This window comes from Schistocerca americana, chromosome 8 (assembly GCF_021461395.2).
Source record: "Schistocerca americana isolate TAMUIC-IGC-003095 chromosome 8, iqSchAmer2.1, whole genome shotgun sequence".
Taxonomy (NCBI): Eukaryota; Metazoa; Arthropoda; class Insecta; order Orthoptera; family Acrididae; genus Schistocerca; species Schistocerca americana.
The window spans coordinates 268,387,978-268,964,693 of NC_060126.1; the positions used below are offsets into that span (position 1 = coordinate 268,387,978).

The 576,716-nt window shown below is 44.5% G+C and overlaps 1 non-coding gene across 1 annotated transcript; it reads left to right on the plus strand.

The window, feature by feature from the left end:
• The first annotated feature begins 131,928 nt into the window (after nucleotides 1–131,928).
• On the plus strand, nucleotides 131,929–132,003 carry Trnat-ugu. The gene has a single exon. It is a non-coding gene; the product is annotated as a tRNA-Thr (tRNA).
• The last annotated feature ends 444,713 nt before the right edge of the window (nucleotides 132,004–576,716 follow it).

The window sequence follows — 576,716 nt, forward strand, 5'->3', positions numbered from 1 at the left end:
CGCGCGTCTTCGTGTATAAGATCGAGCGAATCAAGGACGGATAAAAATGCGTCCTGATCTTCCTCTGACACGTTCACTAATTTTTCGCGTATGGAAATGGGTAGTTTTGACTTAAGGATCATAATAACATCTTTTGTTGTTATGGGAGTGTCCCAATATTGTATCTTTCTCAAGTAGTTTTCAAAGTACCGGCGAAGTCCGCCACTGTTCGAATGGAAAGGTTCGGCGTTATAGACCTCTTTGCGTAGGCGTTGCTGAACACCTGCGCTCCATAATTTGCTTAAAAAGTTTTTCTCAAACTCGCTAAATGTTTTGCACTTATCAACCATCTCGGTTCCCCATATAGCACTTTCTTCTTGTATGTATCCGGTAATGAATTGTATTCTCTGTTTGTCATTCCAGGCAGCTGGAAAGACTCCTGAAAAGTTCTTTAGGAAAACTACTGGATGAATATTTCGCTTTTCCGGTTGGAATGGTTGAAAAACTCTGTGTTTCAATACACTCTCCTCTTTCATGAGGGTTGTGAGTGTCAATTGTTCAGTGTTGTTGTTGTGTGAATCGTTAAATTCATTTTTCAGTCGCGGAATGTACTGTGGTGTGTTGTGTTGTTGTGTTGTCTGGTATTGATGTTCATCTGGCTCAGAAGGTAGTGAGTGTTTCCCGTCACTCTGGTTATCATACTGTAGTGTTTGAATTTGCTGTTTCAGGTCGGATATCTCATCTGTTACTTGCTTCCGCCATTCCGGCAAATCCCGGGTAAACACTCGTCTAATTTGGCCTAGTTCAGTACAAACAGTGTCTCCTGAACTGCCGGGTGCAGATAATATGTCTAAGGTTGCGGATTTAACAACATCTTTCAAGTCACGTGTAACCTTCTCCTCAACAAGCTTCTCTTGTACATCAATCCATTCTTTGTAATGTTCGGTAAGTGCTTTAGTGTGCGAAGCAACACTACTGTTAACTCTTTCCTCAATAGTTCGGTCCGAAATGTCATTCGCCATTGCACTTACTTTTGATTCTACAGTGGCTACCGCTGTCGGTAACTCGTCTACCTGTCGTGCAACTGTTTTATATGCAAGTTTTACCGAATCGGTTTCTTTGCGACACGCTTCGATTTGAGTTGTGAGATTCTGACTAATGTTATCAATTTTGTTATTCAGAGTGCTTATCTGTGTTGTCAAAGTGGTTACTTGCGCCGTGACGTCACTCTTAACCGAATCTATCTGTGCCGTGACGTCACCCTTAACCGAATCTATCTGTGCCGTGACGTCACCCTTAACCGAATCTATCTGTGCTGTGAGAGAGCCTACTTGCGTAGTGAGGGTACCTACTTTCGCTGTGAGAGAGCCTACTTTCGCATCAATGGTGGTATTTACGTCATTCCTAACTGAGTCAATCTGTGTTGTCATATCCGTTTTCAACTCTGATAAAAACTTGTCTCTGTCTTTCTCACGTTGTTCCCTCTCCTGTCTGTCTAGTATCAATTCCTGTAACATTTTGACAATGTCAATTGATACCGTTATCGGGGAGGTGGGTGTTTCCTGCTGAGTGTCGTCCACGTTAGCTACCTCTTGTCTGTCGTCTGTCCTGGCCGTCGTTCCGCGTGAGCGGAGTCGGTAATGTTTGTTAACAGTGCCGTCGCTTTCGTCTGCAGAGTTAGCGCTCGATTGTCCGTCCGCCATAATGAAATTCAAGTATTGCCAACTTAAAATGGGTACTGCCAACTGAAATTCTGATTGTCAATTATTCTTGCCGCGCAAGTTAAAGTCGCGGCGCGTTCGTCAAATGTCTAATGTTACGTGGGTAATAACTGACACACGTCTGTAGCAAAAAGACAAGATGGAGTCAACGCCGTTGAAACAATTGATTGCCAACGCTGTTACACAGAAAAGACTGAAATGGCATCCATCTTGAACTTACACGAGAATACTAACTACAGTATAAAACAAATAGGCCAAGCAAAAGGTTACAGAAAATGTTCAAATATTTACGTAAAAAAAAGTAGTTTTTTTTTTTTTTTTTTTTTTTTTACGTTAAGCTACAGAAAGGATAGAGTGAGGTCGAATTTGAAGGTCAATGAGCTACTCTTTAGACAGAACTATGGCAAACGAAAATTTGGTACTCACTCGGCGTTGTCTTCAAAACTGCAAATCTGCGTCTTATTAAATCCCATGATATTTGTGTAAATACCGCGTCCTTCAAGATTGCGTATATTTATTGCTCATCCGTAATTTTATGCAGCATTGGGTTCCAAAGAGCGATACATGAAATAAGACAATCATATATTAGTACCGTGACACTTTCAATATTTTAGTCAAGTCCCTGTTCGGGCGCCAGATCTGGTATGATTTTTAGTAATTTAGTTGAAAGCTTTGTTGCTTTGGTAAAAATAAAATTGTTTCTTTTTGTCGTGACAGAATAAATTACTATTAATCACACCAGATTTGTCGGAGAACAGCAGCAACATGCGTAATTGATCCAGCTTTAAGAAATTCTATTACCTTTTAGCGGAAAATTCGTCCGGTACTCTCCGACGTTAGAAAAGTCGTGGTGCTCCGTTCGGAGCAGGAGGCGGCTGTCTTTTCTCATTCGCGATATCGAAAATTACAAAAAAATGAACATAAATTTTTTTTTCGGAGGAAGATCGCGCGGAGAAAACAGACGGAAGTTACATGAAAGAAACCTAAGGGACCAACTAATTGGATTTGTACGAACATATAAACGGAACTGAAAGAACTTGGAATAAATACTATAACGATGTCGTCACGACAGCCTCCTGTTCCGACAGAACACACGCTGGATCATAAGCTGCATAAATCTTTTAAACAGAAAAGATTTTCACTGATCGATAGCAGCGTATAACAGTTTATAGCTATCGTGATATTCTGCGCTTTACAGGAGCGCGGCAAAGATATCTGGTTACAACATTCATTGGTATATGTTAAAAGTTCGCACATACTGACGCGAATACAGAAAAAAAAAACTTTTACACGTTAAAAATCGCAGTGATAAAGGCTGTAATGTCACATGGTGCAGTCTCCTTCAATTTCCTTTCCCCAAAAATCGCTATATCAGAACACAATTAGTTCGTGCATCTATAAATTGTTTTTAAATCTGCCACTATCATTTTTGTTATTACTGTCGTTCTTACTGTCATTATTATTATTTTTATTACAATTACCATTATTAGTGGGAGCAGCAATAGTAAAAGTACTGCCAGTATTAACTTTATCAGTTCATAGTCAGTATCATTAACTCACACTGTCACTAAAGACATTCATACCATTTTAATACTATTTGTCATGTTAAAATTATCGTTCGTCAGGGAACTATGATGTGAAACAGGTACTGTACGTGTAAAATCCTGGTGGGATGTAAGAGACGGCATGATGGTCCTAATCAGATCACGTTAAATAAATAAATAGATAATAAATAATGTAAATAGGGGCAGAATTGTTTAATATTGATTATTCTATTGGTGACAAATCAGTAGAAACAGTAATAACCCTAATGTATCCAGGAATAATCGTAAGGACAGAAACTAATTGTATGATAGGCTGAGATTCTTTGGAAGAATCTTAACGAAAGTAACATATATTCGAGAAAGAAACGACGTACAAAACACTCGCTCGACCGATTTTTCAGAGTTGGTCATCAGTCAGGGTCCTTATCAAGCCGGATTAATACAAGAGATACAGAAGAACCAATAAATTGCGGCGCGTTTCATTGCAGCGCCGCTTAGTAAAGGAGAGACCGTTACCGAGCGACAGATACTACAAACGAGGCGCTATGTATCACTGAAAAGTTAACAGTTCAGGTTCTGAGAAGGTACGTTCCAAGAAAAGTTGGACAACATATTAGGCCTACTTTGATCACATACGTCTCGCGAAATGATTATGCCGAGAAAATCAGAGAAATTCATGTTCGTACCATACTTATTGGCCGTCGTTCATCGCCTGTACCATTCACGAATGGAACAAGGGAGAAAAGAGACTGCTACCAGAGCTTCCAGAGCCACACACCGTTAGGTGGCTGGCGGAGTGTTTTTTGTAGACGCAGATCTTTGGCTGGCATGACTTTTCAGCGGACTCAAAATTTCTTCAGCCAGAAATTTCTGTACACTTGGGATTAGTGGGAGTCATGTGCTGCGCTATCTCGTGAACAGATTAATGTTCCAGCGTTTGGAATCCTTATGTTCGCATGACTCTTTATAGGCCGTTTTGCGCAACCTCTCTTGCAGTTTGTACACTGAGGCGCCCTGGTATAGGCATGCTCATTGAAATACGCCTATATAAGACAAGTGTCTGGCGCAGTGTTAGATCTATTACTGCTGCTACAATGGTGGCTTATCAAGATTTACGTATGAACGTGGTGTTGTAGTTGGCGCACGAGTGATGGGACGTAGCATTTCCGAGGTAGCAGTGAAGTGGAGATTTTCCCGTACGATCATTTCACGAGCATACCGTGAATATCAGGAATCCGCTAAAACATCTAATCTTGTTGTAGACAGTACCAATGTCATAATGAAACTCATTAATGAGAAAGCGCCGGCCAGAGTGGCCGAGCGGCTCTAGGCGCTACAGTCTGGAACCGCGCGACCGCTACGGTCGCAGGTTCGAATCCTGCCTCGGGCATGGATGCGTGTGATGTCCTTAGGTTAGTTACGTTTAAGTAGTTCTAAGTTCTAGGAGACTGATGACCTCAGAAGTTAAGTCCCATAGTGCTCAGAGCCATTTAATGAGAAAGCAACAGAAGAGTTAATAAATGATACTTTCCAAATAATTATTAAATGGTTTTCTGAAAACGACCTCCCTAAATTTTGAATCATACTAGACAAAAATAATGCAAAAGGTTGTGGTGAATAATTCAGACATTGTTGGAAAGGCAAAAAGATTTAGTGACTGGGGAAAACAAGATCATGAAGGAAGTCCCGCAGAGTTCAATTGTGGCTCCACTCCTATTTATTATATATTTGAATGACCTTCCACTTAACCACCGACAAGCAAAACTGGTACATTTGGCAGACAGTAACTATGTTATAATGATGTTCATTAATGAGAAACCAACATAAGAGTTAGTAAATGATATTTCCCAAATAATTATTAAGTGTTTTTCTGAAAACGGATTCTCCCTACATTTTGAAGAAAACACATTACGTTGAGTTTTGTACAACAAATAAAGTCATACCAACAACTGATGTAGCACATTAGCAGGAGACACTAAGCAGGGTGGAATGCTAAAAATTTTTTGATGTACACATTGAAAAAAACTTGAGATGGAGGAAGCATATTACTGAGCTTCTTAAACAATTCAGCTAGCTGCTTTTGATCGTCGTATAATTGCTAATCTTTTTTTTAAAAAAAAAAAGAATAAACTTCCTGACATATTTTGCACATTTCAGTCAATAATATCGTACGAAATAATTTTCTGTGTTTATTCATCACTTAGAAAGAAAGTATTGATTCCACAAAAGGGAGGAGAAAGAATAATATGTGCTATTGAACGACGGACGTCATCTAGGTACCTCTTCAAGGAGCCAGGCATTTTAACAGCGCCATTACAATACATATTTTAGCCAATGAAATTCGTTATAAATAATCCATCTCAATTTGAGAAAAAAATTTGAGATGTACATATCTAGACCACTAGAGGGAAAAATGACCTTCATTACCTATTGTTAAAGCTGTCAGTGGCTGAGAAGACGAGCTGAATAATCAGAAACAAAAACTTTTCATCGTTTAATCAATAATGTAAAATGTCTAACAGGTAACGAAGCAAGTTTTAAATCATTTCTCTTGGACAACTCGTATTCCATTGACGAACTTCTGCTTAAAAACGGGTAACCAGAAGAAACACCTTATTTTTAGGTGTAGCTGCATGAGTAGCAATAAAATAATGATATGTTCATTATTGTTAGCACTGTCAACTGAGTCGTTCCACATCCTTTCGATAAAGCAGTCGTTCAAATGATCCACGGAACACACAATCTAACTAACTACACCGAAAAACCAAAGAAACTGGTACACCCACTAATATCGTGTAGGGCCTCCGCGAGCACGCAGAAGTGCCACAACACGACGTGGCATCGACTCGACTAATGTCTGAAGTAGTGCTGTTTGAAGGAATGCTGGAGGGACCTGATACCATGAATCCTGCAGGACTGTCCACAAATCTGTAAGAGCTCGAGGGGAGTGGAGATCTCTTCCGAACAGCACTTCGCAAGGTATCCCAAATATGCTCAATAACTTTCATGTCTGGGGAATTTGGTGGCCAGAGAGTGTATAAACTCAGAAGAGTGTTCCTGGAGCCACTCTATAGAAATTCTGGAGGTGTGGGGTGTCGCATAGTCCTGCTGGATTTGCCCAAGTCCGTCAGAATACACAATGGACATGAATGGATGCAGATGATCAGACAGGATACTTACTTACGTGTCACCTGTCAGAGTCGTATCTCGACGTATCATGGGTCCCATATAATTCCAACTGCACAGGCCCCACACCATTGCTTAGCCTCTACCAGCTTGAACAGTCTCCTGTTGACATGCAGTGTCCATGTATTCATGTGGTTGTCTCCATACCCGTACACGTCCATCCGCTTGATACAATTTGTAACGAGACTCGTCCGACCGGGCAACATGTTTCCAGTCAACAACAGTCCAACGTCGGTGTTGGAGAACCCAGGCGAGGCGTAAAGATTTGTTTCTTGCAGTCATAAAGGGTACACGAGTGGGCCTCTGAAACTTCATATCGATGACGTCACGTTGAATGGTTCATGCGCTGAAACTTGTTGATGGCCCAGTACTGAAATCTGCAGCAATTTGCGGAATGGTTGCACTTCTGTCACGTTGAACGATTCTCTCCAGTCGTCGTTGGTCCTGTTCTTGCAATATCTTTTTCCGCCGCTGCAGCGATGTCTCACATTTGATGTTTTAGCGGATTCTTGATATTCACGGAACTCTCGTGAGAGCACCAGCAGCAGCGAGTACTGTTTATATAAAGCGTTTATTTTGCATTTTGTTTACGACCTTCCACTAAGGAAGGGATTCTATTTGTGTTTATCTGCTCTGCATAGTAACTAACAGTTCTTGATAAAACTTTACGTAGTTTTCGTGTTAGATTTCTTAGTGTTTTCTTGATCGTTTAGAACAGAAAGCGCCCTAAAACCGTCTTTTGTTTGTTTCGCGGCCGTTAGCCACTAGTCACTTGAATCAGCAGTTGCCTTGTGACAGCCAGAGCGAGAGCACCAGCAGCAGCGAGTACTGTTTGTATAAAGCGTTTTTGTACTTATTTGCTGCGCTTAGCTTTTAAATAGTTTTTCTGGGAAAACCTAGCGTAGTTTTCGCGTCTCGTATTTCAGTGAGTGTTTCTTGATTATCAGAGTAGCTCATCAGAAGATTATCTTGGGAATTTGTCACCGTATAGAGTAGGGTAAACATAGTCATGTGTAGGGACTGTGGTTGTTGTGAGCGGACGCAAGGAGAATTGGCCACTCTTCGGGGGCAGGTGGAGGCTTTGTCTGTTAGGCTCATCGAGCTCGAGGCGCAGGCGTCGGCTCGTAGTGGCGTTGGGGCAACTGTGGTGAGACCTATGCCTACTTCGGTGGCCTTGGAATCACATGGAACCCCTGATGTCGCTGCGTCTTCCGGCAGTGAGCATCTTACCGGTCAGCCATCACTCCAGGGTGAATGGCGGACAGTGGTGGGCTCGCGCGTGCCTGGCCGAAAGGCGAAGGTGGGATCTGGCCGCGTGGCAGCTGCCTTACCCCTTTCCAACAGGTACGGGGTGCTTCCTAGTGGTGATGACATCGTTTCCGAGCCACCACAGGATGCCTCGCCTGTTGGGCCAGTGGCCGATTCTCCGGCAAGGCCCCGACAGTCACAGAGGGCGGGCCTATTAGTTATAGGGAGCTCCAACGTTAGGCGGGTTATGGAGCCCCTCAGGAAAATAGCGGGTAGGTCGGGGAAGAATGCCAGTGTGCACTCGGTGTGCTTGCCGGGGGGTCTCGTCCGTAATGTGGAGGAGGCCCTTCCGGCAGCTATTGAACGCACTGGGTGTGACCGGCTGCAGATAGTAGCACATGTCGGAACGAATGACGCCTGCCGCTTGGGTTCTGAGGCCATCCTTGGTTCCTTCCGGCGGCTGGCTGATTTGGTGAAGACAACCAGCATCGCACGCGGAGTGCAAGCTGAGCTTAATATCTGCAGCATAGTGCCCAGAGTCGATCGCGGTCCTCTGGTTTGGAGCCGTGTGGAGGGTCTAAACCAGAGGCTCAGACGACTCTGCGACTATAATGGTTGCAAATTCATCGACCTCCGTTATTGGGTGGAGAACTGTATGGCCCCCCTAGACAGGTCAGGCGTGCACTACACACCGGAAGCAGCTACTAGGGTAGCAGAGTACGTGTGGCGTGCACACGGGGGTTTTTAGGTTAGAGGGACCCCCCCTTGGGCGAAACGATAAAATACCTGACGGCTTACCAGAGAGGACATTATCATCGTTGATAAAGAACGTCCGTCCTCAGAGACCAAAAACAGGAAAAGTTAACGTAATATTGGTAAACTGCAGGAGTATCCAGGGCAAGGTTCCTGAATTAGTATCTCTTATTGAAGGAAATAGTGCGCATATAGTATTAGGAACGGAAAGTTGGTTAAAACCGGAAGTGAACAGTAACGAAATCCTAGACACAGAATGGAATATATACCGCAAGGATAGGATAAACGCCAATGGTGGAGGAGTATTTATAGCAGTAAAGAATTCAATAATATCCAGTGAAGTTATTAGCGAATGCGAATGTGAAATAATCTGGGTTAAGTTAAGTATCAAAGGTGGGTCAGATATGATAGTCGGATGCTTCTATAGACCACCTGCATCAGCAACCGTAGTAGTTGAGCGCCTCAGAGAGAACCTGCAGAACGCCGTGAAGAAGTTTCGTGATCATACTATTGTAATAGGGGGAGACTTCAATCTACCAGGTATAGAATGGGATAGTCACACAATCAGAACTGGAGCCAGGGACAGAGACTCTTGTGACATTATCCTGACTGCCTTGTCCGAGAATTACTTCGAGCAGATAGTTAGAGAACCAACTCGTGAAGCTAACGTTTTAGACGTCATAGCAACAAATAAACCGGAACTTTTCGACTCCGTGAATGTAGAAGAGGGTATCAGTGATCATAAGTCAGTGGTTGCATCAATGACTACAAGTGTAATAAGAAATGCCAAGAAAGGAAGGAAAATATATTTGCTTAACAAGAGTGATAGGGCACAAATCGCAGAATATCTGAGTGACCACCATCAAACGTTCATTTCTGAGGAAGAGGATGTGGAACAAAAATGGAAAAAATTCAGAAACATCGTCCAGTACGCCTTAGATAAGTTCGTACCGACTAAGGTCCAAAGCGAGGGGAAAGATCCACCGTGGTATAACAATCATGTACGAAAGGTACTACGGAAACAAAGAAAGCTTCATCATAGGTTTAAGAGTAGTCGAATCATAGCTGATAAGGAAAAGCTGAACGAAGCGAAAAAGAGCGTAAAGAGAGCAATGAGAGAAGCATTCAACGAATTCGAATATAAAATATTGGCAAACAATCTAAACAAGAACCCTAAAAAGTTTTGGTCATATGTAAAATCGGTAAGCGGATCTAAATCCCCTATTCAGTCACTCGTTGACCACGATGGCACCGAAACAGAGGACGACCGAAGAAAGGCAGAAATACTGAATTCAGTGTTCCGAAACTGTTTCACTGCGGAAAATCGTAACACGGTCCCTGACTTCAGCCGTCGCACGGACGCCAAAATGGAAAATATTGAAATAAACGATATCGGAATTGAAAAACAACTGCTATCACTTAGTAGCGGAAAAGCATCCGGACCAGACGAGATACCCTTAAGATTCTACAGTGATTATGCTAAAGAACTTGCCCCCTTTCTATCAGCAATTTATCGTAGATCGCTGGAAGAACGTAAAGTACCTAGCGACTGGAAGAAAGCGCAGGTCGTTCCCATTTTCAAGAAGGGTCATAAATCAGATGCGAATAATTATAGGCCTATTTCGCTTACGTCAATCTGTTGTAGAATAATGGAACATGTTTTGTGTTCTCGTATTATGACGTTCTTAGATAATACAAATCTCCTTCATCATAACCAACATGGATTCCGCAAACAGAGATCATGTGAAACTCAGCTCGCCCTATTTGCCCAAGAAATTCACAGTGCCGTAGACACTGGCGAGCAGATTGATGCCGTATTCCTGGACTTCAGGAAGGCATTTGATACGGTTCCGCACTTACGTTTAGTGAAAAAAATACGAGCTTACGGAATATCGGACCAGGTTTGTGATTGGATTCAGGATTTCCTAGAAGAAAGAACACAACATGTCATTCTTAACGGTTCAAAATCTGCAGATGTAGAGGTAATTTCGGGAGTACCGCAGGGAAGCGTGATAGGACCTTTATTGTTTACAATATACATAAATGACTTAGTTGACAACATCGGTAGCTCCGTGAGGCTATTTGCAGATGACACGGTTGTCTACAAGAAAGTAGCAACATCAGAAGACTCGTACGTACTCCAGGAGGACCTGCAGAGGATTAATGCATGGTGCGACAGCTGGCAGCTTTCCCTAAACGTAGATAAATGTAATATAATGCGCATACATAGGGGCAGAAATCCATTCCAGTACGATTATGCCATAGGTGGTAAATCATTGGAAGCGGTAACGACCGTAAAATACTTAGGAGTTACTATCCGGAGCGATCTGAAGTGGAATGATCTCATAAAACAAATAGTGGGAAAAGCAGGCGCCAGGTTGAGATTCATAGGAAGAATTCTAAGAAAATGTGACTCATCGACGAAAGAAGTAGCTTACAAAACGCTTGTTCGTCCGATTCTTGAGTATTGCGCATCAGTATGGGACCCTTACCAGGTTGGATTAATAGAAGAGATAGACATGATCCAGCGAAAAGCAGCGCGATTCGTCATGGGGACATTTAGTCAGCGCGAGAGCGTTACGGAGATGCTGAACAAGCTCCAGTGGCGGACACTTCAAGAAAGGCGTTACGCAATACGGAGAGGTTTATTATCGAAATTACGAGAGAGCACATTCCGGGAAGAGATGGGCAACATATTACTACCGCCCACATATATCTCGCGTAATGATCACAACGAAAAGATCCGAGAAATTAGAGCAAATACGGAGACTTACAAGCAGTCGTTCTTCCCACGCACAATTCGTGAATGGAACAGGGAAGGGGGGATCAGATAGTGGTACAATAAGTACCCTCCGCCACACACCGTAAGGTGGCTCGCGGAGTATAGATGTAGATGTAGATGAAATTGTCGTTCGGCAAAATACCCACTTCATCGCTACCTCGGAGATGCTGTGTCCCACACCACGTTCAAACTCATTTAAATCTTTATAACCTACCATTGTAGCAGCAGTAACCGATCTAACAACTGCACCAGACACTTGTTGTCTTATGTAGGGGTTGGCGACCACAGCGCCATATTCTGGCTGTATACATATCTCTGTATTTGAATACGCATGCCTATACCAGTTTCTTTGCTGCTTCAGTGTATATAACTAACATCTCAAGGACTCCCATGTCAGCTCAGCCGAAAGCTGTCATCGGATCTGGATATGGAGGGTCCCTGGGACTGCACACCACTTTCCCAGCCGTCGTTAGTTTTCGTGACTGGGAGCCGCTACTTCTCAATCAAATATCTCCTCAGTTGACCTCACGGGGTCTGAGTGCACACCACTTGCTAACAGTGCGCAACAGAACCGCACGGTCACCCTTCCAAGTGCCAGCCAAACCCCACAGTGATCTGAGAGGAACCGGTGTATCGACCTCCCTCCCAGTGCTAGCCAAGCCCCGTGGTTATCTGAGAGAAATCGGTTATCGACCTCCCTCCAAGTGCTAGCCAAGCCCTACGGTGATCTGAGAGGAACCGGTGTATCGACCTCCCACCAAGTGCTAGCCAAGCTCCATGGTGATCTGAGAGGAACTGGTGTATTGACCTCCCTCCAAGTGCCAGCCAAGCCTCGCAGTGAACTGAGAGGAACCGGTGTATCGAGCTTCGTCCAAGTGCTAGCCAGGCCCCACGGTGATCTGAGAGGAACCGGTGTATCGACTTCCCTCCAAGTGCTAGCCAAGCCCCACGGTGATCTGAGAGGAACCGGTGTATCGAACACAAAAAGGTCGTTGGTTCTAAAACATAGAGCTACATAGTTAATGTTTTTTTGTAGGTATACGTCCGCAGCCCGCGCCTCATTACCGTAGCACACCGTTAGAGGGGTCACAACGAAATGGTGCAATCATTGATAAGTGGAATATCTTGCGGAAATTCTCTATGCGGGGTTAGTAAAAGGTATAGCATCAATGCACTATCGTAACAGAGAGGTTAAGTGGGGCAAACAGTTCTATTGTGGTCAAACAGGTCTGAATGAGGAATAAAGAGATTTATTAAAAGGACACATAATTCACCGTTGACGTAGAAATTATTTATTTCACAATTGCAATTTCGGCCGAGCCATTATCAAGCGGTGGTGCAAAATCTGAAAGGTGACAAAAAGTGAAACACAGAGTGTATATACAGAATTGAGGAAATACGTCATGTAGATAGTAGTAGATTAAAAAATGGTGAAAATAATCCATCACTTTCATTTTGCTTTCTCCCACCATTTATACATGTCATCGTCAGTATTAAGTCTTTTCACTGTCGAAATACAGTAACATCAAGCTAGTGCCAAGCACCATACAATATGAAATGATGAAAATTACGTGAGCTGTTACCAATTTTAACATCCTTCATATAAATCGCTACAAATCAATGTTCTGCCACACTATTTGCATGTGAACTGAGGTCATTGGCGCGAAAATACATTCACGAGTTAGACTGTCTGTCCATTTATCAGAGACAGTACATTCAAGAAATAAGAATTGAGAGCTTCATACCATAACATTCTTTTACGTCTGTAGACAACGTACAGCTTCTATATGATGATACAAAGTGGTGATGTATAAGGGGAAACGAAATGAAAATTTATTTGTAACAGAGTAGAGTAAAAATACAGACGTTATCTCTTCACAAGATCTTACGCTGGCTTGGGTAATCGTCGTTCCTCCCAGCAAAACCTTTGAAATATTCTCACCCAACGAATGAATCAGCACCTTGCAGCCCACCTAGCCATTCCCAATACCGGGCAAGGCTCTCGTCCCAGCTATTCCATCGACGACCAACTTCTTTACCTTGCCAACTTGAACTCCTTTCAACTGAAAAACAACGGAAGTCCCCAATGTTTGTCTCCCCTGACACCCGAAAAGCCTTCGACTGGGTACAGCGTTCTGAATTTCTGTTCAAGCTACAAACCAATGCACTCCCAGATAAATATGTCCACCTTCTAGCATCCTTCCTTCAACACCGGTCTACGTATGTCAGTATCAAGCACGCCTGCTCCGGCATCTTTCACCTCGTTGCAGGCGTGCCTCAAGGCTCTGTCCTTTTTCTCCTCCTTTACATCCTGTATACTGCAGAGAGTCCCAAACCGCCACCCCTAACGTACTCCTGTAATATGCTGACTACACCGCCTACCTAGCCATTCACCATATCCTCCAACTCTCCCACACCTTCCTCCAACGCTACCCGAGTCTCCTAGTCAAGTGCTGTAATACGTGCAAATTTCAAGTAAATCCACAGAAAAGTCGATCCACCATCATGAGTCGCACCACTTGGCGTTTCTGTCGTTCAGATTTCCATCTATCCATCTACAACCAACCCGTCTCACTAACTAACGCAGTAAAATATTTAGGACTAATTCTCGATAGAGAACTAATGTGGAACGCACATCTACTTACGATCCAACACAAAGCCCGAAACCAACTAAAACTACAAGCCACATCTGGGGCCTGCATTCTTCTGTACATTATAACATACGCCAGCGTTTCCCGGATCTCCTCCTCGCCTAAATTCTATAAGTCCCTTCAAATCCGGCAAAGACATGCACTCCATGTCGTCATCAGCCTACTCTCCCTAACTCGCATCCTATACCAGTTGATCCCCTTCCCGCGCCTTCTTCTCTTCCTACAGCACCTTGGGATCTGGGACATCAATCGTAGAACTTCAGTCCCACTACCCAATTTCCCAACCACTAATAACAATCCAGGTATCCTGCTGCGGCCGTACATCCACACCCCACCTTCCATGCACCTCCATACCTTATCCATTCCGACCCCAGAAGTTTAGCAAGCTCCCACTCCCAAACTATGAAGTTTGTCTCGAGATATACCCTCTTTCCAACCCTAAATCCCAACACTCCATCTCATGCCATCCTCCCATTTTTCCTTCCCACCTTCATCCACCTTGCTTACTTCTAGTAGCTAACTGCGATTCTACAGGGCCCCTTTGTCATCATACCAATTTTTTCGTGTGTCATCTAGCGTCACCATTACACCCTGCATCATTCAAATTCACCAGTGACTAAACTTTACTGTAATATAAAATCGCAAAACGAATATTAAAAATCAGCAATACTTTCCATCTATGCGTATTTTTAAAAAATTCTCGTTTAATTTCACCTATTTTATGTAAAAATCGTCTATATCGTCCACGGATGTATTTTTTACGAAATCATTTATTGTTGTAACTTTTTATATATTGTAAGTACTTTTAGATACAGCTTATGTAATCTTTGGCTGGAGAGTTGATTCTATCTGCTGCCAGCCCGCCGCTGTTGTGGGGAATTGAAATAACAACGAAGGAAAAAAATATACATTACAACTCATGAAAAGAAAAAAATCACAGAAGAGACCAAATGCACGCCAGTGACATATCCAACAGTGCAACACAATAAACTGAGGCAATACAATACGCCACCTCATAAATACAGTATATGTCTTTGTACCAAGCCCTAACTTGTAATTAAGCAAAAACGTATGAACATTTAATAGTAAATTCCAAACTGCTTAAAATGATATCAATACGAATTAAAACGTAATTATGCAATATTATGATGCACTGCTAAAATAGGTTACATTAGACAAGATACACTCTACTCATAAAATGGTATGTAAAAGAGAAAATTAATTTACAAAAATAAAATGTATGACAGGACATCTGCTTCTCCCTTTTTACCACGTGTAAAAATTTCAGTACAGTAGGAAACATGGGAGCTCTTATAAAAATTCTGACACAGCATTTAGGAATAGCTAGTAAAATACTTCACATAGCTAAGAGATTCTAAAAATAGGAATGAAAATAAATTGTGGTAGCGAGTATGATTCTTCCATATCACCAAATAAAAACGTCGTAAGTACCATACGTGTTATGAAATCAAGGTACACACGTTTCTGTACAAAGTGTTAGGGCAGTAAACCTGCATCAGATGGGATAAGTAGTGCTTCCTTATGCCACGTTACTTTCTGTCATTTGCACGTAAAATAGAATGGAAATTATCTAAAAATCTTCTATTTCTTAAATTCATTTGATCATTGAGTAAGCCGTCGGGACCATTTCTTTCATGTGCTTCTCATTTTCTATTTCTTCAAGAATGTTCATAATTCAGTTTTTGGGAACTGTATAGTCTTGTAAGGGCTGGTGCTACGTTGTTCACCATATGCTTATTCTCACCTAAATGTTTACTGAAAATAGAGGTGCCGCTCTCTAATATGTTCTTTAAACGTGTCACTGAACGACCATCCGGTTTATCCAGTATAACAAATGGTTCAAACGTCTCTGAGCACTATGGAACTTAACTTCTGAGGTCATCAGTCCCCTAGAACTTAGAACTACTTAAACCTAACTAACCTAAGGACATCACACACATCCATGCCCGAGGTAGGATTCGAACCTGCGACCGTAGCGGTCACGCGGTTCCAGACTGTAGCGCCCAGAACCGCTCGGCCACTCCGGCCGGCCCAGTATAACACTTTGTGTATGTGCGACATCCTATTCTGTAGACCGTTTCTCTTGCAAACAGGTTGCTTCTACCAGTGCTGTCTCTGATTTTCTTACTTAATGCACTGTCTGTGTGAACGAGGTGGCAGACCATCTCTCTCTTAAGAGTCATCACATGACGAGACCCTAGTGCGCAAAGACAGGCGTGTCGAACTCGAGACGTTAGTGTAACAAGTGAAAATCAGTCAAGGATCAGTTCTGAGCAACTTGCGCGACGTTCTGAACATTCCAAAGACCGCCGTCCGCTGGGATCTGCGAATGCTCACAGCCAGTCAAAAAGCCTGCCGAACCGAGCCAGCATCTGCATCAAGCCAGTCCACGTAACTTAATCAGTCACCTAACTACTACGGATAGGTCTGGGTGTATTTCATTCACATGTACGTACATCTAGATAAATGCTCTGCAAGTATGGTGAATAGTGTAGAGTACTTTCTGCTTTTACAAGTAATCTCTCTTCCTGTTCTACTCACAAATAGAGCCTAATTTCTCGTATCTTCGAGGTCTTTTTGCGAAATATACGCTGGTGGTAGTAGACTCTTTCTGCAGTCAGCTTCAAATGCCAGTTCGTATTCCTGTCATCGAGATACAAATGAAGAAAGCAGACAGTGGATACTCGCAGATTCACCACCGATGGAAAAAATCGAAGACCCATTGTTCATCGGTCAATGTGATGCTGAACATTTTTTGAGACTGCCATGGTGTGATGGTAACTGGGGGAGGGAGGAGGGGCGGCAATCTCTCACAGAAGCGTGCTACCGAAGCCTCCCGACGAGGTTGCAGGAGGCTGTCCAAACTGTGCAAAGGGGCGTTTTTGCTCCACGACAACGTCGCAGCTTATTTTGTGCAGTGTCGTCACACATGCTGCTACTTCGGGCTATCAAATTCTGCTTCCGACCCCGATTCCACTTACACGCTGCTCTCTGACTCGTTCCTCTTTCCTTGGGGGAGTAAACCATTCCATGGTAAGAATTACCAGAATGACTGCGAGTTGATGTTCGAGGTGAAACGTTTCCGGATCGGTCAAAATGCAAACTTCTACAACCAATGTTCTCTACAAGTCTTGCGATTATCATCTTTTCCGCAAACTGAAAGAACATCCGGGGGAAAGAGATTTTCCATCGATAGGGACGTCCGCACAGCGATTATCGAATGACATGGTGATTAAGGAGGTCATTTCTATCGTCGAGGGGTTAAACGGTTGGTAGAAAGTTCCGATCGTTCTTTACAGAGACATGGTGACATGTTCATAAATGGCGTCATGTGAGTTATCTGTGTCGCTCTGAAATGTAGTACAGCATTCAATAAAAGTTATCTAGCCTGCAGTAATAATGTGTAACTACTTTTCTAAGTCCCTTCACGGACGAATAGACAGAGTTCATACGGTTCTTGTTACTTACAAAAACCAGAATGCATCTGACAGAAGAGATTTTCATCATCATCATCACGGATTAGACCATTTCTGATTTTTTCAGAGCTCAAAGTTGTTGGTCCATGTTATGTTACGTAATGTTATGTTAACCGGGGACCTAGAAACGATGGAGAGGCTCCGTCCCCGCCGCAGCCGCAGTGGTCCGCAACCCCACGACGACTACCGCAGTCCACTTCACCCCTCCGCCGCCCCACATCGAACCCAGGGATGTTGTGCGGTTCGGCCCCCGGTGGACCCCCCAGGGAACGTCTCACACCAGACTAGTGTAGCCCCTATGTTTGCGTGGTAGAGTAATGGTGGTGCACGCGTACGTGGAGAACTTGTTTGCGCAGCAATCGCCGACATAGTGTAGCTGAGGCGGAATAAGAGGAACCAGCCCGCATTCGCCGAGGCAGATGGAAAACCGCCTAAAAACCATCCACAGACTGACCGGCTTACTGGACCTCGACACAAATCCTCCGGGCGGATTCGTGCCGGGGACCGGCACTCCTTCCCGTCTGGAAAGCCGTGCGTTAGCGGGCTGGTGCGTCTGATACACTCATACCTCACCGGCAGGAGTTTCAACACTGACGTGCAGGGAAAACAATCAACACGACACGGTATCATGCGTGAGTACCCCAGGGAAGCATCCTAGGGCCCCTACTGTTTAACCTCTACATAAACGATCTCCCAGCCACACACAACACAACGATCGCAATCTACGCGGATGACACAGCCATCCTCGCGCAAGATTGGAAACCATCAAACATTACGTCACCCTTACAGGCTGCACTCCGAGTGGCTGAGCCTTGGTTGGAGAAATGGCGTGTTAGAGTAAACGTCGACAAGTGCGAAGCCGTTCTGTTCACTAGAAGACCGAAGCAACTATGCAAACACCGATACTGCAGACCAATAATTCTACATGCACGCCCAATACGTTTCCGTGAGAAAGTCAAATACCTCGGTGTCTGGTTGGACCGTACATTACTCTGGGGGGACCACATACAACACATGACCAACCGAGCAAGCGCGAGGCTCAAACAGCTCTACCCTATGCTCAACAGACGTAGCACACTGAACAGAAGGGTGTCGAGGTCCATGTACATGACACTTATTCGACCCCTGATGACGTACGCAGCTCCTATCTGGGGATACGCTGGGCCCACACGCCTGCGCCGTCTGCAGCTCATACAAAACAAAGTACTCAAAATCATAAGCAATGCTCCACGATACACACGCATCGCGGACCTTCCCCGGGAATACCGACTTGATACTCTCACGGAGGTAATCCACAAACTCACCACAAGACTATACAGAAACTCCAGACATTCGCAGAACCCGTTTATTCTGAATCTGGGGATCTACGACCACAACCAGAGATGGAAATATAAAAGACCAAAAGACATACTTGTAAGGACCTAACATCTATGGCCAAGCACACGCAAACACAACGGTACAGGTGAGCCCCTGTTAATCAGACGTCATTACTGGATATCCTGCTGGAACACACTGCCGAATAACTGGCACCACGCAGGGAAGCTGTACCGTACATTGCATGCAGACAAGCTTAACACACCCCCCACACAGTGAGATGATCTATGGCCGATCTCCCACTACTGCATAACGATCTTGATTGTTCCAGGAATGCAGCGGCTGCAGCAAACTGGGATACATCACCATCGCTTGCCACGGTAATGATGCATAATACCCATACTAACAAACCCAACCCTGCATGAACTATCGCAGCTAGTAAGCCACTACTGCTCTTACCACCCATCCCACTGTCGCAGACGTTTTTTTCCCACGGCACGAGCTTTGGCACTTTTTTCCCTCTGCTCTTCAAATTGCTACCCTCATTTGCGTTTCGTCCACTGTCTATCACCTGACGGACAGTGTTAATGCGTAGTCTTACCCAGACGCACGGATAACATCACAGCCCAGCACCCTGTGATCCAACTATTAGATAACTAACATGTTGACGGAGGTGACAGTAGAACGTTTGGTCTGGTCACCACGTCGGTGCGGGCGTGGAGGGGCCCCATCTCTAATTAACCGCACGGCCAACCGGGCGGGCTATTGGTACATACATCGCTTCCTCAGTCGTCCAAAATTCCCACAACAGCGTTTCGTCTTGTAATTTAGTAGCAATATCTTTGAAATTATGACCCCGTACAACTTTTGTCTGATTTTCCTGCAGTTTTGTTTTATTTTTATTCCCTTATCACTTATCTTTTACCCACTGAGACAGCCCGTCACGCTCCACAAAAAAATTTAAGTTTTTGCAATTTATACTGTTATGATTTGATATTTCATCAGTGTCTACCATTCACCTTCATAAAGCAATGCTGACACGAGGACTTTTTTGTAATGATCGGATCGGTCGTGAAAGGAAAACTACAGTGTAAATACGATGAGGCTTTGCGCAGATGTGTTGCTCAATATCTCTAGTATGCTCATCGATCGCATCATGTCACATTTCTCAGTTCTAAGCGCACAATCAGCGCGTTTAGTTACTTACAACAATAGAAGGGGTCAGGGATTTTCTCTGCCTTGTGATGACTGGGTGTTGTGTGCTGTCCTTAGGTTAGTTAGGTTTAAGTAGTTCTAAGTTATAGGGGACTGATGACCATAGCTGTTAAGTCCCATAGTGCTCAGAGCCATTTGAACCATTTGAACAACAACAGAATCTCTGGCAAGTGTTAAATGCCTGCTGAGGGATTGCACCTGATTTCATACACCCTACGTAACATATCTGTCATGGCACAAAGGAATTACAGACATTAGCTGCCAGTGGGCATTGATTTATCTCAATGAGGCAAGTTGAAAATTTGTGCCAGACCGGGATTCGAACCCAAGTTTTTGTTCATAGAAGCATAAATACAACGTAAAGGAACAAATATTACATACTACATTTTAATGTACTAGCGACAAGACGTCGGCGGATCCTACTACCTATTTTATTTTTTAACAAGTGCTACTAAAGTCTACATTAAAAACTTTTGGGGCAATAAAAATATGCGCATCCACAAAAAAGAAAAAATTGAAAATGAGCTAAGAGGTGAGACGCCGTAGATAGGGAAGAAGGGGTGGGGGCATGTAAGGCTTACAGGCTTCTTTCTGCTCGTCAGACGGGGCGTAGGGACGGAGTGGGCAGGAGTCAACATGTGAGGGGCAGAAGCACAAGAAATGAAGGCGGATGCCAAGTAGGAGAGGACAGTAGAATTGGAGGAATGCCCGGCTTGGTCTAGTATAGTGCATAACGAGCACGTGTCCATGTGCTTACCCCGCTGTGGGATGCGATATAGAAACGTAGCACAGGAAGGGACGGGGAGGCGGGTGGGGGAGGGAAGATGCGTGCCAATTGTGTGTGGCACCATCCAGCTGAACAAGGATGACGTAAAGATCGCGCGAAGGTAATTGGCGAAGAGGGTGCGAGTTGCGCGATCGGTGCTCGATTTCACTGTGGGCGGCTTGCAAGTACTGTAAGAAGTCAGGGCCTGATCGTCAGCACACGAGTAAGTGATCACCCATCCTCTGACCCATACCATAGAGTTAATTTTGGTAGCGTGAATTTTGGTGGAAATGGGTGTCCTCAGGACAGACAAAAGTCCATTGGTCAGTCGTATCTGGCGGAATACGGAGGTAGCAGGAAATGAACTGTCGACACAGTTTCCAGGCGTCACAGATGACACCGCGTCAGGTGGTGGGTATCATCGTCCACGAGGTGGCAAATTGTAAAAGCGGAGTGTTCGATAATTCGATTGCGTGAATACGTTGACTTGTGGCGAATTTTCCACATGCAACAAGATACCATGTTGCTCTGACCTAGGAGGAACGAAAGGCTGGTGGATATGACGCCAAACTGCGGGCCACCGCGTCAATGCATATTTGGGCTAGACGTTTTTCTGGGTCGTGAAATACAATAGTGGGGTGTAGAAATCTTTGGTTCTAGAAAAGCACTTATTCGGTAAGAGAGCGTGAGCATGACTTAAGTCCACGATGAAATGAGAGCCAGATGGGATGTGATGGTACTGGCGGGGATATGGATCTGGGCATATAAATGTTCAGCAACCTGTGCGTAGAGGGGGGGGGGGGGAGGGAGGAGGGGGGGCGGGGCGCCCCCATTCCACTGCATGTGCATGGAGGCATGTAGAAGACACTGCTGAGTCGAATGTTGTCTAGGCCGAGGTCTTCCACTCACGGATAGTGGGTGACCGATTTGTAACGTATCTTAAAAGAGTGTACTGACGTAAGAAAGAATCCGAACGTGTCCCGGAGGTTGCATCCAATACTTGATGCCAGTACGAGCAACTAAGCAATGCGGACAGTCTTGGACGTCATGTGTTGGGTGAAGTAATCGACGTGTTGTAAAGAATCGAGTCGGCAGAGGAGATTTTCTTGCACTCTCATGTAGGTAAGTTGGAGAATACGCCTAAAATTGATAGCAACGGAGTGACCCATGATGGAGCTGAAAATGATATCAACGTATCATAGGTTCTGTACGCATGGGAGGGGTGCTTAGTTGACCTGTGAGAGGCTGGGCATTGTGAGAACTTAGCCATTTTCATGATATTTTCCGCTGGAGTTCCGTATGTTGATATCAAATCAAGTACCATCTGTTTTTCCGTCCGTGAGCAGCGTAACAGGAGGAGGTCGTCTACATACACACGACAACGAAAAGCGAGCTGTCGCAACGTGAGACCTTACTGGTGGATCGTCAGGCTCCGAATGGATGGCTGCAGGTTTATGGCAAAGAGTAGTGCCGAAAATTGGCAACCTTGCCTTTTGGAGCGGCGTTTGATCAGTGGCCCCGCCCTGTGGCCAATGATCTGAAGCAGGGATTCGGCGCTGCCTAAGGGCGCCGGGAGAGAGTAATGAAGAGGGGTGGAAGACCCATTTCAGCCCATTAAGAAGAATAGAAAAAAATGCCACACCTTGCCGAATCCACTGTCAAAATCAATGGTAATCACCGCTGTCAGTGTGATTAAATCGCCACATTCCCATGATTCCATTTTCATATTAACTGGACAGCCCGGAGTTGTCTGTGTCTGCGGATAGAATGCTACGGAGTATATTGCGGCAATGCGTCGCTAGGAGCCATGCAAAATTTTTTATAGTTAAGCAGATTAATGTGCGGTTGTCGCTTCCGGTTTCGATTTGTGGATGGGTATAATAATTCGCTTGACAAAGGCTGGCGGTACAGTGTTCTCCCTCGTTAACAGTGCATGAAACATTGTCGTCCAGTCCGTCAACTCCAGGCTACTTATTCAAAGCACCTATGTTGACTGCGCCGTCGACCTCATTGCACGTAACCACCTTCGTCCTCCTCGTCGCTGGCGAGAGTGCATGTGACGTGTGGTAACACAATCTCCTCAGCGCGGATGCTGGTAGACTCCTCCTGGTTCACTGTACCGTAATGGTCTACAAAGGCATTGTCGATTTCGGTCTGGCAACTCACGCGCTGGGCGCAGCAGGTGTAGATCTCGGTGACGAGTTGTTCTCGTCGTCGTTTCCCATCACAGGTGACATGATGCGTGCTGGGTATTCCTGTTCCTCCGAATCTTGACGCTAGGTTCCCACCACCACACCCTTCTGTCTACGGCATGTCACTGTCACGATCTGTGCCTTAATTCTGCTGCGCCATCACAATTTCAGAGATGTTCGGCTGGACGTAGAATTAGTCGGTAGTGTGCCGGCGCCACGCAGCTAGTTCCTTGCCTACTGCATCAATATGCATCGAATGGCAGGTTTGGTACATTCCAGCCACGAAGTCGAGGTTGTGCTATGCTTAGGCAAGCAGCGTTCACAGACAGACCATGTCTCTGTAACGCGTTGAGGACATTCGGGATCATGGAGGTGGGAGGTGTTGAAATTCCACAGTGCACGACTGCTTCAGACCACTTGTTGAGGGAGGAGAATATTCCAAATTCCAGCCTCCGAGAACATTCCAAATTCCAAGTTGCACCAGTCTGTAATGCCCAAGGGCCAAAGTTCTATACCTTGGAGTGTGGACGTGAGTTTCCGAGAGACATAACTCCTGTCAAGGCAGTTCACTGATTGACTCGTCTGGTAAGTATGGCCAGGTGCGTCGCCGTTCTGAGCTTGTAAAGTGTCACGGAGCAACAGACCACGGATGACAAGGCACGAATTTTGATAAGTGTTGTGGTTGGGCGTTTGATCCTTGGGATGCAGGACACAATTAAAATTGCTCCTAAGCACATAGTGGTCACAGTGCCCAAGAAATAAAGGGGGCATTTCTTCTGAGTAGAAGTGTGCTCTGTCGTGTCTGCATGTGGTGCCTGACAAGACATAAATGTTGACGGCACGCGTACTTATGATGGTGATCACCGTGCTTCTGGTGAACAGAAGCTATGTGACGTCAGCTACTGGGATGCCATCGCGGGGCGTAGGCTACGCCACGCCCGAGGTGGTCACCATTGGAGGCTCAAGTGGTAGGGCCCGCAATGTCCGGAAATGTGGCCAAGCGTACTTCCTGTAGTAGCGCGATGTCGACATCTGATGCCCATATCATCCGCCGCAGCAGTTGAAATTTCGCTCGGGAGCAAATGTTGTTGGTGTTGATCGTCCGATATGTCTGTAATAGAAACACGGCATTTTAGGGGGGAGGGGCGGCGAGGCAGCTGCGAGCCTTGCAGCGCGCCACCCGACGTAGTTGTCGTCTGTGTAACTAGGTCTCCGTCTGAGGCAAGTCCGTCCCCTGCAAGTGGTTCGGCTCATCCTTGGCGTCGTCACTCCACGCCACCAAGAGCGCTGCCGTTGTGGCGTCCAAATGTTCCACTTCGTCCTTAGGGCGTCTCAGCGGCAGTCGTAATGGTGAGTCCATTGGTATAGCTCTACCTGGGCGAGCCGGTAGAGTAGGTATCGGCGCAGCCGCATCCTGCATCGCGTTCTCTGAGGCCTCGTAGGGCCAGATGGCCCCTGAGGCGTCAGGGAAAGGCTGAGGGAGTGAGCAGTCTCGTTCTGAGAACGTACGATGCCTCCTTTTGTGAACGTTGTTCATGTGTCCGGCCTTCTGTGTCGGAAGAGGGGAGGAAGTGGCGGCGGTCCGGGTTGAAGGCCGTCGCGGGGTGATGAATGATGTAACGCCCATATAATATTCTGGGAGAGATCGGCAATCGTCTCTACATCTACATCTACGTGATTACTCTGCTATTCACAATAAAGTGCCTAGTAGAGGTTTCAATGAGCCACCTTCGTGCTGTCTCTCTACCGTTCCACTCTCGAACGGGCGCGGGAAAAACGAGCACTTAAATCATTCCGCGCAAGCCCTGATATCTCTTATTTTATCGTGATGATCATTTCTCCCTATGTAGATGGGTGCCAACAGAATGTTATCGCGATCGGAGGAGAAAACTGGTGATTGAAATTCATGAGAAGATCCCGTCGCAACGAAAAACGCCTTTGTTTTAATGATTGCCACTCCAATTCACGTATTATGTCTGTGGCACTATCTCCCCTATTTCGCGATAATACAATACGAGCTGCCCTTCTTTGTACTTTTTCGATGTCATCCGTCAGTCCCACCTGATGAGAATCCCAGACCACACAGCAGTACTCCAGAATAGGGCGGACAAGCGTAGTGTAACCAGTCTCTTTGGTAGACCTGTTGCACCTTCTCAGTGTTCTGGCAATGAATCGCAGTCTTTGGTTTGCTCTACCCATAATATTATCTATGTGATAGTTCCAATTTAGGTTATTTGTAATTGTAATCCTTAAGTATCTAGTTGAATTTACATCCCTCTGATTTGTGTGACTTATGGCGTAATCGAAATTTAGCTGATTTAGTACTCACATGAATTACTTCGCACTTTTCTTTATTCAGGGTCAATTGCCACTTTTCGCACCATACAGATATCTTATCTAAATCATTTTGCCAGGCGCGGTGGTCTCGCGGTTCTAGGCGCTCAGTCCGGAGCCGCGTGACTGCTACGGTCGCAGGTTCGAATCCTGCCTCGGGCATGGATGTGTGTGATGTCCTTAGGTTAGTTAGGTTTAAGTAGTTCTAAGTTCTAGGGGACTGATGACCACAGATGTTAAGTCCCATAGTGCTCAGAGCCATTTTTTAAAATCATTTTGTAAGTCGTTTTGATCATCTGATGACTTTCCAAGATGGTAAATGCCAGACAATCTAAGACGGCTACTCAGATTGTCTCCTATGTCGTTAATATAGATCAGGAACAATAGCGGACGTATAACACTTCCTTGGGGAACGCCAGATATTACTTCTGTTTTACTCGATGACTTTCCGTCTATTGCTACGAACTGTGACCTTTCTGACAGGAAATCACGAATCCAGTCGCACAACTGAGGCGATACTCCGTAGGGACGCAGTTTGATTAGAAGACGCTTGTGAGGAACGGTAAAGAGAGTGCCGATGCGTAGGTGATCGGTAAAAGCGTCGTCGGAGTGGAGGCGCCACGGTGGCGGCCGGCAATTGGGTGATATGCCGCTGAAAACATTCAGAGATGGAATTTTTTGCCACACCTGGAGCAGGTCTTGGGTTGGCCGTTGCATGTAACGACCATGCGGCACCCGCTAATTGTATATATGACGGCACGTGCAACGGATTTCGATGGTAATCTGTCGTACACCGTTAAGAATGGGTGCTTTTGGAATTGGGCCCAGCGTTCGGGAGTGTGATCATGAACAGCGCCTTAGAGGCGGAAAGCCGCGATGATGTCTGCGCGCTCCGCAGGCGGACACACACAGCACGCCCGCACTGCACGGCTGCTAAAACCGGACTGGTTAGGCAGATGCGCTGACCACTACGCCGTCCGGACACAGTCGTCGTTGCAGCTGTAGGGACTACGACTAGCCCTCCTCCCGTCAGAGCCAGCTTCTAAACTTATACCATACACCACTGATGTAGTGCCCCTGCTCATTGGCCTCATTACTCGCGGCATCTCGCCGATACGTCTAAGAGCTCGAGTTTGCTGTGCATCTCCACTAAAGGGATCATTGACCGTCATCGCCTTAATTATACACTACTGGCCATTAAAAGTGCTACACCAAGAAGAAATGCAGATGATAAACGGGTATTCATTGGACAAATATATTACACTAGAACTGACATGTGATTACATTTTCACGCAATTTGGGTTCATAGGTCCTGAGAAATCAGTTCCCAGAACAACCACCTCTGGCCGTAATAACGGACTTGGTACACCTGGGCATTGAGTCAAATAGAGCTTGGATGGCGTGTACAGGTACAGCTGCCCATGCAGCTTCAACACGATACCACAGTTGATCAAGAGTAGTGACTGGCGTATTGTGACGAGCCAGTTGCTCGGCCACCATTGACCAGACGTTTTCAATTGGTGAGAGGCCTGGAGAATGTGCTGGCCAGGGCAGCAGTCGAACATTTTCTATATCCAGAAAGGCCCGCACAGGATCTGCAACATGCGATCGTGCATTATCATGCTGAAATGTAGGGTTTCGGAGGGATCGAATGAAGGGTAGAGCCACGGGTCGTAACATATCTTATATGTACCGTCCACTGTTCAAAGTGCCGTCACTGGGAACAAGAGGTGACCGAGACGTGTAACCAATGGCACCCCATACCATCACGCCGGGTGATACTCCAGTATGGCGATGACGAATACACGCTTCCAATGTGCGTTCACCGCGATGTCGCCAAACACGGATGCGACCATCATGATGCTGTAAACAGAACCTGGATTCATCCGAAAAGATGACGTTTTGCCATTCGTGCACCCAGGTTCGTCGTTGAGTACACCATCACAGGCGCTCCTGTCTGTGATGCAGCGTCAAGGGTAACCGCAGCCATGGTCTCCGAGCTGATAGTCCATGCTGCTGCAAACGTCATCGAACTGTTCGTGCAGATGGTTGTTGTCTTGCAAACGTCCCCATCTGTTGACTCAGGGATCGAGACGTGGCCGCACGATCCGTTACAGTCATGCGGATAAGATGCCTGTCATTTCGACTGCTAGTGATACGAGGCCGTTGGGATCCAGCACGGCGTTCTCATTACCCTCCTGAACCCACCGATTCGATATTCTGCTAACGCGAGCCGCAATGTCGCGAAACGATAAACCGCAATCGCGATGGGCTACAATCCGACCTTTATCAAAGTCGGAAACGTGATGGTACGCATTTCTCCTCCTTACACGAGGCATTACAACAACGTTTCACCGCGCAATGCCGGTCAACTGCTGTTTGTGTATGAGAAATCGGTTGGAAACTTTCCTCATGTCAGCACGTTGTAGGTGTCGTCACCGGCGCCGAACATGTGTGAACGCTCTGAAAAGCTAATCATTTGCATATCACAGCATCTTCTTCCTGTCGGTTAAATTTAGCGTCTGTAGCACGTCATCTTCGTGGTGTAGCAATTTTAATGGCCAGTAGTGTATATGTGGTCCGAGATAACAGACACCTCATATGTATGTTATTTGTGTGCCAATGCTCGGCTGCACATTGCGGGAGCAACAACATCGCCCCTGCAGCGTTTTAGATGGGAAGTGTTTGACCGCCCACCGTACAGCTCAGACCTGGCTCCGTCATCTATTGGCTTACTGGGACCAGTGGTTGTGGTGACAGCATTTTGGCAGAGACTACCAGCTGCAGAGCAGCGTAGGGAACTGGCGGAAAGCCGAGGCGGTTGCCTTCTATCACGGGAGTATAAGAAAGTTGGTGACATGCTACGACAAATGTCTAAGTCGGAGTGGCGACTATGTATAGAACTAGCTGCAAGGTGCAGCTAAATGTTGCAAATAAACTATCTTTGAGTTTTACTGTGATTTCCATTTCGCGACCGTTCAGTTGTTGAAAAAATTTTTGCCCTCGTGGCTGGTAGGATTTTAGAATTTGAAACATCCCCTTAGAAAAATTTAAAAATGACAGTGCTTATTTGATTTTTAAACAGCTGAGCAGAACTGAACGTACTCAGACATTTCTCTCTTTACTTATTCTGATCATCACTAAACTGGCACACAATATCTTTTTTCTTTCCTTTTGCGCAATGCAATCTGACTTTCAATAATCCCTACAAAAGGATGGCCCTGACTAACAATAACCTATACCTTTCATGAATCACTTACCTCACAAAAATCTTCGTTACTCGAACTACCGGAATACAGCGTGCGCCAATATTGCCAACTGAATAAAAGATTATAACTACTGAAGGCATAGTTAGCAAATGAAAGATTTTGATAGAAAACAAACAATGCATTTACCTTAATAATGCTCAAAAGTCATCATTTATATATCAGTTCATGATATCCAATATTACAAATTTACTCTTTCTGATGGACACACGTCCAGATCGTCCGCTCTCAAAATTCTGCCATCTCTCTTCCCACATCCACCACTGCTGGCGGCTCACCTCCAACTGCCAACGCTACGCACTGTTCACATCCAGCTGCCCAACACTAAAATAGCAAATATTCCAACAATGCAAACCAGCCACAGACTGCACAAAGCACAGCCAGTGATTTTCATACAGAGCGCTACGTGGCGTTACCAACATAAAAACCTAAACATCTTACTTACAAATTGTCACGTCTGCTATTCCAAAAGATTCTCTTGACTTCGCTTCCAGAAACTGATCCTTTTGTAGGTTTGACGCAATATCATGATGTGATGTACAGCTAATGTTGCAACCTAGGTACAAGAACTTGTTCGGCTTTTCTACTGTTATTTTTAGTAACTGTCTGTTCTAAGGCGGACTGTACTGTTGAGTGCAAGAACTCTGGCCATTGTTGAAGAGATTTTCAACTTACATTACTGTGCTACTTTTATAAGCATGTACCAAAGGATGATAGGCATTTTACTCATTTCTGTGCTTCGTAAGATTTTCGCGAGACGCACCAGCCTACTCGTAAGGCCCTGGCAGTTGTTTAAAAGTTTTCTCGTCGTAATTCATTAATAGTCGGCTTCCGAGTCTTTTCTGAGATGTTTCCATTCTACGTGTAATATTCCGACGCCGAATGCAGCCATCTTCTTCAGGTGCTGCGAATTCTACTGTAATGTGTACTCGGCGTCTGGACTCCAAACACGCTGAACTATTGTTGGTCTCGCGCAGCTATTTACAGCCGAGTTCGTTTCCCTTGATGCACTTGTTCTCCAGAGCTTGCACATATCCTGTCAACGTTTTCTCAACGTTTCCCAGCTGTGCTTAAAGTGATGGCCGGCGAGATATTTTTGATTTGAGCCAAGCTGCTTTAAATGGAAACTTCTGTCACTGTTTATTTGCTTTTCTGACATATTCATTTCAATGTTCTGATTAATTATTATATCCTAGAAACTTGGCTTTTGCACCACGATACTAGTTTCATCGTATTTCGTTTCATGATTATACGAGGTATGTCCACAAAGTAAGTTCCGTTTGGTTATATAAAACAAACGTGTACAGATACAGAAAGATATTTATTGTACAAAAATCTACAACTGTTCAACTGTTAAACTACTTTTCTACATAGCTTCCGAAATTTTGTAGCCACTTGTCATAGCATGGCACAAGTTTTTGTATGCCTTCTTCAAACAAGATTGTCGCCTGTGTATTCAACCATGTGGTAACATGTTCTTTCGGCTCGTCATCATAGTTGAAGTGTTAACCACCATGGACAGATTTTAGGTGTGAGAAGAGATGAAAGTCGCTAGGAGCGAGGTCCGGGCTGTACGGAGGATGATCAAACGCGTCCCAGTGAAATTGCCGTAAGAGTTTTTTGGTCACATTCGCCGTGCGAGGTCGGGCATTTTCGTGGAAAAAAACAACACGTTTTGACAGTAATCGTCGGCGCTTGATCTGTATTGCGCGGCGCAATTTCTTAATGGTCTCCCACTAACCATGTGCATTGATTGTTTGGCCTCGTGGTAAGAAATCAATTAGCAAAATGCCTTTTCTGTTCCAAAAAACGGTGCACATGACTTTTCGAGGTGTCAAGATTTGCTTAGGCTTAACCTTCGTTGGGGATGAAGTGTGCCTCCATTCCATTGATTACCGTTTTGCTTCAGGAGTGTCGTAAGATACCCTAGTTTCATCCCCCGTGACTATCCGAAAAAGAAAATCATCGCGTTCTTCATTGTAGAGTGTCAAAAACTGAAGTGCGCTGCCCATCCGTTGTTTTTTGTGTTGTTCAGGAAGAATTTTGGCTACCCAACGTGAGCAAAGTTTTCGAAATTTCAGTTTTTCTGCAACAATTTCATGAAGTTGTGATCGTGAGATTTGCGGAATTCCATACCAAGGGCATTAAGGGTAAACTTATGGTTATGCTTAATCTTCTCTTCAATTGTGCGAACCTTTTTCGATTTCAAAGGACTCTTGCTTGTGGACATCATGCCAAGTGGAACCACCATAAATTCTGTTGCATATGTGATGACACTGAAGAAACTTCAAGTTCGACTGAGTCGTGTTCGACCACATCGGCAAAAGCAGGACGTTTTGCTGTTGCACGACAATGCACGGCCACATGTCAGTCAATAAACCATGGAAGCGATCACAAAACTCGGATGGACAACAATGAAACAGCCGCCTTACAGTCCTGACCTGGCTCCATGTGACTATCATCTCTTTGGGAAACTGAAAGACTCTCTCCATGAAACAAGGTTTGAAGATGATGACTCCCTTGTGCACGCTGCCAAACTGTGGCTCCAACAGGCTGATCCAGAATTTTACCGTGCGAGTATACAGGCGCTGGTTCCAAGATGGCGTAAGGCAGTTGAGAGGGATGGAAATTATGTGTAGAAATGAAAATATTGTTCCTAAAGGATGTATCTACACACTGTAAGACTTTCAAGCATGTAGAATAAAAGATGGATTTAAAAAAATAGTGCGCATTTCTTTTGGAGTAACCCTCGTACTTTGGATCAGGTAGTGTATATTCAGCAATCCTTCATTAAATACATACACGAACCTTGGATGAAGCACATGATTATGACCTGGCTGAGATAGCTACATTTCACACGAAAGAAGCATACAAAACTAGCTACATTTCACACGAAAGAAGCATACAAAACTACGCCTGTAGATGTGGTGTGTACACGATATTCCAGTCCCTGCGAGCGACGCGGCCTAGAAATAACTTGCTCTGGGCATTTTGACGGAAGCAGTGAGTGCACATACGCGCCAGATGGCTGGTCAGGCAGGCACATAAATAACAGTAGAACCTAGCGCAAGTCCTTGGAGACAGCTGCCGGCCTACAGGTGACAGGGACGTGGCCGCGGCAGGCACCAGTAGGCTCTGCGAGTCCACGCTTTTTGTCACGTATCTGCCGGCGCCGTGGCTCTAGCCTGGTCCAGTCTAGCGTTATTGCACCTAGAGAAAGTACGCCACTGGACGCAGGGGACAGCCTGTTAGCGAGCCGTTCAAAGAGCGCGGACCGCCGGTCGTGTCCGGCAGCCGGCCACAAATTCAATTACGGGACACCCATTCTGCTGCCAATCGAGGTGCCGCAGCAGTGAAATACTGGTCCCGTATTCGAGAGAGCGGCGGTTCAAATCCTCGTTCGCCCATCGAGGTTCAGGTTTTCCGTGATTTCCCTACTTCGCTTGGGGCGAATTCCAGGGTGGTTGTTTTGAAAGGTCACGGTCTGTTTCCTTCCTCAAGTCTGAACTTATGCTCCACCTCCAACTAGCTCTTTGTCGACGGAACTTTAACCTGTAGTCTTCCACTATCTTGTTACCTTTTGAGTTCTTATGACCTTTATCTAGAACAAAACTTTCTTGCGTCCAATATTTAAGATGGATGATAAAATGAAAACTGGTGACTTACTTTTACTTTTACTTTTTCGTGTCGGGAGATTTGTTTCAAAGCCTTTCAGCCCAATGTCGGGCCAAGTCCAATGTTTCTCTCTTCTCAAGCCATAGTTCGTCAAGGGTACACCTTGTGGGGCAGATGGAACACTGTAGAAGGTGTTCCATATCCTGAACTTCACCACAGTCGCATTTGTTGTCTGCTTCGTCCTTGAAGCCCCATTTGACTAGGTCAGCTTTAACTGGTGCTACGCCTGTTCTGATGCGGTTCAGTGTTCTCCAAATCTTCCAGCTTGATTTACTGCCGCTGGGTATTTCTCGTGAGGCAGGGTAGTCCTTCGGAGGCTCGTTCAATTCACTAGTGAGAAATCTCTTGCGGGATTTAAGTCTGCTACGTCCACATGAACCATGCAGCGGGTGGCGCACGTCGAAAATCAGTTTAAATTTTTCTGTATGTTCGTGCGCAATTCTTCGGGATTCAGGAGCTGAGAATCCAGCTGCTTTGTATATTTTCCCATGTGGAGTGGGTTTCATGCATCCTGTTGTTAGCCTGCATGTTTCATTAAGGACTGTAGTGACTTTTTTGGCATGTGTGGATCGGGACCATACAGGGCATGCATATTTTCCCGTGGAGAAGCAAAGTGCTTGAGCAGTTGTTCGTAATACAGTCGGACTAGCTCCCCATATACTATTCGTTAGTTTTCTTAAAATATTGTTCCAGGCAGCAACTTTTTGGCAGGTTTTTTCACAGTGATATCTGTACGTCAGTGATCTATCCAGCACGACACCAAGGTATGTCGGTTTGTCCGTATGGTCCAGTTTGTTGCCATTCCAGGAGACGTTCAGCTTCCTGTTTGCCTGTTTTGAGAGGAGGTGGAAAGCGCTAACCTGTGTCTTAGATGTTTTTGGTTTGAGGGAGTTCTCTTTATAGTATTCAGACATTACGTGTAGTGAGCTTTCTAATTTCCGTTCTACTTCCTCGAAGCTATTTCCTTGCGCTGTAATGGCCAGATCATCGGCATACAAGAAATGGGTAGTACGTTCCGGTGTTGGTTGATCATTGGTGTATAGGTTAAATAGTAGCCAGCACACTGCCCTGAGCGAGACCGTTCTTTTGTCGACGCCGTCGGCTTTTTTTCCGTCCAGCATTACATAGAACTGTCTGTTTTGCAGCAGAGATTCAATGATTTTTGTGAACTGATGATAGTGACTACGCAGTCATACGTACAGCTACTGTGCATAAAGATTAAAATCTGCACCAATATCATTCAGAGACGAGTAGGAGACGTGATGACAGATGTGCTGGCAACTGACGCCGAGATACATCATGCACAGCGTGCATATTTACTATCGCGCAGCTAATAAACCTCAGAGAACCCTGTTTACCAATTCAAGTTGCTTTTATTGAGTATAAAAAAGTATACGATACAGTAAACAGGTGAAAAGCGTTCCAGCAGTTATGGAAAAGGGTCTTCTACAACATTCAGTACGGATGAGTAAAAGTAAGCACGCCACAGTTTTAGAAGACACCGTTCAAACCGCGATAAACTAAATTTTTAGACTAACGTGTGTGTGGTTGTATTTCTTTCTAATATTATCGATAACGTTAACAACTAACGACAGAGCAAAATCTGTACACATTTTAAAACCAGCAAGATTTCACTAACCACAATGCTCTTTGTGGATGACCTAGTGGTCATGACATTCAGAGCAAGAGAGCCGATAGTAAAGACAAAGCACCAGAAAGCGTCAGCTAGTTCCTACACGCCAGCTGCGATGTTAACCATACACTATATCACGATATTGGTTCAAATAAACAAAAAATTTTGTTTTTGTGTCTCAAAATCAATAGAAATTTTACTAAAAGTAGATGGGGTGATACTACCAAATTCTACAAACTAACCGATGCCAGAATTATTTTAGGTTGAAATGGCTCTGAGCACTATGGGACTTAACTGCTGAGGTCATCAGTCCCCTAGAACTTAGAACTACTTAAACCTAAACTAACCTAAGGACATCACACACACCCATGCCCCAGGCAGGATTCGAACCTGCGACCGTAACCGTCGCGTGGGTCCAGACTGTAGCGCCTAGAACCGCTTGGCCACCCCGGCCGGCAATTATTTTAGGAAAGTGAATTGTGGACACTAATGAAGCATCACATCTGCAATACCAGCTGAATAGGATCTCGAAATCTGCGATGATAGTACTGTTTGCTGTGTCTATTGTAAGAATATGAAAAACTTTGTCGTCCTTTCTTCCCCCTCGATCCATTACGAAAAATATAAAGGAAATTTCTTCTTTAAAAACCCTATTTTGCTGTTTTCTGTCTCGGAGAGAGAGAAACGATATATATACCGGGTGATCAAAAGTCAGTATAAATTTTAAAATGTAATAAATCACGGAATAATGTAGATAGAAAGGTTAAAATTGACACACATGCTTGGAATGACATGGGGTTTTATTAGAACAAAAAAAAACCAAGTTCACAAAATGTCTGACAGATGGCGCTTGACAGCAAAACGTCAGTGATTGCTACCGTGACGGGTGAGAGGTACGCCGATATATTAGAGAATCGCATCGTATCCAGCCTGGCTGATAAACACCTGCTGGAACGTACGATGTTTATGCAGGATGGCGCTCCACCCCATATTGCTAGACGCGTGAAAGATCTCTTGCGCACGTCGTTTGGTGAGGATCGTGTGCTCAGCCGCCACTTTCGTCATGCTTGGTCTCCCAGGTCCCCATACCTCAGTCCGTGCGATTATTGACTTTGGGGGTACCTGAAGTCGCAAGTGTATCGTGATCGACCGACATCTCTAGGGATGCTGAAAGACAACATCCGACGCCAATGCCTCACCATAACTCCGGACATGCTTTACAGTGCTGTTCACAACATTATTCCTCGACTACAGCTATTGTTGAGGAATGATGGTGGACATACTGAGAATTTCCTATAAGAACATCATGTTTGCTTTGTCTTACTTTGTTATGCTAATTACTGCTATTCTGATCAGATGAAGCGCCATCTGTCGGACATTTTTTTAACTTTTGTATTTTTCTTTTTTTGGGTTCTAATAAAACCCCATGTCATTCCAAGCATGTGTGTCAATTTGTACCTCTCTATCTACATTATTCCGTGATTTATTCAGTTTTCAAATTTATACTGACTTTTTAATCACCTGGTATATATGTATATATATACTGGCACCCATGTGCACCGTATTGTAATCCATTTAACGATAAAAACCAGTAAGCTTGGTTGCTGAGCTAGTTAAACTGAATAACATTTTATCGTTTATCTTACCCTATTCAACTAATTATTATTTACTACCTTTTTAATTCCATGGTTGAGACTTAGAATTTTTCGTAAAATGTATTGTATTTGTGGGTCTGTCTGACACTACAATAAATCGACACTTCGAACGCTCATTTCTTTTAGTATACTGTCGAACCTGCAACTTCGTGATTTCATTCCAAAGAGAAGAGAACGGTAACAAAAAAGAATTACAGATATTAGAAAGGATAGAGACGTGAATGAAACATGTGGCTCTACAATAGATGTGAATGGATGAGACAATGATTACAAAGTTGTTGCGAATGGACAAAGTGAAAAGTGGAATGTGAAACACAGGACAACTGAGGAAGAGATGCCAACACCATAACGTTTGAAGGAGAAACCAATCAGAAAACAGGAATAGAACAAGAGCTACAATCCTCGAACAAGTAGCAGTAACCAATGATTTTAAGAGAAGGGTTGTTACATATTTTCTAGAAAAAAATTTAACCAGTACACGAAAACAAGTAAATAAAAAAGTTTATTACATGGAAGTATTATGGTACTGTTACGCAAAAGATACCTCCCGCTTACACTTCCCTAGCCATTACAAAATAGTATTTAGGACAGCAGGTCAATTGAGGCTTGAATTAAGACATAAAATTGTTAAAACATGAAAAAAGTGTAATGCGTTCGGCGTGTACAGATTGCAATGTGGAAATTGTGATTGTTTTTATATGGGATAAACTGGTCGGAATTTTGAAACTGGATAGAAAGAACGTACAACATCAAACAGCTACGTTTCTCCATCACTTACGAAGCACAAAATATTTAGCAGACAGTATTCAAAGTTTACACGAGCACTAAAGGAAATGAAACTGGGCATACATGAAGAACGCGAAATATGTAAAGGGAAGATAAACAATTCGGAAAATTGACGTACCAATAATCCGGTTTTAAAAATAATTTTTTGCCCTTTTTAAAACTGATTCATGATTTAGTAAGGAAGTCAGCTGATGACAGTACATATCAGTAATTTATAAAATAGTGGGACGACGTCTGAGACCTTTATTAATACAATATTACGTATTTAGTTTTATCTTGGTAATCTGTGGGGCGACGGAGCATAACAACTGAAAGCGCCTGCTAATTTTTTTCATAGAATGATGGAACAGTTCTCTGTGTATCGAGGACGTTACCTACGATTCCGTATCAGAAAAGGAGTCTTCGCCTACAACTCCTTCTCAGAGCAGATAGCTAATTGTCCACATTGAGTCTAGACGTTCGCAACAAAACATGCTTCCTCTGCACCACTTCTTTTTCTAGCAACTCTTGCTTCATCCATGTCCTGTACCCGCATTAAAAGTCAACTAAGCTAAAACATCTGCAGTGTATTTATTGACTGTACACTAAGGTGACAAAAATCAAGGGGTATCTTCTATTATCGTGTCGCACCTCTTTGCCCAGCATAGTGCAGAATCTCGCCGTGGGATGGTCTCAACTAGTTGCTGGAAGTCCCCTGCAGAAATATTGAGCCATGTTGCCGCCTATATAGCCGTCTATAACTGCGAAAGTGTTGCAGGTGCAGAATTTCTTGCGCGTACTGACCTCTCATAAGTGTCCAGAACGTTCTTCCAACCAGTTGGTAAAAATTTTGGCCGAGTGACATGGCTCATTGTCGTCCATAGAAATGCAGTCTATGAATGGCTGTAAATAGTCTCCAAGTAGCCGAACAGAATCATTTCAAGTCGACATCTGTTCAGTTGGACCAAAGGACCCAGTCAATTCCATGTAAACACAGTCCACACCATTATGGAGCCTCCACCAGCTTGCGCCACACTGGAATTCTACCATCAGCTCTTAGCAACTGAAATCGAGGCTCATCTGGCCAGGCGATGGGTTTACAGTCGTTTGCGGTCCCACCGATACGATCACGAAATCAGGAGAGGCGCTGCAGGCAATGTCGTGCCGTTAGCAAAGGCAATGGTGTCGGTCGTCTACTGCCGTAGCCCATTAACGCCAAATTTCGCCGCACTGTCCTGGCGTACAAGTTCGTCGTCCGTCCCACGTTGATTTCTGCGGTTATTTCATGCAGTGTTGCTTGTCTGTTAGCACTGACAACTCTACGCAAACGCCGCTGCTCTCGGTCGTTATCTGGAGGGCGTGGCCACTGCGTTTTCCATGGTGAGAGGTAATTCCTGAAATGTGTATTCTCGGCACACTCTTGACACTTTGAATTTCGGAATATTGAATCCGGGATTTCAGAAATTGAATGTCCCATGTGTCTAGCTCTAGCTACCATTCCACGTTCAGAGTCTGTTGACTCCCGTCGTCCGACTATCATCACGACGGGAAAGTTTTCAAGTGAGTCACCTGCGTAGAAATAACAGCTCCGCCAATTCAATGAACTTTTATACCTTGTGTACGCGATACTACCACCAACTGTATATGTGCATATCGCTATCCCATGATATTTCTCATCTCAGCGTAAATCACACGGTTCCTGAATTCCTTGTTGCTGAAGTAACAGAAACTGAAAGATTTCCGGTTGCCAACTCTTCTTTTACGACCGCTGGAACAAGTAATAGTCATAATAGTAATACAGTGTAACCCCAACAACAAGGAAGTAACAGTTACGTAGTTATTGCTTTGTTGTCGTCTCAGTTCGTTTATTTATCTGTTGCACAGTGAATGGTGAACAAATTTCTGGTCCGATACGGGGGTACTTACTAGAACTCGAATTAGGCATTTTCACGAGATATCCAAGTGTATGTGAATAGTGCGCCTCAAATTTCCAGTTGTACATATATGTTACAGGGTAAGTGTGTAGTGGACAGACTATGTGGGAAAGATGATGTTCATACGTTCGTTTCAAAAACTGTAACCTCCACCACACTGTATCCGCAGTAATGCTAGTATTATAAAAAAATGTAGTTATTAGTAACTTATGTAATGAGTATTACTGTCTTATGAAATAGCGATTTTAGTAACGACATTTGAAAAATAATTTAGTTTTATGGCCGAAACACAAACACTTTAGTTTTCATCCAGTCAATGATCTAGACTAATACAAGATAAATAGTATTGTCACTTTTGTTGTTCTGTGATTAACAGTGTATACGTTACTGCATCATTATGAGCAGAAAACGTGAGAGAAACGTCGGAAATTGCGGATCACTTGCGAAATAAACAGCAAAAATGTGTAAGTCTTTGTATGGACATCCTTTATAGGAGTTGGTTCAAATAGTTCAAATGGCTCTGAGCACTATGGGACTTAACATCTATGGTCATCAGTCCCCTAGAACTTAGAACTACTTAAACCTAACTAACCTAAGGACAGCACACAGCACCCAGTTAGGAGTTGGAAGTCCTTGATGGTAGTACTGCGTCAGCACTTCTTAGAGAACTGGAAAAGCTCCCGCCATAAAATCACGTCACCTCTAGGCTGGAACTAGTTGTTCGTGTCAAGGCATGCTACCTGCTCCACAGAACATGGGTCAACTAGCAGCGACTTCCGAGTGCATGTGCGTACAAGTGTGTGTGTGTGTGTGTGTGTGTGTTTGTCCTAGAAGAGAATACTGAGCTGGGTGAGCTTAAACCGTTCCTGATTCACGTAGAACTTTCGTCACTTTGTTGTATATCAGATTCAGGTAAATGATGTCAGTAAAACTGGTCACAGATGTATTTGTCTCTAGAAAGAATAGCGCATAAATAGTGTAATGTCATGACAGGCAAGAACTCCAAAAGACTCTCGTTATGTTTTGTAAATAGAAAACAAAACATTAAGAAGCGGCTTAAGTGAAGACTCTCGGAATGTGCTGAATACTTGTCCCCGTTGAGTCTGAACTTTTTTTTTTTTTTTTTTTTTTTGTGAGTATTGAGCCTTCTGATTGGTTTGCTGACTCCCACCACGAATTACTCTCCTGTATCTACCTCTTCGTTTCAGAATAACATTTGCAACCTACGGACGGCCGGGGTGGCCGAGCGGTTGTAGGCGCTTCAGTCTGGAACCGCGCGACCGCTGCGGTCGCAGGTTCGAATCCTGCCTCGGGTATGGATGTGTGTGATGTCCTTCGGTTGGTTAGGTTTATGTAGTTCTAAGCTCTAGGGGACTGATGACCTCAGTAGTTTAGTCCCATAGTGCTCAGAGCCATTTTTTTTTTTTTTTTTTTTTTTTTTGGCAACCTACGTCCTCAATCATTTGTGGTGTGTATTTCAATACCTATCGACTCTACAGTTTTTATCCTCTATAGCTCCCTCTAGTACCATGAAAATTATTCTCTGCCATAACATTTGACCTATCACCCTGTCTCTCCTTCTTGCCAGTGTTTTTGATATGTTCCTTTGTTCGCCGATTCTGCGGTGAACTTCCTCATTTCTTATGTTATCAGCACACTTAATTTTCAACATTCTTCTGTAGGACCAAACCACAAACGCTTCGATTTTCTTCTTTTCCGGTTTTCCTACAGTCCATGACTCACTACCATATAATGCTGTACTCCAAACGTACATTCTCAGAAATTTCGTCCTCAAATTAAGGCCTGTGATTGAGACCAGTGGATTTCTCTCTGCGAGGAATGCCATTTTTGCCGACAGCAGTCTGCTTTTTGTGTCCTCCTTGCTTCGTCCGTTATGGGTCATTTTCTTTCGTCTACTTCGTGATCCCCGATTCGGATGTTAAGTGTCTCGCTATTCTCATTTCTGTTAAATATCATAACTTTCACGTTTCATAGGTTTGCTATAAATCGATATTCTGTACTTATTCAATAGTTCTTCACGTTTACTGAGGATAGCAACGTGATCAGCGAAATTTATCGATGATATCCTTTCACACTAAATGCTTCCTTTTGTTTCTGTCATTGCTTCTTCGATGTATAGAGTGAACAATAAGGGCGAAAGACTCATATTTTCTTAATTCGAGCACATCGTTCTTGACCTTCCAGGCTTATTGTTCCCTCTTATTTCTTGTACACAGTGTATATATATTTTCTTTCCCCTGTAGCTTACTCCTATTTTTCCAGAATTTTGGAAGTCTTGCACCACTTAAAATTGTCGGGCACGTATTACGGGTTGACAAATCACATGGACCTCTTTTGATTTTTCTGATTTGCATCTGCAGTTTATTTGTCTCCTGTATGCCGATAACATGGAGAGGTAGGTTTTGCAGAAACTGGAAATTTTAGAGGATTCCAGGAGAAAAATAAACTGCGGATGGAAACCCATGTTTGAAACGTCATCCTTCGAGGGTTGGTTCAAATGGCTCTGAGAACTATGGGACTTAACTTCTGAGGTCATCAGTCCCCTAGAACTTAGAACTACTTAAACCTAACTAACCTAAGGACACCACACACATCCATGCCCGAGGCAGGATTCGAACCTGAGACCGTAGCGGTCGCGCGGTTCCAGACTGTACAGACTGTAGCGCCTAGAACCGCTCGGCTACTCAGGCCGGCTCCTTCGAGGGGACAGAACATTACATTCATACGCAACAGATAGCTTCTCCACTGACAATCGTGGCAATCAGTGGTGATCACTGGATAAGAAACAACATAGCGACGCCTTCCGTGTACGGTCCGTGAGCGTACAAAGTCATGCTTGCTGCCAAAGAGGTAGCCTAGTGGCAGACTCCGGCGCCCATATCTTCGCTGGATGACGTTCATGAAGACGGATTACTATCCTCGTTTTATTCTTCAAGGCGCTCCCTAAAATTCCTCGAAGACTGTCGCAACATTTCTGGGATACACCGTATATAGATAACCCAGTAGATAACGACGGAAATTCCACGAGGCCTACCGAACGAGGTGGTGCAGTGGTTAGCACACTGGACTCGGATTCGGAAGGACGACGGTTCAATCCCGTGTCCGGTCAATCAGATTTAGGTTTTCCGTGACTTCCCTAAATCGCTTCAGGCAAATGACCGGATGGTACCTTTGAAAGGGCACGGCCGACTTCCTTCCCCATCCTTCCCTAATCCGATGTGACCGATAACCTCGCTGTTTGATCTCCTCCCGTAAACAATCCAATCAAATCCACGAGGCTTTTCGCGAATTACGCTATTTTATACATGAAAATTGGTGCAGGGAACGGCAGTTGACCCTCAGTATAAACAAATGTAACGTATTACGATTACATAGACAGAGAGACTCTTCACTATATGATTACGCGATAGCAGAACAGTCACTGAAAGTTCTTTATGTAAAATATCTAGGTGTATCCGTACCGAGCGATTTGAAGAGTAACGACCCCTAAGGGAGATGTCAGACTGCGAGCCAATGGAAAAATCCTCAGGTAATGTAGTTCACAAAGACGCTTATAAAACACTCATTCGAATATTGCTCGTTCGAATATTGCTCGTCAGACTGGGATCCATACCTGACAGAACTGATGGTGGATATAGATAAGATCCAAAGAAAGCGCCCAAGCAGCTACAGTGACAGACGTTGAAAGAGAGGCGGTCTGCTTCACTGTGTAGTCTATTGTTAAAGTTCCGAGAGCGTACGTTCCTAAAAGAGACCTTCCTCCTTGCCACCTCCTATGTACATCTCGTGAAAAGACCATGATGATAAAGTTAGAATCAAGCCCTGACGGGGGCTTATCGGCAATCGGTCTCCCAGCGAACCACACGCGACTGGAACAGGAAAAGGGGGAACTGACATTGGGGCACAAAGCATCCTCCGCCACACACCGAAACTTGGCTTGCGGAATACATATGGGGATGGAGGTTTTGCAGAAAACTTCCAGTCTTAATCCTACGCAAACGGGTCCGCACACGTTTACCACGAATTGTGCTTCGCGTAACACCCGACGATGAACACGTGCTGTTTCATCGTGAGCACTATTTCCTGTTGCATTCAGCTGGTTACTAAACACGCCTGCTCCTCTCACTCATTCAAACGTAATGACACAGTGAAGACCTCGGGACAGAGCATGCGCGAGATCCGCTTGTGCAGACACATGACAGCAGCCGATTGCTGCATGGGACTCAATGGTTTCGAGAATTTTCTGTGCTGTCCGGTACTGTCCATTAGCAAGTGTCAGTTCTGCTTCAGTCTTTTACACCGAGGTGACATAAATCATGGGATGACGATGTGCACATATAAATGTTTCGGTAGAATCACGTACACAAGGTATCAACGGGCAGTGCTTTGGCTGAGCCTTCATTTGTACTCAGGTGAGCCATTTGAAAAATGTTCCGGCCTGTTTGTGGCCGCTCTATGGAAATTAACAGACTTTGAACGCGGAATGGTAGTTGAAGCTAAAATCCAGGGACATTCCATTTCGGAAACCGCTAGGGAATTCAGTATTGCGAGATCCACAGCGTCAAGAGTGTGCCGAGAATACCAGATCAGTGGTCGACGGCTTTCATTTAGCTACCGGGAGCAGAAGCGTTTGCATAGAGTCCTCAGTGCTGACAGACAGGCAGTACTGCGTGAAACAACCGTAAAAATCAATGTGGGACGTAGGACGACGTATCCGTTAGGACATCGCACGCAGCGCCTTTCCTGGGATCGTGACCACATCGGTTGGATCTTAGACGACTGGAAAATCGTAGCCTGGTCAGATGAGTCCCAAATTCAGTTGGTAAGAGCTGATCGCTGGGTTCGAGCGGGGTACAGATACCACGAAACCGCGGACACAAGTTGTCAACAAGACAATGTGAGAGCTGGTGGCTGCCCTATAATGGTGAGGGATGTGTTTACACGGAGTGGAATGTGTCCTCTGGTCCAACTGAACCAATCGTTGACTGGAAGTTGTTATGTTCGGGTTCTTGAAGGCCATTCGCAGCCGTTCATGGGCTTCATGTCTCCAAACAGCGATGGACTTTTATGGACGACGGTGCAACATGTCACCGGGCCACAATTGTTCGCAATCGGTTCGACGAACATTCTGGATAATTTGAGAGAATGATTTGGCCATCCAGATCGGCCGACATGAGTCCCATTGAACAATTTGGGACATAATTGAGAGGACAGTCTGTGCACAAAATCCTGCACCGGCAACGCATTCGCAGTTATGGATGGCTGTAGAGGCAGCATGGCTCAATATTTCTGAAGGGGACTTCCAGCGCCTTGTTGAGTTCACGTCACATCGAGTTGCTTCACTTTCTCTCTTTTCAAGCATTTATCCCGACCTGTGGGGTCTGCTGGTTAATCGGATGTGGCATGTTAATTTTAAGGGGTGGCCAGATTCCCTTCCTGTCGCCACCCCGTACTCCTAGGGAAGGAATGAGTGTATCCAAAGTGTCTGCGTCTAGTGTAATCCATGGAATAGTGCGAATGTGTTCAGATGTCTGCGAGCCGTGTAACTAGGCGGAACGTGAGGATCAGCCCAGTATTCATCTAGCAGGAAGTGAAAAACCGACTAAAAACCACATCCAGGCTGGCCGGCACACTGGCCCTCGTCGTTAATCCGCCCGGCGTATTCGATCCGGGCCTTGCACGCCTGCCCGAGTCCAGGAAGCAGCGCGTTAGCGCTCTCGGCTACCCTGGGGGCATGAGTTGCTGCACTACACCGGGCAAATGTTAAGTCCAACACAATATTAGGAGGTATCCCATGACTTTTGTCACCTCTGTCGACACAGAGGTTGTTAAAGACGGAGCAAGAAGTTAGACTGTACAAGGAGAAGGCAGAAAATCGGCATAGCCTTATCTCTAAGGGATCATCTCTACATTCGTATGATACGATTTCTGGAAGCGCAAAACTGTATGGTCTTCCCTAAATCATACCATGTTCTATTTGCATGAAGAGGTGTCAGACCAGTCTCGGTCTACACATGATGCATATTCGTAGCGAACACGTTAATCTGATCCTATAGCCATTTTATGAACAAAATATTGCTGTCCTGTTGCGCATGTAGTTCAGAATTTCTTAAGGTAACCTATGAGGGAAAAAAAGGAAATACGTTAAGATTATATTCTACGAGAGGGAAGTCAGAATAGTCAAGATATGAAGAGGCGTGTGTTTGCTTAATAAGAAGGTAAATAACGTATTAAATGAAATAACTGTGAAGAACAGTAGAAGGAGTAATTTGAGAAGAGATATAATGCATACTAAAGTCCAGAAACGATCTTTACCCATTAGATCGTAAAGTGCAATGAGAAATCGTGTCTCTTCAAGCTTTGTTACCTTTTACAACTCTGTGCCACAAGTTACCACAAAGTGCGTACGGGAGGAATGCAGTAAAGGCTACTGGAAACATGTTTCATTATTGCAAACTGAGATTTGGTGATCAATGTTGCACCAATAGTATAGTTTAATTTTATGTTTGTCTTGACCACAAATATTTCATTATTTTCCTGACACGTTTCAGCAACTGCCTGTGATCAAAACGAAATGAAATAGACTGACGCAAAATATCTTATCAGTACTGTTAGTACAAACAGTAAGTACACAATATTTACAATGAAGTGAAAAAAGTCATGTCTCGGATCTTCTTCTGCCTGCAATAACGCAGCAACTTCAGGGGCGGCATGAACTCAACTAGTTGTTGGGAGTCCCCTGCAGAAATATTGAGCCAAGTTTCCTCTATAGCCATCCACGATTGTGAATGTGTTGCTGGTGCGGGATTTTGTGCACGAACTGGCCTCCCGATTATGTGCCATAAAAGTGGGATGGGATTCACGTGGGGGATCTGGGTGACCAAACCGTCGCTCGAACTATCCAGAATGAACCCTAACGATTTTGGAAATGGAATGTCCCGTACGTCTAGCTCCAACTACCATTCCACGTTCAAAGTCTGTCAATCACGTCGGAAATTTTTCGCATGACTCACCTGAGTACAAATGACAGCTCCGCCAATGCAGTGTCCTTTTATTATAACTTGTGTACGCTGTTATACCGCCATTTGCATCTGTGCATATCACTGTTCCCTGAATTTTGTCACGTTAGTGTATTAACAACTGTAGACATAGCGGGTACTTTGGATCATCGAGGAAACTTGAAGTATCAAAATGGTTCAAATGGCTCTGAGCACTATGGGACTTAGCATCTGAGTTCATCAGTCCCCTAGACTTAGAACAACTTAAACCTAAGTAACCTAATAACATCACACACATCAATGTCCGAGGCAGGATTCGAACCTGCGACCGTAGTAGCAGCGCGGTTCCGGACGGAAGCGCCTAGAACCGCTCGGCCACTACGACCGGCATAAAGGATCGTTATCTCCAGTTTACTTCTGTGTTTTTCATTCTTATTTCATAATTTTGTGCTGCTCTATGCTAACTGAAGGAGCAGTAAAATGAAAGACATCAATCTTGAATGTTTTTCTCATTTCAAACTTGCTGTATCATCAGTTTTATGCAGAGACTTCAGACAGTAAGTTACACATGCCATCCAACGCTAAGACTGTTGTACAATAAGATTTTGTCAGAAGAGAGTACACATTCTGAGTTTCCCGCTAACACAGTTCTGGTGCAATTACATATAACAGATAGAGTGAGCGATTGAAATGGCGCGACAACTGATAATATACTAGTTTAAAATCCACAAAGATTCACCGTGAAATTCTGGTGGTATATGGGACAAATGTAATGGTCCTTCCATCTGTAGTAAAGTGGTGCCACCATTTTGACCGAGGTTACACAGAGTGAGTGAAGTTGATCGGAAAGGAAGGCCATCGACATCGACCATAGAGGACAATGTCCAGGCTATCGAGGAAGAATATCTGTGGGGAAAGAGATTTTACAACGACGAAGACTTTCATACAGAGGCTTCAGAATGGCTCAGTCGAAGAATTGTACGATTGGTACAATGTTCCGTCTGGTATTTACACGGACTTGGTGACCATGGTGAAAAACAGTTTTGGATATCTTTGTCACTTAGAAGTGCAGCGCAGCATTCAGTAAAAGTTACTTGGTCTGCGATAATAAGGGGTAGCTCACTCTTTGAAACCACCACGTACGTGTCACGTCCAGCATATACAATGAAGTGCTAAAGAAACAGGTACACCTGTCTAATATCTCAAGGCCCCCGCGAGAACGCAGAAGTGCCACAACACGACGTGGCATGGACTCGACTAATGTCTGAAGTAGTGCTGGAGAAAACTGACACCGTGAATCCTGCAGCGCTGTCCATAAATCGGTAGCAGTACGAGGGGCGGGAAATCTCTTCAGAACAGCACTTTGTAACACATTCCAGATAAGCTCAGTAATGTACTTGCCTGGGGAGTTGGGTGGCCAGCAGAAATGTTTAAACTCAAAACAGTGTTCATGGAGTCACTCTGTAGCAATTGTGGACCGTGGGGTTTGCATTGTCCTGCTGGAATTGCCCAAGTCCGTCGGAGTGAACGATGGACATGAATGAATGCTGGTGATCGGACAGGATGCTTACGGACGTGTCATCTGTCATAGTCGTATCTAGACGTATCTGGGGTCCCATATCATTCCAACTGCACACGCCCCACACCATTACAGAGCCTCCACCAGCTTGAACAGGCTGCTGCTGACAAGCAGGGTCCATGGATTCATGAGTTTGTCTCCATACCCGCACACGCCCATTCGCTGGATACAATTTGAAACGAGGCTCGTCCGACCAGGCAACATGATTCCAGTCATCAATAGTCGGTGTTGACGGGCCCAGGCGAGTGGGCCTTGGCCTCCGAAAGCCCACATCGAGAAATTTTCGTTGAATGGTTCGCAAGCTGACATTTGTGATTGAAATCTGGAGCAATTTGCCGAAAGGTTGCACTTCTGTCACATTTAACGATTCTCTTCAGTCGTCGTTGATCCCGTTCTTGCAAGACCTTTTACCGGCCGCAGCGATGTCGGAGATTTGATGTTTTATCGGATTCCTGATATTCACGGTATATTTGTGGAATGGTCGTACGGGAAAATTCCCACTTCATCGCTACTTTGGAGACGCTGTGCCCCATCACTCGTGCGCCGACTATAACACCACGTTCAAACTCACTTAAATCTTGGTTAATTGACATTGTAGCAGCAATAACCGATCTAAAAACTGTACAAGATACTTGTCTTACGCAGGTGTTGCATATCTCTGTATTTGAATACGCATGCCTAACCAGTTTCTTTGGCACTTCAGTGTATTACTCGCCTCAAGTTTCCTTTGTTAACAAGGCAAGACGGCGGACACTCTGTGTTTCTCCGCAACCGTTCGAAGCACAAATAACTTGTCAGCGTTCTCTACGGTGGAATCTCGCCTCAAACCGGTATCCGTTACGGATCATTAACCATGGAAGTTATTAGTAACCTGTGCAGTTTTCAAACGCGAGATCGCATCTGAACGCTCATTTCATCTGTGCGAATGATAGCAAAAACGCACACTGTCGCAAGAGAGGTTAGAATTTTGCGTCTCGTCGACGATGCGATCATTATAGACCATTCACTAGCTCAATTTGGCCAGGATGGGGAAGTTAATCGGCTATGGTCGCCTGAAAATAAACGTCGCAGCAGTGAGCTAGAAATAGGGCGAGCAACAAAAAATCCTAAATCTGAATGTCCAGACGAAAATGTGAACCCCGTTTCTCACGAATGTGAACCCGGTGACTTAACCAATGCACCACATCGTTCGGTTAGACGGACAGTACTAAGCCATTGGACTACTGACTTAGGTTGCTTCGCTAAACGTATAAATATTCAGCGAACTGTTGCATAAGCTTGAATGAATGTGAAACAGCAGTTTTTGAATGAGAGGACTTTCCGTCTCTGTAGCTTCACACACAGTCAACATTCGTTGAAAACGGGTGCAAACTGTGCGCAGAGGGCGATATAAATGATCTATTATCATTCATGATGAGCAGTGCGTTGTTAATCACCATCTAAATCTAAATCCGTAGCCGCAAACCGCATTACGGTGTGTGGTGGAGGGTATTTCTGGTAAACCTATCACTTCCTTCCTTTCCTTTCAGTTCGTAAATAGTGAACGTGAAACAAAGGCCGTTCGTAAGCCTACCTGTGCGCTCCAGTTGCTCTGATTATCCCGTCATGGTCATTTCTCGACATATGCATAGAAGGTGAACGTGAGTTGATTCTTCTTGGAGTGTCCACTCTTGGAATTTCAGCAGCAAAATCTTCCGTGGTGCACAACACCTCTCTTGTAGGCTCTGCTGGTTTGATGACGTAGTGCGATTGCGTATCTGTGTTAGTAAACAGCTAACGCCCTTCATGGTGCACGGTCCCAATTGCAGGCTGTCTAACTAACGGCTGCCGGGGGCAACAATACACAGACGGAAAAAGAATCGCAACGCCAAGAATGGGTCGTGTGATGTAAACGGATGTTAGTGGGTGTGTTTCTACATTCTAAAAATGTTGCCTATTCAGATTTAGCGCCAATCGCATAAGAGTGTGGGGCTAATAGCGCCACCATGGGGGTGCAAATCAGGTTTGCTTTAAATACAATGGAACCGCGCGACCGCTACGGTCGCAGTTTCGAATCCTGCCTCAGGCATGGATGTGTGTGATGTTCTTAGTTTAGTTAGGTTTAAGTAGTTCTAAGTTCTAGGGGACTGTTGACCTCAGATGTTAAGTCCCATAGTGCTTAGAGCCATTTGAATCCCTGAGTGTTCAGACACAGTTGTACTCTGTCCAGCATTAAAGTCTGACGTTAGTTCCGCCACAATGCGCCGCCTGTCCTGTTTTAGCGTTCTGCCGAGCCTACGATGTCCGACATCTGTGATGAGGGGTGGCCGTCCAATCTCACGACGTCTTGACGTGGTTTCCCTTGGTTTCGCCACATGTTGAAGACACTGACCACAGCACTCCTCGAACACCCGACAAGTCGTGCAGTTTCGGAAATGCTCTTTCTGAGCTTCCGGGGCATCACAGTTCAAATGGTTCAAATGGCTCTGAGCACTATGCGACTTAACTTCTGAGGTCATCAGTCGCCTAGAACTTAGAACTACTGCCCGAGGCAGGATTCGAACCTGCGACCGTAGCGGTCGCTCGGCTCCAGACTGTAGCGCCTAGAACCGCACGGCCACTCCGGCCGGCTGGCATCACAGTCTGCCCTCGCTCAACTTCGGCTAGATCGCCCGCCTTCCCCATTCTACACACGGACAGTACGCTCACTGATGCTCCATGCACCGTGGATGTGTCTGACTAAGTCGTTCCCCGCTAGGTGACTTCGTCTGGACGGGTTTATATCCACAGTAGGTCGGTCGGTGGACAAAATGTTGTGGATGATCAGTGTATTTTGGTGTTGCGATTTTCCTTTCCACGAGTGTGCTTGATTTTCACTGTATCATATAATTTTTGACCTCATTTAAAAATTTAAAACATTATGACAGTCTGCTCGTAGACGGATATCACCTTACCTTAAAGGTTTTGGATAGAAGGGAAGTATTGCAGTCAGAAACTGTGTTTAAGTCTTGAGGCAGCGTACCTCAGGGCGCTCAGATTACCCAGACTACATTCATCCAGTGTTTCAGAATGAGAGCACTTCGCGACTTCCAACAAACTCTACACATAATTTCAAACTTTTACGAAACTTTGGTCCACTAGCAATCCACACAAAGCGACTAAACGAAGATTGTTTATCGCTTAATACATTTTAGCTGATCATGCAGTATAACTTCAATACGAGGTATGACGTTTTAATTTATTGCTTGTTCGCTACTAAGGCCATTCGTAAAACTCTTGCAGAAAGTACCTACATGTATCATGAATGTATATATGCAAAATTTTATTGTTGTACGACGCATAGTTCAGGAATATAAAATCATAAACATTAAGATGCGTGAAAAACTTCCCTTTGCTTACAGTGGAGCGCAAATTACCCGGACTGTACTCATCCAGTGATTGATAAAGAAAATCCCCGCCGACTGTACACATTAACTGATCTGTAAAGTAGTCAGACGTTCAGACGTTTGAATCGGTTTCGTACATGGTGGTTCGATTCCTTAAAGAGTCGGGCGGAGGGCGGAGGGGGGCGGGGGTGGGGTTACTGGTGCTAAATGAACCCGTGACTAAACGCTTCGTTATTATTTAGATATTTTGCATCCATTTTATTTGTCACAGCTGGTAAGGGTCTCAAAGTGACTCTGTCGGACGAGAGTACTGTAAGCCTCCTCTGTCGAGGATGAATCATATTTACTTAGGCCGCACGGGATTAGCCGAGCGGTCTCAGGCGCTGCAGTCATGGACTGTGCGGCTGGTCCAGGCGGAGGTACGAGTCCCCCCTTGGGCATGGTGTATGTGTTTGTCCTTAGGATAATTTATGTTAAGTAGTGTCTAAACATTCTGCGTGGTGTCTGTTTGTTATATATCGTGTCTCACTACCACTTTCGCGCAACGACGCTCTGAGCGTGTTTTTTAGGGAATTGACTAGTCTGAACCTGGGACCTGTTGCTGGTAAGGAGACGCCAGACCACACATGACATGTAGAATTCAGAAGAGTTCAGTGAGACTAGCGATGATATAACCAAATACTTAATGATTTCAGCGTCAGCTCCACTGTACTCCCTGTAAAAGAATCTTAATACTAACTAAATTTAGTGGAAGGGGTTCAAGGCTTTCCTATTTTTAGTTAGCTGGTAAAATAACGTCGAAAAAGCAGTTAAGTTTACCATTGGAAATTTTATTCCACTCACAAAACATCGTTTATAAGTTGCACTATTGATAAAAGGAAATGTTTTAATACAGGATGGTAAAAACCAACTGCGTTCAACAAAAATGTGAACGAATATTCCCTGAATGGGTTTCCAAGTTCTGCAATGGATCGAAGGATGACCTATGCCATATCACATCTATAATCTAGGTTTAAATTAAGTTTCACAAGAGAGAAAACTATCAAAATGGTCTACAGTGACCCTCAATTATCTTTAATTACTTATCTAACTTGTCGTAAATTACAGTGGCTGAAGTGGCTTCTCAATAACTATATAACAGAAAAATCACAGCGTTTCAGATTTTTACTTCAAGTGGCAAATGTGAACACCATGAGCCTTAATTGACGATCGACACTAGTATTACGCAAAAAAGGGGGTGTAACAGATGAGACTTCTGCAGTTCTGAGTGAAGCTTTATGCGCTGTTATGCGGCATCGCGTGCGTTCATTTCCTTGTTGGTGTTTGTCAGGGGGCGGCGGGTAGCACAGCTCCGTCCAACTCGGCCTCTCGGAAGCAACCCTGTCCTAACTTCTCCTTACTACAATTTACCGAAGTTGGTTTAAAAAAAAAAACTATCTGGCTGTGTTTTCATCTGACCAATCAGGGTCTCAATGTTAACCTTAAGCTCCGCCTACAAAAATTCTGTCTATCCAATGAGAAACGTTATACTTTTCGTGGTGGGGCAATGTTTTTTAAAGTTTGCAATGTAACAGAGACGCGAGAAAGTCTCACGCTAAAACTTGCAGCCGGTGTGGTCCTTTTAGCGTTATCGTAAGATCTATACTGTTTTTCTGGAGGGCTCTATCTTTTAACATGGGCTGGGGGGTGGTCCTAACGTAACAGAGACGCGAAAAAGTCTCACGCTAAAACTTGCGGGTGGTGTAGCCCTTTTTGCGTTATCGTAAGATCTATACTGTTCTTCTGGAGGGCTCTATCTTTTAACATGGGCTGGGGGGTGGTCCTAACGTGACAGAGACGCGAAAAAGTCTCACGCTAAAACTTCCGGGTGGTGTGGTCCTAACAGTTAACTGGCGATGTGGGGCCTTCCAGCTTGACACGGTTCTGCTCTCGGCTTCTGTTCTCGTTTCTCCCCTCGGAACTGCGTCTGTTTCACGGTGGGAAGGTATGACATGCATTTAGGCATTCTTGTGTTAGTCTGTGGTATTCCATTTGCTCACTCGTTACTCGTATTACTTTGGTTAATTTAATGTCACGATTTATTCGGAGCTATGTGACATACTACTGGATTTGCTTATCATGTCAGGGTTTTCATGGAAGGTGTTGGATTTGCCTGACACCTTACAAGTGTGTAAGCTTAGGGACTGATGACCTTAGCAGTTAAGTCCCATAAGATTTCACACACATTGGAACATTACATCTATGAACGTCAGTCTGGTATCTACTTTTCCTATAACTAATTTTGTATGGTCGTATCCCTTCAGCTCTCATAAGACGGATACTCATCCGTATTTTATAGCCCTTGCTATTTTGATTAATTTAACGCTAATAATGTAAGCAAAGGGAAAGGTAAGTTCTTTATGCCCATTTATGTGCAAGAAGTCACCTGTATTTACACCAAGGGTGAACTGCCGCTTGGTACCAAGCGTCAATCCTTCGCTACAGTTTTTGGGCGCTATAACATTCCTTTGTACAACAGCATCATTCTGCGAAAAGTCATCAACTGAAGAAAGGAAAGAAGACATAGAGTTCCGGTATTAGCGTCAGATTTAAAACAGCTCTGAAAGGCTTGACACCAAATTAAGAAGTACGTTTAGATAACTTTCCATCTGATTTTGTGTAAAATCAATTGGGTTTTCCTCACTGGCAGACCAAACGAGTATTCCAGTTGGTGTGTAGAATCTATGAGACTGGCGACTTATGAGACTGGTGACCTACCATCAGAAAAACGGAGAAATATCCTGTGCTCAGTTCTGAAGAAAGCACGAGGAGATAAGTGCGCGAACTGTCGCACAATCAGCTTAACATCTCACGCGTCCAAACTTATGACAAGAATAACATGCAGAATGGGAAAAAAGTTGAGGATCTATTAAATGACGATCAGTTTGGCATTAGGAGAGATAAAGGCACCAGTGAGGCCTTTTTGACTTGGTTTATGGAAACAAGAGTGAAGAAAAATCACGATACTCTCATAGGCTATGTCGATCTAGAAAAAGCGTTCGATAATGTGAAATGGTGCATGATGCTCAGAACTCTGAAAAAAAAAAAAACAGGAGCAAGCTACAGGTAATATGCTTTATGTACTCATACACGAACCAGGACGGAACAACAACATCGAAAGATCAGGAACAAAGTGTCCAGACTAATAATGGTGTAAGACAAGGATGCAGTCTTTCGCCCCTACTGTTCAAGTGATGATGCAATGACGGAAATAAAAGAAGGGTCAAAGGAGGGTGTGGTGTCACCGCCAGACACCACACTTGCTAGGTGGTAGCTTAAATCGGCCGCGGTCCATGTAGTACATGTCGGACCCGCGTGTCGCCACTGTGATCGCAGACCTAGCGCCACCACCAAGGCAGGTCTCGTGATACGAGAGTGGACTCGCCCCAGTTGTACGAGAACCTAGCTACCGCCCAGTTGTACGCGAACCTAGCTATCGCCCAGTTGTACGAAGCCTTTCTCTCTCATTAGCCGAGAGACAGAATAGCCATCAGAAGTTAATGGCTACGAACTAGCAAGGAGCCATTTGTATCAGTGCCTATAGCGTACGAGTATTCAAGAGAGATGTATTCCAAGGACTCAATAAAAGTTAAGTAAAAAGCATCTACATACTTTTCTTCTTATTCATTCATAAGTTCTCATGTTCCAGACTTCACGCCCGTCTGCGTTAGTCTCGCGTGCATTTTCAGCCACCTCAGCTTCACGGTGTCGGCCCGGCTGCCGACACAATATTGGCGACGAGGGAAAAGGACCTTTTTCTGATTGTTTACATTTATTTCTGATTGCTTACATTTCTTTGTGTCATGGCTTCGCCACATTCTCCAGATGTACTGTCCGAATTTTATCGCTTGCAGAATCAGCAGACGCAGGCGTTACTGGATGCCCTTGGACAGCTCGTCCAGGGTCAACGTGCGCTGCACACCGATGCGGCCGCAGCCGCTTCACCGCTACCGCAGCCACAACCGGCCGTTGCACCGCCTTTTAGGCACTACGACCCGAACCACGAGACCTGGCAAGAGTGGTCTCGTCAGTTCGCCTTTCACATGGCTGCCTACAGAATTCAAGGTAATGAGCGGCAGCCGTTTTTGCTTTCTTGTGTCGGTGTGTCCACATACCGTGTGATAGTGAAATTGTTTCCACGCCGCGACGTAGCAACTTTGTCATACGAGGAAATTTTGTCTGCATTAGATGCCTATTTCAAAGAAACAGTTAATGTGGTTGCAAAACGGTATACGTTTTTTCGTACAAAACGTACGGCCGGTCAAACTAATAGGGAGTGGGTAGCAACATTGCAAGGACTTACTAGGGACTGTGCCTTTGAATGTGACTGTGGTCTTTCTTATTCAGATACAATGGTGCGTGATGCAATTGCACAGAACGTTTCTGATGTTCGCATACGGGAGCAAATTTTGAAACTAGTTAATCCCTCCCTTCAACAAGTGATAGACATATTGGATAGACAGGACACACTGGACTGTGCTCAGGAATCTTTTGAAACTTCGCCAGCCGTGTGTAACATTAACCGGCCCGCTGGACGCGCTCCGCGGCCCGGTAACCGGGCCGTGCGCACGGCGACACAGCGACCGCCGCGTGCTAAGCCAGGTGTGCCGCGCCAGCCCACAAATGCAGTGAAATCATGCCCGCGGTGTGCTACTAGACATTCGCGTGAACATTGCCCGTCACGCCAAGCTATTTGCTTTTTCTGCAATAAGAAAGGACATGTTCAAAGTGTTTGCCAGAAAAAGCTCAGATCAGACAATCACGATCATTCCAGGCCCTTTGCTTCGCGCCGGAATCGAACCAAGGACACTCAGGCTCGTGGACCTTCGCCTATGGACATTCATGTCGTTAATTCCACTTCGTCCAGTGACACTTTCTCTAACTGTGACTGTGTTAGTCCCACAAAATCTGTGCGTCGACGTCGCCGGAAATCACGTCAATTAGCAAGTGATTCTGTACCAGTGTCTGTTCCAATTGCACAAAACAGTCGCTCTTGTCGTCAGCAGAACAATAAACTTTTTGTGGACTTAGACTTTGAAGGCAAAGTGATACCATTCCAGCTCGATACCGGAGCTGCAGTTTCATTGCTCAATCACGACACGTACAAACAACTGGGCGCACCTCCGTTGCGTGCCGCAAATGTTAAGCTAACTACGTATTCCGGACAAAAAATTCCTGTGTTAGGACAGTGCAGCCTTCTTGCAACATTCAAGGGACAAACAAAACTTGTGTCATTTTACGTTCTTCGTTCTTCTTCTGCAGTGAACTTATTTGGTCTAGATTTATTTAAGTTGTTTAACATGTCTATTGTAAATCAGGTCCTATCAGTGAATCAGACTGTGCCTACAGACAGTGTTTCTCGGCTGTGTGCCGAATTTGCAGACATTTTTGCACCGGGCTTAGGTTGCGCTAAAAACTATGAAGCACATTTAGAACTAAAGGTAAACGCGCAACCGAAATTTTTCAGGGCGCGCAATGTTCCCCACGCATTGCGTGATGAGGTCGCAAGAACGTTACACGATCTCGAATCACAGGGTGTAATTGAACGTGTGCAAGCTTCTCTCTGGGCCTCACCCTTAGTCATTTTGCCAAAACCTTCCGGAAAATTGAGACTTTGCGTGGACTTCAAGGCCACAGTGAATCCACAGCTAGTGACTGCTACTTTTCCGTTGCCCCGCCCGGAAGATCTTTTTGCTAAACTGTGTCCGGGACAATATTTTTCAAAGTTGGACCTAGCCGATGCGTACTTGCAAATACCGGTGGACGACGAATCCCAGCGCGTATTGGTGGTTAACACGCATCTTGGATTGTACCGCTTCAAAAGACTGCCATTCGGGTGTGCATCCGCCCCTGCCTTGTTTCAGCAATATTTACAAACTATTAGTGCGTCGGTCCCTACTGCAGCAAACTATCTGGACGATATAGTGATCTCCGGACAGACAGAAGAAGATCATCTTGCGAATTTACGAACATTATTTCAGGTCTTGCGGCAAAATGGTCTTCGCTTGAGGAAGGACAAATGTGTGTTTTTTGCTCGTGACTTACCATACCTGGGACATGTCATTAATGCCCAAGGCATACATCCAAGTCCAGAGCACCTCCGTGCCATACAAGATTTGCCTTCCCCTAAAAATCTGAAACAGCTACAGAGTGTGTTGGGTAAAATTAACTATTATCATAAATATGTGCGCAATGCCTCTTCCATTTCAGCTCCGCTTCATCGCTTACGCCGTAAAGGTGTTCCGTTCGTCTGGACGACGGAATGTGAACGCGCCTTTCGCCAGTTGAAATCGGCGTTGCTTTCTAATACTTGCCTTACGCCATTCGATCCCCAGAAACCCCTTTTGTTGATGGTAGATGCATCGGATTTCGGGATCGGTGCTGTGCTTGCGCACAAAGTTGGCTCACATGATCGCCCTATTGCCTTTGCGTCCAAATTGCTCTCGTCTGCGCAAAGAAATTATTCACAGATAGAGAAAGAAGCTTTGGCTCTCGTGTTTGGTGTTACTAAGTTCCATGATTTCTTGTATGGTCGTCACTTTACCATCATCACAGACCACAAACCTTTGACATCGCTTTTTCATCCGACCAAGCCTGTACCTCCACGTACAGCGCAGAAATTCATTCGCTGGTCTATTTTCCTCTCGCAGTACCGCTACGATATCTTGTATCGGTCCACTGCTAAGCACGGAAACGCCGATGCGTTGTCCCGTTTGCCTGTTGCTGAGGATAAAGCATTCGATTCTTCCGAACTTGCTTGCATGTTCATTGATTCGGAAACCGATGAAGTGGTCGAATCGTTTCCGATTGATTTTCGTCGTGTCGCTACAGCCACAGCTGCTGACCCTGTCCTTGCTACTGTTTTACGTTTTGTTGCTACGCAATGGCCTTTGTCAAAGTCTCGGATCGAGGATCCGTTGGTTCGCCGATTTTTTGCTCACAAGGAGAGACTTTTTGTTCGACGTGGTGTTTTGTTGTTGCGTTCTGATAATGATCAGTCCAGAGTCGTGGTCCCACGTGCGTTACAGTCCTCTGTTTTACGGCTTCTTCACCAAGGACATTGGGGTATAGTGCGAACGAAACAACTTGCTCGTCAGCACTGTACTTGGTTCGGAATCGATGCTGCGATTACGAATATGTGTTCTTCGTGCCCGGCGTGTGCCGAACAACAGTCCGCACCGCCGCGGAAAGTCTTTGCGTGGCCGAAGGCCACTTCCCCTTGGCAACGCTTGCACATTGATTTTGCTGGTCCATTCTGGAATGCTCGATGGTTGGTTCTGGTCGACGCCTTCAGTAATTTTCCTTTTGTTGTCCGGATGTCTTCCACGACGTCCTCCGCCACCATCCAAGCGTTGTCTGCTATCTTTTGCATTGAAGGTCTTCCGCAGACTATTGTTTCCGACAATGGCCCACAATTCATGTCCGCAGAATTTCAGTCATTCTGCCAGGCCAATGGTATTCAACATCTGACATCCGCGCCGTTTTCGCCTCAGTCCAACGGTGCCGCTGAACGATTGGTCCGGACTTTCAAGTCACAGATGTTGAAATTGAAAGAGTCGCATTCTCGGGAGGACGCATTGTTGCTCTTTTTGTCTTCGTATCGCTCTCAGCCCCGAGATGGGCGCTCGCCGGCTGAGTTGCTCCACGGTCGTCCTCATCGCACCTTGATGTCTTTGCTGCATCCGCCGCATCAGGTTCCTGTGCAGCGGCAGACTCCTGCTTTTGCTCCAGGCGACGTTGTATTTTATCGCAACTATCGCGGTTCACGGCGTTGGCTCGCAGGGCGCATTCTTCGCTGCCTCGGCCGCGCGTTGTATTTGGTTTTGGGGGCCTCTGGTGAGGTGCGTCGGCATCTCAATCAGCTGCGCCTCTGTCGTCGCTCGGGTTCTGCCGCTCCCCGTCTGCTTTCAGCGACGGTGCCGTCCGGTCAGCGCCCTGGGGACCCATCTACTGGCTCGCCTCATCCCCAGGTGTTACCGACGATGCCTTCCATTTTGCCCCATGGCGTCGCGCCGCCGCCGCCGCAGCAGCAGCAGCAGCAGCCGCCGCCGCCGCCGACCGCATTCGACGCTTCGTTGCAGCCGCCAAGCGCCTCCCAGGGTCACGCGCCGCCGATCGCTTCCCTCGCTGTCCTCCGCCATGGAACGCCCGCCCGCTCCGGACCACATGAAGTCATCGCGCGTCGGCTCCCCCGACGCAATGGAGGTCGACACTTCGGCCCCTCATGTTTCTTTACGGGCGCATACACCGCATGTTGACGTGCACCCTGGACTAGTTTTGCAGGCGTTTCCTAGCTCCCCTCGGACCGGATGGCCGGGTGCGGGTGGCACAGCCTCGCCTGTTGTTAGGCTCCCCACCTCATCGCATACGTCAACATGTGGTCCTCCCCACGGCGGGCGGAAGCCTTATCTCACGACCGTTCGCCGATTTGCGGGGGAGGAATGTGGTGTCACCGCCAGACACCACACTTGCTAGGTGGTAGCTTAAATCGGCCGCGGTCCATGTAGTACATGTCGGACCCGCGTGTCGCCACTGTGATCGCAGACCTAGCGCCACCACCAAGGCAGGTCTCGTGATACGAGAGTGGACTCGCCCCAGTTGTACGAGAACCTAGCTACCGCCCAGTTGTACGCGAACCTAGCTATCGCCCAGTTGTACGAAGCCTTTCTCTCTCATTAGCCGAGAGACAGAATAGCCATCAGAAGTTAATGGCTACGAACTAGCAAGGAGCCATTTGTATCAGTGCCTATAGCGTACGAGTATTCAAGAGAGATGTATTCCAAGGACTCAATAAAAGTTAAGTAAAAAGCATCTACATACTTTTCTTCTTATTCATTCATAAGTTCTCATGTTCCAGACTTCACGCCCGTCTGCGTTAGTCTCGCGTGCATTTTCAGCCACCTCAGCTTCACGGTGTCGGCCCGGCTGCCGACACAATAGAGGGTACTATAATTCAGGGTGAAAGGATATCAATAATAAAACTCGCTAATGACATTGTTATCCTCAGTGAAAGTGAAGAAAAGGTGTAGGGGCGGTTGAACAGAATGAAGTCTAATGAGTACAGAATATGGATTAAGAGTAAACGGGAAAAAGACAAAAATAATGAGAAATAGTTGAGAATAGCGAGAAACTCAAGATCAAATTTCGTGATCACGAAATACACGAAGTTAAGGAATTCTGATACCTTGGAAGCAAAATTACCCTTGACAAACGATGCTTAAGACATAAAAAGCAGATCAGCACAGGCAAAAGAGGACATTCCTAGTGAAGTATACAGGTGTCAAACACAGGTCTAAATATGTGGAAGAAATTTCTTAGAATATACGTTTGGAGCACAGAATTACATGATAGCGAATCATGGACTCTAGGCATATCGGAACTGAAGAGAATCGAAGCGTTTGCGATGTGGTGCTACAGAAGAATTTTGAAAAGCATGTGGACTGATAAGGTAAGGAACGAGAAGGTTCCCCGCAGAATCGGCGAGGAGAGGAATATACGGAAAACACTGGCAAGAAGAAGGGAAAGGATGATAGAGCATCTGTTAAGACATCAGGGAATGACTTCCATCATCTTAGAGAGAACTGTAGAAGCGAAAAGGCAGAGATCTGAATACATCAGTAATTGAGAACGCAGGTGTAAGTGCTGCTTTGAAAGGAAGAGGTGGCGGTTGGAACGGTGGGCAGTTGTGGGAAAAGAGGAAGGGATCGTCCTTGTACCTGCAAGCAGTGTGCTGGTATTGTTTGACCGGCGGAGGGGGAAGAAGGTGAGTATGCCGAATAGCGGATGATTGGCCTCTAGCGTCTGTAAAACTTCATGTGATTCCTTGTGGGCAGAAGAGCTTGCTCAAAGGGAACACGCGGACTTGAATGTTCTTGTTCTCTAATGGCTGCACGAGTTTGAGCACTTTCGCCAGTGTTTCTCGTTTTGCTCTGATTGTTCGAAGAGGCCTAGCCTGAAAAACTGCCCATGCTTAGATTTTTTTCTTAGCCGCTGTTATCTCGTTGGTGACATTCATTACTGACACCGCTCTCGGCAACAAATGCTCTTATCTACTTGTCTTTTTCCTTTAGGTGTATCTTAATCTTCAAGGTCATAGTATTTAAGAATTTACAATTTAAGGGCCCCAGATCGTCGTCCGAGCCTGCGTGGTCTTGTTCAGACCCAGCTGCCGCCAGAGACGTCTGTGTTCCCACTGTGTGAGGTAATGAACGGGGGGAAGCCGCTTCTGCGTGGGGTCGCGATTTAAAGTTAAACAATAGGAGATACTGGCATAACGCAACATGATTAGCTTCATTAAACGTTAAACATTAACCATATCCTTGCAAAATCTCTAAATGCCCATAAATTATGATGTGACACTGAAAATACAAAATTACATAGCGAAGAAGGGTGTTCCGGCTTTAAGGCTTGAAACATGGAAGTGTAGCCCCGCTGTCTTCTCCAGGCAATATTCTCCCGTCTCTTTGACATTAAAAACAAGGCCCGGCAGGTTCACAAGACTCCTCCTGTTGAAAGAGGTGGTGAGCTGTTAGACGCAACCTACCATCAACTGGTCGTAAAAATGTTAATCACCTCTTGCTCGTTAACGACATTCCACGTTATAAAACTGTTCAGTTATGCAAACTGCGACGTCAATGACCTGGGAAACATGTTGCGGAAAGCTGGGTCACCTGTGTGGCTGCTTCATATGCAGTCACTGAACATACGAGACTAAATCTTCAGGTACACACCTCTACGTTGTCAACTCGTATAATGATTTACGCTGAAGAGCCAAAGAAACTCGTACACCTCCCTAATATAGCGTAAGCCCCACGCGAGCACGCAGAAGTGCCGCAACAGACGTGGTTAGCACTCAGCTACTGTCTGAAGGAATGCTGCACGGAACTGACAGCAAGAATGCTGCAGGACTGTCCATAAATCCGTAAAAGTACGAAGGGGTGGAGATCTCTCCTGAACAGCACGTTGCAAGGCATCCCAGATATGCTCAATAACGTTCATGTCTGGGGAGTTTGGTGGCCAGCGGAAGTGTTTAATCTTAGAAGAGCGTTCCGGGAGCCACTCTGTAACAATTATGGACGTATGGGATATTGTACTGTCCTGCTGAAAATGCCGAAGTCCGTCGGAGTGCACAATGGACACGAATGGATGCAGGTGAAATGGCTCTGAGCACTATGGGACTTAACAGCTATGGTCATCAGTCCCCTAGAACTTAGAACTACTTAAACCTAACTAACCTAAGGACATCACACAACACCCAGCCATCACGAGGCAGAGAAAATCCCTGACCCCGCCGGGAATCGAACCCGGGAACCCGGGCGTGGGAAGCGAGAACGCTACCGCACGACCACGAGATGTGGGCATGGATGCAGGTGACTAGACAGGACGCTTACCTACAAGTTACCTGTCAGAGTCGTATCTAGACACATCAGGGGTCAGATATCACTCCAACTGCAGACGTCTAACTCCATTGCAGAGCCTCCACCAGCTTGAACACTTCTCTGCTGACATGCAGGTTCCATGGATTCATGAGATTGTCTCCATACCCGTGCACGTCCATGCGCTCGATACAATTTGAAACAAGGCTCGTCCAACCAGGCAACAGGCAACAGTCCATTTGTGATGACGGGCCCAGGCGTGGCGTAAAGCTTTGTGTCGTGCAGTCATTAAAGGTGCATGAGTGGGCCTTCGGCTCCGAAAACCCATATCGATGATGTTTCGTTGGATGGTTCGCACGCTGACGCTTGTTGGTGGCCCAGCATTGAAATCTGTAGCAATTTGCGGAAGGATTCCACTTCTGTCACGTTGAACGATTCTCTTCAATCACCGTTGGTCCCGTTCTTGCAGTATCTTTTTCTAGCGATGTCTGACATTTGATGTTTTACCGGATTCCTGATATTCACGGTACACCCATGAAAGGCCCTACGAGAAAATCCCCACCTCATCGCTACCTCGGAGATACTGTGTCCCATTGCTCGTGCGCTGACTATAACACCACGTTCAAACTTACTTAAATCTTGATAAGCTACCATTGTAGCGGCAGTAACCGATCTAACAACTGCGCCAGACACTTGTTGTGTTATGTAGGCGTTGCAGACCGCAGCGCCGCATTCTGCCTATTCACAAAAAAATGGCTCTGAGCACTATGGGACTTAACATCTGTGGTCATCAGTCCCCTAGAACTTAGAACTACTTAAACTAAACTAACCTAAGGTTCAAATGGTTCAAATGGCTCTGAGCACTATGGGACTCAACTGCTGAGGTCATTAGTCCCCTAGAACTTAGAACTAGTTAAACCTAACTAACCTAAGGACATCACACACATCCATGCCCGAGGCAGGATTCGAATCTGCGACCGTAGCGGTCTCGCGGTTCCAGACTGCAGCGCCAGAACCGCGCGGCCACTTCGGCCGGCAAACTAACCTAAGGACATCACACACATCCATGCCCGAGGCAGGATTCGAACCTGCGACCGTAGCAGTCGCGCGGTTCCGGACTGAGTGCCTAGAACCGCGAGACCACCGCTGCGGCGCCTATTCACACATCTCTGTAATGAATACGCATGGCTATTCTAGTTTCCTTGGCACTTCAGTGTAGAATTGCAGTCTGCGTGCACCGGAACACGTTTTTCAGTGATTACAGCATCAGTTACGATCGGAGAACGTCTTTAGTGATATTCATGCAAAGTAACATTCTAGACAAGGACGTCGTACAAAATATTAGTCAACCCCCAGCTGACATGAAGACGTCGTGTAACGCCGCTTCTATGTTTTATAATGGCCCCAGTTCAACGAGGTTCTCCAAGTATTTCTTGGCAAAATGGCATATCGAGCTGAAGTCACTGATTCGTGATGAGATCCCGTCGGGTTACCACTGTTGATTGCTGCCCTTCACCGCCGGGCGCTGTAGCAGTGCGGTTCTAGGCGCTTCAGTCCGGAACCGCGCTGCTGCTACGGTCGCAGGTTCGAATCCTGCCTCGGGCATGGATTGTATGATGTCCTTAGGTTAGTTAGGTTCAAGTAGTTCTGAGTTTAGGGGAGTGACGACCTCAGATGTTAAGTCCCATAGTGCTTAGAGCTATTTTTTGTGCTGCCCTTCACCCACTGTTCCATATCGTCCTCTACATTTTCTATGGGATGAAGATCGGGTGATTTAGCAGTCCAGTTGATGTGCGACGAGGAGCCTGAGTGTTTGTCAAATCAGGAGAGTATGCATCCAAATGTGTTAACTTGGTTCTAGTCGTTTTGGAAAGCGGGAGTGTCCAGTGTACTCATGAGGAAGATGTTGGAGAAAGAGTCATACTTGATCAGGGAGAATGTTGAAATAAAGGTCATGTTTAATATTTACGGTTAGTTGGGACCGAGTAATGGTACGATAAATACGGCCAAAACTTCACACAGCCGCTTTTAGACTCTACTACATCCTCCACTTACTGGGGTTTAATGCTTTATTGGTTGGTTGGTGCTCTCAACACCATGCATCACCAGAAAAGAGGCGAAAGTTCGGCTCTTTGCGTCGTGCAACAGGCTTCAAGCGAGATACTTTTCAGTTTCTGTATTGTCTGGCCCATTGAAGACGTTGTAACCTCCCAACAGCAAAAAATTAAGTATATCATTCATATTCAGTGCAACCTCCCAACAAATTATTATTCCGTAACCTCGCAATAATAACGTGACTAATCTCCCAATAAAAATGTGACTCATATATAACCTATCAATAATTAACTGACTGTGAATCTAAACTGACAAATTTGGAGGTCAGCAGTGCTCCGTCATGGCCCTGAAAGGTCATACAGAATAAATTGAAAATTCTTACCTCAATGAAGTCGCCGGATAACGTGTATATATATATCTGCTCTTATAAGAAATTTTTCTGGCACTGCCCAGTACAATGCTGGCCGCTAGATTTCCCATGTATAAAAAGAAACAACTGATTTTTGCTTACGTTATTCGGGATGACCATGGATTGCAGGAATTAGTAAATTCTTTAAATTCAGATGAATTATTGTCAAAAAGTTAATTTTATAAAAAGGATTATTATTAAAAGATTTTTTTGAAACATTTACATGGGACTTGATATAACAACTGTACAAATTTAGTTTAACAAACTACATATGCACACGGCTGCTTTTACCTTATACTACATCGCCCAGGCACTGCCATCGCTCTCCACGACCGGCCCATCCAACTCCATATATCAGACTGCTAGCTACTACCACTACTACCACTACTACTGACACAGCTCCTACTGCAGCCAACTCTCCTCTTTGGTCTGCGATTCGATTATAGCTTACATATCGCAGGCAGCGCGTGAACAATCCAACGAACTTACATCTGCTCGAATGCGCTAGCAATAGATTCCTTGGTCATCGACCTCTTACAATGTGTAGATTTGCATGTCGCTGTGAACAATGGCCTTTTGCTAGGCACCCGTTTCCGAAATGCTCATTACAAGCAGTTCCCGTCGAAATGTTCGGAAACCTATTGAGATGGACCTGTGTTCACTGACTGCAGTGATTCCTGGCTGGTTAGAAACCGTTTGTCATTGACAACGTGTGATACTCGGTTCCTGTCTTCATTACTCCTATGTCCGTGTAGGGTGTGGAGAAAAACATCAAAACACCAAAAACTCAATACATTATCACGGCTAATACGTTGTAGCAAAACCGTTGGGATTAAAAATAGCTTCCAGTCGTCTGGGAATGGATAAATACAGGTCCTGCGTGCTTTCGAAGGGAATCGTATTTCATTATTCCTACAAAATAGTGGGAACGATGATAAAGGTGGATAGTGGTCATAAACCCTTCTCTCCAAAGTAGATCACAAAGACTCAATGTAGTAACGATGGTAGATGAGACAATTCATCCTAGCACTCACAAAACCAGTCTGGAAGAAGAGAGCTGTGTGATCAGGGCCCTGTCGGCTTGGAACACATCACCAATGAGGATCGAACATTGCACCGTGGGATGGACCTGAAGAACCAAAATGGTCACATGACACTTAGCAGTAACGCGTCCTTGCAGAATACCCATGACGTTCTTGGAATACCACGATATGCCAACCTAATCATTATCGAAACCTCGCCATGATTCACTCTCGGCCAGAAGTAGGAAACAAATGGCTCTGAGCACTATGCGACTTAACTTCCGAGGTCATCAGTCGCCCAGAACTTAGAACTAATTAAACCTAACCTAAGGACAGCACATACATCCACGCCCGAGGCAGGATTCGAACCTGCGAACGTAGCGGTCGCTCGGTTCCAGACTGTAGCGCCTAGAAACGCACGGCCACTCCGACCGGCAGTTGGAAACAATGTGTACAAATCTCATCCGATCAAATAACTTTCTTTCATTGTTTTGAAGTCCAGGTTTTATTCTTTCGGGACCAAGTTTTCCTGGTGCGTGCATTTGCATCACTGGTGAGTGGTTGTGGAATTCTAGCTTTCCTTGCAATTCCAGCCTTATGGAGTTCCCTTGATGTTGTTTTGGTATTACTCGTAATAGGGCTCAGGAACGCGACATTTAGTACTGCAATGACTTTTGTAGCTGTCGTCCTTTTATTTTTCGTCACAATTCTCTTCCCGTCTGTCACCATCACTCGACACACATTTTCATTGTCGTTGTGACTTACCGGATGATGTTTTTCCGCTTTCCCTGTAATGGTAGACTGCCGATTGTAAAAAGTGAAACACCGAGAAGGAATTATCCGAACAGCGGCACACTTGGTGGAAGTGGCAACGGGTGTGCAAGCAATACGTGATACGTTTTGCAGCGGCATGGGGTACACGTAGGCCGAGCAGAGCCCTCTCGTGCCGGTCGGACAGGGTCGGTGTTGCGTCTGGTGTGAGTCGGTGCAGAGCTGTCAGCCAAGGTGTAAACAATACAGTGAGTGCAAGTATGCCTCGTCGACGTCTAAGAGAGCCATATAAGGATGTGAGCGACTTCGAACGGGGCCCCCCACAGCTCTTATGGATCCTCATCTTCCATTGGCTCCTTTCCCCCTTCCCCCCTTCACTTTTCCTCTCCTTCCCCCCCTTTTTTTCCCATCATCTGTCCAGTTTCCCCCAACCTGCTCTCGGCTGTGGTATGTCATATTTGTGCCAACTTTTTAGTGCAGTGTTTAAGTGAGTGTTCAGTGTCGTGCGTCTTTCCACAGTGTTGCGAACAGAAATCACGCTGTCGCTGGGTGTGCATTTTATATCTCTTGCCGACAGAAACCAGACTGTCGCTGTGCTTTTTTAATTGTCTGTCTATTATTTTTCTGCTTCCTGTGTATTTTATTAGCATCATCAACCCTGTGTTTTATGTTTTAAGTTCCAGAATTTTCTGCCATTTTACCTTTAAGTCACCGATTTTATCGCCAACTGTTATTTTTTATTATCTTCATCTTTTTAAAACGAATTCTGTAGGCTAAAGAGCGGCGTAATAAGCTGCTGCCAGCCCGCCCCCTTCAGGGGGAATCGAAACTCAATAAAGGAAAAAAAAATCGAACGGGGCAGAATTATCGGTCTCCGGGAGACGGGGTTGTCGTACTGTGACATTTCGGCTCGCACACGACAGTGATGCGTGTGTGGAATCAGTGGATAGAGGGAGGTCGGACGCAACGACGACGGAACTGGACGACGGAACTTGACCACAGCACGGGATGACCGTCATCTTGCCCGCCTAGCAGGGCTCAAAGGACGCGTACAGATTTGGAAAGGTAGTGTTTTTTTACTTATCATGTACCTATCCTGTGGTATTAAATTAATTGAATTCATGTGTTTCCTTCTTGGTGTTGCAATTTCAACAAATGGTAGTGTATATACCTTCGACATGGTGCCACTTGAAACGCCCAACACTTCAACTTTTATAGTCCTGTCTTCCTCAGTTGCGTGTAATATTACGGTATATTAATAATTTTTACTTATGGACCGTCTGACAGCAACTGAATAAAACACAATTTTAGTGCCATACGCGTTTCGCCTTTATTTTCTGCAAGGCATCATCAGTGGCCTGGAATATGTACATATGTTAGCTATTTTATTTACATTTTTGTCATTGTGCCTATAGGTTATAAACACCCCCACAGCCAGAAACTTGCAGCACTAAGACACATGTTACATAGATTAAACAGAATCCCACTCAGCAAGAGAAACTATGAACAAGAAATGAGTACAATCATACAAATAGCTAGGAACAACGGGTATGACACACATGTGGTACACAAGCTCAATCAAAAAATAAAAACACAAATAAAAAACAAACACAACAGTTCTACAATACAAAAGAACTCGCAAGCTGAAAACTTACAAACACACTCAACAAACACACACACTAACAACACCACACAGAAAAGAACCAGATGGTACACCATGACCTACACACATAAACTAACACACAGAGTTGCAAACATCCTAAAGAGACAGGGCTTCAAAATAGCATATAAGCCTGGGCAAACCCTTCAATCACACCTAAGCCAGCCAACTACCAAGAGAGACAAATTCCAACAATCAGGAATATATAAACTTGAATGTCAAAGTTGTGATGCAGTATACATAGGCATGACATGCAGGAATTTTCAAACAAGATACAAAGAACATATCAGATGTTGGAAGTATGAAACAAACCATTCCACATTTGCACAGCATTTAAATCAGTACAACCATCATCCTTTAAACATGGAACAAGAAATGAAAATAATGAGAATAAGCAACCATGACAAACATCTTATACAAATGCAAGAAAACTTCCACATCCAGAAAGCCATAGCGGAAAACAAACATGTGATAAATGAACAAACACACATCAACACAGGCTCCCTACTACACTTAGTAAAGGAAATGATAAAATAAAAAAAAGAAAAAAAAAGAAAATTCTTCCCCACATCACATGGAGACACACACACACACACACACACTCACAGCAATATATATATATATATATATATATATATATATATATATATATATATATATATATATATATATAACACCAAAATACACACACAAACACACACACAGCACAAAAAAAAATATCACACCAAAACACACACACACACACACACACACACACACACACACACACACACAAACGCACACACAAATGCATACACGAACAGACCACAGATATTTCAATAGTTACACTCATAAGTTTGGCAATGACATTCGATCTTTGGCAAAAACATTTGACTGTCGGTAACAGAAACCAAAACATTGCTTCAAAACAAGCGTTCAGTGCATAGTGTTGTGGAATGGGGAAAAAAAACCGCAAATTGGCGTTCATAAGAAGAAGAACAACACCAAAAATGCAACAGGAGCGTAGTATGTAGGAAATTGTCCACGCAACCTGTAAGTACAGTTCAAAACATTACTACTTAATAGGAAATACGAACCACCAGAACTGTTTATAACCTATAGGCACAATGACAAAAATGTAAATAAAATAGCGAACATATGTACATATTCCAGGCCACTGATGATGCCTTTCAGAAAATAAAGGCGAAACGCGTATGGCACTAAAATTGTGTTTTACTCAGTTGCTATCAGACGGTCCATAAGTAAAAATTATTAATATACCCAACACTTCATCTGCTTGCGTTGTGGAAACACCCTCTGTGCAGGAAGCAAGAATTCGCCCACGTTCGAAGTAATTTAGCTGCAACATAACGCTCTCATCACTACACAGAACCACATTGTGACCACTACTAACACTTGCGACGTATTGAGGATATTGCACAAGTGCCGTTTGTGCAGCTCAACCTGTAGGCTTGGCCAGCACCTGAGTTGATGTTCAAAGATACATTTCTCGCACTTTTTCCATGTTGTTGTTCACTCCCTGTACATGGCGTATTTTGAACTGGAAGTTTCGTGAATGGTTACATGTTTGCTTATGCATAATCGTAACACGGTACCCAGCTTATGTATCCGCACACCTTTTGGTGGCACACACGCTGTAATTATTGTCCGCATTGCAACAGATCATAGCTGGAAGTGCTAACTGTATAGGCAGTAGTGCAGCGATACACTCGAGTATGTTCTGATAATGCTACAATGAAATTAATCAGCTGCACAGTATATGTAAAACGACTATGGCTCAGACAGTTAATGTTAGGTAAGTGAATTGGGTGTGAGCCGTGGTAAAAATTGCTGTTTTGAAGAGCACGCTGCAGCGTGTAGTGTAAAGCAGTCACCCTCCATTTCTGGCGGTGGCACCACTGTGGCAATCGCAGCTTTGGTGTCTCCCTCTGGTGGGAAAGGGGAAAGGTTGACTGTCCACGTGCATTTAAGGGGCGCTATGAGCTAGCCAGTTGGTCAGTCTGGGTCAGTCTCTCGTCCCCAGCTTGCTAGTCTGTCTCTCGTCCGCATATGTTAGGCAGTTAGTGTCTGTCTGTCGTTCGGAGTGCTAGTATGTCTGTCGTTCGGTTCAGCCTTTAAAGCCGGCAAAATGAGAGTCTTTCCACTCCGCCAGTAAGAGAACTCAGCGAGTGGTCGCCCGGTCGGGGATTAGTTCCTGCATCTGAGTCTGCGCGTTAGGCCGCCAGTCTGCTCGAGTTTGCTCAGGCAATGGTCGTTGGCGGTTGGATCGATCGGTTGGTCGGTCGCGCACTGAGACACAAGATGACTTGTCCGTCTTGAGCGTCGGCGCATGTGAGGTCGCCACGTGAGTCCAGTGGGCCGCGGCGTATAACGAGGGGTAGTGACTTCGCGGTCGACACGAGAGCAACAGGAGTCAACCCACGACATCAGTCTGGCCGGTGCGAGCTGCGACGTCGTGAGACGGGAGATCGGCGCGCCTTTCTGCGTCCGTTGAAGCGGCTGGCAGCGGACGGTTCGGGAGAGCGATTTGGGGGTGCTGCGCCAGCTGTTCTCGAGAAATCGCAGTTTATTAGAAGTTAAGTGATTGGTGATATGTTGTTTGATTTACTCTTGTTAAATTCTACTTGTTTTCTTGGTGAGGTCACCAGCCGTTTTGCTTTGGGGTCGTCCCACCATTCTTCTCCGTTTGCCCACCCACGGGAAGGTGGTTGTTTATAAATTGGGTGGTCCGTTTTTCCCTTGTGGAGTAGGGGCGGGTTAGAGCAATCTCCGGTTCGGGTTGTTCGGTAATCTCCCTATCAATCTACCGTACGTTAGTGGCTGCCTCTGTCATGTTTGTCGGATTTGGTGTGTTAACGAATTTATTGCTTGTAATGTAACGGCCTAATACCTGAAATATGTTTTGATCTTTGGAAACTTTGATATTATTGACTATGACCTTGAGAGGCGGTATCTGTGTACTGTAGAGCATCTTAACTATTGTTTGGCCAACTTTGTAGAATTTTATATAAGATTGCATTTCATGGGCTTTTATTTAGATGATCATTTTAGTATATAAAGTTGCCACCCTTTCACCATAAGACTTTTCTTAGAAGTTAAAAATCAAGTTGCATCTTCGGTGGTAAGGTTAATTTTTTAATTGTTAGTGTTTTGTACCATTTCCATCCCTCCTACGGAGGGTGCATAAGTTGGTTGGTTTGGGGGAAGAGACCAAACAGCGAGGTCATCGGTCTCATCGGGTTAGGGAAGGACGGAGAAGGAAGTCGGCCGTGCCCTTTCAAAGGAACCATCCCGGCATTTGCCTGGAGTGATTTAGGGAAATCACGGAAAACCTAAATCAGGATGGCCGGACGCGGGATTGAACCGTCGTCCTCCCGAATGCGAGACCGGTGTGCTAGAGGGTGCATAGTTTTGTGCGCTTGTGTAAATTGTTAAAACTCTTAGTTTAAAGTTATCTGGTGTCTTGCAGATTTGCACCAGTGTAGTCTTTCAGAGGCTGTGATCGGTCGTAACTACGGCCGTGTTAAAAGGGAGCGGCAAGGTTCTCTGCCCGAAAGCTCATACAGTCAAAACTTGTTTCTTTCTACCTCTGAATGAATTATAACTGATAGTTAGAGGGTGCTTTCTGATTATAATTTTGAAATCTGTTTCTTTTAAAAAATGCTTTCAGGCACTATTGAAGTGAATAAAATTCCCATTTGTTAAAAGGAATTTGGTTATGATTTCATCAGTTACTCCCTGGCAACTACTTCCATGCTTACATAGTGTGATTAAATGTGTTAATGTTCTTGATGAATCGCTAGTAAATAAAATAAATTCTCAAGCCTATTCTTTGAAAATAAATCACGGTTCAGTATGTATGTATGTATTAAACTAGGGGCCTAAAAGAAAGGTGGGAGAGGCTTCGACCCGCCGTAGCCCTCAGTGGTTCACAACCCCACAACAGGCCACAGCAGTCTACCCACCCCACCGCCGCCCCGCACCGAACCCAGGGCTATTGTGCGGTTCGGCCCCCCGTGGAACCCTCCCCCCCTCCCCCGCCGGGAACACCGCGTACCAGAAGAGTGTAGCCTCAAATGTTTGCGTGGTAGAATAATTATGGTGTAGCATATGTGGAAACGGTGTTTGCGCAGCAATCACTGACACAGTGTAACTGAGGCGGAATAAAGGGAACTAGCTGCATTCGCCGAGGCAGATGGAAAACCGCTTTAAAAACCATCCACAAGGTGGCCGGGACACCGGACCTCGACATCAGTCCAGCGAGCGGATTCGTGCCGGGTACCGGCAAGCCTTCCCCGCCGGAAAGCAGCGCGTTAGACCGCGCGGCTAGCTGGGCAGGCTTACAAAGGTACTTTCACACAGTTCTTTACAGTACAATTTCACATGGCAACAAAACTTATTAAATTAGCAGAAGCGTTAGCAACGTTTCACGTACAATGTTTCACGTTTGAATCAGGTCCTGTCTCGCTACAGCTGCCACTCAACTAAATGGCACTAGTTCGGATTGGGAAGAAGACCATATCCACCGAAAATGCCCTGTGAAAATTACTAGAGCCAGTGCGCTACGTTAAATGTTCGAATACTGAGCCAAATTGGATTAGTGTGTTGCTGTGTTGTTGTACTCAACCCGAAAACTGATTTGATGCAACTCTTAAGTGCTAACGTACACTGTGCAAGCCTCTTCATGTCATACTGTGGTCAAGCTGTGCTCTCCCTCTACAATTTGCAATTTGTACCACCTTTCCCCCCTCCCTCTCAACCAGACACACATGTCCCTCCAACATCCAACTGATGGTTGATACTTACCTCATAATGTCTTATCAACCGATCGCCTCTTTTAGTCAAGTTTCTCCAATTCAGATCAGTGTCTCTTCGTTATTTATACTATGTACTCATGTAACCATCATTATTTAGCAGCACCATGTTTGAGAATCTTCTGTTGTCTTCTTGTGTGAATTATTCATCGTACTCAGTTCGCTACCGTATCAAGATAGCTCCAAATCCCATTGGAAAAGACTCCATAACAATAAACTTCGCATTCACTGCTAACGAAGTACTCTCTTTCAAAAACACTTTTCATGTTATTGCCAGTCTGAATTTTAGATCCTCTTACTTCGCTCATAGTCACTTATTTTGTTGCCCAAATAACAAAACAAGTCCATTACTTTTAGTGACTCTAAGCATAGTCTGATTTAACTGACTACAGTCCAGTACCCTTGATTTACTGTTGTTGCTATTCATTTTATAACTTCTTTTCAGGTCACTGTCAATTCTGTTCAATTAAGTTTCCAGGTCGTTTGATGTTCCTGGCAGAAGTACATTCCGACAAATTTAAAGCTCTTTTATTTCTTCTGGCGGAATTTTTGATTCGTTTCGTAAATCTCTCCCTGGTTGCCTTTGCGGTGCTATTTCAACGTTCAAACTGAACAACGTCTCACTTCGCTCAACTACTGCTTCCCTTTCATGTCCTTCGATTCTTACAGTTGCTGTTTGATTTCTGAGTAAGTCGTAAAAATACCCTTTCGCTCCCCGTATTTTATCGCTGCAACCTTCAAATTTCCGAGAAAATAGATCAGTCAATATTATCATAAGCATTCTCTAAAGTTACGCCGTGGTCTACGGGTAGCGTCTTTGATTCATAATGAAAACGTCTTCAGTCCCGGGTTCGATCCCCGCCACTGCCTAAATTTTGATAAATAATTAGCATTGGCGGCAGAAGACTTCCGGCATAAGAAGTCAGCCTCATTCTGCCAACGGCCTTGTCAAAGAGGGCGGAGGAGCGGATAGAGGTTCAGGGCACTCTCTTGTCCTAGGGGTGGGAAATTGCCCCTAAAGGCGGAAGAATCAGCTATGATCAACGACATGAGGATGCAGAAGGCAATGGAAACCACTGCATTAAAGACACGTAACGTGTATCCACAGGACATGTGGTCTGTAATTGAAGAAGTGTCATGATGATCTCTCCAGTGGCAAAAGATTCCGGAATAGTCCCCCATTCGGATCTCTGGGAGGGGACTGCCAAGGGGGAGGTTACCATGAGAAAAAGGTTGAATAATCTACGAAAGGATAACGTTCTACGAGGCGGGGCGTGGAATGTCAGAAGCTTGAACGTGGTAGGGAAACTAGAAAATCTGAAAAGGGAAATGCAAAGGCTCAATCTAGATATAGTAGGGGTCAGTGAAGTGAAGTGGAAGGAAGGCAAGGATTTCTGGTCAGATGAGTATCTTTTTTTTTTTTTTCATGACACTTCTTCAATTACAGGCCACATGTCCTGTGTTTTTTTTTACTACCCCTTTTTTTCGCGAGCAAGTGCTCTACCATTTTTTTTGTCGAATGCTCAACGACTTCTTTTTTCTTTTTTTTTTACAGACGCCTTAACCACTTTTTTTAGTCAGACGCCTTAACCACTTTTGTTTTGTTTTTTGAATAGTATAGCGAGCGGGGCAGGCAGATGGCGGCAAGGAGGACAGGGGTCAATTAGTCCGAGGCCTGGCCACGGTGCGGCCCTCATACCCGTCATCACTCACATTAATGGTAAAGGAACATTGATTTTTTTATTTTTATTTATTTATTTATTTATTTATTTATTTTTTTTTTTTTTTTTGGGTGGGGAAAGCATCAATATGGGATTGGAGCCAGATCATTCGGTTGATACATAAATGGGTGAAGGTTTTAGAGCTCGAACAGCTATCCAATACCTGTTCTATTGAATGCAATATGAAGCATATTACCGTACTTGCGACGGTGATCCGCGTAGTTTCTAATTTTAATATATTCCGTTTCCATGTGTAGCTGAAACTCGCTGTAATCTTCGCCCGTCAGCCTATTGAAGACATGACTTGTATATTGGCCCAACAGCCACATGACGGCATTATTTTTAGTTGGCGGAAAATATTTGACGTCTGGTCTGTGCAGTAAGTTCGTGTCAATGTTATTTTCAGAATTCCTAGTTATAAGGGCGACTTTTTGACGAACCCATTGCCAATTGCGCATGCGGTGACTGCAGGTATATCTGTGGGGAACAGTATCCACTTGGTGACAATCTGGACAATGGGCTGTGTCGCTTAGCCCAATCGCATGCAGGCGCTCATTTGTGCTGATAATGTTGTTAACCGTTTTGTACCATGTCGACCTGACCAAGGACGGAAGTACACTGCTGCTGATGTTCGCCCACAGGACATCCCAATTGACTCCAGTGTGCTTTTGTTCGATTTTGTTCTTGCCCTCATATTGTTTCCTGTGCTCCAGAATGTCCTTGGCAGCTAAGGTTCGATGTTGGAGAAGGAACTCGCTCAAGTAGCTCTTTTCCAGATAATATGTGCGGATGTGGGAGAGCTGGTAGTCGATCGTCTGCACATTGATCGGCGGTTCTACGCTTTTCGGCGCGACTGCCTCAAACAACTTTGCCGTAAGGGTGTCAGAGTAGTTTTGGATTAAGGATGTCATCCGTTTAATGTACAAAGCCATTGCTTTGGCGTTCAGATCGGTCAGACCCATACCGCCATGCAGAGGGTCGAGGGTCACAGTCTTCACGTCAACTCGAAATATTTCCCCCCGCCACAGAAAATTGGTCTACTTGCTCATTATCTGTTTGGCTATGACAGTGGTGATTGGAAAGACCTGTGCCACATAATATGCTCGCGACAGGATACATGTATTTATAAATTTAACCCTCTGAATTTGGTCCATACTGCGATAAACGTTATCTATTAAAGCGCCCTTGACTTTGAACGAGACATCCCGCCAATTTGCCGTTATCATCCTTTGTGGAGGGACCGTCAGTATCGTCCCAAGAGATTTGTGTTCCGTAACATGGGTTGCCCATTCTAGGCCAACATCGTCAAGTCCCCTTATACGGAGAAATTTGCTTTTAGTTTCATTCATTTTTGCGCCAGAAGCGGAACAATAGCTTCTGAGGTCTGCCTCCAGTTGAATCACATCATCCCTGTTCCTCACGACGATGCCGACATCATCAGCATATGCCCCAACTGCAGTTTTCTTCCCGGCGATCGTTATGCCCGTCATGTGCTCTTGTACTAGCTGCAGCAATGGTTCTAGTGAGATGACAAAGAGCAACATGGAAAGGGGGCTTCCTTGGGGGACACCCCTTGCGATGGTAATTGGTCTTGTGAGCTGGCAGTTGACGGAGATCGTGGCGGCCAGACCAGTGATCATATTGCGCACGACAGCGATGGAGTCACGCCCGAAGCCCATCCTCCGCATCGTTTCGAAGAGGTATTTATGGCTGACACTATCAAATGCTTTATAGAAGTCGACAAAAAGGAGGGCGCAATTAATGGTGCTGGCAGACGACAGAGCGACGATATCTCTATATTGTGCTGTAGTCTGAAATATTGATCGCCTATAAGCACAAGTTTGCTGTTGCCCAATTATGTTTGCGGTCAACGGCATCATTCGTTTGTTTAAAGCTCTCGCAATAATCTTATAATCTGAAATAAGAAGAGAAATCGGCCGGAAGTTGTTACATCCCTTATTTTTAGGAATCAACACGATTTTACATTCTTTAAGTTCTGATGGTACAAACTTTCCCCGAAGTACGTCGTTAACGGCTTGTGTCAACTTATCACCTATGATACTCCAATATCGTTGATAGAATTCGACCGGAAGGCCATCAGGGCCCGGCGATTTACTTTTAGGGGAGCCGCGAATTATTTCAAGGACTTCATCTGGACTAAAAGCTGAAAATAAGCCGGCGTTGTCGTCGGTCGTAATTGTGGAGGTTGTAAACGCAAATAACTCATCCAAATCGTCCTCTTGCGTTGCTTCTGCCTCATACAGGGCAAAGTTTAAGACCCTCCAGTTGTTTTCTCTTTAAGCTTAATAATGTCGCTTTAATTTTCTTGATGTCGGACAAGCGCCTGTCTGAGCCATCTGCCTGATCATACAAATCCCTTAAGACCATGTAGTAAAATTCCATTGTACGGTGAACTGCCCGAGATCTCTCTATACTATAAGATATAATTACTTTTCGTAATTTGGGCTTCGCCTTGCGGGTCCACCACTCCAAAACACTCGGAAAGTTGTGTACAGAGCGCAAGCAAAATTCCCAAGCTGTCTTTAATTCGACCTCGAGCTCGTCGTCTGTGAAAAGGCCGACATTCATGCTCCACTGATTCCTAAACCAGTGAGTTGGTTGCCGGTCTAAGTTTATGCAGGCACTCACACTACAGTGATCAGAGAAGCTGACTGGAGTGATTTCCACTTGTAGCAAATTCCTCACTATGTGACTTGACATATAGATTTTATCAATCCTGCTACTGGAATTATGTGAAATGTGCGTGTATTTCACAAGCGTGGGATACTTAACTTCCCATGCGTCCCTCAGTTTCATTTGGGAGACAAGAAAGTTTAATTCAGGGGAATAATTAAAATTGGGGGATTGATCTTTACGGTGCAATACACAATTAAAATCGCCTGCAATGATCAAGTTTGGAGAGTCTCTCCGCAGTAAGTAAATGATATCCTCCTTAAAAAAAACTTCGATCTGTCAGCGCGCCGTGTACTTCCAGATGGTGCATACAGATTGATTACACTGACGCCCATGATATTCACGCTTATGCCCCGTCCAGAGTCTAACTTTTCGACATCGGTTAGAGGTATTCCTTCCCTGACTAAAATCGCTGTGCCAACACTGAATTCAGGAGCGAAATTGATTATTGCAACATAGCCGGGAATGTTAATTTGCCATGTAGCAACCTCTTGTAAAAGGGCAATATCTGTACCAGAGTCAAACAAAAATTGTTTTAATAAAGGAAATTTTAACTCTGACGTAATCCTATTGATATTAAGGGAGGTGATAGTATAGGCCTGTAGCATATAGGTTCAATGGTTCAAATGGCTCTGAGCACTATGGGACTTAACATCTATGGTCATCAGTCCCCTAGAACTTAGAACTACTTAAACCTAACTAACCTAAGGACAGCACACAACACCCAGCCATCACGAGGCAGAGAAAATCCCTGACCCCGCCGGGAATCGAACCCGGGAACCCGGGCGTGGGAAGCGAGAACGCTACCGCACGACCACGAGATGCGGGCAGCATATAGGTAATGAGATGTAAAAATATAACAAAACGATGGCATCGAGCTCAAGAGTGCCGGCTGCAGGATTAAAAAAGGTATAATGTGAGCAGCCATGAGAGGATTATTGGATCAGGAAGCGAAATAAAAACCATAACAAGTGATACACTACGAATCATAGGCCGGTTGTAGCAAAAACGACACAGCGAATGCTGCGAACCAAAACCGGATAAAAGGACAGAAAAAACACGAAGAAGCTTTGCAACCTTAGGCGACAGCATGGAACAAACTTGTACCAACGAAATTATTACTGTGGAGGATGGGCTTCGCCGAGTTCTTTGCTGTTGTCATCACCGGATCGTTCCCTCACAATTTCATAACTAATATTTCGGGGTACTACATCCGCTTGCGAGGAAGTGGAATTTCCCTTGTTGCGAGGAGCGGAGAGATTTGGCTGTGGATTGAGCCTTCGTCGTGGGGCGTTTTGAGGTCCCGAAGTTTTTGTGGATTCTTTGAGACGCGGTCGTGTCGTTGTCGCAGCACTGCCGCCGGCAGCTGGCAGGTTGGTAAACACTGTCGCTTGTTTACTTCCGCCCGAAACTTGTTGTCAGGCGTCAGCTGTAGCGCGTTGTTGACACAACACTTCCTCACTGTGTGCGCGTTGTAGCGGCTGTTGTCCTTCGGGCGCGGCACTCAAAATTGGAGGTTCCTGTTCATGACCCGGCGTCTCAGAATTTGGCATCCCCTCAAGTCCATCCGCACTGGCTTCAAAATCGACCCGCATAATATCATCTGGTACTAAATCCTCCGCGATTGATGGTTTTGGTTTCCGGGCTGCAGGAGTCGTGTGAGATACTTCCTCATCTGAATGCTCATCACTACGTTCCAGCGGCCTTTTCTTTTGCTGAGATTCACTTTCAAGACAAACTGGCGCAGCAGTTTGCCGTCCTACGAGTGGTGGAAACGCATCAGCGGTTATGGGCGGGGTCTCGGAGGTAGTTGCCTGGGGAGCATCAACATCAGGGTGTGCAGAAGAACCAGAAGTATCTACTGCCATTACCTCGTTAAGTGTTAATCTACGCCGCGGCTGGAGATTATTTTTTAAGACAAAAACTCGGCGGGGGCAGTCCTGGCGAAGATGGCCTAGTTCATTGCAGATATGGCAGGTGGGGGCTTGACCAGAATATATAATGTGAGCCTTATAACCATCAACCGTGACGTGAGAAGGAATGTTCATTTTTACTTCCATGTCCACAGATCTAATCCCATTGAAACATTGTAATCTGTAGCGAGACGACCACTTTTCGTTGACAATTTCTTTAACCTCACCAAACTTAGAAAGTGCATCTTTAATTTTAGCATTATCAATCTCAATGGGCAAGTTAAGTACTCGAACTGTCTGAATCGAGGTATCGGCACGTGTTACAGTAACCATACTAGTGGTGCCGTTGCGATGAACAGAAGGGACTTGTTTGCCGATTTTTTCAAGAAGTCGATCAACTGCTACTGGACTGAGAAACTTGACAAACACGCAATAACGATCAGAATCTAGCTGGGTGGTGTGCACAGAATCAGAAGTGATGCCTATTACCTCGGTTAGCCAGTCATGAATCTCGAGGGCGGTCGGTTGAACTCGGCGGGTATCCTTAGTATCGGGTAATATCAACAGCAGCAGAAAATGGTATAACAGGTGTAGGATTCGTTATGAACAGGAAGGTAGGGCAGAGGGTGTGTTACTGTGAACAGTTCAGTGACCGGGTTGTTCTAATCAGAATCGACAGCAGACCAACACCGACAACGATAGTTCAAGTATACATGCCGATGTCGCAAGCTGAAGATGAACAGATAGAGAAAGTGTATGAGGATATTGAAAGGGTAATGCAGTATGTAAAGGGGGACGAAAATCTAATAGTCATGGGCGACTGGAATGTAGTTGTAGGGGAAGGAGTAGAAGAAAAGGTTACAGGAGAATATGGGCTTGGGACAAGGAATGAAAGAGGAGAAAGACTAATTGAGTTCTGTAACAAGTTTCAGCTAGTAATAGCGAATACCCTGTTGAAGAATCACAAGAGGAGGAGGTATACTTGGAAAAGGCCGGGAGATACGGGAAGATTTCAATTAGATTACATCATGGTCAGACAGAGATTCCGAAATCAGAGCCGGTCGAAGTGGCCGTGCGGTTAAAGGCGCTGCAGTCTGGAACCGCAAGACCGCTACGGTCGCCGGTTCGAATCCTGCCTCGGGCATGGATGTTTGTGATGTTCTTAGGTTAGTTAGGTTTAACTAGTTCTAAGTTCTAGGGGACTAATGACCTCAGCAGTTGAGTCCCATAGTGCTCAGAGCCATTTGAACCGAAATCAGATACTGGATTGTAAGGCGTACTCAGGAGCAGATATAGACTCAGACCACAATATAGTAGTGATGAAGAGTAGTCTGAAGTTCAAGACATTAGTCAGGAAGAATCAATACGCAAAGAAGTGGGATACGGAAGTACTGAGGAATGACGAGATACGTTTGAAGTTCTCTAACGCTATAGATACAGCAATAAGGAATAGCGCAATAGGCAGTACAGTTGAAGAGGAATGGACATCTCTAAAAGGGGCCATCACAGAAGTCCGGGAAAATAGGGAATACAGTAATACAAGTCGCTGAGAAATGAAATAAATAGGAAGTGCAGGGAAGCTAAGACGAAATGGCTGCAGGAAAAATGTGAAGACATCGAAAAAGATATGATTGTCGGAAGGACAGACTCAGCATACAGGGAAGTCAAAACAACCTTTGGTGACATTAAAAGCAACGGTGGTAACATTAAGAGTGTAACGGGAATTCCACTGTTAAATACAGAGGAGAGAGCAGATACGTGGAAAGAATACATTGAAAGTCTCTATGAGGGTGAAGATTTGTCTGATGTGATAGAAGAAGAAACAGGAGTCGATTTAGAAGAGATAGGGGATCCAGTATTAGAATCGGAATTTATAAGAGCTTTGGAGGACTTACGATCAAATGAGGCAGAAGGGATATATAACATTCCATCAGAATTTCTAAAATCATTGGGGGAAGTGGCAACAAAACGACTATTCACGTTGGTGTGTAGAATATATGAGTCTGGCGATATACCATCTGACTTTCGGAAAAGCATCATCCACATAATTCCGAAGACAGCAAGAGCTGACAAGTGCGAGAATTATCGCACAATCAGCTTAACAGCTCATGCATCGAAGCTGCTTACAAGAATAAAAAAAAGAAGAATGGAAAAGAAAATTGAGAATGCGCTAGGTGACGATCAGTTTGGATTTAGGAAAAGTAAAGGGACGAGAGAGGCAATTCTGACGTTACGGCTAATAATGGAAGCAAGGCTAAAGAAAAATGAAGACACTTTCATAGGATTTGTCGACCTGGAAAAAGCGTTCGACAATATAAAATGGTGCAAGCTGTTCGAGATTCTGAAAAAAGTAGGGGTAAGCTATAGGGAGAGACAGGTCATATACAATATGTACAACATCCAAGAGGGAATAATAAGAGTGGACGATCAAGAACGAAGTGCTCGTATTAAGAAGGGTGTAAGACAAGGCTGTAGCCTTTCGCCCCTACTCTTCAATCTGTACATCGAGGAAGCAATGATGGAAATAAAAGAAAGGCTCAGGAGTGGAATTAAAATACAAGGTGAAAGGATATCAATGATACGATTCGCTGATGACATTGCTATCCTGAGTGAAAATGAAGAAGAATTAAATGATCTGCTGAACGGAATGAACAGTCTAATGAGTACACAGTATGGTTTGAGAGTAAATCGGAGAAAGACGAAGGTAATGAGAAGTAGTAGAAATGAGAACAGCGAGAAACTTAACATCAGGATTGATGGTCACGAAGTCAATGAAGTTAAGGAATTCTGCTACCTAGGCAGTAAAATAACCAATGACGGACGGAGCAAGGAGGACATCAAAAGCAGACTCGCTATGGCAAAAAAGGCATTTCTGGCCAAGAGAAGTCTACTAATATCAAATACTGGCCTTAATTTGAGGAAGAAATTTCTGAGAATGTACGTCTGGAGTACAGCATTGTATGGTAGTGAAACATGGACTGTGGGAAAACCGGAACAGAAGAGAATCGAAGCATTTGAGATGTGGTGCTATAGACGAATGTTGAAAATTAGGTGGACTGATAAGGTCTACGCAGAATCGGAGAGGAAAGGAGTATGTGGAAAACACTGATAAGGAGAAGGGACAGGATGATAGGACATCTGCTAAGACATGAGTGAATGACTTCCATGGTACTAGAGGGAACTGTAGAGGGCAAAAACTGTAGAGGAAGACAGAGATTGGAATACGTCAAGCAAATAATTGAGGACGTAAAAAAAAAGTTACAAATGCGATGCACGTAGGGTTCCTTTCTTGAAGCTGTATTGTACGGCAAGTTTCAGGGTCTCTACAGCCTCATACATTCCTACATTTCCCCGGAACGCAATGGTTGGCATCTACCAATCCTTCCACTTTCTGTAAACAGTACAGGTCTGTACTTTGAAACCATTGTTCTAAAATATTCACACATAGCAGCTTTCACCGTCTTTCTTCCTGAAAGCTGAGGATATTTTTTGCCTGTCTCTTATGAGCAGCATACCTTGTTTTGTCTATGTTGGTCATCCCAAGGATCTTAATAATTCTGAGTAAATGTCATCTGTTTCAGTTCCGTTTCCACATTAACTGGTGTACGTGATGTGCACGAGAGGAACTATTGGAGAATCGTACCAATAATCGCTTGATGGCAGACGAGTGCGTCGTTCGTCATGTGGATATACTGCGCCCGTGTTGGCTCACCTCCCCGTCTAGCGTATAGCGCGTCACGTTATGCCGCACACTTGTGACCGCCAATTGAGATGCAGCTCAGACAAGCACGCAGCCGACTGCTCGGCTCCGCCATGTAACTGTTCTGCTCCACTGGCTGTGCGTATCGCCGCTACGGCTGTCATAAAACTACTCACGTTCACGTACCCGGCGCGTCGGAAGAAAGCTGTGCGTGCGTGACGATACGCTTCTCCTTGTGCGTGCCAGGGCAACGCAGTCTTTTGCTGCGTTGTACCCGTCCCATTCTTTGCCTTTCACTTTCTCATTGAAAGAGGCTAGTGTTACCGCCAAGGAAGACAACCTTCCGTAAAAATGTTCTACATTCCCTTCGTAAAAAACCAATATACGTCTACATCGCCTGTACAGAACGTATTTAATTACTTCCTCTTCCAGGATTAAGCTATTAGCCTGTTCCGATGTTAGATTTGTGCAATCTCTTCCTGAGTCTGTCTACGTCTACATCTACATCCATAATCCGCAAGCCACCTGACGGTGTGTGGCGGAGGGTACCTTGAGTACCTCTATCGGTTCTCCCCTCTATTCCAGTCTCGTATTGTTCGTGGAAAGAAAGATTGTCGGTATGCCTCTGTGTGGGCTCTAATCTCTCTGATTTTATCCTCATGGTCTCTTCGCGAGATGTACGTAGGAGGGAGCAATATATTGCTTGACTCCTCGGTGAAGGTGTTGTTGTTGTGGTCTTCAGTCCTGAGACTGGTTTGATGCAGCTCTCCATGCTACTCTATCCTGTGCAAGCTTCTTCATCTCCCAGTACCTACTGCAACCTACATCCTTCTGAATCTGCTTAGTGTATTCATCTCTTGGTCTCCCCCTATGATTTTTACCCTCCACGCTGCCCTCCAATACTAAACTGGTGATCCCTTGATGCCTCAGAACATGTCCTACCAACCGATCCCTTCTTCTGGTCAAGTTGTGCCACAAACTTCTCTTCTCCCCAATCCTATTCAATACTTCCTCATTAGTTATGTGATCTACCCATCTAATCTTCAGCATTCTTCTGTAGCACCACATTTCGAAAGTTTCTATTCTCTTCTTGTCCAAACTATTTACCGTCGATGTTTCACTTCCATACATGGCCATGGCCATAGACATAGACGGTGAAGGTATGTTCTCGAAACTTCAACAGAAGCCCGTAACGAGCTACTGAGCGTCTCTCTTGCAGAGTCTTCCACTAGAGTTTATCTATCATCTCCGTAACGCTTTCACAATTACTAAATGATCCTGTAACGAAGCGCGCTGCTCTCCGTTGGATCTTCTCTATTTCTTCTATCAACCCTATCTGGTACGGATTGCACACCGGTGAGCAGTATTCAAATAGTAGGCGAGCAAGTGTACTGTAACCTACTTCCTTTGTTGTCGGACTGCATTTCCTTAGGATTCTTCCAATGAATCTCAGTCTGGCATCTGCTTTACCGACGATCAATTTTGTATGGTCATTCCATTTTAGGTCACTCCTAATGCTTACTCCCAGATAATTCATGGAATTAACTGCTTCCAGTTGCTGACCTGCTATATTGTAGCTAAATGATAAAGGATCTTTCTTTCTATGTATTCACAGCACATAACACATTTCTACATTTGAGATTCAGTTGCCATTCCCTGCACCATGCGTCAATTCGTTGCAGATCCTCCTGCATTTCAGTACAATTTTCCATTGTTACAACCTCTCGATATACTACAGCATCATCCGCAAAAAACCTCAGTGAACTTCCGATATTATCCACGAGGCCATTTATGTATATTGTGAATAGCAACGGTCCTACGACACTCCCCTGCGGCACACGTGAAATCACTCTTACTTCGGAAGACTTCTCTCCATTGAGAATGGCATGCTGCGTTCTGTTATCTAGGAAGTCTTCAATCCAATCACACAGTTGGTCTGATAGTCCATACGCTCTTACTTTGTTCATTAAATGACTGTGGGGAACTGTATCGAACGCCTTGCGGAAGTCAAGAAACACGGCATCTACCTGTGAACCCGTGTCTATGGCCGTCTGAGTCTCGTGGACGAATAGCGGGAGCTGAGTTTCACACGATCGTCTTTTTCGAAACCCAGGCTGATTCCTACAGAGTAGATTTCTAATCTCCAGAAAAGTCATTATACTCGAACATAATACGTGTTCCAAAATTCTACAACTGATCGACGTTAGAGATATAGGTCTACAGTTCTGCACATCTGTCTGTGTCTGGACATTTTTCTTTAACGCCTCTTCTTCCGGTAGGATGATATCTAACTTTAGAATTATATTGTTCTAGATTCTAAAAATATGGTTTCGCTAACTTATCTTGTTTTGGAGAATTCTGTCATTCAACGCGAATATAAGTAATTGATGCCGTATGTACTCATTGCGTCACGTTTTGCTTTTAGGGAGTATCCTTTCACTGATCTGAGGAACCACATCTCAGATCACTGTAGTTTGTTGGGTAATTTGTTTTATTCATCCATGTCTCTCTTCCATACATCAGTCCTGGCAGAACCATAGCCCGTTAAAATATTAAGTCGAGTGTCTTCTCTCATCTTACCCTTCAGTGCTCCACATGTACACTCCTGGAAATTGAAGTAAGAACACCGTGAATTCATTGTCCCAGGAAGGGGAAACTTTATTGACACATTCCTGGGGTCAGATACATCACATGATCACACTGACAGAACCACAGGCACATAGACGCAGGCAACAGAGCATGCACAATGTCGGCACTAGTACAGTGTATATCCACCTTTCGCAGCAATGCAGGCTGCTATTCTCCCATGGAGACGATCGTAGAGATGCTGGATGTAGTCCTGTGGAACGGCTTGCCATGCCATTTCCATCTGGCGCCTCAGTTGGACCAGCGTTCGTGCTGGACGTGCAGACCGCGTGAGACGACGCTTCATCCAGTCCCAAACATGCTCAATGGGGGACAGATCCGGAGATCTTGCTGGCCAGGGTAGTTGACTTACACCTTCTAGAGCACGTTGGGTGGCACGGGATACATGCGGACGTGCATTGTCCTGTTGGAACAGCAAGTTCCCTTGCCGCTCTAGGAATGGTAGAACGATGGGTTCGATGACGGTTTGGATGTACCGTGCACTATTCAGTGTCCCCTCGACGATCACCAGTGGTGTACGGCCAGTGTAGGAGATCGCTCCCCACACCATGATGCCGGGTGTTGGCCCTGTGTGCCTCGGTCGTATGCAGTCCTGATTGTGGCGCTCACCTGCACGGCGCCAAACACGCATACGACCATCATTGGCACCAAGGCAGAAGCGACTCTCATCGCTGAAGTGGACACGTCTCCATTCGTCCCTCCATTCACGCCTGTCGCGACACCACTGGAGGCGGGCTGCACGATGTTGGGGCGTGAGCGGAAGACGGCCTAACGGTGTGCGGGACAGTAGCCCAGCTTCATGGAGACGGTTGCGAATGGTCCTCGCCGATACCCCAGGCGCAACAGTGTCCCTAATTTGCTGGGAAGTGGCGGTGCGGTCCCCTACGGCACTGCGTAGGATCCTACGGTCTTGGCGTGCATCCGTGCGTCGCTGCGGTCCGGTTCCAGGTCGACGGGCACGTAAACCTTCCGCCGACCACTGGCGACAACATCGATGTACTGTGGAGACCTCACGCCCCACGTGTTGAGCAATTCGGCGGTACGTCCACCCGGCCTCCCGCATGCCCACTATACGCCCTCGCTCAAAGTCCGTCAACTGCACATACGGTTCACGTCCACGCTGTCGCGGCATGCTACCAGTGTTAAAGACTGCGATGGAGCTCCATATGCCACGGCAAACTGGCTGACACTGACGGCGGCGGTGCACAAATGCTGCGCAGCTAGTGCCATTCGACGGCCAACACCGCGGTTCCTGGTGTGTCCGCTGTGCCGTGCGTGTGATCATTGCTTGTACAGCCCTCTCGCAGTGTCAGGAGCAAGTATGGTGGGTCTGACACACCGGTGTCAATGTGTTCTTTTTTCCATTTCCAGGAGTGTATATTGAAATGGAACGTTTTTCTTCACTTCGTTTCATTAAAAGATAAATCACAACCGAGACAAGTGGAGCCTAAAGCTTGTGCTATTGGTCGATCGGCAGTTATTATCCTGTCTCTAATTGCGTATTTTCCTTGCCATACCATAAAAAATTTGAACATGGCGGCGAGTGAGTGACGTGCGTTAGCTTGGCTCGCAAGTTTACGTGAAATCTGGAGGTGTTTTAAGCAGTTAGGCTAGTCTACATATACTAAAGCCGTATATCTACTGCCGAGTGTCGTATTTTACATCACATACTGAGCACCAATTACACGGAATCGCACTAAAAATGGAAAATCGCCGAACAACGCGCAGTGCAGCCAACGGCCAGGCCGGCGACAGCGCAGGCGTGGAGTCCACACCGGGAGCTGCGGCCGCTCCGCCCGGGATCGCTGACATCGCCGCACTCGTGAAGGCTGAGGTGAGTGCCGCGCTGCAGGCTAAGGAGACGCTCGGGCTCGTTGTTGAAACCATCACTGATGCCGTCACTGCAGCACTGACGGATAAAATACAGAAAACTCTGGAGGCGAATGCGAGCGAGATCCGTGCACTGGACACATCGTTAAAAGCAAGTGAGGAGAAAGCACGACTGCTCGAACAGAAATTGATCGAAAAGACGGACGGGCTCGAACAATATCAGAGACGCAATAATCTCAGACTGTTCGGCATTCCAGAGAGCAGCAGGGAGAACACAGATGAACTTGTGATAAACCTTGTCCAAGAAAAGCTGGGCGTGCAGGTGACTCTGAGTGACATTGACAGAAGTCATAGAGTGGGTCGTAAGTCGCCAGGTTCTACAAAACCGAGACCTATAGTAGTGAAATTTATGTCGTATAGGAAGAGATCTGAAATCTTCAGAGCAAAGAAGAATCTCGCGAAGTCGGGTCTGACAGTACGCGAGGATCTGACCTCTGAAAGACTAAACATTTTGAAGAGCGCGATTTCGAAATTTGGGCTACATAACGTATGGACAAATGACGGCAGGATAATGGTTAAGACCGAAAACGGAAAGAAAACAATTTGCAGTGTTAATGAACTCGAAAGCCTGTGCTTTAAAAGCTAAATCATGTCTAATCTTGCTGCCACTAACCTGTATGTTTATATTGTTTACACTGTCAACCATATCGTAACTAATGTATTATCAAATTGTTCGTTTCTCTAAATAACTATTTTTTATCTCTAATTATTTTTTCTCGTGTAATATTTGTTATTATTTGTATTATCAACTTTTCGTTTCTCCACATAACTATTTTCATTTTTAATTGTTTTTCTCATGTAATTTTGTTAATTATTGCATAAGGTAGTCTCACTTCCATCCTTAATTAGCAACCCACCATCATACTTTAGTTGTTATCCTCATAAGTGCAATTAATATCACACTCTGTCATAACGTGCAGATTACTCCCGTTGTATTTAGCGAAATTCCTTCCCCTGCCAGCCCACGGCTACTTCCATAACCGTTGCAGACCTCGCTGACCTTGGCCGCAGATCCCGTTGTCTCCCCGGGGACCTACCCCCTCCCCCTCCCGGCCGCTTTCACTGCACAGAACTGGGAGGACACTCCCTCACTCCCCCCCCCCCCCCCCCCCTTCACACGCCTTCCTCATTCCTCATGCCAGACCCTCTTGTCACCGCTAACCACGACCCGCAAACATCGGTCGGCAGCCTCCTCGGGCAATCAACACCCGAACGCACCAAGCTGCATATTGCACATGCAAATGTCCAGTCTCTGCCAGCTCACTTCGACGAGTTCAAATATATATTTCAAACTGCTGATATACACGTAATGCTTTTGTCAGAGACTTGGCTCAAACCAAGTATTCCTACAACTTCCGTAAACCTAGATGGCTATATCTTTCTCAGGCACGACAGATGCAACAGACGAGGGGGCGGAGTAGGGGCGTACATACGCTCTGATTTGTCACCTACAGTACTACACACATCCGACAACAATGTAGATAAACAAGTGGAATATACGTTCATAGAGATCAAATCACTTAACAGAAAGTGCTTAATATGTGTCCTTTACAAACCTCCTAAAGTAGGTGGGTTCACCTGCTTCGAAACTGCCCTCTCTAGTCTCGAATCGTCATATGAACATGTAATTATAGCTGGTGACACTAACATTAATTTTCTGTGCAATAGTCCTTCCACTGGGAAATTTAAGAGGATGCTTTCTTCCTCAAATATGACGCTACTTCAGCTGGCACCTACTCATCACACGACTACCAGTCACACTTTCATAGATATATTCGCAACGAAATCTCCGAACAGAATAATCTGCACCTCTCAAATATCTGCGCCTGGCATGTCTGCCCATGACATCATTTCCATGACGTATTCACTAGAATGCCCTAGAAAGAAACAAAAACTGTCTACATACCGAGACCTCAAACGCATAAATTTGCCTGAACTCGAAACTGAGGCACAAGAAATAGTTTGGGGGATGACCTCTACTCCCCTCATGGACATAAACGACAAACTCCACGATTTCACTAACAAAATTACTCAACTATATGACAAATATGCTCCAATAAAGACCAGAAAAGTAAAAAGGCAACCTGCACCTTGGCTGACTGATGAACTAAAACAGCTCATGAATCTCAGAGATGCTGCACATCGAGCATACAAGAGACACCCTACACCTGAAAATCACGCTGTATACAAGCAGAAACGAAACAAAGTCAGTCAAGCGGTGAGAAACGCTAAGCTCAGACATGCCCGTACATTAGCTGACAATAGATGTAGACCAGCTATACTGTGGAAAAATCTCCGTAGTCTCGGTTTAGGCAAAATAAAAGTTGCAGAAAATCCCATGGTCCCAGCTGAAGAACTAAACCGATTCTTCACATTACCTGCAACCAAAATTGATCCGCAAAAAAAACAGAGAATCATTGATTACTTCATTGGGATGAACGACTGTAGCAAAGAAAAATTCTATCTACAGCACGTCACTTGCAGTACTGTCAAGAAAGCCATAATGCGGATTAGATCAGCATCTACTGGACATGATGGTATCACTATCCAGATGGTAAAACTTATTATTGACCAACTACTGCCCTCTATAACAGACATTTTCAACGATTCATTAATCACAAGTGTTTTCCCTGAGGCCTGGAAACTGGGACAAATCAAGCCACTGCCTAAAAAGGACATCGCTACAGCAGCCTCTGACTATCGCCCCATCTGCCTTCTTCCTGCACTATCAAAGGCCTTAGAATATACAGTTCATGACCAGCTCACCAACTACCTAACTACTAACAACCTACTAGACGAATACCAATCAGGTTTCCGTAAACATCGAAGCACAACATCCGCTCTGATAAAGGTGACAGATGACCTGAAACTTGCCATGGACAGACAAGAAGCGACTATCATTTGCTTCTTAGATTTCAGCAAAGCATTTGATACTGTCGACTACGACATCTTACTAGCCAAACTTAGCGGTCTAAATTTCTCACCAAGCGCAGTGCAATGGTTTCGCTCATACATGAAGTCTCGTCAGCAACGCGTCCTGTCTGGGGATATAAAATCACAATGGCGGCAGGTAGTGTCAGGTGTTCCCCAAGGCTCAGTATTAGGTCCTACAATCTTCTCTCTTTACGTCAATGATGTGTCATCAGTCCTGACCTATTGCAAATACCATATGTATGCTGATGACCATCAGTTGTATCTAAGTGCGAAACCAAGCAATCTCAAGAAAGCTATTGAAAATTTCAATACTGACCTCGATGCACTGTCAAAATGGGCACAGGACATAGGTCTAAAACTAAACCCATCTAAAACCCAAGCGGTACTTGTTGGTCACTCTAAGCTCATTAGCCCAAAACATCGGGAATCCGTACCACCTCTTACCCTAAATGGAACAAATATTAACTTCTCGCCCTCAGCAAAGAGTTTGGGAGTAATAATAGATGAAAATCTAAATTGGACAGAGCACGTAACTGCAGTGTGCAAAAAAGCATCAGCATCCCTTCACGTCCTACAAAAATATAAAAAACTCTTCCCTTTCGATCTGAAAAAGAAATTAGTACAAACGCTTATACTCCCAATCATTGACTACAGCGATATTATCCTACAAGGCCTCTCTCAGGAAAATTCCCGACGTCTAGAACTGGTCACGAATGCCTGCGTCCGATATATCTGTGACGTTCGACTTTTTGATCACATTTCACCAGCATATGCAAAATTGTCCTGGCTGCGTGCAGACAAACGCAGAGATTTCCACACACTCTGTCTCATCTACTGCCTTATAAATGTACACTGTCCCTCATATCTCTCCTCTTCCCTAACACTCATGTCGGAACAACATGACAGAAACACACGTTCCCATCATAATAAAATCCTCTCCGTTCCACTGCATCGCTCAGTCACCTTCTCCAAGTCCTTTACAGTAGCGGGAACACGACTCTGGAATAACCTCCCTCGTTATGTTAGAGAACTTAAAAACATGACCGGCTTCAAAAAACAGTTAATGACGTATCTAATTAAGCAACAGTAATGCCTTCCTCTGTACATGAGTGCACTTCACCTCATTACTTCCCTCTCTCCCCCTCCTTAAACCTCCCTTACCCAAAACTCGCTATACTAGTAAACATTTACTTTACACACCAAAATATTAATGTACATCTGCACAAACCTTCATTACTATTGCCAATCTTTCTCATGTTTGTCATTATTATTTGATTTTTTTTTTACTGTTATTATTATTGCTTTCACCATAATCTGTATGTATAGCACCTGACGTAAAAATACTGCCAGCATTTACTTTATTAGGTCTTAGTCATGTTTATCATTCTTATTTGATTTTTTGTTTTACTGTTATTATTATTGCTTTTATCATAAACTGTATGTATAGCAACTGTTGTAAAAATACTTCCGCATTTACTTTATTAGGTCTTAGTCACTACTCTTTATTCATATTGTCACTAGAGTAAGCTAATTTTCTCATTTAAACTATGTTCATGATGTAACTCTGATGTGTGAAATGCTGCATGTGTGGAACACTGGTCCGATGTAAGAGAGGGCCTGATGGCCCTAATCTGATCAGGTTAAATAAATAAATAAATAAAATAAATAAATAAATAACTTTTTTGTCCTAGGTACATGAATAATAACTTTTATAAATGATTTCTAACGTATGTAGTGCAACTCGATTCCATCGTTCTTTAGGATGAATTGATTATCTGCAAAAGGCACAGAATTTATGAACATATTCTTAATTAGTTTTATTGCAGGGTACCCATATTCCTTCCAGTTCCTAATTATTTCACATACAGTGGTCAAAATAAGTGTTGCATGTTGCTTTATTGTCACTACTGGACATAACAGGAAACAAAACTTTTTTCTGTCAGGTACATCTACAAGAAAACGAAAATAAATCAAATAAACACATTTCCACTTGATAACCGCAACCGAAAAACCATAACAAAACCGTTCAAAAGACTCCACTACAAGAATTGCAATTTTTCTCACTTTCATCCTGCGCAGCACATTGTCTATGACCCAGTTGGCTGACGTTGTAATTTGAGACACTTTTGAATTTGGTTAGGCATATTGTCAAGATAAGCCTGTGCGATATTGTCCCATTCCTTCACAGCGACCTCTATGAACCCCTGTAAGATCTCTGGTGGGACAGGGCGATTGCAAACCACTCGTTTTAGCATGGTACACGCATTCTCAGCGCTGCTACGATCTGGAGAATATGGAGACCATTCCATCCGACCGATTCTAAGCTCCACTGGGGAAGTGTTCACAAGATTTTGACGATGGGGGTGTGCGTTGTCGTCCAACGCGTGAATCCCGATCCAATGTGTTCACCAAATGGAGCCACGATGCGTCCAACAAATGCCGTCCCGCTACTTCACACCACTCATCCCTCCCATACATAGGCACAAGCAGTGTCCTTCGGCTATATGTGATTTCACTCCAAAACGTGACTGAATCTTCTTGATAATGGTCGCGTTATACGATGCAGTTAGGGTGTGATCGTTGTCCTCGTTGCCTGCACATATGAATTTCGCTATTGACGGGGTGAAAACTGATACATGTGTCATCAAACCTGAGCATTGTGTCCCACTGATGGCTAGACCACAAGGAGAGGTTTCGCGCCCATGTGACACGAACCCCCTTAGAGGAGCCTTGAGAGGTCTTCTGACACGTAATCCCTGATCGTGGAGCCTATTTCGTATCATTTGGTTGACACCCGCACTCCTGTAGCTATTCGGAACTGCCACCGTAGAGGTCTCGTTGTTACATGCAGATATCGGACCTCCATGCCTGTTCCTTTTGTTCTGCAGCCACTTCTGTGACGATCCTCAACTCATTCTGTGTCCAGAAACTATTACACATTCTAGAGACAATGTTTTGACTCACATCGACATTGGCTGCGACGTCCACCTTCCACATTCCCTACTTCATTAGAGTGACTATTCGGAGCTTCTGAGTATACGTTATTGCTGTGCACACCATACTGAAGCAACACAAGTACTGCAATGTTTACAGATGACACGGTTGCCATATACACCACATACTGAGCCCTCTCGGTAGAAAGAAGGCTGTTTCCGATAGAAACGCATTACAAACAAACGAACCAGTGTATTGATATCATAACGTATTTCTAGATCACAACGTTCAGTATAAAATTTCTGCAACGTGCAACACTTATTTTGACCATTGTGTATACCAAAGTCTTGCATCGTCCCTTTATTTCGAAAGTCGTGGCGCAGAAAACAAAAACTGGCTCTGAGGTATTCATTCGAAATGTGTCCAGACCATCAGTTAAAACAAAAGACAAACATTTGTGTAACGACAAAATCGTCTGTTTCCCATGAGGGAAGGTGGGTGAGGTTGGGGGAGGGGGCAGGGGGCAGGGGCCCCTCGTAACACTACCGACCAACGTCAACACGTGGTGGAATATCCCCTTGATCGGTGCAAAATGTCCCACTCTTCGTTGGTGATTCTACGTAAGTCGCGCAGAGTGCAAGGTTGTTGTCGACGTACAATGGCAGCTCGTTTGGATCGATTCCGCACGTTCCATTGGATTCACATCAAGGGAACAGGTAGGCCACTCCATTATGGTGATCCCAGCATGCTGTAAGAAACTTGTTCACGAGAGGAGCATGATGAGCACGTGAGTTATCATCAATCAAGGTGAAAGTGTCACCAAAATATTGGGAATACAGTTCAACTTCTGGCCGCAGAAACTCGTCCCCCTATCAGGGAGCAGTGAATTGCTATCAACAACCACGAAACGTGTTCGGATGAATGTTGTAATGTCATCCTAGAACATCACTTCACCACCACCTTCTACGTGAGGGACACAGTGCTGGTGCTGTTCGGTATTACCGAATTGTCTCCAAACACGTTGTCTCCGTTTATAAGGATACAAACCCACCTGAGTTTCGTCCTTAAACGACATCCGACGCTGTCCTGGGGCGTCCACTCTGCAAGATTCCTCGTCCATTTTTAATGGAGTCCATTGTACTGTGGTAAACGACGTGGTTATCGTTATGGTAGTCGGGAATGGTGATTCGCTTGTTGCAATCGTTTCCTAACAGTCTGATGTGAGCATGACGTCTTGTAACCTGTTCGAAATCGGGATCAGTTCTGGAGCAATCAGCTACAATTACTTTGACACAAAGACATCGATCACCCTACGATACTGAAACGCCAGTGTTGTTCACAAGGACGTACTAATGTTCCTTCGGAAATGTATGCATGTCCGAAGGAACAGGCACTGCAGCGACTGCAGCCATTATGAAACACATGAAATGTATTCGCAGTTACGAATACGGACAACCATCAGCTGTATAATGGAATGACAACAATGAAAATTTGTGCCTGATCGGGACTCGAACCTGCATTTTCCGATTATCGGCAGCGGTCACCTTACCATTAGGCTATCCGAACACGTTTCTCGGTTACATCCGAATTTCCGTATGTCGTCAACCATGTGTCCACAGCCTGCATTCGTACATCTATTGGGTGTACAGCCGTACGGAGGAGACATGTTAATTGAACCGCTTGCCCGGTGGCGGCGGATACATACGATACAAGTCCGAAGGAACATTGCAACATACTTCTGAACAATGCAGTCACTGCAATATCGTACGTATATAAACGGTTAAGTGGATAACTTCGAAGCACTACGAGGTTTTTCAGGGAAGATTCTATTGTCTACATCTACATCTATACTCCCTAATCCATCTTACGGTGTGCCGGACGCTATTTGGAGTACTACTGTCACTTCCCCCTCTGTCTTGTTCCATTCGCGCATGGTTCGCGGGAAGAACGATTAATTGTAAGCCTTCGTGTCGGCTCGAACCTTTCCAGTTTTATCTTCATGGTCTTTTCGCAAGATACGCATAGGATGAAGCAATATATTTCTTGACTCCGCCTGGAAAGTATGCCCTCGGAACGTAGTCTGCGGTAAGGTTCATCCCTAGAAGGCAGTAGAGAAATCCCGGAAGATCTGCAGAGGACTGATTATTGGGGCAAGGACTGACTCGTCGACCCTGAATATAAGTAAATGTAACGTACTGCACGTAAACAGGCGCAGATTAACTACTGGCTGTAAATCACAGGAAACAGAAACAATCGTACGTACAAGTAACCGTCTGGAGCGACCTAAAGTAAAAAAAAAGGAGGAAAAAACAGCTGTCAGGTTCAGATTCGTTGAAACAATCATCACGTAACGTAATTCGTCTACGTAAGAAGTGAGTCACGAATATTGCTTTGATCGATACGTCAATATCGCTCGGCAGTCTGGGACCCTTATAAGTTTTGGATCAATGGAAGAGACAGAAAATATATCCACTGAAGGGCTTTCCGTCACGGGTTCGTTTAATAAGCTGGAGAGCGTTAGGGAGACGCGCAACGAACTCCAGCGGCAGACGCTGAATCATAGGTTTACTGCTGAAAGTGAAGAGAGTGAAGTTCAAAGCAGAGTCAGGCGGAATGACAACAATGAGAAAATAGTGGAATATGTGAACAGGGGAAGCGAAGGAACGACAGTAGTTACAGAAGTGTCCTTCGGGAAATAGAGCGAGGTGCTTGGTTGGTTGTTTGGGAGAAGAGGCCAAACAGCGAGGTTATCGGTCTCATAGGATTAGGGAAGGATGGGGAAGGAAGTCGGCCGTGCCCTTTCAAAGGAACTATCCCGGCATTTACTTGAAGCAATTTAGGGAAATCACGGAAAACCTAAATCAGGATGGCCGGACGCGGAATTGAACCGTCGTTCTTTCAGCGAGGTGGCTTGCGGAATGTACAAGTAGATGTGGAAGCGATTTAGGACGGGGATTTTATCCCTCTCCTTGTGAAAATGAATTCAGTATCTTAACCACTTTGCCACGTTTGTGGGTCGCTTTTACGAGAACAGGTTTCTAAGGTTTAACCGGCAGACTGTGACATCGCTTTGGCCAGAACAGAGTATATTGCTTCAAGGCTTAATCTAGTTCTCATTAGATAACTCGAACTGTAGGACATGGGAGGAGATTTGTAACAACTTAAGTAGACAAGTTCGACATGTCGCATGATGCAGATTTCTTCCATCACAGTTTTGAATAAACTGTCAAACGGCTGGGTGAAGAACTTTTACGTATGGTAACAAAACTTTCAAAGATTATGCTGTAAGAGAGAGACATTATTTTACATCATAAACATAAGATTTCCAGAGATTTTGCTAATCACTTCACATGAATTCTGGAATCGTTGCTTCAAGAAGATCTTGGTTGATTTCCTGAATCACACTCGGTTAATAGTGCCTATGTTGTTGATAAGCACGATGCAGTGTTCCTTCCGACATTCATGCATGTCCGAAGAAACAGGCATTGCGCAACTACAGCCTTTATGAAATACATGAAATGTATTCGCAGTTGAGGTTATGGCCAATCATCGGTGGTATAATGGAATGGCAACAAAGAAACTCATATTTAACCGCCGACACCGGGCAATCGACTTTCAATTGAAATGTCTCCCCTGTACGGTAATATACATAATGGATGTACGAGTACAGGTTGTAGACACATGGTTAACGACATATGGAAGTTTGGGTGTGGGCGTGAAGCGTGCTTGGATACGTTAACAGATGGCGGCCGCTCGCGATAACGGGAAATCTGGGTTCGAGTCCCGGTCGGACACAAATTTTCATTGCCGTCATTCCATTGTACGCACTTGCGAATACATTTCATGTATACCTCATCCTTTTCACCTGTCAAACGAGGACAGCCTATGCGATGTCAGTCCTCAACAATACTCCATTCAAAAAATTACGTGACCGTGAATCCCACCATCGAGAAGTAAATCGATATAATGAACTGAAGCAATGCAAATTCCTTCACATACTATAAAGTTTTAGTGACTTTGAGCTGCGTACTGAACTCAAGCTAACTCATTTGAGTAAGATGACGAATAGAAAAGGAGCATTATCATATCTAAACTCGATGTTTGCGACTTCAGTTTGATAGAAGTAATTAATTGTTTTGATAATAAACCGAAAGAATAGTGAATCTAAACTAGGAGCAAGTTTTCCTCACACTTAGCAAAGCAATGTAATTATCGCATTCGTTACGGCACAGAACTATTGTTAACAAAGACGAGAGTCCCACTCTAGTTAATCAATACGATTTCTAAATTTTAATGAACTATAATAGAAAAGACTGATAGAAATATTGCAAGCTGTTAAATGACGACCGCAAGCGTAGCAGAATAAGCCATTGGCAAAAAAGAATGTATTCAAAATCATGTAGCCCACTGTTTGCAGTCACGTTATATGGTAGGCCTGTAAGTATGCAGTGGAAGCTTTCACAGCTGGTACTTATGTCCATGCTTGTACGGATGTTGCATTGTCGTCTTTTGACGAAATTGTCTTTGGTTAGTTATGTATTGCTCATTTATTTTCTTCTTTTATGCTGCGTATATTTAAAATACTGTACATATATAGTATATGTTATAAACAGGTAAATAGTACGCCCAATAAAATTAAAATTCATGAAAAATCAGAGGAACAGAGAAAGAGAGACATTTGAATGAAGCTGATTGGGGAAAGACGAGTATAGGTCCTTGTTGGACTAGTCAGCGAATTATGCTAAGGAAGGCAAAAAGTTATGTTGAATGTCATTACAAATTAATTTTTGGTGTCCAAATTGATGTAAAGTGAGAGCAGTTCTTCAGAAGTCGATTTGTGATGTTTAAAAGTTAACACAATACAAAGCGTATTTTTTGTGTGCTACACTTACTCAGAAAGGATTTGGAAGGTCTTTTGTATAAACAGTACAAGCATTGTATGGCTAAGTCCTTGTTGTTAAAAATCTATAAACAATTGCCCATGTGTTCAAATACAAACTGAGTGGGTGGTCTAATCTCCAATGTGTCAGAACATCCCACTGTAAACTGTTCTACAAATATTTAACTTCAAGAAACTGCAATTTTACAGTGATTCACCAGTTATTCAGCTTCTTCAGTAATGTTAACGACTCATTACGTAATATTCAAGAAAGAAGACGCGCTGTACAGGACTAAGCTATAGAGACTGAAGCATGACTTGCCATATTCTTACGTCACGCGATAGGCACAACTTACTTGCATGTGTTTTTGGGTATCAGAAAACACTGACACCGAGAGTGAACAAAATACTCACATATACATAAAGAGAAGCAACATACATATTAAGGACTTTATTTTCTTATGGAGCAGAAAACAAAATTATTTATTTAGAATCAAATTTGCACTCAAAGTTATCATGACAGTTGATACATTTATGTTGTTTTCCTAGAACACTGTGAAATGCACGCTACCTACTCGAATAACTGAGCACGATAACGCGCCACTTCCGAGATTCTGCGAGGTGATCCTGCTCCTTATCGAATCCGCCCCAGCGATTAGCGACAAGGGCTGCTGATCTGGCAAGCGTACCAGCCCTGACACTTGAGCACACTAATGCGCCACTTCCTGGTTCCTGCCTCACCCTGATAGCCGAGCGTGCTAACGTGCCTCTACTGGGATTTCAGGAGATGAGCCCGCCCCATATCGGATCTGCCACGGGGATTAATGACAAGTTCTGGTGATCTTGCTAGCCTGGCTGTAAACTGAATGCAGTTTCCTAAGTCTAGCAAGGTAAGTGTGGCTCATCTAACCACCCCCTGCATCAGATACACACTACCTCACACTTGAAGATGAATCTACTCTAGACACAGACATATGTTTTTAAATGTACACACTGCCGGTTGACTATATTGTTGTTTATTTAATTAAAACACAGGTTTCGGCCTTTTATCCCATTTTCAAGTGACTGAGTTTATGTAATTTACTTGTATTCCAGAACATCAAGCTCAAAATTGGCCATAAATTTAAAAAAAATATAAGCTCCCCACCAAATACCAGATGTAAAATCATTACCTTGTAAAATCATTATCTTGTAAAATTCTCACGAAATACCAGATGTAAAATCGTTATCTTGTAAAAATTTGGCATTTCGTCGGGAGCGAATGTTTTTCTTCATTTACGTCCAATTATGAGCTATTTTCCTGCAGTATATGTTAATGACAGAAACTCAATCACTTGAAAACGGCATAAAAGGCTAAACCTGGATTGTAATTAAATAAACAACAATGCAGTCAAATGGCAGTGGGTTCATTTAAAAATTATTGTATAACTGTTGCTCCACAGCATCAAAAACTGTTTACAGATACAAGTGGTACACAAACTCCCTCCCAGGAGCAGTGTGGTATCGGGAAGGGTACCCAGCCGCTGACTTTCGCCAGCATTGCTGAAACCCGTATAACAATGCCGACCGCGCAGACACACGGGAACAGACAAGGAAAAGGAGTAACATGTATGCTCATACGCAATGCACAACATACAAATCATTTACACAAAAATTAAATTTTTTCTGTTGAAAAAGTTCTAACTCAACTCCAAACAAGGTATTTGTGAGGTTTCTATTGGTTGTTACATAAATTTGAGTACTAGTAAGCCCCTCACATTTCTTGTAGTTTGATAAAACATGGCCCCACTATCAGCCCACTCTACTTCTCATAGGGAGAAATAAAGGATTGCAGCACGGGTACAAGGATTTACAAGAGAAAAACCATAGTTAGTAATTGTCACAATACTTTTCAGCTAGTGATAACATATTTTGGAATCAGTAATGAATAATTAATAGGGTGCAATACTACAATTATGGTTGGTAAAACTATTGTATTTTGTACAATTTCGCAGGTGTCGTTATTGCTTGTCTGAATATCTAACTGGGAGCTGTTAATTCAATAATTATCATCGAAATGAAGATACGAAGTGTGTATTCACACCAGTCTTCATAGTGTGCCCTTCTCAGGCAATTTGATGGATGCTTATTAAAGAATCTTCTGCCTCTCGCTCTCGCACTATTTCCTCAAATTTTACAGTGTAAACAGTTATTCACCAAGACTCTGTGGCATAAAAGACGCAATTCTGCTATCGATGGTCATATGTTTCTTTCAGCTACCATGATGTTCGCTGCAAAACTTTTTTTAGTATATCTATTCAGCTCTCTGTATGCTGTATCCTGCTGCGCCATACATTATGTGTATGCCAGAAACTTCTTGTAAAGCGTAATGAACCATCTACAGAAAGTAATCCTGCAACCAGCACGGAAAGTGTGTTTTTAACTATGATTTGAGATCTGTCTGAAATACTTTTGTTGGTCAGGTATTTCAATAATACTGTGTTCAGTAAAAAAACTAGTGTACATATGATATTTTTCACTGAAATTCAAAGACACATCTTGTACATTATACAGAGCGCATTCATCTGCTCTGGTCAGGAAACAAATAGATTTTCCGGCAATCTCGGGATAATTTATAGCAGATATGATTCCTCCGCATCATACAACGTCCAGCGTAGACATTTCGTCAGTATAATTGCAATTTTTATATAATAACGTTATGTTCAAAGATATATTTGCCTCTCAAATGTGTACGGACACACACACACACACACACACACACACACACACACACACAGTATGCATATGATTCACTGAAACTAAATGCGGCAGAAGTCACTTACAGAACTACAACAAATTGCCGTCCATATTACAGTAAAACTGTTGCTAATTGCCCAAGTTACTGTAAAACTGCAACAAATTGCTGTGTATGTTACAGCTAAAATGTAACAAATTGCCTTCCATGTTATGTGAAATTGTAATACATTGTCCACATTACAGCAAAATTGTAACAAATTTTCTATGTTACAACAAAACTGTGACAAATTTCCCTCCATGTTACATGAAAATGTAACAAGTTGTTGATCCAGCAGGAATTCACACACAAGATAAGAAATTCCATGGAATTCGAAAGGAATAAAGATTTCCCCAATAACTGACACCTACAGCACTGTGAGCACAAGTATTTACTCAAATTTTTCCACAACATGCAAAAAAGTATACATACTCTAGCTTTATCATTACTAACACACACGCACACACACACACATATATATATATATATATATATATATATATATATATATATATATATATATAAATCAGGGAGTATCCAAATGAAAACTGTGATTACTCTTGAGATATTTGAGTCCCTCTTCCAAAATATACCCTATCTCAGAATTGTCTAGTACATTTTCCCACATAAAAGCATCAATACTCTCTGGAGGATACCATTCAAAACTGGACACCAGAAGATACTCCAACATTGCCCAACAGTGTAGGCTACCGACATCAAGATGAATGATGTAAGACTCATCAATTTTGTAATCATAATTTGCATGAATCTGTTGTTGAAATCTGTATGCGTCCAAGAACAATCAACAATACCGACTCTGATGCCTCTTTCAACAACCCAGAGTTGTTCAGTATGGGCAATAATCTGCGATTCCGCTTTAGAAATACATAATGCTTAGGAATTCACATGTGTTAAGACAGAGATGGCTAAAGTTTCTGAACACATTGGCAAAGAGTAGTAGTCTTCAAGTGTTTTACACTTGAGTATATCCATACGTTGTAAGAACATTGTGCTTGGCTTGTCTTATTGTTTAATGTGCTAATAAACTGTTAAAATGTTTGATTGATGGTATGTTATCTTCCAGTAAAATCAATTTGTTGCTCATATATTCACACAGAAAAATTCCTTTCTGATTAACTACTTTAAACTCTTAGTCGCTGGAAAAGATATATTCTCACAATATGAAATTCATCTGATAGTAGGTATGATGCACACTTTTAACTTGAGCGCATCAGAAATTTAATGAATCGATAGAATGAAAATCAATACAACACCGCTTTCATTAAAGATTTATATTTTTAATTACGGAATGTAATATATTTTTCCATATTCTGTGGTAGAAGAGAGGTGCAACATGGATTTCATTTAACCTATTTGTCAGCATCTGTTGTCTTTTTTTTCACGAATGCTCCTAACCAAGAAATGCCTCTCATAATTTCTCAGGTTCTGGAACACAACAGGGACTGTTTAGTGAGGCCTGCACTTCACATTGCAACTGGGATGTGCCCTGCCTTCGTATGCACAGTGAAATGATAGTGGTCTTCTTGTTTATCATTGACTTCCTCAAACAGTTCCTGGCTAATATGGTAGACCTCTGCTGAGCAAGATGTTAATTCTTCTTCGTGGTTTATATTCATCTATTTATTTATCAATAAAAAGTCATGCACACTTTCAGCGAATACATACAACTATTCAATGAACCCTTCCATGCAATTGCCTTTTTACAATTTAAATTTGGAATGTCCCTCGTCATAACCACAATGCGTTCATAGGCAGTTTGAAGTATTTTTGCAAATGTGCGTGATCGGAACAGAAACCAGAGCCACTTTTACAACTGCAAGTAACAACTAGTTGTAACATGCATTCCACATCAGTGTAAATTACAAAAAGCAGCTCAGTTTCTTGCTGAATTTGGTAAATTTTACTAACACATTCTTTCCACTACTACTGATGTCTGGTTTTAATTATGCATAATCGACTAAATCTACACCTCATTTTTCATGGGAATGAGCATAGCACAAACAATGTTTGCATAACGCAGTTGAATCGTGGTAAGCATTAATGCTACTTCGAACAAGCCTTGACAAGTTCTTTGTGCGGAAGAAATTTTTTTTTTTTTTTTTTTTTTGTGGCTTTAGGGCGCACAGCTACAGTGGTCATTAGCGGCCAGACTAAATAATGAATGCACTGCGAGGCACAATGTTAAAACAGCAACTAAAAAGGACAACACTATAAAAGGAACATTAACAGGCAAGGGATTAAAAGAAAAAAGCATAATCAAATGTCATTAGACAGGTTCGTCAAGTGGATAAAACGAAGAACGCGACCAGCTGCTCCTGGATCATCGGCTAAAATTTCATCCAGAGAAAATTTCTATGTCTGTGCTATGAAGCTGCAACATCAATAGATTTACATATTTTCACGATGGCTTTTTGTCATATGTAGTGATACAACTCGAATTTTTTTCCCATCTCTCTTGCCTTCCACGGTAATTCCTTCATATTCAGGATACTGCATCATCTAGACATTTACAGGAAGGATTTCGTTTTGTTTTTGGAAAATATGTACTTGTTTCAGAGCAGCAGGAAATGGTATACTGACAAAGTTTACTTTGTTTCACATTGCTAGTATTTAGACTCATGATGGGCATTTTGATTTATAAGACGCAATTCAGCTGGAACTGTTCACTTAAAATTAACGTTCACTGCAGCAGCTTTATTTGCTATCACTGTTGGCAGTTACATGTAGAATCCTGCATTAAACTCCTTATTATCACTTACATTAACCCATAGTTGAACTACTTCCTTCAACACCTAGCAGGATTATCTATATAGAATAAGCTCAAGTTTTCTTAACCACTTATCAGTGACTTTAGTTGAACACCAGTCATCACTAATTCTATGTAGGATTAAACTCGCATTCTCGATACTGAGATATCTTTTGTTTCCTTCCACTGACTTGGGCAAGAGAAACTTGCAGAATAAAAAAAAATTATTTTATGAATTTGGTAAATTACATGCACTCTGTTCTCGAAAATGTGAAAACAGGCATCCAAGAAATGTCTGTTGTTGTTGTAGTCTTCAGTCCAGAGACTGTAGCTCTCCATGCTACTCTATCCTGTGCAAGCTTCTTCATCTCCCAGCACCTACTGCAACCTACATCCTTCTGAATCTGTTTAGTGTATTCCTCTCTTGGTCTCCCTCTACGATTTTTACCCTCCACGCTTCCCTCCAATACTAAATTGGTGATCCCTTGATGCCTCAGAATACGCCCTACCAACAGATCACTTCTTCAAGTCAAGTTGTGCCACAAACTCCTCTTCTCCCCAATTCTATTCAATACCTCCTCATTAGTTACGTGATCTACCCATCTAAAATTCAGAATTCTTCTGTAGCACCACATTTCCACAGCTTCTATTCTCCTCTTGTCTAAACTATTTATCGTCCATGTTTCAGTTCCATACATGGCTACACTCCATACAATACTTTCAGAAACGACTTCCTGACGCATAAATCTATACTCGATGTTAACAAATTTCTCTTCTTCAGAAACGCTTTCCTTGCCATTGCCTGTCTACATTTTATATCCTCTCTATTTCGACCATGATCAGTTATTTTGCTCCCCAAATAGCAAAACTCATTTAAAACTCATTTAAGCGTCTCATTTCCTAATCTAATCCTCGCAGCATCACCCGATTTAATTCGACTACATTCCATTATTCTCGTTTTGCTTTTGTTGATGTTCATCTTATATCCTACTTTCAAGACACGGTCTATTCCGTTCAGCTGCTCTTCCAGGTCCTTTGCTGTCTCTGAAAGAATTACAATGTCATCGGCGAACCTCAAAGTTTTTATTTCTTCTACATGGATTTTAATTCCAATTCCGAATTTTTCTTTTGTTCAATATACAGATTGAATAACAACGGGGATAGGCTACAACCCTGTCTGACTCCCTTCCCAACCACCGCTTCCCTTTCGTGCCCCTCGACTCTTATAACTGCCATCTGCTTTCTGTACAAATTGTAAATAGTCTTTCTGCCACCTTCAGAATTTGAAAGAGAGTATTCCAGTCAGCATTATCAAAAGGTCTCTCTAAGTCTACAAATGCTAGAAACGTAGGTTTGCCTTTCCTTAATCTACTTTGTAAGATAAGTCGTATGGTCGGTATTGCCTCGCGTGTTCGAACATTTCTACAGAATCCAAACTGATTTTGCTTGAGGTCGGTTTCTACCAGTTTTTCCATTCGTCTGTAAAGAATTCGTGTTAGTATTTTGCAGCCATGGCTTATTAAACTGATAGTTCGGTAATTTTCACATCTGTCAACACCTGCTTTCTTTGGGAATGGAATTATTATATTCTTCTTGAAGTCTGAGGGTATTTCGCCTGTCTCATAGATCTTGATCACTAGACGGTAGAATTATGTTAAGCCTGCTTCTCTCAAGGCTGTCAGTAGTTCTAATGGAATGTTGTCTACTCCTGGGGCCTTGTTTCGACTTAGGTCTTTCAGTGCTCTGTGAAACTCTTCACGCAGTATCATATCTCCTTTTTCATCTTCATCTACATTCTCTTCCATTGCTATAATATTGTACTCAAGAACATCGCCCTTGTATAGACCCTGTATATACTGCTTCACCTTTCTCCTTTCCCTTCTTTGCTTAGAACTGGGTTTCCATCTGAGCTCTTGATATTCATGCAAGTGGTTCTCCTTTCTCCAAAGGTCTCTTTAATTTTCCTGTAGGTAGTATCTATCTTACCCCTAGTGATATGTGCCTCTACATCCTTACATTTGTCCTCTAGCCATCCCTGCTTAGCCATTTTGCACTTCCTATCGATCTCAATTTTGAGACGTTTGTATTCCTTTTTGCCTGCTTCATTTACTGCATTTTCTATTTTCTCCTTTCATTAATTAAATTCAGTATTTCTTCTGCTACCCAAGGATTTCTACTAGCCGTCGTATTTTTACCTACTTGGTCCTCTGCTGCCTTCACTCTTTCATCCCTCAGAGCTACCCATTCTTCTTCTACTGTATTTCTTTCCCCCAATCCTGTCAATTGTTCCCTTACGCTCTCCCTGAAACTCTGTACAACCTCTGGTTTAGTCAGTTTATCCAGGTTTCATCTCCCTAAATTCCCACCTTTTTACAGTTTCTTCAGTTTTAATCTACAGTTCATAACCAACAGATTGTGGTCAGAGTCCACATCTGCTCCTGAAAATGTCTTACAATTTAAAACCTGGTTCCTAAATCTCTGTCTTACCATTATATAATCTATCTGATACCTTCTAGTATCTCCAGGGTTCTTCCATGTATACAACCTTCTTTCATGATTCTTGAACCAAGTGGTAGCTATGATTAAGTTATGCTCTGTGCAAAATACTACCAGGCGGCTTCCTCTTTCATATCTTCCCCCAATCCATAGTCACCTACTACGTTTCCTTCCCTCCATTTTCCTACTATCGAATTCCAGTCACCCATGACTATTAAATTTTCGCCTCCCTTCACTGTCTGAATAATTTCTTTTATTTCGTCATACTGTTCATCAATATCTTCGTCATCTGCGGAGCTAGTTGGCATATAAACTTGTAGTACTGTGGTAGGCGTGGACTTCGCATCTATCTTGGCCACAATAATGCGTTCACATATGCTGTTTGTAGTAGCTTACCCGCATTCCTATTTTCCTATTCATTATTAAAACTACTCCTGCATTACCCCTATTTGATTTTGTATTCATAACCCTGTATTCACCTGACCAGAAGTCCTGTTCCTCCTGCCACCGGACTTCACTAATTCCCATTATATCTAACTTTAACCTATCCATTTCCCTTTCTAAATTTTCTAACCTACCTGTCCGATTAAGGGATCTGACATTCCACACTCCGATCCGTAGATGCCAGTTTTCTTTCTCCTGATAACAACGTCTTCCTAAGTAGTCCCTGCAAGGAGACCCGAATGGGGGACTATTGTACCTCCGGAACGTTTTACCCAAAAGGACGCCATCATCATTCAACCATACAGTAAAGCTGCATGCCCTCGGGAAGAATTACGGCTGTAGTTTCCCTTTGCTTTCAGCCGTTCGCTGTACCAGCACACCAAGGCCGTTTTGGTTAGTGTTACAAGGCCAGATCAGTCAATCATCCAGACTGTTGCCCCTGCAACTACTGAAAAGGCTGCTGCCCCTCTTCAGGAACCACACGTTTGTCAGGCCTCTCAACATATATCCCTCCATTGTGGTTGCACCTACGGTACGGCTATCTGTATCGCTGAGGCACGCAAGCCTCCCCATCAACGGCAAGGTCTATTGTTCATGGGCGGGGGGTGGGGTGGGGGGGGGGGGGGAAGGGGGGAGGGGGGGAGGGGGAAGAAATTACATATCCGACTACTAGATGACTACTAGATGTAGGCTCGACAGCAAGCCATTCAAGATAATCTAATGTAATATATTGGGTTAGTCCACGGAGTTCAGCCTACTGAGAGTCTCACGTCTTCGAACACTGCACATTCCCTGCTTCTGCTTGCAGATGTTCTGTTGCTTGATTAGGATGAGTGTGCCAGACTGCAGCTGTTTGCAGATTTTCCACTGCTCAACTGAGTGCTGCTTGCAATTCTGTAATACTGAAAGAAAAACATGTCTGAGTTTCATTCATACTCTTAGATATGACAAGGAAGGAACAGTGGACTGCAGAAGCGGAAAAAAACTTTCATTTTTTTTTACAGAGAGTTGCTAGACGTCTCGAATTTTGGTATATTTTTCTGGGAGATGGCTGCTCTCTCCAATTGCTTGCAGAAGCTGCAAAACCGAATGAAAAAGAAATAAATATAAGTAATCAGTACGTTAAATATTTAAGATCGTTAAGAGTAAAATACATATTTGACAAACGTACGCCTTTAGGTTGCACATGAGATCTTGAAAGAAAACTGGTTTTTAAGCTACGAAGATGCGACATCAATGCATTTCTCAAGTTGAAGCGCTGCTTTTATAGCCCAACCGCGGTACTGAATAGTTCCCAATACCTCCTAGTAGTTGTGACCGTCCTTCCTGGTTAGCAAGTTTTGGAGAGGGGTTTCTTATCTATTGTGTGAACTCCTGCTGTATATGGGTCAGCAAATTCCAAGAATTTTATCTCGTGTAAAAAGTTGTGTTTTTCCCAACCAGTTACTAGGTGTTTTCCACGGGACAAGACGGCCTCTTGCATCACATTGGCCTTCTACAATTCAAGCAACAGCTAACAGTAAGTGTACTTTGGATCATTGCGCCACAATTTTGCAGCCAAAACTTACTTAATTATTGCTGTTTAAGGCATACGATTGACTCTCATAAGCACTCATGATACCGTCTTATCGCTGTGGGCTGCTACCTATAAGCTAACCGTCGTCTCCAGCCTTCAGCAGAGTCGGTTCTGTGCATTAAAATTTATGTTAAAGGAAAATAATCGCAATGAACCCGATCAAAACAGTTTCAAAACATCGGCATTCATTTCTTACATAGAAAATGCGATGTGTTTGTGACATTCTTTGCAACAACATGTGTGAGGCATACAGACATTACACAAAGAATTCCAGAGACAATGACTTCACCAAAATGATGTACCATACGTTGTGACATCATGAACTTGCAATGAGTATTATAGAAGAAAGATATACACTCCTGGAAATGGAAAAAAGAACACATTTACACCGGTGTGTCAGACCCACCATACTTGCTCCGGACACTGCGAGAGGGCTGTACAAGCAATGATCACACGCACGGCACAGCGGACACACCAGGATGGCGCTAGCTGCGCAGCATTTGTGCACCGCCGCCGTCAGTGTCAGCCAGTTTGCCGTGGCATACGGAGCTCCATCGCAGTCTTTAACACTGGTAGCATGCCGCGACAGCGTGGACGTGAACCGTATGTGCAGTTGACGGACTTTGAGCGAGGGCGTATAGTGGGCATGCGGGAGGCCGGGTGGACGTACCGCCGAATTGCTCAACACGTGGGGCGTGAGGTCTCCACAGTACATCGATGTTGTCGCCAGTGGTCGGCGGAAGGTGCACGTGCCCGTCGACCTGGGACCGGACCGCAGCGACGCACGGATGCACGACAAGACCGTAGGATCCTACGCAGTGCCGTAGGGGACCGCACCGCCACTTCCCAGCAAATTAGGGACACTGTTGCTCCTGGGGTATCGGCGAGGACCATTCGCAACCGTCTCCATGAAGCTGGGCTACGGTCCCGCACACCGTTAGGCCGTCTTCCACTCACGCCCCAACATCGTGCAGCCCGCCTCCAGTGGTGTCGCGACAGGCGTGAATGGAGGGACGAATGGAGACGTGTCGTCTTCAGCGATGAGAGTCACTTCTGCCTTGGTGCCAATGATGGTCGTATGCGTGTTTGGCGCCGTGCTGGTGAGCGCCACAATCAGGACTGCATACGACCGAGGCACACAGGGCCAACACCCGGCATCATGGTGTGGGGAGCGATCTTCTACACTGGCCGTACACCACTGGTGATCGTCAAGGGGACACTGAAAAGTGCACGGTACCTCCAAACCGTCATCGAACCCATCGTTCTACCATTCCTAGACCGGCAAGGGAACTTGCTGTTCCAGCAGGACAATGCACGTCCGCATGTATCCCGTGCCACCCAACGTGCTCTAGAAGGTGTAAGTCAACTACCCTGGCCAGCAAGATCTCCGGATCTGTCCCCCAATGAGCATGTTTGGGACTGGATGAAGCGTCGTCTCACGCGGTCTGCACGTCCAGCACGAACGCTGGTCCAACTGAGGCGCCAGGTGGAAATGGCATGGCAAGCCGTTCCACAGGACTACATCCAGCATCTCTACGATCGTCTCCATGGGAGAATAGCAGCCTGCATTGCTGCGAAAGGTGGATATACACTGTACTAGTGCCGACATTGTGCATGCTCTGTTGCCTGTGTCTATGTGCCTGTGGTTCTGTCAGTGTGATCATGTGATGTATCTGACCCCAGGAATGTGTCAATAAAGTTTCCCCTTCCTGGGACAATGAATTCACGGTGTTCTTATTTCAATTTCCAGGAGTGTATAAGTGAGAGCTGCTTTCTCAGGATGGGGCAGGATAAGGTTACGATTGTGTATGGGGCCGTAATCAGTTACTCTCGGTTGCACAACAAATACGTAAAGTTTATTTAAAGAAATTGCAATTTAATACAATCCCTTAAAAAACACAATTGACTGGAACACGGCTGAAGGCCTTATCACGAAAGAATTGAAATTATTGCTCGGCTGAATGCCACACCAACAATAATTAGAAAATTACAAATATCCTTAAACAAACATCACAATCTAAGGGATCAGGACAAGCAGTTGCCAGCAAGTGATCCAAGGGTCGGCCTGGGAAGGCAATTCAAACATAAGGTAAGGTGAAATAGACAGCCAAGAGTTGTACTCACGTAACAGGATGGCAACCCAAACTAGGGACAGCTTAAGCACTGACCGACCGACTACCCAATCCGCCTAACGTCCGATCACCGGTACAACGATGGAATATTTTTAGGGAAGGGCGAGGAGACAGACAGCACTACGTCTTCAGAAAACACTCAAGACCGAAGGAAACACTAGAACCAAGGAAAACCTACCAAAAAAAAAAGAACAGCACAATACAAGAGGCTGTCGAACTACACGCCGTGTCGGACAGCATCAACACAACGAGGAAAGGTACACTGCCGGAAAAGTATGCTAACCTCCAGAGCAGGTAACTGGGGCGTTAGTGGCCATAGGGCAGAAAATACCGCTGGTTGCACTTCACTAATACGAATAATACAAAATTACATGATGAATAACAAATAGAGAAAAACGGCTACAATACTTCACCGCCTCAAAACACTTCACTCGTTGCCGCCAGGCTCAGCGGCCCTGGGAACAACAACCCGCCGACCAAAGGCGAGATTTCAGAATAGTCGAGGTTGCATTAGCAGTTAACTCTTCACTCAAACGTCCAGGGTTTGGTGTGCAACGAAGTCGTCGCTCCCGCAGCTACCTCTCCTTCATCCGGCAGTGGCAGCACACCTCCAACGGCCTCGGCTTGCCCTCGCGCTGCACGGACCTGCTCGCTGCTGCATCCCCAACCGATCTGATGACCGTTCGCAACTCGTCACCTTCAAATCCAGTACTTAGACAGCATTAAAATAACTGCTCATTCAAAATCACAAGATACAGACGGCGCAAACACAGAGATGCCAGAAGCGGTCGGAAGACCAAATGTACGTTGTCCGCTGCGACGACCGACCGAACGACCAACCAACGCTCGACCCCACTCAAGTCAGGCACGGGAAAAAGTCCAGTATAAACGTCGATTGACAACTTACTGCCATGAGGTCACTTCGACGGGTGGACACACACACACAAGTGAAAGTTGCACTACTCGAATATCACGGTCCATTCCAGTAAAACACGCTGAACCCGGTCCTTGACGTGGTCGTGCACTCTCGCGACCAAATCCTTCCGTCGAACAGTGCATGTGTGTATCGCCAGCGGTCGGGCGAGTACTGGCTGTCCAGACCTCACTGCTGCTCCGTCCCATCTCAACTCACTCGACACACGACGACCCGGAAATACTAGACGCCGCTCCTAAGATGGTACCACAGTACGCGCTATCAATAAGCGCTGGTTCTGCCACTCACGGACAGACAAGGCGAGCAAACGTAGTGACGCCAGTGAACACACTAAGAAAACGAGACGCCACTATCGCATTTACAAGATGCCAAGCTCTGAACGGCATCAACGCGAGCCGCACATTTCTCAGTAAGGAATGAGAAGGTTCTTTATAGATGGTTCAAATGGCTCTAAGCACTATGGGACTTAACATCTGAGGTCATCAGTCCCCTAGAACTTACAGCTACTTAAACCAAACCAACCTAAGGACATGACACACGTCCATGCCCGAGGCAGGATTCGAACTTGCGACCGCAGCAGCAGCGCGGTTCCAGACTGAAGCGCCTAGAACCGCTCGGCCGCAGCGGCTGGCTAACAGTGTATTGACTTCGCACAAATTGAAACACACCAAATGGCTTCTCTTGTGGTTTAGTCGCCATGTTGCTATAAACAAAGAACATCTCAACTGTGTCAAAATCTTGGATCTTACTCTATCCAGTGATATACGCAATGTGTTTCTGTTGCTGTTGTTCTGGTTTTCAGTCCAAAAACTGGTTCGTTGAAACTCTCCATGCTGCTCTATCCTGTGCAAACCTCTTCATCTCAGAGTAATTACTGCAACCTACACCCTCTGTATCTGCTTACTGAATTCCTCTCTTCCTCTGCTATTTTTACTCCACACGCTTCCGTCCATTACTAAGTTGGTGATCCCTTGATGCTTCAGAATATGTCCTACCAACCGATTTTTTAGTCAGGTCGTACTGCAAATTTCTCTTCTCCCTAACTCTGTTCAGTACCTTCTCATTAGTTACGTGATTTACCTATCTAATCTTCAGCAATCTTCTGTAGCACCACATTTCAAAAGCTTCTATTCTCTTCTTATCTAAACTGTTTATTGTCCATGTTTCACTTCAATACATGGCTACACTCCATACAAATACTTTCAGAAGGAACTTCCTGACACTTAAGGCTATACTTGATGTTAACAAATTTCTCTTCTTCAGAAACGCTTTTCATGCCATTGCTGGTATACACTTCATATCCTCCCTACTTCGAGCATCATCAGCTATTTTGCTTCCCAAATATCAAAACTCATGTACTACTTTAAGCGTCTCGTTTTCTAATCTATTTCCCTCACCGTCACCTATTTTAATTCGACTACATTTCATTATCCTCGTTTTGTTTTTGTTGATGTTTATCCTATACCCACCTTTCAAGACACTGTCCATTCCCTTCAACTACTCTTCCAAGTCCTTTTCTGTTTCCAACAGAATTACAATGTCTTCGGCTTACCTCAAAGTTTTTAATTCTTTTCCCTAGACTTTAATTCTTATTCCAATTTTTTCTTTTGTTTCTTTTATTGCTTGCTCAATCTGGATACTGAATAACATCGGGGATACGTACAGCCCAGTCTCATTTCCTTCTCAACCACTGCTTCTGTTTCGTGCCCCTCGACTTGTATAACGGCCATCTGGTTTCTGCACAAATTGTAAATAGCCTTTCGCTCCCTCCATTTTACCTCTACCACATTCAGAATTTGAAAGAAAGCACTCCAGTCAACATTGTAAAAAGATTTCTCTAAGTCTACATGTGCTACAAACGTAGGTTTGCCTTTCCTTAACCTGTCTTCTATGAGAAGTCGTAGGGTCAGTATCGTCTTGCATGTTCCTTCACTTCTCCGGAATACAAACTGATCTTCTCCGAGGTCGTGTTATAACCCCACCAGTACTATTGAAATTTTGTATGCTTTTACCTAAATAACAAAACCCTGTCTTTATGTTGCCATGTATACTGTACCCAAACAGAACAAAAAGTCCTGTCACAGAAAATGCCATGTACAACTCTCTTCCTAAAATTTAGTTTAGTTTCCAGATAATGTACACTATGGGAGGATAGTCCTGTTAACAGGAAAAGCTAATCAATAGAGTTACCCTTTCTAATGGATTTGACCGAGTGTTGTGTCTAATCTATAAGTAAATCAGACTATTCACTTCTTTTCCTGAGATATTACCCAGCGGTTAGATAGAAACGAAGTATGAATAATATTATACTGAAGCTAGGACAACTTAGTTCCAAGTTCATTTAGTGGTTTAAAACATATACTAACAGCCGCAAGCCTATCCAGGCAGTGAAACAGTGAAGTATTGGAAAAGCACAAGTATGAATTTTGTCTAGTTTCTTGCTACTGTTTAATCTGATTCCTTAAATAAATATTACTCCACTTAAACAATGTTGGACTACACCCTTATACATTACGTTTTTAAAAGAGAAAAAGTCCAGTATGTAATTTCAAGAAATCTAAAAAAATTTGGCAGGGGGATCTTTAGAAACGCATTTTCCATAATCAACAAATTAAAAACTAAATTAGTTTGATACTAAAGCAAAGCTATTTATACTGAACATTTCAGTTCAAGAAAACCTCTTTCTCACTGGAGTTTACTTCCAAAAGCTATTACTCTTTGAACTTATTATGTACCGTCATTTAACAGATTTTACTACCTTTGCTTCACTCTGATTGAATTTTACATAAGCAAACTTATTCTATATCATTTTGCAATAGTTAAGAAAACTATTTTATTATTTACACAGAAACAGTTGAAATGGTGCCTCCTTATATGAACTTGACACTTAATAAGTCTGTAAAACAGGATACTCATATTAATCAAACACCAGGAAGGAACCTTATATAGGTGTATGATTAGGATGAAATTACAGGGTGAACCAGTTTCTTTAAAGTTCAATAACGATTATTAAAACATAAATTAATGATTCACGCTGTACGAAAGTAAAAATACAAAGAAAAAATCTTATCTGGTAGCTGTAGGCTTGTGTGTGGCGAACAATTATGGCGGCTACACTACCAACAGTACGGCCTGCAAGTCTCTTGCAGTATGGACTCAATTTCTCTTCTTGGCGTCGTTCAGTTTTACATACAGCAGCCCAAAAACTCGCAGCTATGACGTAAGCCGTTTGCAGTCTTCATCCGAGGCATCTTTGTGCAAATTTGCAGGCAAAGCTTCTCCTGCTCCAGAAAGGCGTTGTCTCAATCACTGCTGCCTACACACTGTGTGACTTACTTCCTGCGCTTGCTCTAGGCAGCGCGCCACTTCGCCCTTGCCACCTTTTCCACTCCCCAGAGCCACTTTCGTTTCAAACAAAAGCACACGTGGTTTTACATAACATCTATTTCTTACCTTGTTCCTAAGCGTGACCATTCCTTACATTGTCATATTTACATCAACATGAACAATTTATACTCACAAATACTTCAACATACAAAATGTCATCAGAAAATTATTTAACGTACTAAACAATTTACATAGTATTTTACATACATTACTCACATGCAATGCAAAGAACTTAAAACTCCAGTATAGTACACTTTACTTTACATATACAGAAAATATAGTACCAATATGCTAAAATTTTAAAGAAAAAAATTATAAAAATTTAAATGAACTATAGACAAATAATGTTGTAGGGTTCCAGCAGTTTTCCCATTCTTTTGTAAAGGATTCGTGTTAATACACTCCTGGAAATTGAAATAAGAACACCGTGAATTCATTGTCCCAGGAAGGGGAAACTTTATTGACACATTCCTGGGGTCAGATACATCACATGATCACACTGACAGAACCACAGGCACATAGACACAGGCAACAGAGCATGCACAATGTCGGCACTAGTACAGTGTATATCCACCTTTCGCAGCAATGCAGGCTGCTATTCTCCCATGGAGACGATCGTAGAGATGCTGGATGTAGTCCTGTGGAACGGCTTGCCATGCCATTTCCACCTGGCGCCTCAGTTGGACCAGCGTTCGTGCTGGACGTGCAGACCGCGTGAGACGACGCTTCATCCAGTCCTAAACATACTCAATTGGGGACAGATCCGGAGATCTTGCTGGCCAGGGTAGTTGACTTACACCTTCTAGAGCACGTTGGGTGGCACGGGATACATGCGGACGTGCATTGTCCTGTTGGAACAGCAAGTTCCCTTGCCGGTCTAGGAATGGTAGAACGATGGGTTCGATGACGGTTTGGATGTACCGTGCACTATTCAGTGTCCCCTTGACGATCACCAGTGGTGTACGGCCAGTGTAGGAGATCGCTCCCCACACCATGATGCCGGGTGTTGGCCCTGTGTGCCTCGGTCGTATGCAGTCCTGATTGTGGCGCTCACCTGCACGGCGCCAAACACGCATACGACCATCATTGGCACCAAGGCAGAAGTGACTCTCATCGCTGAAGACGACACGTCTCCATTCGTCCCTCCATTCACGCCTGTCGCGACACCACTGGAGGCGGGCTGCACGATGTTGGGGCGTGAGCGGAAGACGGCCTAACGGTGTGCGGGACCGTAGCCCAGCTTCATGGAGACGGTTGCGAATGGTCCTCGCTGATACCCCAGGAGCAACAGTGTCCCTAATTTGCTGGGAAGTGGCGGTGCGGTCCCCTACGGCACTGCGTAGGATCCTACGGTCTTGGCGTGCATCCGTGCGTCGCTGCGGTCCGGTCCCAGGTCGACGGGCACGTGCACCTTCCGCCGACCACTGGCGACAACATCGATGTACTGTGGAGACCTCACGCCCCACGTGTTGAGCAATTCGGCGGTACGTCCACCCGGCCTCCCGCATGCCCACTATACGCCCTCGCTCAAAGTCCGTCAACTGCACATACGGTTCACGTCCACGCTGTCGCGGCATGCTACCAGTGTTAAAGACTGCGATGGAGCTCCGTATGCCACGGCAAACTGGCTGACACTGACGGCGGCGGTGCACAAATGCTGCGCAGCTAGCGCCATTCGACGGCCAACACCGCGGTTCCTGGTGTGTCCGCTGTGCCGTGCGTGTGATCATTGCTTGTACAGCCCTCTCGCAGTGTCCGGAGCAAGTATGGTGGGTCTGACACACCGGTGTCAATGTGTTCTTTTTTCCATTTCCAGGAGTGTATTTTGCAGCCTTTACTTATTAAGCTGATAGACCTGTCAGCACCTGCTTTTTTGTAATTGGGATTATTATATTGTTCTTGAAATCCGAAGGTATTTCGCCTTATATTGCTCACCAGATGGAAGAGTTTTATCGTGGATATCTCTCCCAGAGCTTTCAGTAGCTTTAACGGAATGTTGTCTACTCCCGTGGCCTTGTTTGGACTTAAGTCTTTCAGCGCTTTGCCAAATTCTTCTCACCTTCCTCTACGTCCTCTTTCATTTCCATAATATTGCCCTCAAGTATATCGCCCTTGTATAGACTCCTTCTATACTCCTTCCACCTTTCTGCTTTCCCTTCTTTGCTTAGGATTGATCTCTTGATATTCATACAGGTGGTTCTCTTTTCTCCAAATGTCTCTTTTAATTTTCCTGTAGGCAGTATCTCTCTTACTTCTAGTGATATATGCTTCTGCATCTTTACATTTGTCGTCTAGCCAGTCCTGCTTAGCCGTTTTGCACCTACGGTCGATTTCATTTTTTAGACGTTTGTATTCCCTTTCGCCCATTTCATTTATTGCAATTTTTATATTTTCTCTTTTCGTCGATTAATTTCAGTATCTGTTCTGTTACCCAAGGATTTCTACTAGCCCTCGACATTTTACCTACTTGATCCTCTGCTGCCTTCACTATTTCATCTCTCAAAGCTACCCATTCTCCTTCCACTGTATTTCTTTACCTTGTTCTTGTCAATCGTTTCTTAATGCTGCCTCTGAAACCCTCTACAAACTCTGGTTCTTTCAGTTTATCCGGGCCCCATCTCTTTAAATTCCTGCCTTTTTGTAGTTTCTTCAGTTTCAATCTGTAGTTCATAACCAATAAATTGTGGTCAGTGTCCTGTAAATGTCTTACAATTTAAAATCTGGCTCCTAAATGTCTGCTGACTGTTATATAGTCAATATGAAATCTCCCTCTGGCTCCAGGTCTCTTCCACGTAAACAGACTTCTCTCATGATTCTTAAACCGAGCGTTAGGTATGATTAAAACATGCTCCGTGCAAAATTCTAACATGTGGCTTCCTCCTAACGTGTTTGTACGTTTTATAATTTGTCTGCAATAAATAACTCAAATCTATTCTTTATATTTGAATTACGTGGTACACCCAAACCGATGGTTCTGCCTTTCTTTGCCTCTTTTACGCAAATTTTCCCTCTGAATAAGTCAAGATGTGATTAGCTATGATTTTAATGTTTGAAAGTAGATTTACACTACGCGAAAGAGCCTAGTGCAACTGTTCTGCGAGGCTAGTCTCACATAATGTAAACGCACAATAACACGTTCATATCGCCTATGGAATCAAAAGTAAAGAAGTTAGATTACTTTATGAAAATGATTAACTCGCGGTTAGCTGCAGTTGTTAAAAAAATTGCACACAACCACTAAATACCCGCGGCAGTGTGCGCTGGAGTCCATTTTCCGCACCGTCACAATCGTAACTTTTGTAGTAGATCGCCCAGACGAGATGCTTAGCCTGCACCCATACACGGTGTCCACCTGGTGGTAAAATCGCAAACTTCTATGCAGTATTGAGCAGTGGGCTGATGGACACTACAAGGCGTTCCCCGCAGCATACTGTACGTCCGAATTAGTATCTGACAGATCGTGAACGCAAACCCATAATGTCACACTGGAGTAAAAGCAGATGTTTGCAATGGTAAAGTCACTTTTCGAGGGCAGAGATGACAAATGTGCATGTCCACAAGACACAGCTTCCTAAGCGAGGGAATACCTTGAATAGATTTCCTGAGGGTTGTGTCTTTCTACCGTGTGAATTGTGGGCAGTACGCAACAGTTACGGTAGTTGTTAAAATAATTTAATTGACCAGAAAAAGTACACGAGTAGGCCAGTAGGGTGCATGGCTACGCCCAAAGAGAGAGAAGAGCTCTACTGGGCTCTAGAAGAGGGATCGTTGTGGTGTGAGAGACATGACTTCGACACTGCAGAGGAGGTAGTCCAGGGCAAGACTCGGCAAGGGAGGCTTGACTTACAGATGCCAGAGTACAGATATCGATAGTCACCTTAATGACACTTGGCATCTGACCGTCACTCCGACTGATGCCGGACACCCAGCCGAAAGACACATCCTGCCCACTGCATTAGCGCCACCTCCAAGAGGTGCTGCCAGATGACTTCAGTGCGGATTCAGCCTCACAGATCAGCAGCTCGACCACCGCCCGGTAAATGCCTTACACTGGAGCACTCCCATCAGTCCGCCTACCAGTTAAGTTTATCTCTCAGCAACCTTACTGAGAATGGGAATGATCTGCGCTTGTTTTCCAGTCGCTTGGTAAACTTCATTGCTCCAGCGACCTATGATAAACACTTGATAGAAGGTGTAATGCTTCTTTATTTACGAGACCATTACGGTACTCCAACCCCAGTTCTCGATACCAGTAATATCGTACTACTTTTCTGCGAAGTAACAGACATATTTTTGAGACAATATTCACATTTGGTTTTATTAATGTATAGGTACTCCGATGTATCGATATATTAGTCATATGGTTCTTGTGTGTATTTATTTCTGTGAGACTGTTATAATCTTTTGACTTACTTGTAACCGTTTTGGCGCGAATGCGCACAGAGCAGTCTTTGTTTCACTTTGCAGAAGTTAAGTTGTTATTTCGCTTTGTAAAAGAACAGTCAAGTCTTCTGTTTGGTTAAAGTGGAAATTAAATATATGAAGATTGATACAAAACTTTTTTCTTGATGATGTGACAATTAAGAAGAAGTATATGTGAATTTACAAAAAGTTTAATAAAAATGTGGATCGTGAACACCAAGTCAAAAATTATTTCCACCATACCATTGTTCTGATCTGGGATTGTCTGATCATTAAGAATTTCCTGAAAAACGCATCTGTTAGGTTTTCAGATATTGCTAAAATACAGATGTGGACCTTCTAGCAGTCAAAGTGGAATCACCCTAGAATCAACAAGATGAGCCGTAACAACTTCGACGAAATCTACGTGGGAATTCATTCAAGATAAGTGCCAAAATTAATGACTTTTTTACAGTGACTTGATTATTTTCATTCTGACGATACCATCCACAGTCAATAACTTTGTTTTTGCCCTGTAAGCCGGCCGGAGTGGCCGAGCGGTTCTAGGCGCTTCAGTCTGGAACCGCGCGACCGCTTCGAATCCTGCCTCGGGCATGGATGTATGTGATGTCCTTAGGTTAGTTAGGTTTAAGTAGTTCTAAGTTCTAGGGGACTGATGACCTCAGATGTTAAGTCCCATAGTGCTTAGGGCCATTTGAACCATTTGTTGCCCGATAAAGTGAACATATGCTGCGTGAGCAACATTATTAATCTGATTTCTAACCTACTTTGCAAGTGGTGGTATTGTTAGAAAGGGGAGCAATTTATTTCAAATAATTTCTGTAGAAGGTTGCAGATATGTCATAAGGTACTACGCCCACCTATTATTACAGTTGATTTTGTATTTCGATCGCTTAGCTCACTATATTCCATTATTATCCATTATCATATTCCACTAGCTATAACCGGCGAACTTCGTTCCGCCTCTGAAAATCTTTGTATGTTATAGATGACCCGGCACCCGTTGTTTTGCCATATACTCGTAAATTAGCTCTAGGGAATATTTTGGTAGAAAAAAATAACTAACTTATTGTAAGTGTGCGATGAGTGAAAGAGGCAGGGAGCGCTGTGAACGATGAAAGAATATAAAAATATCAAAACACCAAACATTTATTTTTTAATTTATTTTAACCTGTTGGTGTTGTTGTTTATTTGCTCTGCGTCGGTTAACTATGAAACGACGTGCTTGTCTTTGTTCTAATCTTCTTTGTTCATTCCGTTCAGCTCCTGCATCTTCTGATTCTGTTTGACGCAAATGTGCCATGCTCACACGCGCATTAGTATTACCTTGCTGGGTTTGTTCTTCTGTCCTTTGGGCTCTTTTATTTCGCATGCCTGCAGCTTTACGTGTTTGACGGCCCAAAGAAGCCCCTTTCCGTATTTTTGCAATTGTTCACTGTACAAAACACACATAAATAGAACAAATTGAATACCTCAATGATGAGAAACAGAATAACAATAATAATGTGTTTATTATTTGATTGTACATCGGCCACTATTAGTTCTAGCGTTTCTACGGTATATCACGCGATCGGCCACTGTTAGTTGTAGCTTTTTTACGGTACATCGCACGGATTTAACAATTGCAGCCGATACACGGCTCGTCCATGAGCTTACAAACATTGCAGCAATTTCGTGTCGAAACGTGTTCGCCAGCATTATGAATAAGTTCAAGCGCACACGCATCGATTTTTATTGTACGTAAAAATATTGTACGATTAAATTCTTTTAGAGGAACAAAGAAGAGCATAGGAACGTCTTTGTTCCACTAAAAGACTCTGATCGTACGATATATTTTCGTATGATAAAAATCGATGCGTGTGCGCTAGGCCTAAATATAGGTTTGGCGAATGACGCGTGCTACCTAGTTAAACTTCTCGGCCTAGTTACGTCGATTCAAACAGGGATATTGGAGTCGTTGCTTTTGGTACGTTTTCTTCAATTACCAATCTATTGAATAGTGAAAGACCTGGCGGGGATAACTGATCTAGTGATAACTGATCAGTTATCGAGTGGCGTTGAAAATTATTAAATTACTAAAATCACTATTAAAAATAGGGGTTGGTGGTAGAAGGTGAAAACTTAGGGTTGTGTCTATTTTTTAATGCCACATTCATAAAAAAATAAAAATAAAAAGTTCTGTCCAAAAATAAGAAAATAATTTTTGGGGTGGACCATCCTTATCACTTAGGTATATGAAAAATACATTACGACCGATTCTCAGACCTACCGAATATACATGTAAAATTTCATCAGAATCGATAGAGCCGCTTCGGAGGAGTATGGCAACTAACACTATGACACGATAGTTTTATATATTAAGAAGATTATTATCTCACTATATCTCACGATATTCCATTTCTGTGTCTGTGCGTTGTGTTAATTGATGAAGCGTTAACTAAATTCAGTCTTTCCGTATGCTCTGTTCCATCTTCAATTTGGCAGCTGAGGGACTGAATAGATGATTCCCATTTTTTTTACTGACTTTACGTAAATATCGGAGTGGATCGTTTAAAAAACGACTGGCCAGTTTCTTTCCCCACTCGCGTCCAGTACGAGCCTGAACTCCGTCTCTAGCGACGCTGTCGATTACCGAACGCTAAACAGTAATCTTCCAGCTGTGAAAGCCACTGCGTTCCTCGACCTGCTGGTACGTCTGGCGACAGACAGGATTTGGTCCGCTCCACTTAACTGCTGCTATTGAACCACACAACGTCCTTCACATTCAAGTGCAATTTACGGTGACTTGGGGATTGAATTTTACGTTTCGTACTCTGCAATAACCGTCACATTACTTAATGGCACTTAAGTACAGGAGTATGAGAGAGGAGTTGATCCGTAGCACAGTGCGCTACTATCTACGTAAGATGTCCATAACTCAATGCACGCGGGCAACCTCGACCCCGGTCAACGGTTTATGTATGCAGCCATAAAAACTTATTTTTTTCGATGAAGTAGGATCTGTAAAGCCGCCTACAGCTAAAGAGCTTTTGTGGGAGTCACATCTAGAGATGAAGTCATTTGAGTATTTCTGAAACATATATATATATATAGTAGGTTGTCTTCACAAAATCTCCCTGACTAAAAAATGACTCATCTGTTAAAATAAACGTGTTTAATTAGGTTTTTTTTTTAAAAGAAACTTCTACATAAGGAACATTTGTCCTCCAAATAACAAACTTTATTTGCGTACAATCTAATCTGCCATTTACTTCTTCTACACACTTTAGTCGCATCATAATTTCCTGAGTTGAGAACACTGCCTGATGGTTCTTCCATTTCGGTCAAATTCTCGTTCTTCTTCTGAAGAGCCACTGACGATTATTGTTTATATTCACCCCACAGATTCCGAAAACGCAGTGCTACATGATCAATCAGTCGAAACACAAGCCAGATGAAAGTATACTTTGAAACTGAACTTTTGGTTAATGAAACGGGATTGTAAATTTGCTTCTAATATACTTAAATTAAAAAAGATACAATTTAAATTAATCTTACAAATAAAGTTCGAAGTAAGCCAATTGAGCACTACATCTGATGTCCGGCACACAGTGGACAAAATTTCAGCTGACAGTGTGGCCAACTTTGAAAACCATACATTTCCTATTAGACTGGCGTGCTACCAAACTAGAAAAAAAAAGACTTTGAATGATATTCCCACTGATATTCAGACACGATGCGATAGAATTTTTTTGGAAGTTTCATTTCTTTTCATCCCTTTGTTTGTGTTCATCCCCTTTTATCGTAACTTGTTCCTGTATGTGTAGAGGCGGAAGTCGGGCTAGAAATTTTGGATCTTCAGAATGACGTTGGCCTAAAGTCCAACGTATCAGAAGACAACTCCTTGAACTGATTGGTGGAAACGAATTTACATTTTCAAAAACGACATCGTACAAGATAAAATATTTTTAAGATTCGTAACTATGAATCAATGGCCAGTGACATGAAGTGCCAAAAATTGTACCAAGCTCGAGATTTAAATTTCTTTTTAAAAGTTTTTACATCATGTTGACAATACGGTTGATGTTTTAGAATTAATTTGGTTAGTATAATATGTGAACTATTAATTCTGCTCAAATACATATTTACCTTGAGAATATGAATGGCGCCCTTTGCTCTATAATATTCTAGTCTGTGCTCTTAGATGCAAAAAGACTGGGAACCACGGACCTCAATCATACAGACACTTCAGTCGCTGGAAGAAGTGAGCTCAAAATTTGATAAATCTGTTTTACTAAATCCGCGTGCAAGTTATGTTGCACACTCGGAATCCTAATGAGGAGTGTACCATAGTACACTAGTGTGAAATGAACACCTTGAGGCAATGGTCTCAGATAATGAAAAACATGTTGCACATCTATATCATCGTAAAAACACTTAGGCACCTATGAACAGTTCTGAAAGGTAGTCAGTCCAGGTATCTTGTCTGTCCCAACCTGGATACAACTCAGACCTCTATTCGTGAATAAAGACGATAAAATAATTGCTGGATGTCATCTCTGGAGGTACCTGTTGCATTTGTAGTACATCGGTTACCATAAAATCATACCTGATGAGACTACGTCCCATAATCAGTGGCAAACAGGTTTGGTTCAAAAATGGTTCAAATGGCTCTGAGCACTATGGGACTTAACTGCTGAGGTCATCAGTTCCCTAGAACTTAGAACTACCTAAACCTAACCAACCTAAGGACATCACACACATCCACGCCCGAGGCAGGATTCGAAACTGCGACCGTAGCGGTCGCGCGGTTGCAGACTGTAGCGCCTAGAACCGCTCGGCCACTCTGGCCGGCACAGGTTTGGTGATCGACGGAGTAAATGAGCTTTTTGAAGATGGCATTGAGTAATGCTAGGAGTGTGCAAAATGGCATTATATGCTGGAAAGCCCTAATGTTGTAGGAACTGCTTGATGAAAGGGACGGGTAATGTCCTGGCCGCGTTCTACCCAGTTGACTATTCGCTGAACAGAGGCCAAATATGTTGAATCACTGTAGGCAACATCCGGGTTCGATAAAATCTGATATTTTCTGCTCTCCTGGTCGATGTCGTACAATCCTCACATTGATACAAAACTAAAATTTGCTCGTAACACTAAAAACAAACTGTAAGCATTCCCTCATCCACCTTGGACGTCTGCTACGCTGTCTGAGGCATGCTATATAGTTATCAGTCAGACGAATTCCTCTGCTCATTGCTAAGTTTTGTGCAGTAGTTTCCCTGTTGTCATTCCCGATACTGCGTGTAACACGGGTCATAATTTTAACTGCAGTCATCATGCAATTACCTGCTGCTGCTTGTCTGATGCGATTGTGCTTTTTCCATCTTGCGTCGAAGACACTGGTGTTTCAGACATTCCGCATGTAATACACGTACACCTAAGAGTAGTCAGGCAATGTCAGCTTGTGTAACGTAGTAATTTCTGCTTCGTTGGCAGTAAACAGTAACCAGCTATTTGTATCTCATACGGACTACACTTAACGATAATTCCATTTCCTCTAGCCGCCCTCGTTGCTAGCTGATTGGCTCACTGCCGCCGTAATGATAGCCTGACAATCGTTTACATCCACCGACGTGAATTATTGGCTGTCTGTCTGCTCAGAAAGCCCTTTACCAGCCATTAAACCAGGCCGTAATCTCATAATCGATATCAATCCACGTATCTCAGGAGCTTCTTTGCTGCTCTCGGATTTCAGAGGTCAAATCGGACCATACTGTTCGGTCAGCCATTAACGTTGAGAGTGAAAGCTGATAGCCTTATAGAAATGCCAAAGCTAATTACAGGTATTGTGAGTCTCTGGTCAAAACAGTTGGCAGATTACGGGATTTCTTACAGAAATGTGCCTAGAGGTAAAGGAGAAGGGAAAGGAAGGCGACAGGTTAAAGTTCAATCAATGTCGAGGATAATACAGGAGAAGCACTATATCCAGAAATGCGTCCAGCTAAAAAAGCCTCTTCTCCAAAGATGTATCACTATTAAAATCATTTAACGAAAATGCACCATAACCTCTAAAGAGTTCTCTGTTACTTGGAGGTAGCTTAGAGAACAGGCGGTTAAAATAAATGTCTTGGGGTCAAGAACTTTTTGTACTACATGCCGATAGGAACATCTCTGCCGTTATTCGCTGAAAATTTCATGAACCGAGTTCGCCGAATTCCTTTGAGTTCGATTGGATAAATGCCTTACCATTGAAAAAGACATAAACAGCGATGAAACAAACAGTGTAATAATTGTCTTCTATCTCTTAAACCAGCAGAAGATCATTGTTACACAAGAAATTCAGTATCGTTCTTTTCAAATCAGTTATAAAAACCAGTAATCGTGTATGACTACCGCATAAGGGAACACGCTGCGTCTATTTACATTAACCCTGTTATGCTTGACCTATATCGTTCGCACGTTTACATACCCTGGTCCATTGGATCCGTTATGCCTAATACGAGGTTTCTAATGACGATAAGTATTCTGTGGATAATATCCTGCATGAACATTGTCTTTTAAAATTTATCAATATAATGTAGGACAGCCAAGACCACTTTAATAATTGTATTGGGTTGAAAAAGGTGTGTTTCTAATCCTGAATAGATTGCTTCGAATAAATTACATAATAAAAACTGAAACATAAGCCACCACTATTATTTGTCATAAACTGTTCATAAACTGGTGATTATGTTATCAACAAAGAACAAACCATTAAACAAAAAAAGCATCACACTAATTTTTACAATTGTTGCACATCAGACTGCTGTGGTCCAGATAGACATATCTCAGATACTTATAACACAATGTCTTTGTTTTCCTGTCCTATGAAGCAGGTCATAGTGAACACCTTCCCTTCTGACGATGCACAGTACTGTTGCTGTTGCTGTTGCTGCTGCTGTTTTGAGGGCTAGTAACAGTGTGTACTGGGCACCAGAAAAACCGCATGTTTATCTGGATAAAGCGGTCAATCTACCAGGGGTTCATGTGTGGTGTGTACTATCATCTTTGATTCTACTGTCACTGGAAAGGTGTGCCTGGAAATGTTACGCACATCAATTTTGCCAGGTATGCGTGCACTTTATAGAGCTGATGAAGAGGTCTTCCACTAACAGGACGGGGCACCACTACAGAGTCACGTAGCCGTACGAGGTTTCCTCGATGACAGTTTTCCAGGGCATTGGATTGGACGAAGACGGCCCATTGAGTTTCCTCCACGGTCGCCAGATCTAACATCTATGGACTTTTACTTATGGAGAACTGTGAAAGTAACATTTATCGACGTAATCCACGCGTGCTGGGAGAACTTCGCCAGGATATTGCAGCGAGATGTGCAGCTATCTCCACTGTAACATTGACTGACGTAGTTGCAAGCAACGGTGACCATCTAAAGAAACCATGTGCTAAACTGAAGTTTGTACAACATGTGTGATCAATTATTAAATGTAAAATAAACACGTAAGTAATACTTTTCGTTCCTTAAAGTGTGTATACATTTTTCTGGCGGACTCTAATTTCTCTAGTGTTCCATAGTATTGGACACTCACAAAAAGGTACAGTTCTAGTACGTTAACAATTGTGTGTTGTTGTGATGGTCTTCAGTCTGAAGATGCAGCTCTTCACACTAATTTATCATGTGAAAACCTCTTCCCATTTGCACAGCTATTGCAATCTGTGTCCACTTGAAGATGCGCACTGTAGTTAAACATTAGCTTCCTCTGTTGTTGTGGTCTTCCGTCCAGGGACTGGTGTGATGCAGCTGTCCATGCTATTCTATCCTGTGCAAGCCTCTTCATCTTCGAGTAACTACTGCAACCTGCAACTTTCTGAATCTGCTTTCTGTATTCCTTTCTTGATCTCCCTCTAGGATTTTTACCTCCCACACTTCCTTCCGGTACTAAATTGGTGATCGCTTGATGCCTCAGAATATGTCCTACCAACCGATTCCCTTCTTTTAAAGAGGTTGTACCACAAATTTTCCTTCTCCCCAATTCTATAAAGTATTTCCCCATTAGTTACGTGATCTACTCATCTAATCTTCAGCATTTTTCTGTAGGACCACATTTCAGAAGCTTCCATTCTCTTCTTGTCTAAACTGTTTATCCTCAATGTTTCACTTCGATGCATGGCAGCACTCCATACAAGTACTTTCAGAAACGACTTTGAGACACTTAAATTTATACTCGATGTTAACCAATTTCTCTTCTTCAGAAACGCTTTCCTTGCCATTGCCAGTCTACAGTTTGTATCCTCCCTACTTCAAACATCAACTGTTACTCTGCTTCCCAAATGGCAAAACTCATTTGCTACTTTGAGTGTCTCATTTCCTGATTTAATTGCCTCAGCATGGCCTGATTTAATTCGACAATATTGCGTTATCCTCATTTTGCTTCTTTTTATCTTCATTTTATATCCTCCTTTCAAGACACTATCCATTCCATTCAACTCCTTTTCCAAGTCCTTTGCTATCTCTGACAGCATTACAATGTCATCGGCTTACCTCAGAGTTTTTATTTCTTCTTCCTTGGCTTTAGCTCCTACTAATTTTTCTTCTGTTTCCTTTACTGCTTACTCAATATACACACTGAATAGCATTGGGGATAGGCTACAACCCTGTCTCACTCCCTTCTCAACTACTGCTTCACTTTCGTGCCATTCTAATATTACCACTGCCATCTAGTTTCTGTACAAATTGTGAACAGCCTTTCGTTCCTTGCAATTTACCCCCACCACCCTTAGAATTGAAAGAGAGTATTCCAGCCCACATTGTCAAAAGCTTTCTCTAAGTTTACAAATGCTATAAACGTAGGTTTGCCTTACCGTTACCTATCTTCTACGAGAAGTCGTAGGCTCAATATTGCCTCACGTGTTCCAACATTTCTCCAGAATCCAAAGTGATCCTCCCCGAGGCTGGCTTCTACCAGTGTTTCCATTTTTCTGTAAAGAATACGTGTTAGCATTTTGTAGTCGTGACTTATTAACTGATGCTTTCCTTGAAATTGGGATTATTATATTCTTCTTGTCTTAGACATTTTGCTCATCAGATGAAAAAGAGTTGTCATGGCTGGCTCTCCCAAGGCTATCAGTAGTTTTAATGGAATGTTGTGTACTCCTGGGACCTTGTTTCCACTTACGTCTTTCAGTGCTTTGTCAGATTCTTCACGCAGTATCATATCTCCCTTCTCACCTTCCTCTACGTCCAATTCCATTTGCATAATATTGCCCTCAAGTATGTCTGCCTTGTATAGATTCTATATATTCCTTCCACCTGTAAGTAGGCTGTTTAGGTTTTTTTATTGGTAACGCCACCTCTGTATGAAAAGCACTGGCTGTGCTGTGTGCAGTCTGTGGCTGCTTTGCATTGTTGTAATACTCGCCATTGTAGTGTTGGGCAGCGGCAGCTGGCTGTGAACAGCGCGTAGCGTTGCGCAGTTGGAGGTGAGCCGCCAGCAGTGGTGGATGTGGGGAGAGAGATGGCGGAGTTTGGAAATTTGTCATGAACTGCTATATTTATATATGATGATATCAAGGTAAATACATTATTGTTTGTTCTCTATTAATATCTTTCATTTGCTAACTATCCCTATCAGTAGTTAGTGCCTTCCATAGTTTGAATCTTTTATTTAGCTGGCAGTAGTGGCGCTCGCTGTATTGCAGTAGCTTGAGCAGCGAAGATTTTTGTGAGGTAAGTGATTTGTGAAAGGTATAGTTTACTGTTAGTCAGGGCCCATTCTTTTCTAGGGATTATTGAAAGTCAGATTGCGTTGCGCTAACAAAATATTGTGTGTCAGTTTAAGCACAGTCTTGTATAAATTGTTCAAAGGGGACGTTTCACACCTTTCTGCTTTCCCTTCTTTGCTTAGGATTGGTTTCCAATCTGATCTCTTGATATTCCTACATGTGGTTCTCTTTTCTCCAAAGGTCTCTTTAATTTTCCTGTAGGCAGTATCTATCTTACCCTTAGTGATATATGCTTCTGCATCTTTACATTTGTCCTGTAACCATTCCTGCTTAACCATTTTGCGCTTACTGTCGATTTCATTTTTTAAACGTTTGTATTCCTTTTGCCACTTTCATTTATTGCATTTTTATATTTTCTCTTTTCCTCGATTAATTTCAGTATCTCTTGTGTTACCGAAAGATTTCTACTAGGCCTCAACATTTTACCTACTTAATCCTCTGCTGCCTTCACTATTTCATCTCTCAAAGCTACCCATTCTTCTTCTATTGTTTTCCATTCCCTTGTTCTTGTCAATCATTCCCTAACGCTCCCTCTGAAACCTTCTACAGCCTCTGATTCTTTCAGATTATCCTCTCCTTAAATTCCTGTCCTTTTGTAGTTTCTTCAGTTTTAATGTTTTAATCTACAGCTCATAACCTAAAATTGTGGTCAGACTCCACATCTGCCACTGGAAATGTCTCAAAATTTAAAATATGGTACCTAAATCTCTGTCTGACAATGATATAATCAATCTCCATCCTTCCTGTGTCTCCATGTTTCTTCTACACAACCAACCTTCTCTCATGATTCTTAAAGCAAGTGTTAGCTATGATTAGATTATATAAGGCTACGCTTCAGAAAATACATTCAAAAAGACTTTTTATCTCTTAAATCTACTTTAAATTATTAACATAGTTCTCTTTCTCTGAAAAGCTTTTCTTGTTGATGCCAATAAGAATTTTATATCCTCTTTGTTGAGCCATCATCAGTTATATTGCTTCCCAAACAGAAAAGCTTGTCTACTTTCTAATCTAGTTCAATCAGCTTCACTTGTTTAATTTGACAACACTTCTTAACCAAAATTTACTTTCCACGACGTTCGTGCTGTAGCCTCTTCTCAATACAGTAACAACTCTGTCCAGCTAATCTACAAAGTCCTTTGATATCAATGACGGAATTACAAAATCACCGGCTAAACTGAAAGTTTTCATTTCTTCTCTCTACATTTAAATTAATTTTCCAAATGTATCCCTGATATTGTTCATAATTTGACCCTGTACAGACTGAGTAACATGGAGTTAGACTATAATGCTGTCTCATCAAATTACAACAAAAACAGAAACAACTGAAGTTTCTTTATGTAAATATATTCTTGACCCTCTAATGCTAGCAGTAGCTCAGTGCTTTTAATACATCCAACTACTCCAATAGCGAGAGAAATACTCAGATGAGAAATACGCTTCTGGTCTACGACTATAACCAGCTAGGCTGTATACACAGATCTGAGGTTAACCATATTCATCTCGTTGTGTGTGTGTGTGTGTGTGTGTGTGTGTGTGTGTGTGTGTGTGTGTGTGTGTGTGTGTGATTTCCATTGGAGTCAATGAAACCAAAGCAACCGCTTCACAATGAAAATGTATTTTATTATCTGACGGCGTCTAAGTTTTTAGATGTTAGAAGTTGTGGTACCTTTCTTGTCTAGCGAAATGTTTTAATACAGCTCGTTTTTAACCCGATAGTGAGAAAGATTAAGTTATGCTACTGATTTTCACAATTACTTTTTGATTTGCCATAAATAAACAATTACTATTACTTCGGCCTTGCCGCTGTGGTAACACCGTTTCCCGTCAGATCACCGAAGTTAAGCGCTGTCGGGCTGGGCTAGCACCACGTGACCATCCGGTCTGCCGAGCACTGTGGGCAAGCGGGGTGCACTCAGCCCTTGTGAGGCAAACGGAGGAGCTACTTGACTGAGAAGTAGCGGCTCCGGTCTCGTAAACTGACATACGGTCGAGAGAGCGGTGTGCTGACCACATGCGACTCCATATCCGCATCCAGTGACGCTTGTGTTCTGAGGATGACACGGCGGCCGGTCCATACCGTTGGGCCTCGAAGGCCTGTTCGGGCCGCGTTTATTTTTACTTATATTAGTTCACCATTACAGATGGTTGCTACTAATGTGGCAAAAACAGTAGGCTTCGCCTCTTACCATAGATGTGGGATCGTCACAGCTCAGATGACAGTGGATTCTCTCTCATCCGAGGCTCGGAACAGGCTAATCATAGAATGAATGACGATTATCCTTATTAAAGTGGTTTTGCAACAATGACTACATGTGTTTCGTGGCTTCAGGCGGCCGGGTTTCATTAATGCTCCCAGGAGGGGTTGATTCCTCTGTGCTGTCTACTGTTACAACCATTACATTTCCTCGGTGATTACCAGAACGCGCGCTCCGCTGTTCAGGTTGTCAGGTGCTCTTGCTTTTACTCATTGACGATGAGACTTTTGCCACCCTTCATTACCTCGTAGGCTACGTCGTTCAGCATTATTCAACAAGCAAGTCTTACCACACAGGTATATAAGAAAAACGTTCAAATTTCTATTGAACAGAAAAGTAACAGTTAAATGCACTACCGTTAAAAAACAAATTATTATCTTGAAGCTTGATGTGTTAGTGGGAGGCCTGTTGAAAGTTACGTTCCTAAAATGCAACGTTATACTGGCCAGATTTAAGCTGGATTTTAGAATTTCCCAGGATTATATCATGTATGGAGGGAGACTCGTCCTTCTACATTCTTGTCCACATCCGATTGACAGCTTGCATGGCAGTGGGAGCTACTGAACAGTGTACGTGGAAGTGTGTCAGCTGCGCAAGACTTGTCGGAGCTGAAAATTCAGTAAGTGTGTAAACTGTAGGGCTATACATCTGAACAGTACTCAGTCGATGAATAAACCCTAGCAGTATTTCTGTTCTTGGAATGTTTACTTCGGCTCCCCAAGTAGATGCAATAAGGTTTCGCAATAAATTATTGCGTATTTTCACTTTTGGAGGTGCTTTCAGAAGATGGTGACGGTAGGAAAGAGTCTTTTATGTTGTGTCTAGGAATCCTGCATACTCGGTTCGCTAGGTAAACAATCAAACAACTCGTATTAATGAGTTTTATTACAACAAGACGAGTAAAATACTTAACTTTGATTCTACTACAAAAGTCTACCATCTGAACTGCAGTAACCGCTGACCTCTAGCTGTGCTACGTAGAGGCTGCTAATGATACAGGATACCATGCGTCGGCTAACGAAAGCGGCTAACGTTCAAGCTGCTATCGAAGAGGGCTGCCACCATTCGGGCGCGGCGATTATGTCGTTTTCATCTAGGGGATGCTGCTGTCGCGTTGTCATCCTGGAGAGAGGTCGAAATTAGAATTATATATTAGTACCTTCAGCTGCTGACGGGCGTTGATATATATCAACGGGACAGGTGTCCGAAAGAACAGACACCATATCCATATAAGTATATAGTTCTGGCAATACCGATCATGACTTTCCTCTTCTGTGCGGATGCACACATATTACTAGAACTCTTACGGGACTTGTTAAGAATGTCTTCCACGAGTAATGAGTGTGTTGGGTAGGGACACTACGAATGTAGTGTGTGGACATATAAGGTGAGCATGTGGGTCTCGCGGGAGGCGTGCGCGAGATAGTCCCAGCAGTCGCACTATCCTCTGTGCTCTCGATGGCTCAGATTGGTAGAGCGTCTGCCATGTAAGCAGGAGATCCCGGGTTCGAGTGCCGGTCGGGGCACACATTTTCACCTGTACTCGTTGATATCAAAGCCCGTCAGCAGCTGAGGGTATTAATATATAATTATAATTTCGTTCTAGACGGCTGCACGTCATCAATGGCGTCTGTTCTTTCGGACATGTCCGAAAGAACAGACACCATATCGGTCAAAAAGATTTCGGGTTTGCAGCCGGTCGTCGTAAACTTCATTGCACGATATTTCGGCTGGACAACTGCCAGCCAGCTTTTTTGTTGAGACCATTTGTTGGCAAATGTTCACACCATATACGGAACTCTGCTGATTTTATTAACAGACTGTGGGCTCTCCACTTAAGTAGTTCGGATCTTCTAGTGAGTTTTGATGTAGTTTCCCTTTTCACAAAAGTACGTCTTGCGGATTCCTTGATTCTAATTGGTCAACAGTTTGAATCAGACATTACTGCTTTGTTCCGACATACTCTTTCCTCAACTTATTTTATGTTTAACCAGGAATATTTTGAACAGTCTGACGGTGTCGCCATGGGCAGCCCTCTGTCCCCTCTGGTGGCTATCCTCTTTATGGACGATTTTGAGGAGAGAGCACTTGAATCAGCGGTCTATAAACCAACTGTTTTATGGAGATACGTCGATGACACTTTCATAGTGTGGCCCCATGGAGAAGAAACGTTAATGGAGTTTTTTCATCATAACTCCATCCATGAGAATATTCGATTTACTATGGAATTAGAGAAAGATGGCTGCCTTCCATTCCTGGATGTTTTGGTTAAACGGAAGAGTGACGGCACTGTGGGACATTCTGTCTATCGCAAGCCCACTCCCACTGATTTGTATTTACATTCTTCAAGTTGCCATCACCCTCCCAGACCATGAGTGTGCTTAAAACCCTTGTACACAGGGCACACACAGTGTCGGATGCAGAGAATTTGCCTAAGGAACTGGTACATTTGAGGACGGTGTTCAGAGACAATGGGTACTCGACCCGGCATATTAACAGGGCCTTCTCAACTAGAGCCAGGAACCGGGAAGTGGATAAAGAGGAGGACGCGCCAGTCAAGTCCCTAGCTTTTCTTCCCTTTGTCGGAAATATCTCCTTCAAGATAGCAAGGATTCTTAATCGTTTTAATGTGAAAGTGGTTTTTCGTCCGCCTTCTAAGATTTCGGATTTGCTGGGATCGGTGAAGGATGATTTGTTACTGCGGAAGGCGGTAATTTACAAAATACCGTGTCAGTGTGATATGGCCTGTATAGGACAGACAACGCGTACAGTGGAAGAGCGTTGTACAGAACATCAGCGTTGCCTCGCCTACTGCAACCCAGTAAGCCTGCAGTTGCGGAACATTGCTTTTCTAACGGACATTCAGTGGAGTATGACAAAACTTTGATTTTGGCCACTGCAAAAACTTTTTGGGACTCCATTATCAAAGAATCAGTTGAAATACGCATTGCGGGAAATCTAATGAACCGTGATAGTGGTTACCAACTGAATAACGCATAGAATCCCATCATCTCAGAAATTTGCTCGAGACGAAGATGCCAGAAGACTTCGATAGCTGCGGCCAGCGACAATACCGACGGCAGCTGACTACTGCAGTTCCACCAGCGAGGGCGCTGCCGCTGGTCGGTGTGGCCCTTCTGTCTCCACAACTGCAACGCATGCGTGGCAGTAGTATCTGCGCACTATATAAGGTGGAGCGGAGAACACTTCGTAATCCGCCCTATCCTTTGTTATGCCCATCCGGCTTGGATCTCCGCCCACCCCCCCCCCCCCCCCCTACCTTTTATAAATCCCTCCAAATCCTTGAACGCCATGCTCTCTGCCTCGCCTATCGCATCCGTCTCCCCTCCCCTACACGGATCCTGTACGATCTAATCCCCTTCCCCCACCTCATCCTTTTCCTTGAAAGGATACGGATCCTGTACACCTCCTGTAAACTCGATCCTCCTCACCCACTCGTCTCCCCCACCCTCTCCCACCCCCGCCCGCTGTCGCGCCTGTATTCCCACGTCCCGCCCGGTCTCCATCTCTCCACCCTCCTTACCCTCTCCCAAGGTGGCTTCCGCCAGCTCCCCCTCCCTGATGATGTCCTCCTCCCCTCCATCTACCCCTCCTATCAACTTTGACCCTGTCCCACCCCCCCACTTCTGGTGTCCTTTCCTTTAGGCACCCTCCCTCCCTTCTCTTCCCTTCCCTTCTCTTTCCTTTTCCCCCGTCCCCCCTTCCACCCCTCTTCCCCCGGGCTTCCCCTCCCCCTTCCTCCCTCCCCCCTATCTCCCCGGCCCGTGGTATCTCTGCTCTCCCCTCTCGCTCTCCCACTCCCCTTCCTCCTCCTCCTCTCTTGGCAGGTCCCCGGACTCGCACACGCATAGTGAACATTCGCGCGCCGGAGACCATCGCCATCAGTGTCTCGTGTGTGTGCTTCGTTTTGTGTTTCGCGTTCTTTCACAGATACAACTCCACTGTTCACATGTGCCATCGCCGTCCTCCGTGTTCTGTGCGCCATGTCAACAAGTGTTAGTGTTTTTATCGTCCAGCGTGGACGGCTTCATGTTTATTGTTTTCTGTCTCTACTTCTTTTGCCCGCCATTTTCATTGTATTGTCTATGTCGCCTCTTTGTCATCTGATTGTACCACTTAAGGCTGAAGAGCGGCGTACTATGCTGCTGACAGCCCGCCTGTAAGAGGTGCTAAAATTACAATAAAGAAAAAAAAAACCGCTTTGTTAATCCTTGTTTGGCTCACCTCAAGATGGCTGGCAGTTGTCCAGCCGAAATATCGTGCAATGAAGTTGACGACGACCGGCTGCAATCCCGACATCTTTTTGACCAGTTGACTCGCCGGGAAAATTTCAAATTTTACAGACACCATATCCATATAAGTATATGGAAAGCGGTCGGTCAGCGTGTGATACGCTGATGTGATACGCTGACCTCTTCTCACAGCCTTCTCTTCTCTGTCGTTCCCGACTGGTGTGCGGGCGCTGACTTCACGCCATAACGCTTTACATAGTGACTTTCAAAGAACTTGCAGTGATGTGCATGTTTGTTGCTCGGATGGGAAACTATAATTTCTGTCATTTGCAGCTTTGGCATGAGAATCCATTTACTCAAATATTTATCCCTCACTCGCAGACCCTCTATCCAATTAGAATTTGGACCACTGAGATGTTATCGGCGCATTCAGGCCGAACACGAACATCATTTCGGGTTGTTTTCCGAGTATTGTGGTATAAGAAGTAACAAACCGAATAAATCATAATTACATTGTTACTTTGTAACGAGTCACCATGCATGAGGTAACCAAAACACTCAGAAAATGTATCTAAATGAGCTCCGCCATTTTCTAAGTGAATTTCAGGTTCACCCTGTCTAAATTAGCGAGATTCATTTTTTGGTAGACCGCTGCTGTTTAAGTTAAACAGTGTAAGGGTAGAGAAACGATTCTGAGGGAGGCCATTGTTTATTTTGTAGAATTTGTTCTGCGTGTTGTCGGAGTGAACTTGGAGCATACGTTAAATCAGCACATTGACAACAATGAGGAGGACTTTATGTAATGATACTTAATGGTCGATTTCACCGAAGTTTCTGCGGAGAGGTCTACGAATTGTGCAGACGTTGAATTCCCTCTCCACTGTGATGGTCATGTCGGGCGGGTGTTTGTCACTGGTGGTCAGAGGTCGCCTGCAGCGCGGCAGTCTGTGGGCAGCGCAGCCACACACAGGTTGGGAGGAACTTTGGTCGGAGACGTGATCAGTCTGTCGAGAATTATCGACAACAAAGGAGCAACAGTGAAGGGTGTGAGCAGTACCGCCAGCACGACAAGTTCGCGTGGCCAGAAGTGAAAGGTAGGAAGATTAGAGTTTATCGCCCGTTGACAGCGCGATCATTAAAGACAGGCCGAGTTCGATTCCCGTCGGGGTCAGGGATTTTCACCTCCCTCGAGATGACTGGGTGTTTGTGTTGTCCTCATCATTTCATCATCATTCATATACGTGGTGAGATTGGACTAAGTAACGGTTGGGAATTTGGATGGGAGCTGATAACCTCGCAGCTGAGCACCCCACAATCCGAAATATCGTCATCATTAAAGACAGAGGGCAAGCTACGATTGCTAAACGATGGGGAAGGAAGTGGGCCGTGCCTTTTCCAAAGGCACCATTCCGGAATTCGCCTGGTGCGATTTAGGGAAATCATGGAAAAGCTAAATCTGAATGACCAGACGGGGATTTGAACTTCCCTTCTCCCGAATGCGAGTTCAGTGTGCTCACCACTGCACCACCCTCGCTCGGCAGCCTGGTGGATTCCGGGCTTGAGTTACCAGCAAACAGAGCTTTTAATCAATGCGTAGACATCGATTCCTGGTACAGGGGGGCGGACGGTGGCTGGCGTATTGGCTTCAGAGTGGGGCAGTGCTAACAAGTGGATACCACGCGTGGTGTGAGCCTCGAATGGCGGTGTGCAAGAGGAGTCTCGTGCATTGGTGTTTGACGAAAACATTGATTGTGCAGTGATCTGCAATCTGGTTGTGTTTCACGTTCAAGTTGTGCTAGCAGTTGGAATTTTTCAGTATTTTCGTATTTACGATCTTCCTAACGGTGGAGTTGCTACAAGGCCTAACTGTGTTTGTCTGAAATACACTAAAAAGCCAAAGAAACTGGTACACCTGCCCAATATCGTGTAGGGCACTGCGAGCACGCAGAAGTACCGCAGCGCGACATTGCGTGGACTCGACTCATGTCTCAAGTAGTGCTGGAAGGAATTGACACCATGAATCCTGCACGGCTATCCATAAATTCGTAAGAGTACTAGGATGTGGAGATCTCTTCTGAAAAGCACGTTGCAACGAATCCCAAATATGCTCTATAGTGTTCATGTCTGGGGGAGTTTGGTGGCAACGAAAGTATTTAAACTCAAATGAGTGTTCCTGGAACCACTCTCTAGCAATTCTGGACGAATAGGATATCCTGTTGGAATTGCCGAAGTTCGTCGGAATGCACAATGGACATGAATGGATGCAGGATTCTTACGTACGTGTCACCTGTCAGAGTTGTATCCAGACGTATCAAGGGTTCCATATCACTCCAAGCGCACAATCCCCACACAATTACAGAACCTCCACCAGCTTGAACGGACCTCTATTGGTATGCAGGATCCACGGACATGTAGATTATCTACATGCCCGAACATTTCCATCCGCCCGATACAATTTGCAACGAGATTCGTCCGACCAGGCAACATGTTTCCAGTAATCAACAGTCCAATGTCGGTATTAACCGGTCCAGGCAATGCCTAAAGCCTTTTGTCGTGCAGTCATCAAGGGTACACCATTGGCCTTCAGCTTCGAAAGCCCATATCGATGCTGTTTCGCTGACTGGTTCACATGCACACACCTTTTTATGGTCCAGCATTGAAATCTGCAGCAATTTTCGGAAGGGTTGCACTTCGGCGTCACGTTGAACGATTCTCTGCAGTCGTCGCTCGTCCCATTCTTGCAGGATCTTTTCCTGGCCGCAGCGATGTCGGGGATTTGATGTTTTACCGGATTCCTAATATTCATGTTACACTCGTGAAATGTTCGTACAGGAAAATGCGCACTTCATCGATACTTCGAAGATGCTGCGTCCCATCGCTCGTGCACCGACTAAAACCACTTTCGAACTCACTTAAACCTTTATAACCTGCCATTGTAGCTGCAGCAAGCGATGTAACAACTGCGCCAGAGACTTCTTGTCTTATATTGGCGTTGCCGACCGCAGCGCCGTCTTCTGCCTGTGTACATATCTTTGCATTTGAACAGGCATGCCTATACAAGTTTCTTTGACGCTTCAGTGTACGTTTCAGTTGTTGAAGATTTTTATGAATTAGATCCAGAGTTTGTGCTCTTATACAACTACAGTGTTTCAGTAGGTGATCTTAGATCTGATCGTTGGCCTGGTGTTTGATTTTACTGGACCTGTTCATCTTGCTTATATTCCAGCATGGTGAGGCTCTTTTCTCAGTTGCTCTAGTTGCCCATTTCGTGCTTCCTTTAGCTGACTGGCAGAATTAATATCAGCTTTCGGTATTTTGTATCAGTTTTCAGTTGCATTTTACTTGTGAGCTGTATCCTGAAAATGCGCCCAGCAACCTTATTCAGTATTTCTTCCTTCCAGCTGGTATGGTTAATTACTTCTAGGATCGTTGATTTACATTGTCATCTACTGTTCTTGTAAAAATGTATTTAAGTGCCACGAATTTTTCTGCACTGACATTTTCGGTTAGATTTAAGTCTGTATCCGGGGGTTGGAACTTAAATAGTGGCAACTATTTATTTACAGCTCGTACAAAATATATACGTGTTTCAAAGTTTTACTGACCTTCAAAGTAGTCACCAGCATTGTGTACAACCCGTTGCCAGCGATGTGGAAGTCTTAGCACTGCCAATTATGTTGACAGTTCGAGGGGCGCGGTCTGTTGCCCGACTAATTTGTAGCATTTCTGAATCGAATGCCGTGAAGTGTTTTCTTCAGATTAGAAATCGAGTTGAACTCACGAGGGCTTAAGTCAGGGGAGTGCAGTAGGTGCTATAGCACTTAGTAGCTCCATCAGCCAAACAAATCAGTAACAATAAAAATATGGCATTTCACTCTTTGATCTTTTTTTTTATTTATTTTCAATGACCGGTTTCAGGCTAGCTGCCCATCTTCAGATCGTATATTGCATTTACAGAATAACTTGTCCGTACAGAACAATCAGTTCGCTGTCATAACAAAAGTGAAAAAAAATTACTTTAGTTATGACAGCGAACCGATTGTTCTGTACTGACAAGTTACTTTGTAACTGCAATACATGATCTGAAGATGGGCAGCTAGCCGGAAACCGCTCATTGAAAATGAAAGATAGCGATCAAAGACTGAAATGCCATATTTTTATTTAATGAACGATCGCGGAAATCCCATTAAGACAATCATGTCAAGTTTTGATAAAATCAGTAACAGCTTGCACTGTACGTGCTTGAGCATTGTCCTGCAAAATGATGGTCAGGTCCTGCAGAAAGTGTCATCACTTCTGTCTCTAAGCTGGTCGTAGGCTGTGTTCCAAAAATGAACAGCATAGAGACAGAAATGATGACGCTTTCTTCAAGACCTAATGATTTTAGTGCACTTTGTATCGTCTATCCAGAGGCGAATCTTTTTCCACACCTGGTATAACGGGAACATCTGTTGCGTTTGTTATATTTTGAGTGTGCAGTATGCCAACGCTGTTAACACAGTGTCCAGTCAGATTAATATGACCTCCTGTCAAAACAAACGCACGGCTTTCCGGACTGGGAAGGAGCGCCTGGTCCCCAGCACGTATCCACCCGGTGGACGTCTGTTGAGGTACGGTGAGCCGGCCAGTCTGTGGATGGTTTTTAGGCGGTTTTCTATCTGCCTCAGCGAATGCGGGTTTGTTTTCTTTATTCCGCCCCAGCTAATGTCGGCGATTGCTGCGCAAACAAGTTCTCCACGTACGCGTACACCACCATTACTCAACCACGCAAACCTAGGGGTTACACTCGTCTGGTGTTGGACGTTCCCGGGGGGACAGGGGGGGGGGGGCACCGAGGTCCGAACCGCACAATAACCCTGAAGGAGTGGTTCGGTGTGGGGCGGAGGAGGGGTGAAGTGGACTGCGGTAGTCGTCGTGGGGTTGTGGACCACTGCAGTTGCTGCGGGGATGGAGCCTCTCCGTTGTTAAAAGGCCCCAGGTTAACATACAATACAATTCAATACCTGTCAAAACACTCAGTAGTTACCTTCTGCAGCGCGAAACGTGCATTAAGAGAGTCAGTGAGGTTCTGCAGGATAGCAACAGGGATGTGGAGGCACGCCGACTCCTTCCGACAACTGTTGCAGGACATCTGCTTTCAGATGTTTCCCGCCGTACACGCCAACGCCCATGTGTGACACTGCACTGGAGCCAAGCAGAGCGGCCGCAGTGTGCTGCAAGATGGAGCGTTGAGCACCGCATAAAACTGGACATCAGAGGGACGAGGAAGTGCGATCGAGCAAGCGAGTAGGGTGGACTTGACGGAACACCTTGGCGGCAGTTGTACAGCCAACGGACGATGAGAAGCGTGTACTGACCAAGTAATGGAATTACGGCACGTTGAACTGAAACGAACCCTTGCCATGTTTTCTTCAATATTCTTGTATTTCTGCTCTAGTTCCCGTTGGCAATGATCATGGAACGGCCTTGTTTTTTCCTGTTAATTAAGTGAAGTCTCGATTATTTGGGCCTGAGTTATATGGACCAGCGATTAAACGGGTTGTCAACCGCGAGCAAACGTCTTTGTAATCCAGTCCGTACGTGCACGGGCATGTCTCGCTGGCACTACCCGCCCGCACCCCGCGCTATTCTGTCCAGTGCGTTTCATTATTGAGATAAACAGTTGCCAATCGCTATGCCGGTGCGTCGTGTCTCGTGTTTACTTAGAAATATCAAAGCAACGGACAACATTTAGCCTGGTTAATCGAATCACCACTGTATTGTTGCCATATATCCGCTTCTATTGCTCATTTTTTTTGAAATTTCAAACACTCTCGATATTTGATAGGCCCGGTAATACTGATATTCGGCATGCCAGACTGTGCGCATCAGTATTTAGAGCAAGCTTTCATTTAAGAGTTCCCACGGTGAGCAAGCTTGTATGTGGTGCTTTGACCTACGCACAGTTAAGTTTGTGTCTGCTACGCATTTTAGAATATTTCGTAGTTGTACTTACATTGCTGGGCAGCTCAACTCTAATTTTATTGCCCTAATATTTTAACGTAGTGATTTGCCGCAGAGAGACATCATGGGCAAACGCACAATTGCCTCCTCTGGATCAGTTTCACAAAGTGCCTGTAAGATGGGTGCCACGGCAGCTGACTCCTGAAATGAGAGAACGACGTGTTGATGCATGTGAAGAACTTCTTCGGCACTTTGAATGAGAAGGTGATGGCTTCCTTGCAAGAATCGTTACCGGGGACGAATCCTGGGTTCACTTCCACCGACCACTCCCTCATCCGCCATACTCACCAGACCTTGCCCCAAGCGATTTCCATATGTTTGGACCAGTCAAAGATGCAATGGGAGGAAAGAAAAATGGTTCAAATGGCTCTGAGCACTATGGGACTCAACATCTTAGGTCATAAGTCCCCTAGAACTTAGAACTACTTAAACCTAACTAACCTAAGGACATCACACACACCCATGCCCGAGGCAGGATTCGAACCTGCGACCGTAGCAGTCCCGCGGTTCCGGACTGCAGCGCCAGAACCGCTAGACCACCGCGGCCGGCGGGAGGAAAGAAGTTCCGTTCTGATGAAGAGGTACACCACGTGGTGCATGAGTGATTGCGCGGACAACCAAAAGAATTTTTTTCTAAAGGAATTTATGCACTTTGTAAGCGCTGGAGGACTTGCATTTAGCGTGGGGGAGATAACGTTGAAAAGTGATACAGATTTGTACCACTTCTGCACAATAAATAAAATTTAAAAAAATATTTAAGATTTTCATTTGACTTACCCTCGTATTAGTCTCACGTCGAACTATGAACTGTTTCCATTGTTATTATTATGCATAAACTTACCAGGCTTTCTTGGTGCAAAAATGCAAAGAAAGAATGTATCACATGTACAGAAATCTTTGGCATTGTGAAATAAGACACTTGAGTGTTCTTAAAGCGATTAGGCAATACTCCTTTCATAAACAGAGACCTCACGACATTGCAGATTTGTAACGACATCATCATGATCGTTGTCTTGGGTTTCAGTTGGTCAACATTAAATATTCTGTTTAATAAAACCAGATGAAGTAAAAGTATTTGAGACAGTGAATTTTCCTAGACGCTGTGTACCCTCTGCGGTGGCGAGAATAGTCGCTGCAGTGGTTCCCGGTATGCGAATTTCGCTCCTAAATCTCTGAAGGTCCTGCCCAGCCGGCAGAACGTGTGATCTGATTTTCCCAAGAGTTTCGCCAATGAGTTGCACAGCATGCCCTTCTGTTGCGCAAAAGGTCTTTGGATAGACTACGCTGCCCATAAAAACGGTGCTAACATATGCGCCCTCTCCCCCATCCAGTGGCGTCAAAAAATCAATAAAATCTACGATATTTCGTGAAAAATCTAAAGATAAAAGTATCGGGTAACGAAAATTTTCTCGCATCGGGGTAAGTCGACTAGAAAGTGTTAATTGAGCAAAACGTGAGGCTAGTGTTGTATAAACTCTCTCGTTTATTAATATATAGGTACGACTACTCTTGGGAATAAAGCCATAGACTTGTGAGAAGCAGTATAACTTCGTGTCTGAACAATGGACTTTGTGCGTATGGTAATTCAACACGATGTAGGGTGAGACTTCCTTTCTAGGAGAAGCTATGTACAGATGTGAATATGTACAGTGGATGAATCATTCTTGCGGTTATGGACACTTGGAATTATTCCTAGGGTCTTTGTGACCGTAAGCTTATTCCGGTGGCATGGTATACAGAAATGTGTGGTTTGTTTGCTTGTTCGAAGGAAAATTGCATCGGACAATACAGACACTGTTAAATACAGACACTGCATTAGTAAATTTCATGCCAGAGCCAAGATAACCTGACGAGAAAAATAAGTCTCTCCCAGTGCAGGAATCGCATAACTGTGTGAACACTGTGGGCAGCAGAGACAGGAACATATGGAGGTTTGGATCGAGCCTGAAAACGTGCTGAGATAACCAAAGTGGATAAGACGAGCGCTAGCGAGAAGCGGGAAATCAGGGTTCGGGTCCCGGTACAGTATTCGCAATTTGCGAGAACATGTCATGAAAATTTATAAATATTGTTTGATTAACGAGGGACGAATCACCATACAAGAACTTCGGCAGAATTTGGTAAGTCGGAGCGACGGACTCGCAGAACTGAAGCTGCGGGAGTCGTCAGTCGTGCCTAAATAGTTCAGTCAGTAGGAACAAAAGGCAAGGGTCTCGATTCGATTCTAGGTGAGGTGCACAGTTTAGACTTGTCAAGAGATTTCGCTCTGTGCTGCACAGCGAAACATCCACTCCGTAAACATTCGGTCTTTTCCCGTTTGTATTTGCCTCTTCTGTCGTAACGATCTCGATATCTTCGTCAGCCTAAGCCTCTGAATTGTAACGTTGTGGTAAGATCTTATGGTACCAAAAACCCAAGGAAATTCTGGTCTTACGTAAAATCGGTAAGCGGGTCGAAGGTTTCCATCCAGTCACTCACTGATCAGTCTGGCATGGCAACGGAAGACAGCAAAACGAAAGCTGAAATTTTAAATTTAGCATATGAGAAGTCTTTGTGTTCATCGGAGGTGAGGGTATCATCTGGAGTGCCCCAGGGAAGTGTGGTAGGTCCGCTGTTGTTTTCTATCTACATAAATGATCTTTTGGATAGGGTGGATAGCAATGTGCGGCTGTTTGCTGATGATACTGTGGTGTATGGGAAGGTGTCGTCGTTGAGTGACTGTAGGAAGATACAAGATGACTTGAACAGGATTTGTGATTGGTATAAAGAATGGCAGCTAACTCTAAATATAGATAAATGTAAATTAATGCAGATGAATAGGAAAAGAATCCTGTAATGTCGGAATACTCCATTAGTAGTGTAGCGGTTGACACAGTCACGTCGATTAAATATTTGGGCGTAGCATTGCAGAGCGATATGAAGTGGGACAACCATGTAATGACAGTTGTGGGGAAGGCGGATAGTCGTCTTCGGTTCATTGGTAGAGTTTTGGGATGATGTGGTTCATTTGTAAAGGAGACCGCTTATAGAACACTAATACGACCTATTCTTGAGTAATGTGGGAGTGGAACAGGGAGAGAAGATGCTAGTTGTGGTACGAGGTACCCTCTGTCACGCACCGTATGGTGGATTGCGGAGTATGTATGTAGATGTAGATGTAGATACTTTAGGTCGTCGGTCCCTAAGCTTACACACTACTTAATCTAACTTAAACTAACTTAGGCTATGGACATCACACACACCCATGTCGGAGGGAGGACTCGAACCTCCGACGGAAGGAGCCGCGCGTACCGTTACAAGACGCTCCTAGACCGCGCGGCTACCCCGCGCGGCTGAGCCTCTGCATTTTACGTCATATTGCCATATGTAATTAGTCATAACGTATGGGTCAATAAATTGATTGCAATAAATTGAAATGTGCGTAACTTTTGAGTGACGTCATTAATTTGTGCACTACCCACTGCAATCTACGTTACCACACATTACGTTAGTTACTAGCCTCTGTCCGCGTACCGCATTATTAAACATAGCTACTGTAGGCGTTCCGGAATGATGAAGAGTGTTCTAGTTGTCCGTCGGCTGCGCCGTGACACCGAGCTATTCTTGACTAGAAAGCGTCCGTGGCGCTCTCTACGTCTAGCGACAGTTCCCTTGCGCTGCTGTCCTCGTAATGGCATTTTGTTACGTGCGCCGCACCCAGCGACCGTAAATTATTCCCACAGAGCGGGACAAAGCGAGGGTCGTGCAACGCCCCCGCGTACTGCGATCTGAGCGCAGCAGTGCAGATCAGAGCAGAACGGCCGCTCCAGAGGAAAGGGATAGCGATGGGACTGATACCAACACTACGGTCCCTCCTTCTCTCTCTCTTTGCTCTAGGAGGCATTGCTTCTCAAGGTAACCAACTATCAGCTGTTAAGCTTACCATCTTACATTATCGAATTCCGTCAGATAAGCGGCACGCTAGGAGCATGATGAAATATTGATTCCATGTTATCTTCTACGATCTGATTACTGTTATTCAAAGTAAAGTGTATAGCTGGACTGAGCTGCAGTGTATCGGACGTATATCGTCTACCACCATTGCATCTCCTTCTCCTGCACCATTTACGAATGGTGCTCTGGAGTAATTACTGTTAACAAGTTCCTGTACGAGTATTTTCTAGCGTTCCATGACTTTAGCCTCATTTTTATTTCGTATCATGTACATGGGAGAGAAAGTAACAGGAATGTACACTACCAGAATTTAACAATGACGTCTCCGTTGTGTACAAAGCCTCTCTTGTAGTTTCTGCCACTGAAATTGACATTCTTGTGCTTATGAAACAAATCCAACCAGAAACGTGTAGCCTCTTAATGAATCTCCTCTTTTACCTGTATTAAGCCCGTCTACTCTCCGCTACAGCCTTACGAGGACACCTCATGAACTTGTCGAACGAGATGTTTGGAAGCAACTTGCTTTGTGGGTAAATTACACCTTAGGATTCTTCCAATGAACCTCCGTGTTTCCTACAATTAATTTAATGTGGCCTCCATAAATTCCAATGTAAGTATAGCTCAAAATACTTTTAGGTTTTAATTTGATTTTAGTTCCTGCGCATCTTTAAGAATTCTCGGTTTTGTTATATTCCTAATCCAGTATCAGACCATTCAAAGTTTTTAAAGTACATGAGATTTTCACTGAGAAAATAATCTAGAACTGTGTAGTCACTGTCATCAATTCTAACCTCTCGACCACACCGTCAGCCTACATATACAGAACTTGCGTCTCCAACACTTGCGGAAAATTTATGACGTGAAATAAAAGCACTATTTTGAAGAAACAAAACAAAAGAAAAAAGCGCTATAATCCTTTCCGGCCACCTATATCTATATTCACAGAACTAAATTTACATCTGTTAGCAAAGCACAGTTTCAGCGGCGTGTCCTATGCTGCTGTATGACGTATTTACACGATTACTTCCATTTTCGGCTGATCAGTATGTATGAAACACAAGAAAATTAATAAAGATGATTCATTTTAAAGTAACGCGGAGAGTGTTTAATCCGATGTTGTAATGTCTAACGTATGTTCGAATGTGGGACGATTCTTATAAACTTAGTTTGAGAATGAGAAATTCTTTCATGAAACACATTTGACATATGACTTATCTCTAATTTTATGTTGTTGAGTGAAATTTTAACAGCCCACAGTGGACGTCTCAACCAAAGCCTCACAAACATTTGCCACAGAAAAAAATCTAAACTGCAGTAGCATTTACTTACCTAACAGGCCATTTACTTGCCTTAGCCTTAAATTACAGTTTTACCCTATATAGTATTCCTTGTATGGAACGTCTGTGGCTTTGTACTCATATGTGCTGATAAAATGATGCGTCAACAGTCAGCACTTAGTCGTATTTGCTGTACCACTCACGATATGACCGGTTTCAAGCACCTACGTTCATCTTCATGTCCGCTACACAACACGTGACACAGTACAAAGCATACAGGCATGTGGTTGATGCTGTGCTGTGTGGTTAGCACCATTTTCCGTTGAAAAAATGGATGAAATTGATTATGTAGTTCTATTGTATACAAAAATGAGAGGTTACCTACCTGAAAGCAAGAATGGTATATGAAATACCGACATTTGCCAACAGGTGGAAGTAGAAAGAACTTAATATAAATGTGTAAGGTCCGCAATCAACTAGAGATGACCCTTGCACATAAGTATTTCTAATTCAGTAGTTGATGTAACGAATGGATGGATAGCTTACAGTGCGAAACATTCTAGCACCATTACTTGCTCACTTAACATCAGTAACCCTGAAAAGCAGTTTCCTTAAATGCAATGCCCATCTTGAAGAAAAGACTGTGTATTGGTAAAGATACATACCTGATATGTTGCCTGTTGTAACAGACGAAACTACGCCCGTCTGACCATAACCTTCGGTTTTCTAATTGCTCTGGAGCTGTAACACGTGAAATATTAGATCACTTTATTACATAAATGACTAAAAAATTTAGCTAACTTTCACACACATCTCTGCCACAGGATTGTTGTGTAGTTTAAAACAACCACTGACCAGCGAAGCATCACTTGACGCACTTACTAACAAAGCCTTCTCTTACAATGCAAAACTCAGCGTTCCCGAAAGTACGTCTCACCAGAAACTTTAACAAATCGTCGGTCCTACGTTATGATGTTGACTGCTGTACGGAGGTCACGAAATGGGGTGAGCTCTTGCGTGCTCTCCACTATGTGCACTATATTGACCTCAGCGTGAGGGCGCTGCTATGCTGAGAGAGAGATGTAATCTTCTGGAGTGTCCCCCGTTGGTTGTTGATAATTGCAGCGAGCCTTCGGGAATGTCTGCGATATCGATTCGCGTTGCCGACTTTGGTGCGGCACCGCAATTTTTGGACGACAGTACAATGGCTCTTCTTGTCAGGGTGCAAGAGATAGAAAATGTAGATAAGAGTCTGAACAAAATGTACGAAAACATTCATGATGCTGTATCCAGCGATTCGGATAACGATACATGTGGTCCCACCAATAGTGGCGCTCAAATCTACATCTACATCTACATTTATACTCCGCAAGCCACCCAACAGTGTGTCGCGGAAGGCACTTTACGTGCCACTGTCATTACCTCCCTTTTCTGTTCCAGTCGCGTATGGTTCGTGGGAGGAACGAGTGCCGGAAAGCCTCTGTGAGCGCTCGAATGTCTCCAATTTTACATTCGTGATCTCCTCGGGAGGCATAAGTAGGGGGAAGCAATATATTCGGTACCTCATCCAGAAACGCACCCTCTCGAAACCTGGACAGCAAGCTACACCGCGATGCAGAGCGCCTCTCTTGCAGAGTCTGCCACTTGAGTTTGCTAAACATCTCCGTAACGCTATCACGCTTACCAAATAACCCTGTGACGAAACGCGCCGCTCTTCTTTGGATCTTCTCTATCTCCTCCGTCAACCCGATCTGGTACGGATCCCACACTGATGAGCAATACTCAAGTATAGGTCGAACGAGTGTTTTGTAAGCCATCTCCTTTGTTGATGGACTACATTTTCTAAGGACTCTCCCAATGAATCTCAACCTGGTACCCGCCTTACCAACAATTAATTTTATTTGATCATTCCACTTCAAATCGTTCCGTACGCATACTCCCAGATATTTTACAGAAGTAACTGCTACCAGTGTTTGTTCCGCTATCATATAATCATACAATAAAGGATCCTTCTTTCTATGTATTCGCAATACATTACATTTGTCTATATTAGGGGTCAGTTGCTACTCCCTGCACCAAATGCCTATCCGCTGCAGATCTTCCTGCATTTCGCTACAATTTTCTAATGCTGCAACTTTTCTGTAAACTACATCATCATCCGCGAAAAGCTTCATGGAACTTCCGACACCATCTACTAGGTCATTTATATATATTGCGAAAAGCAATGGTCCCATAACACTCCCCTGTGGCACGCCAGAGGTTACTTTAACGTCTGTAGACGTCCCTCCATTGAGGACAACATGCTGTGTTCTGTTTGCTAAAAACTCTTCAATCCAGCCACACAGCTGGTCTGATATTCCGTAGGCTCTTACTTTGTTTATCAGGCGACAGTGCGGAACTGTATCGAACGCCTTCCGGAAGTCAAGGAAAATAGCATCTACGTGGGAGCCTTTACTTAATATTTTCTGGGTCTCATGAACAAATAAAGCGAGTTGGGTCTCACACGATCGCTATTTCCGGAATCCATGTTGATTCCTACAGGGTAGGTTCTGGGTGTCCAGAAACGACATGATACGCGAGCAAAATACATGTTCTAAAATTCTACAACAGATCGACGTCAGAGATATAGGTGTATAGTTTTGCGCATCTGCTCGACGACCCTCCTTGAAGACTGGGGCTACACAGCAAGCGGCGGTACGAGGCAGGATCATGCCTCCCAGCAACACGTAAGATCACGTGGCACCAGTTAGCTTTTCCCCGTCTTGGAGTAAAGGTGTCAACACTTACGTATTGTTCTCGATCTATGCTCAGACCTGGCGATTCAAATGTTATTTATTCGACGACCACTTTGGTGGTCTTGGGCTTTGCAAGGAACACTACACCGACCGGATTCTCACCTACAGCTCACAATCGACTAGGACTGCAGTTGATTTGGAGTATTGTTCTCCTGTTCTATGTAACCAGTGTATTGTGTTTAGTAAACAAGCCGTTTCCCATTACTCAACACAATGGATGACTGTTGTGATTGCCAAAGAGAGGAGAAAACGAACAAATGATCAGAGAACAATCTGGAAGCGAAAAGTAAATTATGACGGGAATGGAAAGGTGGAAAAGCCATGAAACCATGCGAATGGACGGTAACTGGAGCAAGTAAGTACTTTGTTGGTTCCAAGAGGTAACAACACGAGGTGAAGAACAGATGCGAGACAGTCAGACTAGTCTAGGAAACAACTGAGGAGTAACATGGATGAAGAAGTATGGTGGATGAATTATTTTATGCAAAATGTTATGTTTTCTGCTGCCGATGGCGATATATGTTCCTCTGTAGTCTAATTTGCGGCAGTGTAAGTATAATGCCAAATTAAGGTCTAAGACAAAATTTTTAAAAAAAGGCCGACGCACTACGAAATTGTCATGCGAGTGGGACGGAAATCGGTAGATGTGAGTCACATATAATGACAGACAGATGATTACGATTTCAGAAATGTTAGATGATTTATTCACAAGAAAGAGCTTCTCAAATTGAGCAAGTCAATAATGCTTTGGCCCACCTCTGGACCTTATGCGAACAATTATTCGGCTTGGCAGTGATTGATAGAGTTGTTGGATGTCCTCCTGAGAGACAGCGTGCAGAATTCTGTCCAATTGGCGCTTTAGATAGTTGAAATCCCGAGCTGGTTGGAGGGCCCTCTCCATCATGCTCCAAATCTTCTCAATTGGGGAGAGAGTCGGTGACGTTATTGACCAAGTTATTGTTTGACAAGCATGAAGACAAGCAGTAGAAACTCTCGCCGTGTGTATTGTCTTACTGAAATGTAATCCCAGGGTGGCTTATCCTGAAGAACAATAAAACGGGGGTTAGAACATCATCGACGCACTGTATCGCTGCAGCGGTGCCCCCAAATGACAATCAAAGAATGGGTCCTACTAGTCTATGAAATGAAATGACACTTCAACCATCACTCCTTGCTGTCGAACCATATGGCGGGCGACAGTCGGATTGGTATCACTGGTGTCCTGGGTGTCTCCAGACAGGTCTTCGCTGGTCTTCAGGGCTCACCATTGTAGACAATTCTATTCATCAATGATATTTCAGGACGAAGATGTGTCTGGAGACGCCATGGACAGCCCTGGGATAACAACATGACTCACAGCCAGGACTGGTGGTAGGAGTGGTGGTCTTGGCTGCCATATTTTTAACAGCAGGACAGAGTGTCATCAGCGGCTGCGTTACAGCAGAGCGGTACGTCGACGGTACTCTACGCACCGTCTTATTGCCCGACATGACAAGCCGTCCTGAGTTTATATTTTAACAAGATAGAGTGGTGAGAATTTCTACTTCTTGTCTGCGTGCCTGCCAGTCTCTGCAGTGGTCAGTGAAGCCACTGGATCTCCCACCCAATTGAAAACGTTCGAGGCATCATGGGCATGGCTTTCTAACCAGCCGGGGATTTTGACTAACGCGCCAATTGGACGGAATTCGGTATGATATCCCCCCAGTCATCCAACAATTCTACCAATGCCAGGACGAATAACTGCTTGAAGAAGGGGCAGAGGTGGACCAAACGTGATTCGCGTGCTCAATTTCAGAAGCTCTTTCTCTTGAATAAATCATCCACTTGTTCTGAAATTGTTATTTGTTCGTCCGTACGTGTACATCACATGTATGATTATCAATCCCACTCGGATAATTCCTTCGCTGTCCGTCTCTTTCTCTCTCTCTCTCTCTGTGTGAATGAATGTGTGTACGTGTGAGTGTGTATGTATTTTACCCACTAGCTTCGGTGAATCCATCCACCAGTCTGTTTATACACAGCGTCTTCTCCGGTGAGTCGTGCTGACTCCCTTGTCGTGGACCGATTACACCCCTCTGCTCTCCTGCCTACTGGAATCCTCGGCTGGACGTTACCCCCTGCATTCCTGTAAGTTATGTAAGCATTCTATACATTGGGAGAAACTCGAGTTTTTTACTAATTTGGTGACGTACTCCACCAACACCTACCTTGTGCTGATCTTTCTATTTCTGTGGCAGCTCGGTCACTGCTCATTGCAAGGAACAGTTGTGTTAGGTGGGTCTAACGTGAGAAGTAATTTTCTCATTAATAACTCACATTTGTAGCACCTTTGGTTACAGTTGCTCGAGGCGCCTGTAATTCTGCTTGAACATAAAAACACACACAAACATTTACCCATGGTCGGGATACATTATCTGATGAAATGTATCTGGACCTGGGTTGCCAGGTATTCCGTTTTTTACCGAACGGTTCGGTATGTCAGGCCGGTGTTCAGTACCGAAATATGAGTGGTTCGGCGTTTTTAGAGTTCCTCTCATATCGCTATTTATTTATTGATTTGCAAAATTATCAAAATGATAATGGCTGTTCCATGCAGCAATGCCTATGCGGAAAGTTTTCAGTCAAATGGACCATTTACGGTCTGACGCTGGATACAAAATTGAGTGTCGATATGATAATAACGTACTCATGCATTCGTAACAATTTGAAGTCTGCAAAATGTAGCGACTTTTATCAAAAAATTGAAACTGACATAAATTTGCTCAAAGCTGTAGCTAGCAATAATAAATATAGTTTTTAATCTTGATTAAGCGTCTTATTTGCTCACTCTCAGCTCAGCAAATCCTTTCGCCATGAAACGTTCGGTAATTTTGCCTATTTAATCTGGCAACCCTAATTCGGACACAACAATGCAAAGTGGAGTTGGCTGTTAGATGTCACGAGAGGCAGATCCGCCAGTATGAAAGTAGGGAGGAGAGGGTGGAGTATTGAGATGTCAGTAGAGAAGCAGTAACAGCAAAGTGGCTCGATCAGAAGACCTCCGTGGCTTCGAACGTGGACTAGCCATTAGGTGTAACAGATCCGTCAGAGACATTTCAAACTTTCTGAAGCTTCGCAAGTGAGTTTTGGTGAGACTGAGAAGTGGAAACGCGAAGGAACCAAGCCCAGGCAGACCTCATGTACTGACGGTTAGGGACCGTTGAGCATTGCGGAGGTTGCTTGTAAGAAATCGTATGAAATCTGGAGAAGGAAGCCCTCGTGAGCTCCAGAGTGCCACCAGCAGTCAACCCAGCACATTTCCTGCGCTCAGGGAGTTAAAAAAGAGTGCCGCAAAATGGTCGAGCAGCTCCTCATAAGCCACATGTTTCTGTAGTCAATGCTAGGCGATGCCTGAAGTGGTGTAAACAGCGACTCCATTGCACAGTGGTTGACTGGAAACGAGTGATCTGGAATAATGAGTCACGCCATACCCTATGGCAATCTGACGGATGAGTTTTGGCTTGAAAAATCCCTGGAGAATACTACCTGTCATCATGAATAAGGCCAACAGTGAAGCACAGAGGAGCTGGAGGTATGGGAGAGGTGTGGTCTTCTTATTGGGCTTAAGAAAACGCTAAACGCGGGAGAATGTGAACACATTTTACAATATTACGTACTGCATACTGTTCAGGAACAATTCGGAAGCACGACAGTGCATCCCGTGGTCTGTGAGGCAATTCGTTTGGAAGTGGACTAGGCTGGTTCAAATGGCTCAAATGGCTCTGAGCACTATGGGACTCAACTGCTGAGGTCATTAGTCCCCTAGAACTTAGAACTAGTTAAACCGAACTAACCTAAGGACATCACACACATCCATGCCCGAGGCAGGATTCGAACCTGCGACCGTAGCGGTCTCGCGGTTCCAGACTGCAGCGCCAGAACCGCGCGGCCACTTCGGCCGGCGGACTAGGCTGTCCAGAGTCTCGACATGAACCAAACGGAACATGAAACTTCCTGGTTCTTTAAAGCTGTGTGTCGGTCCGAGACTCGAATTCGGGACCTTTGCCTTTTGCGGAAAGTGGTCTACCATCTGAGCTACCAGTCACGACTCACGAACCCCCCCCTCCCTTCACAGCATCAATTCCGCCAGTACCTCGTTTCCTACTTTTCAGGAAAGCTTCTGTGAACTTTGGAAGGCGGGAGATGAAGTACTGACGGAATTGATGCTGAGGACGGGTCGAGAGTCGTGTTTGGGTAGCTCAGTCGGCTCTCAGCCGTGTTGCGAAGCAGACGTGCGCGGGGCTCTGTGCGGCGCTCCGCAAGCGGGACGTTGTTTACTCGCGCGCGAAGTGGGCAAAATGGCTCAAATAGCTCTGAGCACTATGGGACTTAACTTCTAAGGTCATCAATCTGCTAGAACTTAGAACTACTTAAACCTAACTAACCTAAGGACACCACACACATCCATGCCCGAGGCAGGGTTCGAACGTGCGACCGTAGCGGTCGCGCGGTTCCAGACTGTAGCACCTAGAACCGCCCGACCACCCTGGTCGGCCGCGAAATGGTATTGCAGTGTAAACAGATCACCTCGAACAACCATCGCGCTTTCTTATAGAAATGCCACGATTAAATCAATGTTCCATGCACAGTACGCAAGACCTAAAGCATACGAAGTAGAGCGTTTCCTGCTGAAGTAACTAACTGCACGTCGATCCATAGGAACTTCTCGGTATACATCTTTCGATCGTCTCCGTCACAGTTTACCTGAAATTTGTCGATGAAGCTGCGCTTATTCGCCGTCGCACCGATGGATATAGTTTCCACCACTCGGACCACAACGTGGGTTTAGTGACTGTCGACCATGCAGGACTCTGCTTTTGGAATATCCGAATCTTCGAGCTGCCGTTACAAGTTCCGGCCACGCTTGTCGCGAACGCACTGCGGCCTTACGGGGAAGTACTAAGTCACGTGGAAGGACAGTGGCATACGTTCGAGACGTATCTTGTCCTGAATGGAGTGCGTCAGGTGCGAATCGAACTGCGCAAACACATGCCATCGTACGTGACCGTTGGTGGCTGTCGAGCGATCGTCATTTACGACGGTCGACGGCGGATTTGTTCAGGGTGCGGGCAGGAAGGGTATGCACGCTCTGAATGCCTGCAGCGACGCCTCGTCCAGATACCACGTCTAGACACGACGCCTACATCGCAACCGACAATGCTGCCTATTACATACTTTGAGGTAGCGAGGAACATGACGGACGCGGACATTGTTCCGTTCCAGTTACCGACGGCCGCGGGCCCGGTTTCCGTGGCCACGACTACGCAGCCTCCATTGACACCGTCGCCGTGCGCGACAGCAGAGACTACACAGAGACCACATCTGCACCCCAGCCGTGTGAGGAAGGAGACCACCAGAAGATCGATTCGAGCTCGGACACGGAGATGCGGGAAGTGCTTACTGTTTGTCGTGGTCCACAGGACGCGGACCCGCGTTCCCTAGAGCAGAAGTCGCCCGAGCGTCGAAAGAAGAAGAGTCTGTCTGCAGGAAATGCTTCGCGAGATGGTGACACGTTGCAGGAGGATGAGGAAAATCCATCTGCGGCCCGAGTTATAGACCTCACTCCATCAGTTCCTGGTTCGCTGCTGGCAACATCCGCCCAAGGACAAAGCGAAGCCCCGGCGATTTTGAGGCTAAGACATCAGATGAACGTCATGAGTCACCTAACGTACCATCCCTCAGGCTTGGTAATTGGGCTTCCGAGATGGGGATGGAAACAATGATATCAGACTCAAGAGACAACCAGAAGCCCGCGACCGGCGGCTCGCCGCACGGACATCTTGCCACTGCCGATCAATAATATATGTGGTGCAGGTGGCAGGGACGGTCGGACGGGCGATGTGACTCTTACTGGGTTAAACGACTGCAGGGTACGTAATCGTACTCTCAAATGACCCAGGATACGTACAGTCAATGTCAATGCCATTAGTTCCAGTTGTTAAAGGACACGATTCTGGCGGCGGACATTGATATCGTGTTCCTTCAAGAGATACGGCCTGATCTGCGCCTGGATCTTTATAGATACGCATCTCACTTCAACCCAAGTTCCGGTGGTGGTGGTGGTACGGCCATAGTACTACGCCATCGCATCGAACCAACGAACATTCATTATTTTCCATCAGCGAGAGGCATTGCGCTCACCATCGGCGTAGTCCGCGTTGTGAATCTGTATGCCCCGTCTGGTACTGCGAAGCGTCGAGAGCGAACACACTATTACTCCACTGAGGTATCTCCGTTGTTTCAAGGCGCTACAGAGCACTTCGTGGTGGGCAGGGATTTTAACAGCGTCTTATCTCCTGAGGATCAGGTCCCTCACCATGTACCATGTGGTGTCACCGCCAGACACCACACTTGCTAGGTGGTAGCCTTTAAATCGGCCGCGGTCCGTTAGTATACGTCGGACCCACGTGTCGCCACTACCAGTGATTGCAGACCGAGCGCCGCCACACGGCAGGTCTAGAGACACTTCCTAGCACTCACCCCAGTTGTACAGCCGACTTTGCTAGCGATGGTTCACTGACAAATTACGCTCTCATTTGCCGAGACGATAGTTAGCATAACCTTCAGCTACGTCATTTGCTACGACCTAGCAAGGCGCCATTACCAGTTACTATTGATGCTGTAAAACATGTACCGTCATGAGCGATGTTCACCAATTATGGATTAAAGTTAAGTATTCCAGAAGATACGTAGTTTTCTGCTAGTCTCAATTCCTTGTCCTGTTCCAGACCTCATGCCAGCCTGCGTGAGCTTAAACGCGTGCCTTTCGGCTTCCTCATAGTCGGTTGGCTGTCTTGCCAATCCAAAACATACCATGTCTAGCCCTTCATGCTATGGTCAGGGGATCTCGCTTTGCATGATACGTGGACACTAATCCATGGTGACCGATGCAGATATACACACTTCACCAGCCACTCGGCCAGCAGGTTGGACAGGATTTACGTCTACCGAGGTCTGCGGGCATGAGTGTCGGTGCTGAGCTGTGGCCCAATGCATTCACCGACCATCAGTCCTTCATCTGCGCCGTGACTCTGCCACGACAACAGACGAGCCGTAGTAGAGGACCTTGGTTCTTAACGTCAACATTCTCCGGGAAGAGGCTTGCCGTGTAGCCGTCACTGATAACTGGCACAAACGTGAGCGACTGCGTCATACCTATGATTCCACAACACGATGGCGGACATACTGAGCCAAACCAGCTCTTCGCAGCACACTAATGGCGTATGGACGAGACAGAGAGCTTTGGCTCTGATCGATTTCTTAGTTTTACTGCACGGTCTTGCGAGAACTAGCTTCGCAACAACCTTCGCCAGAGCGCCAAATGGCCGTCCACCGAACACAGGCACGGCTTCTGCGGATCACGGCTGACAGACTGGACGGCACGCGGGTTCGAGCGAGACTGTAAGATTCCATTCCAGAGAACGGACACATCGTAAGAGACGAATCATCACAGCAGTTGTTCCTGTCGACTGACAACGCGCAGAGACACACAACGCCATCTTCAGTGCCCTCACAGATTATCATCCACTCTCTATCTACGGCGTGATAATGATGTTGAGAACGTCCTGCATGACCTGCCACCTTCGGGTAGGGCGCAAGGCGACGCCACATTCTTGGAGACCGTCACGTGGAAAGAAATGCCCATGGCCATGTCGCGGATCGCGAGAAACAAATCCACTGGACCTGATGGTATTCCATACGAATTTTATAGCACCTTTTCTGACCTAATGGGGGAAGTTTGGCGGCAGATGTGCTGCGAACTCCTGGATCCTGACTTTCGCGTCCCCCTCCCCCTCCCTCCCCGAATTTTTGGAGGGCATGATCATCCCTGTGCCAAACCAAACGGGCGGTGCAAACCGTAAGAATTTTGGCCGTTGACGTTAGTGAATTCGGATTACAAGCTGTTCGCCCGCATTATTCGTGCTCACCTTCTCGCTATTGTCAAAGATGCCATTCATGTCGACTAAACATGTCTGGGAGGAGGCAGTAACATACACACGGCGTTAAGCTCTTTTAGAGATGCGGTGCCGCTCATGTCGGCATGCCGCTTAGAAGGCGCCCTCGTGGCAGTTGACCTAAACCATGCATTTGACTGAGTTGAGCACCATTTCTTGCAGGCTGTCATAGAGAAGATGGGACTGTCCCCAATGTCGGCAGGTGTGGTTCTCCGTCTCTTCCATGGAGCCCCTTCCGCAGTCGTGGTCAATGGCTACCGCTCGCCACCGTTCACTATTGAGCGCTCAGTGCGACAAGGATGTCCTCTGTCAGTTTTTCTCTTCGCTGTTGCCCTGGAGCCTGCACTTCATGATCTACCTGTGGACGATGGAGTTTTGTTGGCGAGGTCGGCGATCGCGTGGCTTCAGCGATACGGCGAGGTGGCCAGTGGCCAGCAACCTTATCAAGCTACGAAAGTCGCACTACATGGATGTGGGCAGAGGATTGAATATTGGTACGCTAGTGCCTATCACCAAAGGTTGTTGGGGAATGACCTTCCGTGGGAACGTGCAGCAGCAGATACGTATGGCAGACTACCTAATGTGATTCGCACGCAGGTTCGTCTTTATAACCTTCGAACACTTGACTTGATCATGCAGGTACATTTTGTCAACGTCTACCCCGCTCCGAAACTTAATCATTGCACACACGTTCTGCCAACGGCCGCTACGGTAGCTGCCAGGTTCCAGGCGGCCTTAGGTCATTTCATCAGCGAGGGTAGGGTGTTCAATAACCATTATGAGACGCTAACGTTGACCACAATGCAGGTGGCATTGGAATGGAAAGCGTACACAACAGGGCGTCTGCTCTCTTCCTGCGGACGATGCGTCGCCTATGTACTTCGGACAAGGACACCCTCCATGGTCACTGATTCAGAAGGTGGTGCCTCAATCCTTCCGGCCACCGGTTTATGTCACATTCTCACCTATCTGGTCGGTATGAGTTACCTGTTGGATGTCTTAGCGACCACGCGGGATCCTAAAACCAAGGACTTCTACCGCTACTTTCAACGGACGCTGCCTGCTAATGTGGTTGACCTCCGCCATCCGGCGGTTGGCTGGAGGCGGGTGTGGAGTAACATACACTCGACTTTCCTTCCCACCACGGTCAGGGCACTGTGGTATATGATAACGACTGAAAAATTCCCCTCACGACAACGCTTACACTTGACGCATCTTGACGAGGATCCTCTCTGCCCCAGATGCGCCGCTGTCGACACTGACATGCACCGTTTCGTTTGTGGTACGGCTGTTGACTGCTGACTCCTCACTCGGCGCATGTTGCCATTGTTGCTGCGACGAACTTATCATTCCGTAGAGCCCACAGAAATAATCCATCCCAACGTCACTTACTTCCCTGCTAATTGTCACAACGCCACGACGTGGATTAAGGGTATGACACTGTCATACTTTAGCGTTTGGAATTATTTAACAAGCAACTACACGGTTTTATGGCGCAAAGCATCGTATGGTTCACTCTTTGCAAATTACTTGGGGTCGTTGTTTACGCGCCCTCCAGATCGTTAGGGTGTACCGGGTGTGAGGAGAGACTGAAGTATTACACATGAAGGGCTGATGAGGGACACCAGCGGTAATTATAGGGTGTTTCACTCTCGCTGAACGAGAAGATGACCAGGTCATCCCGCCGTGTGACTGCTGTGGAAGATAAAAAAAAGAATAGATAGAAAAAAGTATTACAAATAAGAACATAGAAAACAATTGGAAAACAAATAAAATATAATAAAAGTACTACACCCCTTCGTTTGTTCTTTTCTTTTTTAAGTAAAACGTTCAGAGGCGTATTTAATTTTTGTGCCTGGGCGGAGCCTGAATTGGAGGCAACAACCGTCCAAGATAGCTTTTAGAGTCAAAGTGGCGGTGGCAGTAGATTTGTTTTTGTTTGTAGGGTAGATAGATTTTTGGGGGTAGTATGGGTGATAAGGGCCAACGCCTGAAGTGGAAGAGGTCTAGGGAATCAAAAATACGGCAAAGCACTTGCCCGCGAAAAGGAAAGGTCCCGAGTTCGAGTCTCGGCCTGGCATACAGTTCTAACGTGCCAGGAAGTTTCATATCAGAGCACACTCCGCTGCAGAGTGAAAATTTCGTTCTGCAAACGAAACATCTTTCTGAGGATTAGAACATCTATTTCTCTCCAGACCACAGCATTCAACATTACTGCCTTCTCTGGTTTCAGCTTTTGATGACGAATGGGCTGCCATTCCTCTACAGCCATTCAGACACCCCATTAAAAGTGTCCCCAGCAGATTTCAAACCTTCATACAGATGAAGATATCCAGTCAGCATGTCGATATACACTAATAGGTGTCCGGATACATCTGATCAGAAAAACATACTAGAGGTAATATCTTAACAGTAAGCAAGCAGTGGTAGTGTATTGCATTGTCAGGATACCAGAATAGTCAGAGAACTGCATAAAAGCTTAATAATGAGACATATGGTATTAAACAATAACTAAAACATGTGATTGCATTATGTCTGAAGCTGATTATACACATTAATGAAAAGAAAAACTGGACAACCGCATAAAAAAGAACAAACCAGTCAACAGGGCTCTGGTTGCTCCTAGAGGCCATACATGTTCACACACAACGTGGCACAGTCTCTGCGTTGAGGTTCAAGAGCTCTGTTTGCGTCAGTTCCATTGTTGAGAAAGATCTGAGCCAATGTCTCTAGGAGTCCTTGACAGCAGCTGAGGGCCTGAAATACATCTACCAAATGCATCCCAGACGCTGTTTGAAGGATTCACATTTCCACACGTAGACGTAGTTCAGAATATGCGGCTGTGCACTAGAATCATTTGAAACATCAAAGTGCGTATGTCGTAGTGGTATTTTAGGAAGCTCAATTCGAAAACATCGTCGAGCTTTCCATCAGAACAGTGTCAAGACTCGCGCACAGGAAGTTAATCGTAACAACGGCCCGAATCCAGTCAGTCACGAAAGATTTAGACAGCACATTTATTTTCGCAATGTACTGAATGGGAGCTGCTCACCGTTGTGGATTAACCGAACTGTCAGTTGAATAAGTCAGACTTTCATAATAATGAGACGAATTATTTACAGAAGAATAGAAAAACTGGGAGAAGTCAGCTTCGAGAAATATCACCTTGGGTTCGGAGAAATATGCGAGGAGGGATTCATAACTAATAAAACACACTGTTTTTCTGAAAGCAAGCAGGTTTTATTCAGGATTCCTAAATATTACTCTGTCAAAACAGGCTGTGAACGCCCAAAGGTGCCGACCGACCGCCGGGTCATACTCAGCGTACAGGCGTGACTAGTTGCGGATATGGAAGGGCATGTGGTCAGCACACCACTCTCCAGCCGTTGTCAGTTTTCGTGGCCGGAGCCGCTACTTCCCCATCAAGTATTTCCCCAGTTGACCTCACAAGGACTGAGTGCACCCCGCTTGCCAACAGCGCTCGGCAGACCCGATGGACCCACCCGACAGCGCTGAACTTCGGTGTTTTGACGGGATCCGGTGTTGTCACTGCGACAAGGCCGTTTGAATCAGGATTTCAATACACCATATTATTTCCCAATGTCTTGGTTACAAAATCCTATTTTTCAACATAATCATCGTTCAGTGCAACGGCTTAACGTCACCTTACTGGCAGGGTCTGTATGCCCGCATGGTACCCCTCTACTGGTCGACGTCGGAGCCAACGTCCTGCTCCATCAAGAACCTCGCCATCATCCACGTAGTGCTTCCCGCAGTGATCATACTTAATTGGGCCAAACAGATGGAAGTCTGAAGGTGCGAGATCCGGGGTGTAGGGAGAACGAGGAAGAACAGTTCAGTGAGCTCTTCTCGCGTTCGCAGACTTGTGTCAGGCCTTGCGTCGCTTGGAGAAGGAGAAGTTGCACCTTTGTGGCAAGAAACAGGGTAAGTCGTTTCTTCAGTTTTCTGATGCTAGCTCAATACACTTCAGACTTGATCGTTGAACACGGAGAGTAACTCCTTCAGAATTCCAGAAGACTGTCGCCATGATTTTACCAGCTGAGGGTGTGACTGCTTCTCCGAGGAAGAAATAACGTGACGCTACACAGTTGATTGCCGTTTTGATTCCGGGTAGAAATGATGAATCCATATTTCATTCCCTATGACAGAAACTGTCGTGATTAATCTTGTGAGGTGCAAGCAATTCCGCACAGGTGGTCCTTCGTTGCTCTTTATGGTCTTCTGTTAGATGGCGAGGAACCCGAGGGCACACAGATTTGTATAACGCAAGTGGTGGACGTGCGTATCAGCACTACCAGCTGAGATGTTTAGTTGAGCAGCCATTTGTTTGGTAGTGATCCGTCAGTCACCTCGACTGAAAGTGTCCGAAAGTTCCAAGATGGCAGGAGTCACAGCAGCGTGTGGTCGGCCCGCACGCGGGAGATCAGACAGTTTTGCACCACCTTGTTGCGATGATGGCGGATGTCTCGCCCAATGACTCATCGTTCCTTTCTTCACTGCCATGTCTCCGTAGGCATTCTTCAAGCGCCTATGAATATTTGCGATCCTCTGGTTTTCCGCCCAAAAGAAACTTAATGACAGCTCTCTGCTTGCAACGTACCTCCGTAATGGACACCATTTTGAGGCTACATATAGCGCCGCTACCAATCGGTAGTTCATGGAAATATAAGGTTCAAAGCGGGAATTGTCCACGATGTCTCACAACAAATTCCACATTCCAGGTTAGTTAGGTTTAAGTAGTTCTAGGGGACTGATGACCATAGATGTTAAGTCCCATAGTGCTCAGAGCCATTTGAACCATTTTCAAAGCTCCTCACAGAAATACGCGAGGCAATACCGACCCTACGAGATAGAATACTGGCTAAAGAAAGAAAAACCAACCTTTACAGCACCTGTAGATTTGGAGAAAGAATTCGACAGTGTTGACTGGGATGCACTTTTTTGAAATTTTAAGCTTAGTAGGTGTAAAATATAAGGTTCGAAAGCTTATTTGCAGCTTTACAGAAACCAGACGTCAGTTATAAGAGTCGAAGGACATGTAAAATGGTTCAAATGGCTCTGAGCTCTATGGGACTTAACATCTGAGGTCATCAGTCCCCTAGAACTTAAAACTACTTAAACCTAACTAACCAAAGGACATCACACACATCCATGCCCGAGGCAGGATTCGAACCTGCGACTGTAGAGGTCGCGCGGTTTCAGTCTGAAGCGCCTAGAACCGCTCGGCCACAACAGCCCGGGAAGCGGTTATTGAGAAGGGAGCGAGACAGGGTTGTCACCTATGCCAGATGTTTTCAAAACGAACATTGAGCAAGCTATGAAGGAAATCGAGAAGAAATTTGCTAAGAGATTCAAAGTTCAAGGAGAAGAAATAAAAGCTCTGACGTTTGCCGATCAGTGTAATTTTCCCAGAGACGCTAACGGACTTGAAAGAGCAGTTGAACAGAATGGATTGTGTCTTGAAAAGAGGTTATAATACGAAAATAAACTAATTTAAAACAAGAGTAATGTAATGTAATCGAATTAAACCAGATGATACTGAGGAAATTAGGACATTTTCTATTTTGGCAGCAAAATAACACCTCTGAACGAAATTACCAACCACTTCACGTTATAATTAACTTGAATGAAGTTCTGTTGCAAGACTCATCTTTCACAGAGAAGGACCCTCCGGCATACCTGCACACTAAATCAGTTGGCCTAGAAATGCCTCTTGTTCTGTCCGCAGCTCGTGTTCGTGAGGTAGCGTTCTCGCTTCCCGCGCCCGGGTTCCCGGGTTCGATTCCCGGCGGGGTCAGGGATTTTCTCTGCCTCGTGATGACTGGGTGTTGTGTGATGTCCTTAGGTTGGTTAGGTTTAAGTACTTATAAGTTCTAGAGGACTGATGACCATAGATGTTAAGTCCCATGGTGCTCAGAGCCATTTGAACCACTTCATCTTTCAAAATGTTAGTGTCGCTACAAGAATGGGTACTGCTAAATGGGCTTAGGAAGTTTCTCACATCCGTTGCTGGTCAGAATGATACTGTTAACACTCAAACATATAAAGATGAAGCACTACAGCGACGTATTCGACTATTCAGAGTGGCAGGTAATTCCTCTCAATGAACGATAATATCCTTCAGTACAGAGGCAAGCTGTTGGATGTATTTGTGGCAGATAAAGATATCTGTCACATCGACTGGCTTTCGAGGTTTTTTTTCAGTTTTGCTTTATTTTTGACCGTGAACATCATCAATTCCGTTAGTCATTGGGACAAGATTAGACAGACCTCATGTAATAACGGACAAGGACATTGAGCACTGCGGATGGTGGTTGCAAAAACTCAAATGAAATCAGCGTAGGGAATCACTCATTAGTTCCAAGGTGCCACCGCAAGTCTAACTAGCGGAATATTGTCCTTGTGTAGTTAAGAAGAATGGGTTACAATAGTCAAATGGTTCAAATGGCTCTGCGCACTATGCGACTTAACTTCTGAGGTCATCAGTCGCCTAGAACTTAGAACTAATTAAACCTAACTAACCTAAGGACATCACACACATCCATGCCCGAGGAAGGATTCGAACCTGCGACCGTAGCGGTCGCTCGGCTCCAGTCGCTGGGACACGACTGGACAGTGGATGACTGTATACGAGTGATTTGGAGTGGCGAATCACGAGATGCCCTGTGGCTATCCGATGGAAGGGTTTGGTATCATATGTAGTGCCAACAGTGAAGTGCAATCAATGGAGGTCGTGTTATGATAAGGGATTGAGCCGCGTATTGCACTTAAGAGAATGTTATATGTTAATGGATATGAACGTATTTTATAGTATTTTGTAAGGCAGATCAACAGTTCGTGGACTATTACTGTATCAGCATGACAATGCACCCTGTATTGAGCAGCATTCCCAGATCATTGGTTTGCGGAAAGCAACATTCCCTAAATGTACCGGTCTTCCTGGAATCCGTACCTGACACAATGGAACACTTTTGGGATGAGCTAGAAAGTCTACTTCGCTACAGACGCTAGCATCCAACATAACTACCTTCTCAAGTTACGTTTCTTGAGGAAGAATAGGTTGCCATTCCTCCTCATTGAAAGTGTTTCCAGCGAGATAAGACGTCATAAAGATGAATGGGAAAACACCTCATATTAATAATCACAAATAGGTCACTGGATAATTTTGATCAAATAGGATATGAAGCACAACGATGAAGATGTCGACTGAAGAGACGACGACACCACATCACTTTGCTGTGCTAGACAAGACTATAAGCAATTGAATTTACCTGCATTCCCTTCACGTTGTACTCAGACAGGAGTGAACGTCGTTTACTGCCCATAAAACTACGCCGCCAGTAACCCACTTGTGTTTTACGCCCTCAACGGCAGTCCAGGTGAAAGTCACATCACTGTAGGGAGCTCTTAAAGATTTACTCACGGCAAGGCAGTAGGCTAAAAGACTACCATTAAAAACTGACTAGGTGTTTAATGTCAGATCACCGAGTTTTTAGAGGTTGTTGTAATCCACGTTCAAAGTAACATGACGTGGAACTTTATTATTCGACCTACTTATCCATTTTAACGCGTTTCGTACTTATCAGATTTATGATCGAGTGTTCAGCTTCAAATCACTGTACAATTAAATCTGTTACAACTGGGTCAGTTAGTTGATTGGCTATTAATTTAGATATTGATGCTCCGTGGCTGACAAGTAAACAACAATCGCAGAAGATACACTGACGGAGAAAAAACCCGCAACACCAAAGAATAATTAATGTAGAGTAGTGAAATTTTGGGAATAAATTTGAGTAGGTTACATACGAGCATTTAAGTGATTAACACTGCAAGATCACAGGTTAACGTTAGCGCGAGATAGTCCACTGCAAACGTGAAGTGCTGGTACATTAATAATAGGTGTAGCCGCCAGAATGTTGAATGAAAGCAAGCAAATGTACACGCATTGTGTTGTACGGGTACCGTATGTCAATTTGTACGGTGGAGTTCCATGACTGTTGCAGGTGGTCGGTGAATATAGGAGCTGTTAATGTACTGTAGTTGTGGGAGAAACTGGATGTATTGTCGGATGATGTCCCACATGTGCTCCATAAAGATCTGGTAGTAGAGCAGGCCAAGGCAACATGACGATTCTCTGTAGAGCATGTTGGGTTAAAACAGCGGTATGTGGGCGAGCGTTATCGTGTCGGAAAACACTCCCTGGAATGATATTCATGAATGACAGCACGACAGGTCGAATCACCAGGCCGTAGAGATTTGTAGTCAGGTTGCGTGGGATAACCGCGAGAGTGCTCCTGCTGTGATACGAAATCGCACTCTTGACCATAGCTCCAAGTGTAGGGTGTCTAGCACGCAGACAGGCTGCTTACAGTCCCTCCATTGACCTCGTTCTAATCAGCACACGGCTATCACTGCCATCGAGGCAGAACCAGCTTTCATCAGAAAACGCAACAGACCTACATCTTACCCTCAAATGGACTCTAGCTGGACACCAGTGAGGTCGCTAATGGAGGTGGCTAGGGGTCAGTGGAGGTACGTTACAGGACGTCTGATTAGTTGCTGGCCTTGAAGTAACCGATTTGTAACAGTTCTTTGTGCCACTGTGGCAGATTTCTGCAGAAGATGCTGTACGATGCTTCAGAGGCAAACGCCGAACACGATGATCTTTCCTCTCGGTAGTGCCATGTGGCTATCTAGAGCTAGGGCTTCTTGCGTCCGTACATTCCCAGGTCCACCGCTGCCAGCAATCATGTACAGTGGTTATATTCCTGCCAAGTCTTTCTGCAGTATCACAGAAGGGATGTAGAGCTTCCCATTGTAAGTAGGCTGTTTAGGTTTTTATAATGGTAACGCCACGTAGCGCTCTGTATGAAAATCAGTGGCTGTGTTGTGTGCACTCTGTGGCTGGGTGGCATTGTTGGAATTTGCTACTGTAGTGTTGGGCTGTTGTCTGTTAACAGCGCGTAGCGTTGAGCAGTTGGAGGTGAGTCGCCAGCAGTGGTGGATGTGGGGAGAGAAATGGCAGAGTTTTGAAATTTATAAGACTGGATGTCATGAACTGCTGTGTATATTATGATTTTTCAACACTATTAAGGTAAATACATTGTTTGTTCTCTATCAAAATCTTTCATTTGCTAACTATGCCTATCAGTAGTTAGTACCTTCAGTAGTTTGAATCTTTTATTTAGCTGGCAGTAGTGGCGCTCGCTGTATTGCAGTAGTTCGAGTAACGAAGATTTTGGTGAGGTAAGTGATTTGTGAAAGGTATAGAGGTTAATGTTAGTCAGGGCCATTCTTTTGTAGGGATTTTTGAAAGTCAGATTGCGTTGCGGTAAAAATATTGTGTGTCAGTTTAAACACAGTCATGTACAGTTTTTCTAAGGGGACGTTTCACCATGGCCCTATTACACGACCTCTTTCAAATTCAGCGAAATGTTGATAACAGCGTCTTTGTCGCCTTTAAGGCATTCTTGACTAACACTTTCAATCTCAACGGTAACTATCGCTCACGACCGTTACAGCGTGTCTTTAAAACAAACCTGATTTGCATCCTCATAGTGATGCCACTATGCGACTGGCGCGAAATTTGAATAAACTTCATCTTTCAGATGTATAAACACGCCTATGAACTTTCGTTTATGTTGCACAATTCCTTCTTGGTGCTGCGATTTTTTTTCGTCATCGTACTTTGAAGATCTATTTTTGTTCTTACATTTCTACGCCGACTTTCTTCCAAAACCGCTATGCAGTGTTTGTTCACTCGTACTAGACTACCACAGCATCGTCGGTGCGTGAAAAAGCACAGCTGGGTTTCTGGCAAAGTGTAAGATGCGGTCATGTTCTAAAGTCTTATATTTTCTTTCCCAGGTCTAGAGGCAGATAGAAACATACCTTTCGGCTTAAAATACGTAGGCACTCTTTGTGTACGAGTCACACAGATGACAACACTGTATGGCACACAGAACTCAAGGGTTTGGAACAAATGTGAGGAGTGATTTTGATACCAGAAGTGGCGAAGTTTTCATTAGAAGTAATCATTCGTTTCATACACTGAAATTCATCGTCATTGCGGTGATGAATGTGGAGATTAAAGCCTCCGTAGTTGGAATTTCGGTGGGCTCTGTGCATATAAATCTGTACGATTTTTTGAAAATGAGAAAAGTGTCCGCCTCGTGGGTGCCACGAATTCAACGAACGACCTCAAGTCTGCGCGCCTGGCAGTTTGCCATGTGGTGACGACATGAAAAGAACTTCCTTTTCAAAAACTGTGACACAGGATGATATGGATGACATATCTCAATTTTGAAATGAAAGGTCAGTCAGCTCAGTGGAAACACATAAACTCATTACCACAGAAAGGTCTGGTAAGACACAGCGCTGATAATTAATGGTGGCTATGGTAAGGCCCTCACTAATTACATTCCAGAGAGTAGTATGGTAGCAGATGTGAACTACCAAGATGTTTTGAAGAACAAGCTCTTTCCAGCTGTTTCGAAGCTACCAGAAAAGGCTGAGGGTGTGCTCTTTCACCAAACCAATGAACCGACGATCCGAGCGAACACTATGTCGGAGTTTCTTCGTTAAAACAACTTTGAAGTGATGTTTCATGCTACTTACTCATCTGATCTGCTTCTATACCTTTTTGGCTTTGTGCAACGACGCAGACACACATTGTGATCATACATTTTGCAGTTGTGCCATTATTGCATCACCGATTTTCTAGTAGTCAAAGCAGGTTCCTAAAGTAGCATTCGCAGCAGCCATCGAATCTTAGTGTCGACCTTGTGAAAAATAGTTATGGCTACACGGAGGTTACAATGAGAACCAATAAATGTTTCATTTCTGTTTGTGCCTGTTTTGTGAAAAATAAAATCCGGGTTCTCTGAACTTGAGCTTATGTGGTGCAAATACGTCATATGTTCTGATCTTTCATTCTTGCCAGTCTTCATGAATTGACTCCATCTACACTGACGGAAAAATAATCGCAACACCAAAAAGCAATCAATGTAGGACAAAGAAATTTTGTAAATACATTTGTGTAGGTAACATGTTTGATTGATTAACAGTGCAAGCTCACAGTTAACGTTAGCGCGAGACAAGCCATCACAAATGTGAAATGTTGGTACATTAATAATCGGAGTAACCGTCAGAATGTTGAATACAAGATTTTTGTTGTTGTGAATGACGCTGGAGTTGTTGTCCGATGGTGTCCCATATGTGCTCCACTGGAGACAGATCTTGTGATCGAGCAGGCCAAGGCGACATGTCGACACGCTGTAGAGTATGTTGAGTTACAAGAGTGGTATATGGGCGACTGTTATCCTGTTGGAGAACACCCCTTGGAATGCTATTCATGAATGGCAGCACAACAGGTCGAATCACGAGATTGACGTCAGATTTGCAGTCAGGGAGTGTTCCTGCTGCTATTTCAAATCGCAGCCCTGACCATAACTCCAGGTGTATGTCCTTCGTGCCTGCACTAAGACAGGTTGGTTGCAGGCCCTCAGTTGACCTCCTAACTATCACACGGCCATCGCTGGAACTGAGACAGAATCGGCTTCCATCATAAAACACAGCAGACCTCCACGGCACCCTCCAGTGAGCACCCGCTGACGCCATTGAAGTCGCAAAAGGAGGTGGTTTGAGGTCAGTCGAATGGACGCTACAGAGCGTCTGACTCGAAGCTGTCGTTGAAGTAACCGATTTGTAACAGTTCGTTGTGTTACAGTAGTGCCAACTGCTGTTCAGATTAGATGCAATACGATGCGTCAGGACATCACCGCAAACGCGATAGCCTTCCCTCTCAGTAGTGCCACGTGGCCGTACGGAGCACGGTCTTCTTGTGACCGTACCGCTGCCAGCAGTCACCTACAGTGACTACATTACTGGCAAGCCATTCCGCAGTATCGCAGAAACAACACGCAGCTGCTCGTAGCCGTATTACATGATCTCGTTCAAACTCAGCGAGGTACTGACAACGGCTTCTTTGCGTGTCTGACTAACATTAACTCAACCATGTCCAGTCTCAAAGGTAACTAACTGTAACGATGGTTACAGCGTATATTTACATCCTCATAGTGGCGGTACTAGCGCTAATGTTGTGTACCTGGCGCGAATTTGAATTGACATATTTCAGATGACATGTCGCACGATTCTTCTTGAACTGCAGATTTTTTTTCCCTTGAATTTGTGCTAAGTGGATTTGTTGTGTTTCGTTGACGACTAGGCACTAGGGATGGGGAAAAAATCAACCGGTTGAAACCGATATCAGGACTTTAGTTCTAATAAGCGGTATTTTTTGGTATTTGGTTGATCTCTGATTTAACAGGTTCTTTTCATTTTTACCAACAATCGGGAAAAAAACCGGTATATCTATTTGCTACTGCAGCAATGCTAAAACTTTTAATTTTTGAATAAATATTTTTAAAGGGTAAAGTACAGTATATTCGTAAATTTCACTGATTCGCCATATGGAGTTAATATAGAAAATGTGAAAAGCCACCAGTGAAATTTCTATAACAATGCCGGAAAGTAGAAACTTGCAACAAACACGTGACACAAGGATCGGTACAGCACCGCTGAGACGGTATTGTAGGTGGTGCCGGATGCTGTGGCCTACTTAACGGTCGCCTGCACGTGCACTGTGCAAAACTTACCCACACGATGGTCTGTACGGTACTTTTCCGTTCTGGTCCTTGGACTGCGGTTGTACTGCATAATGATACCACTCCTAGTTTTGAAGTATTTTACTAAGTGCAATAAACTACAATTCTCCGTTGTAAATGCTTGAAAACAGAAGGCGCCACTATAAAGTCACGACATTATAAAAGGAGAAAGCAACCACGTTCCTTGGATGAGAAGTTACATTTAAATGATATACCTACAATTTTATTGGCGTGCTATAAACTTGGGACACTAATTGAACACCCAATTTTGTTTTAGCATGAAAAACTGATACCATCAAAAAAATGATGATGCAGAGAAGTTATCAACTTATGACTTTTTCTCTCGCCGTCGCCACACCAGTCCCCTACAGCTCCTTATCTTTGCAGCCTCAACCCCACATCGATCGAAATGCCCTACTCTTTTACCGTTCACTAGAATTTTTCAAACTTTGTTCTTAGTCTACTTTTATTACTGGATACAATAGCAATAGAATGCCGACAAAAGATTATATCAGAAACCGATTATTTTGGACGGTTTTAACAGATACGTTAAACTAAAGACGAAAAAAAAATTGGTATAACCGGGAACTGGCTGTTTCACCGATAACCTCCATCTCTACGTGACGCTGCAGAAGACATCTGAGATTTACCGTTAAGAGTGCTGTATCCCTCGCTTTGAAATACCAATTGTGTTGTGCAGTCTACTGCAAAACAATCACCATGCTACTCAACACTGCTAATTTCGAAGGACCCTAAGAGATGTATGTATCAGTATTTAATGACACGATAAAATTACATCTGCTATAGTGTATAATTTTCTATTGGAGATAATTAGATTTTCTTGTATACAGGGTCTGTCACCTAACATTACCACTGGAAACACCTCCCAAACCACAACAAACACTGAATAACCAATTCCGCAGACCGAAAGTGAGGAGAGGCGCTGGTGTAATTGGTTAACACAAACCACTGAGAAATGCACGCTAATATGATTTTTAACACATACTTATTTTTTATGGAAAACTGTTATTATTTGTAGCACAACTGAAGTAGAAAAAATTACTTAATCAATGCCGTTAATTACAATGTAAAATGCTTATTACATCCAGAGTAATTTGTAACGTAAAGTTGACGCTTGAGTAACTCCTCAGCAGTTCAATCGTGTGTATCGGAGAGAATCGAATTAATTAGGGATACAAAAAGAACAGTTATGTAACGTAGGCACAAAAGAGACATGAACAGCACGTTACGTCCACATGCTAACAGTTTTGATAGTCTTTTTCTCTTAAGAATGCTGTAGGGCACTGATTTGTGAGAAGAAAATGTACATTAACATGAGAATGTAGTTAAACTTCAATTTTTTTTCAGTTACAGAATGTATACGAGTGTGTCCTGACATTTCAGGCCAATAAATGTTCAAAGTGGTATCCATCATTTGCTGCACACATTCGCAATCTACCGCGTAATGAATGTCTTACACGACGCAGTACATCTGATGTAATGTTGCCACAGGCTGCCTCAATACGATGTTTCATATCCTCTGGGGCTGCAGGCATATCACGGTACACCCCACAGAAAGAAGTCTAAAAGTGTAAGATCAGGAGAACGGACTGGCCAATTTATGCGTCCACCACGTCCTATGAAACGCCCGTCGAACATTCTGTCAAGTGTCAGCCTAGTGTTCATTGCCGAATGTGCAGGAGCACCATCATTTTGATACCACATACGTCTACACGTTTCCACCGGGACATTTTCTAGCAATGTTAGCAGATCATTTTTTAGAAACTCGATGTATTTTGCAGCTGTTTGGGTGCCTTCAGTCAAGTGAGGACCAATGAGACGGTTGCCAGTTACACCACACCATACATTTACATTCCACGGTCGCAGTTGCTCTACCTGACGAAGCCAGCGAGGATTGTTCGCTGACCAGTAATGCATGTTTCGTAAATTCATTGCACCGTGGTTTGTGAAACCTGATTCATCGGTAAACGGGTAGAACTGCAATGCATTCTCTGTTAATGCCCATTGGCAGAAATTTACTCGATTATTAAAGCCATCTCCATGCAATTTCTGATGCAGCGACACATGACACGAGTGAAAATTGTGACAATGAAGTATGCGCATTACACTAGTTTGACTCACTTCACTGCCTCTAGCGATGTCACGTGAACTGATGTGTGGGTTCACGGCAACAGCAGCTAACACACCAACTGCACCTGCTTCTTCTGTGATGGGTTTGTTACGGACCCGTTTGCGTGCTACGACCATACCTGTTGCATACAATTGTTTGTAGATGTTTTCAAATGTGCGGCACGTTGATCTCTGTCCGGGTACTTTTCTGCACACAACCTGCAGTCTGCAGCTGCATTTTGTCTACACTCGCCCTAGATGAGTATCATCTCTGCCTTTTCAGAGTCAGAATAAACAATTTACGCAGTTCTTACAACACTGTACGCACTGTTGTACTTGCGACCTCCTCACGTTCATAGTGTGCGTGCTTCTGTTCTTACAGGGTGTTTCCAAAATGACCGGTATATTTGAAGCGGCAATATAAACTAAACGAGCAGCGATAGAAATACACCGTTTGTTGCAATATGCTTGGGACAACAGTACATTTTCAGGCGGACAAACTTTCGAAATTACAGTAGTTACAATTTTCAACAACAGATGGCGCTGCAAGTGATGTGAAAGATATAGAAGACAACGCAGTCTGTGGGTGCGCCATTCTGTACGTCGTCTTTCTGCTGTAAGCGTGTGCTGTTCACAACGTGCAAGTGTGCTGTAGACAACATGGTTTATTCCTTAGAACAGAGGATTTTTCTGGTGTTGGAATTCCACCGCCTAGAACACAGTGTTGTTGCAACAAGACGAAGTTTTCAACGGAGGTTTAATGTAACCAAAGGACCGAAAAGCGATACAATAAAGGATCTGTTTGAAAAATTTCAACGGACTGGGAACGTGACGGATGAACGTGCTGGAAAGGTAGGGCGACTGCGTACGGCAACCACAGAGGGCAACGCGCAGCTAGTGCAGCAGGTGATCCAACAGCGGCCTCGGGTTTCCGTTCGCCGTGTTGCAGCTGCGGTCCAAATGACGCCAACGTCCACGTATCGTCTCATGCGCCAGAGTTTACACCTCTATCCATACAAAATTCAAACGCAGCAACCCCTCAGCGCCGCTACCATTGCTGCACGAGAGACATTCGCTAACGATATAGTGCACAGGATTGATGACGGCGATATGCATGTGGGCAGCATTTGGTTTACTGATGAAGCTTATTTTTACCTGGACGGCTTCGTCAATAAACAGAACTGGCGCATATGGGGAACCGAAAAGCCCCATGTTGCAGTCCCATCGTCCCTGCACCCTCAAAAAGTACTGGTCTGGGCCGCCATTTCTTCCAAAGGAATCATTAGCCCATTTTTCAGATCCGAAACGATTACTGCATCACGCTATCTGGACATTCTTCGTGAATTTGTGGCGGTACAAACTGCCTTAGACGACACTGCGAACACCTCGTGATTTATGCAAGATGGTGCCCGGCCACATCGCACGGCCGACGTCTTTAATTTCCTGAATGAATATTTCGATGATCGTGTGATTGCTTTGGGCTATCCGAAACATACAGGAGGCGGCGTGGATTGGCCTCCCTATTCGCCAGACATGAACCGCTGTGACTTCTTTCTGTGCGGACACTTGAAAGACCAGGTGTACCGCCAGAATCCAGAAACAATTGAACAGCTGAAGGAGTACATCTCATCTGCATGTGAAGCCATTCCGCCAGACACGTTGTCAAAGGTTTCGGGTAATTTCATTCAGAGACTACGCCATATTATTGCTATGCATGGTGGATATGTGGAAAATATCGTACTATAGAGTTTCCCAGACCGCAGCGCCATCTGTTGTTGGAAATTGTAACTACTGTAATTTCGAAAGTTTGTCTGCCTGAAAATGTACTGTTGTCCCAAGCATATTGCAACAAACGGTGTATTTCTATCGCTGCTCGTTTAGTTTTTATTGCCGCTTCAAATATACCGGTCATTTTTGAAACACCCTGTACTTGTGTACAGTACACTACCACAGACGTCCGGTAACAAAGTATACTACAATTACTCTGAGTACAAGAACTAATTCAGCAAGCGCTGCATGCAGATACTGAGACAGCCAAACTCGTAAACATCGTAGTCCTCGTAAATATGCCCCTACAGATCTTTTTTGTTACAACACGCGACTGAACGTCTGAGGTTTCAAGCGGCAACTTAACGTTACAAATTACTCTGGATGTAAACAACATTTTACAATGTAACAAACGGCTTTGATTAAGTATTTGTATCTATTTTCAGTTGGTCTAAAAATAATAACAGGTTTCCATTTAAAAAAAAAAAAGCAATTATGTGTTGAAAATCATACTTCCGAGCATTTGTCAATGGTTTTTCATTAACCAATTCCACCAGCCCCTCTCCTCACTTTCGGTCTGTGGAATTGGTTATTCAGTGTTCGTTGTGATTTGGAAGGTGTTCCCAGTGGTAATGTCAGGTGACTCATCCTGTATATGGTTCAGCATTTGCCCGTTTAGTTCTTATATAAGAAATGTGGTGCAAACAGTTACACTAGGGTGTTCGTGTAATGCAATCAGGGACGTCATATCATCTTCGTAGATGGTAATAACAATGGACGTTCCACAGACTACGGTCCTGGACGTTTAACTGTTTGTAACGCAAAAACATTTACAAAAATGGCTCTGAGCACTCTGGGACTTAGCAGCTGAGATCATCAGTCCCATACAACTTAGAACTACTTAAACCTAACTAACCTAAGGACATCACACCTATCCATTCCCGAGGCATGTTTCGAACCTACGACCGTAACGGTCGCGCGGTTCCAGACTGAAGCGCTTAGAACTGCTCGGCCACTCCAAAAAAAGATTTACAAGAACAGTGTGTGTGTGTGTATGTGTGTGTGTTTCTTTCCGTGACGTTAACGACAAATATTATATTACCTTTAGATTAGCTACAGGCTGTTTTCGTAAATTCGATTAATGTTATCCCTTTTCCAGGATTACGTTGACCGTGAAAGGGTGTCTAATGGAACAAAGCCATCAGACAATGAAGTTTTTCTCGTGGCATAGAAATGTATCCTAAGAATATCGCACCAATAACGGGGTTCAAACCAAGCTTCCTTGGATAAGTGAAGTAGTATATGGATAGGAAAATAATAAATACGGTCTCCAGCTCATATCGAGCAATTAATTAAAGCACAAATAGTACTGACTTCGCACTTCCTGAATAAAACTTAAACTACACATTTTCTTTACGTTTAGGTTGCAGAATAGGAACAGAAACAGACGAGAAAGTGCTAGTATCATCACACTATTTGACAAGCTACACAACCTACATGTTCCTCAAGAAATAGTGGCTGACTAACGAACAATGAAGATGGCAGCCTAATGAGACCAAGATTCTGATATGCGCATTAATTCACTATTTAAAAAACCTGTACAATGGACTCTCACAACAATCATAAGCAAAATGTTCTTATCCTAAGGTAAATGACTACTGAACAACTCTGCGACTTACACATATTGTCCCAGAGTCTGTTTTAACAAGCTTCTGCACTTAAATTTTCACTACTAAGGAACGGCTTGTGTGCGAGGTCGCAAAACGCCAATGTTGTTTACGGCTTTCGACGCTCCCCAAATTGTCTGCCATGCAGCCACTCACTAAAAATGCATTCCGTATTCGGGCCACAAGAAGCCCGTCGGGACCATCCGACCGCCGTGTCATCCTCAGATGAGGATGCGGATAGGAGGGGCGTGTGGTCAGTACACCGCTCTCCCGGTCATTATGGTGGTATCCTTTGACCGTAACCGATACTATTCATTCGAGTAACTCCTCAATTGGCATCACGAGGCTGAGTGCACCCCGAAAAATGGCAACAGCGCATGGCGGTCAGGATGCTCACCCATCCAAGTGCCGGCCATGCTCGACAGCGCCTAACTTCGGTGATCTGACGGGAACCGGTGCATCCACTCCGGCAAGGCCGTTGCTAGCCACTTACTATATTGGCTGCTAATGACAGCAGTGGGGGGGGGGGGGGCTACAGGTATACATTGGTGAGCACAGCATAAGGCTTCAGAGCGTTGTTGAATTGCTTAGTCGACGAGTAACTCACAACAGTGCTACAGTGCTAATGGTGTTGATACAAAGCAGAGCAATGGCAAGGATACACAATGCAAACATTGCATTGTATCTACAGCAACAATTGCCGAAGTTGATATTTTATCAGAAAAGGGCCCAATGAGTTTTACAGAGTGAGAAAGAAGTGGCAGATATATATTAGTGATTCTGAAAGATGACTCAGTGGAATGTGTGGTGTCGCATATGCTCGACTGTGCGGACAATGTACATGAGAAGTACAATGATGACGTTACGCGCTTAACAAGTGAAAGCGAAACTGAAACAGGTGTCGAGCCATGTACACACGTCAAAAACAGTTTTGCGTCACATCGGTTCCGAGAGTACCAGAACCTGTAAAGAAAACTGGAAAAGAGATCTACATAAACATCATTTTCGCCCTTTTTATTACTCATGAAAACCACACATTGCATGTTGTACCACCATACAGCGAGACGTTCAGAGGTGGTGGTCCAGATTGCTGTACACACCGGTACCTCTAATACCCAGTAGCACGTCCTCCTGCATTGATGCATGCCTGTATTCGTCGTGGCATACTATCCACACATTCCTCAAGGCACTGTTGGTCCAGATTGCCCCACTCGCCAACGGCGATTCGGCGTAGATCGCTCAGAGTGGTTGGTGGGTCACGTCGTCCATAAACAGCCCTTTTCAATCTATCTCAGGCATGTCTGATAGGGTTCATGTCTGGAGAACATGCTGGCCACTAGTCTAGCGGTGTCGTTATCCTAACGAAGTCATTTACAAGACGTGCACGATAGGAGCGCGAATTGTCGTCCATGAAGACCAATGCCTCGACAATATGCTATCGATATGGTTGCACTATCGGTCGGAGGATGGCATTCACGTATCGTACAGCCATTACGGCGCCTTCCATGACCACCACCGGTGTACGTCGGTCCCACATAATACCATCCCAAAACAGCAGTGAACCTCCACCTAGCTACACTCGCTGGACCGTGTGTGTAAGGCATTCAGCCTGACGGGATTCCCTCCAAACACGTCTTTGACGATTGTCTGGTTGAAGGCATATGCGACATTTATCGGTGATGAGCACGCGATGCCAATCCTGAGCGGTTCATTCGGCATGTTGTTGGGACCATCTGTACCGCGCTGCATGGTGTTCTGGTTGCAAAGACGGACCTCGCCATGGACGTCAGGAGTGAAGTTGCGCAATATGCAGCCTATTGTGCACAGTTTGAGTCGTAACATGGCGTCCTGTGGCTGCACGAAAAGCATTATTCGACATGGCAGGGTTGCTGTCAGAGTTCCTCCGAGCCATAATCAGTAAGTAGAGGTCATCCACTGCAGTAGCAGCCCTCGGGCGGCCTGAGAGAGGCATGTCATCGACAGCTCCTGTCTCTCTGTGTATGCTCCGTGTCCGAGCAAGATCTCTTTGGTTCATTCCGAGACGCCTGGACTCTTCCCTTGTTGAGAGCCCTTCTTTGCACGAAGTAACAATGTGGACGCGATCGAACCGCGATCTTGACCGCCTAGGCACGGTTGGACTACAGACAACACGAGCCGTGTATCTCCTTCCTGGTGGAATGACTGGAACTGATAGGCTGTCGGACCCCCTCCGTCTAATAGGCGCTGCTCATGCCGTGGTTGTTTACAGCTTTGGGCGGGCTTAATGACATCTCTGAACAGTCAAAGGGACTGTGTCTGTGATAAAATGCCCACAGTCAATGTCTATCTTCAGGAGTTCTGGGAACTGGGATGATGCAAAACTTTTTTTGATGTGTATGGTTAGTTCATCATCCTTGCCGGACAGGGAGACACAAATCCTGCCTCCAGTGAAACGTGGTAAAGGACAATCGTTGTCCAAGGAGCGGGTGCTAACATAATTACGTACAAGAAAGATCATTCGCAGGACATTAAAAAAAAAAAGAAAGAAAAAAGTTATGAACGGATTTCGAATAATTTTTCCCAAAGAAAAATCGCCGAACAGCCGCATGTTTGTAGAAGTTATTTTATTTAGACGACCAGTTCTGCAACTCATTAATGCTGAAATGATACTGAAAACATACGGCTCTTTTACGAATTTCATTAAGTCTGCAGGAATATGACTGTGTAAAGGATAAGAAAAACTACAGATATGCAATGGAGGACAATGTGCAATTATTACAAAAACTGGAGTTTGCGCATTTCAAGGATTCTCGATACAATTTACAGGATGTGTTTCATGGTGATCTACTACATTACGGGCATCAAATGGAGCGCAGCATAGATTGCAGCTGTTTCAAGGGCAGCAGTGGATGGTTGCATAACAGCGCTGCAGAGTTAGAAGACGTAAAATAACGAAATTTCAAACAAATCGTGAACTTGACAATGCGCAGAAAACTGCAGAATCGGTCCGAAGATTTATGGACGAGGTAAGCAAACTTATCCCATCGTTCAGTACGGATTTTGTTTTCAACTCCGAGAAATCTAGATTTTAAGAGAAAATGTATATGAAAGGAACTGTGGAAATTAGAGATACCAAGAGAGTTATATCGGAATCAACCAACGTCAATGCTTTAACACATTCATATACGGTTATACCGACTGTTAATCTGGATGGTAAATTGTCTGAAAAGTTATTTATTGTGGTTCGAGGTGGTGCTTTGCCCCCTACGATTCTTTCTCATGTGCGTGATCTTGCAAGGGAAGTAGGTAATATTTACGTGACAGCAAACAAGAGGGGGAAAACGTGCGTAATAGAACTACAGCTATTGTATGAGCAGGGGGTTTGAACAATAACTTGCTTTTGCTTGAGTCCTGGTTCAAAATGGTTCAAATGGCTCTGAGCACTATGGGACTTAACTTCTGAGGTCATCAGTCGCCTAGAACTTAGAACTAATTAAACCTAACTAACCTAAGGACATCACACACATCCATGCCCGAGGCAGGATTCGAACCTGCGACCGTAGCGGTCACTCGGTTCCAGACTGGAGCGCCTAGAACCGCACGGCCACTCCGGCCGGCGCTTGACTCCTGGCCTGCGTATAAAAAGCATATTCCTGTAGTGCGCACCATCACTCCTGAAAAGTGTGTGACATTGCAATTCGTACCACCTGGAACCACTTGGCAAATTCAGCCTCTGGATGTTTGTTTTTCCGTCCCTATAATGTATTACTGCATTATCTGCAGTTGAGCCTTAAGAGGGTAGCCAGTTTCACTGTAAACTCCATGACAGACCGTTTCGCATTCGGTTGCATGCCATCGCTGCCATCAGTTCTCGTCACCTCGTTACATCAATTTGATTCTATAAACATTCTTTAAGAGTAGGTACCCAGCTGAACGGCCTGCACGGTTTGTAACTCCAAAGGAGTTCGCATTTGATCTTGATGGTGCAAAACTTTTTGATGACTGTGGCGTGCCATATTTCATTCGGCGTTAGTAGCGCAAGCTAATGGTTTGTTTTGACGTTTCTTGAATGGTGAAGATGTCCATTTTGTGAACTGATCCCTCCACCTTCTGGAGACGCACTTTCTGTTGCCCTCCTTAAGACATTGTGAGTCGTTAGCAGTTAATTTTTTCCTGTCATCATTGTTGACACAACAATTTCAAATGACCCTTATTAAAGACTGGACTTGCGATCTCGCACTCAACGGGTTCCTTGTTAAGTAAAAATGCCTAAGGCTAAATGAAGACATTATTCAATGAATTTTGATTAATTAATTTTTTTTAGATAATGTATGGGGACCGCTAAAGTATTATACGCTATTCTACACTCTTTTTGAAACAGTTTTACTACGAGACAAAATAGAAAATCCGTATACTATATTCAATAATGAAAGTTCACAGATTATAAACCCGTCTCACCTGTGTGAGGTAGGCCTTTAAACTGGCGTAGTGCATTACCTACTTTCAAGTAAAATTTTGTGTAACAAAGAAAATAACTTTGATAGATCTTCTTTGGAAAAGATTAATCAAAAGCACTCCATGATGTGAAATACATAATTTATTTTTAGGAGCACGTTGATCGCTAGAAACAAGCAAAGTATCTTAAGTTAGAAAACTACCTCCACTCAGCAATTAGACGACTTGAATCAAGCAAATTAATTACCGGTGTGAATAATCATTTACATTTGCATATTTGCATGGAATCTCGGAACATTACAAGGAGTACGGATGGATACCTACCTTAGATAATATGATTCAGGCACATTAGGTAGGCCTAAAAGAAAAAGTTCAGTTTGACACATATATTAAACAAGTCACGAAACACCGGCTCACAATAATAATAATAATAATAATAATAAAGTTCTAATTATTTACTATTATGGGCATAGACGGAGAGTTGAACTACTGTGGCGATGATGTTGGCCATGGATCTTCATGTAACATTCACTAAATCCTCTTCTTAATGACGGAATACCGGTAATAAATCAGAGAATGTAACTAGTCGTACATGACACGACGCTACGAACACAAGACAATTACAACTGAAATGATAATTAAATTAAGACCCTAATCTGTCGACAGGCGTGGATATAGATCAACGGAGACAGTTGAAAATGTGTGCCCCGACCGGGACTAGAACCCGGGATTTCCTTCTTACATGGCAGACACTCCATCCATCTGAGCCACCGATGGCATAGAAGTTAGTGCGACTGCAGGGATTTATCCCTTGCTCGATCAACGTGGAACCTACATTTCCAACTTAATGTCCACACACTACATTCGTAGTGCCCCTGCCCATTACACTCATTACTCGCAGCAGACAATCTTTCCGAGTCCTGTAAGAATTCGGGCAATGCGTGTGCATCCAGCACAGAAGAAGAAGGTCAATGGCCGATTAGCCTTAACTATATGCAGATGGTATCGGTTCTTTCGGATAAGTCCGAAAGAACAGATACCATCTGCATATAATTGCAGCTGAGGATCACCTGAACCAGTTTATATACACTTTTGCCTCAGGTATTTCCTGCTCTAGGGCTAGCCACAGACTACTTCGCTGTAGAACTGGTGGGCTTCCTACGGCCGGCTACACCTTTTCAATTGGGACACTCACCTCTCAGTCAAAGAGGGATTTCCCTCCATCTTCTACTCTCAATTACAATTTTAATGACCTAAGCATGAAATAGTGAGATTACACAAAATAATTGTCACTTTTACGTACGAAATGAAAAATATTTTATATTAATATTCACTGAAATGCGAATGATGTTCAAAAACTAGTGCAAAACATTTCTTCCCGGCCAATTTCGATTGAAAAAGTGCGGAATTTACGTAAGACACTGTGGAATATTTTCGCTTCAGCCCCTGTAGTTTCATGAAATTCCGGTAGGTGGCCGTCGCCTTCAAAATGGCGCCTCTAACGGAGGTGCGATCCAAGCAAAGAAATGTCATTGTTATTCTTCTCGCGGAAAATCAGAGCATTACAGCCGTTTGCAGGCGCTTGCAGAATGTCTACGGAGTCCCGGCAGTGAACAGAAGCGTGGTGAGTCGTTAGGTGAATCATCCATCATCACAACACGGTCGCACAAACCTGTCCGATCATCTGAGTGCCGGCCGGTCGCACATAGTTGTGACTCTCGCAGTATTACAACATTCGGGCACTCTCATTCAGGGTGATCGACGGAGCGCAATCCCCTCGGCGCTGAATTGGACGTCTCTGTTGGTGGTGTTGACAACTCGTTTACCAGTTGGGGTACTCGAAAGGTGTGTGCTTGTTGGGTGGCTTGCCGCCTAACAAAGACTATTAAGAGCAGCGAAGGACCATGTGGACGGAACTGCTTGCGCGTTACAAGGCTGCACGTGACAATTTTTTTGTCGAACATCGATACGTACGATGAAACATAGATTCGTAACTTGGAATCGGAAACAAAAACAGCAATTCATGAACTGACGCCACATCATCTCTCCTCCGAATAAAAAGTTCAAAGCCTCACCCACAGCTGGTAAAGTCATAGCGACGGTATTCTGCGACGCTGAAGGGATTAGTCTGTTTGATGTCCTCCCACATGGTGCAACGGTCAACTCGGAAGTGTATTGTGGTACTTTAGCGTGTTCGTCCCCACAAAAATTCCAACCAACTTCTCCTTCTCCATGACAACGCAAAGGCTCACGCAAGTCTGCAAACCCGGGAGGAGCTCACAAAAGTTCATTGGACTGTTCTCCCTCGTTCACACTATAAACTGGATCTCGCACATTCCAACTGTTAAGCCCACTGAAGGATGCACTCAGAGGAAAGCAGTACATGGATGATGGGGAGGTTATTGATGCAGTGGAGCGGTACCATGGTGGCATAGAGGCCCTCCCAATAGAGTAACAAGGCCATAACATTCGAAGGATATTACGTTGAAAATAGAGTTTTGTAGCCAAAAGAATGGGAAATAATTTGGTGCACTGGAATCCTGAATAAAACCAAATTGCTTTCAGAAATATAAATGTGGTGCGTTACTTACCGAAAGCCCCACATACTTACCAGAAAATATACAAGAATTACGAATGCGTCATTACGTGGCATTACAGCTACATAAAGTGTTACATGCTCTTGCTTTATATTAATGACCTACAATTTTATTGGACCCTGGGGACAGAATTAGTCCGTTCTGCAGATGATAGAAGCGTTGTTATCAATTCGAGCAGTGAAACGTCCACAGTGTGTCGCGATTTAACGGCGCACTTCAAGCTTCGGGCTGCTCGGAATTCTGCGCCAAGGCTGATGGCGCCTTCCCACAACGGCAGAGGGTGCGCAGGGCATCAAAGCAGGCGAGAAGAACAGCGCTACAGTGAGTCGACGAGTGGGCGAGAACAGCAGCAGTCCATTGCATGACGGCGGACTAGGCAGTAGTGGCGCCGTGGGCAGCAGCGGACTGACATTGCCTTGTGTGCAATGCCGATGAATGGAGGGCACGCCGTCCGCAGTGTATGTGCCAGAGAGGTTGCTTCTTGCGTTGTCACTGCCGAGACTTGGAGCATGCGCCTAGAGAGACTGGCCACGGTTGGCTGGTGATAACGCATGTGAACGGTCCCGCGTGCAATGAACATGAGCCTGAAGGTATTGTCCTGCTGCCCGGCTCTTCATTGGGGAGCAGCGGAATCGCGGTGTCTCGGACGTGTGACTGGGAGAGGAGCGGCGGTTGGCTGCTTGCAACTTGCGGCAGCGGCGCCGCACACTAGAAGGACGGAGCAGCCTCCGTTGTCTCGGGGTTCAGAGTCTCTTGTGGAGCAGCGTCTGGAAACGCACGCATGCAGAGCTGAGTGGCAGCTGGCGGCTGTCGACAGCAAGAGAACGGCGCCGAACGCAGGAAGAGCGCGTTTGTTTACGTGGCCATCTTCCGCAGCAGCTGTTAAACATCAGTTATTATTGGTTTTCCGTCTTGAGAGTACTGCAATTTAATTAAGGAAAACTACACCAGACGCGTTTCGCTTTTATTTATAAAGCTCCTTCCGTGCAATTTGGATACATACGTTTATCATTTTTGGTTGTTTTAGGTTAAAAGCATCGTTTTGTTTATAAAGTTGGTGTGCAAGTCACTTACGGCGTGTCTTTACATATTGTCCAAACCACTGGTAGCAAGGAGGGAAGAAGCAGTGGTTTCGAGAATACGTAAAGAAAGACCCCAAATAACTTGCACACCGCTGCAGTCACAATAACCAATTAAAAGCGGGCGTTCTTTCTGACTCTCCCTGTACTTCACCTCCAACTAATGTAATCTAACAACAACAAATAGTGAACATTGTAGAAAATTTTAGCTTCTAAACCTACTAAAACGTTTATCTTGATCAACTTTTGCCGACTTTGTGGAATCAGAAATCAGTAAGGTTAAATATTTTGCGTGTTTTCACTCAGTGATGTCATACGGGGGCAACATTCCTCTCTTTGGCAAAAATTATTCATGCCACCAAGGAAAATAGTTACAGTTACGTACAGCGTTCAGAGAAGTGCCACTTGTAGTCATTCATTCAAATTATTGGCTATATGAACCACAGCATAACAGAAGGTATATTCACAGATATTTTCAGTTATCTGTGAAGTTATTAGTTTACTTTAGTAATTTCTTGCATGTTTGAGTGCTTACTAGGCACAACCTTTCATTGTAATAAGAGTGTAGCATAGAGTACCGCTGTTGTTAATAGGCCCCTGATAGACCCTCGTATCGTACATGTTTTTGTTTGTTTTCGTTAGACCAGCTCAGTGCCGGTTAGACCATCAATGACAGAGCACCTCGTGTTCCTGCTGCTAATAAGGGAAGTACACCATTCGTTTATTACATATTTTTACGAGCTTCAAACAGGAGCGACTTCAGTAATGTATTGGAACTGTGATTGCTGTGTACAGATGCGAGCTGAGTTGTTGATCCTTCACTCACAGCTCCAGGCTGTGTTGGCTTCTGTCACACAGCTTGAGGCTGCTGCCAAGGGGCAGCACTGTGTGGGGTCGAGGATGTCCCACATGTCGCTTGATCAGTTCACTGCCGTGGCCGACCCAGTAACTGCCTGCACTGAGATCCATCCCTCACCCATGGTCAAGTGGGTGATCATATCAAACTCTGGCAGGCATCGAAAGACTTTCGAGGAGCCGATCGTAGGGCCTCCCTGGCCAGTTTCACGAACAGGTTTTGGGCGTTATCTGTGTCTGACGAAGTCTCTGAGACAGATGTGGTCGTCCACCCCGTTCCAGAGGAAGCTTATCGGCGCGCAAGGTCTGGGCATTCACAGAGGGTGGGTTTGCTGGTAATTGGGAGCTCCAACGTTAGGCGCGTAGTGGGGCCTCTTACAAACATGGCTGCCAAGGAGGGGAACGAAGCCAGTGTGCACTCCGTATGCATTCCTGAGAGAGTCATTCCGGATGTCGAAAGAGTGCTCCTGTATGCCATGAAGAGTAGCCTACAGGGTGCAGCCAATTGCAGGTGGTGACCCATGTCGGTACCAATGACGTGTGTCGGATCAGATTCTCTCTGGTTTTGGGCGGTTAGCGGAAATGGTAAAGACTTCCAGCCTTTCTTGCGAGATTAAGGCGGAGCTCACCATCTGTGGCATCGTCGACTGTGTAGGCTGCAGATTATTTGACTTACGTCATCGGGTGTTGGGCTTCCGGGTTCCACTACACACAAGAAGCCTCTACACGGGAAAGGGGGGGGGGGAAGGTGGGCGGCTTTTTTTAGGTTTGAGGGTCTCAGGAAACTACAGAAAGGGCATCTGTCTAAAAACGGGAAGGTAAAACACAGTAAGTTAGTTGTAGGAACGATTGTAGTTGTAAATTGTCGTAGCTGTGTTGGGGAAGAACCGAAGCTCCAAGCCCTAATAGAAAGCAATGAAGCTCAAATAATTATAGTATGGGTAGTGTTTATACTTGACAATCGGGCTAAACTATTAATTGGTTGGTTTAGCGACCCCCCCCCCCCCCCCCCCCCCGACTCCGAAGATATAGTTGCTGAACTGTTCAGACAACTTGAGTCTCATTTCAAATAGGTACCCCACTCATACAATTATAGTCGGTGGTGACTTCGATCTACCCTCGATATGCTGGAAAAATTATACATTTAAAGCCGGCGGCAGGCATAAAACGTCATCCGAAATTGTACTGAATGCTTTCTCAGAAAATTGTTTTGAACAATTAGTTCATGAGCCCCCTCGAAGCGTAAATGGTCGTGAAAGCATACTTGACCTCTTAGCAACAAATAATCCTGGACAAATATGGCGTATCATGACGAATACAGGGATTAGCAACCACAAGGAAATTGCTGCTAGGCTGAATACCGTAACTCCTACAACCACCAAAAAGAAACGCAAAGTTTTGAAAGCTAATAAAAGTGCTCTTAACGGCTTTTTAAGAGACAGTCTCCAATCCTCCCAATCTGATTACGTAAGCGTAGAAAACATGTGGAATGATTTCAAAGAGATAGTATGACAGCTATTGAGAGATATAGACCACATAAATTAATAAGTGATGGTAATGATCCCCCATTGTACAGAAAACGGGTCAGATCACTGTTGCAGAAGCAATGAGAAAAGCATGCCAAATTTAAAAGAACGCAAAACCCCCAAGATTGGCAGAGTTTTACAGAAGTTCGAAATATAGCACGTACTTTAAAGCGAGATGCTTTTAATAATTTCCACAACGAAACTCTGTCTCGGAATCTGACAGAAAACCCAAAGAGATTCTGGTCATGCATGAAGCACACCAGTGGCAAGACGCAATCAATACCTTCACTGCACGATAACAACGGTGAAGTCCCTGATGAGAGTGCCGCTAAAGCTTGAAACGTCCCCTTAGAAAAATTGTGAATTACTGTGCTGGTAAACCTCTTCCGTTACTTGATTTTCAAACAGCTGAGCAAAACTCAACGTACTCAGACAGTTTTCTCTTTACTTATTCTGATCATCACTAAACTGACACACAATATTTTAGCGCAACGCAGTCTGACTTTCAATAATCCCTACAAAAGAATGGTCCTGACTACCAATAACCTTTACCTTTCATGAATCACTTACCTCACAAAAATCTTCGTTACTCGAACTACTGCAGTACAGCGAACGCCAATACTGCCAGCTAAAGAAAAGATTCTAACTACTGAAGGCCCTAACTACTGATAGTCATACTTAGCAAATGAAAGATTTTGATAGAGAACAAACAATGTATTTACCTTAATAGCGTTCAAAAGTCATTATGTATAATTTTGTGACATCCAGTTAGACAAATTTCCTTTTTCTGACGGACACACGTCCAGATCGTCCGCTCGAAACTCTGGCATCTCTCTCCCCACATCCACCACTGCTGGCGGCTCACCTCCAACTGCACAACGCTATGCGCTGTTCACATCCAGCTGCCCAACGCTACAATAACGAATATTCCAACAATGCCAACCAGCCGCAGACTGCACACAGCACAGTCAGTGATTTTCATACGGAGCGCTACGTGGCGTTACCAACATAAAAGCCTAAACAGCCTACTTACAAGCTGAGCTATTAAATACGGTTTTCCGAAACTCCTCACCAAAGAAGACGAAGTAAATATTCCTGAATTCCAATCAAGAACAACTGCCAAGATGAGAAACATAGAAGTAGATATCCTCGGTGCAGAAAAGCAGCTTAAATCACTTAATAAAGGCAAGGCCTCCGGTCCAGATTGCATACAAGTAAGGTTCCTTTCAGACTATGCTGATACAATAGCTCCATATTTAACAACTGGATACAACGGCCCGCTCACAGAAAGTTCCGTACCTAAAGACTGGAAAATTGCTCAAGTCACTCCATTACTCAGAAAGGGAAGTATGGGTAATCCGCTAAATTACAGGCCCATATCACCAACGTCAATTTGCAGTAGTGTTTTGGAATATATACTGCGTTCGAACATTATGAATTACCTCGAAGAAAATGATTTACTGATACATAGTCAGCACGGAATCAGAAAATATCGTTCTTGTGAAACACAACAAACTCTTTATATTCTTGAAGTAATGTGTGCTATCGACAGGGGATGTCAAATTGGTTCCATATTTTTAGATTTCCGGAAGGCTTTAGACACCGTTCCTCACATGCGTCTTCTAACCAAACTGTAATACCGACCATCTTGTAAAGTCGTCAGATGACCAAAACGAAATGCAAAATGATTTAGATAAGAAACCTTTCTGGTGCGAATAGTGGCAAATGACCCTTAATAAAGAAAAGTGTGAAGTTATTCACGTGAGTACTAAAATAATCCACTAAGTTTCGATTATGCGATAAGTCACACAAATCTGAAGGCTATACATTCAACAAATTACTTATGGATTACAATTACAAATAACCTAAATTGGAACGATCACATGGATAACGTTGTGGGTAGAGCAAACCAAAGAATGCGATTAATTGGCAGAACACTTAGAAGGTGCAACAGGTCTCGTAAAGAGACTGCTTACACCAAGCTTGTCCGACCTATTCTGGAGTATTGCTGTACGGTGTGGGATCCGCATCAGGTGGTGCTGACGGATGGCATCGACAAAGTACAAAGAAGGGCAGCTCGTTTTGTATTATCGCGAAATAGGGGAGATAGTGTCACAGACATTATACGTGAATTGGAGAGGCAATCATTAAAACAAAGGCGTTTTTCGTTGCGACGGGATCTTCACATGAAATTTCAATCACCAGTTTTCTCCTCCATTTGCGAAACCATTCTGTTGGCACCCACCTACATTGGGAGAAATGATCATCACGATAAAATATGAGAAATCAGGGTTCTCACAGAAAAATTTAAGTGCTCGTTTATCTCGCACGCCGTTCGAGAGCGGAACACAAGAGAGACAGCTTGAAGGTGGTTCATTGAACCCTCTGCCAGGCACTTTATTGTGGATAGAGAGTAATCACGTAGATGTAGATGTAGCACACACTTCAATAACGTGTACTATGTTGCTAGGGGTAGTTGATGACTATCACAAAAAATTGAAAATAAATGCTAATTTCGTTACTTGTTGACCTTTACTCATAACACACATTTTAAAGAGACAGTGATGTGTAAGTAAGGCCCTGAACCTGAGAAGTGACATCTAAGTCTAGGGCTTAAATTTTTGGTTTAAGTTTAACTGAAAAATTTAAAACATTTGTGGAATCTGGCAGAAGAAATCATTAAAAACATTAATTTTTTTTTCAAAATTTTGAAATATAAAATAACTGACTGGATTACAATGTTTTCAGAAGGTGAGAATAAAGTGCACCCCGCCTCCCTCTTGGCATTTCGAGGGTTAACACACTATGTGACCGAGGACGAAGCCTTTTGTTTTGATATCGATTTCTATTAGTGGAAAACCATGAAAACTGCTAGTTGGACAAAAAAATGACGGAAGGGAATAAATAGTTTTTATTCTTCGAAATAAAATATTGAGCAGCTGACGTCGACATGTCCTCACATACTGTGGAAGCAAGTATATTTAGAACCAGCCTTTTATCTTTCAAATCCAAATTTATTCATTTATGGAAAGAACAGCTTCGAAATTACTTTATCAGCTGACTGTTATTGGTCGATTAAGATTATTTAACAAACGTTTGTGTTGTGGGGGCGTCTTAGTATGTTACCAGTTATGAATGTTAACTGTGTCCTGCTACTTTGACAAAGACTCATCAGAATCCATCAACTCAGTGGCAGCGGATTAGGGTGTTTTCGCGCTCCACTAGAAGACAATAACGGCTAACCGCTGGCACAACCCTACTAGAGGCATGCAGAAATGTTTCGAGCAGTAGAAAGGAATGAATGCTACGTGTGTGGCCTCAAATGGCCATTGTTTGAAGGTGACTACAACTAATTCAACACGTTTAGCAAATATACATATAAGCAGAGTCAATGTTACACCTTTTAACTTTGCCAAACTTGTTATCAACCTTTCGTAAGAAACATAACTTTTGGTGCTTTTTAACGTGAAATAGTGGTTATTGTAGCACCGCATGCAATCAATGGGGAAATGCACGGTTAACTGATTAAACCCCAATACTTTTATAACTCTAATTAATGACGTTTAGATCACAGAATGGTTAGATTCAGCTCCTTTCAACACAATATACTTTACACCTTTTTTCCCTATTTTAATTAATTCAAGAAATCCGCAAAATTGTAATAAACAATTTCTTCTAAAACTCTGTCTCAAAATACAGTTCTCTCACGGCTTCTGTAGCGCACACTTTGATAGTTTTGTAACAGTCATTACAGTACATTTCTTTAATACAGGCTCAGTGACGCTTAACTTCAGTTCATCACACAAATTCCCGAAGATTTTCGCCTTGCAAGTTACTCTGTTTATATGGTTATTAACTTCGCATTACAAAACGTATTTTTTCATCTGAAATCGATATTTCCTACTGGCCTTTTCATGGATTTTATACGTACACTTTTCGACTGTGATTGGGTTACAAATTTGTTTCCACACTCACACAACAATTTTTGATGAATTTTATTTATTAATAAATTTATTTTACTAACTTATATTATGTTCCGCATATGAAACATTAAATTTAAGTTGCCAAACAATGGTTTAATCATTCATAACTGAGCATGATTTGTTTAAATTTTTTGCCCTATATTATCTTTTTGAGTTCGATTTAGGAAATTGTCCAATCATCATTTAAAATAAGTTACTTTGTTTCACAGAAGTAAGAGTGATAAGTCAGTAATAGACTGGTATCTAATATCTAATACTTCACTATTTTTTAACTCATCAGTTATATCTCAACACGACAGTGTCCTCCTCAGTTCAAAAAGATGTTTCTGAACTGATCGAGTAAATTGAAACTTGTCACTTTTGAAGGTGGAAACAGTTGCGCGTGCACCGCTAATATAAATAGGTCCTCAGTAATGGGAGAAGCGTAATTCTTTTTTGTCAAACTTGGTATGTCTCTTTATGTTCCATAATTTAACCGCTCAGCCGGCCGGAGTGGCCGAGCGGTTAAAGGCGCTACAGTCTGGAACCGCACGACCGCTACGGTCGCAGGTTCGAATCCTGCCTCGGGCATGGATGTGTGTGATGTCCTTAGGTTAGTTAGGTTTAAGTAGTTCTAAGTTCTAGGGGACTTATGACCACAGCAGTTGAGTCCCATAGTGCTCAGAGCCATTTGAACCATTTAACCGCTCTCCTAGAACGTACACGATTCGCATATTAAGACACCTCAGCTGGAAAGGTTATGTTGCACTAAAAGCGACAGCCAGTGCAGTGGATGTTGTAGTGAGAGAGAAAGAAAGAGAGAGGGTGTGTGTGGGTGTGTGTGTGTGTTTGTGTGTGTGTGTGAGAGAGAGAGAGAGAGAGAGAGAGAGAGAGAGAGATTGAGCCGTTGAAGGAGAGTGAACACGCAGAGTCCAGTCCTGAATTCCGCAGCCGTGACGGCGCTCGAACGCAGGACGGCGAGTACGAAGGCCAGTCTCAAGCCGGAACAGTGGGCGCCCAACGCCTTCCGCCTTCACCTGCAGACTCAGCTACTCGGCGTCACACTCCCACTTTGCAGCACCTTCGTGATACAGAGGTGCAGTCTCCGTTTCGCCGATGCATAGGACGAGAGCACTATACAGATTTAGCTTGTACCATATACTCTGAAGAGCCAAAGATACTGGTTCACCTGCCTAATATTGTGTAGGGGCCCGCGAGATCGCAGAAATGGCGCAACACGACGTGTCATGGACTCGACTAATGTCTGAAGTAGTGATGGAGGGAAATGACACCATGAATCCTGCAGGGCTGTCCATATATCAGTAAGAGTACGGGGGGGGGGGGGGGGTATCGAGATCTACAGCACGTTGCAAAGCATCCCAGATATTCCCCATAATGGTGGCCAGTGGAAGTGGTACACTCAGAAGAGTGTTCCTGAAGCCATTCTGTTGCAATTCTGGATGTATCGGGTGTCGCATTGTCCTGCTTGAACGAATGCAGGTGATCAGACATGATACTTACGTACGTGTCACCTGTCAGAGTCGTACGAGGGTAATCCCAAAAGTAAGGTCCCATATTTTTTTGTAAGTACCTGTTTATTTCTACAATGGTTTACATCAGTATACAGATTGAACATCTAGCTATTTTTCGACATAACCACCATTTCTGTCGATGTATTTTTGTAAACGCTGTGGCAGTTTTTGTATGCCCATGTCATACCAGCTCGCCGCCATGCTGTTCAGAAAATTATGAACTTCTTCTTTCACCTCGTCGTCTGAGCTGAACCGCTTTCCGGCCAAATGTTCTTTTAACCTAGGGAACAGGTGACACTCACTGGGCACCAAGGCAGGACAATAGCGTGGGTGGGTGATTATGTTCCACTAAAACTGTTGCAGGAGAGCAACGGTTTGCCCAGCGATGTGTGGGCGAGCGTTGTCATGGAGAATGTGTACGCCCTTGCTCAACATTCCTCTTCTACGGTTCTGAATTGCCCGTTTGAGTTTTTTCAGAGTCTCACAATACCTGTCAGCGTTAATTGTGGCTCTGAGCACTACGGGACTTAAGATCTCAGGTCATCAGTCCCCTAGAACTTAGAACTACTTAAACAAAACTAACCTAAACACATCACACACATCCATGCCCGAGGCAGGATTCGAACCTGCGACCGTAGCTGTCGCGCGGTTCTAGACGGTTCTGAAGCGTCTAGAACCGCTCGGCCAACCTGGCCGGCCGTTAATTGTGGTCCCAGCGATTCAGCTCCGACGACTAGGAGAAAGAAAAGCATGGCTGCGAGCTGGTATGGCTGGTCGGCTCTGAGCACTATGGGACTTAACTGCTGAGGTCATCAGTCCCCTAGAACTTAGAACTACTTAAACCTAACTAACCTAAGGACATCACACACATCAATGCCCGAGGCAGAATTCGAACCTGCGGCCGTAGCGGTCGCGCGGTTCCAGATTGTAGCGCCTAGAACCGCTCGGCCACTCCGGCCGGCGGTATGACTTGGCATACAAAAACTGCGACATCGTCTTGCATCGACAGAAATGGTGATTATGTCGAAAAATAGCTAAATGTTCAAGCTGTAAACTGATGTATAACATTGTAGAAATAAACAGCTCTATGTACTCATAAAAAAATAGGATACCTTACTTTTGGGATTACCTCGTATTTAGATGTATCAGGGGTCCCACATCAATCCAACTGCACACTCCTCACACGATTATAGAGCCTCCACCATCTGGAACAGTCCCCTGCTGACATGCAGGGCCACCCGCTCGATACAATTTGAAAAGAGACTCGGCTGACAAGGCAACATGTTTCCAGACAGCAACAGTCCAATGTCGATGTTGACAGGCCTAGGCAAGGCATTAAGCCTCGTGTCGTGCAGTTATCAAAGGTACACGAGTGGACTTTTAGCTCCGACAGATCGTATCGATGATGTTTCGTTGAATGGTTCGTATGATGACACTTTTTGACGTTCCAGCACTGAAATTTGCAACAATTTGCGGAAGGGTATCACTTCCGTCACAATGAACGATTCTCTTCAGTCATCGTTGGTCCCATTCTTGCAGGATCTTTTTCCGACCGCAGCGATGTCGGACATTTGATGTTTTACCGGATTCCTGATATTGACGGCGCACTCGTGAAATGGTCGTACTGGAAAATCTCTATCGATATCCCGGAAATGCTGTGTCCCATCACTCGTGCGTCGACTGTAACACAGCGCTCAAACTCACTTTAATCTTGATACCCTGCCATTGTAGCAGCAGTAACCGATATAACAACTGCTCCAGACACTTGTTGTCTTATATAGTCGTTTCTGGCCGCAGCGCCATATTCTACCTGTTTCAATATCTCTGTATTTGAGTACGTATGCCTACACCAGATTCTTTGGCATTTCAGTGTAGTTCTATGTTAGAATACGTTGCTGTTTTGCCCCTGTTACCTTTTTTATCAACTCCTTCCGTATTGATATTTTACTTTAATTGGTTCTGCCTTACTTGCAGTAACTTTCCTCAGAGGAATAGCTCTTACTTTCAACTACAGAGCCATACGAACTGAGGGGCTTCTGGTCGTTTCCAGAGGACATCACCGATCCTTACCTGGTCGAGTGGTAGCCTAAAAAACCGTGGGTAAGAGGGATGGGAGGGGGATCTACGGAGAATCAGTAAAACAAATGGATATGGTGTCTCAAGAGTGAACTAAAAGAATGGTGCCTTGACGTGTGGCAAAAGGAGTTAGATTAGAGACTACATGAAATTCTGGCAAGTGTGGAAGAAATGCTTAACCTACATCACTTGATTCCCAGAAGAGCGATATAACGTGTTCGAATTGAGCATGACCCGAGATCAAAAAATTAGGAAGGACGTACGTTACACACGTATCTTACCCACGGTTTTTTAGGCTACCACTCGATACATGTAATGTGGCGGGTACATGTTTATTTTGATTTTTATGGCCGTCGTCAACAGTATGCGATATGACTTACCACTCTATTCTTTTGTGATCACAGTTCCGTGTCTCAAATTGATACGTCTACTTCTCCCCACCATCGCTGAAAATTTGCATCATCACGGGAATGTCTTGTGTAAGCCTGCCTGCACTGCTTGTTGAAAAGTCGAGTCCGGTAAATAATTATTTGTTATGCGTTTTCGAACATTATTGTCATCCGCACACAGCAACACTAAAAAAAGGCGAAAATTGTAAGATAAATTTTCTTTCAGATATTTGAAGGAATGCTACAAGGCTGTGTTCTTCCCTATAACAGTTGTTTGCTGCTGTAGTATGTCTGCTGATAGAGATGTAATTGCCTATTCTAGTGTTTCGGTCTGAAGATCGAAACTGAACTTCAAATGACTTATCGAATAAATGTTCCATCACATTATTGATCGCCGTTCTGCTGTTAAATGAGTCACACAATGTTTTTCAAAACTACTTTTCGTCCATGCTGATGCAGTCCTATTAAAGACAACAATAACGACTCTTCTGTGGGGAGATTTACAAGTTGACATATGCGAGAAAGAAAATATGCACTCATTCTGCAGCAGCTTTATCTCGGAAAATGCCTCTATCGAAATCTAAGCCCTTCTGTAAATCCATGTATTTATCAGCATATTTTTAAATGTCACTATATTAAATGAAAGCTGAAGATTGAGAAATGCCGTGTGTGAGCTTGCATGATACGCGTCGTCTGGACCTACTGAGAGGCATATAGCGCCTTGAATCCAAATGTCTAATGAAGTTACGTAATGGAGTTAAGTTTAACACAATTTTGATAGTAAAATGGCCCTAGCAGGCACCAACACTTCTACCTGAGGGGCTACTGGTTATGAAATTAAATACATGTTCCCAGGTAATTCGCAGTTTCATTACGCGTTACTGTTGGTGTACAGATTAATAGAAAAATAACAACATGCAAGCTTTTTAGTCAGCCAGTGGCTGGTCGTTTCGCTTGGAAAAATGCTGATGTGACATAGTGTTTTTTCACTAGTTCTCAGGACGCCTCTTTCGGCCTGTTGGCGATGAAATTCCTCCCATCCTGTCGTGGCGCCAGACAGTCGCCTCTGCACCTGTTGGTAAAAAACGTCACACAGGACGTCTTTTGTAATGGGCAAACAGGTTTCGTGAAGGGATCATCTCCCTTGCCAACGACAGCGATATATACTTTCTAAACATCGTGAATATTTTAGATAGTAAGTATTTTTTTGTTATTCATTGTACTCTTTACCAGTGAACTTCAATCGATGTTTTATTTTCTGTTTCATTAGTGATGCAGAAGGAAAATTGGCGACTTGGGCAGTCTTCGGCCTCTCAGTCAGCTACAGCAGCCACTGGTCATGTTCGCCTCTCGGTCGACGGCCACAGATACGCAGAGCATTTCCGAGAGCGTCAAATTCTAGCTGCGTCGATTTTTGAGAAATAAAAATGTAACAATAAATTATAAACTTGCTTTGTATAGAATCATTCTGGATGAATTTGTATCACGAACTGGAACTGCACAGTCAGATTACATCCACGTTATACTCATATGCTGTATGATATTACGTTGAAGTTACATTACGGTCATTTGTACAAGGAGATGCAAATAAAATGTTGTGGATTGTTTTAAAATTATCTGAAGATTTGAGTTTTTTTCTTTTTTGTTTCTGATGTGTGGATGGAATATCTATCTGAATTTTCCGGAAAGGATATAGTTAACTTCTAGTTCGGATACTTCTATAAAAAGTCAAGTGCAGTTTCAAGCAGTTGGTAACAAAAGTCGTCGCAGGTTTAATTTCACACAAGTTGGCAACGCAAAGCCTCTCTGGTGTTAGAAAACTACGATAAGGGAACTGATGTTGTGTGAATTACCTTGGACTAGACCACAGTGCTGAAGCTTTAAATACTTTGGTAAACTAAGCCTTTTTAAACATCTTGAGACGAATAATTAAATTTTGGCGAGCGCATTATAATATACTGTGTGAGGTCCAATAAAGTTAATCAGATGCAATCACACTGATTTACTAATCAACTCAAGGATCTCAGATGAATTCTTGTTATGTGAATTTACTCGCAACCCGAAATTAAAATACAACACATAGATCTCCGGATTCAAACTCACATAAGTAACTGCAAATTAAGAGAGGTAGTGAGTTACATCTTTGATCACATCTAGAGGCAAAAAAGTGTAATGAGCGTATGGCACTGTTCACCGGGAGGCCCCATCTACGGAAGTTCGGCCGCCGAGTGCAAGTCTTATTTCAGTCGACGCCACATTGGGCGACTTGCGCGCCGGTGATGAGGATGAAATGATGATGAGGACAGCACAACACTCAGTCCCCGAGCGGAGAAAATCTCCAATCCGGCCGAGAACCCAACCGCTTGCGTGAGATGCGGGCACGTTACCACCCAGCTAAGAAGGCGGAGATTTAGAGGTAATAGGAGGTTAACTCAAAATACGAAAAAGGTATTCTCTCGCGAATGCAGCATATTAAGATATGAAAGTTAAGTAATCGTTGGTAGTGATACCAACAAGGATAAACAATATTACTACGACAGTTAACTGAATTGAAACTGGAGAGTGATTTATTGATCTGATCCCCATATAATGCACCAAGAACCTGACTACATTGATGAACCTCTTCGGATGCAGGTGAGTTATAGTCTACATGGATGTATCGAGGGTGTCCACTGATCAGCCAGAGCATTACGACCGCCTACGTTATAGCCGATATGTCCACCTCCGGCACGGATAACAGCGGCGACACGTCGTGGCATGGAAGCAATGAGACCTTGCTAAGTCGCTGGAGGGATTTGGCACCACATCTGCACAAACAAGTCAAACAATTCCCATAAATTCCGGGGAGAGGGCCGATGAGCTCTGACGCCACATTGAATCACACCGCAGATGTGTTCGATCGGCTTCAGATCTGGCGAGCTGGGGGTCAGCACACCAACTGGAACTCGCCACCGTGTTCCTCGAATCACTCCGTCGCACTCCTGATCTTTCGACACAGCACGTTATCTTGTAGAAAATGCCATTGCCGTCAGGGAACTCGATCGTCATGAAGGGGTGTACATGGTCTGAAACCAGCGGACTATATTCCCTAGCCATCATGATGCCTTGCACGAACCCCACTATACCCATGGATACCCAGGTGAATGTTCCCCAGAGCACAATGGAGACGCTGCAGTTTGTCGCTATCTCGCAATACCAGTGTCTAAAAGCTGTTCCTCTCGAACACGACGGATTCGCGCCCTGCCATCGACATGATGAAGAAGGTATCAGCATTCATCAGACAATGAAACCTCTGCCACTGCACCAACGTCCAGTGCCGATGGTCATGTGCCCATTTCATTCGTAGTTGCCGATGTCGCGTTAACATTGCCACATGCATGGGTCGGTGGCTGTGAAGGCCCATCGTTAGGAGTGTTCGGTGCCCTGTGTTGTAAGTAGGCTGTTTAGGTTTTTTTATTGGTAACGCCACCTCTGTATGAAAATCACTGGCTGTGCTGTGGGCAGTCTGTGTCTGCTTTGCATTGTTGTAATACTCGCCATTGTAGTGTTGGGCAGCGGCAGCTGGATGTGAACAGCGCGTAGCGTTGCGCAGTTGGAGGTGAGCCGCCAGCAGTGGTGGATGTGGGGAGAGAGATGGCGGAGGTTTGTAATTTGTCATGAACTGCTACATTTATATTTGATGATATCAAGGTAAATACATTGTTCGTTCTCTATTAATATCTTTCATTTGCTAACTATCCCTATCAGTAGTTAGTGCCTTCCATAGTTTGAATCTTTTATTTAGCTGGCTGTAGTGGCGCTCGCTGTATTGCAGTAGCTTGAGCAGAGAAGATTTTTGTGAGGTAAGTGATTTGTGAAAGGCATAGTTTAATGTTAGTCAGGGCCATTCTTTTGTAGGGAATTTTGAAAGTCAGATTTGCGTTGCGCTAACAAAATATTGTGTGTCAGTTTAAGCACAGTCATGTAAAATTGTTCAAAAGGGGACGTTTCAGTGTGTTCAGAAACTCTTGTACTCTGCCCAGCATTAAAGTCTGCTGTTAGTTCCGCCACAGTTCGCTGCCTGTTCAGTCTACCCAGCCTACGAGGCCGTCTAATCTCACTACGCCCGGACGAGGTTTCACTCTGTTTTCGCCACGTGTTGAAGACACTCAACACAGCAGTCCACGAACTCCCGACAAGTCGAGCAGTCCGAAATGCTCATACCGAGCATCCAGGCCATTACAATCTGTCCTCGGTCAACCTCAGCTATATCGAGCACATTCCCTATTCGGCACACGCACAGCACACTCAATGATACTACATGCACCTTGCGTGTGTCTGACTAGCAGTTGTTCCTCGTAAGGTGAAGCTGCAATTGCCCGAACGAGTTTATAGCGATGGAACGTCAGTAGTAATAATGTTATGGCTGTTCAGGCTATATGAATCCATAATAATGATTTCACAATGCAGTAATCCTAACGATGAAGGTCGTACCATTGCCCTTTCGGAATGTTTCACTTGCTTTCAGACCAGGGTAAAGATAGGCATCAGCAGAAGTGGGCCCCCTTACTCCCATCTTCCGAGAATTCACGGACATCCAATAAAGCTTAAAAAAACTGGCTGTGTTTTCGTAGGAGGGGGGGGGGGGCGAGTTTGCCAATATTGTTCCTTAGTTGCTGACATCTGGCGCTCGTCGCACCGTGACGCCACACCTCAATACATTTGCCATGCGTACCTGCTCTGGCCTAAATCTGTGCATCGTACTAATGCGTTGTCTGCCAGTAGTGCCACTGGACGTCAGATTGGAGAAGCATGTGTTTGTGGCTCTACACTACCAGCCGTTAGTATCAACTTATCCATACTTTTCTTGTAACTTCCTAAATGTCTTGACGAGGCTTAGCAATGACAGTTTCATTCATTGACTCAGACTGATCAAAGATTAACCCTAGGACGCCCAAGCCTTTTTTTCTAACTTGGATGCCAAAGGGGGGGGGGGGGGGGGCTTCAGCGAGCCCACAGGTATTAAATAAGTTTACTGACGAAAAATTACAACTTTCAAAATGGTTTATGTATTTTAACTAAGGCATCGGTTTAATAATGTTGTTAATTGTTATAAATATTGGATTGAGTGAATAAAAAATTGACATATTACAAAACAAAATACAGATGTGTTCATATACAATAGACTACTCTGAGTCCTCAACTTCAAGGCAAGAGATACACTTCACAATTTTTTCTGAATGTGTGTTACACACATGTTTATGACACTGTCCACAATACTGTTTTGGTTTACTTAGATTGTTGTACTTCTGCTTCTTTGTTTTAGCTTTTCTTACACAAATATGGCACCGACATTTTCCTGCATGAGGCTGACGCGCTTCTGTTGTCACTTCTTTGATTTTCTTTTGTAGAATAGTCTCCATTGATTGAACAATTTGGTTAGATAACTCTCTTGCATTGGCACTTCTTTCCTCTACTTGCAATTTCACTAGTTCCAGCCCAGCTTGCAGAAGATTTTGTTTTGTTTGTTCTCATTCCATCTTGGATGTTGCTGGATGAATATTGTGGTGGCATTGATAGCACAAATGTCGATGAGAGTGTATGTCCACTCTTGCAGGTGTACATACACGCCATTTGATCAATGGTATCAATTCCACCTTTAGTGGAATCATGATACGCATTTATCTCTGTTTTATTCTTCTCTCCTCCAACAGTGCCTTTATCTTGGTGCATTGTTGACAACATCAGTAAGTTTTTACTTGGTTTCGTTTTTGCTGTGTAGCACACCAGAGTTACTGGAGGCCTACATGTTGGGAACTGCACTAACACACTGAAAGTTTACAAGATAAATAACAGGTGACTGCATCAACAATCACTTCCTCTGAAAGTAAACAGATTGTTGTGAATATCAAGAATACCAACGAGAAAGTAACTTGCATTGTTGTAGAGATGAGAAGTACGAAATCCTACTAAGGGAAATTTTCTGTAGCATGGAAATCTAGGGGGGGGGGGGGGGGCGGGGGGTTGTTGAACCCATAATAAGTTTATTTATTTTTTCTTTCAAAGCGGGTATTTTCTATAAAATATATTGACACTAACGTTTCATAAAATAGCCAACAAACAATAACTCAAAGGGAATATGTAGTATGAAAGTTACTTGGGCAAAAGCAGTGGATATAAAAAAATTATGGGTTCAACGAACCCCCCTCCCCTTAGGCGTCCTAGGGTTAAGACAGTGGAGTAGCATCTGCGAAGAGTGGGGTTCAGATCGACAGATGGATTTATCGGATTTCTATCAGTAGCTGGAGGCGAACGTCTGTATGATTACACTAGAGAGAACACGACTGATTTTCTCGTCCAGCGTTGTCCACACTGATCATTGCTGCGTTCATAAGAACTTCATTGTCGACAGGGCTAAGTCCAAATCTACCGAATTTCCGCTTCAATTACCATACGACGTAAAAATCCTTGGCAGTATATAGTGGAAGTTCTAAAGGCGCTAAGTGCCAATTTCATTAAAAATGAGTTATTGACGAATAATGAGCCACGTGCCAATGCCATTTCCTTGCTAAAAGCGTTGTGTAATCTTCCTACAGCAAGTAGCTGAAATCATATTCGCAGATGGCTCTTAGTGTATGTCCGTGTCGTCTGGAAATTGTAGGTCGATGTGCCTGCCACCTAGCTTGTGAAGTTCTGCACTATCTCTCATTTTCGCTCAATCTGTCTACAGTGGGGGTATTGCGTACTTCTACTAGTAGTATTTTTATGCGCCTTCTCAATTAAAATGAGGGATTATGAGTCAGAGAAAACGAAAACACAATCCAAGGCTTAATGGTGAAGAGCTAAGGAGAAGCCAGAAAAGAAGTTACCATCTGAGTTGAGACAATGCGTTCACGATAATCATTTATTTATACACCTTCCAAATTAATCGGAAAAAACTAAATCAAAACATTTTTGTCACTCCTTAGAAATTCAATTCAAGAAAGTACTTTTCAAATCAATGACTTTAAGATTATAAGCAGCTGCCGGTAAGAATGCAAGTATACCGCTTTTAATGTGAAGAAGACTCCCTTCCACGCATTTTACAAGTAACGTATGAACACTCAAGGTATGCATTTACTTGTCCCATTGAAAGTTTGGCCACTTTTAGGACTTCATCGTGACTGATGTACTGATCCTATCGAGAGTTGAAAACAATATTCGATAAGCATCACTGTTCCAAATGAAAATGAGAAATATCCCAGTGTGTACATGAAGATTTTGCAACATATTTGGAATTACTTCAAGGCCAATTGAAACGATGGTAAAGAGGAAAAAAGAAGGAAAAGCTTTTTATAAAGATATGAGAACATGTAAAGCTATGAGAAGGGAAGAACGGAATGACAATTCGTTTCGTCCTATAGAGAACAAATCAAAGAACATATTAATACACTACCTAGGGACCTAAGTCATTATAATAGACTCAAATTACGGAATTACGGAATTTGAATATCCACAGGTTTATCAAATATCATAGTAGTAAGGTGACAAATAAATTGTATTGTCAGTTTTTCCATAATGACTTTCCTCAACTTTCCTTTCGGAAAGCTCGTGTAAACACAAAGACTATGACCGCTACAGTGTAGCGTGGGATTAGAAAGATACGAATTAATAATTTGGCAGCTCGAAAAATGCCAGCTATTGCTGATATAATTGGGAAATCATGGCTAGTTGGTGGGTAATGAAGTTTAAGTTATGTGAGTAGGGTTAGTCTGAGTAAACCGATTCTAGGTTCGTTGTGCTGGGATTCTTCTGTTAGACGTGCATCTGGGGCGACGGGAGGTGGACAAAGTCCGTTTTATGATGAAACCGTATCATCAGAAGTAGTTTCAGAGCTTACAGCACCTTGCTTCGTTGAATGGAGCCCCTCCATGATGCAGTTCCATGACGAAGGGAAACGCTGACCTAAGAGTGTTGAAGTAAAAAAGGATTCTGCCAATAGTCTTGGAACAGTTCGGCCATACTTGTACTACTAACGAGTTGTGACATGAGTTGTGAATTCAAGTCTATTTGTAATCTGGCAATTAAACCAGATAATCTTTCAGAAAAGTTGAATAGTTCTTCTCTGTGAAAAGAAATTTTTAGGGAGGACTTTTGGAAGAAGTAGGGAGTTCTGCCAGCTGAAGGTAAAAGCGAGCATAAAGATGGCGGAACCCTCTCGGTGGCCATGAAAAACAGAGACAAAGTTGGAGCTGCTTCAACAAATTTAAAAAGGCCTGAAGTAGCTTTCTACCCCATTACATTACCAGACAATGACGCATGCGCTGTAACTATAGGCTTACGCCGAGTGTTCAAACTACCTAAACTCATATATTCGAATATGTGTAACTCTCGGTAACTTAGTTTGTAAAATTTCAGCATTCATGTTTGTGCTACTGGTGATAGGATTATGTTTGGTATGAAGGACAGTTCTCTCAAAGTGGGAACTAAATAATATCTTGTCTACTTCATGTTCTTATTGGTCCTGATAGTCCTCTAACAAACAAAAAAGAACTGTGTGTTTGGAGTGATAAAAGTTGTGGGCAAATAAAAAACCGCATGATGACGTCCTCTACAAGTTTATGGTCAGTGCAAAGTGTTTAAAAGAATCGACCAAAGTTCTTAGTGGTCGACCACAGTTTCGATTATTTGGAACAGGATTTTGCTCTGATCGAGAAAAAAATCGGAATCAAGTTGTAACTGACTTTGTCTCAGTTATCACAAGTGCAAGGTCTACGTGGCCTTCTATTACTGTAGAAATGAGAGGAAAGTTTTTGACTTCGATAAAGCATCTGCAAATATTATTGACTCCAAAAAGTTGAAGATATCAGAATTAGTGCGGCTTAGAATAGAGAATGACAGTCCTGGTGTCGCGAAATAAGAAAGCATTCAGTGAAGTGGAAATATAATCAATTGTAAGGTTTGGAACGAAACTCGTAGCGTATATAACATACTATCCATTGAGTTAGATTTACTGATGGTGAGCAAGAAATCACAATTTAAAAAAATTAAACAATTTATTGCTTTCTATGATTGACTATCTTGATAAAGGGAAGACGGGAACAAGAAATTATATCTTGATCTGTGTGAAAAATAACTGTCTCTTTTTGTTTTATAGATTTCTTGTTTTATTGTTTACAGTATCACGGAATTTCATAAGCTGTGACATAACTTAGTGTTCGATAATGTAACTGAATTGTACTTCAGTAGGTAACTCACTACAAAATCTTGATAACATAGATCTGGTTCTGTGGTATTTACTACGTTTGTCCTAAATAAATAAAAACCAATATATATAATCTACGTTCACTCATTTCATCAAAAAAAAAAAAATGGCTCAAATGGCTCTGAGCACTATGGGACTTAACTTCTGTGGTCATCAGTCCCCTAGAACTTAGAACTACTTAAACTTAACTAACCTAAGGACATCACACACATCCATGCCCGAAGCAGGATTCGAACCTGCGACCGTAGCGGTCACGCGGTTCCAGACTGAAGCGCCTTTAACCGCACTGCCACACCGGCCGGCTTCATTTCATTAACGTCTATGGTTGCAGAGTGTCTCAAATACTTTTACTCCGGTTTCTCTGTTTCTCCATAACTCATCAGGAATAGTCCACTCCCTCGTCAACGACTGAAGCGACTGAAGCCCTTGAATTTGAAACAGATGTATAATTCTCATAACTATTATTTTAAAAATTCATTCTTTATTTTTAGTTGTTATGTGCTTATCCTACAGAATTTAATTTAACAGGGAAATTTTATTCTTGGTCTAATTTTTGTCTTGTTTCCTATCGTTTATAGTATTCAGTCGTAGGAACACTGAAGAGCCAAAGAAACTGTTACACCTGCCTTAATATCGTGCAGGGCCCCTGCAAACACGCAGAAGTGCTGCAACACGACGTAGCATGGACTCGACTAATGTCTGATGAAGCGCTGGAGGGAAATAACACCATGAATCCTGCAGGGTTGTCCAAAAATCCGTAAGAGTACGAGGGGGTGGGGACCTTTTCTGAAGAGCATGTTTCATGGCATCCAAGATATGCTCAATAATGTTCATGTCTGGAGAGTTTGCTGGCCAGTGGAAGTATTTTAAATCAGAAGAGTGTTCCTGGAGCCGCTGTGTAGCAATTCTGGACGTTTGGGATGTCGCATTGTCCTGCTACAATATCCCAAGTCCGTCGGAATGCACAATGGACATGAATGGATGCAGGTGATCAGACAGGATGCTTACGTACGTGTCACCCGTCAGAGTCGTGTCTAGACGTATCAGGGGCGTATCTAGACGTATCAGGGGTCCCATATCACTCCAAATGAAAGGCCCTCACCATTACAGAGCCTCCATCAGCTTCAATAGTCCCCTCATATGCAGGGTCCATGAATTCATGAGGTTGTCTCCATACCCGTACACTTCCACTTGCATGATACAATCTGAAACGATACTCGTCCAACCGGCCAACATGTTTCCAGTCATAAACAGTCCAATGTCGACGTTGACGGGTCCAGCGAGGCGTAAAGCGTTGTGTCGTGTAGTCACCAAGGATACAGGAGTGGACCTTCGGCTCTGAAATCACATATCAATAATGTTTCGTTGAATGGTTTTGCAAGCTGACACATGTTGATGGCCCAGCACTGAAATCTGCAGCAATTTGCGGAAGGGTTGCTGTTGAACAATTCTCTTCAGTCGTCGTTGGTCCCGTTCTTGCAGGATATTTTTCCAGCCGCAGCGATGTTGGAGATTTGATGTGATACCGGATTTCTGATATTCTAGGTACACTCGTGCCGGAAAGTCCCCACTTCATCGCTCTTGCGCCAACTATAACGCCACGTTCAAACTCACTTAAATCTTGATAATCTGCCGCTGTAGCAGCAGTAACCGATCTAACTACTGCTGTCTTATATACACGCTGCCGACCGCTGCGCCTTACTCTGACTGTTTACATATCTCTGTATTTGAATACGCATGCCTATACCAGATTCTTTGGCTCTTCAGTGTATATTCGTCAGTAACTGTTGTTGTGTCGATCTATTCTTGCCAAAGTTTTATTTGTTCCGGTAATTTCCATGTATTTCGCCTTACTGTTATTTACATTTAGACATTATTTTTTACTGTTTCTGTGTATAGTTCTGCTCACATACTCTGTATTCTTATGGTATTGGACTAAAATCAGTTGTTCATCTGCAACTGTAGTAAGCACACAACATTACCATTTATTTGGAGCCTTACATTTTTATAGTTTTTCTTCCGAAACTGTAGAGCTTTTATTTTTGTTTAAATTTGTATTATGATGGTGAAGTGTGACATCTCTAATGCAATACTTTTTTAACTTAAACTCTGGGTTTTAAATATTAGCTAATTTCATTTTTTGATATATAATTTCTGCATAATGTTTGAGCTCAGTCTGTTGATTTTGAATTGATTTCCGCTCGTTTTACAGACTTCGCAAAATTACCGGCTAAAGGTATTCTATCAAAAGCCTTTTCTACATCCGCAAAGACCAAACGACGAGGTAAAGCTCGAATTGATTTCTTCTCAATTATTTCTTAGAGGCAGAAGATGCTATCAGTTGTTGGTCGTCAAGTTCTGAAACCTACATTTCTTCAGTTTCCATTTCATTATATTCTTGTTCTAAACATTTTCAGTGAGTCGTCCATAAAATCTGCTGAGGTCACTGATAAATGTTATGCTCTTTTCAGTTTTACAGTCGTGTTTTATTTCTTTCTTATGTGTTGCTAGATTACAATCTGACTCCCAGTCATTTAGTTCATAAGCTCCGCGGACAAACAGTCACCCCAGTGCGCACGCACAGATGAATCGTTAAGACCTTACAGATGGCTCAACGATCGAGTCACGTGGTCAAACGCGTGCGCTCTGCATCTGCGTCAGCATAAGGGGGCAGCAGCAATGAGTGAGGCATTATTGTTTCAAGCATATATTGCATATAAATTGCGGTAAATGTAAAGACGTGTGAGAGCGGCGAAAAGAGGCAATCGTGTTTGGCAGTGCCATGACCATCCGGTGTGTGTGCTGTTGGCGTTAGTGTTTCGCAGCGTATATTTCAATGTGTCTGCAAGCAGCGGTGTTACGCATGTAGTTACGAAACAAGGCGTCAGAATTGTGATCGTAGAAAGAACCTGACTGAGAGGGACCAGAGACGCGTTTCACGGCTTATGAGCCAAAATCGCTTCCAAATCTAACAGCAATTGCTGCAGGCAGTAAATCAAGGTCCATCCCCACCTGCTAGCGAGAGAACATGCTGCCGGACGTGCATGCAATGAACATTTAGAGTCGGTCACCTCGCAAGAGGCCATTGCTCACAAAGGCCTTTTGCCTTATTATATGTTAATTTACTTATATTTTTGAGAGTGAAAGCATATTGATTACTATTAGTAATTGTGATGAAGAATATCAAAGAGACTGATTACAAGTGGATGCTTGTGTTGTGTAAAATGTCTTTGACGCTGGAGTCGTCTTTGACTGTACTCAGTCGGCAGTTAACACTTGGTGTGTGTTGACGGTAGAACAATGTGCAGGTCGCCGTCTTAAATAATTTTGAATTATGTTACTATTTTTTTATATAAACTATAAGAAGAAACTACATTCGAAGAAATGGTATTTGAAGCACCAAAAATGAGGCAAACACATTGAACCAGGTCATTTCTGCAGCCGACAAAACTGCAATTGTGGAATCATACTTCGACTAGACAATATCGCCTTGTAAACATCTAACGGGAAAGGTACTGACACGAAATATGCCAAATTTGGCCGGCCGGAGTGGCCGAGCGGTTCTAGGCGCTTCAGTCCGGAACCGCGCGACCGCTACGGTCGCAGGTTCAAATCCTGCCTTGGGCATGGATGTGTGTGATGTCCTCAGGTTAGTTAGGCTTAAGTAGTTCCAAGTTCTAGTGGACTGATGACCGCAGAAGTTAAGTCCCATAGTGTCCCATTTGTGTCTCAGCCAGGATACCATATTTCAACTGGGCTCATCAAGCTGCCCATCTTCAGTGGGCTAGAAATCATCGAATGTGAAAATTAACTAACCGCGGAAAAGTAATATGATCTGAAGAATCATGTTTGAGCCTGCATTCAGATGACGCACGTCGTCGACTGTACCGAAGGCCAAATAAAGCATTTTATTCTGAATGTGTGCACGGTCATGGTGAAGCCGAGGGTGAGTCTGCGAGGTTTTGGGGGTCTTTTTGTTATCAGTAATTGGTCCCGCTGATGTGACCATCAACGTGAACCAGTGTGTTTATTTGAACATTCTCAGTGATCACGTCAAGATCTGTTTGATGAGTATGCTATTGAAACCCCTGTTTTTCAACAACAGCAGAGTTCATCAGTCGGGAAGAATACGTGATTGGTTTTCTGAACACTCCCCACTTCATTAGATTTCTATTGGTCTGGAAAATCACCTTACTAAACCCCACAGAAAATCTGTGGAACATGTTGAAACAGCGGGTAAAACAATGGCATCAATATTTGATGGAATTGCGCAATCCAATCCTGACAGAGTTACTTAACTTGGATGCGACGTATCTGCACAACCTTGCGGACTGACTTCCTCACTGCATCCAGGTTGTTATCAAGTCCAGGGACGGAATTAAACTCTATTAAATGCTGCTCGTAATGATTTATTTAGGGGTGCTAATTTTTTGTTCCATGATCTCAATAAATATTTATCAGTGGCAAAGATGAATAATTAAGTGAGTATACTTCGAATCTCTGTAGCTGTACCGTCCTTCAAAAAATGTTATTGTCAGTTTCAGTAATCGTACGTCCAGAAGGGTGTAACGATTTGTTTGGTCTTTTACTGGTTCATCAGATTAGTCAATTAGTTTTTCGTAACAGCTGTCACTAGATGTTAAAATTATCCCAAGAGTCATAATTAATATATTTAAGGTCGCCTTGGTTCTTTATAGCTCCCCCTTAATTTTTTTTATTTTTCCCCATGCTTCGATGTGATTTAAGTCGGGGGGGGGGGGGGGGGGGGGCAGGTCAGTCCATTTGTCGAACATGTTCTCGTTCCAAGAACTCCTTCACCTGCGCAGTTAGATGCGGTCGCGCTTTCTCACCAAGCAACATTACGCATCCCCACGCTGTAACATCTGGCCCACCAAAACGATCATGCTCGACAATGTTGTGCATGCCACCGTATGGAAAGAGGAGGGAACACGTAACGGACCGAGGAACATGATCACTTTCGTGGCCCCGCTGTTATCGTGGGGTGAGACATAATGTTCCATGGATGTGCTGACATCCAAATCTTCGAACACGGTCAGCGTTGTTGTGGCACTGTGCTCCTTCCCAATATGCGTCTTTTCATGAGTACATTCAGCCCTGACTTCATTTTTATGGAAGACAATGTGCAACCGTATCGAACAGCTCAGGTGGACGGTCTCTTGGAAGGGGAGAATATTCGGCAAATGGATTAACCTGCCTGTTCCCCTAATTTGAATTCCATCGACCACGTGTGAGAGACGTACTGCAGCCCGTCCATTGAACCAATGACCATCTAGCAACTGCACTGATGGAGGAATGGAACGCTCTACTAAAATAACTCCTTACCAATCTTGTGACCAAAATCGTTGGACGTTGTGCAACTCGTGTTGCCGTCCGTGATGTTCACTCACCCTATTAAGAACCACGTACCCCCATGGTAATGTCCAGGGGATCTTGTAGCCCGGTAACTTCGGTGCAGCGAATGTCTTCGAATAAAAGTGTCATCCCAGCTCGAATCACTCCTATTTATTTCAGTTAACCTTGTATTATAGTGTTGCAGTTTTTTCTCTCTATGGTCCAAATTTTATGGAGCTATTTCACTTGGCGGTGACACATCATGCGAAAGTTACTTTCGTCCTTACGTTTTTCGCACCTCAGTTAGTACAACGTGTTATTTTACCTCCCATAATTATTCTCTGGTCGATTCCTGCAATTCTTTTACGAAATGAGTTACTGTAGTATTAAATGTAGTTACCACTTTGGAAATAAATGTACTGCCATTGACTACCAAGGCTAGGTAAATAACCTGAGCGATTGTGACTGACATGTAGAAATTTCCATTTTCATAAAACTGGATTCCTTCAGTCTACATCGCTGTCAAGGGTGATAAGAGTTTAAAATATTCTGGATAGTTGTCACTGTCACTGCTCCTCATGATCCTGTGTCACTATAGCACTCGTTGGCAGAAGGAGATGGAAGAAATAGTCCGTGGGATGCTCATAAAAACCACTCTTTAACCTTAAAGTTGTGTAGGGAGGAAGAACGAAAACATATATATCGACGTGTCTCGATGAAAATTTGCATCCAGTTTCTTCTGAGCGCGATTACAGCACCTGACCAAAAGTATCCGGACGCCTCTAGGTAAAGCGGAAATTACCATTAGATATCACGAGCGAGGGACCCGTCAGTATAAAAGGAGACGTGGAGCGTTGTGTTCTCAGTATAGAAGTGTTAACAGCGGAAAGGGTTGGTCAGCAGAGCTCAGCGACTTGGAACCCAGGATAGTGATTGGATGTCACCTGATAAGGAAATCCACCACGGTTAAATTTTCACTCTGCAGCCGAGTGTGCTCAGATATGAATTAGAGTCTCGATCCGGGATACAGTTTAAAGTTCCAAATGCACCATCGGCTGTCAATCCTTCTACAGCTGCTTAAGTCGACTGCTGGCGATGAGACTGTGAAGAGCAAAAGCGAAGGAACAACCACAACTCAACGAAGACGAGGCAGACCCAGAAGGAATCACTCGTGAGTTGCAAAGTGCCACCAGCAGTCCAGCTAAGACAATGCTGTGCTTTGGGTTTTTATAAGGCCTGACACTGTAATTCTGTCGGAGAGAGCAAAGGACTTGGAGGAACAGCTGAACAGAATGGACACTGTCTTGAAAGCAGGATATGAGATGAACATCAACATAAGGAAAACGAGGATAATGGAGTGTAGTCGAATTAAATTAGGTGATGCTGAGAGAATTAGATTAGGAAATGAGACACTTAAAGTAGTAGATGAGTTTTACTATTTGCGGAGCAAAATAACTGATGATGGTCGAAGTAGAGACGATATAAAATGTAGACTGGCGATGGGAAGGTAAGCGTTTCTGAAGAAGAGAAATTGATTAACATCTAGTATAGATTTAAGTATCAGGAAGTCCTTTCTGAAAGTATTTGTATGAACTGTAGCGATGTATGGAAGTGAAAATTGGTCATAAACAGTATAGACAAGGAGAGAACAGAAGCTTTCGAAACGTGGTGCTACAGAAGAATGCTGAAGATTAGATGGGTAGGTCACGTAACTAATGACGACGTACTGTATAGAACTGGGGAGAAGAGGCATTTGTGGCACAACTTGACTAGAAGAAGGGATAGGTTGGTGGGACATGTTCTGAGGCATCACGCGATCACCAGTTTAGTATTGGAGGGCAGCGTGGAGGCTAAAAATTGTAGAGGGAGACGAAGAGACGAGTAAACTAAGCAGATACAGTAGGATGTTGGTTGCAGTAGTTACTCAGAGATGAAGAAGCTTGCACAGGATACAGTTGCTTGGAGAGCTGCATCAAACTAGTCTCTGGACTGCAGACGACAGGTCGCAGGTTCGAATTCTGCCTCGGGCATGGATGTCTGTGATGTCTTTAGGTTAGTTAGGTTTAAGTAGTTCTAAGTTCTAGGGGACTGATAACCTCAGAAGTTATGTCCCACAGTGCTCAGAGCCATTTGAAGACGACAACAACAAGAACAGCATCAACAACAACACAAGCTTGACATAATCAAGAAGAAAAGCGATTTTCAGTATAACTTTTATTTGTCCATATCGCGAGTTTATAAAATGATATATTATTTTATAAACTCGCGATCTAGACCAATAAAGATTATACTGTGCGAATAGAGTTAAAAACGATGGGATGCAATCTTCGAGCAGCTCCTCAGAATCCAAATATTTCTGTTGTCACAGCTAAGCGACACTTAAGATGGTGGAAAGGGCGACAGCAGTGGACGGAGGACGATTGTAATTACAATGTACCATATGACAACCCGATGGAATGGGCTGGGTTTGACGAATGCCTGGAAAACGCCATCTGTCATCGTGTGTAGTGCTAACAGTGAAAGTGAACGGAAGCGGCGTTATGGTACAGGTCTTTCTTTCGTGGTTAGAGTGTGGTCCCCTTTTTGGGCTTAAGGAAACGCAATGATCTGGGGGATATGAGTAGATTTTACAGCATTGTGTATTGCTATCACAGCAGGAAAAAAGGAAACAGAGAGGAAAATGAAAAGCAAGTGATGATCTGAATATTCAATAAACAGCGTCTCGCAGATGTTCCCCGCCCTCTGTGTTTGCTACCACATGTTGGCCTCTACCAGAGGCGTTCCTACACAAACTCGACAGGTGCTGGGTTCAAGATCTGATTCCGTGCCAAATGGTCGTTCCTGCCACAGTCAGTAATGCAGAAACTGTCGTACATTTCTCTTTTCATAAATGTACACACAGATTAATAAGGAGAGTTACCAGACCTCTAATTATTGAAACATTTAATACACTTATCACGAACTAAACATATCGCTTTCCTCGAGCAGTGGTAAATAAAAGGGAATCGTCCCGATTAATAAGTAAACCAGTCATTAAGATCTAGATCATTCGTCAGTTATGGGTGAACTGTTTTGTGAGTCGAGTGTAGCTGCGAGCAGAGTTTCTCAGCTCGCTGTGGACAAAACCAGAAAATCGGTGCAGACACCTGCGGCACGGGACGTCGAGATAAAGGCAGGCGGCGAGTGAAAGGCGCAGCTCCGAGTGGCAATCGCAGCCGTGTGGCGGACGCCGGGCGCCTACTCACGACGCCAAATGCGCTCCCATTATCCCGCTGTCGTCAGCAGGAGTGGCCTGGAACTCGAAGTTTCCCTCGTGGCGTAGTGGCGGTTGCAGAAAGGTTACGTGAGAGGTGTCGCGGCGTGCTGGTACAGTTGTTTTTAAGCGACTATGTTGACGAGAGCTCAACATGATAATAAATATTCTCATTTGCCTCTGTACATCATCCCATTTCGGTGGCCATTCGTGTAGACATGAGCTATCCACCACGGGCCACACATTGCAAAATGAAACGACGCTCTTGCGGCATTCAGCGGCACAATTTCATTGATTAAATACGAAATCTAAGATCACCGGGCAAAATATTAATCATTCCTTCAAAAGTGCTGGCATGTTGTTCTGGAGCGGGGCAGCTGACCTGTAAGTTGATGGTGTTAAGACAGCAACCAGCCACAAATTTACTTTCAGTTCCTTTATTCAAAGGGTACCGTTACCGGTTTCGAATCGTTGTGATTCATCCTCAGACGGTTTACACGCTTTCTTTATGACATGTGGTGTGTTTTTTTACAGATTAACTGTCGTAAAATATAAATATAAATGAATCACAATAAATATAAATGAATCACAACGATTCGAAACCGGTAACGGTATTCTTTGAATAAAGGAACTGAAAGTGAATTTGTGGCTGGTTGCTGTCCTAGCACCATCAACATTTGTCTTCAAACAACAGCCACGGTCTCCATCATGTCATCATATGACAAAATTGCATGATCTATAAGTGGTAGCAGGCGGTCACGTGACCACACTGAGAATTAAGTGGCCAGATCCGCCTATCGCTTGTATAGATGAGCGCGGTAACATCCAGAGGTTGGAAGAAAATATGGAAATGCCATGAGAAAGGCGTGCTTGAACGTAAATGCAGGTGCTAGCCAAGCATGCAGGTTCTCCTGTTGTGTTTGACCACGAACTGCACCTGTGCCATGTCCTGCATATGCTGGTCAGAAGAGTGCTGTAGCTGTAAGGAGACTACGTCGGATCTAAGTGAAATCGAATGTGGGAAAATTGTTGGCGTCCGTATAGTGGATGCTTCCCTAGCCAAGGGAGCCGGAGTGTTTGGTGTTTTGAGAGACACCGTATGGGAGATTTATACTGCATACAGGGAAAGTGGGAAAACATCATCCGATAAGTCATAAGGCGGATGAAATTGTGTGTTGAGTGATCGTGATGGACGGTCATTGAAGATGATTGTGACGAAATATAAGAGGATGACAATTGCATATGTCACGGCAGAATTGAATGTCAACCCCCAAACCCCATCAGCTCCAAAACAGCACGAAGGGACTTCCATAAGCATGGAACTGGAGGGCGAGCTGGAATCCCAGAACTAATCATCACTGATGCAGATACCTGTAACAGGAAAACATCTTGCCAAAGGCATAAAAACTGGACTACAGAGCAGTGGAACAAAGTCATTTGGTCGGATGACCAGTGTTTCCAACTTCTGGCCTAGTTTACGTCCCAAATGTGGAACCTGGCGGGGGTTCGGTTCGGTGATGATATGGGCACCCATATCTCGTGATACTCCACGGGCACCCTGGGTACTCTGCAAGGTGGCTCGAGTGCCAACTGTCATGTGGCCATTTTGGCTAGTCAGATCCATCCCATGGTACAATATATGCCTTCCCAATGGTGATGCCGTGATGCAAGGCGACAGGGCTCCTGTTCACACAGCTCGCATCTCCAGTACTGGACTGGTGTGAAGGAGGGTGAGTTCTCGCATCTCCTCTGGCGCCGGCCGGAGTGGCCGTGCGGCTCTGGGCGCTGCAGTCTGGAACCGCGAGCCCGCTACGGTCGCAGGTTCGAATCCTGCCTCGGGCATGGATGTGTGTGATGTCCTTAAGTTAGTTAGGTTTAAGTAGGGGACTGATGACCTCAGAAGTTAAGTCCCATTGTGCTCAGAGCCATTGGAACCATTGGAATCTCCTCTGGCCAACATAGTCACCAGATCTCAATATTATTGAGCCTTTGTAGTCTACTTTGAAGAAATGGGTCTGTGATCACTACCCACCTCCATCGTCGTTACCTAAACTTGCTACTATTTTGCAAGGAGAATGGTATAATCCATTCCGAGACGCCTGGAGGCTGTCTCCAATGCCATCACGTTTCCCACGCCTTATTAGGCATAGTAATGTATCGGATTTTTGTCCAATCCCTGTAGGTCGTCATGTAGATATGAAAAACGTCAGGAAGGAGCTATCGTGTTCTGACCTGTCCATGAGCACAGCAACGGTGAAGATGTCTGATTTTTTTATATTTTAACGAGGACTGTCTAAAGTATCTACAAGTTGTGATGTACCACTCGGAGCCATGTAAAACGACGTAAGAACAGAGGCAAAAAGATCCACCAACAGGGACCAGAGACGAGTGTCTTGCCTTTTCAATAACAGTCGGCTTCAAACTGGACAGGAACTGCATGAAATACACATTTACAGTCGGATGGCTCACAAAAGGCCATAGCTCAGTGTGACATTTCAATTTTATCGATGATCAAGGGTGGTTCTCAGCATGCTACAGACATTATCGTCTCACAAGAAGACCAATTTCACTTTTGCCAGCACTCTCAAAAATTTTAGAAAAAGTAATGTACAGGCAGCTGCTCCACCATCTGACCATAAATAACATATTACCAAGAACACAGTTTGGTTTTCTGAAGGGTTTTGATATCGAGAAGGCTATTTACACCTACAGTGAAAATGTACTTAATTCATTAAATAACAAATTAGAAGCAGCAGGTATCTTCTGTGATTTGTCAAAGGCGTTTGATTGTGTGAACCACAACATCCTTTTAAGTAAATTAGAATTCTATGGTGTCACGGGCAGTGCTGCAAAATGGTTCAAGTTATACCTCACTGACAGGAAACAAAATGTGTCAGTGCAAGGGACTAGTGAATTAAGTCATCAGTCATCATCAGAATGGGAAGAAATTACATGTGGTGTCCCACAAGGATCCATCTTAGGGCCATTGCTTTTTCTTGTGTACATTAATGATCTCTCATCAGTTACACTGCCAGAAGCAGAGTTCGTTTTGTTTGCAGATGACACAAGTATTGCAACAAATAGTATGTCGAGTGTAATTCTAGAAAGATCTGCTAATGATATTTTCATGGATATTAATAAATGGTTTAAAGCCAACTCACTGACATTAAACTTCGAAAAGACTCACTATATGCAATTCAGAACCTGTAAGAGGTTTCCACCCAGCATATGCATAAAGTACGAAGAAGAGCAGATAGAAGAGGTTGACAGTCTTAAATTCCTTGGATTACAACTTGATAATAAATTCAGTTGGGAGGAGCATACCACAGAACTGCAGAAACGCCTTAACAAATCTGTATTTGCAATTCGAGTGTTAGCAGACATAGGCGACATAAAAATGAAAAAGCTTGCATACTTTGCCTACTTTCATTCCATAATGTCATATTGTATAGTATTTTGGGGTAACTCTTCAAGTCAAACAAAAGTTTTCAGAGTCCAAAAGCGTGTAATACTTATTATTTGTGGAGTAAATTCACGGACGTCCTGTAGAAACCCCTTCAAAGAACTGGGTATACTAACTACTGCCTCTCAGTATATTTACTCCTTAATGAAATTTGTCCTAAATAATATATCTCTTTTTCCAACAAACAGCTCGGTTCATACATACAATACCAGGAACAAAAATGATCTGCACAAGGACTTAAAAGCACTTACTTTAGTTCAAAAGGGGGTCCACTACTCAGGAACACTCATCTTCAATAATTTTCCAGTAAACATAAAAAATTTAGTTACAAATAAAGATCAGTTTAAAAGGAGCGTGAAAGACATGCTAGTGGCCAACCCCTTCTACTCCGTTGACGAGTTTTTTAATAGAAACAAATGACGTATTGTATATATTCATACTATTAGTATGGTTATTTCAGCTTTAAAAAAAAATATTTGACATGTTCCACATCCACGAGGATCTCCTCAGCACGGATCTACGGAACGAAAAACTAATCTAATCTAATCTAACAGCCGTGTTCACAGAGCTGAAAGCGTACGATCCTGGTCTGACGAAAACTCAGGCACCCTACCACTAAACCATCCGATCTGAATCCCGCAGAAAATGTATGGGACTCTTTAAAACAGGGGGAGAAACGCAATAGTCAACATTCGCAGTGATACAATCAAATACACTCCTGGAAATGGAAAAAAGAACACATTGACACCGGTGTGTCAGACCCACCATACTTGCTCCGGACACTGCGAGAGGGCTGTACAAGCAATGATCACACGCACGGCACAGCGGACACACCAGGAACCGCGGTGTTGGCCGTCGAATGGCGCTAGCTGAGCAGCATTTGTGCACCGCCGCCGTCAGTGTCAGCCAGTTTGCCGTGGCATACGGAGCTCCATCGCAGTCTTTAACACTGGTAGCATGCCGCGACAGCGTGGACGTGAACCGTATGTGCATTTGACGGACTTTGAGCGAGGGCGTATAGTGGGCATGCGGGAGGCCGGGTGGACATACCGCCGAATTGCTCAACACGTGGGGCGTGAGGTCTCCACAGTACATCGATGTTGTCGCCAGTGGTCGGCGGAAGGTGCACGTGCCCGTCGACCTGGGACCGGACCGCAGCGACGCACGGATGCAGGCCAAGACCGTAGGATCCTACGCAGTGCCGTAGGGGACCGCACCGCCACTTCCCAGCAAATTAGGGACACTGTTGCTCCTGGGGTATCGGCGAGGACCATTCGCAACCGTCTCCATGAAGCTGGGCTACGGTCCCGCACACCGTTAGGCCGTCTTCCGCTCACGCCCCAACATCGTGCAGCCCGCCTCCAGTGGTGTCGCGACAGGCGTGAATGGAGGGACGAATGGAGACGTGTCGTCTTCAGCGATGAGAGTCGCTTCTGCCTTGGTGCCAATGATGGTCGTATGCGTGTTTGGCGCCGTGCAGGTGAGCGCCACAATCAGGACTGCATACGACCGAGGCACACAGGGCCAATACCCGGCACCATGGTGTGGGGAGCGATCTCCTACACTGGCCATACACCACTGGTGATCGTCGAGGGGACACTGAATAGGCTAATCTCAGGATCAGCTGTCGGGACTTTGATCCAGCTAGATACACTCATTCACGAGGAAGGTTTTTGTATATGCTTAATACATATTTCGTTCTATCTGAATTGTGATGAATTGAATTCTAGTTGCGAAAACGAACGATGTCATTGCCATCTAGCGAAACGCCGCCACAATTAGAGAGAGCAGTAGTCCCTCGAGAACGCAACAATCAGGACCATTTTCGCATCTAGCTTGGTGGTCTGGAGGTAGAGCAACGGCTGCAAACCGAAATGTTGTGGTATCGAATCCTGGATGGATCACTTTTCTTCACACTGCGCTCTAACCTGGGGTTCACCTCTCGGTGACGTGGAGATAAGAATTTCGAAATATGACGACAATTTCAAGCGGCCAATTTCCGCTCCTATCTGGTTAGCAATCGAAATTTAAATTCTTAATTCACTACAAGTTCTTCGAGCAACTGGCAGTAAGTTACTCAACTTGGAAGTATCGTAATACATATGAGCAATAACGAAAAGATAACCACATGATCAGCCTGAAATGTGAGACATACAATTTGAAATAAATATTTGTAACCAGTGGATTACGTGCGGACATTCCAGAACAAATGCATAGCTAAAAACCATGGAAATTCAAAATATGTGTTGTTTTGTTTTTTACGCTACAAGTAAAACGTTTTTTAAAACTCAAGAAGTTTCAGCAACTTCACTTCGTTTTCTTTCAGCAGCGCAGGAGATATATCAGCTTTCAGCTTCCTGCCTTTCTTGAATAAAACCTAGATGTGGACGTAATTGTTTGTACGACAAGCCGAAGTAGTCTGCAATAAGGGGTCCATGGAATCCACCGAAAAGAATTCCGGCAATGAGTCTTAACGCATCACAGTGTGTAGTAAGCTTCAAAAGAAAAGTGCTGTAACACGAGCTAAACACGTACTTCATATACGTTTCTTTTTCCATTATTTGTGTCATCTCAGCCAGCCACTGATACTGAGTCATTCACTCACATATACACCGATGATTAGCATACAACATATACGTTGGTTGTAAAGACATTGTTTACATCACGATGTGCTCCCATCACTGCCATGAGGTGTCATTCCAAACGCAAGTTCAATTTAGAGCACATAACATTCATGCCTCCATACAATTTCCCTGCGAGCGCTGCTTACATCATGTAACTTATATGAAAATGATGATAAAACTTACTTAACGTTCTCTCTGAAATTTATTCGTTCAAGCAAAATACGCTATTCCAATCAGATTATCAAAGCAGGGCGGTACCGCTAGTATATTCAGTGCGGTCAGAAACAGCTTGTAAGGATGTTTCAGGGCAGGTTGTGCTCAGAAATAACTGTTCAGAAAAAAATTCAATGCGCCGCACCGTTTCCGAGTTAATTATCAGTAAAGTTAGCAAATCAAGCCGTTACGAGCGCAAGTTAAAGCAACCCGCCAGATACAATTAGTGTGAACTGTTGTCACAACATAGATGATAGCGCTCGAGACTGCTCAAACTTTGTTAGATCCTTACTACCATCTCATGTCCAATCTTTGTATCGCTCTCTTGTTCACATTTAGGAAACCAAACGACGAACACTTTTGGCGACAGGGCCGCTTGAATTTGCCCGCGCAACGGCCTAGCTGGCTAACTTCAATAGTAATCAACTCGAAAACGGCGCAACGCACAGAATTTTTTTCTTAACAGTTACTTACCATTATAACCTAAAATCCAATAGATTTACAAAGTTTTCAGTTCTGATCACCCTTTTATGCGCCGAAGAGCCAAAGAAACTGGTATACCTGGCTAATACGGAGTAGGGGCTCGCGAACACGTAGAAGTGCCGCAAGACGACGTGGCATAGTCGACTAATGCCTGAAGTAGTGCTGGAAAGAACTGACATCATGAATGCTGCAGGGCTGTCCTTAAATCCGTAAGAGTAAGAGGGGATGGAGAACTCTTCTGTACAGCACTTTGCGAGGCATCCCACAAACGCTCTATAATGTTCATCTCTGGAGAGTTTGGTGGCAGTGGAAGTTTTTAAACTCAGTAGAGTGTTCCTGGAGCCACTCTGTAGCAATTCTGGACGTGTGGGGTACCGCATTGACCTGTTGTAATTGCCCAAGTCCGTCGGAATGCACAATGCACGTGAATGGATGCAGGGGATCAGACAGGACGCTTACGTACGTGTCACCTGTCAGAGTCGTATATAGACGCTTCAAGTGTCACATGTCACTCCAACTGCACACGACCCACACCATTACAGAGCCTCCACCAGCTTAAACAGTCCCGTACTGACATCAGGGTCTATGGATTCATGAGGTTGTCGCTATACCCATCCATTCGATACAATTTGAAACGAGACTCGTCCGACCAGGCAACATGTTTCCCATCACGAACAGGCCAATATCGGTGCTGACGGCCCCAGGCGAGGCGTAAAGCTTTGTGTCGTGCAGTTATCGAGGGAACACGAGTGGGCCTTCGACTCCGAAAGCCCATAGCGATGATGTTTCGTTGAATGGTTCGCCCCGTTGAGACTTGTTGATGAGCCAGCATTGAAATCGGCTGCAATTTGCGGAAGGTTTTTACTTCCATCACGTTGAACGATTCTCTTCAGTCGTCGTTGGTCCCGTTCTTGCAGGATCTTTTTCCAGCCGGAGAGATGTCGGAGATTTGATGTTTTACCAAATTCCTGATATTCACGGTACACTCGTGAAATAGTCGTACGGGAAAATCCCCACTTCACCGCTAGCTCGGAGATGTTGTGTCCCATCGCTCGTGCGCTGACTATAACACCACGATGAAAGTCACTTAAATCTTGATAACCTGTTGTTGTAGCAGCAGTAACCGATCTAACAACTGCGCCAGACGCTTGTTGTCCCATATAGGATTTGTCGACCGCAGCACCGTGTTCTGCTCGTTTACATATCTCTGTATTTGAAGACGCCTATCTTTATCAGTTTCTTTGGCGCTTCAGTGTATGTACACTGATATTCGATAACACATCAGTTAACACTTTTAACCACAGCAGATCAGAAAACCAATGAGCAGCTGTGAAACAATGCAGACCTTTGCACAAATCAGATAAATATTATTTAATATGCTTAAATGCAAATAAATAAGACTAGTAATATTCATTGAAGGTCCAAAGAAACTGGTGTAGGCATGCGTTTCGAAATATAGAGAAATGTGAACAGGTAGAACACGCTGCTGCCATTGGCAACGCCTATATAAGGCAACAAATATCTGAGGCAGTGTTAAATCGGTTATTGTTGATTCAACGGCAGGTTATTAAGATTTAAGTGAGTTTCAACGTGGTGTTATAGTCGGCGAACGAGCGATGGGGCAGAGCATCTCCAAGGTAGCCATGAAGTGGGAATTTTACCGTACGACAATTTCACGAGTGTACCATGAATATCAGGAATCCGGTAAAACACCAAATCTCCGACATCGCTGCCGCCGGAAAAACAACCTGCAAGAAGGGGCCAACGGCGACTGAAGAGAATCGTTCAACGTGACATAACTGCAACTGTTTCGCAAATTGCTGCAGATTTCAATGGTGGGCCATCAACAAGTCTCAGCGTCCATTCAACGAAACATCATCGACATGGCCTTCCGGAACCGAAGGCCCACTCGTGTACCCTTGATGACTGCACGAGATACAGCTTTACACCTCGCCTGGGCCCGTCAACAACGACGTTGGAGTGTTGATGACTGGAAACATGATACCTGTTTGGACAACGCTCGTTTCAAATTTCATCGGGCAGATGGAGACAACCTCACGAATCCATGGACCATGCATGTCAGCTGGGGAATCTTCAAGCTGGTAGAGGCCCTGAAATGGCGTCGGGCGTTTGAAGTTGGAGTAATATGGGATCCCTGATACGTCTAGATACAACTCTAACAGGTGACACGTATGTAAGCATCCTGTCTGATCACCTGCATCCATTCACGTGCATTGTGAATTCCGACGGACTTGGGCAATTCCAGAAGGACAATGCGGCACTCCACACGTCCAGAATTGCTACAGAGTGGCTCCAGGAACACTCTTCTGAGTTTAAACACTTCCGCTGGCCACCAAAGTCCCCAGATATGAACATTATTGAGTATATCTGGGGTGCCTTGCAACGTGCTGTTCGGAGGAGATCTCCACCCACTCGTAATCTTACGGAGTTATCGACAGCCCTGCAGGATCCATGGTGTCAATTCCCTCCAGCACTACTTCAGACGTTAGTAGAGTCAATGCCATGTCGTGTTGCGGCACTTCTGGGTGCTCGCGGGTTCCTGCAAGGTATTAGGCAGGTGTACCGATTTCTTTGGCTCTTCAGTGTAGATAACAGGTGTGAACGATGACTGTGGAGATGTGCAACTTTTGAGGAGCTGACGGCCCAAATAAACCAATGGGCTACCAACAATGTCTCCTCAACGACCGTTCAGCGAACTTTTCCGTATATGGGCTTCCGTAAGAGGCATCTGGTTGATGCACCCCTGCTGACTGCTGTTCCTCGGCAACGACAGCTGGAATTTGCACACCTATTCTGCAACTTGACATCCACTGAATGGTGACTGGTGGCCCTTTCAGATGAATCACGTTTTATGCTCCATGAGACAGATAGCCGGTGGCGTGTACTGCCTGAAACGTCTTGAAGCAAACATATTGCAACAATATTTGGAAGGGTCCAGGCTGGAGGAAGATACATACATACCATCGGTGGCCTCGTCATTCTGGAAGGCACAACGGATCAATACAAGTATACATCCATCTTGTTTCAGTGTGTGTACATGCGTGTTGTTATATGTGTGTGTGAGAAAACTTAATTTATTATTTTGTCTGGTTATGGCTCTGAGCACTATGGGACTTAACATCTATGGTCATCAGTCCCCTAGAACTTAGAACTATTTAAACCTAACTAACCTAAGGACGTCACACAACACCGAGTCATCACGAGGCAGGGAAAATCCCTGACCCCGCCGGGAATCGAACCCGGGAACCCGGGCGCGGGAAGCGAGAACGCTACCGCACGACCACGAGCTGCGGACTCTGGTTATGTTTTACATATATGATTGTTATTGTTTTAGTGGCTGTTGCTTGTATTGATTTGATCATTAATTACTTTGGTTTTCATTGTAAGAGCGCTTTGTATATGAAAGTTCTCCTGTAGTGTCACTCTAACAAATTTTAATCCTGCTCTGTGTTGGATGGTTCATGTTTATGTTTTATCAAGTGGTCGGCAAAGATAGATTGGTTATTGTGATACTTACAGCTTCTTATATGTTTTTTATATCTAGTTTTGAAATTACTGCCTCTCATTCACAGATACACTGATTCATATTCTCGGAAAACAAAAGAACAATGGGAGAAAACGTAATACTGAAACTTACTTTACGTTGTAACGTATTTATTATACATGAAAATTGTATTACAGGCCACTGAATATCCTTCAGAAATTTGAATAGTGAACTTTTTGGCAAAATACATAGTGCCTTTCATTTAGTTGCAAGGCTGGAATATAACTCCATGAATTCTGAAGAAAGTAAGCAACGACGAAAAACGGAAATAATAACGACATTAAATAAATGTAGGAATGTTTCTACAATTTTCTCATATTGTTACTTAGTAAGCCATCTGCCACTTTAACTGTTACAAGTCGCACATCATATACGTTTCTGCATCGGTTTCTTCATACACTACTGGCCATTAAAATTGCTACACCAAGAAGAAATGCAGATGATAAACGGGTATTCATTGGACAAATATATTATACTAGAACTGACATGGGATTACATTTTAACGCAATTTGAGTGCATAGATCCTGAGAAATCAGTACCTAGAACAACCACCTCTGGCCGTAATAACGGCCTTGATACGCCTGGGAATACAGTCAAACAGAGCTAGGATGGCGTGTACATGTACAGGAGCCCATGCAGCTTCAACACGATACCACAGACCATCAATAGTAGTGACTGGCGTATTGTGACGAGCCAGTTGCTCGCGCACCATTGACCAGACGTTTTCGGTTGGTGAGAGATCTGGAGAATGTGCTGGCCAGGGCAGCAGTCGAACATTTTCTGTATCCAGAAAGGCCCGTACACCTGCAACATGCGGTCGTGCATTATCCTGCTGAAATGTAGGGAATCGCAGGAGTCGAATAAAGGATAGAGCCACGGGTCGTAACACATCTGAAATGTAACGTCCACTGTCCAAAGTGTCGTCAATGCGAACAATAGGTGACCGAGACGTGTAACCAATGGCACCCCATACCATCACGCCGGGTGATACACCAGTATGGCGATGACGAATACACGCTTCCAATGTGCGTTCACCGCGATGTCGCCAAACACGGATGCGACCGTCATGATGCTGTAAACAGAACCTGGATTCATCCGAAAAAATGATGTTTTGCCATTCGTGCACCCAGGTTCGTCGTTGAGTACACCATCCCAGGCGCTCCTGTCTGTGATGCAGTGTCAAGGGTAACCGCAGCCATGGTCTCCGAGCTGATAGTCCGTGCTGCTGCAAACGTCGTCGAACTGTTCGTGCAGATGGTTGTGGTCTTGCAAACGCCCCCATCTGTTGACTCAGGGATCGAGACGTGGCTGCACGATCCGTTACAGCCATGCTGATAAGATGCCTGTCATCTCGACTGCTAGTGATACGAGGCCGTTGGGATCCAGCACGGCGTTCCGTATTACCTTCCTTAACCCACAGATTCCATATTCTGCTAACAGTCATTGGATCTCGACCAACGCGAGCAGTAATGTCGCGATACGATAAACCGCAATCGCGATAGGCTACAATCCGACCTTTATCAAACTCGGAAACGTGATGGTACGCATTTCTCCTCCTTACACTAGGCATCACAACAACGTTTCACCAGGCAACGCCAGTCACTTGCTGTTTGTGTATGAGAAATCGGTTGGAAACTTTCCTCATGTCAGCACGGTGTAGGTGTCGCCACCGGCGCCAACCTTGGGTGAATGCTCTGAAAAGCTAATCATTTGCATATCACAGCATCTTCTTCCTGTCGGCTAAATTTCGCGTCTGTAGCACGTCACCTTCGTCGTGTAGCAATTTTAATGGCCAGTTGTGTATTATTGTGCTGTATGTTACAACTCCCGTACCCACTCCCTGTTCTCCTAGAACAGATACTTTCATTTACTTATTAAAGCACGTTTAAAACGACAATTAACCAATTTTAATGAATTTTGACACGATTCAGACGATCCCAATATCTTAGCTGCGCTATTCTTCTATAGAGGGGCGTGTCTCATTTGCTGCAACCTTGTTCAGTCGTTTCTCATTTTCAGTTTGCAGTCATGTTCCTGACCGCTGTGGGAGGAGGTGTCGCAGTCCTTTGGCCTATCACATCTCGTGGAGGACCATAATGAGTACATCCTTGTGTGCTGAATTTTTTTTCTCTCTTTTCCTGTTAAACGTCAAACTCCTGTCATGAAGGGTGCTTCGCTCTTCCTGCCATGTTTTCTCCTTCATGGACAACGATGGGCAGGCTACTGTCCGCTGGCGAAGTACCTCGAGGACTTTTTCAGATGTGTATCTGCTAAATTTTATTAAATTTTAGGAACTAATTCTTGTCCGTTACATTGACTGTGCCGGCCGTCTCAAAGTAAGTGTAAATGTGCACTTGTTCCACAACAGCGGAAGTATATTTCATCGCCTTGTTTTAGTACTGGCAGCTATTGCGGAGGTCAGGACACCTCGGAAGTGAAAACGAGAGCGTGAGCATGCAGCGAAACGCGAGAGCAAACCAGACAGTGTGCAGCGGCCAAAGTCCTCGCTGGTCATAGCATGAAGGTGACTGGTGGCCCGTGACAAAGGCTGCACGGGGACGCCGATTTTCCTGTGTCTCTCGGGCCGGGCAAGTTTCGAAAACATGCACTGTGGAGGGCCGGTAATGCATCAAGTACAGCCGCTGTTACTTTGTTCCTGCCTTGCTAGTCAAGGTCACACCATCAGTCTTGTGGTAACTTTAAAGTAAAACTTCCATTGCAAAGCTGCTTACTAATGCATCAACAAACGTCTGTTACTCGTACAAGCCAAACTTCTGGAGCACTAAGGAAATTATAGAACTGCGACGTAAGACGCACACGTAATAATTTTTGTACACAAGAACACCATTGTCAACGAAACGCACAAAATACATTCTTAACCCATAACTATACTGGCTAGTTACAATAATGTTATCAGTTTCGTGGGTAGATTTCGACCACAGAAACAAAAACCGTCTGAAACTTATTTAATTCAAAGTTTCTCTAAACTGTTATTAAAGAATCAATAAAAGAAAGGCTTCTGTTTAAGAAAAATCAGTCTTTATTAAAAAGAAAACGTGGTAAAGCTCTTACATTAACGTTGATCTCTTGAGCAAAGTGTCTGGAATTAACTACAAAAAATCCAAAGAAAATCTAATGTTCAGAAACATGTTCAGAGATTTAATAATCAATTAAGAAAACTATCATGGAAAAACAAACAATAACTTTCAATAAAAATGGCAATAGGTATATGACGGATCAGCTAAACACTTATTCTCATTCATTACAGCGAAGACATACCTTTTTGCTCATGGAGTGCATTTTGCACACCTTTCGTGTTTCTTACATTTAGGACGTGTTTTGGTAGTTTCTCAGTCTTTAAGACGTGAACATATGTGGTATATTAGTAGCGTTGATTTTTTTTTCTGGGTCCCACTTGGACTTGCACTGCAGATTCGTCGACCGTGCATCCATTTTCAATATTTTTGCGAAGAACTTCATGCATTGCAGTCTTAAAGCGCGTAGAAAATTTTGTGGAATTCATTTTCTTCTCTCTGATATGTGCTTTGTGGATGCTATGCGGAACTGCATCATCTTGCTATTCTTCTTTAAAACGGTTTTTTCCGTGATCAGATGTTTCTGTTTCGTTGTCACTAAACTCGGCTGCATCTTGAAAAGAATATGGTGTATCCAGTGAGTCAGAGTCTTTATTAGCTAAAAATACTTTCAAACGTCCCTCTCTTTTGTCTAAGACAGTCAAAAACAATTTGTAATGGCAAATAAGAAAAGTAACATTGACAACTTCGTGCGATATTTACGACCCCCACTGTTACGTACGTACCGGAAAAATGGTCGGTGGTTAGCACGCTCCTGCAAAATGCAAAAGTAGAACCGGTACTAAGATTACTTTCAAATGGAGTGGTAAAGTTGCACTAGGAACGGAATTTTAAACAAAAGAGTGACGCGTTGGGAATTAAATTACCCCACGAATGTAGTTAAGAGTTAAGCAACGAAATTAGGTGCGTCGTTAATAACATATAGGATGCTCTTTCAAACTGATGAAAACGGAGACAGGCCGTGGCATGGACTTCGCTAGTCAGTGAAAGTGTTGGAGACCTGTCTTGATCGACAACAGTTCAATCATTGCCACCTCATGGACATTGGACGGAATCGGGCCCAAGGCGCGATCTCTCTCGACAATATCTCGGATGTGCTCAATGCGTTTTAATACCACGTGAATTGGCAGGTCCCTCCACCGTCTTCATATCCGTACACCGTTCCCATTCTGACACAATTCAAAAGCGAGGTTACAATGCATAGAATTTTCCGAGCTGCTCTAGACGAACACAAGGACTCATCTGTTAAGACAGTAGCTTCCTATATCCCTCGACGGTAGAAGAAGATGGCAGATGCAGGAGCCCCTACTTCAGCTCATATAAAGACCCACTACACCAGAAAACCTTCGCTACTTCTCAGTTCAGTGCTCGGTTAGTAATAGAAACGTACAGCCTCATGTAGTGTTTGACATCGGCGAGTACCAATGTGCACCAAGAGGAATCTGCCGAAGGGACCATTTTTTTCATCTTATGCGCGTTCGGTATCGTTTAACGTCCCGTTAAAGACTAGGTGATTAGATACAGAGAGCAACCTCGGTTTCGACAGGAACCGGGAAACGAATCGGATACATTTCTTTTTTTCAGAGGAACCGTTGCAACACACTCATTAATCAGTTTAGGGAAACTTAGAGAAATCTCTCTGCTTGTTCGGATCGGGAATACGAGAAATCTCTCTTCTTGTTCAGATCGGGAATAGAACCCCGTTTGTCTGTAAAGTGAGTCCCTTAAACGATATACTATCTCGCTCTGTTACTTCAGTAAAATATTCAGAAAGACATGACACTACTGGTCAAGGGTATGTTACCTCGAAGACTCAAATTTATATTGCATGGCATTAATCTTCCAGATGCGCACGGCTCAGCATTTCGCAATAAAATAGAAATTGTCAAGGTTTAAACGGACTTCAGTACATTAGTTTATTGTGAGACATACCATGCAACTGACCGTATCATTTTTCCTATCTCATGTTGGAAATAATCTGTACAGCATTATACTTAAAATGAGAAGTTTGACGAAAATGTATCCTCATTTGTCCAATTGTGCTGGCTGTAGTGCTCCAGTCACCAGGGCGACAGCAGCTTCCAACAGCAGCAGTACCAGTTTCTACACAACCTTTTCTTCTTTTTCTTACGTTCTTCTGCGAAGACGTGAATTGTGTATATCTATGTACGAGGGTTGGAACTTTAATAGTGGAAACTATTTATTTACAGCTCGTACAAAAAGATACGTGTATCCAAGTTTTACTGATCTTCAAAGTAGTCACCAGCATTGTGTATAACCCGTTGCCAACGATGTGGAAGTCGTAGGATACTCTTAGTAGTGCCAGTTGTGTTGACAGTTCGAGCGGCGCGGTATATTGCCCGACGAATTTTTAGCAGTTCTGAAGCGAATGCCGTGAAGTGTTTCCTTCAGTTTACAAATCGAGTTGAACTCACGAGGGCTTAAGACAGGGGAGTGCAGTAGGTGGTATAGCACTTAGCAACCCCATCAGTCAAACAAATCAGCTTGCACTGTACGTGCTTGAGCATTGTCCTGCAAAATGATGGTCAGGTCCTGCAGAAAGTGTGATCACTTTTGTCTCTATGATGGTAGTAGGTTGTGTTCCAGAAATGAACAGGATAGAGACAGAAGTGATGATACTTTCTGTAGGACCTGGCCGTCATTTTGCAGGACAATGCTCAAGCACGTACAGTGCAAGCTGTTACTGATCTGTTTGACTGATGTGGCTGCTAAGTGCTATACCACCTACTGCACTCCCCTGACTTAAGCCCTCGTAAGTTCAACTCGATTTCTGAACTGAAGGAAACACTTCACGGCATTCGCTTCAGAACTGCTACTAATTCGTCGGGCAATATACCGCGCCGCTCGAACTGTCAACACAACTGGCACTGCTAAGAGTATCCTACGACTTCCACATCGCTGTCAGCGGGTTATACACAATGCTGGTGACTACTTTGAAGGTCAGTAAAACTTTGAAACACTTATCTATTTTGTACGAGCTGTAAATAAATAGTATCCATAATTACAGTACCAATCCTTGTATTTGTGATGCGTAGTTATGATTTTTTGTAAGTGCTGACTTTGCGAAAGTTTTCTCAAAGCAATTTCTGTGCAATTGATGTCTGTGAACTGGTACACCTACGAGCAGTTTGCACTTTTGATTTTTCTAACACAGTTTTCTGGTATCGCCTTCAGCGCCGTCTAAAACACTTTCTTATTTAGGCTATATTTTGTAACTTGTAGTAATGGTAGTGTAGATTTACTCCGCCTATATGGGAGATATAATACTTCCAGAAGAATTTGCAGAGCACTGAAAGACTTAAGCCTAACAAAGACCCCTGGAGAAGATGACAACCCCCTCAGAACTAATGATTACCTACGAAAGCCAACCATGACTGAACTTTTCCCCGGTGTTCAAGATATATTTGGCAGAGGAAATAACCTCAGACTTCAATGTGTACGTAATAATCCAAGTTCCAAAAAAAGCAGGTGCTGACAGATGTGAATATTAGCAAACTGTCAGTGTAATAAGTTGCAAAATACTTACACGAATTATTTACAGATGAGTGGAAGAACTGGTAGCAGCTGACCTCGGAGAAGATCAGTTCGGATTCCGGAGAAGTCCTGGGACACGCGAGACAATACTGGCCTACAGCTTATCTTAAAAGATGGGTTAAGGAAAGGCAAAGCTCTGTTATACCATTTGTAGATTTGGAGAAAGCTTTTGACAATGTTCACTGGAATCCACTCTTTAAATTTATGAAGGTAGCAGGGGTAAAATACAGGGAACGAAAGATTATTTGCAACTTGTTCAGAAACCAGACGCCAGTTATAAGAATCGCAGGACATGCAATGAGAGCAGTTCCCAACGTTGTCAATCTGTCCATTGGGCTATCTGTGAAGGAAAACAAGGAGAAGTTTGGGAAATTAAGTAAACATCAAGGAGAAGAAATAGAAACTTTGCGGTTTGCGGACAACACTAATTCTGTCAGAGACAGCAAAGTGAAGTTGAACGGAATTCACAGTGTCTTCAAACGAGGGTATAAGGTGAACATTAACAAAAGCAGAACAAGGTAATGAACTGTTGTCGAGTTGAATTAGTAATTAAGTTAGGGAATGAGATACTAAAAGTAGTAGCTGAGTTTTGCTGTTTGGACAGTCTAATATCTTATGACGGCCAAAGTATAGAGGACGTGAAATGTACAATGTTAATGGCAAGAAAAAACTTTTCTGAAGAAGAGTAATCTGTTAGGAAGTCTTTTATGAAGGAATTTGTTGGTGTGTAATCCCGTACAGAAGTGAAATGTGAACTATAAGCAGTTCAGACAAGAAGTGAACAGAATCTTTTGGAATGTGGTGCTACAGAAGAATGTAGAAGACTAGATGCCTAGATTGTGTAACAAACGAGACGGTATTGAATACAAACGGGGAGGAAAGAAATTTGTGATATAAATTGACTAAAAGGACTCTCTTTATAAGACACCATTTGAGATATCAGGGAATCAAATGTTCAAATGTGTGTGAATTCTTAAGGAACCAAACTGCTGAGGTCATCGGTCGCTAGACTTACACACTACTTAAACTAACTTATGCTAAGAACAAAACACACACGCACCCATGGCCGAGGGAGGACTCGAAACTCCGGCGGGAGGGGCCGCGCAGTCTCTAACATAGCGCCTCAAACCACGCGGCCACTCCGTGCGGCTGTATCAGGGAATCGTTAGTTTAGTATTGGAGGAAGTGTGGGTGATAAAAATTTCTCAGCAGATTCAAATGGATGTATGTTGCAGCAGTTATTACGAAATGAAGAGGCTTGCACAAGATAAAGTAGCATAGAGATCTGCATCATATCAGTCTTTCGACTGGTGATCGAAACACCCAGAATCGATAGCAGTCCTGTGCTTTCTAGCCGACTGAAAGATCTAATTAATAGAATAGATAGAATAAAATATCCTCTTCAGTTGCCAGTAATTGGTTATTTATTGCACGATGTGTTTCGAAGCCTAAAGCTTCATCTTCAGGGACTCAAGCAATTCTTCGACGATTTGGGATGCCGAATCTCAATCGCTGCTACCTAACAGAGAGTTACGGCGCTTTCTGCTATAGGTAGACTTGCACTACACAAAGGAAGCAGCAATTCCGGTAGTAGAGTACATATGGTGAGCTACACTCCTGGAAATGGAAAAAAGAACACATTGACACCGGTGTGTCAGACCCACCATACTTGCTCCGGACACTGCGAGAGGGCTGTACAAGCAATGATCACACGCACGGCACAGCGGACACACCAGGAACGGCGGTGTTGGCCGTCGAATGGCGCTAGCTGCGCAGCATTTGTGCGCCGCCGCCGTCAGTGTCAGCCAGTTTGCCGTGGCATACGGAGCTCCATCGCAGTCTTTAACACTGGTAGCATGCCGCGACAGCGTGGACGTGAACCGTATGTGCAGTTGACGGACTTTGAGCGAGGGCGTATAGTGGGCATGCGGGAGGCCGGGTGGACGTACCGCCGAATTGCTCAACACGTGGGGCGTGAGGTCTCCACAGTACATCGATGTTGTCGCCAGTGGTTGGCGGAAGGTGCACGTGCCCGTCGACCTGGGACCGGACCGCAGCGACGCACGGATGCACGCCAAGACCGTAGGATCCTACGCAGTGCCGTAGGGGACCGCACCGCCACTTCCCAGCAAATTAGGGACACTGTTGCTCCTGGGGTATCGGCGAGGACCATTCGCAACCGTCTCCATGAAGCTGGGCTACGGTCCCGCACACCGTTAGGCCGTCTTCCGCTCACGCCCCAACATCGTGCAGCCCGCCTCCAGTGGTGTCGCGACAGGCGTGAATGGAGGGACGAATGGAGACATGTCGTCTTCAGCGATGAGAGTCGCTTCTGCCTTGGTGCCAATGATGGTCGTATGCGTGTTTGGCGCCGTGCAGGTGAGCGCCACAATCAGGACTGCATACGACCGAGGCACACAGGGCCAACACCCGGCATCATGGTGTGGGGAGCGATCTCCTACACTGGCCGTACACCACTGGTGATCGTCGAGGGGACACTGCATAGTGCACGGTACATCCAAACCGTCATCGAACCCATCGTTCTACCATTCCTAGACCGGCAAGGGAACTTGCTGTTCCAGCAGGACAATGCACGTCCGCATGTATCCCGTGCCACCCAACGTGCTCTAGAAGGTGTAAGTCAACTACCCTGGCCAGCAAGATCTCCGGATCTGTCCTCCATTGAGCATGTTTGGGACTGGATGAAGCGTCGTCTCACGCGGTCTGCACGTCCAGCACGAACGCTGGTCCAACTGAGGCGCCAGGTGGAAATGGCATGGCAAGCCGTTCCACAGGACTACATCCAGCATCTCAACGATCGTCTCCATGGGAGAATAGCAACCTGCATTGCTGCGAAAGGTGGATATACACTGTACTAGTGCCGACATTGTGCATGCTCTGTTGCCTGTGTCTATATGCCTGTGGTTCTGTCAGTGTGATCATGTGATGTATCTGACCCCAGGAATGTGTCAATAAAGTTTCCCCTTCCTGGGACAATGAATTCACGGTGTTCTTATTTCAATTTCCAGGAGTGTATTTAATCGTTGACTCTGGCATAGTTAAAATCGCTATTGCACAAATAAAAATTGTTTGTCATGTAGCTAAACTAAATAAATTTGAACAAATGGATGCTGCAGTAAAAGTTAAGAAATAATCTTCAAAGCTGGGCACTACAAAAATAGTAATGAAAAAAATACAGAACCACTTAAAATCCTAAACAACACTAAGAAAGGTGACAAAGAAAATGTTTTGTAATAATTTACGATAATGACTGTATCTATAAAATGGAAATTTTCGCAGGTAATAACGTAGTTGAAGTCAAGACAAATTCTGTAGATAAATTTCAATCAGAAATAAGGAAAGTTTTTCAAAATAGTAGTTTTTTGTTTATGAATGAATAAGAGAAACGTAAACTAGAAATTATGACTTCATATATTCCAGTACTTTGGTTGCAATGTAACTGAACAAGTTAGGAGTACCTATTAGAGCGACTGGTAACAACATGCGATGTCTCAATTAAAAAGGTAACCAAGAATGTAAAAAACATGTAGTCAGGACGAACAGATGCAAAGGCCGCAATGTAACAAACTTCTGCAACACACTAACGTATAAAATACATGATGAAGACAGCAGGTCCAGACAATAAAATGTCTGCTACTATGTCATGCAATGGTTCACTTTCTGACAGAGTTGCACAAGCTTTTAGAAAAAACTAAGGTTAAAAGTGGATTTCAAACAAAATGTACATTTTTTTTAGGCTACGCCACAGAGTTGGCAATAACAGTAATGAGTTTTTGGGTCTCGGTGTCTGCAAGACCAACCGCAAGTACTGTGAAAGATTGAATACTGGTTGGTCGGCAGGAATTTTAAGGCTCGCTTCAGAGAACGCATTTGTAACGAAAACAAGAGTGCATGTGATACACATCTGGATAAGGAAAAATATGTGACAGGCGACATGCAGGATTAAATGGAAGTGTTTCATAGGCCATTAACATGCTAAAATGTTTTCTTTAAGTGGGTTCTGTTTTTAGTTTTTACACCACTTATCTCACTTTAACATACTCTTGTGTCTTATTTAATTGGTCATGCTGAAACGTTTTCTATTAATAGACTCTTTATCACTTTCTACAGCTTTTATTCGGACTCTGAATTTGGATTTTTATTTCTACATGTTGTTTTTCAGTTTATATTTTATTGTTAAACACGTACTTTTCACTGTGAAATCATTGTAATTAATGACTATGCATAGTCTATTTTAAGCTACTAAATTTATGACGCTGATCATTCAAGTACCTCAGAAGTGATGCCATATACTGTTTGTAGCTGTATTTAAATAAATATTAGACGCCCCCAGGCTGTCAGCACCACTTGTTAATTACCTACTTGCAACGATTTTTTGACGTTAATACGAGGGCTATTCAGAAAGTAGGGAAGGTTTCCGTCTGACGCCGCTAGGCGCGCGCCGATCACGTGTATTTTAGTATGTGCGTGCTCGGCAGCTCAGTCGGCATCCATTCGTGACAGCGGGAACGTCTCGGCGCGTCTGGTTTTTTCGATATTTGAATTTGAAATGTGCGCTGCAATCGAAAATCCTGCCAGTTGTGAGGTGCGGTCTGTGATACGGTTTTTGTTGGCAAAAAACCTAAAACCCATGGAAATGTATCGTGAACTGTGTGAAGTGTACAGAAACAACGTAACGAGTGAATGTTTCGTCCGGAAATGGTGTATTCGGTTTAAAAATGGCTGAATCAACGTTCATGATGAAGAGAAGAGTGGACGCCCGAGCATTGTGACTGACGATCTTGGCGCTAAAGTTGATGAAACGATTCGTGAAAACCGTCGCTTCACAATAATGGAGCTTTCGCTTTCTTTTCCACAAGTTTCACGGATTTTGTTGTTTGAAATTGTCACTCAAATGCCAGGCTACCACAAATTTGCTTAGAGGGCACCATAAAGAACAGCGAATGGGGGCAACGTTGACATTTCTGGAGGCCTACCACAAACATGGTGATTCATTACTAGATCGAATCATAACCGATGACGAGACTTAGGTGAAACACGTCAATTGCGAGACAAAATTACAGTCCATGGAGTGGGGGCACGCAAGGTCCCCCCAAAAACCATGAAAATATTTGCAAACCTTGTCAGCAAGTAAGTTGATGGCGACAGTGTTTTGGAATAGGCAGGGTGTGCTTCTTATTGATTTTCTCTAACGTGGAGCAACCATAAATTCTGCCCAGTACTGTCAAATTTTGCACAACCTTAGAAGAGTAGTTCAAAACAAACACCGAGACAGCTGACGTCCAAAATTTTGTTTTTGCACGACAGTGCTCGACCTCACAATAAAGAACTCGTTAATTCATTCAAATGGGAAATTTTCCCTCATCCGGCCTACAGCCCCGATCTTGCACCAAGCGAATTCCTCTTGCTATCCAAGATGAAGAACTGGCTTGCAATGCAGCGCATTGATGGCGACGCAGAACTCCAGGTGGGCGTGACTCACTGGCTCAAGTCTGAGGCGGCAGAATTTTACGACGAAGGTCTTTGGAAGCTTGTCCACCGCTATGATAAATTCCTGAATGTGTTTGGTGACTATGTGGAAAAGTAGTATGTCAGTCGCTCTCTCAGATGTATACAATAAAATGTATTTCTCGTACTTAGTGTTTTTTTAATGCCAAATCGTTCCCTACTTCCTGAATAGCCCTCGTACTTGTATCAGAACACTTTTAATGATGTGTATGACTGTCGGTCATTTTATTTATTACCAAATTTTCTGTGAATTTAGCCTTCAAATAATTTAGAAAAAGACTACGCGCTATGAAGGAGTTATGAGGTATGCAAATTGGTAACAAACTGAAATTCATGCAGATACCGACGAAAATGAAAATTTGTAAACCTTGGCGGATGATGGATGGATGTGTGACACTGTAGGAAAATTTCACTGTGCAGTTGGAAATCATGGTAAACAGTGTAAATTTTGATACCGGGGCATACTCAGATATCTGCATTTGAGAAAGGACATATAGCGTGGCTCAGAGATGCCGGTTGGACAAGTCGGAGAATCACTCGACATTTGAATAGGAGCGACGCTACTATTCGACGATGTTGGCAGGAATGGGTGAACAAAGGCCGAACACAACGCCACGAAGAAAGCGGTCGACATAGAGAGACGACAGAGCGTGATGATATTCTACGCCTTTTGTGTTACCCTTCATGGCAAGCCATCTTGGACTTGGATTTCAGCAACATAATTACCCATCCGCACACAATGAGTTTCCAGTGCTTGTCTTGGAGCTTGGCGCAATTGAGAATTTTTGGAGCATTATGACCAGGGTCTTCCTACCAACTCAGGATTTTGACTATGTAATGCACCAATATGACAGAATTTGGCACGATATCCCACAGGAGGGCATCCATCAACTCCTTCAATGAATGTCAAGCCGAATAATGGGTTACATAAGGGCCACACATAAGGGCCACGCGTTATTGACTGGCTGGATTTGTGACGCTATTTTTCTTGAATAAAGCAACCAGTTTTTCTGAAACTGAAATCATTTGTTCCTCTGTGCATCTACATCAGAAGTACTGATTGGCATCCCATTTGGATAATTCCTTCATGGTACGCCGTTTCCTTTTGTGATCCAGATGGACAATTATGAATAAAGAGTTCTGCCCCAGCTACGTAACAAGGAACTCCTACAGGATGCTCCAGACCCGACCTCCTCACAGCCTGTCACTATAATCAGTGGCGATGCAGTGTGCAGACACGCACAGAAGCGTTTATATTCCAGCTTAGTATTTACATAAACGAACAGACAAGCGAACATCGACAGAATCTGCGTAAATCACTGCACGCTGCACAGTACTGCTAGATGGGAAAATGAGTCTCATCCATACCATACGACAACTGTAGCGCCCTTTCGGGAGAGCTCTCTTCTCGCACTACAATTCCTGCTCGCTCTTCAACCTGCAGGCAAACTACATACGAATGTGTAAATGAGTGGGATGCTGTTCCTTTCAGTGATTCCCAGCCCCCGTTCTCTCCCCCTTTTCCCTTCGTGTCTTCCCTTTCAACTGGCTGCGGTTTTCTTGTTGACAGCAGGTAGGTCAGTCAGCCTGGTGCAACTTTTCCTGGATGAACTGGTATCTGCAGCCTGTGAGATCACAAGCCCATCCACAGGCACGCTAGAAACTTAAACGTATGCTGTTTTATGTTCTAGAATTACTTGTCGTTAGCGAGACTCTTGTTTTCTTGCTACCGAATTCTCCGAAATTTTGAAACTTTTATACGTAAAAATGCAGTGACTGACAAAATACAAAACTGAAACACTCAAAAGGGGAAGGAGGAGACGGAGTCAGACTGCACTGATTGAAAGAATGTGTCATGTTGTTCAGTGAGTGCAATATCGAGTCAAATTTACAACTTGGCATGATGAGTCCAGTTAGCAGTGTGACGGTGCCCCCCTGGACCAGGATGCATGGGCTGCTTCTTTTCGTATGCTGTTTTATGCACTATAAAACCGTCGCACTATCTCCTGAGGCAAGCTCACCCACAACTGTTGTAACTGGTCCTTAAAATCTTGGAAGCTGACACTGGAACGGAGCTGACGTCAAAGCTGGTCCCATATTTGTTGTATTGATGACGCAGGGATGTGCATCTTGCCGTCTACGAGAGTACCTCAAAATCAAGCACGCGCAATTAACAGAGGTACGTGTGTGTGTGTGTGTGTGTGTGTGTGTGGACGGGCGTTGTCCTGTTGAAAAATGGCACCTTGCTAGTGGTACGGAGATGGAGCTCTGACCGCAATTTTGATATCAATTGATTTGCAAATTATTTAAATTGGTCAATTATCACCCCAACCCTCCCTCTTACACCCACCTCCACACCCACTGTCGAAAGTAATCTACATGAGGTTGAAATCGAGACTTCTCCATTGTTAATATGTATACATCGTCTCTATATCTATGTGTGTAGAGCTGTCAGCGGCGGAAGGTTGCGGTTGTGGTTCAAATGCATAACTTGCTAATTGTTGGTCTATAAATTACATTGCCGGGGACGTGCACTCTGTTGGTACGGGGAGGGGAAACTCTCATTTTCCAGGATGTGAAGTGCAGGCGACACACTATCAACTAATAAATAACTTATTACTAGGTTAAAGAAAACACGCAATCTACAGTTTGTAGATGTCCTTACATGATTGTGGGGACGTACCAGAGTTAGAAGGTGTGAACAATATTAGCGTAGCTCATATTGTAAGAAATAAGAACATATAGTTATGGGAAAAGAAAATATCAGAGCAGCAGCAGAAATCAACTCTGCTTTCGTACGACAGAGCGGATCAGGTTGTGGAAAGCGGCCAAGACCACTTACTGTTAGTTACACAAGAACACACAACTTTATTGCCTTTAAAGTACAAACACATTCCTCTTTGAAACAACAAGGATCAATTCAGGCTGAGGGCCCAAGTAACTGCTCAATAACAAAGGGTTTAATAATTCATTTTAAAACACAAGGATTTAGACAAACGGCTGAAGGCCTTACTTAAGACAAAATAAAATATCTTCTAGGTTGAAGGCCCAAATAATGTTTCGAAATAATAAAAGGCAACCCTTAAAGACAAGCATTTACACATTACAACAGGAAGCCATCTTAAGAAAACTTGAAATATCTTCACGGCTGAAGGCCCAAACAATTATTCAAAATAGTTTAAGACAAACCTTAACATAAGCATCTACACAGTAAAATTGAAAGCCATTTTAAAAATTCAAGATAATTAAAGAGAAACCTAATAGACAGGAATTTACACTTTACAGCTGAAAGCCACAAATTTTAAAACAAACGCGGCTGAAGGCCTAAATTCAGAGCAAACAAGAACGTTAAATAAAACACGGTTGAAGGCCTAATCTTAAAATACTTCACATAAGGTTCGTGTGAAGGTCATTTACTGAACATAGAACAGACAAAATTAATATACGGCTGAAGGCCTGGCACAGTACTTGCGACAAAAGAAAATCACAATCACAAACAGCAGAACAGTGGTGCTCAGAAGTGTTCCAACGGTCGGCCTGGGGAGGAAACTAACAACAGTTTAGGTGAGAGTGGCAGCCAAGCGTAACACTAAATAATCGGGTGGCAGCACGACCTAGGAACGGCAGACGAATCAACCAACAACCTAATCAATTCCCTTCACCTCACGCAGCTGAGACTTCCTCGCTGCTCTGTCGCAACCGACCGACTGCCTACTACTCCAGTACGCAGATAGCATTCACCTGCTCAGCGGAAATCACAGAAGCTACTCACAGTTCCACGTAAACACTTGCACCAAGAGCTCCGACAATCCTAAAACCAATCACCGTGGAACAACAAGGAGAAATGACAAGTCACACACACACATAGAGTTTCCATAAGCGGTCGGCGACCAAATACACGTCGGCCGATGAGACGACCGACCGAACGACCAACCAACGGTCGTTTCCGATCCAGCCTCCTTCCGTCTGACAGTGCATGTGTGTCGCAAACGGTCGGCGAGTACTGGCTGTCCGGACCTCGCTGGCGCTGCGTCCCGACTCCCCTGATGTCCATTCGCAACTCGGACCACGACGACCCGGAGACACTGGCTCGGACCCAACCATACAGAGGTAACTCATGCCCGTTGGCGACGACACCTTTGCACGAGGAAGGAACCGACCCACGTCCGGCAAGATGACCAACTGGCGAGGCCCAGAAACGATCAAAAGATCAAATACATGTCGACCAATGAGACGACCAACCGAACGATCAACCAGCGTTTGTTCCCGCTCCAGTCTCCCTCCGTCGGACAGTTCATGTGTGTGTCGAGCAGTCGGGAAGTACTGGCTGTCCGCGACTCACTGGCGCTCCGTCGCCGACTGAACTCCAGGCACACGACGACCTGGAAATACTAGCAGTCGCTCCAGAGATGGCATGACAGTGCCCTTATCGATAAGCGCTGCTGCTGCAAGCAAACCAGCAACCTAATGACGTCAGTAAATCGAATTAAAAGAAAGAGGCGACACAACTACAAAAACAAGATGACGAGCAATAAACGGCATGACGTAAGCCGCGCACGGCTCACTTGTATTAGTGTTTTAAGTAGTTTCCTCTGATGTAAAACGACTCTTGTATCATTCGTACGGAAGAGGGCTTTGCGTCGGTATTTGGAACATACTAGTAGTGAATGGTAAAAATTGGTTTCTTCTCCTCTATCAGGATTACGCTGGAATTTAAAACTGTAAAATTCCACCTTCCTGCAGAGTTGGTTAGTGAGCAATACAGTGTCCCGTTCCATCAGGAGTCTTCTAACTATCCATGTGGATTCTGACGTAATACAGAACCAGATCAAGTGTCACAGATGGCCGGCCGAAGTGGCCGTGCGGTTAAAGGCGCTGCAGTCTGGAACCGCAGGACCGCTACGGTCGCAGGTTCGAATCCTGCCTCGGGCATGGATGTTTGTGATGTCCTTAGGTTAGTTAGGTTTAACTAGTTCTAAGTTCTAAGGGACTAATGACCTCAGCAGTTGAGTCCCATAGTGCTCAGAGCCATTTGAACCATTTTTTTTTTGTCACAGATACGACGTCAGGGAACTTTTTTTCTGCTCCGATATCAGTAGCTTAGTTTACGACACTGGTGGAGATACTCGTGGCTTTCTTTGTTAAAAGTTGTCCTGAAGATGTGCTAACTGGCAGACATAACGCAGCAGTTGTCACGTTAGACCACTCGTTGCTGTACAGAATGTTATGGTCGAAGAGTACCACCTGGAAGTTAGATATGACCGTTACTGTTTAGAACGTATATAAATTATCTATCAGAAAGCGTTAGTTGCTCTTTAAGACTGCATGCGAATTGTATCGTCAGTTGAACGTAAAAACTGTACCGATTTTGCTCATAAAACTAATAGAAAATGGACTAAGCCTATTTTCGTGGAAAGAGGACGTTTATTATCGCGACTGTGTTTTTCCTTTTTAATAGAAGCTCGATTATAAGCATTGTTACAGTGCAGTGTTTCCACATTCAGAATGGCGGGTACTTGTGGGGGCAGTGTTTGTGGTCGCCATCTACATCTACATCTACATCTACATAGATACTCTGCAATTCACATTCAGGTGCCTGGCAGAGGGTTCATCGAACCACCTTCACAATTCTCTATTATTCCAATCTCGTATAGCGCGCGGGAGGAATGAACACCTATATCTTTCCGTACGAGCTCTGATTTCCCTTATTTTATAGTGGTGATTGTTCCTTCCTATGTAGATCGGTGTGAACAAAATATTTTCGGATTCGGAGGAGAAAGTTGGTGATTGGAATTTCGTAAAAAGATTCCATCACAACGAAAAACGCCTTTCTTTTAATCATTTCCAGCCCAAATCCTGTATCATTTCTGTGACACTTTCTCTCATATTTCGCGATAATACAAAACGTGCTGCCTTTCTTTGAACTTTTTCCATGTACTCCGTCTGTCCTATCTGATAAGGATCCCACACTTCGCAGCAGTATTCTAAAAGAGGACGGACAAGCGTAATGCAGGCAGTCTCCTTAGTAGGTCTGCTACATTTTCTAAGTGTCCAGCCAATAAAACGCAGTCTTTGGTTTGTGTCCCGACCAGGGGGCGGCTTGTGTTGCGGGACGGTGCCGCTACATTGTAAACGAACAAACAAGGTGCCTTTGGGGTGCCACTCATTCATCTCGTATTGTTTAGTTGGCTTTATATCCTTTTTTGTGTTGGCGAAGGGCCGTCACCTCAAGATGAGCTGGGTCATCTTCCAGTGGAAGGGCGGTAGGCTGCAGAAAAACCGCAAGGCGCTTGGGAGAGATTAATGGTTTGAGAACGCCTGTATCCCAGGGAGGTAGGGAGGGAGGGAGGGATGAGGGGAGGCAGGAGTGCCTACAACTCCACTAGTTCTCGTCTGTACATCGAGGAGAATGCACATTCAGCTGCCACCCACCTGCGGTTTTTGGGACGACCATTTTTCCCAGTACATGTGTTGCATTATGACCCATTCATTACGAGAGTTGGTCTTTTCACGACAGCTTCGATGTGTAATTAGAGCACTGAAGCATTTTCCATCAGCTTCGTGTATTGGCTTCGAGTACCTGGGGTGATAGTCGTGCTAGTGTCTGTAGAGAACTCAGATGTCAAACAATGATAGATACAGTCCTCAGGTGTGAGTTTACAGGTAATACACTTATTAAACTCCTTTCTGTCCAACACCATTATCTCGTCAGTTGAATAATTTCCCACCAAAAAAATAAAGATAGTACCTCCCATTGCAGCCTTTTACCCACCAGCCTGTATGTGAAGAATAGAGTTTGAGTACGTCTGCCACTTATTTCGAATGGTGGTGTGAAATTTTCTCCCAGCAGGATAACACCAATTGTACGGCATCGTCAATTTTTGTGTGTAGAGCTATGCATATAGTTGTGTAATTGGGACTGATCTTTATAACTAATTACGTTATAAGGACCGATCTTTACTTCAGTTTCCCAACCAAAATAAATAATGTACACTTACCTACCCTTCCTCTCTTGCATCTGGACAGTTTCCATGTGTTGGCTGGTGCACTTCGGGTCTACATCCAGAAGGACCAGGGTTCGAGTCCCAGAAAGGGCAGTGCCATTTTTAATTTCCTGCCAGTTCCAAGGTGGGGTTGCGATGTGTCGTCACAGGCCTAGGACAAAGAAATTCCCACCAAAGTTCGAAATTCTCATCAATAGCATCGGTGGGGGGAGAAGGGGGGATGGGTTATGGTCCCATGTGCGGGATGAGGAAAATACATGACATCATCTTGGGGTGGGGTGCGGGTGGGTGCGTAAGTAATTGATCAATTAATTAATTTGAATATCAATTTGATATCAAAATTGCGCTTGGAGCCCCATCTCCCTACTAATCACTATACTATCACATGTGACATATCATGTAAGGATAGATGATATATTGCGACATACTGTGACGCCGCCAGCGTTCCCTCAGTCAATATCAGCTGTGACTTGGAGTCATGGCCGATGACTCTCCACGAAATAACGCCATGAGTAACACCGCAACTACACAGTAAAAATGGGATCTCTCCAGGTTACCGCCATTCTCACCAGCGATCATCACCCAGGATAGCGAAGAATCACGATTCATCGCTGAAAACAGTGCAATGCAGTGTTGTGCATGTTTGCGTTGTGGTGTTACTGACAGCCTACACATTATACAGGTTCCCACCAGACTCTAAGAAAGATAGGATTATTTCAACCAGAAAATTTATTTGTCGTTAAAAGTAACTATGCTTTCTTACGAGTCGTGGCTAGGCTTGGGCTGGTTAGTAACCAGCACCAACCCACGTCCTGTTCATGTGCCTGGGCAAACTCGACTTTCATGGTTGGCAATGGTGACGAGATGACGCTTTGTATAAGCGTCGCTGACAGGGTATACTCCGAGAACGAGCATCGATAGAAACAGCCCACCAATCCAAGGGTTAGAAATGATTATGTGAGGGCTGGGTGCAGACCGTGGAACACAGTGGAGCCTAGAGCCGCGCCTAACTTGGCAGCCAGCTCTCGACCTGACCAGACGTTCCTCTTCTATCCTCTCAGGCGCCATGTCTACGCAGTCTGTCGGAGAACTCCCTAGGCACGGATGTATCCCTTAATTTTTGTAAAATAAACATAATTAAATGTCGAGTTTTAACACAGGATTTCTCAGTTATTATTTCAACCATCCTGCAAACCGGATGCCCACATATCCTGACAACTTTCTGTTGGCTACCATGTACAGCATGGTGCTGTAATTCCCTAGTCTGGCTTCTGACAATCTTCGACCAATGGTGCGGGACGGCAGAAGCAGATCTGAAAAAAATGTTCAAATTTGTGTGAAATCTTATGGGACTTAACTGATAAGGTCATCAGTCCCTAAGCTTACACACTACCTAAGCTTAATTATCCTAAGGACAAACACACACACCCATGCCCGATGGAGGACTCGAACCTCCGCCGGGACCAGCCGCACAGTCTATGACTGCAGCGCCCTAGACCGCTCGGCTAGTCCCGCGAGGCAGCAGATCTGAAGCGGCAAGACTCACCGGAGGAGAAACACCCCTCTGAAGATGTCCAGCGAAGCACTGGACGAAACGTTAGGAGCTGAAGAGTTTCATGTACCACGACCTTACATCCCGCAAGGTTTACCAGAAGATATGTCATCCGGTCGTGAAAGCCTTCATACTAAGATCTGAAGCGGTTGCTTTGTGCTTAGTGCATATTCGCCCATTCTCCCTTGTGGTGATCGGACGTAGTGTGCCAGAGCCTTCACAATGGATATGTCTGCTCTCATGTTCCCATGCAGTCCATTATCGGGCCACTGAGTCATATGAATCCTCTCACAAATATACACACTGCATGATCCTACAAGGCAACAAAAATGAAGATCTACAATATGGCCCATTTCAAACTCAGTGACTTGCTAATAACGCCGTGTCTTACTAGTGCGCGACATCTCCACGACTTTCATAGTGGTCACTCAAAATCTGACACTGATGACGCCTATTATATATATTATCAGATCAGTAACAACTCCAAGAACGAAGAACACTGATCCTCCATGACGCTCATTGTACCTGTCACAGAACATTGCAACTCTAATCATTTACATACCTGTCGATGGCGTGTACGTGTACGCTGTAGCATTGTCATCTAACCACGCCTTCTTGGTGCCTCACATTTTTCGTCAGGTGGTGTATAAACGCTTCACGTAAATTTTTGAAGGGAGAGAATTCATGCCACTCTAGACGCCTTGCCATTCCCCGTCCCTTGGACCCGTGCCTGGAAGCAGACGGAGCTGCGAAGTGTTTGACCGCCATGCGGGGCTGCCAGACAGCGGCGTTGTGGCCACGCACGTCTTACGGGTGCCTGGAGCAAGCCGGCGCTGGCAGCGACGGGTCAGAAAAGGGAGCGAACTTTCTCCTGTCGGTGGCCTGGGGCGCGTGTGCTGTAACGGCGGGCACCGAGGGCCGGCTATTACCTACGATATCTCGACTGCCTCCGGGAACACTGAACTACGGGCAGTACATTCGCTGACACTCAATTACAGCTAAACTCTGCCAGTACGGCCGCAGGCCCACCGTCGCCGACCGACCGCTGGGTCAGCCATCTACTTGTACCGACATTTGGACGTTATAATCGGTTACTCCCCCCCTGAACCATGGACCTTGCCGTTGGTGGGGAGGCTTGCGTGCCTCAGCGATACAGATGGCCGTACCGTAGGTGCAACCACAACGGAGGGGTATCTGTTGAGAGGCCAGACAAACATGTGGTTCCTGAAGAGGGGCAGCGGCCTTTTCAGTAGTTGCAGGGGCAACAGTCTGGATGATTGACTGATCTGGCCTTGTAACATTAACCAAAACGGCCTTGCTGTGCTGGTACTGCGAACGGCTGAAAGCAAGGGGAAACTACAGCCGTAATTTATCCCGAGGACATGCAGCTTTACTGTATGATTAAATGATGATGGCGTCCTCTTGGGTAAAATATTCCGGAGGTAAAATAGTCCCCCATTCGGATCTCCGGGCGGGGACTACTCAAGAGGACGTCGTTATCAGGAGAAAGAAAACTGGCGTTCTACGGATCGGAGCGTGGAATGTCAGATCCCTTAATCGGGCAGGTAGGTTAGAAAATTTAAAAAGGGAAATGGATAGGTTAAAGTTAGATATAGTGGGAATTAGTGAAGTTCGGTGGCAGGAGGAACAAGACTTTTGGTCAGGTGATTACAGGGTTATAAATACAAAATCAAATAGGGGTAATGCAGGAGTAGGTTTAATAATGAATAAAAAAATAGGAGTGCGGGTTAGCTACTACAAACAGCATAGTGAACGCATTATTGTGGCCAAGATAGACACAAAGCCCATGCCTACTACAGTAGTACAAGTTTATATGCCAACTAGCTCTGCAGATGATGAAGAAATTGATTAAATGTATGACGAGATAAAAGAAATTATTCAGGTAGTGAAGGGAGATGAAAATTTAATAGTCATGGGTGACTGGAATTCGTCAGTAGGAAAAGGGAGAGAAGGAAACATAGTAGGTGAATATGGATTGGGGGGAAGAAATGAAAGAGGAAGCCGCCTTGTAGAATTTTGCACAGAGCATAACTTAATCATAGCTAACACTTGGTTCAAGAATCATAAAAGAAGGTTGTATACCTGGAAGAATCCTGGAGATAGTAAAAGATATCAGATAGATTATATAATGGTAAGACAGAGATTTAGCAACCAGGTTTTAAACTGCGAGACATTTCCAGGGGCAGATGTGGATTCTGACCACAATATATTGGTTATGACCTGCAGATTGAAACTGAAGAAACTGCAAAAAGGTGGGAATTTAAGGAGATGGGACCTGGATAAACTGAAAGAACCAGAGGTTGTAGAGAGTTTCAGGGAGAGCATAAGGGAACAATTGACAGGAATGGGGGAAAGAAACACAGTAGAAGAAGAATGGGTAGGTCTGAGGGATGAAGTAGTGAAGGCAGCAGAGGATCAAGTAGGTAAAAAGACGAGGGCTAATAGAAATCCTTGGGTAACAGGGGAAATATTGAATTTAATTGATGAAAGGAGAAAATATAAAAATGCAGTAAATGAAGCAGGCAAAAAGGAATACAAACGTCTCAAAAATGAGATCGACAGGAAGTGCAAAATGGCTAAGCAGGGATGGCTAGAGGACAAATGTAAAGATGTAGAGTCTTGTCTCACTAGAGGTAAGATAGATACTGCCTACAGGAAAATTAAAGAGACCTTTGGAGAGAAGAGAACCACTTGTATGAATATCAAGAGCTCAGATGGCAACCCAGTTCTAAGCAAAGAAGGGAAGGCAGAAAGGTTTATGGAGTATATAGAGGGTTTATACAAGGGCGATGTACTTGAGGACAATATTATGGAAATGGAAGAGGATGTAGATGAAGATGAAATGGGAGATAAGATACTGCGTGAAGAGTTTGACAGAGCACTGAAAGACCTGAGTCGAAACAAGGCCCCGGGAGTAGACAACATTCCATTAGAACTACTGATGGCCTTGGGAGAGCCAGTCATGACAAAACTCTACCATCTGGTGAGCAAGATGTATGAGACAGGTGAAATACCCACAGACTTCAAGAAGAATATAATAATTCCAATCCCAAAGAAAGCAGGTGTTGACAGATGTGAAAATTACCGAACAATCAGTTTAATAAGTCACAGCTGCAAAATACTAACGCGAATTCTTTACAGACGAATGGAAAAACTAGTAGAAGCGGACCTCGGGGAAGATCAGTTTGGATTCCGTAGAAATGTTGGAACACGTGAGGCAATACTAACCTTACGACTTATCTTAGAAGAAAGATTAAGAAAAGGCAAACCTACGTTTCTAGCATTTGTAGACTTAGAGAAAGCTTTTGACAACGTTAACTGGAATACTCTCTCTCAAATTCTGAAGGTGGCAGGGGTAGAATACAGGGAGCGAAAGGCTATTTACAATTTGTACAGAAACCAGATGGCAGTTATAAGAGTCGAGGGGCATGAAAGGGAAGCAGTGGTTGGGAAAGGAGTGAGACAGGGTTGTAGCCTCTCCCCGATGTTATTCAATCTGTATATTGAGCAAGCAGTAAAGGAAACAAAAGAAAAATTCGGAGTAGGTATTAAAATTCATGGAGAAGAAGTAAAAACTTTGAGGTTTGCCGATGACATTGTAATTCTGTCAGAGACAGCAAAGGACTTGGAAGAGCAGTTGAACGGAATGGACAGTGTCTTGAAAGGAGGATATAAGATGAACATCAACAAAAGCAAAACGAGGATAATGGAATGTAGTCAAATTAAATCGGGTGATGCTGAGGGGATTAGATTAGGTAATGAGACACTTAAAGCAGTAAAGGAGTTTTGCTATTTAGGGAGTAAAATAGCGGATGATGGTCGATGTAGAGAGGATATAAAATGTAGACTGGCAATGGCAAGGAAATCGTTTCTGAAGAAGAGAAATTTGCTAACATCGAGTATAGATTTAAATGTCAGGAAGTCATTTCTGAAAGTATTTCTATGGAGTGTAGCCATGTATGGAAGTGAAACATGGATGATAACCAGTCTGGACAAGAAGAGAATAGAAGCTTTCGAAATGTGGTGCTACAGAAGAATGCTGAAGATAAGGTGGGTAGATCACGTAACTAATGAGGAGGTATTGAATAGGATTGGGGAGAAGAGAAGTTTGTGGCACAACTTGACTAGAAGAAGGGATCGGTTGGTAGGACATGTTTTGAGGCATAAAGGGATCACAAATTTAGCATTGGAGGGCAGCGTGGAGGGTAAAAATCGTAGAGGGAGACCAAGAGATCAATACACTAAGCAGATTCAGAAGGATGTAGGTTGCAGTAGGTACTGGGAGATGAAGAAGCTTGCACAGGATAGAGTAGCATGGAGAGCTGCATCAAACCAGTCTCAGGACTGAAGATCACAACAACAACAATCGATTACTCCGTTCTCCCCTCCAACATCTCCTCCACCCACGGAAGATGTGCCATACCGTTGTGCCGTCCGAAGATCGGAGCATCCTCTCCAGTAGTTACAGTGCCAACAGTCTCAATGAAAGACAATCTGGTCTTGCAACATTAGCCTTCAATATAGGTACTCCTGTCGGAAGTTATAGCCGGGGTTTTTCATTAAGAATCATACTTTTTAAAATTTTAATTTCCATATTTTTTGTGTGATAATGTCCACAGCTCGTGGTCTCGCGATAGCGTTCTCGCTTCCCGAGCACGGGGTCCCGGGTTCGATTCCTGGCGGGGTCAGGGATTTTCACCTGTCTCCAGATGACTGGGTTTTGTTGTGTCGCCTTCATCATCATCATTCATCCCCATTACGGTCGGAGGAAGCCAAAGGAAAACCACCTCCTCTAGGACCTTGCCTAGTACAGCGGTGCGGCTCTCCCGCATCGTCCCCTACGCTCTGTTAAGGAGTATGGGACTCCTTCATCATCAATGTCCAGTAAAATTTGCAGTCCAATCATTCAGTTACTCACGCTTCCTGAACGTTTAGAAATCGTTAAAAATGTTTACCAAAGTGAGATCTCAGTTGTATTGCTCATCGTTTTGTTTACCAGAGAATTGGGTAGCCACCACCGTTTCACCGTTCAGGCTCTATGCCGTACTGTGGCCAATTTTGAGCGGGATTTCTCTCTACACGACCAGGAGCCACCAAGAAGGCAATTTAAAGAGCGAAGAGCGGACAATATCACAGCTCTAGTGGCCAGTATCGAGTAAGAGATGAATGTGCCAGTTTCAAGACGGTCTCAACTATTGCGACAATCAGAGACATCAACTTGGCGAATCTTGCGAAAGAATTTGGGCTTGCTTCTACACACAGTTTTATTGGCTCAAGAGTTGAAGCCAAGCGATCACAGATTGCGTCGTGAGTTCGCTGTTTGGGCCGTACAACAGTTGCAAGCTGATCCTGATTTCAGTTCAAAAATCATCATCTCAGATGGGGCACATTTTTGTCTTAGTAGTTTCGTCAGTACACATATTGTAGTTTCTGGAGCGAAAAGAACCCACAAGTGGTCCATGAGATGCCACTACATTCAGGAAATCTGACTGTGTGGCGCGGTTTAAAAAGTGGCGTCGTCATTCGACCTTTTTACTTTAGAAAACATGAGAAAAGAACCGTTACCGCCAATAGCAACCGCTACAGATCCATGTTACGTAAATTTCGGTGCCCATAACTTGAGACTATAGACATTGAAAACATGTGTTTCGATCTGGATGGCACTATGCTCGATTTACTGAGAGAGAACTGTTTGGTTACTGGATCATCTCACGACGCTGACCCGTGAATTGGCCACCACGACTGTGTGATTTAATACACATTTTCTCCTTTTGATTACATTAAAGCCCAGGTCTATGCTGACAAGCCACAAACCTTGGAACATTTGGAGGAGAATATTCGTCAGGCTATCGTAGACATAACGCCAATAATACTGGAAGAGTGATTAACAATTGGAGGTATCGTGTGCGCCAGCGTCTTAAAAGCTGTGAGTGACATCTGAACGATATTTTATTCAAAAGATAACTGCAAGTCTAAGCTTCAACATGAAGCACAATTTACTTTGATACATTCGGTGTTTTTGAGTGTTTTTTTTTATTTTAAAAAGTATGGCTCTTAGTGAAAAACTCTGTACATTCCGAGGACATCCAGCGTCTACCGTATGGTTAAATGATGATGTCATCCTCTTGAGTAAAATATTCCGGAGGTAAAACAATCCTACGTCCTGATCTCCGGGCCAGGACTGCTCAGGAGGATGTGGTTATCAGGAAAAATTCTAGCGCTGTACGGCCATTTGCGATGAATGCTAGGTCCCTTGATCCGTTAAAAAGGTTACAAACCTCTGAAAGAGAAATGGATAGATTGAAATTATATATACTGGTAATAAGTGACAGTTAGAGGCAGAAAGAACAGAACTTCTTATCAGATAACTACTTGATTATCGACGCAAAATTAAATTTGTGTAACGCAGAAAACGGACTAATAATGAGCAAAAAAACTTGATTACGGGTGACCTACTACGAACAGCACTGATAACGCATTGTAGCCAAGATAGACATAAATCAAAGGCTCACCGTAGTAGTACTGATAGCTATGCAGATAATACTAAGATTCAAAATAAATTGTTGAGTTGATGTGGCATTCAGTCCAACGACTGGTTTTATCTTTGTCTACTATGTGCGGGCCACCTCATCTGTGCATTACTGAAAATTACATCTATTAGAAACAGCTTGCTATAATAAGATGTTGGCCTGTATCTTTAACTCATTTTTCTCCCAGTCATTCTTCTATTACCAAAAAGACTATTCCTTCATGCTTCAGAATGTGTCCTGTCAACAGATCTCTTCCTTTAGTCAAGTTCTTCCATATACGTGGTCAAAGTAAATGTTGCAATTTGGTTTAATGTAATACTAGACACAATAGTAATCATAACTGATTTTGTTCTGTCAGGTACAGTCACAAGAAAACGAAAATAAAGAAGATAAATACGTTTCCACGTGATAAGCACACACACCTACGTACACACACTCACACAAAATACTAACAAAAGATTCCACAGCAGACGCTTCAGTTTCTTCTCGGTGTCATTCCATAATACGTTGTTTATGAGCCATGTGGACCAATTGGTTCAAAATGGCTCTGAGCACTATGGGACTTAACATCTGAGGTCATCAGTCCCCTAGAACTTAGAACTACTTAAACCTAACTAACCTAAGGACATCACACACATCCATGCCCGAGGCAGGATTCGAACCTGCGACCGTAGCGGTCACGCGGTTCCAGACTGAAGTGCCTAGAACCGCACGGCCACAAAGGCCGGCTGTGAACCAATTGATCCTCCTCGTAAATGGAGACACTTTTGAATGCAGTTAGGCAGACTCCTTACCAAATTGGTCTGGATAAGCCTGCAGGTATTGCTCCTTTTCTCCACAGCGGTCTCAATGTGGTCTTTGGTGGGAGAGGATGATTGCCAACCGCTCGATCTAGCATTCTCCGTGCATTTTCAATGCAGTTGAGAAGTTGAGAATATGGGGGCCATCCCGTCCAGCTGTTTGTATGCTCCACTAGAAATGTGCATGAAGATGGGAGCACGCATTGTCGTGATTTCTGCTCCAATATGTTCACTAAATGGTGCCACAAACTGTATCAGGTGACTTATGTGAAGAATCGGGGCGACATCCTTGCACGCACAAGGATGTCGCCCCGATTCTTCTCATCAGTCACCTTCCTATGTGTTGCCACAAAGGAAGTTCTGCCGCTATACGTGATTCCACCCCAAAACATGACCGAACGGCCCTGATGAAGGTGGTGGTCTACGACACAGTTGCGGTGTAAACATTGTCCTCGTTGCCTCATGACACTAACATCAGTATTGTCAGGGTGGAGACTGATACGATTCTCATCAGACAGGAGCGTTGAGTCCCACTGCAGCCTAGTCTACAAACAGTGATTTAGTTTCCATGTAACACGAGCCTCTTTCTGAGCCCGATTTAGAGGAGGAGGTTTTTGATGTCTTCTGGCACTTAATCCCTGCTCGTGGAGTCTACTTTGTGTCGTTTGTGTTGCACTCCTGTAGCTGTTTGGAATTGCCACCGTAAAGGTATCGCATTGTGTTGAGGGTTCTACTTGCTGTTGTATGCAGATACCGGTACTGTACACCTGTTCTTTTTTCTAGTGCAGCCAGTACTGTGTCTTGCTTCAACTGATCCTGTCTCTGGAAACTTGTTCCAGATTTTAGAGATATTATTTTGGCTCACGCTGACATTCACTGCGAAGTCCGTCTGTCTCATTCGCTGCCCCATTTGAGTGACTATACGGAGCCTCTGATAGCACATTATTGTTGTCCAAACCATCCTGAAGGAACAAAACTCTCATGATGATACACAGCAGTGTTTATAGATCACATGGCTGCCATAGACTGCGTGTACTATCCTCTCACGGTGGAAACATGGACTGCTTCCGCTAGAATTACGTCACAAACAACTCGCTCGGGAAGCGAGAACGCGACCACGAGACCACGATCTGCGGGAAGTCCCCCTCCAGCACGCAGAAGTGCCTCAACACGACGTGGCATGGATCAACTGATGTCTGAAGTAGTGCTGGAACGAAATGACCCCATGAATCCTGCAGGGCTGTCTATAAATTCGTAAGAGTATGAGGGATGGAGATCTCTTCTGAACAGCACGTTGCAAGGCATCCCACAAATGCTCAATAATGATCATGTCTGGGGAGTTTAGTGGCAAGCAAAAGTGTTTAAGCTCAGACGAGTGTTCCTGGAGCCGCTCTGTAGCAATTATGGTGGTGTGGAGTGTCGTATAGTCCTGCTGGAATTGCCGAAGTCCGTTGGAGTGCACAATAGACTTGAATGGATGTAGGTGATCGGACAGGATGCTTACGTACGTGTCAATTGTCAGAGTCGTACCTAGGGGTCCCATATCAGACCAACTGCACACGCCCCACACCTTTACAGAGCCTCCACCAGCTTGAACAGTCCCCTGCTGACAAGCGGGGTCCATAGATTCATGGGGTTGTCTCCATACCCGTGCACGGCCATTCGCTCGATACAATTTGAAACGAGACTCGTCCGATCAGGCAAAATGTTTCCAGTCATCAACACTCCATCGTCGGTGTTGACGGGCCTAGGCGAAGCGTAAAGTTTTGTGTCCTGCAGTCATTAAGGGTACACGAGTGGGCCTTTATCGATGATGTTTCGTTTAATGATACGTGCACTGACACTTGTTGATGGCCCAGCATTGATATCTGCAGCAATTGGCGAAAGGGTTGCACTTCTGTAACGTCGAACGATTCTCTTCAGTCGTCGTTGGTCCCGTTCTTGCAGGACCTTTTTGCGGCAGCAGTGATATCGGAGAGTCGATGTCTTACCAGATTCCTGATATTCACGGTAACTCGTGAAATGGTCGTTCGAGAAAATCCCCACTTCATCGTTACGTCGGAGATATTGTGTCCCATAGCTCGACTACAACACCACGTTCAAATTCACTTAAATTTTGATAACCTGCCATTGTAGCAGCAGTAGCCGATCTAACAGCTGCGCCAAACACTAGTTGTCTTATATAGGCATTGCCGACCGCAGCGCTGTATTCTGACTGTTTACATATCTCTGTACTTGAATACGCACGCCTATACCAGTATCTTTGTCGCTTCAGTGTATACGTAAATGTATTTTTGTAATATGTATGGATTATTTACATTCATTCAGTCTTTAGTTGCTGATTTCTGGAACGGTGTTGAGTGTCGGAGGTTCACCACCTTAGCGTCTCTAGGCGGGTTGACCTTGCAGCATCGTTCTTACAAGCAGCAGCGAATACCGAGCGTCCGATGGTGCTGCCTGCGGGCCCCGTGGCCGTCTCTTATAACTAAGATCGAAGCAGGTCCAGCCGCGGTGTCTGCTGTTGTCCCGGAGAACACGTCCGAGTCACGGTACGGCGATCCAACGTCCCCTACCATACCGAAGGATGGACTGTTATGGCTGACTGCATCAGGTGCCAGCGGCGCGGCGGCTACATGCACTGTTTGTTTCATTACTTATTTGTTTGTATCTCATTTATGAATTTGATTTGTTTCTCCTCTCACGTTTCTACTACCGAATCCATATTATCCTGTAGCTCTGTCTACTGTTCCTTTCTCTACTGCTGCATTCCAATGGCCAAAGATTATTAGATAATCTTGCTTTATGTACGGAATTACCTCTTCACTAGCTTCAAAGACTGTCTCTATCACTTTATATTCTGCTTGTGAAGTAAGCATTGATACCAGAACTATTGCTATTGGCACTTCTTTACTGTCAACTATGATGCAACTCACAATAACTCTCTGTCCTATCTTCCTTTTCATCAAAGATGCTAGTACCATTACACCGTTTGTACTAACCTACATTCATCCGACCAGAATTCCTTATCTTCTTCCGTTTCATTTCTTGAGCCTCATCATATCTAGATTGAACCATGCATTTCCTTTTTCAGGTTTTCATGCTTTCCCATGACGTTGTAACTTCTACAGTCTCGCTCCGATCCATAGAACATTACCGTTTCGTTGGTCTTTTTCTCGAGGAGTCAAATACTTAACCACTTCAATTCTAAATAGTTTTATTGGTTGAAAATCACGACTGCTTTCTGGCAATTATAAGCCCATCTTCAGATGTACAAGACTTCAAAAGGGATAATGAAGGAACTGTAACAGCCTTGTACACGTGAAGATGAGGTTCTAATTGCCCGACACCGGTCGTGAGTTTGAACCAATAAAACTATGTACAACTGAAGCAGTTACCATAAATATCTGACTCTACCATGGTGTTGAGTGGCAGATGTTCTGATAACCAAATCTTATACAGTAAAGTGCCATGTGGGGCAGCTTTGAGGACAACCAGTTTCTCAACTTACACTTACCTATTTCGACATCAGTTGCCATTGCTCTTAGTAAGATTTGTCTTAATTACAATGTCATTCCCAATTTCATCAAACGATTGCGGGATACAACCAACATAAATTCAGCATGTTATGAACATCACCGAGCGAGGTGGCGCAGTGGCTAACACACTGCACTCGCATTCGGGAGGCCGATGGTCCAATACCGCATCCGGCCATCCTGATTTAGGTTTTCCATGATTTCCCTAAATCGCTCCAGGCAAATGCCGGTATGGTTCCTTTCAAAGGGCAGGGCCGACTTCCTTCCCCATCCTTCTCTAATCCGATGAGACCGATGACCTCGCTGTCTGGTCTCCTTCCCCAAACAACCCAACCCATGAACATCAGCTGATGAAAACAGCCATTTCGAAAGAAATCAGATTTTTGTATTCTAAGAAAGACTTTTTATATAAGGAAACTTACATTCTCCTTTTGGGATTTTCTAAAGAACCTCATTATTTTAATTTTCACAATGCAAGAACTCATATTATACACATTACTAACGTCCTAAAAACTAATGTTACGTTTTCCCACGAGAGGAAGCTTCAGGTATTAGCACTGAGATGTGGTCAACCAGAACCAGTAGAAACTCTGAAAAGCAATTTCTGGTTCCACGAAATGGTCGAAATCGTACTACTATTGATTTTATTTCCTTCTAAATGGGCTTATTAAACGAAGATCTGTCTTATAATACCAGTAAGCATTTGATCAAATACTGTCGGCATCCTCAAATTTATGATTCGGTACGCTCCTTATGTGGACTGAAGGCGGAGGGTGGAGAAAGGAAAGGAAATAGAAGGAACTATTGATGTCAGCTGCATCGGGACTTTATGTGGAATCAGCGGCGACGGATGAAAATGTGTGTTGGATTGGGATTCGAACCCGGGATTTCCTGCTTACCAGACAGCTGCATTAACCACTGCACTATCTCGGTACGCATCCCGGCCGACCACACATTCCCACCCAGCGCCACCTATCCCCAGCCACTGTCCATGTCCTCCATGCTCACCATGCTGAGATTCTTGCAGGAAACCACTGAAGGTGGTGCATTCATTGCCCATCGAGGCGAACCAGTTATTTGACTGTGTGCTGTCTGTTCCGCGGACATGTCCGAAAGAACAGACACCGTGCATTCACATGACCGTTCCACTTCCGTGACATCATAATTTTGTAAAACTCTTAATCTGTTTGACGTGCAGAGAGCTCTGAAGCTAAGCTTGCCAGTTCAGCAAATAGTTTTCGTCTGCTTATGTCCAAACTATCGGTTTGGAAACGTTTGCTGTGAGTTTACGGTTGGACCTACATGAATGACATCGCATCATATTTGATCTACTTTTCGCCTTCAGCTAACAATGGTTTATTTTATAAATGGTTCCAGAATATAATTTTCACTCTGCAGCGGAGTGTGCGCTGACATGAAACTTCCTGCCAGATTAAAAATGTGTGTCGGACCGAGACTCGAACTCGGAACCTTTGCCTTTTGCGGGCAAGTGCTCTACCAACTTTTTTTTTTCTTTTTTTTTAATAAACTAAATTTTTCACTTTTTTTTTTTTTTTAATCTCATTTTGTTCACTTTTGCTCGTTGCATCTGCTCGTGGCGGACGTCGTAAGACATCCGTTTAAGTTCGTTGTTGATCCGTTAACTCAGTTTTTTTTATTACAGAGGGCAGCTAACCCTCTGACCGAACACGCTGAGCTACCGTGCCGGCTACTCCAACTGAGCTATCCAAGCACGACTCATGCCCTTTGCTTTACTTCTGCCAGTACCTCGTCTCCTACCTTCCAAACTTTACAGAAGCTCTGCTGCGAACCTTGCAGGACTAGCACTCCTGAAAGAAAGGATATTGCGGAGACATGGCTTAGCCACATCCTGGGGGCTCGGTCCGGGACACAGTTTTAATCTGTCAGTAAGTTTCATATCAGAGCACACTCCGCTGTAGAGTGAAAATCTCATTCTGGAAACAATATTTTTGTTGTTTATTTACGCCTCAGACATTTGATGAGACACAACTTTGCATTTTATTTAATAAGTTCTGCAAACAAATTTCGTAATTAAAATAAGATATGATAAGAACCTAGAGGCCGCTCAGGACCAAATACCGCAACGAACCTTCATAAAAACGTATTTATAGTTCTCTTGTAAGACAAGTACATAAATATCGTATTATAATATCAACACTGACCTCCAACATCTGACCACAAAGCAAATGTTCTGAATCCACCGATTTACCCAAGGACGTCGAAATTCTCGAAAACTTTTACCGTTCCTGATGTCCGTGGTACGTTCGTGAGCTGGAAGAAATGTATCACGCCACAAACAGGCTGGCTCTCAAGAATAATAAACGTTTTGTATGGGCTGGCCATTTCACTCGAATAGAAACTCACGGTGGACAGTAACACTGCTCTATTATGCTCTTGTTAGAAAAAAGCCAAAGGTAGACGAAGTAAACAGAATGTCTGGTGGCACAAAGCAAGAAATACGACATAGTGGAGGAGGAGTTGTACAGGTTTGCACTGAAAGAGGTCCATTAGTTTCGCACCCCCTACCGTAATTTTATCTTTCCCTGACTTATTTCCGCTATTCGATATTTCCATCACGTATATTTTTGTCTGGAGGAGGATTTTCTGCTGGAAATTTACTTTGATATTATTTTTTTCTATTGTATTATGAGAATCAGCAACCTCAATCATTTTTCGTATACCAAGTACCACTGTAGTCACCTGCATGGGATGAGACCATGGCGACGTAGCTTCAGGTTAGGAGGTACATGGGGAGGGGGAAGTCCGTTGGCCTTCCTTATGCCTGTCTGGCGGAAAGAAATATCGACGGCAGAAGCCAGCCTTCCCGACGTTTTTGAAATCGAGTTCTTTGATTGGCCCTGGAGATTCCCGTGCAGGTCCTTCCAGAACTTTCTGGAAATTTTCTTTGATCAGGAAGAGCCTAGGGGCAAAGGCCACCCTCGCTTTCTCAGCCTCCCTAGTTGGCTTAGTGGCCTACGCTTCTTTTTAACAGGGTTATGTCAGCTGCCATCCCTCCTCCATATAAGACTGATTATGGACACTGCGTCCGTGTAGGTCATGAAATTTTAGCGCCAGAGCGACTCTGGCACAGGCAGTCGGTGAATATACACATTTCTGGTGGAACGTGATGTTAGATGTTAAGTCGGATTAAGATTTTGTAAGTAAGGTTGCATTCAAACCTGGTGTTACCAGCATCCTAAACGGTTTAGGGAGTGATTCATTTTACTTGCTTTTACTTTTGCAACTGAAGTGGCTAATTTTGCACTAGTTTTCCTTTGCGATCGTCAGATGCAGCTGGGCAGTCGTAGTACCAATTGCGTTTGTGCTAAGTTCAATGCTGAATGAATTTTATGGTTTTTCTCTTGCCATAGTTTTGGATGCCAAGTGGTTATCCACCAATCAAACTTTGACTATAATCTTTCTAACTGGAAGGATCTGAGGCCCACAAATCCACCAAACGGCAACGGTCATGGTATCGAATAAATAATCCGCGACTACCTGTAGTTTAGTTTGGGACGATGTACTGTCCTCTCTTGTCAATGTCTATCTCTCTGGAATCCCCATATGAGTACATGGTCGTAATTCACATTAAAGCAAATAATTCTTCCAAACATATGAGAGGATATTCTTGGTGAATTCCTACTCTAAATTAATGTGTTTCATCCCTCCCTTCTGAGTCGTTAGTGGACTAAAGTAGGATAAGGTTGTCTATGTGTTTGTTTCCAATCCATTAGCAAACTTTGTAGTAAATGACCACTTTCCTTAAGACAGCCACCTTGTCGATTAAGACTGTTTCTTTTCCTTTCTGACAGAAAGTTTTAGAAATTATCCCAGAAGCTATCAAAGATAAACGCAAAGCCAATGCAAGTAAGCAGTCCGTCGCTGCACGGTGTCGAAGGATCTTCGCGCGCCCGTTGCGTTTATCTTTCTGATTTTGTCCCTTTGAGTTGTTCAAAATGTTCAAATGTGTGTGAAATCTTATGGGACTTAACTGCTAAGGTCATCAGTCCCGAAGCTTACACACTACTTAACCTAAATTATTCTAAGAACAAACACACACCCATGCCCGAGGGAGAACTCGAACCTGCGCCGGGACCAGCCGCACAGTCCATGACCCTTTGAGTTAGATCAATTAATGCTGGGCTTAGATGTGTTGCTTCAATAAATCGGGACTCTGTACGAACCTTGCATATGCATTCAACCAGATACGGGTAATGAAACCTTACCCAGTGTAGTAACTGAAATAGATCTGCTTCCTTTCTCTTAGCAAATTGTTCGACTTTGTAACTGGAAACACAAAACAGCACTCGACGGAAAATTTATACACCTACCCCCCTTCCAGCACAATATTTAAACATTTCCTCTATCTTCCTTTTTTTATGTTTCTTGTCAGAAAACTTTTTACTTCCTCGCCAATATTCTTGACGACTGGAAACCATTGTGTAATACAGTTTAAACGTAAAGCTGCATTATCAGTGCTATTAAGTTGAGCACGCTGCGCCTTCAGCTGTTAACGTGGCCTTGCAGATTCTGAATTATTGGACACAGCGATCCGTAGGCCAGGCTGCAACCTGAAAGAATTTGGCCACGTCACTGCATACAATCCGAGGCCCACGAGAAAGACAGGCCGCGGCGCGTACGTCTACATCTACATCTACATTTATACTCCGTAAGCCACCCAACGGTATACGGCGGAGGGCACATTACGTGCCACTGTCATTACCTCCCTTTCCTGTTCCAGTCGCGTATGTCGCGTATGATTCGCGGGAAGAGCGACTGTCTGAAAGCCTCCGTGCGCGCTCGAATCTCTCTAATTTTACATTCGTGATCTTCTCGGGAGGTATAAGTAGGGGGAAGCAATATATTCGATACCTCATCCAGATACGCACCATCTCGAAACCTGGACAGCAAGCTACACCGCGATGCAGAGCGCCTCTCTTGCAGAGTTTGCCACTTGAGTTTGCTAAACATCTCCGTAACGCTATCACGCTTATCAAATAACCCTGTGACGAAACGCGCCGCTCTTCTTTCGATCTTCTCTTATTTCCTCTGTCAACCCGACCTGGTACGGATCCCACACTGATGAGCAATACTCAAGTATAGGCCGAACGGGTGTTTTGTAAGCCACTTCCTTTGTTGATGGACTACATTTTCTAAGGACGTCGCGAATGTAGTCCCGCTCTCGCTCTCTCGCTCGCTCAAATCAGCAGACAAACTACGTTTCTACACCTGTTAACTCGTAACTAGGCGTGTCCGTACAAACGAAAACTGAATCTTCTACTGGAATCCGCTATTATGGAATCTTACTGTTATTAGTCCTATAATGATGGGAAGTCCAAGGGCCTACTTACAATTTGTTACGGTTGTACCGGCGTAATCATGCTAAAATGACTATCAGTTGCAGAAGGCACCACTTCCAGCACGTAATGAGTACTGTTAAGCAGAAGGGACTAAATGCTATAAACACGCCGTTATACCATTTATATCGAGTATTGATCTTAAATTAAATTTTGCTGTAGTACTGTTAATCAGTAAGACTTCATAATAGCAGATTCCAGTGGAAGACGCAATTTTCGTTAGAACTTACACGCCCAGCTGCGAGTTAACAGGTTTAGAAACGCATTTTGTCTGCTGAGCTGAGCGAGCGAGCGAGTTCAGGACTACCTTCGTTACGTACGCGCCGCGGCCTGTCTTTCTCGTGGGCCTCGATAACAACCACGTTCCAGCTCAAAGCAGTGATCGTCATTACCTTCGTAACGATCGCGGAAAATGCGCTGTGGGCAGTTGCGACGGTGTGCTGTAAACATCATCAAATTTATTGACGATATGACGGCGACAGTGCACCCCGCTTACCAACAGCGCTGGACAGACCGGATGGTCATACATCCAAGTGCTAGCCCAGCCCTACGGTGCTTAACTTCGGTAACCTGACGGGAACCGGTGTTACCACTGCGGCAAGGCCATTGGCAGTCTGCTTTTTACATCCTCCTTTCTCCGATCGACAGTACTGACGCAAAAGGTGACAAAACGTGTAACCATAAAGTTAAATGTTGTGTAGCTCGATGGTGAGTAAACTACTGAAAATGCCAACAGAGTGGGATTCAAGCACCTATACATACCCCACTAACGATGTGGATACATCAACCTTCTGACTGGTTTGATGTGGCCCACCACTAAGTCCTCTCCTGCGCCATCCTCTTTATTCCAGAACTTTCTTCAGCACCCTCTAGTGTTATGGAAGTTATTCCGTGATGTCTTAACACATGTACTGTCACCCTGTCATCCTGTCAGTGCGGAGAATCTCCTCATTCCATACCTTACCTGTCCACGTTAATTTCAACGTTCTTCCTTAACACCACATCACAAACGCTCCGATTCTCTTCTGTTCTAGTTTTCCGACAGTCCATGTTTCACTGCCAAGCAACGCTTTGCTCCTAACGTACATTGTCAGAAATGTATTCATCAAATTACGGCCTGTGTTTGATAGTAGTGGACTTCTCTTGGGCAGGAATACCCTTTTTGCGAGAGCTAGTCTGCTTTTTAAACTAAACTAAACTAAACTAAACTCCGTTCGAACAGGCCATGAGGTCCGACGGGACCGACTGGCCGCCATGTCATCCTCAGCCCACAGGTATCACTGGATGCGGAGATGACGGGCCATGTGGTCAGCACACCGCTCTCCGGGCCGTAGTCAGTTTTCGTCACCGAAGCCGCTACTTCTCAATCAAATAGCTCCTCAGTTTGCCTCACAAGGGATGAGTGCACCCCAGTTGCCAACAGCGCTGGACAGACTGGATGGTCACCCATCCGAGTGCTAGCCCAGCCGTACAGCGCTTAACTTCTGTGATCTGACGGGAACTGGTGTTACCACTGAGGCAAGGCCGTTGGCAGTCTGCTTTTTATATCCTCCTTTCTCCGACCGACATGGGTTATTTTGCTGCCTAGGCAGTAGAATTCCTTCATCTACTTTGTGATCACCAATGCTGATTTTAAGATTCTCGCTGTTATCACTTCTGCTACTTCTCGTTACTATTGTCTTTCTTCTGTTCAACTTCAGTTCATATTGTGTTCTCATTAAACTGTTCATTCCACTCTACAGATCCTATAATTCTTCCTTACTTTCACTGAGAATAGCAACGTCATCAACGAATCTTATCACTGATATACTTTCAGCTGAATTTTAATCCCTCTCTTGGTACTTTCTTTCACTTCTTCGTTGCTTCTTCAGTGTAGGAACTGAACATTAGGGGCGAAAGACTGCATCACTATCTTACACACTTTTCAATCCCAGCACTTCATTATTGGTCTTCCATTATTATTGTTCCCTCTTGGTTCTTATTTCGAGCATCTTGCAGCAGTTTACGCGGTCGAACGCTTTAGCCAGGTGGACAAATCCTATGAACATGTCTTGATTTTTCTTCCGTCTCTTTTCCGTTAACAACTGCAACGTCAGAACTGCCTCTCTGGTACCTTTACCTTTCCTAGAACCAAACTGATCTTCAACTAACAGGTTTTGAATTTCCTTTTCCTTTATTCTGTATATCATTCCCTTCAGCAACTTGGATGCATGGGCTGTTAAGCTGATTGTGAGATAATTCTCTCACTTGTCGGATCTTGCTGTCTTCAGAATTGTGTGGATGATGTTGTCGCGAAAGTCTGATGATATATCGCCAGCCTCATACATTCTACACTTCACTTCCTCCTATGATTTTAGAAATTCCGATGGAATGTTATCCATTCTTTCTGCCTTGTTTGATTTCAAGTCATCAAGAGCTCTTTTCAATTCTGATTCTAATACTGGATCCTGTACCCCTTCCCTATCGATGCACTCCATAGGGGGTTTCTTTTTACTTCCCTATGCGCTGAGTCAGTCTTTCCGACATTCATTTCTTTTTTTGATTTATTAACATTTTTCGTGTAGACTTTTCGCCTTAACTTTCCTGCACTTCCTGTTTATTTAATTATAAGAGACTTCTGCTTCTCTAGTCCTAAATATTCTTGAATATTTTTGTATCAGCTTCCTTCAGCAATAAACTGAAATATTTCTTCTGTTACCCATAGTTTCTTCGCAGTTACCTTCCTTGTACTTATGTTGTCCTTTCCAACTTCTGTGATGGCCCTTTCTAGGAATATGCATTCCTCTTCAACTGAACTGGCTACTAAGATAGTTACTATCGTGGTATCTATAGCCTCAGACAACTTCACTTCATTTCTTTGTATTTCCGTATCACACTTCTTAGTGTACTGATTCTTCCTGACTAGTCTCTTACTCTTCAGCCTACTCTTCTTCATTATTAAATTGTGATCCGAATCTGGGTACATCTTACAATCCAATATCTGGTTGCGGAATCTCTGCGTGACCAGGATGTAATCTAACTGAAGACTTCCCGTATCTCTTGGACTTTTCCAATTATATCTCCTCCTCTTGCAATTCTTGAACAGACTACTCGCTATTAGTAGCTGAAATTTAACGCAGAAGTTAATTAGTTTTTCTCCTCTCATTCCTATTGCCAAGCCCATGTTCTCTCGAAACCCTTTTTTTCTACTCTTTCCCCTCCAACAGGTTTCCGATCCATATGACTATAAGATTTTAATTTTCTCCTACGTACAGAATTACCCGTGCAATATCCTCATATACTTTCTCTATCTCTTCATCTTCTGCTGGCGACGTCGTCATGTCCACCTGAACTACGTGTCGGTTTGGTGTCGATTCCGATAAGAATGACCAAACCACTGAATTTTCCACAATAAATCTGTCCCTGCTGCACTTTCCTATTCACAACGAATCCTAGTCCCGTTATACCTTATTCTGCTGCTATTCATATTACCCTACATTGGCCTCGTAAAGTAGGATTTTCTAGAGTTCATTAACGATTCACGCCTCATTTGTTTGCCTCCATCGCAATACAGTTACTACTAATTGTGCTGGAGCAGTTGTTTACCATAGCATCTATTTTAGAATTATAAAGACGTCACAATGTCATACAACTGCCACCATCACGCTTATAAAAATTAAGAAAAGCTTACGTAGGGTGCGTGAATATGGTCGAGGCTATTAGTGTCGTTAGGGAAGGAAATAAAGTAGCCGATGTGAGGAAAACGGCAACGAACTGAGTAGCAATATGTTGCAAAATACGGAACGATAGTTCTTGTACGAGTGCTTCTGCAAAAAATTAATAAATGAACTCGTGTGCTCATTTGGATTAAACTCTAGAGTGACGCTGACATATTTTAGACGTAATATATTTGTTTGTGGGTAAGAACACAAAGATCGCAGTACATTGAGAAAGGAAGATACGTCTGCCACATAGCTATCTAGATTATACGTGAAATTTATGAATATATATGAGAGACAAATAGCCTCAGAAAAAGATAACGAAAATCGAAAAAATGAGAGGGAACGTATTATTGTACGACTGTGTACGTAGAAGCAATAAAATAAGTTAATTTATAATTCAATGACGGCTGCAGAAGCGTCTGATTAAATTAATCATCGTTCTACGCTGTAGTAGGAACATAAGTGAACACGCATCCGGATATATTTATCGGCTTTTAGACGGAAAGTCCTCAATAAAAATAACACAAAACAGATATCATGCAGACACTGTAAATAACAAAGAAAGCTAAAATAATTTCTATGACTCTTTGTCTTTAGCAGTGAATTCCTCGAAATATTTTCCTGATCTAAAGTATATTTCAACGAAGAATTTTTCAACATATGTCGATTCGACTTTCTTTAACAATAACCGTGGCCAACTTTTACTCCCTAATTGTGACACGATTATCTTTGTTCCGCATTACATGCGATATTTCACATGTTACATATTTGATTACGTATAAACACTTCTTTAGCATTGACTTCCGCCGGTTTTTTCTTTTGCCATAATTCGTACAGCATTAGAGAAATGATAGTTATCTAAAGTCTTCTGTGCACATGGAAGAAACCCTACAAGTTCCTAAGCAAATATTAGCAAGTACACAATAACAAACACCAGAAATAGGAGAGGAGATTACCGTTTTTTAATTCATTCAATTTTTTTTCAATCCAAAAACACGTGAGGCACCCAATTAGGACACTACAAAAACTATACTTTGTATCAGGAATATTGATGTGCTAAAATTAATGAAAAATGTTGTAGGTAAAATTATTGATCGTAGAGAAGTGCAGTGCACGCCCTCTTCTATACTGAAGCGCCAAAGAAACTGGTATAGGCATGTACAGGGCTATTACAAATGATTGAAGCGATTTCATAAATTCACTGTAGCTCCATTCATTGACATATGGTCACGACACACTACAGATACGTAGAAAAACTCATAAAGTTTTGTTCGGCTGAAGCCGCACTTCATGTTTCTGCCGCGAGAGCGCTCGAGAGCGCAGTGAGACAAAATGGCGACAGGAGACGAGAAAGCGTATGTAGTGCTTGAAACGCACTCACATCAGTCAGTCATAACAGTGCAACGACACTTCAGGACGAAGTTCAACAAAGATCCACCAACTGCTAACTCCATTCGGCGATGGTATGCGCAGTTTAAAGCTTCTGGATGCCTCTGTAAGGGGAAATCAACGGGTCGGCCTGCAGTGAGCGAAGAAACGGTTGAACGCGTGCGGGCAAGTTTCACGCGTAGCCCGCGGAAGTCGACGAATAAAGCAAGCAGGGAGCTAAACGTACCACAGCCGACGATTTGGAAAATCTTACGGAAAAGGCTAAAGCAGAATCATTACCGTTTACAATTGCTACAAGCCCTGACACCCGATGACAAAGTCAAATGCTTTGAATTTTCGGCGCGGTTGCAACAGCTCATGGAAGAGGATGCGTTCAGTGCGAAACTTGTTTTCAGTGATGTAGCAACATTTTTTCTTAATGGTGAAGTGAACAGACACAATGTGCGAATCTGGGCGGTAGAGAATCCTCACGCATTCATGCAGCAAATTCGCAATTCACCAAAAGTTAACGCGTTTTGTGCAATCTCACGGTTTAAAGTTTACGGCCCCTTTTTCTTCTGCAAAAAAAACGTTACAGGACACGTGTATCTGGACATGCTGGAAAATTGGCTCATGCCACAACTGGAGACCGACAGCGCCTACTTCATCTTTCAACAGGATGGTGCTCCACCGCACTTCCATCATGATGTTCGGCATTTCTTAAACAGGAGATTGGAAAACCGATGGATCGGTCGTGGTGGAGATCATGGTCAGCAGTTCATGTCATGGCCTCCACGCTCTCCCGACTTAACCCCATGCGATTTCTTTCTGTGGGGTTATGTGAAAGATTCAGTGTTTAAACCTCCTCTACCAAGAAACGTGCCAGAACTGCAAGCTCGCATCAACGATGCTTTCGAACTCATTGATGGGGACATGCTGCGCCGAGTGTGGGAGGAACTTGATTATCGGCTTGATTTCTGCCGAATCACTAAAGGGGCACATATCGAACATTTGTGAATGCCTAAAAAAACTTTTTGAGTTTTTGTATGTGTGTCAAAAGCATTGTGAAAATATCTCAAATAATAAAGTTATTGTAGAGCTGTGAAATCGCTTCAATCATTTGTAATAACCCTGTATATTCAAATACAGACGTATGTAAACAGGCAGAATACGGCGCTGTGGTCGGCAACGGCTATGTAAGACAACAGGTGTCCGGCGCAGTTGTTAGATCGGTTACTGCTACTACAATGTCAGGTGATCAACATTTAAATGAGTTTGGAGGTGGTGTTTATAGTCGGCGGACGAGCGATGGGACATAGCATCTCCGAGGTAGCGATGAAGTGGGGATTTTCTCGTACGACGATTTCACGATTGTACTGTGAATATCAGGAATCCGGTAAAACATCAAATCTCTGACTTCGCAGCGGCCTCCAAAAGATCCTGCAGGAACGGGACCAATGACGACTGAAGAGAATCGTTGAATCTGACAGAAGTGCAACCCTTCCACAAACTGCTTCAGATTTGAATGCTGGGCCATCAACAAGTGTCAGCGTGCGAACCATTCAACGCAACCATCAATATGGCCTTTCAGAGCAAAGGCCCACCCGTGTATCCTTGATGACTGTGCGACCCAAAGCTTTACGCCTCGCCTGGGCCTGTCAGAAGCGACTCTGAACTGTTGTTGACTGGAAACATATTGCCTGGTCGGATGAGTCTCATTTCAAAATCTATTGAGCGGATAGACGTGTTCGGGTACGGAGACAATCTCATGAATCCATGGACTCTGCTTGTCAGCAGTGGACTGTTCAAGCTGGCAGAGACTCTGTTGTTGTGTGGGATGTGGGCATTTGAAGTAATATGGGATCCCTGATACGTCACTCTGACGGGTGACAAGTACTTAAGTATCCTGTCTGATCACCTGCTTCCAATCATGTCACTGTGAATTCCGACGGCCTTGGCAATTCCAGCAGGACAATGTGACACCCCATACGTCCGTAATTGCTACAGAATGGTTCCAGGAACACTTCTACGTGTTTGCGGGGGCCCTACACGATATTAGACAGGTATACCAGTTTCTTTGGCTCTTCAGTGTACATTGTGCAGAGCAGCCTGACCCGCGCGGTGACATCACGGTCTCTCTTTGTCCGACAGTCTATTGTCCAGTGCGCAGCAGTGTGTTGTCCTCTCCTGGGCTGGGCTGATTTGAAGGGCAGAGACTGCTAGCCTAGCCCGTCGCATTCAGCACAAACTGGTAGCCCAACTCGGCCCATGCGGAGACGTCACGAGCCCATTTCGTCCACAACTGCTGAGTCCCAGTGCGATGCAGTGCAGCGCTCGCCCGTGCAACGGACCGCTTTTCAAGACACAGGTCAGTCTTACTCGCCAATGTTTAATTACTGTGCTGTGCGATATACTGTCGTACAGAGGTGTAGTATGTGACAGCTCTGCATTTGTAAGAATTCTGTATGTTCACGTTTACTTTGGTTTCCTGTTTGATTGGTGTAAACACGACGGTGCAGCAACAGGTTTTCAGTTAGGTTTGCTGGTAAATATACTTTTCGTTCTGTCGATGTACCTCGAAGGGTCGTTACAAATACTGATCGTGCTCACATTGTGGTTCAAATGGCTCTGAGCACTATGGGACTTACCTAGCGAGGTGGTTTGACACTGGACTCGCATTCGGGAGGATGACGGTTCAATCCCACAACCGGCCATCCTGATTTATGTTTTCCGTGATTTCCCTAAATCGCTCCAGGCAAATGCTGGGATGGTTCCTTTGAAAGGGCATGGCCGACTTCCTTCCCCATCTTTCCCTAATCCGATGAGACCGATGACCTCGCTGTCTGGTCTCCTTCCCCAAACAACCCAACCCAACCAACTATGGACTTAACATATGAGGTCATCAGTCCCCTAGAACTGAGAACTACTTAAACCTAACTAACCTAAGGACATCACACACATCCATGCCCGAGGCAGGATTCGAACCTGCGACCGCAGCCGTCACGCGGTTCCAGACTGAATCGCCTAGAACCACTTGACCACACAGGCCGGCGTCACTTCGCAGCAAGAATGATTGTCAGCATGGGAGGTTGCCCACCAAATTTTTATACAAAACAGCGACGTCGTTTAAACATTTAGCTGCTGTTGTGAGATACAGGACTTCTCTAGGATATGCCAGCGGCTAACAACAATAGCAGCTGATGACCGTTTCTTAGCAATTATTGCTCATGGATAGCCTGAGAAGAATTATGAAACGTCCCCATAGAAGAATTATACATGACTGTGCTTAAACTGACACACAATATTTTTAGCGCAACGCAATCTGACTTCCAATAATCCTTACAAAAAAATGTCCCTGACTAACATTAACCTATACCCTTCACAAATCACTTACGCGATTTCCTGCAATACAGCGAGCGCCACTACTGCCAGCTAAATAAAAGATTCAAACTACGGAAGGCACTAACTACTGATAGGCATAGTTAGCAAATGAAAGATTTTGATAAAGAACAAACAATGTATTTACCTTAATAGTGTTCAAAAGTCATAATATATATATATATATCAGCTCATGACATCCAGTCTTACAAATTTACTGTCTCTGATGGACACACGTCCAGATCATCCGCTCTCAAAATTCCGCCATCTCTGTCCCCACATCCACCACTGCTGACGGCTCACCTCCAACTGCCAACGCTACGCGCTGTTCACATCCAGCTGCCCAACACTACAATGGCAGACAACAATGCAATCTAGCCACAGACTGCACACAGCACAGCCAGTGATTTTCATACAGAGCACTACGTGGCGTTACCAATAACAAAACATAAACAGCCTACTTACATATCCCCCATGCTCCCCACAAAAAATTTTACAAATTGTTTTGGGCAGTGGCCAGTAATGATTTGATAAAATTTTTCATAACACTTATCTTTCTTACTGAAATATTTACGACACCAGTTTCCGCTACAGTGGCAGTCTCATATAAAAAAATTCACAAGTTGAGAATTTGCGTTACAAACGTGTAGAAACAAAATCCTATAAATATAACAGTGTCCAAAAAATATTCTTCGGCATTGTGATACATTCACGCATTTAGACACATTTCATAACTCTTAAAGTACGATTCTTGGTTTCCAACAACCTTTTCCACAAATCAGAGTCCCTAACCACTACTCATTATTCCTTACCTTATTATACATATACATATCGTCGACACTTCTACAATATTTCGTCATAACCGATATGTAGCATAATCAAATTCCTCATACAGCATCACCATATTGATCATAAACATACCTCAACAGCATAATACACATCGTCGTCGTAATAATGTCATAACACCCCAGTCAAATCTCAAAAACGTCGTAGTTTTCTGCAATAATTTTAAAACTTAAAAAAATTCTCTGCTCACTTCAATAGTGTCATCTACCTCAAACGTACTTTAAAATCATGCTCCCTTACCAAATACATCATTCAAAGCTCTCATAGTATCACAATGGTTCCGAAAAAATATGAACAGTTCACAAAGTACAGACAAAATACAATTTCATAAGTGTGAAGTTACCCAACTGTGTAATTGCGTAAACATGTGTCACTGATGTAGTAAAAAAAATGTTTATCTCTCAGTTAAATGATCAGATAGCTGTGTAATTTGTGTGTTAGAGAAATATGGTACCGATGTGTAAAGTTGTATAAGCAAATACCACATTAGCTAGGGCTCCTTGTGCTTGCCAAACACATGGTACACAAAGTAGGCGTGTACCGCCTGAGGATTAATGTAATTATACCCTCAGGTGTTACAGATTACAGCAATGGAATGAAATGTATCACGGAAAACCTTTGTATCATTGTACCTCAAAAATCTTTAAAAATAAATGTTTTAAGTACAAAATTAATCACTCAAATACGTGTACTGTAGCGCTAAACTCTTCGTCTTGTTGTAAGATAATCTCTGTGGAAGTGTCGTAGTTATCGTCCTCCGAAAGCTACGTTCTGCAGAAGCCAATGTACTTACCTCATGATAATCACAATTGAAATGCTTTGCGTATAGATATCTTAGTTATTACGCTTATTGCCGTGATGAGGAAAGTACTGGTGCTGTAACGTATTGTTGTGCTACGGTAAAGGCTGTCTCATTGTAGCTATACCACAAAAGTTACTACTAAAACATGTTTTACTTTCCAGAATAATACAGAAAAACTGTGCAGATTTAAAGCAGAAACACTGCAAAAGCAACATTGTAAATTGTCACTCACTAGTAGCGTCGTGATAAAATTGCGTAGCTGTCACATAAACTAACAACTATCTCATCTGGTATCTCACAGAAAGTACTTTAAATCCAGAATGTATCTGCAAGTAAACCAAAATGTTGCATTAAAATCTCATTAGCAGTACCAGTATATGTTCTAAGTATGTGAGCCTTATATTCGTTACGTAATCGCGCAACTAACAAGCAAGAATGTACACACACAATGACACTGTGTCGTCTGTTCACTATAACAATGCATTTGTAATTACTGTTTAAATAAGTTCTCTTGGTTCTTGATTGGATATTTAACTTCAAACATTGTTGCATGGTAACAGTTTCTAAGTCTGACAATGCATACTAGAAATGTGAAGTAAAAAGTTTTATGGCAAAGACAAAGTTAAAAAGCAGATTATCTTTCAATAAACGGTTTTACATGTGCAATGTGGTGTAAACCATTACTCTTCCTAGTACGCAGAGTTTCAACTTCAACGCAATTATTATGTGGTATACGACGGATTCTATAAGGTCCATTGTAAACTAGAAAGAATTTGTGACTCAAGTGTTTCTTCTTATGTGACAGTGAATGAGCTTTAATGAGAACTTTCTGACCAATATATAATTTCTTTGCATTTGCTTTACCGTATAGTTTTCTCCTTTCGTCTGCTGCAGATTTTATATTTATAATAGCCAAATCAATTAAGTCTTTGTGTCGAAGTTTACGTGTATTCGGGAAAGGTACAAGCTCTCTGATTCTGCTCGGTGGTTCTTCATTCCTCAGTACAAGAGTAGGTGGTAAAGCAGTGGAGTCATGAGGCATTTCATTCAGCACATTTTGAAATAAGTGTAAATATCTGTCCCAATGCTGATGCTTTCTGTGACAATAAAGTCTACAAAGCTTATTGATTTCTTTCATAATCCGTTCGGAGGGGTTACAATGTGGTGAGTACAACGAAATAAAAACAGGTTTGATTTTATGATTCCGAAGCATGCGTGACCAAACAGCAGATCTGAATTGCGGTCCGTTATCTGAAATGACTTTACTAACGTGTCCAACTTCACGTAAGAAATTTTTAACAAAGGCGTTGGATACAGACCGTCCAGTGGCTTTACGTAACGGTGTGAAAGAAATAAATTTTGAAGTAAGTTCAACAGCGACTAGAACGTACGAAAACTCATTAGACGTTCTGACAAGCGGTCCCAAGAGACCAACAGCAGCAAATTCTTTTAATTTAGAAGGAATGATAGGAAACAGCGGAGCACGATGTGATATAGTAGATGGTTTCGCCTTTTGACAAAGTTTACAAATAGACAAGACTCTTCGAATTCTCTTTTCCATATTGTTAAAATAACAAGTCGTTCGAAGAATATGATAACATTTTCGTGGACCAAAATGTGCGTAGCTGAAATGAATGTACCAAATGAGCTTATTAACAAAATCGTCTGTAATGCAAACTACCCATAGCTTGTCATCAACAGTGCAGCGTTTGAAGAGTATGTTGTTTCTACCAGGTAATAATGCCGAATCTGAGTGTGTGTCTTTTCATGCCATTTACTTTTGATGTCTTTCCAAATCGGATCTTTATCTTGTTCATGAGCAATGTCCTTTAAAGATGTGGTGATGAAGTTTTCAAAGGCGACTTTCTGAATGTAAAGAATACTGAAATTTTTCTCGAGGTTGTCTTCTGTGTTACTTTTCTCAAGCCCAGCCGGTGCGCGTGACAGTGCGTCCGCAACAATGTTCTCCTTGCCGGGAATGTAGACTATTGTGAAGTGGATTTCTTGCGGAAGCAATGCCCAACGTTTTAATCTGTCATGATTTAATTTTGAAGACACAAGAAATTGTAATGCACGATGATCACTGTATACTTTTACTTACTTACCAGAAAGAAAGAAACGGAATTTGTTAAATGCCCAAACGATAGCTAAAGCTTCTAATTCAGTAACGGAATAATTTTTTTCAGATTTTGTTAGCACTCGGCTAGCAAAAGCAATGGTTTTCTGAACGGTAGTGTCATTTTCTATGGCTTCTTGAAATAAATGGGCACCAAGACCAACTTTAGAAGAATCCGTGCTAAGGCAAAAATCTTGTGACAGATCTGGATGAGCTAGTATTGGCGCGTTAAGTAGCGATTCTTTCAAAGAATTGAATTCCAACTGTGCTTGTTCGTCCCAGTTCCAAATAGTATTTTTTCCAGTGAGAGAACAAAGTTTTGGTGTAAGAAGAATTTGCATATTCAGAAAACGACGGTAAAAATTTACGAGACCTAGAAAACTGCGGACTTGTTTTTTTGTGGCTGGAACTGGAATGGCTCTGATTGCTTCTAACTTTTCAGGATCCGGCTGAATGCCTTCAGAAGAAATAATATGTCCCAAAAACTTCACCTTTGTCCTACCGAATTCAGACTTTTCCAAGTTAACTGTAATTCCAGATTCTGCAAAAATATGTAACACGCTGTTGAGGATGCGATTGTGTTGTTCCCATGAGGCTTCTGCTATCAGAATATCGTCCACATATAAGGTGATGTGACGTTTTAAGAACTCAGGTAATATTACCTCACAAAAATCTTCGTTACTCGAACTACTGCAATACAGCGAGCGCCACTACTGCCAGCTAAATAAAAGATTCAAACTACGGAAGGCACTAACTACTGATAGGCATAGTTAGCAAATGAAAGATTTTGATAGAGAACAAACAATGTATTTACCTCAATAGTGTTCAAAAGTCATAATGTATATAGCATTTCATGATATCCAGTGTTACAAATTTCAAAACTCCGCCATCTCTCTCCCCACATCCACAACTGCTGACGGCTCACCTCCAACTGCGCAATGCTACGCGCTGTTCACATCCAGCTGCCCAACACTACAATGCCAGACAACAATGGAAACTAGCCACAGACTGCACACAGCACAGCCAGTGATTTTCATAGAGAGCGCTACGTGGCGTTACCAATAAGAAAACATAAACAGCCCACAACAGAATTATAATAATAATAATTATTATTATTATTATGGTTATTATATTTACTGTTCATTATTTATTACATTCAGCATGTTACGTATAATTTGAACAAAGAATGTATACGTTTTACAAAAGTTAATACAATCAGCAACAAGGTTTTTTTTCCTACACATTGGCAACTAATGATGCAAAATACACTATTACATCGACACAATACTACTCCCCGTCACCGTAACTATTTATACTATTAATAAGAACTACACCTTCTATCAAATTTAACTATGTCTACCACTGGTATTGTCCTACAATTGTTCCCTCCTATCTGTTACTAGTATGCGCAGTAACTAAATGGAACATTAATAACAAGAGTCCTTGTCTGCCACATCATGGACTGTGCGGCTGGTCCCGGCGGAGGTTCGAGTCCTCCCTCGGGCATGGGTGTGTGTGTTTGTCCTTAGGATAATTTAGGTGAAGTAGTGTGTAAGCTTAGGGACTGAGGACCTTAGCAGTTAAGTCCCATAATATTTCACACACATTTGAACATTTTTTTGTCTGCCACATTCCACAGTGTACTCCGTCAGTCCCTGGCCTGTAGCCACACACTGCCATTTTCTTGGGCACTGTGGACGGCGTTATAGTTACATATGTTGAAAGGTGGCTACACTGAGTCACAGCGCCAGAGATTGCTCCAACGATTATTATTCAGCCGCCTCCACTGGAGCAGTAGTAGTTCAGAGGTTGCTGTGGGCAGTGCTTGTTGAGAGGATGACGAGAGCAGTACTAGTGAGAGAATGTCGTGTGCAGTTGTTGTTCTGTTGGGCGAGACAGTAGATGCTGTTCCATTGGTGTAATGTATAGATGGAAGATGTTGCAGTGATCAGTGCATTTTTCGTCAATATATATGGAGGTAAAAAAAAATTATTTCACATTTCCTTAATGACAATGCCTCTTGGTCACAGGTTCAGTCAACAAAGCATCTGGCTCGTGTTCATGTATTAGACTTGTAATTCTGGTTTCTATGTGCAATTATAGTATTTCTGGTTTTTCAATTAGTTCATGGTAAATGGTGTTTAAAATATCTTGTCGTATTGAGGAAGAACCGTGTCAGATACATGTACGTTGAATCACACTTCCACACACAGAACAGTTACACTTGTGCTTTGTTGTTTCGTAGCTTTTATAGTTGCAAGGGACTTAATTAATCAATTGTGTTAACGGAAATTTCCTTTCATTCTTTATTGTTATTTTATGCAGTCAGATTGCGTACTATTAGTCAGGGCCAACCGGTTACGAGACTTCGTAACCGGACACACAGCTACTAAAATTATTGCATAATAATTAAGCCCCCATGCAGTGTCTGTGCTGGTTCCTGTCAGCTCCCAGATTACAGATGACTGCCCAGTTCCGAAGGACCATCGTTGCTGGCGTTGAGAAGTGCAGCGACCTGCTGGTCCACACCATCCCTTTTCCAGCTTCTTAGGCGGAGAGATGCGCCTCATGGCTGTGCTTCCACTCTGGTGTTGATACTATCATCGCGCATGTGCTTTTGGCTGTTCATCCGCCGCATCCGTTGACCTCAGTTGTCTCCGCCGTGTTGCTTCTCGATAGCGTGATAAGCCTCCCGTAGTGCGCTGGCAAAGCTGTCCAGGATCTGCCAGTCTGTCTCGCAATACAGTGTCTGTTTGAAATCGAGTCTTTCACCTCGAGTCAGCTGCTGTTGCCTGAGGAGAACGCAGCTGCACTGTATGCTATTTTTCTTGAGCCTGTGTCGACACAGACAGTACACAGCGATATCTACTTCTTCTTCCTGGCTCTATTGGTGTTGATGGGCCTTGGCTGACTCCAGGACTGCATTCAAATCGTCCCTGTCCAGCTACTTGCGTCTCCATCCTCTAATAATTTTAGATCATATTGTCTGTCACCCAAGTGTCGAAGTCTTGGTCTTCCTCTGATTCCTCGTCCAATTCGATTTTGTAGCAGCATTATTTTTGTTGGGTTCTCTTCTCCCATCCGAAAACCACGGCCGACCCATACCAGAACGTTTATTTTAATAAACTTTATGATTTCAAGACATTTATGTGGCTTGGAAAGTTCAAAATCATATCGTCTACACCACGATCCACCTTAACTAGTCATTCCATAGACTTCTCGTTCAAAATATCCTATTAGCTCTTCACATCACTATGTCACGATACAGGTTTCTGAACCATAAGTTAATACTGGAAGTACTGACGTTTTATACAGCAGATACTTTGTTGTTTTGGACAGATTAGTGAATTTAACTTGTGGAGCCAGCACATAATATTATTTATTAGGTAGCTAGATGTGCCGCTTTGATTCTATACTGACAGATAATAGAAAAACCTTGTCAGGCTTCCAGTTGCAACATCGTAAGTCCGAGAATTTTATTTATTCGTATCGCTGTGAGACAGTACATTCACACCTCATCCTGTGATGTTAATAGTGCTCCCAGATAGTGGATTTGTCTGACAGATTCTGTTTGCTCCTGGTCGACTTCTAACAACTGCATTTGGTTCTGCTCGTATTAATCGCACATGTTTGGTTTTATTGATGGTCGCTTCCAGTCCATTTCTGCTGCCACCAGAGCCACAAATGTTTCTTTTAGCAGCTTTTTCTGTTCTTCTAATAACATCCAAATCATCTGGTTAGGCCAGAACCTGCACCATGCGATTGTGATATGCATCTGTTGCGTTGATTTGAGCTCTCCTTACTACCTTCTCTAGAAGTATGTTACAAAGCATGCATGAGAGTGCATCCCCTCCCTCAGTCCACAGTTTCAAAAACGCAGTTATATCAACGCAATGGATCCACCCTGTAATCGTCTATTCCGAGCAACATTACGGGATTCCCTGCACCGTGGTCTGCAAAGAACATTGGAATAGAACCTAAGTCAGTAGTGTGAGTTTCACTTCGCTGATGAAGGATTTGTTTCACAACTTGACAGATTACAGGGCACTCTCACTTTTGATGTTGTCATGCTGCTTTATGTTCATAGGGAAGGTGATCTTCATTACTTGGTTGCTACCTTTGGTACAATCTGACTACATTCATGTGATGAAATACTTCGCAGTAGTTAACACTCTTGCTTGTGTGCTCTAGTGAAGGCATATCATTAGCCTTTACATATGTTTGAAGGAAGAGGGTGAAAGGTCTCTGTTGGATTCCTTTCATGTTTGATTTCTTAAATCTGTTGTCATTTATGGAATAAATTCCTCTTCTAAATTTACTGTGGCGTTTCTGACTATCTGGGAGGAGACTGAGTAGTGGAACGTGTCACTTTTACACATAAACAAGAACGATCTGTCACACTACTACACTTTAAAACACAGTTTATATGTAATTCATGTCACACAGTCTCATACGGAACCTACATCAGCTTTCTTTTATGTACTGTATATGATAAGATACTGTCATCCCCCTTGACTTCTGTGTGGGAGGATGAATGAGCAAATGTATTTCTAGTTGCATGCTTGAGGGTAGCAGACAAGCCTGTCTGCTAGAGAACAGTAGGACCAACGTCGGAACAGGTAGCTACGCTTTCTAAAAGGAGAGAGGTTTCTATCCTTAGTATGGTCCTGTCCGTCCGTTGTCATGTTGGTATAGGAAGCTGCCCCTCTGGCCACTTCCGTTTGTATTTGTGAGCCACCCCTCAGGAAGGGACCAGTCAGTCGGTCCGTGGCGAGCGTCTGAAGTGGTAAGATCTCCGGCTAAGCGCGTGTCTGCTAAGTCCGTAGGACAATGGATTTCTTAAGTTCAGCCAAACTGAAAATTTAATCACCTTTATTTCAGGTTTAGCTCTAAAATATCTAATGTTATCTCTAATTGCAGCGCAGTGTAATTCTAGTGTGAAGTTCAGAATATATTCCGGTAGTTGCTTTGTCACTACTTTGTGAGTAAAGTGGAACCACGTGTTAATTAGTAACTCTAACTAAGTTCATCAATCTTAAATGCGAATGTGCGTGGGATTATAACGTCTCGTCTTGACAATATTTTTCAATATAGCAACTTTTCTTTATGTTCAACCCACGTGGGGTGTACTTTGTGAGACCACTTCCACGTGCTTACATAATTGTTTGACCCATCAGGTTAATAGTAAGACGTTAGTAACCAGTTCGAGATTTTTCTTTTGTAAATTGCTTTTCGATCTAATTTATTTTAATTATCAAATTTATTGTGGAGTTATACGCTTTGTGTAAACCAAGTTGACCACGTGAAGCATGTGGTGTAATCATCAAAGTAGCCCTCAGCTATTCTTTTTGGGAAGATTTCACAGAGAGTTAGTATGAATTTAGTATACCAGTGTGTGGTAATTACATGACGGACAGGATTGTGGTACGAACGTAATTTCTTTGGGTGAAAATTGAATCGGTTGGTTGTGGTTAATTTCCTCTTGCCTATGTTTCAACGTTCTTCGTGTGTTATTTTATGAATGCAGTGTTGTATGAAGTCTCCCAATCTTGGCTCCATATTTGATGTGTTCCGTAAGATTACAATCTCACATTTTCACAATCCTAAATAAGGCACCAGCTTAGTTACGACTCGAGTTTAATATGCTGAAATTTCAATGATCAATGTTAAAATAAATTTCCAAATATAAACTGATTTATTTCTTTTTATTTAAATTCTTTTTTTTATATATGTATCACTGGTTGTCGTATGACTATTAAAAGATTATAATTAATGTTAGTCTGGTTGGGAATTTGGTAAGCTAGACTGGATACCTGGTGAAACAGTTGCTCAGTAATGCGAGGTTAACTTCCCCAGACAGCTCACAGCTTTTAACCCGCTTTTATTGGCTATCAGTTCCGCTTACATAGCAAATTAAACCAACAACATTACAAGGGTACCGAGTTAAGTGACAGCAACAAAAGTGTATGGTGGCTGCGAGCTGAGGGGAGCTTTTTTGTGTGGAACCTGGATGAAAACGTTTGCCGAAAGACAAGTCCCCCGGTCTCATTGTGCAGACACATTGGGTGTGGCGTTTCTTTAGCCATCATTTGTCATATGATGTTAAGAAAGAATAAATTACTTCTTATTTAGGCGACAACTCCTCCCAGTGATTTACATTACGTTTGCCATTTTATTTAAGTGTTGGTTGCAGTTGATAGAGCTCGGTAATTTGCAAACTGAAGATCGTTGTAGGAGATTGTGGACTGGTCTAGATACCAACCCTCGTTTCAGATATGCAGTGCTATGGGGTTCAGTACATATGTGTGTAGGTCATGTCTTGGTCCTGTATCATGTACGGATGTCGAACGCTTCTCATCGTTATTTAGTCTAATTTGAGGAAGGTTTTGTATCTGAAGAGGGTTCTTCAACCATTATCTAACCCTACAGGTGACATTTCGGAGATGAGTTCGTCTTTCAAGACGACAATGCACGAGTAAACCACACCCACCTTGTCAAGACCTTCCTGCAGGACGAAAGACTCAGCCGAATGGAATGGAGTACCAAATCTGTCGACTAAGCTTGTTAGGGACAGTTGATAACTGGTATTCGCCGTCGCAGGAGTCTTCCTCACACAACGGATGACCTCAGTGCGGCCGCCGTTGAAACGTGGATAGCGTGCCAAGGATCGAAACCTGTTACAAGGTACACAGTAGCAGAATTTGACTTCACGGATGCGCAAAAATGTGCCCTTTCGAACAGACTGTCTGTATTTTCGTTTTGTCTCACGATAAAGTAAGTTATTTGATGGTATATGTTTATTCTCTTATTCCTTGCTATCTTGAATTCGAATGTGTACTGGTGGCGCAAAACTTTTTTGAGCAGTTTAAATGCTCTCCCTCACCTTAGTCTGATAACTTGATAACTTGCATGAATATATCAACTTGTATCCACATCCGTTCAGATTCCACTCACATGAACAACCGTCATTAGCCCGACATTGTAACGACGTTCAGAGTGGAAACATGGAGAGTAAATATGCTACTTAAGCGCCTGAGGATTACATCTGTTCTCCTTTCGAGCCCACGTATCGTTTAGGACATGGTTTCCAGGGGAGGAGTTACGCAGATAGCTTCTCTGGAGTTTAGAAATTATAAAACAGTCGCAGGCGCGAAGAAGAATTTGAATCCAGCGGTGAAGATTTCTTGGATAGCTCAGCTGGGAAAAGCAGTGCAATATATGGAGGTATAATAGTGCCTCGCCAAGCAAGACCGTCATCCACGTCGCGCATATTCACAAAGGTCAGCAGTAGAATGGGGACAAGGTATGGAGAGCGTGTTACGTTTTTAGAGTAAGTTTCTTCTTGTTGGACACGTTCACAGTCATAACCGAGTTTCTCTGCCATACGATAATTTCAGCCCACACTGAGGCTCCGTGAGTAACTGCACTTTCATTAAGACCACCCAATACTTTCATCAACATGTATTTCTTGTAATTTACGTTCACTGTGCATATTGTAAATTAAATTCTTTTACAAATCAACTATAATATTCATTCAACCAAAAGTGACTATAAATAACATTTTTATTTTCCTCTTCAGGATCAAGAATTAATAAGTTGTTAGATGGCTGCACCATTAAACAGGCAATTTAAAGCTCCTTTCCCACCTATATGGCCACGCCTATGGTCAAAAGAGCGTGTTCCCATACACTGTGTACCTACATTTAATACATTCACGTTTAAACCAGATTTAGTTGAAACTGCATCACGATTTCCAGAGTTACGCTTACCTTTACATTTCTCATCAGTATCCCCGCCATCTCGCTTCTAAGGCTGCGAGACATGTCTTATCCCCAAACTATTTCTTCCAGAATGTAACCTTACATGAACTAAATTTAGAAGAAATAGCTCCACACACTCGAGAGTTACGCTTATTTTCAAATAATAAACCATTTCCCTCTCGTATCAACTTTTAAGACTGTTTTGCCATCACAATATTTTTACCTTATAGTAAGCCAAATGTGTTTGCTTGACACTTCTCCATGCCTTCCAGAATTGTGCTGTAACATATACAGATAGGCACACATGTATGTCATATAGCCAGAATTTTTAAAATAATGAATGAGAAATGTCGAAACTATGAACAACAAAATGCCGAAATGAAGATAACAATAACAATATGTAACAATGAACATTCGGCATATGAATTTATCTTACCACAATAAATAAAGAGCGAGGAATGAGGAAAGGTCTCAAATGGTCTGACTGTATAAATTATTCCACTGTTTGTCTGTAATGATTTACGAAACCATAAGAAATCTCATGAAGCATGTAAATAAAAACAAATCCTCTTCATGCAGACAGTATTTTTGGACTTCGTGATTCATTTAGAAGACTCTCAAGTACTGCAATACAAATGAGAGCGCCTAACAACTTCCTCCAGTACATAGGAGTTACTTACCAGAAAGTCTTCAGCTTGTACGAAAAATTAAAAATTAGTGATAAGGGCCTTCATTAGTTGCGGACATCTTTTTACATGTATTGTTTGCTGTGTAATAAGGAAATGTGGTACTGCCTTGAGCAAACAATTTTTCTTGTTTTACCAACCTGAGAGACAGAGAGGGAAACAATGAGAGAGAAACGCGTGTATGTTGCGCAATCTCGAGTACAATTAATCCATGGCTTCGTTTTATAGTATGGCATGTATGATGCATCTCACAGAAGTCTCAAATGTCAGCCGATTCCTTTCAACGAACTCAGGCAACAGAAGAATTTATTGCGTGGCTATTGCCGGTCAGTGCGCAAACTGTCAATGGTACATACTTTCAAATAACACTGTTTCGTTTTAAGTCACGAGAAACAGAAACATTTAGAGCAATTATCTTCGCCTTTCAAGATTAAACCGTTTCGTAGCAGCCATGACACTGCTAGAAAGGAAATACTTGCAAGTAATTTAATACAAAATGGCTGTTTCGTCTTTCACTTTTCGCAGGACATTCATTTTTAATTCGTAACGATGGACATTCCCAATTTTTTGTTAACGCCGTTCACTATCATGCAACGACGTGAGTAGTAAATACATTAACTAGTGTCCATGGCGTGGAGTAACTCTTGTAAGCAGTTCTGTGGCATTAATCTCTCACATTGGTAATCCATGAATGGCGACCAACGGATCTGCTTCACAATTCAATTTCCTCTCTCCTCTTTTGCAGTTGACTGTCAGGGCGATTATTTCGATTCTGTTATATCTCAGTCTCTATGACCTACAATCAAACAATGGAAAATCCTGGATGGAATGTAACAATATGAGAGAAGGAAAGTTGCTACTCAGCGTCTCCGCTATATGGTGAGTAGCAATTTTCCTTCTCTAGTTTTGTCCTTATGACCTACGTAACATGTCTCCAGCGACCTTGGGAAGTCGATAGAATGCTTAACTAAAGTGTTCCTGTCCTCTGACTTATTTTTCCGGACACGATACACATATTTTTCGTTGAGTTGTTTTATTCTTTAGGGATGTCACGAAAGTACAAATAAAATGAGAGATTTCCATCTCTAATGAAAAAAAAAAAAAAAAAAACGGCGGAATCAACATGAATATGGTTCAAGATAATACTCAGTCTAGTGAATTCGCAGTGGATATTACCTGCTAAGAATTACAGTTCCGTAATTTAAACTTGTAATTATGTAAGAAGTATGAATATTAGCTAGCACATTACTTCCAGATAGAGTGAAGGTGGTGAATGAACAGAAGCCTTGGAAACTTATTGGATCGCTCATTGAACAGGCCAGACTGTCAGACAGCAGGGTAACAATCAACGTACGTGCCGCGTTTACGACCTACATAAATTATGGCGAGAGATAGCTGGATACTGATAATTTAGTTATGCCCAGAAATTATGTATGTGCATAGGCGGTCGAAGCGAACTCTGTAAGCCAATGTTAGAGATTATACGAAGATACTTTCCGACTTCTTGGATATACATTGGAACTCGTGGTAACGAGATAATTTTCTATCAAGTTATACAAATTTCGTGTCTCCTTGAGTGTGAGAGATGTGTTGTAGATCGATTAGTTTTGTGCAGGTAATTACTATACACCACCTTCCGATGCATGTTTCGTAATACGACACACGACTGCCGAAACCGTACAGGAGCAACTGTCATATCTTTTCATCTCCATCACCATCTACATCATACTCGGCAAACTAACTAATTATGTGAAGCGGAGGGTACTTTTGGCCCGCTCGCGAATGGCGCGTAGGAAAAAAGAATGATTGTCGGCAATCCTCTGAATTGGCTCTCATTTCTCGAATTTTCTCGTCGCGGTCATTACAAGAGATGTAATATGTTGTTTGACTCTTCCTGGAAAGTGTTCTCTCGAAATTTCAATAGTAAACCTCTTCGTGGTGTGCGGCTGCCAATGCAGCTTGTTGAGCACCTGAGTCACACGCTGGTGCAGGCTAAACGAACCCTTGACGAAAGGCGTCTCTCTTAGTTAGATCTTCTCTATCTCTTTTGTAAGTCCTAACTGATAAGAATCCAGTACTGATAAACAATTGTCAAGAACCGCTCGAACAAGCGCCTTATAAGCCACTTCCTTTTTGGATTCTTTAAGACTTTTCCTATGAATCTCAGTCTGGCATCTGATTTTCCTAATGTTGTTTTATATGGTCATCTAACTTAATGTCACTCTGAATAGTTACTCTGAGATATTTTGCGCCAGATACTGTTTCCAGCAGTTTATCATCAATAATGTAGTTGCACAGTAGTGCTTTTTTCCTATGGTACATTTATTTACGTTCAGAGTCAACTGCCAGAGCCTGCACCATTTATCAATCCTCCGCAGGACATTCCGTCAATCGACATTAATCCTCCGCAAGAATTCTGTCAGTCGATGCTGTCTTCCGCTGTTTCTGCTTTATTATAGACAACCGCATCATCCGCAGGCAGTCTTAAAAGCAAACCAACGCTTTCTGCTAGATCATTTATATACGTTCTTAACAATAACGGTCATATCTAACTTCCTTGTGGTGCTCTACAACCAAAACATTCTGTACAGCAACGAGTGGTCAATCGTGACACCTGGTGCGTTATGTCTGCCAGTTAGCACATCTTCAGGACAACTTTTAAGGTCACGAGTATCTCCACCAGTGTCGCAAACTAAGCTATTGATATCGAAGCAGAAACAAAGTTCCCTGACGTCGTATCTGTGACACTTGATCTGGTTCTGTATTACGTCAGAATCCACATGGATAGCTCGAAGACTCCTGATGGAACGGGACACTGTATTGCTCACCAACCAACTCTGCGGGAAGGTCGAATTTTACTGTTTTAAATTCCAAAGTAATCCTGATAGAGGAGAAGAAACCAATTTTTACCATTCACTATTAGTATGCTCCAAATACCGACGATGCAATCAAAGTTATATATGAAGTTAAAACTTTCAAACGTTCCATTACCAACTTCCGCAAAGCCCTCTTCCGTACGAATGATACAAGAGTCTTTTTACATCAGAGGAAACTACTTAAAACACTAACACAAGTGAGCTGTGCGCGGCTCACTGTCATGCTGTTTATTGCTCGTCATCTTGTTTTTGTAGTTGTGTCGCCTCTTTCTTTTAATTCGATTTACTAGCGTCACTAGGTTGCTGGTTTGCTTGCAGCAGCAGCGCTTATCGATAAGGGCACTGTCATGCCATCTCTGGAGCGACTGCTAGTATTTCCAGGTCGTCGTGTGCCTGGAGTTCAGTCGGCGACGGAGCGCCAGTGAGTCGCGGACAGCCAGTACTTGCCGACTGCTGGACACACACATGAACTGTCCGACGGAGGGAGATTGGAGCGGGAACAAACGCTGGTTGATCGTTCGGTTGGTCGTCTCATTGGTCGACATGTAATTGATCTTTTGATCGTTTCTGGGCCTCGCCAGTTGGTCATCTTGCCGGACGTGGGTCGGTTCCTTCCTCGTGCAAAGGTGTCGTCGCCAACGGGCATGAGTTACCTCTGTATGGTTGGGTCCGAGCCAGTGTCTCCGGGTCGTCGTGGTCCGAGTTGCGAATGGACATCAGGGGAGTCGGGATTGAGCTACAGTGAGGTCCGGACAGCCAGTACTCGCCGACCGTTTGCGACACACATGCACTGTCAGACGGAAGGAGGCTGGATCGGAAACGACCGTTGGTTGGTCGTTCGGTCGGTCGTCTCATCGGACGACGTGTATTTGGTCTTTTTACTGTTTCTGGGCCTCGTCAGTTGGTCATCTTGCCGGACGTGGGTCGGTTCCTTCCTCGTGCAAAGGTGTCGTCGCCAACGGGCATGAGTTACCTCTGTATGGTTGGGTCCGAGCCAGTGTCTCCGGGTCGTCGTGGTCCGAGTTGCGAATGGACATCAGGGGAGTCGGGATTGAGCTACAGTGAGGTCCGGACAGCCAGTACTCGCCGACCGTTTGCGACACACATGCACTGTCAGACGGAAGGAGGCTGGATCGGAAACGACCGTTGGTTGGTCGTTCGGTCGGTCGTCTCATCGGACGACGTGTATTTGGTCTTTTTACTGTTTCTGGGCCTCGTCAGTTGGTCATCTTGCCGGACGTGGGTCGGTTCCTTCCTCGTGCAAAGGTGTCGTCGCCAACGGGCATGAGTTACCTCTGTATGGTTGGGTCCGAGCCAGTGTCTCCGGGTCGTCGTGGTCCGAGTTGCGAATGGACATCAGGGGAGTCGGGATTGAGCTACAGTGAGGTCCGGACAGCCAGTACTCGCCGACCGTTTGCGACACACATGCACTGTCAGACGGAAGGAGGCTGGATCGGAAACGACCGTTGGTTGGTCGTTCGGTCGGTCGTCTCATCGGACGACGTGTATTTGGTCTTTTTACTGTTTCTGGGCCTCGTCAGTTGGTCATCTTGCCGGACGTGGGTCGGTTCCTTCCTCGTGCAAAGGTGTCGTCGCCAACGGGCATGAGTTACCTCTGTATGGTTGGGTCCGAGCCAGTGTCTCCGGGTCGTCGTGGTCCGAGTTGCGAATGGACATCAGGGGAGTCGGGATTGAGCTACAGTGAGGTCCGGACAGCCAGTACTCGCCGACCGTTTGCGACACACATGCACTGTCAGACGGAAGGAGGCTGGATCGGAAACGACCGTTGGTTGGTCGTTCGGTCGGTCGTCTCATCGGACGACGTGTATTTGGTCTTTTTACTGTTTCTGGGCCTCGTCAGTTGGTCATCTTGCCGGACGTGGGTCGGTTCCTTCCTCGTGCAAAGGTGTCGTCGCCAACGGGCATGAGTTACCTCTGTATGGTTGGGTCCGAGCCAGTGTCTCCGGGTCGTCGTGGTCCGAGTTGCGAATGGACATCAGGGGAGTCGGGATTGAGCTACAGTGAGGTCCGGACAGCCAGTACTCGCCGACCGTTTGCGACACACATGCACTGTCAGACGGAAGGAGGCTGGATCGGAAACGACCGTTGGTTGGTCGTTCGGTCGGTCGTCTCATCGGACGACGTGTATTTGGTCTTTTTACTGTTTCTGGGCCTCGTCAGTTGGTCATCTTGCCGGACGTGGGTCGGTTCCTTCCTCGTGCAAAGGTGTCGTCGCCAACGGGCATGAGTTACCTCTGTATGGTTGGGTCCGAGCCAGTGTCTCCGGGTCGTCGTGGTCCGAGTTGCGAATGGACATCAGGGGAGTCGGGATTGAGCTACAGTGAGGTCCGGACAGCCAGTACTCGCCGACCGTTTGCGACACACATGCACTGTCAGACGGAAGGAGGCTGGATCGGAAACGACCGTTGGTTGGTCGTTCGGTCGGTCGTCTCATCGGACGACGTGTATTTGGTCTTTTTACTGTTTCTGGGCCTCGTCAGTTGGTCATCTTGCCGGACGTGGGTCGGTTCCTTCCTCGTGCAAAGGTGTCGTCGCCAACGGGCATGAGTTACCTCTGTATGGTTGGGTCCGAGCCAGTGTCTCCGGGTCGTCGTGGTCCGAGTTGCGAATGGACATCAGGGGAGTCGGGATTGAGCTACAGTGAGGTCCGGACAGCCAGTACTCGCCGACCGTTTGCGACACGCATGCACTGTCAGACGGAAGGAGGCTGGATCGGAAACGACCGTTGGTTGGTCGTTCGGTCGGTCGTCTCATCGGACGACGTGTATTTGGTCTTTTTACTGTTTCTGGGCCTCGTCAGTTGGTCATCTTGCCGGACGTGGGTCGGTTCCTTCCTCGTGCAAAGGTGTCGTCGCCAACGGGCATGAGTTACCTCTGTATGGTTGGGTCCGAGCCAGTGTCTCCGGGTCGTCGTGGTCCGAGTTGCGAATGGACATCAGGGGAGTCGGGATTGAGCTACAGTGAGGTCCGGACAGCCAGTACTCGCCGACCGTTTGCGACACACATGCACTGTCAGACGGAAGGAGGCTGGATCGGAAACGACCGTTGGTTGGTCGTTCGGTCGGTCGTCTCATCGGACGACGTGTATTTGGTCTTTTTACTGTTTCTGGGCCTCGTCAGTTGGTCATCTTGCCGGACGTGGGTCGGTTCCTTCCTCGTGCAAAGGTGTCGTCGCCAACGGGCATGAGTTACCTCTGTATGGTTGGGTCCGAGCCAGTGTCTCCGGGTCGTCGTGGTCCGAGTTGCGAATGGACATCAGGGGAGTCGGGATTGAGCTACAGTGAGGTCCGGACAGCCAGTACTCGCCGACCGTTTGCGACACACATGCACTGTCAGACGGAAGGAGGCTGGATCGGAAACGACCGTTGGTTGGTCGTTCGGTCGGTCGTCTCATCGGACGACGTGTATTTGGTCTTTTTACTGTTTCTGGGCCTCGTCAGTTGGTCATCTTGCCGGACGTGGGTCGGTTCCTTCCTCGTGCAAAGGTGTCGTCGCCAACGGGCATGAGTTACCTCTGTATGGTTGGGTCCGAGCCAGTGTCTCCGGGTCGTCGTGGTCCGAGTTGCGAATGGACATCAGGGGAGTCGGGATTGAGCTACAGTGAGGTCCGGACAGCCAGTACTCGCCGACCGTTTGCGACACACATGCACTGTCAGACGGAAGGAGGCTGGATCGGAAACGACCGTTGGTTGGTCGTTCGGTCGGTCGTCTCATCGGACGACGTGTATTTGGTCTTTTTACTGTTTCTGGGCCTCGTCAGTTGGTCATCTTGCCGGACGTGGGTCGGTTCCTTCCTCGTGCAAAGGTGTCGTCGCCAACGGGCATGAGTTACCTCTGTATGGTTGGGTCCGAGCCAGTGTCTCCGGGTCGTCGTGGTCAGAGTTGCGAATGGACATCAGGGGAGTCGGGATTGAGCTACAGTGAGGTCCGGACAGCCAGTACTCGCCGACCGTTTGCGACACACATGCACTGTCAGACGGAAGGAGGCTGGATCGGAAACGACCGTTGGTTGGTCGTTCGGTCGGTCGTCTCATCGGACGACGTGTATTTGGTCTTTTTACTGTTTCTGGGCCTCGTCAGTTGGTCATCTTGCCGGACGTGGGTCGGTTCCTTCCTCGTGCAAAGGTGTCGTCGCCAACGGGCATGAGTTACCTCTGTATGGTTGGGTCCGAGCCAGTGTCTCCGGGTCGTCGTGGTCCGAGTTGCGAATGGACATCAGGGGAGTCGGGATTGAGCTACAGTGAGGTCCGGACAGCCAGTAATCGCCGACCGTTTGCGACACACATGCACTGTCAGACGGAAGGAGGCTGGATCGGAAACGACCGTTGGTTGGTCGTTCGGTCGGTCGTCTCATCGGACGACGTGTATTTGGTCTTTTTACTGTTTCTGGGCCTCGTCAGTTGGTCATCTTGCCGGACGTGGGTCGGTTCCTTCCTCGTGCAAAGGTGTCGTCGCCAACGGGCATGAGTTACCTCTGTATGGTTGGGTCCGAGCCAGTGTCTCCGGGTCGTCGTGGTCCGAGTTGCGAATGGACATCAGGGGAGTCGGGATTGAGCTACAGTGAGGTCCGGACAGCCAGTACTCGCCGACCGTTTGCGACACACATGCACTGTCAGACGGAAGGAGGCTGGATCGGAAACGACCGTTGGTTGGTCGTTCGGTCGGTCGTCTCATCGGACGACGTGTATTTGGTCTTTTTACTGTTTCTGGGCCTCGTCAGTTGGTCATCTTGCCGGACGTGGGTCGGTTCCTTCCTCGTGCAAAGGTGTCGTCGCCAACGGGCATGAGTTACCTCTGTATGGTTGGGTCCGAGCCAGTGTCTCCGGGTCGTCGTGGTCCGAGTTGCGAATGGACATCAGGGGAGTCGGGATTGAGCTACAGTGAGGTCCGGACAGCCAGTACTCGCCGACCGTTTGCGACACACATGCACTGTCAGACGGAAGGAGGCTGGATCGGAAACGACCGTTGGTTGGTCGTTCGGTCGGTCGTCTCATCGGACGACGTGTATTTGGTCTTTTTACTGTTTCTGGGCCTCGTCAGTTGGTCATCTTGCCGGACGTGGGTCGGTTCCTTCCTCGTGCAAAGGTGTCGTCGCCAACGGGCATGAGTTACCTCTGTATGGTTGGGTCCGAGCCAGTGTCTCCGGGTCGTCGTGGTCCGAGTTGCGAATGGACATCAGGGGAGTCGGGATTGAGCTACAGTGAGGTCCGGACAGCCAGTACTCGCCGACCGTTTGCGACACACATGCACTGTCAGACGGAAGGAGGCTGGATCGGAAACGACCGTTGGTTGGTCGTTCGGTCGGTCGTCTCATCGGACGACGTGTATTTGGTCTTTTTACTGTTTCTGGGCCTCGTCAGTTGGTCATCTTGCCGGACGTGGGTCGGTTCCTTCCTCGTGCAAAGGTGTCGTCGCCAACGGGCATGAGTTACCTCTGTATGGTTGGGTCCGAGCCAGTGTCTCCGGGTCGTCGTGGTCCGAGTTGCGAATGGACATCAGGGGAGTCGGGATTGAGCTACAGTGAGGTCCGGACAGCCAGTACTCGCCGACCGTTTGCGACACACATGCACTGTCAGACGGAAGGAGGCTGGATCGGAAACGACCGTTGGTTGGTCGTTCGGTCGGTCGTCTCATCGGACGACGTGTATTTGGTCTTTTTACTGTTTCTGGGCCTCGTCAGTTGGTCATCTTGCCGGACGTGGGTCGGTTCCTTCCTCGTGCAAAGGTGTCGTCGCCAACGGGCATGAGTTACCTCTGTATGGTTGGGTCCGAGCCAGTGTCTCCGGGTCGTCGTGGTCCGAGTTGCGAATGGACATCAGGGGAGTCGGGATTGAGCTACAGTGAGGTCCGGACAGCCAGTACTCGCCGACCGTTTGCGACACACATGCACTGTCAGACGGAAGGAGGCTGGATCGGAAACGACCGTTGGTTGGTCGTTCGGTCGGTCGTCTCATCGGACGACGTGTATTTGGTCTTTTTACTGTTTCTGGGCCTCGTCAGTTGGTCATCTTGCCGGACGTGGGTCGGTTCCTTCCTCGTGCAAAGGTGTCGTCGCCAACGGGCATGAGTTACCTCTGTATGGTTGGGTCCGAGCCAGTGTCTCCGGGTCGTCGTGGTCCGAGTTGCGAATGGACATCAGGGGAGTCGGGATTGAGCTACAGTGAGGTCCGGACAGCCAGTACTCGCCGACCGTTTGCGACACACATGCACTGTCAGACGGAAGGAGGCTGGATCGGAAACGACCGTTGGTTGGTCGTTCGGTCGGTCGTCTCATCGGACGACGTGTATTTGGTCTTTTTACTGTTTCTGGGCCTCGTCAGTTGGTCATCTTGCCGGACGTGGGTCGGTTCCTTCCTCGTGCAAAGGTGTCGTCGCCAACGGGCATGAGTTACCTCTGTATGGTTGGGTCCGAGCCAGTGTCTCCGGGTCGTCGTGGTCCGAGTTGCGAATGGACATCAGGGGAGTCGGGATTGAGCTACAGTGAGGTCCGGACAGCCAGTACTCGCCGACCGTTTGCGACACACATGCACTGTCAGACGGAAGGAGGCTGGATCGGAAACGACCGTTGGTTGGTCGTTCGGTCGGTCGTCTCATCGGACGACGTGTATTTGGTCTTTTTACTGTTTCTGGGCCTCGTCAGTTGGTCATCTTGCCGGACGTGGGTCGGTTCCTTCCTCGTGCAAAGGTGTCGTCGCCAACGGGCATGAGTTACCTCTGTATGGTTGGGTCCGAGCCAGTGTCTCCGGGTCGTCGTGGTCCGAGTTGCGAATGGACATCAGGGGAGTCGGGATTGAGCTACAGTGAGGTCCGGACAGCCAGTACTCGCCGACCGTTTGCGACACACATGCACTGTCAGACGGAAGGAGGCTGGATCGGAAACGACCGTTGGTTGGTCGTTCGGTCGGTCGTCTCATCGGACGACGTGTATTTGGTCTTTTTACTGTTTCTGGGCCTCGTCAGTTGGTCATCTTGCCGGACGTGGGTCGGTTCCTTCCTCGTGCAAAGGTGTCGTCGCCAACGGGCATGAGTTACCTCTGTATGGTTGGGTCCGAGCCAGTGTCTCCGGGTCGTCGTGGTCCGAGTTGCGAATGGACATCAGGGGAGTCGGGATTGAGCTACAGTGAGGTCCGGACAGCCAGTACTCGCCGACCGTTTGCGACACACATGCACTGTCAGACGGAAGGAGGCTGGATCGGAAACGACCGTTGGTTGGTCGTTCGGTCGGTCGTCTCATCGGACGACGTGTATTTGGTCTTTTTACTGTTTCTGGGCCTCGTCAGTTGGTCATCTTGCCGGACGTGGGTCGGTTCCTTCCTCGTGCAAAGGTGTCGTCGCCAACGGGCATGAGTTACCTCTGTATGGTTGGGTCCGAGCCAGTGTCTCCGGGTCGTCGTGGTCCGAGTTGCGAATGGACATCAGGGGAGTCGGGATTGAGCTACAGTGAGGTCCGGACAGCCAGTACTCGCCGACCGTTTGCGACACACATGCACTGTCAGACGGAAGGAGGCTGGATCGGAAACGACCGTTGGTTGGTCGTTCGGTCGGTCGTCTCATCGGACGACGTGTATTTGGTCTTTTTACTGTTTCTGGGCCTCGTCAGTTGGTCATCTTGCCGGACGTGGGTCGGTTCCTTCCTCGTGCAAAGGTGTCGTCGCCAACGGGCATGAGTTACCTCTGTATGGTTGGGTCCGAGCCAGTGTCTCCGGGTCGTCGTGGTCCGAGTTGCGAATGGACATCAGGGGAGTCGGGATTGAGCTACAGTGAGGTCCGGACAGCCAGTACTCGCCGACCGTTTGCGACACACATGCACTGTCAGACGGAAGGAGGCTGGATCGGAAACGACCGTTGGTTGGTCGTTCGGTCGGTCGTCTCATCGGACGACGTGTATTTGGTCTTTTTACTGTTTCTGGGCCTCGTCAGTTGGTCATCTTGCCGGACGTGGGTCGGTTCCTTCCTCGTGCAAAGGTGTCGTCGCCAACGGGCATGAGTTACCTCTGTATGGTTGGGTCCGAGCCAGTGTCTCCGGGTCGTCGTGGTCCGAGTTGCGAATGGACATCAGGGGAGTCGGGATTGAGCTACAGTGAGGTCCGGACAGCCAGTACTCGCCGACCGTTTGCGACACACATGCACTGTCAGACGGAAGGAGGCTGGATCGGAAACGACCGTTGGTTGGTCGTTCGGTCGGTCGTCTCATCGGACGACGTGTATTTGGTCTTTTTACTGTTTCTGGGCCTCGTCAGTTGGTCATCTTGCCGGACGTGGGTCGGTTCCTTCCTCGTGCAAAGGTGTCGTCGCCAACGGGCATGAGTTACCTCTGTATGGTTGGGTCCGAGCCAGTGTCTCCGGGTCGTCGTGGTCCGAGTTGCGAATGGACATCAGGGGAGTCGGGATTGAGCTACAGTGAGGTCCGGACAGCCAGTACTCGCCGACCGTTTGCGACACACATGCACTGTCAGACGGAAGGAGGCTGGATCGGAAACGACCGTTGGTTGGTCGTTCGGTCGGTCGTCTCATCGGACGACGTGTATTTGGTCTTTTTACTGTTTCTGGGCCTCGTCAGTTGGTCATCTTGCCGGACGTGGGTCGGTTCCTTCCTCGTGCAAAGGTGTCGTCGCCAACGGGCATGAGTTACCTCTGTATGGTTGGGTCCGAGCCAGTGTCTCCGGGTCGTCGTGGTCCGAGTTGCGAATGGACATCAGGGGAGTCGGGATTGAGCTACAGTGAGGTCCGGACAGCCAGTACTCGCCGACCGTTTGCGACACACATGCACTGTCAGACGGAAGGAGGCTGGATCGGAAACGACCGTTGGTTGGTCGTTCGGTCGGTCGTCTCATCGGACGACGTGTATTTGGTCTTTTTACTGTTTCTGGGCCTCGTCAGTTGGTCATCTTGCCGGACGTGGGTCGGTTCCTTCCTCGTGCAAAGGTGTCGTCGCCAACGGGCATGAGTTACCTCTGTATGGTTGGGTCCGAGCCAGTGTCTCCGGGTCGTCGTGGTCCGAGTTGCGAATGGACATCAGGGGAGTCGGGATTGAGCTACAGTGAGGTCCGGACAGCCAGTACTCGCCGACCGTTTGCGACACACATGCACTGTCAGACGGAAGGAGGCTGGATCGGAAACGACCGTTGGTTGGTCGTTCGGTCGGTCGTCTCATCGGACGACGTGTATTTGGTCTTTTTACTGTTTCTGGGCCTCGTCAGTTGGTCATCTTGCCGGACGTGGGTCGGTTCCTTCCTCGTGCAAAGGTGTCGTCGCCAACGGGCATGAGTTACCTCTGTATGGTTGGGTCCGAGCCAGTGTCTCCGGGTCGTCGTGGTCCGAGTTGCGAATGGACATCAGGGGAGTCGGGATTGAGCTACAGTGAGGTCCGGACAGCCAGTACTCGCCGACCGTTTGCGACACACATGCACTGTCAGACGGAAGGAGGCTGGATCGGAAACGACCGTTGGTTGGTCGTTCGGTCGGTCGTCTCATCGGACGACGTGTATTTGGTCTTTTTACTGTTTCTGGGCCTCGTCAGTTGGTCATCTTGCCGGACGTGGGTCGGTTCCTTCCTCGTGCAAAGGTGTCGTCGCCAACGGGCATGAGTTACCTCTGTATGGTTGGGTCCGAGCCAGTGTCTCCGGGTCGTCGTGGTCCGAGTTGCGAATGGACATCAGGGGAGTCGGGATTGAGCTACAGTGAGGTCCGGACAGCCAGTACTCGCCGACCGTTTGCGACACACATGCACTGTCAGACGGAAGGAGGCTGGATCGGAAACGACCGTTGGTTGGTCGTTCGGTCGGTCGTCTCATCGGACGACGTGTATTTGGTCTTTTTACTGTTTCTGGGCCTCGTCAGTTGGTCATCTTGCCGGACGTGGGTCGGTTCCTTCCTCGTGCAAAGGTGTCGTCGCCAACGGGCATGAGTTACCTCTGTATGGTTGGGTCCGAGCCAGTGTCTCCGGGTCGTCGTGGTCCGAGTTGCGAATGGACATCAGGGGAGTCGGGATTGAGCTACAGTGAGGTCCGGACAGCCAGTACTCGCCGACCGTTTGCGACACACATGCACTGTCAGACGGAAGGAGGCTGGATCGGAAACGACCGTTGGTTGGTCGTTCGGTCGGTCGTCTCATCGGACGACGTGTATTTGGTCTTTTTACTGTTTCTGGGCCTCGTCAGTTGGTCATCTTGCCGGACGTGGGTCGGTTCCTTCCTCGTGCAAAGGTGTCGTCGCCAACGGGCATGAGTTACCTCTGTATGGTTGGGTCCGAGCCAGTGTCTCCGGGTCGTCGTGGTCCGAGTTGCGAATGGACATCAGGGGAGTCGGGATTGAGCTACAGTGAGGTCCGGACAGCCAGTACTCGCCGACCGTTTGCGACACACATGCACTGTCAGACGGAAGGAGGCTGGATCGGAAACGACCGTTGGTTGGTCGTTCGGTCGGTCGTCTCATCGGACGACGTGTATTTGGTCTTTTTACTGTTTCTGGGCCTCGTCAGTTGGTCATCTTGCCGGACGTGGGTCGGTTCCTTCCTCGTGCAAAGGTGTCGTCGCCAACGGGCATGAGTTACCTCTGTATGGTTGGGTCCGAGCCAGTGTCTCCGGGTCGTCGTGGTCCGAGTTGCGAATGGACATCAGGGGAGTCGGGATTGAGCTACAGTGAGGTCCGGACAGCCAGTACTCGCCGACCGTTTGCGACACACATGCACTGTCAGACGGAAGGAGGCTGGATCGGAAACGACCGTTGGTTGGTCGTTCGGTCGGTCGTCTCATCGGACGACGTGTATTTGGTCTTTTTACTGTTTCTGGGCCTCGTCAGTTGGTCATCTTGCCGGACGTGGGTCGGTTCCTTCCTCGTGCAAAGGTGTCGTCGCCAACGGGCATGAGTTACCTCTGTATGGTTGGGTCCGAGCCAGTGTCTCCGGGTCGTCGTGGTCCGAGTTGCGAATGGACATCAGGGGAGTCGGGATTGAGCTACAGTGAGGTCCGGACAGCCAGTACTCGCCGACCGTTTGCGACACACATGCACTGTCAGACGGAAGGAGGCTGGATCGGAAACGACCGTTGGTTGGTCGTTCGGTCGGTCGTCTCATCGGACGACGTGTATTTGGTCTTTTTACTGTTTCTGGGCCTCGTCAGTTGGTCATCTTGCCGGACGTGGGTCGGTTCCTTCCTCGTGCAAAGGTGTCGTCGCCAACGGGCATGAGTTACCTCTGTATGGTTGGGTCCGAGCCAGTGTCTCCGGGTCGTCGTGGTCCGAGTTGCGAATGGACATCAGGGGAGTCGGGATTGAGCTACAGTGAGGTCCGGACAGCCAGTACTCGCCGACCGTTTGCGACACACATGCACTGTCAGACGGAAGGAGGCTGGATCGGAAACGACCGTTGGTTGGTCGTTCGGTCGGTCGTCTCATCGGACGACGTGTATTTGGTCTTTTTACTGTTTCTGGGCCTCGTCAGTTGGTCATCTTGCCGGACGTGGGTCGGTTCCTTCCTCGTGCAAAGGTGTCGTCGCCAACGGGCATGAGTTACCTCTGTATGGTTGGGTCCGAGCCAGTGTCTCCGGGTCGTCGTGGTCCGAGTTGCGAATGGACATCAGGGGAGTCGGGATTGAGCTACAGTGAGGTCCGGACAGCCAGTACTCGCCGACCGTTTGCGACACACATGCACTGTCAGACGGAAGGAGGCTGGATCGGAAACGACCGTTGGTTGGTCGTTCGGTCGGTCGTCTCATCGGACGACGTGTATTTGGTCTTTTTACTGTTTCTGGGCCTCGTCAGTTGGTCATCTTGCCGGACGTGGGTCGGTTCCTTCCTCGTGCAAAGGTGTCGTCGCCAACGGGCATGAGTTACCTCTGTATGGTTGGGTCCGAGCCAGTGTCTCCGGGTCGTCGTGGTCCGAGTTGCGAATGGACATCAGGGGAGTCGGGATTGAGCTACAGTGAGGTCCGGACAGCCAGTACTCGCCGACCGTTTGCGACACACATGCACTGTCAGACGGAAGGAGGCTGGATCGGAAACGACCGTTGGTTGGTCGTTCGGTCGGTCGTCTCATCGGACGACGTGTATTTGGTCTTTTTACTGTTTCTGGGCCTCGTCAGTTGGTCATCTTGCCGGACGTGGGTCGGTTCCTTCCTCGTGCAAAGGTGTCGTCGCCAACGGGCATGAGTTACCTCTGTATGGTTGGGTCCGAGCCAGTGTCTCCGGGTCGTCGTGGTCCGAGTTGCGAATGGACATCAGGGGAGTCGGGATTGAGCTACAGTGAGGTCCGGACAGCCAGTACTCGCCGACCGTTTGCGACACACATGCACTGTCAGACGGAAGGAGGCTGGATCGGAAACGACCGTTGGTTGGTCGTTCGGTCGGTCGTCTCATCGGACGACGTGTATTTGGTCTTTTTACTGTTTCTGGGCCTCGTCAGTTGGTCATCTTGCCGGACGTGGGTCGGTTCCTTCCTCGTGCAAAGGTGTCGTCGCCAACGGGCATGAGTTACCTCTGTATGGTTGGGTCCGAGCCAGTGTCTCCGGGTCGTCGTGGTCCGAGTTGCGAATGGACATCAGGGGAGTCGGGATTGAGCTACAGTGAGGTCCGGACAGCCAGTACTCGCCGACCGTTTGCGACACACATGCACTGTCAGACGGAAGGAGGCTGGATCGGAAACGACCGTTGGTTGGTCGTTCGGTCGGTCGTCTCATCGGACGACGTGTATTTGGTCTTTTTACTGTTTCTGGGCCTCGTCAGTTGGTCATCTTGCCGGACGTGGGTCGGTTCCTTCCTCGTGCAAAGGTGTCGTCGCCAACGGGCATGAGTTACCTCTGTATGGTTGGGTCCGAGCCAGTGTCTCCGGGTCGTCGTGGTCCGAGTTGCGAATGGACATCAGGGGAGTCGGGATTGAGCTACAGTGAGGTCCGGACAGCCAGTACTCGCCGACCGTTTGCGACACACATGCACTGTCAGACGGAAGGAGGCTGGATCGGAAACGACCGTTGGTTGGTCGTTCGGTCGGTCGTCTCATCGGACGACGTGTATTTGGTCTTTTTACTGTTTCTGGGCCTCGTCAGTTGGTCATCTTGCCGGACGTGGGTCGGTTCCTTCCTCGTGCAAAGGTGTCGTCGCCAACGGGCATGAGTTACCTCTGTATGGTTGGGTCCGAGCCAGTGTCTCCGGGTCGTCGTGGTCCGAGTTGCGAATGGACATCAGGGGAGTCGGGATTGAGCTACAGTGAGGTCCGGACAGCCAGTACTCGCCGACCGTTTGCGACACACATGCACTGTCAGACGGAAGGAGGCTGGATCGGAAACGACCGTTGGTTGGTCGTTCGGTCGGTCGTCTCATCGGACGACGTGTATTTGGTCTTTTTACTGTTTCTGGGCCTCGTCAGTTGGTCATCTTGCCGGACGTGGGTCGGTTCCTTCCTCGTGCAAAGGTGTCGTCGCCAACGGGCATGAGTTACCTCTGTATGGTTGGGTCCGAGCCAGTGTCTCCGGGTCGTCGTGGTCCGAGTTGCGAATGGACATCAGGGGAGTCGGGATTGAGCTACAGTGAGGTCCGGACAGCCAGTACTCGCCGACCGTTTGCGACACACATGCACTGTCAGACGGAAGGAGGCTGGATCGGAAACGACCGTTGGTTGGTCGTTCGGTCGGTCGTCTCATCGGACGACGTGTATTTGGTCTTTTTACTGTTTCTGGGCCTCGTCAGTTGGTCATCTTGCCGGACGTGGGTCGGTTCCTTCCTCGTGCAAAGGTGTCGTCGCCAACGGGCATGAGTTACCTCTGTATGGTTGGGTCCGAGCCAATGTCTCCGGGTCGTCGTGGTCCGAGTTGCGAATGGACATCAGGGGAGTCGGGATTGAGCTACAGTGAGGTCCGGACAGCCAGTACTCGCCGACCGTTTGCGACACACATGCACTGTCAGACGGAAGGAGGCTGGATCGGAAACGACCGTTGATTGGTCGTTCGGTCGGTCGTCTCATCGGACGACGTGTATTTGGTCTTTTTACTGTTTCTGGGCCTCGTCAGTTGGTCATCTTGCCGGACGTGGGTCGGTTCCTTCCTCGTGCAAAGGTGTCGTCGCCAACGGGCATGAGTTACCTCTGTATGGTTGGGTCCGAGCCAGTGTCTCCGGGTCGTCGTGGTCCGAGTTGCGAATGGACATCAGGGGAGTCGGGATTGAGCTACAGTGAGGTCCGGACAGCCAGTACTCGCCGACCGTTTGCGACACACATGCACTGTCAGACGGAAGGAGGCTGGATCGGAAACGACCGTTGGTTGGTCGTTCGGTCGGTCGTCTCATCGGACGACGTGTATTTGGTCTTTTTACTGTTTCTGGGCCTCGTCAGTTGGTCATCTTGCCGGACGTGGGTCGGTTCCTTCCTCGTGCAAAGGTGTCGTCGCCAACGGGCATGAGTTACCTCTGTATGGTTGGGTCCGAGCCAGTGTCTCCGGGTCGTCGTGGTCCGAGTTGCGAATGGACATCAGGGGAGTCGGGATTGAGCTACAGTGAGGTCCGGACAGCCAGTACTCGCCGACCGTTTGCGACACACATGCACTGTCAGACGGAAGGAGGCTGGATCGGAAACGACCGTTGGTTGGTCGTTCGGTCGGTCGTCTCATCGGACGACGTGTATTTGGTCTTTTTACTGTTTCTGGGCCTCGTCAGTTGGTCATCTTGCCGGACGTGGGTCGGTTCCTTCCTCGTGCAAAGGTGTCGTCGCCAACGGGCATGAGTTACCTCTGTATGGTTGGGTCCGAGCCAGTGTCTCCGGGTCGTCGTGGTCCGAGTTGCGAATGGACATCAGGGGAGTCGGGATTGAGCTACAGTGAGGTCCGGACAGCCAGTACTCGCCGACCGTTTGCGACACACATGCACTGTCAGACGGAAGGAGGCTGGATCGGAAACGACCGTTGGTTGGTCGTTCGGTCGGTCGTCTCATCGGACGACGTGTATTTGGTCTTTTTACTGTTTCTGGGCCTCGTCAGTTGGTCATCTTGCCGGACGTGGGTCGGTTCCTTCCTCGTGCAAAGGTGTCGTCGCCAACGGGCATGAGTTACCTCTGTATGGTTGGGTCCGAGCCAGTGTCTCCGGGTCGTCGTGGGCCGAGTTGCGAATGGACATCAGGGGAGTCGGGATTGAGCTACAGTGAGGTCCGGACAGCCAGTACTCGCCGACCGTTTGCGACACACATGCACTGTCAGACGGAAGGAGGCTGGATCGGAAACGACCGTTGGTTGGTCGTTCGGTCGGTCGTCTCATCGGACGACGTGTATTTGGTCTTTTTACTGTTTCTGGGCCTCGTCAGTTGGTCATCTTGCCGGACGTGGGTCGGTTCCTTCCTCGTGCAAAGGTGTCGTCGCCAACGGGCATGAGTTACCTCTGTATGGTTGGGTCCGAGCCAGTGTCTCCGGGTCGTCGTGGTCCGAGTTGCGAATGGACATCAGGGGAGTTGGGATTGAGCTACAGTGAGGTCCGGACAGCCAGTACTCGCCGACCGTTTGCGACACACATGCACTGTCAGACGGAAGGAGGCTGGATCGGAAACGACCGTTGGTTGGTCGTTCGGTCGGTCGTCTCATCGGACGACGTGTATTTGGTCTTTTTACTGTTTCTGGGCCTCGTCAGTTGGTCATCTTGCCGGACGTGGGTCGGTTCCTTCCTCGTGCAAAGGTGTCGTCGCCAACGGGCATGAGTTACCTCTGTATGGTTGGGTCCGAGCCAGTGTCTCCGGGTCGTCGTGGTCCGAGTTGCGAATGGACATCAGGGGAGTCGGGATTGAGCTACAGTGAGGTCCGGACAGCCAGTACTCGCCGACCGTTTGCGACACACATGCACTGTCAGACGGAAGGAGGCTGGATCGGAAACGACCGTTGGTTGGTCGTTCGGTCGGTCGTCTCATCGGACGACGTGTATTTGGTCTTTTTACTGTTTCTGGGCCTCGTCAGTTGGTCATCTTGCCGGACGTGGGTCGGTTCCTTCCTCGTGCAAAGGTGTCGTCGCCAACGGGCATGAGTTACCTCTGTATGGTTGGGTCCGAGCCAGTGTCTCCGGGTCGTCGTGGTCCGAGTTGCGAATGGACATCAGGGGAGTCGGGATTGAGCTACAGTGAGGTCCGGACAGCCAGTACTCGCCGACCGTTTGCGACACACATGCACTGTCAGACGGAAGGAGGCTGGATCGGAAACGACCGTTGGTTGGTCGTTCGGTCGGTCGTCTCATCGGACGACGTGTATTTGGTCTTTTTACTGTTTCTGGGCCTCGTCAGTTGGTCATCTTGCCGGACGTGGGTCGGTTCCTTCCTCGTGCAAAGGTGTCGTCGCCAACGGGCATGAGTTACCTCTGTATGGTTGGGTCCGAGCCAGTGTCTCCGGGTCGTCGTGGTCCGAGTTGCGAATGGACATCAGGGGAGTCGGGATTGAGCTACAGTGAGGTCCGGACAGCCAGTACTCGCCGACCGTTTGCGACACACATGCACTGTCAGACGGAAGGAGGCTGGATCGGAAACGACCGTTGGTTGGTCGTTCGGTCGGTCGTCTCATCGGACGACGTGTATTTGGTCTTTTTACTGTTTCTGGGCCTCGTCAGTTGGTCATCTTGCCGGACGTGGGTCGGTTCCTTCCTCGTGCAAAGGTGTCGTCGCCAACGGGCATGAGTTACCTCTGTATGGTTGGGTCCGAGCCAGTGTCTCCGGGTCGTCGTGGTCCGAGTTGCGAATGGACATCAGGGGAGTCGGGATTGAGCTACAGTGAGGTCCGGACAGCCAGTACTCGCCGACCGTTTGCGACACACATGCACTGTCAGACGGAAGGAGGCTGGATCGGAAACGACCGTTGGTTGGTCGTTCGGTCGGTCGTCTCATCGGACGACGTGTATTTGGTCTTTTTACTGTTTCTGGGCCTCGTCAGTTGGTCATCTTGCCGGACGTGGGTCGGTTCCTTCCTCGTGCAAAGGTGTCGTCGCCAACGGGCATGAGTTACCTCTGTATGGTTGGGTCCGAGCCAGTGTCTCCGGGTCGTCGTGGTCCGAGTTGCGAATGGACATCAGGGGAGTCGGGATTGAGCTACAGTGAGGTCCGGACAGCCAGTACTCGCCGACCGTTTGCGACACACATGCACTGTCAGACGGAAGGAGGCTGGATCGGAAACGACCGTTGGTTGGTCGTTCGGTCGGTCGTCTCATCGGACGACGTGTATTTGGTCTTTTTACTGTTTCTGGGCCTCGTCAGTTGGTCATCTTGCCGGACGTGGGTCGGTTCCTTCCTCGTGCAAAGGTGTCGTCGCCAACGGGCATGAGTTACCTCTGTATGGTTGGGTCCGAGCCAGTGTCTCCGGGTCGTCGTGGTCCGAGTTGCGAATGGACATCAGGGGAGTCGGGATTGAGCTACAGTGAGGTCCGGACAGCCAGTACTCGCCGACCGTTTGCGACACACATGCACTGTCAGACGGAAGGAGGCTGGATCGGAAACGACCGTTGGTTGGTCGTTCGGTCGGTCGTCTCATCGGACGACGTGTATTTGGTCTTTTTACTGTTTCTGGGCCTCGTCAGTTGGTCATCTTGCCGGACGTGGGTCGGTTCCTTCCTCGTGCAAAGGTGTCGTCGCCAACGGGCATGAGTTACCTCTGTATGGTTGGGTCCGAGCCAGTGTCTCCGGGTCGTCGTGGTCCGAGTTGCGAATGGACATCAGGGGAGTCGGGATTGAGCTACAGTGAGGTCCGGACAGCCAGTACTCGCCGACCGTTTGCGACACACATGCACTGTCAGACGGAAGGAGGCTGGATCGGAAACGACCGTTGGTTGGTCGTTCGGTCGGTCGTCTCATCGGACGACGTGTATTTGGTCTTTTTACTGTTTCTGGGCCTCGTCAGTTGGTCATCTTGCCGGACGTGGGTCGGTTCCTTCCTCGTGCAAAGGTGTCGTCGCCAACGGGCATGAGTTACCTCTGTATGGTTGGGTCCGAGCCAGTGTCTCCGGGTCGTCGTGGTCCGAGTTGCGAATGGACATCAGGGGAGTCGGGATTGAGCTACAGTGAGGTCCGGACAGCCAGTACTCGCCGACCGTTTGCGACACACATGCACTGTCAGACGGAAGGAGGCTGGATCGGAAACGACCGTTGGTTGGTCGTTCGGTCGGTCGTCTCATCGGACGACGTGTATTTGGTCTTTTTACTGTTTCTGGGCCTCGTCAGTTGGTCATCTTGCCGGACGTGGGTCGGTTCCTTCCTCGTGCAAAGGTGTCGTCGCCAACGGGCATGAGTCACCTCTGTATGGTTGGGTCCGAGCCAGTGTCTCCGGGTCGTCGTGGTCCGAGTTGCGAATGGACATCAGGGGAGTCGGGATTGAGCTACAGTGAGGTCCGGACAGCCAGTACTCGCCGACCGTTTGCGACACACATGCACTGTCAGACGGAAGGAGGCTGGATCGGAAACGACCGTTGGTTGGTCGTTCGGTCGGTCGTCTCATCGGACGACGTGTATTTGGTCTTTTTACTGTTTCTGGGCCTCGTCAGTTGGTCATCTTGCCGGACGTGGGTCGGTTCCTTCCTCGTGCAAAGGTGTCGTCGCCAACGGGCATGAGTTACCTCTGTATGGTTGGGTCCGAGCCAGTGTCTCCGGGTCGTCGTGGTCCGAGTTGCGAATGGACATCAGGGGAGTCGGGATTGAGCTACAGTGAGGTCCGGACAGCCAGTACTCGCCGACCGTTTGCGACACACATGCACTGTCAGACGGAAGGAGGCTGGATCGGAAACGACCGTTGGTTGGTCGTTCGGTCGGTCGTCTCATCGGACGACGTGTATTTGGTCTTTTTACTGTTTCTGGGCCTCGTCAGTTGGTCATCTTGCCGGACGTGGGTCGGTTCCTTCCTCGTGCAAAGGTGTCGTCGCCAACGGGCATGAGTTACCTCTGTATGGTTGGGTCCGAGCCAGTGTCTCCGGGTCGTCGTGGTCCGAGTTGCGAATGGACATCAGGGGAGTCGGGATTGAGCTACAGTGAGGTCCGGACAGCCAGTACTCGCCGACCGTTTGCGACACACATGCACTGTCAGACGGAAGGAGGCTGGATCGGAAACGACCGTTGGTTGGTCGTTCGGTCGGTCGTCTCATCGGACGACGTGTATTTGGTCTTTTTACTGTTTCTGGGCCTCGTCAGTTGGTCATCTTGCCGGACGTGGGTCGGTTCCTTCCTCGTGCAAAGGTGTCGTCGCCAACGGGCATGAGTTACCTCTGTATGGATGGGTCCGAGCCAGTGTCTCCGGGTCGTCGTGGTCCGAGTTGCGAATGGACATCAGGGGAGTCGGGATTGAGCTACAGTGAGGTCCGGACAGCCAGTACTCGCCGACCGTTTGCGACACACATGCACTGTCAGACGGAAGGAGGCTGGATCGGAAACGACCGTTGGTTGGTCGTTCGGTCGGTCGTCTCATCGGACGACGTGTATTTGGTCTTTTTACTGTTTCTGGGCCTCGTCAGTTGGTCATCTTGCCGGACGTGGGTCGGTTCCTTCCTCGTGCAAAGGTGTCGTCGCCAACGGGCATGAGTTACCTCTGTATGGTTGGGTCCGAGCCAGTGTCTCCGGGTCGTCGTGGTCCGAGTTGCGAATGGACATCAGGGGAGTCGGGATTGAGCTACAGTGAGGTCCGGACAGCCAGTACTCGCCGACCGTTTGCGACACACATGCACTGTCAGACGGAAGGAGGCTGGATCGGAAACGACCGTTGGTTGGTCGTTCGGTCGGTCGTCTCATCGGACGACGTGTATTTGGTCTTTTTACTGTTTCTGGGCCTCGTCAGTTGGTCATCTTGCCGGACGTGGGTCGGTTCCTTCCTCGTGCAAAGGTGTCGTCGCCAACGGGCATGAGTTACCTCTGTATGGTTGGGTCCGAGCCAGTGTCTCCGGGTCGTCGTGGTCAGAGTTGCGAATGGACATCAGGGGAGTCGGGATTGAGCTACAGTGAGGTCCGGACAGCCAGTACTCGCCGACCGTTTGCGACACACATGCACTGTCAGACGGAAGGAGGCTGGATCGGAAACGACCGTTGGTTGGTCGTTCGGTCGGTCGTCTCATCGGACGACGTGTATTTGGTCTTTTTACTGTTTCTGGGCCTCGTCAGTTGGTCATCTTGCCGGACGTGGGTCGGTTCCTTCCTCGTGCAAAGGTGTCGTCGCCAACGGGCATGAGTTACCTCTGTATGGTTGGGTCCGAGCCAGTGTCTCCGGGTCGTCGTGGTCCGAGTTGCGAATGGACATCAGGGGAGTCGGGATTGAGCTACAGTGAGGTCCGGACAGCCAGTACTCGCCGACCGTTTGCGACACACATGCACTGTCAGACGGAAGGAGGCTGGATCGGAAACGACCGTTGGTTGGTCGTTCGGTCGGTCGTCTCATCGGACGACGTGTATTTGGTCTTTTTACTGTTTCTGGGCCTCGTCAGTTGGTCATCTTGCCGGACGTGGGTCGGTTCCTTCCTCGTGCAAAGGTGTCGTCGCCAACGGGCATGAGTTACCTCTCTATGGATGGGTCCGAGCCAGTGTCTCCGGGTCGTCGTGGTCCGAGTTGCGAATGGACATCAGGGGCGTCGGGATTGAGCTACAGTGAGGTCCGGACAGCCAGTACTCGCCGACCGTTTGCGACACACATGCACTGTCAGACGGAAGGAGGCTGGATCGGAAACGACCGTTGGTTGGTCGTTCGGTCGGTCGTCTCATCGGACGACGTGTATTTGGTCTTTTTACTGTTTCTGGGCCTCGTCAGTTGGTCATCTTGCCGGACGTGGGTCGGTTCCTTCCTCGTGCAAAGGTGTCGTCGCCAACGGGCATGAGTTACCTCTGTATGGTTGGGTCCGAGCCAGTGTCTCCGGGTCGTCGTGGTCCGAGTTGCGAATGGACATCAGGGGAGTCGGGATTGAGCTACAGTGAGGTCCGGACAGCCAGTACTCGCCGACCGTTTGCGACACACATGCACTGTCAGACGGAAGGAGGCTGGATCGGAAACGACCGTTGGTTGGTCGTTCGGTCGGTCGTCTCATCGGACGACGTGTATTTGGTCTTTTTACTGTTTCTGGGCCTCGTCAGTTGGTCATCTTGCCGGACGTGGGTCGGTTCCTTCCTCGTGCAAAGGTGTCGTCGCCAACGGGCATGAGTTACCTCTGCATGGTTGGGTCCGAGCCAGTGTCTCCGGGTCGTCGTGGTCCGAGTTGCGAATGGACATCAGGGGAGTCGGGATTGAGCTACAGTGAGGTCCGGACAGCCAGTACTCGCCGACCGTTTGCGACACACATGCACTGTCAGACGGAAGGAGGCTGGATCGGAAACGACCGTTGGTTGGTCGTTCGGTCGGTCGTCTCATCGGACGACGTGTATTTGGTCTTTTTACTGTTTCTGGGCCTCGTCAGTTGGTCATCTTGCCGGACGTGGGTCGGTTCCTTCCTCGTGCAAAGGTGTCGTCGCCAACGGGCATGAGTTACCTCTGTATGGTTGGGTCCGAGCCAGTGTCTCCGGGTCGTCGTGGTCCGAGTTGCGAATGGACATCAGGGGAGTCGGGATTGAGCTACAGTGAGGTCCGGACAGCCAGTACTCGCCGACCGTTTGCGACACACATGCACTGTCAGACGGAAGGAGGCTGGATCGGAAACGACCGTTGGTTGGTCGTTCGGTCGGTCGTCTCATCGGACGACGTGTATTTGGTCTTTTTACTGTTTCTGGGCCTCGTCAGTTGGTCATCTTGCCGGACGTGGGTCGGTTCCTTCCTCGTGCAAAGGTGTCGTCGCCAACGGGCATGAGTTACCTCTGTATGGTTGGGTCCGAGCCAGTGTCTCCGGGTCGTCGTGGTCCGAGTTGCGAATGGACATCAGGGGAGTCGGGATTGAGCTACAGTGAGGTCCGGACAGCCAGTACTCGCCGACCGTTTGCGACACACATGCACTGTCAGACGGAAGGAGGCTGGATCGGAAACGACCGTTGGTTGGTCGTTCGGTCGGTCGTCTCATCGGACGACGTGTATTTGGTCTTTTTACTGTTTCTGGGCCTCGTCAGTTGGTCATCTTGCCGGACGTGGGTCGGTTCCTTCCTCGTGCAAAGGTGTCGTCGCCAACGGGCATGAGTTACCTCTCTATGGATGGGTCCGAGCCAGTGTCTCCGGGTCGTCGTGGTCCGAGTTGCGAATGGACATCAGGGGCGTCGGGATTGAGCTACAGTGAGGTCCGGACAGCCAGTACTCGCCGACCGTTTGCGACACACATGCACTGTCAGACGGAAGGAGGCTGGATCGGAAACGACCGTTGGTTGGTCGTTCGGTCGGTCGTCTCATCGGACGACGTGTATTTGGTCTTTTTACTGTTTCTGGGCCTCGTCAGTTGGTCATCTTGCCGGACGTGGGTCGGTTCCTTCCTCGTGCAAAGGTGTCGTCGCCAACGGGCATGAGTTACCTCTGTATGGTTGGGTCCGAGCCAGTGTCTCCGGGTCGTCGTGGTCCGAGTTGCGAATGGACATCAGGGGAGTCGGGATTGAGCTACAGTGAGGTCCGGACAGCCAGTACTCGCCGACCGTTTGCGACACACATGCACTGTCAGACGGAAGGAGGCTGGATCGGAAACGACCGTTGGTTGGTCGTTCGGTCGGTCGTCTCATCGGACGACGTGTATTTGGTCTTTTTACTGTTTCTGGGCCTCGTCAGTTGGTCATCTTGCCGGACGTGGGTCGGTTCCTTCCTCGTGCAAAGGTGTCGTCGCCAACGGGCATGAGTTACCTCTGTATGGTTGGGTCCGAGCCAGTGTCTCCGGGTCGTCGTGGTCCGAGTTGCGAATGGACATCAGGGGAGTCGGGATTGAGCTACAGTGAGGTCCGGACAGCCAGTACTCGCCGACCGTTTGCGACACACATGCACTGTCAGACGGAAGGAGGCTGGATCGGAAACGACCGTTGGTTGGTCGTTCGGTCGGTCGTCTCATCGGACGACGTGTATTTGGTCTTTTTACTGTTTCTGGGCCTCGTCAGTTGGTCATCTTGCCGGACGTGGGTCGGTTCCTTCCTCGTGCAAAGGTGTCGTCGCCAACGGGCATGAGTTACCTCTGTATGGTTGGGTCCGAGCCAGTGTCTCCGGGTCGTCGTGGTCCGAGTTGCGAATGGACATCAGGGGAGTCGGGATTGAGCTACAGTGAGGTCCGGACAGCCAGTACTCGCCGACCGTTTGCGACACACATGCACTGTCAGACGGAAGGAGGCTGGATCGGAAACGACCGTTGGTTGGTCGTTCGGTCGGTCGTCTCATCGGACGACGTGTATTTGGTCTTTTTACTGTTTCTGGGCCTCGTCAGTTGGTCATCTTGCCGGACGTGGGTCGGTTCCTTCCTCATGCAAAGGTGTCGTCGCCAACGGGCATGAGTTACCTCTGTATGGTTGGGTCCGAGCCAGTGTCTCCGGGTCGTCGTGGTCCGAGTTGCGAATGGACATCAGGGGAGTCGGGATTGAGCTACAGTGAGGTCCGGACAGCCAGTACTCGCCGACCGTTTGCGACACACATGCACTGTCAGACGGAAGGAGGCTGGATCGGAAACGACCGTTGGTTGGTCGTTCGGTCGGTCGTCTCATCGGACGACGTGTATTTGGTCTTTTTACTGTTTCTGGGCCTCGTCAGTTGGTCATCTTGCCGGACGTGGGTCGGTTCCTTCCTCGTGCAAAGGTGTCGTCGCCAACGGGCATGAGTTACCTCTGTATGGTTGGGTCCGAGCCAGTGTCTCCGGGTCGTCGTGGTCCGAGTTGCGAATGGACATCAGGGGAGTCGGGATTGAGCTACAGTGAGGTCCGGACAGCCAGTACTCGCCGACCGTTTGCGACACACATGCACTGTCAGACGGAAGGAGGCTGGATCGGAAACGACCGTTGGTTGGTCGTTCGGTCGGTCGTCTCATCGGACGACGTGTATTTGGTCTTTTTACTGTTTCTGGGCCTCGTCAGTTGGTCATCTTGCCGGACGTGGGTCGGTTCCTTCCTCGTGCAAAGGTGTCGTCGCCAACGGGCATGAGTTACCTCTGTATGGTTGGGTCCGAGCCAGTGTCTCCGGGTCGTCGTGGTCCGAGTTGCGAATGGACATCAGGGGAGTCGGGATTGAGCTACAGTGAGGTCCGGACAGCCAGTACTCGCCGACCGTTTGCGACACACATGCACTGTCAGACGGAAGGAGGCTGGATCGGAAACGACCGTTGGTTGGTCGTTCGGTCGGTCGTCTCATCGGACGACGTGTATTTGGTCTTTTTACTGTTTCTGGGCCTCGTCAGTTGGTCATCTTGCCGGACGTGGGTCGGTTCCTTCCTCGTGCAAAGGTGTCGTCGCCAACGGGCATGAGTTACCTCTGTATGGTTGGGTCCGAGCCAGTGTCTCCGGGTCGTCGTGGTCCGAGTTGCGAATGGACATCAGGGGAGTCGGGATTGAGCTACAGTGAGGTCCGGACAGCCAGTACTCGCCGACCGTTTGCGACACACATGCACTGTCAGACGGAAGGAGGCTGGATCGGAAACGACCGTTGGTTGGTCGTTCGGTCGGTCGTCTCATCGGACGACGTGTATTTGGTCTTTTTACTGTTTCTGGGCCTCGTCAGTTGGTCATCTTGCCGGACGTGGGTCGGTTCCTTCCTCGTGCAAAGGTGTCGTCGCCAACGGGCATGAGTTACCTCTGTATGGTTGGGTCCGAGCCAGTGTCTCCGGGTCGTCGTGGTCCGAGTTGCGAATGGACATCAGGGGAGTCGGGATTGAGCTACAGTGAGGTCCGGACAGCCAGTACTCGCCGACCGTTTGCGACACACATGCACTGTCAGACGGAAGGAGGCTGGATCGGAAACGACCGTTGGTTGGTCGTTCGGTCGGTCGTCTCATCGGACGACGTGTATTTGGTCTTTTTACTGTTTCTGGGCCTCGTCAGTTGGTCATCTTGCCGGACGTGGGTCGGTTCCTTCCTCGTGCAAAGGTGTCGTCGCCAACGGGCATGAGTTACCTCTGTATGGTTGGGTCCGAGCCAGTGTCTCCGGGTCGTCGTGGTCCGAGTTGCGAATGGACATCAGGGGAGTCGGGATTGAGCTACAGTGAGGTCCGGACAGCCAGTACTCGCCGACCGTTTGCGACACACATGCACTGTCAGACGGAAGGAGGCTGGATCGGAAACGACCGTTGGTTGGTCGTTCGGTCGGTCGTCTCATCGGACGACGTGTATTTGGTCTTTTTACTGTTTCTGGGCCTCGTCAGTTGGTCATCTTGCCGGACGTGGGTCGGTTCCTTCCTCGTGCAAAGGTGTCGTCGCCAACGGGCATGAGTTACCTCTGTATGGTTGGGTCCGAGCCAGTGTCTCCGGGTCGTCGTGGTCCGAGTTGCGAATGGACATCAGGGGAGTCGGGATTGAGCTACAGTGAGGTCCGGACAGCCAGTACTCGCCGACCGTTTGCGACACACATGCACTGTCAGACGGAAGGAGGCTGGATCGGAAACGACCGTTGGTTGGTCGTTCGGTCGGTCGTCTCATCGGACGACGTGTATTTGGTCTTTTTACTGTTTCTGGGCCTCGTCAGTTGGTCATCTTGCCGGACGTGGGTCGGTTCCTTCCTCGTGCAAAGGTGTCGTCGCCAACGGGCATGAGTTACCTCTGCATGGTTGGGTCCGAGCCAGTGTCTCCGGGTCGTCGTGGTCCGAGTTGCGAATGGACATCAGGGGAGTCGGGATTGAGCTACAGTGAGGTCCGGACAGCCAGTACTCGCCGACCGTTTGCGACACACATGCACTGTCAGACGGAAGGAGGCTGGATCGGAAACGACCGTTGGTTGGTCGTTCGGTCGGTCGTCTCATCGGACGACGTGTATTTGGTCTTTTTACTGTTTCTGGGCCTCGTCAGTTGGTCATCTTGCCGGACGTGGGTCGGTTCCTTCCTCGTGCAAAGGTGTCGTCGCCAACGGGCATGAGTTACCTCTGTATGGTTGGGTCCGAGCCAGTGTCTCCGGGTCGTCGTGGTCCGAGTTGCGAATGGACATCAGGGGAGTCGGGATTGAGCTACAGTGAGGTCCGGACAGCCAGTACTCGCCGACCGTTTGCGACACACATGCACTGTCAGACGGAAGGAGGCTGGATCGGAAACGACCGTTGGTTGGTCGTTCGGTCGGTCGTCTCATCGGACGACGTGTATTTGGTCTTTTTACTGTTTCTGGGCCTCGTCAGTTGGTCATCTTGCCGGACGTGGGTCGGTTCCTTCCTCGTGCAAAGGTGTCGTCGCCAACGGGCATGAGTTACCTCTGTATGGTTGGGTCCGAGCCAGTGTCTCCGGGTCGTCGTGGTCCGAGTTGCGAATGGACATCAGGGGAGTCGGGATTGAGCTACAGTGAGGTCCGGACAGCCAGTACTCGCCGACCGTTTGCGACACACATGCACTGTCAGACGGAAGGAGGCTGGATCGGAAACGACCGTTGGTTGGTCGTTCGGTCGGTCGTCTCATCGGACGACGTGTATTTGGTCTTTTTACTGTTTCTGGGCCTCGTCAGTTGGTCATCTTGCCGGACGTGGGTCGGTTCCTTCCTCGTGCAAAGGTGTCGTCGCCAACGGGCATGAGTTACCTCTGTATGGTTGGGTCCGAGCCAGTGTCTCCGGGTCGTCGTGGTCCGAGTTGCGAATGGACATCAGGGGAGTCGGGATTGAGCTACAGTGAGGTCCGGACAGCCAGTACTCGCCGACCGTTTGCGACACACATGCACTGTCAGACGGAAGGAGGCTGGATCGGAAACGACCGTTGGTTGGTCGTTCGGTCGGTCGTCTCATCGGACGACGTGTATTTGGTCTTTTTACTGTTTCTGGGCCTCGTCAGTTGGTCATCTTGCCGGACGTGGGTCGGTTCCTTCCTCGTGCAAAGGTGTCGTCGCCAACGGGCATGAGTTACCTCTGTATGGTTGGGTCCGAGCCAGTGTCTCCGGGTCGTCGTGGTCCGAGTTGCGAATGGACATCAGGGGAGTCGGGATTGAGCTACAGTGAGGTCCGGACAGCCAGTACTCGCCGACCGTTTGCGACACACATGCACTGTCAGACGGAAGGAGGCTGGATCGGAAACGACCGTTGGTTGGTCGTTCGGTCGGTCGTCTCATCGGACGACGTGTATTTGGTCTTTTTACTGTTTCTGGGCCTCGTCAGTTGGTCATCTTGCCGGACGTGGGTCGGTTCCTTCCTCGTGCAAAGGTGTCGTCGCCAACGGGCATGAGTTACCTCTGTATGGTTGGGTCCGAGCCAGTGTCTCCGGGTCGTCGTGGTCCGAGTTGCGAATGGACATCAGGGGAGTCGGGATTGAGCTACAGTGAGGTCCGGACAGCCAGTACTCGCCGACCGTTTGCGACACACATGCACTGTCAGACGGAAGGAGGCTGGATCGGAAACGACCGTTGGTTGGTCGTTCGGTCGGTCGTCTCATCGGACGACGTGTATTTGGTCTTTTTACTGTTTCTGGGCCTCGTCAGTTGGTCATCTTGCCGGACGTGGGTCGGTTCCTTCCTCGTGCAAAGGTGTCGTCGCCAACGGGCATGAGTTACCTCTGTATGGTTGGGTCCGAGCCAGTGTCTCCGGGTCGTCGTGGTCCGAGTTGCGAATGGACATCAGGGGAGTCGGGATTGAGCTACAGTGAGGTCCGGACAGCCAGTACTCGCCGACCGTTTGCGACACACATGCACTGTCAGACGGAAGGAGGCTGGATCGGAAACGACCGTTGGTTGGTCGTTCGGTCGGTCGTCTCATCGGACGACGTGTATTTGGTCTTTTTACTGTTTCTGGGCCTCGTCAGTTGGTCATCTTGCCGGACGTGGGTCGGTTCCTTCCTCGTGCAAAGGTGTCGTCGCCAACGGGCATGAGTTACCTCTGCATGGTTGGGTCCGAGCCAGTGTCTCCGGGTCGTCGTGGTCCGAGTTGCGAATGGACATCAGGGGAGTCGGGATTGAGCTACAGTGAGGTCCGGACAGCCAGTACTCGCCGACCGTTTGCGACACACATGCACTGTCAGACGGAAGGAGGCTGGATCGGAAACGACCGTTGGTTGGTCGTTCGGTCGGTCGTCTCATCGGACGACGTGTATTTGGTCTTTTTACTGTTTCTGGGCCTCGTCAGTTGGTCATCTTGCCGGACGTGGGTCGGTTCCTTCCTCGTGCAAAGGTGTCGTCGCCAACGGGCATGAGTTACCTCTGTATGGTTGGGTCCGAGCCAGTGTCTCCGGGTCGTCGTGGTCCGAGTTGCGAATGGACATCAGGGGAGTCGGGATTGAGCTACAGTGAGGTCCGGACAGCCAGTACTCGCCGACCGTTCGCGACACACATGCACTGTCAGACGGAAGGAGGCTGGATCGGAAACGACCGTTGGTTGGTCGTTCGGTCGGTCGTCTCATCGGACGACGTGTATTTGGTCTTTTTACTGTTTCTGGGCCTCGTCAGTTGGTCATCTTGCCGGACGTGGGTCGGTTCCTTCCTCGTGCAAAGGTGTCGTCGCCAACGGGCATGAGTTACCTCTGTATGGTTGGGTCCGAGCCAGTGTCTCCGGGTCGTCGTGGTCCGAGTTGCGAATGGACATCAGGGGAGTCGGGATTGAGCTACAGTGAGGTCCGGACAGCCAGTACTCGCCGACCGTTTGCGACACACATGCACTGTCAGACGGAAGGAGGCTGGATCGGAAACGACCGTTGGTTGGTCGTTCGGTCGGTCGTCTCATCGGACGACGTGTATTTGGTCTTTTTACTGTTTCTGGGCCTCGTCAGTTGGTCATCTTGCCGGACGTGGGTCGGTTCCTTCCTCGTGCAAAGGTGTCGTCGCCAACGGGCATGAGTTACCTCTGTATGGTTGGGTCCGAGCCAGTGTCTCCGGGTCGTCGTGGTCCGAGTTGCGAATGGACATCAGGGGAGTCGGGATTGAGCTACAGTGAGGTCCGGACAGCCAGTACTCGCCGACCGTTTGCGACACACATGCACTGTCAGACGGAAGGAGGCTGGATCGGAAACGACCGTTGGTTGGTCGTTCGGTCGGTCGTCTCATCGGACGACGTGTATTTGGTCTTTTTACTGTTTCTGGGCCTCGTCAGTTGGTCATCTTGCCGGACGTGGGTCGGTTCCTTCCTCGTGCAAAGGTGTCGTCGCCAACGGGCATGAGTTACCTCTGTATGGTTGGGTCCGAGCCAGTGTCTCCGGGTCGTCGTGGTCCAAGTTGCGAATGGACATCAGGGGAGTCGGGATTGAGCTACAGTGAGGTCCGGACAGCCAGTACTCGCCGACCGTTTGCGACACACATGCACTGTCAGACGGAAGGAGGCTGGATCGGAAACGACCGTTGGTTGGTCGTTCGGTCGGTCGTCTCATCGGACGACGTGTATTTGGTCTTTTTACTGTTTCTGGGCCTCGTCAGTTGGTCATCTTGCCGGACGTGGGTCGGTTCCTTCCTCGTGCAAAGGTGTCGTCGCCAACGGGCATGAGTTACCTCTGTATGGTTGGGTCCGAGCCAGTGTCTCCGGGTCGTCGTGGTCCGAGTTGTGAATGGACATCAGGGGAGTCGGGATTGAGCTACAGTGAGGTCCGGACAGCCAGTACTCGCCGACCGTTTGCGACACACATGCACTGTCAGACGGAAGGAGGCTGGATCGGAAACGACCGTTGGTTGATCGTTCGGTCGGTCGTCTCATCGGACGACGTGTATTTGGTCTTTTTACTGTTTCTGGGCCTCGTCAGTTGGTCATCTTGCCGGACGTGGGTCGGTTCCTTCCTCGTGCAAAGGTGTCGTCGCCAACGGGCATGAGTTACCTCTGTATGGTTGGGTCCGAGCCAGTGTCTCCGGGTCGTCGTGGTCCGAGTTGCGAATGGACATCAGGGGAGTCGGGATTGAGCTACAGTGAGGTCCGGACAGCCAGTACTCGCCGACCGTTTGCGACACACATGCACTGTCAGACGGAAGGAGGCTGGATCGGAAACGACCGTTGGTTGGTCGTTCGGTCGGTCGTCTCATCGGACGACGTGTATTTGGTCTTTTTACTGTTTCTGGGCCTCGTCAGTTGGTCATCTTGCCGGACGTGGGTCGGTTCCTTCCTCGTGCAAAGGTGTCGTCGCCAACGGGCATGAGTTACCTCTGTATGGTTGGGTCCGAGCCAGTGTCTCCGGGTCGTCGTGGTCCGAGTTGCGAATGGACATCAGGGGAGTCGGGATTGAGCTACAGTGAGGTCCGGACAGCCAGTACTCGCCGACCGTTTGCGACACACATGCACTGTCAGACGGAAGGAGGCTGGATCGGAAACGACCGTTGGTTGGTCGTTCGGTCGGTCGTCTCATCGGACGACGTGTATTTGGTCTTTTTACTGTTTCTGGGCCTCGTCAGTTGGTCATCTTGCCGGACGTGGGTCGGTTCCTTCCTCGTGCAAAGGTGTCGTCGCCAATGGGCATGAGTTACCTCTGTATGGTTGGGTCCGAGCCAGTGTCTCCGGGTCGTCGTGGTCCGAGTTGCGAATGGACATCAGGGGAGTCGGGATTGAGCTACAGTGAGGTCCGGACAGCCAGTACTCGCCGACCGTTTGCGACACACATGCACTGTCAGACGGAAGGAGGCTGGATCGGAAACGACCGTTGGTTGGTCGTTCGGTCGGTCGTCTCATCGGACGACGTGTATTTGGTCTTTTTACTGTTTCTGGGCCTCGTCAGTTGGTCATCTTGCCGGACGTGGGTCGGTTCCTTCCTCGTGCAAAGGTGTCGTCGCCAACGGGCATGAGTTACCTCTGTATGGTTGGGTCCGAGCCAGTGTCTCCGGGTCGTCGTGGTCCGAGTTGCGAATGGACATCAGGGGAGTCGGGATTGAGCTACAGTGAGGTCCGGACAGCCAGTACTCGCCGACCGTTTGCGACACACATGCACTGTCAGACGGAAGGAGGCTGGATCGGAAACGACCGTTGGTTGGTCGTTCGGTCGGTCGTCTCATCGGACGACGTGTATTTGGTCTTTTTACTGTTTCTGGGCCTCGTCAGTTGGTCATCTTGCCGGACGTGGGTCGGTTCCTTCCTCGTGCAAAGGTGTCGTCGCCAACGGGCATGAGTTACCTCTGTATGGTTGGGTCCGAGCCAGTGTCTCTGGGTCGTCGTGGTCCGAGTTGCGAATGGACATCAGGGGAGTCGGGATTGAGCTACAGTGAGGTCCGGACAGCCAGTACTCGCCGACCGTTTGCGACACACATGCACTGTCAGACGGAAGGAGGCTGGATCGGAAACGACCGTTGGTTGGTCGTTCGGTCGGTCGTCTCATCGGACGACGTGTATTTGGTCTTTTTACTGTTTCTGGGCCTCGTCAGTTGGTCATCTTGCCGGACGTGGGTCGGTTCCTTCCTCGTGCAAAGGTGTCGTCGCCAACGGGCATGAGTTACCTCTGTATGGTTGGGTCCGAGCCAGTGTCTCCGGGTCGTCGTGGTCCGAGTTGCGAATGGACATCAGGGGAGTCGGGATTGAGCTACAGTGAGGTCCGGACAGCCAGTACTCGCCGACCGTTTGCGACACACATGCACTGTCAGACGGAAGGAGGCTGGATCGGAAACGACCGTTGGTTGGTCGTTCGGTCGGTCGTCTCATCGGACGACGTGTATTTGGTCTTTTTACTGTTTCTGGGCCTCGTCAGTTGGTCATCTTGCCGGACGTGGGTCGGTTCCTTCCTCGTGCAAAGGTGTCGTCGCCAACGGGCATGAGTTACCTCTGTATGGTTGGGTCCGAGCCAGTGTCTCCGGGTCGTCGTGGTCCGAGTTGCGAATGGACATCAGGGGAGTCGGGATTGAGCTACAGTGAGGTCCGGACAGCCAGTACTCGCCGACCGTTTGCGACACACATGCACTGTCAGACGGAAGGAGGCTGGATCGGAAACGACCGTTGGTTGGTCGTTCGGTCGGTCGTCTCATCGGACGACGTGTATTTGGTCTTTTTACTGTTTCTGGGCCTCGTCAGTTGGTCATCTTGCCGGACGTGGGTCGGTTCCTTCCTCGTGCAAAGGTGTCGTCGCCAACGGGCATGAGTTACCTCTGTATGGTTGGGTCCGAGCCAGTGTCTCCGGGTCGTCGTGGTCCGAGTTGCGAATGGACATCAGGGGAGTCGGGATTGAGCTACAGTGAGGTCCGGACAGCCAGTACTCGCCGACCGTTTGCGACACACATGCACTGTCAGACGGAAGGAGGCTGGATCGGAAACGACCGTTGGTTGGTCGTTCGGTCGGTCGTCTCATCGGACGACGTGTATTTGGTCTTTTTACTGTTTCTGGGCCTCGTCAGTTGGTCATCTTGCCGGACGTGGGTCGGTTCCTTCCTCGTGCAAAGGTGTCGTCGCCAACGGGCATGAGTTACCTCTGTATGGTTGGGTCCGAGCCAGTGTCTCCGGGTCGTCGTGGTCCGAGTTGCGAATGGACATCAGGGGAGTCGGGATTGAGCTACAGTGAGGTCCGGACAGCCAGTACTCGCCGACCGTTTGCGACACACATGCACTGTCAGACGGAAGGAGGCTGGATCGGAAACGACCGTTGGTTGGTCGTTCGGTCGGTCGTCTCATCGGACGACGTGTATTTGGTCTTTTTACTGTTTCTGGGCCTCGTCAGTTGGTCATCTTGCCGGACGTGGGTCGGTTCCTTCCTCGTGCAAAGGTGTCGTCGCCAACGGGCATGAGTTACCTCTGTATGGTTGGGTCCGAGCCAGTGTCTCCGGGTCGTCGTGGTCCGAGTTGCGAATGGACATCAGGGGAGTCGGGATTGAGCTACAGTGAGGTCCGGACAGCCAGTACTCGCCGACCGTTTGCGACACACATGCACTGTCAGACGGAAGGAGGCTGGATCGGAAACGACCGTTGGTTGGTCGTTCGGTCGGTCGTCTCATCGGACGACGTGTATTTGGTCTTTTTACTGTTTCTGGGCCTCGTCAGTTGGTCATCTTGCCGGACGTGGGTCGGTTCCTTCCTCGTGCAAAGGTGTCGTCGCCAACGGGCATGAGTTACCTCTGTATGGTTGGGTCCGAGCCAGTGTCTCCGGGTCGTCGTGGTCCGAGTTGCGAATGGACATCAGGGGAGTCGGGATTGAGCTACAGTGAGGTCCGGACAGCCAGTACTCGCCGACCGTTTGCGACACACATGCACTGTCAGACGGAAGGAGGCTGGATCGGAAACGACCGTTGGTTGGTCGTTCGGTCGGTCGTCTCATCGGACGACGTGTATTTGGTCTTTTTACTGTTTCTGGGCCTCGTCAGTTGGTCATCTTCCCGGACGTGGGTCGGTTCCTTCCTCGTGCAAAGGTGTCGTCGCCAACGGGCATGAGTTACCTCTGTATGGTTGGGTCCGAGCCAGTGTCTCCGGGTCGTCGTGGTCCGAGTTGCGAATGGACATCAGGGGAGTCGGGATTGAGCTACAGTGAGGTCCGGACAGCCAGTACTCGCCGACCGTTTGCGACACACATGCACTGTCAGACGGAAGGAGGCTGGATCGGAAACGACCGTTGGTTGGTCGTTCGGTCGGTCGTCTCATCGGACGACGTGTATTTGGTCTTTTTACTGTTTCTGGGCCTCGTCAGTTGGTCATCTTGCCGGACGTGGGTCGGTTCCTTCCTCGTGCAAAGGTGTCGTCGCCAACGGGCATGAGTTACCTCTGTATGGTTGGGTCCGAGCCAGTGTCTCCGGGTCGTCGTGGTCCGAGTTGCGAATGGACATCAGGGGAGTCGGGATTGAGCTACAGTGAGGTCCGGACAGCCAGTACTCGCCGACCGTTTGCGACACACATGCACTGTCAGACGGAAGGAGGCTGGATCGGAAACGACCGTTGGTTGGTCGTTCGGTCGGTCGTCTCATCGGACGACGTGTATTTGGTCTTTTTACTGTTTCTGGGCCTCGTCAGTTGGTCATCTTGCCGGACGTGGGTCGGTTCCTTCCTCGTGCAAAGGTGTCGTCGCCAACGGGCATGAGTTACCTCTGTATGGTTGGGTCCGAGCCAGTGTCTCCGGGTCGTCGTGGTCCGAGTTGCGAATGGACATCAGGGGAGTCGGGATTGAGCTACAGTGAGGTCCGGACAGCCAGTACTCGCCGACCGTTTGCGACACACATGCACTGTCAGACGGAAGGAGGCTGGATCGGAAACGACCGTTGGTTGGTCGTTCGGTCGGTCGTCTCATCGGACGACGTGTATTTGGTCTTTTTACTGTTTCTGGGCCTCGTCAGTTGGTCATCTTGCTGGACGTGGGTCGGTTCCTTCCTCGTGCAAAGGTGTCGTCGCCAACGGGCATGAGTTACCTCTGTATGGTTGGGTCCGAGCCAGTGTCTCCGGGTCGTCGTGGTCCGAGTTGCGAATGGACATCAGGGGAGTCGGGATTGAGCTACAGTGAGGTGCGGACAGCCAGTACTCGCCGACCGTTTGCGACACACATGCACTGTCAGACGGAAGGAGGCTGGATCGGAAACGACCGTTGGTTGGTCGTTCGGTCGGTCGTCTCATCGGACGACGTGTATTTGGTCACCAACCGCTTATGGAAACTGTGTGTGTGACTTGTCATTTCTCCTTGTTGTTCCACGGTGATTGGTTTTAGGATTGTCGGAGCTCTTGGTGCAAGTGTTTACGTGGAACTGTGTGTAGCTTCTGTGATTTCCGCTGAGCAGAGGAATGCTGTCTGCGTACTGGAGTAGCCAGTCGGTCGGTTGCAACAGAGCAGCGAGGATGTCTCCGCTGCGAGAAGTGAAGGGAATTGATTAGGTTGTTGGTTGGTTCGTCGGCCGTCCCTAGGTCGTGCTGCCACCCGATTATGTAGTGTTACACTTGGCTGCCTGTCTCACCTAAACTGTTGTAAGACTTTCCTCCCCAGGCCGACCCTAGGAACACTTCTGAGCACCACTGTTCTGCTGTTTGTGATTTTTTGTCGCAAGTACCGTGCCAGGCCTTTAGCCGTGTATTAATTTTGTCTGTTCTATGTTCAGTATATGGCCTTCAGCCGAACCTTATGTGAAGTATTTTAAGATTAGGCCTTCAGCCGTGTTTTCTTTAAAATTCTTGTTTGCTCTGTATTTAGGCCTTCAGCCGCGTTCGTTTTAAAATTTGTGGCTTTCAGCCGTAATGTGTAAATTCCTGTCTGTAAGGTTTCTCTTTAATTATCTTGAATTCTTGAAATGACCTTGAGCCGTACTATGTAAATGCTTATCTTAAGGTTTGTCTTTAACTATTTTGAATAATTGTTTGGGCCTTCAGCCGTGAAGATATTTCAAGTTTTCTTAAGATGGCTTTCTGTTGTACTGTGCAAACGCTTGCCATTAAAGGTTGCCTTTCATTATTTTGAAATATTATTGACCTTCAGCCGAGGAATTATTTCAAATTTTCCTCAATATTGCTTTTAGCTGAAATTTGTAAATGATTGCCTTTTCAAGAATTTCCTTTGGTCATCTGGAATATTATTTGGGCCTTCAGCCGAGAAGATATTTTAATTTTACTTAAGTAAGGCCTTCATCCGTTTGTCAATTCTTGTTTTAAAATGAATTATTTAAACGCTTTGTTATTCAGAAGTTACTTGGGCCCTCAGCCGTGAATTGATCCTTGTTGTTTTAAAGAGGAATTTGCTTGTGTTTTAAAAGCAATAAAGTTTTTTTTCCTTGTGTAACTAACAGTAACTTGTCTTGGCCCGTTTCCACAACCTGATCCGCTCTGTCCTGTGAAAGCAGATTTCAACAAGGGCGTGCTAAAAATCGTATTTTTTTGTGAAGGCTCTTAAAGTTTTTAAAGAAAACAAACTTTATTAACGTCTACGTCTTTATTCTTCATGGTTACATATTTATTTCTCACAATAGACACGGCGGCGAACACATTTCCCCCAAGACACCAGTTTATTGATAGCGTTACTGTCGAATGTTTGACTTTGTTGACGGAGACTCAACCTCAACTCTGCTAGCAGCACTTCATCACTGTCACAGTGAAGTCCTGGAAAACGTTCTTTAAGCTTTGGAAACAGACGAAAATCCGACGGGCAAAATCGGGGCTGTACGGGGGACAGTCGACCCACGGTGTCGGATTGTTACAGATGTCGCACAGTACTGATGTCAGTACAATCGTCACCGTACACAGCTTTCATTCTTCTATGGATTTTAATTGGAGGGATGTTTCTGCGCTTGGAAACTCGATTACAGCATGCTGTCCCTCACGCATCGACATAGGTACATTAAACACCACCATGTTACATGCTACAATTCGGAGCCCTCTAGCGGCAAAGTGTTGCAGCTTGTTTTCAGACCGATTACTATGCTTAACATGTAATACCTTAACCGACATTGAGAACAGAATAAAAAATATGGAGGCATAACATTTTCACGTGCCCTCGTATATCAAGGTACGAATACATTGTAGATTTATTTTGTGTGTGTATTTAATCATTATCATTTTGTTGATATTCCTGACTTTGTGTATACTTAACACGTGTATATTATGTAACATGGAAAGTCCTGTACAGAAATGTGCCCCACGTAAGACATGCCACATTTCCTCTGAAAAACAAAGAAGCATCTCTATTATAAATAGCTGCTGGTGACCAACAATAGTTCACAGTCTGGCTGGAGTCCAGACAGGGAGTACACATACAGTCTACACCTACATCTACACCTATACTCTGCGAGCCACTTTGCAGTGTATGGCGGATGGTACACTGTGCGTCAGTGCCACTTCCCATTTCCCTTTTTCTGTTCCAGTCGTGAACAGTTTGCAGGAAGAACGCTTGCCGGTAATCCTCTGTGTGGGCTATAATCTCTCCGATTTTGTGTTCATGGCTTTTTCGTGAGATACACATAGGAGGAAGCAATATATCTGGTGGCTCTTCTGACTTTTAACAATAAACCACACAGTGGTACAGAATGCCTCTTCTGCAGCTTCTACCACTGGTGTTCGTTGATCATCACACTTTGGTGCTTACTAAATGATACTGTAACGGAACGTGCTGCTCTTCTTTGGACTTTATTTCTTCTTCAGCCCCATCTGGTAAGGATCCCACATTGACGAGCAATATTGAAGTATCAGTTCAGATAGTGTTTTGTAAGCTAATTTCTTCGTTGTCGTACATTTCCTGAAGAACCTTCCAATGAATTTCAGTCTGGCATCACCAAAACTCGCGGCACCTGAAGAAGGTGGATGGGTCGGTCGTCGAATTATTGCGCATAAAATGGAAAGAATTTAGCAGAACACCCAGAAGCACATCGTTAATCAATAGCGCAGATGTAAAGTGTTATAACGTGAACATCTCGACGGAGCGCTATCAAACCGACATTCTAGTATTTCCATGTCTATGGTATATGTTGATGAAAATTCCATCCCTATGTGAACTTATTTTCCGTATTTTTAGTACGGAAAAGAAACCTTTCCCACTGTAGATGAGAATTATGTGAGTACATTAAAGCTGATTGTATGTATAACGTCATTGGAGACTTTCAGATGGGGATCTCAACACAGTATGCCTGGAGGATAAACACGTGCAACTTATCGCAGTCTTTCGATGTTTGGGAAAGATCAAATCACTAGAATGCGAGGGATACGACAATGTGTTCTAGCGTAACGGCAGATGCCGGAACGAATAGGAAGAAGGCAAGACCAGAGAAGAAGGTGAGGTGACGTCAGCCACTGATAAGGACCAGGTCACGACGAACGACCTCTGCAAGAAGTGAATATAAGCGACGCTCCTCGAGTCTCGGTCGGACATTAGTGGAGTATTAGCACAGCCTTGCAGAGAGTGCTACGCTATCAGACTGTAGTGATCGTTTCCATTGCTTGTTTGAACGTTATGTATAGGAAGGAGTCAGATATATGTTGCATGTCGCCTATCGGTTGCGACACCTTTGAACAATCTGCTTTGTTGAAATAAAACTACTAATTTTATTTGCTTGAATAGTTGTATAGCATTCCGAGAACGCAGCATTCTTTAAGGCACCCTGCACGAGACGAGTGGGCAAGACCCTACATTTGGCGACGAGGACTCAACAGTATGGTCTCAAGATCACAGTGTGGTGACAATAGTAAGCGTAGGTCGTTACAGAAGGACTACACCAAGAGAAGACCATAGAATTGTTCGCCTGCTCTGACGAATAAGCGGATCACAATGGCTGCAGTTCTGACAGAGGTTACAGCCAGATTGTCACCTCCAACAGTCAGGAACAGATTACTGGAAGTTTGATTAAGGTCTGGAAGTGCCGTGTCTCATTTACGACTGACACTATAACACAGACAGAGACCTGCATGGTGCAGAGACAGACTGGAATTTGGCATATATTGACATCCTATGCCGTTCAGTGATGAGCCATGCCTCTGCCTGTGGAGATCAGATCGACGTCAGCGTGTTCGTCGGCTATCTAGTAAAAGGTCACAAAAAGCTACGATGCTTGAGACCCATATCTCTGCAAGTCCTGGTATCATGACCTGAAGATCTACCGAATACAGTTCATGACTTGGGTACCAAATGAGATACAACATATTCAAAGAGTATAACGCAAGAACCAATACTAAAGTTCAGTGGCAGCAAAAATTTATGGATCCTCGAATTACATGCTAGTTCCATTGATTTGAAACCTTCTAACACTGTGAACCGTGGCAGCTTCCGTGACGGAGCTCGCGTGATTCTACTGGTGCCACTTGTGTATGTTCCATAGACTAGCCCTCATCGTATCATGTTTGCTGAGTTATGAGTTCAACCTGAGCCTGTGTGGTGGTGGATGGTGTGTCGGACACGGAGATGGACAAGTGTTCCTGAGTACTCGGCATCCAGGCGATTGCAGCGCGTTTATACCGTTGGCTGTTGGGCTATGGGGGTCGCGTCTTCCTGTAGCATTGGCAGTTGCTACCGGCGAAAATAATGGGCAAGGAGCGGCCCTCGTCACGTGCAACCTGGTTACGACGTGCATCAGTCTTTTGTGGTGTGCTGAAAACGCCAAGATGTTTTTAACAACTTGATAGCAGCCACAGGCAGCATGGCAGTACATTATCTGGTGCCTACTTGGACTCCTGAAGCTATTTGCCTCTTTGATATTTGTTTGAAATTATCAATGGAGACTTCAGTAAGTAATGTAGTTAAAGACTTTTAATTATGTCCGGTGTGAGTTGCCCAGGAATCCAGTTTCTTACGCCTTTCGGAGACCCCTTTGGGGCTGTGTTTCTCAATATGGAGGTTTCTGCATGCGCCAAGCTAGTTTTTTGCAATGTTAACTTTGTACTTGAAATCATAGTTTGTTATTATTCAGTTTTGATACTACTAATTTCTGTTTGTTGTAGACCTCATGACCCTTCCTGGGGCGAGTTGTTGTAAATGGCCTGTAACTAAAGCTATGTGCGCTCAGCCTAAAGGTACGCACGTGTGGATCATGTGGGTGTGCGTGCTTATATTTGCATACTCTTTTACTCCGTGCTGAGGAGTCCTTCGGGTTATAGGCTCTGAGGGGCAAACGATTCACCTCGGACGACGACGTCCAGCTGTGCATGCGGAACTGGTTCACATCGCAGCCACGGGAATTTTGTGAGACAGCCATTCACCGCCTTGTGCCAGAAAGGGGCAAGTGTCTCAATAGCCAAGGTCAATACTTCTAACATACAGGTACTGGCTCGTTTCTTTTTGAACGCCCCTTATATATCATTCACAGCCAGCTTTGTTTTTCAACATTTTTATCGGTGTCACTTTATTTAAATTTTAGTTCAGATTTCATTTCTTATACAGACAGCTTTATTTTCACAATGCAGTGTTACATTCGTGTCCGTATTACTCAGTATTTAGATTTATGTTCAGTCAGTTTGCATACGTATATTCACAGAGTATTTTTATAGAAACGGTAAGGTTTATTTATTCTTTCAAAATTCAATCTGTAATTGTGTAGCATCTTTATTCTGTTAGTTTTGTATGTTGTAACTGCAAGCCACATATTGTGACGTCACGCATTGTAACTGATCACTGCATGGCACAATACACTGTTTCACAGGACAGCTTACTTAGTTTAAAATTTTGACTTCCTAATTCATATAGATGACGCTAATTAAATGCAGTTATACAGTTTCAGTGTTGGCAACTCATTTATCAGATGGTGTTTCTGTAACTGCACCATTTGCATTTTTCAGGATTACAACCCAGGAACACGAGTTATAAAGAACAGGCGTTCACTTTACTCTATTTTCAGCTTACAAGATAAAACAATGAAAAGTTACTCCTTTAGGTGATACAATTCATTCGTGAGTGGCGGTCTTTCCCTGCGAGGACAGAGAGACCTCCATGTCTTTCCTCGTTGAACTGTGACAGTGCAGATATACTAAATTGACGTCCCTCACTCTTCTTCACAGTGCAGTAAGAGATTATTACAACAGCAATACGCTCGCACACTCATTTCGTCTCGTGGGCGCATGCATACCAAACCTGAAAGCTATAGCGTGAGTTTGAGATGCTTCTGGGAACCGTGCAGCTGCACGCAATCCTTCTCCCCACGATACTGGCGCATTAAGAGCAGTTTCGCAAAAATATCGGTCTCCATTTCTTATCGATCTCATAAACGAAAAAGTGAACGGTAGTCTATCATACATAACTCTATGTGTTGTAAAGAAACCTGGAGTTATCACAAACCTTATTGACATTAGGTGAAAATGTAAAACTGGCACCTCGTAAATGTCCATGTAGATTTATCCAGAATTGTTTTAGGTAGCAGGTAAGGACAGGCTCGCGGCAGAATGTCGTCCATCCTAACTGCAATCGTTACACTCAGCTCGTCGCTCGTTTGATATCACCCAGCATTTGATTTTAGTGAAAAAGATAGAGGATGTCGCAAAATAACGTATACACTCTTTAAAACTGAATATCTTTTTAATTAACGCACCATAAATACAATTTTCTGGTAGTAGTTGAGAAGGTGGTGAAAAACGTAACGCATTCTTTTGTTTCAGGATTGTGAACAAATATGGCGTTATCGTCAGGTGCCAAACTATTATCGGAAAACAGAGAATGTAAGTGGGGTACGATTACGTTAGAGGGTTGAATTTGGAACACCACCACCAACAAGCATAACAGTTACAAGAATCCGAGATAAATTTGACGTCGAAGGAACGGTGCAGGGTATGAAGAAGAGACATTGGAGAAGAAAGACGTTCAAGGGACAATGAATGTTTCGATGCAGTTATTCCGGCGTACATCGAAGAAATCTGTGAGGCATTGCTCTTATAGACTGGGATCTGCAAAAGCAATGTTTATAGAATTCGCGGGGCTCAGAAATTAAAGCCTTACAATCCAAAATTTTTTCCATGCTCTTTACGAGGGAGATCCCGATAGACGAAGTGAATTTTGTTAGTTGTTCATTAACAGATGAGAAGAAGAGCAACGTTTCCGAGATCTAATTCTTTGGTCGGATGAAGCGACGTTGAAACTTAGAGGAACAATAACCACCATAACTGCATATACTGGGACAGTGAGAATCCATACGTAACTCAGGAAAGGCATGTTCATTTGTCAGGAGTACCAGTCTGTTGTGGTCTGTCATCTACAGGGTTAATCGGGCCGTAATTATTTGGAAACTCTGCACAGGTGACGCTAACTTAGAAATCTAACACATGATAGTTACTGATCTATTTTTGAAAATGGAGATTATTACTTTGAACAGGATAGGAAACCACCTCACTTTCACAGTGATGTGAGGGCATTTCTCAATCTTACATTCCCTGCCAGATGGACAGGACGAAGTGTGGAGCTTCCAGCTCGATCTCCTGATTTAACTCCTCTAGACTTCTGTCTATTGGGTACTCTCAAGAGCACAGTTCACACTGCAAGACCACAGACACTGTATGACAGAGCAAATTAAGCAAGCCTCTGATGCTACTCCATTAGGAACAACACGTTGGCTTGTTGTTCTGTTGTAAGTAGTTGTCGACGGTGTGTCGCGGTGGGAGGAGCCTATTTTTAACATTTAACACGTTTAGTTGGACCTTAAGATATGCCACAAACATTGTACTGTATTTATACCAACATTAATTAAAGATATATTGAGTTTCAAACAGTGTACACGAGGGTTAACCAGAAAGTAAGTTCCGATCGGTCGCGAAATGGACACCACAGTGAAAACCCGATGAAGCTTTGCACAGATGTGTTGGATAGTGTCTCTAGTATGACCGTCAATCGCATCAAGACGCTCTATTCAGTTGCGAGCGCACTGTGAGCGAGTAAAGGTGCCTAGAACAATGATGTCTCCCGCCAAGTAGGAGGGCCCACTGAGTGGCTTCGCCTTAATGAATGCAGCCCACCTAACACAACTGCCACACACTTCTTTCTTCATGTCAACTCTCAGCCGCACTCTGCAGGGGCAATGAAGACACTCCTGCAGCCTTTTCGATTGGAAGTGTTCGATCACCCACAACGCAGCCCTAACTGACTCGTCCTGAGTATCATCTCTGTCCACATGAAACGCTGGAAACGACGACGACGCCTGGGAGCAGGCTACGCACTATAGACCAGCGTAGAGAATTATCAGAAAACAGAGGCGGCTGCCTTCTATGACGATAAGTCGGAGCGGCGATTATGTAGAGAAGTATCTGGAAAGTGTAGTTAACTGTTGCAAGTAAAATATTTCTGATTTTCACTGTGGTTTACATTTAGTGACCGAGCGGAACTCACTTTCTGGACAACCCTCGTATATTACTTTATGACACTGTATACATTGCTCAGCAAAATCATTATGATCATTATGTGTGAATTAAAGTGGATCATTACTGTCCGCAGCAATGGGACGTTACTCGGAATCAGCGGCGACGAGTCAATATGTGAACTGGATGAGATTCGAACCCGGGATTTTCTGCTTACTAGGTAGGTACTTTAACCACTGCGCCACATGTGATACAACATTATCACAACTGCGCTGGCTATCTCGCAATGCCTCACGGCCGATCCACATTCCCGATGAGTGCCACCTGCCCGCAGTTCTTTCAGGCGTGTCCGCATGGACAGACACCACAAATCAGACTAACTGATACCCCTAGCTGGGCAATGGATCAACCTTCTTCAGAGCGGATGCACAAATATGTCCAATCTCCTGTGGGAATCGCACAGCGGCAAACAAGGGGTCAATGGACAGGGAATGCAAATAGGTGTAGCTTGGCAGGAATGTGTATTGGCCGTGAGGTGTGCGAAGATAGTCTGGGCAGTGGCAATAATACTGTGTTCCAGAAGGCGCACTGGTTAACACACCTGCCCACAAAGTAGGTGATCCCGGGTTGGAATCTCTATCCAGTAAACATTTTCACTCTTTGCCGCTAATTCCACGTAATGTCCAGTGCAGCTGACAGGAGTGATCCCTCATTATTTTCATCATGGCAGCAGTATGGCATAATTAGTACAACTGTGGGCTGTTTTTCATTGAAACAAAGAGTGATCCCCTTCAATTTACATATAATGTTTCTTAGCTACGGATTTTGTATGGTGTCTGTTCTTTCGGGCACATCCGAAAGAACAGACACCATGCAAACATATATGATTATGAACACTGGCACTTGATTGCTTTGCGGTAAGAAAATATATAAGCAGAGCTTATACCAATTAGGAATTACTCTGGCAATGATAAGGGCCGCAATACCCTCTGACATAAGCTGCTTTGACATAGAACAGATTGTTATTGCTCAACATTTGGGAACGAGCGTCTCAGAAACTGTGAAGCTGGCCTCGCCTATTCGGGTACTACTGTCGTGACAATCCACGGAAAGTAGTTGAAGAACGGTGAAACCACGTGTAGGTGACAAGATATTTGGTCGTCCACTTTTCATCCAACAAAGTGGAGGTCGGAAGTTTTCCCACTCCGTAAAGCAAGATAAGTGTCTGTCTGTGGCATCCCTAACGACGCAGTATGTTGTTCACTGTGGTGTCCACATTGATGAAAATCTCGCTGCCGCTGAAAAATACTGATAAAGGTGTCCTGTTAGGACGGATGCATGGGTTGTAGCATAGTACAGACACAACGAAAGTCACACAGAATAGTGAATAGTAAAATAAATTTCTCATTTTCTTCTTTTTTTTGGTACCGCTGCTTACAGCAATTGTACAGTGCAGGTTTAGCCTATCTGTCTTCCGTTGACTACAGTTCCATACACACGAACTAAATAATGTTCTCTGAACTAAGGTCGAAGAAAACTCACCTTCTGCCTTGATGTACTATTCTAAGAAGAGTCCCAAACTAACGGTATTCAGTTAAATCACTGGGCAGGTGGTCTCTGCCCATACACGATAATTCTGTTGACTGTACTGTTTCTATTGAAGACTAACCAGCGTCTATCTATCGGCCACTGTTTCTACAGGGTGAGGCATTTAAAACTGTCTGTCGGAATATTGGCTTAATACGCATCGGATTAAAAAGAAAGTGGTAATAAAAGTTTTTCACCTCGAAGAGGGATATCCATTACAACAACGCTGAACCACCCCCGGAGGCGAGAGGGGTGGAGGTGGGGGGGGGGGGTGACTTGGAAATCTAAAATAGGAACCCCTACTTTTTTTGCAGATTTGGATTCTCCGTGAAAAAATATGTATCTTTTGTGTGAAACATTTCTTTCGTTTTATGATAGATGGCGCTGTAATCGGCAAACATGGAAATGAGGTGACAATTGTTGTAAAACGGTATTATCTCAAGCAAAAACACATCCGATTAGAACAATCGAAGTACTTTTTGGATATTTTGATGATACTATCATGTGCTGCCTTCCACAATCGAATGAAGCGCAGACTGTGACCATGCGCTCAGTCCGCGGTCCGACTGTGCATGTTACTTCAATGATTTGGACTGTACCCATCTCGCCCACCCGGAACCCTCCCCCGGTGACAGCGGATGAGACGTCCTCCAGGTCATCAGCTTCTTCATGCGAACCCAAATCCGGGCTGTTATTTGTGACACTGAACACAAAATCCTTCGGTCAGAGGACAGGCTCTCCAAAGTCATCGCCCTTGTGGAAGGGCGAAGTGAAATATTCCTGTAATGTCGGCTCGACCACCACAACCCTACCAGCCCCCTCAGGATCTTGTCACCTGTATTTTTAATGCCAATGGCATTAAACGGATGAAGACGGAGCTGAACGCCTTCCTCCATGACCACCGTGTGGATATTTTACTGGTTACAGATACACACCTTAAACCGGCGGACGATTTCCGCCTTCGCAACCGCCTTCTGACCGTCTCGACCGCCGTGGTGGGGACATGGCTGTGTTCCTCCACAAAGCACTTGTCCATACCCAGGGGACTCTCTAGCCAATGGAACAAATAGAAGCCACTGCAGTTACCATTTCCACACGCCTTCGTGCCGTTACCTTCACAGCAGCATACTTGAGGCCGAACAAGCCACTGGTCGAAGCGGACCTTCGCACGTTAACGTCCTTCAACAGGCTCATCATTGGGGTGGATCTCAATACCAAGCACCCGGCTTGGCATTCTCGAGTCTAACCCCAAAGGCCGCCTCCTCCTTGACCTGGAGGACACTTTCGCACTGTCAGTCTATGGCCCCCACGAACGTACCCATATCCCAGTCCGTTCCAACAGTCAGCCAGACGTTCTGGACGTGGCCATATTCAAAAACGTCGCCGCTCAGTTTTCCCTGGAAGTTCTCCATGAACTGGCCTCTGACCATGATCCAATCCTCCTACACCTCACCAATGCTGCTCTTTCATTGGATGTTCGTTCCACTGTAACCCACACCGATTGGGACAAGTTCGCCAGGGTACTTAATTAACACCACTAGGCACAACCTCGACTTGACGACACTGGCCAATATTGCCCGTGCTGTGCATTTCCTTATCACCAAAACCCCGAAAGCAGTGAAGCTCTCCACCTCCACTGTCCCTCGGGCTTTAACCCCCCTGAACGATTTGCCTCCCCTGCTACGGGAACTGAAAGTGCAAAAGAACCGCTACCGCCGGCGCTGGAAGCAGTTCCGCGATCCTCGGGACAAACGCCAAATGAGGCGCCTCTAGCGCGAATTTTGCCGCCGAATCGAGATCCGAACAATGGGAGGACCGCATGTCCACTTTCCTCCTACACCATAAGTCCGACTGGGCTGTCATTCGCACCCTGCGACGTTCTATGCCAGTGACTGCCCATCCTCTTCGCACGGCAGTGGGCTTGTCATATGATACCCTCCACACTGTGGAAACGCTGTGCGTTCGAGGCCCAAAACCATCTCCTTGTCCAGGACCTTTCGCCAGACGAACTACAGGACGATGTCTTGTTGCCGGTCTGCCCGCCCCCCCCCCCCTACCCCCCCCCCCCCCCCCCCCACCCCCGTCAGCTCCTGGATCGGACGGAATTTTAAATGAACATCTTTGCCACCTACCGCGCACGCCTCTACTCTTGTTACCAAGATCTTAAATGGTTGTCTCCTGTATGGCCTTTTCCCCTCTCAGTGGAAGCAAGCCCAGCTCATTGCGATCCCCAAGCGATTCAAGAACCCTACAGTCCCCACCAACAACAGGCTCGTCAGCCTCTTAAACGCCATGGCGAAAGTCACCAAGCCGACAGCTGCCGTTTTTCTGATTTCAGAACGCCTACGATAAGATCTGGACCGACAACTACGTGTACAAGATGCTGACGAACACCCCAATACCGGACATCTATGAGAAGATTGTGGATGACTTCCTCCGCGCTGGGACTTTCTTCGTGGCTCACCGGGGAATGCGTTCTGCCATTCGCCCATTGACAGCCGGCACTCTACAGGGATCTGTGCTATCGCCCATTCTTTTTAACATCTACATGAATGATATGCCGGTCATCCCTGAGTGCCACCTGGCACAATATGCTGATGACACAGCACTCTATACCATGGACGTATCACTGACGCCATCATCGCTTGCTTCCAACAACAGGTGGACGACACCCTCACCTGGTGCCGGACAAACAAAATCGCTCTTAATGCCGCCAAAACTACGGCGGTCTACTTCACGAAACGGCGCCCAGTGCTCCGCCGCAATATTTCGATTGTAGGCGTGCAGGTGCCCTGGTCCACGACGACCACCTACCTCAGGGTCCGGTTGGACCACACGCTGCTGTTCCACTGTCATGCAGAGTATGTCGCCAACAAGGGGCAAAAGCTGGCCAGAGCCTTGTGCCCCCTCTTCCGCAGTAGGAAACTTAAAATGCCTACCAAGCTCTGTATCTACCGGGCCGTTATCCTGCCTGCCCTCACGTATGGCTCCACTGCATGGGCCACGATTAGTGTCACCAGGATGCGGACGTTGCAGCGCCTGCAGAACAAGCGGATTGTGACTCTCCATGAGAAAGCAGATATCGTCCCCCTCAAGGAGACCATACATACACAACAACGTGTGGCGGCTTGTGGTGTGCGTACTGTAAGACCTTCGGTACACACACCATCAGATTATTTGACTTGTCGCTCTAACAAAGTAGGCGAGTGTCAGCAATATGTCTCGTGGTCTTATCGTGGCGTGTTTATCTTCTGCCGTTAGGTCAGATGATAGAAATGCCACTTGCACGCTTAGAGTAGCAGATTGACAGTGACCAACTTTAAACAGAACTTGATTAATTTTCACACACATTTATTAAAATAATAAAAATTATACACTGCTGGCCACCGTAAATGCAACACCAAGAAAGACAAGAGGTAGCACAACAAAATTTATCTTGTAGATAACATGTTGACCAAGTATCAAATGATTACGTTTACAGACGTCTGTGACATGTGGTTCCTGCCAGAATCAGTAGCCAGAGTAGCCGCCATTGTTGGAGATCACCGCTGCCACACGTCTCGGCATTGAGTCAAAGAGACGTTGGATGTGTTCCTGGGGTACAGCAGCCCAAGCAGCTTCCACACGTTGCCAAAGATCATCTCGTGTGGCAGCTGGGGATGTAATCTGGGTCACTCGTTGAGCAACCATGGACCACATGTTTTCTATCGGCGAAAGATCCGGAGAGCGAGCCGGCCAGGGAAGCACTTCAATCTGGCTATTGACGAAGAACCTTTGGACAATGCGTGCCACGTGTGGTCGCGCATTATCCTGTTGAAATATGGCTGTGGCCGAGCCCTGAAGGTAAGGAAGGACAACTGGCTCCAGAACCTCGGATATGTAGCGCCGGCTATTTAAAGTACCGGCAATGCGTACTAGAGGCGTGCGAGAGTAATATCCAATACCGCCCCATACCATAATACCCGGTGCAAGACCAGTGTGGCGGTGCATAATGCAGCTGTCCAGCATCCTCTCTCCACGGTGTCTCCACACTCGAATCCGACCATCGTGGTGCTGCAGACAGAAGCGTGCCTCGTCAGTAAAGACAACGTCATTCCATTCTGCCGTCCACATCCGTCTGTCATCACACCATTGGCGGCGGAGACGTCTGTGGTTCTGCGTCAATGGTAGACGAAGCAATGGACGTCTTGCGGACAGACCACTCTGCTGTAAACGGCGTCGAATGGTACGCGCAGACACTGGATGATGCGTTACAGACGCAATGTGCTGTGCTATGGTTCGGGATGTCACTGAGCGATCCGTCACTGCCATGCGCACAATTTGCCTATCAGCACGTGCAGTGGCGCACCAAGGTGAGTGCAATCGACCACGTCGGTCCGTCGTACCCTCCTGCATCCAACGGTCACATATCCGCATTACAGTTGTTTGGTTTCGTCCAACACGACTAGTGATTTCTCTGTATGATAATCCACAATCTCGGTAAGCCACTATCCTTCCTCTGTCGAACTCGGATACTTGTTCGCTGTTGTCTACGAGGCATAACTGATCGTCTTGTGAAACAACCACAAGGTAAACACACGTGCCGAACGTACACTCTTCGAAATCGCCAAGCCTTAAATGGCGCTATGAGGTGGCGCCACAGGCGAACGTGATGTGCGTCTGCGCTGAAATTCTAATCAGTTGCATATCTCATCGCGGTAAACCCATGGTGTAAATTTCACTTCATTCGAATGCTTCCTTCAGGGTGTTGCATTTACGGTGGCCAGCAGTGTAGATATTACGTAACTTGATTCTGGATGCTGTTTACAATTGACAATCTGAAGTTCCTTTGGTCTTGGTACGTTAATCTTATTCTCACGTATCTCTGATACTTGACAAAGTGTCTATACATTTCTCTTCATGGCTATGTACAGGAACATGATAATCTTATTAGGTGCAGACTGAAACTTGACTAAAGACAAATGCAGACTAATGCAGACTGACTGATCGGAGGTCTGTAAACTCGTTATAATACCTCGCGCGTTCAGGTATCACTGCGCGATTGTAATCCGCGAGGAGAAAAGGTTCTAAGTTAGCAGCAATCTCATTGGCTGCGTTACATATTAATACGCAGTTCTGCGGAAGCAGAATTTGGTCCGTCTCTAAGACAGCGCCATCTCGTAGTGCAGAGACAGATGTGCGCTGCGCCTGCGCCGTTGTGCTTAGTGGGGCGCGCTCTATTGGGAAAGTTGTGTACGCGCTGACTACGCGGAACTATGTACACAACACGGCTCTATGAGAAAGTGGCTGCCCTACGGGACACTGTCCATGGGACTACACATCCACGTCTCTGGCATTGCCATCCGGTTCCACTAACCATCCTCGAGGAATCGGCTTCCGAACTGGACTATCACTGGGCCTGGTATGCCCACTACAGCTGCCTCCTTTGCCAGAACTAGCCCTCCATTCCACGTCCACGACTTTCCAATCTTACCTGCCCATGTCGGACTACGTTTCTACGATGGGTAGAAGAGTACTGTCACCGTTGCAGGGTGATATGGGACTCCAAGTGCCACCGCCACACCTCCAAAGTGCATTGCAGTCCACATTGTCACTGCCCTATGGTTTATATTTACTGGCTCACCACCACAGTTAAACCGCGGAAGGCTGGTGATGCTGTAGTGTGCCGCATCACCAAAAGAAAAAAGAAAAAAAAAAACTCGTTGCAATTGTTCCACGATGTTAACGATTGCAGAGAGGGTCGATATTACTGCTGCGTACTTTGAGGCTCATAAAAATGTCGAGGAAGCTCGTCAAAGGTATGCTATACTGTTCCCTGATTGGCACGTTTTAAAATTTGCAACGACGTTTCGCAGTCTTGTCCAACTGCTTACTGAAACGGGAAGTGTTAAAGCAGAGAAAGAGTCCGACCACGGCCTGTGACAAACGAAAACTCACTGAATATTTTAGCTGCGTTTGCTGCCAATCCTCACATTAGTTCTCGGCAAACTGCGAGAGCTTCAGGAAATTCGCAAAGAAGTGTTCTACGCATATTGCATGCACGCAAATGGCATTCATTTCACTGAAATCAAGAACTACATGGTGGCGATTTTCACAATCGCCTGAATTTCTGCAACTGGATGCAGTCAATGATAATTTCATTTCGTAGATACTTTTCTCTGATGGATCAAATTTTACGAATCGTGGTCACGTGAATCGACGTAATATGCATCACTGGTCAGTGACGAATCCCCGTTGGATAGGACAAGTTGAACATCAACTGCCATAGTGTGTCAACGTTTGGTGCGGTATTTTAGCTACGCAGGTAATTGGCCCATACTTCATAGAAGGTAATCCGAGTGGCCAAACATACAGCGACATTGTGAGTAATGTTTTTTTTTTTTTTTTTTTTCATCAGTCTACTGACTGGTTTGATGCGGCACGCCACAAATTCCTTTCCTGTGCTAACCTCTTCATCTCAGAGTAGCACTTGCAACCTACATCCTCAGTTATTTGCTTGGCATATTCCAATCTCTGTCTTCCTCTACAGTTTTTGCCCTCTACAGCTCCCTCTAGTACTATGGAAGTCATTCCCTCGTGTCTTAGCAGATGTCCTATCATCCTGTCCCTTCTCCTTATGTGTTTTCCACATATTCCTTTCCTCTCCGATTCTGCGTAGAACCTCCTCATTCCTTACCTTATCAGTCCACCTAATTTTCAACATTCGTCTGTAGCACTGCATCTCAAATGCTTCGATTCTCGTCTGTTCCGGTTTTCCCACAGTCCATGTTTCACTACCATACAATGCTGTACTCCAGACGTACATCCTCAGAAATTTCTTCCTCAAATTAAGGCCGGTATTTGATATTAGTAGACTTCTCTTGGCCAGAAATGCCTTTTTTGCCATAGCGAGTCTGCTTTTGATGTCCTCCTTGCTCCGTCCGTCATTGGTTATTTTACTGCCTAGGTATCAGAGTTCCTTAACTTCATTGACTTCGTGACCATCAATCCTGATGTTAAGTTTCTCGCTGTTCTCATTTCTACTACTTCTCATTACCTTCGTCTTTCTCCGATTTCCTCTCAAACCATACTGTGTACTCATTGGACTGTTCATTCCGTTCAGCAGATCAAACCATACTGTGTACTCATTGGACTGTTCATTCCGTTCAGCAGATCATTTAATTCTTCTTCACTTTCACTCGGGATAGCAATGTCATCAGCGAATCGTATCATTGATATCCTTTCACCTTGTATTTTAATTCCACTCCTGAACCTTTCTTTTATTTCCATCATTGCTTCCTCGATGTACAGATTGAAGAGTAGGGGCGAATGGCTACAGCCTTGTCTTACACCCTTCTTAATACGAGCACTTCGTTCTTGATCGTCGACTCTTATTATTCCCTCTTGGTTGTTGTACATATTGTATATGACCCATCTCTCCCTACAGCTTACCCCTACTTTTTTCAGAATCTCGAACAGCTTGCACCATTTTATATTGTCGAACGCTTTTTCCAGGTCGACAAATCCTATGAAAGTGTCTTGATTTTTCTTTAGCCTTGCTTCCATTATTAGCCGTAACGTCAGAATTGCCTCTCTCGTCCCTTTACTTTTCCTAAAGCCAAACTGATCGTCACCTAGCGCATTCTCAATTTTCTTTTCCATTCTTCTGTATATTATTCTTGTAAGCAGCTTCGATGCATGAGCTGTTAAGCTGATTGTGCGATAATTCTCGCACTTGTCAGCTCTTGCCGCCTTCGGAATTGTGTGGATGATGCTTTTCCGAAAGTCAGATGGTATATCGCCAGACTTATATATTCTACACACCAACGTGAATAGTAGTTTTGTTGCTACTTCCCCCAATGATTTTAGAAATTCTGATGAAATATTATCTATCCCTTCTGCCTTATTTGACCGTAAGTCCTTTCAAAGCTCTTTTAAATTCCGATTCTAATACTGCATCCCCTATCTCTTCTAAATCGACTCCTGTTTCTTCTTCTATCACATCAGACAAATCTTCACCCTCATAGAGGCTTTCAATGTATTCTTTCCACCTATCTGCTTTCTCCTCTGCATTTAACAGTGGAATTCCCGTTGCACTCTTAATGTTACCACTGTTGCTTTTAATGTCACCAAAGGTTGTTTTGACTTTCCTGTATGCTGAGTCTGTCATTCCGACAATCATATCTTTTTCGATGTCTTCGCATTTTTCCTGCAGCCATTTCGTCTTAGCTTCCCTGCACTTCCTATTTATTTCATTCCTCAGTGACTTGTATTTCTGTATTCCTGATTTTCCCGGAACATGTTTGTACTTCCTCCTTTCATCAATCAACTGAAGTATTTCTTCTGCTACCCATGGTTTCTTCGCAGCTACCTTCTTTGTACCTATGTTTTCCTACCCAACTTCTGTGATGGCCCTTTTTAGAGATGTCCATTCCTCTTCAACTGTACTGCCTACTGCGCTATTCCTTATTGCTGTATCTATAGTGTTCGAGAACTTCAAACGTATCTCGTCATTCCTTAGTACTTCCGTATCGCACTTCTTTGCGTATTGATTCTTCCTGACTAATGTCTTGAACTTCAGCCTACTCTTCATCACTACTATATTGTAATCTGAGTCTATATCTGCTCCTGGGTACGCCTTACAATCCAGTATCTGATTTCGGAATCTCTGTCTGACCATGATGGAATCTAATTGAAACCTTCCCGTATCTCTCGGCCTTTTCCAAGTATACCTCCTCCTCTTGTGATTCTTGAACAGGGTATTCGCTATCACTAGCTGAAACTTGTTACAGAACTCAATTAGTCTTTCTCCTCTTTCATTCCTTGTCCCAAGCCCATATTCTCCTGTAACCTTTTCTTCTACTCCTTCCCCTACAACTGCATTCCAGTCGCCCATGATTATTAGATTTTCGTCCCCCTTTACATCCTGCATTACCCTTTCAATATCCTCATACACTTTCTCTATCTGGTCATCTTCAGCTTGCGACGTCGGCATGTATACCTGAACTATCGTTGTCGGTGTTGGTCTGCTGTCGATTCTGATTAGAACAACCCGGTCACTGAACTGTTCACAGTAACACACCCTCTGCCCTAACTTCCTATTCATAACGAATGCTACACCTGTTATACCATTTTCTGCTGCTGTTGATATTACCCGATACTCATCAGACCAGAAATCCTTGTCTTCCTTCCACTTCACTTCACTGACCCCTACTATTATGTTTTACCCATATTAATGAACGATGTTCCACTTCAAACAAGACTGGATATGCGGTTTCAACACTATGGATGCCCAGCTCATTATTCACGACTAGCTCGAGAAGTTTTGAATCGAAACCATCCGGATGTACAAACGTGGCCCGTACGTTCACCCGATTTGACTTCTGCCGATTTTTTCCTGTGGGGATGGCTAAAACAGAGAGTTTACATGGTTGTACCAACAACCCCAGAAGATTTGCGCCAGCGAATTCGCAATGAATGTGGTAGCATTGGCATAGTTGTCGGATTATCATTCAGACACAGAACTACAATGTGCACTGGAAACAAGGGACAACGTTTCACACATAAGCTGCACTGAAACACTTGTGACACGCAGGGGGATTCATAGTAATCAAGCAACCCGGGATAGTGAGCGGCAAGGGGACTCACCAAAATAAAGCACCCCTAAGCGAACACATTACTACTAAGTCTACGTCGTTGTTCCTGCGTAACGCTAAATGTAATCTCAGAATGCATTGCGGGAGGGCAGACGGTGACACATGATAGAATTTTCCCAAATATCATATAATGTGCTTTGATTTTCTTAATCGGATATGTATTTTTGTGAGATATTACCGTTTTGCACCAACTGCAACCCCATTTTCATGTGTGCCGATTACAGCGCCCATCCGTCAGAAAACAAAAGAAATGTTTCATACAAAAATTACATATTTTTTCACGGAAAATTCAAATCTGCAATAAAAATAGTGGTGATGCAGGAAGGTCGATAATTATGTTAATGGATGTCTCTCTTGGAGGTGAACAACCTTTATTACCACTTTCTTTAATACTATGTATATTTAGCCAAGTATTCCGACGAACAGTTTTAATTGCCTCACCCTGTTATCACTCGATGACCGAATACACGTTGAACGTACTACAGCAACTCCCTGGCAAGACTCGAACTGACTTGCAACTTTCAACTTGGAACTTCTGCTCGTGCACCGGTAGGTAAGCACGCGTCTCTCTTCCTGGTACGCTGCCTTTCCAAGTGGCGTGATTCTCACGGAAAGCGTGATTGGTTTGGACGTGCAGCGATATTTCTGCAGTGGACGGACGTCCATGATACCTCTGGTACCAACTCTCGCAAACTCTTCTTCTGTGATATTCCAGTACACCACACAGTGCAATGCTGATACAGACGCAAATGTTTCGGAATGCGCCGCTCGGAGCGCTTGATTCAAAAATGTTCAAATGACTATGAATTCCTAAAGGACCAAACTGCTGAGGCCATCGGTCCCTAGACTTATACTAACTTAGGCTAAGGACAACACATACACCCATGCCCGAGGAGCAGGAGGTACGCGCAATCCGTTACATGGCGCCTACTGCCGGGCGGCCAATCCGCGCGGCACTAGATCAAAATGAGATTCTGCAGCAGACGACCCCATTTCTCCAAGTTGGTCCAACGATATCGTCGATTATCATTGCAGTGGATGCACGATCATCGAGGCTGGAGCGTATATCAATGGCTATGTGTAGCCTTGGGGGTTAAATAGAAACGCGTAGCCTTGTCGGATGAATCGCGTTTGTTGTTACACAAGGTCGATTGTTGCTTCCGAATACACCACCATCCAGGAGAACGGCTGCTCGAAGCAAGAACCGTGTCACGGACGCTGAACAGTGCGGCCGGTACTCTGCCATGGGAGACATTCGCCTGAGATTCTATGGATCTGTGGGAGTAATCGGAGGCACAATAACAGCTGTGAACTACGTGAGCATTATTGGAGAGTTGTGCACACCTTCATGCTTAATGTCTTCCCCGACGGCGAAGCTGTCTGTCTCACAAGGCCAGTTTCGTACTAAAATGGTTCTAGGAACATGACAGGGAACACAACTTGATGTCTTGCCCACCAGATCGCCCGATCTGCCTCCTCTAATGACCTTGGTGTCGATGGGGCGTAGAACCCTAATCCTTCTTCCTTACTTCCTTCCTTTCTTCCTTTTCTTCTGATCTTGAATCGATAGGCCACATCTGGCACGTTATTGGATGCCAATTCCGCGTTCAGAAACACCGGCCCGCAATTTGCGCGAATTGCTTGACATGTGCATAGAAATCTGATCCGTAAATGTAGCGAAGACTTGTAGCTTCCATTCCACACAGAATGGCTGCTGTATTGCGTTCCAAAGATTGACCAACACGCTATTAAGCAGTGGTCACAATATTTCGACTCATCAATCTGGGTATTAATGAAGGCAGTCGACTTCGTATGCTACATGCAGGTATTTATCTCGCGTGAAATTTTTAATTTATTAGCATCTCATTATTTATCCTGCTATACTGGACAGGGAAGGAGATGGACCAATAAATGTACAAACGCCAAACTTTTCAGATGAGTACAGTGAGATCTGACATACAAATTATCCAAGTTTGCTGCCAATGTGCATGCCCACATACCGTACAGTGGCGCTGCAATCAGCCAGGGAGTCGAATTTGAACTGCGTTTAGTAGACGAGTCATACAAGCGACAATCGCATACCGACTGGAGGAGGACGTTAGTAGGTGCAGAATGCCAGGTAGACGTGTTAGACGAAATTTCTCACAGCTGAGGGGCCTGATTATCGGCACGAATCCACAGGCTCGTGGACGTGGGTGTAGCTCGCCTGGTCAATCGTTCGGAATGTTCCCTCAGACGATGCTGACGGCAGTGGACAGAAGATGGCACCCACGAGCGACCTAGCGGGTCTGAAGCTGCCGAGTAGACGACGAGGCGAGAAGATCAAGGATAGCGCGGCAAGCGATCAGGGATCCGACAGTGCATTGTTACACGATACAAGCAGATACACTGGTGCCAATTGTTCCCTGCACCATTTCCAGACGCCTTGTGGATGCGAATTTGTAATCCAAGCGCCCATGTCGTGTTCTGTCGTTAACACCGAGGCATAGGCCAGTCCGATTACAAAAATGGTTCAAATGGCTCTGAGCACTATGGGACTCAACTTCTGAGGTCATTAGTCCCCTAGAACTTAGAACTACTTAAACCTAACTAACCTAAGGACATCACACACACCCATGCCCGAGGCAGGATTCGAACCTGCGACCGTAGCGGTCTTGCGGTTCCAGACTGCAGCGCCTAGAACCGCACGGCCACTTCGGCCGGCGGTCCGATTACAGAGGTGGCGAGAAAGAACGACATGGACCGCCACTAACGTTGTGTTTAGTAGTGAATCCTCATTCGCTTTGGGGACGGATGATAACCGCATACGGGTATGAAGCCAGCCCAGTGAACGGTGCATTTCCACCCAAGATGTCGAGCGCGACACCACCTCCACAACCGTCGCAATGGTTTGGGGGGCCGTATTACGATATCCTGTCCCCTCTAATTATCATACATAGAACCTTAACGGGCCAGCCTTATGTTTATTACATTCTTCAACCTCATGTGGGACCTTCCCCACATGGTCTATCAGGGGCAGTTTTCCAGCAAGATAATGCTCGTCTGCACACAGCTCGTATTGGTCAAGACTTACTATGTCATGTTCCGACTCTTCCATGGCTAGCTTGCCCCCGGAAGTTGTCCGCTATAGAGCATGTGTGGGACCAGCTGAAACGAAGGACGCCGCCGTGTCACGCTGTACGTAATTTGGTGGTGGCTGTTCAAGATTTATCGGCCAGTCTACCTCAGGACAATCTCAGACGTATAATCAACTCGATGCCGAACCGTGCTGCAGTTTGTATTCCAGCAAAAGGTGGTTCAACGCCTTATTGATGTTGTACTTTTTTATCTACTGTATTTTTTACATGTCTGGTTTTGGGATTATTTGAAACTCTCATCTCCATCATTATGTCTAATAGATTTCATTTCGATCCAATGCTCACCCTCTTGGTGCACTATTTTCAAAGTTCCTGGCCGTATTTTGAGTTGAACAGACTATTTCACAAAAATATTAATTAAAACATAAATGACACCCCTACAAGATGTGTTTTTCCCTCCTCAAACTGAAATTCATGGCATTTGTTTCATTTGTGTTCAATGTCACTCACTTTATTGCACATTGAGCAATTGTAAACTTCCTTGAAAGTTTCATTTGCATTTTCCGCGAGTAGCTCTCATCTTTTCTCAGTGATTATAATAATGCTTCAGTCATCAAAAAGAATGTTTTCTCCATTACTAACCCTTCTGAAAAAGTCACTTATGTATATCAGGAACAGTATTCACCCTAGTGTGGAACCACAAGTAACTCCTCCTATATTAATGTATTTTGGTTCTGACAGGTCGTTTACTAATAGTTTCGATCTATTTGATGAATGTGTTATTTCTACTCTTTGTTTCCTATTGCCATTTACCATTGAAACCCATCGTTAGCTACGCCTCTTATTACTAAAGCTCCAAGCTTACTTAGTACATTCTTATGGTCAACAATAACATCTAAAAATATGCCTGCAACATACTTTTGTCAAGAATATCAAGTACCAGTTTTGTGAATTCTACCATAGCTGATTCTTTACTTCTACAACTTCACAAAACCAAACTGAGATTTGCTTAAAAGGTTGTATTTAGTCAAATAATTTATTAATCTCTCTTTCATAACCAATTCTATTGTTTCTGAGAACGATAATAACACCGAAATGGCTCAGTAGTTTTCTATGTCTTATATGACCTTTTTTTAGCAGAGGACAACTCTTGCCGGTTTTAAATACTCTGAAAGTTTCTCTGATATGAATAATTTATTTACTATGTTGTGTTAAAGGAGCTTGTATACTCTATATACAGTGTTTCAGTACACACATTGCTTCTTCATCTACGCCGACTGATCTCAATTTTAAGGTTTCCTCAGTTTTAGTGACCTCGTGATCTATGGTTGGTAGTAACATCACTGTACTTACTGCATAATTATTTACAGGTCTTGCATTGATTTTTGGGAATTTTTGTCTTAATTTCTCTGTAATATTTGAAAAATCCATATAGTTTGTTAGTGGTGTGGATCATTTATTTTTTTATTCTCCTCTCCCTCCCCCCCCTTCATCAGTACTTCATTATCCCTTTGTTTGTCTATCTTTACTTCCTTTCCAATGACTTACCACACTGATTTGCTTTTATTCTGTAGATTGTATATTATTTTGCCATTAAATGACTTTTCTACAGCAATCAGCACCTTCCTATAAATGTTTTTCTACCTATGATAGACATCTTTTAGAACTCTGGCTCATTATGAGTCTTCTTCATAGAACAGAGATACTTACGTGTTTGGGCGGGCTTCTTAATACCTGTGGTTATCCGTTTGTTTTTGCGAGCCACTGATACTGATGTGACACAGACATGGATTGGCCAAAGCACAGCCATATTGAAGCTGTATGGAAACTTAACCACCATTTTTTGCAATGTCATGTTGTCATTACAGATCGGCTACGAGTATAGAATCATAAGGTTTCTTCCCTATACAATCACATTTGATGGCGTCAGTCTCTACTTTTCTTTATTTATTACCCGGACTACGCATAATTGCGAATATGAAATGCGTAATGTTCCCCATGTGCAATATGCAGCATTATTCTGATGACTTTACCGTAATGTAGATTGGCGTATTTGTGTAATTACCGATGTATCTTATCCTATGGCTACTGGCGAATTTCTTCATAACTTTTACTTACGGGTATTACGCCTTTGACTTGAATGAGGTTGTGCTCTAAGAAGTTCTGCCTTACGTATTTGTTAAATGGATATATTCATATAGGTCGTTGGTATTTACAGGGAAACCAAACAATAGTTGACATAAATACACATTTTAATACATTATTCGAATTCATGTCTTATTGCGGTAGCAATTGCCAGAGCCCCTGAGATGAAAAGGGCATCTATAATTACACCGGCAGGCCGCCACTTATTCCAGCCTTATAGTAATTACACTCTTTTTCTTAAAAAAATAGTGTACAAAAAACAGACTAGCTTAATTAAAGTTTATATAAATACATACCCTATAGCCCCTATGCTTTCTGTAATTGCTGGACAAACAGATGAATTGTTCATACAGCTGAAGTTTTCATACTTAAAGTATTAAAGAGGTGTACTTTAATAAAATCCTCTGCTTGAGGTTATAGGTGGCCATGAAGATCCAGCAAAGTCGATGCACAAATTTGGCAAATCCTACAGCTACGACAGATGCTATGTTTAATACAATTGTACGCTGAACATAACACTGGGAATGATTTATCACCAACAAAACTACTTTAAAAATATATTTTTATCACAAAAACATATGATTTTTCAGCATCTGTTGCATCTGTCCAACTTAAATTTTCGGCCTGCCTTACGTTACAAAATGTTGTTTGTTGTCCCTACCCAGACCGCCGTAACGCATAGGTAGCTTCTCTAAGTTGATTACATACCTCTCTGATTAAAACCGTCATAATAGCTTTTCATATTCTCTAGCTCTCAGTTCAGTCTCCCTGAAATCGAGAAATAACTACACTGGCGTGGAAAACTTAACAACAAAAATAACTTTCGCATGATGTGTCACTGCCAAGTAACACACCTCTATGAAACTTAGAGCACACATACAAATAATAAATTATAGAACAGAAAGTATCTGAAATAATTACGCTAGTTAGACGAATAAAAATCATACTTTTATTCAAAAACAACAATCGCACTAAATCCACCGAAATTCTTAATGGTCCCCTGGACATTACAGATTGTGGGACATGATTCCTAATAGGACGGGTAATCACCATGGATAACAATGCATGCTCTGCTAAGTGATCCCATTCTGGCCACGGGGTCGGTAAGGATTTCTTGTGGAAGGTCGTTTATACTTCGACCACCGCGGTTGACAACCACTGCACCGTCGTTGGTGCACGTGCACGTTCTGCAGTACTTCTCCCCAACGTACCATACATCTGCTCGAATGGATTTAAATCAGGAGATCGGACAAGCCAGCCAATACGCCGAATATCATCTCGTTCCACTAGTTCCTCCACCTGCGCCGTTCGATGAAGTCACGCACTGTCATTCACGCATTGTCATCCATGAAAATGAAGTCAGTGCCGAATGTACGCCTGGAAAGACGAGCATAATAAATGGGTGCAGTGACACAATAACATTGACTGTTGAGTGTGTACCATGTTCAAAGATGTGGCGGTCACTACGCCCACGAAACACTATGCCTCCTCGCACCAGAACACCTGGACCACCGAAACGATCATGTTCTACAATTTTCTTGGGTGCATTAGGTGCTCCCACGTCTCGCCATTTGATGGTACGTCCAGAATCGCTACTCAAACTGAATCTGCTCTCATCCGACACCACGACATCACTCCTACTTGGTTCGGTCCATTTGCTATTGGCACCATCGCAAACGATCCAGTCGTGTTAAATGAGGTTGCAATTGCCCTACTGTTTGACGTGGCTTCTCGCCTGTTGGACAATGTGGCGGTCACCTGATGCTGTTGTTGACAGTAAGTGACCCCCAGTCTTCTGTGCACGACTGGGAGACCACTGGTGACAAGCCCTCTCACTTTCATTCATTTTCACCAATTATTTAATATGCTGTGCTACTCTGTCTATTTCCGCTTTAAGTTTTGCAGAATGATGTATTCGAGAACTACCTATGTAGTGACTTTTCGTTAATTCATGAAAAACAGTGCCATCACTTCAGTTCCAGAAATTCTTTATTCTGTATTCGTGGGTATATCAAAGTAAGGATTATTTTTACACCGTAAATTTGCACTTGAGTTGACGGGACTACGTTTATTGTGTCTTTATTTTCAATGTGACCACATTTGAGCACTGTTTGTTTATTCTAGCTATCATGCTGTAAGCACAAGTTTACTTCCTCTGATCTGCAAATGAGTCATAACAAGGAGACTGAGTGCTCAGTATATGATTGATTATGTGCTGTGGCTGGAAAGACTGGGTTCTTGACAGCGTCTGCAATCCCATTGTAACCGTGTGTTGACAGGCGTACTCACATGTAATACGATCGCCGGCTTCCGCTGCAAAAGCGCAATTAAGGCGAATGAAGGTGATTGGGTTATTGGTGAACGTCCCCGCCGACTGGCCTTGCTATAAGCCGTGCGTGCGTGCGTGCGTGCGTGTGTGTGTGTGTACGTGATAGAGAGGTACCTAAGGGGAGGGGGGGGGGGGAGGAATTAAGAGAGACACTTCTACCAGAACACAACAGTTTAAGGATTACTCCTTTCCGTTGGAGTCACTGGGAAAGATAGGTATTGTCTACCACTTGGTCCGACGTTCTTGTGGACGTTCACCAAGTCATATGACTTACACACTCAACAATGAGGAGACTTTCCTCTGTTGGTCCTGAGCATTACTCCACACAAAAAACTTCCATACACTTTCCAACTTCTCCTATTTATTTCCGCCCTCTCTAGTCTGGCGCACAGGAGAAAAATCTTATTTCTGATTCTCTTGCAAGAACGAGAGCATCTGTGAACTATGTATTAAGCTTTTACTATCAGATATTTACTCTAAATAACTCGCAAAACACAGAAGACTATTGAAGATATCATTTGCCCCCACGATTAACTACCATCTGTTTCGCCATCAGACGTAACTGTGTATAAATGACTGAACGGTCTATGTTTCTGAGAACACAATAATAATGCTCAGAATCGACAGACGTTCCCTGTTTTACACAACAGTATGAAAAAATACAGAATCTTAGTGTATGAGTAACAGAAAACAAACATTAAAAAGTTGAGCAGGTAGTTGGCTGAGGAGGGTAAGGGGACCGAACTGTAACAGCCTGGCATTAAGAAAACACAATAAGTTTTATTTGGCAGGTGAATGTTTGTTGATTCTTTGTAGTGGGAATGCACTCCTCGCTCAGTACAGCAGTATTTGGCAGTTTCGTCCTTGTCCTTCGCTATTTAGTAAAGGTGTGACACTGAATTAAACATTCTTTCTCTCCTTGCGACCAAGAAACGGCAAATGTAAATCACCATAATGTAATCTGTTCACATTTTAATAGTTTCTATTCGATTTTGGGCTGAACTGCTTATAATTCACATTTCACATCAGTGACAACCACTTTCAGAAAAGACTTCCTAACATTAACAAATTTCTTGTTTTAGAAACGCTTTTCTTGTTATTGGATTTTCCTTTTGTACCTTTTCTTCGGCCATCGTCAGTTATTTTGTTGCCCAAATAACAAAACTCATCTACTATTTTCAGTCTTTCATTTTGCAATCTAATACCCTCATCATCTGCTATTCCAATTCGACTACATTCCATTATAATTGTTTTACGTTTGTTGTTATTCACGTTATAACTTCTTCCCAAGACGGTTTCCATTTCGACAAATTTACGTTCCGTAGCGTATGCCGTCCCTGACGGAACTACAAAGTCATCAGCAACCCTCAAAGTTTTTTTTTCTTCTCTTTCAAATTAAACTGTCTTTTCAGATTTCTCATTGGTTTCCTTTACTACTTGCTCGATGTAAAATCTGAATAGCATTGTGAATGGGATTCAGTCATGTCTGACTCCCCTCCAAAATACTACCTCTTTTTCATGTCCTTCGGCTCCTATAATTGTAATATGGTTTCTGCACAAATTGAGAATAACTTTTCGCTTCCTGTATTTTAACCCTGCTATCTTCAGAATTTCAGTGTGTGTTGCAGTAAACATTGTCAAAGATTTTCTCTGATTCTACAGATGCTATAAACGTAGGTTTGTCTTTCTTCAACGCAAGATAAGTCGTAGGGTCAATATGGCTTTGTGTGTTCCTACATTTCTCCGGAACTCAAGCTGATGTTCCCCGGGGTCAGCCACAACCAGTCTTCCACTCTTCTCAAAATAATTGGTGTTACTATTTCTCAACCATGACTCATTAGACTGATATTTAAATAACATTGGCAGCTCTCTTTTTTTAGTATTGTAATTATTACATTCTTATTGAGGTCTGAAGGTATTTCGCCTGTCTCATATCTTGCACACCAGGCGGAACAGTTCTGTCATGGTTTAGTCCCCTAGAATCTCAATAACTCTGAGGGAATGTCGTCAACACCAGGTGCCTTGTTTCGACTTAGTTATTTCAGTGCCTTGTAAAATTCTTCTCGCAGGTTCATAACTCCCATATCTTCTACATCTATTTTCTCGTCCTTTTTCATAAGACAGTCTTTAAGTTCGTTTGCTTTGTGTAGCCCGTCTACATATTTCTCCTACCTTTCTCCCCTCTTTGCTTACCACAGGGTTTGTACCCCTATAGACAGCACCTGCACTATCTAATCAAAGATATCCGAACCCCTCCTATATCATACGGCAAGACGTCTCAGTTGTTAACAGTAAATGTCAGCAGTGACCGTTACACCTCGGGGAAGCAATTCATAGCACACCACACCGTCGCTCTTCTACCAGATGCATACCGTAACATTATCTTTTGTGTATGCGCACAGGTCATTTTAGGGCGTGTTGTTGTTTTCTTTGAGCTAAACCATTCCTTTCTTTTCCTTATGTTAGCGTAAAGACACAATTTCTCGTCACCAGTAATGATACAGGACAGGTATGGGCGGTGTCGTTCACGAGCAAGTTGATGATGAGCAATCAGATATACACAAATGGCCACCGTTTGATTTTTGTGATTTTGACTTAGAGAAATCGGTACATAACACCCGAAATTTGCACCTGCCCCACTGCATGCAAATGTCGCACGATGGTGGCATGATCACAGTTCATCACATTTACCAATCCTCAAGTACACTGACGTGGATCACTATAGATCAATGAATTTAAACAGTCTTCATGTACTTGGAGAGTCACTAATGTCAAAACGTTCCTCTTTAAACGGAGAAAATCATTTTCTTGCCGTGCTCTGACCACTGGCATTATCCCCAACACGGCGCAAATGTTTCTGGTTGCCTCCACTGCTGCCACCCTTCTATTGAAGCCAAATGGACGAATATGCCAGAAATGTTCCGATTTCTCCACCAGGCAGTCCATTTTCTAGCAGACACAACTTCACTCGCTATCTGAAAATGACAAAATTACAATATGTAAATTGAAATAACAACTGTTAACTACAAATATTAAATGACAGTCAATAAATAAACCCGCAGGAACCGAAATACCAACATGCAAAACAAAAACGCTACGAACTTACGTACCAATCTAATATACACGGTGTATGAAAAAGAATCATCCGATTCGGGACGTCTATATTTCTGAAACTAATGTTGTTGATGAGGTCCCATACACAAAGGAGCGTAGGGAACGATGCGGGAGACCCGCGCCGCCTTACTACGCAAGGTCGGAGCGGAGGTGGTTTGCCATTGCCTTCCTCTGACCGTAATGGGGATGAATGATGATGATGATGATGAAGGCAACACAACAACACCCAGTGCTCTCGAGGCAGAAAATCCCTTACCCCGCCGGGAATCGAACCCGGGACCCCGTGCGCGGGAAGCGAGAACGTACCGCAAGACCAGGAGCTGCGGACCTGAAACTAATAAACATATTCAATGAATTTTGTTTTTCGATGAACGGAAAACTTAAAAAGTTCTTTTTCATACCTTTTCGTAGTTGTTCAACATGCCCACTTGAGATGCACGGCATATGTCAATGAGGCATTCAAATTGTTCCCACACTGAAGCGAGCATGTCTTGAGTTACAGCTTCCACAGCTGCTGTTACGTGAAGCCTCAGTTCTTTCATTGTAGTTGGTAACGAAGGCACATAAACAAGAGTGTTTTATAAACCCCCACAATAAATGATCACATGACACTGGAGACCAGTAATGTAAGGCTGAATCATTTGGTCCAGTGCGACCGATCAATCGTTCAGTATGAAATGAAATGATCGTACGGCATTTATTGGCCGGATATCCACTTCGGGGTTCGGCCGCCGTATTGCAAGTCTTTTTAGTTGACGCCACTTCGGCGATTTGCGTGTCAATGATGATGGACACACAACATCAAGTCCCCTGACGGGAATAGAACCCAGTCCCTCTTGCGTGGTAGACATTAAAGCTACCGCTGAGCTAAAGCGGACCATCGTTCTGTAATCCTTTGATTTAAAAATTCCCTCACTTCCAGATGACAGTGTGGCGGTGCCCCATCCGGTTGGTAAATGAAGTCGTTCGAATCAGTCTCCAACTGTGGGAAAAGTTCTCAAGGACATCGAGATATGTGCTTCGTGTAACAGTGTTCTCGGCAAATATAAGTAGACCATACACCTTTTCTCATAACACATTAAATTTTGGAGAGTCCCTCTCATGTTGTACAACTACATGTTGTTGTTGCGTACCTCATATTCTTACAAGAGGGAATAATAAGAGTGGACGATCAAGAACGAAGTGCTCGTATTAAGAAGTGTGTAAGACAAGGCTGCAGCCTTTCGCCCCTACTCTTCAATCTGTACATCGAGGAAGCAATGATGGAAATAAAAGAAAGGTTCAGGAGTGGAATTAAAATACAAGGTGAAAGGATATCAATGATACGATTCGCTGATGACATTGCTATCCTGAGTGGAAGTGAAGAAGAATTAAATGATCTGCTGAACGGAATGAACAGCCGAATGAGTACACAGTACGGTTTGAGAGTAAATCGGAAAAAGACGAAGGTAATGAGAAGTAGTAGAAATGAGAACAGCGAGAAACTTAACATCAGGATTGATGGTCACGAAGTCGATGAAGTTAAGGAATTCTGCTACCTAGTCAGTAAAATAACCAATGACGAACGGAGCAAGGAGGGCATCAAAAGCAGACTCGCTATGGCAAAAAAGGCATTTATGGCCAAGAGAAGTCTACTAATATCAAATACCGGCCTTAATTTGAGGAAGAAATTTCTGAGGATGTACGTCTGGAGTACAGCATTGTATGGTAGTGAAACATGGACTGTGGGAAAACCGGAACAGAAGAGAATCGAAGCATTTGAGATGTGGTGCTATAGACGAATGTTGAAAATTAGGTGGACTGATAAGGTAAGGAATGAGGAGGTTCTACGCAGAATCGGAGAGGAAAGGAATATGTGGAAAACACTGATAAGGAGAAGGGACAGGATGATAGGACATCTGCTAAGACATGAGGGAATGACTTCCATGGTACTAGAGGGAGCTGTAGAGGGCAAAAACTGTAGAGGAAGACAGAGATTGGAATACGTCAAGCAAATAATTGAGGACGTAGGTTGCAAGTGCTACTCTGAGATGAAGAGGTTAGCACAGGAAAGGAATTTGTGGCGGGCCGCATCATACCAGTCAGTAGACTGATGACCAAAAAAAAAAAATAAAATAAAATAAAAAATGACTGTTCATCGTTCCATTTAAATGGAATATTGCCTCGTCATTAAATAGTAAGTGTTGAAGAAACTGTCATCCTCCATCTTGTTAAGAACGAAATTTCAGAACTCCACACGTTGTTGTTTGTCATTTTCACGAAGAGCTTACAGTAGTTGAATTTTGTATGGTTTCATGTGTAAACATCGACGCAACACACGCCAGACGGACATCGGGGGCATGTTGAGCTGTCGAGCTGCACGGTGAACGGATTACTGCGGATTTCTAGTTAAACTATGGCGAATGCGAACGACTTGTGTGTCAGACGCTCGGGGACGGTCCGAAGATTTGCATTTACACAAAGAACCTTTCTCTCGGAGTTGTTCATGACATCGTCTGTACTCTAGGAGGATCCACGAAAGTGACGCTGAATAGTTATTACTGACCGGCACTTGCCAAAACGTAGAAAAAAACGCTTCCTGTTGTCCCGAGACCTATTTTACCAGAACCGAGGTGGGCGCACAATGCTGCTACCTAGCAGCAACCATCTAAAACTTGAGAGTTTGCTCTTTGCAACAGTACGTTGTTCACGCACATATCTCAAATAACATAACAGTTATAATTTTGTATTTGACTCGCATGATTCTTTTTGATATACCCTCTATAAGCGGAGAATAGGCAAATTCTAGCGATGCTACGTGCCGGAAACGTGGAAACCAACTAATTAGCGAATATACTGAAGTGTCTGTGTTTTAGGTGTACTGTGCAATAGCCATGAGACACGCATGCTTGTCTCAAGGAAAAGACACTGCTACGATCTACAGCTGTATGAAATAGAAAAAAATGTACTCGCAACTGCGAATATATTTCTTCTAATGGGCTGAGTCTTGTGGCCTGGCGCCAGAAAACAAGCATCTCAGAGACAGAGGAGGTGGCTAGCTCTTAGCTTGCTACTTTAGTGAGAATCTATGGGATTTGGTTGCAGGATGATAAAACAACACGTAGGCGACAAGGTGCTGGGCATCACAGAACGTAGAGGTTGGAGGCATGTCCGTTCTGTGGAGCAGGATAGATGGCGATATGCGCCAGTTATGACAACAGAATAAAATGCTGGTGCAGAAACCAAGTATTTTGAAGCACAAGTTCAGTGAGCATCGTTAGGCGTGGTACTACGCAGCAGAGACCCCTATATGGTCTCACATTGAGCAAGCGACTTCGTCAGTTACGACTGCAGTGAGCACGGGATTGCCGAGACTGTTCCATGGGTCAATGGGAACATGGTATCTGCTTGGATGCACACGCTTCTTGCTATACCTGGTCGATGGTCAGGTCATGTGTGGATACGCCATCACGCAAGCGAACGGCTGTACGAAACAAGCATCGCACCACAGACGCAGGCCAGTGGAAGCACAATTAGGTTCGGGGGGAACAATCTCATGGGCTTCCATTGGACCAGTGGTAATAGTCGAAGGTTCCATGATAGCTGTGAACATTATAGGGAAATAATAATTCCCTTCATACTTGATACCTTCTCTAATGGCGGAGGCGTGTTATAGCAGGATATCTGTCCGTATCACAAGGCCAAAATCATCCTACAGTGGTTTGAGGAGCGTGATAATGAAGTCACGTTGATGTCTTGGCTTCTGAGGAGCTGCTCGATCATTGCAACTCAATCTTTTTAACTCCCTACATACAGTCCCTGTGTTAGCTGGACTGCAGATAGCACTTAGGAACTGGCGAACAGTTCCTTCCGATGATTTCTTGGGATTTTTTACAACCACCCTCCACAATGCTCGACGGTCCATCAGTACATGAGGTCTGTCTAATATAGGTTTAGCTGTGGATACTAAAATGTAGACTTTCACGGCCGGAAATGTCATGTCCATTGTAATTATCCGGGATGTTATGCCGTGGCCGGTTGATGAAGTCAATTCCCAACGTTTAGTCCCCGTCTGCAGGAGACATCTTCAAGGTGGTCTGTAGCTCGATGGAAGGTCCAACACACCCACTGGCTCGCTACCGACTGCCGCTAAACTCCGTGACCGCACGCTCCCGCGCCACGGCGTGACGTCACGTGTTTTGAAAACGTCAGTGCAATTGGCCGCTGTCCGTCGCCGTCGATCGCCGTTGCCATCACCCAGTAGTGGACGGATGGTACACATCTTCTTTAACACCGGCATCCATATACCGTTTAATTTCACGCCCTCCTCCTTTCGATTGAAATTATTAGGGTGTTTAGCTATTTAGATTGCCTCCCTGTAGAGCCTTTCGTAATATCCGCTTGTGGCCGCTACAGGCTACTGCAAAATCTAAGGTTATCCTGCCGTTTGTTAAAAATGTAACGTAAAGAATAGGGAGGATCTTGACGAAGCGGAATATTACCGTAATTTACAAGCCAACCAGGAAGATACAGGAATACCTTAAGCCTGCCAGGGGCGCTCGCAAACCATTGGAAAAAGCTGGAGTGTATAGGATCCCATACAGCTGTGGAGATGTTTAGGTGGGTACCGCTAAAAGAACTGTTTCAAAACGTTTGGAAGAGCACAAGGGCGATTGTAGAAGAGGAGCATGCTTTCCAGCCAGGGAACCACCAAATTCGTTTCGAAGAGACGCAAGTAACAGCGGCCACAAGCGGATATTACGAAAGGCTCTACAGGGAGGCAATCTAAATCGCTAAACACCCTAATAATTTCAGTCGTAAGGAGGAGGGCGTGAAATTAAATGGATGCCGGTGTTAAAGAAGATGTGTACCACCCGTCCACTACTGGGTGATGGCAACGGCGATCGACGGCAACGGACAGCGGCCAATTGCACTGACGTTTTCAAAACACGTGACGTCACGCCGCGGCGCGGGAGCGCGCGGACACGGAATTTAGCGGCAGTCAGTAGCGAGCCAGTGGGTGTGTTGGACCTTCCATCGAGCTACAGACCCCCTTGAAGATGTCTCCCGCACACGGGGAAGAAACGTTGGGAATTGACTTCATCAACCGGCCACAGCATAACATCTTGGATAATTATAATGGACATAATTAGCTGTGGATGTTCTCTCATGTTTGCAGTCCACAGTCACGTCACCAGCAGTCGACCTGGCAGCTTTAAAAGCGTTGAAATGATCCAGGTGGATTTTTTATTTAACTGACAACCAATGAATAGTCCACGTTCAAAGTCGCTGAGCTCTCCTGATCAACCCATTCTGATGTTACTGCTTCTCTGCTGACAACACAACACTCTCCACCTCCTTTCATACTGGAGGATCCACCTCTCATGACATCTCGTAGTCAATTCCGTGTTACATACAGATATCTGGATACTTTTGATCAGATAGCGTGGAGTATTAGTCACATCATTGACGTCCTTGAAAGCAACAGTAACAAGTATCTGGGGAGTTAGTGTTGCATAGTGTAAATAGTGTGTGACGTTCTTAACCAGATACGATATTTTTTTGCGTGCGCGCTATATTTCTGGTAAAAGACGCATATGCAGGCTGGTCCATCCCCATAATAATTGAAAATGTTAGTGTAATTTGTCGTCTTGATAAAGCACGGAACTGAAAGTCTGTATTGCGTTGGCTTACAGATCTATACGTACACACATCGAATAAATTTGCATCACCTCGGTTCCGAGAGATCCGAAACCTGTATAGAAAACTGGTATATACATCAACATAAACATCATTTCCGCCCTTTCCATTGCTCGTGTAAACCACACACTGCATGTTGTACACCTTACAGCGAGACCTTCAGACTTGGTGGTCCAGACTACTGTACACACCGGTACCTCTAATACCCAGTAGCATTCATGCATGCCTGTATTCGTCGCGCCGGCCGAAGTGGCCGTGCGGTTAAAGGCGCTGCAGTCTGGAACCGCAAGACCGCTGCGGTCGCAGGTTCGAATCCTGCCTCGGGCATGGATGTTTGTGATGTCCTTAGGTTAGTTAGGTTTAACTAGTTCTAAGTTCTAGGGGACTAATGACCTCAGCAGTTGAGTCCCATAGTGCTCAGAGCCATTTGAACCATTTTTTGTATTCGTCGTTGCATGCTATCCACAAGTTCATCTAGGCACTGTTGGTCCAGATTGTCCCACTCCTCAACGGCGATTCAGCGTAGATCCCTCAGAGTCGTTGGTAGGTCACGTCGTCCATAAACAGCCCTTTTCAATCTATCCCAGGCATGTTCGATAGGGTTCATATCTGGAGAACATGCTGGCTACTCTAGTCGAGCGATGTCGTTATCCTGAAGGAATCATTCACAAGATGTGCACGATGGGGGGCGGGGGGGGGGGCGAATTGTCGTCCATGATAACGAATGCCACGCCAGTATGCTGTCGATATGGTTGCACTATCGGTCGGAGGATGGCATTCACGTATCGTACAGCCGTTACGGCGTCTTCCATGATTGCGGCGGCGTACGTCGGCCCCACACAATGCCGCCTCAAAGCAGCAGGAAACCTCCACCTTGCTGCACTTAGTGCAGTGCCTTGGACAGTGTGTCCAAGGCGCTCAGCCTGACTGGGATTCCCCCAACACGTCTCCAACGATTGTCTGATTGAAGGCATATGCGACACTCGTCGGTGAAGAGAACGTGATGCCAATCCTGAGTGATCCATTCGGCATGTTGGTGGGCCCATCTGTACTGCACTGCATAGACCTTGCCATGGACGTTGGGAATGAAGTTGCACATCATGCAGCCTGTTGCGCAAAGTTTGAGTCGTAACACGACGTCCTGTGGCTGCACGAAAAACATTATTCATCATGGTGGCGTTAGTGTCAGGTTTCCTCCGAGCCATAATCCGTAGGTAGCGGTCATCCTCTGCAGTAGTAGTCCTTGGGCGGGCTGAGCGAGGCATTTAATCGACAGTTCATGTCCCTCTGTATCTCCTCTCTTAGCTTCACTCCGAGACGCCTGGACACATCCCTTGTTGAGAGCCCTTCCTGGCAGAAAGTAACAATGCGGACGCGATCGAAACGCAGTGTTGACCGTCTAGGCATGGTTGAACTACAGACAACACGAACCGTGTACCTCCTTCTTGGTGGAAAGACTGGAACTGGTCAGCTGTCGGAACCCCCCCCCCCCCCCCAAATCTAATAGGCACTGCTCATGCATGGTTGTTTATATCTTTGGGTGGGTTTAGAGACATATCTGAACAGTCAAAGGGACTGTGTCTGTGATACACTATCCACAGTCAACGTCTATCTTCAGGAGTTCTGGGGAGGGGGGGGGGGGGTGATGCAAAACTTTTTTTGATATATATATATATATATATATATATATATATATATATATATATATAGAGTTTATGTACTATGAAACGAACTTGTAAGCAAAATTAAGGTTTTATGTTATGTATAATTGAAAATACTACAAAGTTGTGCGTCACATCTTTATTTCGAGATTCGTGGCACAGAAAACAAAAATTAACTCTGAGGCATGCTTATATACTCGTATTTATTTGCGATGCGTCCAGATAAAGAAAAAAAGACAAAATCATCTTTTACCCTTGAGTGGAGGGGGTAGGTGATGGGTGCTATTTTCACGTTACTCATGAGCAACGTCACTAAGAGCTGGAACGTCCCCTTGCTCGGATGTAGGCTTGAACCCCTTGTGGCATAACATCGATGAGATTGTCCCTCTCTTCAATGGCAATTCTACGTAAGTCACACAGAATATGTAGCTGCTGTCGACATTCAAAAACAGCTCGTTTCAATCGACTGGGTTCATGTTCAGGAGTAGGCAGCCCACTACATTGTGGTGAACCTAGCGTGATAAGCATGCGAGTTATTGTGGATGAAGCCGGCCGAAGTGGCCGTGCGGTTAAAGGCGCTGCAGTCTGGAACCGCAAGACCGCTACGGTCGCAGGTTCGAATCCTGCCTCGGGCATGGATGTTTGTGATGTCCTTAGGTTAGTTAGGTTTAACTAGTTCTAAGTTCTAGGGGACTAATGACCTCAGCAGTTGAGTCCCATAGTGCTCAGAGCCATTTGAACCATATTGTGGATGAAGATGAAATTGACACCGAAATGTTGGCGATAGGGTCTCTCTACTAGGTTCACCTGTACCGTAGAGCAGTGGCATTGCCCTTAACAACGACAAGAGCATACGATGGCCGCATGTAATGTCACTCTTGAACATCACTTCACCACCACCCTGTTGCACATGTGGGCTAGTGCTGATTGTGTTCGATATTACTGGGTTGCCTGCTACTGTTATGGTACAAAGAGATCGAGTTTCGTCCACAAACAACAGCAGACGCCAATATTAAGACATGCATCCTGCATTATATCTTGCCCATCCCTAGCGGGGTCCATGGTGTTGATGGTGTACGACATAGCGCTCGCCATAGTCTACGGAAATGGAAATCCGCATCATGCAATCGTCTCCTAATAGTTTGATGTGATACAAGCCGTATTGCAGTCTGTTCAAACGCCGAATTCATTCTGGAGCACACAGCCTACAGTTCCTTTAACTCAAAAGTCGAACGTGGACAGTATGCATGGTGTTAAGTCCTCAACACTATTGGTACTGATGTCATATAGGCACCAGATCTCTTTGGATTGACTGCTCACACGCAGCAATTTCCCTGATTGACAAGCCGTCTCCACAGATTGTGATGATGCAGACCTGATCGTTTGCAAGGCAGGAACCAATATGGGCTATGCACTGGGAATGCAAAGCCCACAACAATCGCCGCTTTGCATTTTGAATAATTAATCAGGGCAGTAATGACAAGTAGCAGCGTGATGTGAACAAATTTGCGGTTCACCGCGCCGTGCTAACAGAGATGGCTAAGGGTTGAGCAATGAGAATGTGTCGTATTGCGTTAAGTGCAAATAAGTTTTGAGGGTAGAGTTTCGTGCGGAATTTTACTCCGGTGCCGACGGCGAGAAGCCAGCAGCGCGTTAGCCCGAAGGTCGAATTTTACAACCTCCAGCACCCCAGGAGGTGCTGGAACCGCCAGGGCGATCTCCAGTGGCCGGGCTTTGATGGCGCCCAACAGGAAGGAGGCATTTCCGGCAGAACACTGCCATGCAAGTAGAGTCTCTTCCCAAAGTCAATAACGCAGGGAGACGCTGAGTCTCCCTCGGGCGTATCGCCTTGGGCTCACAATAGCGTCGCGGGCGACATTGCCAGCAAGTGAATACAGCACTCCATATTTTTTGAGTGTGGAACAGAGGAGCCAAATGTGTCCGTTTAGACGCTGGCGCCAAGGAAGTGTCTGGAAAGCTTTTCGGACGAGCGGTGACTCTCATAGGCGAGTGCGTGGCCATACTGATGTGACGTAACCGGTGTTTTCCATGCACGCACTGCCGAGTATGAGTAGCGCTCATTGGTGAAAAATTTGTTAAAATGTTGCGATTGGACAGTCACAACAGCGGAATGACACGCCGCACTAGATTTTTGATAGAAATAGGACACTTGTGTTTCAGTGTCCACCCGCTAAGGACGCAGTACTCTATACTGGACGGTACAAAGCAATTGTCGAGTAGATGTGTACCTTATCCGGAACTCCAGATAATTCCACGGAATTGTGTCGTATACGCGAGAGGCTGTGGTTGCACCGATATCACACCTGATCGGGATAACAGCACGACGAGAACAAGCCGGCTGGGGATCCTGTTGTGGAGCAGAAGAGCAGAATAGGTAACATACACAGCTCTGGTCATAGCATGACCAACCTTGCAGTTCATGAAAGTTAGACAGATGGTCATTCAGCTATTTCTGTGATTAGATACTGATGGAAAGAACGTGACCTAGGATCTTGTGCTCCCATTCTGTTAGCAGGTAGTGCCAATCCGCATTGCTAGGTATTATAGTCATACATCAGTTATTCTCCTTCCCCTTTATTAAGATATTAATCTGTCCACACTCAAGAGGCATCGCCACATTAATTCAACTTGTTAGTATATGTAATCGTCAAATGGAATAAATCTGATCATCTTTTCCGATATTTCACATTAAACATACAGGGTGTTACAAAAAGGTACGGCCAAACTTTCAGGAAACATTCCTCACACACAAATAAAGAAAAGATGTTATGTGGACATGTGTCCGGAAACGCTTGATTTCCATGTTAGAGCTCATTTTAGTTTCGTCAGTATGTACTGTACTTCCTCGATTCACCGCCAGTTGGCCCAATTGAAGGAAGGTAATGTTGACTTCGGTGCTTGTGTTGACATGCGACTCATTGCTCTACAGTACTAGCATCAAGCACATCAGTACGTAGCATCAACAGGTTAGTGTTCATCACGGACGTGGTTTTGCAGTCAGTGCAATGTTTACAAATCCGGAGTTGGCAGGTGCCCATTCGATGTATGGATTAGCACGGGGCAATAGCCGTGGCGCGGTACGTTTGTATCGAAACAGATTTCCAGAACGAAGGTGTCCCGACAGAAAGACGTTCGAAGCAATTGATCGGCGTCTTAGGGAGCACGGAACATTCCAGCCTATGACTCGCGACTGGGGAAGACCTAGAACGACGAGGACACCTGCAATGGACGAGGCAATTCTTCGTGCAGTTGACGATAACCCTAATGTCAGCGTCAGAGAAGTTGCTGCTGTACAAGGCAACGTTGACCACGTCACTATATGGAGAGTGCTACGGGAGAACCAGTTGTTTCCGTACCATGTACAGCGTGTGCAGGAACTATCAGCGGCTGAATGGCCTCCACGGGTACACTTCTGCGAGTCGTTCATCCAACAATGTGCCAATCCTCATTTCAGTGCAAATGTTCTCTTTACGGATGAGGCTTCATTCCAACGTGATCAAATTGTAAATTTTTACAATCAACATATGTAGGCTGACGAGAATCCGCACGCAATTGTGCAATCAAGTCATCAACACAGATTTTCTGTGAACGTTTGGGCAGGCATTGTTGGTGATGTCTTGATTGGGCCCCATGTTCTTCCACCTACGCTCAATGGAGCACGTTATCATGATTTCATACGGGATACTCTACCTGTGCTGCTAGAACATGTGCCTTTACAAGTACGACACAACATGTGGTTCATGCACGATGGAGCTCCTGCACATTTCAGTCGGAGTGTTCGTGCGCTTCTCGATAACAGATTCGGTGACCGATGGATTGGTAGAGGCGGACCAATTCCATGGCCTCCACGCTCTCCTGGCCTCAACCCTCTTGACTTTCATTTATGGGGCATTTGAAAGCTCTTGTCTACGCAACCCCGGTACCAAATGTAGGGACTCTTCGTGCTCGAATTGCGGACGGCTGTGATACAATACGCCATTCTCCAGGGCTGCATCAGCGCATCAGGGATTCCATGCGACGGAGGGTGGATGCATGTATCCTCGCTAACGGAGGACATTTTGAACATTTCCTGTGACAAAGTGTTTGAAGTCACGCTGGTACGTTCTGTTGCTGTGTGTTTCCATTCCATGATTAATGTGATTTGAAGAGAAGTAATAAAATGAGCTCTAACACGGAAAGTAAGCGTTTCCGAACACATGTCCACGTAACACATATTCTTTCTTTGTGTGTGAGGAATGTTTCCTGAAAGCTTGGCCGTATATTTTTGTAACACCCTGTATAATTACGAGTTCAAAAAATAGATCATGGGCATATCGCCCCACGGTAGCAAAGGAAACTCGAAAGTTGCTTCCCACGTTGGTCGCGATTGTCCTTCGCGGTATGATGGACATCCACGTTCACAATGTTCCAAAGTCGTCTCTGATGCGTCCCTACTGGTACTTTACTTGCAACTGAACTGATGTAGCCTATACAGGTGCGGCGTTGTACCCGTGGTAACCGTGTGTATGTTTACAAACAGCGACAGTTTCGACCTTCCCATTGGTACACAACAATCCCAATGGCAACGCACCTGCACGACGTGCCGGGGTAATGCAATACTTTCGTTGATGTGTGCATTATTATGAGTCACGGATATTGCAGTCTTCTGGAGTCAGTTACCGATACTGTCCATGCAGCGAATTTAACACTGACCCTAATATAGAATTAATTTCCTTTTCTTCACGTCTAAGGTCAGAAATTTTTGTCATCAGACTGCCGGTCTCGGTATATAACCACCATCTCCAGATCTGTTTTAGCGTTTGACGCTGCCACTATATCTCCAGTATATTAGAACATGTTTTTATAAAACAGATCTGAAGATGGGCATAAGAAACTGAAAGCAGTAGTCTGATGACAAAAAATTTGTGATCGTAGACGTGAAGTAAAGGAAATTTATACTGCACATGTAATCAATCTTTTATGTTTGGGAATCAGAGTTGTATCACAAGAGCAAACACCCCTCGTACCGTCGTCGTAAAAGGCTGGTAAGAGGAGAGATCGCCGACAACAAACGCAATGATCTGAAATGCGGAAATAAGCCTTACTTTCGAGAATGGGCTTACTTGTGCAGTCCGTAAACACAACGGGAGTGACGCCGCAGATTTCGGTTAGTGTGCTGAAAGTTCAACGGGTGACGTGTCATTTACGGGACACTGCCGCGTAGAGCGGCTTCCTGGAAAGGCTGAGTCTCAACACAAAAGTGAAAACACGAGAACCTGCTTGCTCACTTCACACTGATGGGGAGCACAAAGCCCACCTGCCTGATGTGTGGCTCGTAGCGGTCCCGTGTCTTGAAGTGTTCACCGCCGGCGCTGCAGCCGTCCTTTCTCCGTGCACAGCGGGGAGCCGTGTCCGTGGGGAACGGCTCAGTTCACCTAGCTAGGGCCGTCACCGCCTGATAACCCTCGCCCCCGAGTCAAATGTCAACGGAACGGGCAGCGCTAGGAAAACACACCTGCGAAGCCAGCACGCCTCTCCATGAGTGCTTATTGCACCCTGTCCTTGGGGACAGGCGTTTTTAAAAGCAGCCGCCCGGTGTGGTCGAGCGGTTCTAGGCACTTCAGTTTGAAACCGCGCGACCGCTATGGTCGCAGGTTCGAATCCTGCCTCGGGGATGGATGTGTGTGATGTCATTAGGTTAGTTAGGTTTAAGTAGCTCTAAGTCTAGGGGACTGATGACCTCAGATGTTAAGTCCCATAGTGCTCAGAGCCATTTTGTTAAAAGCAGCCTTAACGGGGTAACTCAGTTTCAAAACGAAAACTAAGAGGAGAAGCAAAATACAGAGATCAACATAAACATCATTTCCGCCCTTTTCATTGCTCGTGTAAACCACACACTGCATGTTGTACACCATACAGCGAGACCTTCACATGTGGTGGTCCAGACTTCTGTACACACCGGTACCTCTAATACCCAGTAGCATTCATGCATGCCTGTATTTTTCGTGGCATGCCATCCAAAAGTTCATCTGGCACTGTTGGTCCAGATTGTCCCGCTCCTCAACGGCGATTCAGCGTAGATCCCTCAGAGTCGTTGGTAGGTCACGTCGTCCATAAACTGCCCTTTTCAGTCTATCCTAGGCATGTCCGATAGGGTTCATATCTGGAGAACATGCTGTATACTCTAGTCGAGCGATGTCGTTAACCTGGAGGAAGTCATTCACAAGATGTGCACGATGGGGCGCGAATTGTCGTCCATGAAGACGAATGCCTCGCCAATATGCTGCCAATATGGTTGCACTATCGGTCAGAGGATGGCATCCATGTATCGTACAACCGTTACAGCGCCTTCCATGACCACCAGCGGCGTACGTCGGCCCCACATAATGCCACCCCAAAACAGTGGGGAACATCCACCTTGCTGCACTCGTAGGACAGTGTGTCTAAGGCGCTCAGCCTGAAAGGGTTGCCCCCAACACGTCTCCAACGATTGTCTGATTGAAGGCATATGCGACACTCATCGGTGAAGAGAACGTGATGCCAATCCTGAGTGATCCATTCGGCTTGTTGGTGGGCCCATCTGTACGGCACTGCATAGACCTTGCCATGGACGTTGGGAGTGAAGTTGCACATCATGCAGCCTATTGCGCACCGTTTGAGTCGTAAGACGACGTCCTGTGGCTGCACGAAAAACATTATTCGATATGGTGGCGTTGCTGTCAGGGTTCCTCCGAGCCATAATCCGTAGGTAGCGGTCATCCACTGCAGTAGTAGTCCTTGGGCGGGCTGAGCGAGGCATTTAATTTACAGTTCCTGTCTCTCTGTATCTCCTCCATCTCCGAACAACATCGCTTTGCTTCACTCCGAGACGCCTGGACACATCCCTTGTTGAGAGCCCTTCCTGGCACAAAGTAACAATGCGGACGCGATCGATACGCAGTGCCTCGGGCATGGATGTGTGTGATGTCATTAGGTTAGTTAGGTTTAAGTAGTTCTAAGTCTAGGGGACTGATGACCTCAGATGTTAAGTCCCATAGTGTTCAGAGCCATTTTGTTAAAAGCAGCCCCAACGGGGTAGCTCTATTTAAAAACGAAAACTATGAGGAGAAGCAAAATACATCAATGGGCGAAACTTAAGCTCGAGCGTAATGTGTCTCTGCCAAGCAACATAGCTCGATGAATCTTGTACTATACATTCAAGGAACTACTACAGTACAGTACAGGAGGTAACTAAAAGAATTGCACAATGAGACGAACAGAAATGACACTCTTATTTAAAGACAATAATTAGACTGAAGTCACCGCGATTCATGATGGTTCCCTGGACATTACAAAAGGCAGGGTATAGACTGAACAGCCAAAGAAACTGGTACACCTGCCTAATGTCGTGTAGGGCCCTCGCGTCCACGAAGAAGTGTCCTAACACGACGTAGCATGAACTCGACTAATGTCTAAGTAACATATTGTTTTGTAGGGCGGGCAACCACAACCAAACTTCGACATTTTCAAAGAAATTTCCGCACTGGCTGTATCAATGACTTTTATTAAATCTGCGACCGGTTTTGCACCACATATCGGTGCACCCTCAGGCAATATTCGCTATTTATAACATGTTAACGTTGAACATTGCCCTGTAGCCACTCCCTGCCATTCACGTCCAATATACCGTCATCTGGTGACAGCAGTAGCAAAATTTAAAAATTAATTTTTAATTTTTTTTTTTTTTAAATGATGGGAGCGGCAATGACCGTGCAAGCTGAGAGGAGCCGCACGGCAGCGGACGTGAATGGTGGGAAGTGGCTGCAGGGTAATGTTCAACGTTAACATGTTATAAATAGCGTATATTGCCTGAGGATGCACCGATAAGTGGTGCGAAACCGGTCGCAGATTTAATAAAAGTCATTGATACAGCCAGTGCGGAATTTTCTTTGGAAAAATATTGTCTAAGTACTGCTGGACGAAATTAACACAATGGTGCAGGGCTGTCCATAACTTCATAAGAGTACGAGGGTTGGAGATCTCTTCTGAGCAGCATGTTGCAAGGCATCCAAGATATGCTCAAAAATGTTCATGTCTGTAGAGTTTGGCGACCAGCGGAAGTGTTCCTGGACTCACTCTGTAGCAATTCAGGACGCTTAGGGTGTCGCAATGTTCTACTGGAATTGCTCAAGTCCGTCGGAATGCACAATGGACATGAATGGATGCAGATGATCAGACAGGATGCTTACGTACATGCCACCTGTCAGAGTCGTATCTAGACATATCAGAGAATGCCATATCACTACAACTGCACACAGCCCGTCCCACACCATCACAGAGTCTCCACCAGCTTGAACAGTCTCGTATCGACATGCAGGGTCCATGGATTCCTGAGGCTATCTCCATACCCGTACCGTCTATCCGCTTGATACAATTTGAAACGAGACTCTTCCGACCAAGCAACATGTTTCCAGTCATGAAAAGCCCAATGTCGGTGTTGACGGGCCCAGGCGAGGCAGTCATCAAGGGTACACGAATGGGTATTCTGTTCCGAAAGCACATATCGATGATGATTCGTCCAATGGTTCGGACGCTGACACTTGTTGATGGCCCAGGATTGAAATCTGCAACAATTTGCAGTATCTTTTTCTGGCCGCGTCGATGTCGGAGATTTGATGTTTAACTGATATTCACGGTACACTGGTGAATTGGTCGTACGGGAAAATCCCCACTTCATCGTTACCTCGGAGATGCTGTGTCCGATCGCTCGTGCACCGACTACAGCACCACGTTCAAACTCACTTAAACATTGGTAACCTGCCATTGTAGCAACAGTACTCGATCTAACAACTGCGCCAGACAATTGTTGTCTTATATAGGCGTTGCCGACCACAGGGCCGTATTTTGCTTGTTTACATATCTCCGTATTTGAATACGCACGCCTATACCAGTTTCTCTGGCGCTTTAGTGTGGTTCTCAATACAGTGTGTGCTAATCGCGGAGGACAATGCGTGCTCTGCGACGTCGTCTCAAGTTGGCTACAAGATGGGTAGGAAGTACGTCTGTTTGGGCGTTCCGTTTCTCCACCAACGCTTTTGATGACTAGTGGACGGTCGTTGTTGCATGTTGGCGATCTGTAGTAATTCTTCTGAACGCATCCCACAGGTGCTCAATGTGACTTAACTCGGGAGAATGGACAGGCCAGTCCATTCGCTGAATATCGTCTCGTTCGAACAGCTTCTCCACCTGCGCAGTTCCATTGGGTCGTCGATTCCCACCCATACAAAGCAAGTCATGGCTGAGTAAATCCTTTAAAGGATCTGCATTACATACCCTCATACGCTGAGAGACGGGAATATGTACTGCACCCGTGAACAATGGCGGACACGATCGTTTCGTTGGCCCATTGTTACGTTGTGAGGAGACATAATCTTGCCTGGGTGTATTGATCTTCAAAACTGTGAACACGGTACACTGCACGGTCAACGTTATTTTGATAGTGGTCTGCTTCCATATATACGTCTTTTCAGGGGTGCCTTCGGCACTGACTTCATTTTCAGGGATGACAATAGGTGACGGCGTTGAACTGCGCTGAGGGAGGTGCTCTTGGAATGAGAGGATATTCGGCGAATGGACTGGACTGCCCATTATACCGACCTAAACCCCACTGGACACGTGTGAGACGTATAAAAAACTGCTGTAGCATAGTTTAGTACAGTACAGTACAGAAGAAATACGCATTGGAAGCAACGGAAATGACACAGTTTTAATCTGCCAGGAAGTTTCATGTCAGAGCACACTCCGCTGCAGAGTGGAGATTTCATTCTGGAACCATTTAGAGGTTAAACCTCAGAAAGTAAACCTCTCTGTGATGCACATCTCCTCTTGTGTTACGTCTGCCACTGGAGTCTGTTCAACATGTCCGTGACGCTACCGAGCGATATGACATAGGAGTTGGCACAATGGACTCGAATTCGAGGGAATGATGGTTCAAATCCACGTCCAGGCATCCACATTTAGGTTTTACAGAATTTCTTTAAATGGTTCCAGGAAAATTTCGGGAAGTTTTGAAAGGGCATGCTCGGTTTTTCTCGCCATCCTTTCGTAATTCGTGCTTGCGCTCCATATCTAAAAATGTTCTAATGCGTGTGAATTCCTAAGGAACCAAACTGCTGTGGTCTTCGGTCCCTAGCCTTACACACTACTTAAACTACCGTATGCTAAGAACAACACACACACACACACACACACACACACACACACACACACACCTATGTCCGAGGAAGGACTCGATCCTCTGGTGGGAGCAGCCACGCAATCCGTGACATAGCACCTCATACCGTGCTCCCAATCCGCGTGGCCGCTCCGTCTCTAATGACCACACTATGGACGGGACGTTAAACTATAGTCTTCCTTCCTGCTTCCGTAGCACTCTCCCGCTCACTAAACGATCCAGTGGCGAAACGAATCGCTTTCCGTTGGATCTCCAACTGATGGTCTATACTTGGAAATTAGTGTTTTGTAAGCTGTCACTTTCGTGGATGACTTGCAATTCATTAAGATTCCTCCAATGACTATCATCCTGGGACCTACCTTCCCACAATTTATTTAATGTGGCCTTTCATGCCTGTATGGTCGCTGTGTATGGTTGCTGATGGATATGCTGTGGCAGTTAATGTTTCCAAACATCTGTCACCAATCGTCTATTCGCACAGCAGTGCATTACATCACCTATTTATGTGCAATACGTTACATCTATTTAGAATCAGAACTTAATGCTATCCCAATCACCGATCCTCTGCAGGTCCGAGGCACTTCAAAACATTCCATTATGGGGCGTAACTACTTCGTGACACTGAAGAAAAAAATATGAATCGATTTTTTCCGATGATCAAAAAAGAAAAAAATAGGTCACTTCCCACAGCTACCGAGGAAATGGTTCTTTACAACTAGATTTTTGTAATAGCACCTGCAGATATTCCATCAAAATCAACCAATTCATCCTACAAGAAACAACACAAAGTCGGGGGATAAATAGGCGCTGTTAATTGCTGGGAACATCTTTGTCTCACTACAGAGTTATATTTATTTATTTAACCTAATATGATTAGTTCAGTCACATACTTTCTTACGTCTAATCAGCGTTTCACACAAACAATATCTATTACATCATAGTTGCCTAAGAAATAACTATTTTAGTGTGAGAACTAGTATTAAAATGATTTCAGTGTCTAAAGTGGCAGTGTGAGTAAATAATAGTGACTATGAACTAAAAACGCTAGTACTGGCAGTACTTGTACTACTACAGCTGCAGTCACTAATAGTAATAATAATAATAATAATAATAATTCACCAGTCGACAGGCGGTAACCAGGCACTCGGATTCTGGGGGACCCGGACTTCCACGACCACGGAGAAAGTCCGAGTTTTCTGGCAAACTCCCACACAAGACACCAACATACATAGACACCCTCTACATCAACACTCTCATACAGCCTGGAAACCTGCACAACCTAGTGACAGAACTCGATAGGCAGAAGATACTGATCCTCGCACTGCAAGCTACATGCATCACAGACGAAGACACCGCAGACTACGGCAAGTACCGTATCTTCAAGAGCGAAACCGATAGGCGAGTTGCCAAAGGTGCTCCACTGTTGGGGATGACCTTCGTGATCCATAATACCGTACTCGAATCCATCAGAGAAGTCACACCAGTAAACAGCCGACTGATGACCATGCGCTTTCAGTGCGCCAACAAAAAATACACACTGATCAATGCAGACGTCCCTACTGACCTTAGCAACACGAGAGACCCACAGTCCACAGATAAATTCTGGTGAACCCTTGAGAAAGTATTACCCAAAGTCCACAAGGATTAAATCAAACTTCTTATGGGCTATTTCAATGCACAGGTCGTCAGAGAAAAAAATGCACAGGAAAACAGTTGGAAATTATCCCGCACATAAAGTCGCCAACAAAAATGGCACACGGCTCATAGAAATTTGCCATCAGCACAACCTCAAGCTCATGTCGACATCCCTCAGAAAACACTCCAGAAACAGAATACCTGGCGATCACCAGTCCAGCAGTTAGGCGAGTTCCAAACTGACCATGTGGCAATCTCGAACCTAATACAGAAAGAGATCCGTGACATACAGGTACGCAGGGGAGCCAACATTGATTCTGACAATTACCTAACACGCATCAAAGAAAAGTTCACCCTCATGAGAATTTTCTATAATCAAACTCCTCCACTGAAACTTGACACAAAAAAGATCGCTGACTCAGGAGTGAAAGAGGCTTGCGAAAAAGAGCAAACAAATGACTGGCAAAATTTCCACAAAAAATCACAGAGAAAGCACAAGCCCACATTCCTCTGAAGAAGAACACCAAGCACCCTGGTGGGACACTGATTGTGAGAATGCACTCGTCGCCAGGAAACTGGCAAACCAGAAATACAACAGTAACAAGTCCCAGAAAATTTACAGGTGTTCAACGAAAAACGAAAGACAACAGCAAAAATTGTTAGACAATCCAAGAGAAAATACCTGAAGGAACAGCTAGACTCTATAGAGGACAACTTCCGCAACTACAACGCAAGAGACTTCTACAGGACGTTTGCAGGGCACATGAGGACACGACACCGAACCTCTGCTTTAGAAACAGTGACGGAAAATTGGCGCTGACGGATAAGGAGAGCTGTAAGGTGCTGGCACAGTACTTCTCAGAACTTCTCAATTGCCCAGAACCCACAGAGAGATTCCCAGACGAAGAACCTACAGACAGACACACAGACTCACTACCCCCGACACAAGAGGAAGTCCACAGGCACATCCTCAGCCTCAAAAACAACAGGACATCTGGTGAAGACGGCATAGTGACCGAACTACTGAGAAACTTCGGACCAAACTCACTCAGAGAACTCACACAGATCATCACAGACATATGGACGTCAGAAAAGTTGCCAGACGACTGGAAATGCGCCCTCAAATGGTTCAAATGGCTCTGAGCACTATGGGACTCAACTGCTGAGGTCATTAGTCCCCTAGAACTTAGAACTAGTTAAACCTAACTAACCTAAGGACACCACAAACTTCCATGCCCGAGGCAGGATTCGAACCTGCGACCGTAGCGGTCTTGCGGTTCCAGACTGCAGCGCCTTTAACCGCACGGCCACTTCGGCCGGCTGGAAATGCGCCCTGATCCACCCTCTGCACAAAAGGGTGACCCCACAGATGTGAACAATTACAGGGGCATCTCACTAATAAAAGTCATACAAGGTACTCTCAGGGTGCCTACCCCAAAGAACATGGAACCAACTGGAACATAAGATCGGTAAGTACCAGGCGGGCTTCCGCTCTGCTCGCTCCTGTGCAGAACAAATCTTCAATCTGAAGACTACCCTGAAAATCAAAGCTCTCAGGAACAGTCCAGTCATATGCACCTTCGTTGACTTCAAGAAGGCATATGACTCCATCGACCGCCAGTCATTGCTCAATATTCTACATGAACAAGGTTTGGACTGCAAGGCACTGCGACTGATCAAACAGACACTGACAGACACGATATCTAAGGTGAAGTTCAAGGGGGAAATCTCCGAACCCTTTGAGGTCAAGACAGGCGTTCACCAAGGTAACGGATTCTCACCGCTCCTCTTCAACCTAGTGCTGGATAAGGTCATCAAGGAATGGGAGAAAGAGCTGCAAATACAAGGCCATTGGAAGCCAGTGCGACTTGGACGACCCATGGACAAGCTGGAGGTCGGCTAGCCTTCGCAGACGATCTGGTACTACCCACAGATAACGAAACTACAGCAATCAGACAGATAGAAGTACTCAAAGAGGGCGCAGAAAAAGTTGTTCTGCGGGAAATTAAACATTCCAAATTTGAACACAAAGTACGGCAAGAACAACAGGGTCACACACTGTAAGGACCTAGGAAGTGAAGTACTCGAACCGACAGGAAAGGAGAAAATTGCCCAGAACACTAGGTTACTGAAAATGAGGAGAGCCTTATACAAAACACAAGGTATTTACAACAATAAATGTCTGTTCACCTGCACCGAAATTCTTCACTACAACACTGTATCAAACCTAAGGTGTTATACGCCAGTGAGACACTGATGTTACACACAAAGGCCGACCTTGAGAATATTCTCACACAGGAACGGAAAATCGTTAGGAAAATTATCGGGCCAAAACTCACGGACGATGGATATAGGCTTCACTCCAGGGACACCACAGAGAAGTTCTCCAACATCACAGCCGACATGAGAAAGAGGCGACTAAAATTTTATGGACACATAAGCAGAATCCCACATGCCAGATTCACCAGCAGAATCCTCAGGTACATCCAGAGACTCAAGACCACTACACCCTGGATGAAACAATTCAAAATTTATCTGGAAAGAGCTCAGATAGATTCAGCGGACGACATGGACAAAGGCGTCTATAGACACAAAGTGTACAAGTGGGAAGTGATGTCAGAGAAAACAGCACCGAAAGCCCAAAGGCCAAAGTGGATGGAAGAAAGGAAGAGAGCCTTTACTGAACGAATGGAGGAGTACTGGACGAACAGGAAGAACCAGTACTCATGAATGTTTCGCGTGGTCTGATAAAAAGGCCTGTAACATGTGTAATAATAATAATAATAATAATAATAATAATAACAGTGACAGTAATTGTGAGATTAATAACAATAATGACAGCGCAGATATAAGAACAATTTATAGGTCTCCAAAATAGATGTTTTCTGATATAACGAGTTGAAAGAAAATTAAATTTAAGGAGACTACATCGGTTAAGAGTACTGAGAAAAGAGGAAGATCAGGTTGGAAAGAGGGCGTACAAGGGTAATGAGTTCGTACAGGGCAATGGTAGTTTTATTGTTGCTTTAGTAGATATATCATTACCTGTCTTCTGAAGCTGGAGATGTTATTTAGATCTCTAATATAATGTGGGAGGTCGTTTTAGAGTTGGTCCCTGCTACTGAGGACTTCGAGAAGGTTGCTGAAGAATGGAGTGGACAAAAATTATTTTTCTCTGATGGGAACGAATGTTTCTACCGTGTCGTTCAGATAAGAGTACATCGATAAGACAGCAGAGAAGACAGAGGGTATGGAAACCTCTGCGCTTGTCTGCACTCTGCCAGGATAGCAATACATGTGATAGTGAAATGTTATCAAAGAGTCTAACGTCACAGATATAACGAACACAGGCATCCATAATCAGTTTCAGGCTCCGTGAGCTTTCCTGGGAAAGCCCTTACAGAATAATGTAGCTGTAATCAGTAACTAGATGCATACGTGTTTCTTTTTCAGGTCAAGAGGGAAGAGCTGTTTACATATTTGTGGAGGATGGAGAGATGCTGATTCCTTCTCGCACATTACAGTTAGAGTGCCCTTTCCAGTTTAGATTTTCATTTATTATTACTCCTAGAGTCTGTGCTGAAGGAGAGAAGTTGATATTTGTTTCAGTTAGGGCCAAAGATGGTAGGGATTCCCAATATTTTGCACCAATGAGCCTAGAATGACTAACCAGTACCGCTTGGGTTTTGGATGGGTTGTTTTTTAATCCTCCTGCTCCCATTTTGATGGTGCACACAGGTCAATATTGAGATTTTTGATAGCTGTCTTCAGGTTTATAGGTTGTACACTTAAATTCAACTGGAGATCATCATCGTACACGTGGTATTTGCAATAGAACAAGACTGATGATCCATCATTTACGTACTATGAAAAGAGTAAGGAACTAACATTGAACCCTGGAGAACACCTGCCTCCAATGTGACTTTAAGGTGCCTGACATGACGCATTGCTGGCGAGACGTCAGGTATGAGCGGAAACCATTGCACTGAAATTGGCGAGAAATTTAGGCTGCTAAGTTGGGCAAGTAAACTGTCATAGTCGACGGTATCATAGGCTTTGTTGAAAAAGCACGTGATAGTTGCGTCTTGAGCGTCGATGGCAAGCTTCAGGTCGTCTATTACCTGCAGTAGGGCAGATGAGTTGCGATGTTCACTGCAAACTTACTGGTATTCGTTTAGTAGATTGTTTGTAGCTAGATGGTTTGTTAGCTGATCGTGGACTATATATTCTAAGCCCTTGGGCAGTTCAGGAAGAATTCAAATAGGTCGGTAATCAGAGGATGCTGTGGCAGCGTCCGTTTTACATAAAGGTTTAACTAGTTTCTGTTTCCAGACCTCAGAGAAAACACGCTGGGTTAAGGAGTGGTTGAAGATAGGAGCTATAGTGGGTCAATAATAAGCTTCAACATATGGACTGTGACGCCACCGTGTCCAACTGATGCTGATCTGATATGCATGATGGCTTTTTAACTGTGTTGCAAGTATAGACACTCCCACTTCTGTTAATTAGTAATTACATTCTGTTTTATTATGAGTTTCTTGTCGGTCAGTGGGTTACAAATGTAACACACTTTCTATTAACTCAATTTATTTTTCAGTCCATAGAACATAAGCATTTAGAGCAATTAGCAAAGCTTTTAAAAATTTCAACTATTCGTACCAGTCACGCAGACCTCGATACCTTTAGAAAGGAAACATTCCCGCATAATTTAAAGGAAAAACTGATGATCTTTCACTTCTATACAACATTAAATTTTAACGCAAGACGTTACTCATTTTCGGCATTTTGTGGTGGCATTCACTCTTATATAGCTATTTCAGGAGTGATAACGTTAATTATAATATTCTTGACATTAAAATCGTCTTTGCAAGTCATTCTATATTAACCTCTATACCTCGGAAGTAACTGTCTACCGAAGAGGCTAACACACAAATCAATTTTCAGTCTCATTTATTTAGTCGTAGGAGATAACTCAATCAGATCGTGTTGTCGTTTAATCTCGATACTTTAGCTACCAGGTAGGAGAGTCTGCTTCAGCACGCTGCATTATTTCATTGAATAGTCTCAAGAAAACAGATGTTGACGTATAAAATCGTTGATAGCTCATAAGGTGAATTAAGCAAAGTAATACAACAGAGTGGATAGATTGTACGTACAGCTTGGAATATAACAAGGCCATTTGCGAGGCAGGTACCTGAACATAATCGGGGCCACACTTGGGTAGCGTAGCTCATGACAGAGAATCTATTGAGGCACGCTCAAGTAACATGTGAAGCACTCTAATTATTTAACTCAATTTTTAAAATAAAAACTCGGTTTCATTTAAATTGGGGCGTGCAAGGAAACTGTCCTACAGTCATGTAAATGTCAAGCCGTAACCTCACGCATAGCAACGAAAAGCTCACACTTTGTACCAGTGAAAATTAAGCAAATGAAAAGAGAGAATGGTAGCAGTAGGTGGCGATGTTTGGAACAGATCACCAACTACTCCCGCAGAGCTGTTTGTTGAGAAGATAATATGATGTTGGGTTAACAGCAAAGAGACAAATTGTAGTAGAGAGGCTACACCGTCATGGCAATGAAGCTAGTTGAACAAAACTCTGTCATATTTTATTTAGTTGAAACAAGTAGCAGATAATGTATTAATAATGGAGAAATAAGATACTTCGGTTAATTATTACGAGACCCAACCAGAAACGAAATTATTCCTGTTTGTAATAAACGAACACTTCATGTACTTTGTCTCTCAACAGTCAAAGTAACGTATAATAAACTACGTGACAAAAAAAGGGTTAAGCAGTCAGGAAGAAGACAGGAATCTAAACTTCACGGATTGAATAAGTACGCTATATGATCAAAAGTATTCGGGCACGTGGCTGAAAATGACTTAAATGTTCGGGGCCCCATCCATCGGTAATGCTGGAATTCAGTATGGTTTTGGACAACCCTTAGCCTTGATGAAAGCTTCCACTCTCGCAGGCATATGTTCAATCGTGTGCTGGAACGTTTCTTGGGGAAAGGCAGCACATTCTTCAAGGAGTGCTGCACTGAGGAGAGGTATCGAAGTCGGTCGGTGAGGCCTGGCACGAAGTCGGCGTTCCAAAACATCCCAAAGGTGTTCTATAGGATTCAGGTCAGGACTCTGTGTAGGCCAGTCCATTACAGGGATATTATTGTTGTGTAACCACTCGTCCACAACCCGTGCATTATGAACAGATGCTCGATCGTGTTGAAAGATGCAATCGCCATCCCCGAATTGCTCTTCGACGATGGCAAGCAAGAAGTGGCTTACAACATCAATGTACGCCTGTGTTGTGATAGTGCCACGAAAAGAACAAAGGGTGCAAGCCCCCTCCATGAAAAACACGACCACACCATAACAACACCACCTCCGAAGTTTATTGTTGGCACTACACACGCTGTAAGATGTTAACTGAGCTTTCGCCATACCCACACCCTGCCATCGGATCGCCACATTTTGTACCGTGATTCGTCACTCCACACAACGTTTTTCCACTGTTCAATCGTCCAATGTTTACGCTCCTTACACCAAGCGAGGCGTCGTTTGGCATTTACCGGCGTGATATGTGGCTTATGAGCAGCCGCTCGACCATGAAATCCAAGTTTTCTCACCTCCCACCTAACTATCATAGTACTTGAATGGGTTCTGATGCAATCTGGAGTTCCTGTGTGATTGTCTGGATAGATGTCTGCCTATTACACATTACGCCCTTCAACTGTCGGCGATCTGTGTCAGTAAACAGACGAGGTCGGCCTGTACGCTTTTGTGCTGTACGTATCCCTTCACGTTTCCACTTCACTACCACATCGGATACAGTGGACCTAGTGATGTTTAGAAGTGTGGAAATCTCGCGTACAGACGTATGACACAAGTGACACCCGATCACCTGACCACGTTTGAAGTCGGTGAGTTCCACGGAGCCTCCCATTCTGCTCTCTCACGATACCTAATGACTACTGAGGTCACTGACATGGAGTACTTCGCAGTAGGTGGCAGCACAATGCACCTAATATGAAAAACGTATGATTTTTGGGATGTCCGGATACTTTTGATCGGGTAGTGTACGTTATGTTGGTTCACTGTTGTCAAAATCGAGTCAAATTTCCAATGAGTCCGCTTATCATTATGACGTTGCATCCTCTCTGTGCTGGGTGCATGCACTAGTTCGTTTGGGAAGGGTGTCACTAAGCTGTTGTAATGAGGTGGTTCTCCGCAGAATCGGCGAGGAAAGGAAGATATGGGAAACACTGGCAAGAAGGAGGGCCAGGATGATCATACACCTTTTAAGACATCAGAAATAACTTCCATGGTACTAGAAGGAGCTTTAGAGGGCAAATAAAAGAAAATCCTCTCCTGAGGAAAGGCGGCCCACAACTGTTGTAACTGGTCCTTGGTATACTGGATCGAAGCACTGAAACGATGTTGACGTCCGAGCTGGTCCCACATATTTCTGTCGGGGACAGACACGTGCCATTTATGGACTAATTTGTTCGTTGACAAATGGTACCAAGACACTGTAGCATGAGAGGTAAAACGCGAGGGCGCAATACGTCCGTAACGTATCGACGTGCCGTCATAATTCCCTCAGTCACTACCAGCAACGATCTGAAGTCGACCCCGATGGCTTCCCAAACCACGACACCAGTGGTAAAACCGCTGCGCCTCTCCAAAAGGGTTTCAGTCCAGAACCGCGCGACTTCTACGGTCGCAGGTTCGAATCGTGCCTCGGGCATGGATGGGTGTGGTGTCCTTAGGTTAGTTAGGTTTAAGTAGTTCTAAGTTCTAGGGGACTGATGACCTCAGATGTTAAGTCCTATAGTGCTCAGAGCCATTTGAACCATTTTGAACCTCTCCAAAACATTGGAAGAATTGGATCTCTCCCCAGGTCGCCACAATGTCCACCATCGATAATCACCCAGGGTAGTGCACAACCGATTGATCACTGAACACAGTGCGATGGCATCCATCAGTAGTAAGCGCTTCCCAGTCACGGTAAGATTGAAAATGCAAGCCTTTAGTGTTGCGGTGTTAAAGGCTGCTTAAGCTTGGGACTGTAATTACCTAGTCCTGTTGTTACCAGTCTCCGAACAATATACAGGATGACACGGAATCTAGCAGGGAGTTCGTTACTTGTTCTCGGGATGGCAGGCGCAGATGTGAAGGAGTTACATTGTGTTTGATAGACAATATGGTGCTCAGACATGGTCGACAGGAAACTCCACATCGAGCTTGTGTTTGGTCTCACGTTCACATATAGTCCAATATCGGTCCACTGTCACATGCAAATATCGCACAAATCTGGACAGTGCACGATTCGGCCAGCCGGACAAATGCAGACCCACAATGAGGCTTCTTTCAAATTATGTCAATTATAGTGACTCGCGTGAGTGCGCGGCATCGCCATGTCCTTCGCAGCGATCAATATCTGATGCTGTTCACGTCCATTTTATACACTATGAAAGCTGGTAACAACACTAAACACGAACAACACTCATTTACCCTTGTGGCCACTTATATTTGTCACAGAGAATTGTATTTCTAATCATTTACACACCCGCCGATGGTGCGTATGTGTACTAAGTTGCACTGACGTCACACAGTGTTTTCTGGGTGCTTCACTTATTCTATCAGGCCGTGTGTATGAATTAAGTAGTGGCAGATTACAAGTTGCTTCGGCTCACAAGGCTCATACATGGTCTCCAAGATTCAGTTTAGGAGCTGTCTTCATCCGTTGTAGTGCACAATTTCTATGAAAAAGATACAGTCGAGCAAGAAACTGTTTAGAAGCTGTGCGCAATCCATAGGTTTTGGGAAGGTATACAGCGTTCAGAGAGAATCGGTTGATTTTCATGTAAACCATATCATGTGGTTAACTTACGCATGGATTTGGTACAAAGGCCAAACACGGAAACTTCGACTCGCAAGTCAGATGCGGCCGCCTAAATTGCAGATGAAACAAAATTTTGATGGATTATAAGTTCGTGTAATTAGTATCTAAGTCCTTAAGTTGTTTACATATCACATACTTCCCCTGAATGAGTTCATGATATGTTGCTTATTGAGATCCACATTTTTCCAGTGAAAGTTTGGATCCAAGTACTCATCCCAAATGCTAGATGCAAAGTTGTACTTAACGTATACTGGATTCTTCTTTAGCATTCACTTTATGATGAGAAATATTATACAGCTATCACATTCTATGAAAAACCCTTATTATTTATGCCAGTTTCGATAATCACAAATCGTCAACAGGCACAGAAAATTTTTCAATCACACTATTTTTGGGGATGCATATACGGGAATCAACAACCCTCCACATAAACTTAGAGCTGGAAACTGAATATCATACTCTGATAAATAAAGTCAGAACGTTGTTCTGAAGGCCTAAGGACAAGAATAAACAGTTGCAACGCACATTTGAATACAGTAAACAACTAGAAAAAATCGCTGTTTAACGTTTTAAGCGGGACTAATCACAGCTGCAACACGAACGCTTGCGCAAAGTACATACATAGGTTGATAAATATGTACAGTCTTCTATGAATAAATTATTTGTTGTATTTGAAAAGCTCTCTGTATAAGCCAAACAGGAAGAGCACATCTTTGCCCATCACTGGAATAGTTATTCAAAACGAGCCATAGCCACACACATTAAAGACACTAGTACCCACTCTGATATTTCAGATTCGATTATCAAATTAAATATACAATGAAGAGATATCAAACGGATTTGTACAAAGAATTAGAAATATCTGTAAATGGTATAGGATATAGACATAATTCGTTAAATCAGAAATCTGACAGGAACAATGTAAATTTATGCGAAAGTCTTCTCCATAACCGAATACTTCTTGCATTAATACTAAAATACTGAGTAAAAATTATTACTTGTTTCTAAATAGTATAAATTAGTTATTGTAACATCTGTCATACCATAAATATTTTTCAGAGCTCCAACAACTAACTAGGAGAACTCCTTTCATTAAAAATAACTCGTAATTTTGTTGTAGCCCTATTCCGCTTTGTGTGCTCTTGTGTGGTGTCCTCCGTGAAATGACCGTAGGTCCTCTCGTTAGTTGCTAATTATCTGAAAAGAGGTTGCGGGATACTGATCACATATCTATCAGATGTTATAGTTCGGCGGAAAAATATTGGTCCACTGCACAAATTGCACACTATACTTCCGTTTTCACATCAAGCGGAGGTCTTAATGTAACAGGGATCTTCAGAACCTTAAGTAGGTTCTTCTGCGAGTTCATTTACTCCAATAAATGAACCTCTCCGTGATGCAGAGACAACATCCGACAGTTGCAGTACTGACGCTGAGCAATTGTATGCAAATAGCTCAGTCGATGCCTTACTGGGATTCTCCAAGGTTTCACTTTTGGTTTGTACATTGGCACCCCAGTCTGAAGTGCTAAACGGCGCATTGATTTTCTCGCACTTCTTTGCAAGCTCACCCCTAAGAAAGGTACGTTACATGCCAGAAAACTAGGAAGAATCCGGAGCGCGTGTGGCGATCACAGTCTCTCTAACCTGTACTGCGTCCTCTGCAACGTCGGACGCAGCTCTCGAGTTGCACTTGGCGGTACAGTATGTCAAACAGAGAAAAGTTGACAGATTACAGTCGTACGTTGTAGTGATCAAACTATATCGCTCAGTGACCAAATAAATTAACCAGAAAAATTAGGAAATCTGTGGAATATACAGATCTTGAAAAATAAATTGCATCTCAAAAGACGTGAAGGAGTCAGAAAGGGAATAGAAAACGAAATGAATTCACAGGATAAGAAGATATGCCATGAGCCGCGCGGGATTAGCCGAGCGGGCTGAGGCGCTGCAGTCATGGACTGTGCGGCTGGTCCCGGCGGAGGTTCGAGAGCTCCCTCGGGCATGGGTTTGTGTGTTTGTCCTTAGGATAATTTAGGTTAAGTAGTGTGTAAGCTTAGGGACTGATGACCTTAGCAGTTAAGTCCCATAAGATTTCACACACATTTTTTTGATATGTCATGTTATTTCAATGATTATAAATCATACTTGGCAGTATGAGCCTGCTTATCAGTAAGAAGTTGCACCCACTCTGACCTGCATGCATACACTGATTCGACTGGAAACTATCCCATAAAGCAGTTGTATCCTCCCCTGAACAACTGGCCTCCAGTTATAGTAAATGGTCCTTGACATCCTGGATACTGGCCCTGGGGTTGTGTTGATGTTCAAGCTGGTCTCACAGATGTTGTGTTGGATACAGATTTTAGGACCTTGCTGGAGTAACTCAACATCACGCAGACGGTTCATAGAGCCACGTGGGAGGTATAGATGAGCATTATCCTGTTGAAACTCACATGAGAGGTAACACATGAGAAGGTAGTTTGTCCGTGACGTACCGTTCCGCTGTCAGAGTTCCCTCAGTCACTACCAGCCAATGGCTGCCCACACCACGACCTCTACCATGCCTAGCCATACTCGCCTACGAAAGTCATCCAGGGTAAGCAAAGCCGCAGTTCATCGATGAACACAATACAGTGCCATTCATCAGTGGTTCATGCCTCCCGGTTATCTACATCTACATCTACATCTACATGGATACTCTGAAAATCACTCTAAAGTGCCTGGCAGAGGGTTGACATAACCACCTTCACGATAATACTCTATTATTCCACTCTCGAACCGCGCGCGGAAAAAAACGAACACCTAAATCTTTCTGTGCGAGCTCTGATTTCTCTAATTTTATTACGATGATCGTTTCTCCCTATGCAGGTCGTCGTCGACAAATCATTTTCGAGCTCGAAGGAAAAAGCTGGTTATTGACAATTCGTGAGAAGATTCTTCCGCAACAGAAAACGCCTTTGTTTTAATTATATTCACCCCAAATCTATATCATGTCCATGACACTCTCTCCCCTATTTACTATAATACAAAACAAAGTGTGAATTCAAGCAGGTCCATTACTTCAGTAATTCACACTTTCACACAACTATTTTAAATTTAACAACAAAATCTACAAATAAACAATCGTCTAGCTGAAATATTTATAAGCAACGTAGAAGACAAAATCCTGAATTCCAATCACCACCTCCTCAAAAATATCATTTACAACTACAGATATGTAGATTATACCAACATTTTAATCAAAGGCACTAAAGATGACATCAGTTAGTTGAACCAATTATTCAAAAACTCCCACGAAAACATAAAATTCACAGTTACTACAACCCACAACTCCTCTTGTCGCCCCACAGCCCAGAAAATGGCAGCGTTATGGTACATGATCAATAGAGACGTCCAACTACCACTCTCTGAAGACAAATGTGATCAAGAAATTGAAATAATAAAACAAACAGGTATTGCAAATGGTTATAACAGCTCCATAGTAGACAGACCTAAAACACTCAAAAATGGCAAAACAAACACAACACAAAAAACAAAAACAAAATAACATGTTCCATACAATCCACTTTCTAGGTAACATTTCATATGAGATTGCCAATGTCTTCAAATGAAAAGGCATAAGCATATCCTTAACTATATACAACAAGATTGGATAGAAGTTACCCCACAACATCAGCACACGAAACCCACTTCATCAAACAGATGTGTACAAGATCGAATGTTTGGACTGTGACTGCTTCTATATAGGCCAGACAGGCAGATAATTTGAGATTAGATTCAAAGAACTCATGGCAGCACTAAAAAAACAAGAAATACGACACATCAGCAACAGCCATCCACTTGCATGAAACAAAACACCATGTTAACCACACAACTATCAGCATCCTATACATACAACCAAAAGGCAGAAAACTAGACTTCCCTGAAACACTCCAAATATAGGAACACCAAACAAACAACCTGAATCCATCTTCAATCACAAAAATTACAATATTTACAATAGTATCATCTCTGTTTTCAGCAAATGCCTACGTCATTAAAACTGCAATGCACCCACCCACACGCCCGCCCACCCACCCACCCACCCACCCACCCACCCACCCACACACACACACACACACACACACACACACTTAAATATTTACCATAAATATTTAGTTATATCATCACACCAACAGCTTGTACCCCTTGTCAGCTTGAAACTACATGTACATCAACTACTGGCACAAATTGTACATCCATCTACATATTTTAAAGCATTAACCAATGTATTAGCCTAACCTTTATGCACTTATTACATGTAGCAGATATAATCTTCAGACTCCTTGCTTTGTAAAGTTTGCTCTCATACAATCACACTTTCCATCCACTCTCTCCCTCTCATTCTCTCTTTCTCTCCCTCTCCCTCTCCTTTCAGGCTTTCATATCTATCCACGAATCCCAACCAAAAATTGTTATCTGTGTATAATTTTATCACTGCAGCCAATATTATTATCGTACTTAAAGTTTGTAACATTATACCTGATTGTATAAACGAGTATGAAGCTATTTTGACTTGTCAATATCGGTTTTATATACCACCTGAAGTATTTATTCCACTGCATGTATTCTGCACCTCAAAACAAACAACTCTAAATCCTTTAAAAATTTATTCTGTCATAATGTTGTTACAATGTATATTCTTTGTACCTTTTGATAATGTTTCCTGTTTTGTTATACGATCCTTGCACCCAATAGTTTCCAGACGCCATATTTGTTTACAGAATATGACAGTGTACACGTGATGTGTTATGACAGTGAAAGGAACCTGTGACCACTGGAGGTACTCTATTTTACTTATTTTAAGTTTACTGTTAGATATACGTCTAATTTTTTGTCAAAAGAAACTCAAAACCAAGTTCTGAAATAGTGTTTTGTTTCACCACCAGACAGTGCCACAAGTTCCTCCAAAATATCGTAACACAACACACGCAAATTTCATATTAACAAATGTGAATCCACCTGATGGAGGTTCAAACCTTTGAAACGCGTCATGGAGATAAATAAACAATGACTGGTTACAGCAAACTTGTCATTTAATATCAATAACAGTCACGGTAAAGCCTCACCTAAAATGTTCGCATTGAAATTTAAAATTATTGACCGAATTTAAAAATTTTAAATGGTGCATAATCTATTCATTAAAAGGTATAATCTTATGTTATAGGTTTAACATAGTAACACAAGAATATGTCTTGGGGCAGCATAACTCACCACACGCATTACCCAGACTACATTGATCCGCTTTTTGAGAATGAGAGCACTTAGCGTGTCCCAACAAGCTTTGCACATGATTCTAAACCTTTACAGAATTCCATAAAATAATAAAGCTAAAAAGCTTATTTCTTACTACGTTTTCGTTGTTAATGAGGTACAACTGCTATATCAGTCATACTATTTTAATTTATAGCTTCTTTACTATGAACTCCATAAGCAACATCTTTTGCAGACAGTATCGACTGAATGCACCTGAAAAATAATGCCAGTGTACGATACACAGGTCCGGAGATATGACGCTGTTAATTATGAGATGCGCGATAAACTAGCTTTTGATCAAAATGGATCGTGGTTTACTCACACTATACTCATCCAATGTTTGATAATGAGAGAACGCAGCGAATTCCAAACTTTTTAAACATTTTCTAACGTTTTCTAGTTTACGCGCTTAACATAATATATTTTACACATTAACTCAGTTGTAAAATGATCAGAAGTTTGAAGTAGTTTTATACATGGGAGAATCGGGGGTTTATTGGCACTTCCCCCATACAGGGCCTGCTGACAACACTAAACACTAACACCCGTAACAGCCTGCTGCCCGTTATACCTGGCACAGAAATTTGTAACGCTAATCATGTGTGCGTGTCCAAAGTTGCACTTAGGTCCAACCATGTTTTTTGTGTGCTTCACTGTTTTCTTCTGGCAGTTTGACTCCATACCCCTTTTTGTAAGTTGATGTAGTTACCTGTATACACAAAAAGCTTGTGAACGATGCTAAAAAAATTCCCATATTTTTACAAGATCTAGTACTCGTCAAAACTAGGAAAAAGCGGCCATGCGGTTCTAGGCACTTCAGTCTGGAACAGCGAGACTGCTACGGTCGCAGGTTCGAATCCTGCCTCGGGCATGAATGTGTGTGATGTCCTTAGGTTAGTTAGGTTTAAGTAGTTCTTAGTTCTATAGGACTGATGACCTCAGATGTTAAGTCCCATAGTGCTCAGAGCCATTTGAACCATTTAGGAAAAAGCGCAGTAAACATATGTCGAGAAGCAAATAATTGTGGTAATGTGGGCGGTTTCGGCTCTATGACAGCCATTTGTCCCTTGATAATATAATAGGTGCTCCATGTGATTAATATTCGTTATTATACATTCTTCAGCCTTCCTTCTCAAAGATTCAGGAACTTGTCCGAACAAACATGGCTGTCTTTGGATTTAGTCACACGTATGGAACACACGGTCCTGTAACGTGTGCATGATGTCAATGGGTGCGGAACACACCAAAGCCGTTGAATGTCACAAACGCCAGAATCTAAAAGTTTAGACTCAGGTGAAGTGGGAGGTAATGCTACTGAACCTCTTTGAAGAATCCATCGATTTTTGAACGACTGTGTCAGGTCCTGTCGAACAAGGTTTCGAAAATGGTATGGTGCCCCGTCGTGCATGGTCTACAAAGCTAACGTCCTCCATTTGCGCGGAAAAGTTGTCACACATGAATGTCTGATAAACAACACTTGTCAGTCTGTGCGGTAAAGTGTGTGGCCCTATGAGTGTGTCATCCACATATTGCTGACCAAACACTGACACTAAAGCGAATCTATTGCCTTGAAGACACATTTAATATCGAAGATCGCATTCAGCACTCTAATACTTATTCCTGACGACCGATGTCAACAGTTAAGACGGTCATCTTTCGACCTTTAAAAATCTTGTTATTATACATTCTGTTCTATTATGACTACATCACACATGCCATGTTGACATCATAGTGGCGAGTATGTAGCACACTTCACACAGGTTTGTTAAAAAGGAAAACAGGTTTAACGAACCGGAGTGGAATGTGCTACATACTATCCACTGTGTGGAATGTGCTACTTACTATCTACTATAATGTCAGCATTGCATTTGTGATACAGTCATAACGGAACAGAACGTATAACAACAAGTTTTTTGAAGATCAGAAGATTACAGTCTTTACTGTTGAAACAGGTCATTAGCAATTAATAAAATTAAATGCGATCTTGACTGTTCAAAGTTTCTTCAAAGAAAATGTTCAAATGTGTGTGAAATCTTATGGGACTGAACATCAGTCCCTAAGCTGACACACTACTTAACCTATATTATCCTAAGGACAAACACACACACTCGTGCCCAAGGGAGGAGTCGAACCTCCGCCGGGATCATTCTTCAAAGAAAAGACGAACCCCTAATTATGAAAAATTTCAGTCGAATCTATTGCCCTTTTTACATGTGAATTTATTGCCCTTTTTACATGATCTCTCGAGGATTTGTGATATTTTATTATTCCCTTATGTGAGGGTTCTGCATGGAACCTGAATAACAAGCACATTGTGAACAACAGAGTTTGAGCGCCGCTTCTTAGAACTCATTGGTGTAACTATAATGTTACATTTTGACTTTGTGGCCTACAACTCATATAGATAAAAAACTATCCATGAAGAACTGACCAGCGTGGTTTATACCTTCAGCAGGTATAAATGTTTGCACACTTTTCAGGGTCATTTACGAACTGTTGCAATACACTGCTCCATATCCGGCGTGCGACCTGTGGCGGATCTGCTACGGTTCTTGTCCTACTGTACTGTGCTACTTTTGGATAAGCAAATGAAATGCTAATCGTGTAACTAACACTGTACTCGGACGTCCGGTAAATATGTCTAAATACCACTGTACGTCTTTTGGCCACTGGTCTTTGTTAAGGAGTCACTTTTAATATCTGATATTCTTCGTCTTAGTCGTTACAGGATGTGTATTGTAATATACAACCATGAGTACTATACACTGGTATGCTATTGTATCGTATTATTGTGGGCATGCGTCGTCATCAAACAACACTTCTACCGACCGTTAGTACGAAACAATATTTACTGATTGGATCACAAACACTAATTTAAGAAAGAAGTTCCACCTTAATAAACTATAATCTAATGAGCAAATAGTCTAGGCCGAATGTAGCGCTTTGGCACACGGCATTTTCGGTAGCTCTTGTAGTGTCCTAGATTACTCACGTGACTCCGTTTCACCCAGGCAAGTAAACCAATGTTAATCACAGTGAATAGAGCTCTGTGAGAGATTGCTTTGGAATAAAAGTATTTGATTCCAAGATGGTGCTAATTTAGGCAGCTGTAATCATGAAGTGCTAGGTGGAAGCACTAGCCTCGCCAACTTCAAATACGCGCGCCCGTACTATTTCCGTAGGAGCGAAATGCCAACTCTGTTCGGAATACTTTTCTATTTGAAGGCCGCAGGATCTTGCCGTGCGATCGCGCATTCAGTTCAGCTTTTTCAAAGACCGTGGTTACGTTGATTTAAGCCATTTCTGTGCTTATTGTGCAATATTAAGTTCGTCCTTATTGCTCTTCAACACACAGTTCATACAATAACTTCGTAAGAATCAGGAATAATAGCATACGAGTGAAAAATTAATCTGCTCGTAACTGGGCTTGTTAACTATAACCAAAATTCTGTGCTGAATACCTCTCGTATAATTATGCCTTCAAAACAAAAGAAATAACGATTTGACGATAATGTACTTTTTTGATGCAACTTTCCGTCATCAACATGATAATACACTTTTGTCTAAACAATGTCAGTTTCCTGTACAAAGCCCGTCTTGGAACTAGTTATGTTAATACGTAATAATTTCGTAATCCACTGTAAGTTAAACTTAAATGGCAGTCAACCTCACAGGATCATATCGCTGTCGATTCACTTATATATCTTACCGACCCTCGGATTAAGTACTCACAAAATCTTGTACCAGGAAAGTAATGCTTTTCAAAAAAGCAACTCCGACATTTTTATTCCAATGCACATACGGAAATTCAGGGTTACATATTCTCGTTTAAAGGGTGCAAATCCTTCCTCTAAAGTCAGCGATGAATGTAATTACACGTCAGAGATATAACCCTTGCCAACCTGACTACTGATAATCTCTTTTGTTCGGATTGCAATTTTAATGATTCACTATGTGACTTGCGTTAAGTGCTGTACCATCAAAGAGTAAAACAGGCGTTTTTGTTCAGTTGTTCTGTTACTCCTTTCAGTTTCATAAAAACCATCTAATAGTTTTTAACTTTACATGTATTATTTTATTGTAAGAAACTAAATTACATCATCTTTCTTTACTATCATTACAGAATGTTTCGTAACTATAATTATTCAGACTCTTATTTCCTTTTCAAAATACACATATTATTCCTGCTCTTTCCTTCAGAATTACTTCATATTACTTTTTAGACTCTCATTTGTAAATTCTTTCCGTTATTAATAATCAATTCTTAATTAATTTTCATTTTCGTAATACTCTCTTCCTATAAATTATAACTTTCTTTAGTTGCTTATTTCCTTTCTTTGCTTCAACGGACAGTAAGTGGGTTTCAATTTATTAATATCTCGGGTTGTACACTGTCCGACAAAAATTAGTACTTAGAGGTTTCCAATTCACACAAGATTTATTGCTCCAACAGTGAATATGGAGTACATGAAATGATTACGTTTACAGATCTACACCACTAGCAATTCTGTGGTACCAGGTATCGACCCCTGCTGAAACCCCCATATTAGAACATTGTGTAGCCCCCACGGGCGGCAAGGCAGGCACTGAATGTGGCATCTAGTCGATCGTACAGATGGCGAATGTTGTCCTCGGATACGTCATGCCACGCCTGCTCGAGCTGTTCACGTAGTTCTGTAAGAGTTGTTGGTTGACGAGTCGCACGAGTCACTTTTCGTCCCATCGTATCCCACACGTGCTCGATAGGGACTCCGAAGATCGTGGTGGCCAGGGAAGTTGTTGCACGTCTTGCAGAGCACACTGAGTTTCGCGGGCAGTGTATGGACGAACATTATCCTGTTGGAACAACACGTCATCTCCCTATTGCAAGAACGATAAAAGAAAGGGTCTAACAACATTCTGCACATCTCGAGCACTGATTAGCGTACCCTCCAGAAAGTTTTGGATCTTTAGACTATCTGTAAGTTTATGGAACAGTTTTATGAATTTTTGAGATGGATGCGGTGTTGAGTATATGAGACATGCCTGTCGATGAACATCGTTGATAAGTCATAGCGAATTGCCTTGCCTTTTCTTGTGTGTAGTAAAAATTTTATTGTCTACACTCCGTGCAGTCAATAACCTCGCACTGGTACCAGCACAACCTAAGAATGATGCCAAGGAGTGGCTGATGTAGGAGACATAAATAAGCGTTACGTACGACAAGAGCATCGAAGTAGAAGGCAGGAGTACAGAAACCAATAGAACCAATGAGAAATGAGCAACAGACCTCAACAAGAAAACAGAAAGACAGTCTACCCCGCCGATTTCTGATCGTTCTCGACACAAACTAAAATAATCCATATGTCGACAAGTATTGGTTTCCGGACATACTGAACCGTGCTGCCGCTTGCGTTGGTGCTGTTGTGGGTTTCCGTCCTCTGTTGGAGGCCAGACTGTATCGTTTAGTTGACATGGTTGCAGTTGTTCGTATTCTTCTTGTGTCGACTGGCGCCACTTGGTTTCGCTAATGGCAGCAGCAACGTTATCGATATGTAGTAACTGTGGTCCTATCTTTGGGGTGACGTCGTTGTTCTTCCGGGTCGTGTGAGTGAGCACTTCAGTTGGTGACTCCGGAGGGGCCGAGAGGGCAGTGCGAGAACACGCCGGGACCGCTGGCAGCACACATGCACTGCCGGATGTAAGGGCTGTGGTCGTGAGTGTACACGACCTAGTCGTCAACCGGATCCAACAAGCTTCAAGTTGAGTGGATTTTAATGCTAGCAGTGAAACATCCACCATTGAGAGATCTCGCTATTCCCCAGTGACTTGGGCTCTTGTTGGTGCTCGCAGTGTCGCCAAGATGAAGAGAAGCTAGTGGAGTGCTTGGAGGAAGGCGGATCTAATTAGCTTTCCTCGACTTCTTGTTACTAATTGCTGTATTCTATGTGTTACTGTGTTAAGTTCAACCAGCGGTATTCTTCCTGCCTGGTGGCCGCTAACGCCCCAGTGACCTGCCCTGGAGGTTAGTGTATGTAACGGCAGTGTACGTTTCCTCACCTTGCCGCTGCTGTCCGGTAAGGAGAGTAGTTTTAATAGTTTCCTTGATTTGTAGATCGGTTGGTGTTCCTTCTACTCTGGTAGTAGTGGTTCCTTTCTCCTTTCGGACGCTCTAAACACAGCATTCTGAGGACGTAGTGCTGACCGCCGGTTCCGGCTTTGGCGTGGTGTTCCATCGTTGCATTGGTTATCGCACGTTAGGTAGCTTCAACAGATTATCATTAGTCATTCGTTAGACTGCCACTAGTCTGAGTTACCATCTTGCGAAGTTAATGCAACTCTTGGCTGCCTTTCTCATTGCTCGCGAAAGTGTTTTTGGCCTGACCTACTCAGAGGTCGATTCCTGGAGCACCGTCTGTGACTAGCCCTTGTGTTTTATTATTCATTATTTTATTACCAAGTTACCATCATTTGTCTCACCTGTTTGGTAATCAGTTGCTTGTCCTCTTGAATTAAGCTTGTTATTATATTTGCTGTTTTCTTGTATGTTTCCAAAATATTTTTAAATAATTCCCATTCTTGGCTTTAAAGGCCCTCAGCCGTGACTGTCGCTACTTGTCTTAAAATTCTAATGTGGCAATTGTATTTTTAGCAGTTAACCTTAAGACCTCGGTGATTTGTTTTCAGTATTTTAATAACTGTAGTTTGTAAGTTGCAAAACTTTAAACAATTCTTAATTTATTGCCATTAAAGCCTTCAGCCGTAAGTGTCGTTACTTGTCTTAAGATTTTAATTTGGCAATAGTACTTTGCAGCGAGCTTTAAGACCTTGGTCACTTGTCTTTTGTATTTTAATAACTGTGATTATAAGCTGCAGCAAGTTTAATTCTTAATTTATTGCCATTAAGGCCTTCACCCGTGAGACAATTTTTAAATTATTGCTATTATCTTAATTTATTGTTGATTTTAAATAAATTGTGTGTGATTAAAGGAAAAGCCAACCAATCGTAAACGAATCCTGCCTTCCTTGACCACCAGGTCTCACATACGTTTCATAGGAACTTTTTTCCTTCGTTTGACCAGTACTTTTTCTGTAAGGATATGGGAAATTTTTAAAGTCCATTTATACTCCGGGATATTAACTGACGAAAAAATCGGAGTCTTTAAACCGATGGTTTAAAAATAGATGCGATTTTTCCTCAGTGATCAATCGACCGCCTGAAATACTGGAGATAGCCGCGAGTGCTGAAACGGACGAACTGCGCAGAAAACGGCGATGAAAGGGAAAGACATTCCGCGCTGCTGAGGTGACGGCGAGGCGTGGCGTGTGGAGGTCGCCGGGGAGTGGCGGTATTCTGGTGACGCGTGGCCGGCGCGGGACTCGACCTCGGGACCGTCGCCTGCGAAGCGGGGGCGGCGCTGCGACCACACGACGCAGCTCTGCGAAAACAATGTGCCACCAGCTCTAGGCAGTATGTCATCGAAATTTTTCACAATATCGAGTAAAACGTTTTCGGATTTCCCGCCATCTCATGTGTTTAAAATTACACGGGCTTTCAGTCAAGCACTCTTTCGCCATTGGGCTGCTGGTACCTAAACAAAATGAATGCGTTGGCCACAGTCTCTATGGGAAATCTACGTACACCGATCTTTACTTGCACTCTATCAATATCAGCATCCGACACAGAAGCCCACTGTGTTACAAAATTTGGCGCGTCGTGCAAGAATGATATGACACGCAGATAACTTGCGCCATGAGTTGAGCCACCTACGCAGGGTCTTCACGAACAAGAGCTATAACTTTCTTCAAGCAAGAATGAGAATAAGACCACCGGCGGAGAGCAGGAAAAGAAACTTCCTTTCTTGCCGTTGTGTGGCTTCGTGTCGGGCAAGATAAGCCGCCTGCTGAAGAGACACAAGATCAATCTTCAGGTCTCCGACGAAAATCCATCAATTACTGAGACCAGTTAAAGACGCAGCAGGACTCAGAACAACTTTGGTCTAAGAGATAGCTTGCGAGTGCGCCCAGTCTTACGTCGAAGAAGCAATACACACTGTAGAACAACACACGAAGGAACAGGCATTTTATCGTCTACGCTACCCCGATAAATCTGCTTTAGCTGATAATGCTTTAGAAAACGATCACGGGGTAAAATTTGACGAAATCTCTGTCGTGGCCCACATTAACGGCTTCTAGGACTGTGTAATTAAAGATGCCATTGAAATAAAAATTGCCGATACACGCTAAATAAAGTCAGTGGCTTGCAGCGCAGCCCGGCATGGGATCACCGAGCGAGGTGGCGCAGTGGTTAGCACACTGGACTCGCATTCGGGAGGACGACGGTTCAATCCCGTCTCCGGCCATCCTGATTTAGGTTTTCCGTGATTTCCCTAAATCGTTTCAGGCAAATGCCGGGATGGTTCCTTTGAAAGGGCACGGCCGATTTCCTTCCCAATCCTTCCCTAACCCGAGCTTGCGCTCCGTCTCTAATCACCTCGTTGTCGACGGGACGTTAAACACTACCCACCACCAACCACCACCGGCATGGGATCCAGCGAAGCGTCATATCGAACTGAGTCAACGTAGGCCCATATATGGCGATGCCATGCGCACCAGTAACGTCACAGTCGGCAGCTATTGTATACCCCACTAGCAGTCATATCACTTGTAAGAGCTCCATGATTAAGGAATTTGCTGCTAGCGCACTCGAGCAGATGTAATTTCGATGAATTGCTCACCCGCTGCCTGCGATATGTAAGCTATAAGAGAATCTCAGACCAGAGAGCAGTGTTGTATGCAGTAGGAACTGTGTGGCTGTAGGAGTAAATAGCAGCTAGCAGTCGTGTGTGTGGAGTTGGCTGGGCCTGTCGTGGGGAGCGATGGCAGAGCCTGAGCGTTGTAGTATAAGGTAAAAGCAGGCTCGCGCATATGTACTACTGTTACGTCAAGCCCCATGTAAATGTTTTTAAAAAATCTCTTCATAATAATCTTTCTTATTATTTATTATTTTGAGCTTTTCCTCATTACAGAGGCTTATCTCCAACATAATAATTTTCTTGGAAATTACAATACAAACAATAAACGTTCTTAAACTATATTCTCAAAATATTCCTCCAGGTGTTTCGATCTTGTGTGTCTTCTTCCTCTGTGCCCATTCTCCTCATTGTGTGCTGTATATTTTGGAGCCAGGTAGTCATAGGTCGTCCTCTTTTTCTTCTCCCCTCCGGTTCCCACTCCAGTATCAATTTTGGTATTCTGGTTTTCCCCATTCGTCGTACATGCCCGTACCACTGTAATTTCTTCCTATCCTTGCGTCATATATTCTTTCTTTTATTTCCATTCTCCTTATTATTTCGGTGTTACTTATCTTTTCTTTCCTGTAGATTCTTGCCGATCTTCTCCAAAAGTCCATCTCTAGAGCTTGTAATTTTTTAATGAGCTTCATGTTAATTGTCCAGGTCTCCGTTCCATACAGAACCACACTCTCTAATATGGATTTGTATATTAATTTTTTAGTTCTGCTCATTACATTCCTGGTCCATAAGACTGAGTTAAGCATCCCAATGACCCTCCGTCCGCTACTAATTCTTTTATTGATTTCTGACTGATTTTCCCTCGATTTCTAAAATGGATCCCAAATAACGGAAAGTGTTTATCCTTTTGATTTTCTTTCCTTCAATGTATAGCTCATCTGAATCATTAGTCAAGTATTCTGTTTTTTGGTAATTAATCTTCAAACCCCAAGTTTTGTATGCTACTGCTAGTTGATTGCAAGTATAGTTAGCATCCTCCCCATCTTGTGCTACGACTACTTGATCATCAGCAAATAATAAATGATGTAGGTAAACTCCATCTCTTATTTCTAATCCCATACTATTACATTTACGAGACCATGATCTAAGGCTAATATCTATATAGATTTCAAATAATGATGGTGACATGGGACAGCCCTGTAAAAGGCCTTTGCTTGTTCTAAATTTCTGTGAAAGTTTATTACCAACTGTCGCTTGGCAAATGCTATCTTTATACATCTGTTGTATTATTTTAATCAAGGAAGGGTTTATGTTTGCCGTATGAAGTGCTCTCCACAGTAATTTTCTTGGAACAGTATCATACGCTTTTTCTAGATCTATGAAAATTAATCCTATATTTTTTTATTTTTCCCTATGTTTCTCCAAAATCTGTCGTAATGTGAAAATATGGTCTACACGTGATCTCCCAGGAGTGAATCCACATTGTTCTTCTTGGGTTCTAAAATTTTTTTCCAGTTTGTTTTTAATTACTTTCGCAAAAATTCTCATTAATGTGTTTGTAACACAAATAATCTTTCTTATAAAAAAATTAACTTTTGATAATCTTTCATCTCAGTTTAAAGAATTTACTAATTTCTCCAATCCATGATCATCCCAATTATTGTAAAGAAAAATCAGTTGTTTCCTTTTACACATGACAATCTATCGGCCAGTATTGCACTGGGCTGTGCCAGAAAAATTTCTTATAGGAGCAGATATACACTCCTGGAAATTGAAATAAGAACACCGTGAATTCATTGTCCCAGGAAGAGGAAACTTTATTGACACATTCCTGGGGTCAGATACATCACATGATCACACTGACAGAGCCACAGGCACATAGACACAGGCAACAGAGCATGCACAATGTCGGCACTAGTACAGTGTATATCCACCTTTCGCAGCAATGCAGGCTGCTATTCTCCCATGGAGACGATCGTAGAGATGCTGGATGTAGTCCTGTGGAACGGCTTGCCATGCCATTTCCACCTGGCGCCTCAGTTGGACCAGCGTTCGTGCTGGACGTGCAGACAGCGTGAGACGACGCTTCATCCAGTCCCAAACATGCTCAATGGGGGACAGATCCGGAGATCTTGCTGGCCAGGGTAGTTGACTTACACCTTCTAGAGCACGTTGGGTGGCACGGGATACATGCGGACGTGCATTGTCCTGTTGGAACAGCAAGTTCCCTTGCCGGTCTAGGAATGGTAGAACGATGGGTTCGATGACGGTTTGGATGTACCGTGCACTATTCAGTGTCCCCTCGACGATCACCAGTGGTGTACGGCCAGTGTAGGAGATCGCTCCCCACACCATGATGCCGGGTGTTGGCCCTGTGTGCCTCGGTCGTATGCAGTCCTGATTGTGGCGCTCACCTGCACGGCGCCAAACACGCGTACGACCATCATTGGCACCAAGGCAGAAGCGACTGTCATCGCTGAAGACGACACGTCTCCATTCGTCCGTCCATTCACGCCTGTCGCGACACCACTGGAGGCGGGCTGCACGATGTTGGGGCGTGAGCGAAAGATGCCCTAACGGTGTGCGGGACCGTAGCCCAGCTTCATGGAGACGGTTGCGAATGGTCCTCGCCGATACCCCAGGAGCAACAGTGTCCCTAATTTACTGGGAAGTGGCGGTGCGGTCCCCTACGGCACTGCGTAGGATCCTACGGTCTTGGCGTGCATCCGTGCGTCGCTGCGGTCCGGTCCCAGGTCGACGGGCACGTGCACCTTCCGCCGACCACTGGCGACAACATCGATGTACTCTGGAGACCTCACGCCCCACGTGTTGAGCAATTCGGCGGTACGTCCACCCGGCCTCCCGCATGCCCACTGTACGCCCTCGCTCAAAGTCCGTCAACTGCACATACGGTTCACGTCGCGGCATGCTACCAGTGTTAAAGACTGCGATGGAGCTCCGTATGCTACGGCAAACTGGCTGACACTGACGGCGGCGGTGCACAAATGCTGCGCAGTTAGCGCCATTCGACGGCCAACACCGCGGTTCCTGGTGTGTCCGCTGTGCCGTGCGTGTGATCATTGTTTGTACAGCCCTCTCGCAGTGTCCGGAGCAAGTATGGTGGGTCTGACACACCGGTGTCAATGTGTTCTTTTTTCCATTTCCAGGAGTGTATATGCGTTATCCGGCGACCCTATTGAGGTAAGAATCTTCAATTTATTCAGTATGATCTTTCAGGGGCATGACGCAGCACTGCTGACGTCCAAAATTTACCAGTTTAAATTCACAGTCAATTATTGAAAGGTTGTAAGTGAGCCACAATTCTATTGAGAGATTAGTCACATTTTTTATTATTGGTAGGTTACGGAATTTATCTGTTGGTAGGTTACGCCGAATGTGAATGCTATAATTATATTTTTTACTGTCAGGAGGTTATTATAAATACTTTTTACTGTGGGAAGGTTACTCTAAATGTGAATGTTATACTTATTATTTTAACTGTGGGGAAGTTACATACTTGACAATGAACAAGGAGTGCTTGCCGAAAAGTTCTTGTAATTTCGATCACCCAAGAATATTTTACTCAGTGTTAGCCCTAGAGACTCTGCTTTCTTGCATTCCATAATATCACTCGTGCTGTACACAAACACACATACGCTGATAATTAAAACTGCAGCACCAGGAAGAATTGAAAATAACGAAATTTTACTTATTGCGCTTATACAGTATACTGGTAAGAATGTTTGATTAATTCTGTTGGTGATTTAGGAGTACTCCCTGTGCAAAACTTAGTAACAGATCTGCCAGTATTAAGGCGTGTATCCAGTAGCTGGTAAACTTCCGCTAGTCGCTTGCAGTAGCTGCCTCTGCAAGTTCTTTGACGTGGAAATACTTCCGCGCAACGACGCTCTGAGCGTGTTTTTTAGGGAATTGACTAGTTTGAACCTGGGACCTGTTGCTGGTAAGGAGACGCCAGACCACACGTGACATGTAGAGTTCAGTGAGACTAGCGGTGGTATAATCAAACACTTAATGATTTAAGCGTCAGCTCCACTGCACTGCCTGTAAAAGAATCTTAATACTTACTAAATTTAGTGGAAGGGGTTCAAGGCTTTCCTATTTTTAGTTAGCTGGTAAAATAACGTCGGAAAAGTAGTTAATTTTACCACTGGAATTTTTATTCTACTCACAAAACATTGTTAATAAATTGCGCTATTGATGAATGGAAATATTTTAATACAGGATGATAAAAACCAACTACATTCAACAAAAATGTGATCGAATATTCCCTGAATGGGTTTCCAAGTTCTACAATGGATCGAAGGATGACCTATGCCATATCACATCTATAATCTAGGTTTAAGTTAAGTTTCGTAAAAGAGAAAACTATAAAAATGATCTACAGTGACCCTCAATTATCTTTAGTTATTTATTTAACTCGTCGTAAATTACAGTGGCTGATGTGGCTCCTCAATAATTAGAAAAATCATCGCGTTTCAGATTTTAACTTCAAGTAGCAAATGTGAATACCATGAGCTTTAATTGGCGATCGACACTAGTATTTTGCAAAAAGGGGATGTAACAGATGAGACTTTTGCAGTTCTGAGTGAAGCCTTGTGCACTCTTATATGGCATCGCGTGCGTTCATTACATAGTCGGTGGTTTGTCAGCGTCAGGGAGCGGCGGGCGGCGCAGCTCCACACACCTCTCCGTTTCGGAAGCAACTCTCCCTAACTTCTCTTTACTACAATTTACTGAAGTGAGTTTAAGAAAAAGTTATCTAGCTGTGTTTTCAACTGACAGGGTCTCAACCTTAAGCTCCACCTACAAAAATTCTGTCTATCCAATGAAAAACGTTATACTTCTCGTGGTGGGGCAATGTTTTTAATGTTTGCAACGTAACAGAGACGCGTATAGTCTCACGCTAAAACTTTGCAGCTGGTGTGGCCCTTTTAGTGTTATCGTAAGATCTGTACTGTTCTTCTGGAGGGCTCTATCTTTTAACATGGGCTGGCGATGTGGATGTCCATCCCTTATCGTATGGCCTTCTAGCTTACACGACTCTGCTCTCGGCTTCTGTTCTCGTTTCTCCCCATGGAACTGCGTCTGTTTCACGGTGGGAAGGTATGACATGCATTTAGGCGTTCTTGTGTTAGTCTGTGGTATTCCACTCGCTCACTCGTTGATCGTATTACTTTGGTTAATTTAATGTCAGGATTTATTCGGAGCTATGTGACATACTGCCAGATTTGCGATTATGTCAGGGTTTTCATGGAAGGTGTTGGATTTGCCTGACACCTTACAACACATGCGGTTGTGGCCTCAACCCACGCACCCTTGACGGTGTGCGGCTCACTCTGTTCATCCATGAGATTCTTAGCGCTGGAAACAACGGCGCTCAGGCAAATGCCGTATTCTTTGACTTCAGGCATGCATATGACACAGTCCCGCACTGCCATTTAGCGAAGAAATCGGGGCTTCCCGGGTATCGAACCAGATTTGGGACTGGATTCAAGACTTCCTTGCAGGCAGAACTCAACACGTCACTCTTAACGGAACAAAATCGACAGATGTGAAGATCTTCATGGAAGTGTGATAGGACCGTTACTGTTTATAATGTATATTAAATGATCTAACAGAAAGCGTTGTAAGCTCATTGAAACTGTTCGCAGATAATGCAGTTGTCTATAAAAAAGTAACAGCGCCAGAAAACAGTATCGATTTGCAGAATACCTGCAGATGATTGGTGAATGGAGCAGGCTCTGACAGTTGGCCCTGAACGTAAATGAATGTACATACTATGTATGCATAGGAAAAGAAATCAACTACTGTACAGCTACAAAAGTGATGATAAATTGCTAGAAACAGAATCTACCCTAAAATATAGAGTAGTAACTATCCAGAATGACCTTAAGTGGAATGACCACGTAAAACAAATGACAGGCAAAATTAATGCCAGACTGAAATTCATAAGAAGAATCTTGAGAAAATGATTCATGAAGTTACTTGGAATATGGTTGTTCAATAAATTCTTGAGTGTTGTTCATCAATCTGGGATCCTTGCCAGCTAGAACTGAGAAGAGATAGGGATTATCAAAAAAACAGCGGCACGTTTCGTCACGGATTCGTTCATTCGGAGCGAGAACGTTACAGAGATGCTCGACAAACTCCAAGAGAGACGTTGTGCATCACGGCGAGGTTTACTATGGAAATTGCGAGAGAGAACTTTCCAGGAAGAGTAGGACAACGTATTGTTACCGCCCACATAAATCTCACGAAATGACCACGACGAGAAAATTCGAGAAATTAGAGCCAATACAGAGGCTTACCGACAGTCATTCTTCCCATGCGCCTTTCGCGAGTGGAATAAGGAAGGGATGATCAGTTAGTGGTGCACCATTAGGTGACTTAAGGAGTATTATGTAGATGTAGTTTTCAGTGATTTAAAGCACACATGAGAATACGCCAGGCAAGTGGAAAAGTTCTATTCGTGCTACTGTTTTAGCTCTGCGCTTAATAGGACAATGAGCTGGAACACCATCATATAGGAGCCATAGTGCCCTTCACAAAACCGAAGGTGCGTCTTCCAGCTTGGAGGGCAAGCTCACCTGCAGGAAGAGCAGATACGTGTCGCCCGTGAGGCGTTGTGGAAGGGTGACTGGTCCAACCAGACGGTCGCCAGTAATTCCCGCTCACACGTTGAGTCTGAAATGATGCTTATGGTTCTCTGCCAGCATATCATATTGCCATGGTGATTCGCTGTAACCAACATGTGGATATTGTGAAGGTTGACGATACCGCCCCTCGCAACATTAGCTTTACCTGTGAATACGACGGATGACAGGAATTCCAGCACCATGGTGCCTTTTGCAACGGACCAGTGACAATACCGTCGCCGCGGTGGCAAGTCCTTAGGTAATGAGGCCTGCACACGTTGTAAGTGACAGTGAAGGTGGCATTTGTCGTGTTGGCCATACGGTCGTCTGGCTCACCTCATGCTGGCAGGCCACCCACCTGGTCACTGTCAAATATGTTTTATATCCACCTCTAAGTGGGTGTGTCTCTCTCGGAACGTATTTCGAGGCATACGTCCATAGGAGCTTATTTGCTCATTTTGCCCACAGGAATCGTTTGTCCTGGTTTGTCCCTGATTAGCAGTCACACCCTGTATAACAAGAAAAAGAGCGAAACAATTTCATAAGGTACTCCTGTGGTTTTGCTGACGCGACACCGAACAAAAATGTTTCCCATATATCGAAATTTCGACAGCTGCGAACTCATTCCTTTCCTTCACCAATGTGAAGAAATTAATGGCGAGAAACGTCATGCACCACCGAAAATACAAAGCAAGTTCTGATGAACGATGCCAAAAACGCCAGCAGGGACGAATGCGCTATTGTTGCAAGTTTACGGAACGGGAACTGCGTGTGTAAAATGCATTTACGGCGATTTCAAACCCTCCTGGGACGAACAGTAGCAGAGTACACTACTGACGATGTTTAACGTTCGCTTCTACCGCCGTCAAGGGTAGCAGCAGATAACCTCGAGCAAATACGACCGATGCTGGTTAAAAAAATCGAATACGTCTCTCAGTAATTTTTTTCTACAGGCTGCCAGCAGCAATAGTAGCGATCACAGGTTAATATTTCCCCTCTTCACTCGGTAAAATTATGCAACGGATTGAAGAAGCGACCCCGATTGGAGTAGAAAAATGCTGCCTTCCGCTATAAAACACACAAAGACACGGATCTGCATTTCGATGCACTGAGAAAAGAACTGCTTACCACACCCAGCTGTCCTTTCTCACTTGCCCTGTTACGTCCAATTTTCTTCGTAAACTTGTAAAGATGAAACAAGTGGAGAAAATTCGTTGCGAATGAAGAAGTCGCGGCTAATTGATGCTTCAGCTACCAAATAGGAGCAGTCTACTTCAACATGCTATGTTATTTCGTGTAACAGTTTCAAAAAAAAGAAGAAAAACTCACTTTGCACAGGTCTATATGTCGTACTTATCAGTGTTTTGAAACTTAGAAAAATGTTGACCCTAGCTGTAATGATAGTATTATGAAGAATAAATTTCCTCTTAGAGCGGCAAATAATTCACTTTAGTGCAGCTGACTTTTCAATAAGATACTGAGAATTACCAGACGAATGGAAATAATAAATAATACCGATTTATGAAACACTTGCTTTCCTTATAATTTTTGTATTGATGAAAATTTTGAAATCGGATGAATCGTGCAGTGACAGCAATTTTTGTACTCGTGTGTCTAGACTTAAAAGGCGCTAATAAAAAAATTATTATAAAGATCAGCACGTTATTAAAGTGTAAAATGCTATGTAATTTCATCATCACAGATTAGGACCTCAACAACTCGAGATGGATGTATAATTAGCCCTGATAATTCAGACTGACAGGAAGTTGCGAAGCTCCTGTGTTGTAGAACTATTTCTGCCCACAACATGGAGTTAATGAACACGACGGCCTTTGGTATCTGACTGTACTGGCGAAAGGACGACTGGACGCTCGTATCAGCAGTAATTATCTTCTGTCTGGCAGAACAGCGAGACACCATCTGGCGTTCCGTATCGAAAATCTCTGTTCCACGAGTGTCTAACTTCCCAAGGTCCTGAGTGTAAATGTGCACCTCTGCTCGCTACTAAGCAACCGAACTCTGCTGGCGACGTACGCACAGATTAGCGTCGACCACAGCGTACAGTACACAGTAATTTTACGTAAGTCAAGTACCAAACTAAAACTTAAAAACTGTAATCAGCCAAAGAGGGCAGCCTGATACCAACCGTAGGGCACTTTCACTGAGGGCAGCAATGTCGTCAGCGGATCATACGAGGGTAATTCCAAAATTAAGGTCTCCTATTTTTTTTATAAGGACAGAACTCTGTTTGTGTGACAGTTGGTCACACTGTTGTGAAGAGTGCTTCACGCGCTGTGTGTAAACATGCGCACGCCGCGCTGAGGCGCTCAGTCTTGGCTTGGCAGCCGTTGAGAATGGAGCTCCCGTCGGACGTTACCGCAGAGTGCGAATTGCGCGCAGTTATTCGGTTTTAGAACGCAAAGGGCACTGCGCCGATTGAAATCCATCGCCAATTGACGGAAGTGTATGGTGAGTCGTGTATGGATGTCAAAAATGTTCGTAAGTGGTGTAGAGAGTTTGCAGCTGGTCGGACCGAAATTCACGACGAACAAAGGTGCGGGAGACCGTCAATTTCTGAGGAGACAGTGTTGAAGGTAGAGCAAAGCATGCGTGAAGATCGGCGGATCACCCTGGATGATCTCTGCATGTTGGTTCCTGAGGTTTCCCGAAGTACCGCTCACAGAATTTTAACGAAAGCATTGAACTACCAGAAGGTGTGCGCAAGATGGGTGGCATGCATGCTGACTGAGGACCAAATGCGGCAACGAGTTGATGCTTCCTGCGCATTTCTTCACCGCCTTGCAGCCGAAAAGGACAACTTTCTGGACTCAATTGTCACGGGTGACGAAACCTGGGCATACCACTTTACACCTGAGACCAAGCAATAATCACGCCAGTGGCAGCATCCTTCTTCGCCAAAGCCGCGGAAATTCAAACAGTCTGCTGGTAAAGCCATGACAACCGTTAATTGGGATCGGAAAGGGGTATTGTTGGTCGACTTTATGCTCTCTGGAACCACAATTAACGCTGACAGGTACTGTGAGACTCTGAAGAAACTCAAACGGGCAATTCAGAACCGGAGAAGAGGAATGTTGAGAAAGGGCGTACACATTCTCCATGACAATGCTCGCCCACAAAACGCTCGACAAACCGTTGCTCTCTTGCAACAGTTTCAGTGGAACATAATCACCCACCCACCTTGTAGTCCTGACTTGGCGCCCTGTGACTATCACCTGTTCCCTAAGTTAAAAGAACATTTGGCCGGAAAGCGATTCGGCTCCGACGATGAGGTGAAAGAAGAGGTTCATAACGTTCTGAACAGAATGGCGGCGAGCTGGTATGACATGGGCACACAAAAACTGCCACAGCCTCTACAAAAATTCATCGACAGAAATGGTGATAATGTCGAAAAATAGCTAAATGTTGAAGCTGTAAACCATTGTAGAATTAAAGAGGTCTATGTACTTATTAAAACATAGGAGACCTTACTTTTGGGATTACCCTCGTAACATTGATACCTTTCATCTTGAATTTTCATCCCACTCTTGAGCCTTTCTTTTATTTCAGACATTGTTTCTTAGATGTATAGATTGAACAGTAGCGCAAAACCTAAATCCTTATCTTACACTCTTTTTAATCCGAGCACTTCGTTCTTGGTCTTTCAGTCTTATTATCCCCTCTTGGTTCTTGTACGTATTGTATACTACCCGTCTTCCTATATAGCTCACCACTAATTTTCTCAGAATTTTGAACATCTTGCACAATTTTCCATTGCCGAACGCTTTTTCCAGGTCGACAAATTCTACGAACGTGTCTCGATTATTCTTCACTTTTGCTTCCATAATCGTTCGGAACATCAGAGTTACCTCTCTGACGCCCTTACCTTGCTTAAAGCCAAACTGATCGCCTTCTAACAGAGCCTCAGTTTCCTTTTCCATTCTTCTGTATATTACTATTATCAGCAACTTGGATGCATGAGCTGACTGTGAGATAATTCTCGCACTTGTCGGCGCTTTCTGTCATCTGAATTGTGTGGATAATGTTTCTTCGAAAGTCTGGTGGTATACAGTTAGTCTCATGCACACTACACGCCTACGTGAATAGTCATTTTGTTACCACTTCCCGCAGTGATCTTAGAAATTCCGATAGAATGTTAATCCTTTTTATTTCGCATTAAGTAGCCCAAATCTCTTTTAAATTCTGACCCCAGCCCTGAATCCCCCATCTCTTATCTGTAAATTCCTGTTTCTTCTATCAAGTCATCAGACAAGTCTTCCCTCCAACCCACGACCAAGGAAAAATCTCTAGCAGTACCAGGAATGTAACACGAGTCCACTGCAACTTAGTCAGGCACCCTGACCCCCCAGTCACAGAAGGACCCGTGTGAGCCTAATACGGTGCAAAAGCGTGCGAGATATTAAGAGTTAAAACTACTCAATAAACCCTTCAATGGCAATAAATTTACGGCGTCAAAGACTTACTCCAGCAAAAGATGGTTCTCCACAGGCCAGAAAGACGTACCATAACCTATCAGCGTTTTGTCGAGCTATTCCTATAGTGTGTCGCCATTACAATGACGGAGTGGTTATGGTAAATTTTATGTTTCTGCATTGCTCGCTGTTCTTCGAAGATCACACATTTTTCATCTGAATTCCCTGCTCAAACATTAAGAAAGCGTTCATGTTATGAGACCGACATAATCTGTTGCTGATGTAGAAAGGCCCTCGATAGTAATCAAGAAGAGATTGTCAAATTCCGCCATCGAGTTCAACATTCAACATTCACCACATAGTTCTGGCTCGTAGTAACAAATGGAATTTCTATACACTCCTGGAAATTGAAATAAGAACACCGTGAATTCATTGTCCCAGGAAGGGGAAACTTTATTGACACATTCCTGGGGTCAGATACATCACATGATCACACTGACAGAACCACAGGCACATAGACACAGGCAACAGAGCATGCACAATGTCGGCACTAGTACAGTGTATATCCACCTTTCGCAGCAATGCAGGCTGCTATTCTCCCATGGAGACGATCGTAGAGATGCTGGATGTAGTCCTGTGGAACGGCTTGCCATGCCATTTCCACCTGGCGCCTCAGTTGGACCAGCGTTCGTGCTGGACGTGCAGACAGCGTGAGACGACGCTTCATCCACTCCCAAACATGCTCAATGGGGGACAGATCCGGAGATCTTGCTGGCCAGGGTAGTTGACTTACACCTTCTAGAGCACGTTGGGTGGCACGGGATACATGCGGACGTGCATTGTCCTGTTGGAACAGCAAGTTCCCTTGCCGGTCTAGGAATGGTAGAACGATCGATGACGGTTTGGATGTACCGTACACTATTCAGTGTCCCCTCGACGATCACCAGTGGTGTACGGCCAGTGTAGGAGATCGCTCCCCACACCATGATGCTGGGTGTTGGCCCTGTGTGCCTCGGTCGTATGCAGTCCTGATTGTGGCGCTCACCTGCACGGCGCCAAACACGCATACGACCATCATTGGCACCAAGGCAGAAGCGACTCTCATCGCTGAAGACGACACTTCTCCATTCGTCCCTCCATTCACGCCTGTCGCGACACCACTGGAGGCGGGCTGCACGATGTTGGGGCGTGAGCGGAAGACGGCCTAACGGTGTGCGGGACCGTAGCCCAGTTTCATGGAGACGGTTGCGAATGGTCCTCGCCGATACCCCAGGAGCAACAGTGTCCCTAATTTGCTGGGAAGTGGCGGTGCGGTCCCCTACGGCACTGCGTAGGATCCTACGGTCTTGGCGTGCATCCGTGCGTCGCTGCGGTCCGGTCCCAGGTCGACGGGCACGTGCACCTTCCGCCGACCACTGGCGACAACATCGATGTACTGTGGAGACCTCACGCCCCACGCAATTCGGCGGTACGTCCACCCGGCCTCCCGCATGCCCACTATACGCCCTCGCTCAAAGTCCGTCAACTGCACATACGATTCACGTCCACGCTGTCGCGGAATGCTACCAGTGTTAAAGACTGCGATGGAGCTCCGTATGCCACGGCAAACTGGCTGACACTGACGGCGGCGGTGCACAAATGCTGCGCAGCTAGCGCCATTCGACGGCCAACACCGCGGTTCCTGGTGTGTCCGCTGTGCCGTGCGTGTGATCATTGCTTGTACAGCCCTCTCGCAGTGTCCGGAGCAAGTATGGTGGGTCTGACACACCGGTGTCAATGTGTTCTTTTTTCCATTTCCGGGAGTGTAAATTAACTGAAACGTGAATTAATCGTAGGTAGATGAACACGATTAGTCTCATTTCCATCACTAATGAACTACATATACCATAACATAACGCTTTAGAATGAAGTCATCCATTTAGAGATACAGGATTATAGTGAGATATGTGTAATGTTAAGCAGTAAGAAACGGAAAACAATAGGTGAATGAAACTTCCTGGCAGATTAACACTGTGTGCCGGACGGAGACTCGAACTCGGGACCATTGCCTTTCGTGGGCAAGTGCTCTACCATCTGAGCTACCCAAGCACGACTCACGTCCCGTTCTCACAACTTTACTTCTGCCAGTATCTCGTCTCCTACCTTCCAAACTTTAAAGAAGCTCTCCTGCGAACCAAGGTCCTGAGTTCGAGTCTCGGTCCGGCACACAGTTTTAATCTGCCAGGAAGTTTCACATCAGCGCACACTCCGCTGCAGAGTGAAAATCCCATTGTGGAAACATCCTCCGGGCTGTGGCTAAGCCATGTCTCTGCAATATCCTTTCTTTCAGGAATGTTAGTTCTGCAAGGTTTGCAGGAGAGCTTCTGTAAAGATTGGAAGGTAGGAGACGAGATACTGGCAGAAGTAAAGCTGTGAGGAGGGGGCCTGAGTCGTGCTTGGGTAGCTCAGTTGGTAGAGCACTTGCCTGCGAAAGGCAAAGGTCCCGAGTTCGAGTCTCTGTCCGGCACAAAGTTTTAATCTGCCAGGAAGTTTCATATCAGCACACACTCCGCTGCAGAGTGAAAATCTCATTCTGAATAGGTGAATATATACTATTTACAATAGTAAAGGAAATTCAATGTTCCATTCTATATCGTTGATGAGAATTTTACCTTCGTGGTTTTGAATGCGCTGAACACGAAAGTATTTATTAAAATACAAGTTTAGCCTTAATTTTTTAATCTATTTCTCTTTTGTGTCCATTTAATCATTTCTATTGCTTCGTTATAGGCGTGAGCCTGTATTTCGCTCACTATTCACTGTCGGAGGAAGATCAATGGAGGCAAAATCACTCTTCCTGTCGTAGTGTACTGATATCGGTAATTCTCTGATGAGCTTCCAACTGAACTACAACTGAATCACTCCACGTCCGTGACACCTTTCTTCGTGGAAACCGTATCCATGTGTATCGTTTAAGGCCCACAATTTTTCTGGGCAGAAGTCCGAAAACATAAGGCTAACTTCAAGGACACGTTATTTTCCATTCATTCTTAGTATTGTGAAAGGCGACCAGGAAGAGGAGGAGGAGATTAGTGTTTAACGTCCCGTCAACAACAAGGTCATTAGAGACGGAGCGCAAGCTCGGAGTAAGGAAGGATGGAGAAGGAAATCGGCTGTGCCCTTTCCAAGAAACCATCCCGGCATTTTCTTTAAGCAATTTAGAGAAATCACAGGAAACCTAAATCTGGATGGCCGGACGCGGATTTGAACTGTCGCCCTCCGAATGCGAGTCCAATGTGTTAACCAACTGCGATATTCTTTCTACTGTACTACATACACTCTTCGGCACTTCGATTCGAAGCCACTGGTGGACACTTGTATTACGCTGCCACAAAAATACTACCACAGTAACGTCCATTGTCTTTAGAAAAAATCATAAGAAGCAGTTGTAAAGGGGTTGGACAAAAATATGAAAACATCGCAAGAAATGCAAGCTCGATCATAATTGCAAATGCTGACCAAACCTGCTGGTTTTGCTGTTGTATTTGATGACAAACGGCACCTATGCAATGTACTCAACAGTTTGCAAGGGTCAGTAATGATCACGACAGTGTTCATTGTAGTTGTTATTGCATTATGTCAAAAGTACACTACTGGCCATTAAAATTGCTACACAACGAAGATGACGTGCTACAGACGCGAAATTTAACCGGAGGAAGAAGATGCGTACCATCACGTTTCCGACTTTGATAAAGGTCGGATTGTAGCCTATCGCGATTGCGGTTTATCGTATCGCGACATTGCTGCTCCCGTTGGTCGAGATCCAATGACTGTTAGCAGAATATGGAATCGGTGGGTTCAGGACGGTAATACGGAACGCCGAGCTGGATCCCAACGGCCCCGTATCACTAGCAGTCGAGATGACATTCATAGTCAACAGATGGAGACGTTTGCAAGACAACAACCATCTGCACCAACAGTTTGACGACGTTTGCAGCATCATGGACTATCAGGTCGGAGACCATGGTTGCGGTTACCCATGACGCTGCATCACAGACAGGAGCGCCTGCGATAGTGTACTCAACAACGAACTTGGGTGCACGAATGGCAAAACGTCATTTTTTCGGATGAATCCAAATTCTGTTTACAGCATCATGATGGTCGCATCCGTGTTTGGCGACATCGCGGTGAACGCAAATTGGAAGCGTGTATTCGTCATCGCCATACTGGCGTATGACCCGGCGCGATGTTATGGGGTGCCATTGGTTACACGTCTCTGTCACCTCTTGTTCGCATTGACGGCACTTTGACCAGTGGACGTTACATTTCAGATGTGTTACGACCCGTGGCTCTACCCTTCATTCGATCCCTGTGAAACCCTACATTTCAGCAGGATAATGCACGACCGCATGTTGTAGGTCCTGTACGGGCCTTTCTGGATACAGAAAATGTACGACTACTGCCCTGGCCAACACATTCTCCAGATCTCTCACCAACTGAAAACGTCTGGTCAATGGTGGCCGAGCAACTGGCTCCTAACAATAGGCCAGTCACTACTCTTGATGAACTGTGGTATTGTGTTGAAGCCGCATGGACAGCTGTACCTGTACACGCCATCCAAGCTCTGTTTGACTGAATGCCCAGGCGTATCAATGCCGTTATTAGGCCATAGGTGGTTGTTCTGGGTACTGATTTCTCAGGGTCTATGCATCCAAATTGCGTGAAAATGTAATCACATGTCAGTTCTAGCGTAATATATTTGTCCAATGAATACCCGTTTATCATCTGCATTTCTTCTTGGTGTAGCAACTTTAATGGCCAGTAGTGTAAGTGAATGGGAACGTGACCAAATTTTTGATCCTCGTATGGTAGGTAGTTACGTAACCGCGATAGCCTAAGTGTTTGGTGTTTCAAGAGGTAATGTATCGAACATTGCGGATGAATGTTTGCGATGAGAGATCGTGACTGATGGTCAGTGATGAGGATTGTGTCAAAAAATCAGAGAACAACAGCTGCAAAAATCGCTGCAGGACTAAATGTTGCACTCGCGAACCCTGTCAGCACCAAAACATCACGGTGGGGACTCCATAAGCTGGGCACTGCAGGGCGAATTGGAATTCCGAAATCACTTATCAGTGATGTAGTGCTCTTAACAGAAAAACATATTATGTGTAACCCGTGAAACCTGGTCTGTGGAGTTGGGGAATTATGTCACTTGGTCAGATGACCAACTTCTGGTCGAATTTACGTACCAAGAGTGAAACATGGTGAGTGTTCGATGATAATTTGGGCATCTATATCGTGGTATTCCGTGGGCGATTTGGTTACTCTGCAAGGTCGCCTTACTGTCTAGGATTATGTGGCGATTTTGGCTAATTAGGTCCATTCAATAGGGCAATGTTTGTTTCCCAATAGTGATGCCGTGTTACAAGAAGACAGGGCCCCTATTCACACAACTTGCACCGACCACGTTTTGTGAGCACCAATATGAATTGTCGCGTCGTCCCCGGCCATCACAGGTGCCAGATCTCAGTATTACTGGGACTACGTTGGCTACTTTGGAGAGAAGATCGCAAGACCCATGTCCACCGCCACCGTTGTTTCCTGACTTGCCACTATTTTTCAGGAAGAATAGTGCAATGTTTTCTTTAAAATTATACAGAACCTATATTTATCGATTCCGAGACGACTAGAAACTGCTTTCAACCTCAACGGTTTTCCCATACCTTATTACCCATGGTAATATGTTGTGTGGTATTCTACATTTTTGTCTAATGTTTCCACAGTCAGGATAAAAGCAGATGAAATAAAACTTGTGTTTCTATCCCGTCTGTCACATAACGGTAAATTCAGTCAAGACTGTTGCATTTATATGAGTGCTTTACGATACGTTCTCGTTACATTTTGACGTACATTATACACACATCAAAAAACGTTTTGCATCAGCCCCGTTTCCAGAACTCCTGCAGACAGACGTTCACTGTGGATATTGTACCACAGTCAGACTGTTACTAAACCCCTTCAAAGATATAACCAACATGCATGAGCAGCGCCTATTAGACAGAGGCGGTCCGACAGCCGATCAGTTCCAGTCAATGCACCAGGAAAGAGGCACACGGCTCGTGTTGTCTGTAGTTCAACCATGCCTAGACGGTCAATACCGCGGCTCGATAGCATCCGCATTGCTACTTTGTGCTAGGAAGGACTCTCAACAAGGGAAGTGTCCAGGCATCTCGGAGTGAACCAAAGCGATGTTGTTCCGACATGGAGGAGATACAGAGAGACAGGAACTGTCGATGACATGCCTCGCTCGGGCCGCCCAAGGGCTACTATTCCACTGGATGACCGCTAGTTACGGATTATGGCTTGGAGGAACCCTGTCAACCACGTCACCATGTTTAATAATGCTTGTCGTGCAGCCACAGAACGTCATGTTACGTCTCAAACTGTGCGCAATAGGCTGCATGATGCGCAACTACACTCCCGACTTCCATAGCGAGGTCCATCTTTGCAACCACAACACCTTGCAGCGCGGTATAGATGGGCCCAACAACATTTGGATTAGGAATGGCTCACGTTCTCTTCACCGATGAGTGTCGCATATGCCTTCAACCAGACAGTCGTCCGAGACGTGTTTGGAGGCAACCCGGTCAAGCTGAATGCCTTAGACACACTGCCCAACGTGTGCATCAAGGTGGAGGTTCCCTGCTGTTTTGGGGTGGCTTTATGTGGAGCCGACGTACGCCTCTGGTGGTCATGGGAGGCGCCGTAACAGCTGTACGATACGTAAATGCCTTCCTCCGACCGATATTACAACCATACCGGCAGCATATTGGCGAATAATTCGTCTTCATGGACGACAACTCACAGCCCCATCGTGCACATCTTGTGATTGACTTCCTTCAGGACAACGACATCGCTCGACTAGAGTGGCCAGCATGTACTCCAGACATGAACCCCGTCGAACATGCCCGGGATAGATTGAAAAGGGCTGTTTATCGACGACGTGAACCACTAACCACCGTGAGGGATCTACGCCGAATCCCCGTTGAGGAGTGGGACAATCTGGACGAACAGTACCTTGAACTTGTGGATAGTATACCACGACGAGTACAGGCATGCATCAATGCAAAAGGATGTGCTAGTGGGTATTAGAGGTACCGGTGTGTACAGCAATCTGGACCACCACTCTGAAGTTCTTGCTGTATGGTAGTACAACATGCAATGTGTGGTTTTCATGAGCAATGAAAAGGGCGGAAATGATGTTTATGTTGATCTCTATTCTAATTTTCTGTACAGGTTCCGAAACTCTCGGAACCGAAATGATGCAAAACTTTTTTTGATGTGTGTACTTTATTGGATGTTGTTTGTGAATAAGCCTGACACAAGCCGTAGAGGCTCACGTCTTTTTCATTCCTTATACTGACAACTACTGCTGTGGTAACAGCACGTAAGTAGTTTTTAGTCTCTTTTGATCTAGATTTTCGTGACTCCACTGCAAAACACTTCCGTATTATGTTACTGGTATGTTTAACCATATGTATATATTGTTTGCACCTGTTACCCATTTGAAAATAATCAAAGTGTTGAAACTGCTGTAGCGTATTTATAATAAACGTACTGTCAGTAACTAATAGCCGGCCGAAGTGGCCGTGCGGTTAAGGGCGCTGCAGTCTGGAATCGCAAGACCGCTACGGTCGCAGGTTCGAATCCTGCCTCGGGTATGGATGTTTGTGATGTCCTTAGGTTAGTTAGGTTTAACTAGTTCTAAGTTCTAGGGGACTGATGACCTAAGATGTTAAGTCCCATAGTGCTCAGAGCCATTTGAACCAGTAACTAATAGGAAGCCTTTTAAAGGATTTTACATCGCTATAAACCGACAGCAAGTACAGTTGTGCTGAAAACAAGTTTCGCACAACATTCATATGTGCGGTGTGTGTGTATGCTTAGGTTCAAACGTTGGAGGAATTGAAGAATGTGCTTGATGACACTAAAAAAAAAGACCTAGTAAATTATTTTACTGTAAAATAGAAACCAAGCAATAACTGAAATAGGGCTGTCTGTTCCGAAGTGCATATCTTTGTACATTTGTGACATCAGTATGTGGTACTGGGTAACATTCGATATCGTGTTGCTCCACGCTACGCGCTTCAATATGCTTACATCCTCCCTCGCACGCTGTACAGAAAGACGTTAAGACGTAGTTGCACAAGCCTGTCCCACTCCTTGATGGCAGCGTTCGATGTGTGAGGAGGGTTCTTGGAACAATATACTGTAATTTTCAGAATGTCTCGAGAATGTTCAATTGGGTTCATGTTACCAGAAACCGCACGCCAATCCATTAATTTAATTCCAGCCATCAGGAGAGAGGTGTTAAAGAGGATACTGCGGTGTGCTAATGCATTCTCCTCTTGAGGAATCCATCGACACCTTCCGCTCATTAAACCTCTCTGATCTTCATATCCTAGCGACCAATTCACGAGAAACCGAACGACGAGCTCGTTTAACCACTCTTGTGCTCCCTCCTGCTCTCAATGTTTGCCTGGTTTCCTGCATAGTAACTGTGATTGCTCACTGGGGACGGACATCTGGTTCGCCGTGTTATGGATAGGGGTGGGAGGTGTGCCTACCATACGTAAAGAATTATTGCTTCCTTTGCCTTTGTGCTCGGTGGTTACGTATTCAGAGTCCGCACGTTACTTACTTATGTTGCCTTGATTTTTTGGATACAGAGTTGCCATTACTTTATGTCCTCCAACGAACGGAGTAAAACGAAAACCGACGAGCGCCTTTTATTATTTAAAGAAAAGCATGGTCTGTAGTAGGCTGTAATAATCTGTTCTAATTGTGTGATCGGTCGATTCCTACGTTTATATCATTTTCAAGCGGATGTGGCTAACCATCATGTGATTTATCAGACCATATATTCAGATAGTTATCCATATGTGATTGAAAATGATAGACCTCGAAATCAGACGATCGCACAGTTACTAAAGAGTATTACAGCCTACTAAGGACCATATTTTCCTTTACAAAGCTCTAGAGGTTGTGGCCCCACGCAAAATGAAACAGTGCCTTTTGTTAAGTGTTAATTGTTCTTGTATCGAAGCTTTACCATAGAGTTTGAATTCGGATTCTTACGTTTACCGCTGTGTAGCTTTGGGTAACGGCCTTTCTTTTGTTCTTAGTACCAAATGTGGACCAGCCTTCCGAGTTACCAACACATGCCAGGGTTATTTTAAGCCCACTTGTGAAAGGATATAGATTTTAAGGCTAATTGTTTCATAGAAGTCTCATTTCTGCGTTCAATCAAAATTGCATAAAAAGTTCTCGGTTTACTTGCCGCGCCAAATTTGGATAACATCCCAAGCTTTCGATGACTACCTCCGTCATCTTCGTCAGGGATGACGGAGGTAGTCATCGAAAGCTTGGGATGTTATCCAAATTTGACGCGGCAAGTAAACCGAGAACTTTTTATGCAAGGACTCCGTCGTGAAAGACTTCGTATTCAATCAAAATTATTTGCTTTCTTTTAAAATCATGAGCGTAATTAAGAGTTGTTACTCCTGTAAGCCATTCATTCTCTTTTAAATATTCGTATGTTAAATTGTCAACTGTTGTAAACGTTACTGAGTCACACATAAAATCTGAAATGCCTTATACACTGTAGAGCCAAAAAAACAGGTACACCTGCCTAATATCGTGTAGTGCTCCCGCGAACATGCAGAAGTGCCGCAACACGATATCGCATGGACTCAACTAATGTCTGAAGTAGTGTTGGACGGAATTGACGCCATGAATCCCGCAGGGCTGTCGACAAATCCGGAAGAGTACGAGGGCATGAAAATCTCTTCTGAACAGCACATTGCAAGGAATCCCAGATATGCTCAATATTGCTCATGTCTGGGAGGGTTTGGTAGCCAGCGGAAGTGTTTAAACTTAGAAGAGTGTTCCTGGAGCCACTCTGTAGCAATTCTGGACGTGTGGGGTGTCACATTCTCCTGCTGGAATTGCCCAAGTCCGTCGGAATGCACAATGGACATGAATGAATGCAGGTGATCAGACAGGATGCTTACGTACGTGTCACCTGTCGGAGTCGTATCTAGACGTAGAGTCCCATATCATTCCAACTGCACACGCCCCACAAAATTGCAGAGCCTCTACCAGCTTCAACATTCCCCTGCTGACATGTAGGATCCACGGATTCGTGAGATTGTCTCCATACCCGTACACGTCCATCCGCTCGATACAATGTGAAACGAGACTCGTCCGATCAGGCAACACGTTTCCAGTCATCAACAGTCCAATGACGAACCCAGGCGAGGCGTAAAGCATTGTGTCGTGCAGTCATCAACGGCTCCGAAAGCCCATATCGATGATGTTTCATTGAGCGGTTCGCAAGCTGACACCTTTTGATGGCCCAGCATTGAAATCTGCAGCACTTTGCGGAAGGGTCGCACGTCTGTCAGGTTGAACGATTCTCTTCAGTCGTCGTTGGTCCTGTCTTTTTTCGGCCTCAGCAATGTTGGAGATTTGATGTTCTACCGGATATCTGATATTCAGGGTGTTGTGGTCTTCAGTTCAGAGACTGGCGTGATGCAGCTCTCCATGCTACTCTATCCTGTGCAAGCCTCTTCATCTCCGAGCAACTACTGCAACCTACATCCTTCTGAATCTGTTTAGTGTATTCATGCCTTGGTCTCCCTCTACGATTTTTACCCTCCGCGCTTCCCTCCAATACTAAATTGATGATCCCTTGATGCCTCAGAATGTGCCCTACCAACCGATCCCTTCTTGTAGTCAAGTTGTGCCACAAACTCCTCTTCTCCCCAATTCTATTCAATACCTCCTCATTAGTTATGTGATCAACCCATCTAATCTTCAACATTCTTCTGTAGCACCACATTTCGAAAGCTTCTATTGTCTTCTTGTCTATAGTATTTATCGTCCATGTTTCACTTCCATAAATGGCCACACTCCATACAAATACTTTCAGAAAAGACTTCCTGACTCTTAAATCTATATTCGATTTTAACAAATTTCTCTTCTTCAGAAACGCTTACCTTGCCATTGCGAGTCTGCTTTTTATATCCTCTCTACTTCGACCATCATCAGTTATTTTGCTCTCCAAACAGTAAAACTCATTTACTACCGTAAGTGTCTCATTACCTAATCTAATTCCCTAAGCATCACCTGATTTTACCTATTCATTGCCAGTCTGCTTTTTATATCCTCCGTACTTTGACTATCATCAGTTATTTTGTCTCCAAATAGTAAAACTCATTTACTACCGTAAGTGTCTCATTACCTAATCTAATTCCCTAAGCATCACCTGATTTAATTCGACTAGATTCCATTACCCTCGTTTTGTTTTTGTTAATGTTTATCTTTTGTCCTCGTTTCAAGACACTGTTATTCACGGTATAGTCGTGAAATGGTCGTACGGGAAAACTCCACTTCATCGCTACCTCGAAGATGCTGCGTCCCATCGCTCGTGCCCCGACTATAACACCACGTTCAAACTCAGTTAAATCTTGGTAACCTGCCATTGTAGCAGCAGTAACCGATCTACCAACTGCACCAGACACTTGTTTTATATAGGCGTTGCCGACCGCAGCATCGTATTCTGCCTGTTTACTTATCTCTGTATTTGAATGCGCAGGCCTATGCCAGTTTCTTTTGCGCTTCAGTGTCTTTCTTTATATTGTTGTCCCTGTAGATAAGTCGTTAAATTTTACCCTGTGTGTATTTTAGATTACGTTATGAGCTGAATGAAGGGACCGAGCTATTTCTGGCTAAGCTGAAGCTGATCACCTTATGTCAACACCTGATTAACGATTAAGGATATTTCATTCACTTTCTTGAATTGTGACAAATATTGTCTGTTTCTCTTTTTAATGTAATTTTTTCTAACTGTCTATTCTTTGTTAAAGGCGATTCTCTTATTATTTATCATATTTGATGATTTATGTTTGTTAAGCATTAAAAAATTTGTTGTGTCGGGTACTGGGGGACTCAGCACCTACACAAACAAGGAAGCAGAGGAGTTGTGATGGCCGGTGGCAGGAATCCAACATTGTCTGTACATCTACATCTACATCTACGTGATTACTCTGCTATCCACAGTAAAGTGCCTGGCAGATGGTTCAATGAACCACCTTCAAGCTGCCTCTCTACCGTTCTACTCTCGAATGGCAAGCGGGAAAAACGAGCACTTAAATTTTTCTGTGCGAGCCCTGATTTCTCTTATTTTATCGTGATGATCATTTCTCCCTATGTAGGTGGGTGCCAACAGAATGTTTTCGCAATCGGAGGAGAAAACTGTTGATTGAAATTTCATGAGAAGATCCCGTCACAACGAAAAGCTCCTTTGTTTTAATGATTGCCACTCCAATTCACGTATCATGTTTGTGACACTATCTCCCCTATTTCACGATAATACAAAACGAGCTGCCCTTCCTTGTACTTTTTCGATGTCATCCGTCAGTCCCACCGTATGCGGATCCCACACCGCACAGTAATATTCCAGAATAGGGCGGACAAGCGTAGTGTATGCAGTCTCTTTGGTAGACCTGTTGCACCTTCTAAGTGTTCTGCCAATGAATCGCAGTCTTTGGTTTGCTCTACCTACAATATTATCTACGTGATCGTTCCAATTTAGGTTATTTGTAATTGTAATCCCTAAGTATTTAGTTGAATTTACAGCCTTCAGATTTGTGTGACTTATCGCGTAATGGAAATTTAGCTGATTTCTTTTAGTACTCATGTGAATAACTTCACACTTTTCCTTATTCAGGGTCAATTGCCACTTTTCGCATCACACTTTCAAATTAATAGAATTCTCTATTTCTAAGAAGGAACAGAACACAACTTCTTGTTATGAAGTGGCTTCCTGTGCCTCCCACATGCAATTACTTCTCTCGATTACTACTCTCAGCAAGCAGGCTAACTATCGTCTTCCTATTACTCGGTACTGATGCTCTGGTAGTCTGTGATCGAAATGAACCCGACCAGTGCTGGGCGGTGGATGGCGATGAAGGGCGCTGAACTCTGTCTTTCTGGAGGTGTGGCGCTGCCTGCTCTTTCAGCGCCTTCTTGATGCCGTTTCATGGCTCTGCGCTGGTCGCTGTGCAGTCGGTGCCCAAGGACTGCACAAATTTCTTTAAGTTTTAGTAACTTAAACTGTCCTTCTCATTGCGGCATTCGTTAAATGTTTTATGGTAGATTTTATGGTTCATTTATCAGTGTTAAAATACAGCTGAAGAAAAAGAATGTCGTTCAGGTCTTTTTTATCACTCCCAGCTCCATGGTCCCTACAATTTAAAATGCTCACAGTAGGGCTGGACAATCGGTTGGAAGGTTCTGCTCCGATACCTAACAGGCTAACATTTCTGGGTCTGTGATCCACACACTTTCTTCCTATGCTTCATATCGCAGTTGTAAGAAGATGATGTAGATGACACACTACATCATAATGCGGTGTGACGTACAGACAGCTGGTGGCACTACGACTATACCTGTCGTGATAAGCTATCCCAAGTAAATAGTTGTGTAACCTGATTGGGTGCTCAACGAACATGGAGGGATTACCTTCGAGCCAACGTGCCAAAACTCAGATTTTCAGTCATTCATTATTGCTAAAGTGTAATTCAGATGTTGTTTATAACAACAGCGGAGAATTTTTCAGTACTAAGCTATCACACCAAGGTAAAACTTCATTTTAGTACATTTTTGGAAAACAATTGAATAATGAGAAAGAGGTGAATGGTGTTTCATCGGCTTCGCGTCGAATGACCACCGAGCGAAGCAGTTCGTACTATCCAGTTCAGATGCAGGCAGAGGAAGAGGAGCGGAGCAGGAATATCGTTTGGATTGCTGTGTGCGTTCAAGATCGCGTCTGTGCGACCAGGGCAGACTAGAATTGAGGATAGAGAGAGAACTTTAATTTGTGAAACATACAACACAAATGGTTCAAATGGCTCTGAGCACAATGGGACTTAACATCTGAAGTCATCAGTCCCCTAGAACTTAGAACTACTTAAACCTAACCAACCTAAGAACATCACATACATCCATGCCCGAGGCAGGATTCGAACCTGGGACCGTAGTATTCGCGCGGTTCCGGACTGAAGCGCCTAGAAACGCTCGGCCACCGCGGCCGGCCCATTCAACACAGTTTCTAATAAGTTTAACAGCGCACAAGAATTAATATTTGTGAATAGTAAGGACGGCTAGTAATTTAACGTATGACACTCGTACCCGTATGTTTCACCATACCATACCTGTGATTTCGATTTTGTCAGGCAAAATGTGCAAAATAAAAATCCGATGGTGCTCTAATAAACTTCTGGAATTATAGCATCATTGACAGCGAGGATCAGCGGTGACGGTCCAATTGCGTTAGTTTAGCGAGCCGTTCTGAAAGCTCTCCGAATTGCTATGGCGCGTCTTGCTTGCGCCACCGGAGAACTACACAAAACTACTGAGAGGGCGCTCCGGGGTCCATTCCGTCGGCGCGGCTTTCAAAGAGCGGTTAGCGGTTTTCTCTGTCAGCTTTACAAAAGGTGGGATGTGGTTCTTAATATGATGTGTGACTACCGCAGACGGCTATACATACTGGCCATAAGGTTGGTAACGAAACCTTGTGGTAGATCGTTACAATAATCCGCCAGCGCAGATACAATTTCTGGATGGTCCTTGATATATGCGTATATGGACGTAATGCAATACGCCTCTGCAGTAACTTCCATACGTGCTCGACGGGATTAAAGTCCGGGGAATCCGCAGGTGAACCCATTCATTCATGTTCGGCAATGCTTCATTTGGTGAAAAGTGGGAACCCGTAATGAACCCTGAAACATGTCGAACATGATCGCTTTGGAGGCTCCTCATGTTGTGGTGAGGGGAGGCATAATGTTGAACAGGTGCAGTAAGCTCTAAATCTTATGTTCAAGATTTATGACGTTCTCGGAATATGAACATCTCCTCTATAAAAATCAACATGGATTCCGCAAACAGAGATCCTTCGAAACTCAGCCCGCTCTGTTCCTCCATGAGATCCACAGCGCAGTGGACAACGGCTCTCAGGTTGATGCCGAGTTCCTTGATTTCAGTAAGGCATTTTCACCGTCCCGCAGTGCCGTTTAATGAAAAAAATACGAGCTTACGGAGTATCAGAACAGACCTCCGATTTGATTCAAGACTTTCTTGCAGATAGAACTCAACACGTCGCTCTTAACGGAGCTAACTCGACAGATGTACAGGTAATATCCGGAGTACCACAGGGAAGTGTGATAGGACCATTGCTGTTTACAATACTCCTGGAAATTGAAATAAGAACACCGTGAATTCATTGTCCCAGGAAGGGGAAACTTTATTGACACATTCCTGGGGTCAGATACATCACATGATCACACTGACAGAACCACAGGCACATAGACACAGGCAACAGAGCATGCACAATGTCGGCACTAGTACAGTGTATATCCACCTTTCGCAGCAATGCTGGCTGCTATTCTCCCATGGAGACGATCGTACAGATGCTGGATGTAGTCCTGTGGAACGGCTTGCCATACCACTTCCACCTGGCGCCTCAGTTGGACCAGCGTTCGTGCTGGACGTGCAGACCGCGTGAGACGACGCTTCATCCAGTCCCAAACATGCTCAATGGGGGACAGATCCGGAGATCTTGCTGGCCAGGGTAGTTGACTTACACCTTCTAGAGCGCGTTGGGTGGCACGGGATACATGCGGACGTGCATTGTCCTGTTGGAACAGCAAGTTCCCTTGCCGGTCTAGGAATGGTAGAACGATGGGTTCGATGACGGTTTGGATGTACCGTGCACTATTCAGTGTCCCCTCGACGATCACCAGTGGTGTACGGCCAGTGTAGGAGATCGCTCCCCACACCATGATGCCGGGTGTTGGCCCTGTGTGCCTCGGTCGTATGCAGTCCTGATTGTGGCGCTCACCTGCACGGCGCCAAACACGCATACGACCATCATAGGCACCAAGGCAGAAGCGACTCTCATCGCTGAAGGCGACACGTCTCCATTCGTCCCTCCATTCACGCCTGTCGCGACACCACTGGAGGCGGGCTGCACGATGTTGGGGCGTGAGCGGAAGACGGCCTAACGGTGTGCGGGACCGTAGCCCAGCTTCATGGAGACGGTTGCGAATGGTCCTCGCCGATACCCCAGGAGCAACAGTGTCCCTAATTTGCTGGGAAGTGGCGGTGCGGTCCCCTACGGCACTGCGTAGGATCCTACGGTCTTGGCGTGCATCCGTGCGTCGCTGCGGTCCGGTCCCAGGTCGACGGGCACGTGCACCTTCCGCCGACCACTGGCGACAACATCGATGTACTGTGGAGACCTCACGCCCCACGTGTTGAGCAATTCGGCGGTACGTCCACCCGGCCTCCCGCATGCCCACTATACGCCCTCGCTCAAAGTCCGTCAACTGCACATACGGTTCACGTCCACGCTGTCGCGGCATGCTACCAGTGTTAAAGACTGCGATGGAGATCCGTATGCCACGGCAAACTGGCTGACACTGACGGCGGCGGTGCACAAATGCTGCGCAGCAAGCGCCATTCGACGGCCAACACCGCGGTTCCTGGTGTGTCCGGTGTGCCGTGCGTGTGAGCATTGCTTGTACAGCCCTCTCGCAGTGTCCGGAGCAAGTATGGTGGGTCTGACACACCGGTGTCAATGTGTTCTTTTTTCCATTTCCAGGAGTGTATATATATATATATATATATATATATATATATGATCTAGTAGAAAGCGTCGGATGCTCTTTAAGGCTATTCGCACATGATGCAGTTGTCTATACCAATGTAACAACGCCAGAAGATAGTAAAAAAGAATTTGCAGAACGATCTGCAGAGAATTGGTAAATGGTGCAGACTCTGGCATTTGACCCTGAACGTAAATAAATGTAACATATTGCCCATACATAGGAAAAGAAATCCGCTACTGTATAGCTACACTATTGATGACAAACATGTGGAGACAGTGTCTGCCGTAAAATATCTAGGCATAACTATCCAAAGCGACCTTAAGTGGAATGACTACACAAAACAGATAGTGGGAAAAGCTTACACCACACTCAAATTAATCGGAAGAATCTTAGGAAAACGTAACTCATCCACGAAAGAAGCGGCTTATATGGCGCTTGTTCGCCAGATTCTTGAGTATTGTTTATTTATCTGGGATCCCTATCAGGTAGGACTGATAGAGGAGAAAAGATGCAACGAAGAGAGGCGTGTCTCGTAATGGGATCGTTTGGCTGGCGAGAGAGCGTTACGGAGATGCTAAACAAACTTCACTGGCAGACGTTCCAAGAAAGGCGTTGTGCATCATGGAAAGATTTACTGCCGAAGTTTCGGGACAGCACTTTTCAGGAGGACTCAGACAACATATTAGTATTGGAACAGGGCCGGTACCATTCCAAAATACCGTCACCAACCCCCCCCCCCCCCCTCCCGCCTACGTATACGCGCTAGACATGAAATGTTTTCATAACACCGTCACCTTTCCAAAGCATCGTTAGTCGACAAGGTCGCACGCAATGTATCCGGCATGTGTTGACTCTCTAGTCTTTATTACCGGCGCGGGGTTGTGACATAGAGAGAGAGAGTTAGCGCCATCTCTCTCTACGCACGCAATGTATCCGGTGGGGTGGTGGAAATGGCTGTATCCAATACGATCCCTTAATTGAGTCACATGTTCGACTTCTACCAATATGATTCAACTATCCTATGACCTCATTGTAGAACATATATAGGTTAAGTTCCGGGACCTCAGTCTTGGTCACTCAGTCAGCGGAAGACTAAGAAGAACAATCATGAAGCACCAGTTAACCTCCAGTGCAGTCACTCAGAACAGGATCAAACGGAAAAGTAAGTATCATATTTCACATTATTCTATCTCGTTCATTATCCTTATTATTCAATGTTTTCACTTATTCGCTAATATATAATCATTCATCTTCTTTTTTCAACAGAGTCAAACGCAACCATGCTTAGCTCCGCAGACGCGTCCGAACCTGCATCATCATTAGCTTCGTTAACCATCTCATCCGGACCTACACCAGCGACAGCCGACTCATTTGATCCAGTAGCGACCACGTGGGATCCTGTAGCTTACATGTTGGAGCAGGACAAGGAGTTGCTGCTCTCCGTCCCACTCAGCAACTTGTGTGATGAAGACGCTCGATCTGCTCACCACACAACGAATTCAACCACTGGTGGTGTTAAAGATCAACTAAATGGTGGTCAGTACCGGATGCCTACATATAACTCATCACAATCGAACACTCCCGTGATAGTGCAACCACCGAGTTTAGATACTGTAAATAAAAAGAATACGTCTAGTGCGGCTACGCTATTCACCACGACATATAATTTAACCTCCAGTGGTTCCAAACGTGTGAACATTGCTATAGACGTCCATCATGTCTGGGGGATCCAAGCTATAATGGAGATTGAAAATATTTCCAAAAGTGTTAAAGTCCCGATTTCCGAGTTCGACTGGGCCGGGATCTGTCATGCAGGGCGCTACATCAATCAACAAATGACCACCGAATATGATCCAACTCATCCCCCACCAGAAATTCGTCTTGCCGATGTCACACTTTCCATTACTACTGTATATGATGACTGCGCCTTATGCATTAAATCAGGTGTCGATAGCGTCTATCTAAGGCATCCGTCAGTTATCAAATTATTCAACCTAGACTCCTCTATACGGTTTGCTCTCGAGAGACTGAATCGTTGGGTTCCTAGCATAGAGGCAGCATATAGTGATGTTAAAAACTCTCTACGTATTAATAATATACATATTGACGATTTTGAGCAGCATATTCGTTCGCATATGGCCATTAAAACTACAGACATCCAATTGAAATGCGTGTGTCAAAAACCAGAGTACTCAGAGTCACCTATCGGATTGCGTGAGATACGTGCAGAATTTATTGCCAACCAAAGAGAATTATTTGGTATACATTGTACAGGTTCTAAGAAGAAACGTGCAGATTATGATAACACCTCAGAAATAGTACATCCAATGTATGATTTTTAAATAAATAATTTATATTTAATCTTATCTCCTGTTTCTCTTTTATTTCAGACCACCACTCCTATTATAATCAAATTGATCCAATAATTTTTTTAATTCTACTCAAATTATGACCATCTTACTCTTCATACATGTGTTCCTCGTGTAGGCAGTATAGCTCAATCGGTTAATTGATCGAACTATACTGGCTACACACAAATATTATTATTATCCTCTCAGTTATATTTTCTATATATGTCAAGTACTTGTTTGTACATGGCTCATTTACTATCATGGCTGGCTGGGTGAAGCACCCTCACCACAAGGACTTCGTTGTCGGTGACTGGTCATGTGAAGATTCAAGTGAAGAGCAGAAGAAGAAGAAGAACAAGAAAAATGGAATTCTCCTTCCCGATAATATAAGAGCAATTATTGTAGGCCCATCCAACTGCGGCAAGACTAATGTCCTCATGACTCTGCTAACTCATGTGCAAGGTGTCCGATTTGAACATGTCTGTCTATTCTCAACAACACTCTTTCAACCCAAGTATCAGCTATTGCATGAGATATTTCGAGGTGTAGATGGCGTTACATACACAACATTCAGTGAAAGCTCTGATATCCCCCCGCCTGAAGAAACAAAACCAAACACAGTATTCATATTTGACGATGTTGCAGTAGAAAACCAAGACCAAATTCGCAAATATTTCTCTTTCGGTCGCCATATGGGTGCTGACGTATTTTATCTAAGTCAAACATATTCCAGAATCCCCAAACAACTTGTTAGGGATAACGCAAATCTCATTATAGCCTTCAAGCAAGACAATCTTAATTTAAGACACATTTACCAAGCACATGTGGGGCCGGATATGTCGTTCAATGATTTCTTAAAGATATGTGCAGACTGTTGGAACCATTCACAGTATGGGTTTCTCGTTATTGATAAAACAAGAAAACTGTATGATGGTAGATACAGACGAAACTTTCAAGAATTTTTGCATATATAACAAGGTAATAGACGTTAGCACATCAGTCTACGTCATACCATGGACAAATTCGCGCGTGTGTCCACCTCTCAACCTGAGATGATTGGTGTACACAGACAGAACATTCGCTTGTACATGGATGCGAAAATTCAAGCTATGACTCTTAAAGTTGCAAGTATGCGCAGGGAAATAGAGACCTATTACCAAACCCTTCTGAGAATGGTGAATCAGTTAAATGAGCTAGTTAATCAAGTCAGTAAGAAAGTAACCGACTTAACTGAAAAGGTCGATCATATTCAGAGAAAAATAGATGTAGACCTGATTGTTGTCGATAAGGGCGATCGTGATCATACTAAGAAGCTGAAGAAAATGAATGCATATATAAAGCCTCATGTCGCAGAGACGTCTGATTAGTATACGTTGAGATGTCGACGACCAAACAGAAAGTCATTCAAGCCCGTAAAGCAGTCCGAGAGAAATTATGGTTGCTTAGGTTACGGTATATTGATCGTCAGCAAACACTAAGAGAGACCTTTAAGCCCGTTACTGAGTCTCTCCGACAGCTCTCACCAAAAACAAAAACGACCCAAAACGACAGTCAAGCCATTGATGAATTCATTATTAGTCACGCACCAGGCCAGATAGATAGAACATTCGGCGTTAGCCCGGGAAGACCATACATGTTGGGCACGCATCCCATAACTGTAACAGAAGACAAAATACAAATAGCTGATAGACAGTTTGACCGAACACCAGGCTTAATGAATCTTATTTTCCTAAGACCAACTAAAAAACCTATAAATTATTCAGTTAGTGATAAGGACACGTACCGTCAAATACTACACATGACTGGTGTACACAAGATCACCAAAAGCCTAACCAACAGGAAGTATAAAACCATTATAAAACCAATACTTGAAGACCAAAACAACAACAACGGTGCCAGCAGCGGAGATGGTATTGACATTGGTCTTGAGACAGTGAACAATCGAGTCCCTCAGTATATATATTATGACGACCCCAACGAACTAATAGATCGACTACGTCTGCTCATGGCATCAGCTGCTGCAGGTAATACAGCTCATTCGAATGAAGTTATCTCCATAATCTCTGAGCTTCGAGAGAGAGGTATCATCGAATAAGTATCGAGACCGTAGTTCGAGAACTACACAAACCAGCACGCAAAACATACCCGCGCAGGCATGTCATGATTAAAGGGATGGATGACTTGTGGCAAGCTGATCTTGTAGATATGCGACAATATTCACATGAGAATAATGGCTTCAAATACATTTTAATTGTTGTTGATACATACTCCAAATTTGCATGGGCAGTACCAGTCAAGACAAAAACCGGACCAAATGTCGCTGATGCTTTTGAACGCTTGCTACAGATAGGAACCAATCGATGCCCGGACAATCTCCAAACCGATCATGGTGGTGAGTTCTACAATAGGTACTTCAAGACAGTGATGCAGCGGTATGGAATACATCACTACTCGACATTCACTCACCTGAAGGCAAGTATCGTAGAGCGCTTGAAAAGAACAATAAAAGGCAGAATGTGGATGCGGTTTAACCTTCGTGGCTCATACAAATGGACAGATATCCTCCCAGAAATAATTGCTCAATATAATAGAACCAAACATAGCACAATAAAAATGCGGCCAATTGATGTTCGTGATAACACACTCATGGATACTGTATACTTTCACATTAAGATACTGGATCCACGCAAACAGAAATTTAATGTAGGTGATTTGGTGAGTATCTCAAAACACAAGACCGCATTTGAGAAATCACACCTACCGAACTGGTCAACTGAGATATTTACAGTTTCAAATGTGCAGCGAACGAATCCTAGAACTTATTTATTGAAAGACAGTAAAGGTGAAGAAATTGCAGGCTCCTTCTACACTGAGGAGATGCAGAAGAGCTCACAACCAGATCTTTTTCTCGTGGAGAGAGTCATAAGACGACTTGGAAATAAAGCCCTAGTCAAATGGCTTGGTTTTCCTGCTACACAAAACAGTTGGATTGATGCCAGGGATTTGCTATATAATGAACATTCATCGTCCACAACCACCACAGTAGCCTGACATGCGCGATCGAGGGCACATTAGAGGAGGCGGTGGTGTTCTGGACAAACTACCTTTGGAATTACACATCCCGGGGTATAACTACTGCGGACCTGGGACAAAGCTTCAGAAACGCTTGGCGCGAGGTGATGAGGGAGTGAATCTGCTTGACGAAGCGTGCATGGAACACGACATTGCATACGAAGCAAATAAAGATCTACCAAGTCGTCACATTGCAGATAGGATTTTAGCTGATAAAGCTAAGGCGATACGGAAAAGAAAAGATATTGGTATAGGTCAACGCATCGCGGCATTCGCAGTTGATAAAACTATGCGCGGAAAAATCAAGTTAGGATTAGGAGTGATGAATTTCAAGCGCGTTATGAACGCTGCACGTCGCGCACAAAACATGAAGAACAAGAAGGGTTGTTTGAAGAAATGTATCCTGACAGAGATGTATGCAGCTAAAAACGCAATGAAGGATAAAGAATCACCAACGAGAGGATCCGTTAAAGCACTTCGCATTCTACCAATACCCAAGACATTCGGCGGTTTTATTCCTTTTCTCATCCCAGCCCTCTCCGCGCTCTCAGCGGTAGGTTCGCTCGCCGGTGGGGCTGCAGCTATCGCTCGAACAGTCAAGAATGCGCAAAATTCGCAAACCCAGTTAGAAGAGGCGAGAAGACATAACCGCATGATGGAAGCAGCAGTCATTGGAAAAGGCCTATACTTGAAACCGTACAAGAAGGGTCTTGGTCTATTCATAAATAAAAAAAAAAAAAAAAGCCCAAAGCGGTCCTACCAGATCGACCACTCACAAATACAGACCTTCTTAAGTTTGTTAGACATAAATTCAAGATACCAAGATTCCGTGGTGTGTTTATGAGGGATACATTACCTAAGACTATGTGGAAAACTGGTGATTGCGGTATTGTGAATTTAGATGTTGTCGGAGGTCCTGGCACCCAGTCTATTACAATGATCGGTGAAAGCTCTTTGAACTTACATGGACTCAGTAGACATCCCCCTCCCTCTCCTTCAGCAATTTCATAGTAAGAAGGACGAAACCTTGCATACATGTCATACGCGAGGCTGTATACATTTTCATTCCATTGCAGATGTAGATTGTCATATGGGTAGAATTCTGAATTGAGGTAGACTTTGGCGTTAGTTAACTTGCAGTTATCGAACACGGTGGAATCGTTTGATGTATTTGCTCTTCTATCAGTCTGAAACGCAAGTATAATGAATCTGGGTGTCTCGATATGACTGGAGGTCTTAATAGCCCATGTTTGTCCGCTCGCGGTCGGTAACACTGGATACTTAAAGATCTCCCATGAGCGGAAGGTCAGTGACAGAAATGTACCTGAATTCAACACTTTCAAAAGCTTCAATCGTTCCTCGTCGGATACAGTGACGTGAGGCATTTTCCATATTAATTTGTTGATTGTGATTCTATTCTCTTCTTGAGCTCCTTGAATGTACGAGTTATTGTCTTTCGCACTCCGCACGAGAATAAGTTCCTGTTTAGCGTTCATAATAATCTGTCTCATATCCTCAAAATATCCCATAAGTATTTTTAGAGGTATGCATGCAGTAAATCGCTTGTACTCCTGGAGTGTTCTACCCTCCGCATCGTCTATGAACCATCCAGCATTTTTTAAACTGTGCAGATCTGCTGGTGATGCCGAGACGTATGTTTTAAGGGTCGATGTTAGACCAACATTGCGTGTACGATCAATCTCAGAACCATTCAGTTCATAGCGAATCTCTTGGAAGAGGAATGCCAATGCGTTGCGTATCAGCTTGGACCCCACTGTATCGGTGCCATCAGTTTTCTTGAATGACCCTTCGAGATATATGAAACTCTTGCACGGAAGAGTGAGTGTGTCCTGGTGCTGTATGACAATCCTGATTTCATCATTCTTGTTAAACGTGGTTGAAGCGTAAGATTTATGAGAGAAGTATTCTTGACGTATAATTCTGTCATCATACTCTACTGGATTGGTTATATTGAGTGATGACGTCATTGCAGGGTTTGAGACGAACTGATTTGAGAAATTCGTAGTTCACAGGTGTTATCAGTTTGCTGTTCAGTAGCGAAGTGGCGCGCTGTGTATTGCGTGCACTTGTTTTATACCGCAAGCCCATCTTGTTTTAGATGTAATCGTATAATGATTTCCTCACCGCGAAAGTCGACAAGTTTATTATTCTGATCCACAATACGCAGCTCCAAATAGCCCAATGTCTGAGCAGTCACTGGAAGGTATATTGCATTGGCAGGTGTCTCAACAATCTTATACCCCGCTGCAACTGAGGGGAAGAATCCGTAAATAGTATGAATGAGAGTATCGTTGAGATAGGAATTCGTAGCAATGTTACACTCGACACGTATTGTGCTGACTGGGAGTATATCCACAGCCTGATTGGACTTGTAAAATTTAGTTGGATCTTTCTTCAAAATTTGTCCTTTTGTGAATCCAAGCAGGGGTCCTATTGAATGTTTCTGGCTAAAGTCAATCATTGCATTTAGAGTCCTTATTTCAGATTTAAGTGTATTGATGTTTGCACGTAGTTCAATACCTTTTCCAGACTGTTTTAAGAGTTCGTTTAAATCGTCAATATCGTATGCACCAGATTCTATTTCAAGAATATTTTTTTCACCATTAATATCGAGATGCAGTTTATTGTTAGTGTTGGTGATATTCGGGATGCTGTTGTACGTCTCCGGTCCAATCAATGCAACACTCCATTGACCTGCACTCAAATCAATTGGTGGGAAGTAATTTGCACGCAATACAGATGACCGTCCTTTCAACGTCAAAGTGTACGACATTGCATCTGAACGTCAACTGATGAATGAAGGCTCAAACATCCTGCTTATATACGTTAGTTCTTGTTCTTCTTCTTCTTCTTTGTGAACGTCAAGAGAAAGATGATGCAAAGATGCCCGCAGAGGTATGTATTAAAGTCCTGATACCGTTGATAATTGTATAGCACATGTCTTCTGTGAGTGAAGTATTGCTGTAATTCTTCGGGTGGTTGCAGGTCACCAAAGCAGTCGAAATAGTAGACTACCCCAGCGTCTTTCATAACGTACGCCACCCAGTGGGTGCCAGGACCTCCGACAACATCTAAATTCACAATACCGCAATCACCAGTTTTCCACATAGTCTTAGGTAATGTATCCCTCATACACACACCACGGAATCTTGGTATCTTGAATTTATGTCTAACAAACTTAAGAAGGTCTGTATTTGTGAGTGGTCGATCTGGTAGGACCGCTATTGGGCTTTTTTTTTTTTATTTATGAATAGACCAAGACCCTTCTTGTACGGTTTCAAGTATAGGCCTTTTCCAATGACTGCTGCTTCCATCATGCGGTTATGTCTTCTCGCCTCTTCTAACTGGGTTTGCGAGTTTTGCGCATTCTTGACTGTTCGAGCGATAGCTGCAGCCCCACCGGCGAGCGAACCTACCGCTGAGAGCGCGGAGAGGGCTGGGATGAGAAAAGGAATAAAACCGCCGAATGTCTTGGGTATTGGTAGAATGCGAGGTGCTTTAACGGATCTTCTCGTTGGTGATTCTTTGTCCTTCATTGCGTTTTTAGCTGCGTACATCTCTGTCAGGATACATTTCTTCAAACAACCCTTCTTGTTCTTCATGTTTTGTGCGCGACGTGCAGCGTTCATAACGCGCTTGAAATTCATCACTCCTAATCCTAACTTGATTTTTCCGCGCATAGTTTTATCAACTGCGAATGCCGCGATGCGTTGACCTATACCAATATCTTTTCTTTTCCGTATCGCCTTAGCTTTATCAGCTAAAATCCTATCTGCAATGTGACGACTTGGTAGATCTTTATTTGCTTCGTATGCAATGTCGTGTTCCATGCACGCTTCGTCAAGCAGATTCACTCCCTCATCACCTCGCGCCAAGCGTTTCTGAAGCTTTGTCCCAGGTCCGCAGTAGTTATACCCCGGGATGTGTAATTCCAAAGGTAGTTTGTCCAGAACACCACCGCCTCCTCTAATGTGCCCTCGATCGCGCATGTCAGGCTACTGTGGTGGTTGTGGACGATGAATGTTCATTATATAGCAAATCCCTGGCATCAATCCAACTGTTTTGTGTAGCAGGAAAACCAAGCCATTTGACTAGGGCTTTATTTCCAAGTCGTCTTATGACTCTCTCCACGAGAAAAAGATCTGGTTGTGAGCTCTTCTGCATCTCCTCAGTGTAGAAGGAGCCTGCAATTTCTTCACCTTTACTGTCTTTCAATAAATAAGTTCTAGGATTCGTTCGCTGCACATTTGAAACTGTAAATATCTCAGTTGACCAGTTCGGTAGGTGTGATTTCTCAAATGCGGTCTTGTGTTTTGAGATACTCACCAAATCACCTACATTAAATTTCTGTTTGCGTGGATCCAGTATCTTAATGTGAAAGTATACAGTATCCATGAGTGTGTTATCACGAACATCAATTGGCCGCATTTTTATTGTGCTATGTTTGGTTCTATTATATTGAGCAATTATTTCTGGGAGGATATCTGTCCATTTGTATGAGCCACGAAGGTTAAACCGCATCCACATTCTGCCTTTTATTGTTCTTTTCAAGCGCTCTACGATACTTGCCTTCAGGTGAGTGAATGTCGAGTAGTGATGTATTCCATACCGCTGCATCACTGTCTTGAAGTACCTATTGTAGAACTCACCACCATGATCGGTTTGGAGATTGTCCGGGCATCGATTGGTTCCTATCTGTAGCAAGCGTTCAAAAGCATCAGCGACATTTGGTCCGGTTTTTGTCTTGACTGGTACTGCCCATGCAAATTTGGAGTATGTATCAACAACAATTAAAATGTATTTGAAGCCATTATTCTCATGTGAATATTGTCGCATATCTACAAGATCAGCTTGCCACAAGTCATCCATCCCTTTAATCATGACATGCCTGCGCGGGTATGTTTTGCGTGCTGGTTTGTGTAGTTCTCGAACTACGGTCTCGATACTTATTCGATGATACCTCTCTCTCGAAGCTCAGAGATTATGGAGATAACTTCATTCGAATGAGCTGTATTACCTGCAGCAGCTGATGCCATGAGCAGACGTAGTCGATCTATTAGTTCGTTGGGGTCGTCATAATATATATACTGAGGGACTCGATTGTTCACTGTCTCAAGACCAATGTCAATACCATCTCCGCTGCTGGCACCGTTGTTGTTGTTTTGGTCTTCAAGTATTGGTTTTATAATGGTTTTATACTTCCTGTTGGTTAGGCTTTTGGTGATCTTGTGTACACCAGTCATGTGTAGTATTTGACGGTACGTGTCCTTATCACTAACTGAATAATTTATAGGTTTTTTAGTTGGTCTTAGGAAAATAAGATTCATTAAGCCTGGTGTTCGGTCAAACTGTCTATCAGCTATTTGTATTTTGTCTTCTGTTACAGTTATGGGATGCGTGCCCAACATGTATGGTCTTCCCGGGCTAACGCCGAATGTTCTATCTATCTGGCCTGGTGCGTGACTAATAATGAATTCATCAATGGCTTGACTGTCGTTTTGGGTCGTTTTTGTTTTTGGTGAGAGCTGTCGGAGAGACTCAGTAACGGGCTTAAAGGTCTCTCTTAGTGTTTGCTGACGATCAATATACCGTAACCTAAGCAACCATAATTTCTCTCGGACTGCTTTACGGGCTTGAATGACTTTCTGTTTGGTCGTCGACATCTCAACGTATACTAATCAGACGTCTCTGCGACATGAGGCTTTATATATGCATTCATTTTCTTCAGCTTCTTAGTATGATCACGATCGCCCTTATCGACAACAATCAGGTCTACATCTATTTTTCTCTGAATATGATCGACCTTTTCAGTTAAGTCGGTTACTTTCTTACTGACTTGATTAACTAGCTCATTTAACTGATTCACCATTCTCAGAAGGGTTTGGTAATAGGTCTCTATTTCCCTGCGCATACTTGCAACTTTAAGAGTCATAGCTTGAATTTTCGCATCCATGTACAAGCGAATGTTCTGTCTGTGTACACCAATCATCTCAGGTTGAGAGGTGGACACACGCGCGAATTTGTCCATGGTATGACGTAGACTGATGTGCTAACGTCTATTACCTTGTTATATATGCAAAAATTCTTGAAAGTTTCGTCTGTATCTACCATCATACAGTTTTCTTGTTTTATCAATAACGAGAAACCCATACTGTGAATGGTTCCAACAGTCTGCACATATCTTTAAGAAATCATTGAACGACATATCCGGCCCCACATGTGCTTGGTAAATGTGTCTTAAATTAAGATTGTCTTGCTTGAAGGCTATAATGAGATTTGCGTTATCCCTAACAAGTTGTTTGGGGATTCTGGAATATGTTTGACTTAGATAAAATACGTCAGCACCCATATGGCGACCGAAAGAGAAATATTTGCGAATTTGGTCTTGGTTTTCTACTGCAACATCGTCAAATATGAATACTGTGTTTGGTTTTGTTTCTTCAGGCGGGGGGATATCAGAGCTTTCACTGAATGTTGTGTATGTAACGCCATCTACACCTCGAAATATCTCATGCAATAGCTGATACTTGGGTTGAAAGAGTGTTGTTGAGAATAGACAGACATGTTCAAATCGGACACCTTGCACATGAGTTAGCAGAGTCATGAGGACATTAGTCTTGCCGCAGTTGGATGGGCCTACAATAATTGCTCTTATATTATCGGGAAGGAGAATTCCATTTTTCTTGTTCTTCTTCTTCTTCTGCTCTTCACTTGAATCTTCACATGACCAGTCACCGACAACGAAGTCCTTGTGGTGAGGGTGCTTCACCCAGCCAGCCATGATAGTAAATGAGCCATGTACAAACAAGTACTTGACATATATAGAAAATATAACTGAGAGGATAATAATAATATTTGTGTGTAGCCAGTATAGTTCGATCAATTAACCGATTGAGCTATACTGCCTACACGAGGAACACATGTATGAAGAGTAAGATGGTCATAATTTGAGTAGAATTAAAAAAATTATTGGATCAATTTGATTATAATAGGAGTGGTGGTCTGAAATAAAAGAGAAACAGGAGATAAGATTAAATATAAATTATTTATTTAAAAATCATACATTGGATGTACTATTTCTGAGGTGTTATCATAATCTGCACGTTTCTTCTTAGAACCTGTACAATGTATACCAAATAATTCTCTTTGGTTGGCAATAAATTCTGCACGTATCTCACGCAATCCGATAGGTGACTCTGAGTACTCTGGTTTTTGACACACGCATTTCAATTGGATGTCTGTAGTTTTAATGGCCATATGCGAACGAATATGCTGCTCAAAATCGTCAATATGTATATTATTAATACGTAGAGAGTTTTTAACATCACTATATGCTGCCTCTATGCTAGGAACCCAACGATTCAGTCTCTCGAGAGCAAACCGTATAGAGGAGTCTAGGTTGAATAATTTGATAACTGACGGATGCCTTAGATAGACGCTATCGACACCTGATTTAATGCATAAGGCGCAGTCATCATATACAGTAGTAATGGAAAGTGTGACATCGGCAAGACGAATTTCTGGTGGGGGATGAGTTGGATCATATTCGGTGGTCATTTGTTGATTGATGTAGCGCCCTGCATGACAGATCCCGGCCCAGTCGAACTCGGAAATCGGGACTTTAACACTTTTGGAAATATTTTCAATCTCCATTATAGCTTGGATCCCCCAGACATGATGGACGTCTATAGCAATGTTCACACGTTTGGAACCACTGGAGGTTAAATTATATGTCGTGGTGAATAGCGTAGCCGCACTAGACGTATTCTTTTTATTTACAGTATCTAAACTCGGTGGTTGCACTATCACGGGAGTGTTCGATTGTGATGAGTTATAAGTAGGCATCCGGTACTGACCACCATTTAGTTGATCTTTAACACCACCAGTGGTTGAATTCGTTGTGTGGTGAGCAGATCGAGCGTCTTCATCACACAAGTTGCTGAGTGGGACGGAGAGCAGCAACTCCTTGTCCTGCTCCAACATGTAAGCTACAGGATCCCACGTGGTCGCTACTGGATCAAATGAGTCGGCTGTCGCTGGTGTAGGTCCGGATGAGATGGTTAATGAAGCTAATGATGATGCAGGTTCGGACGCGTCTGCGGAGCTAAGCATGGTTGCGTTTGACTCTGTTGAAAAAAGAAGATGAATGATTATATATTAGCGAATAAGTGAAAACATTGAATAATAAGGATAATGAACGAGATAGAATAATGTGAAATATGATACTTACTTTTCCGTTTGATCCTGTTCTGAGTGACTGCACTGGAGGTTAACTGGTGCTTCATGATTGTTCTTCTTAGTCTTCCGCTGACTGAGTGACCAAGACTGAGGTCCCGGAACTTAACCTATATATGTTCTACAATGAGGTCATAGGATAGTTGAATCATATCGGTAGAAGTCGAACATGTGACTCAATTAAGGGATCGTATTGGATACAGCCATTTCCACCACCCCACCGGATATATTGCGTGCGTAGAGAGAGATGGCGCTAACTCTCTCTCTCTATGTCACAACCCCGCGCCGGTAATAAAGACTAGAGAGTCAACACATGCCGGATACATTGCGTGCGACCTTGTCGACTAACGATGCTTTGGAAAGGTGACGGTGTTATGAAAACATTTCATGTCTAGCGCGTATACGTAGGCGGGAGGGGGGGGGGGGGTTGCTGACGGTATTTTGGAATGGTACCGGCCCTGTTCCAATACTCATATTACTTCCCCCCCCCCCCCCCCCCCTCCCACATACATCTCGCGTATTGACCGCGAGGAGGAAATTCGAGAAGTTAGAGCCAATACAGAGGCTTACCGACAATCATTCTTCCCATGCACTACTCGGAACAGGGTTGGAGGGATCAGATAGTGATACCGAAAGTACCCTCCGATACACATTATTAGGTGGCTTGCGGAGTATGATGAAGATGTAGAACGCGGTACACGTTACTGTCACTCTGTACTGCTTCCCAATGTGCGTCTTTTCAGGAGTGCATTCGACCCGGACTTCACTTTTATTGATAACAAACCGCGACTGTATCGAACAGTGCAGATAGAGGATCACTTGCAACGGGATGATATTAGGCAAATGGACTGACCTCCCCCTTCCCTCGATTTAAATCCCATGAGCACGTCTGGGGTGCCTTAGGCAGGCGTATTGTAGCACATCCATATACACGAACGATCATAAAACAGTTGTCAACAGAATTTGTGGTGCAATGGAACGTCCTAACAGAACTTCTTTCCAATCTTGTTGCCAGCCTGGGAGCACTTTTCAGACCATGCATTGCAGCACATAATGATCAAACACCCTATTAAAAACCATGTTCTGTCTTTTGTCATGTACAGGGACCATAGGACCTCCCTAAATGGCAGTGACTTCACTGTAATTCCAAGGACCACCGGAGAATCATAAATAGCATTGACTTCAGTAAAATTATTGTCTTTAAATAAAACTGTTATTTCTGTTGGTCTCGTTGCTTCTTTCTTTCAGTAACCTTCTGTATTTTACTGTATCTGTGCTTTCTATGTACGGTCCAAGTATCAACGACCTGTGTTACCTGCCAGTGCACATCATGCGAAAGTTAGCTTTGTCCTTACGTTTTGCACACCCGTTTATTTTTTTAGGAACTGAAAACATCAAACCTAAAACCAAATTACCAAAACGATCAGTCGATCTACCTACATACAAGAAGCGGTTATGAAAAAACCACACTGTGCGACAAATCAAATAAATTCTTCGCAGTGATCAGTAAAATGCACATACAGATGCAAAACAATAAACTATTACGGCGGCAAACATTTAGAATATTATTATAGCAACTACCAAATAAAAGTGTGAATGGAGGTTAATAAACTGGTTATTCCCTTGCGGACTGAGCTATCTGCAACTTGTAGCACCAGTTGACCTGTACACAATAACAGAATGGTGGTAGGTGTTTCATAAGCAGCTACTGGTATGTAGGTAGGTATCATAGAAAACTCTAGTAATTATTTACTTCTTGTTTGGTATGTCGCCTGTGACGAGGACATTAGCGTAATTAAAATGTAAAGTATCTGGCGTCATAATGTCCTACGCTCTAAATTGTATTCAAGGTAGACTGGGAATGTAATCTTGAAACATACATTAGTGGAAATCGGAATAAAGGCAACTTTCCTCGAATGTAATAGAAGAATGTCTTTAGCATACATGTATCGAAATTAGTATGAAAATATTACCTATAAGTCAAACAACCATGACGGAATTTCAACGTTTCTTTCATAACACGAGTAACGAAATAAGGCATTTGCACTTCCCAGATGGAAATTGGTATAAAGGAACTCACTGACATATTGTGTTATTGTACTGTTAGTATTTTGTCCAACCTCTGTTCTTCAAATTACTTCAAAAATTCTCTTCGGTACTGATTTTGTTGGGGTTTGCATTTCTTGTAGTGAAATTGTCGCTTTCTCTTCACGTATCAGTTTTTTCAGCACACATGCGGCCATAAGCTGCCTTCCATTGCGATTAACACGCTGTGCAAGTGTTCCACAAAGCTTTTCCACGGGGTTCAAATCCGGTCTACAAGCAGGTCAGGAAAATACATCGATATCTTTATCTTCAAAGTACTTTTAGGTTTTAGTACACTGAAGAGTTAAAGGAACTGGTACACCTGCCTAATATCGTGTAGGGCCTCCGCGAGCACGCAAAAGGGCCGCAACAACGACGTGGCATAGACTCTAGTAATGTCTGAAGTAGTGCTGGAGGGAACTGACACCATGAATCCTGAAGTGCTGTCCATAAATCCGTAAGAGTGCGAGGGAATGAGATCTCTTCTGAACAGCACGTTGCTGGTTATCCCAGAGAAGCTCAATAATGTTCATGTCTGCGAGGTTTGGTGGCCAGCGGAAGTGTTTAAACTCAAAAGAGTGTTCCTGGAACAACTCTGTAACAATTCTGGACGTCTTGGTTATCGCATTATCCTGCTGGAATTATCCAAATCCGTCAGAATGCACAATGGACACGAATGGACGCAGGTGATCAGACAGGCTGTAAAAGTACGTGTCACCTGTCAGAATCGCATCAGGGGTCCTATATCAGTCCAACTGCACACGCCGCAGACCATTACAGAGCCTCCACCAGCTTGAAGAGTCCCCTGCTGACATTCAAGTCCATGGACTGATGAGGTTGTCTCCATACCCTTACACGTCCATCCGCTCGATACAATTTGAGACGAGACTCGTCGAACCAGCCGACATATTTCCAGCCATTAATAGTCCAATGTCGATGCTGAGGGACCCAGGCGAGGCGTAAAGCTTTGTGTCGTGCAGTCATAAAGCGTACACGAGTGGGCCTTCGGCTAAGAAAGTCCATATCGATGATGATTCCTTGAATGGTCAGCACGGCGACACTTGTTGAGGACCCAGCACTTAAATTTGCAGAAATTTTGGAAAGGGTTGCACTTCTGTCACGTTGAACGATTCTCTTCAGTCGTCGTTGGTTCCTTTCTTGCAGAATCTTTTTCTTATCATCACTGAAGATCACTTTATCAATTCTGGCGTCCAAGAAACATGTTTTCCAGCAAACTCCTGTTTATGTTTGGCGTGTTGATGCGGGTTCCTGCAGTCGTTTCCTTCATGCAAGTTGTCTGTCATGTGACAAAATTTGTCCTACACGTCTGGCAGTTACTGCCACATGTAAATCAGCAACAAAGTCAGAGAAATAGCCATTTGTGGCCCTTGCTTTGCGCAAAAGTAATCCTTTCTATTCCTCAGATAATTTTCTACTTTGACCATATTTTGTTCTATCCAAATCGCGCAACCGACCTAACGAAATTATCAATCACTGTACTTGAACAGGCCACCTTCTTGGCGATTTCACGATTTCCTTGTACATACCGATTTCTGTTTTTTTTTCTTTTTTTCGCATGGTAACTGCTTTATGCGTGGCAGTGTAACATTTGTAGTTTATGTACACAGCATTCACTGTCACTAATGTCTGTTTCCTATCTGCAGTAGAGGCACGTGCGCACACACTAAAACTGCAGGAAGCCGACTACCTTTGTATCGAAATTCACCCTCTACCACGTGAGTCGTTGATGTCTTCCTATATATTGTACTACTGACATAAAATGCGATACCGTTTGGTTACTTTTGTAGATATACTCTGGATTTCGTACTTTCGCATACACAGGGTGTTACAAAAAGGTACGGCCAAACTTTCAGGAAACATTCCTCACACACAAATATAGAAAATATGTTATGTGGACATGTGTCCGGAAACGCTTAATTTCCATGTTAGAGCTCATTTTAGTTTCGTCAGTATGTTCTTCCACCTACACTCAATGGAGCACGTTATCATGATTTCATACGGGATACTCTACCTGTGCTGCTAGAACATGTGCCTTTACAAGTACGACACAACATGTGATTCATGCACGATGGAGCTCCTGCACATTTCAGTCGAAGTGTTCGTACGCTTCTCAACAACAGATTCGGTGACCGATGGATTGGTAGAGGCGGACCAATTCCATGGCCTCCATGCTTTCCTGACCTCAACCCTCTTGACTTTCATTTATGGGGGCATTTGAAAGCTCTTGTCTACGCAACCCCGGTACCAAATTTAGAGACTCTTCGTGCTCGTATTGTGGACGGCTGTGATACAATACGCCATTCTCCAGGGGTGCATCAGCGCATCAGGGATTCCATGCGACGGAGGGTGGATGCATGTGTCCTCGCTAACGGAGGACATTTTGAACATTTCCTGTAACAAAGTGAAGTCACGCTGGTACGTTCTGTTGCTGTGTGTTTCCATTCCATGATTAATGTGATTTGAAGAGAAGTAATAAAGTGAGCTCTAACATGGAAAGTAAGCGTTTCCGGACACATATCCACATAACATATTTTCTTTCTTTGTGTGTGAGGAATGTTTCCTGAAAGTTTGGCCGTACCTTTTTGTAACACCCTGTACATTGTGAACACTTATTGCAATCGCCAAACTTAATTTTCCTGTAAATATCCATGACCTTATACTGATCTCCGCTGCTGTATGTTTCACATTGCTTCGTTCTTCCGCAGTAAAAAAAAAAAAAAAATAAATAAATAAATAAAATAAAATAAAAAAAATTTTGAGCAGACACCTAGTACCAATAATTATTAAATGGGCAAATGGTTTGTGAAAAAATGAAATGATCGTGTGGCATTGATGGTTGGGAGGCACCACCGGGGAAGTTCGGCCGCTGAGTTGCAAGTCTTATTTCAGGAGACGCCACATTGGGCGGCCTTTGACACCGTAAAGCACAGAGCGCTACTGCACAAAATCTGCAACCTGACTAACGACTACGCGCTGACGAGCACAATTGCAACACTCCTACAGAATAGACGTTTTTTCGTGGACTTCCAAGGAAAACACAGCCGACGGAGACCTCAAACGGTCTCCCTCAATAAAGTGTACTGTCATCTGTTTTATTTTGTGTGTGAACTAACGATCAACCACAGCCTGAAGGATGCAAATGTTTCATATATTATGAAACGTCCCCTTAGAAAAATTAGTGAATTACTGTGCTGGTAAACCTCTTACGTTATTTGATTTTCAAACAGCTGAGCAAAACTGAACGTACTCTGACATTTCGCTCTTTACCTATTCTGATTAACACTAAACTGACACACAATATTTTTAGCGCAACGCAATCTGACTTTCAATAATCCCTACAAATAATGGCCCTGACTAACATTAACCTATACCTTTCACAAATTACTTACAAAAGTCTTCGTTACTCGAACTACTGTAATACAGCGAGCGCCAATACTGTCAGCTAAATAAAAGATTCTAACTACTGAAGGCACTAACTACTGATAGGCACAGTTAGCAAATGAAAGATTTTGATAGAAAACAAACAATGTATTTACCTTAAAAGTGTTCAAAAGTCATAATATATATAACAGTTCATGGCATCCAGTCTCACAAATTTAGTGTCTCTGATAGACACACGTCCTGATCATCCACTCTCAATATTCCGCCATCTCTCTCCCCGCGCTGTTAACAGCCAACAACTGCCCAACACTACAATGGCGAATATTACTCCAACAATGCATACCAACCACAGCCTTCAAACAGCACAGTCAGTGATTTTCATATAGAGCGCTACATGGCGCTACCAACATAAAAACCTAAACAGCCTACTTACAATATGCTGATGACCTCGCTCTTGCTGCCAGGGCAATCGGTTTGAAGATGTAGAGATAATGCTTATACACGGTCTACAACAGCTTGGTACTCACTATGAAAAGAATCAACTCGCACCCAATCCTAAGAATACGCAAGTGTGTTCATTTCATCTCAAACATAAATAAGCTGACAGGAAACTTGAAATATTCTGGAATGGAGTTGCACTAGAACATTGTTCCCACCCCTGATATTTGGGTGTCACTCTCGACCGTACACTAACTTACAAGGAACATTGTCTGAAGCTGAAGCAGAAAGTATCCTCCAGAGACTGCCTTCTTCGGCGTTTGCTGCAGGCTTTAGCCTGGCAGTAAGCTTCTCACTGTATCGTACAGCCGGCAGGAGTGGCCGAGCGGTTCTAGGCGCTACAATCTGGAACCGCGCGACCGATACGGTCGCAGGTTGACCTCAGACGTTAAGTCCCATTTGAACCATTTTTTTGTAACTTTCATTGTTTATTGTTGTGCCCCTTTCCCCATAATGTTCCAGTACAGGACCTTGTGTGTCCCAAAAAACCGTAAGCATCAGCTTTCCTGCTGACGGTTGGGTCTTGAACTTTTTCTTGTACAGCGAGTTTAGATGTTTCCACTCCATACTCTGCCGTTTACTCTCCAGTTCGTAATGATGGATCCATGTTTCGTCACCAGTAATGATCCTGTCTAAGAAGTTGTCCCCTTCGTTACCATAGCGACCTAGATGTTTTTTGCAGATGCCCAAGCGCGTTTGTTTATGCAACTGTGTGAGTTGTTTTGGGACCCATCTTGCACAAACTTTATGAAACCCGTCTGTTGTGGATAATTTCGTGGGCAGAACCGTGAGTAACTTGCAGACGATGTGCCACATCGTCAGTAGTTAATCGTCTGTCTAAGAGAATGGCTGCACGTGAACGCTCAATGGCTTCTTCATTTGTGGCGGTAAACGGTCGTCCGGCTCCTTCATCGTGCGTAACACTTGTGCGACCATTTCGGAATTTTTCAATTCATTCGTAGACACTCCGTTGTGGCAAAACACTATTCCTGAACTGTATCGGAAGTCTTCGCTGAGTTTCGGCCCCTGATACGCCTTCCGACCACAAAAAACGGATCACTGGACGTTTCTCTTCTTTGGTGCAAACAGAAAGCGGAGCAGCTAGCACGGCAGCGATTACGAAACTAACCTAGCAACTTGAAAATTGCAAAGATATAACAACAAATAAACAAAGCATGCGTCTTCAACGTAAAACGACAGTACTACCAAACTAAACAAAAATATAACTAAATTGCGGATAATAATGGACTTACCCTCGTAAATAGTGGCTGGTCGCTGTGTATCTCCAAGCAATTCTTCTGTTTTCCTATATGAAATCAAAAACAGACCAGCGGATCTGGTACACAACTCGTCCAGGTGCCATCTGGTGGAAGGTTAGGGAACTTTCACTGCGCTAGCACCAATATATGAGAATACTGTGTATCTCCAAGCAATTCTTCTGTTTTCCTGAATGAAATCAAAAACAAACCAGCAGATCTGGTACACAACTCGTCCAGGTGCCATCTGGTGGAAGGTTAGGGAACCTTCACTGCGCTAGCACCAACATATGAGAATACTTTTTGGTTGGGAAACATGAGAGCAGAAACCAGTGGTACCAGAACGGAAGTTGCGCCCCCGCAAAGCTGTCAGCGGCCGGTGGCCGTGGGAGCCCCCCGGGCACTTGCGGCCGATCAGAGCGGCCTTCCCAGACGCCGGCATTGTGCTCCTCTGGCGTGGTGCCAGTATCACTGGCTGCTGGTTCCCGCACTCTGAATAGGGGTGACAGCTTATGCGCCGCTGATTTCTTCCCGTGATCATCGCCGCGGGCACACTGCAACTGTTACAACACTCCACGCGGTAGTCACGTTCCGAGATTAGCATTATTCTAGAACTAAATTAACATTACGCCCTTTAGAATGTAACTAAATTAATTCTAATATAATTTTCTCAAGCTCCCAACTACGGCAGATCTTTGACGCGAGTTCCTCGGCAGTTTTCAAGCGGTGACCGCTTAGATTACTGTTGCCGTGCTTACGTAGCCATGATGCCACTGGTGCAGAGTCCGGTGCCATGTGAGGTAATATTTTTGTTGTGCACTTGCTTCAGTCTTCCCACAGCTGGATCCCGAATTGTGCTTAACTGCAGACTGCTTTCTTTATTGAGTATGTTGTCAGAAATTTTTATCTCGATTGTTTCTTTTAAAATGCCGTCTCGGACTCCGCTTGCTTAGCTGTTGCCGGCACGGTGTAACTCAGAGTGTTCGGTCAGAGGGATAGCTGTCCTCTGTAATAAAAAAACCGAGTAAATGTATCAACGATAAACCTGAACTGGTGTCATGGGACGTCCGCCCCGAACCAATGTAACAAAAAATGGGAAAAAAGTGGAAAAGTGTTTGCCTATCATGCAGCGGGCCCGGATTCGATTCCTGGCCGGAGTGGAAATTTTATCCGCTCGTGGACTGAGTGTTGTGTTGTCCTCATCATCATACCATCATGACCGACACTAAGTCACCCAATGTGGCTTATTTCTTTATTAGTGTCAGAGGTACACTAAAATGAACACATATACAATACATACAAAGAAAACTATACAGTATTCACCCAGAATTGGGCAATTTTAATAGCAATGGGTGCTGCAGACGGTAAGTCCTTTATTCTACAGCTGGTTGGGTTGGTTCAAATGGCTCTCAGCACTATGCGACTTAACTTCTGAGGTTATCAGTCGCCTAGAACTTAGAACTAATTAAACCTAACTAACCTAAGGACATCACACACATCCATGCCCGTGGCATGATTCGAACCTGCGACCGTAGCGGATGCTCGGCCTAGAACCGCACGGGCACTCCGGCCGGCTAGCTGGTTGGGCATAAGATACATTTGAAGAGATGCCGGGTTGTCTGCAATTCACCGCATTCGCATAGTGTTGTGTTGGCATTTAGCAGTTGGAAGTTCCATTTAAGGAGATTGTCTCTCGATCTTGCGACTTCTGTCGGTAGTCTGTTCAAGGACTTCCAGATGACCCACTTCTCCATGTGTCCAGGTGGCAGGGATTCTTGTGGTGTCATCCAGTCTCACAGGTGTTGGCATCTTTCTTTCCACTTCGTGAGTCGGGTAGCCACAGCTGATCCTTCTAAGTGCTGTGAAGCCTGGACTTCAGTCTTGGCTTGGCAGGTTGATGTGCAAAGAGTGGATGTGAGGTCACTGTATTTGATTTATGCCTCTCGATGTTAGCCGCGACCTCTCTTCTCATGTCACATGGAGCAATCCTAGCGATACATTGAACTTTGTCCATGGGGGTTGGCCTTAGGCAGCGTGTATCAATACTACAGCTGCCATTTAAGGCTACATCAACCTGCTTTGCATATATTGAATTGTACCATACTGGGCTAGCATACTCTCCTGCAGAATAACATAAGGCAAGAGCTGTGGTTCTTAATGTTTGTGGATGTGCACCCCAGTTCGATCCCTGCCGAGGATTGCTGTCAAAATGTGTTGTGTTGCTCCACGACAATGCCCATCCGCATAATGCCGCCCACACTGCTGAAACGCTCCAGAAACTCACATTTGAAGTACTGGATCATCATCCATATAGTCCCGATCTTGTCCCTTCTGACTATCACTTGTTTGGTCCACTCAAACAGGCATTAAGGGGCCGTCGATTTGCCTCGGAAGAAGCAGTGAAAGAAGCGGTGCATTCCTGGCTCGCAGCTCAACCGAGAACCTTCTTTTATGAGGGCATCAGGAAGCTTGCACAAATCTGGACAAAGTGCGTTGAAACGCAAGGAGAAAAACTGTGCTCTTGTAAGTTTCCTATTTGATTAAGATAAAATTTTATAACTACTTTGCGGATAATAATTGACATATCCTCGTATATAAGTTGACTTGTGCCAATGTGCATTTTGGGCATCTACCTATGTATATAAATGTATTGCTATTGGCAGTGACGGCCTTGCTGCAGTGGTAACCCCAGTTCCCGTGAGATCCTCGAAGTTAGGTGCTGTCAGCCTTAACTAGCACTTGGGTGGGTCACAGTCCGGGTCTGCCGAGCGCTGTTGGCAAGTGTGCTGCACTCAGCCCTTCTGAGGCAAACTGAGGAGCTACTTGATAGAGAAGTAGCGGCATCGGTTAAGAAAACTGACAGCGGCCAGGACTGCAGTGTGCTGACAACATGTCCCTGTGTGTCCACATCCAGTGACGCCTAAGGGCTGAGGATGACCCGGCGGTCGGTCGGTACCGTTGGGTGTTCAAGGCCAGTTCAGACGGTGCTCCTGTGTTTGTTTACATAATGTGACTACTTACGGCATTTGTTCGTGTGATGTTTGTGACTGTACCCAGTTCTCCCAAAATGTCAACCCATAATGTGTTATCTGAACAAAAGTATCCGGACATGTATCAGTTGAAATCAATGTGGCGTGTGACCTCCCTTCGCCTTTATGACGGCTTATACCTCTTACGGATCACTTTCAGTGTGTATGAATGTCTGTAAGTGAATGAGGCAATGCATTCTTCCTCAAACCAGAGAAGTTAGTGATGGACGCTGGGCTCTGGAGCAAAGTTGACGGCCTAATTCACCCCAGAGGTATTCTACTGGATTCAGGTCGGGACATTGGTCAGGCAAGCCCCTTTGAGCAATGTTGTTGTCCACAGACAGGACGCTGCTTAATGACATGACGCATTTGTGTCGCTGATACAATCAGTCGTCGCCTGCGAACTGGTCCTCTGGTGTACGCAATACACAATGCTGTAAAATGTCCTCATATCCTTCCATATTCAGCGTTTCTTAAGTGCACTAAGGGGACTACGCCGCAACCACGGAAAAGAGACCCACGCTGTACCACATTTCATTGTTGGCAGTATACTTGACGACATGTTAAGTTCTCCATGCATTCGCTAAACTGAAACCCTCCAGTCGGATTGTCGCAGGGTATAGAGTGGTTCATCACTCCACATCGCTCGCTTCCAATTGTCCAGTGTTCTGTGGTGTCATTATTTACACAACCTCAAGCATCGCTTAGTACTAATTACAAAAATGTGTGGCTTATTAACAGATGCTCGGCTATTGTGTCCCATTATTTTTAACTCCCCATGCACACTAGTTGTGCTATCCGGACTGATGGCAGCACCTCGAAACTCGCGAATGATTCCTTCCGCTTATTTCAAAAATGGCTCTGAGCACTATGGGACTCAACTGCTGAGGTTATTAGTCCCCTAGAACTTAGAACTAGTTAAACCTAACTAACCTAAGGACATCACAAACATCCATGCCCGAGGCAGGATTCGAACCTGCGACCGTAGCGGTCTTGCGGTTCCAGACTGCAGCGCCGTTAACCGCACGGCCACTTCGCCCGGCCCGCTTATTTCGACCGACTTATTTTACAACAAGTATTCGCAATGCGCGACGGTCCCTGTTCGTCAGTATATGAGGTCTACCTGGTCTTGACGTAATTATCGTTGTTGCTTCGCGTTTCTACTTCACAGTCACACCACCAACAGTCAAGTTGGGCAACTTTACAAGGATTGAAATGTTCCTGATGCATTTTTTACTCTGATGACATTCAATGACCAGTCCACTTTCGAAGTGACTGAGCTCTCCTGTGCGACATTTCTACAGTAACTGCTACCAATAGATATGCCCCTCGTGGCAACGACTGGTCAAATCCACATTAGATAGCGGTGTCCGATCGTCAACGTGGGTGGTCTATTAATGTATGGTGTGGAGCCCTTGGGGATGAAATCATCGGTCCACACTACTTCCTACGTACACTGACAGGTGAGTTATATCGCGCGTTTGTAGTCGACAGTTTAGGTGGTCTCCTTCACCATGTGTGTCTACACACGAGAGTCCATATGTGGATGCAGCACGATGGTCACCCAGCCCATTCTGCGCGTGCTGTTGTGGAAGAACTAAACAACAGGTTTGCAGGAAGGTGGTTGGGGCGCCATGGTCCTCATTCATGGCCCGCAAGGTCGCCCAGTCCCAACCAGGGGACACTGCCTTATAGTAGGCACCTTCAGTGCCGAGCGGGAGGGTTTACGTGCTTCGGTGAAGTCGAGAGCTATGCCGGCGGTAGCATAGCTACTGGCAGGGTCTCCCAAGCCGGACTGGTCTCGACAGAGGAGCCAGACAAAGTGTATCCCACAACATAGGGCAGGGAGGGCTCTAGAGGCGTAGTGAAGCCAGCTTCCCTAGAGGAGTAAACCTCATACAAATCTTGGTCCTCCAGGTTGGGGGTTGGGCATGGGGCTGATAACCCCATACTGTTAAAAAAAGGGGAATTCAACAGAAGCCTCAGAAACTGGATGGAAAGCATGTATCACGACTCCGGCAAAGGAAACGGATAAAGGATCTAACAGTAGCATCATGGAATGTGAGGACAATGCTTCAGCCTGGAAAAATGAAAGAAATAGCCAATGAAATTTTAAAATTCAAATATGATATTGTAGGGCTACAGGAAATAAGATGGCAGGGGAATGGGCAGATAGATAATAAACCTGCGTACTCATTGGTATATAGTGGACCAGAAGAAAGAATAGGCCAACTTGAAACAGGGTTTATAATAACTAGGGAAGTTAGGAAAAGCATTCTAGAATTTGAACCCATAAATGAAAGGATGTGCAGACTCAGACCAAAAGCTAAATTTAGGAATATATCAATAGTTAATGCACATGCACCAACAGAGGAAAAAGAGGATATAATTAAAGAACAGTTCTACGAAGACTTGGTAAAAGTATGCTGTGCAGTACCTAAATATGACCTGATGCTACTAATAGGAGATTTTAATGCAAAAATAGGGAGGAATGAACATCCATATGGAGTTTCTGGAAAATATTCACTACATGAAGAAAACAATGAGAACGGAGACTTACTTTGCCAATTCGCAGCAAGGAATAACATGATTATTAAAAGTACCTGCTTTCCACACAAAAGGATCCATCTGGGTACTTGTAAGTCTGCAACCAATGGAGTAGTCAATCAGATTGACCATATTTTAGTGATTGCACGCCACTCCACGTCAATTACGGATGTACGGAGCTGCAGAGGACCAAACTGTGATTCAGACCACTTTGTGATAAAATATGTCTTGAGAGAGAAACTGTCACTAACAAATGGCAACAGAATGGGAAAGATGATGGAATGAAATACAGACAAACTCAACATCCCTAATGAAATAAAAAAATACCAAGTAACACTAAGCAGAAAGTTGAGCAATGAAGAGACCACAGTAGGAGTAGATGAAAGGTGTAACAGGTTTGAAAAAGCCATTAAGGATGCTGCAGAGGAAATAATAGGCATAAGAAGGAACAGAAGAACCTAGGAATGGTTTGATGAAGATTGCAGGTCAGCAATAGAGGAAAAGAACAGGGCAAGAACAAAAGTGCTACAGAGAGGAACCAGAAATAATGTGGAACAATATAGATAATTAAGGAGGAGAGCTAACAGACTGTGCAAGAGAAAGAAAAGAGAGTGGCATAAGAAGAAATTTCAAGAACTAGAAGAACTAAAGTAACAGAGTGAAATAAGAAAGTTCTGTCATGCCATAGGCAAAATGAAGAATAGATTCCAACCAAAAACAATGGCCTGTTCCTGTAAAGATGGGAAAATGATAAGGGGGGAAGAACAGATAGTGGGGAGATGGGCAGAGTATTTCAAAGATACACTAAGCACCAGCCTAGAAGATGAAGAGACAGCCGCACAGGAGGGAAGAGTGGAGCTGGAAGTAGACAATGAAACCAATGAGGCAAGAAAGCCAACACTACAAGAGGTCTCCTAGGCTGTGCACAAGTCAAAAAACAATCGAGTCCATGGGGAAGACAGCATAATTGCTGAGTTAATAAAAACTGGTGGTGAGGCTGTAATAAAGGAACTGCACACATTGATATCAGATATATGGGAAACAGAAACTATGCCAGATAATTGGAAAATTGGAATAATAGTCGCCGTTTATGAGAAAGGGGACAGAACAGCATGTGAAAACTATAGAGGTGTAACACTCCTAAGTACAGCTTATAAGATCTTCACAAGTATATTAAACGGAAGGATACAGAAGTGTGCAGAAGGCTTACTAAGGGAATATCAGTGTGGCTTTCGACCAGGCAGAGGAACAACTGATCAAATATTTGTGATGAGACAAATGATGGAAAAGTTCTATGAATATGATATAGATCTGCATTTCCTGTTCATCGATTTCAAACAAGCCTTTGACAGCATAAATCGACAAGAACTATACAGAGTACTGAAAGAAGTTGGCATATGTGCTAAATTAATAAGACTAATCAGAATTACAATGACAGAGACAAGAGGAAAAGTAAATGTCCTTAGCAGAACAAGTGAAAGCTTTGACTTTAATAAAGGTGTGAAGCAAGGGGATAGTCTCTCCACTTTCCTATTCAATATAGCCCTGAAACTATGAAGGGTTGTAGCTCCCTAACTTAAAGTGATAGGAATGCAATTTAAGTTGATGCATACACAGCTGGTGTTACTGATTCCAGTGCATGATAGAAACAACTATTGTTCCGTTTAAAAAATTGTATCTTTTTGCTGTAACTCTTTCGATAATAACTTAATAAACTACGTTCAGAGCTCCGCAGACAGTGTAACGCTTCTTAAGGTGACCTACTGCAATAAATATTTCCGTCGCCTATTACTTCGTAAATGACAGAGGCAAACACATTTACTGAAACACCCTGTATAACCGAACAGGACAAAGTTGGAGACATCATACTATTACACTACTGGCCATTAAACTTGCTACACCAAGAAGAATGCAGATGATAAACGGGTATTCGTTGGACAAATATATTATACTAGAACTGACATGTGATTACATTTTCACGCAATTTGGATGCATAGATCCTGAGAAACCAGTGCCCAGAACAACCACCCCTGGCCGTAATAACGGCCTTGATACGCCTGGGCATTGAGTCAGACAGAGCTTGGATGGCGTGTACAGGTACAGCTGCCGATGCAGCTTCAACACGATACCACAGTTCATCAAGAGTAGTGACTGCCGTATTGTGACAAGCCAGTTGCTCGGACACCATTGACCAGACGTTTTCAATTGGCGAGAGATCTGGAGTATGTGCTGGCCAGGGCAGCAGTCGAACATTTTCTGTATCCAGAAAGGCCCGTACAGTACCTGCAACATGCTGTCGTGCATTATCCTGCTGAATTCAGGGTTTCACAGGGATCGAATGAAGGGTAGAGCCACGGGTCGTAACACATCTGAAATGTATCGTCCACTGTTCAAAGTGCCGTCAATGCGAACAAGAGGTGGCCGAGACGTGTAACCAATGGCACCTCATACCATCACGCCGGGTGATACGCAAGTATGGCAATGACGAATACACGCTTCCAATGTGCGTTCACAGCGATGTCGTCGAACACGGATGCGACCACCATGATGCTGTAAACAGAACCTGGATCATCCGAAAAAATGACGATTTGCCATTCGTGCATCCAGGTTCCTCGTTGAGTACACCATCGCAGGCGCTCCTGTCTGTGATGCGGCATGAACGGTAATCGCAACCATGGTCTCCGAGCTGATGGTCCATGCTGCTGCAAACGTCGTCGAACTGTTCGTGCAGATGGTTGTTGTCTTGAAAACGTCCCCATATATTGACTCAGGGATCGAGATGTGGCTGCACGATCCGTTACAGCCATGCGGATAAGATGAATGTTATCTCGACTGCTAGTGATACGAGGCCGTTGGGATACAGCATGGCGTTGCGTATTACGCTCCTGAACCCACCGATTCCATATTCTGCTAACAGTCATTGGATCTCGACCAACGCGAGCAGCAATGTCGCGATACGATAAACCGCAATCGCTATAGGTTACAATGCGACGTTTATCATAGTCGGAAACGTGATGGTACGCATTTCACCTCCTTACACGAGGCATCACAACAACGTTTCACTAGGATACGCCGGTCAACTGCTATTTCTGTATGAGAAATCGGTTGGAAACTTTCCTCATGTCAGCGCATTGTAGGTGTCGCCACTGGCACCAACCTTGTGTGAATGCTCTGAAAAGCTAATCATTTGCATATCACAGCATCTTCATCCTGTCGGTTAAATTTCGCTTTTGTAGCACGTCGTCTTCGCGCTGTAGCAATGTTGATGGCCAGTAGTGTACTATGTAGCACCGCTTTTGGCCTAGGTAATGGCCTCAATTCGGCGAGAAAGAGAGAAGGCAAGTCTTCAGGTCTGCCGTATAGAACTGAAGTCCCTTACTGACGATTACATCCTTTACAATTAGAAAATTGCGGGCATGTTGATTGTTACGACTCACCCGCTGCTCCAAACGTCCTAGTGTCTTTTCTTTTCATAGTAGGACCTTATTAAATAAAACGATCGTAAAACAAACGGTAAGTGATTTTTGTAGTGCATTTAGTGACCTATTCAGTGTATGTATCGTTTCTGCTGGACATGTCGTGTAAATTGTTTCTATGTGTGTTACATGAAACATGGCATGGTGGGGAAAATCAGACCGCTAAATGGTGGGGTAGATTTGACCGCATATTTTTCATCGTTTATGTGTATGGAATTATTTGGTTAAGTAAACAAAGTGAATTTTTGATTATTTTTAGGAAAATGGTACAAAATTACAAACGATATTCGTCGAGCAGTTGCTGCAATGCAAATGGGGATGTCTTTACGAGCTGTCGCTCGTGATTTTAGCATTCCGAGATCGACATTGCTGTTGCACCGCTGTGCAAATAAATCATCTTTTTTCAACTAAAATTTACATTCATTTAACTTTCAGTACATTTAGTGCTCTAAACATTGTTATCTTTTTAAATACATTTTGTTCATTTAAGTAAAAAACATAATTGCTTATAATTATTTACCAAAAAAAAGGTTCATTTACAACTATTTCTGTCTAAAATCAGCCATACAAAAAGGGGGTCGGATTTACCCCACCATTTTTGCAAATAGCAAAAATGGACGTATCTTAAAATACGGATATCTCAGAAACTATTGATGGTATAACAAAAATATTTTGCAAGCAGTTGCTCCTTTATATTACCATAATTTAACGTATATAACGTTAAGATCCGACCTCGGATAAGCGTTTTAAAGCCGCAAGGAATTACTAGGTCGGATTTACCCCACCTTACCCTATAATATATATACAGGGTGTAAACGGTATAAGGCGCCAAAATGATACAGATGGCACATCTCGCAATGCTTGACAAAAAAGTCTAGTAACATGTTTGCGTATTTCCTACGGTTGTCCCAGAAAAAAACAGTTCGTTTCAGGATAATGGTTTTGTAAAAGTGGATACTTGGCCGTGCACGTACGTAAGCAATCGGTTCCTGTTATTGCCCGCTGCGCGTATTGACATCGCGAGCGTAAATCGTAAACACATAGGCAACTACGGCCTGAGTGGCTGCGTCATTGTAATACACCGAGCGACGACAGTAGGCGAGTAACCTGTGCAGATGTTATTGCAACTCTGTTAACTATTAGGATGGAAAGGAGATTTACTATAGCTGAACTATGCGATATGCATTTAATATATGTCGAGGCAAAAGGTTTTGCGAGGGCAGCTGTACGAATTTATCGAGAACGCTTCCCACAACGACGACTTCCTGCACGAAAGACATTTGCTGCTGCGCACCAAAGGTTTGTGTCATTGTAATTCTCTACTTGTATATGCGATTATTATGCATTTACGTCTTAATAAAGTACAGTAGTTATCTACACCTTTGTAAATTTTCGTCCGTATGCGAAACGCATCTTCTGTTCTGATATGCTTTCCGTTTTTCTTACATCATGACAGAATACAACTGACCAGTACCTATTTAATTTCCTTTGATGGAGAGATACTGGCTCTTTAGTTCCCCGCGCAGAAGGCAAAGGCCCTCAACGCGCCGATCGTACATTGGAAGCTGAGGAAAGAATTCTAGACCGCATCCAGGAGGATTCTTCTCAGAGTACTAGAAGCATCGCCCGCCACGTGGGTATATCGTACACTGTCGTTCACTGCACTTTGCAAGAGGAGCGTCTGCGGCCTTACCATATTCAATGCGTACAAGCATTGGAAGAACAAGATTTCCCTCCACGACGTGAATTCTCAGAGTGGCTTTTGTTACACAGTGCGCAGCATGATTTTGTCAATAAAATACTCGTCACGGATGAAGCGTGTTTCACTCGCGACGGAATAGCTAATTTCCACAACATGCACACGTGGAGTGTACACAATCCTCGCCACGTAGTGCCAACACATTTTCAGCGACGATTTTCCGTAAATGTGTGGGCGGGTATGCTCGATAATTACATTATTGGGCCCTATGTTTTACCCGCACGTTTGACTGGTAACTATTACCGAACGTTTCTAGAGGAAACATTGTTACCAACGTTGTTAGAAGACATACCGTTAGGCATACGTCATAACATGTGGTTGCTCCACGATGGTGCTCCACCCCACATTGGTCACAGAGTGCGCAGATTTTTGGATAGTCGATTTCCAGGACGATGGATCGTGCGTTCGGGTCCACGTCGATGGTCAGCACGCATCCCTGATTTAAATCCACTGGATTTTTACTTTTGGGGCCATATGAAGGAACTTGTTTATGCTGAGCCAGTAAATAGTGTGGTCGAATTGACGTAGTAGATTATAGATGCTGCCAATAGCATAAAGGCGAATGTGCATGTGTGTGAACGAGTGCGACGAAACTGGGTTCGCCGTAATGAAGCATGTGTAGAAGCGAATGGTGGTCATTTCGAACATTTATTGTAGTATTGATGTAAGAGGAAACGAATTAATGGGTTTTCTTTTCGTTACGATGTTGTCGTACAGAAGGAAAATAATGTGAATTTAGTATTCGTTATGGCATTGCCGTAAAAAGGTGAAACAGTTAATTGTAATTAATGCACAACTATCTACTTGGTGATTGATTGAATTTGTACTAATGGAAATACATTGTGTTTGATATTAGCTTGTCATTACTACTACGACCTTCGTTATCGACTTGTTGAGAAACAGACTGGTTGTATTCAATTCACGTAAAGCGAATTACACATTCTTGACAACCCAAAAACCGTTTACATTCCTTTTTTCGGTACCAACTGATTATGACACTACGTCGTTGTACACGTCCTAATGATTTCAATTCTCTGGTCAGCTCGTTGCCCTTCTCTGGCCGCCCATCATTGAAGGTAATAAGCTCGGTACACCGTGTACTGTCGGTTGACTATGTAAACAGAAATTCGTATACTATCTATCCTACGAACATTAGGTTTTAATAATACAAAAATAAAGTACATGATACAAGAAAATGTCATTAGACTTTTCGTGTCAAGCAGACCGAGATGTGCCATCTGTATAATTTTGGCGCCTTATACCGTTTACACCCTGTATATTCGCGTCCGCGACATGCAAAAGGCTTTTTAAGAAGCTGGCCAATGAAAAGGGTTTTGCTGCCGTTTCTGTGTTCGTAGTACGTAATTGCAGATCTTTTGTAGAAGACCCACTGTAATCGCTGTATGACGATTAAGATGCGTGGTGCCGTACTACGTTGACTACGTTTAGCAAATAAAAACAAATATGCCTCAACCCACAATCAAACCTCGACCTCCTACATGCTAACCCGAAACGCTATCCACTGCACCAACTGCATATCCTGACATTGGTAGTTATCGTACATGTGATTACAGTGTTGCCAGACTGCCAACCTTTAACGTCCATTTACTGCCTGGAATATGCGCAAGACGAACAGAGTAAGGAACAGAGAGGGCCGAGATTTTGACTCACAAAAGTCGTAAGAGCGTGTGCTTTGGCTCCAGGGTACCGCGTACGGGTGCAGCAGCATTTTGCAGCTGCGAGAGGCAATCCAAGTTCCAAGAAAAGCAGTGCAATGGCGACTTATAATGTGGTTTCAAGTGGATGAAAAGGACGAGTGCTGTTTGCATAAAGAAAATTTTTAATCTGGAGACGACACTTGATTATTGCGTTTGTTGTCGACAGGCTTTTATTTCGTGCCTGCAGAATTTCACAATGTAAATTTGAACCATTCCATATTTTTAGTTTTATAAAAGGTTTGCCATTACTTTTAGTTATTGGGACAACATAACATTTCCGTGAATTTCAACCATACATTTTTACTAACCCATGTCGTTTCACCTAGAACGGGGTCCATGTCCTATTATATTAACATTGGGAGCATCGCAATGTGAATGAGAAAGTCTGTTAATGTAAAAGATGATAACTTGGCCAGAAAATATAGCTAATTTTTTCTCTAGAATTGAAAATTAACCTTTTGGTAATCAATCAAAGTTATTGTGTAATTTTTGAACTATAACAGTCACGAATAACTTTTGAAAGCGATTTTTATGATACTGGTTCAATCATTGAATTTGGCAAATCATAATGAATTTTATCTTTTTCTCAACTCTACTAATTAATTTTATGTATTTTTTGATAAATTTGTATATTTAGATAGGAAATGTACTCGCAGTGATCATACTTCAGCTGCACAATGTTTTGGTGACAATGAAAATTGTGCCAGACTGGGACTCGAACCCAGGTTTCCCGCTTTACGTCAGGGGTCACCTTAACCACACAGGCTACATGAGCACGCCTACAGGACCGACCGAATCATTCATATGTCACCGTGTGTCCGCGTCCTCGACTCACACAACTGCTATGATTCCCGCACAGAGAGAGACTAATGTTTACTATCGCGGTCTTGTCTTGTCATAAAACACTGTATTGAAGTACTTCTGTTTTTACGATGTACTCTGCAATGTCCTTGAGGCACGCATGGACGTCTGAAGGACATTGCAGAGTACATCGTAAAAGCACAGGCACTACAGAATAATATTCTATATTTATATCTTGACTGTCGTATTTCGACGTTGTCATGATATTTTTGTTATTTTGAAAATATTCACATTCGAATGGGAGTAGATTATAATTATTTGGCAGGGTTGGTTAACCAATACAGTAAAGATTACGGAGGGGCTATGTTACATCACTATTACCGAGTCGCATAATACAGTAATTCATTCAGTTTTGCTTCTGTCTATTATTTATTTAAAAATACTAAAGTTTTGTATATGCATTTAGATTTGAATAAATACTTTTGTGAACACTTAAATATGCAGATTAGCTCCTGTGTAAGTAATGACCGACATGTTCATTCACACATTGCTGATTATTAGACAAAACATAAATCCTATTGATTTCAGGAATGACTTAATCGTTTTAGGACTGGCTTTAGTTCGTTACATCATCGAAATTTCATTAAATTGCGACTTGTTGCAATAATGACAATTCGACTAACCATTCAAGATTAACGTTTGTAATTACATATATTTACACTCGGGTGCCATTGTGGCGATGTATAAACTTCTCACTTTAACGATTAGTTGCACACTTTTCCACAAGTAGCCGCACCACAGTAGCCGATTCGAGCAGACGGCCAGCTCAGCAACCAGCGGTGGGTAGCAGCAACGGCGAACCGAAGCGGCAGCAGCAGCGATCACGAAGCAGCAGCGAAAGCAGGACCACCGGACGAAGCAGCAGCAGTAGCGGCGGAAGAAACTGCGAATCGTCGACGGCTCTTGACGAGTCCATCAGAGCAATGGTGTCGTGCAAATCCACTAACGCTCGCTTGCGCTCAGTGGAAAAGAGTCTTTGGCGCACAGTTCCCGCTACTTCGGTTGCACACTCCCCAGCAGGCTCTCCCGTCCTGTGGTAGGTACTGTTGAATTCTTTTATCTTGGCGGCTCGCGCATGCCCGCCCAGACGCGGGAGATTGCTGCGTTGCCAGTTGCACACGACGCACGCGCCATAATATAGCATAGTTCGCAAGCTTACGTTTAGGGGGGAGCGCGCAGTTCATGGAGTAAAGCCACCACGGCCGCATTAATCCTTTCGCTGCTACAAAGACGTGCTGCCTGCATTCCGCGCTGTGCGCGATTTTGTCACTGCACTTCTCGCCTGTGCAGACACATCGTGTTCCAACTGCTTTGACACTCTTATCAATCGATTCCACAAAAACTATTTGGCCCTAAAATTAGATTTTTACACATCTTCTTGACTGATACCTTCCCCCAATTATGCAGTTATTATGCAGCATTAAATGTAGTAAACCATTGCACGAAATTTTGAAGAGTTTGCAGAGGTAAAGTCCATAGAGTATACTTTCCGGATGGTCGATTTTAGTTGCCACAATGTGGACAAGATACCTATATATTTCATATAATTTAAGTACCACCTAAGTGTCGTATGTAATATTGAGAAATATTCCACCTTTCGTGACTGTAACAAAAGTTTTACTTACACTGGGCACGTTTGGCTTTATTTTAAAGCACTTCAATCAATCAAAAGGAAGTAGACAAAATACATTAAACAAAACTGTGGACTTACAAAAACATTAGGACTTCAATATACCGTCTGTCAGTGAAGTGCTCAGAGATATGTCAAATATAATTTTGTGTGTGGCACACACAAACAGCATTTATTTGCTAAAACACTGATGAGCCAACACAAATGTTGAATATTGTGCTACCGCAGCAAAAAACTACGAAAGGTGACTTGGCAATGGAGGACACAAAATACAGACCTCTTATGATTCTTCAAAAGAGAGAAACGCGTCTGGTCTAAATAAGTCGCTTATTACAGTTGCAGAAGAGGGATATATTTCAATACCATTGGTAAAACTGTGACTGTGGAACAAAAACAAGAAATAGAACATGAATACCATTGTGTATGTGCCATACCTTTCATCGATGGAAGTGCTTTAAAATAAAGCCAAACGCGCCCTGTGTAAATAAAACTTTTATTACAGTCGCGAAAGACGGAATATTTCTCAATATTACATACGACACCTATGTGGTACTTAAATTAAATGAGATATTGTTATACAGTAAATATTATATGAAATTTAGGTATCTTGTCCACATTTCATTCTGAACATCGTGGCAACTAAAATCGACCATACGGAAAGTATACGCTATGGACTTTTACCTCTGCAAACTCTTCAAAATTTCGTGCAATGGTTTACTACATTTAATGCTGCATAATAACTGCATAATGGGGGGAAGGTATCAGTCAAGAAGATGTGTAAAAATCTAATTTTAGGGCCAAATAGTTTTTGTGGAATCGGTTGATAAGAGTGTCAAAGCAGTGGGAGCACCATGTGACTGCACAGCCAAGAAGTGCAGTGATGACAAAATCACGCACAGCGCGGAATGCGGGGAGCACGTGTCTGTAGCAGCGAAAAAGTTAATGAAGAGGCAAGGCACTAGAAATTTCGTTAAAACGAATAACATTCGTGAAGTAAGGCACTCCAATATTGTTTTTAAATAAAGAAAATATTAAGCACCCCACAAGGTTTGAACTCATAACCTTCGCTTGGTAGCCCAACACCTTAACCGTTCCGCTACCTCAGCTCATCGGACAGTGTGGCTCCATAAGAACTCTAACACCTCACGCAACTACTTATAAACACTGTTGGTATGACTATGAATTACTCACGCTTCGTCGAAGTACAATAGGAAATAAACAATTACCGCTGTTCTTTATTGCGAAAAAGCAGTTCGTGAGATTGAAACAAACTCCTTTCCTTGCTATCGCCTGAATTAGGAGTCTTATTGCTTGTTTGGTTTAATTAATTAATAGAATATGAAGCAATTGGTATAAAGAATGCTTATTCCAAACTTTCTATAAAAGAAAGTCTGCTATCAAGACATTGCTTTTGTTCTATTTCTTTATTTATGACTGAACGTTTGTAAAACTGAAGACACTGTCTGTGCTCTGCACTGCAGTCGAGATCTGGCAACGTCGTTCTCTGTTCATTGGCTGACTGTGTTTTGTGACGTCACATGCGCAGAACGAACCTAAACTCGGCCGCCAAGATATATGACGCGCACTTTAGTAGGTAGGGTACGTGCGTGCCAGGTATAAAAACCCCCACCTAAAGTGAAGGCCGCGGCGCGCTCTTGTGACGTCACGCAAAGCGGGCCAGGGTTGGCTTGGCGCTGCGCTGAAAGAATCGAGACGCAGGCCTGCAAATCTATGTCAAACGGTTTTGCAGAATCTCTTGCGTAAAAAATAAGTGATTTCTGAAATACTTGTAGTTTTATATGGCAGCTTCATGATGAAGTGCCAATCATTTCAATAATGGTCCTATGAGTATCAAATTTGAGAACGTTGCCATCAGAAATAGGGGTCGCTATGACTTTGTGTTTAGTGTATATTATACATTCTATTGCTAAGTATGAAATACAGATGAGGTTTTGAAATTTTCGTAAAACTTGGTGAATGTCTGCTTCCAATCTCGAAAACATTGAGCATCTGCAGCAAGTTTACTTCCTATCGCCGGCGCGCGCGAATGAAATATTCACGACGCCTCTCAGATCTCGTAAACCGCTGGAGATGACGAAACGAGATTTTGGTAAATGATACCACGCAAAGTCGAGAGTACTTTGCCGTATGGTTAAAATACGTAACTTTATCTATCGCGATAGAGCAGAAGCTATAGTTTATAATTCTTTTATTTTTTACCGATAATGTAATTGCTTAAGACTTATCAATAGCCAGTGAAAACGTACGAGTGTGGGATGTAAATAATATTGCGATATACATGATAAAACAGGGTACATTTGTGAAAAATACACTGTGATAAATTACTGTCTTTTTGGATCAAACGACTATTATTTGCACTCACTTGAAAAACTCGTCACTAATACTCTGCATAATGTTAAATTGCTCTCCCTTCAGTATCCTAAATCAAATATTGTGTAGCTGTTTATAGAACTTACTCAAGAAAGTTTAGTACATTCTCCAAGCAAACAATCACTTTTAACTCACCTATTCCAGAAACAAAAATAATCATGCTTTGTTATTGTGATGTAAATTTTCTTTCCTGTAAAAAAACGGATGATTTTGAGCTTGTAATGAGCCGAGTGCAGTTGTTGACTTTCTCAGAAGAGTTGCAAAGAACTTTACAAGTTTGATTGACAACACTCTGCAGATAAAAGAATTAGCAACATATGTTTAAGTGAAATTTTAGATGTCTGTAGATGGTGGTGATATAACCCCTCTTTCTGTAGTCCACTCTCTTCTTTCCGTGCCCGCTTGCGCCGCTCGGAATGGGGCGACCCACTTCTGTAGAGCAACACAATTTCCTGCGCCTTCCGAAAGAAACAAAATTGTCGTTCTCCATATCCAGGTATCGGATCATCCCCCGATATCTCCATCACCATCCCACTCGCCGGCAGCAGCCCTTCGCTCGCTGCCTGCCAAGAGCTCGTCAAACTTCTTACAGGTAGGAGCGGCGCCACAAATACCAAACATTACATACAGAAACACATGTCTTACCAAACATTCCCCCACTCGAACAGAAACACTACGTTAGACCCTGGAAACAGGCAGAAAAAGAAACGATTCTCAGGCAAGTGAATCCACAGATTCACGCGGCAACAGCGACACGCCGGCGCCATCACACCAAGGGCGCCCATACGATGGTTTGTAGGAGGGGGGGTGGGGGGTTTGACCTGGGGTATGGAGTGTCTTTAATATTTTGGAAGACGAATGGCAACTTTTAAGTAGCCATAGAAAAGTTCCAGTCCCGACCCTATCTCATACCGACTTTTAAATATTTTTCTTGAAAAAAAAATGACTTAACAATAGTAACATTTTCCTTTCCGGAGAGCTATCAGGGTCAGCGGTCTTCCCTTGCCCATAGATATAGGCGCCCTTGCATTACACAATGCACCAGGTGTGCCGTGGCGACGTCTCCTTATCGATTCTTTCCTGACTTCCGTAGTTGTATGTGTATATGGCGCCACATTTCTCTCTGTGTATCGATTCTCCTTGTGCAGCAACATTTCTGGTAGTGCATTGAGGAGGAGGCGGTAGCGGCGGCGGCGGAGGCGGCGGTGGTGGTGGAACGCGGAGGGAGCAAGTACGACGAGGGCAACCGAACAGCTGGGTACGGCGGACCAAGTCGAGCAGTGGCACGGACTACCGGCGGCAGCTATATTTCTCAGGTGCTTGTTTTGGTCACGGCTTTAGCGTTTCTCTCCTGCTGCAATTTTTGGGGAGACGACGTCCTCTTGTAAGAATTCCATTCGTCTTGACGTCTGTTGGTTTGTGATTCAGGCGATTCAGTGCTGCCCTGACAATATTCAACTTACCTTCGCCTTTTTTGCACCTTTCATGCACCGTGGTCTTGGTGGATTCCTGCAGGGCTGAATTTAATGTGATTGCTCACTGAACCATTTTCTAATTTATTGGTATTTTTTGTTAATTGTGTATTTGTGCCTTTCAGTGCCTTTATAAGAGTGGTTTTCTGCGTTATTTATTGCGTGCGTAATTTGGTCGCTTAGTACAGTTAGTGACCGAAGGCAGATATTTAACTAATATTATTTATTCTGTTATTGTATTTGTGGCTAACCAGCCGCTGTGGCCGAGCGGTTCTAGGCGCTTGAGTCCGGAACCCCACTGTTGCTACGGTCGCATGATCGAATCCTGCCTTGGGCATGGGTGTTTGTGATGTCCTTAGGTTAGTTAGGTTTAAGTAGTTCTAAGTCTAGGGGACTGATAACCTCAGATGTTAAGTCCCATAGTGCTTAGATCCATCAGAACCATTTTGTATTGGTGGCTACTTTGAGAATTGCCCAGTTTTAATTAAATGTTGGTGGCCACCCTCTTTTAATAAGAGTATTGTTGGTTGAAATTTAGTCATTTAGTAGTCTTTACACAATTCTGTGGTGTAACTGGATCAGAAATTCTGGCTGAACTGAAATGCTCAATTGACCATATGAACACCTGACACTAAAATCAATTAAATTTACTAGTTGTATTTTCTGCTGCTGGTTATTTTAGCGGTTGCCTTTTCTTTATGTCTGGGGGAGTGGATTTAAATCTTGTATCTCTAAAGCGTATTCAAGTTTTGTTATAGATTTCCTTCCACAAAGTGTTTTGTAAGCAGCTAATGAGCGTGAGAATCGGTTTAGGCCCTATTCTGTAGAGGGAAGCTCGTTCCTTCTTGCCTTACTGTAATATACGCCGACAAACGGCTTGGTGGCCTGATGGTTATCAGCTGCGTTGGTCGCTGAGCCTCTGATTATAATTGTGACTAGCTAGTTGATTAAAGCTTGACGCTCTCATTATTTCTCATGTTCTCTTTCCTTGAATAGAGATCTTTGTTACGGGAGTTAAAGATAAGTTGCTACTCTATGGTATGTTCTTGTCAGGGCTTCACTTACAATTGTTAAACCGTTTCTTTGGCTCTCATTTACACTGAAGCGTCAAAGAAACTGGTATAGCCATGCGTATTCAAGTACAGAAATATGTAAACAGGCAGAATACGCCGCCGCGGTCGGCAACGCCTATATAAGACAACAAGTGTCTGATGCAGTTGTTAGATCGTTTACTGTTGCTACAATGGCAGTTTATCTACATTTCAATGAGTTTGAACTTGGTGTTTACAGTCAGTGCAAGAGCAATGGGACACAGCATCTCCGAGGTAGCGGAAACGATCACAATAATGAAAGCCGCTGTTTACATTCACCTATACAGCAGAGCTCGGTGAGACATGGGCTTGGAACGCCGTCTATGTAACATTTGTACTGTTACCTTTCCTAAGTTATGACGTTTCTTCTGGATGTTTACTATGTACATTACTACTTGCATTTTACATAAATTGTTATGGCCTACTTTGGATATATAGGTATTTTCAAAATCAGCTTTTATGTTATAAGGGGTCCCACTGCTGCTATAAGACATGTAATAAAATTATCTCCTTCATATGAGTATCCAAAACCGTTTGCTTGACAGTTTTCATTTCTGTTGTATCAACTGTAAATGTACGTATGATGAGTTCTGACGCAGTGCTGGTGTAAGAGTGTATGTTTTTGGGACAAAGCTTTTATACATTGTTTCCTTATACCCAAGTTCTGGTCGTATGATGTAAAGAAATTTTTTCTCTAAATAATAGGTGTGGTAGCGGAGGTTTCTACTAGGCTAGCGTATTTCGTACACTTGTGTCTCTAGCCAACATATCACTAATTCTTTGCAATTTGTAACAGTAGTTCTTACTCATGATATGCTAAACGATCTCTGCATCCACAATATGGTTTTATATCATTCCACTTTTCATAATTACGATGATTTTTTTGTAATTAATGCTCACAAATAGTTATAACGTGTTAACATGCCCCAACATAAGGAATGAGAAGTGTGTATCATCATGTCGTTAAATACAATAAAAAATTTTTAGTCTGCACCCTACAAAATTTTTATAAAGCATAATGTGTTTCATGAGATTTTGACCTGTTAAATCGTGACATATAATGTACAGTCACCACTATATGTGTAATATACTTCTTCGTTTCAACGTAATATTTCACGTAAATTAAGAACTTTGCACCTCTGACTTCCCATGCCAGATGGCGGTTACTGTGCTATACCAAATTCTGTTATATTTGATGTCATGTTATTAGTATATTTTTTCTTTCTTTCTTTTTCACTACCCCTGTAATGTGACACCTTATAATTTTACCTGTTGATTTTTATTCTTATATGTTTTTTAAGTTGTTTTGAAAAATAACACGCTAGTGTATGTTCGCAAAATGTGCATTTCCCCCTTCCTTTTTGCTATGCGTTTTTAATGTACAATTTTAAATTTGAAATATTCAATTAATGATTTGCAAGTGCACATTTGGTATTTTGCGGTAATCTCTTGCCAAACAAAGTAATGTTAAGTCTTCACGTGACATTTGTCACATAGAGGGCCTTCTAAGCCCCTGTCACACCGATGTCTGCTGTATAGGTGAATGTAAAAAGCGCCTTCAGCTATTGTGATCGTTTCATAGCTTCTGTTAGTGCCAATAACTAGACACCAGTGCCTATGGGCTTTAATTTGTACGCGAAAGGTATATTCTTATCAACAGTCGGCTTATACTTAGGTGTACTTGTGGTCTTTTGTTTCTTATTCTCTAATCGCTATGTGAAAAATTTAAACTTCCAGCACTGATTACCATTATGTGATCGAAAATCGATTTTGGTGTTAATAAATCATCAAAATAACGGCCAACGCTGACTTTCCTTCTAATTTTACGACTACATGTGTTGTAAGTAACGTACTGATGTACTGATATTATAAGCATTATGTCTTTTCTCCTCCTCCCCCATCCCCCTCCCCATGAACCATGGACCTTGCCGTTGACGGTGAGGCTTGTGTGCCTCAGCGATACAGATGGCCGTACCGTAGGTGCAACCACAACTGAGGGGTATCTGTTGAGAGGCCACACAAACGTGTGGTTGCTGAAGAGGGGCAGCAGCCTCTTCAATAGCAGAGGGGCTACAGCCTGAATGGTTAACTGATATGGCCTTGTAACATTAACCAAAACGGCCTTGCTGTGCTGGTACTGCGAATGGCTGAAAACAAGGGGAAACTGCAGTCGTAATTTTTCGCGAGGGCATGTAGCTCTACTGTGTGGTATAATGATGATGGTAACCTCTTAGGTAAAATATTCCGGACCTAATACAGTCCTCCATTCGGAACTCCTGGCAGGGACAGCTCAGGAGGATGTCGTTATCAGGAGAAACAAAACTGACGTTCTACGAATCGGAGCATGGAATGTTAGATCCCTTAATCGGGCAGGTAGGTTAGAAAATTTTAAAAGGAATATGGATAGGTTAAAGTTAGATAGTGTGGGAGTTAGTGAAGCTTGGTGGTTGTAGGACACGACTTCTGCTCAGATGACTACAGGGGTACAAACACAAAATCAAATAAGGGTTATGCAAGACTACGTTTATTAATGAATAAGAAAATAAAAACGCGGATAAGCTACTACGAACAGCATAGCGAACCAATTATTGTAGTCAAAATAGACTCGAAGCCCACACCCAGCACAACAGTACAAGTTTATTTGCCGACTAGCTCTGCAGATGATAAAGAGATTGAAGAACTGTATGATGACGCAAAATAAATTTTTCAGATATTTAAAAACTAAATTAAACTCCGCCTGAGTAGGCCACGAATGTCCAACGGTACCGACCGCCCGCCGTATCATCCTCAACCCACCAGGCGTCGCTGGATGCGAATGTGGAGGGACATGTAGTCCGCACACCGCTCTCCTTTAATGAGTTTACGAGACCGGAGCCGATACTTCTCAATCAAGTAGCTCCTCAGTTTTCCTCACAAGGGCTGAGTGCACCACTCTTGCCAACAGCGCTCGGCAGACCGAATGGTTATCCATCCAACTGCTAGCCCAGCCTGAGAGCGCTTAACTTCGGTGATCTGACGGGAACCGGTGTCACCATTGCGGCACGACCGTTGACCCATTCAGATATTTAAGGCAGACGAAAATTTTATAGTCATGGTGAACTGAAATTCGATAACAGGAAAAGGAAGAGAAGGAAAAATAGTAGGTGAAATGGACTGGAGGAAAGGAATGAAAGAGGAAACCGCTTGCTAGAATTCTGCACAGAACGTAATTTGATCATCACTGACACTTGGTTTAAGAATCATGAAAGATGGCTAAATATGTGAAAGATATCTGAAGACAATGAAAAGCTTCAGACTGATTATATAATGGTAAGACAGATATTTTGGAACCAGATTTTAAATTGTGAGACATTTCCAGAGGCGTATTTGACCACAATTTATTGGTTATGAACTGTAGGTTAATACAAGAAATAGCAAAAAAAAAAAAAAAAAAGGAATTGAAGGACATGGGACCTGGATAAAATTAATGAGCCATATGGGTTGTATAGAGTTTGAGAGGGAGCATTAGGGAACGATTGACAAGAATAGGGGAAAGGAATACAGTAGAAGAAGAATGGGTAGCTTTGAGAGATGAAATAGTGATGGCAGCAGTCGATCAAGTGGGTAAAAAGACGAGGGCAACTAGAAATCCTAGGAGAACAGAAGAGATATTGACTTTAAATGATGAAGGAGAAAATGCAAAAATTCAATAAAGGAAGCAGGTGGAAGGGAATACAAACGTCTCAAAAATGAGATCGGCAGGAAGTGCTAAACTGGAATGGATAGACTGCAAATGTAAGGATTTAGAAGCCTGCATCACTAGGGATAAGATAGATGCTGACTACAGAAAAATTAAACAGACGTTTGGAGGAAAGAGAACCAACTGTATGAATACCAAGAACTCAGATCGAAATCAGTCCTAATCAAAGAAGAGAAAGCTAAAAGTTGAAAGGATCTATACAAGGGAGATATACTTGAGGGCAATATTGTACAAATGGAAGATAAAGTAGATGAAAATGAGATGGGAGATACGATACTGCGTGAAAAATTCGATAGGGCACTGAAGGATCTAAATTGTAACAAGGCCCTTGGAGTAGAGAACATTCTGTTAGAATTACTGATAATCTTGGGAAAGCCAGCCATGACAAAACTCTTCCATCCGGTGAGCAAGACGTATGAGACGTGCGAAATATCCTCACACTTCAAGAAGAATATAATAATTCCAATTCAAAAGAAAGGAGCTGCTGACAGGTGTGAAAATTACCGAACTATCAGTTTAATAATTCACGGTTGCAAAATACTAACAGGAATTCTTTACAGAAAAATGGAAAAACTGTCATAATCCGCTGTCGGTGAAGGTCTGTTTGGATCGCGGCGAAATGAAGAAATACGTGAGGCAATAGTGACCCTACGACTTCCCATAGAAAAGAGGCTACGAAAAGGCAAACTAAGCTTCATAGCATTTGTTCATTTAGAAAAAAAACTTTGACAATGTTGGCAGGAATATTCTCTTTCAAATTCTAATGGTGGCAGTCGTAAAATACAGGGCGCGAAACACTATTTACAATTTATACGGAAACCAAAGGGTAGTTATAGGAGTGGAGGGGCACGAAAGGGAAGCAATGTTTGACAAGTGATTGAAACAGGGTTGTAACCTATCCCCGATGTTACTCAATCTGTATATTGAGCAAGCCCTAAAGAAAACAAAAGAAAAATTTGGAGTAGAAATTAAAGCTCAGGGAGAAGAAATAAAAACTTTGAGGTTTGCCGATGACACTGGAATTCTGCGAGAGACAGCAAAGAACTTGGATGAGCAGCTGTACGGAATGAAAGAAGGATATAAGGTGAATGTCAACAAAAGCAAAACTAGGATAATGGAATGTTGTTGTTGTTGTTGTTGTGGTCTTCAGTCCTGAGACTGGTTTGATGCAGCTCTCCATGCTAATCATACAGTAAAGCTGCATGTCCTCGGGAGAAATTACGGCTGTAGTTTCCCCTTGCTTTCAGCCGTTCGCAGTACCAGCACAGCAAGGCCGTTTTGGTTAATGTTACAAGGCCAGATCAGTCAATCATCCAGACTGTTGCCCCTGCAACTACTGAAACGGCTGCTGCCCCTCTTCAGGAACCACACGTTTTTCTGGCCTCTCAACAGATACTCCTCTGTTGTGGTTGCACCTACGGTACGGCCATCTGTATCGCTGAGGCACGCAAGCCTCCCCACCAACGGCAAGGTCCATGGAAAGTAGTCGAATTAAATCAGTTCATACTGAGGGAATTAGATTCGAAAATAAGGCAGTTTAAATAGTAGATGAGTTTTGCTATTTGGGGATCAAAATAACTGATGCGGTCGATATAGAGAGGATATAAAATGTAGACTGACAATGGCAAGGAAAGCGTTCCTGAGGAAGAGAAATTTTTAACATCGAGTATAGATTTAAGCGTCACGAAGTGTTTTCTGAAAATATTTGTATGGAGTGTAGCCATGAGTGGAAGTGAAAAATGAACGACAAACAGTTGAGACAAGAAGAGAATAGAAGCTTTTGGAATGTGGTGCTACAGAAGAATGCCATTATATGGGTAGATTACGTAACGAATGATGAAATGCTGAACGGACTTGGGGAGCAGAGAAATTTGTGGCACAACCTGACTAGATGAAGGGATCGGTTGGTAGGACACATTCTGAGACATCAAGGAATCACCAATTTAGTACTTGGTTGGTTGGTTTAAAAGAGGGGGGAAGGGACCAAAGGAGATGAAGAGGCTTGCACAGGACGGAGTAGCATGGAGAGTTGCAAGAAACCAGTCTTCTGACTGAAGACCACAACAACAACATGTCTTCTATAGCACATGTACCACCGACGATGGGCACACTCGTGAAACTAATCCTTTAAAATAAACTTCTACCGACTAGTAATTACTAATATGGCATATTTACGAAGTTACTTTTAAATATTACAAATTATTGAACTTTTATTCACTTCGACAATCGCATCTTTGCTGTAGTTGGTGTAACAGCATTCTGCTGGACACCAAAAGAAAATAAAGACAGTTGCGACAGGAAAGAAAAACTACATATAAATGTGGAACGGAATGTGGACGCCGACATGCAGGAGCGATCCTAACATTCTTGCAACATACTTCATTGTAAGAAACAGTCTTCCGGTGAGTGCTGAAGGTATTTGTAGTCTTCTTGTGCCAGTCGGTGCCGAGACATCCATGTTCCACACACAGCTGTCCCTGCCATCGCAGTCGCCATATTTGGCGTAAAGAATGTAGAGGCCTGTGCAGAGAAGTCTGCTTATTTCTTTTTCTTGCCGCTAACGCTTGGACGACAGATGAAAAGACACTGAAATGCCAAGAGGAGCGACCCCGATTTCCTGAAGCAGAACTAAAAGTGTTTAGGGTTCGTGACCGGAATCGAAAATGAGGTGTACATCTGTCTACTACGATACTGAATGAGTCCAGGTTCTCGTAGCGGGCTTAAGACAAAACATCGTACCGGACTGACACTAGTTTCACAAACAGTTCTCTACCATTTAAGATATACGTGAATTGGTGCATTCGTGACTTGTCAATCCAAAACTTAGGGCTCAGGTTACTCATTGAGTTTATGCCAATTTTTTCGAGAGCGGCAATGTTTGAAATGCCAGTAACCTTAGTTCTAACACTATTGTTACTGCTGCAGAACGTTCCATTACCTTCTTCATCTACAGTACATAGTAATCCATATGACTATACAAACCAACAACTAATTAGTATCCTGCCTTCTTCCACTTTCCCGCCATATTCTTAGTACTGTCTCGGTTTACCTCATAGCTCACACTATATGAATGTTTCCTCAAAGTACAGCTAGAATTTTTTCCATAGCTTGGTACCGGTATTATAGTCCAGTCAAATAGTAGATAGACGTTGCAGATTTTTTTTTAACTCGTTCATATGCTTGGAAAGATTGAAAAAGTAAGTTCTGCCAACAAAATTTATGTTTGTTTTGCGGTATTTAATTACCACTTGTAGAATCTGGCGACTCCTAGGCATCCATCTTTTGTGATTCGTAGATCACCTGTCGAAGTCAGACTCCAGAGTTTTTCAGCCTTGACTCATGTACGTTTATAAAACTACATCATTTACTCATTATGTTGTACATATTAAATAACCAGCGACAGGAAAATGGACTATTATTAGCTGAAACAGGCAAATCGAAATAGGTAGCTGATTATACTTGTTTACAGAAACCTTGCAATACATATTAAACATTATGTTATTGTAGTTAAAAAGCCATTAACATATATTAACACTTGTTATTATCACTTCGGCATTCTTAATACTCCCGATAGTGTAGCTCATCCTTTTGCGAACTTTAAATGGATATGTGAGTGACTTACGATGTTTGATGGGCCAAGGCCCTTGGTGTCACCAGAAATGCATTGAGCAGTAGAATCAGGGTAAGTATATGCAGTGGATGCCAGATCGATTTTTTCGTCCAACGGTGAGTCAGTCTCTACCAGTTTGTCAATCTCGACGTCCATTTCCTCCATAATTTCCACGAAATGTACTTCTTCTTAACGTTTTCATAAAAAATCCTGGCACGTTTTCACAGTTGACTTCACTGCAATTCTTGTAAATGGAAGCACATTTCAAATCTGGTTTTCTGCAGGATTACGCTCGACCACAGGTCAAGTTACATGAGCCCCAAAAAACGTGGAGAACTGACTCAGGTGCTGAATCTTGGCTCGTTCCGACAGGCCTCGGACCGTGGTTACTGTGAGGCCAGCCTCATTTCTCAGCAAGTTTTCAGTTTCACACTCAACTTTGGATTTGCTGCAAACTCCGTAACTAATTATGTTGCGCAGCATCTTTTGTGGGCGGCAGCCTTGTGAGATTCGATTTGATTTTTGTGGCAGACTTGGTGAATAGCCCGTACCGCCAATCGTCTGGCCTCTGGAACTATTGACATTTTGCACAGTGCAATAATAACCCGTTCACTTATTTCTTGACGGGTAGCGTTGATTTCTAGATAGTGCCAAGTGTTGAGTTTAAATGCTCCTGTTTCTTATTAATTTTCCAAAACTTCATTTTTCCTGGACCGAAAAGATCTGATACTGTATCGCATCTCCTATCGGTGCGAGTGAGCAAAATACGATCACTGCCGAACTTGTAGGACGCAGTGCAAAACCACACGTCTTCCGCACTTCCTCTTGGCACTTTCTAATAACTGATAATTAACGTCATTCAGCGATGAAACATGCGCGACACCTATACGCAATTAGTTAAGTGCTATATTGATACAAAAGGAAGTTCACCCAATCTGACTTTTCAGTAGGTACAGAATGTAATGTCAGCGATGCAATATATGCTACCCATGCTGCAAAGTGAGATGTGCAGTCCCAATGTATAACGTAGCATCTACTACATTTATACTACACTACTGGTCATTAAAATTGCTACACCAAGAAGAAATGCAGATGATAAACGGGTATTCATTGGACAAATACACTCCTGGAAATGGAAAAAAGAACACATTGACACCGGTGTGTCAGACCCACCATACTTGCTCCGGACATTGCGAGAGGGCTGTACAAGCAATGATCACACACACGGCACTGCGGACACACCAGGAACCGCGGTGTTGGCCGTCGAATGGCGCTAGCTGCGCAGCATTTGTGCACCGCCGCCGTCAGTGTCAGCCAGTTTGCCGGGCATACGGATCTCCATCGCATTCTTTAACACTGGTAGCATGCCGCGACAGCGTGGACGTGAACCGTATGTGCAGTTGACGGACTTTGAGCGAGGGCGTATAGTGGGCATGCGGGAGGCCGGGTGGACGTACCGCCGAATTGCTCAACACGTGGGGCGTGATGTCTCCACAGTACATCGATGTTGTCGCCAGTGGTCGGCGGAAGGTGCACGTGCCCGTCAACCTGGGACCGGACCGCAGCGACGCACGGATGCACGCCAAGACCGTAGGATCCTATGCAGTGCCGTAGGGGACCGCACCGCCACTTCCCAGCAAATTAGGGACACTGTTGCTCCTGGGGTATCGGCGAGGACCATTCGCAACCGTCTCCATGAAGCTGGGCTACGGTCCCGCACACCGCTAGGCCGTCTTCCGCTCACGCCCCAACATCGTGCAGCCCGCCTCCAGTGGTGTCGCGACAGGCGTGAATGGAGGGACGAATGGAGACGTGTCGTCTTCAGCGATGAGAGTCGCTTCTGCCTTGGTGCCAATGATGGTCGTATGCGTGTTTGGCGCCGTGCAGGTGAGCGCCACAATCAGGACTGCATACGACCGAGGCACACAGGGCCAACACCCGGCATCATGGTGTGGGGAGCGATCTCCTACACTGGCCGTACACCACTGGTGATCGTCGAGGGGACACTGAATAGTGCACGGTACAACCAAACCGTCATCGAACCCATCGTTCTACCATTCCTAGACCGGCAAGGGAACTTGCTGTTCCAACAGGACAATGCACGTCCGCATGTATCCCGTGCCACCCAACGTGCTCTAGAAGGTGTAAGTCAACTACTCTGGCCAGCAAGATCTCCGGATCTGTCCCCCATTGAGCATGTTTGGGACTGGATGAAGCGTCGTCTCACGCGGTCTGCACGTCCAGCACGAACGCTGGTCCAACTGAGGCGCCAGGTGGAAATGGCATGGCAAGCCGTTCCACAGGACTACATCCAGCATCTCTACGATCGTCTCCATGGGAGAATAGCAGCCTGCATTGCTGCGAAAGGTGGATATACACTGTACTAGTGCCGACATTGTGCATGCTCTGTTGCCTGTGTCTATGTGCCTGTGGACCGATGACCATAGCAGTCTGGTCCCTTTAATCCCCCAAACCAACCAACCATCTATGTGCCTGTGGTTCTGTCAGTGTGATCATGTGATGTATCTGACCCCAGGAAAGTGTCAATAAAGTTTCCCCTTCCTGGGACAATGAATTCACGGTGTTCTTATTTCAATTTCCAGGAGTGTATATTATACTCGAACTGATATGTGATTACATTTTCACGCAATTTAGGTGCACAGATCCTGAGAAATCAGTACCCAGAACAACCACCTCTGGCAGTAATAACGGCCTTGATACGCCTGGGCATTGAGTCAAACAGAGCTTGGATGGCGTGTACAGGTACAGCTGCCCATGCAGCTTCAACACGATACCACAGTTCATCAAGAGTAGTGACTGGCGTATTGTGACGAACCAGTTGCTCGGCCACCACTGACCAGAAGTTTTCAGTTGGTGAGAGATCTGGAGAATGTGCTGGCCAGGGCAGCAGTCGAACATTTTGTGTGTCCAGAAAGGCCCGTACAGGACCTACAACATGCGGTCGTGCATTATCCTGTTGAAATGTAGGGTTTCGCAGGGATCGAATGAAGGGTAGAGCCACGGGTCGTAATACATCTGAAATGTAACGTCCACTGTTCAAAGTGCCGTCAATGCGAACAAGAGGTGACCGAGACGTGTAACCAACGGCACCCTATACCATCACGCCGGATGATACGCCAGTATAACGATGACGAATACACGCTTCCAATGTGCGTTCAGCGCGACGTCGCCAAACACGGATGCGATCATCATGATGCTGTCAACAGAACCTGGATTCATCCGAAAAAATGACGTTTTGCTATTCGTACACCCAGGTTCGTCGTTGAGTACACCATCGCAGGCGCTCCTGTCTGTGATGCAGCGCCAAAGGTAACCGCAGCCACGGTCTCCGAGCTGATAGTCCCTGCTGCTGCAAACGTCGTCGAACTGTTCGTGCAGATGGTTGTTGTCTTGCAAACGTACCCATCTGTTGACGCAGGGATCGAGACGTGGCTGCACGATCCGTTACAGCCATGCGGATAAGATGCCTGTCATCTCGACTGCTAGTGATACGAGGCCGTTGGGGTCCAGCACGGCGTTCCGTATTAGCCTCCTGACCCCACCGATTCGATAATCTGCTAGCAGTCATTGGATCTCGACCAACGTGAGCAGCAACTTAGCGATACAATAAACCGCAATCGCGATAGGCTACAATCCAACCTCTATCAAAGTCGGAAACGTGATGGTACGCATTTCTCCTCCTTACACGAGGCATTACAACAACGTTTCACCAGGCAACGGCGGTCAATTGCTGTTTGTGTATGAGAAATCGGTTGGAAACTTTCCTCATGTCGGCACGTTGTAGGTGTCACCACGGCGCCAACCTTGTGTGAATGCTCTGAAAAGCTAATCATTTGCATATCACAGCATCTTCTTCCTGTCGGTTCAATTTCGCGTATGTAGCACGTCATCTTCGTGGTGTAGCAATTTTATTGGCCAGTAGTGTATTTTTCCATTTTGCACAAAGTTTGAAAAATCGTTATTCTTTGACGAACGGTAGAGCCCTTGCTATTGGGTGCAGTCAGAAGCTGTAATAATCAAGTATGTAGAGAATTTTCTGCTCCTTTAAAAAAGGAAATAGTCGTCAAAGCGCTGCGAGCAGGGAAAATTGAGATTTTTCTGGAAATTCTGACCACAGAAAATTTAGCCAACATAAATGTTGTTGGCAAAGCTTGGTTGTCCTATCTTTGTAATCACAGGAACTAAAATAAAACCCTCCACCCCAAATTTTGCAAAGTACGAGCTTTTTTCCCAACAATTTAACTGGACTATTGAAAACACACGGCCATATTCGTCAGGGGAAGGAACATGAAGAGGTCGGCGGTCCGACAGTGCTCACTATAGGACTTAAAATGTATACTTCTTATGTACCTTTGACAGACCGTAAAATGTGGGTGGTCTGGCTGCGGGAGGGAACAAGTTCTTAATAACACTCTCTTCCAACGACGACCGTTTGAAAAGCTGCTAAGTTTTCCTCGCTATTGTAGATGTTAAATCCCAAGTCAGTTTTTGCTACGTATTTTTTTCCAGCATCTATCAGATTTTCGCTTCATAGTCGTCTCATTCCATCTGGACGGCAGCATCACCCTTGCCAGGTGTCAGGACGGCAGTGAGAGAATAGTTGCGGAGAGCGTGGAAGCCATTGCCTTCAGCTCTGGTCAAATTTGATGCTGACGGCTTGGATTTTAAAAGAATATGGCTCGTTTCTCTACGAATTTCTTCTGCCGTTTCACTGGTAAACATACGAACTGCTTGTTCAGTACCAAGCAATATGTCTGCGAAAGAGATACTTCGTTGTGGAGGAGAAAAGTTATCTCCCTTCGCTGCGATGTCACCCGCGTCCAAGTTTCTTGCTGTCGTGTTGATCACGGCACGTTCCCCAGTTTTTCGTTCTGCCCCACGTAGTCCTTGCGAAAGCAGACTGAATTTCCCTTTCTGTTTCACCTTCGCTGTGTGCCTTTAACGTACGTGATTGGGGAGTTGAAGCGGTTGCCGCGGTCGCGCCACGAAACCAATAAACTTATAAAGTGCGGGACTGTGCACCAGTGACGTCATTCGCCACGGTGCTGCTATACATGCACAGCAGCGACATCAACACGACTGTCAACCACTTGACTATGGTAGAGAAGATGTCTGCCGATAGCTCGTGAGCAGCCGATCACTTGCCGCGGCTTGAAACCGTGGAATATTACACTACTGGCCATTAAAATTGCTACACCACGAAGATGACGTGCTACAGACGCGAAATTAACCCGACAGGAAGAAGATGCTGCCATATGCAAATGATTAGCTTTTCAGAGCATTCACGCAAGGTTGGCGACGGTGGCGACACCTAAAACGTGCTGACATGAGGAAAGTTTCCAACCGATTTCTCTTAAAGAAACAGCAATTGACCGGCGTTGCCTGGTGAAACGTTGTTGTAATGCCTCGTGTAAGGAAGTGAAATGCGTACCATCACGTTTCCGACTTTGATAAAGGTTGGATTGTAGCCTATCGCGATTGCGGTTTATTGTATCGCTAAGTTGCTGCTCACGTTGGTCGAGATCCAATGACTGCTAGCAGATTATTGATTCGGTGGGGTCAGGAGGGTAATATGGAACGCCGTGATGGACCCCAACGACTTCGTATCACTAGCAGTCGAGATAACAGGCATCTTATCCGCATGGCTGTAACGGATCGTGCAGCCACGTCTAGATCCCTGCGTCAACAGATGGGTACGTTTGCAAGACAACAACCATCTGCACGAACAGTTCGATGACGTTTGCAGCAGCAGGGACTATCAGCTCGGAGACCGTGGCTGCGGTTACCTTTGGCGCTGCATCATAGACAGGAGCGCCTGCGACGGTGTACTCAACGACGAACCTGGGTGTACGAATGGCAAAACGTCATTTTTTCGGATGAATCCAGGTTCTGTTGTCAGCATCATGATGGTCGCATCCGTGTTTGGCGACGTCGCGCTGAACGCACATTGGAAGCGTGTATTCGTCATCGCGATACTGGCGTATCACCCGGCGTGATGGTATGGGGTGCCGTTGTTTACACGTCTCGGTCACCTCTTGTTCGCATTGACGGCACTTTGAACAGTGGACGTTACATTTCAGATGTATTACGACCCGTGGCTCTACCCTTCATTCGATCCCTGCGAAACCCTACATTTCAGCAGGATAACGCACGACCGCGTGTTGCAGGTCCTGTACGGGCCATTCTGGATACAGAAAATTTTCGACTGCTGCCCTGGTTAGCACATTCTCCAGATCTCCCACCAATTGAAAACTTCTGGTCAGTGGTGGCCGAGCAACTGGTTCGTCACAATACGCCAGTCCCTACTCTTGATGAACTGTGGTATCGTGTTGAAACTGCATGGGCAGCTGTACCTGTACACGCCATCCAAGCTCTGTTTGACTCAATGCCCAGGCGTATCAAGGCCGTTATTGCTGCCAGAGGTGGTTGTTCTGGGTACTGATTTCTGAGAATCTATGCACCCAAATTGCGTGAAAATGTAATCACATGTCAGTTCTATTATAATATATTTGTGCAATGAATACCCGTTTATCATCTGCATTTCTTCTTGGTGTAGCAATTTTAATGGCCAGTAGTGTATATTAACGTTATAAATAGTGGGGAAGGTCACGCTGTTCCTCCGTTCAGATTTGGAAAAGTTTGCCTAGTTTGTGTAGTTGGTCTGCCACGAGTAGGTAGAAGTTACCGATTTCGTAAGCGCCGCTCAGGAGCTTTGGAAAGACTTACCAAATTCGGGTGTTTTGTTTTCCATCGGCGGGTAGAAGTGGCCGAGTTCGGATGAACCGGCTGGAATGGCAAACGCACTGCGGGCTTGAGCAGGGATGAAACGGTAACGTACGTGGAATAATGTACTGTTATTAGACCGTTTATTAGTCAGGTACACCAGAAGTTTTGTACCTGGGAAGAGAGTTCTACTGATCGACTGCTCCTGGGAGTGAACGAACGTTTGCTGGCAGAGAAGTTCCTCGTGTGTCTCTTGGACGAGGCAGCTCGCCAAGGAGAGAGATTCCCCGCGCCTAAGACGCTGAGCTTTGCGTCGGAGGACTGCATGCGTGAGTCGCGGGCCGTGAATACTGAACGCAGTCATGCAGTCGCCGGCCGTTGCACCACCAAAGTGCATGCGTGACGTACGTTGCAGGAATAGTAAAGACCCCCCACTGGCCATAAGCAGGTGACAAAACTTGGCGCGGGGGCCAGCCACCGACTGGCAGACATACCAATAAATCTCTCTCGGACAACGTTCGGATCGTTTGGCGGGCTTTCTCACTGTGCGAGACTATGCGAGGGAGGGTCGTACTGGCATTTCACCACATCTGGCACGTGAGACCGAGAACGAAATGCTTGAATTAGAAAGGGTGTAGGGCAGGAGCATAGCTCAGTCTATGCAGCGATAAAGCAATGACGGAAATAAAAGATTCAAAACTAGAATTAAAATTCGTGGTTAAAGGTTACCAATAATGTTTCGCTAATGAAGTTGCTGTTTCTAGTGAAAGTGAAGAATCATTGCAGGACCTGGCGAATGGTACAAACAGTCTAATGAGTACCCACTATGGAGTGAGTGAAAGTAATGAGGAGCAGCAGAAATGAGATTACCGACGGACTTAACAATAAAATTGCGGACCACAAATTAGAAGAAATGAAGCAGTTTTGCTAACTTCGTAGCAAGGAGGACATAAAAAGTATACTAGCTTACTCAAACAGTGCATTCCTGGTCAAAAGAAATCTACCATTATCACACTTTAGCCTCAATTTGAAATGAATCATAAACTGTGGGGAAGCCAGAAAACTAAAAAATCGAGGTGTTAGAAATGTGATGCTACAAAAAGATTAAAATTAGATTGACTGAATCGAAATCAGGAAGACGACGAATAGTTGTTTCCTAAGATTTCTCAAAATAAGCGCGAATTATTGATGTTGTTGTTTAGTCGAGTAATATATTGACTTCTGTACGTAAGAGCAAACGACTTTTCCGTTTGACTGTTCTTTGAAGATAAGGATAGAGTCGAAGTAAATAAAGTTTGAGCTGTAACTGAAAGCTATCTAAAAAATATAAATCTGTTGAAATTCAGCTCCAGATAGCTTTCCTTTATTTCCGCATGATCGTTTTCGGGCTAGCTGTCCATCTACACATCTACTACAAAACATTAAATTACAATTGGTTCAAACTACAAATAATTTGAAATTTATGTTTACAAAGGTCCAAAATTTTTAAGAAGTTAGTTTTTAATGCAACAGTTGTACAACATACCATTTGTTACAGAGTAACCCGTCGAATACAAATTGAAAAGAAGTTCCCTATCATAACTAACCACACCATCTTGCTGCAGTTTTACAGTTAAAAAAAAAAAAACAAAACAAAAAACTGGTCTGTGTATCACCTACAGTACTGAAAATCGCCCTCTACTTATAGGAGTGCCGTCACGCCACCCTTCCCAACATACAAAATCTCTCTTATATAACTGAAACTTGGCTGGGTGACAGAAGGATGAAAATAAAGGAACAGCTATTTTCGCTTAGGCGCCAACACGAAATAGCTTCGCAGAAAATGACGCTCAAAGTTTCCACGTAACTTCATCAGGCTAGGTTATTCGCGCGACGTAAAACCAAGTGCGATGGTAGCGCAGTGGCTGCGACCAAAGTTTCGATATTTTGCACCCTGTATTCAAATCCAGTCTTACGTTCTTTTTTGTTTTGTTGTCATGGAATTACGTGGCATTAATATTTTGTATGACATCATTAAATACATACCAATTAATGGCAAAGGATATAAAGATTTCAAATCCTATGAAAATAGATTTTGCCATCACAATTTGCAACGATTAACACCTTTCACAAAACAGCTACCAACAGTTTTCATTTGTTTTCGAGAAGTTAATGACAAATTTGGTCCTCGAGGCCATCGAGACGTAAACCATTTAATGGAACGACATCAGGATGCGCGTGCAACAGCAGCAAAATCTTGGAAGCTCGCAAAAGAGACGTATCATCAGTTTCTGAACAACGTTCCGTACGTAAAAATGGAGCCGTTTCTGTACATTATTGACTCGTGGTGATTCGAAAGAGTCCCTCCTTAGGCCATGGGCTGTTTTTCGATGAAATCGGAATACTGAAATGTTCATTAAAAGTTATTCGGCCAAAGTGTATGCCGTTATGTAAACTCTGTGGCGTACATTTTTAGTGGTAGGTGAAAAATTCCTTTCCCTTATTATAGAAATGCCCTACTCTCATGGCACAGCAAAGGTAAATCACAAGTGGAATTGCTGCAATTGAAATACACACTCGGGCGCGTAATCGATCACAACCTCTTGATTTAGAGAAAATTCTTCGATATGTGTGGTTTACCATGCAACTATCGCCAGATCGCGAGGTTGTTTTCCTAATTATATTTATTTATTCGCTTATTTATCCTGACCAAATTTGGCCCTAAGGGCCCTCTCTTACATCTGACCAGGAACAACACATACAGAAATGTTACCAAGACATTCATGAAAATGATAATCTTACAGATGATAATAATAGTAATAATAATAATAAAATAATAATAATAATAATAATAGTTGACAATAATAACTTTAAGGATAAGTGGCAAAAATAACAGTAATAATAAAACAAAATGCATTAAAAATATTATAGACTAGTTTAGAACAACTCAAATCATGTTTAGTACTGTCAGAAAAAGAAAGGATGAAGGACAAGAAAATTGGAATGACAGTAACAGTGGCTGTTAGGAGAGGACTTGATTTAAGTAAATAACTCTGTAAGCGAGGAGAAGGGAAAAACTGTGGGGAGAGGGGGGATTGAAGAGTGTGGGCTGCAGACCAGTTTGTGGGAGAGATGGCTATTGCGAGAGAAGGTGAGCCATTAGCTGCTTTTTGAAGCCTGGAAGTGATTTAATTTCCCTGATATTTTGAGGACGATAGTTCCAAAGTCGGGATTCAGAAATCACGACGGTGTTGTGTGGTGGTACTGAGGGAATCTTACTTTGTTGAGAACGAGTATTTCTGCTGTGCAGTTCAGATAGTAATGTAATGGCTGAAGATATGTTAGAGGGAGTCTGATGATTGAGAAGACGATGGAGTAAACATAAAGTGTGGTAGTCCCTAAGTTTATCAACATGTAGGCACGATAATTGTTCATAGGCTGGACTGATATTATCGTAATAACGAACGTCACAAATATATCATACGCAAGCATTCATCGACAGTTCAAGATTGCGAGAGTTTACGTACGAAAGTCCTTGAAGAACAGCATCGCCATAGTCGAGAATAGGGAGTGTTAGACATTCAACAAGCTTCTTCTTAAGCTCGAATGGAAATATTTTTTTATATTTCTGTAGAGGATGCAGAAACTTTCTTATAGACTGCAGTAGTGTGTTCAGTTCAGTCTAAGTGGTGGTCAAGGATTGTCCCCAAGTTCTTTGCAGAAGGAGAAAAGGTTATTTCGGTGCCCTTTAAAATTAAGCGCGGAAGAGATTCTCTGTGCTGTGTTGTAATAAGTCTTTTGTGGACGACTAAGATTGCTTGCGTTTTTGAAGGATTTAGTTTCAGACTTAAGTTCTGCAACCATTCTGATAAAGCAAATAAGTCAGCATTTATATGATCGATGGCTGTGTGCAGGTTTGCTGGATTTGAACTGAGATATAACTGAAGGTCGTCAGCATATAGGTGGTATCTGCAGTGGGAGCGAATAGTTGACACATCATTGACATATAATGAGAATAGTAATGGGCCCAATACTGATCCTTGTGGGACCCCTGATACAACGTCCTTTCACTGCGACTTTCAAGAACCTACCTTTACACACTGCTGGCGGGATGTAAGGTATGAGTGGAACCATTGTACAGCGCTTGAAGGAAAATTTTGACGTGTCATTTTAGCAAGCAGATTGTCAAAGTTAACAGTGTCGAAAACTTAGCTGAAGTCCAGGAAGCGCATAATAGTAGCCTGTTGTTTGTCCATGGCATGTTTTAATTCGTCAGTCACTTTTATAAGAGCAGTCATTGTGCTGCGATTTTGACGGAAACCAGACTGGTATTCATCTAAGAGATTATTCAGTGTTAAATAACTGGTAACCTGTTATATTCATACAAAAAAAAATGTGACTGTGGTATATGTGCTTTCGCACGTTGCTCACGGTGCCCCAGGTTTTTATGCTTTGAATGGTTATACGAATGCATTGATTCTTTTGAAGCATAAAAGTAAAATTGTAATTCTAGATTTATTTATGTTTTTAATTTGCAGTTACTGTTACTTGTATTACGTTATTACTTTATACAAAATTTGTATTGATAGAATCTATATTTAATAAGATTTGAAATGCGTATATCTTTACTCATTAATTCCATTGTATTTACATGTCACAAAAAAACTGATGTGACATACTTCCGGGACAATACAATAAAAACATAACACATGACTAGATTTGAGCACAGGGCGCTGAATTTCGAACCTGTTCTGTTAGCCACTGCCCTACCCTCTCATGGTTTCAGTTTGACCGCCATTTTCTCGAGAACTATTGAGTGTTGCCTCTTAATCCGAAATAGGTGCCCCTTTATTTTAACCCTTCCTTCAGTATGCCACGTTTCGCCTGTATCAGAGAGCGGCCTATAGCGGTTTCCCCTTGTAAGTGAAATCCTCGAAATTACAGTAGGACACAATATCTTACAGAATACTCGACTACAAAAAATGAAGAGAGCATACGGCAAGACACAGGTCATATATAATGAGAAATGTATGTTCATTCACTCAAAGATCAGGAACTACAACACAGTAATCAAGCCAAAAATACTGTATCCAAGCAAGACAGCAACGCTCAAGACGAAAAGCGACAATGAACGCATACTGAAGGAAGAAAGCAAAATCACGAAAGAAATTATCGTACCAAAGGTGACAGAATATGGATAAAGATTACGATTTAGGAAAACCATAGAGAAGATGTCTAACCTAGGGGCAGATGCTAGAGGAATAATGTTAAAATTTTACGGGCACATCTGCAGGCCACCACCAAGATCCATAAACAGAATTCTGATACCCATGTAAGGGATCAGGCCAACCACGCCATTGATCCCACAAGTAAAACTTGACCTAGAAAAAGAACAGTTCGATAGAATCGAAATTGATCGCAGAAACACATTAAGGGAGAAAATGCACAAGTGGAATGTGACGAAGTGGAAAGAATATAGAATGAAACTCCATGGAGAAAATATGAGAGACTCGTGGAAAATTAGAAAGAATGTTAAAATAAAGCAGAATGATTTGCGGCTCTTCCTGTGTTTCGAAGCAAGTAATAACAACAGTAACAATAATACATTAAAAGAACAGCTTCTCTCGTTCTTAAGCTAATTAGTACCGTCTCCTAGTTCTCTTCTCTTAAAGTGATCTTGGGGTCTGAACTCCTTGACTGGACGTGCTGTTTCCCGTAAAGGCTAACCCAGTTTTGCTGGTCAGTTAGCTGTGGAAAACACCTCAAATCTAGGCCACACTTTGCCGGCTCGGAACATGACCTACCTGTACGACCACGAATCGCTGCACATTATGACGAACGGCTGCATGAATATGACGTCCTTATGTCACACTACATGTCACGTTCTAGATGGAGATCCGTGTTAGATCGCGTGCCCTCGACATTTCGGTCAGTGAATCAGGTAGCGGACATCCCGTCCAGATAAACTCATGAATGGACGGCGGCTGTTTATGGAATCGGCTGGGGCCTTGGAACAGATCAGCGAGCGCGCTGGGAAGGAAGGCGCAGATGTGATCGCCAGGGAAACATTTCGTCACGCTCGAGAGAAAGGCTGCAACAAATAAGACACGGCCTGACGCCGCTCGGACTTCGCTAAAACATCGAGGCGGCAAATGACTGGGGAAAACCAGCTGTCGTTCCGGGGACCTGTCCCAGTTGCTGTCAACTGAGGCCTCGTACCTAGTGCCGAAAAGTTTCCTTTCCAACGGTTCAGGTTTATTATACTACATTGTTGAGGCTTTCTTGACCACTTGATATATTTGCTCTTGCCTTCTATCTCGGGCTCTTCGGAAGACAGTTGTTTGAAGATTTTTCTAACGTTTCGCCTCTAGGAGTGGCCGACATTGTCAACGCTGAGTCCGTCACCAGCAATAGAAGATGGAGCTTTGACAATGCCGGCCACTCGTGCTTGCGAAACGTCAGAAATGGTCAAACAAATTTCGGCCGAAGAACGCGAGGCAGAAGCCAACAGACAATATATTGTACATTGCTGTGTTTACTTGGAGTTCGCAAATCGAATTTTCGTAAATCTCTTTCCCAATTTCGCTTCTGAATGGTCATGTACACAATTTAATATCTATTCTAGAAATGCGGTTCCGGATGCTGGATTTCGGGTTCCATAATCACTTTACGGGTAAACATAAACGTAGGCTTGTAAACTCCCAACAGAAAAATACAATTATAATATTCACATTTAGTGTAACATCCGAACAGAAAAATCCCGTTTATGTTCCCAATAGAGAAATTTCTTTCCAATAATAAAATATCAAGGTTCAATGTGACCTTGCATTAGAGACTGACTGCATATCGAGATTAATAAGTTTTGACGTCACCAGCGCTGCGTCATGGCCCTGTGAAATCATCTTGAATAAAGTGAAAAATTCTTACCTCACAATGGTGTCGCCGGATAACGCTGTCTATATACATCTGCTCCTATAAGAAATTTTTGGCACAGTCCAGTGCAATGCTGGCCACTAGATTTTCATTTGTAGGAAAACAACTGATTTTCTTTTGGTTAATCAGCATGAATATGAAACTTCCTGGCAGATTAAAGCTGTGTGCCCGGCCGAGACTCGAACTCGGGACCTTTGCCTTTCACGGGCAAGTGCTATACCGTCTGAGCTACCGAAGCACGACTCACGGCCGGTCCTCACAGCTTTACTTCTGCTAGTATCTCGTCTCCTACCTTCCAAACTTTACAGAAGCTCTCCTGCGAACCTTGCAGGCAAAGGTCCCGAGTTCGAGTCGCGGTCGGGCACACAGTTTTAATCTGCCAAGAAGTTTCATATCAGCGCACACTCCAATGCAGAGTGAAAATCTCATTCTGGAAGCATGAATATGCACAGAAAAAATTCGTAAAATCGTTAAACTCATATGAATGCTGGCAAAAGTTTTCTTCAGAACAAAATTTATTATTGAAACATTTCTGCAAGGAATTACATGGGACTTTAACATTACAATTGTGGTTAAATCAGTTGTGGCAGTTAACATATGCGTGCGGCAACAAACAACAATAATTTTTTTTCCCTTATACCACATTGCTCAGGCACCACCATCGTTCTGTACGACCGGCCCAACACAACTCAACGTAATGAACCCCTAATGAACCCCCTTACAGGCTTTCGCGGCCATTGTCACAATCAATAAAATTTTTGTGGGTTTGTGACCGCATTGTCAAAATGTAAAACTACTGTTCTAAGTAGTCTTCTTCATGGTGTTTTTGTTTACTGCTGAACGAGAAAACTTTGTTTTTTATATAACTGCAGAAAAAATTTGGAAATTTCTGGTAAAGTCTTATGGGACCAAACTGCTGAGGTCATCGGTCCCTAAGCCTACACACTACTTAATCTAACTTGAACTAACTTACGCTATGGACAACATACTCTCCCATGCATAAGAGAGAGCTCGAAACTCCGACAGGGGGAGCCGCACGGACCGTGGCAAAGCACCTAAGACCGCGCGGCTACCCCGTGCGGTTATATACCTGCAGACGTGACTGCAATGCGGTCACAAACTCACAAATATGCTATTCATTTTACGGGTGCTTTTGAACACTCTATCACACTGAAGTCATGAGTGGGTTGGCAGGTTACTACTTGCTTTTTAAATCCACCACATCTACATATGTACTCCTCATGGTGGAGGGCACCTCCTGAGATGTGGTCGATTTTATTTTCTATTTCATTCGCGTATTGAGTGGGGCTCTGGCTGTACACGCTATCATGCCTCTTATACCTACGGTGGCAGCATAGTGGCCTCTGAGTTCTCTCCAAATGTAGGTTCTCTGAATTTACACCAACTCTGTGATTGGATTGAAGAGATACTAGCAAACAGAACGCAACATATCATTCTGAACGAGGAGAAGTCTTCACACATAGGAATATAAATCCTCTACTGCAAAGCTACACTATTGATGACAAACAGCTGGAGACAGCGTCTGCCATAAAAAATCGAGACGTAACTGTCCAGAGCAGCCTTAAGTGGAATGACCATATAAAACAGATAGTAGAAAAAGCAGTCACCAGACTCAGATTCATCGGAAAAGTCTTAAGGAAATGTAATCACCCACGAAAGAAGCGGCTTATAAGGCGCTCGTTCGCCCGATTCTCGAGTATATTGTTCATCTATATGGTATCCCTGTCAGGTAGGACTCATAAAGAAGATCCAACGAAGACCCGCGCGTTTCGTCACGGGATCGTTTAGCTGGCGACAGAGCGTTACGGAGATGCTAAACAAACTCCACTGTCAGACGTTAGTAGAGAGGCGTTTTACATCACAGAGAGGTTTACTATTGAAATTTCGGGACAGCACTTTTCAGGAGGAGTCGGACAATATATTACTTCCCCCCACATACATCTCGCGTATTGACCGCGAGGAGAAAATTCGAGAAGTTAGAGTCAATACAGAGGCCGACCGACAATCATTCTTCCCGCGCGAGTAGAGCAGGGTTGGAGGGATCAGATAGATAGTGGTACAGAAAGTATCCTCCGCCACACATTATCAGGTGGCTTGAGGAGTATGATGTAGATGTAAATGTAGATGGCTTAAAAGTAATTTCGGACGTGTTCCATGGAGGATTACAGGACCATTACTTTTTACAATGTATATAAATGACCTCATAGATAATGTCGAAAATTCCACGAGGCTTTTCGCGGGTGATGCTGTTGTGTAGAGAGAAGTAGTGAAACTAGAAAACTGTAGCCAAATGCAGAAGATCTGCCGAGGATCGGGCCGGGGTGCAGTGAGTGGCAGTTGACCCTCAACGTAAATAAATGTAATATAGTGCCAATACATGAAAGATTCATTATTCTATGATTACGCAATTACAGAACAATCACCGGAAGCACTTACTGCCTTAAAAGTCATAGGAGTAAGTAAAAAGGAGTGATTTTATGTGGAACGACCACATAAAATTATTCGTGAGTAAGGCAGATGCAAGACTGGATTCAACGAAAGAATTCTCAGGATATGTAGTCCATCAGCAGATGAAATAGCCTGTACAACTATCGTTCGACCAATAACCGAATATTGCCCGTCTGTTTGCGATCGATACCATATAGGAGTGATGGACGAAACAGAGTACACCCAAAGAAGAGCAGCACCCTTCGTTACAGGAAAATTTAGTGAGCGCGAAATGCTCACCCAACTCCAGTGGAGCGCTGCAGAACAGGAGCTCTGCACCATGATACAGCCTACCGTTAAAGTTTCGAGAGTACACGTTCCTAGGAACCTTTCCTAGAAGCGTCAGCAAATACGTTGCTTCCTCGTACCTATATATTCGAAAAGACCGTAAGATAAACTCAGAGACACTCGAACCCACACGGGAGCCTTACCAGCAATCATCCTTGCCGCAAAGCACTTGCGATAGGAGCAGGAAAAGGGAGAAGTGATATTGGTACACAGAGTACCCTCCGCTACACACCGTAAGGTGAATTGAGGAGGATAACTGTAGACGTAGCTGTATCCAACAGGCTTTCGCAAGAACTACGTCCAACCATTGGCATTTATGTTCCTGGACAATTTCTATTACATTTTCGTAAGAGTGATACTGATGTGTTAAAATCCTAACAGCGTGTCTCTGAATTCGTCTGATGTATCTCTCTATGCGTAATTAATAAATGCATGCTTTCACGATGATTTCCATTAATAAAAAATTCTGGGGTTTTATGTCGCGTCAAGTGGTCAACAGCCGACGAACTTTCGCCAGAGATCTTCTCTGCCATTGTCAAGCGTTTGGCTGCCGTGTGGATGCCGCTGCCGTGTTTATATTAGCCGCGCCGTCCCCAGTGACGTCACTGGTCCTCAGTCCTGGACCTATATAGTAACCTTTCGGTGACGCGACCGCCGCGACCACTTCAACCGCCGGCCGGGGTGGCCGAGCGGTTCTAGGCGCTACAGTCCGGAACCGCGCGACCGCTACGGTCGCAGGTTCGAATTCTGCCTCGGGCATGGATGTGTGTGATGTCCTTAGGTTAGTTAGGTTTAAGAAGTTCTTGGGGACTGATGAACTCAGAAGTTAAGTCCCATAGTCCTCAGAGCCAGTTGAACCATTTTCTTTTTGAACTTACTTCAACCTGCTTCAGCTTCCCAATCACAGGATTACAGGCCTTACTCAGCTGCAGTCCACTGTCTTTATTGAGGATATTATCCGGTATTTTGATCTCTATTGCTTTTCTTTACGCTATTCCAGAAGCAGTTGGTCAGTTTAATAATAAAAGTTTCGCCTAACATAATTCGGCGTTCGTTTGAAAGTGTACGGTCTGCTACAGCTGATTTTTCGGGTCAGCGTAGAGGCAAAAACTTTTCATGTTCTATTGCAGTTACTGGTGATAAGGTTTACCTATTCACGTGATTGCCTATCACACACTCAATAGTCTTGTTCTCCCAGCTCTTTGACGACGCCATCGTGCATTTATTTAAACATATTCTGACGTCATCGTATTTTTCACATTGTGGAGAATACTTCAACCACATGGACGGCGTCTCGACGGGGAGCCAATTAGCTCCAGTTGTAGTCAACCTCTTTACGAAGCACTTAGAGGACATCACCTTGGATGGTTCAAATGTCTCTGAGCACTATGGAACTCAACATCAGAAGTCATCAGTCCCATAGAACTTAGAACTACTTAAACCTAACCAACCTAAGGACGTCACACACATCCATGCCCGAGGCAGGATTGGAACCCGCGACCGTAGCAGTCGAGCGGTTCCGCACTGAAGCGCCTAGAACTGCTCGGCCACAGCGGCCCGCACAATGCCTTGGACGCGGCTCCTGCAAAGCCTAGTTATTTTAATCGCTACGTCGACAATACCTTCTTCATAGCACCACACGGTAATGAATGGAAAAACTCACACGGACGCCCGATGTAAGCGGACATTCATCAGGTAGAGGGGAAAATGATATTGGTACATCGAGACAGTTCCCAAGCAATGTGACTCAACTTGTAATACGTGCAAGTTGCTGACAGCGTGTATGTACTCGTCAAAAAAGGACGTTGCAGAAATGTGCAATGCATCACTAATTCAGTGCAGTTTTCCAGAGTGAGTGAAATAAAGCATTGTGAAACCCCTCTAAGGAAAGGTCTTAAGAGAGACGTCAACAACTACCGACCTTTTTCACTACTGATATAGTTTCCCAAACCTTTTGAGAATATTATCTCACCTGAGTAATAATATTATCATCTGTAGACCGCAGTTTGGATTTCAGACGAGTTGTTCAACTGGGAATGCCATTTACAAGTTCACTTTTCTGCGATCTATCTAAGGCATTTGACTGTGTGAAACACGATATTCTACTAGATAAACTGAGGTTTTTTAGTACTGATGTTATAGGAAACAAACGGATAATCTCATATCTAACTAAAATTATGCAGGAAGTTCTACTTATTAATTCAGTCGGTGTAATCGGAGAATTCTTCTGACGGGGGGGGGGGGGGGGGGGAGGAGGGGAAATCAAATATGGGGTTCCCCAAGGCTCAATCTTCAGTCCGCTATTGTGGCGATCTTCCGTCTAACATACAAAAAGCAGGATTAGTTATTGTTGCGGATGTCAGTAGTATGACAATCAGTCCAAGCATACATAAAACAACAGAATATTTGGTAACAATCTTCTCAAAAGTATCATGACTGGCTTTCTGCTAATGGCCTCACTCTCAATTTAGAAAGCACAACATATTCAGTTCTACACGTCCAGAGATACTACAGCAATGATCGTTGTAACACATGGTGATGAAACAAGAAATAGGGTGGAAACTTCAAAGATTTTGGGGGTCCTTACTGATGAGAATTTAAAATGGAAACAGCATATTTTGAAACTCTTAAAACACCTAGTTCAGCCACATTCGCATTACGAATCATTTCCAATTAGTAAGTTGACGAATTTCATATATTTTCATTGAAAAATGCCATATGGAATAATGTTCTCAGGTAACGCATCTTCATGAAAGAGCATGTTCGTAGTTCAAAAACGTGCTGTAAGAAAAATGTGTGTTGCTCATGCACGATCTTGTTGTAGACATCTATTTAAGGAGGTAGGCATTTTTTGACTATTGCTTCACGGTGTGTTTACTTCCTCATGAAGTTAATTGAAATAATCTACTGCCGTTGAAAAGGAACAATGATGCACATAATTACAGTACCAGAGGAAAACATGACATTCATTACTCTACATCAAAGTTGTCCTTAGAACAAAAGTAGTGCACAATGAAGCAACCGACATTTTTTATCACTTATCCACTGATATTAAATGTCTGACAGAAAGCAAATTAAAATTCTAAAACAAACTTATTAAGTTTATCTTTGACGGTAGACGATTTTCTATTATTGAAACATGCGGAAGGTGGTGGGCACAAAAAAAACTTGTTACCCACCACCTTTTTCCTATATTTACAAAATTAATTTGTGATGTGAATATAAAATGACTCGTTCCATATTATTACGAGTTACCGTGTAGAAGATACGAGAAACTTGAAACTCACTACCGAACTACGGGGGTCACTCCAGAAGAAGTGCACACTATTTTTTAATCCGTCTTTTATTCTACATGTTTGAAAGTTTTACAGTTTGTAGATACATCCTTTAGGAACAATATTTTCATTTCTCCACGTAATTCCCATCCTTCTCAACTGCCTTACTCTATCTTGGAACCAGCGCCTGTATACCCGCACGGTAAAATTCTGGACCAAACTGTTGGAGCCACTGTTTGGTAGCATGCACAAGGGATTCATCATCTTCAAACCTTGTTCCACGAAGAGAGTCTTTCAGTTTCCCAAAGAGATGATAGTCACATGGAGCGACGTCAGGACTGTAAGGTGGGTGTTTTAGTGTTGTCCATCCGAGTTTTGTGATCGCTTCCATGGTTTTTGACTGACATGTGGCCGTGCATTGTCATGCAACAGCAAAACATCCTGCTTTTGCCGATGTGGTCGAACACGACTCAGTCGAGCTTGAAGTTTCTTCAGTGTCGTCACATATGCGTCTGTCAGCAGTCACCAGTTCGTTAACTCCCTGCACATTGTCTGGAGTGTGTGCAGTACGAGGCCTCCCGCTGCGAGGACAATCCTCAATACTGCCCTGCCCGCTTTCATCACGTAACCTGCTTGCCCACCGACTAACTGTACTGCGATCGACAGCAGCATCTCCATACAACTTTTTCAACCTCTTGTGGATGTTTCCCACAGCACAGGAATTCTATGACAGCACGTTGCTTCTGACGAACGTCAAGTGTAGCAACCATCCTGAAGACATGCTGTGACGGCGCCACTCATGGGTACAGGTTGAACTAAGTTTGAAAACAAGCGGGAAGGATGTATCTACACACTGTAAAACTTTCACACAAGCAGAATGAAAACTGTATTTTTACAAAAATAGTGTGCATTTCTTTTGGAGTGATCCTCGTAACTTGGTTTCGGAGAAGCGCCACCCGGACGCAGCGCGGAGGCGGCCGTCCTTTCATCGGCAGGGGATCGCGAGGGCAGAGAGGATGCCTCCGAAGGCCACGGCGCTGCGCCACGGGCGCAGGCAGCCAGCGTGTCCGGGACATCCGCCTCTTCCGACATCCTGCTGTTTCGAGACCTCTCGGAGTTCCCTGGCCTCCGCAGGTGCTGCCTCACGGGTGCGGCAGTGCTTCAGAGCCTCTCGCATGTTTCCCGTCTTTCCGCTTCCAACCGGTACCCGATAAATTTACAGCTTTTTTAAGATGACGTTCAGGAAGGAGCACGGGGCAGCGCTATTACTCAACACAATGTGCTTCGAGACACAGAGCCGTTCAACAGGAAGAAAGGAAGATTAGGATCTAAGGTCCCGTCGACGACTTGGATACTTGAGTCGAAACACAAGCTGTGCAATAATGACTATGTGGACGATGTGGCCTATTCTACACCTTATTTTAGATCCATGTGACGATGCTGTGCTGATTATATTTATATGTTTTGACGATGCCATTATGGCCTTATCACTTCAGGACATGGTGTAAAAAAGATCTGAGAATGGTCATTACGGACTGAAACTGGTCATCATCTAAAGAATTTATATTCTGATCAGAGACTGGAATAAAAAACATTTGACACAAGCTGCGATTCAGGAAAGATGAGGAAGGAGTCTGCCGTCTCCTTTCTGAAAAATTATCTATTCTGTCAATTCATCTTCAACCCGTCATAGGTGCGCGCGATGTATGCTCGCTAACTTTTAACGAGGACGTACCAAAAAGAAAAAAATAGCGGAACACTATGCCTGTCACCGCATCGACACTTAACTTGCTCTAGAATTTATGGAACAGGATGCGGATGATGACGTTGGGTTGTAATTCTATATACAGTTTACGATCTAATAGTTCGTATACCACTAAACCACCAACTCTTTAAAGGAACTGACTCGCATGTCCAGAACAGCTTCAAACATCTGATTGCTACACAAATGTGTGTTAAATATTTGATGTTAAGCATGTTAGCGAGCAGAAGTTTCGAAAAGATTTGAAATTATGCTCACTGTTTGTTGGAAGTCACTAAGTACTCTCATTATGAAACACTGGATGATTATAGTCTCACTAATTTGCACTTCATCTTAGAACAAAACAAGTCTTTCTCCCATATCAATATCTGTTACGTCATAGAGGGGTTGGACATAATGTGTATTTTTTTTAATGAGGCTGCCGCCATTTGACTGCAATAATTTCTATTTTATTGTTGTGCAATCCACATTTCGGCCTTACGACCATTTCATGTACAAAAACTTATTTATATGTAAAAAGTTTTTGTACTTGAAAACAGCCTAAGGCCGAACCGTGGATCTTATAACAATAAAATAAAGCTTAGCACAGTCAAATGGGATCAGTATCATTCAAAAATTTACTATGTTTGAACATAACTGGGGATCCCAGCCCAGCCTGCAGGTTGTGCTTTTGTATTTGATCACGAACGGGCAACTGTGCGATGTCCTCAATAGGTTGCAAGCGTCAGCCGCGGTCAGAACAGTGTTCTGTGTAGTTGTGAGTGCATTATGTCTGAGTTAACTGAATTGGAGCGTGGCAAAATTGTTGGTACTCGTTTGGGGAGCGCTTCTTTTATGCCGCGTACAGAAAAGCGGAAAAAACATCATCCCTAACTCACAGCAGTGTCGGAAATTTATGTTGAGTGATCGTGACGGACGGCCATTAAAAAGTATGTGACGAAAAATAAGACGACGAGAGCTGCAAAAGTCAATGAAGAACTGACCGTCACACTCGTGAACCACGTCAGCACCAAAACGACATGAAGGCATTCTCAGAAACAGGAAATTCCAGGGCGAGCTGGAATTCCAAAACTACTCATAAGTGATGCTAATGCCCGTAACAGGAAAAAGTGTCGCCAAATCCATAAAACCTGTTTTGGATGCCAACTGTTTCCTCATTGTATTAGGCATGGTAATGTGTTGTGTTTGTGATGTTTCCATATTTCTGTCCACTCCCTGTAACTCCTGACCTATATGTCATATAATGATATAATTTTCCAGGTACATTCGTTGATATATGTGGATACTGTCTGAAAAGTATCTTACGAATGGAGTTTGAAGTAGACAAATAAGTGACTGAAACGTCACGCCTGATGCTGAAGTTTTACTGTGCACCATTTTAAGCAGAGGCTAGTTTTTCATACAACTACGTGTTTATAAGTTCATATCCCCGGAACTATTTGTCGTACAAAGATATAATTTTGCATATGCATGCAATGGTATGTGCCGATACTAACTGAAAATAGTGTTGCGAATAGAGTAGGCAGCAAAGATGTAATAAATTAAAATGTCATGTCTGATACTGATATTTTACTCCACGAACAGCAAAAATGTAGTAAATCACAAACTTTTTTTCTTGCACCTTTTTGTGTGTGTGGGTGGGGGGGGGGGGGGGGGGGGGAGTTGCCAGTTAGAAAAGTTTTTTAAAGGTTTGAAAATGTGTGCAAAGCTTGTTGGAAGTCGCTAGTAATGCTTGCGGTAAACTTTAAACATAAGATAAACCTCTAAATGAGTAGATTATGAGAGCATTTTAAATTTTTAAATCGGCCAATAGCTGAGAGAATTACTGAAAATCGATTTTTTTTGGTCCTGGAAGCACTTAGACAGACAACCTGCAAGTGTTGTTTGTTAGGGTTTCGGGACAGTCGCTTAGTGGTGTAGATTCTTCAGTAGAAGGCAGCGGTTCTTACTGGAAACTCCCAATACAAATCTATCATAATTATAACATCCCATCAACTGGAGAATGAAAAATAGTAGAGAGCTGTAAAATATTTGGTCGTTTTTAACTACAAATGTTTTCAAATGTCGCAAACGCGTTTGTACTGCCACGCGACTTTTAAGGCACGGAACGGAATGCATACGGAAATGTTCAGTTGCCACGTCTGAACACGTCTAATCAAAACCCCGATAAGATGTAACTGTTCAAAATCGAAGTCGACCACATCTGTGAAAGTTAAAGTTCATCGCCATGGTTCCACCACCGAAATACTGTGTGTCTACTTGCTACAACTCTCTAGAAACGGAGTCCAAAATTCACTGAAAAATATCAAAATACTTCCACAACATGTCGCTGCCCGGCCGAAAACATTGTATTCTCCGTGAATCAGAAAATGGAGCGATATAGACTCGATGTAACTTCATTGGTGACCACTCACTTGCTCAAATTCCTCACACTATATACAGAATGTTCATAAAATCTCTATCCGTTTCTAACGAACAATGAATAGATTTACATAATAGATAATTGTAATATATTTCTGTGATAACTTGGGCCTATTGCCCTGTTTTTAGAATAGTCGACAAGAATTATTACGCTAAAGGAATTTGTTGTGGTTACTGCTCTATTGCGCGTTTGGTCTTACTTGAATGTGCAAAAAACGTTCACTCTCACATTTCACAAGCCAACAGCAAAAACATCAACACATTCGGTTACTTCTGAATAAGTTCCAAAGAACTGGAAACGTTCACGATAAATCACGTTCCAGAAGTTATATTTAGGACAAAAGACTGATCTGAGAATCAAAGAAGCAATTTAAAGGAGCCGAATGCATCAACTCCTCTTTTAAAGAACGAGTCACGTGTGCCAAAAAGGAACGATTTTGAAAGTTTTATACTTTTCGCTAAAGAAAAAAAGTGCAAAAGGTTCAGATGCATCACTAATTAGACCACGAAGATTACGCAACTCGTCAAGCTGCTGTTACGATCTGACAGAAGCTGCATGCAGCGAACACCTTAAGGATCTCATTTTGTTTAGTCTTGAGTCAATATTCCGCTTCTATAGAAAAGTTAACAAACATAACTGGTGCATATTGGGTAACGAACCGCCTAATGCTACCACCGGATGGCAAAGAGGCACATCACTAATAAATATGTGGGTTGGATTCGCAAAGATTACAGTTTATGATCTCTTCATTTTTGCAACAGATACAATTTCCGGAAACATGCGCTATGATATTGTTGAGCAACTTTTGGAAACACAGCTTCACGAAGAAGGCATTGCTGATACAGAATGGAACACCCCTACATTTGGCTTGCATACTAAGGGAGTGCCTAAATCGAAAATTCGTCAACACATGGACAAGGAGAGGTTGAGCAGGACGTCGCGTTCACCTGATTTGACATCCTTGGAGTTCTTCGCTATCTTCATACGAAGGTATGATATAGGAGTGCTTTGCTCAGAGATATTATTTGTTTTTGTTTGTTTGTATTAAAGTCGATGCTTGGACAAGTATTTTAATCAAAACTGGCGTTAACATGACTGCCTAAAACTAAATTAATAAATTACTACAAGAATGAACTTCAAATGATCTGGTGCCTCATTTCTATTCTTATACGAGAGTTGTCCAGAAAGTAAGTTTCGATCGGTCGCGAAATGAAAACCACTGGGAAAATCCGGTAAAGCTTTGCACAGATGTGTTTGGCAGTGTCTCTAGTATGCCCGTCGATCGTGTCGCGTAGCTCTTTTTAGCTTTGGGTGAACAGTGAGCACGTAAAGATGCGTAGGGAGTTGCGTCTCCCACGAAGTATGAGGGCCTGGTTAGAGATTTCGCCTGTGTCATGCAGCCCACATAACACAACTGTCGAGCAGTTCCTTCTTCATGCCAATTCGCTGCCGCACACTTCAGGGGCAATGAAGACGCCCCTGTAGCGTTTCCGCTGAAAAATGTTTGATCACCCACAATGCAGTCCGTAATTGGCTCCCCTTGAGTCTCATCTCTGCTCACAAGAACCGCTGGCTATGAAGACAATTTTTCCACAGACAACGAACTGCAGACCAGTGCAGATAACTGGCCGAAAGCACAGGCGGCTGCTATCTATGACAAGGATATTGGAAAGTTGATACAACACTACGACAAAACTCGAAATTGGAGCGGTGAGAATGCAGAGAAGTAGGTGGAAAGTGTACCTAACTGTTGCAAATAAAACATTTCTGGTTTTCTCTGTGGTTTCCATTTCGCCGAACGGAATGTACTTTCTGACAACCCTCGTATTAACATATAATAGCCAGTTTTTGGGAAAACTGGCACTAACATGAATGCCCAAGAATAAAATAATATAAAGTTATAGTATTTGCAATGAACTTCAGCTGTTTGTGTGACTATGAACTTTATTAATAAAATCAACGACAACAAAACTTCAAATGAACAGCTGACTTATTTCTCTTCTTACATTAACACCATCTAGAATATTAGTAACGGCAGATTCTGTTTACTACGGAGGCCGGCGGGTGTGGCCGAGCGGTTCTAGGCGCTTCAGTCTGGAACCGCGCGACCGCTACGGTCGCAGGTACGAATCCTGCCTCGGGCATAGACGTGTGTGATATCCTTAGGTTAGTTAGGTTTCAGTAGTTCTAAGTTCTAGGGCACTGATGACCTCAGATGTTAAGTCCCATAGTGTTCAGGGCCATTTGAACCATTTTAATTTGTTTACTTCGGCTAAAGGTAATATACGTACAAGTATTGATTTCTTTTAATAGTAGAGAGCGTGGACATTTAGCCATATAGTACAGGATTTATTCTGTGGTAGGATAATGTCATTGACAGCTGTGTAGTTAGGATGGGGGGATAGAGGAAGGGCGTTGGGGAAAAGTTGGGGGGGGGGGGGGGGGTTAGATTGGTTGACTGATTGCCTGTCCTGAACTAGAAAGTCTACAAAATTCTGAAGGAAGACTTTATTTATCAGTTCAGTCTGGTGATTGAGTAGGTAGTCAGGTGCTGTGTTTGTGTTGGTAAAGATTTCGATTTCTTCAAGAACGTCAAGTATTACGCCCTTATGGCAAGATGAAGTGTTTGAAGGTTTTATTTCATGTTGTTTATAGAATGATTGTGTTGAGTAAGCAGTGTGGCAGTGCTGGATTTCTTTAGGTTGTTAAGATGGATTGCATCCATGTGATCTTTAAATCTTGCAGTGAGTCTTCTACTAGTCTGTCCAGTGTAGATCATTTGGACACGAGTTGCAAATGAGTTTGTGTACACCTGGCTTTTGGTACTGTTGAACAGTGGCTTTGGAAATATATATGATCTTTTTGTTTGTGGGTGGTTGTTCAGCTACTGGTTAGTTTAATTTTGTTGTATGGATTAGTGTATCTATTATGGCAGGTCTGTACCCTTCGCTGGAGACAACTGATTTAATCATTTCTGTTTCTTTTTGTCTTTCACTTGTGTCCAATGGGATTTTAAGCATGTGATTAATTATTGTCCAGAAGAATGCTTTTTTATGTTGGCCTGGATAGCAAGAAGAGTTATGTATGGTAACACTGTTTGTTGTTGGCTTCCTAAAATTTTGAAAGTTATGCTTTTGATTTTTAGATCAAGATAGTAAATGCCTTACGGTATTTCATATTCTACATTGAAATGCATTTTCTGGTGTAATTTATTAAGCTCTTTGACTAAATTTTCTATTTATTTTGTTGTTCCAGTGGACAGAATGAGAGTGTCATCAACACAGTATCTGTAATAAAGTCGCTTAACTTTCACTTCCGATTGGTATTTAGAAAGTTGCTACCAATTACTATCTATGGCCAATCCATCTTCCCGAATGTAAAACTTGTTGTTGGACAGGAAGTAGTTGTGTGATAATACAAGCTGCAGGGTCTCTTTGAGTTCGTAAATTTCAGCACTGCCCATTGTTCCATATCCATTTAAGTTGACTATGTCAAGAGATGCAAATCTAGCTGTAGCAGGGATGTAGATATCTTTTAGCTATTGATAGGCTCATAACAGTTTTTGATATAAGGTTTTTTTTTCAAACACATATGCCTTGCAGATAGTGTCATTAAGTTTCCTGTCGATTTTACAGCTTGGACTACTGATGGAGTTCACAATGGAACATACTGGATATTCTGATTTGTGGATCTTAGGTTGTGATCTCAATTTTGGTACTGATGGGTTCAACACTACACTTAAACAGGAAGTTGCAGTTTTTAAGTAACTTTTCAATCTTATTTTCGAATTTTGGAGCAGGACTATATGCTAGTCCTCTTATGTTATTATTTTTAAGAATTCATGAATTTTGTTGATATATTCTGTTTCATATATGACAACAGCTGTGCTATCCTTGACCACTCTGACAATGAGGACATTTTCGGTTGAAAGGTTCTTGATAATGTCACAATGTCCTGTGTTCATAATTCATCCTATTCCACTTTTTGTTCTGGCCTCTGTTTCTCAGAGCAGTGCTGTTTGCCTTATGGGATATAACATTTTGTTCATTATGTTTTAGTTCAGCACTTGTGCATACAATTTTTGTGCTCAGTATTAGATCTTTCTTTAATAATGTTTTCATTTCGTGTGGGAGCAATATGGTGCTCAAGACCTTCATTTAACAGATTTATTTCATTACTACTGAAGCATATTTCTGTAGTGTTTATCACTTCGTCAAAAAAACTTATGTTGTATTTGAGAAGAAATACTGGAGGACTTCGGTGGTTATCTTCTTCTCATGTCTCAGTGAGATGATAGTACGCTCTTTGTTGATGTATAAATTGGCATAGTGTAGAAAAGCATGAATACATGAGAAACACAGTTATGGCATAGCTCTAGGTGCATATCACACAGCTGTCAGTTGAGGAGATCTTTCTTTTTGTAAAGAAATTTTTTATTTGAGTTTTTAACCAAATAATTTCACACGCTGCCTTTGCTATCTTGACTGGTATGCATCGTTACTTTTATTCTAACATATCTTGGAGTCAAGTTTTTTTGTTAACTCTTATTGCAAAGATGGTTTTCATTAGTTTAAGTTTATATTTCCGGAATTCACGCATTGTTCTAATTACAGATTAAGTTTACCCACTACGGATTGTTTAAGAACCCGTGACTGTTTACTCAGTATAAATACACAAAACTGCAACCAGTCATATTTTTAGATTACATAGTCATGAATTCACTTTCTTTCGCTACTTGTAGAAATGGATGTTTAACGACCGCTCTTCATGTGTAAGACCTGACGTCGTGATGTGAGTAGATCCCTTTCTACGCCGTCGCTGCCTAGCGGCTTAGACTGGAAACAGGAGAAACTACTCACTTTGGCAACAAGATGAAACTTAGGAAAAAAAAAAGTACGAAGTAATTCACAATTCTGCATTTTTCAAACGTACTGATGTCCATTGCTTTTGCAACATTTTTCTAAACAAATTTCGACACTAATCATGACGTATTCACACATGCAGAGCTAGTTACTAATTTTACTCTCTGAGACATACGAACAGCAAAATACGTAGGTAAGAAGCAGACATATTTTTCGCTACGACCGTGTTGCCACAGCAACAAATTAAAAATAATGCCAATCCTCCGGTTCCGACAAAAGGTTTCGGTAAGCTTGCTTATTTTTAGGGCAAAATAGTGGAACTGGAAATCCCTCCCAAGTATTCCCCACTGAAAATCCCCATCTCCAGTGCCAGGCTAAGGTGGGATCAAATGATACGATAAGAAATGTAAAAAAAAAAAAAAACTAATTTTGGACGCACTTGACATGATTATCGTTGTCTTTCTCCTACAAAGCAACTCCAAGAGCTGAACCAGATGGTTTCGAGGCACGATTTCTCCATCCATGAAGCTGAGCTCACTGATATTTTCCATTAGGCTGGAAGATTTGCTATGGCCCTGTAACTGCCACCTTGGTCGATGAAGTATTGGTCGTAGATTTCTCCTGCTACAGGGATATTAGCGAGTGATTTTTTCCGTCTATCCAGAGCTGCAGTAAACAGCTCCGGTAGTTCACTTATCATATGACTGGCAAGTTCAATTACGTCTGCAACTAGGCAACGCTCCAAGAAAACTTGCATCCAATGCCCGGTAGCCGCAATTCGTTTCCTTGTTTCCCCATTCTTTCCTCTTCTGATTCAGTAATTTTCTCAGTACTGAATATGCAAATGTAACTATTCATTCTGGGTGCTCTGCTGTACCTTCTTTCTTTTCTTATTTACATTAGTTTGCCAACTCTCTGTCACTTTTCAAATGTTACATTCGCTACCTGACCTGTTTCAATTTCTACAGAGTTATTACATCTGACCCTCGAACTGCTGCAAAACTTACGTCCACGTTTTAAGTGCTCATGTTCGTTGACTTGAAGAAAGCCTGTCGTTGACTAGACAGATCAACTCCAAATTTGGATGAAAAATCCAATGAACTGATTAAATAAACCTACAGCGACCGACATGTATAGTTAAGTTCAGAGGAGGTCTTCAAGATCAAAACGGAAGTCAGTAAGTGAGACGGATTCCCCCCCCCCCCTGCCCCCTCTACTCTCCGATCGTGTTCTTGATATGGTGATCAGGGAGTGGCAAAGAGAAATGGAGTGAGTGAAATACAGTTGGTCTGCAAAAGAAAAGAAGTACAAGCAGATTGTCTGGAAATAGCAGATGATATTGTGATAACTGAGGCGGCTGATCAGTCACCCAGATGTATGCACAAGTGGCTAAATCAGATCTATAGATCTCTATCGTGAAGACACAGTATATGACGACCATGAACATGGCTCCTAGATAGACGTCAGTAGAAAGAGGAAAAATCGTGAAGGAAGACAAATTTAAATATCTAGGAGGAAGGATAAGAAGTGATCTGACAGAAAATGGAGCAATGACAGCACGAATAAACAGGATGATTTAAGCAAACAAATTATGAACATTTTCAATCAGAAGAATCTTTCAATCAATGCTAAACTGAGACGTTACCGGATAGTGATCCACCCTAAAATCTTATATTCAGCAAGAAGTCTGAACCTAGTAAGAACTAGTTATGAGGCTACACCATGGGGAACAAAGCTTCTCAAGTCGATATTTGACCTCTTTGGCTCTCGAACAACAGGAGAACTTTAATATATGCGACGAGCGAACCAAGAACAGGACACATAGATGGAGAGAATTCCGGACAAACATCCTTTGAAATGACCAGGGGAAGTAGACACAACAATAATGTAATTTTTTATGAACGAGAGAATAAAAACTACGTTGGATGCAAGAGTTACAGATGAACCAGAATAAACGGGAATACAGTAAAACAAAGATGTCAGATGGGGAAATTGAGGCCGTCACAAGTTTCCAGAACACAATTAGACCCAGAGAAAAATCATCATGGTCCGAAGAGCGAAGAATTTACCAAAGTATGAGAATAAAAGAATACTGCACAAGAAAACGAATAAAGACAAGAAATGAAGATCGTCGTCAGGTGGCTGGAACTAAAAGTGATTATGGAGCTGACATCCAAATGAAGATTTTCGATAGAGGTAAGGAGCACTGAACCTGTTGCGAAGCCCAATTGATTCTGCTCCAAATATCCAGAAGAACTGGTCTCACTTCTGTGACAAGTATAACATGCTCTTACGAATCATGGATAATAAACAATAACGTAAACCTTTTTCTAACAAACACTAACAATACGCTAAGAATCATTGAGTGTTAAATATGAGATACGTGTTTTATTTACCACATATTTTTTGTAATTAATGTAATCTTCAAAGAATAACTAAATATTTAAAATAAATGTGTCTTAGAGTTACATAATAGTGTTTGAGGCCGTGTTAATTTTTCGTTATTAAAAAAAGAGCGCCATTACAGACTGCGGTCTCTTTTCTGTTTGATTTCGATGTTAATGGTCGAACTGCATCTGTTTGAGTAATCAGACGCTGTGTGTGTGTGTGTGTGTAACTCTGTTAACCATTTGAATATATGATTATATAGCATTCCTTGGGATTATTTAAGTACTGTAAATATCCTTCCATATCAAATTCATAAAGATTTTTCAGCATTTAGCATTCTTAGCTGTTCAAGTATCATCACTGACGAGCTACAGCCGCCGTCATTGGGCGGCAAATATAAATTCAAACTAAGCGTGGAGAAGGCGCATGACTTGCGACGATTTAAATTGTTTCATTTGCAGGTCAGCAGAGAAGCAGAGCAGTACAATTTCTAAATATTACAATACATGCAAAATACGTTCTACGCAAGGCTTCGCCTTACGTCAAAATTGTAATGAACTTGGCCGACAAATAATAATATCCATTATTAACTGCGTTATTTCGGTCGAACTAAAATGAACAGGACTTATTTCATTATTATTTTAAAGACACTCTTCAACAACAATTAACAGTCATCAAATCTCCCTTAGAATAAAAATAGTATTTAAACGGAGAGACGGCTTACGAGTCTATCGTAAATCACTAAATCGACGGTGAGTTCCACGTGAGTAATAAACGGACGCAGGTTGTTACAGGATTTGTGAAGGGTCGTAGGTCAGAAGGGCAGAAGAGCCACAGGTGCATTCTACCGTAATGACGGCAGTTTCTTGTAGAATTGTGGTACACTACTCCTAGTCGCACGTGATGACTAGTTTTCAGGATGAAGAACTTCCTTGCCGGAAACGACACCGAGTTTACAAGCAACGATAGTACAAAAACTCAGTAACTCTCTATGGTTCTACGTTTACTACATGCAGAAGGACTTAAATAGCACAGGCCAGGTATATGACGTCAGAGTGGTCGTCGAGGCATTTCCACTCCGCCACTTAGCAAACAAAATAACTGCTTACTGAATACGGTAACATTGAAAGGACTTCCATTAACACACCTCTTTAACGAACGCATTTGCTGATGCTTGATGGGTTTCCTTCTAACTGACCTGATTGACAAAAAAGATGAAGCACCCGGAAGGAAAGGACGAAACGAAATCAAAATTCACGAGTTGAGATGGCATGTGATGTTATTTCAGTGATTGCAAAATCGAGTCAAATTCACTAAGAATTTGGCAGTATGTGTCCACTTATCAGTATGATGTTGCACCTCCTCTAACCTGGATGCATGCACTGATTCGGTTGATAAGGGTGTCATAAGGCCGTTGCATCCTTCTCTGAGGCAAGCTATCCCACAACTCTTGTAACTGTCCTTGATTTCCTGGATGCTACCAGTTGATATCCGCGCTGGTCCCACACTTGTTCGATCGGGGCAGATCTGAGGATCTTGCTGGCCACTGGAGTACCTCAACAGATTAGATTAGTACTTGTTCCATACATCATGAATACGACACTTCGTAATGATGTGGAAAGTGTCAAGTTAATAAAAGGTATCCATCCAAGATATTACATTACACAAAATATTACATGACACTTTTTTTGGGTGGGGGGTGGGGAAATTACCCACTTACTATATCCAAAAACTCATCTAATGAGTAGAAGGAGTTGCCATTCAGAAATTCTTTTAATTTCCTTTTAAATGCTATATGACTATCTGTCAGACTTTTGATGCTATTAGGTAAGTGACCAAAGACTTTTGTGGCAGCATAATTTGCCCCCTTCTGAGCCAAAGTTAGATTTAACCTTGAGTAGTGAATATCATCCTTTCTTCTAGTGTTGTAGCCATGTACACTGCTATTACTTTTGAATTCGTTCGGATTGTTAATAACAAATTTCGTAGGTGAATATATATATTGTGAGGCTACAGTGAAGATCCCTAGCTCTTTAAATAAGTGTCTGCAGGATGATCTTAAATGAACTCCAGCAATTATTCTGATTACACGCTTTTGTGCAATGAACACTATTTTACTCAATGATGAGTTACCCCAGAATATGATGCCATAGGAAAGCAGAGAATGAAAATAGGCATGGTAAGCTAATTTACTGAGATGTATATCGCCAAAATTTGCAATGACCCTAATAGCGCAGTTCATAGACTGACGTGCCATATCTGGACGAGTATTGTCATTTGCAAAATGTTACCACGATACTTTGGAAGAGAGATAAAACATGAGAACACAGAATGTCAGTGACGTACCGCTGCGCCGTCAGAGATACCTCACTCTCTACCAACCGCGTCCTGAAGTCATACCTGATGGATCCCCACAGCATGACGACAGAAGTGACACCGCTATGCCTCCCCAAAATATTGGAGGAGTGAGACCTCTCCCCAGCTTGCCGCCATACTCGCCGGCTACGGTCATGTGGCGTAGTGGAGAAAAACGATTCATCGCTGAACACCATGTGACATCATTCACCAGCAGTCCGTGTTTCCCGATCAAGAGACCACTCTCAACGCATCCGTTTGTGAGGTTTTTCTATAGGAGACTAGCTGACAAACCCACCATTGCCCGGGTATTCATTTTGCAAGTTTATACTGGAAACAGAAACAACAAATTAACTATGTTTGTACCGTACAGTTTCTCTACCCTGGGAGCACCTGCTTCGGGTGTCTACAGCGCAGTTTTGTAAATGACTATGATAACGCCTCTCGATAGCTCTAGAGATGGCTATTGTCTTCACCTAAAGCTGTTTCGCAGTTGAAAGCTGTCAAAAGCGGTGGCAGGTGTCGGGGGTCCTTAAGTTGACACGGCTGTGGGAGTTTCTTATTAGTAAAGAACAAATGTATTAAAACTTTATGCATGATGCGACAATTTTTTCAGGCATGACGTCAGTGTTTATGACGTCATATCTCTTGAACTATGAGTCGTACAATGATATATTTAACTAGGTGTATTCAGCGGCATACGTGTATACTGTCTGGGAAATATGTTGCGATTAGAGTTAGTAGCGAAGAAGTAATAAATTTAAGCGTCATGCTGGATGCTGTAGTTTTACAAGTAGATGAGGAACACACTCGGCCGGCCAGAGTGGCCGTGCGGTTCTAGGCGCTACAGTCTGGAGCCGAGCGACCGCTACGGTCACAGGTTCGAATCCTGCCTCGGGCATGGATGTGTGTGATGTCCTTAGGTTAGTTAGGTTTGATTAGTTCTAAGTTCCAGGCGACTGATGACCTCAGAAGTTAAGTCGTATAGTGCTCAGAGCCATTTCAACCATTTGAACATACTCGCAGATATACAAACATACATCAACTTTTATGTTTAATATTAATGAATACTAGCTGACAAACTCGGTATTGCCTGCTTGTTCATTTTGCAGATTTTCCATTATAAAACTGAAAATGAACTGTGTAGTGTAATATCGAAAAAATTTTATTTCCATGGACGATCGACATTTCTAAATGTATTTATGTAGCTATTTGGCAGACACAGAGAGCTGTAAGTTGTGACAGGGCTTCCACTTACCAAGTTCTACGATTATTTGTTTCTAGGAGAATCACAGCTCCTATAGATGCTGACATTGAACTTGTACTGTAACCAAAACTCGCATACAACAGTAAATCAAGCTGCGTTAACATAGGGAAATACTGCAGTATCTTTTTTTTTTTTTTTGGACTCTTGAGAGATAAGATTTTTCGTCATCTACGTTTTTCATCCGTGCAGTCCTTACCTCAACTGTTGAGGTCATTCGTGTCCAAGGTAAACACTGTTTATGTCAAATCGGAATCACGAAAGGTCACGTTTATACTCGTAAGCTAACACGTAAACATCACTTGTTTGGTACATCATATCTACGGTAGAGAAACATGTTTGACCTTTCACTTATTCTTACCTTAATGTACTCCAGAAGTAGTCTCACTCTGAGATGATACCGGACTGTTTCTTCGGAATTACCAAAGAATGGGATGTAGCTCAACTAAATAATGGGATACTAGTGCAAAAAAGAAAGAAAAAAGGGACAGAAGTAATGTTTGCATGGTGTATCTCAGTTGAAATATATGAGTTGTATCCCGAACTTCAGCTGATCTTTATAAGTTAGCTGCAGTACGGGATACAAATTTAACGTATGTCGATTTTTTCGTCTTCCCTAGCACTAGTTTGTAGGTATGCTTTTTTCGCCTCTGCTACTACTATCATCCTATTCTTCAGTTGATAGTAGTGCTAGAGAAGGCGAAAATACCGACATACGTAAAATTTGTGTCCGATACTCTGTTGACCTATACAGGTCAACTAAAGATTAGGATGCCACTGCTAGCGAAGAAGAAAATATCTATGCACATAACATTGGCATCCTATACCTCATTTGAACTACGCGAAGGCGAAAAAAAAAGCGACGTACGTAAAAATTTTTCTCCTTCGATGCTAATGATATCGACTGAAAATCATTATAGTAGTACTAGCGACGGCGAAATAATCTACAACAATAAATGTTGTATTCCAGACTTCAGTTAACCTATATAGGTCAGCTGAAGAATGGGATACCAGTGCTAGCGAAGGCGAAAAACTCGACATAGGTAAAATTTGTATCCCGTACGTCAGTTGACCTATATAGACCAACTGAAGAACCTTCGTAATTCAACTGAGGAACAAGATGACAATATTACGTATGTCTTTGCTAGCACTAGTATCCTATTCTGCAGTTGATCTATAATAGGTCGACTGAAGTACGGAGTACAAACTTCTCGTATGTCGATCTTTCCGCCTTCGATAGTAATGGTATCGACTCAGAAATATCGTAGTAATAGTCGTGCTATCGAAGACGAAGAAAAGAGACGAAGAAAAGAGACAACTGTAAAATTTGTATTCCGTGCTGCAGTTGACGAACCCTGCTTCAAGTCTTCCTTATTCATAGGACCAGATAAATCCATACCTACAAACAAAAATCAAAAAATATTATCCAGAATTAAAATAAGTACCGAATGAATTGGAACAAACAAATGATTTAATGCAAGCGACAAAAATCGTACACAATGTCTAGCCAAAAAAAAAAGTTCAAATGTGTGTGAAATCTTATGGGACTTAACTGCTAAGGTCATCAGTCCCTAAGCTTACACACTACTTAACCTAAATTATCCTAAGGACGAACACACACACCCATGCCCAAGGGAGGACCCAAACCTCCGCCGGGACCAGCCGCACAGTCCATGACTGCAGCGCCTGAGACCGCTCGGCTAATCCCGCGCGGCAAAATGTCTAGCCTTGTCGTTTAAAAACATATTCATTTATTTCAACTTACAATAATGACGCTACGCCACAGAAGATAACCGATTTATTACCTACCGCTCGAAAATAAAGACATTAATATTTATAATTAAACAATAACGTCACTGGTCAAAGCTGACGTGTTGTATCCCATTCTTCAGTTGACGCGTTTCTGCACGCTGGGCGCAGCTGCTTCGCGTGCCCACAATGCGATTTTGTAGAAGTCTCTATGGCAACGCCTCTTCATAGCCCTATGGACAAGTATTGTTTTCGCATACTGCTGTTTGCTCTTCGCAGTTGTGAACTGTCTAAAGCGCTGCCAGGTGTCGGGGATTTCCTAAAGTTCGCTCAACGAAAGGAGTGTCTTAAGAGTAAAGCATAAATGAATTAAAATGTCTTGTATGATGAGGCAATTTTTCACGCTTCTCAGTGTTTATGACGTCATATATCCTGATTTGATATAATTTTGAAGGTACATTCAGTGGTATATTGGATACTGCCTGCAAAATGTGTTGCGAATAGAGTTAATAGCGAAGAAGTAATAAATTTAAACGTCATACACAATGCAGCAATTCCTCGCGCATAGGTAGATCACCTACAACGATTGTTGCCTGGCAGAAGGGTATGTGTACAGTATTTGGCTGGAAACAGTCCTGTGGCTTAGGAGGAGATGTGGAACGCACATAAATACATACATACATTTTTATAATATATATGGATTCTCAGCTGTTACTTGTATAGGAAATTTAAAGAATACACAAAAACTGCATATGGGTGGAAGTGCCGTAAATCATTTAAACAAAAAAAGCAGCCTGTAACGGTTTGTTTTATCAGCAGCACTGTGTTGACGGACTTGTCTAATAGGATCGCTCTAGGAGACGAAATCCTGATGCGTGAAACAGCTGAAATGAGAGAAATTTTACAGCCGAAGGAAATGAGAGATAAACAGCAGATTGAAATGGTTCAAATGGCTCTGAGCACTACGGGACTCAACTTCTGTGGTCATCAGCCCCCTACAACTTAGAACTACTTAAACCTAACTAACCTAAGGACATCACACACATCCATGCCCGAGGCAGGATTCGAACCTGCGACCGTAGCAGCAGCGGGGCTCCGGACTGGAGCGCCTAGAACCGCACGGCCACCGCGGCCGGCAAACAGCAGATTAGAATTAATCTCAGAATTTAAGAACTTTTCTTATCAGATTTTGTGAATAAGTTACGATAGTACTCAATAACAATAGTTCAGTTAAGCTACAAGTGCAGGGTACTTGCATCTGAATAGCTCTCGTGTTAACTTTACTCATTCGCCTGCGACGCTGGAAGCGTAGTCGAGAGAGCTTGTAAAGGACTATTTTTTAATTTCACAAAGACTTTAATTCGTCATTCTGGAGCCACCAACGTGTTATCTTAGCAGAAATATATTTAGGGCAATCTTTTACTTGAAGACGCCGTATTCCCATATGGTCGAGCCGTACACGTCTGCTTTCATGTTCAGCATTTAAGTCGCTGCAGGTAACAGCCTGCAATCTGGGATCTTCCAGACTTTGCATCGGCCAGAGTTGCGAATTGATAAAATAGTCAGAAGTTTTAAATAAAAGATAAATGAATAAATAATAAATGGGCCCTGTTCTGACATGTGAAATTAATGTGGGCGCCACGAGAGAATTCTGGTGAATAATATTGATTTATTAAAGGAAACTCAAACAAATGGAAAGTGGTTCTGCAATTAGCAATTATGATAGAAATAACCTTATTAAAATACAATGAAGTTGTGTTAAGTGTGTAACAAAGATTATAGCAGAATCCCCGTGCTAAATAGTCATCCAGGACTTGCGAAAAATTGAAAAACTAAGTCCGTTTCGTCGTCGCAATACTCAAAATATTCGCCAGTTAAAAATAATTCAGAGTTCAGCATGACGATTTATACTGTATATCAACACAAGAGAGATGAAGAGTAGAAACTAATACTCTGTCTAGTCTCAGTTCCGTAATGCAAGCCGGCCGCGGTGGCCGTGCGGTTCTGGCGCTGCAGTCCGGAACCGCGGGACTGCTGCGGTCGCAGGTTCGAAACCTGCCTCGGGCATGGGTGTGTGTGATGTCCTTACGTTAGTTAGGTTTAAGTAGTTCTAAGTTCTAGGGGACTTATGACCTAAGATGTTGAGTCCCATAGTGCTCAGAGCCATTTGAACCATTTGAGCCGTAATGCAAACGGAAAAATTACAGTCCTAAATTGGAACACAGACTTCCCAAAAGTTAGAATTCTAAGGCCGTTTCACAACCCAGAAACCATCACCTACACGACCATATATCATAAATTGGCTCAGGCAGGTTTCGCTTGTCCCAAATATAGCTTGAAAGTGTCCTGAATTGCTCCCTTGAATGCACTATTCAAAAAGTGGCTTTCTGCTCTTTGCTTTAGTAGTGCTCGGCAACTGTCTACTTCTACATTGGGTGAAGGCCATCCTCATCAAAAATGCATCATGCGTTTGTTCTACAGACATGACATGACTCAACTTCACTTTTCGCACTAAAGTAATATAACATAATACTTAATAAAGAAATGTTTTTATTATTATTTTATTTACTGGCTTTCGATACATCCCCATACAGTCATCTCAATAGTGGAAATAAGATACAACAGAGTGCTTTTATTAATTAGGGCCAAGACGTACATGGCTTAGGTTTGTCGTGGGACACCATGCAGGCAATTTTCGTACCAGTTATGAAGATAACAAGACAAAGACAACGCAACACACAGTTCCCAGGTGAAGAAAATCTCCGACACAGCCGGGAATCGAAACCGGCCCCTTCAGTTAGCAATCTGTGACTCTGCTACAGCAAATACCGAGGCAAACTAAAGGAATGTATAAACATTCTATCATACTCAGACCGTTTACAGTAAATAAAAATAACATTTTGCTCATAAATAAATAGTCCAGCTTCCTTGAGCATGTGCAGTCACTTTAAATTACAATAAAATTGTAGTGTCAACTAACATATGGGATTAATAACTTTCAAATTACCATGGTTTTTAATATCGATTGCAATCATACTCAAATAATGTTACTGGCAGAGTAGTGAAATACTCATTAAATGACAAAAGTATGACAAAACTGTGTGATATTAATTTTTGTAGTTTTTAAGATATTGAAAATGTTATTGTTTCATTGGATATGCTTCATTTTGCCAAGATCACAGATTTGTTCAGATCTACTTTGTTATGGAACTGTGAAATATTATTGAATTTCTAAGAGCCATAAGTAGCCATATTCTGACCACCTTAAACTCCGACATTTCTGGTACATCTCTTGCACTCTGGCCACGGATGGGAGCGCCGTCCAAATCCTTCTTACTCTGGGGTTTACCCACGTCCGGCCACGCTGACCACTTTTATACCTGGACAGATCTGTACCGGTTGCTTCGATCGGCCGGCCACGCCGCATCCTTGACCCTGGGCCCACCGGCTAGCGCCCAGCCACACAAACAAATGTCCCTTACCTCATACCATCTTTTTGTTACCGAATACCTCGTCTATATAACTGTAACGTTAGGAAGTGTAAAGCGAGGAATAGAGTGACATAACCATTAGTATACAAATTATCACTTTCGTAGCTTTGTGTTTACGACGGCGAGTGATCATCAGTGACGAGGATGCCGCCAGGAGTGCCCCAGGGAAGTGTGATAGGACCACTGTTTTTTTATATGCATAAATTATTTGGTAAACAGGGTGGGCAGCAATCTGCGGTTGTTTCCTGATGCTGTGGTTTACGGTAAGGTGTCGAAGTTGAGTGACTGTAGGAAGATACAAAGCAATTTAGGCAAAATTTCCGGTTGGTGTGATGAATGGCAATTAGCCCTAAGTGAGGAAAAATGTAAGTTAACGCGGTTGAGTAAGAAGAACAAACTTTTAACGTTCGGATACAGTATTACTAGTTTCCTGCTCGATACAGTCAAGTCGATGTAACGCGATATGAAGTGGAACGCGCATGTGATAACTGTGGTAGGAAAGACAAATGGTTGACTTTCGTTTTTTTGGAGAATTTTAGGAAAGAGAGGTCATCTATAAAGGAGACTGCATATAGGATGCTGGTGCGATTTATTCATGAGTATTGCTCGAGTGTTGGGGATCCGTACCAGGTTGGACTGAAAAAAGACACTGAAGCAATTCAGAGGTGGGCTGTTAGATTTGTTACCGTGTAAGGTGGCAGAATAAATGAAGGCCAGATTCCCACCTTACATGAAGCTTTATACATCGCAATGGCAAGGTGAATATGTCACCTAACTTAATTCAGCGGTAATGCAAAAAAGGGATGCGTTTCAATCTATGGTAATTAACACACTGTTGCTATCATGCATGTTTGAGTGGAAAGTGAAAAAAGCAGCGAGAGGCGTTCTAGTTTGTAATTCAGAGGAACGACGCAGAGACAACGCCAGGCTACAGGGGTACCACGGAAACCACTTAAAGGGGTGTCCCAGACAGAAAGTCAACGACCGCCCAGGTGACTCAAATGGGGAGAGTGAGTATAACGGCCCATCTGACAGAGGGCAGGAAAGAAAGCTTTTAGAAAACTGCGTTTTGGAATTCCAAGTGGATACAAAACAACACCAGTGACACATTTTTGATCATGTGTCCAGCGAGTGGTACACTCGTGAGAGAGTCAATGTACGCATTTAGGCGTCTGGAATGGGCACAAAACGTCCGACTGGCGGAAACGCGCTAGGAAGGAGAAAAGAGCCAAAGTTTCGACGCAATTTAATACTAGAGACCTTGTGATTGGTAGAGAGAGTCTCCACAAAATAAGAGGAACGCTCCTAATGGTCGAAAAAAGCCATGACGTAAAGAACGAAAGAACCCAGGTGGGGAGTCAGTTCGGCTACGCGTAAGACAAGACGGAAATTTTCGGGGACCCTTCTCTGAACTCGCATCAAGTGCAGAAGGGAGAGCATAACGCTCTGTACGACGCAAAGGAGTAATTTGTGTGAACGCTGCATTCACAGTGTCTTATCTTCAGCTAGAAATTAGCTGTAGCATCGTTTAGCTCCAACTGTGGAGAAACGAACCAGGCAATTAGTTAATTGTTCTTGCAAGAACTGAGAGGGCATTATTATATGCACGATGCTCCGACCATGAGCGTGTATATCGCCACCTTCTAAGATGAGGGATGAGTACATGTTCTCTCCCATAAAAGAAACATAGGGAAAGTTTCTGTTGGAAAATTCAGCAAAGGTGTCATTAGTTTTCTAGGAATTTCAGCGGAAGAGAGTGGCCTAGCAGACGACGGCTAGAGGTAAATAGCGCTTGCAAAGGCGTAAACTTGTTTGTTGGTTTACCAGCTTGCGTCCACTGAAAACTCGAGCGACCTTGGGTAATATTTTTTCTCAATTTGTCACATAACAAACCATCCACGGTAGACTTGATTGTCATCCTAAAAATAGTACCGAACTTTGAACCGGAATCGGACGATTTTCGCAGTACTGACCAACATCATAACGTAAGTGTGGGAACAGTTTTGTAAAACTTCTAGCTAAGTTTCAACATTGTCATGTTTAGGAAAATTCAACCTTCTGAGAGTTAATATTTAATATTGTTGTGTTTAGGATTATTTCACTTCTAGATGTTGACGAAATGCATTATCCTGACGACTGTTATTTGTTGTCACATTGAAAAGTGTGTAAAAGCGTGTATTTTTGTGCTAATATTGCGACATTAAACACGTCATTTCAACTTACACAGTTGTCTTCAATCCTAAAATAAGTAAACCATAAATATTGCACCTTACAACCAGTAGGTTCTAACAACACGCAGGTGTTACCAAGATGCTTCGGGAACTAAAATTGAATCCCTAGAGGGAAGGCGATGTTCTTTTTGAGAAACACTATTGAGAAGATTTAGAGAACGGCCATTTGAAGCTGACTACCGAACGATTCTACTGCCGCCAACATACATCGCATAAAAGGCCACGAAGATAAGATACAAGAAATTAGGGCTGTATTTGCGAGTAGAACAGGAGGAGAAATGACAAGTAGTGGTACAGGGTATCTCCGCTACGCACCATATGGTGGCTTGCGTAGTATCTATGTAGATGTTGATGTAATTTACAATCACCACTTGTCATCTCTTCCAGCTAGTACCTACAGCAGGCCATTAGAATTTATGTTTGATAAATGACATAGGAATAGTATGTTGAGGTACATACACCATATTTTCGTTCTAACAGAACATTTCTAGCGTTGTTTACAGTAAGGAACAATTGTAATCCTTAGTATGATTCAGATAGCCGTATATTTTGTATTTTATTCCGTAGCTATATGGACTATCTAAAAATGCTCAAAGTGATACAATGTAACAGTTTAACATGGAAAGAGTACATCACTACCAGTGGCCTTGCCATGTGCTAAATTGTTCGCTAACTGATCTCCAAAGTTAGGCGCTGTTGCGCCTGGCTAGCACTTGGACGTGTGATCGACCGGGTTTACCGACCACTGTTGAGAAACGGGGTAAACTCAGCCCTTAAGATGCTTGATGGAGAACTAGCGGTTCCCGTCATTAAAAGTGGTAATAGTCAGCAAAATGGTGTGCTGACCGCATACAGTGACATCCCTGGTCGGTCGATGACATGGTGGTCGCTCAGTACCGTTGTGCCTTCAAGAACTTGGCTCTGAGCACTATGGGACTTAACATCTGAGGTCATCAGTCCCCTAGAACTTAGAACTACTTAAACCCAACTAACCTAAGGACATCACACACATCCATGCCCGAGGCAGGATTAGAACCTGCGACCGTAGCGGCCGCGCGGTTCCAGACTGCAGCGCCTAGAACCGCACGGCCACTCTGGCCGGCCTGCAAGAACTGTTCGGACGAAGTTTTCTACAGTATAACGCTATTACAGACCGCCCCATTACACCGTATACTCGTAAATAATATATATTTACCGTGAATATCGCATCTGGGAACGGGAGAAAATCATGCGATTTTGTGTAATTTGTTCACATATTTACGCATACGATGATTCTCTGTGTAGCTCTGTAACAGAGCGTGTTGTGAATAGTACACATTCAGTTCTAGGAATAATCGAGAGTGAATAGTTGCAAAGTGGGTCACAAAACATTATCCTTTAATGTTCAGAATGCGACTAGTGCCTGGCTGTTCCCTGTAATTTATCTGTTTCGCTCGTGTTGTGAGAAAGTATGAGATGAGTGTGCTTATTGTTCTGCATACTGTTTGGAAACGTAAATTTTTCGATATGTTTGATGTTTAATGAGTTATTCTGTGTACACATGGTATTGCATACCATTTATTTTACATAGTCTTCTCATCGGTGTTTCTGCTCTTGATGCCTAACCGCGCTGTATCATCCGTGTTCCCTGGGTTGCTTACAGAACTTATTTGCTTATGCATAACCTACAGCAAAAATAAGTATAGTGCAGTCACAGTTATTCGTAGTAACAGCGAAAGCAGACAAATGCCAGGGAGCAGAGATATACCAGTCAGTGTCAAGAAGGCAAATGAATGTATCTGAAGATAGCGGAAAGTTGGTTTTAACCTGACGATAGGAGACAAATAGCAAAGAAGGCGATAAAGAAATACGTTTCAAATTATATTATCACATGATACAGTAATTAACAGTATGATAGTGACCATTAATGTCTGTTGTTGTGCTCGTCAATCGAAGACTGGTATGCAACTCTCCACCCAGCTTATCGTGTTTACGCCTGATCATATCTGCGTAAGTACTGTAACTTATATCTATTTGAAGGTGCTTACTGAATTCGAGCCTTGGACTCCTACAGTTCCCCCGCCCTCTTCCCATCCTCCTCCCACCGCCTCTTCTCTCTACCTCCAGAACAACAATTCATTGATGTCTCAGGACGTTTCCTGTCAACCGATTCATTCTTTTAGTCAAGCTGCGTCATACGTTTTTCCCATTTCCATTCAGTACCTCCTCATTAGTTATTCGACCTTACCATGTTTCAGAACAGCAAAAACTGAAACGCTTGTTGCTGACAAACAAAGAGCGTTTCATTTCGTCGCAGCGTCGGAAATCAAAAGCTGCGAAGATAACTGTAAAAAGTAAAATTACTTGAGTATGTAGGAAAAATCCGGACAAATGCGAGTAGGACTTGCGCTATGAGGATTCCTTACCAAATTAAATATGTATATAGACAACAATAACGAATTCGTGTGGTGCAGTGACATGGTGAAAAACTTTTTATTAGACTTAACTTCGACGACTTGCGTGTCCCTAATCTACACCAGTTATCCAGCTAGAGAAAGGCGACCTGTCTAGCGCGATATCCGAACCACGTGTTGTTTCTGGTGACTCCTCATATCGTTAAGAGATGAAGGTTAAGTCCATACGAAGACGGATACAGCGACCTCTAGGCTACCAGGCTTCACTTTATCGCTAGACCTTCAGGTCAGACACGTTTACAGCTAGTTTATTTACAGGTTTTGCTGAGTGAGTTGTCCGTCACGGTAGTTGAGTGGACAGCGCGCCGGCTTGACATGACGGAGGGGACCCCGTTTCGATTCCCGGCTGGGTTGCAGATCTTCTCCCCCCAGAGACTGGGTGTGTGTCGTCTTCATCGTCATTATTTCATCCTCATCGACGCGCAAGTCGCCGAAGCGGTCGTCATCTCAAAAGACTTGCGACCAGGCGATGAGGTCTACCCGCCGGGAGGCCCTCGTCACACGACATTTCATGAGTGAGTTTGCGAGCATTTGATTAATAACTTTGTGAGTATCGAAATATGTGATACATAAGGCTGTATCTTTTAAGAGCATTACACAGCCTACGGACCGTAGGCCTTAGTATACGGACAGACGGACAACAAAGTGATCCTATAACGGTTCCGTTTTCATTGTTTGAGTTACGGAACCTAAAAAATAACTCTTTTACTAATTTATTTACTTTAAATCAATCACTATTTATTGTTGAGTCATTAAGTTCTCTGTCACTGCTATCCGTACATTTTACAATAAAGATCTCTGCTGATTTTTCAGGTTTATTAGTGCATGCTGTGGCTCCACGTATTGTGCACAAAGTTATATAGGGTGATTCAGCTGTCCCTACCGATGTCGTTTAATGCAACCCACACTACGTATATACGAGGAACAGTATCCAGACAGACGACAGCCCAGTAATTCATAAGTTTCCTGTCTGTAAGCAATGGGAATCATACAGTGAAAATTACAAGTGAATATTGGTCATGAGTTACACGGTATTTCTGGACCAGATACATCTTACTGCTGCAATACTTATCCAAGTGTCTCCAGTCTTTCTTAGTGAAATTAGTGGTGCAGTCTTACGGTTTACGATCCCTCTGTAAGTTTATTCCCTTTACACCACTTAATCTTTCGTAAATCGTTGAGACGTGTTACCTTATAAAGTGTGTTTCATCGTCGGAAACAACTACACTCCTGGAAATTGAAATAAGAACACCGTGAATTCATTGTCCCAGGAAGGGGAAACTTTATTGACACATTCCTGGGGTCAGATACATCACATGATCACGCTGACAGAACCACAGGCACATAGACACAGGCAACAGAGCATGCACAATGTCGGCACTAGTACAGTGTATATCCACCTTTCGCAGCAATGCAGGCTGCTATTCTCCCATGGAGACGATCGTAGAGATGCTGGATGTAGTCCTGTGGAACGGCTTGCCATGCCATTTCCACCTGGCGCCTCATTTGGACCAGCGTTCGTGCTGGACGTGCAGACCGCGTGAGACGACGCTTCATCCAGTCCCAAACATGCTCAATGGGGGACAGATCCGGAGATCTTGCTGGCCAAGTCCTACGGTCTTGGCGTGCATCCGTGCGTCGCTGCGGTCCGGTCCCTGGTCGACGGGCACGTGCACCTTCCGCCGACCACTGGCGACAACATCGATGTACTGTGGAGACCTCACGCCCCACGTGTTGAGCAATTCAGCGGTACGTCCACCCGGCCTCCCGCATGCCCACTATACGCCCTCGCTCAAAGTCCGTCAACTGCACATACGGTTCACGTCCACGCTGTCGCGGCATGCTACCAGTGTTAAAGACTGCGATGGAGCTCCGTATGCCATGGCAAACTGGCTGACACTGACGGCGGCGGTGCACAAATGCTGCGCAGCTAGCGCCATTCGACGGCCAACACCGCGGTTCCTGGTGTGTCCGCTGTGCCGTGCGTGTGATCATTGCTTGTACAGCCCTCTCGCAGTGTCCGGAGCAAGTATGGTGGGTCTGACACACCGGTGTCAATGTGTTCTTTTTTCCATTTCCAGGAGTGTAAATTAACAGAAGATATCACAATTGGCTTCCCCCATGAACCATGGACCTTGCCGTTGGTGGGGAGACTTGCGTGCCTCAGCGATACAGATAGCTATACCGTAGGTACAACCACAACGGAGGGGTATCTGTTGAGAGGCCAGACAAACGTGTGGTTCCTGAAGAGGGGCAGCAGCCTTTTCAGTAGTTGCAAGGGCAACAGTCTGGATGATTGACTGAGCTGGCCTTGTAACAATAACCAAAACGCCCTTGCTATGCTGGTACTGCGAACGGCTGAAAGCAAGGGGAAACTACGGCCGTAATTTTTCGCGAGGGCATGCAGCTTTTACTGTATGATTAAATGATGATGGCGTCCTCTTGGGTAAAATATTCCGGAGGTAAAATAGTCCCCCATTCGGATCTCCGGGCGGGGACTACTCATGAGGATGTCGTTATCAGGAGAAAGAAAACTGGCGTTCTACGGATCGGAGCGTGGAATGTCAGATCCCTTAATCGTGCAGGTAGGTTAGAAAATTTAAAAAGGGAAATGGATAGGTTAAAGTTAGATATAGTGGGAATTAGTGAAGTTCGGTGGCAGGAGGAACAAGACTTCTGGTCAGGTGACTACAGGGTTATAAACACAAAGTCAAATAGGGGTAATGCAGGAGTAGGTTTAATAATGAATAGGAAAATAGGAATGCGGGTAAGCTACTACAAACAGCATAGTGAACGCATTATTGTGGCCAAGATAGACACGAAGCCCATGCCTACTACAGTAGTACAAGTTTATATGCCAACTAGCTCTGCAGATGACGAAGATATTGAAGAAATGTATGATGAAATAAAAGAAATTATTCAGATAGTGAAGGGAGACGAAAATTTAATAGTCATGGGTGACTGGAATTCGACTGTAGGAAAAGGGAGAGAAGGAAACGTAGTAGGTGAATATGGATTGGGGCTAAGAAATGAAAGAGGAAGCCACCTGGTAGAATTTTGCATAGAGCACAACTTAATCATAGCTAACACTTGGTTTAAGAATCATGATAGAAGGTTGTACACGTGGAAGAACCCTGGAGATACTAAAAGGTATCAGATAGATTATATAATGGTAAGACAGATTTAGGAACCAGGTTTTAAATTTTAAGACATTTCCAGGGGCAGATGTGGACTCTGACCACAATCTATTGGTTATGACCTGTAGATTAAAACTGAAGAAACTGCAAAAAGGTGGGAATTTAAGGAGATGGGACCTGGATAAACTAAAAGAACCAGAGGTTGTACAGAGATTCAGGGAGAGCATAAGGGAACAATTGACAGGAATGGGGGAAATAAATACAGTAGAAAAAGAATGGGTAGCTTTGAGGGATGAAGTAGTGAAGGCAGCAGAGGATCAAGTAGGTAAAAGGACGAGGGCTAGTAGAAATCCTTGGGTAACAGAAGAAATATTGAATTTAATTGATGAAAGGAGAAAATATAAAAATGCAGTAAATGAAGCAGGCAAAAAGGAATACAAACGTCTCAAAAATGAGATCGACAGGAAGTGCAAAATGGCTAAGCAGGGATGCCTAGAGGACAAATGTAAGGATGTAGAGGCTTATCTCACTAGGGGTAAGATAGATACTGCCTACAGGAAAATTAAAGAGACCTTTGGAGATAAGAGAACCACTTGTATGAACATCAAGAGCTCAGATGGAAACCCAGTTCTAAGCAAAGAAGGGAAAGCAGAAAGGTGGAAGGAGTATATAGAGGGTCTATACAAGGGCGATGCACTTGAGGACAATATTATGGAAATGGAAGAGGATGTAGATGAAGATGAAATTGGAGATACGATACTGCGTGAAGAGTTTGACAGAGCACTGAAAGACCTGAGTCGAAACAAGGCCCTCGGAGTAGACAACATTCCATTGGAACTACTGACGGCCTTGGGAGAGCCAGTCCTGACAAAACTCTACCATCTGGTGAGCAAGATGTATGAAACAGGCGAAATACCCTCAGACTTCAAGAAGAATATAATACTCCCAATCCCTAAGAAATAATGTGTTGACAGATGTCAAAATTACCGAACTATCAGTTTAATAAGTCACAGCTGAAAAATACTAACTCGAATTCTTTACAGACGAATGGAAAAACTAGTAGAAGCCGACCTTGGGGAAGATCAGTTTGGATTCCGTAGAAATACTGGAACACGTGAGGCAATACTGACCTTACGACTTATCTTAGAAGAAAGATTAAGAAAAGGCAAACCTACGTTTCTAGCATTTGTAGACTTAGAGAAAGCTTTTGACAATGTTGACTGGAATACTCTCTTTCAAATTCTAAAGGTGGCAGGGGTAAAATACAGGGAGCGAAAGGCTATTTGCAATTTGTACAGAAACCAGATGGCAGTTATAAGAGTCGAGGGACAAGAAAGGGAAGCAGTGGTTGGGAAGGGAGTAAGACAGGGTTGTAGCCTCTCCCCGATGTTATTCAATCTGTATATTGAGCAAGCAGTAAAGGAAACAAAAGAAAAATTCGGAGTAGGTATTAAAATCCATGGAGAAGAAATAATGTTGAGGTTCGCCGATGACATTGTAATTCTGTCAGAGACAGCAAAGGACTTGGAAGACCAGTTGAACGGAATGGATGGTGTCCTGAAGGGAGGATATAAGATGAACATCAACAAAAGCAAAACGAGGATAATGGAATGTAGTCGAATTAAGTCGGGTGATGTTGAGGGTATTAGATTAGGAAATGAGACACTTAAAGTAGTAAAGGAGTTTTGCTATTTGGGGAGCAAAATAACTGATGATGGTCGAAGTAGAGAGGATATCAAATGTAGACTGGCAATGGCAAGGAAAGCGTTTCTGAAGAAGAGAAATTTGTTAACATCGAGTATAGATTTAAGTGTCAGGAAGTCATTTCTGAAAGTATTTGTATGGAGTGTAGCCATGTATGGAAGTGAAACATAGACGGTAAATAGTTTGGACAAGAAGAGAATAGAAGCTTTCGAAATGTGGTGCTACAGAAGAATGCTGAATATTAGATGGGTAGATCACATAACTAATCAGGAAGTATTGAATAGGATAGGGGAGAAGAGAAGTTTGTGGCACAACTTGACCAGAAGAAGGGATCGGTTGGTAGGACATGTTCTGAGACATCAAGGGATCACCAATTTAGTATTGGAGGGCAGCGTGGAGGGTAAAAATCGTAGGGGGAGACCAAGAGATGTATACACGAAGCAGATTCAGAAGGATGTAGGTTGCAGTAGGTACTGGGAGATGAAGAAGCTTGCACAGGATAGAGTAGCATGGAGAGCTGCATCAAACCAGTCTCAGGACTGAAGACCACAACAACAACATCACAATTGGAAGTGTGGAAGTGACAACTTTTTGGTATATAACCCAATGAAAAGATTAACAGACAGGGTGATTCAGCTGTCCCTACCGATATCATTTTCAGCAACCCCACGTGACAGAACAATATTGTTGGCAAATTTGTTTTGAAGATGTGAAGCAGACTGTCAAAATGTCGCAGAATAACTGGTAAAGTTTATGAAGATATCTTTGACCTAGTGTATAAATTTTGTTTATGAAACTACTTTAACACATGAAAGTGGTAAGTCGTATATTACTCATCTCTTTGGGTTGTGTACCAGTAAGTTGTTATTCCCATGCTTCCCATTCTGAGATTTTCAGTTTCTTCATTGTTTCTAATCGTAAAACGTGCTTTATAAGGCAACGTTTCTGAAACATTTACGAAAGATTAAGTACTGTAAAAGGAATAAACCTATACAGACATCTAGGACCTGTATTACTATACAATTACACAAAGAAAGATTGGAGACACTTGGGTATGTATGGCAGCATTAACGTGTATCTTGGTCCAAAAATACTGTGTAACTCATAGCCAATACTCACTTGTGTTTTTTACAGTACAGGTCCCTTTGTTAACTAGTCGCCCAAAGCTCTGAGAGGGAACTTATGAGTATATCGAGTAAGTGGGTGTCACCTGTCTGGATACCGTTCCTGTACAGATGTACTGCGGGGTGCGTAAAACGATGAGGGCAGGGTCAACTGAATCGCCCTGTATGTTGCAAGTTCACTTGTCTAAAACTTTAGCGACCCATTGAAATTTTACGATATCAAAGCAACTGGAGTGAGAAGATTGTTTAGACATTCAACTGGCATATGAATAAAAGGAAGCACACGTAAGTGTCCCTTACGATCGACTGCCAAATCAGATATATACGGAAGATCATAATAAAAGCATTCGATGGTTTTTGGTATTCTCTATATTTTTCTAATGAAACTCATATCCAGGAAATTGAGTCAGGAAGTTATTGCTCGAGTTATCGAAAGAAGGCTATCACTGGGCTGACAAATGTCATGGGATAGTGATATGCACATATCAGATGGCGGAAGTATGGCGCGTATGAGGTATAAAAGGGCGATGCATCGTTGGAGCTATCATTTGTATTCAGCTAATTCGTGTGAAATGGTTTCCGACGTGGCTAAGGCCGCACGACGGGAATTATCAGACTTTGAACACGGAATGTTAGTTGGAGCTAGAAGCATGTGATATTCCATTTCGGAAATCATTAGGAAATGCAGTAAGATCATGACAGTGTCAATCAAGTGTGAGCCGAGAATACCAAATTTCAGGCGTTGTCCATCATCGTGAACAATGCAGAGGCTGACGGCCTTCAGTAAGCGACTGACAGCAATGGCGTTTGCGTAGAGTTGTCAGTGCTAACAGACAAGCAAACTGCATTATGTAACGGGAGAAAATGTGGAACGTATGACGAACGTATCCATTAGGACAGCGCGGTGAAATTTGGGCGTTAATGGATTATGGCAGCAGACGACCGACCTAAGTGCCTTTGCTAAAAGCACAACATGCCCTGCAGCGGCTTCCCTGGTCTCGTGATTATCTAGACGACTGTAAAACCGTGGTCTGGTCAGATGAGTCCAGATTATCGTTGGTAAGAGCACGGTTTCGAGTGTTGCGCAGACCCCACGAAGCCATGGACCCAAGTTGTCAACAAGATACCGATCGAGCTGGTGGTGGCTCCATAAAGGTGTGGGCTGTGTTTACATGGAATCATTCCCATCGAATATTTGCGAGACATAATGGAGAGGCCAGTTCTTGTACAAAGTCTTGGAATGGCAACACTTTCGCAATTATGGACGGCTGTAGATGCAGCATTGCTCAGTATTTCTGTAGGGGACTTCCAACAACTTGTTGAGCCCATGTCAAGTCAAGCCGTTGCACTACGTAAAAGAAAGTTTGACACGATATTAGGTGTAGATGCAGGTAGTCCATAACTACAAGAAGAAAAGATTCCGAATGACAGCACAGAACATAAAAACAACATCAATTAAAATACACATTAATGTGCCAGAATTATTGACACAATGTCCCACATATGTGAATAATACCGTAACCGATTCATTTCACAAAGAAGAAAAAGAAAATACGTAAAATGTTACAGCCATATTGCTCTATTGTTGGGGGCACACGATCCTTATTTATATTCCATATTGTTGTTGTTGTTGTTGTTGTCTTCAGTCCAGAGACTGCTTTGATGCAGCTCTCCTTGCTACTCTATCCTGTGCAAGCTATTTCATCTCCAAGTACCTACTGCAACCTACATCCTTCTGAATCTGGTTAGTGTATTCATCTCTTGGTCTCCCTCTACGATTTTTACCCTCCACGCTGCCCTCCAGTACTAAGTTGGTGATCCCTTGATGCCTCAGAACGTGACCTACCAACCGATCCCTTCTTCTAGTCAAGTTCTGCCACAAACTCCTCTTCTCCCCAATTCTGTTCAATACCTCCTCATTAGTTACGTGATCTACTCATTTAATCTTCAGCATTCTTCTGTAGCATTATATTCGATTAGTCTCTGAATTCTTTTGCAATTTCCTAAAACAGAGAGATAGAAAATCAGGGTTTGAGGTCCCATCGACGATTAGATCATTAGAGACACAGCAAAAATCTGGATTTGGGAAGAAATTCCCGCGTATCCTTTCACAGGAAGCATACCGGCATTCACGTAAAGGGATTTAGGGATTCGACTCATATAGGAAGACATCGTTTTATATGTTACCTTCTGAAAAACAGAACACATTGCTGTTGCTTCAGAATGTCATTTCCTTGCGTGTAAACTTATGTTACAGCGAATCCAAACTCTGGAGGTCCTAACAGCTTAGAAGCAAATCTACGGCCACGAATGTTTTTCTTCAGGGCTCCAAAAACGTGGGAATCGAATGGGGAGGGACCTGGACTGTTTGGAGGATGTGTAAGGATTTCCCAGCGAAACTTCAACAGTATAATGGAAACAGCCTTGGCAACATACCGTATGGGCAGGTTGTTTCAACTACGCCGCTGAAGTTTTGCTCGGAAACTACTCCACATCCTTCATGCAGTACCGATCCGTCACCATGCGATTTCCATATTTTTGTATCCCTGAAGAAATGCATTCGTGAGCGTCGACATGCTTGGGAGATACACACTCCTTCGGTACAAATCATGGTTTCGTAGGCAACTGCCAAGATTTTTCCATTAAGGCATTGACCACCTTGTCTCTCATATTAAGTATTACAGCGATTACTTCTGAATTACTGAACAGTTTACTTTCTTTTTTTCCATGTGTTTCATTTTCATTTGGACGCGCCTTATACCTAACATACACCATATTCCGTGCGACAGCTGTTGTTTCTCTACTGAGACAACGAGCGGTGGCTGAATAGTAATCTATACTTAACAGGAACGTTTCCTTACAACCATTTCACGGATGAAGTAGGTTGAAATTTCATTTTTTCAGCGTTCATTATGTACAACAAACATCTGTTCTCCAAACCTGATGCGCAACAAATAACATTTTCTACGACGACCATGCAAATAAAATGGCCGACTGCGATTTAAATATTCATTGACGGGTCGGAAACAATTGATCCTCTTTATGGCTTTCATTCCGATCTTATAAGGAAATCGCGTTTACTCATCACTGATTTCGTCGAAATTCATGATATATGTAGGGCTTGGCCAGAAATGAAAATGACGAAAGTGGGAGCTCCAGATGACCGCGTTTTAGAAAAAAAAATAGTATTTTTGGAGCGCGTCAGACAAGATATGAGCCATATGTGTTAGCGTGTCTCCCAGGCAGCGATTTGCGAAGCGGAAGGAGTATAGTACAGCTCCGGGCGTCGTTTGGTCGAGTTTCTATGTGGAAAGTTTTTAGTCTTTATTTTCGATTTTTACGTTACTTACAATGCAAATGAACCAAAATAATGCTCGTTATATGGTTCAAATGGCTCTGAGCACTATGGGACTTAACATCTGCGGTCATCAGCCCCCTAGAACTTAGAACTACTTAAACCTAACTAACCTAAGGACATCATACACATCCATGCCCGAGGCAGGATTCGAACCTGCGACCGTAGCGGTCACGCAGTTCCAGACTGAAGTATGCTCGTTATATCTAATTTATTATCGTAGTCATAACAAGCATGCAAACGAAGGGCAAAGAAAAATTTTGGATAACAAATTTCCTGGAGGAGATTGTAAGGCGCATAGGAGACCTTGGTAATAAAATTAGATACTTTTATTTTAAAAATTGATGATTTAGACGAGTTGATGTGATGTTCATAGTAAAAACAGGGAAGCAATAATTATCTCGGTATCTTGCACACGTTATAAACGCCACAGTTATACAATCACATGGTTGTTTTAAAGTTATTTTAGAACAACAAAAGTGATTGAAATTCAGAAAAAGTTATTCTTATGGGACAGTTTCACAGCAAACCACACGTCACGAAGTCCTGTACGCTTGAACTGCAGTCGCATCTTGGAAAGTTATTTGCATATTAATCGTGGAAGTGCAGTCCCTTCCTAACTGGAAATTTATTTGCAATCCCGAATTTTCCTTTGCCTTCGTTATCACAGCTGTTACGATAATATTATTAATTACAATTTACTGAGCATTATATCGGTTCATGTCCAGTGTCAGTAACTTAAAAACTGAAAATGAAAAAATCCTAGAGGGACACGTCCCTACGGCTGTCGGATTACCGTTCTGTACCGTTTCCGCTGTGCCAACTGCTGCCTGGAAACACGCGTCACCCGGTCCGCGCCAGAAATGCTACTTTTTCTAATATCTTGGCCATCTGGCGCTCCCATTCTGTCAGTTTCATCTGTGGTCAAGGCCTGCATAAACGATAAATCTGGACGAAATCGGTAATGATGAGTAGGAGCTATCCACTCGTCAATGTATATGGCACAATAGGTGGCCGTCATGAGAATTCGTCAACTGTACGTGTTTCGGATTGTATTTGACTCCTTAAGTATGGAATCTGTCTTCAATCGTACCTCCCTCCCACTGCAAAAATAAATAAATAAAATAAAAAATTAAAAAATTAATAATCTCCGTCCATGAATATCGAAGGCAAACATCATTTATCTTATATACAGGTTGAGTCAGCTGTCTCTACCGATGCTGTTTTATACAACCCGCAATTTATATGTGTCCTTCATAAACCGTGTGAGAGATGCTATATTCTCCCGCTTGGTACGCGCGAACAATTAGTCCTACAGAAAGAACGAACAGGACCTTTTTCTAGGAAATTTAATGTAGTTAAATTCTGTACTGGGATAAATTTTTGCTGGAGGCCACGGTTTCGAGTTATTCAAAGAAAATATACAAAAGTGACTTTCGAACGCACCTCCATCCCCACACTCATCCCTCATCAGTCAGGATTTCTACTATGATGTTCCACTGCATCACTGTACAACAAATTCCGACTACATGAACTAGTCTCTATGTTCGACTTTTTTGGTCTCTACTGATTATTTCGTTACCATTATTGGTTTAAACATGCTCGTGAAGGTAAGGAAAGAAAGAAGACTTTTGAAAACATTACGATAAAGCTAATTACGTTGACAATTAGATCCAGACTTAACTCTTACAAGCATAGCAGTTCCGTAGCCAGATGGGCTCACGAATACAACGATGTAATTTTGTATTTTATGCAGATAAAATACACAAAACTGTTAAGTAAAATTTACGTATACTTCAGTTTTATAATTTGTAAGTGCTCAACTAAGTCTGTGACATAATATGCCAAGACAGAAAGGAATTAAAGATATTAGCTGCCAGAGGGCATTGAATTATATCAATGGAGCAAATCGAAAATTTGTGCTGGACCGCTTAGTAGATATCTGACCACTACGCCATCCAGACACAGTGGTCACCAAAATTATGTGGGCTACTCTAGCACGCCTCCAGTGAGACCCAAAACTTACCTTACACCACACGCGACTGATGTAGTGCCGTTGCTCAACAGCCACATTCCTCACGACATCTCGCCGATTCTCATAAAAGTTCGAGCTTGCTGTGCATCTGCACTGAAGGAATCACTCATTGGCTGTCATCGCCTTAATTACAGATGTGGTGTCTGTTCTTTCAGACGTAGTTGGCGAATTGGAACCGAGATAATATGAATATCTTGGGCGTGCTTTACGAAGGCCAAATATAACATTGAGGGTTGCATAGAACAACATCAGTAGGGGCAGCTGACTCACCCTCGATATGTTGTAGAATGTAGTTGAGCTACAGCGAGTTTTAACTTTCAGTAACTTTTTCTGTATATCAGTGGATCAACCCATCTAACGAAATGAGGAAGCAGACATCTGCTCAAATGGCGCAGCACATAATGGACATTTACTTACGATCCTACTACCTCAACACTAAACCTATGAAAAAAATACTGGAAGAAAGCTGAAGAAACGTTCGTCGCTAGTATTATAACCTATATCCCGCTAGAAGATCACAGCTTACGAATTGAACATACGGTAGACGACAGCTAACGTCCTTCGTAAAGCTAAGCTTCCACTATACCAGCTTGCTCAGTCACTTCTATATGATAGCCATCCGGGAGTACTGCAACACTTTTGTGCGACTAATTTAAAGCACTCTTTTCTTGTCAGAGGTACCGAGATCAGTAGGTCACTTTATACAAGGCACGACGTCAACTGAGGTACATATTTCCCACTGGTATCACCGTTGTCCTTACATAATAAAATGATACTTTTGAATCCTGCCTAGTCGTCAATTGTGGGGTGTCTAGAAATCCTGCTTTCTCGGATCGTTAGACAAACTATTCAAACAAATCGTATTAATTAGTTTTATTACGAAAGGAAAAATACAATACTTAACTTTGTGTTAAACAGATGTGCCGCAAGCAAAGGGCGACAGACAAAATAAGAAATCTCTTCCGTGTAACAATTCCAAGTTTGAGCTTCATAGAAAGTACAAGCAAAGTAACGAGTATGGAAGCTTCTATCCTAGCTGCTAGTCTTGGCGCTGCTGTAGAACTAGGCTGCGGCCAGTTGGGCGCGGCAGTTATGTCCTCTTCGCATAGAGGCCGCTGCTGTTGCGTTGTCGTCGGTGAGTGTGCAATTGGCTAACGTCCTGTCACAGCCCTCTCCACTCTATCGTTCCCGACTGCCGTGCTGGCACTTGACTTAACGCCGTAACAGAAACAACGTACATAGCCATCAAATCCACTTTAACATTAAAATTGAAACAAATGAGCCCTCGGTCGCAATTTTTTAGACTTATTAACCAGGTTTTAACACATCTAAGAGTGCCTTCATCAGAATATAGACATTTAAAGCGGTCTATAAAATAATTACAAATTTATGGGACGAAAAAAAATTTTATATAAAAAATTGTGAGTACTGACTAACAATAAAAGGCAGAGACAGTACTTACATGTCACATATAAAATAAATAACAGGACAGAACGGCTTTAGTCACAAAATATTTAAAAGGCCTGTTATTTATTTTATACGTGACATGTAAGTACTGTCTCTGTCTTATATTGTTAGTCAGTGCTTACACTTTCTTATATAAAAGAATTTTTCCTCCCCATAAATTTATAATTATATTATAGACCACTTTAAACGTCTAAATTCTGATGAAGGCACTCTTAGAAGTGTTGAAACCTGGTTAATAAGACTAAAAAATTGTGACCGAGGGCTCATTTGTTTCAATTTTAATTTATAAACGGCCACTGAACCAAGCAGCCAAGTTCAAAACTTTGCACTTTAGCATATTGTTATCAGCACATACAAGAGTTTTATAGTGTCTGTTCCAAAAGAGAACTTCTGTACAGTTCCAAAACAAAAATAACAGTACGTGGAACGTAACAACAGAGGCTTTTGGTCAGGATAATGTAAAACTACACCGCCAGTAACAAATAAAACTTCAACACAAAACGTGCTTCTAGGAGAAAGGATTATTAGATTTAAAGCAATACTAAACAATACTTTATTGAAATCTTTTTCTCAACAGAATCATCACTGAGCTGCGTGCATTTGGACCAACAATATTACTTTTTTATACTGTCTCAGCAAAAAAATCTATTTCAAGCTATGTATAACATTCCTTTGCAGAACAGATAGCTTTTTCATTCCAATATTTTTTTCTCTCAAAATCATTATTTAACAATAAAAAGTTGTAAAGAAGAAAATCTAGCTCTGGCGCCTCAGCTATCGTAATGACCGATGTGTGTCTAGGTGCATTTATCTTCCAGAATAACACATTTTTACGTGCTAGTCATAGTCGTACTTGTTTCATCATGACGGTGATTCCGCAACAAGAGTGGTTACCATGTTCCCACTTAAAACAAACAACTTTTGCTTCCCTCCATGCACAGTACTATGACGACGTCGATTCCCTTCGGACTATGCACCAACATTTACAAGCACAATTGTGAAATGTTCTTTTTCTAATTTTCTAATCTGAAATCAATTAACGTGGCACGATAATATAATTAAAATGCGTCCACTGAAAACTTGTGACAGATTTCTCGTGTAACACCAGCGGCATATTGCATCATGCAGTAAGAGCGCTAATACATCTGCAAGAGTTGTTGACCTCTATGAACTGGGCCTTGAAAGTGTAGTCCACATGCACGGTGAAAGAGTTTGTCACAGAAGTCGCAATTTGTATCAGTGTCACAATACAGCTTGTATTCTATGCACGTGTCAAATAATACCCTCTACTTAGATATTATGTAGATATCTGAGGTATTGCTATACTCCTGTCACTCCGTAAACGAGCTTTTGACTTGATCTATTCTGTCTGAGAACAATACCTCTCACATCTTCGGGTAGTGGTATGCACAATTCTTGTTTCTAGAGATAAGCATTGAGAACTGAACCACGTCGACATTAATGCCATTTTCCACCTCTGGTTTCCTTCTCCATAAGTGTGACAACATTTTTAAGATACAGAACATGGAAGGACTTTTCCGATGATGTTAACATTGCTCTAAAGGCATTGTGTTGATATTTATGGTATCTTTCTATTATTTCAAAGTATTTATTTCTGGGGATTTTGTACACATAACCTGCTGTCAGACCAAATTGCACAGGTGGTAGGTTTGATGACTAAAAAACTGAATAAAACAAGAATGTAGAAAACAACTACTAAGTAGCTCCTAAGAGATCATAACAACAAATTATTGTAATTAATAACGAGTCATTTTTTTAATTATTAAGGGGAAGAGATAGGCGATCCAGCATTTGAGTCAGAATTTAACAGAGTTTTGGAAGACTTGAGTTCATATAAGGCAGAAGGCATAGATAACATTCAAACGAACTTTCTAAAATCATTTGGGATTCGGTAACGAAACGACTGTTTACGTTGATGTGTAGAATGTACGAGACTGGCGATATACCATCAGACTTTCGGATAAGCATCATCCACACAGTTCCGAAGATAGTAAGAACAGAAAAACGCGAAAATTTTCGTACAACTAACTTAGCATCTCATGCAGCCCAGTCGTTGAGAAGAATAATATACCAATTCGAATGTTGCGGTTGCTAATGAATGCGCAACTGAAGAAAAATCAAGACACCTTATATGATTTGTTGACATGTAAAAAGCGTCCGCTTGTGTCAGTGTTCGATATTCTGAGAGAAAGGGGGTTACGTTATCGGGAAAGACGAGTAATATAGAATATGTACAAGTAAGAGGGAACAATACGGGCGGAAACCCAAGAAGTGGAAACCGAAGAACGAGGTGCTTGGATTAAAAAGGGTGAAAGACAGGGTTATAGTCTTTCAACACTATACATCGAAGAAGCAATGAATAGGGATTAAAATTCAAGGTGGAATGATATCATTGATAAGATTCGCTGATGACATTTCTTTCTTCAGTGAAAGTGAAGAATTACAGGATCTGCTGAAAGAAATGAACGATTTGATTCGTGTTGACTGGGAGTGTAAGACACGGCTAGGACTTCAACTTATGTAAAGAGGAACTCGCAACTCTCAACCGTTTTCGAGAAAATCAAGTTTGAAGCTTTTAGCCATGCGTATACAGTTTAAACACTCCTGGAAATTGAAATAAGAACACCGTGAATTCATTGTCCCAGGAAGGGGAAACTTTATTGACACATTCCTGGGGTCAGATACATCACATGATCACACTGACAGACCCACAGGCACATAGACACAGGCAACAGAGCATGCACAATGTCGGCACTACTACAGTGTATATCCACCTTTCGCAGCAATGCAGGCTGCTATTCTCCCATGGAGACGATCGTAGAGATGCTGGATGTAGTCCTGTGGAACGGCTTGCCATGCCATTTCCACCTGGCGCCTCAGTTGGACCAGCGTTCGTGCTGGACGTGCAGACCGCGTGAGACGACGCTTCATCCAGTCCCAAACATGCTCAATGGGGGACAGATCCAGAGATCTTGCTGGCCAGGGTAGTTGACTTACACCTTCTAGAGCACGTTGGGTGGCACGGGATACATGCGGACGTGCATTGTCCTGTTGGAACAGCAAGTTCCCTTGCCGGTCTAGGAATGGTAGAACGATGGGTTCGATGACGGTTTGGATGTACCGTGCACTATTCAGTGTCCCCTCGACGATCACCAGTGGTGTGCGGCCAGTGTAGGAGATCGCTCCCCACACCATGATGCCGGGTGTTGGCCCTGTGTGCCTCGGTCGTATGCAGTCCTGATTGTGGCGCTCACCTGCACGGCGCCAAACACGCATACGACCATCATTGGCACCAAGGCAGAAGCGACTCTCATCGCTGAAGACGACACGTCTCCATTCGTCCCTCCATTCACGCCTGTCGCGACACCACTGGAGGCGGGCTGCACGATGTTGGGGCGTGAGCGGAAGACGGCCTAACGGTGTGCGGGACCGTAGCCCAGCTTCATGGAGACGGTTGCGAATGGTCCTCGCCGATACCCCAGGAGCAACAGTGTCCCTAATTTGCTGGGAAGTGGCGGTGCGGTCCCCTACGGCACTGCGTAGGATCCTACGGTCTTGGCGTGCATCCGTGCGTCGCTGCGGTCCGGTCCCAGGTCGACGGGCACGTGCACCTTCCGCCGACCACTGGCGACAACATCGATGTACTGTGGAGACCTCACGCCCCACGTGTTGAGCAATTCGGCGGTACGTCCACCCGGCCTCCCGCATGCCCACTATACGCCCTCGCTCAAAGTCCGTCAACTGCACATACGGTTCACGTCCACGCTGTCGCGGCATGCTACCAGTGTTAAAGACTGCGATGGAGCTCCGTATGCCACGGCAAACTGGCTGACACTGACGGCGGCGGTGCACAAATGCTGCGCAGCTAGCGCCATTCGACGGCCAACACCGCGGTTCCTGGTGTGTCCGCTGTGCTGTGCGTGTGATCATTGCTTGTACAGCCCTCTCGCAGTGTCCGGAGCAAGTATGGTGGATCTGACACACCGGTGTCAATGTGTTCTTTTTTCCATTTCCAGGAGTGTACTATTGTGTGGTCGTAATGAGTCTGGAAGCAAGTGATTAAGAGCTTAGACTCATAAGCGCAAGGTCTCTGGATCGAACTTCGCTCTGGGTGATTTTTTTTTATTATTCACATATAACTCTAACAACTGATTTATTGTGAGTGTCCATATTATCAGTATTTAATCACGCATTTATTATTTGTATAATATTTTTCCTTAAAAATATGAAAACAATATATTTTTGTAAGAACGTTGGAAATTAAAAAAGATACACGACAATTTTGAATCATATCGGTACAGTCTTTTTATTGACATTATTGTACCTACATTTGTGCCATATATGGAACACTGCACATATCAGGCTGTACTGGTCGCAGGAACATGTAAAACAATAATTATTGTGTCATACAGTACACGTAATGAACGGCGAATGTTTGCTTGAGCATAGTTTTTTCAATGTTTCCACTGCAAAGCAAACTTGGTTTACGTTCGTAAACGGTTCTCGGTCATTACACAGTTCACGGCGTACCATGCGTATCTGATCATATCACCGAAAATAGGTGCAGACAACTGATGGTGTTCGATTGATTGAATTTTTATGCAATCTTCTCTTGATGTTATCTCTTTATTGTGCTCGATGATATACGAGCAATTTTATAATCGTTTTATCAGGTTTTTCACCTGCCTGTAGAAATAAACGTCGCAGAGCTGCACCAGTGGAGCACGTTTTGGAGGAATTTAATACTGCACGTTGGCAGACCCTCTTTATCTTGAAAAATTTCATCATACAAAAGCGGATGTGTCACGTTATGCATGTCATTAGTTGCACAAGAACCACCTTTGTTCCACGTTCGGCAAGAGTTTGGTTACAAGTTCATTTATATTGTCACCCTAGAACGAACATTCACGAATTAACAACGTATGGCCTGTAAATATAGTATTGGAGTTGATGTACGTGAATCGGGTACTTTTACTGTAATAACTGTATGATCAGTGTCAATAACAAAATACTTGTCGTATTCTGGCATGATGGCTCGAGTCTGCATTCGGAAATTTGCTGCTGTATCGAGGATTTTCTGCTGTGAAGCAATTTCCCTCTCGGATATAAATATAGTGAGTTTTTTCTGACGAATCCCATGTCTCTTTTGAACAGCACGTCAGAAGCTTTACAGTTGAAATCAGGACATTGGCTAGCAGCAACAAGAGCCCATTGATGCAGGTTTCTCGTCATCACCTGCTAATTATATCACCTCCTAATTACATCCATGAAACGATCATAAGTCCACGAATCAATTGTTTTAAGATATTCGTGCCCTGTTCCACCTTGTTTTATATGTTGTTCCCATCTTTTCAAATCTTTCATGCTTTTGAGGTTTGAAGTTCCCCTTCTACGAAGGGGATGCTCTTTCGCTAGATTGACGACCCTAATCTTGTAACACCGCGGAACGTAATCGCTGTCCATTTTCGACTGCTTCTGTTCGACTTCGTAATCGCCTGGTGAATATCAAGCGACTTCTTTAGTTTCTTCAAACACGCCCTCTTCCTCGATGTCTTGGTGGCCAAATAGTTCGTCTTGCACTACGAGTTGTTTCTCCGGTAACATTTCGAAAATTCTGCAAAATATTTCTTCTCTAATTTCCGTTTGTCCTCGTGTATTGCTGCAAAAGGATTCGAAGCGATGAGACTGTATATTAATAATTTTTACTTACGGACCGTCTGACAGCAACTGAATAAAACACAATTTTAGTGCCATACGCGTTTCGCCTTTATTTTCTGCAAAGCATCATCAGTGGCAGGTTGCGTGAACAATTTCCTACATATTACGCTCCTGTTGCATTCTTGGTGTTGTTCTTCTTATGAACGCCAATTTGCGGTTTTTTCCCCATTCCACAACACTATGCACTGAACGCTTGTTTTAAAGCAATGTTTTGGTTTCTGTTGCCGACTGTCAACCGAAAGTTGTTTGTGCAGATGCAGCCGTTTCTCGTGGGTGAAAACTAACTACAGGATTACCGGGAAAATGGGTTCGTACTATGAGTCCTACAGTATTTGTACCTAAACCGGGAAAATAGGCTCATGGTAGGTTGAAACATACCTGCAGAAATACGCTCATAATGCTAAATTGCTTCCAAAATCTTGAAGAAACATTCGAATTTTCAAGGTGAAGACTATGATAACAATAAATTATTCCTTAAATACTGATAATCTGCCCAGTAATAGCAAACTTGTTATTAGCATTACATGGGAACGAACAAAAGAAAACAACAAAAGAAGCGCGATTTGATCTAGAGCCGGCCAACTTACTCCTTGGCTATTATCGACCTCACGTTAGTACACAGTCGTTGAGGGCAAGTACTAACAGTCCCCTTGTGAATACAGAATATGAACGGAGAGTAAATCGAAGAAGTAATAAGAAGTAGCAGACATAAGAATAGCGAGAAACTTACACTACTGGCCATTAGAATTGCTACACCCCGAAGATGACGTGCTATAGACGCGAAATTTAACAGACAGCAAGAATATGCTGTGATATGCAAATGATTAGCTTTTCAGAGCTCTCACACAAGGTTGGCGCCAGTGGCGACGCCTACAACGTGCTGACAAAAGGAAAGCTTCCAATCGATTTCTCATACACAAACAGCAGTTGACCGGCGTTGCCTGGTGAAACGTTGTTGTGATGCCTCGTGTAAGGAGGAGAAATGCGTACCATCACGTTTCCGACTTTGATAAAGATCGGATTGTAGCCTATCACGATTGCGGTTTATCGTATCGCGACATTGCTGCTCGCGTTCGTCGAGATCCAATGACTGTTTGCAGAATATGGAATCGGTGGGTTCAGGAGGGTAATACGGAACGCCGTGCTGGATCCCAACGGCCTCGTATCACTAGCAGTCGAATGACAGGCATCTTATCTACATGGTTGTAACGGATCGTGCAGTCACGTCTCGATCCCTGAGACAACTGATGGGTACGTTTACAAGACAACAACCATCTGCACGAACAGTTCGACGACGTCTGCAGCAGCATGGACTATCAGCTCGGAGACCGTGGCAGCGGTTACCCTTGACGCTGCATCACAGACAGAAGCGCCTGCGATGGTGTACTCAATGACGAACCTGGGTGCACGAATGGCAAAACGTCATTTTTTCGGATGAATCCAGGTTCTGTTTACAGCATCATGATGGTCGAATCCGTGTTTGGCGACGCGCAGTGAACGCACATTGGAAGCGTGTATTCGTCATTGCCATACTGGCGTATCACCCGGCGTGATGGTATGGGGGTGCCATTGGTTACACGCCTCGGTCACCTCTTGTTCGCATTGACGGCACTTTGAACAGTGGACGTTACATTTCAGATGTGTTTCGACCAGTGGCTCTACCCTTCATTCGATCTCTGCGAAACCCTACATTTCAGCAGGATAATGTACGACCGTATGTTGCAGGTCCTGTACGGGCCTTTCTGGATACAGAAAATGTTCGACTGCTGCCCTGGCCAGCACATTGTCCAGATCTCTCACCAATTGAAAACGTCTGGTCAATGGTGACCGAGCAACTGGCTCGTCACAATACGCCAGTCACTACTCTTGATGAACTGTGGTATCGTGTTGAAGCTGCATGGGCAGCTGTACCTGTACACGCCATCCAAGCTGTTTGACTAAATGCCCAGGAGTATCAAGGCCGTTATTAAGGCCAGAGGTGGTTGTTCTGGGTACTGATTTCACAGGATCTAGGCACCCAAATTGCGTGAAAATGTAATGACATGTCAGTTCTAGTATAATATATTTGTGCAATGAATACCCGTTTATCATCTGCATTTCTTCTTGGTGTTGCAATTTTAATGGCCAGTACTGTAATATCAGGATTGATGCGAACCAAGTAGATGAAGCTACGAAATTCTGCTACGTAGGCAGCAAAATAATCCATGATAGACGGAGCAAGGAGGACATACGCAGCAGCCTAGCTCTGGCAGAAAGAACATTCCTAGTCAAGAGAAGTCTACTAGTCTCGAACATAGGCCTGAATTCGAGGAAGAAATTTCTCCGAATGTACTTTTGGAGCACAGCGCTGTACGGTATTGAAAAATGGACTGTGAGAAAGCCGAAACAGAAGAGAATCGAAGCATTTAAGATGTGGTGCTACAGAAGAATGTTGAAAATTAGGCGGCCTGATAAGGTAAGAAACGAGGCGGTTTTCTGCATAATCAGCGAGAAAAGGAATATATGGAAAACACTGAGAAGAAGGGACAGGACGACAGGACATCTGTTAAGACATCTTACAACAACTTGCATGACACAAGAGAGAGTCGTAGGGGGTAGGGTAAGACAGAGATTGGAATACATCCAACTAATAACTGAGGACGTAGGGTGTAAGTACTACTCTGAGATGTAGATACTAGCTCACGAGAGGACTTTTGGCGGATCGCATCAAAACGAAGACTGATGGCTCAAAAACAAGAAGGAGGGGGAGGAAGATAAATAAATTGATATATTATAGTCTTATTATACAGGGTGATTATGATTGAAGTTCCTATTTAAAAAGCTGAAAAAAGAAAAAAACGCTCTTAAGAATGGCGTGAAATTTGAACGGAATATTATCGAAGAAGGGAGAAACATTATGGAAACGAAAGAAGGTAAAGAAAATTTTCCACTAGATGGCGCTGTAAGCGTCGTAACGTAAATGGGTTCGGCTACAAATGACACATAATACTGCGGCTATGGTTTGAGCTGCACATTGAATCAACCGTACTGTGGGATGTGCATGACCACACAAGTTTGGCATTTAACAGCTGTGGCACTGTTAGTTAGGTAAGCGTATCTACCATGGCAAGGTGCACTCTACATCGTTTGGGAAAAATCAGTTTTTAACTGTCCTGAGGGCAACAACTGCATATAAAAGCACACTGAAATCGTTTTTTGTGTTGAGAATAGCGCAAGACAAGTTCAACATGCTGTCCACGGTCTTGTGCACAAGTTGAAATCAAGAAACAACACTGGGGAACTTCACAGCGAACATAAACATAGCCAAAGCCTTGCACACAAACAAAAATTACGCGAAGCGAAATGTAGTGTGAGGAGGGCTATGCGAGAGGCGTTCAAAGAATTCGAAAGTAAAGTTCTATGTACTGGCTTGACAGAAAATCAAAAGAAATTTTGGTCTTATGTCAAAGCGGTAGGTGGATCAAAACTAAATGTCCAGACACTCTGTGACCAAAATGGTACTGAAACAGAGGATGACAGACTAAAGGCCGAAATACTAAATGTCTTTTTCCAAAGCTGTTTCAAAGAGGAAGACTGAACTGAAGTTCCTTCTCTAGATTGTCGCACAGATGAAAAAATGGTAGATATCGAAATAGATGATAGAGCGATAGAAAAACAATTAAAATCGCTCAAAAGAAGAAAGTCCGCTGGACCTGATGGGATACCAGTTCGATTTTACACAGAGTACGCGAAGAAACTTGCCCCCCTTCTTGCAGCGGTGTACCGTAGGTCTCTAGAAGAGCGTAGCGTTCCAAAGGATTGGAAAAGGGCACAGGTCATCCCCGTTTTCAAGAAGGGACGTCGAACAGATGTGCAGAACTATAGACCTATATCTCTAACGTCGATCAGTTGTAGAATTTTGGAACACGTATTACGTTCGAGTATAATGACTTTTATGGAGACTAGAAATCTACTCTGTAGGATTTAGCAAGGGTTTCTAAAAAGACGATCGTGTGAAACCCAGCTCGCGCTATTCGTCCACGAGACTCAGAGGGCCATAGACACGGGTTCCTAGGTAGATGTCGTGTCTCTTGATTTCCGCAAGGCGTTCGATACAGTTCCCCACAGTCGTTTAATGAACAAAGTAAAAGCATATGGATTATCAGACCAATTGTGTTATTGGACTGAAGAGTTCCTAGATAACAGAACGCAGCATGTCATTCTCAATGAAGAGAAGTCTTCCGAAGTAAGAGTGATTTCAGGTGTGCCGCAGGGGATTGTCGTAGGACCGTTGCTTTTCACAATATACATAAACAACCTTGTGGTTAACATCGGAAGTTCACGGAGGCTTTTTGCGGATGATGCTGTAGTATATCGAGAGGTTGTAACAATGGAAAATTGTACTGAAATGCAGGAGGATCGCCGGCCGAAGTGGCCGTGCGGTTAAAGGCGCTGCAGTCTGGAACCGCAGGACCGCTACGGTCGCAGGTTCGAATCCTGCCTCGGGCATGGATGTTTGTGATGTCCTTAGGTTAGTTAGGTTTAACTAGTTCTAAGTTCTAGGGGACTAATGACCTCAGCAGTTGAGTCCCATAGTGCTCAGAGCCATTTTGCAGGAGGATCTGCAACGAATTCACGCTTGGTGCAGGGAATGGCAATTGAATTTCAATGTAGACAAGTGTAATATGCTGCGAATACATAGAAAGAAAGATCCTTTATCATTTAGCTTCAATATATCAGGTCAGCAACTGGAAGCAGTTAATTCTATAAATTGTCTGGGAGTAGGCATTAGGAGTGATTTAAAATGCAATGATCATATAAAGTTGATCGTCGGTAAATCAGATGCCAGACTGTAGAATGAAAGGAAGTAAGTTACAGTACACTTGTTCGGCCACTAGTTGAATATTGCTCGCCAGTGTGGGATCCGTACCAGGTGGGGTTGATAGAGGAGATAGAGAAGATCCAACTGAGACCAGTGGGCTGCGTCACAGGATCATTTAGTAATCGCGAAAGCGTTACGAAGATGATAGATAAACTCCAGAGGAAGACTCTGCAAGAGAGACGCTCTGTGGCTCGGTACGGGCTTTTGTTGAAGTTTCGAGAACATACCTTCACCGAGGAGTCATGCAGTATATTGCACCCTCCTACGTATATCTCGCGAAGAGACCATGAGGATAAAATCAGAGAGATTAGAGCTCACACAGGGGCATACCGACAATCTTTCTTTCCACGAACAATGCGAGACTGGAATAGAAGGGAGAACTGATAGAGGTACTCAAAGTACCCTCCGCCACACACCGTCAGATTGCTTGGATGTAGATGTAGATGTCGCACACCACCGCTCGACCCCTCCTGCAGCGCTGTGACCACATCTTTTACTGACGTTCGATCAGTTTTTTTTCTCCTTCTGCCACAATTCACTCCAACAGAACCTGCCTTTCGAATTTTGTTGTCATTTTTTCTTTCAGACCTATGGCAGGCATCGGAAACGTGCCTTTTTTCACAATCTTGAGTGTCCGAAACTTCTGCAGGGCTACTGGCTCACAGTCACCGCTCTTGTAAAAGAGTTTTACCAGCAGCACGCGATCCACCATCGAGCCAGTCATGTCGAGGGTCTCAGACGCAAACTCAGGAACAGCCATGCACACCACGCCCCAGTTTTGCATATTACGTCTCTTACAGCGCCCTCTAGTGATAAAATTTTCATTAAATTTCCGTTACATTTCTCCCTTCTTCGATAAATAAGAAGAGCGTTTTGGAACTGGAACTTTAATTACAGATGCTCTGTACAACAACTAACGTATAGTGAGATTTTGTCGCTATTGTCCGTGAGATGGAACAGACTCTCTACTTGTAATGGACGCTCAAGTTATACATATGCAGGCTACAATCTCGTCAAAATTCGATGATGAAATGAAAAAGAAGATCTGTGCATCTTCAGCTGTACAACATCCCTAGTTGGTGTTTTTGATTGATAAATATGATTTTGTTACACCAAGACGTGACAAAAATTCTATTTAAGTAATTCTGTAAGTGAATATATTTTCTGATTCGATGATAATAATGCTACTCCTGTGTAAGCAGCATTACAACTTCTTACTTGTAGTCGACATTTTCCGTACATGTGATAGATCTTCTCAACATTTTACCTGTTGTAAGAGTACTTCTTATTATTTCATTTTCTGGAGGAAGTCATTCTAATAGTTACGAGCTTAAAACTCGATTAGTGTTAGCATTTCCTTTTTCGACATTTAACACTAGGTTTACCAACTTCACGTGTGACAGAAATACAATCTCCCACTTAACGCTGGAAATCCGCTTACAGTTGGGTGGGTGAGATGCTTCTCCGGTAGAAGGAATACAAAGACGTACCATCTGAAATACGACCATAGCTAATAAAACTGGGCTTTGTTCGAAACAACCTCTGGAAAAATTTCTATTCCACTTTCATGCAGATAGGGCACAGGCACGTTTTGCTGCTCATTACCAACCCATCGACATGATACAAGATGTGTAGGCCGAGCAGGACCGTTGCATTGATCCCCAACACACCTGGTCTCAATCCTTTCGATTTTCTCTGTCTGGGGTCATCTCTACAGTGAAGTATACAGCTGTTCCGGTGATACGGTAGAAGATCTGGATTGCTGAGTTGTACAGTCTTGCCAATATTCACAAGATGGTTCGAGGGTGTTGGGAAGACTTCTTGACTCACTGCAGAGTGTAGTATTGCATCCAAATGAGATGATGACTCTTGGAACACGTCGTTTAACAGATACAAAAATGGTTCAAATGGCTCTAAACATTATGGGACTAAACTTCTGAGGTCATCAGTCCCCTAGAACGTAGAACTACTTAAACCTAACTAACCTAAGGACATCACACACATCCATGCCCGAGGCAGGATTCGAACCTGCGACTGTAGCAGCAACGCGGTTACAGACTGAAGCGCCTAGAACCGCTCGGCCACAGCGGCCGGCTTAACAGATACGACTGAATGTAGCGTGCTGAAGTAGAATTTCTTGTTACGATAGACCGTGGGAGAAATTTGAGCCCCAGTATATCGTTACTTAATCAAAGAGGTTACAAATCGAAAGCATTTGAACTAAATATAATAATATCTACATCTACATCTACATCTACATCCATACTACGCAAGCCACCTGACGGTGTGGCGAACTCAGTGGCGACTAGAAGCCCCACACCGCAAACGGATCGTCAGGGGACCCATGATTACTGAATGACTCTTATCGTATATTTTCACCCGTGTCACTTTTTGCTGTTAATTATGGTGCACCCTGCAGAACAAGAAGACTTGGAAGTGCAATCTGGAATTCAAAGGAGGCTACAAATCATAGACTTCTGTAATAACACGCATAAATGCGTATACATTAGTCCAAGCAGCAAGTGAATGCCATGTTTCACTACGACAAAAGCACATTTGGTATGCAAACTCAACAGGCGGCTCCCGACCTCCGCTCTTTCTGTATGCGACCAACGACAACGTGAGCGTATTGTTCCCGGAACATTCGACAAGTTTACATTAAGGTGCGGCGTGACAGAGTATTCTCCCATTACATTGTCTAGGATAAATGTATTGTGTGACGAAGTGAAAAGAAGTAATGTACTTATTTTCTTCTTTGGGGAAGGAATGATGCAGGAGTTTTATTATATTATATCGGTGCTCGTAAAAGTTTTATAGTTACTGATAACGACGTCCTCTTGAGTAGTCCCCGCCCGGAGATCCGAATGGAGGACTATTTTACCTCCGGAATAATTTACCCAAGAGGACGCCATCATCATTAACCATACAGTAAAGCTGCATGCCCTCGGGAAAAATTACGGTTGTAGTTTCCCCTTGCTTTCAGCCGTTCGCAGAACCAGCACAGCAAGGCCGTTTTGGTTAGTGTTACAAAGCCAGATCAGTCAATCACCCAGACTGTTCCCCTGCAACTACTGAAAAGGCTGCTGCCCCTATTCAGGAACCACGCGCTTGTCTGGCCTCTCAACAGATACCCCTCCGTCGTATCGCTGAGGCACGCAAGCCTCCCCACCAACGGCAAGGTCCATGGTTAACGGGGGGAGTGAGACAGGGTTGTAGCCTATTCCCGAGACAGGGTTGTAGCCTATCCCCGATGCTATTCAGTCTTTATATTGAGCAAGCAGTGAAGGAAACAAAAGAAAAATTCGGAGTAGGTATTAAAATCCATGAAGAAGAAATAAAAACTTTGATGTTTGCCGATGACATTTTAATTCTGTCAGAGACAGCAAAGGACTTGGAAGAGCAGTTGAACGGAACGGATAGTGTCTTGAAAGGACAATATAAGATGAACATCAACAGAAGCAAAAGGAGGATAATGGAATGTAGTTGAATTAAGTCGGGTGATGCTGAGGGAATTAGATTAGGAAATGAGACACTTAAAGTAGTAAATGAGTTTTGCTATTTGGGGAGCAAAATAACTGATGATGGTCGAAGTAGAGAGGATATAAAATGTAGACTGGCAATGGCAAGGAAAGCCTTTCTGAAGAAGAGAAATTTGTTAACATCGAGTATAGATTTAAGTGTCAGGAAGTCATTTCTGAAAGTATTTGTATGGAGTGTAGCCATGTATGGAAGTGAAACATGGACGATAAATAGTTTGGACAAGAAGCGAATAGAAACTTTCGAAATGTGGTGCTACAGAAGAAAGCTGAAGATTAGATGGGTAGATCATATAACTAATGAGGAGGTATTCAATAGGATTGGGGAGAAGTTTTGTGGCACAGGTTGACTAGAAGAAGGAATCGTTTGGTAGGACATGTTCTGAGGCATCAAGGGATCACCAATTTAGTATTGGAGGGCAGCGTGGAGGGTAAAAATCGTAGAGGGAGACCAAGAGATGAATACACTAAGCAGATTCAAAAGGATGTAGGTTGCAGTAGGTACTGGGAGATGAAGAAGCTTGCACAGGATAGAGTAGCATGGACAGCTACATCGAACCAGTCTCTGGACTGAAGACCACAACAACAACAACATCGGTGCTCGAACCCAAGTACCTTTGATCTTGCTATGAGAGACTCGGAACATGAGAAACACTTCCTCTGTGCAGCTATTGACATCTGCATCTCGTCATCTCTCGATTACAGGGCTCCGAGCTCGATTCTCGGCCGGATAGGGAATTTTCTCCCCTCGGGACTGGGTGTGCTTATCATAATTCAATCATCATCGGCGCTCAAGTCGCCGTATTGGCATCAAATAAGAAGACGTGACTAGGAGGCCGATCCCCTCAGAAGAGGACTCGCGGTCAAAATGCCATACACACTTTTCACACTTCAGAGACTTTTGGATATTTTCTTGGATTACTTATGTCTTGATCTTCGATCTTGTTGGGGTTGGTTTCAGTGTGACCAGGTCCAGTATTCTACATAGCAGAAATCAATGCACTGTGCATTATTCTGTCATTATTCTGTATCACGTTATTGAATGATATCTGGAGAAACACTTGAAGATTAATGAGAACGATGTGGAGGAAACCTATCTTTGACAGTGTAAGTAATTACAGTCTTTCTGTCAATTTTTTTAACAGTTTAGACCCTTACTTAAGGCAGTCAAAATAACATAATGTTTGTAGAATGAGATTTTCACTCTGCAGCGGAGTGTGCGCTGATATGAAACTTCCTGGCAGTTTAAAACTGTGTGCCGGACCGAGACTCGAACTGGGAACCTTTGTCTTTCGCGGGCAAGTGCTCTACCAACTGAGCTACCCAAGCACGATTCACGCCCCGTCCTCACAGCCTCACTTCTGCCAGTACCTCGTCTCCTACCTTCCAAACTTTACAGAAGCTCTCCTGCGAACCTGCAGAACTAGCACTCCTGAAAGAAAGGATATGGCGGAGACATGGCTTAGCCACAGCCTTGGGGCTGTTTCCAGAATGAGATTTTCAATTTGCAGCGGACTGGTAGAGCATTTGCCCGCGAAAGGCAAAGGCCCCGAGTTCGAGTCTCGGTCCGGCACACAGTTTTAATCTGCCAGGAAGTTTCATATCAGCGCAGACTCCGCTGCAGAGTGAAAATCTCATTCGGGAAACATCCCCAAGGCTGTGGCTAAGCCATGTCTCCGCCATATCCTTTCTTTCAGGAGTGCTAGTTCTGCAGGTTCGCAGGAGAGCTTCTGTTGAGTTTGGAAGGTAGGAGACGAGATACTGGCAGAAGTAAAGCTGTGAGGACGGGGCGTGAGTCGTGCTTGGGTAGCTCAGTTGGTAGAGCACTTGCCCGCGAAAGACAAAGGTCCCGAGTTCGAGTCTCGGTCCGGCAAACAGTTTTAATCTGCAAGGAAGTTTCACGTAATTTTTGTGTTCATTTTTCGTTCCAGTGGATTTTGTGCCACGTATATCGAGAGGATATGTTAGTTACTAGCCTTTTTTGATACTACGATTCCGCTGCTTTTTTATCCAAACTGTTTTCAGAAATCAGAATTAATTTCCACTCTGAAGCAGAGTGTACGACTGTTTGATTCTGTCAGATTAAAAATGAGTGTTCGACCAGGATCTGAGCACTGAACCCCTGCCTTTCATGGACAAATGTTCATCCCAGGCACGATAAAATATTCACTCTACTTTTAATACATTATTTCTTGCTAGACCTCCTGAAGAGTTACACTGTCACTTCGCAACCATACTCTAGTCCAGATTCTAAAGCAAAATCGTCAGTGAAGTCCAATACTAAACACTGGAAGCAAGTTTACTACGAAGACCAACCTATAACCAGAGCAGAATTCCCCTACTAGAAGCACAGTGCTGCTATTTACACAAACATCGAAGATTCCAGAATGTAGAAGCAGTGTCAACATAGGAAACCTGGAAAACCTTCTGGACATGACAAATCCTAAATTACAGACAGTTGTTGGTGGCGGGGGTGTGGTGGCGACCCGCTACACGCTGACCAACGACTTTAGTCGTAAGCCACGTGGTGCATGCAAGGCTCGTCGCAATATCACTGTGTTTGTCTCATCGAGACATGTTGTTCCGGCAGCGAAAAATAGCTCATTTCCATTTAAAAATACTAATTTGATGTCTTTGGTTCAAATGGCTCTGAGCACTATGGGACTCAACTGCTGAGGTCATTAGTCCCCTAGAACTTAGAACTAGTTAAACCTAACTAACCTAAGGACATCACAAACATCCACGCCCGAGGCAGGATTCGAACCTGCGACCGTAGCGGTCTTGCGGTTCCAGACTGCAGCGCCTTTAACCGCACGGCCACTTCGGCCGGCAATTTGATGTCTTTATCGTGGTTATTAATGAACTTGGGAGAACGCATCGGTGTTTGTGTTCTGAGCCCCTGCTGACTCCTCACCTGCGTGCATACAGATTATAAATGTTTTAAATGGGTCAAAAGCAATTTGAAGTGAAAAGGATAGGTACAAAACCTTGGGTAGGTCGACCAGAAAGTGATGGAGAAATCATTCTAGCGACGATATGGGTCGTAAATCCGAAAATACACTTGACAAACTGCAAATTTTTATAGTCTGGCGCCTGGGAACGAGCATGTGAGATACGAGGGAGCTGATCGCCTGTTCTCGTGTTTTTGTTGTATCTATGGACAACAGCCGAGGAACAGAGAACCCACGAGTAGGTGAAAGGTGTTGTCAATCCATCATCACAGAACATAGAGATCGGAGGCTCGTCCGCTTTGCAAAGTAGAATAGGCGGCAATCTGTGGCAAACCTAACGAAAGAGTGCAATGCTGGGACCGGCGTAAGTGTTTCGGTGCACGCCGTTCAGTGCACATTGTTGAACATGGAGTTCCGCAGTAGACGACCCCTGTGTGTTCTCATGTTGACCCAATGATACCGTCAGTTACGTTTGTAGTGACCGGTCCGTGGATCAACGGAAACGTGTCGCATGGTCGGATGAATCAAGTTTTTAGGAGAACGGCTTCCCGAAACATGCACCATGCCACGGGAACACGCCGGCGGAGGCAGTATTGTTCTGTGGAGGACATTCAACTGTGTTCCAATGTGGCAGTAATCGAAGCACTTTGACAGCTGTGGAGATTACTCTGCCGGCCAGAGTGGCCGAGCGGCACTAGGCGCCACAGTCTGGAACCGCGCGACCGTTACGGTCTCAGGTTTGAATCCTGCCTCGGGCATGGATTTGTGTGATGTCCTTAGGTTAGTTAGGTTTAAGTAGTTCTAAATTCTAGGGGACTGATGACCTCAGAAGTTAAGTCCCATAGTGCTCAGAGCCATTTTTGACATTACTGCAGACGCTACATCCCTTCGTGTTTGATGTGTTTTTACAACGTCGATGTTATCTTCCAGTTGGATAACTTCCCTTATTGATATGTCGCATGATTTTCGATTTGTACTCCTGCGATGCACACATGCGACCGTAACGATTTCTGGCATTAGTGCGTCTTTACGCAAATAAAAATTGTTCTGTGTAAACTAAGAAAACTAATAGATGCTTAATTTATGGGAATTTAGTTATCTGTGCATAGAAATCTTGTGCCATACATCTCCGCAAAAGTACCAACGATTTTTCGAATTCATGCTGCGCAGAACCGCCGCTGCATTTAGCACCAAAACTGACCAACATGCTATTAAAGGGGTAGTCATAATGGTTTCATTCATCAGTAGTATATAGGTTTCTTTCGAATTTTTTCTCCCAAAAAATGGATTTTTGTTCCACTAAAACAAAACGCCGATAATTTGCAGCAACAGAAATCGCGTATATTCTTGAACAGACTCCAATACCTCCACATAACTCTAAGTACAGACACAAAACTGCAGCCAGTCACTTTTCTAATAGTAGTCAGTTCCATAAACGAGTTTTCGAACCTTTTCAGGATCATCTATAGATGGGGTGCATAGAAATCACGTGTTCATTTCCATAGCGTAGTGCTGGGTATTTTATCTTCTTATCACTTGCTTTATTAGCTACCATTTACAAAGGATCTGCCACCTAGTTTATAAGATAGGTCGTGTTTTCGAGATATTAAATTATACATACATATAATAATGAATTAAGGATGCGTTCGCCTTTTCGCAAGTAACAATTTTTTTTTTTTAACACTCAGACATGTTTCATCACAGTTGTGGCACCTCCAGTGGTTTTTTTTTTTTTCTTTTATTTTTCTGAAACACATTCGTACAGGTAAAACTCGTGACATATGCCAGTTTTGGCCTTGCCATTGTAGTATGTTTGTAGTTCTGAACTGTGAAAAGTTTGTTTTTATGTACCAAACGTGTTTTTGTTCAGTTCCAGTTCATAAGTTAACTGTGGGAAATACAAAATTAAAGAGTTGGAGGGTGGGATGAGAGCAAACAGTTGTTCATGGTAATAGTTTATATTTATACAATTATATATTGGTATCTTAAACTGCAGTGGTGTGACAATTAGGGGTGCAATTTGTGTCTGATTTCTGTGAACAGCCCAAGGAAATTATTTAGAAAGTCTTTATTGGCTAGCACCAACTGCTCATTTTGGAAAGTACTGAGGTGAGCTGAGGGTGAGAATACACTCCTGGAAATGGAAAAAAGAACACATTGACACCGGTGTGTCAGACCCGCCATACTTGCTCCGGACACTGCGAGAGGGCTGTACAAGCAATGATCACACGCACGGCACAGCGGTCACACCAGGAACCACGGTGTTGGCCGTCGAATGGCGCTAGCTGCGCAGAATTTGTGCACCGCCGCCGTCAGTGTCAGCCAGTTTGCCGTGGCATACGGAGCTCCATAGCAGTCTTTAACACTGGTAGCATGCCGCGACAGCGTGGACGTGAACCGTATGTGCAGTTGACGGACTTTGAGCGAGGGCGTATAGTGGGCATGCGGGAGGCCGGGTGGACGTACCGCCGAATTGCTCAACACGTGGGGCGTGAGGTCTCCACAGTACATTGATATTGTCGTCAGTGGTCGGCGGAAGGTGCACGTGTCCGTCGACCTGGGACCGGACCGCAGCGACGCACGGATGCACGCCAAGACCGTAGGATCCTACGCAGTGCCGTAGGCGACCGCACCGCCACTTCCCAGCGAATTAGGGACACTGTTGCTCCTGGGGTTTCGGCGAGGACCATTCGCAACCGTCTCCATGAAGCTGGGCTACGGTTCCGCACACCGTTAGGCCGTCTTCCGCTCACGCCCCAACATCGTGCAGCCCGCCTCCAGTGGTGTCGCGACAGGCGTGAATGGAGGGACGAATGGAGACGTGTCGTCTTCAGCGATGAGAGTCGCTTCTGCCTTGGTGCCAATGATGGCCGTATGCGTGTTTGGCGCCGTGCAGGTGAGCGCCACAATCAGGACTGCATACGACCGAGGCACACAGGGCCAACACCCGGCATCATGGTGTGGGGAGCGATCTCCTACACTGGCCGTACACCACTGGTGGTCGTCGAGGGGACACTGAATAGTGCACGGTACATCCAAACCGTCATCGAACCCATCGTTCTACCATTCCTAGACCGGCAAGGGAACTTGCTGTTCTAACAGGACAATGCACGTCCGCATGTATCCCGTGCCACCCAACGTGCTCTAGAAGGTGTAAGTCAACTACCCTGGCCAGCAAGATCTCCGGATCTGTCCCCCATTGAGCATGTTTGAGACTGGATGAAGCGTCGTCTCACGCGGTCTGCACGTCCAGCACGAACGCTGGTGCAACTGAGGCGCCAGGTGGAAATGGCATGGCAAGCCGTTCCACAGGACTACATCCAGCATCTCTACGATCGTCTCCATGGGAGAGTAGCAGCCTGCATTGCTGCGAAAGGTGGATATACACTGTACTAGTGCCGACATTGTGCATGCTCTGTTGCCTGTGTCTATGTGCCTGTGGTTCTGTCAGTGTGATTATGTGATGTATCTGACCCCAGGAATGTGTCAATAAAGTTTCCCCTTCCTGGGACAATGAATTCACGGTGTTCTTATTTCAATTTCCAGGAGTATACACATCCGTGCGTCGCTGCGGTCCGGTCCCAGGTCGACGGGCACGTGCACCTTCCGCCGACCACTGGCGACAACATCGATGTACTGTGGAGACCTCACGCCCCACGTGTTGAGCAATTCGGCGGTACGTCCACCCGGCCTCCCGCATGCCCACTATACGCCCTCGCTCAAAGTCCGTCAACTGCACATACGGTTCACGTCCACGCTGTCGCAGCATGCTACCAGTGTTAAAGACTGCGATGGAGCTCCGTATGCCACGGCAAACTGGCTGACACTGAGGGCGGCGGTGCACAAATGCTGCGCAGCTAGCGCCATTCGACGGCCAACACCGAGGTTCCTGGTGTGTCCGCTGTGCCGTGCGTGTGATCATTGCTTGTACAGCCCTCTCGCAGTGTCCGGAGCAAGTATGGTGGGTCTGACACACCGGTGTCAATGTGTTCTTTTTTCCATTTCCAGGAGTGTATATTTCTAGTTTCTCTAAGGGATACATTTTCTTACCTTTGTTACTGGTATTTAATATCTGTAAGTTGTCATTACTGTTAGAAATAGAATGTCCATATTGGATATTTTTTAGTCTAAAGGCATCTATATTTTCTCGATATCTAATACTGAGGCTTCTACTGGTCTCTGCAAGATAAAAGCAGGGGCAATTGTCACAAATAATCTTGTAAATTCTTGATTTTTCTACGCCTAGGCTGGTGCTCTTTTTGCTGTAGATAATGTTTTGTTGCACAGTGTTATTGGTGCCGGCGGCGGTGGCCGAGCGGTTCTAGGCGCTTCAGTCAGGAACCGCGAGACTGCTACGCTCGCAGGTTCGAATCCTGCCTCGGACAGGGATGTGTGTGATGTCCTTAGGTTAGTTAGGTTTAAGTAGTTCTAAGTTCTAGGGGCTGATGACCTCAGATGTTACGTCCCATAGTGCTCAGATCCATTTTGAAGTGCTATTGGTGTGGAAACTTGTTTGAACTCGTGTCTTTCGGAAAAGATTGGCAGTTTGGTACGAGAGTGTGCCTAGGAAGGGAACGAAAGCAAATCGTTCCTTTTCTGCTGACGGTTATGGGTTTACAGGCAGGTAATTTACTATCTTTAATTTTACTGCATAGATGGTCAATTATTTGTGGCTCACAACCATTATTTTTAGCTACAGTTGTGACAATACTGCTTCATTTCTATTTGGCAGATAAGCTGAGGGGAATTTTATTTGTATGGTTTAATATTGGTTTGAAATAGGCCACTTTGTGCTGTATAGGATGGTATGAAGAAATATTTATAATTACATCAGTGGTGGTCGGTTTTCTATGAATATCGAAGGCATGCTTTTGATTCAACTGTTTTATTCTAAAATCAATAAAACTGATACTTTCTTCTCTCTGATGCTTAACAGTGAATTTGATACTGAGGTGCAGCTACTCACGGCATTTGCAAATGATTCTATGTCGTCTATTGTACCGTTGAACAAGATTATTGTGTCATCAACATATCTTTTGTAATAAGTCAGTTTACCTTATAAATGGGTATTCAACCCTAAAATTTATTTTCCAAATGATTAAAAGTTCTGTAACAGTGCTTCTCACTGCTAGACAATCTGGCTACATACGTATTTTCTTGTTGACTGAGAAGTTGTTATGTGCTTGAATTAATTCTAACATCTATATGTCTTCGTATGCCTCTGCCTTGCAAAGCTGTTTGTTTTTTTAATAAATTGCGCTTAATTATTTCACTAGTTTCATGTATATTGTGTACAGGTTTATAATTTTCAAGGATGCAAATGCATTTAATCTGGCGTTCTCCCGCCTATTTTCTATTGATGGCGATCTTGAAAGTTCGATGTGCTTACGTGGCTTCTTTCTTGTTGCGTTCTGACAGCGGATTTTATTATGAAACACACATCGATGTATCTCAGGGACGTGGAAGAAGACAAAACTACCCAAGATCTATGTTAAACATAGTTTACATTCATCGTGAACTAAACGTGGTTGATTCACGCCTCTGATAAAAATTAATCACAGATAAAAAATATCTTTCATTGCATGGTTTTGTAGTCTTTGGCCTACCAAACTGAGCTGTACTTTGGTTATACTTTAAGACTACGTTTACATGGGAAAAATGATTTCAATGCTTGCTTTCTACAGCGACCAGAGATGCTAGGCTGATAGTTAATAATACTGGACTGTTATTGAACAATGGACTATCGCTGCACTGCGCTGCACCACGAAGCAGTTTAACACTTATCTTTTCCCAATGCAGTTTTAAAACGAATCATTCAAGGTTAATTAAACAGATTTTTCACAAAACTAGTCTTGATATGCATTTTAAATAAAACTGAAACTCTTTCTTAGCTAACTTTTCCTCATATTACTTCTTCATAACGTAGGTAGGATATTTTTCAGAAATTAAAGTTTATCGAACCTTTTCATCTCATATGTATGCATAACTCAAGATACATATCGTTCATACTGAACACTCAATGAGGAAACAAGGTGCTCGAACCAAAATGAGCTAACAGAATGATCTGCTCAAAGTCAGAGCGAGACACTATTATCTCTATTACTTATAGATTAATAGAAACAAATTAATTCTAATCTAGAGAATTCTTACTCTTTTAATCTCTCAGTTTTGTGATATATTCGTTTTTTATAACTGATACTTAAATATTTCAATTAAACTAATTAAAGTTTATTTTTAATAAATTTACAGATTAAGGCAGTCAAAGCGTGGCTACAATGAACAGGTATATTTGCGTACAGATTTACAATGTCCAGGGATGAAACCCTGGCTCTGTCTCGTATCATTAATTCACCAACTATCATTAACAGCCGCGGAGTTCACAAGATAAAATAACATCAGTAAAAGTTTTGTGAAGCTAAGGTATGGCGAACTATTTCATGTAGTTTATCATTCATGGTTTATGAACCGTATTTTGACAGTGTTTACTCACGTTTTCTCTTGCCCGTTTGTGAATACTGCGTCTTGATATGTTGGCTTGGACACAGGTTTCACTGCACGAATTTACGCGTACATTCCTGATGCGCTTCCGACAGTCGTTTGTCTACTGTTTTGTTTTGGTTTCATGTCACTGAAATTAGAATCTGTTTAGTTTGTTTTCATTCTGCGCGACCGCGTGCGAATGTGTGTGTGTGTGTGTGTGTTTTATTTTGTGTTGTCCGATAAATCGTTTAGAATGCTGAATAGCGTTTTGTTACAAAATATTATTTGGTCATTGATAAAGTCTTCGCTCTGCGTGATAAGTGTTTGGGTATGGCAGTTTTCTTCTGTTGTTAAAAATTGGTACAGATTGTTACTATGATTTAGGATTTGGAGGTCTGTTTTTATACCACAGACACACACACACACACACACACACACACACACACATACACAGACAGAATGAAAATAAGTGGAACAGACTGAAAGTTCGCGAAATTTAACAAAAAAAAATAATAAAAGAAAACAGTAAACAGACGACAGACGGAAGCGCATCAGGGATGTAAATTCGTGCAGTGAAACGTGTATCCAAGCCATAGAAAGATAGCATGATGCAGTATTCACAAATAACCAAGAGCAAACATGAATAAACGCTATCAGAATACGAAACATAGTCCATGAATAACAAACTACAGAAAATAGTTCGCCGTACCTAAGCTTCACAAAACTTTTGCCGATGTCCACAGGTTCAGATCAACTACACAAAATCAAGTTTGGAACATAAAAGCAAACTTCTCAGACCTCTGAAATAGCGAAATACTACAATGGTTGGGCCAAAACAGGCATATGCCATGGATTTTATCTGAACAATTTAAAGATTGGATTACAAATAAAAATTCAACGCAGGCGATTTTCCTACATCCTTCATGTTTACAGATAACATGGCGTACTAATTTAGACTTGTGATTGATTACGATTGGCAGCCACAGAATACGTGCAATGTAAAAGAAAAGGTACAGTGCATACCTAATCTAAATAACAACATAATCTGATGTAATACATTTCCTAACAGAAACATAATCTGTATGTATGAGTTTCAGAAAAATAAAAGAAAAAAACCACTGAGGATCCCACAACTGTGGTGAAAAATGTTAAAACAAAACTATAATTTGTGTACTTGCAAGAAGTCGGACCCGCACTTTATTGGTTATTATTTTATGCAAGCACTCAGCTCAAAATTCCAGTATGATACACATAATGTGAAGCTACTTGATTTCTCATTATTTTAAAAAGGTTTAATAATATAAACGTAAAACTAAATAGGAAGCTGAAAACCTTAAAATTAACCATTTCCGTGTTAGGATGATACGAATATAGGAAGACAGGAAAGATTTATAGAATGCTGCTACCGATGCTGTCGAGGAGGGAGTTCCTCAGAAATACATTGATTCTCTCGTTTCTGAGCAGCCATCACTACTACTAACCGCCATCCAATGGCGAGTGCCTCAACAATACTTCGATCTTCCCGCCACACAATACTTTGATCCTCCCGCCTTCAGATGGCTTGATTCTGCACATACGTTAGGTTACTCTAAGCGGCAGTGTGTGCTGCTCTCAGTATCCACGTTTCTCTTACAATCTAAGGCAAATGCCTTATGGTCACTTCTTTTCGTCAGACTTCCGTGGCTATTCGTTTAGTACTTATTCTGAGCTTGTCTGTCTTCGACTGTGCCGCTGTTGTCTACTCTGATACAGCTACTACTGTTGTCTGTCTCGTTCTGTCAGCATAGTCGTTAAGATAGGTCTACAACGTCTGCATCCTCAGTGATTGTTTTACGAGCATTTCGTCATTTGAGTGTACTAGTCGTCTTTCCTGTGACAAACAGTCACATTGTAGAAGTGTGTGTTCTTGTGTCGGTCTCTCTCCACAGACACAATTGGCCTTCTGACCGAGGTTTACCCGCAGAAAATGCTTGGTTTATGGCCCATATGCGGTTAAGAAAGGAACCATGCGCCGGCTGGGATCAGTCGCTCCCTGATGTTGCCTATGGGCCATGACACGTATTCACTCTCCAGGTTCTGAGAGTGCCTGTATTAACTCTGCTAATAAGTCTCTCACTGTGTCTGCCCATTTTAGCTAATATGTTGCCGCTGTACTTAATACATATATCCACCTGGTACTGCCTCTGCGACAGGAAAGATTGATAAAGGATAGATCGTGAGAACTGGTATACAGGGTGTTACGAAAAGGTACGGCCAAACTTTCAGGAAACATTCCTCACACACAAAGAAAGAAAATATGTTATGTGGACATGTGTCCGGAAACGCTTACTTTCCATATTAGAGCTCATTTGATTATTTCTCTTCAAATCACATTAGTCATGGAATGGAAACACATAGCAACAGAACGTACCAGCGTGGCTTCAAACACTTTGTTACAGGATATGTTCAAAATGTCCTCCGTTAGCGAGGATACATGCATCCACTCTCCGTCGCATGGAATCCCTGATGCGCTGATGCAGCCCTGGAGAATGGCGTATTGTATCACAGCCCTCCACAATACGAGCACGAAGAGTCTCTACATTTGGTACAGGGGTTGCGTAGGCAAGAGCTTTCAAATACCCCCATAAATGAAAGTCAAGACGGTTGAGGTCAGGAGAGCGTGGAGGCTATGGAATCGGTCCGCCTCTACCAATCCATCGGTCACCGAATCTGTTGTTGAGAAGCGTACGAACACTTCAACTGAAATGTGCAGGAGCTCCATCTTGCATGAACCACATTTTGTGTCGTACTTGTAAAGGCACATGTTCTAGCAGCACAGGTAGAGTATCCCGTATGAAATCATGATAAGGTGCTCCATTGAGCGTAGGTGGAAGAACATGGAGCCCAATCAAGACATCACCAACAATGCATGCCCAAAAGTTCACAGATAATCTGTGTTGATGACGTGATTGCACAATTGCGTGAGTATTCTCGTCAGCCCACACGTGATGATTGTGAAAATTTACAACTTGATCACGTTGGAATGACGAAACTAAAATGAGCTCTAACATGGAAATTAAGCGTTTCCGGACACATGTCCACATAACATCTTTTCTTTATTTGTGTGTGAGGAATGTTTCCTGAAAGTTTGGCCGTACCTTTTTGTAACACCCTGTATATTTGTATTCATAATGAAAACTGAGTGATCTGTGGGCAATGATCAATCACAATGAAAGCTGTCAAGTGAATACCAATTACAAAGCCACCAACACGATCACAGTAAGTAAGAAAATTCATTTTTCGATACATCCCACGGTATACACGTTACTCATGGCGATATATTAAAATCTTTCTTAACTCTCTTCTGGTCACAGGGCCAGTACTTAGCACCACGCTGTGGATGTACACATCAAAATTCCATGTGCACCGTCTGAAAATAATTTCATATGTCATTTTACTCCTTGAATAAATAGCATCCTACAGCCTGTTTTTTTCTATTCTCTCTCCCGTTTTACTTACACTTTATGTCCTTAAAGTATAGGTAATGTTTGCATTTTTTGACAAAATTTTAGACGAATTTCGTTTCGAAGCTTTCATATAATTTCTTTTGTTTGTAATCTCTTCTGTTGATCAACGTAATAGCAAGTATATGTGCATTTTGTTGTTGTATTATTACATTTTATAAAAGAAGTTTCACTTCAAATTTACTGGTTCTGTGATATTTTCGTTAATACCTACCGTGCATCTAGTCCGGTAGACTGCCATGACGCCCCTACTTTGGTTCTGATGTACAATTGCAGGATTTGTGTATTTGGTGGAAGTACTGTAGCAGATTAGCAATGGAGCTCCGAATCAAAATGTTCCCTAGCAGCTCGCAAGCCCGAGGATCTTCTGTCCCATGGGACGGACTTCGTTTCTTCTGCAGGCGTTCCTTAAACTACTAGGAAACTGATTTACTAAAGGGACAGTAGGAAAGCCACAGACAATGAAAGTCGGGGTAATCCGGCGAAAAATATATTCAGAAATGAGCACATAAACTAAGAGGCAGCTCTGTCACAAGTATTCACACGTTCTTACATAAGGCATATAGCCTCTGAGCAAGCATATTTGCCGTAGGACAAGCTGAAGGTACACAAGATCACTCACAAACCCGTCTTCAGTATGAAGACCAGTCTCCAGAGAGGGCACAGCAATGAAACAGAGAATATCACTGTAACCAGCGAAACTAACCATGAATCACGCTAACAGCAACGGTGGTCGGCCAAAACAGCTTACTACGCTACATGACGCTCTGCAGCGTTAGTATCTTGCTGTGCAGACCCAGCACTAACGCAGTCGCAACTATCGTAATTGCGGGGAACTCCAGAAACATCGCGAGTGGTTTCCGGATGACTAAACCCATGCAGTTCCCACAGCAACGGGAAGCACTAGTCATTAAATGACGGTAACACCCGTACATTGAACTTCGTGATGTTGAATCCTCTAGAAATGGAATGGGGCTGTAGAGCTAGTCTCCTGGTTATTTAAGGGTTTGGTCGATGAGCTCCAGTGCACCTTCACGATACGCTAAAAGATACTCGTAGCCAACTTAATAGTGTTGAGAGGTGGAACCGTTCCTGTAGTTCTGGTCTGCTGGAGTGGTGAAGTTCCGCCCCTCACGTTGGGTGCCCAGAACTGACGAGCATTCCCAGAAGGCGGGAGAACCGTGTGTGCCTCATCCACCGCCTGGCTCCAAGGACGATCTGAAGTAAGGGACAGAACAGCAAGCTAGTTTTTCCCATCTTGGGCGTTTTCTATATTAAGAACTTTTAACATTGCAGCGCGTCAGCAAAAAAAATGGTTCAAATGGCTCTGAGCACTATGGGACTCAACTGCTGAGGTCATTAGTCCCCTAGAACTTAGAACTAGTTAAACCTAACTAACCTAAGGACATCACAAACATCCATGCCCGAGGCAGGATTCGAACCTGCGACCGTAGCGGTCTTGCGGTTCCAGACTGCAGCGCCTTTAACCGCACGGCCACTTCGGCCGGCTAGCGCGTCAGCAATCGTGAATAATTTAGTGATTATAAAGAATCCGCCTCGATTGCAAATAGAAACCGGATGTTGACTTAGGTTTCGGCGCGGATAACCACGCCTTCTTCGGAACACACTAAAACTGCAAACTGCCTAAGGAGGCATGGTCCAACATTAATTTGGGCGTTCTGTATTCATGTTGAACCATGTCCCTTTAGGCAGTTTGTAGTTTTAGTGTGTTCCGAAGAAGGCGTAGTTATCCACGCCGAAACCTAGGTAAACAACCGGTTTCTATTTGCAATCGAGGCAGATTCTTTATAATCATTGTATTTTCTATATTAGTTAAAAGGGCAATACTAAAATTATCCATCCCACTCTAACCGATGTTATGTAGGCAATTGCTCGGTAGTGTTTGTAGACTTGGGAAAATTAATTTAGTGATATTAAGTGAGTGATCAAGTTTGGTGAATTATTAATAAATTATTCGACTGGTCGAAGTTAGGTCTCAGTTTACTCGAAATTTTGTATGGAGTTTGAATCTGTGACCAGAATTAAAGGAATAATTTTATTTCTCTCTCTTCCTTTGTGGTGAGGACTGGTATGGCCATATGTTGTGGCCTTCGCACATGTTTGACAAAGTCATTGCGTTACTCAATCATTAATTTATTTTTCGTTGGCATTTCTATTTGTTTCTTTATTATTTATTATATTACTCGTTCCTCTGAACACGATAACATCTCCCTCTTTTTAAACAACATTTATAAATAATTTTCTCATCATGTAATGGAACAACGTCATTTTTAATAGTGTTAATAATCAGAACCAGCTACAACTGTGTTGACTCAAGGAGATTAAAATTAAAAACAGAAATGACACAAGGACTACATAAATAGAACACAAACATCATCTGTTTTTACTTTACGGCAACACGTCCAGGTATAATGAAACTTCTTCATTTAAATGTGTGTGTCTGTGCTTAAATTGCAGAATCACTGAGAAGATGAAACGTCTACGTTATTTGATTCTGAAACAGCTGAGTAAAACTGAACGTACTGAGCCTACTTTCTCTTTACTTTTTTTAATCATGTCAACTCTGTCCCACAATATTCTAGCGCAACGCAGTCTGACTGCTCAAAAAAATTACAACCTGACTTCAAATAATTAATTCAAAAGAATGGCCCTGAATACAAAAGAAATATTAACAATAACCTATACATTTCATTAAGCACTTACCTCACAAAAATCTTCATTACGCAAACTGCTGCAATACAGCGAGCGTCAATACTGCCAGCTAAATAAAAGATTCTAACTACTAAAGCCACTAACTACTAATAGGCATGTGGTTAGCAAAGGAAAGATTTTGTTGCAAACCAAATAATGTTTTTAGCTTAATAATGTGACATCCAGTTCAAACACGAATATAACCTCTTCAGTCCTGGTGATAAAATTAGCAAAGAAAAATTTTTGATCATTTGTTTTGTTCTTCTTACACATAATTACTTTCTAAATTACATTGTTTCAATATATTTAATAGTAAAAAATGCATATGTGTTCTTCAAATCATCACCACTTCAAGAAACTATATTTTATAACGTATATTAAGATTTTTGTTCATGAAATTTTACAAGTAACTGTTTTTAAGCAAACAAAAAGATATACTTCACTTCTCGCACTTGGTTCTTGTGCATGTTTTCATAGCTGCAGTTAGAGGCATTCTTGGCCGTTCTGCTGAATCATATATTCAATACATCGTAAGTGGCATAGGAAGCAGTGTGTGGTCTGATCTAGCAGCACAAAGTGAAACTACACAACTTATACAAACGTGTGACAGGTCTTGCATTGGTAATAACTTTTTAGTAATTTTACGGCTTGAATTCTCGAAGTACGCATATGTGTACCCATGGACTGAAGAGGTTATATCGTCATTGACATCTAGTACAAAGGTATATAATCACGAATAATATTCAGTCTCCAAGTCGAACATGTACAGATCGTTAGTCTACGCTAATACTTCAGACCTCTACCCTCCAGCAATGCTAAGTTCTCACATTTAACATCCATCACTGCTGGCTGTTCACCTCCTACTGCCCAACAATACTTCCGTCATTGCTGGCGACTAACTTCCAACTGCCCAACACTACTGGCGATTAACTTCCAACAACGAGGCCAACCAGCCACAGTCTCTTACAAAGAAAGGGCAGTCAGAGATCCAATGCAAAGCGCTACACAGCGCTGCCAACACAGAAGCAGCCCATTTACAATATTAACGATAAATTCAGACTGTTCGAACGTGGCTATAGGAAGTAATGGTATCCATCCAGAGCAAATCCATGCTCTTTTAGTCAATAAAAGGGAATTTTCTCTATCTATAGTTTCTCCTATCTCTTCGTTTTCTGGTGACATCTGCATGCTATGTCGACAAGTAAAGTCTCTGATTATAGAAAAGACGTGGATAAGGAACGAGCGAAAGTGCGGAGGTCTAGACGACAGTCAGCGGCAGTGTGCCAAACTGCATGCGGGCCGTGTGTGGGTGCCGTGTGTGGGCCTATGTCTGGAAACGTATGGTGTCCGTTCTATGACGGTTTTAATTCAGACATTTAACGCATCCGTTTCCGCTTGAGAAATTGAATTAGGCCTGACACAGTACATTTATTAGGTAACAAATCGAAATGAAATGTAACGAAACATCCATTTGTATTAGCACTTACACATTACGTGTTTACATTACTCCAAAACAAAAAAGAACGCAGCATACTGTATGTACAGAACAGAACTGATACATTACAACAGCGGGTCGAAGTGACGACCACCAACGTTGTTACAGACATTGTACCTACGAAGCATGTTCTGGTTCACTCTGTCTATACCACCTGGTGTCTCTTCAATATCTAGTCTCGAGGCCAGATCTTCCTCTGTCTCTACAGGAACTTCGTAAGTTAACCTTCACATACGACCACACAAGAAGTAGTTCACGGGAGTTAAATCCGGCGATCGCGGCGTCCACGCGGCTGGACCTTCTCGGCTTATCCATCTTTCACCATATCGTCTGTTGAGATGTCTCCGAAACTCACATGAGAAGTGAATGGTGCACCGCCATGCTAAAACCATATTTCCTGACGGACATACTGTGGCACAGCTTCCAAAACCGTGTCCAATATGTTTTGTAGGAAGAACAGGTTTGCAGGACGAGTTATTTTGAGTTCAAATGGCTCTGAGCACTATGGGACTTAACATCTATGGTTATCAGTCCCCTAGAACTTAGAACTACTTAAACCTAACTAACCTAAGGACAGCACACAACACCCAGCCATCACGAGGCAGAGAAAATCCCTGACCCCGCCGGGAATCGAACCCGGGAACCCGGGCGTGGGAAGCGAGAACGCTACCGCACGACCACGAGATGCGGGCTTATTTTGAGTGAAAGGAAGTATGGCCTAATCACATGACGGTCCAGAACACCTGCCGACACCTTAACACCAAGCCGGTGCTGAAGTCCTTGAATAAGCATGACACGAGGGTTTTCCTCTACTCAGATATGGCTGTTTAACGAATTCAGAACACAGTCCGTAGTGAACGTATATTCATCTGTGAATAGAACTCGATGTGGAAACAGGGGGGTGTCTATGCAGTGGTGCAGGAACCACGTGCAGTAGGCAAAGCGTTGTGGAAAATCGGCTGTACCCATAGCGTGTACCCTTATAGGTGATACGAATATAATTGTTTCTCACAGGCGTCGTCCCAGACGAAACTGTGTGTAAGACCTATTGCGCGCCCAGTTGTTCGAGTGCGGCGTTGGTTCAAATGGCTCTGAGCACTATGGGACAACATCTATGGTCATCGGTCTCCTAGAACTTAGAACTACTTAAACCTAACTAACCTAAGGACATCACGCAACACCCAGTTATCACGAGGCAGAGAGCACCACAGTCCTACCTCCCCACGGTGGAGGATTAGCGACTCGTCCGCTACCTCCAGCTTCGCCATACACAAGGAACATGTCTGTGTATTCTGAAATCGTGTACCGAACCACGTTTACTGTATCAGAGACGCACAGGCACTGAACGGACCCGCGAGAAGGCAGAAGTTAAGTGACATCAGGTGACCGTCTGACGTAGTACACGTCATCCTGTCTACTCCATAGCATAACAGGACAAGCAACGCTGAGACTTTTTCCCTCAGCAGACGTGGACGCGTTAACATCTGCACTGAAACCATAGTATAAGGCAAACGGTACGATTCCGGACATGGATTCCTATCCAAAATTTTTATGTACTCACTCCACTCTAACAGTCCTAAAGTTTGTAGTGGGAATTTCGGAACCCTCTATATAGATTTATGGTCGCCTTGCTGACAGTCCATTTTCTGACAATTCGGGCGCAAGTCCAGTGGTGGCATTGAGATCTCCTGCACGGCGTTGAATATGAGCCTCTTGAACATACTGCTTACGAATTCGCGTAATAGTCGTGGGATCCCCACGACCCTGAGCGTCAGTATCACGCAACAATTAATCACGATTGTGTTGCTGTCGAATTGCGATACGTGCTGACAGACATACAGCACTTCCTTCTTACGCGGTGTATAACACGACCTTTTCATAAACAACCTGTACTGAATTGCAATTCCAGAATGAGAGATATACTGTGTGATATTCCTTTCTATTTGCATATCCAAGCTTGTAGAACACGTCATATCGATTTGACGGCACTGTTTCTTCTTTTACTTTCGTGGTGTCACAAGATCAAAGCTTCGAACTAATCTTACGATCTCCATATCTTTTCTATGTCTCATTGCCTGTAACGTCAGTGCAAATACATGCAACCCTTTTGCTACTTTCTCAACAGTGTTACAGACTGGTATCAAGTTTCGCCCGAGCTCATTCCCATTCAAAGTAAACAAGCATTCCATACATACTTTCCTGTACTTGATAATTCATCGTAGAAACATTTTAGTTGCAGTGGGGTCCACAGCCACGAATGAATTATGTCAGTTTGCTGCATTGGATGAATCTTGAGCACAGCAAAACCCTTCCTTCCCTTCCTGCCTCTTATATACTCTTCTACATTGTTCTCGTGATGTTTCCATGATGGCGTTACAAACTTTCAGCGACGATGGAGGAGCATGAATTTATCAATTTGAGGTAATGGACTCTACTCCGGAAACGGCCAACTCGAAAGGCATAAGCGAAACTCTACTAATGTTCCGCTTTAGCCTCGCACAGCGCTCAAAATGAGGGCCCTAACTTCCGAATCCTGATCGTGACGTATAGAACTCCCGCTGAATACTCCTCAATAACCTCAGATAATTTCCCGTTTGATGAACTAGTAATGGCGCAAGTAATCTGATGTCAGAAAGAACGAAAATACTAAGTTTGGGGTACGGTAATAATGAATTCAATTTACCTGGACAAGTTTCACAAGCTGTTACATTTACAACAAAGCACCGTCAAAGCAGACATGGTTACTTCGCATAAAGTCAAGTCGTACCCGTTCTAATGTGTCCGGTAGTGTTTGAAGAGTGTCCCACGCAGCGTGAATTCTTGCCAGCAGATCCTCTTCGGTCTCGAAATGCGACACAAGATTTGTCACATGGCACCACAAGAAGAAACAAAGGGGGTGAGATCAGGTGAACGTGCGGCCACAGAACAGGACCTCCTCTTCCCATCCGCTTTTCAGAGGAGTTCGCGAACCCTCAGTCCAAAGCGAGGTGGGGCTCGATCACGTTGGAACCACATCTGCTCATGAATGACAACACATGAGCCAGGAACCTGGACAGTATGTCTTATTGGTGCATTTAAGAGGGGTGGGAGAAGAAATAGGCGTAGTACGTAAATCTGCACACACGCTTACTGTTCATCTGCGTTTATTGCTCTTCACAAATGTATCTTGAGGATTCTCATCGGCCCAAAAATGATTACTGCGTCTATTTAGCATTCCGTCTCGGGTGAAACGGGCTTCATCCGTGCAAAGTACATACGCAGGGAAGTGAGGATCGACTGCAAGGCGCTGCAAGAACCACTGGCTCAACAGGATACGTTCTCCAAAATCAGCAGGACTCAAAGCATGCACTTTCTGTGAGTGGTAGGGGCTGTAGCTGCATTTCCCGTAATATTCGCCACACAGAATTTTCGAAGCATTCATTTCACGTGCATCTGATCGAGTGCTGATTGCAAGCGCCTCATCCACTCGAACAAGCACATCTTCCTAGTGGAGAGCCCACGTACTTCGTCGTCGTCCTGGGCCGTTGCAGTGTGTCACTAACTACCCTGTTTCAAATAATCGTTGGAGCGTCTTGGAGACATATTGTGAGCTGGATGTCTTTACGTGGATATTTGGTCCTGAAAAACCGTTCCGCTTCCTTTCTGGCTGCATTCGATTGCCATTGATTGTACATCAAGACGGCTCACCTCAGTATACAGTACGCCGCCTACACTGAATTAGTTGTGTACCCCCCTTCCCCGGTAGCTGAGTGGTCGGTAGCTCAGCGTGTTCGGTCAGAGGGATAGTTACCCTCTGTAATAAAAAAACTGAGTTAATGGATCATCAACGAACTGAAACGGGTGTCTTTCGACGTCCGCCCAGAGCAGATACAACGAACGAAAACGAACAAAATTAGATTTTAAAAAAAAGTGTTCAGCACGACAGAATGTCAATTCTAAGGGCCCGGGTTCGATTCCCGGTTGGGTCGGAGATATTTTCTTCTCAGGGACTGGGTGTTGTATTGTCCTAATCATCATCATTTCATCCCCATCGACGAGCAAGTCGCCGAAGTGGCGTCAAATCGAAAAACTTGCACCCGCGAACGTTCTACCCGACGGGAGGCCCTAGTCACACGACATTATTTATTGCATTAGTTATTATCCCAAGCTCTAAACCAAAGTACTCGTAGGAATTGTTCAAATGGTTCAAATGGCTCAGAGCACTATGGGACTTAACTTCTGAGGTCATCAGTCCCCTAGAACATAGAACTACTTAAACCTAACTAACCTAAGGACATCACACACGTCCATGCTCGAGGCAGGATTCGAACCTGGTACCGTAGCGGTCGCGCGGTTCCAGACTGTTGCGCCTAGAACAGCTCGGCTACACCGGCCGGTATAGGAATTGTGTTCACTATAATTTTAGCAATAACAGTACCGGTGCACGTATTCCTCAGTCAGAGGTATCGTAACAGTTCTCTCTTATAACTTTGGACTCGGTCGTTTCCGATCCAGGGTCCGTTAACACAGATTGATACATTTACCCTTCATCGTCATCCCTGAAAGCTTGTCACATCATCATAGTATCACCCTGTACACAGAGCACATCCTCACGCTCAGGTTTATCTCTTACCTATCAGCAATGAGGTGCCACTCTCATAGTTCAGTATGCCCTCACACTCGTAAGCGACGAGCCTGTGTAACTACTGCTTTCTTAACATCTTGTGCCATACCTTTAAACTCTAAGGACCTGTAAGCCGGCCGAAGTGGCCGTGCGGTTAAAGGCGCTGCAGTCTGGAACCGCAAGACCGCTACGGTCGCAGGTTCGAATCCTGCCTCGGGCGTGGATGTTTGTGATGTCCTTAGGTTAGTTAGGTTTAACTAGTTCTAAGTTCTAGGGGACTAATGACCTCAGCAGTTGAGTCCGATAGTGCTCAGAGCCATTCTAAGGACCTGTAAAGCGGATAACATTTTATTGTATGGTGTTCTACGACTTTGTATACTTACCTTTTTCATTTTAATTCGTGTTTAATTTCGTTTTATATCTGGCCTAGCGCGCTCTGCTTCTGCAGTTGTGTGACGTAGACAAGTACAATGATGACAATCAGAGTATATGCGTGAAACAGGTCACACGCCGTAAGTTTTTATTCTGTCTACTAAGCAACCAACGGTTCCTATATATTCTATTTTTTCAATTATCTTCTGTCTTCTATGTGTTGCACGCTTCGTCGGATGACCGACCGAGTCTGCCGATTGCTGTCGGCAAGCGGGGCGCTCTCAGCGCTTGTGAGACCAATAATTTAGAAGCTACTTCACTGAGAGGTACCGGCCCTGGTCACGAAAACTTACAGCGGCAAGGAGACACATGCCCCTCCATATCCGCATCCAGTGACGCCTATCGGCTGAAGACGACAATGCGGTCGGTCTGTATCGTTGGGTCAGTTTAGTTATATGTATTGCAGACACTGATATGGAGAATGGCTACAGCTGAAATGACGAGTGGTTTAACTGTAACAACAGTCAGTGCACCAAATTGATACCATTCAAGATACAGTCAGCTCCACAAGAAAGTGAACGCCAGTATCTGTACGAAATAAAAGACACTATTATAAATACATGTTTACATGAAAATACGTGTTACTACTAATTGCGCAATTATCTAATAATTAATACAATCGCCGCCATTATCGATTATAGCTTGGCACCTTTTTGGCATGGTTTTCACGAGATTTTTCTGCATATTCTCTCGGTAACGATCTCCATATCGTCCAAATTTTATATGACAGCTGCTTCAAAGCATATAATATCTTTCCTTTAAGCTTCATCTTAATATACGAACAAACATTTTCTATCGGATTTGCATCCGGAGACATTACAGGCCAATCCGTGGTGAACACCCCTTTATGTTGTTTCCACGCTGTACAGATACGGCTGCGATACTTCTGTTCTTTATCCTCTTGAAGCACCCATTTTGCCTCGTTCGAACCAAATAGCTTCTTAACGGACTTCAGAAGGCATTTTTGATAAACATTGCACATTTTTTCAGCATTTAAATTGGCTATAAATATGTTCAAATAGCCACGTCGCTCGCTTTAACCCTCTTCTCGGTAAATCATCCAGTTTCCAAGCTATAAGTGTTGTTTGATCCACTTCACAATGAATGTATTTGACTTTCTAAGAATTTTAGCAGCAGCTCCATATGAAAGCTTTAGTCCCTTTGGATAATTTACAAGGAACACTGCCCAGTGGCGCCTCAGATATTTTGCACTCATTTTAAACTGCAACCGACAAAACGAAACATTCAATTCTTACACTGTTTCTCTACACTCTGTGCAAAAGCGCAGTGATTACAGATTCGAGACCACTACCAGAGATGTCGCTGCGGACGTTACATTTAAAATTATGGCGTACCCTTTCTTGTGGAACTGACTGTATATCAGCGTAGGTCCTTGCGCCATTTCTAAACTAAACTTCGAGAAACTCACGACAGAATCCGTGAAATATACCCAGTCCCAAGCAAACCTTTCGAGCAAAATGCTTCGGAACACATACCGAAAAACGAAGTCGCTTAAATGGTGACAGCACTGAGGCGTTGCCATAGAATCGCAAAGAAAATAGCTTTACGTGATTGGTCTTCGAAGAAACACGAACTGCCAGTGCCAAGAACATGATCGTGACGTCAGGGATCTTCTCCGCCCGAGTGGATCTTCGACACCACATACTCTCATTGTCTACGAAAATAAAATGTGTTTCTCCGATAAGCTGCTGATGGTTTCGAGTTTCCTGCGGCCTCCTGTAATGTCGTATACACAGGAGTGAGTGGTGTGAACTATGTGACTTCCCGCACTAAGCCACGGGCAAGGACCAAAGGAAACCTTCCACTGTTGCCAACGTCCGGCCCAGTTCTCCGAAAGGGGAGTGAATGTCACTTGCTCTTTGGGTCTAGTGAGTGTGGTTGCCTAATAACGAGATCTGCGAGATCTAGGCGGGTCGCTCTACGCGACACAGCCAGCAGGTTAGCAGAGAGAATTATCAGCCAACTGTGACACTCGTAGCCTCGTTCGCCTTCTGCAGCGACCGCACTGTTGACCGGTTTACGTTTAATTAAGTGCACCCAGCACTGTCTAGCATGTAATTACGTTGAGGCTGCCACCTCAGTTACTAAGCCGGCCTGCGTGCCAGATGTGCATGACACACTAGCAACACTGTTTTACAGGAAATAGTGTGCATTTTGTATATGCTTGACGTTATTCAAGGGTGAGAGTGGTCTAGAATAATATGAATTATAGAAGCACAAACTTCAGACAGCCAAGATTGCTAAATAGAGCGCTACAGTCTGGAACCGCGCGACTGCTACGGTGGCAGGTTCGAATCCTGCCTCGGGCATGGATGTGTGTGATGTCCTTAGGTTAGTTAGGTTTAAGTAGTTCTAAGTTATAAAGGGGACTGATGACCTCAGAAGTTAAGTCTCATAGTGCTCAGAGGCATTTGAACTATTTTTGCTAAACAGAACTTTTTTTTGATGACCGGGTTTTGCATATGATCCGATGAAGGCAACTTAGGTTGCAGAAACCCGTAATCAAAATAAAACTTTATTCAGCCACCCAGGCAGTTTGAAGTTTTTACGCTTATAGTCCATAACAGAGCACTTGTTCGCATGGTTTGACCCACAGCTCGGCGGCTGACGCCGCTGGGAGAACGGCCACGCCCCATCCGAATCCGAGCGTCGGAAAAAAAAACCATTGGTCTGGCACAGTGGCCAGCCTGAGTGTAACTTTCAGGAGGTTTCCTACTCTCGTATAGGCATATGTCGTGCTGATCCGCCATCTCTATCTCGGAAAACACGACGCACAGCAACTATAAGACGATAGCGCAATGAACAAAGGTTATACGGTTCACATACTAATGACGCAGAACACTTTCATGCCCTAGGCTATCTCATAACTACAGCTACAGAAGGGAAATTTAGCCAAAATCAAAAATAAGTAATGTAAATACCCGTAATAGGTGAACAAAGTGTACGAAATATTCCAGAATGATATTTTCACTCTGCAGCGGAGTGTGCGCCGATATGAAACTTCCTGGCAGATTAAAACTGTGTGCCGGACCGAGACTCGAACTCGGGACCTTTGCCTTTCGCGGGCAAATGGTCTACCAGCTGAGCCACCCAAGCACGACACACGACCCGTCCTCACAGCTTTACTTCTGCCAGTACCTCGTCTCCCATCTTCCAAACTTCACAGAAGCTCTCCTGCGAACCTTGCAGAACTAGCACTCCTGAAAGAAAGGATACTGCGGAGACATGGCTTAGGCACAGCCTGGGTGTTTCCAGAATGAAATATTCACTCTGCAGCGGAGTGTGCGCAAATGTCTTGAGTTCGAGTCTCGGTCCGGCTCACAGTTTTAATCTGCCAGGAAGTTTCATATCAGTGTACACTCCGCTGCAGAGTGAAAATCTCATTCTGGAAACATCCCCCAGGCTGTGGCTAAGCCATGTCTCCGCAATATCCTTTCTTTCAGGAGTTCTAGTTCTGCAAGCTTCACAGGAGAGCTTCTGTAAAGCTTGGAAGGTGGGACACGAGGTACTGGTAGAAGTAAAGCTGTGAGGACGGGTCGTGTGTCGTGCTTGGGTGGCTCAGTTCGTAGAGCACTTCCCCGCGAAAGGCAAAGGTCCCGAGTTCGAGTCTCGGTCCGGCACACAGTTGTACGAAATATTCTCGGACTGTGAAATGGAAATCTTTCCCGGTGCATAGATTCTTCCACAAAATTTCGGGCAAACAGCCACGTATCTACAACTTCCTACAATGATATTTTATGGAAGACTTTGAGAAGTGAGCACTCGCCTCATCTATGTAAAAAGCGATAGTAATTTTGCGATATGTTGCTGATACTTTTATACAAGCTCCAGTCACGTTAATTTGACAACCGCCTATGATTGACGTCTACTTGCAATAACCACTCACAGATGGCAGGCTTTAGCACTGGAGAGTATATAAAGCTTGACGGGAAGACGCGGAAAAAAACAATGCACGTCCAAAAGGGTGTAATTATTAGCTTTCGGGGCAAAGGTGGAAGCATTTCCGAAACGGCTAACAATAAGTTTGTGAAGTGTTCACGTGCCACCGTGATTAAAGTATAGCGTGCATGCCAATATGACGATATCAAAATCCATCGCCGAGGCAACTCCGGTGCACCGCAGGCCTTAGATGACAGGGATGAAGGACGGCTGTGTAGATGTGTACGGGTGAAAGGACGTGCAACTGTTGACCGCACAGATCTACATATATACTCCTCTAGCCACCAAGAGGTGTGTGGCGGAAGGCACAATTCGCGCCAAAGTTATTGTTACCCCCCCCCCCCCTCCGCCCCCCCTGATCTGAACGCCTCAGTACGAGCTCTTATTTCCCTTACCTTCGAATGGTGATCATCGTGCGATTTGAAAGTTGGATGCTCTACATCCTCGACCAAGATCGGATTTCGGAATTTAGTGAGCAGCCCCTTCCGCTTAGCGCGTCGTCCATCTGCAAGTGTGTCCCACTTTAAACTTTCTATGACATTTGTAACGCTCTCGCGATGTCTAAATGTACCAGTCACGAATCTTGCCGCTCTTCTTTGGACCTTCTCAATCTCTTGAATCAGACCCAACTGGTAAGAGTCACATACAGACGAACAATACTCTAAGACTGGACGAACTAACGTATTTTAAGCTATTTCCTTTGTTGAAGGACTACATCGCTTCAGGCTTCTACCAATAAACTGCACTCTAGAGTTCGCCTTACCCGTTACTTGTGTAATCTGATGACTCCATTTGAGATCATTTCGAATAGTCACACCCAGATACTTGACGGATGTTACCGCTTCCAGAGACTGGGCATTTATTTTGTACTCGTACATTAATGGGGGTTTTCGCTTTGTTATACGCAGTAGGTTACACTTACTAATATTGATAGATAACTGCTAGTCATTACACCATGCATTTATTTTCTGCAAATCCTCATTGATTTGTTCACAACTTCCGTGTGATACTACTTTCCTGTAGAGTACAGCATCATCGGCAAACAGTCTAATGCCGCTGTCAATACCATCAACCAGATCGTTTATGTAAATCGTGAAAAGCAGCGGACCTATCATGCTGCCCTGGGGCACACCTGAAGTTACGCTTGTTTCTGTTGAAGTCACACCGTTCCTGACGACATACTGCTCTCTGTCTGTTAGAAAACTTTCTATCCAACAGCATATGTCATCGGATAGACCGTAAGCGCGCACGTTTTGGAGCAAGCGACAGTGAGGAACTGAGTCAAACGCCTTTCGAAAGTCGAGAAATATGGCATCAACCTAGGAGCCGGTATCTAGTGCCTGTTGTAATATCATGCACAAAGAGGGCCAGCTGTGTCTCGCATGACCGCTGTTTCCTGAAACCGTGCTGGTTTCTGTAGATGAGCTTTTCAGAGTCTAGAAAGGTCATTATGTCTGAACACAAAATATGTTCCACGATTCTACAACAAATCGATGTCAGTGAAATTGGCCAGTAAATATGTGCATCCGATTTTCTACCCTCTTTATAGGTTGCTATGATCTGGGACTTCTTCCAGTCCCGTGGAACTTTCCTCTGTTCCAATGATCTCTGATACATGATGAATAAGAATGGTGCTATATGTCTAGCATAGTCAACATATAATCTTGAACCAAGGGGCTACCAAAATTGTCTCTTCAACGACCGTTCAGCAAACGTTGTTGCGAGTGGGCCTCCGCAGCAGGCTTCTGGTTCAGGCACCCACGCTGGCTGCTATTCATCGGCGACTAAAACTGGAATTTGCACGCCAGTGCCACAAGTAGATGTCCACCGAGTGGCGACGGAGTGGCCTTTACAGATGAATCACATTTTATACTCCATCAGATAGATGGCCGGTTGCTTGCACTGCGAGAGACGTCTGAAAAGCAAACAAGCTGGAGCAATCGTCGGAGCGTTATCGTCAGGGGAATGTCTTCGTGGCATTGCCTGGGTGATCACGTCATTCTGCAAGGCACAATGGATCAACACAAGTATGCCTCTACGCTTGGGGCCGTGTCCATCCACACGTGCAGTTTGTTTTTCCGCCGCACGATGGCATCTACCAGCAGGACAATGCTACATGTCACACAGTTCGCAGTGTACGTGCGAGGTTCTAAGAGCATCAGTAAACTCCCCGGATTTATCCTTAATTCAATTGATAGGGGCCCGCGTCTCGTGGTCGTGCGGTAGCGTTCTCGCTTCCCACGCCCGGGTTCCCGGGTTCGATTCCCGGCGGGGTCAGGGATTTTCTCTGCCTCGTGATGGCTGGGTGTTGTGTGCTGTCCTTAGGTTTAATTAGTTCTAAGTTCTAGGCGACTGATGACCTCAGCAGTTGAGTCGCATAGTGCTCAGAGCCATTTTTGAACCAATTGATAGGGCTATTGACACCATGGATCCTCAACCGAGAAACCTAGCACAGCTGGCAACAGCACTAGAGTCGCCATGTCTCCACATCCCTGTCGGTACATTGCAGAACCTCACTGATTCGTTTCCTGCACGTCTGGTGTTGGTCCGCGTTGCAGTGGTTAGATATTCAGGCTTTTGACAGATGGTCATATTTATGTGACTGGGCAGTGTAGCTTGGCCTTGCGGGTTTCGACAACCTCCGAGAGTGAACTCCATCCATGAGGGTTGGAACTTAAATAGTGGCAACTATTTATTTACAACCGATACAAAAGAGCTTCAGAGTAGTCACCAGCGTTGTGTAGAACCCGTTGCCACCGATGTACAAGGCGTATCATACCGTTAGCACAGCCTGTTCTGTTGATGGTGTGAATGGCGCGGTCTGCTGCCTGTCGAATCTCAGGTACAGTTCTGAAGCGAATGTCACGAAGTGGTTCCTTCATCTTCGGAATCAAATCAAAGCGACAAGGACTTGAGTGCGGGGAGTATGGTGGATGGTACAGTACGTCCCTGTCCCATCGACCGAACAGGCCAGCCACAGCTTGCGCTGATGTGCCCGAGAATTGTCGTGCAAAATGGGTGGGTTGCGCAGAAAGTGTCACCGCTTCTTTCGCAAAGCTGGTCGCAGGTGATGCTCCAAAAATGAATAGTAATGCTGTGAACTGACGGTCTGCCATGGAGGAACGTAATGCGTTAGGATAACACCACCACAGTCGTACACGAGAATCACCATACTGGGACTCTGACGCACTTTGGACTTTCGCGGCGACCCATAATGACGCCATTCGTTGGATTCGCGTTTCAGTTTTTGCTCGTACGATGTGGCCCATGTCTCGTCCAGAGTTACAATACGGCGTAAGAAAGCCTCTCCGTCGCCCTCAAAACTCTCCAAGTACGTCTGAGCAGCGTCGTAACGTATACTCCGTCAAGTCATGCGGAACCCATCGTGATGCAATTTTTCGCATGAGCAAGCGTTCCTTCAGGATGCGGAGCACAGTCGTATGCAGTAATCCGATTTCGTGGACTAGCTCACGAATCGTATGGCGTCGATCACTGTCCACAAACGCGGCAACAGCGTGCACTTCTTCAGAGACGCTAGGACGACCTGCCCGATGCATGTCTGCCACAGATTGCCGACCTTCGTTGAAGGCTTTTACCAAACTTGCCACTGTTCTGTACGGCAATGGCGATTCCACGCAAGCCTCCTGAAGACCTAGATGACACTATCGTGCTGTACGACCTCTGGCACATTCAATCTTGATCCAACTCCGTTGTTTCTTTTTCGAAAACGTGGTGACACCGTTACGTTAGACCGTTCGCTCACAAGTGACTGTGTTTCCCTCGATTGTGCGCACGCCGGTGACGTGTGGCGGTCGAGTCCATTTTCTCGGAGGTAAGGTAGGCATGTCAACAACGTATGCTATCAGCGACAATAGTAGATTCCATTGCATGTTGCCACTATTTAAGTTCCAACCTAAGTATAAAATTTACTGTGGAGATGGAGAAAGATGATTGCTTGCCATTTATAGACATCTTAGTGTGACTCGTGAGCGATGCACATTTGGGCATTCGGTGTTTCGAAAGCCCACACATACAGACCTGTATTTACAAACTACTAGTTGCCACCACCCAGCATGAAGGATGAGCGTTCTGAAGGCCTTAATCCATCGACCCTGTGCCAACTCTGATGTCGATTACCTTCAAACGGAACTGCGGCACATTCAAATTGTATTCCATGTGCTCATTTAATCCATCGACCCTGTGCCAACTCTGATGCCGATTACCTTCAAACGGGACTGCGGCACATTCAAATTGTATTCCATGTGCTCGTTTTAGCAAGTACTGAGACCAGTACAGACGTACAAACGACAGAACGACGAAGAGGATGAGACCTTCAAAATGACTGTTACCATGTATTGAAAATGTTTCAGCAAAAACAGACAGAATATTGCGAAGACATATGGTTAAAGTAATATTTCGTCCTTCTTCCGAAATCTCGGTGTTTCTGGTATCTGTTTAAGACGACTTAAGGCTGCGCAAGGCAGGCGTTTATAGGATTCCGTGCGAATGCGGTAAATACCGTATAGGGCAAACGACGCACCATGTGCTGGATTTTGCAGTAGGAAATCAGAGGCATACTCCGTTCTCCAAGCTAATAAGTCTGCTATCACTGAAAACTGCACTTCCATTGGTCATTTTATGAATACAATGAAACAAAAATTGTGGCCTTTAAATCAAACTTTTGGAGCTCCATCATCAATAAAAATACGAGTGTCTGAGTCTCTTACCAGTCGAGACGGCATCTTCCATTAAAAGTCTGCTTGGAACCCTTTCATAGGCGTCGTGCTGCAATTTAACCGTACGAAGACAATCGATTTGATGTCGATGAGGCGACCTTTCATCACGGAGGGCGCGCGGAGCATCGCTCAGGCTTGCACCAGAAGTGCGTGCGCTCCAGCAGCTCAAGCGTAACACCAACTGGATACGCCACGCATATTCCGGCGGTGTCTTAAATGCACAAACTCAGAGCATAAGCATCACTATTCACCTGAAGATGGGCAGAAGACTCTGCGCCGAAATATCATCCCAACAAATTGCAGACATCCGGCAGTGCGTCATAAATTTTTGGGAGCTATTCTCGGGGTGAAACGTGAAATTTCGACGACTACCACCATCGTCTTCCTCACAAGCAACTGCGGGTCTTGGCTGCCGCTGTAATGGAAGTATATGGCCGATGCACGGCTTCTGATTACTCTGAGCTGGTAGCACCATCTTTACGGTAGAAGCGTAAACATTGCGGCGAATTTCTCTGCTGCTTCTCAGCGTCTGGAGTTAGTTTCCACGAATCACTAAGATTATATCCATTGTCCGAGCTGTCACCTTTCTCGCATATTCTTATTCCTACAGCCTACTTAAGCAACCGAATGTCAGTGTGTAGAAGGCGGGGACAAAACTTTTGGTGCCACGACAGTATTTTGTGTTTATTTGTGAAGCTGTGCTCAGAAACTGCTGATTTCTTGGGTTCCCGCTATGTAACCTGCTGCTGATTTTCTACATAGCGGTCTGAAACGGTAAGGATTGACTGGCCGACGTAGTTTCTTGCGCAGTCGCGGGGGATATTATAAATCTCGGTCCAAGAATACACTGTTTAACAACTGCTAAGGAATAGAGATGTTGTTGCACATGAATAAACACAGGTAACGATGGACGATATGAAACACAGTACCTATGTAACAGAGGCGGAGTGGTATATTTGTAACGAAAAATGGTACAGATCTCACCACATCGGAAAACAGGATAATAGAAGTAGAAAAAGTTCATGTATTGACACTCGTCAGACTCCCAACGAAAAGATCTATACTGGACTCTTAGTAAGTGCAACGCCCTACTCCGACACTAAAGCATGTTTTGCGTGTTATTCAGGCTGGCTACCAAAATTTTGAACGCTCCTTGGCGGATATAGTACCACTTCTCTCTCAAGCCGGTTTTTAACTATTGCACCGTTCAGCGAGGGGGTATTCAATGAGAAACACGTCTGCCAAGAGCATCAGAGGCATGCTCTATAGTACTTACGTCCGGAGATTATGGAGGCCATTCCTCACATTCAGTATCTTCACTTTCCTGCGTGCCCGGCACCTCAGCTTTCCTTTCTCGAATGGATTTCTGAAACTGATCATTTCAGTGCAATCTAGAAGAACGGAAACAAATGTCTACCAAATGCGCGAATGATCCAGAGTAATCTCCCTGCTGTACCTCGCGCAAAGATATGCTGCGATGCTCACCCATTGTGCATCACACCTCCCCACACCATAATGCCTAACCCATACCGATGACTTTCATGAACATTCTGCGGTGTGTAACATGTTCCCCTCTCTTTCTACAATAATTGGTGGCCAGAATCACTTGCTACAGTGAAGCTAAATTTGTCGGAGAACATCACTCGGAACCACTCTTGCTGATCCCAGACAACATGCTCCCCACACCAACGAATTCTTTCTCGACGACAGCGTGGTTGAGCATGAACTTACCAGGCTTCCGAGCATACAAACCAGCCTGGTCTAATCGTCGCAAAATGGTTCTGGGAGAGACATGTGTACTGGTAGCGGTTGTAAGGTATGCAGCAATCTGCCTGGGTGTGAGATGTCTACTTCTTTTCGCCTTGCGGTGCGGTGGTTCGTCTACGCCACTGGCATCCTCTTACATAGCATTTGCATCTTCAGGGGCCTCTTTTACTCACGAGATGACAGTTTTCGACACACTCATTACTATGATCACAGTAGTGACACTTTGACCGGCTTCGTGCCGTCCACATGTTCGTCCACCATCGTAAGGATTCAAATGCTGTCTTGCAGACATGTGCCTATACCACTAACTGGTTTCACAAACGCCGTGCTGCATGAACTGTCGATTGCATACAGTGTTCTTCCACAGGCTTCGTCCTTTACATTTCTTTTTACTGTCACTGGTCGAGTGTTCCGTAACAACTGTCAGTTGTTCTGTAGCAGTTGGCAGTTGTTCCTTAGCAAGTGTCAGTTGTTCCTTAGCAGTTGTCAAGCAGCGTGTTTTGAGAGGCGCTCTCAGGTGAATCCAGTGACCACGGACAATTGCTAGGAAGAAAAAGGAGAAGGCTGTGACAGCAGAAAACCAAAAGTATGGATTACGAAGAATCGAAAGGAACTATCGTCAAACCAGTGGTTCTAGGCGCTACAGTCTAGAACCGCGCGACCGCTACTGTCGCAGGTTCGAATCCTGCCTCGGGCATGGATGTATGTGATGTCCTTAGGTTAGTTAGGTTTAAGTAGTTCTAAGTTCTAGGGGACTGATGACCTCAGAAGTTTAGTTCCACAGTGCTCAGAGCCATTTGAACTATCGTTAACCAGATACTGGAAATGAAAGAGTATGAACTAAACGAATTGCGAAGCAGATCTGTAGCATGACACCGAAATAACTAACTACCTTGTAAACGACGCAAAAAATGTTTTGCACTATCTGTATATCTACAACAATGCGTAGCCTTAGAATCATTGATAAAGGGTTAAACAAAAAATCTTGTGGAAGTAAAATAAAGGATTTGAATTAAAACAACAATGGAAGTAAATTCAGTCTGTTAGAAGATGGACACGATTGTGAGGCCAAAACCTGCTGCTGGGCAACATTCAAAAAGTAGTGCTCCAGCCAATGCATTGTAACACGCTTGCATCCTTTTTGGCAGGCCCTACACAAGACGGTCGGTACTCTGCTGTTCAAGCCTCCCTCACTCTTCCACTCTGTGTGAAGAGGATTCTTGCGATTCTTTTAGTCGTACCCCTCACAAATTTATTTTCAAAAATCTTAATTAATTAAAAATAATTGACGCTGAAACGTTCCAAGTTTTTACCAGTTTCGTCGAAAGGGTACATCCGCGCAATTGGTAGATAGTTGTTTCCGTTCCTCTAGATTGCAATAAAATGACCAGTTTCAGAAAGCCATTCGAGAAAGGAAAAGTTCCAATAAGCAATCGTATCACCCACTGGAGACCGGTCACGAAGTTAAGATTTATGAATAGAAATTGCTACATTAACAACATTACAATGCCTTCAATTAACATAAGTGCTTCTAAACGACCAGGAAAATGAGCTGGGAATAAGTGACAGGTCGGTCGCAGGACATTATCTTTCATTCTGAGAAATCAGCCGTTCACTGCTTCGTAAACGAGGGAACTGCGATTCTCAGTCACATTTCCCGTGCCCGAATTTTTCCACCCTTGTGAAACTTTTCGAAGGTACTGCGACTGTCCCTTTCTCACGAGAAAGTGGTTAGACCTTTAGTGAATGAATGATGACCTCCGATTACAACACGTCTCAATTTATGAATTTATTGCAGTGTTGCAGAGAATGTGCTACGAAACGCTTGTAACAGAGGAAGACAGATGAAAGTGGAGCATTACATTCAGAACTGAAGGACGCTTAAAATCAGGTAGAACTGATGTCTGTTACAGTTACTGGCAGATATTGGGTGATTGGTAGCACACGTCGATCTCAATCGCGAACAAATTTTTGTTTGAGATGGAAATGATAAGTGCATGTTTTTACGGTATCTTAGATGAAGGCGAATAGGTGAGAGCTATTTGGTTTTTTTTATTTGTGAGAGCAATAGAGGACGAGAGCAGGAATGGTGAGTCGTACATCTACATCCACACATACGTCTACATCTGCACACCGTACGCCACCGCAATGTGTGTGAAGGAGGACAAATGTTGTTGTTGTTGTTATTGTTGTGATCTTCATCCTCTGCAAGCCTGTTCATCTCTAAATAACCAATGCAGCTATATCCATTTAATGCTACCTATTTCATTCGTGTCTATGTCTCTCTTTATAATTTTTTTGCACACACCCTCGATTACAAAAATAGCTATTCTCTGTTATGTGTCCTATCAACAGATATCTTCTTTCAGTCAACTTGTATCACAAATTTCCTTCTTTCCCGGTTCGATTCAGTATCTTCTCAATAGTTATTTGATCTAACCACTTAAGCTTCAGAATTTTCCTACAGAACCGCCTTTGAAAAGGTTCTATTCTCTTCATGTCTGAACTACTTGTCGATCACACTTCGTTTCTGTAAAAGGCTGCACTCCAAAAAATACCTTCAGAAAAGACTTCTTAACACTTAAATTTGTATTAGATGTTAATAAATTCGTCTTTTTCTGAAATGCTTTCCCCGCTTTTACCAGTCAGTATTTTTTATCCTCTCAACGTCGTTCATCAACAGTTATTTTGCGGGCCAAACAGCAAACTTCATCTACTTCATTTTCTAATCTGTAATAGGCTGTCAAATGGAAACGAGACAGATGGTAAAAAGGTAAGTAAGTTGTTTATTATTTCAAAAGGAATCGCCATAATTATTAATACATTTATACCACTGTGAGGTAAATCCGCTAATGCAAATGGTCATTTGCGAAGCCTTCTGCTGCGGCAGCGGCGGCGTCTGATTACGCCTGGCGGTGTGTATCTCGTGTCGCCGTCTCGCCCTGTTGACTGGAGACGCGCATCGTGCTGTGGCCCATTTAATTATTGAGAACGAAGTTGTGAATCGGATGGTGATACCTTGGATATGGCGTCCCAGTGTTTCTCTTCTCTAAGCGGCCGCGTGTGTTGTACGTCGGCCAGCGGAGCGGCGCGGCGGGGGAAGGCCAGTGTCCCGGACTCGAACAACGGACTCCCGCTTGCCAGTGTTCGGCAGTCTGTTCTTCATCCCATCTCACAGGTGACTGCTGCTGTGAGGCCGTCTCCTTCCCGTCCTCACGAGTCACCTGGGTACATAAAAATCAGTCTTGAAATACCTTCTAACTTCTGTCTTCTGGCGGTGAGGCTGCTGCTTGATTTTCCATTACAGCGGCGGACTTGGTGCTTCTGTGTACGATATAGTCTCTTCCTGCATGACGGTCTTCAGCACCGAAACTGAACTGAAAACTACTCCTGTTGAGCCCACTGCGTCTCGCTTATTTATTTACTTCAGTTCACTGGAGGTAAACGACTTCACTGTCATTGCCTCTTCTGTCACGTTGCAAACCTTCTCGAAGAATCTTCTTTACGTCGGTCATTGGCTCTTGGAATGTAGGCGAGGGCCTTTGATCACATGTGCCAATTGAGAAACACGTGAGCCGGTCGGGCGATGCCCTGACGGCTGAATCGACAGCTCTTGGAATGTAGGCGAGGGCCTTTGATCACATGTGACAACTGAGAAACACGTGAGCGGGTCGGGCGATGACCTGACGGCTGAATCGACAGCGTCCGCTTATGTGGGGAGGGCGATGAATTTTCTTGAACGTGCTGATTTGCAAGCGCCGGACGTTGCCGCTGCTGCTCTGTCCACTGTTTGCCAGTGTGTAATTCTTCTAAACTAAACTAAGTTTTTCATTTATTTTCTAATTTCTACTTCACTTCACATTCTTTTCACTAATTTATTTACGTATCTTAAGTACCACTCAACATATGACCATTAATTACCAGAAAAAATTTCTAACTTGTTGCATACAATTAATAAGTTGAATGGAGTCTGCAGTGTACGGAACACATATTACCTCTGAGCTTGCTCGCCCCACCTTGTCTCCCATAGAGTGATGGTAGTCACTTCTATTAACGCATGGTAAGATGACAACAAAATGACAGTGCTGTATCGGCTGCAGATTCCGGCTCCCCTGGTAACTGGACGGCAAACCGAACGCCTGATCACTAATGGCTTCTAGCTGAAAGCAGTCGAATCATTAAATCATCCTGTTGAAACGTCCCCTTTGAACAATTGTACATGACTGTGCTTAAACTGACACACAATATTTTCAGCGCAACGCAATCTGACTTTCAAAAATCCCTACAAAAGAATGGCCCTGACTAACATTAACCTATACCTTTCACAAATCACTTACCTCACCAAAAATCTTCGTTATTCGAATTACTGCAATACAGCGAGCGCCACTACTGCCAGCTAAATAAAAGATTCAAACTACTGAAGGCACTAACTACTAATAGGCATAGTTAGCAAATGAAAGACTTTGATAGAGAACAAACAATGTATTTACCTCAATAGTGTTCAAAAGTCATAATGTATATAGCAGTTCATGACATCCAATCTTACCAATTTCAAAACTCCGCCATCTCTCTCCCCACATCCACCACTGCCGGCAGCTCACCTCCAACTGCGCAACGCTACGCGCTGTTCACAGCCAACTGCCCAACACTACAATGGCGAATATTACAACAATGCAAACCAGCCACAGACTGCACACAGCACAGCCAGTGATTTTCATAAAGAGCGCTACGTGGCGTTACCAATAAAAAAAGTAGACAGCCTACTTACACTGTAAACGGAGCTGTTCTTAGTTATTGCAATCTTCTATACCATTGCGTCTCATGCTAGTCACAAATCAAAAAATTACATGCAGGTACTCAGTGAAGGAACATGCAGTATCTGAGTAGTATGCAAGTGCAGTGATTGAACATCTTTTTCCTCTTTTTTTCAGAAAGATTACTTCAATGTCTTCCTTTCTTTTTCCTTGGGCTTTCGCATTAGCACATTATTCTCTGCTTCTTTTTCGACGACGTTCCTTTCTATCTTTGGACCATATCTTGCCTGTATTCTTAGGGTTTAGGCTTTTGTGTTAACATTTTCTGACCTTCAGGGTTCTTCTCTGCCATGTTTGATGTTGTCATCATGTGAGATTCCTAACTCTGCAACTCTTTCCGCATTTCAGTGATGCAGGCTCATTTCGATTTTCTTTAATTTAAAACTGACAAAAACATTCCTGGACTCTTTTTTTTCTGTCAGGTCCTGATAGTGTATTCTTCTGAACAGAATATTTTCTTCGTTGAGGCCTAGATTATGCTCACATCATCAAGCAAAGCCAATAAATGAGCCTTACAAACACACGCAAGATGAATAAAACCGAGTAAAATCAGTCCTGACACAACGCATACCATCAGACAAATTGTCTTCACCTGACTAGGTACCAACACACTGCTAATAGCTCTATCTACATCTAAATTTACATCTACATCATAATTAAGACGATAAATTTAATCTGATATTTTACGGTGTAACACTCGTTGATTGTGGAACCAAATACAGCGAAATAGCACGTATAAGGAACAATTTGCTTTAGGTATCTTCTTATAATATCCCTTCCCAAAGTTAATAGCAATAATGTACTAATTCTCTCTGGAATGAATGTGAACTGTATTAGGTGACTGCGCATACAAAAAAATGAAGAAAAAAGAAGAATATTATGAATGTTTGTGAAGCTGCCTGGGGTAGCCGCGCTGTCTGGGGCACCGTGTCACGGTCCGTCGGAGGTTCGAGTCCTCCCTCGGGCATGGCTGTGTGTGTCGTCCTTAGCGTAAGTTACTTTAAGTTAGATTAAGTAGTGCGTAAGCTTAGGGACCGATGACCTCAGCAGTTTGGTCCCATAAGACCTTGCCACAAATTTCAGTTTCAATGTTTGTGAAGTTAATTGCAGGACTTTTCCTAACAAAAATCTTGAAGATTCTCTGAAAATAATAATTATTATTATTTTTATATCTCCAGCAATAGAGATTCGCTGCAGGAAGAATTCTTCCTCTGAATCTCGGCGATGTCGATCCCGGGACTCCAAAGCTGCGGCGATCGACGGTTTAGTATTGACGGTTCTGCACAATCTCAAAGAAAAAAGGGAGAGGAATGAAAATAGCATCAGATCTTTATTCGTTGTAGCGAGAATAAATCCACGTCCGGGCTATTGAATGTTACTTTTGAGAAAGTCGGCAATGTCGCTCGTTGCTGGTTTTGATCCGTGTTATTATAAATTCGATGCAGGCTCTTGAAATTATTTCCGCCACAGGATGTAAATCTTGCTGGTAAAACTTCAACATATATAATGTCCAATGTGAAGTGTCGGGTTTTTAAAAGAATGAATTACTTATTCCTGTTTTTTTTATTTTTTTATGATAATTACAATCGCCGTTTATTCATCAAGATGAGCTCTTTCGAATTACAGTGGTTTTTAATCCTTCCACCTTTTCTATATAGGCACCAAACATTAAAGTCAAAATTCTGATTGCAGTGGCGGACTATCCCTTTCATACAACACTATATAAACCTCTCCTCTACTCTCGCAAAGAAGACAACACAAAAGAAACACAATTAGAAATTACACTCCTGGAACTGGAAAAAAGAACACATTGACACCGGTGTGTCAGACCCACCATACCTGCTCCGGACACTGCGAGAGGGCTGTACAAGCAATGATCACACGCACGGCACAGCGGACACACCAGGAACCGCGGTGTTGGCCATCGAATGGCGCTAGCTGCGCAGCATTTGTGCACCGCCGCCGTCAGTGTCAGCCAGTTTGCCGTGGCATACGGAGCTCCATCGCAGTCTTTAACACTGGTAGCATGCCGCGACAGCGTGGACGTGAACCGTATGTGCAGTTGACGGACTTTGAGCGAGGGCGTATAGTGGGCATGCGGGAGGCCGGGTGGACGTACCGCCGAATTGCTCAACACGTGGGGCGTGAGATCTCCACAGTACATCGATGTTGTCGCCAGTGGTCGGCGGAAGGTGCACATGCCCTTCGACCTGGGACCGGACCGCAGTGACGCACGGATGCACGCCAAGACCGTAGGATCCTACGCAGTGCCGTAGGGGACCGCACCGCCACTTCCCAGCAAATTAGGGACACTGTTGCTCCTGGGGTATTGGCGAGGACCATTCGCAACCGTCTCCATGAAGCTGGGCTGCGGTCCCACACACCGTTAGGCCGTCTTCCGCTCACGCCCAAACATCGTGCAGCCCGCCTCCAGTGGTGTCGCGACAGGCGTGAATGGAGGGACGGTTGGAGACGTGTCGTCTTCAGCGATGAGAGTCGCTTCTGCCTGGGTGCCAATGATGGTCGTATGCGTGTTTGGCGCCGTGCAGGTGAGCGCCACAATCAGGACTGCATACGATCGAGGCACACAGGGCCAACACCCGGCATCATGGTGTGGGGAGCGATCTCCTACACTGGCCGTACACCACTGGTGATCGTCGAGGGGACACTGAATAGTGCACGGTACATCCAAACCGTCATCGAACCCATCGTTCCACCATTCCTAGACCGGCAAGGGAACTTGCTGTTCCAACAGGACAATGCACGTCCGCATGTATCCCGTGCCACCCAACGTGCTCTAGAAGGTGTAAGTCAACTGCCC